Source organism: Hypanus sabinus, chromosome 4 (genome assembly GCF_030144855.1).
Source record: "Hypanus sabinus isolate sHypSab1 chromosome 4, sHypSab1.hap1, whole genome shotgun sequence".
Lineage (NCBI taxonomy): Eukaryota > Metazoa > Chordata > Chondrichthyes > Myliobatiformes > Dasyatidae > Hypanus > Hypanus sabinus.
The window spans coordinates 190,925,516-191,502,231 of NC_082709.1; the positions used below are offsets into that span (position 1 = coordinate 190,925,516).

The 576,716-nt window shown below is 44.2% G+C and overlaps 4 protein-coding genes across 13 annotated transcripts; 2 read left to right on the top strand and 2 right to left on the bottom strand.

Annotated features, from left to right (window-relative positions):
- Positions 1 to 17,284: 17,284 nt before the first annotated feature.
- Positions 17,285 to 81,865, bottom strand: wdr4 (WD repeat domain 4). Of its 3 annotated transcripts, none has more exons than XM_059969030.1 (11): positions 81,451 to 81,583; positions 81,316 to 81,351; positions 51,029 to 51,163; positions 50,785 to 50,941; positions 40,948 to 41,060; positions 39,522 to 39,582; positions 37,480 to 37,569; positions 37,296 to 37,363; positions 30,031 to 30,205; positions 21,196 to 21,265; positions 17,285 to 18,200 (listed from the first exon to the last, which is right to left on the bottom strand). In XM_059969030.1, the coding sequence occupies exons 1-11, from the start codon at positions 81,477 to 81,479 to the stop codon at positions 18,031 to 18,033; spliced, it is 1,104 nt and encodes a 367-aa protein (XP_059825013.1). In that variant the 5' UTR covers positions 81,480 to 81,583; the 3' UTR covers positions 17,285 to 18,030. The 3 variants fall into 3 exon arrangements, with proteins under 3 accessions (XP_059825013.1, XP_059825012.1, XP_059825014.1); XM_059969029.1 differs by lacking the exon at positions 81,451 to 81,583 and adding an exon at positions 81,714 to 81,863 and having other exon boundaries at positions 17,286 to 18,200; XM_059969031.1 differs by lacking the exons at positions 21,196 to 21,265; positions 81,451 to 81,583 and adding an exon at positions 81,714 to 81,865 and having other exon boundaries at positions 18,027 to 18,200.
- ndufv3 (NADH:ubiquinone oxidoreductase subunit V3) lies at positions 81,810 to 120,676 on the top strand. 3 transcript variants are annotated; one of them, XM_059969032.1, is made up of 5 exons: positions 81,810 to 81,962; positions 82,250 to 82,343; positions 99,017 to 99,718; positions 117,178 to 117,325; positions 120,443 to 120,676. In XM_059969032.1, exons 1-5 carry the CDS (start codon positions 81,918 to 81,920, stop codon positions 120,462 to 120,464), a joined length of 1,011 nt encoding a protein of 336 aa, XP_059825015.1. In that variant the 5' UTR covers positions 81,810 to 81,917; the 3' UTR covers positions 120,465 to 120,676. The 3 variants fall into 3 exon arrangements, with proteins under 3 accessions (XP_059825015.1, XP_059825016.1, XP_059825017.1); XM_059969034.1 differs by having other exon boundaries at positions 81,864 to 82,002; XM_059969033.1 differs by lacking the exon at positions 117,178 to 117,325.
- A 48,986-nt stretch (positions 120,677 to 169,662) lies between these two features.
- pknox1.1 (pbx/knotted 1 homeobox 1.1) lies at positions 169,663 to 442,841 on the top strand. Of its 4 annotated transcripts, none has more exons than XM_059969035.1 (12): positions 169,663 to 169,776; positions 216,104 to 216,208; positions 226,147 to 226,203; positions 251,682 to 251,815; positions 307,775 to 307,946; positions 338,500 to 338,670; positions 339,386 to 339,521; positions 349,835 to 349,926; positions 386,275 to 386,406; positions 410,834 to 410,910; positions 423,293 to 423,468; positions 441,165 to 442,841. In XM_059969035.1, exons 2-12 carry the CDS (start codon positions 216,158 to 216,160, stop codon positions 441,374 to 441,376), a joined length of 1,410 nt encoding a protein of 469 aa, XP_059825018.1. In that variant the 5' UTR covers positions 169,663 to 169,776; positions 216,104 to 216,157; the 3' UTR covers positions 441,377 to 442,841. The 4 variants fall into 4 exon arrangements, with proteins under 4 accessions (XP_059825018.1, XP_059825019.1, XP_059825020.1 ...); XM_059969036.1 differs by having other exon boundaries at positions 339,389 to 339,521; XM_059969037.1 differs by lacking the exon at positions 226,147 to 226,203.
- A 36,665-nt stretch (positions 442,842 to 479,506) lies between these two features.
- Positions 479,507 to 541,688, bottom strand: cbsa (cystathionine beta-synthase a). 3 transcript variants are annotated; one of them, XR_009511991.1, is made up of 16 exons: positions 541,555 to 541,688; positions 541,255 to 541,361; positions 520,309 to 520,443; positions 516,423 to 516,502; positions 510,635 to 510,769; positions 505,144 to 505,213; positions 503,794 to 503,885; positions 503,079 to 503,204; positions 499,652 to 499,736; positions 499,355 to 499,460; positions 499,197 to 499,274; positions 498,933 to 499,067; positions 498,085 to 498,193; positions 497,283 to 497,343; positions 481,887 to 481,965; positions 479,841 to 479,982 (listed from the first exon to the last, which is right to left on the bottom strand). XR_009511991.1 is itself a non-coding variant. In XM_059969039.1 (15 exons), exons 1-15 carry the CDS (start codon positions 541,668 to 541,670, stop codon positions 479,831 to 479,833), a joined length of 1,605 nt encoding a protein of 534 aa, XP_059825022.1. In that variant the 5' UTR covers positions 541,671 to 541,688; the 3' UTR covers positions 479,507 to 479,830. The 3 variants fall into 3 exon arrangements, 2 of the variants coding, with proteins under 2 accessions (XP_059825022.1, XP_059825023.1); XM_059969039.1 differs by lacking the exon at positions 497,283 to 497,343 and having other exon boundaries at positions 479,507 to 479,982; XM_059969040.1 differs by lacking the exons at positions 479,841 to 479,982; positions 481,887 to 481,965 and adding an exon at positions 482,459 to 489,417.
- Between the last annotated feature and the right edge of the window lie 35,028 nt (positions 541,689 to 576,716).

The following is a 576,716-nucleotide window of genomic DNA, read 5'->3' on the forward strand; positions in this document are numbered from 1 at the left end:
AATATTAACATCGGTTGATAAAATCAAAGCAATTGATAAGATTTATTCAGTGACACCCAGCAAAGAACTTTATAAAGAAAGAGTGGAACTTCAAATGGAGCATAGTTTGTTATTATCCTCTTCGATTGAAAATCAGTCAATCTAGAACCCAGTTTTATGTACATGGAGATAAGTCTGGCAAATTACTGGCTAATCAATTGAAAACTGCTTCGGTTAAACGACAGATTACTAGGATTCGTAAACAAGATGGCACTCTGATGATCGACCATAAAGAGATAAATAACGCCTTTCAAGATTTTTATAATTCTTTATATCAATCAGATTTTGTTGAGGATTCTTCTATAATAGATGAATTTTTAAGAAAATTGAATATCCCAAAATTAACAGTAGAGGATAGTGTATTCCTAGATACACCTATTACGGAAACTGAAATAAAAAAGGCTATTTTTTCAATGAATTCCGGTAAAGCTCCTGGTCCGGATGGTTATACTGTAGAATTTTTAAAATCCTTTTCCTCTATATCTTCTCCTTGGCTTTGTAAAATTTTTAAAGATGCGTTAATTATAGGTAAATTGCCATAATCTTTTTATGAAGCCTCTATTTCTTTAATTCTTAAAAAAGATAAAGACCCTACTGAATGTGCATCCTATCGGCCTATATCCTTGCTGAATACGGATTTTAAGATTTTTAGTAAAATTTTGGTCACTAGATTAGAAAATATATTACCTAGAATTATTTCTGAAGATCAGACTGGATTTATTAAAAGCCGTTACTCATCTTTTAACATTAGAAAATTAATTAATATTATTTATACTCTTTCACCCAAAATACCAGAATGTGTCATTTCCTTAGATGCTGAAAAAGCATTTGATAGAGTTGAATGGCCATATTTACTTAATATGTTGCAGCATTTTAATTTTAGCTCAAAATTGATATCATGGATTAAATTAATATATTATAAACCCTTGGCTTCAGTCTTTACCAATAATCAAAAGATCTCTTTTTTTTCAGTTATTCCGTGGTACAAGGCAAGGCTGTCCTTTAAGTCCCTTACTATTTGACATTGTTTTGGAACCTTTAGCTATAGCCATTCGTGAATCACCTAATATTTTGGGTATTACTCGTGGGGAAGGGACGTATAAGTTATCATTATATGCTGATTTGTTACTATACATATCTGATCCTGAGAGATCTGTTCCTGCTATTTCATCCTTGCTTGCTCAGTTTAGTAATTTTTCTGGTTATAAATTGAATTTTAATAAGAGCAAATTATTTCCATTAAATATGCAAGTTCCAATTTATAAACATTTACCCTTTAAAGTTGTCAAAGATTATTTTACTTATTTGGGTATTAAAATTACCAAAAAACATTAAGATTTATTTAAAGTTAATTTCTTACCTTTAATTGACCAAATTAAGCAACTTGTTACCAGGTGGTCTCCATTATCTTTGTCATTGGTTGGTCAAATTCATGCTATTAAGATGATGGTATTACCCAAATTCTTATATTTATTTCAAGCATTACCAATTTTTATTCCTAAATCTTTTTTTGATATTATTGACTCCAAAATATCTTCCTATCTGTGGCAGAATAAAAATCCTAGACTAGGCAAAAAATATTTACAGAAGCCTAAGAAGGAGGGCAGTTTGGCCTTGCCAAACTTGAGATTTTACTATTGGGCAGTTAATATACGATATTTAATATTTTGGACACAAGAGAATCGACTATAGCAGCTTGCCCACAATGGGTAAATTTGGAATGTAAATCTGTACAAGACTTTTCATTGTTTTCAATTTTAGGATTTTTCACTTCCTTTTTCTTTATCTAAATTGAATAAACAAATAACTAATCCTATAGTTAAACATACATTGCGAATTTGGTTTCAATTTCGTAAATATTTTGACTTGAATAAGTTCATCTATCAAGCCCTATAATATCTAGCTTTCTTTTTCGGCCCTCTTTTATGGATCAAGCCTTTGTTTTATGGAAAACAAAAGGTATAACATGTTTTCATGATCTATTTTTAGATGATAGCTTTATGTCCTTTGAACAGCTATCTAATAAATATAATTTACCTAAAACTCATTTTTTTAGATATTTGCAAGTTAGAAATTTTTTGAATAATGAGTTACAGTCTTTTCCGAAACTACGTCCATCGGACATTACGGAAAGAATTTTGGCTCTGAATCCTTGTCAGAAGGGTTTAGTAGCTGTCATTTATATGATCATGAGAATACAGCCAGAAGTATCAGAAAAAATTAAGAAGGAATGGGAAAAAGAACTTCATTGTCTTATACCCACTGAGCAATGGGAGAAAATTTTACAGTCAATTCTTCTTCTATTTGTGCTAAACATGCCCTAATACAATTTAAGGTTGTACATAGAGCTCATATGTCTAAAGATAAACTTGCTCGATTTTATTCTTATGTTAATCCAACCTGTGACAGATGTCATTCTGATGTTGCTTCATTGACCCATATGTTTTGGTCTTGCCCTTGTTTGCAAAATTACTGGAAAGATATTTTCAGTATTATTTCAACAGTTCTGAATATCAATCTCCAACCGCATCCTATTACTGCAATTTTCGGTTTACCAATGGCGGATAATAGTCGTTTATCCTCCTCATCTCGACAAATGATTGCATTTGTTACATTAATGGCTAGAAGATCTATTTTATTGAATTGGAAAGAAATTAATCCTCCAACTATATTTCAGTGGTTTTCTCAAACTATCTCTTGTTTGAGCTTAGAAGAAATTAGAAGTGTTGTCTTTGATCCTTCAGTTAAATTTGAAGAAACTTGAAGACCATTTATTCAACATTTTCATATGAGTTAAATTGTCTTTTCCTAAACCTCACTTTTATTATCCTTAATTATTTGGATGGAGGTTCGGAGTTATTGGCACTACTGTATATATTTGACATTATGCAATGGCCCATGTTGGTTAGTGTTTTTTTCCCTCTTTTTTTTGGGGGGGGGGGGTTTATTTCTTTTGTTCATAAATACTATGAGTTTGGGAGGTTATTATATATTGATTATCATATATTTGAATGTCTATTTAAACTATTAACTATGTACTCTCAAACTCTCTGTATTCATGTTTCATTTATGTTTGCTTAAAAATTAATAAAAAGATTTAAAAAGAAAAGAATAAAGTTCTGGTTTTGTTCCCCTTGACGACCAACCCCTCCAAGTGAAATTTCATGGACCCTACGAGGTAATTCAGAAGATTGACTCTCTGAACTATGTTATCAAAACTCCTGATAAGCAAAAGGCAACACAATTAGTGCACATAAATATGCTAAAACTGTATTATGACTCTGAGATAGTACTGTTACGTACCCAGTAACTGGGTTAACAGACCAGCAGAAATGGAATGATACGTTGGAGTCTGATGGTACTGCAACTAAAGGTGTTTATTAGTAAACAATACAGTATCAAAAATGCAAATATACATATAATATAAAAAGGGGATAGCAAAAGGGGAATATAAAAGGGGATAGCAAAAGCTTTTTTAGCTATGTGAAGAGAAAGAAGATAGTTAAGAACAATGTTGGCCCCTTGAAGAATGAATTGGGAGAAATTGTTATGGGAAACAGGGAAATGGCAACAGAATTTAATGCATACTTTAGATCTGTCTTCACCAGGGAGGACACAAGCAATCTCCCAGATGTATGGATGGGCCAGGGTCATAAGATATCAGAGGAATTGAGACAGATTGACATTGGGAAAGAAACTGTGATGAGTAGACTGGTAGGACTGAAGGCTAATAAATCCCCGGGTCCAGATGGTCTGCATCCGAGGGTTCTAAAAGAAGTGGCTCAGGAAATTGCGGATGCATTGGTAATCATTTTCCAATGTTCCTTAGATTCAGGATCAGTTCCTGAAGATTGGAGAGTGGCTAATGTTGTCCCACTTTTCAAGAAGGGAGGGAAGGAGAAAACGGAGAACTATTGCCCTGTTAGCCTAACGTCAGTCGTGGGGAAGATGCTTGAGTCCATTATTAAGGACGAAATAGTGGCACATCTAGATGGCAGAAATAGGATTAGGCCGAGCCAGCATGGATTTACCAAGGGCAAATCATGCTTGACTAATCTGTTGGAGTTTTTTGAGGGTGTAACAAGGATGTTAGACGAGGGTAAGCCAGTAGATATTGTGTACCTAGATTTTCAGAAGGCATTCGATAAGGTGCCACATAGGAGATTGGTGAGTAAAATCAGAGCTCATGGCATTGGGGGCAGGGTTTCAACATGGATAGAAAACTGGTTGGCAGATAGAAAGCAAAGGGTAGCAGTGAATGGGTGTTTCTCAGACTGGCTGGAGGTGACTAGTGGGGTACCACAGGGCTCTGTATTGGGACCACAGCTCTTTACGATTTATGTCAATGATTTAGATGAGGGCATTGAAAACTATATCAGCAAGTTTGCTGACAATACTAAACTGGGTGGCAGTGTGACATGTGAAGAGGACGTTAGGAGAATACAGGGAGACTTGGATAGGCTGAGTGAGTGGGCAGATACTTGGCAGATGTCATTCAATGTGAATAAATGTGAAGTTATCCACTTTGGAAGCAGGAACAAGAGGGCAGAGTATTGTCTGAACGGTGTCGAGTTAGGTAAGGGAGAAATGCAAAGAGACCTAGGAGTCCTAGTTCACCAGTCAATGAAGGTGAATGAGCAAGTGCAACAGGCAGTGAAGAGGGCAAATGGAATGTTGGCCTTTGTTACAAGGGGAATTGAATACAAGAGCAAGGATGTTCTTTTGCATTTGTACAGGGCCCTGGTGAGACCACACCTGGAATATTGTGTACAGTTTTGGTCTCCAGGTTTAAGGAAGGACATTCTGGCAATTGAGGAAGTGCAGCGTAGATTCACTAGGTTGATTCCTGGGATGGCAGGGCTGTCTTACGCAGAGAGATTGGAGAGATTGGGCTTGTACACACTGGAATTGAGGAGATTGAGAGGGGATCTGATTGAAACGTTTAAGATAATTAAAGGATTTGATAGGATTGAGGCAGGAAATATGTTCCAGATGTTGGGAGAGTCCAGTACCAGAGGGCATGGATTGAGAATAAGAGGTCAGTTATTTAAAACAGAGTTGAGGAAGAGCTTCTTCTCCCAGAGAGTTGTGGAGGTGTGGAATGCACTGCCTCGGAAGACGGTGGAGGCCAATTCTCTGGATGCTTTCAAGAAGGAGCTGGATAGATATCTGATGGATAGGGGAATCAAGGGATATGGGGACAAGGCAGGGACTGGGTATTGATAGTGAATGATCAGCCATGATCTCAGAATGGCGGTGCAGACTGGAGGGGCCGAATGGTCTACTTCTGCACCTATTGTCTAAAACAGGTTAGCAATGATAAATACAGAAGTGTAGGAGTAAGAATCAAAACCAAGCTCTATCAAAGTCTAGGGGTAAATGAATTGTCATAAGAGAATATAGAGTTCAGTTCAGTTCGTGCTGAGGTAGTGGTGTTGCTATGTTGGAGAGAGAGAGGGAGGGAGGGAGAGAGGGGGAGAGGGGGAGAGGGGGAGAGGGGGAGAGGGGGAGAGGGGGAGAGGGGGAGAGGGGGAGAGGGGGAGAGGGGGAGAGGGGGAGAGGGGGAGAGGGGGAGAGGGGGAGAGGGGGAGAGGGGGAGAGGGGGAGAGGGAGAGAGGGAGAGAGGGAGAGAGGGAGAGAGGGAGAGAGGGAGAGAGGGAGAGAGGGAGAGAGGGAGAGAGGGAGAGAGAGAGAGAGAGAGAGAGAGAGAGAGAGAGAGAGAGAGAGAGAGAGAGAGAGAGAGAGAGAGAGAGAGAGGAGCAGCTGCAGCAGGCAAACCTGTCATCTTCTTGTTCCATTGTACAGTTGGGGTCACCAATTATGACCCTTCCATTCCAGGCTAGACTGTTCTTCAGTGATGGACGCGTCACCCAGGCAAGGGTGGACACACACACACAAGTCCCCACCGGTCTGCCTTCATCCACTGTGCTCCAGACCAATCCTCCAGGCCCCCACCTTCCTGAGGGTGCACAACTCTTTCAGTGTCCACTGGTGTGTCTGTCTGCGTCTCCACAGACCCGTCTTTTATCCCCACTGACGGGGTATCAGCCATCCATCAACGCCACATGTTCATGTCCATCAAACTAGTCCACTCCCTGTTGTCTCAGCAAGAATGTTAACGAGCAAAGAAGTGTCCTTGCTGCAAAAGATTGTTTACCTTTCCATCAGTGAAGAAGCCATAATACATAAATCATTCATCTCTCTCTCTCTCTCTCTTATCTGTAGCAGATGCCTCTACCTCTGATCTTCATCTCTCTCTCATTAGCAGCATAGTTCCTGGGGTGGGGGGGGGGGGGTCAGCTCTGGACCCCATTTTCATCGGGTTTGTTCAGCACACATAACAGTACCAATCAGTACTGTCATGAAAACAAATGAGGTTGTGGAATCTGATAATGAGGGGCAAGAGCATTTTAATAAGTAATGTGTCAACCAAGCTGGAGAATTCCATTATTTTGACCAACTTTACTGAAAAAGTCTGTCACTTGGAGCCTGCACAGAGAACCCAATTGACAGAGTTAATTAACAGGCATAAGGATTTATTTCCAGATGTTCCAAGATGGTGCACAACTGCAGTGCATGATGTCATTGTAAATTCAGCCCAGCCCATTAAACAACATCCCTACTGAATGAGCTTAGAGAAAAGCAAGTTGGTGGAAAAAGAAATTGAATACATGCTAGCAGCCGGTATCATTAGGTGATCTAGCTCAGACTGGGCGGCACCTTGTGTTCTTGTTCCCAAACTGGACGGTAGCATGAGATTCTGTACCAACTATAGGAAAATAAATGCATTAACAGATGCTTATCCTATCTCAAGAGTAGTTGATTGTATTGATAAAGTGGGAAAGACTAAGTACCTCACAAAAATTGACTTGCTGAAAGAATACTGGTGTATTCCTTTGACGGAAAGGGCTAGAAAAATCACAGCATTTGTCACAACGTCAGGGCTGTATGAATATAATGTTTTACCTTTCAGAATGAAAAATGCTCCAGGGACATTTCAAAGAATGATCAATTCGGTGATTAGAGGGTTAGAAAACACAAGGGCTTACTTATATTGATGACTTAGTGGTCTGTAGTGACATGTGGGAAGAGCACATTGTGGCTGTGGAAAATTTGTTAGAATGGCTGTCTGAGGCCAATCTCACAGTGAACCTCGCTAAAATGAATTTGGCCACGCCACTGTCACGTATCTTGGGTATGTGGTAGGCCAGGGCCAACTGGCTCCTGTACAAGCCAAGGTCCAAGCTATTGCTGAGGTTCCCATTCTGATGGACAAGAAAGCTGTGAGGTTTTTAGGAATGGTGGGGTATTACTGAAAGTTTTGTAAAAATTTTGCGGATATCACTCTCCCCCTTACAAAACTCCTGGGGAAGAGTGAGAGATTTGTATGGACTGACCTTTGCCAGGAGGCATTTGAGAGACTGAAAACTATATTGTGTTATCATCCTGTGCTCAAAGCACCTGATTTTCCAAAACCCTTCTCTATAGATACAGACACTAGTGATGAGGGTGCCAGGGGAGTATTGCTACAAAAAGATGTGGATGACATTGAACACCACATGGTTATTATTCCAAGAAATTTAATGTACACCAGAAAAAATTTAAATAGCGAACAGAGGCTGAGTATGAGCTTCACTCCAGGTCAGGTAAGGCTGGGTAAGCTCCTTTAATTAATCTAATTAGCTTAGGAGTAGGTAATGGAGGCAGCAGGTAGGGCAGTTGAGAGCTCCGTTTGCAGTATGTGAGAAGTCAGGGCGAGCACTGTTGCCCCTGATGTCTACACCTGCAAAAGGTGTATCCAGCTGCAGCTCCTGACATGTTAGGGAACTGGAGCTGCAGCTGGAGGAACTTTGGATCATTCGGGAGGCAGAGGCAGAAATAGACAGGAATTTCAGGGAGATGGTCACCCCTAGGAGTCAAGAGACAGGTAGTTGGGTGACTGTCAGGAGAGGGAAGGGGAATAGACAGGAAGACCCATGTGGCCATTCCCATCAACAATAAGTATACCGTATTGGATACTGTTGGTGGGGACAACCTACCAGGGACAAGTTGCAGTGGTTGCGTCTCTGGCATCGAGACTGGACCCTCAGCTCAGAAGGGAAGGAGGAAAAAGAGGAGAGCAGCAGTGATAGGGGATTTGATAGTTAGGGGGACAGATAGGAGGCTCTGTGGAAGAGATCGAGAATCCCGGATGGTCTGTTGCCTCCCTGGTGCCAGGGTCCGCAATATCTCGGATCGAGTTCTCAGTATTCTCAACAGGGAGGGTGAGCAGCTGGACGTCGTGGTCCATGTAGGGACCAATGGCATGGGTAGGAAGAGTGAGGAGGTCCTGAAAGGTGAGTTTAGGGAGCTAGGTGCCAAGTTAAAGGACGGGACCTCCAGGATAGCAATCTCAGGATTGCTACCAGTGCCACGTGCAGGTGGGTTTATAAACAGTAAGATAGCGCACATCAACATGTGGCTGAATACATGGTGCAGGAGGGAGGGCTTCAGATTTATAGATAATTGGGCAATTTTCCAGGGAAGGTGGGACCTATTCCGGGAGCACGGTTTACATCTGAACTGGAGGTGGGTAAATATTCTTGCAGGTAGGTTTGCTAGAGAGGCTGCAGTGGATTTAAACGAGATACAAAGGGGGAAGGGAACCAGAGTGTAGGAACAGATGTATGGGAGAAGGAAGAAAAAGAAGACAGTAAAGTTCTTTGTACTGTTAGAGATAAACAGAGAGGAAGAGGTGGGGAATTTCTTAAATGCATTTATTTTACTGCAAGGATCATTGTAAGAAAGGTGGATGAGCTTAGAGCATGGACTGATACCTGGAAATATGATGTTGTAGCTATTAGTGAAACATGGTTGCAGGAAGAGTGCGATTGGCAACTAAATATTCCTGGATTTCGTTGCTTCAGGTGTGATAGAATCAGAGGGGGAGGGGTTGCATTGCTCGCCAGAGAAAATATTACAGCAGTGCTCTGGCAGGATAGATTAGAGGGGTTGTCTAGGGAGACGATTTGGGTGGAATTGAGGAATGGGAAAGGTGTAATAACACTTATAGGGGTGTATTATAGACCACCTAATGGGGAGCGAAAATTGGAGGAGCAAATTTGCAAGGAGATAGCAGATATTTGTAGGAAGCACAGGGTTGTGATTGTGGGAGATTTTAATTTTCCACACATAGACTGGGAAGCCCATACTGTAAAAGGGATGGATGGTTTGGAATTTGTAAAATGTGTAGCAATACATAGAGGTACCAACTAGAGAAGGGGCAGTGTTGAATCTTCTGTTAGGGAATGAAATAGGTCAGGTGACGGAGGTATGTGTTGGGGAGCACTTTGGGTCCAGTGATCATAATGCCATTAGTTTCAATATAATTATGGATAAGGATAGGACTGGACCCAGGGTTGAGAATTTTGATTGGAGAAAGGCTAACTTTAAGGAGATGTGAAAGGATTTAGAAGGAGTGGATTGGGACAATTTGTTTTATGGGATGGATGTAATAGAGAAATGGAGGTCATTTAAAGGTGAAATTTTGAGGGTACAGAATCTTTATGTTCCTGTTAGGTTGAAAGGAAAGGTTAAAAGTTTGAGAGAGCCATGGTTTCCAAGGGATATTGGAAACTTGGTTATGAAAAAGAGAGATATCTACAATAAATATAGGCAGCATGGAATAAATGAGGTGCTTGAGAAATATAAAGAATGTAAGAAAAATTCTAAGAAAGCAATTAGAAAAGCTAAAAGAAGATATGAGGTTGCTTTGGCAAGTAAGGTGAAAATAAATCCAAAGGGTTTCTAGTTATATTAATAGTAAAAGGATAGTGAGGGATAAAATTGGTCCCTTAGGGAATCAGAGTGGAGCTATGTGTGGAGCCAAAAGAGCTGAGGGAGATTTTCAACATTTTCTTTTCTTTGGTATTCACTAAGGAGAAGGATATTGAATTGTGTAAGGTAAGGGAAACAAGTAAGGAAGTTATGGAAATTATGACGATTAAAGAGGAGGAAGTACTGGTGCTTTTAAGGAATATAAAAGTGGATAAATCTCCTGGTCCTGACAGGATATTCCCTAGGACCTTGAGGGAGGTTAGTGTAGAAATAGCAGGGGCTCTGACAGAAATATTTCAAATGTCATTAGAAATTGGGATGGTGCCGGAGGATTGGCGTATTGCTCATGTGGTTCCATTGTTTAAAAAGGGTTCTAAGATTAAACCTAGCAATTACAGGCCTGTCAGTTTGACGTCATTGGTGGATAAATTAATGTAAAGTATTCTTAGAGATGGTATATATAATTATCTGGATAGACAGGGTCTGATTAGGAACAGTCAACATGGATTTGTGCGTGGAAGGTCATGTTTGACAAATCTTATTGAATTTTTTGAAAAGGTTATGAGGAAAGTTGACGAGGGTAAAGCAGTGGATGTTGTCTGTATGGACTTCAATAAGGCCTTTGACAAGGTTCCGCACGGAAGGTTAGTTAGGAAGGTTCAATTGTTAGGTATTAATATTGAAGTAGTAAAATGGATTCAACAGTGGCTGGATGGGAGATGCCAGAGAGTAATGGTGGATAACTGTTTGTCAAGTTGGAGGCCAGTGACTAGAGGTGTGCCTCAGGAATCTGTACTGGGTCCAATGTTGTTTGTCATATACATTAATGATCTGGATGATGAGGTGGTAAATTGGATTAGTAAGTATGCAGATGATACTAAGGTAGGTGGCGTTGTGGATAATGAAGTAGGTTTTCAAAGTTTGCAGAGATTTAGGCCAGTTAGAAGAGTGGGCTGAGCGATGGCAGATGGAGTTTAATGCTGATTAAGTGTGAGGTGCTACATTTTGGTAGGACTAATCCAAATAGGACATGCATGGTAAATGGTAGGGCATTGAAGAATGCAGAACAGAGTGATCTAGGAATAATGGTGCATTGTTCCCTGAAGATGGAATCTCATGTGGATAGGGTGATGAAGAAAGCTTTTGGTATGTTGGCTTTTATAAATCAGAGCATTGAGTATAGGAGTTGGGATGTAATGTTAAAATTGTCCAAAGCATTGGTAAGGTCGAATTTGGAGTATTGTGTACAGTTCTGGTCACTGAATTATAGGAAAGATGTCAACAAAATAGAGAGAGTACAGAGAAGATTTACTAGAATGTTACCTGGGTTTCAGCACCTAAGTTACAGGGAAAGGTTGAACAAGTTTAGTCTTTATTCTTTGGAGCGTGGAAGTTTGAGGGTGGACTTGATAGAGGTATTTAAAATTGAGAGGGATACTCAGAGTTGATGTGGATAGGCTATTTCCATTGAGAGTAGGGGAGATTCAAACAAGAGGACATGAGTTGAGACTTAGGGGGCAAAAGTTTAAGGGTAACATGAGGGGGAATTTCTTTACTCAGAGAGTGGTAGCTGTGTGGAATGAGCTTCCAGTAGAAGTGGTAGAGGCAAGTTTGGTATTGTCATTTAAAGAAAAATTGGATAAGTATATGGACAGGAAAGGAATGGAGGGTTATGGGCTAAGTGCGGGTCAGTGGAACTAGGTGAGAGTAAGCGTTCGGCATGGACTAGAAGGGCCAAGATGGCCTGTTTCCATGCTGTAATTGTTATGTGGTTATAAAAATTATTCCACTATGGAAAAGGAGTTACTATCACTTATTCTAGCTTTACAGCATTTCAAATTTGTATTTGTCCCGCCCAGAAGCCATTGGTAGTTTACACAGATCATAATCCACTGGTATTTGTGATTAATATGAAGTATAAGAACAGATGATTATGGATCTGGTGTCTGATATTGCAAGAATATGATCTAAAAATAAGACCTGTAAAAGGTACTGACATTATAGCTGATTGTTTATCTAGATGTTAAGTTCAAAACTGTACACGTTTTACTCTGTTATCCGATGATTACCTATGTGTTGTTTCAAACTCTGTAAAACACATTTAAACTAAAATTTTTCCTTCATAAAATTTTTCATAAAAGCGAGGGGGTGTCACAGATGACCCTAATTTGTGTTGGGGTCCAGAATTGACCCTATGAACTGTGCTGCTATTAAGAGAGGGAGGTGTCCAACACAATGAGAGAGACAGAAACTTCTCAAAAGATTGATGTTATGGTTTCTCTGCAGGTTGTTTACCTTTCCACAAGGACACTTGCCTGCTTGTAAAAGTTCCTGCAGAGAGAGTAGGGCAGAGCAGGTTGACGGTCAGCTGGTGTCCAATATGTGGAGATAAAAACCAGGTCCGCTGTTACACAGACACACAGTTTCAGACACTGGATGAGCTTTGTTGCACCCACGGGCAGGTGGGGCTTTTGGAGGATTGATTCGGGGAAATTGATCAGTGACTCTAGCAGTGTGAAAAGGTGCAACTGGTGGGGAATTATTTGTGTGTCCACCCTAGCCAGGGTGATAGTCCCACCACTGAAGAACAGTCGTATGTGTTATAGTCATAGTCGGTAACTACAACAGGATTTCGGAAGACAATGGGATGATCGACAGCATCAGCTCACCTCTCACCTTTCTCTCTCTCCAACGTTACTCAACTAACTACCTCGAACTGAACTGAACTCTCTTCATCATCGTAAGACTGTACTCATTTACCCCTGGGTTTGAAAGAGCCTAGTTTTGTTCCTATTTCCACACGTATGTGTGTGTGTATTGTAGTGATGTACTACATACAGAGCTAGAAACAACGACACGCAGTTGGTAAGTCGTTTTGCGACTAGTTTATTCAAACTTCTCGGCGCTGGTTTTTAATCCCTAGTTCCTGCCCTCTCTGGGCAGAAATGACATCAGAGGTGCATTACCAAAGTCTTTCCCTGCGCGCGGGCTATTTGTGAGCCGGTTCGCCTGCGCAGAAAGTGGGTCACCACATAACCCCCCCCCCCAGAACCCGCGAGACACTCCCCAATGTCCACAGTCTGGATCAGCCTCTGGGAGGTCTGCCTCTGCGTCACGGTGCCTGAACATCAACAAGCTGCGCCAAGTCCACGTGGGCTGGTTTGAGTCGGTCCACCGTGAAAACCTCCTCTTTCCCCCCAATGTCCAGAACATACGTGGACCCGTCGTTCCTGATCACCTTGAACGGCCCCTTGTACGGCCGCTGTAGCGGTGCCCAGTGTCCGCCCCTTCGTACAAACACAAACTTACAGTTCTACAGGTCTTTGGGTACGTAGGTCGGGTTTTGTCTGTGCTGTGAAGGCGGTACAGGGGCCAGGTTGCTGAGCCTTTTGCACAGTCTGTCCAGGACTGCTGCGGGTTCTTCCTCTTGCCCCCTCAGGGCTGGTATGAACTCTCCCGGGATGACCAGGAGTGTGCCATACACCAACTCGGCCGATGAGGCGTGCAGATCCTCTTTGGGCGCTGAGCGAAGTCCAAGCAGGACCCAGGGAAGCTTGTCCACCCAGTTAGGTCCTCTCAGGTGGGCCATGAGAGCCGACTTCAAGTGACGGTGGAAGCGATCCACTAGTCCGTTCGACTGTGGGTGGTAGGCAGTTGTGTGGTGTAGCTGCGTTCCCAACAAACTGGCCACAGCCAACCACAGGCTGGAGGTGAACTGGGCACCTCTGTCAGAGGTAATGTGGGCCAGTACCCCGAAGCGTGCTACCTAGGTTGCAATCAGCGCTCGGGTGCAGGAATCGGCAGATGTGTCGGTGAGAGGGACATGAATGTGGTCAAACCTCCGGCGGGTGGGTTCGAACTGCTGCGGCGGGGCTTTAGTGTGCTGCTGCACCTTGGCTGTTTGGCACTGCGAGCATGTCTGGCCCATTCGCTGACCTGTTTGCGACGTCCATGCCACGTGAACTTGCTGGAGACCAGCCGGACGGTTGTCCTGATAGATGGGTGTGCCAAACCGTGTATGGAGTTGAAAATTCGCCACCGCTGCCAGGCTGCCGGGGCAATGGGGTGAGGTTGGCCGGTAGCCACGTCGCACAGGAGGGTCCTCTCACCTGGGCCTACGAGGAAGTCTTGGAGCTGCAAACCCGAGACTGCGGTCCTGTAGCTGGGCATCTCGTCGTCTGCCTGCTGCACCTCCGCCAGTGCTGCATAGTCCACCCCCAGGGACAGGGCCTGGATAGCTGGTCTGGAGAGTGCATCAGCCACGAAGTTGTCCTTTCCCGAGACATGCTGGATTTCCGTTGTGTTCTCGGAGATGAAGGATAGATGTCGCTGCTGGTGAAGGGATCGGACACCTTTGTGAACGCGAAGGTCAACTGTTTGTGGTCTGTGAACGGCCTGCTTCTAAGAAGTACCTGAAATGCCGGATTGCCAGATACAGTGCCAACAGCTCCCAGTCGAAGGCACTGTACTTGAGTTCGGGTGGTCGTAGGTGCTTGCTGAAGAACGTCAGCGGTTGCCAGCGCCCCTCGATGAGTTGCTCCAGCACCCCACCGACTGCTGTATTGGATGCGTTCACTGGGAGGGTGGTCAGAACGTCCGTTCTGGGGTGCACCAGCATCGCAGCATCTGCCAAGGCTTCCTGGGCTTTAACAAAAGTGGCCGTGGCCTCTTCATCCCAAGTAATGTCCTCGCCTTTACCCAACATCAGGGTGTACAAAGGGCGCATGATACGGGCTGCTGAGGGGAGGAAATGGTGGTAGAAATTCACCATACCAATGAACTCCTGCAGGCCTTTGACTATGTTGGGTCGGGCAAAGTGGCAGATCACGTCTGCCTTGGCGGGTAGAAGTGTTGCCCTGTCTTTGGTAATTCTGTGGCCCAGGAAGTCGATGGTGTCAAGACCGAACTGGCATTTGGCTGGGTTGATCGTGAGGCTGAAATCACTCAGGCGGGAGTAGAGCTGGCAGAGGTGGGACAGATGCTCCTGACGACTACTGCTGGCTATGAGGATGTTGTCCAAATAGATGAACACAAAGTCCAGGTCGCGGCCCACCGCATCCATTAGCCGCTGGAACGTCTGTGCGGCATTCTTCAGGTCAAACAGCATTCAGAGGAATTCGAACAGGCCGAAAGTGGTGATGATTTAAGAGACTACTAGACAGGTATATGGAGGAATTTATGGTGGGGGGTTATAGGGGAGGCAGGGTTTGAGGGTTGGCACAACATTATGGGCCGAAGGGCCTGTAATGTGCTGAACTATTCTATGTTCTATGAGCGCTGTTTTGGGGATGTCTTCAGGCTACACCGGGATTTGATGGTATCCCCGGACAAGGTCTAATTTAGAAAAGATTCTTGCCCCATGCAGGTTTGCTGCAAAGTCCTGTATGTGCGGCATGGGGTAGCGGTCTGGAGTTGTAGCCTCATTCAGTAGTCGCAGAATGGTCTCCAGCCCCCAGTTGCTTTGGGCACCATGTGCAGGGGGGAGGCCCTTGGACTGTTGGACCTCCGTACGATCCCCAATTCCTCCATCCTCTTGAACTCCTCCTTCGCCAGGCGGAGCTTTTCCGGGGGGAGCCTTCTTGCGTGGGGTTGGAGGGGTGGTCCCTGGGTCAGGATGTGGTGCTGTACTCTGTATCTGGGCATGGCTGCCGTGAACAGTGATGCCAGAATTGATGGAAAGTCTGCCTGGGTTCTGGTGAATTCATTGTCCCACAGCGTGATGGAGTCCAGGTGTGGGGCCGGCAACTTGGCTTCACCCAGGGAGAATGTCTGGAAAGTCTTGGCATGTACCAGTCTTTTCCCTTGCAACTCGACCAGCAGGCTGTGAGCTCGCAAGAAGTCCGCCCCCAGGAGTGGTTGGGCCACGGTGGCCAGTGTGAAGTCCCACGTGAACCGGCTGGTGTCGAACTGCAGCTGCACTGTGTGGGTGCCGTAGGTCCGTATCGTGCTGCTGTTTGCGGCCCTCAGGTTGGGTCCTGGCTTCCTGTTGCGGGTGTCATACCCCGTCGGGGGTAAGATGCTGATATCCGCTCCGGTATCGACCAAGAAGCGGCGTTCCAACTGTTTGTCCCAGACGTACAAGAGGCTGTCCTGGTGGCCAGCCGCCATAGCCATTAGCGGCAACTGGCCCTGGCCCTTGAAGGGTGGGCGACAACGGCGGGCTTCTGTTCCTCACCGCTGGTGGTAAAAACACCACTGTTCACTGGCCTCCTCACTCTTGCCTCTGCGTTGTGTGCGCCCCCTTGCTGGGCCTGGTCTGGTCTGCTGTTGGGTGCATGGCTTGGTAATCTGACCGACACGCCACGCTCTCCCTCTTGGCTTTCCACAGCACGTCTGCCCGGGCCTCCACCTTCCGGGGGTTACTGAAATCTGCGTCGGCCAGCAGCAGATGTATGTTCTCAGGCAGTTGCTCCAGGAACGCTTGCTCAAACATGAGGCAGGGCTTGTGTCTGTCAGCCAGGGCCAGCATCTCATTCATTAATGTTGACGGCGGCCTGTCTCCCAAACCGTCCAGATGTAGCAGGCGGGTACCTCGCTCGCGCCGTGAGAGGCCAAAGGTCCCAATGAGCAGCGCTTTGAACACTTCATATTTGCCTTCTTCCGGGGGCAATTGTATGAAATCCGCAACCTGGGCGGCTGTCTCCTGGTCAAGGGAGCTCTCCACGTAATAGTAATGCGTGGAATCAGAAGAGATCTGCCGAATCTGGAACTGGGCTTCTGCTTGGCTAAACCACATGCGTGGTTGCAGCGTCCAGAAAGTCGGCAGTTTTAGCGAAACTGCGTGAACAGACGAAGAGTCGGTCATCTTTGGTCCAAATCCCGTTTGGACCATCGGGGTCACCAATGTAGCGATGTACTACATACAGAGCTAGAAACAACGACACGCAGTCGGTAAGTCATTTTGCGACTAGTTTATTCAAACTTTGCGGCGCTGGCTTTTAAATCCCTAGTTCCTGCCCTCTCCGGGTGGAAATGACATCAGAGGTACATTACCAAAGTCTCTCCCTGCACGCGGGCTATTTGTGAGCCAGTTCGCCTGCACAGAAGGTGGGTCACCACTATATATATAAGTGTTTTCCATTTCTGCTGGTTCTTTAACCCGTCACTGGGTACGTGACAGTATTGACAAGAAGAAGTACAATTTTTTGTGTTATTAGTTCAGGCAAATTGTGTTTGTCTATTATTGTGACTTAGGTGAAGATCATTTTATGAGGAATTAATGTAGAAAACCATGCAATTGCAAAAGATTCACAAACTTTTGCTTACAACTGTCCAGTTACCTCTGGCTTAATCAGTTCTGACTTTTGTTGTTAGTCCAGTAACAACTACAAAACATAAAGATGCTGGAATCTGAAGTAAACATGGAAAATGTCTCTTTTTTTTAAAAATCAGCCAAGGCAGACTTTAAGCTTTTTTGCTATTTATTTACATTTGAACTTCATCACTAAGCACCATTATGTTGTTCCTTTTTAGTTAATTGTTGCATATTCTTTATAGCGATTTACAGTGTTTTCTGAAATGAATCTGATGGGTTTTAATTAGACCACATTCACACCAGTACAGTTATAATCGCTGAATATCAACATAAATGGATATACTTGGAAGCTCAAGGATAAACATAACTTGGTGGACCCACCAAGCCTGGGCATTCAAACAACCCTTCCACCAGCAGGAACCTAACACACCACCACAACTTCAGCCTGACAACTGCCAACTTAATCATTCATTTAACACCCAAAGTCAATATATTGTGCCAGGAAAGTTTATTAAGGTACATGGGTAAAATATGACTAGATTAATATCACAGATCAATTTCAAACTCTTTGAATGATCAGGTCAGGCTTGAGGGCCAAAGAGAAATACAATTACCAGAAGTGGAGTAAAGCTGTCCATTAATACTGAGTGCAAAACACATATGAATGAACTCTACCAATAATTCAGAATGCTTTGTTCAGCCTTAACCTCTTCAAAAAAGCAGCTGAAGATGGTGCCAAGCTGCAAACTCTGTTAAGATCACTTTCACTGTATGTTTTGATGTACCTGTGACAATTTCTGTACCAGCCCCAGTTTATACCTGTATTGCCAGGGGACTGCAGCAGCCAGTTTTTATCCATTAATGAGCACTTCACCAGCAAACAGTGCAGACCATTTGCTCTATCCCCAAGACACGTGACATCATCCTTCACATCCTTTTGCTCTTTTGCTGTGTCCATCCATCTGTCCTATCTCCATTGTTCTTTTCTTCTGTCTCTGGTGAACTCGCAGTTTTTTCTTTGACTGATACTGGGCGATGTTATCCACAGTCACCTTGTACAAACTGCTGTAGCTGTTTGCAGTGGCCGAGCCTGTTAAGGAAGGGCAGGAGGTTGATATAGAATTGAGCAGGCCAATTAATGCCACCCCAATACCAGATCAAGTACAGCCTCTCCTCTTGTAGGCTTATCTACATATTTATTGTGTCAAGAAACCTTCCTGAACACACCTAATTCCACCCCATCTAAACCCCTTGCTCTAGGGAAATGCCAATATTCGGGAAATCAAAATCTCCCACCACAACAAATATTACACCTTCCCAGAATCTGTCTCCCTATCTGCTCCTCGATGTCCTTGTTCCTATTGGGTGATCTTTAAAAAAAAAACACCCAGTAGAGTTACTGACCCCTTCCTGTTCCTAACTTCCACCCACAGAGACTCTGTAGACAATCCCTCCAAGACTTCCTCTTTTTTTGCAGCCATGACACTATCTCTGATCAACTGCCACACCCCTACTTCTTTTGCCTCCCACCTGTCCTTTCTGAAATATCTAAAGCCTGGTACTTGAAATAACTATTCCTGCCCCTGAGCCATCGAAGTCTCTGTAAAGGCCACAACATCATATCTCCAAGTACTGATCCACGCTCTAAGCTCATCCATTTTGTTCACAACACTCCTTGCGTTAAAACAGACACATCCCAAACCTTCGGTCTGAGTGTGTCTCTTCTCTATCACCTGCCTATCCTCTCTCACACACTGTCTCCAAGCTTTCTCTATTTGTGAGACAACAGCCTCTTCCGCCGTCAATTCAGTTCAGTTCCCACCCCCCAGCAACTCTTGTTTAAACTCTCCCAGTAGCCTTAGCAAACCTCCCCACCATGATATTGGTCCCCCTCGGATTCAAGTGCAACCCATCCTTTTTGTACAGGTCACACCTGCCCCAAAAGAGGTCCCAATGATCCAGAAATCTGAATCTCTCCCCCCCGCTCCAATCCCTCAGCCACGCATTTATCCTCTACCTCACTCTATTCCTAATCTCACTGTCGCGTGGCACAGGCAGTAATCCCGTGATGACTACCTTTGAGGACCTGCTTCTCAACTTCCTTCCTAACTCCCTGTAGTCTGTTTTCAGGACCTCTTCCCTTTTCCTACCAATGTCATTGGTACCAATATGTACCATGACCTCTGGCTGTTCACCTTCCCACTTCAGGATACCGTGGACGCGATCAGATACATCCCAGACCCTGGCACCTGGGAGGCAAACCACCATCCGTATTTCTTTCCCGCGTCCACAGAATCTCCTGTCTGACCCCCTAACTATAGAGTCCCCTATTACTGCTGCCATCCTTTTCTTTTCCCTACCCTTCTGAGCCACTGGGCCAGTTCCCCACAACAGTAATCAAACAGGAGTATTTATTGTTAAGGGGGACAGGCACAGGGGTATTCCCTAGTATCTGCCTCTTGCCCTTCCCTCTCCTGATTGTTACCCACTTATCTGTCTCCCAAGGCCCTGGTGCAACTACCTGCCTACAGCTCCTCTCTATCACCTCCTCACTCTTCCTGACCAGACAAAGGTCATCAACAGAAGATCTTACAAACTTCTGTCACGTCTCCACTCAGCCTCTGCCACTCCACAGAAAACAACTCAAGTTTGCCTAACCTCTCCTTATAGCTCATGCCCTGTAATCCAGGCAGCATCCTGATAAACCTCGTCTACACCCTCTCCAAAGTCTCCAAATGCTATAAATAGGGCAACCAAAATGGAATGCAACTCTCCAAATGCAGCCTAACCAGTTGAAAAATTATTTCTGACTCAAACTCACTGCCTCAACAAATAAAGGCAAGCATGTCATACACCTTCTTTACTACCCTAACAACTTGTACAGCCACTTCAGCCACTTTCAGAAAACGACAGACTTGGACACCCCCCCACCAAAAGATCCAAGATCAAGGTAGTAAGACATGACATGTCTCACACAAAGACATGCTGACTATCCCTAATTAAACATTGGCTCTTCAAATATTCATAAATCTAATCCCCAAGAATCCTCTCCAATAGCTTCCCTACCACTGGTCTGCAGTTACCAGGATTATTTCCATGTCCCTTTTTAAACAATGGAACAAGGTCAGCTACTCACCAGTCCTCCAGGACAACACTTATGCTTACAGAGGACTCAACGATCTTGCTCAAAGTCCCAGCAATCTCATCTCTTGCATCTCTCTGCAACTCAGGGTATATTGTATCAGGCCCTGGGGACTTATCCACCTAATGTCCTCAGTTTTGTACAGTAATAAATTTCATCTACACCAGTAGTCCTATTCAGTTCAATCTTGTGAGCCAACCTCCTGCGAGGAATTTATTAAAAGCTTCCACAAAGCTTAACAGATACATCTCCTAGTACTCTTATCTATTGTAGTCCATACCAATAATTGCCTACTCATTCACACAAATCCTACATTAACCCCAAACAAGAGAAAATTTGCAGATGCTGGAAACCCAAGCAACACACACAAAATGCTGAAGGAATTCAGCAGGCCAGATAACAGCGTCGAGAGAGTAAACAGTCGACTCAGTCGTGATGAAGGGTCTCGGCCCGAAACGTTGACTGTTTACTCTTTCCCACAGATGCTGCTTGGCCTGCAGGTTTGCTCCAGCATTTTGTGTGTGTTCTTACATTAATCCCCCTTTTTTATTCTACCCCCATTCCGCCCTCCACATTCTCCTCAGCAATGCATATTTTCTGCCACTCAGCTGCACCACAGAGGCTAATTAATCTCCAGCCCACATCTTTGGCAATGTAGGAGGAAACTGGAGCACTTCAAGTCTATTTGCCCAGAGAATTAATTGGTTGAAGATTAAGGAAAAATGAGAAATGAGCCTTTGAAGAAGAGTGATAGAACAGAGCACATCTAAACACTTGCATGTGTATATGAGCCGTGACCATCTCAGCTACAGACAACGCAGGAAGGTAGGATTAGGCAGGCTGCTTTTGACATTGGCAAGGATCCAAAGGGGAGAATGGCCTCCTTTTGTCATAAATATTCTAAGTTTACGACCTCCCTGGGGAAGTCACAGGCTCTTCTTACCCTGTAATTCCTCCCAATTGGCATGGATTGCCTCTTCCATTTTCTGTTGGTCCGGGTGTTCTGGAATATGCTGTTAAAAAGAATTTTATGTTGGTATGTACAGTTGCTGTGCCATCAATTAAAATAAATTTTCAATAAGGAATCAGCTAAGCTCACTGCTTCACTCAGACATGAACTTGATCTCCACCCCCATTTGAATTAGGGGTCACCCCATCAGCTATTAGATTCATAGTTAAATAGCAAGGAACAGGATCTGCAGCCCATACTGATCAAGATGCCTAAGCAAGCTGGTCCTATGTACCTACTTTTGAACCATATGCTTCCCATCCATGGACTCTTGATTAATGGTAGTGGTCCATGGCAATAAAAAAGGTTGGGAATCCCTGCTCTAAACCACTCCTATACGTGCACGTGTCTGTCCTTTAAATATTGTAACTGTAGCCGCCTCTACCACTTCCTCTGGAAGCTCCCTCCACACATTCACCATTCCCAAGAGCAGGAGTTCCCAACCTTTTTGACGCTATGGACCAATACCACTAAGCAAGGGGTCCGAGGAACTCCTGCCCTAGAGAGATGGCAGTTCAATTTTTATTAATTGTGAGATGTCACATTTTGGCAAGACAAATGAGAATAGGATTTTGAGTGAATGATGGAGCCCTGCGGCATTTTACAGAAGAGAGGGATCTAGAAATTCAAACGCACAGTTGGTTAGCAGTGGCAGAACAGAGCAGTGAAGGAAGCTTTTGGCACACTGACATTCTCAGTTCAAGAGTTAAGTATAGAAAAAGGATCTTGTATTGCAGTTGGACAAAATGCTGGTGAGGCCACATTTCAAATACTCTTTTCAGTTTTAGTCACCCTGCTAGAGAAAAGATAGTGCAGAAGAGGTCATTGCCAAGACTTGAGGTACTGAGAGATTGGGCAGATCAGGATACCTTTTTTCATTGGTGTACAGGAGAATAAGGGGTGATCTTATAGGAGGCATATAAAATTATTAGGGTCAGAGATGGGCAAAGTAGAGTTGAAGTACGAAAGGGTGTTGCTTTAAGTTGAGTGGGGAGAGATTTAATAGGAACCCGAGGGCCAATCTTTTCACCCTGAGAATGGTCAGTGTATGGAATGAGCTTCCAGAGGAAGTGTTTGGAAAAGGTACATTAGCAACATTTAAAAGACCATAAGACCTTAAGATATAGGAGCAGAATAAGGCCATTCAGCCCATAGAGTCTGCTCCAACATTCATCATGACTGATCCTGGATACCATTCAACCCCATACACCTGCCCTCTCACCATATCTCTTGATGCCCTGACCAATACTGTATTTTTCCGCTTTTAATATACCCATGGAATTGGCCTCCACTGCAATCTGTGGCAGAGCATTCCACAAATTCACTACTCTTAGGCTAAAAATATACCTCTTTACTTCTGTTTAAAAAGTCACCCCTCAATTTTGACTCTGTGCCCTCTAGTTCTGGATACCCCCACCATAGGAAACTTCCGCTCCATACCCAACTTATAGTCCTTTCAACATTCGGTAGATTTCGTTGAGATCCCCACACATTCTTCTAAGTTCCAATGAATACAGGCCCAAAGCTGCCAGACGCTCCTCATACGTTAACCCCTTCATTCCTGGAATCATCCTCCTCTGGACTCTCTCCAATGACAATACATCCTTTCTGAGATAAGGGACACAAAACTGTTGACAATATTCCAAATGTGGCCTGACTAGTATCTTATAAAGCTTCAGTATTATCCCTTGAAATAAATGCTAACATTGCATTTGCCTTCTTTACCACAGATTCAACCTGTGAATTAACCTTCTGGAAGACTTGCACAAGGATTCCCAAGTCCCTCTGCACCTCTGATGTTTGAATTTTCTCTACATTTAGATAATAATCCTCAACTTCCTTTGTCAGCTACAGTTGAATATGCCTGCCATTTGAGAACTTCTTCCTCTTTGAGACATATCCATCTTGCGCCTTGTGAACTATTCCCAGAAACTTCAACTACCTCTGTTCTGCGGTCATCCCCGCCAATATCCCGCTCCAATCACCCTGAGAAGCTCCTCTCTCATGCCTCTGAAATACCCTTTATTCCCACTGCGATACTGATACATGTGACTTATGCTTCGCCCTCTCGAAGTTCAGTATGAATTCAATCATATTATGATTGCTGCCTCCTAAAGGTTCCTTCACATTAACCTAATAAAATCTGGGTTACTACACAACACCCAATCCAAGATAGCTTTTCCACTAGTAGGCTCGAGCACAAGCTGCTCTAAAAAGCCATTCAACAAAAATTCCCTCTCTTGCAATCAGACACCAACCTGATTTTCCCAATCCCCTTACATACTGAAGTCCCCATTACAATTCTGCCATTGCCCTTATTATATGCCCTTTCCAGCTCCCTTTGCAATCTCAACCCCATATCTTGGCTACTATTTAGAGGCCTGTATATGATTCCCATCATGGTATTTTTTCACACTTGTAGCTTTGGAACTCCAGCCACAAGGAGGTGACATTCTCTATGTTACCTAGAACCAGAGAACATTACAGCACAGAAACAGGCCTTTTGGCCATTCTTGGCTGTGCCGAACCATTTTTCTGCCTAGTCCCACTGACCTGCACCTGGGCCATATCCCTCCAAACCCCTCTCATCCATATACCTGTCCAAGTTTTTCTTAAATGTCAAAAGTGAGCCCACATTCACCACTTCATCTGGCAGCTTTCATCTGGCAAGTTTAAGAAAAACTTGGACAGGTGCATGGATGAGAGGGATTTGGAGGGATATGGCCCAAGTGCAGGTTAGTGGGACTAGGCAGAAAAATGGTTCGGCACAGCCAAGAAGGGCCAAAAGGCCTGTTTCTGTGCTGTAATGTTCTATGGTTCTAATAGAGCCACACCACCACCTATGCCTTCCTGCTTGTCCTTTCCATAAAGTATATCCTTTGATTTTAAGCTCCCAAATATGATCTTCTTTCAGCCACGACTCAGTAATGCCCACAACATCGTGCCTAATCTTTAATTGTGCCACAAGTTTGTCCACTTTATTTCGAATGCTACGCGCTTTTAAATCCAGCACCTTCAATCCTGTATTCTTCGTCCTTATGAATCTTACCTCTGTGGTGTAACTTCATTCTTTGCTCTGTCTACAGCTGTATCCAATCATTTGCTTCTCCTTGTTTACATTCATATTATATCATTACAGGCTCACCCTCAGCTTAATCATACTGGTCCCTATCCTCCTACCATATCAGTTTAAACTACTCCCAACAGCTCTAGCAAAAAGTAGTTGGACAGGTACACGGATAGGAAAGGCTTAGAGTGATATGGGTCAAACATGGGCAAATGGGACTAACTTGGATTTCAATCCTGGTAGGCAGAGAACAGCCAAAGGGCTTGTTTTTTAGCATTATAACTATGACATGCAATGTAGAAACAGTTGTACCTCAGGACCTTTATAAATTTCTCCCCTCTCACTTTAACATAGAAACACAGAAAACATACAGCACAATACAGGCCCTTCAGCCCACAAAGCTATACTGAACATGTCCCTACCTTAGAACTACCTAGGCTTTACCTATAGCCCTCTATTTTTCTAAGCTCCATGCAGCCATCCAGGAGTCTCTTAAAAGATCCTATTGTTTCTGCATCCACCACTGCCGCCGGCAGCCCATTCCACGCACTCACCACTCTCTGCGTAAAAAACTTACCCCTGACATCTCTGTACCTACTTCCAAGCACCTTAAAACTATGCTCTCTTGTGCTAGCCATTTCAGCCCTGGAGAAAAGCCTCTGACTATCCACATGATCAATGCCTCTCATCATCTTGTACCCCTCTATCATGTCACCTCTCATCCTCTGTCACTCCAAGGAGAAAAAGCCAAGTTCACTCAACCTATTCTCATAAGGCATCCTCCCTAATCCAGGCAACATCCTTGTAAATCTCCTCTGCACCCATTCTATGGTATCCACATCCTTCCTGTAGTAAGACTACCTCAACTGAGCACAGTACTCTTAAGTAGGGTTTGACCAGGGTTTTATATAGCTGCAACATTATCTCTCGGCTCTTAAAGTCAAGCCCATGATTGATGAAGACTCTTCTTAACCACAGAGTCAGCCTGCGTAGCCGCTTTGAGTGTCCTATGGACTTGGACCCCAAGATCCCTCTGATCCTCCACACTGCCAACAGTCTTAATATTAATACTATATTCTGTCATCATATTTGGCCCACCAAAATGAACCACTTCATATTTACCTGGGTAGAACTCCATCTGCCACTTCTCAGTCCAGTTTTGCATCCTATCAATGTCCCATTGTAACCTCTGACAGCCCTTCACACTATCCACAACACCCGCAACCTTTGTGTCATCAGCAAATTTACTAACCGATCCCTCCACTTCCTCATTCAGGTCAGTTATAAAAATCACAAAGAGTAGGGATCCCAGAACAGATCCTTGAGGCACACCACTGGTCACTGGCCTCCATGCAGAATATGACCTGCCCACAATCACTCTTTGCCTTCTGTGGGCAAGCCAGTTCTGGATCCACAAAACAATGCCCCCCTTGGATCCCATGCCTCCTTACTTTCTCAATAAGCCTTGCATGGGGTACTTTATCAAATGAGTTGCTGAAATCCATATACACTACATCCACTGCTCTACCTTCAAAATTACATCCTCAAAAAATTCAATCAGACTTGTAAGGCATGACCTGCCTTTGACAAAGCCATGCTGACTACTCCTATTCATATTACACCTCTCCAAATGTTCATAAATCCTTCCTCTCAGGATCTTCTCCATCAGCTTACCAGCCACTGAAGTAAAACTCAGTGGCCTATAATTTCCTGGGCTATCCCTACTCCCTTCCTTGAATAAGGGAACAACATCCGCAACCCTCCAATCCTCCAGAACCTTTCCCATCCTCATTGATGATGCAAAGATCATCGCCAGAGGCTCAGCAATCTCCTCCCTCGCTCCCCACAGTAGTCTGGGGTACATCCCATCCGGTCCCGGTGACTTATCCAACTTCATGCTTTCCAAAAGCTCCAGCACATCCTCTTCTTTAATATCAACATTCTCACGCTTTTCAGTTCATTGCAAGTTATCCCAACAATTGGCAGGATCCGTTTCCATCATGAATACTGAAGCAAAGTGTTCATTAAGTACCTCCGCTATTTCTTCCGGCTCCACATACACCTTTCCACTATCACACTTGATTGGTCCTATTCTCTCACGTCTTATCCTCTTGCTCTTCACATACTTGTAGAATGACTTGGGGTTTTCCTTAATCCTGTCTGCCAATGCCTTCTCATGGACCCTTCTGGCTCTCCTAATTTTATTCTTAAACTCCGTCCTGCTAGCCTGAAATCTTCTAGATTCCTATCGTTACCTAGTTTTTTGAACCTTTCATAAGCTTTTCCTTTCTTCTTGACTAGATTTACAACAGCCTTTGTACACCACGGTTCCTGTACTCTACCATCCTTTCCATGTCTCATGGGAATGTACCTACTCAGAACCCCACACAAATATCCCCTGAACTTTTGCCACATTTCTTCTGTATGTTTCCAAGAACATCTGTTTCCAATTTATGCTTTCAAGTTACTGCCTGCTAGCCTCATATTTCCCTTTACACCAAATAAATGTTTCCCTAACTTGTCTGTTTCCATCCCTCTCCAATGCTATTGTAAAGGAGATAGTATTGTGATCACTATCTCCAAAATGCTCTCCCACTGAGAGATCTGACACCTGACCAGGTTCATTTCCCAATACCAGATCAAGTACAGCCTCTCCTCTTGTAGACTTATCTACATATTTTGTCAAGAAACCTTCCTGAACAAACCTAACAAACTCTACCCCATCTGAACCCCTCACTCTAGGGAGATGCCAATCAATATTTGGGAATTTAAAATCTCCCACCACAACAACCTTGTTATTATTACTCCTTTCCAGAATCTGTCTCTCTATCTGCTCCTTGACATACCTGTTACTGTTAGGTGGTCTAGTTATTGACCGCTTCCTATTCCAAACTTCCACCCACAGAGACTCTGTAGACAACCCATCCATGACTTCCTCCTTTTCTGCAGCCATGACACTATCTCTGATCAACCATGCCACGTCCCCACTTCCTTTGCCTCCCTTCCTGCCTCCTAAAGCCTGGCATTTGAGGTAGCCATTCCTGCCCCTGAGCCATCCAAGTCTCCTTAATGGCCACAACATCATAGCTTGAAGTACTGATCCACGTTCTACTCATCTGCTTTATTCATGATACTCCTCACATTAAAATAGACACATCTCAAACTATCAGACAGAGCTTGTCCCTCCTCTATCACCTGCCTATCCTCCCTTTCACACTGTCTCCAAGCTTTCTCTACTTTTGAGCCAACCTCCTCTTCCCCAGTCTCTTCAGTTCGGTTCCCACCCCCCCAGCAATTCTAGTTTAAACTCTCCCCAATAGCTTTAGCAAACCTTCCCGTCAGGATATTGGTCCCCCTCAGATTCAAGTGCAACCCGTCCTTTTTGTATAGGTCATATCTGCCTCAGAAGAGGTCTCAATTATCCAGAAATTTGAATCCCTGCCCCCGCTCCAATCCCTCAGCCACACATTTATCCTCCACCTCATTCTAATCCTATACTCACTGTCAGGTGGCACAGGCAGTAATACTGTGATTGCTACTTTTGAGGTTCTGCCTCTCAACTTCTTTCCTAACGCCCTGTAGTTTGTTTTCAGAGCCTCCTCCCTTTTCCTACCTATGTCGTTGGTCCAATATTTTTGGATCATTAAATCTGTGCCCTCTGGTTTCAGACTCCAGTATCCTTGGAAATAGACTGTGACTGTTGCCATTCACCTTATCTTTGTCTCTCAATTCTATATCCCTCTATCATGCCACATCTCAGGATACTTTGCTCCAAGGAAAACAGCACATCAAGCTCTCCTAACTCAAACACACCAATGTAGGAAGCATCTGTGTGAATCTTTAGTGTACCCCCTCTAGCTTAATCATATCTCTTCTGCATCGAGAATACCAAAGCTCCACAAAATACTCCAACCGCAGCCTAAATAATTTGCTGTACAATGTAACACGAGATCTCAACTCCTGTACTCCATGCCATGGTCAATGAAGGCAAGAATGCCATCTAACTTCTTTACCAGTCTGTCTACCTGTGGAATCAGGTCTCACTGTTCAATCCCAAACCCCCTCCCCCCCACAGAGCCTTGTCATTTACTGTGTATACCCTGGCTCTGGTTTACCTTCCCAAATAGCACTTCCTTCCATTTACCCAAGATAAATTCCATCAGTCAGTTGATCAATGTCCTACTATAACCTGAGAATCTTTCGCACCATTAACTATACCAACAATTTTGGCATCTTCTGCAAACATCATGCCATCTACATTCTTATCCAAATCGTAGAACCTTACAGCACACCAGCAATCACATATGACGAATACCCTTCACTACCACGTTATATTTCCTTTCCAATTATCCAGCTTATCTTAAGACACCAGATTCCAGTCCATCCTACCATGTGGGACCTTGTCAAAGGCCTCGTACTCCACAAAGGTAAGGCAGCCACCTTGTCGACACCTGCACTCCATTCATCATGGCCATTCAGATGGTCTCTCTCGATCTGCCTATTATACACACACACACACATCCCATCATGTCCCTTATCCCTCCCCTTTCTGTTCTCAACAGCCTCCACCACCTTCCTTATTTAATTCCATACACTACTTTCCTCTCCCATCAGATTACATTATATACAGCCTTTGTTTCCTCCACTTATCACCCCTCCCCCTCTCTATTCCTACTGTTCCCTCCTCCAACTGCCTATCACCCCTACACCTGGATCCATCTACCACAACCCTCCCTAGCTGGTGGAATGCAGCAGGCCAGGCAGCATCTATAGGAAGAAGAACTGTCGACAGTGCTTCTTCCTATAGATGCTGCCTGGCCTGCTGCGTTCCACCAACATTTTGAGTGTGTGTTGCTTGAATTTCCAGCATCTGCAGATTTCCTCGTGTTTACCCTCCCTAGCTGTTGGCTTAAAGACACAGCATGAAACTGGCCTAATCATGGACAATTTACAATGAACAATGAACCTAACTGGTATGTCTCTGGATTGCAGGAGGAAACCAGAGCATGCGTGTCTTCACAGGGAAGAAATCCATGCATTCAAGGGGAAAACGTAAAACTTCTTACAGTTGGTGATGGAACTCCACTAAGTACTATGCTACTGTGGTGCCCACAGGATACTTACTAGCACCTTCCCCTCAACTCTTTATTCTGGCCACCTCCCCTCCATCTTTCTGTCCTAACGAAGGCTCTCAACCCAAAACATCAACTATCCATTGCTCAGCATTTGGATTTTGTAAATAAACGGCATTTACAGCGAGCACTCGTTAATCATCCTTGTCACCTCTAAAAACCCACTGAAATTCATGACAGCTCTATGGACAGATGTTTGAATTCTCATGCACTCCATAATCAGCAACTTCTAAATCATATATCTTCACCCACCGGCCCAACCTTCTCCTCACCTGCACCCCCCACCCATCACCGTAACTTGCACCCCCCACCTTTCCCTCACCTGCAAACCCATCTTCATGTTCCCCTCAGCTGAACCCTCACCCATCCCTCACCTTCCCCTCAGATGCACCAACACCCACTGCTCCCAGCTGTATCCTCACTGCACACAACTTCCCCTCACTTGCACCGCTACCCATTGCCCCACCTTCCCCTCACCAGCATCATCACCCAACACACTTCCCCTCACCACCACCCATTGCCCCCACCCTTCTCTCACCTGCACCCTCATCGCACACAACTACCTCTTACCTGCCAATGGCCATCCTGTGGTTGATACACAACCACCATTTCTCCATCCAGGATCCAGAGACCCGATATATCATCAAATGCTATATCCCAGGCTCGTTGTCTCACTGTGATTGTATGTAGATGATTCAGTTTCTGAGCTACAACATCCAACTTGAAGATGTGCACTGAGGAGAAGCTGACAAGTACAGAAAACATGGCAACACCAAACAGAGAGTAATTTCTCATGTACTGTCTCTTCAAACACTCAACAGATACAGGTAACGCTGCATTATAGAGTTTCAAGTATTCCACAGCACCTAAAGGGCAGGACCTCCAGGGTTGTGATCTCAAGACTGCAACAAATTCCACGTGCTAGTAAGGCCAGAAGTAGGAAGGTTATAGTTTAGCACGTGCTAAGGAGTTAGTGTAGGAGGAAGGCATAAGATTTTTGGATCTTTGGGCCCTCTTCCAGGGAAGGTGGGACCTCTAAAGAAGGGACAGTTCACACCTGAACTGAAGGGAGAACAATATCCTAGCAAGGTTTGTTAATGCTGCACGGTGGGATTTAAACGAGAATTGCAGTGGGATGGAATCAGAGTACCAGAACATTCAGTGGAGAGGTTGTGGAGATAAATGTTGGTGAGACCTCAGACAAAGTTAGGAACCAAAGATTGAGCCTGGTGCGACTAGCGTCCTAAGCAGCGTATATTTTGAGGCAAGAAGTATCGTAGGAAAGGCACATGTGCTCAGGGCAAGGATCAACCCCTGAAATTATGACATTGCAGCCATCAGTGGAACTTGGTTGTAAGAAGGGCAGGACTGGCAGCTCAACATTCCAGGGTTCTGTTTTAGACATGACAGTGTTACTAGTCAGGGTGTTGGCGCCTGGCCAAGTGGTTAAGGCATTCGTCTAATGATCTGAAGGTTGCCAGTTCGAGCCTTGGCTGAGGCGGCGTGTGTGTCCTTAAGCAAAGCACTTAACCAAAAACACGAGGAAATCTGCAGATGCTGGAAATTCAAGCAACACACACAAAATGCTGGTGGAACACAACAGGCCAGGCAGTATCTATAGGGAGAAGCGCTGTTGACGTTTCAGGCTGAGACCCTTCATCAGGGTAACTTTCAGTTAGTCCTGACGAAGGGTCTCGGCCCGAAACATCGACAGCGCTTCTCCCTATAGATGCTGCCTGGCCTGCTGCGTTCCACCAGCATTTTGTGTGTGTTGCACTTAACCACATATTGCTCTGCGATGACACTGGTACCAAGCTGTATGGATCCTAATGCCCTTCCCTTGGACAACATTGACAGCGTGGAGAGGGGAGACTTGCAGATTGGGCAACTGCCGGTCTTCCATAAAAAAAAACCTTGCCCAGGCTTGCACCCTGGAAACTTTCCAAGGTGCAACTCCATGGTCTATCGAGACTAGCGGCGGCCTACCTACCTAGCTACCTGCTAGTCAGGAAAAATGTCAAGGCAGTGCTCCGTCAGGATTGACTGGAGAACTCATCAAGTGAGGAACTATGGGTGGAACTGAGAAATAAGAAAGATATAACAAGTTAATGGGGCTATATTACAGACCACTCAACAGTCCTGCAGATCTAGTGGAACAAATTTGTAGCGTGATCGCAAGAAACATACGGTTATAAGAAAGGTGATTTTAAAATTCCACATATGGACTCTAATAAAAGGACTAAATGGGATAGTTTGTCAAATGTGTTCACAGAAGTTTTGTTAATCAGTACGTAGAAGTCCCAATGAGATTAGAGAATGAAACACTGTGTGTGCAGGGGAACACTGTGCATCTAGTAAACATAATGTCATTAGTTTCAAAGAAAATATGCAAAATGATAGATCTGGTCCGTGAGTTAAGATTCTAAATTGGGGAAAGACCAATTTTGATGGTATCAGAAATGATCTGGCAAGTGTGGATTGGGACAAGCTGTTTTCTGGCAAAGGTGTAAATGGGAGAGGACTTCAAAAATAAAATTTTGAGAGTTTGAGCATTGATGTGTTTGTCAGAATCAAAGGGAAAGTTAACAAGTGTAGGGAACCTTGGTTTTCAAGAGATATTGAGTCTCTGAGTAACAGAAAAAAAGGTGCATAGCAAGTAGGAACAAATGAGGTGCTTATGGAGTATAAGAAATGTAAGAGAACCCTTAAGAAAGAACTTGGAGTGCTAAAAGAAAGCATGAAGTTGCCCTAGCAAAGTAAAGGAGAATCCTAAGGGATTCTACAGGTATGTTAAAAGCAAAAAGATTGCAAGGGACAAAATTGGTCCTCTGGTCGATCAGAATGGTAATCTATGTCTGGAGCCAAAACAGATGAGCGAGATCATCCAAAACAGATGAGAGACAGGGTTTCATTCCGAAATGTTGACTGCTCATTTCCACGGATACTGCCCAACCTGCTGAGTTCCTCCAGAGTGTTGTGCGTGTTGCTTTGACCACAGCATCTGCAGTGTACTTTGTGTTTACAGACGGAGGTGTCTGCTGTCCTAAGGCAAATCAAGATGGATAAATCTGCAGGGCCTGACAAGGAGTTCACACAGACCCTACAGTGAAGACATTGCTGGGGCCCTAGCAAAGATATTTAAATCAGCTTTAGTGACCGGAAAGGTACCAGAGGATTGGAGGATAGCCAATGTTGTTCTGTTGTTGAAAAAAGGTTCTAAACAGAAACCAGGAAATTATAGGCAGGTGAGTCCAACATCAATTCGGGGAACGTTATTAGAATGTATTCTAAGGGACTGGATATATTAGTATTTGGATAGACATGGACTGATTAAGCATAATCAGCATGACTTTGTGCATGCTATGTCACATCTAACCAATCAGAGAGTTTTTTGAGGAAGTTACCAAGAAAGTTGATGAAGGCAAGGCAGTGGATGTTGTCTACACAGACTTTAGCAAGGCATTTGACAAGGTCCCACATAGGAGGTTGGTCAAGAAAGTTAAGTCTCTCAGCATACAAAATCAGGTAGCAAATTGGATCAGATATTGGCTTTTTCAGAGAAGCCAGAGTGGTAGTAGATGGCTGCCTCTCTGACCAGTAGCCCATGACTAGTGTGCTGCTGGGATCAGTGCTGGGTCCTTTGTTGTCTATAAAACATAGGAAGAGAATTAGGCCATCTGGCCCATCGAGTCTGCTCCACTATTCAATCATGGCTGATCGTTTTTTCTTTTCCTCCTCAACCCCAGTTCCCAGTTTTCTCCCCATATCCTTTCATACCATGTCCAATCAAGAACCTATCAATCTCTGGCTTAAATACACCCAACAACCTGGCCTCCACAGCTACAAGTGGCAACAAATTTCACAAATTCACTACCCTCTGGCTATAAAAACTTCTCTACATCTGTTTTGAAAGGGTGCTGCTCTATCCTGAGGCTATTCCCTCTTGTCTTAGACTTTCCCACCATGGGAAACATCCTTTCCGCATCTACTGTCTAGACCTTTCAACATTTGAAAGGTTTCAATGAGATTCCCCTCACCCTTCTAAATTCCAGCAAATACAGACCCAGAGCCATCAAACGCTCCTCGTATGATAACCCTTTCATTCCTGTGATCATCCTCGTGAACCTCCTCTGGACGTTCTCCAATGCCAGCACATCTTTTCTGAGATGAGGGGCCCAAAACTGTTCATGATACTCAAGGCGTGGCCTCACCAGTGCCTTATAAAGCCTCATTATCACATCCTTGCTCTTGTATTCTAGACCTCTTGAAATTAATGCCAACATGGTATTTGCCTTCCTCACCATTGACTCAACTTGCAACTTAACATTTAGGGTATTCTGCACAAGGAGTCTGAAGTCCTGATCTTGAGGATGTTCTACGAGGCTGTGGTGGCCAGTGCTATCATGTTTGCTGTTGTGTGCTGGGGCAGCAGGCTGAGGGTAGCAGACAGCAACAGAATCAACAAACTCAGTTGTAAGGTCAGTGATGTTGTGGGGGTGGAACTGGACTCTCTGACAGTGGTGTCTGAAAAGAGGATGCTGTCCAAGTTGCATGCCATCTTGGACAATGATTCCCATCCACTCCATAACGTACTGGTTAGGCACAGGAGTACATTCAGCCAGAGACTCATTCCATCGAGATGCAACACTGAGCATCAAAGAAAGTCATTCCTACCTGTGGCCATCAAACTTTACAACTCCTCCCTCTGACTGTCAGACACCCTGAGCCAATAGGCTGGACCTGGACTTGTTTCCACTTGGCATGATTAACTTATTATTATTTAATTATTTATGGTTTTATATTGCTATATTTCTTCACTATTCTTGGTTGGTGCAGCTGTAACGAAACCCAATTTCCCTCGGGATCAATAAAGTATTTCTGTCTGTCTTAGTAAAGATGAGTTGGCAACAAGGAGGGTCCAGAGGAAGTTCGCAAGGATGATTCCAGGAATGAAAAGGTTATCATATCAGGAACATTTGATGACCCTGGGTCTGTACTCACTGGAATTCAGAAGGATGAGGGAGGAGATTTCATTGAAAACTTTTGAATGTTGAAAGTCCGAGACAGAGTAGATGTGGAAAGGATGTTTCCCATAGTGGGAGAGTCTAGGACAAGAAGGCACAGGCTCAGTATAGAAGGGCACCCTTTCAAAACAGATAGAGATTTTTTTTAGCCAAAGAATGGTGAATTTGTGGAGGCTAGGTCATTGGGAGTATTAGGGTAGAGGTTGATAGGTTCTTGAATTGGACATGGCATCAAGGGTTATGGGGAGAAGGCCATGAACTGGGGTTGAGGAGGGGAAAATGGATCATCCATGATTAAATGGTGGAGCAGACTTGATGGGCCGAATGGCCATATCCTGCTCCTATGTCTTATGTTCTTATGATCTTATTTAACACAAGTAATTACAGGGCATTTGACAATTATATTAACATAAATTTCAAAATTATATTAGCATAATAATTCAGAAGATTTGTAGCTCAGGTGGTTGATGGCTGGGTTGAGTTATTCTCCAATCTTAGCAAATTGCTTGCAAATGTTTTGCATCTCAGATCTCTGGATTTTCTCCCCCGTTTAGAAAATAGTCTACACATTTATTTCTACTATCAAAGTGCATGACCATGCATTTTCCAACATTGTATTTCATTTGCCACTTTCTTGCCCATTATCCTAATCTGCCTTAAGTCCTTCTGCATCCTACCTGCTTCTTCAACACTATCTGCCGCTCCACCAATCTTCGTATCATCTGCAAACTTGGCAACAAAACCATCTATTCCATCATTTAAATCATTTATATACAGCATAAAAAGAAGTGACCCCAGCACCAAACACTGCAGAGCACCACTAGTCACTGGCAGCCAACCAGAAAAAGATCCTTTTATTCCCATGCACTGCCTCCTACCAATCAGTCAATGCTCTAACCATGCCAGTAACTTTCCTGTAATACCATGGGCTCATAACTTGATAAGCAGCCTCATGTGTGGCACGTTGTCAAAGGTCTTCTGAAAGTCCACATATACACCATCCACTGCATCCCTTTTATCTATCCTATGTGTAATCTCCTCAAAGAATTCTAACAATTTCGCCAGGCAGGATTTTCCCTGAAGGAAACAATGCTGACTTAGTACTATCTTGTGTCTTCTGTATCAAGGATCTAGATGATAATGTGGTTAACTGGATCAGCAAATTTGCAAATAATACCAGGATTGGGGGTGCAGTTGACAGCAAGGAAGGATATCGTGGCTTGCTGTGGGATCTGGTTCAGCTGGAAAAATGGCAGGTGAAATTTAATGCAGTCAAGTGCAAGGATTTGCACCAGTAGGACCAACTAGAGTAGATCTTACACAGGGATTACATCTCCATAATTCATTGAAAGTGGAGTCACAGATAGATAAAGTATTTGGCACATGGCAGAAGTCAATGTATTGAGTACAGGTGATGAGATGTCATGTTGAAGTTGTATAAGATGTTGGTGAGGCCTAATTGGAAATATTGTGTGCAGTTTTGGTCACCTACCTAGAGGAACAATATAAACAAGTTTGAAAGAATACAAAGAAAATTTACAAGAATGTTGCCGGGTCTAGAAGACCCAAGTTATAAAGAAAGATTGAATAGGTTACAACTGTATTACTTAGAACGTCGAAGATTGAAAGGAGATTCGATAGAGGGGTATAGATAGGGTAAACATAAGCAGACTATTTATACTGAGGTTGGGTGGGACTACAACCAGATGTCATGGGTTAAGGGTGAATGAAAGGTGAAAAGTTTAGGGGAACATGAGGGGAAATTTCTTCACTCACCAGAGAGTCATGAGAGTGTGGAATGAGCTGCCAGCACAAGTGGTGCATGAGGGCTCGATTTCAAAATTTAAGAGAAGTTTGGATAGGCACATGGATGGCTATGGTCCCAGTGCAAGTCGATGGGAGTAGCTTAGAAAAATAGAGGGCTATGTGCTAGGGAAACACTAGGAAGTTCCTAGAGTAGGTTAGAGAAGACTCAACGTTGTAGGCCGACGGGCCTGTAATGTGCTGTAGATTTCTATGTTCTACATTAGGAAGTTTCAGCCTAATCTAAGGCCGTCAAACTCAAGGAAAGCACAAGGCTTGTACGAGAGGAACAACAAATTTTGCCAGTTTCTATTTGGTTACTCAATACCATGCAACAATATTATTTTGTATGAATATGAAATCACTGCATCAAAGAGGTTGGCAGACATAGCCAAACTCCTGCTTTGACATATCCGCTCAGTGCGAGCACACAGGATTAGATGATTCAAGATCAAGTACTGCTGCATTCTTCATCTGACGTGGATTAGGAAGTGGGATACTGGGTAAGGGATAGGATTTGAAGTTCATGGGAGAAAGATGGTGTAGGAGGAGTCGGGAATAATGGATTAAAGCACAGTGACTTAGAAGAGGTGGAGTAAAGCTGATGGACTATTTTAAGGAACTGTTCATGGTTTCCCATAATGCAGTGCTTCAGATAAAATGCCTTACAGATGAAGAATGTGGCTGTGGTCTACATGTAGTTCAGTAAGGCCTTTAGAAGATAATGGGTGCTATGGAAACTTAGATCACATGGGATCCAGGTAAAGTTATTAATTGCATCCAGAAGGGGCTTTATGTTAAATAGCCGAGGGGGACAATAGAGGTTGTGTTCCAGGAGGAAGGAACAAGGCACTCAGTGATGTGTACATCGTACAGGAAAATGACACCAAGGAGGAAGACCAGCATCAAAAGGGCAAATGGTCTCTAAACCAATTGGAGAATAGCATCAAAAGGACTGATGGGCTACTATTGCTTCCATTCTTCCTGAATTATACAAGTTACACTTACTCATCACAAAGAACAGCGAAGTTATCTCCCTGTTTGCAATGGACGATCCGCACCACAGCACACCTGGCCTGCAATTCAAACACAGGTTAATGGCTATGACTCAGTGCAGTAATACTGCCAACACTTCTGCAGACCCCAATGAATGGCATGGACACTTTCCAGGACCACTCCAGAGACTACTCACCTTCTGGCATCCTGAAGCTTGAATTTCACTCATCTTAAAGCAATCTAGCTCCATCCCACTTTGGTATTCCCAGAGCCTGATTGTGCCATCCTAGAGATGGGAAAACAGGGCAATTAAAACCAACATTCCCAATGTACAATGCTCCACCTAACATTATTCCGATCAACAATTTTTCAGCCTATTGCTGCTGCACCTTGAAATCTGGAGCCATCCACATCACCTCCCATTCTTCACTACAATAGATGACTATCATTCATACTGGAGGCCTGTGGCTAGTGGTGTACCATAGGGAGCTGGGTCCATTACTGGTTGTTATCTATATCAATGATCTGGGTAATGTGGTTCACCAGGTCAGCAAATTTGCAAATGACACCAAGATTAGAGGTGTAGTAAGCAGCAAGGAAGACTATCAAAATTTACAGCTGGATCTGGACCAGCTGAAAAAATGGCAGATGGAATTTAATGCAGACAAGTGTGAGGTGTTGCACTTTGGAAGGACACACGAAGGTAGGTCTTACACAATAAACAGTAAGGTACTGAGTATGAAAGAACAGAGGGAACTGGGAATAAATTCCTAAAAAGCATTGTCCCAGTAAATGGTCATAAAGAGAACTTTTAGCACATTGGCTTTCATAAATCAGAGCAACGCATACAAAAGTTAGGATGTTATTTTGAAGCTATGAATTGGAGGTCATAGATTTAGGATGAAAGGTGAAATATTTAAGGGGAACACATACAAAATGCTGGAGGAACTCAGGTCATGAATAATGAATAAACAGTTGACATTTCGGGCCGAGCCCCTTCATCAGAACTGGGGAGGAACAGGAAGATGCCGGAATAAAAAGGTGGGGAGGGGGAAGGAGGACTAGCTAGAAGGTGCTAGCTGAAGCCAGGGGGCTGGAAAAAGAATCTTACATGGCAGAGAGCAGACTATGGGAGAAAGGGAAGAAGGAGCACCACCAAGGGGAAATGAAAGGCAGGTGAGAAGGGGCAAGAGATCAGAGTGGGGAATAGAAGAGGGAAGAGGGAAAGCTGAGGGGTAAAGAAAAAAAAAGTAAAATAAAACTGGAAGGAAAAAAAAAAAATCAGTATTCGTGTCACCAGGTTGGAGGGTGCCTAGATGGTTAATGAGGTCGCCTCATCATGGTAAAAGAGCAGCTAGGGATCAGTATGTCAGAATTGGAATGGGGATAGGAATTAAAATAGATGGCCACTAAGAAATTCCACTATTTAAGGGGTTAGGGTTATCCCACTCATGGGTTGTGTGGGATAGCTGCCAGCAGAAGTGGTTGATAATGGGTTTGATTGCAATTTTTAAGAGAAGTCTGGATGGGTATGTGGATGGGAGGGAGTTGAAGGGATATGGTCCAGGTGCAGTTAGATGGGATAGGCAGACGATGTCAGTATGGCCTAGATGGTTCCAAATGGCCTATTCCTGTGCTGTAGTTCCTGATTCAATAATCCATATGAAGTGCTTCCATTATCGTGCTTACCTCCCCTTCCTATCTCTGCTAGTCATGTTCATAATTCACTGATCATGGAGACTTGACACTTACTATTTATCACTTCACCTTTCAGCCCTTTCTTTCCCTGTTACTTTCCTCTGCTACTCAGGCTTCTTTCTCCACAACATTCAATCTATTCACAAGTCACTAATTAGTTTCCCTCCCCACCAGATGCCCCTTGACTCACTACTTACTTCCAACATTTTCTGATTTTTGTATCTGGTACTTAACATCTAGAGTAGGGGTCCCAACCTCATTTATGCCATGAGTCTCCACCATTAACGGGGGGGGGGGGGGTCCTGAGGTCCCAAGTCTACTGTATTTTACAGTCATTAGATTATGTTCAATTCCTGATCATTTGTCACAATGTAAAAGAGATAACATCCCTCTTTAATAGCATCCTTTCCATTCCGGAACAAATTTTTTTCCGCATAGCAACTTAGCATCTACTGTCTCCCAGTCAGGCAGTTCTGGATTCAGTACTGTACTATGAACATCACCACACCAAAAAAGACAACGTAAAGGGTATGTTCCTACCCCAGAGCCAGACAAGAGCAGCTGGGGGTGATTTGGTGGAATGCAGAGCTCACTGACAAACCTGTGGAAAGAGACAAGGTTGTTATATTAATACATAGTTTAAAAAAGCATCAGTCATTACCACTGACAACTCACTCCATAATAACTTGCCCTCTCTCACATTAAACTTGTACCCTCTAGTTTCAAACACCTCCTGCCCAAGGAAAAAGATACTAGACCTCTGTCCCACATAATCTTCTAAACTACAAGAATACACTCAACCTACCCAATCTCTCCTTTAGCTACAGCTCTCCATTTCAGACATGCCAGTACTCTTTTGTATACTCTCTATTGCTACCACATCCTTTCTTTATCTGAAGTCAAATCAAAGGTTTCCCCAGAGTCATCAGAGTCCTATCTTGGAGTGTTTGCAATTGAGGCTAATGTTCCATCAGTCTTCTTGATTATTTGCTGCATCGGTATATCTAGTTGAGTGTTTCAGATAACATCCCCAACATGTCAGCAACGTTCAAGTCAAGTCACTTTTTATTGTCATTTTGACCATAACTGGTGGTACAGTACACAGCAAAAATGAGACATTTTTCAGGACCATGGTGCTACATGAAACAGTACAGAAACTACACTGAACTACGTAAAAACAACACAGAAAAAACTACAATAGACTACAGACCTACCATGGGCTGCATAAGGTGCACAAAACAGTGCAGGCATTTACAATAAATAATAAGCAAGACAATAGGCACAGTAGAGAGCAGTAAATTGGTGTCAGTCCAGACTCTGGGTATTGAGGAGTCTGATGGCTCGGGGGAAGAAACTGTTACATAGTCTGGTCGTGAAAGCCCAAATGGTTCGGTGTCTTTTCCCAGATGGCAGAAGGGAGAAAAGTTTGTATGAGGAGTGCGTGGGGTCCTTCATAATGCTGTTTGCTTTGCGGATGCAGTGTGTAGTGTAAATGTCTCTAATGGCGGGAAAAGAGACAAGTTTTGGGTCCCATTCACATGAACACTTCAATGGCACAGATCGGAGGACAGATGATGTAACAAATGGAAACAGAGATGAATGGTCTTTTCCCATTCTTGTAGCCATAGAATTGCCATGGTCACCTCTAGGCTGGAAACTACAGAACTGGGCTTCTGGTGAAGAATTGGCAAGCAGAGGATTAATGGATGGCATTCAATCCAAACTGTGTATGGAAAACCAATATTCCTTGTGTTTCTGTTGGACTGCCCAGAGGTCAGCAACTTGAGATTTCTAGGTACTCTGCCAGGGGTCATCAATTAAAAATGAGGAGGGTTCACTGCAAACAGGCATTTTCATAGTTATCCCAGCAACGTTAGTGTGTGCCAAGAGACCCAAGCAAAGGCACTCCCAGAGCGTGCCGTGTGCTCCCAATCCATGCACAAGACAGTTACAACTGTGATCATACTCGTGGTGTCCCAAACAAAAGGCCTCAATGGTATATGGCTGCTCCAGTAAACTGACTCGAATCTTCTCATCACGGTCTGCTGTAATCACAAATCGATCCTCTGGACTAACCACCTGTTGGAAGAAGCGCTGTATTAGAAATCTTATGTTGGACGAATCACAGGTGACAGAGTCAGTTTACCAGAGGGAGAGAGATTACATAGAACATAGATCACAGAAATCAACAGCACATTACAGGCTCTACAGCCCACAATGTTGTGCCAACCTTGTAACCTACTCTAGAAACAGCCTAGAATTACCCTACTGCATAGACCTGTTTTTCTAGGCTCCACGTACCTATCCAGGAGTCTCTTAAAAGACCCTATTGTATCTGCCTATTGTACCACTGTCGCTGGCAAGGCATTCCACACACCCAACACCATGCGAAAATTTACCTCTGACATTCCTCCTGTACCTACTTCCAAACAATTTAAAACTATGCTCCCTTGTGTTAGCCATTTCAGTCCTGGGAAAAAGCCTCTGGCTATCCATATGATCAATGCCTCTCATCATTGTATACACCTCTATCAGGTCATCTCTCATCTTCCATCCTTTAACTCCAAAGAGAAAAGGCCAAGTTCACTCCATCTGTTCTCATAAGAAATGCTCTACAATCCAGAAAACATCCTTGTAAATCTCCTCTGCACTCTCTCTGGTTACCTGGTTGAATGGTGCTGCAATAACTTCTCACCCAACATCAGCATAACTAAAGACCTAGTTGTTGACTTTGGAAAAAGGAGGGCAGACAAGCAGCAGTTTGTGTTGGGGGAATCAGCAGTGGAGAATCAGTAGTGTTAAATTCATATCATGGAGCAAGTAACATCAGTCGTGCTGCTGGCTCTGTGGCTCAGAAGGGTAAGGAACTGAAGAGGATGGCAGCAGTTACAGGGGACTTCATAGTCGGGGGACAGATAGGTGATTCTGTGGATGCAAAAAGGAAAGAACAGATGGTAGTTTGCCTCCCAGGTACTAGGATCCAAGATGTTTCTGGATGTATCCACAATATTCTGAAAAGGCAGAATGAGCAGCCAGGCGTCGTGGTACATATTGGTACCAATGACATAGGAAGAAAAAGGGAGGAGATCCTGAAAGCAGTAAGCCGGGAAACAGGACCTCAAGGATAGTCAGCTCAGGATTGCTGCCTGTGCTACGTTGACAGTGAGGAGAGCAGATAGCAGATAAATGCATGACTGAAGAATTGGAGCAGGGATTCAGCATGCGGACAGACTTACTAGAGCTGTTGGGAGTGGTTTAAACAATTGTGGCGAGGGGTGGAAACCAGGATGATAGAGCTGAGGATGAGATAGCAGGTTTACAAGTAGTTGATGGGTGTAACATGAATGTAAGGAAGGACAAGCCAGTGATTGGGTACAAATGCAGACACAGCAAGAGTTAAATTGTACCACAGAAGCAATATTCAAAAGGGTGAAGAATGTAGGCCTGAAGGTGCTGTATTTAATTGTGCATAGCATTCGGAATAAGGTGGACGACTTGTGGTGCAATTAGACATTGGTCAGTATGATAGTTGGGCATCACTGAGTTGTGGTTGAAAGACCATAAGATATAGAAGTACGCCATTTGGCCCATTGAGCCTGCTCCACCATTCAATCATGGGCTGATCCAATTCTTCCAGTCAACCCCACTCCCTAGCCTTCTCCCCATACACTTTGATGCCCTGGCTAATCAAGAACGTATCTATCTCTGCCTTAAATGCACCCAATGACTTGGCCTCCATAGCTGCTCGTGACAACAAATTCCACAGGTATACCACCCTCTGACTAAAGTAATTTCTCTGCATCGCTGTTCCAAATGAACTCCTTCAATCCTGAAGCCATGCCCTCTTGTCCTAGACTCTCCTACCATGGGAAATAAATTTGCCTCATCTAATCTGTTCAGGCCTTTTTAACATTTGGTATGTTTCTATGAGATCTCCTGAACTCCAGGGAAAACAGCCCAAGAGCCTCAACATCACATCCCTACTCATATTCATTACCTTTAGAAATGAATGCCAACATTGCATTTGCCTTCTTCATCATCGACTCAACCTGGAGGTTAACCTTTAGGGTATCCTGCACAAGGACTGCCAAGTTCTTTTCCATCTCTGCATTTGAATTATCTCCCCATCTACAAAGGGCCATAGTTGATAGCTTAACATCAAAGGATATACTTTGTATCAAAAGGACAGGCAGGAAGGCATAGGTGAACGTGTGGCTCTGTTGGTAAGAGATAGAATTACATCTTTAGAAAGAGGTGACATAGGGTCAGAGAATGTCAAATCTTTGTGGGTGGAATTAAGAAACTGCAAGGGTAAAAAAAAAACATTTACGGGAATCATATACAGGCCTCCAAATAGTAGCCAAGATGTGGGGTTGAAATTGCAAAGCGAGCTGGAAAAGGCATGTAATAAGGATAATGGGGGACTAATGGGGGTAATAAGTTGTAATGGGGGACTTCAATATGCAAGAGAATTGGGAAAATCAGGTTGGTGTCGGATTGCAAGAGAGGGAATTTGTTGAATGCCTTTGAGATGGCTTTTAGGAGCAGCTTGTGATTGAGCCTACTCGGGGAAAGGCTATCTTAGATTGGATGTTGTGTAATAACCCAAATATTATCTGGAAGCTTAACGTAAAGCAACCCTGAGGAGGTAGTGATCATAATATGATTGAATTCATACTGCAGTTTGAGAGGGAGATGCATAAGTCACATGTCTCAGTATCACAATGGAATAAAGGGAATTACAGAGGCATGGGAGAGGAACTTGCTCAGGTGGATTGGAGGAGGATACTGGCAGGGATGAAGGCAGAGCAGAGATGGCTGAAGTTTCTGGGAATAGTTCATGAGGCGCAGGATAGATATGTCCCACAGAGGAAGAAGTTCTCAAATGGCAGAGGTAGGCAATCTTGGCTGACAAAAGAAGTAAAGGACTACATAAAAGCCAAGGACAATTGACAGTAGGTGCAGGAGTAGGCCATTTGGCCCTTCTAGCCAGCACCACCATTCACTGTGATCATGGCTGATCATACACCATCAGTACCCCGTTCCTGCCCTCTCCCCATATCCCTTGACCCCACTATCTATAAGAGCTCTATCTAACTCTCTCTTGAATGCACCCAGAGACTTGGCCTCCACTGCCTTCTGAGGCAGAGCATTCCACATATCCACCACTCTCTGGGTGAAAAAGTTTTTCCGCATCTCTGTTCTAAATGGCCTATCCCTTATTCTTAAATTGTGGCCTCTCGTTCTGGACTCACCCATCAGCAGGGACATGCTTCCTGCCTGCAGTGTGTCCAATTCCTTAATAATCTTATATGTTTCAATCAGATCCCCTCTCATCCTTCTAAATTCCAGTGTATACAAGCCCAGTCGCTCCAATCTTTCAACATATGACAGTCCCGCCATTCCAGGAATTAACCTTGTGAACCTACGTTGCACTCCCTCAATAGCAAGAATGTCTTTCCTCAAATTAGGAGACCAAAACTGCACACAATACTCCAGGTGGGGTCTCACCAGGGCCCTGTACAGCTGCAGAAGGACCTCTTTACTCCTATACTCAATTCCTCATGTTATAAAGGCCAGCATGCCATTATAGCTTTCTTCACTGCCTGCTGTACCTGCATGCTTGCTTTCATTGACTGATGTACAAGAACACCTAGATCTCATTGTACTTTCCCTTTTCCTAACTTGACTCATTTAGATAGTATTCTGCCTTCCTGTTCTTGCCACCAAAGTGGATAACCTCACATTTATCCACATTAAACTGCATCTGCCATACATTTGCCCACTCACCCAACCTGTCCAAGTCACCCTGCATTCTCACAACATCCTCCTGACATTTCACACTGCCACCCAGCTCTGTGTCATCAGCAAATTTGCTAATGTTACTTTTAATCCCTTCATCTAAATCATTATTGTATATTGTAAACAGCTGCGGTCCCAGCACCGAACCTTGCAGTATCCCACTGGTCACAGCCTGCCATTCTGAAAGGGACCCGTTAATCGCTACTCTTTGTTTCCTGTCAGCCAGCCAATTTTCAATCCATGTCAGTACTCTGCCCCCAATACCATGTGTACTAATTTTGCCCACTAACCTCCTATGTGGGACTTTATCAAAAGCTTTCTGGAAGTCCAGGTACACTACATCCACTGGCTCTCCCATGTCCATTTTCATAGTTACATCCTCAAAAAACTCCAGAAGATTAGTCAAGCATGATTTTCCCTTCATAAATCCATGCTGACTCGGACTGATCCTTCTACTGCTATCCAAATGTGTCGTAGTTTCCTCTTTTATAATTGACTCCAGCATCTTTCCCACCACTGACATCAGGCTAACTGGTCTATAATTCCCTGTTTTCTCTCTCCCTCCTTTCTTGAAAAGTGGGACAACATTAGCCACCCTCCGATCAGCAGGAATTGTTCCTGAATCTATAGAACATTGGAAAATGATTACCAATGCATCCGCGATTTCTAGAGCCACCTCTTTAAGTACCCTGGGATGCAGACCATCAGGTCCCAGGGACTTAACAGCCTTCAGACTCAACAGTCTATCCAACACCATTTCTTGTCCAATATAATTTTCCTTCAGTTCATCCTTTACCCTAGTTCCTTTGGCCACTATTACATCTGGGAGATTGTCTGTGTCTTCCCTAGTGAAGACAGATCCAGATCCAAAGTACCTGTTCAACTTGTCTGCCATTTCCTTGTTCCCCATAATAAATTCACCTGTTTCTGTCTTCAATGGCCCAATTTTGGTCTTAACTATTTTTTTGCTATTCACATACCTAAAGAAGCTTTTACTATCCTCCTTTATATTTTGGCTAGTTTACCTTCGTACCTCATTTTTTCTTGGCGTATTGCCTTTTTTGTTATCTTCTGTTGCTCTTTAAAAGCTTCCCAGTCCTCCAGTTTCCCGCTCATCTTTGCTATGTTATACTTCTTCTCTTTTATTTTTATACTGCCTTTTACTTCCCTCATCAGCCACGGCCATCCCTTACTCCCCTTAGGATCTTTCTTCCTCTTTGGAATGAACCGATCCTGCACCTTCTGCATTATTTCCAGAAATATCTGCCATTGTTGTTCCACTGTCTTCCCTGGTAGGGTATTGTTCCATTGAACTTTGGCCAGCTCCTCCCTCATAGCTCCATAGTTCCCTTTGTTCAACTGTAATACTGGCACATCCAATTTTCCCTTCTCCTTCTCAAATTGTAGGTTAAAACATATCATATTATGGTCACTACCTCCTAATGGTTCCTTTACCTCGAGGTCCCTGATCAAATCCGGTTCATTGCACAAAACTAAATCTAGAATTGCCTTCTCCCTGGTAGGCTCCAGTACAAGCTGTTCTGAGAACCCATCTCGGAGGCACTCCACAAACTCCCTTTCTTGGGGTCCAGTACCATTCTGATTCTACCAGTCTACCTGCATGTTGAAATCCCCCATGACAACTGTATCATTACCTTTGTGACATGCCAATTTTAACTCTTCATTCAACTTACACCCTACATCCAGACTGCAGTTTGGGGGCCTGTAGATAACTCCCATTAGGGTCTTTCTACCCTTAGAATTTCTCAGTTCTATCGATAATGACTCTACATCCCCTGATTGTATGTCCCCCCTCACAAGGGACTGAATATCATTCCTCACCAACAGAGCCACCCCACCCCCTCTGCCAGTCAGTCTGTCCTTTTGATAAGATGCATATCCTTGAATATTCATTTCCCAGGCCCTGTCCGCTTGAAGCCATGTCTCTGTTATTCCCACAACATCGTACTTGCCAATTTCCAACTGAGCCTCAAGCTCATCTACTTTATTTTAGAAAGGAAAGGGCTTATAAGTTGGCATAAGACAGTGGGAAGCTGGATGATTGGGAACCTTTAAAAATTCAACAAAAGACAACTAAAAAAGCTGTAAGAAAGGAAAAGATGAAATATGAGGACAGTCTAGCCAATAATATAAAGCAGGATACCAGAAGTTTTTTTCAGTCAGATGAAGAGTAAAAGGGAGAATACAGTTGATACTGGACCACTGGAAGATGACACTGGTGAAGTTGTAATGGAGGATAAAGAAATGGCAGATGAATTTAATGAGTACTTGCATCTGTCTTCTCTGTGGAAGATACCAGCAGCGTGCCAGGGGTCTGTGAGTGTCAGGGAGCAGAGGTGAGTGCCATTGCTGTTACAAAGGAAAAAGTGGTTGGCAAACTCAAGGGTCTTAAGGTGGATAAGTCACCTTTAGCCAGAGAAGTAAATCCGTGGAATGCTCGGCCACAGACTGCAGTGGAGGCCCAGTCCATGCATATACTTAAGGTGGAAGATGATCATTTACTGATCAGTCAGGGCTTCAAACGGATATGGCAAGAAGACGTGTATGGCATTGAGTGGTATCTGGGATCTGCCTTGATGGAATGGCAGAGAAGACTTGATGGGCTGAATGGCCTATCTCTGCTCCCACGTCTTATGGTCCTGAACCCAGCATATAGGTGCAATCATGAGGAAAGTACGACACCCTCTATTTCTTAAAAAGTTAAGGAAGCTTGGCTTGTGACTGAACACTAACAAAACTCTACAGCAGGGGTTCCCAACATTTTTTATGTCATGAACTGTTATCATACACTAAGGGGATTTACTCAACCCCAGGTTAGGAATCCCTGCTCTTCAGACATACTGTTGAAAGTACCCTGACTGGAGAATCATGACTGGTATGGTAATTCAAATGCACAGGAAAATAAAAAGCTGCAGAAAGCAGTGGACACTGCCCAGTACATCACAGGCACATCCCACCTCACCATCGGTAGTATCATCAGGAGGTACTGCCAGGTCCATGCCATCTTTTTGCAGCAATCATCAGGCAGGAGATACAAAAGCCTGATTTCCCACACCACCAACTTTAAAACCAGCTGCTACCCCTGAACCATTTGGGTCTTGAGACAACCAGCAAAACTCCAATCACTACCACACTACAACCACCTTAGATAAAATGGATTTTTTATCTAATTGTTTTCTCTTATAAACATCCTGTATAACGCATGGCTTTTTTGTGAAAGCTGCTTTTGATAATATAAAGCTGTGACACTCATTGTGCCAAGACTTTGATGCTGGTGGGTGGGGGGGGGGGGGGGGTCAGCTGTGGTATAGTTATTCATTGCACTAAGATTGGGGTTAGTGTGGAAGACTACCAAAGCTTGCAGCAGGATCTGGACCAGCTGGAAGAATGGGCTGAAGAATAATAGATGGAATTTAATGCAGACAAGTTTGAGGTGTTGCATCTTGAGAGGACAAACCATTGTCGGACTTGCACGGTAAATGGTAGGGCACTGAAAAGTGCAGTAGGACAGAGGGATCTGGGAGTAAAGATCCATATTTGCATCACAGATAAATAAAGTCGTTAAAACAACCTTTGGCCCATTCATCATCATCACAAGATATCAATAAATTAGAGAGAGTGCAGAGATGATTTACTAGGATGTTACCTGGGTTTCAGCACTTAACTTACAGAGAAAGGTTGAACAAGTTAGGTCTCTATTCATTGGAGCGTAGAAGGTTGAGGGGGGATTTGATCGAGGTATTTAAAATTTTGAGAGGGATAGATAGAGTTGACGTGAATAGGCTGTTTCCATTGAGAGTAGGGGAGATTCAAACGAGAGGACATGATTTGAGAGTTAGGGGGCAGAAGTTTAAGGGAAACACGAGGGGGTATTTCTTTACTCAAAGAGTGATAGCTGTGTGGAATGAGCTTCCTGTAGAAGTAGTAGAGGCCAGTTGTGTCATTTAAGGTAAAATTGGATAGGTATATGGACAGGAAAGGAGTGGAGGGTTATGGGCTGAGTGCGGGTAGGTGGGACTAGGTGAGATTAAGAGTTCGGCACGGACTAGGAGGGCCGAGATGGCCTGTTTCTGTGCTGTGATTGTTATATGGTTATATGTTATGTTGTATGACAGTGGGCGATTGTGGTCTTTGACAATGACGGTTCTTTGCAAATTTCTACAGAAGTGATTTGCCATTGCCTTCTTCTGGGCAGTGCCTTTACAAGGGCAACCCCACCATTATCAACACTCTACAGTGATTATCTGCCTGGGATCAGTGGTTGCATAACCAGGACTTGCGACGTGCACCAGATACTCATACGACCATCCACCACCTGCTCCCATGGCTTGACGTGACCCTGCTCAGGGGGAGGGGTCCCAAGGGCAATCTGCAGGCTAGCAGAGGGAAGAAGCAGCTTCACCTCCTTTGGTAGAGATGTATCCCCACCCTGCCACCCACATTTAGCACATTGGACTTCATAAATTAAAGCACCAGGTACAGGAGTTTGGATTTTATGTTGAAGTTGTACTAGACATTGGCGAGGTCAAATTTACATTATTGTGTGCAGTTCTGGTCACCTGTACCTAAAGGAAAGATATAAACAAACTTGAAAGAGTACAAAGCAAATATACACAGTTGTGGTCAGAACTTGAGGACCTGAGTAAACAGGAACAGGTTGAATATATTAGGCCTTCATTTCCTGAAGCACAGGAGAATGAAGGAAGACCTTATAGAGGTGCACAGATTTATGATGGTTATATATAGAGTGAACTTGTGCAAGCTTTCTCCACTGAGGTGGGGTGAGACTAGAACCAAACATCATATTTTTAGGGTGAAATGTGAAATTTTTTAAGGGGAATCTGAAGGGGAACCGTTTCATGCCTAAGTGTGGAACAAGCTGCCAGCAATAGTAGTGAACATAGATTCAATAATAACATTTTGTTATTATTGAACAATGTACAATGTACTGTGTATGTAATCAAAATGGCTTCTTTGGTTTGCTAGAGTAGGAATGCTTTTATGTCTAATAAGTGTTTTTTTCTTGCAGTTGTTTAGCTTTGGACTTGATGATATGGGGATTGTATTCATTTGTTGACCAATTGGGAATGTTATTTTGTCTTGTGGGGCTGGGAGCTTGGGGGTTTCACGGTCTTTTGAGAGGAGGCGAGAAGGAGACGCCAAGGAAGGTGGACATGCACTGCACTGCTCGGTCGACCACCGGGGTGGTCCCAGGTGCAAGGACGTGGCGGTCGGAGGCAAGCGATGAGGGGTCGAATGGTTCGATGGTTGAGCTCCAACGATGTGCACTAAACTGACTGAACTTTGATAAATTGGCACCTTTTGCTTTATTTTCTTTTCCTTCATATATACTGTATTGCATAGTACTCTTTTAGTTTTAGTAAAATCTGTAACGGTATCTGGTGTGAGTTTGATATTATGTGGTAAGCGCGGCATAAACTTGATTCTCACAGCACCTGCGTGTACGGGAGGTGGGGTTGGTGAGCGGCTGGATCTCCTTTTTCCCTAGACATATACCAGCCTGTTGGGTAAGTGTTACATAAGAAAAGCTTGGGTAGGTACATGGAAGAGAGGAATATGGAGGACTCGGTCTGGGTGCAATTTGACAGGACTAGGCAGAAAACAGGTCAGCACAGATTACATGGGCTGAAAGGCATATTTCTGTGCTGCAGTGCTATATGGCCTGTCCATACTTATGCATGTGACAATAAATTCAACTCTGCCTTTGAATCTTGAGAGGCATTTATTATCCCCAAGTGTCACCAGAGGGTGCAAGACCCTGACCCTCGGCCTTCAAATGCTCTAACTTGTCACTGAGCCAAGCATTTTTTACTCGTGTCAATACATGGTGCGCATACTGATGTAGGCACTGAGCCCATCTGTTTGACCCAATTTACATATTTATGCAGCACATCTGCCCAATATCCTTGGTGGACATTCCAGCAACTCCCCTCCACCCACCCCTAACCCATAAGCTCACCACTGCTAACAGCATGGAGAGGTGTCCAAGCTGCAGTTGCCCTGGTCTCTGTGGATCCTGGATGGAGAAGCTGTAAACATCCCCGGATTTGTCAGCGAGTAAGATCTGGTCCTCGCCTGCAGTAATTGCAAGGGAGGTGGATCGACGAACAGCATATCTATAGAATTAGAGAAGCAAGATGTACATGCTTGAGAGAGGAGCAGGAGCACAGATGCAAGGAAGGGCAGTTTTTAGCCAATCTTACCGCACACTAAGGCACTGCCACGGTCTTGTCCGAAACAGAATCAGCTGCTTGTTGTCTGCACTCACAGCAAGATAGGTTCCCGAGGGAGAAAAGGCAAAAGCCACAATCTCATCACTGTCTCCAGCATCAGCCTCCCTGAAAGGAACACCCATAAGTGGAGGTGAAGTAATATGAAGACACCTTAGGTTCAGAACAGCCAATAAAACCATTTCACATCATACGACAGTGATAATAAATCTGACTCCAATCTCACCCCAAGGCACATCTCTCTTCAAGCTACAACTATCATCCACCCCTCTACCTCTCGTTATCTCTGCTTGGTATGGGAAGTCACAAAGTGCTTCTGGCAACACACACAAAATGCTGGAGGAACTCAGCAAGTCAGACTGTGTGTGTTGCTCTGTATTTCCAGCATCTGCAAAATCGCTTGGGTTTATAAGCACTTCTAGCAATCAAATGAACACACTCCGGTCTCACCCCAACGGTCAGAATCTTTTTTGTGCTCACTAGAAGGTCTGGTGTACCATAGACAATAAAAAGCAAGGACTGTTCCCAACTTGCAACAAGTGTGAAGTGGTTCATTTTGGTAGGTCAAATATGATGGCAGAATATAGTATTAATGACCATAAGACAAAGGAGCAGAAGTCGGCCATTCGGTCCATCGAGTCTGCTCCGCCATTTTATCATGAGCTGATTCACTCTCCCATTTAGTCCCACTCCTCCGCCTTCTCACTATAAACTTTGATGCCCTGGCTACTCAGATACCTATCAATTTCTGCCTTAAATACACCCAATGACTTGGCCTCCACTGCCGCCCATGGCAACAAATTCCACAGCTTCACCACCCTCTGGCTAAAAAAAATTTCTTCGCATCTCTGTTCTGAATGGGCGCCCTTCAATCCTTAAGTCATGCCCTCTCGTACTAGACTCTCCCACCATGGGAAACACTCTGTCCATGCCTTTCGACATTCGAAATGTTTCTATGAGGTCCCCCCTCACTCTTCTAAACTACAAGGAGTACAGCCCAAGAGCAGTTAAACATTCCTCATATGTTAACCCTCTCATTCCCTGAATCATAGTGAATCTTCTCTGAACCCTCTCCAATGTCAGCACATCCTTTCTTAAATAAGGAGCCCAAGACTGCACACAGTACTCCAAGTGAAGTCTTACCAGTGCCTTATAGAGCCTCAACATCACATCCCTGTGCCTATACTCTATTCCTCTAGAAATGAATGCCAACATTGCATTCGCCTTCTTCACCACTGACTCAACCTGGAGGTTAACCTTAAGGGTATCCTGCACAAGGTCTCCCAAGTCCCATTGCATCTCAGAACTTTGAATTCTCTCCCCATTTAAGTAATAGTTTGCCCGTTTATTTCTTCTACCAAAGTGCATGACCATACACTCTCCAACATTGTATTTTATTTGCCACTTCTTTGCCCATTCTCCCAATCTATCCAAGTCTCTCTGCAGGCTCTCGGTTTCCTCAGCACTACCGGCCTCCTGAAAATCTAAATACACAACATCCACTGCATCTCCCTTGTCTAGCCTACTTGTAATTTCCTCAAAAAATTGCAATAGGTTTGTCAGGCAGGATTTTCCTTTAAGGAAACCATGCTGAGTTCTGCCTATCTTGTCATATGCCTCCAGGTACTCCGTAACCACATCCTTGACAATCAACTCCAACAACTTCCCAACCACCGAGGTCAAGCTAACAGGTCTATAATTTCCTTTTTGCTTTCTCGCCCCCTTCTTAAATAGTGGAGTGACATATGCAATCTTTCAGTCCTCCGTAACCATGCCAGAATCTATTGACTTTTGAAAGATCATTGCTAATGCCTCTGCAATCTCCACAGCTATTCCTTCAGAACACGAGGGTGCATTCCATCTGGTCTGGGAGATTTATCTACCCTTAGACTATCCAGCTTCCTGAGTACTTTCTCTGTTGTAATTGTGACAGCACGGATGTGACAGTGATTAACACATTTTGGGTGTGATGGTGGGAAGATTGTAAATATGGATTTGTTTGAATTGTCCTGAATTTTCTTTGTGCTTTAGCACATAAAATGTGTTTAGTGCTGGACAAAGGCAGACCTTTCGACTGAAAGTGTCTCCCTATAATGCCTGCTGTACCTTGTTTTATCAAATAAGGAAGCCGCTTCGTAGCTACCAGTACTTTTCTCCAGAGATTTCATTCACGCAACATTTGGTGTCAGGAGTGACATACCTTTGTGCAACCCATCATGTAGCCAGCAATCTTAGCAGTCTAAGTGGGTGAGTACTTTAAAATTAGACCATACAATATAGGAGCAGAATTAGGTCATTTGACCTATCGAGTCTTCTCTGCTATTTCATAATGGCTGATCCAATTTTCCTCTCAGCCCCAATCTCCTGGCTTCACTCCCCCAATATCACTTCATGCCCTGACCAATCAAGAATCTATCAACCTCAGCCTTAAAAATACATAAAGAGTTTGCCACCACAGCTGCCTATGGCAAAGAATTCCACAGAATCACCACTCTGGCTAAAGAAATTCTCTGTTCTAAAAGAACGCCCCTATATTCTGAGGCTGTGTCCTCTGGTCTTAAAAATCTCCTAGCATAAGAAACATCCTCTCCACATCCACTCTATCATGCTCTTTCACCATTCGATAGGTTTCAATGAGGTCACTCCTCATTCTGGTGAATACAGGCCCAGAACATCAAATGCTCTTCATATGACAAGCCATTCAATCCTGGAGTCATTTTCATGAACTTCCTTTGAACCCTCTCCAGTTTCAGCACATCCTTCCTAAGAAAAAGGGCCCAAACGTGCTCTCAAGGCCTCACAAGTACTTTATAAAGTCTCAATATTACATCCTTGTTTTTATATTCTAGTCCTCTTGAAATGAACGCTAACATCGCATTTGCCTCCCTCACCCCACTGACTCAACCTGCAAATTAACCTTTAGGGAATCCTGCACAAGGACTCCCAAATCCCTTTGCACCTCAGTGTTTTTGTATTTTCTCTCCATCTAGAAAATAGTCAACCCTTTTATATCTTCTACCAAAGTGCACGACCATACACTTTTGACACTGCATTCTATCTGCTATTTCTTTACCCATTCTCCTAATCTCTGTCCCTCTGTAGCCTCATTACTTCCTCAAAACTATCTGCCCTTCCACCTCATATTGTCTTCAAACTTTGCAACAAAGCCATCAATTCCATCATCCAAATCATTGACATAAAACGTAAAAAGAAATGGCCCCAACACAGAACTCTGTGGAACACCACTTGTCACCAGCAACCAGGCAAAAAAGGCTCCCTTTATTTCCACTCTGGCTCCTGTCAATCAGCCACTGCTTTATCCTTGCTGGAATCTTTCCTATAGTACCACGGGCTCACAGTTTGTTAAGCAGACTCGCGTATGGCACCTTATCAAAATCCTTCTGAAAATCTAAATGTACAACACCAACCGATTCTCCTTTGTCCATTCTGCTTGTTATTTCTTCAAAAAATTCCAATGGATTTGTCAGGCAACAATTTCCCTTACAGAAACCATGCAGACTTTGGCCTATTTTATCATGTGCCACCAAATACCGAGACCTCATCCTTAATAATTAACTAATGCCTCCAGAATATCTTCAGCCACCTCTTTCAGAACTCTGGGGCAAACATCATCTGGTCCAGGTGATCTATCCACCTTCAGACCTCACAGTTTCCCCAAGAACCTTCTCTCTAGTTATGGTAACCCCACACTTCATGCTCCCAACACCTGGAACTTCCACCATACTGTTAGTGTCTTCCACAGTGAAGACTGATGCAAAGTGATTATTCAGTTTGTCCACTACATCATTGACCCCATTACTACCTCTCCAGCATCATTTTCCAGTGGTCCGATATTCAGTCTCACCTCTCTTTTACATTTCATCTATCTGAAGAAACTTTTGATATCCTCTTTATTATTGGCTAGCTAACCTTTGTATTCCATCTTTACCTTCTTAATGACTTTTTTTTAGTTGCTTTCTGTTGACTTTTAAAAGCTTCCCAATCATCTAACTTCACTAATTTTTGCTCTATTGTATGCCCTTTCTTTGGTTTTTATATTGGCTTTGACCTCATTAGCCTGTGCCTTCCAAATTGCTTCCAGTAATTCCAGCCAATGCTGCTCTGCCGTCATCCCTGCCAGTGGTGTTTATCCCCCAAACAATTCTGGCCAATTTCTCTCTGATGCCTTTAATTCCCTTTACTCAAGCAGCACTCACACTTGGAACTATGTGTGCTGGTGGTACACAGGATCACGAGGTATCACAAACACGGACAGTTGAAAGTGTGTGTGCGCCTGCATGTGTGTTTATGTAAGAGCAAAACTGTCTATGTTAATTTACTGAGACAAAGCAACCAGGTGCGAAGGGTTGGGCTTGGGACGCCAATGGCGGTGGGGGGGAGTGGGGCAGGAGTGTACACTCGTTCCAGGGGCTGCATTTTAGCATACACATTTTTGCAAGTGTGTGAGCCTTGATGTAACAGTTAGATTCAGCAGGCATCATGAGTTCAGGCACACTGCAGATACATACTCAGCACAGACTTAAAACTGCAGTTTAACTGGTACCCGTCATTTATATTTTGCATAGTGTGAGAATTAGTTTTAGATATTTCAGGGAGAGGTTTTACCCAGATATACCTGTCAGGATGGCACCTATTTGAAGTCAGAAAATCTGCAGATGCTGCAAATCCAAGCAACATGTGTTGCAAGGTCAGACAACATCAGGTCAAGAACCCTGATGATCCGAGATAGCCCTTTACTCTGATTACAACCATTCATAAGCTCTTCAACCCTAGGGTGAAAAAGCATTTTGTCAGAGTTGCCCTCACTTAAATTCACATGTGGGCATTCTGAATTCTGCTGCAAGCTTGAGAAAAGTGTTGAAATTCATCAGATGCATCCTAAAGATATACACGAGTTGGTAAATGCGAAGTGCCTGAGGAATATGTGGGACAGTATGGCCCGGGGGTATGGGATGGTACCTGGGTAACTACCGGGAACACCAGCAATGAAGAAAGATATCGCTTTTTTTTAAAAAAGGGGAAGTGAGGCAGTGACTGGGAGAGGCGAGAGTAACTGGGGAACGATAATGACAGTGATTCAAAGAGCTGATGAGACGGCCATGGATGATGCAGAAGGTAAATATTGAGCATATGAGTATTCAGGGTTGGATAATCCAGGGATGACCCAGTCTTCTTGAAAATGAATGAAGGGCTAAGCTCAGCCCAACAGGAAGTTTTAAATTTAGGGATAGTGGAAGGGTCAACCTACCCTATGATAGTTTTGTAGACCAGCGAAATTAACCAAAAAAATTGCAAGAGAAATCAAAGTGCAGCTGCTGTGATATCCCAAAGGGTTTATTGTGTTTGCTGGTAGCCAGGGTATGAAGCAAGAACTGCTGGAATAGATGTGGGAGGGTAAAGGAGTTGATATGCCACAAATGTGGCCCATCGGGACAGGTTGCAGGTAGTGTCCAAAAAAAAGAGGGAAGAAAAACAGGTGAAAGTCACAGCAGGCATGCAATCTCTCACTCTAGCAGTGCCCAATCTGACTGCTGATTGGACCATAGAACTAATGAGATGGCTTCTAGGTCAGACGAAGTTGACCTATGGTATGGTGGCTGGCCCCACTGCCAGTGCTGATGAACCATGGATGTACACAACAGCAATGTTAAGGTGCCAGCAATGCAATGTTAGTTGACTCAGGGGCATCAGTATCAATAACCTTCGCCAACAACTGGACAGGCTATTTATATTATGGGTGCAGGAGGGAAAACACTGAAAGCAGAAAGAAACAAGTTGCAGGTACTCAAAATCAGCAGAATGCAGTTTCCAGTGTATTTCTAGGTCTGTCCAAATTATTAGGGTTCTATCCTTGGAATAGACATCCAAAGGGAAGCAGGAGCCGTTATAGACTCAGGAAAGGGAGAAGTAATATGGACAAGCCAGGGGCACCAACAGAGAACTCAACATAGCCAGTGTGGCTACACTGACAGCTGTTCAGGGTAAAGTGAAGGTATTAAAACACCAATGGTTACTCAGAGACTGTGGCAACTACCAACTCGCCTATATAGTTAGTAAAGAAGTCCGATGGATCATATCAGTTAACAATTGACTACAAGATCCTCAATACCACCTTGAGATTGCATCCTATTGTGGCAAGCCCTATGACAATCCAGAATGGCCTGCCTTCAGAACAAAGTTTTTTCAGTCCTGCATATCGCTAATGGATTTTGGCAACTTCCCTTCGCACCTGAGTCTCAAGACCAATTTTCCTTCACCTGGGTGGGCAGCAGCATACGTTCTCCAGACTTCAACAGATAATCCACAATAGCCCAACCATTTTTCGAAAGGTCAAGGTGCAGACTTTGGAAAAGCTCAATCTATCGCCCTACTGATCGACCAACTTACAATATGTAGATGATCTACTAATTCCTTCAGAAGATGAAGCAGGTCATTTAGGGGTGACAGCCAGCAATTTTGAGATATTGGAAGACAAGGGTTTTTAAATCAGTCCAATCAAGCTTCAGTTAGGAAAGCAAACCATACAGTACCCTAAAATACACCCCCAGGCATTTAGCAATCACTTCATGTACCCGCAGCAAAAGTGAGGGGAGTAAGGAAGGTAATGTGTCTGTCTGATTACTGCCGTATTTTCTTACAAGGGTTCCTATCATTACTGGCCCTGATACAGGCCTTGATTAATGGAGGGTATTACAATGCAGTAGTGATGCAGAGCCATGCGGACAAAACACAAGGTTGCCAGTGGCATTCAATCATAGAAAACCTACAGCACAATACAGGCTTTTCGGTCCACAAAGCTGTGCCTAACATGTACTTGCTTTAGAAATTACCAAGAGTTACCCATAGCCCTCTACTTTTCTAAGCTGAATGTACCTATCCAGGAGTCTCTAAAAAGACCCTATCGTATCCACCTCCACCACCATCGCCAGCAGTCCATTCCACACACTCACCACTCTCCGCGCAGAACACTTAGCCCTGACATCTCAGAAGAACAAAGAATACAGCACTGTACAGGCCATTTGGGCCACAGAGTTGTGCTGACCCTTAAACCCCCCCCCCCCCATATAACCCTCCATATACCTGTCTAGTCGTCTCTTAAAATTCACTAGTGTATCTGCCTCCAGCACTGACTCAGGCAATGCATTCCATGCAGCAACCACTCTCTGAGTAAAAAACCTTCCTCTAATATCCCCCTTGAACTTTCCTCCCCCTACCTTAAAGCCATGTCATCTTGTATTGAGCAGTGGTGCCCTGGGGAAGAGATGCTGGCCGTCCACTCTATCGATTCCTCTTAATATCTTGTATACCTCTATCATTTCTCATCTCATCCTCCTCCTCCTCTCCAAAGAGTAAAGCCCTAGCTCCCTTAATCTCTGGTCATAATGCATACACTAAAACAGGTAGCATCCTGGTAAATCTCCTCTCTACCCTTTCTGATGCTTCCACATCTTTCCTATAGTGAGGTGACCAGAACTGAACACAGAACTCCAAGTGTGGCCTAACCAGAGTTTTATAAAGTTTCATTACCCCACAACTCTTAAACTCTATCTCTCGACTTATGAAAGCTAACATCCCATAAGCTTTAACTACCCTATCTACCTGTGAGGCAACTTTCAGGGATCTGTGGACATGTACCCCCAGATCCTTCTGCTCCTTCACACTCCCAAGTATCCTGCTATTTACTTTGTACTCTGCTTTGGAGTTTACCCTTCCAAAGTGTACCACCTCACACTTCTCCGGGTTGAACTCCATCTGCAACTTCTCAGCCTACTTCTGCATCCTATCAATGTCTCTCTGCAATCTTCGACAATCCTCTACACTATCCACAACATCACCAAACTTTGTGTCATCTGCAAACTTGCCAACCCACCCTTCTACCCCATCATCCAGGTAGTTAATAAAAATCACGAGCAGTAGAGGTCTCAGAATCGACCTTTATGGGACACCACTCGTCACAGCCCTGCTATAGAAATGTACTCCCTCCACCACAACCTTCTGTTTTCTGCAGGTAAGCCAATTCTGAATCCAACTGGCTAAACTTCCCTGGATCCCATGCCTTCTGACTTTCTGAATAAGCCTACTGTGTGGTACCTTGTCAAATGCCTTATTAAAATCCACGTAGATCACATCCACTGCACTACCCTCATCTATATGCCTGGTAACCTCATCAAAGGACTCTATCAGGCTTGTTAGACACGATCTGCCCTTCACAAACCCATGCTGACTGTCCCTGATCAGACCATGATTCTCTAAATGCCCAGAGATTCTATCTCTAAGAATCTTTTCCAACAGCTCTACCAACACAGATGTAAGGCTCACTGGTCTATAATTACCCGAACTATCCCTATCACCTTTTTTGAACAAGGGGACAACATTCTCCTCCCTCCAATCCTCCGGTACCATTCTCATGGACAACGAGGACATAAAGATCCTAACCATAGGCTCAACAATCTCTTCCCTCGCCTCGTGGAGTAGCCTGGGGAATATTCCGTCAGGACCCGGGGACCTATCCGTTCTAATGTATTTTAACAACTCCAACACCTCATATAACAATTACAGCACGGAATCAGGCCATCTTGGCCCTTCTAGTCCATGCTGAACGCTTACCCTCACCTAGTCCCACTGACCCGCATTCAGCCCATAACCCTCCATTCCTTTCCTGTCCATATACCTATCCAATTTTACTTTAAATAACAATACCAAACCTGCCTCTACCACTTCTACTGGAAGCTCATTCTACACAGCTACCACTCTGAGTAAAGATATTCCTGCTCGTGTTACCGTTAAACTTTTGCCCCCTCTGAACTCATGACCTCTTGTTTGAATCTCCCCTACTCTCAATGGAAAAAGCCTATCCACATCAACTCTATCTATTCCCCTCATAATTTTAAATACCTCTATCAAGTCCCCACTCAACCTTCTACGCTCCAAAGAATAAAGACCTAACTTGTTCAACCTTTCCCTGTAACTTAGGTGCTTAAACCCAGCTAACATACTTCTCTGTACTCTCTCTAATTTGTTGACATGTTTCCTATAATTCGGTGACCAGGATTGTACACAATACTCCAAATTCGGACTTACCAATGCCTTGTACAATTTTAACATTACATCCCAACTCCTATACTCAATGCTCTGATTTATAAAGGCCAGCATACCAAAAGTTTTCTTCACCACCCTATCCACATGAAATTCCACCTTCAGGGAACTATGCACCATTATTCCTAGATCACTCTGTTCTACTGCATTCTTCAAAGCCCTACCATTTACCATGTATGTCCTATTTGGATTATTCCTACCAAAATGTAGCACCTCACACTTAATCAGCATTAAAAGCCATCTGCCATCGTTCAGCCCACTCTTCTAACTGGCCTAAATCTGTCTGCAAGCTTTGAAAACCTACTTCATTATCCACAACGCCACCTACCTTAGTATCATCTGCATACTTACTAATCCAATTTACCACCCCATCATCCAGATCATTAATGTATATGACAAACAACATTGGACCCAATACAGATCCCAGAGGCACACCACTAGTCACCGGCATCCAACCTGACAAACAGCTATCCACCGCTACTCTCTGGCATCTCCCATCCAGCCACTGTTGAATCCATTTTACTACTTCAATGTTAATACCTAACAATTGATGCTTCTTAACTAACCTTCCGTGCAGAACCTTGTCAAAGGTTTTACTGAGGTCCATATAGACAACATCCGCAGCGTTACCCTCGTCAACTTTCTTCGTAACCTCTTCAAAAAATTCAGTAAGATTTATCAAACATGATCTTCCATGCACAAATCCATGTTGACTGTTCCTAATCAGACCCTGTCTATCCAGATAATTATATATACCATCTCTCAGAATAATTTCCATTAATTTACCCACCACTGACATCAAACTGACAGGCCTATAATTGCTAAGTTTACTCTTAGAACCCTTTTTAAACAATGGAACCACATAAGCAATATGCCAATCCTCTGGCACCATCCCCGTTTCTAATGACATTTGAAATATTTCTGTCAGAGCCCCTGCTATTTCTGCTCTAACCTCCCTCAAGGTCCTAGGGAATATCCTGTCAGGATCCAGAGATTTATCCACTTTTATATTCCTTAAAAGTGCCAGTACTTCCTCTTCTTTAATCGTCATAGTTTCCATAACTTCCCTACTTGTTTCCCTTACCTTACACAATTCAATATCCTTCTCCTTAGTGAATACCGAAGAAAAGAAATTGTTCAAAATCTCCCCCATCTCTTTCGGCTCCACATATAGCTGTCCATTCTGATTCTCTAAGGGACCAATTTTATCCCTCACTATCCTTTTGCCATTAACATAACTGTAGAAACCCTTTGGATTTATTTTCACCTTACTTGCCAAAGCAACCTCATATCTTCTTTTAGCTTTTCTAATTTCTTTCTTAAGATTCTTCTTACATTCTTTATGTTTCTCGAGCACCTCAGTTACTCCATGCTGCCTATATTTATTGTAGATATCTCTCTTTTTCCTAACCAAGTTTCCAATATCCCTTGAAAACCATGGCTCTCTCAAACTTTTAACCTTTCCTTTCAACCTAACAGGAACAAAGATTCTGTACCCTCAAAATTTCACCTTTAAATGATCTCCATTTCTCTATTACATCCTTCCCATAAAACAAATTGTCCTAATCCACTCCTTCAAAATCCTTTTGCATCTCCTCAAAGTTAGCCTTTCTCCAATCAAAAATCTCAACCCCGAGTCCAGTCCTATCCTTCTCCATAATTATACTGAAACTAAATACATCTTCTCCCTTAATATCAACATGTTCCAGAACATTAACCTCACTCATATTGTCCTCACCGTCATCAAGTTCCCTCTCTTAGGTGAATACCGAAGAGAAGAATTCATTGAGGACCTTGCTCACTTCCACAGCCTCCAGGCACATCTTCCCACGCTCATCTCTAATTGGTCCTAACTTCACTCCTGTCAACCTCTTGTACTTCACATAATTGAAGAATGCCTTTGGGTTTTCCTTTACCCTACTTCCCAAGGCCTTCTCATGCCCCCTTCCTGCTCTCCTCAGCCTAAACCTTACGTATGCTGCCTTCTTCCAACTCACTAGATTCTCCACCTCACTTGTCATCCATGGTTCCCTCACCCTACCATTCGTTATCTTCCTCATCAAGACAAATTTATCCCTAACATCCTGCAAGAGATCCCTAAACATTGACCACATGTTCATAGTACATTTCCCAGCAAAAACATCACCCCAATTCACACCCACAAGTTCTACCCTCATAGCCTCATAATTTGCCCTTCCCCAATTAAAAATTTTCCTGTCACCTCTGATTCTATCCTTTTCCATAATAAAGTTAAAGGCCAGGTCACTGTCGCCCAGATGCTCACCCACTGAGAGATCTGTGACCTGATCTGGTTCATTACCTAATACTAGATCTAGTATGGTATTCCCCCAGTTGGCCTGTCAATATACTGTGGCAGGAATCCGTCCTGGACACACTTGACGAACTCTGCACAGTCTAAACCATTGGAACTAATCAGGTGCCATTCAATATGAGGGAAGTTAAAGCCACCCATGCTAACAACCCTGTTATTTTTGCACCGTTCCAAAATCTGCCTCCCAATCTGCTCCTCAGTATCCCTGCTGCTACCAGGGGGCCTATAGAATACTCCCAACAGAGTAACTGCTCCCTTCCTGTTCCTGACTTCCACCCATATTGACTCAAAAGAGGATCCTGCTACACTACCCACCCTTTCTGTAGCTGTAATAGTATCCCTCCCCTCCCCCTCCCCATCCCTTTTAAAGCACTGAAATCCAGGAATATTGAGAATCCATTCCTGCCCTGGTTCCAGCCAAGTCTCTGCAATGGCCACTACATCATAATTCCATGTATGTATCCAAGCTCTCAGTTCATCACCTTTGTTCCTGATGCTTCTTGCATTGAAGTATATGCATTTTAGCCCTTCTATCTTACTACCTTTACTCCCTTTATTCTGCTTCTCTTTCCTCAAAGCCTTTTTATATGTTAGATCTGGCTTTACTCCGTGCACTATTCTTGCATTACCTTTATCCTCCTCCACCTCACCATCTGCTCTAACACTCTGGTTCCCCTCCCCCTGCAAATCTAGTTTAACCCCCCCCCCCCACCCCGAGCAGCACTAGCAAACCTTCCTGCAAGGATGTTAGTCCCCCTCCAGTTCAGGTGTGGCACGTCCTGTCGGAACAGGTCCCACCTTCTCTGGAACAAGGCCCAATTGCCCAGATGCATGAAGCCCTCCCTCCTGCACCAACTCCTTAGCCATGTATTTAGCTGCATTATCTTCCTATTTCTGGCCTCACTGGCACGTGGCACGGGTAGCAATCCTGAGATTGCAACCCTGGAGGTCCTGTCCTTCAACTTTGCACCTATCTCCATGAATTCTCTTTGCAAGACCTCCTCCTTCCTATCCACGTCATTGGTCCCTACATGGACCATGACATCTGGCTGCTCACTCTCCCTCTTGAGAATACTGAGAACTCAATCCGAGATATCGTGGACCCTGGCACCAGGGAGGCAACAGACCATCTGGGATTCTCAATCTGTTCCACAGAACCTCCTATCTGTCCCTCTAACTATCGAATCCCCTATCATTACTGCTTTCCTCTTTTCCCTCCTTCCCTTCTGAGCTGAGGGTCCAGTCTTGGTGCCAGAGATGCAACCACTACAACTTGTCCCTGGTAGATCGACCCCACCAACAGTATCCAAAACGGTATACTTATTATTGATGAGAATGGCCACACGGGAGCTCTGTTCATTCTGTATATTCCCCTTCCCTCTTCGGACAGTCACCCAGTTACCTGTCTCCTGACTCTTAGGGGTGACTATCTCCCTGTAACTCCTGTTTATTTGGGCCTCTGCCTCACGAATGATCTGAAGTTCATCCAGTTTCAGTTCCCTAACTCGATTTGTCAGGAGCTGCAGCTGGATGCACCTTTTACAGGTGTAGTCATCAGGGACAATTGTGCTCACCCTGACTTCCCACATACTGCAAACGGAGCACTCGACTGCCCTGACTTCTGCCTCCATTACCTACTCCTAAGTTAATTAGAGTTATTTAGGAGCTTACTCGTCCTCAGCCTCTGCTCGCCGAAGCTCCTCGAGCCAAAGCCTTCCTACTCTGTCTCCCTCTACTCTGTCACCCGCTCCGTTAATCTGCTCGTTTTTTAAACTCTCCTGCTGATCTTGTGTGAAGGTCGACCTTCACACGCTTGCGCAGTCGCGCCCCGTTCAAACTGCCAAAGAAATGACCACCCCTTCTCATTTTGCTCGCTTTTTAAACTCTCCTGCTGATCTCAGAGGCCGACCTTCACGTGCTTCCGCAGTCGTGCCCCATTCAAACTGCCGAAGAAATCTCCTTTGTACCTACTTCAAAGCACCTCAAAATTGTGTCCTCTTGTGATAACTATTTCAGCTCTGGGAGAAAGCCTCTGACTATCCATATGATCAATGCCTCTCATCAACTTATCCATCTGTATCAGTTCACCTCTCATCCTCCGCCGCTCCAAGGAGAAAAGGCCAAGTTCACTCAACCTATTCTCATAAGGCATACTCCCCAATGCAGGAAACATCTTTGTAAATCTCCTCTGCACCCTTTCTATAGTTTCCACATCCTTTCTGCAGTGAGATAACCGGTTCATTTAAGAATGCACCGTATGCATTCTTAACCACAGAGTCAACCTGCACAGCAGCTATGAGTGTCCTATGGACTCGGACACCAAGATGCCTCTGATCCTCCACACTGCTAAGAGTTTTACCATTAATACTATATTCTGCCATCATATTTGACCTACCAAAATGAACCACTTCACTTATCTGGGTTGAACTCCATCTGCCACTTCTCAGCCACGTTTTGCATCCTATCAATGTCCCACTGTAACCTCTGACAGCCCTCCACACTATCCACAACACCCCAACCTTTGTGTCATCAGCAAATTTACTAACCCACCCCTCCACTTCCTCATCCAGGTCATTTATAAAAATCACGAAGAGAAGGGGTCCCAGAACAGATCCCTGAGGTACACCACAGGTCACCGACCTCTATGCAGAACAAGACCCATCCACAACCACTCTTTGCCTTCTGTGGGCAAGCCAGTTCTGGATCCACAAAGCAAGGTCTCCTTGGATCCCATGCCTCCTTACTTTCTCAATGAGCCTGGCAATGGGTACCTTATCAAATGCCTTCCTGAAATCTATATACACTACATCTACTGTTCTACCTTCATCAATGTGTGTAGTCACATCATGAAAAAACTTCAATCAGGCTCATAAGGCATAATCTGCATTTGACAAAACCATGCTGACTATTCCTAATCATATTGTGCCTCTCTAAATGTTCATAAATCCCGCCTCTCAGGATCTTCTCCATCAACTTACCAACCACTGAAGTAAGACTCACTGGTCTATAATTTCCTGGGCTATCTCTACTCCCTTTCTTGAATAACAGAACAACATCTGCAATCCTCCAGAACCTCCCCCATCCTCATTGATGATGCAAAGATCATTGCTAGGGGCTCAGCAATCGCCTTCCTCACCTCCCACAGTAGCGGTGACTTATCCAACTTGATGCTTTCCAAAAGCTCCATCACATGCTCTTTCTTAATGTGTATAAGCTCAAGCTTTTCAGTCCGCTATCATCCCTACAATCGCAAAGATCCTTTTCCGTAGTGAATACTGAAGCAAAGTTCTCAGCTCTCCCCTCCGGTTCCATACACACTTTTCCTCTATCACACTTGATTGGTTGTATTCTCTCATGTCTTTTCCTTTTGTTTTTCACATACTCGTAGAATCCCTTGGGGTTTTCCTTAATTCTGCTCATCAAGGCCTTTTCAAGGCTCCTTCTGCCTCTCCTAATTTCATTCTTAAGCTCCTTCCTGCTAGCCTTATAATCTTCTACAGCTCTATCATTACCTAGTTTTTTGAACCTTTCGTAAGTTTTTCTTTTCTTCTTGACGAGATTTTCAACAGCCTTTGTACACCACAGTTCCTGTACCCTACCAAGTCTGGTTGGAATGTACATGTGCAGAACACCATGCAAAAATCCCCTGAACATTTGCCCACATTTCTACTGTACTCAGCAAACAATCCCTCCATGACTTCCTCCTTTCCTGCAGCCATGACACTATATCTGTTCAGCAGTGCCACGCCCCCACCTCTTTTGCCTCCCTCCCTGTCCTTTCTGAAACATCTGAAGCCTGGCACTCTGAGTAACCATTCCTGCCTGAGCCATCCAAGACTCTGTAATGGCCACAATATCATAGATTCATTTATTACTCAATGAAACAGACACAATCGTTGCAGCAGGACTTCTCCGCTGCATAGCAGCTTTAGACCCCACAACAGGGCAGTGTGAGTAATGAACCAGCTGTAATGATGGGACCACTCATACTACACACACCCCTATACCATTGTAGAGCTGAATAAGGAAAGAGCAGTCACCAACAGCAAAAGGGTAGCTTGGGAGGCAGTTCTCATCCCCAGAGACAAGTCAGTAATAATAGTTAGGGACACTGGAATGAATCCCACAACACCATCCTTATTGGGGGGGGGGAGAAGAGAAGAACACTCAAGTGCCAAATGGAAATAGAGCAGAAAGAAGATATAAAGAAGATATTAGGTGAAGGACACACTTCTGTAAGGGGAAACAGAGGAAATTTTTATAGATGGGTTATGGAGGTACATAGATGGGAAGCCACAGACTGGGTGGGCCAGCTTCAGGAGCACTGCCAGGGGTTTGCTCAGCTCACGTGGTGGAATTGGTGTATCTGATAGAAGCACTGAGATACAGTAAAGGTAGATGGGTAAATATATACACCCTATCCTCGTTATATGTGTCTTCAGACTTTGCGGATTCACAGTTATGCAAGGAACCTATTTCTACCAATGTCTCCTTATGTGCATCCAAAACTCACAGTTATGCGAGGAGCACTGCTTTCCCGCCAATACAAGTCATGTGCGCGCGCCTCACAGTCTCACTCCCACCAGTCTCGCATTGGTTTTGGCAAGGTGTGGATTTGCAATCTTGCGCTCTTAAAACTTTTGTTAGTTTTACCTACGGTGCAGTGATTTTATGCTTGAGATATTTAACTATGCCTCCTAAGCGTCTGACATCATGTCCTGGGCCATCAGCCAAGCGGCAGAGAACTGCTTTAACACTTGAAAAAAAGTTGGAAATTATAAACAGCACGGCATCAGCTGAAGGTAACACAGCTCTGGAACGCTACTGTCAGGAACAGAATTTTGCCTTTAAAGTTCTTTTGTTGCTTGATAATGCGGCAGCCCATCCTAAAAATTTGAACAGCATTCCTCCTAACATAACAGTGCGTTTCCTGCTGCCTAACACAACATCGCTGATTCAACCACTCAACCAAGGTGTGATCCACATTCAAGGCGTATTTTTTTTTACGGTGAACTATCTCTCAGATGCTGCAAGCAACAGATGATTTTGAAAATCCCGGGAGGTTACCAACGGTGAGGGAATGGTCGAAGTTGGAACACGTGGCACAAATGGTGATGGACATGGACCCAAGTTTAGAATGGAGTCAGCATTTCAGTCGTTCTCTGCCGTCAACCCTTCTTCCTTACAAGCAAATTTATGTCGAAAAACAAAATGCTGCCAAGCAAACAACCCTCATCACTTTCTTCAAACCGGTGCCGGCAGTTCTAAGAGTTCTGGCACTCTTCCTTCACCCCTTGCTGTGATATGATTCTGACGACCACAATCATCCACGCACCTTATCCATGTAAAGCTAACCAACACAACAACAACCACTCATCTCCTGGAGCAAACACACCGGCCACTGTTGGTGAGTACTGTACACCATAGTATGTTAACTTTCTATGATTTATTACTTTGAATATTACCTTAAATTGATGAAATATAATACGAATGTGCCTTGTGGTACTGCTTTTGTGTTGAATTGGTATGAAAATGTGAATAAATTACAGATAAAACATATTTAGGAAGCCCTCTGGAATGCATCCCTATTTTCTCCATTTAAATAATTATGCACATTATGCGATTTCACATTATGCATCGACTGCGAGGAATGTATCCCCCGCATATAACGAGGATAGGGTGTATGCCCTTGGGGTGGTGCCTGATTATCTGATGGCATAGGCATGGCGAGATTTCTACCTTCAACAAGGGCAGGTATTCAGTGTGGGCACTTAATACAACTGTAATTACAGTAAAAGCTCGCCAGAAATGGGGGAGTAAGGAACAGAAAGGAACAAGTGGGCAGACATCAGTGCAAAGGCAGCAGAGGAACAAGAGGCAAATGAAGTTGCAAATGTGCAAGAAGAAACAATTCTGATTTAGTGAATAATACGGAAGAAACAGAAGATAAGGAGAAATAGAGAGCAAGACAGGAGCCAGATGGGAGCTGGACACACAGGGAGGAAGCAGTCATGGTGGCACCAAGAGCATTGCTTAAGTTATATCATGAGGTGATGCAGCAAAGAAGGCAGCACACGATCATGACCTTTCAACAGGACTGGTGGTGGCCAGGGATGGGTGGAGATATTGAGAACTTTTGCTGCCGTTTTATCATTTGTGCCCAGCATAACCTCGGTACGGGCATAAAGCACAGCCAAGGGGACCCTGGGAAAACATCCAGATGGACTTCATGAGGCCCTACTACTGTCAAGTAGTAATGGATCACTTCACCAGGTGGGTAGATGCTTCCCCAACAAGAGAATGCACCGCTGGCACTGCTGCAAGAATTCTAGCTCAGGAAATCTTTGCTAGGTAGGGAACCCCAGTTCAGATGGACTCAGAGCAGGGGGCACATTTCACAGGGAAAGTGATGGAGGAAATGTGCCGACTGTCAGGGATTCAACAACGGTTCCACATACTCTACCACCCTTAAAGTTCAGGAATGGTATAAAGAATGAACCAATCAGGAACACCTTAGCCAAAGCTAGAGTTGAGATGGGAAAGACATGGGTTGATGTATTACTAGGAATCCTGATGAGATTACAAGCAACCCCAAACCGCGCACTGGGTCTCAGCCCCTACGAATCATTGATGGGGTGAGTAATGTGACTCCCTTATGGGGTAGTTACAGGCTGTGGTGAGCCTGGGGCTTAACGGGATTGAATGACACAGTGTGTGAAAGACCTTTGTAACCAACTTAGTGTTGAAGGACCAAGCAAAACAACAGCAGCATATTGCTGATCAGAGACAAATGGAGGGAAAGGACATATTCCTCCCACAGCCAAGTGACGAAGTCATAGTGAGGGCAGTGTTTGCTCCCAGATGGATAGGACCATACACAGTACTTTTATTAAGTGACACTTGTGTCTGTGCGCAGACTCTGCAAGGCAGCCAGGGGAAACACTGGACTCAAGTAAACGCATATGACTCCCACAGATGAGTGGGTGGGAATCAAGTGTACCCAGCATCCTTGTAATTATAGAGAACAAGATTCAGAACAAGGCAGCGGGAGAGCACCTAAGGATTTCCAGCGGGAAGACATTTTGAGTTCTCAGGGGAAGAGAGAGGTCAGACTGCGTAGGCGCGTGACGTCAGCTAGTTGAGCGCGAACAGTTTAAAACGAAGGTAGCCATATCCAGCGGGCAGTGTTGGGAGCCGGCAGCAGAGTGAAAGGGCTTTGGCTCCACGGGGTTTGATGGTAATGGGACGAGGTGAGGCAGTTGTTGATTGCAAAAGGAGGTAGTATCCGTGTGAGGCCAGTTTTCTGTGGTCTGCATCAGATTTGGGAGATCCTGAAGTCTCCCTGCGTCCCGGATGGCCACATCTGCAGTCGGTGCATAAAGATGCAACTCCTAAGGGACCGTATTAGGAAAATGGAGATGCAGCTCGATGACCTTCGTCTGGTCAGGGAGAGTGAGGAGGTGATAGAGAGGAGTTACAGACAGGTGGTCACTCCAGGGCCACTGGGGGACAGAAAAATGGGTCACAGTCAGGAGAGGGAAGTGGAAGAGTCAGGTACTAGAGAGTACCCCTGTGGCTGTACCCCTTGACAATAAGTACTCCTGTTTGAGTACTGTTGGGGGGGACAGCATACCTGGAGGAAGTGACAGTGGCTGGGCCTCTGGCACAGGGTCTGGCCCTGTGGCTCAGAAGGGTAGGGAAAGGAAGCAGAAGGCAGTAGTGATAGGAGACTCTATAGTCAGGGGTTCAGACAGGTGATTCTGTGGACGCAGGAAAGAAACTCAGATGGTAGTTTGCCTCCCAGGTGCCATGGGGGATGTTTCTGATCGTGTCCAAGATATACAAGTTCAATATATAAGTTTGCTGATGACACCACAATTGTAGGCCGTATCTTGGGTAATAAAGAGTCTGAGTACAGAGAGGAAATTAAGAACCTGGTGGCATGGTGCGAAGACAATAACCTATCCCTCAATGTCAGCAAGACGAAGGAATTGGCTGTTGACTTCAGAAGGAGTAGTGGACCGCACAACCCCATCTACATCGGTGGTGCGCAGGTAGAACAGGTCAAAAGCTTTAAGTTCCTCGGGGTGAATATCACAAATGACCTGACTTGGTCTAACCAAGCAGAGTCCACTGCCAAGAAGACCCACCAGCACCTTTACTTCCTGAGAAAGCTGAAGAATTTTGGCCTGTCCCCTAAAACCCTCACTAATTTTTATAGGTGCACCGCAGAAAGCATTTTTCTAGGGTGCATCACAACCTGGTATGGAAGTTGGCCTGTCCAAGACCCGAAGAAGCTGCAGAAGATCGTGAACATAGCCCAGCACATCACACAAACCAATCTTCCATCCTTTACACTTTATACCACACGCTGTCAGAGCAGTGCTGCCAGGATAATCAAAGACAAGACCCACCCAGCCAACACACTTTTTGTCCCACTTCCCTCTGGGAGAAGGTTCAGGAGCATGAAGATTCGTACGGCCAAATTTGGGAACAGCTTCTTTCCAACTGTGATAAGACGCTGAAGGGATCCTGACCCGGATCTGAAACATACCTTCCAAATATCTGGACCTGACTTGCACTACCTTACTTACCCTTTTCTATTTTCTAATTATGATTTATAAATTAAATGTTTATTATATTTACTTCAATTTGTACTTCAGGGAGCGTGAAGCGCAAAAACAAATATCACTGTGATGATTGTACGCTCTAGTATCAATTGTTTGGTGACAATAAAGTGTAATGGTAATATCCTGCGGTGGGAGGGAGAACAGCCGGAGGTGGTGGTACATATTGGTACCAGTGACATAGGTAGGAAAAGGGGAGGAGTTCCTGAAATAAGACTACAGGGAGTTAGGAAGGAAGTTGAAAAGCAGGACACCAAAGGTAGTAATCTCTGGATTACTGCCTGTGCCATGCAACAGTGAGAATAGGAATAGAATGAGGTGGAGGATAAATCTGTGGCTGAGGGATTAGAGTAGGGAGCAGGGATTCAGATTTCTGGATCATTGGGACCTCTTTTGGGGTGGGTGTGACCTGTACAAAAAGGATGGGTTGCACTTGAATCCCAAGGGGACCAATATGCTGGCGGGCAGGTTCGACAGAGCTGTTGGGGAGGGTTTAAACTAACTTGGCAGGGGGGTGGGAATCAGAATCTGAGCGCAGGGATTAAAGTAGAAGGACAAGGGCATAATGCTAAGAGTTCTGAGTTGATGAGGAAGGACAGGCAGGAGATAGAACATAATTGTAACCAGTTAAAGGGGTTGAAATGTGTCTATTTCAATGCTAGGAGCATTAGGAACAAGGAGGATGAATTTAGAGCATGGATTAGTACGTGGAACTACGATGTTGTAGCCGTTACTGAAACTTGATTGATTGGAAGAAGGGCAGGATTGGATGATGCAGGTCCCAGGGTTCATGTGTTTTAAAAGGAATAGGATGGGAGGTAGAAAGGGGGGGGGGCGGGGAAGTGGCATTGCTGGTCAGGGATAGTATCATGGCTATAGAAAGCGAGGATGCTGCAGAAGGTGTGTCCACGGAGTCCGTCTGGGTGGAAGTCAGAAATAGGAAGGGATCAATCACTGTGCTGGGAGTAGTCTATAGGCCCTCAAATAGCCCTCGGGACACCGAGGAGCAGATAAGCAGGCAGATTTTAGAATGGTGCAGGAAATACAGGGTAGTAGTTATGGGTGACTTCAACTTCCCTCATATTGACTGGCACCGCCTGAGTGCAAGGGGGATAGATGGGGCTGAATTTGTCAAGAAGGACCCCTGACACAGCATGTGGACCGGCCGACGAAAGGAGAGGCTATACCGGATCTAGTTCTGGGTGATGAACCTAGTCAGGTGACAGATCTCTTGGTGGGGGGGCATTTTGGTGAGAGTGACCACAACTCCCTTAGCTTTGGCATAGCTATGGAAAGGGATAAAATCAAACGAAACGGTAAAGTGATTAACTGGGAAAGGGCTAACTTTGAAGGGATGAGGCAGGAACTAGCAAGAGATGTTCAAAGGGGAAAGCACAGAAGTAATGTGGGAGAAGTTTAGGGACCACTTGAGCTGGGTTCAGGATAGGTTTGTCCCACTGAGGCAAGGAAAAAATGGTAGGAAAAGGGAACCGTGGCTGACGAAACATGTGAGACAACTCATCAAGAGGAAAAAGGAAGCATATGTTAGATATAAGAAGCAGGAAGTAGGGTAGCCAGAAAGGAGCTAAAGGAGCTAAAGGACTTAGGCGAGCTCAAAGGGGGCATGAGAAAGCCTTGGCATGTAGGATTAAGGAGAACCCCAAGGTGTTCTATGCGTACGTGAAGAATAGGAGGATGACGAGAAGGAAGGTGGGACCACTAAAGGATAAAGAGGGCAACATGTGCCTGGAAGCGGAGGAGGTTGGGGAGGTCCTAAATTAATACTTTGCTTCAGTATTCACAAGTGAAAAGAGCCTTGATCAGGATGAGGTCGAAGTAGAGCGGGCCTGTGTGCTGGACAATGTGGAGATTAAGGAAGAAGTAGTGCTGGATCTTCTTAAAAACATTAAGATTGATAAATCCCTAGGGCCGGATATGACACACCCCAGGGTTGTTGTGGGAATTGACAGAAGAGATCGCAGGAGCATTAGCTATGATCTTTGAATCCTCATTGGCTGCAGGGTAAGTGCCGGAGGACTGGAGAATGGCAAATGTAGTTCCCTTGTTTAAAAAAGGTAATAGGGAGAAAGCTGGGAACTATAGACCAGTGAGTCTTACGTCGGTGGTCTGCAAACTACTGGAAAGGATTCTTAAGGATAGGATCTACGAGCATTTGGAGAAGTACAGTCTACTCATGGATAGTCAACATGGCTTTGTGAAGGGAGGATCGTGCCTCACTAACCTGATTGAGTTTTTTGAAGAGGTAACAAAAGAAATTGATGAGGGTAGGGCAGTGGATGTGGTCTACATGGACTTTAGCAAAGCATCTGACAAGGTCCCTCACGAGAGACTCATCTAGAAAGTCATGAGGCATGGGGTAAGTGGTACCTTGGCTGTTTGGATAAAAAAAATTGGCTTAAAGCAGAGGGTAGTTGTGGAAGGAAAGTATTCTGCCTGGAGGTCGGTGACTAGTGGAGTGCCGTAGGGATCTGTGTTGGGACCCCTGCTATTTGTGATTTTTATAAATGACCTGGATGTAGAGGCGGAAGGATGGGTGAGTAAGTTTGCAGATGACATGAAGATTGGAGGAGTTGTGGATGGAGCTGCAGGTTGTCGAAGGTTACAAGAGGATATAGACAGGCTGCAGAGTTGGGCAGAAAAATGGGAGTTGGAATTCAATCCAGGTAAGTGTGAGGTGATGCATTTTGGAAGGACAAACCAGAAGAGTGAGTACAGGATTAATGGTCAGTTACTTAAGAGTGTGGTTGAACAAAGGGACCTTGGGGTTCAAATCCATATATCCCTCAAGGTCACTGCACAGGTTGATAGGGTGGTTGATCAGGCCTATGGGATGCTAGGCTTCATTAATAGGGGGATTGAGTTCAAGAGTACAGAGGTAATGCTGCAACTCTACAAACCTCTGGTGAGACCGCACTTAGAGTATTGTGTTCAATTCTGGTCACCTCATTATAGGAAAGATGTGGAAGCTATGGAGAAGGTGCAGTGGAGATTTACCAGGATGCTGCCAGGTTTGGAGAACAAGTCATATGAAGCAAGGTTAGCAGAGCTGGGACTTTTCTCTTTGGAGTGTAGAAGAATGAGAGGGGACTTGATAGAGATCTACAAGATTATGAGAGGCATAGATAGGGTGGATAGTCAGTACCTGTTTCCCAGGGCACCAATAGCAAACACCAGAGGGCATATGTACAAAATTAAGGGAGGAAAGTTTAGGGGAGACATCAGGGGTGTTTTACACAGAGGGTTGTGAGTACCTGGAATGACTTGCCAGGGATGGTGTCGGAGGCTAAAACAGGGGTATTTAAGAGCCTCTTGGACAGGTACATGGATGAAAGAAAAATGGAGGGTTATGGGGTAGTGTGGGCTTAGTACTTCTTTTTAAGGATTATATGGGTCGGCACAACATGGAGGGCTGAAGGGCCTGTACTGTGCTGTAGTGTTCTATAGTTCTATAGAACCTAAGAGATGAACACCAGCTGGCCATATCAGACCTGACCACAACTGATGGAAAAACACACACAACAAATGCGAAGACAGATAATTAGTTGAATATCAAAAGATATTGGGGAATAGATAGGAAGAACAGAGCACCCCTGTGGCCGTTCCCATCAATAACAAGTATACCGTTTTGGATACTGTTGGTGGGAACGACCTACCAGGGACAAGTTGTAGTGGTCGCATCTCTGGCACCGAGATGGAACCCTCAGCTCAGAAAGGAAGGAGGGAAAAGAGGAGAGCAGTAGTGATAGGGGATTCAATAGTTATGGGGACAGATAAAAGGTTCTGCAGGAGAGATCGAGAATCCTGGATGGTCTGTTGCCTCACTGGTGCCAGGGTCTGCGATATCTCAGATAGAGTTCTAGGTATCATCAACAGGGAGGGTGAGCAGCCAGATGTGTAGTCCATGTAGGGACCAATGATGTGGATAGGAAAGAGGAGGAGGTCCTACAAAGACAGTTTAACAGAGTTAGGTGCAAAGTTGAAGGACAGGACCTCCAGGCCTGTGCCATGTGCTAGTGAGGCTAGAAATAGGAAGATAATAGCTAAATATGTGGCTAAGGAGATGGTTCAGGAGGGAGTGCTTCATGTTTCTGAACAATCAGGCTTTGTTCCAGGGAAGGTGGGAACTGTTCCGATGGGACAGTTTGCACTTGAACTGGAGGGGGACTAACATCCTTGCGGGTAGATTTGCTAGTGCTGCTCCGGGGTTGGGTGGGGGGGGATTTAAACTAGATTTGCAGGGGGAGGGATACCAGAGTGTTAGAGCAGATAGTGAGGTGCAGGAGGATAAAAGTTATGCGAAGACTGCATATATAGACAGAAATCAAAGGTTTGTACATGATAAAAATGTTCTCAGGTGCATATATTTCAATGCAAGGAGTATTGTAGGTAAGGCAGACGAATTTAGGGCATGGATTGGCATGCGGGGTTATGACATAATTGCGATTAGTGAGACTTGGTTGCAGGAGGGGCAGGACTGTCAGCTTAATGTTCTGGGGTTCCATTGTTTCAGATGTGATAGAAGGGAAGGGATGAAAGTGGGGAGTGGCATTACTAGTCAGGGAAAATATCACAGCTGTGTGTAGACAGGACAGCCCGGAGGGCTTGTCTACAGAGGCCATATCGGTGGAGTTGAGGAACGGGAAAGGTGTGACCACACTAATAGGGCTGTATTATAGACTGCCCAATAGTCAGAGAGAATTGGAGGAGCAAATCTGTAAAGAGATAGCAGACCGATGTAAGAAACTGAAATTTGTAATAGTAGGGGATTTTAACTTTCCACATATTGACTGCAACTCCCACAGGAACCTTGGTTTTCAAGGGATACTGGCGATCTGGTTAAGAAAAAGAAAGAGGTGTACAGCAGGTATAGGCAACAAGGAACAAATGAGGTACTTGAAGAGTATAGAAAATGTAAGAAAATATTAAAGAAGGAAATCAGGAAGGCAAAAAGACATGAGGTTGCTTTGGCAGATAATGTGAAGGTAAACCCAAAGGGTTTCTGCAAGTATATTAAAAGTAAAAAGATAGTGTGGGACAAAATTGGTCCTCTAGAAGATCAGAATGGTCATCTATGTGTGGAGCCTCACAAGATGGGGAAGATCTTAAACAGTTTTTTTGCATCAGTATTTACTCAGGAAACTGACATAGCATATATGGAAGGAGGGGAAACAAGCAGTAGTGTCATGGAATGTATAGAGATTAAAGAGGAGGAGCTGCTTGCTACCTTACAGCCAATAAAGGTAGATAAATCCCCCAAGCCTGACATGATATCTCCTTAGACCTTCAGAGAGACCAGTGTAGAAATTACAGGGGCCCTGGCAGAAATATTTCAAATGTCTTTAGCCACGGGTGCAGTGCCAGAGGATTGGAGAGTAGCTCATGTTGTTTCGTTGTTTAAAAAAGGCTCCAAAAGTAAACCAGGTAATTACAGGCTGGTGAGCCTGACATCAGTAGTAGATAAATTATTGGAAGGTGTTCTGAGAGATCGGATATACAAGTATTTGGACAGCCAAGGGCTGATTAAGGATAGTCAGCATGGCTTTGTGCATGGTAGATCATGTTTAACGAAACTTGTAGTTTTTCGAGGAGGTTACCAAGAAAGTAGATGAAGGAAAGGCTGTGGATGTTGTCTACATGGACTTTAGTAAGGCCTTTGACAAGGTCCCACATGGGAAGTTAGTTCAGAAGGTTCAGACACTAGGTATCCATGGAGAGGTTGTAAACTGAATTTGAAATTGGCTGTGGGGGTGAAGACAGTGATAGTAGATGATTGCTTCTCAGACTGGAGGCCTGTGACTAGTGGTGTGCCTCAGGGATCTGTGCTGGGACCATTGTTGTTTGTTGTCTATATCAATGATCTAAATGATAATGTGGTAAATTGCATCAGCAAGTTTGCTGATGGCACTAAGATTGGAGGTGTTGTGGACAGTGAGGGAAGGCTTTCAAAGCTTTCAAAGATCTGGACCAACTGGGAAAATGGGCCGGAAAATGGCAGATGGAAGTTAATGCAGACAAGTGTGAGGTGTTGCATTTTGGAAGGACAAATCAAAGTAAGACATACACAGTAAATGGTAGGGCACTGAGGAGTGTGGATGAATAAAGGGATCTGGGAATTCAGAAATATAATTCCCTGAAAGTGGCATTATAGGTAGACAGGGTTGTAAAGAAGGCTTTTGGCATCCTGGCATTCATGAATCAAAGTACTGAGTATAGGAGTTGGGTTGTTATGGTGAGGTTGTCTAAGACATTGGTGAGGTCAAATTTTGAGTATTGTGTACAGTTCTGCTCACCTAACTATAGGAAGGATTGAAAGAGTGCACAGAAGATTTTCTAGGATGTTGCCGGGTCTTCAGGAGTTGAGTTACAGGGAAAGATTGAACAGGTTAGGACTTTATTCCTTGGAGTGTAGAAGAATGAGGGGGGATTTGAAAGAGGTTTACAAAATTATGAGGGGTATAGACAGAGTAAATGCGAGTAGGCTCTTTTTACTTAGAATAGGAGAGATGAATGCAAGAGGACATGGCTATAGGGTGAAAGTAGAAAGGTTTAGGGGAAATGTTAGGAGGAACTTCTTCAGAGTGGTGTGAGTGTAGGATGAGCTGCCATCTGACGTGGTAAATGCGGGCTCACTCTTAAGTTTTAAGAATAAATTGGATAGATACATGGATGGGAGAGGTCTGGAGGGTTATGGACTGGGTGTAGGTCAATGGGACTAGCGGAATAAAGTTTCGGCAGACTAGAAAGGCCAAATGGCCTGTTTTCTGTGCTGTAGTGTTCTATGGTTCTATGAAATGGGAGGGATTTAAGTTAAAGCAAAGACAGCAGACTCCATAACTTCGATAGCAAGGCAGACTGAGATTGTACACAGCATCTGAAAGCAGTCACCCACAGCCTGAATGGGGAGTGAATACAAATGAGCTGGGCTAGTCAGTTTGGAACGGAGTGCTACCAGGCAGAGGACCACTCCAACCTCTCCAGCATATCAATGAGAGGGCCTGTGAACCCGATGCAATTATCTTACTGGTGCTCCTGGAAAGAGAGAGCTTTAGCTACCAGAGAACAGAGGGGTGAAAACAAGGAATGTGATTAAGCTGCAATCAGCCAACAGAGAAGGGCCAACAAGTATACGAATAAAAACACATTTTGAAAAATTTGTTCAAATCTCTGTAACAATCTCACTGCTTAGCATTTTGTAGTTAGCGATTAGGGATGATAGTGTAGATAAGACCATAAGACATAGGAGCAGAATTAGGCCATTTGGCCCATCAAGTCTGCTCCCCCATTCAATCATGGCTGATCCTTTTTTCCCTTCCTCAGCCCCACTCCCCAGCTTTCCCCCCGTAGCCTCTGATGCTGTGTTCAAGAACCTATCAAGCTCTGCCTTAAAATACACCCAATGACCTGGCCTCCACAACTGCCTGTGATAATAGATTCCACAAATTCACCACCATCTGGCTAAAGAAATTTCTCCACATCTGTTTTGAAAGGGTGCCCCTCTACCTGAGGCTGTGCCCTCTTGTACGAGACTCCCCCACCATGGGGAAACATCCTTTCCACATCTACTGTCTCTCCCTTTCAACACTGGAAAGGTTCCAATGAGATCCCCCTTCATTCCAGCAAGTACAGACACACAGCTATCAAATATTCTGTTTCATTCCCAGAATCATACTTGAGAACATCTTCTGAACCTTCTCCTATACCAGCATCTTTTATTAGATGAGGAGCCCAAAATTGTCCACAATACTCAAGATAAGGCATCACCAGTGCCTTATAAATTCTCAGCATCACATCACTGCTCTTTTAATCTAGACCCCTTGAAATGAATGCTAATGTTGCATTTACCTTCTTCACCAACTCTACCTGAAAGTTAACCATCAAGGTGTTCTGCACAAGGACTCACAAGTCCCTCTGCATCTCAGATCTTCGGAATTTTTCCCCATTTAGAAAATAGTCTGCACATTTATATCTACCACCAAAGTACACGATCATGCATTTGCCAACATTGTATTTCATTTGCCACTTTCTTGCTCGTTTTCCTAATCTGTCTAAATCCTTCTGCATCCTACTTGTTTCCTCAACACTACCTGCCCCTCCACCAATCTTCGTATCATCTGCAAACCTGGCAACGAAGCCATCTATTCCATCATCTAAATCATTGATATATAACATAGAAAGAAGTGGTCCCAACGCTGCACCCTGCGGAACACCACTAGTCGCTGGTAGCCAACCAGAAAATAATCTTTTTATTACCACTCACTACCTCCTACCAATCAGCCAATGCTTGAGCCATGCCAGTAACATTCCTGTAATGCCATGAGCTCTTATCTTAGTAAGCAGCCTCCTGAGTGGCACCTTGCCAAAGGACTTCTACAAGTCCAAATATACAACATCCACTGCACCCCCTTTTATCTCTTCTACCTATAATCTCCTCAAAGAATTCCAACATGTTTGTCAGGCAGGATTTTCCTTCAAGAGAACCATGCTGATTTGTCCTATCTTCTCCTATGTCACCAAGTACTCCATCACCTCACCTTTAACAATTGACTCCAACACCTTTCCAACCACTGAGGTCAGGCCAACTGGTCTATAATTTCCTTTCTGCTGCCTTCCTCCTTTTTTAAAGACTTTTTTTAATTAACAAAATATACTTTATTCAAAAATAAAATTATGTACAATGAACCATTCAATGACTCTCAATCCTTTACAGATGTTTCCAATATATTCTATACATTTCCACACTTTTTGCCACTCAAGTGGCACTCTGTTGTCTCATCTTTACACACCATTGTTGAGGGATATACTCCCCGCCACCCGACCCCTCCCACTCCCACAGGAGAAGAACCCTAAACTGTGGTCCTTCCCCACTGGGCTCTTGCAGTGGCTGCACCAAGTTTCAGTGCGTTGCTCAGCATACTCCTGCAGCTGAGAATGTGCCAGTAGGCAGTGTAGATGTACATTAAATAATGGGATGAGGGGTTTCAAGGCACGGCATTTCTGCTGCCCTATTTCAGTAGATCTTCTGTTAGGTAGTAATTTCCTGGTACAAATTCACTTTTGTCCAGGAGGGACTGTAGAGTGATTTTTGGGTTCAGTACATTTACATTTAGCAAATGACTCCAGCCACCAGTCTTCTGAATACGTATTGTTGATTTGATTTTAATGCAGCTCTGAACAATAGGTTCACGGACTGGGAAACAGGCACTACTTAACCAATTACCTACATATGCATGATTCCAATCCACATTCCATTGCATGGATGTGACACGGATTAACACTTGTTTTGGGTGTAATGGTGGGGGAAGATTGTAAATATGGATTTGACCATAAGACATAGGAGCAGAATTAGGCCTTTTGGCCCATGAAGTCTGCATTGCCATTCAATCATGGCTGATCCTTTTTTCCAACTCCTCAGCCCCATTTCTTGCCCTTCTCCCCATAACCTTTGATGCTATGTCCAATCAAAAACCTATCAAGCTCTGCCTCAAATAGACCCAACAAGCTGGCCTCCATAGCCACCTGTGGTAACGAATTCACCACCGTCTGGCTAAAGAAATTTCTCCGTGTCTCTGTCTAAAATGGACACCCCTCTATCCTAAGGCTGTGCCCTCTTGTCCTCGACTCACCCACCATGAGAATCATCCTTTCCACATTAACTTCCTCTAAGCCTTTCAATATTCTAAAGGTTTCAATGAGATCCCCTCCCTTCATCCTCTAAATTCCAGTGAGTACAGACCCAGAGCAATCAAATGTTCCTCATATGATAACCCTTGCATTTGTTTGAATTGTCCCAAATTTTCTTTGTCCTTTAGCACATAAAATATGAATAGTGCTGGACATAGACAGACCTTTCAACTGAAAGCATCTCCAGACGATGCCTGCTGTACCTTGTTTTGCTGAATAAAGAGGCTGCTTCATATCGACCAGTATTTTTTTTTTAGTGATTTCATTCACGCAAGAACACCCATTTGATTCACAGTATAAATATTTCAACAGGTCAAGAAAATGTAATGATAATGAAGGAGCTGGCGGAGATCACAAGGGGCTGCATCTACAAAGTACAAGGTCAACACTTAGTGCTCTGAGATTTCCATTGTTTCCAGCACAGCTACCCAGCTTCTCATAAGAGTTCAAAGTGAGTTTAGTGAATTATAAAGTAAACACACCTTGTTTCAGCTGTACAGTCATAAACAAAAGGTTCCCTGCAAAGAAATTGAAAAGCAATTAGTCAAAATTATTCCAAAGTGGAAAAAAAGAGGAAGAGGGCAGATGGAGAGAGGAGTAAAAGGATAGGAAGATACCTTAGAGTGCAGCAGTTATAAGAGCTCATCTCCTGACCCCGTGTCTCTCATTTCCCCAAGTTTCCCAGCCCCTTTCATCCACCCCGAGTTCTCCAGCCCACCTCACGCTCTCCTCCCCCGAGACAGCCTAGCCCCTCTAAACCTGTCCGCCGGACCCACCAACTTCCCACAGCCCGATTACCCTCTACTCTCTAACCCCACCCCACCCCCCCCCCGAGTTCCCCCGGCCCCTTTCACCCTCCATGTCTCTCAGCCCTTCTCACCCGCAATGCCCTAGACTTAGCCCCAGGACTCGGGCGCCACGACTGAAGAAAACAGTGGCACCACAACAACCGAACAACATGACCCCAACCCACGTTCCCCGAGCGCATGCGCCGTCGGCTTGACAGGCACCGCTGTGCACCACTCCTTTGCTTCCTCCGTCCTTCCTGCACCAAACCCAAGGCGTTTGGTTCCACTATCAGACAATGGCGACATCGTTTCTGAGGCTCGGCGTTTGCGAAACTCGACGGGTAGAGTGGGGTCGGTGTGAAAGAGTGGGAGGGGGCGACGGTAAGGAGTAAGGTTGGAGAGCAGGGATCCAAGGATGTGCTAGCTGTCAGTCCCAATTTACTGCCCGAGTCCTTGTTTCGTCCTCTGGAATCACGACTCTGATTCGCCTCCCCCACCCATTGTGGGAATCTGGAATTGTACCAATCTGGAATGAGATTGCGTCGTCCTTTCTAAATTATTCTAAATTGTGTTGTCCGTATTTTATGATTTTATAATAAAAGTAATATATTTTATATTGTATTTTCAGATGCTACTTCTCGAGAGATTGGGAACTTTGGAGAAATTGAGTTTGACAGCTTTCACCACCAAAGCACCCGGGCCACAGAAGAAGAAAATCAAGGGTAGGGGAAATAAATTTTGCTTCAATCTGGAGTGAGGTCTCTGCTTCACACACATTGGGGCAGGAATCAGCAAGGACCTTAGATTCATTGCAAGTGAAATGGTAGTAAACGCCAATTTCAAAAATGCAGACACCAAGGATTTAAAACGTGCCTTTTCAGGTTTCTAGTTACTAGGCAAAGAGGAGGTGCTCATCAGTACCCCCAAGGTCTCCAAGAACTGGACCAAGTTATTGGAATCAGTTACTGCTAGTATCAGAGTTTATCTATCATATCCTCCCAAATGAAAAGTATTTACTTAAACAAATATATACTGTGCTTTAAGGCCTGTAGGTAACGACTCTTTGAGAACCCATCCAAATATTGGTTTAATGTGACAGGGATTTTCATCTCTTTCTGCTTCCGAGTATTCTGACCCCATCACAGCATAGAAATTTATAGCATATTACCGGCTCTTCAGCCCACAATGTTGTGCTGGCCATGTAACCTACCTGGAAGGAAGGGAAACAAGCAGTAGTGTCGTGGAACATTTAGAGATTAAAGAGGAGGAGGTGCTTGCTGCTTTACAGTGAATAAAGGTAGATAAATTCGCGGCGGGCCTAACATGATATTTACTCAGACCTTGAGAGAGACTAGTGTAGAAATTGCAGGGGCCCTGCAGAAATATTTCAAATGTCTTTAGCCATGGGTGTGGTGCCGGAGGATTGGAGGGTAGCTCATGTTGTTTCGTTGTTTAAAAAGGTTCCAAAAGTAAACCAGGTAATTACAGGCCGGTGAGCCTGACATCAGTGGTAGGTAAATTATTGGAAGGCGTTCTGAGAGATCGGATGTACAAGTATTTGGACAACCAAGGGCTGGTTAAGGATAGTCAGCATGGCTTTGTGCGTGGTAGATTGTATTTAACGAATCTTGTAGAGTTTTTCGAGTTTTCGAGGAGGTGACCAAGAAAGTAGATGAAGGGAAGGCTGTGGATGTTGTCTACACGGACTTCAGTGAGGCATTTGACAAGGGAGATTAGCTCAGAAGGTTCAGACACTAGGCATCCATGGAGAGGTTGTAAACCTGTGTGGGAGAAGACAGAGTGGTAGTGGATGATTGTTTCTCAGACTGGAGGCCTGTGATTAGTGGTGTGCCTCAGGGATCTGTTCTGGGACCATTGTTGTTTGTTGTTTACATCAATGATCTCGATGATAATGTGGTAAATTGGATCAGCAAGTTTGCTGATGGCACTAAGATTGTAGGCATTGTGGACAGTGAGGAAGTTTTTCAAGGCTTGCAGAGGAATCTGGACCAACTGGAAAAATGGGCCAGAAAATGGCAGATGGAATTTAATGCAGACAAGTGTGAGGTGTTGCATTTTGGAAGGACAAATCAAGTTAGGACATACACAGTAAATGGTGGGGCAGTGAGGATTGCGGAGGAACAAAGGGTTCTGGGAGTTCAGATACTTAATTCCCTGAAAGTGGCGTCACAGGTAGACAGGGTTGTAAAGAAGGCTTTTTGCATCCTGGCAGGCATTCATAAATCGAAGTATTGAGTATAGGAGTTGGGATGTTATGGTGAGTTTGTATAAGACATTGGCAAGGCCGAATTTGGAGTTTTGTGTGCAGTTCTGGTCACCTAACTATAGGAAGGATATCAGTAAGATTGAAAGAGTGCAGAGGAGATTTGCTAGGATGTTGCCAGGTCTTCGGGAACTGAGTTACAGGGAAAGATTGAACAGGTTAGGACTTTATTCCTTGGAACGTAGAAGAATGAGGGGGGATTTGATAGAGATTTACAAAATTATGAGGGGTATGGACAGAGTAAATATGAGAGCACATGGCTTTAGGGTGAAAGGGAAAAGTTTTATGGGGAACTTCCTCACTCAGAGAGTGGTGTGAATGTGGAACAAGCTGCTATCTGAAGTGGTAAATGCGGGCTCACTCTTAAGTTTTAAGAATAAATTGGATAGATACATGGATGGAAGAGGTCTGGAGGGTTATGGACTGGGTGCAGGTCAATGGGACTAGTGGAATAAAGTTTTGACACAGACTAGAAGGGCTGAATGGTCTGTGCTGTAGTGTTCTATGGTTCTATTTTTCTAAGCTCCATGTACCTATCTAAGAGGCTCTTAAAAGACCCTATAATATCAGCTTACATCACTGCCGCTGGCAGTGCATTCTATGCACCAACCACTCTCTGCGTGAAAAACTTGACATTCCCTCAGTACCTATTTCCAAACACCTTAAAGCTATGCCCCCTTGTATTAACAATTTCAGCCCTGGCAAAAACCTCTGGCTATCCACAAAATCAATGTCTCTCATCATCTTATACACCTCTATCAGGTCACCTCTCAGTTCTGCATTTAACACAGTCATCCCCCATAAACTGGTCAACAAACTGAAAACTCTTGGCCTTGGTTCCTCCCTGTGCTCATGGGTCATGGACTTTCTCACAGACCGACCACAGCAAGTCGGAGTTGGTAAGCACACCTCCACCACTCTCATCTTAAAAATAGGCACCCCGCAGGGCTGTGTGCTGAGCCCTATGCTCAACACACTCTTCACACATGACTGCACCCCCATCTACACCTCCAACTCCATAATTAAATTTGCGGATGATACCACAGTGGTCAGCCTGATCTCGGACGAGGATGAAACAGCCTACAGGCTGGAGATGGATTATCTGATGGAGTAGTGTAAGGACAATGACCTGGTCCTTAACACTTCTAAAACAAAAGAGATGATCATTGACTTCAGGAGATCAAAGGATAGAGTACACACTCCCCTCCATATACATGGAGGGGTAATGGAAAGTGTGGAAAACCTGAAGTTCCTTGGAGTTCTGTTGTCAGAACAGCTGACGTGGACCACCAACTCCTCGCTGCTTGTAAAAAAGGCACAACAGACTCTTCTTCCTCAGAAAGCTGAAACAGGCCAAACTCCCACAAAAGCTGTTGCTTAACTTCTACAGAAGCACAATTGAAACCATCCTGACCAGTAGCGCCACAGTGTGGTATGCCAGCTGCACAGCCACTGAGCGACAAGACATGCATCATGTGGTGAAGGTGGCCCAGCGAATTGTCAGGATGGAGCTCCCAGGACTGGATACCATCTATTCCAGCAGATTCAGGAGGAAGGCAATCAGCATAACCAGAGACACCACACACCCCAGCCACTCCCCATTTGACCTGCTGCCGCCCAGCAAAAGGTTCAGGACACTAAAAGCCAGAACAAGTAGATTGAGGAGCATAACACCATCACACCTCCATCACACCACTAACATAGAACAATGACTGAAACTGTGAGCACACACAAGGACTCAAATACTTGCACTAACAGCACTTTGTGCATTACTGTGATATTCTGGTGCTGCTGCAACTTATTTTCTGCTACTTATCTATTTAATACTGTTTTTCTATTACTGTCTTGTTTTTATCTACTGCTTTGTTTGATTGCCTGAGAGGAAGCCAAACAGGGTTTCATTGTGTCTATGTATAATGACAAGAAAGATCATTCAATTCAATGCTCCATCGCTCAAGGAAAAAAGGCTGAGTTCACTCAACTTATTCTCATAAGGTATGCCCTCCAATTCAGGAAACATCGTTGTAAATCCCCTCTGCACTCTATCTATATTATCCACATTCTTCCTGTAGTGAGGTGACCAGAACTGAACACAAGTGGGGTCTGACCAAGGTCTTTCATGTACACTGATTAAACCTTCCATCAGCTCTGAACTCCCAACACCCTCATTAATTTCCTCTGCACCCTTCCCAATGCAATTCCATCTTTCTTACAATTTGACTAGAAACACACACAGTACTGAAGCAATGGTGCATGTTGTAAACAGTCCAATGAAACCTGTCTGCTCTGCGTTGACTTTCTATGCCTTGGTGATATCGAAATAGTCTAACCATGCATATCTGTCCTGTAGACAGTACAGCACAGCAATTTCCCTGAGAAATTTCATCTGTGGCTGTAGTGTGAGCTACACATTTAATAATCGCTAGTTGCTTTGGTAGTTGAATAGCTTCCAGCAAATTCAGCACCAGCTGAGAATGTTTGATGGATTTCCCTGCCACTGTCTGGTGTGGATCCACTATGGCATATCCAGCCAGGAGTAGATCATCTCTGGGCTTGTGTGAAGATCCATCAGTAAAAAGGGTCAGGTCCAGATTCAGCAAAGAGTCTGCTCGCAGATCCACTCTGGGGGAGGTAGAGCATTGTAGCACAGTAATGCAGTCATGTTCATTTTCCTCAGAAGGTTCCGGGACAAAAGTAGCAGGATTGACTGCCAGCAATTGTTGGTGGGTGTAATTGGGGTGTGATAGCAGAATTACTTCATATCCTGAATGTCTGGAGGCGGTGAAGTGTTGTGTTGCTGCTGAATTCAGAAGCAGCATAACAGTGTGCGGTACTTTTATCTCGCAAGGGTGATTGAAGACCAGTGGTAAGGACTTTTTGACCATTATTGCTGTAGCAGCCATGGCACGAAGACAGGCAGGCATTCCCAGGACCACAGCGGGTAAGGCTGTAGAATAGTAGGCTATTGGTCTCTTCCCGCCCCCATGATTCTGGGTAAGGACTCCAGTGGCGAACCTCCATTTCTCACAAACATTTAATTGAGAAGAGTGCACATAATAGGGAGTCTCAAAGCCAGGGCAGTGGTTACAGCTGCGTTCAAGGCTTGGAATGTGTTTTCTCTCTCAGGGGTCCATTCTACTGCATAGGCGCCTCTTTTGCAGTGGCAACACGAAGGATTGCATCATACAGGCGATATTCGTACGTCCATTGTCGACAATAGCCGACCATCCCCAGAAAGGAAAGGACCTCTTTCTTTGTTTTAGGTGGCAGTATCTGAAGGCTGGCTTGGATCTGGTCTGGTCCTATCTCTCGAGTTCCAGCCTTCAGGGTAAACCCAAGATACTGTACTTGGGGCTGACAAAATTGTAGCTTAGTTCTGGACACTCTGTGACCCCAGGTGGCTAAGAACTGAAGCAGAGCCAACGCGTCTTTTACACAGTCTGTCAGGGTAGATGATGCCACTAAAAAGTTCGTCGGTGTATTTTATCAATATAGAACTTCCCTACATGCGGCACTCATCCAAGTCATGTTTAATAGCAGCGGCGTACACAGCTGGACTTTCAGTATATCCCTGGGACAGCCAAATCCAGGAGTACTGCTGCCCCTTGTAAGTGAAGGCAAACAGATACTGGCTGTCTGGGTGGAGGGGAATAGAAAAGAAGGAGGAACACAAGTCAACAACAGTGTAGACAATAGCATCAGATGGAATAGATGAAAGAACCATGTTAACGTCAGGTACCAGCAGAGCTGTGGGAATTACAATATTGTTTACAGCTCGTAGATCTTGCACAAAGCGCCACTCATTAGGCCATCCAACCTTGGGTATAGGCTGAATTGCTATGTTACAGGGGCTGACAGTAGATCTGAGAACCCCTTGTTGTAGCAGAGAGTCTATGACGGGCTATACCTTCCGCCTTGGGGCATGTCTGACGCATGGTAATACAGCATTCTTTTTAGCTTGACACAATGGTCTTTTGCAGTGAGCACTTGGCCTATGTGTGTCTTGTGGAGGGCCCACAGGTCTGCATTTACTGTTTCCAATGCTAAAGGACCTGTAGAACCTGGCGTTTCAAGCGGTTGCTGTTGTTGGAACTCTGTTAAGGAGTCTTCCAGCTGATGGGAAATTCCCGGCAGATATACTCTTCCTTTTTCAGGCCCGTACCACTCGAAATTCCCAGTACAGTCGATAATGGGGGAAGATTGTAACCGCTTGATCATAGGGCCCATCTGTTTTGTCTGATTCGGTGGGGGGGGGGGGGGGGGGAGCATGGCAAGGGTCAAATGAGGTACTGAGTCAGGGCAGAACAGGAATTGTTGCTCTGCAGAGAGGTGTACCGGGATACCCAATCCTTCCTTCCCAAAGAAGAGATAAGGTTCTGGGTGTATTTTAGTTTCCTGCCCCACATGAGTGCGCGTCTTTTCCCGATATTCAGGGTTATCTTCCATTGTATACCATGCCACGCAGTCCAAGCGGGACTGATACTGTACCACTTGCAATAGGCCCCGCAAAGCTTCTGTGTGAGCCAATGGTGTCAGTTTGTCAAGTTGTTGCCTTAGGTGGCACATCTTAACTGTATAGGGGTTGCCCCTGAGCTGCCAGCAGGATAATATTGGCTCGGATTTGGCTTCTGAGGTAAGGAGCATGGAAGTTAACTGGTGTGTCCGGGGTGAGGGTGCGTCCATATACATGCCCTGAGGGGTGCAGTAAATAGTGGCTCCTAGTTTGCAAAGAGCCTGGCATGCCAACAGGAGCAATGGAGTAGTTTTGGATACTATCAGAGTTTCTTCTATTCGATTGTCTCCCAGAGACAAAGTGACCTTCTTTGATAGGGGTTCTGACAGGGGAATGACAGCTACTCCCACAGTTACTACCCTGTTTTGCCTTAGGGGTAGTCCCAGGGAGGGGGCTACAGAGGACAGGGTAGCACCAGTGTCTACCAAGGCTTGCAAATGAGTGTCTCCTATTCTAAGGGTTACCATGGGTTGCGTTTTGGAGTCTTGGGAAAGTGATATAACTGCTTCCTGCACCACCACCTCCCCTGCCCCCCCCCCCCCCCATTCTGACGGAAAAGGGTGATTATAAGTAAAGGAGGGACCTTCCCTTTCATTTGACTCGGCAGCTGCGTAGGTTCTCTATAAGGGATGCTTCAACACTCCCTAGCCCAATGCCCCTTCTTCGCACACTTACGACATATATCCCGGGACTTATCCCTTCTCTGTCTCCTTCTACTTTCTCTTCCGTTTCCTTCTCCCCAGTCCTGCCTACAGAACTGTGTTTTATGTGCCTTAGGGCCATCTCGTGGCCCAACAAAAAGTCCCTCCCTATCCATGTTTACCAGTGTGGTAACTATCTCAGGCCAGGACGTAGTCTGTCAGTTCAAATTTTGCATTTTAAAAGTCTGAGCCTGCTGTAGCAGCATGCAATTGAGGAGGGTCTGAATGGCCAGTGGTCCGTTTCCTTCCAATAGGACCCCGGCATAATCCTCCCAAGTATTCCTGAATCGGACTATAAAATCAGGGGCTCCCTCCTCCTTTCTCTGCAGACGTCTAGTAACTTCTCCTAGATCCCCGTGCCGCTGTGCTGCCCTCATAATGGTTGCTTTTCCTCTATGTTGTAACCAGTGTGCGAGAGATTCATTTCCCTCCTGATCATCATTAGGTCGCCAATCCCCATTTCCCCAAGTGGGACCTGCACTGTATCCTTCAATGCGGCCCAGGAACTACCATAGGCACACTTCAGGAGGGTTCGCAAATCACCCGGGAGAGGTTTATAAATCTCACACATTTGTTCCAGCCAATTAAGAAATGCAGTGGGTCTTTTTACTGGGTTAGGTGCCTCCGCTACCATGGCCCGTGCCTCTGCAGGGGTCCACGGCTTTAATATTGCTGTCTCCCCGATCATTATTTTAGGAGCTTGCTGAATTGGGTGAGAGGCCGAAACGGGAAGGGCAGGAGAGGGTGAGTGAAGTCGGGTTTGGCTTCTAGTTCGCATAGCAGTTCCTAATTGTTCTTCTGCCTGATCTCCCCCCACTGCCCCCTCTTGTGCTTCGGGAGGTTGTTGCTCTACCGAGGTGGGCAGCGTTGTTTGTCCTGGTGCATGATTATTCTGCTGATGCCAGGCAGTGACCATTTCTATTACCTCATCCATCATTCCATCCAGTTCTATATTGGGGCCATAATTCTTCCTGGCCTGGGACAACATTTGGGGTATCTGGGGATATCGCAGCACAGGAGTGGGCGTGGTGGGGTAGGATGGTGGAGCAGTAGGTGTCGTGGGGCCCTGATTTTTAGGAGAACCCCGTGTTTCGGGAGACTTTTTCCTTTTTTGTTTCGGAGGTTGGTGTCTTTTTGCTACCTCCATCCATTTTTCAAAGCGCCCCATCATTGTACTCAAAATCTCAATTTGGGTTTCCATTTCAGTTCGCCACCTTGTCCCACCAGGTTTGTGTTTATGGAATTTTAAAACTTTCCCTGTAAGGCCAGTCTCCCTTTGACCAGCTGTAGAGATCACTGCTAAAAGTTACTGCATATCGGTCGTCCCCGGCTTCCTGGATCACCATATCGGCAGGTGATCCCGGGGGCACCAGAAGGTCTCCTACCTTCTGTTGAGCCTTCTTCACAGTTCTCATTTGCTCCTTCGTTTTCTTACTTACTGTCAAGGCCCCTTTCGATTTTGCTCATCGGGACGGGGTTGCAGGAGCAGCAGAAGCAGCAGGAGCAGCAGAATTTCCCGTTGTCTGCAAAAGAGCACAGTTACACTGCGTGTTTTCTGGTAATTTATTTACAGCGCTCACCGGTGTTAGAGTTTCATCAGTGGTCCCTTCATTCCTTTATCTTCAGTTCAGTAGCTACCCTTTCTTACTTTTCAGTCCCCGTTTCAGCTAGGACCTCTACTATCCACCCCCCTTTCAGCTCGGGCATCAGAAAAATTACGGCTGTTCCCCCTTTCAGCTGGGATGCCGGTGTCTTTCCTAACTTGGAAAGTCCCCTCTTTCCGCTCAGGTTCTTTTTTTTTTGAATCCTGCTAAGTTGCTTGTTCCACTAATTTCCTTCTTACTTGAAGGGTGGTAGAGCACTGCAGATCCCATCCTCATCACCAGATTGTTGTGGAAAATACTACTCTGACTATAAGTGCTCCAATAGACAATAGGTGCAGGAGTAGGCCATTCGAGCCAGCACCGCCATTCAATATGATCATGGCTGATCATCCACAATCAGTACCCTGCTCCTGCCTTCTCCCCATATCCCTTGACTCCACTATCTTTAAGAGCTCTACCTAACTCTTTCTTGAAAGCATCCAGAGAATTGGCCTCCACTGCCTTCTGAGGCAGAGCATTCCACAGATCCACAACACTCTGGGTGAAAAAGTTTTTCCTGAACTCTGTTCTAACTGGCCTACCCCTTATTCTTAAGCTGTGGCCTCTGGTTCTGGACTCCCCCAACATCAGGAACATGTTTCCTACCTCTAGCGTGTCCAATCCCTTAATAATCTTAGATGTTTCAATCAGATCCCCTCTCATCCTTATAAATTCCAGTGTATACAAGCCCAGTCGCTCCAATCTTGCAACATATGACCGTCCCGCCATCCTGGGAATCAACCTCGTGAACCTACACTGCACTCCCTCAATAGCAGAATGTCCTTCCTCAAATTTGGAAACCAAAACTGAACACAATACTCCAGGTGTGGTCTCACCAGGGCCCTGTACAACTGCAGAAGGACCTCATTGCTCCTATACTCAACTCCCCTTGTTATGAAGGCCAACATGCCATTAGCTTTCTTCACTGCCTGCTGTACCTGCATGCTTACTTTCAGTAACTGATGAACAAGGACACCTAGATCTCGTTGTACTTCCCCTTTTCCTAACTTTTCTAACCTTGAGAGTCCAGAGGAGGTTCATGTGGATGATGGCAGGAGTGAAGGGATTAACATATGAAGAACATTTGGCAGCTTTGGGCCTGTACTCACTAGAATTTAGAAGCATGTGTTTTTTTTTCCCCTCTCCCTCTGCCCATCACTCTGCCTGTTCTCCATCTCCCTCTGGTGCTCCCCCCTCCCCCTTTCTTTCTCCCGAGGCCTCCCGTCCCATGATCCTATCCCTTCTCCAGCTCTGTAACACTTTTGCCAATCACCTTTCCAGCTCTTAGCTTCATCCCACCCCCTCCGGTCTTCTCCTATCATTTTGCATTTCCCCCTCCCCTCACTACTTTCAAATCTCTTCCTATCCCTCCTTTCAGTTAGTCCTGACGAAGGGTCTCGGCCCAAAACGTCGACAGTGCTTCTCCTTATAGATGTTGCCTGGCCTGCTGTGTTCCACCAGCATTTTGTGTGTGTGCCATGCACACGTGTCCACTATCACACTTGAATGGTCCTATTCTCACATGGTTCATCCTCTTGCTCCTCACTTACTTGTAGAATGCCTTGGGGTTTTCCTTCTCGCCAAGGCCTTCATCGCCCCTTCTGGCTCTCCTACCTTCATTCTTAGCCTCCTTCCTGGCAACCTTGTAATTTTCTGGATCTCTATCAGTAGCTTATTGAATGTTTCATAAGCTTTTCTTCTTAACTAGATTTTCTACATTCTGTGTACACCATGGTTCTTTTATGCTACCATTCTTTCCCTGCCTCAGTGGAACATACCTATACAGAACTCCATGCAAATGTTCCCTGAACATTTACCACATTTCTGCCATGCATTTCCCTGAGAACATCTGCTCCCAATTTATGCTCCCATTCCTACCTAATAGAACCATATTTCCCCCTACCTCAATTAAATGTTTTCCCACATTGTCTGTTCCTATCCCTCTCCAGTGCTATGGTAAAGGAGATAGAGTTGCGATCACTACCTCCAAAATGCTCTACCACTGAGAGAACTGACATCCCTGACCAGTTTCATTTCCCAATACCAGATCAAGAACAGCCTCTCCTCTTGTAGGCTTATCTACATATTGTGTCAAGAAACCTTACTGAACACACCTAACAAACTCCACGCCATCTAAGCCCATTGCTCTAAGGAGGTGCCAGTCAATATTAGGAAAGTTAAAACCTCCCATCACAACAACCCTATTATTATTGCACCATTCCAGAATCTGCCTCCCTATCTGCTCCTCTTTTGGGTGGTCTGTAAAAAAACACCCAATAGAGTTACCGCCTCCTCCCTATTTCTGACTTCCACCCACACTGACTCAGTAGATATTGTCTCCATGACTTCCTCCTTTTCTGCAGCTATGACACTATCCCTGATTAGCAATGCCACACCCCCACCTCTTTTGCCTTGCTCCCTGTCCTTTTTGAAACATCTAATGCCTGGCACACTCAGCAGCCATTCCTGCTCTGAGACATCCAAGTCTCTGTAATGGCTACAAACATTGCCTTATTCCTCACTTTTGGGCCCCAGCTCTGTCACCTCAATTTGGCCTTTTAGACCATAAGACATCAAAGGTTCAAAGGTCAACTTTAATGTCAGAGAAATGTATATAGCATACATCCTGAAATGCTTTTTCTTCGCAAAACATCCACAAAAACAGAGAAGTTCCCCAAAGAATGAACAACAGTTAAACGTAAGAACCCCGAAGTCCCCCTCAGCTCCCCCCTCCCGCGCGTAAGCGGCAGCGAGCAGGGATCCCCACTCCCCCCACCAGCAAAATTAAATGCGCATCAGTACAATCACTGAGCCCAAGCGTGTGCTAAGTGATAGCAAAGCCACAGACCTTGCAGTTACCCCAGATGTTTTGCATTTCATCCAAATTCAACAACCCACAGGTTCTCTCTCTCCTTGGCAGGGGAGAGGGAGGTGTCCCCCATGGGAGTAAAATTAGGCCAACTGACCCATTGAGTCTGCTCCGCCATTCAATCATGGCTGATCCTTTTTTTCCTGTTCTCCTCAACCTCAGTTCCCTGCCTTCTTCCCGTAACCTTTGATGCCATGTCCAATCAAAAACCTGGCTCTGTGATTAAATCAGCATCTTAAAGCAGATGTTGGACCTGAGTTACAGGGACAGGTTGAATAGATTAGGTCTTTATTCCCTGGAGTGCAGGAGAATGAAGGGAAATCTTATAAAGGTTTTCAAAATTACGAGGGGTATAGATAGGGTGAATACAAGCAGGCTTTTCCTCTGAGGTTAAGTGAGACTAGACCTAGAGGTCATAGGTTAAGGGTGAAAGGTGAAATATTAAAGAGAAACATAAGGGGGAACTTCTTTACTTAGAGGGTTGTGAGAGTGTGGGATGAGCTGCCAGCTGAAGCGATGGACGCGAGTTCAATTGCAGTATTTAACATAAATTTAGATAGGTACATGGGGTATTCTGGTCTGGGTGTAGGTTGATGGGACTAGATGGGCTGAAGGACCTCTTTCTGCTGCAGTGCTCTGTGACTCTATTCATCTCTGTCACCACCTCAGAAACTCAAATTGCAAGATGTGACATCCCCCACACAAAGCCACATTAACTATCCCTAATAAGTCCATGCTCCTCCAGATAGGAATTACTCTCTTTAAGAAACTTTTCCAAGTGTTTCCCTATGACCCAGCTACCTATAATTTCCTGGTTTCTACCTTTCACTCTTCTTAAACAAAAAAAAGTGTTGGCTAATTTTGGCTCCTTGCCTGTGGCCAAAGGGCAGACAGGGGTCTGTTCCGGTCTGATAACAGTGGGATAGAAGCTGTCCTTGAGCCTGGTGGTGCACGATCTTAAGCTTTTGTATCTTCTGCCCAATGGGAAGGGGGAGAAGAGAAAATAACTGGGTTAGGTGTGTCATTGATGATGAGGCTACTTTTCCAGGAAGTGTAAAGAGATTCAGATATATTTATCATGTGTACATCAAAACATACAGTGAAATGTGTCATTTGTGTCAACCAACACGCCCAAGGATGTGCTGAGGGCAGCCCACAAGTGTCACCAACCATTCCAGTGCTAACGTAGCAAAGCTCAGCAGAGGAACACAAAACACTGCAACAGAGAACACAACAAACAACAAAATAACAACAGCTCAACAAGTCCTTTTCCTCCCACCTACCCACACACATAGACAAGCATCCAAATCCAGGAAGTCTCCCGGCTTTGACTTCCGGACTTCCCATGGATCATTGGGCTTAGATCTTTGGTGCCAATCTCTGGACTAGCTGATGGCAGAACAGTATTTCAGGCTCAACTTCCTCAGCAACTGACCGGCCTTTGTGCCTCCTTGTGCCCCCTGCTCATCTGGACATCTGATTTGCAGGACCCACCCACCTGGGGCAGCGCAATATCCAAGGATGTCTTTCATCACTTATCCACATCACGGGACTTCAAGTGCAGAGCAGAGGCCTGACATCTACCTTCAACACATCCCTGTCCCTAAACTCTAATCTGGCCCTTAACTCCCCTAAGCCAAAACCATCTTTACGGACTTTAAAAACCAACTATCGGAATCAGGTTTAATATCACTGGCGTACTGTTTATTGTGAAATGTGTTGTTTTGCAGTAACGGTATAATGCAATACATAATAAGAATTGTTAATTATAATAAGTATATACTTAAGTAGCGAGAGGGAAAAATGAGTGAAGTAGTGTTCATGAGCCCATTGTCCATTCAGTAATCCGATTGTGGAGGGGAAGAAGCTGTTACTGAAATGTTGAGTGTGTATCTTCAGAGTCCTGGACCTCCTTGATGGCAGCAATGAGAAGAGGACATGTCTTGGGTGATGAGGGCCTTCAAGGAGGGATACTGCTTTTTTTAGGCTTTGCCTTTTGAAGGTTTTCTGGATGTTGGTGAAGCCCATGATGGAGCTGGCTGAGGTTACAACGTTCTACAGTTTTTACCGATCCCTTGCAGTGGCACCTTCATACCAAACGGTGATGCAGCCAATTAAAATGCTCTCTACAGTACACTGTACATCTGAGTGTCTTTGGTGACATACCAATTCTCCTCCAACTCCTAATGAAATCTGGCTGCTGACATGCCATCTTTGTAATTGCATCAATTTGTTGAAACCAGGAACTTGAAACTGCTCACCCTTTCCACTTCTGATCCCTTGATGAGGACTGCTGTGTGTTCCCTTGACTTCCCCTTCTTGAAGTCCACATTCAATCCCATGGTCTTACTGATGTTGAGTGCGAGATTGTTGCTGCACCACCACTCAACCAGCTGACCTAACTTGCTCCTGTATGCATCCTCATCACCATCTGAAATTCTGACAACAATAGTTGTGTCAAGCCTGAGCCATGATCTTGACAGAGATTACAGTTTGGCACCATCTTGAGGTTAAGGGAGGCTGGTTTGTGTGACAGACTAGGCTGTGACCAGAACTCTGTGGTTTCTTGCTGTTTGAACAGAGCAGTTGCCATACCAAATCATCCTCAGATAGGATGCGAGGTCAAAGTGGAAGGAGAAGATGTTAAGCCTCTTGAAGAGCATTAAAAATATAGAAACAGGGAAAACCTACAGCACTATACAGGCCCTTCAGCCCACAAAGCTGTGCCGAACATGTCCTTACTTTAGATATTATCTAGGGTTACCTAGTGTCCATGTTGAAGCTGGCCTAGTTCATAAAAGTTTAAAAAGACAAGGAATCTTCAACGGTTTTTGATTCGGACCAAGAAAGCTGCGAGTGAACGGCTGATTTCAGGAGCAAAGGCAGTTTTACTACTCAGGGTAAAAGAGAGGCAAGACTGTGCAGGTGTGTGACGTCAGCCAGAGGAGACAGACAAGTGGGTGACAGTCAGGAGGGGGAAGGTGAAGAGTCAGGTACTAGAGAGTACCCCTGTGGCTGTACCCCTTGACAATAAGTGCTCCTGTTTGAGTACTGTGGGGGGGGGGGGGGGGGACAGCCTACCTGGGGAAAGCAACAGTGGCCGTGCCTCTGGCAAAGAGTCTGGCCCTGTGGCACAGAAGGGTAGGGAAAGGAAGAGGAAAGCAGTAGTGATAGCGGACTCCTCAGTTAGGGGTTCAGACAGGCGATTCTGTGGACACAGGAAAGAAACTCGGATGTTAGTTTGCCTCCCAGGTGCCAGGGTCCAGGATGTTTTAGATCACTTCCAAGATATCCTGCAGTGGGAGGGAGAACAGTCAGAGGTCGTGGTACATATTGATACCAATGAAATAGGTAGGAAAAGGGAAGAGGGCCTGAAAAAAGACTACAGGGAGTTAAGAAGGAAGTTGAGAAGCAGGACCACAAAGGTAGTAATCTCAGGATTACTGTCTGTACCACGTGACAGTGAGAATAGGAATAGGATGAGGTGGAGGATAAATGCGTGGCTGAGGGATTGAAGCAGGGGACAAGAATTCAGATTTCTGGATCATTGGGACCTCTTTTGGGGCGGGTGTGACCTGTGCAAAAATGATGGGTTGGACTTGAATCCCAGGGGGACCAATATCCTGGCGGAGAGGTTTGCTAAGGCTACTGGGAAGAGTTTAAACTAGAATTGTTGGGGGGTGGGAACTGAACTGAAGAGACTGGGGAAGAGGAGGGTGGCTCAAAAATAGAGGAAGCTTGTAGACAGTGCGAGAAGGAGGATAGGCAGGTGATAGAGAAGGGACACACTCAGTGGTTGGTAAGCTGAGAGGCAGAATTTATGAACATTTGGAGAGGTATAATATGATTAGGAATAGTCAGCATGGCTTTGTCAAGGGCAGGTCGTGCCTTACGAGCCTGATTGAATTTTTTGAGGATGTGACTAAACACAGTGATGAAGGAAGAGCAGTAGATGTAGTGTATATGGATTTCAGCAAGGCACTTGATAAGGTACCCCATGCAAGGCTTATTGAGAAAGTAAGGAGGCATGGGATCCAAGGGGACAATGCTTTGTGGATCCAGAACTGGCTTGCCCATAGAAGGCAAAGTGTGGTTGTAGATCGGTCATATTCTGCATGGAGGTCAGTGACCAGTGGAATGCCTCAGGGATCTGTTCTGGGACACTTACTCTTTGTGATTTTTATAAATGACCTGGATGAGGAAGTGGAGGGATGGGTTAGTAAGTTTGCTGATGATGCCAAGGTTGGGGATGTTGTGGATAGTGTGGAGGGCTGTCAGAGGTTACAGTGGGACATTGATAGGATGCAAAACTGGGCTGAGAAGTGGCAGATGGAATTCAACTCAGATAAGTGTGAAGCGGTTCACTTTGGTAGGTCAAATATGATGGCAGAATATAATATTAAAGGTAAGCCTCTTGGCAGTGTGGACAATCCGAGTCTTTGTGTGTGTGTGACTCTCTCTCTCTTCCCCCCTCTCCCTCCCTCTCTCTCCCCCTCTCCCTCCTTCTCTCTCCCCCTCTCCCTCCTTCCCCATCTCCCTCTCCCTCTCTCCCTCCGCAACCCCCCTCGGCTACTCTCTCTCCCCCGTCTCTTCTCACTTTCTCTCCTCCTCTCTCCCTGCACTCCCATCTCTCCACCATCTTTCCCTCTTCTTTCTCCCCTTCTCTCTCCCCCTCCTCTCTCTCTCTGCTCTTGCTCCCCTCTCCCTCTCTTCTCCACTCTCCTCTCTCTCTCCCCCACCTCCATCCCCCTCTTTCACCTCTCCCTCTACCTCTCATGCCTCACTCCCCATTTCCTTCCTCTCACCCCTCTCTCCCCTATCCCTTCTCCCCTATCCCCTCTCCTCTCCCCTCCTCCCCTCTCCTCTCCCCTCATCCCCTCTCCCTACCCTCTTCCCTCTCCCCGCCCCTCTCTCTCCTCTCTCCCCTCTCCCTCCCCTCCCTCCTCTCTCTCCCCTCCCCCCTTTCTCCTCTACCCCCTCTCACTACCCCCCTTTTTTTCCCTCTCTCAACCCTCTTTCTCCCCCCTCTCCCCCATCTTTTTTCCCTCCCTCTCTCCCCTCTCTTTGTCCCCTCTCTCTCCCTATCGTTTCTGCGTGATTATTTGGTATGTACATTGAAGCCATCTTGCTCTGTCCCTGATGTGGTACAGACTGTGCTCTCACAATCTATGTATTTAGTTCGTGGTCAAACCCCTATTCCTTTAAAGAAATTCTTTCTAACTTGGTTGCCAGCTAACATTCTCGCTCCTTTTGCCGGCTCAAAGCTGTAACATCTAATCTTGGTGCTGTGAATGGCATTATTATTGCGCCAGTGAATGAAGATGGACTGCTTTGCAGTAAATGCCAATGTAGTGTCCTGACTCCTTCTCGTGCTCTGTTGCACAGGAGCCAGGCCCCAAGATGTTACCCATGGAGTTTCAGTTCAAGCCACAGAGATGACTACCAGAGAACGGGCAAACCTCCTTTCCAGGAAAACACTGCTGAATTTTCCCAGGAAAACTTCTGGCTTAAGACAGATGCCACTGAGCAAGAGCAGGCAGAAGGTGGTTTACTCTGATGCTCCTGAACACAATGAGCAGACCGTGGCAGCCTGGCAGTCTGCTGCTGCAGAGGTGCCAGTGGATGATAAAGCTGCAGCTAGTGAAGAATCTGACTCCAGCTCCGACTCTGATGAAGAAACTATGACTGGAGATGCCTTAAAAAGTCCAGTTAAGTTTCTGAGACATGATTCCCCAACCAGGAATACTGGGTGGATGAAAGAAATGAAAAAAGAGGAGCCAAGAGCCAGCAAGCCCCAGTCAGAGCCAGGAATTGGTGTCTCCAGCAGCTCTGTGAGAGAATTGCCCACTCAACTGAGCACTACGGTGGGAGGACAAGAAGCACAAGTTGCCCATCCCAAAGCAGGAGGCCAAAGGAGCCACACTGAGGCTGTAGCAACATCTCCAGATACCAAAATCGCCAACAAGGAAGGCAGCTTACAAAGGGCAGAGTTGCAGAGTGAAACATTGAGAGAGCACAAGGCAGAGCAGGAGGTGATAGAAGATTCCTGGGCCACATCTTCAGCCAATGCTACAGATACGTCAATGGGTACTCTCTGCTTTTATCAATGTCGTGAGCCAGGGCTGGCGTTCAGATTGTCACTCCCAGTATCGGGTGGAGTGGGGATAAACAAAACGCACTTGGCGTGAAAGGCCTTAGAGAGAACCTCAAACCGTTGACACCAAGCCCAGCTAGGCTAAGATTTAGAAGCCAAGTTAACAGAGAGAAGAAGGATGTAGTGAGGAAGGATGATATGTCCAAGTCCAGTGGGCTCATCCCCAAATGGATTATCTGACAGCGCTGAGATTTAGAGAAGGATCACAAAGCATTTAAAATGCAGAACGGTGATAATTTGGTTCATTATTGTCACATGTATCAAGGTACAGTGAAAAAAAAAGAGGAACCAAACCCCTGACAGAGCCGGAATCCTTGTCTCCAGTTTTCTGAAAAACTTTGTTTTGTATGACATCCATATAGATGATTATATACTGAATTAGAAATAAGCAGTAAGTCAAGTCAAGTCAAGTCACTTTTATTGTCATTTCAATCATAACTGCTGGTACAGTACATAGTAAAAATGAGACAGTGTTTTTCAGGACCATGGTGTTACATGACACAGTACAAAAACTAGACTGAACTACGTAAAAAACAACACAGAGGAATAAAAACACACACACAAAATGCTGGTAGAACACAGCAGGCCAGGCAGCATCTATAAGGAGAAGCACTGTCGACGTTTCGAGCCAAGACCCTTCATCGGGACACAACAACTACACTAGACCTCAGACCTACCCAGGACTGCAAAAAGTGCACAAAACAGTGCAGGCAATACAATAAATAATAAACAGGACAATAGGGCAAGCTGTCAGTCCAGGCTTTGGGTATTGAGGAGTCTGATAGTTTTGGGGAAGAAACTGTTACATAGCCTGGTCGTGAGAGCCCGAATGCTTCAGTGCCTTTTCCCAGACGGCAGGAGGGAGAAGAGGTTGTATGAGGGATGCGTGGGGTCCTTCATAAAGCTGTTTCCTTTGCAGATGCAGTGTGTAGTGTAAATGTCCGTAATGATGGGAAGAGAGACCCTGATGATCTTCTCAGCTGACCTCACTATCTGCTGCAGGGTCTTGCGATCCAAGATGGTGCAATTTCCGAACCAGGCAGTGATGCATCTGCTCAAGATGCTCTCGATACAACCCCTGTAGAATGTGATGAGGATGGGGGTGGGAGATGGACTTTCCTCAGCCTTTGCAGAAAGTAGAGATGCTGCTGGGCTTTCTTTGCTATGGAGTTGGTGTTGAGGGACCAGGTGAACACCAAGAAATTTAGTGCTCTTAACGATCTGTACTGAGGAGCTGTCGATGTTCAGCGGGGAGTGGTCGCTCCGTGCCCTCCTGAAGTCAACAACCACCTCTTTTGTTCACATTCTGAGACAGTTGGTGGCTCTGCACCTGTCTGTTAGCCGCTTAACCTCCTCTCTGCAAGCTGCGTCGTCGTTCTTGCTGATGAGACCCACCACGGTCGTGTCATCGGCGAACTTGATGATGTGATTCGAGCTGTGTGTTGCAGCGCAGTCGTGGGTCAGCAGAGTGAACAGTAGTGGACTGAGCACGCAACCGTCGGGAGCCCCCGTGCTCAGTGTGATGGTGTTGGCGATGCTGCTCCCGATCCGGACTGACTGAGGTCTCCCAGTCAGGAAGTCTAGGATCCAGTTGCAGAGTGAGGTGTTCAGGCCCAGTAGGCTCAGCTTTCCAATCAGTTTCTGATGGATGATTGTGTTGAATGCTGAAGTCTATGAACAGCATCCGAATGTTTGTGTCTTTTTTGTCCAAGTGTGTTAGGGTGGAGGGTGATGGCAATGGTGTCGTCTGTTGAGCGGTTGGGACGGTACGCAAACTGCAGGGAGTCCTGTGAGGGGGGCAGCAGGGTTTTGATGTGCCTCATGACAAGCCTTTCGAAACATTTCATGATGATGGATGTGAGTGCAATGGGACGGTAGTTGTTGAGACAGGACACTGAAGACTTCTTCGGCACGGGGATGATGGTGGCGGCCTTGAAGCACGTTGGAACGGTGGTGCTGCTCAGGGAGATGTTGAAGATGTCAGTGAGAACATCTGCTAGCTGGTCTGCAAGTCCTCTGAGCACTCTACCAGGAATGTTGTCTGGTCCAGCAGCCTTCCGTGGGTTGACCCTGCACAGGGTTCTTCTCACATTGGCCATGGTGAGACACAGCACCTGGTCATTTGTAGGAGGAGTGGACTTCCTCGCCGCCACGTCATTTTTCTCCTCAAAACCGGCGTAGAAGCTATTCAGCGCATCTGGGAGGGAGGCATCACCCGCACAGTCAGGTGATGTCCTGTAATTGGTGATGTCCTTGATGCCTTTCCACATGCGCCGCGTGTCACCACTGTCCTGGAAGTGGCTGTGGATTTGTTGGGCGTGTGCACGTTTTGCCCCTCTGATGGCCTGGGACAGTTTGGCCCTTGCTGTTGTTAGGGCTGCCTTGTCACCTGCGCTGAAGGTGGAGTCACAGGTCCTCAGCAGCGCACGCACCTCCGCGGTCACCCATGGCTTCTGGTTAGCGCGTATAGTGATAGTCTGGGACAGAATAACGTCATCAATGCATTTGCTGATGTAGCTGGTCACTGATGCTGCGTACTCCTCTAAGTTGGTAGAGTCGCCATCGGTTGCAGCCTCCCTGAACATATGCCAGTCAGTGTGCTCAAAGCAGTCTTGAAGAGCAGAGATGGCTCCTGCTGGCCAGGTTTTCATCTGCTTCGGAACTGGTCTGGAGCGCCTGACGAGCGGTCTGTATGCTGGGATTAGCATAACAGAGATGTGGTCTGAGTAAACAAGGTGGGGGCAGGGCTCTGCCCGGTACGTGTCAGGAATATTTGTGTAAACCAGGTCCAACATGTTCTCCCCCCTCGTTGCAAAGTCCACATACTGATGGAATTTAGGGAGCACTGACTTAAGGTTTGTGTGGTTAAAGTCACCGGCAACAATAAACAGTCCATCAGGGTGTGCGTTCTGAAGTTCGCTAATAGTCCCGTACAGTTCACAGAGCGCCTGCTTAGCATTAGCGCTGGGGTGAATGTACACACCGAATATAAGGACAGAGGTGAATTCCCGTGGCAAATAAAATGGTCTGCATCGAACAGCCACAAACTCCACTAGTGGTGAGCAGTATCTGGAAACCAACACAGAGTTCTTACACCATTCCGTGTTGATGTAAATATACACACCACCACCACAGGTCTTACCGGAGAGAGCTGCGTCCCTGTCTGCTCGAAACAAGACGAGCCCATCTAGCTGAATGGAGGCGTCCGAAATTCCATCAGTGAGCCCTGTCTCTGTAAAAACATATGCAGAGCAAACTCTGTACTCCCGCCAAGTATTTCGTTGGAGTCGGATGTAGTCCAATTTATTGTCCAGAGAGCAGACATTGGAGAGCAGAATGGACGAGAGAGCCGGCTGGCTAGGGTTCGCTTTTTGCCTGACATGGACCCCTGCCTGCTTGCCTTGCTTCTGCTTCCTCGCACATTGCTTACGACATCTCCATTTCCGGCCACCAGCATCAGGCGAGTCCAAGGAATGTAGGCCCGTTCCCCTCAGCAAGCCGAGGTCATGTAATTTGACCAGCAGATCTTCCTGAAGGTTCGTTTTTGGGCGAACTCTGTATTGTAGTAGTATCTTGCGATGGTAGATAGTTGCTCTGTTATCCATGCGCCCTAATCAAAAGTTGTGTATTCAAACTTAAATTGGAAAATTAAGGTAACACCAGGTCTGAAAGGCCGCTGCTGCTGTGCTGTGCCACCTCAAAGATATTGAGAAGAAATAGATATCGGAACGAGTTTTTTATCCGTTGAATTCAGTTTCAGTTTATTGTCATTTAGAAACTACAAATGCAATGCAGTTGAAAAAATGAGACAACGTTCCTCCAGAACGATATCACAAAAGCACATGACAAAACAGACTACACCAGAAAATCCACATAACGTTTGGCAATCCCCAATCCAAAGTCCGGAGAGGCTGCTGCGTATTAATATCACGCTACCATCTTAGCGCGTTCCCCGGAAAGGAGCTCCAAAGCCACCAGATAAAACAAGACTACCCAGACACACCAAGTTAGGAGACCAACTCTAGCACCCAACAAATCAAAAACTAAAGCTACAAAACCTGCACAAAACCACATAGTTACAACAGTGCAAACAATAGCATAATTGATTTAAAAAAACAGACCATGGGCACAGTAAAAATAGTTCAAAGATATTAAAAGACTGTAAGTTTGAAAGAAACCACCACACAGTTTCCACAAGTCCTTAGGGTCCTGATAGACTCGTCATTCCACGCAGGCGGCAGAAGGGAATACCCCTGCTATGGACTTACAGGGTGCCGCCGGACCCAGGCGCACAGACGCAGCACACAGTGAAAGCACCCCAACTGCAGCGGACTCCGAGTCCATCGAATCTCTGAGCCTCCGACCATCCCCTCCGGCACAGCTTCCCCGAGCACCATCCTCTGCGGAGTGCACTACGACGCCCCCGCCTCCGACCACCGGCAATGTGACCCCGAGGATCGGGGGCCTAGTCTCAGAAGAGACCTGGACTGCACAACAGCAGCAGCAATGAAGAAGGCCTTCCTGGAGATTTCCAGATGTTCCTCCGTGCTCCTATGTCCGATTTTCATCAGATTAGGATTGCGCACCGCACCCTGCTTAACAAATAACAGATATCAGCTCCGAAAGTGGCTGCTGTAAACTGCGTCATGCCGCCATCTTGGCAATTGTAGAGTGAAGAGCTTGTCTTGCCTACTGTTCATACAGATCAGATCATTACACAGTGCAGTGAGGTGGAACAGCACCACAGTAGGGTAGTGCAGCTTAGGGAATTCCAGAGTATGGAGGCCATTCTAGAAGGAGTCTCTGTACGCCCTCCCTGTGGAATGCGTGGGTTTTCTCCAGGTCCTTGGTTTCCTCGCACAATTTAAAGACATACTGGATAGGTTAATTGGTTATTGTAAATTGTTGCGTGATTGGGTTAAGGTTAAACAGGTTAGTCGTGGGTGACTGGGGTAGGCAGCGTGACTCAAAGGACCACAAGGGCCTACTCTGCACTGTATTACTAAATAAATAAGACCATAAGACATAGGAGCAGAATTGGGCCATTCAGCTTATCGAGTCTGCTCTGCCGTTCCATTATGGCTGATCCCAGATCCCACTGAACCCCTTACGCCTTCTTGCCATATCCTTAAATAAGATGAAATAATTACAGAATGTAGAATAAAGTCTAATAGATACAGAGAAAGTGCACTGCAGATAAACAGTGATGCAAGGCCAGAACAAAGTAGATTGTGAGGTCAAGTGTCCAGCTTATCATATTAGAGAACTATTCAATAGCCTTATAACAGAAGCTGTCCTTTAACCTGGTTATATCTGCTTTAAGACATTTGTATCATCTGCCTGTTTGGTGGTGAGAGAAGAGAGGAGAATGGGTAAAGAGGTGGCAGATGAAATACAGTGTCAGGAAGTGTATAGTCATGCACATTGGTAGAAGAAATAAAAGTGTACACTATTTTCTAAATGGACAGCGTAATTAAAAAATCCGAGGTGCAGAGAGTCCTTGTGCAGGATTCCCTAAAGGTTAATTTGTAGGTTGAGTTGGTGGTGAGGAAGGCAAATGCAATGTTAGTATTTTCTGGATGCTTTCAAGAAAGAGTTAGATAGAACTCTTAAAGATAGCAGAGTCAAGGGATATGGGGAGAAGGCAGGAACAGGGTTCTGATTGTGGATGATCAGCCATGATCACAGTGAATGATGGTGCTGGCTCAAAGGGCCGAATGGCCTACTCCTGCACCTATTCAAGTCAAGTCACTTTTATTGTCATTTTGACCATAACTGCTGGTACAATACATAGTAAAAATGAGACAGTGTTTTTCAGGACCATGATGCTACATGACACAGTACAAAAACTAGACTGAACTACGTTAAAAAAAACAACACAGAGAAAGCTACAGTAGACTACAGACCTACACAGGACTGCATAAAGTGCACAAAAACAGTGCAGGCATTACAATAAATAATAAACAGGACAATAGGGCAAGGTGTCAGTCCAGGCTTCGGGTATTGAGGAATCTGATAGCTTGGGGGAAGAAACTGTTATATAGTCTGGTTGGGTGAGAGTCGGAATGCTTCGGAGCCTTTTTCTAGACAGCAGGAAGGAGAAGAGATTGTATGAGGGGTGCATGGGGTCCTTCAATAATGCCGTTTCCTTTGCGGATGCAGCATGTAATGTAAATGTCCATGATGGCAGGAAGAGAGACCCTGATGATCTTCTCAGCTGACCTCACTATCTGCTGCAAGGACTTGCAATCCAAGATGGTGCAATTTCTGAACCAGGCAGTGATGCATCTGCTCAAGATGCTCTCAGTACAATCTCTGTAGAATGTGATGAGGATGGGAGGTGGGAGATGGACTTTCCTCAGCCTTCGCAGAAAGTAGAGATGCTGCTGGGCTTTCTTTGCTGTGGAGCTGGTGTTGAGGGACCAGGTGAGATTCTCCATCAGGTGAACACCAAGAAACTTGGTGCGCTTTACCATCTCTACCGAGGAGCCGTCGATGTTCAGCTGGGAGTGGTCGCTCCGTGCCCTCCTGAAGTCAACAACCATCTCTTTTGTTCACATTCACAGACAGGTTGTCAGCTCTGCACCAGTCCATTAGCCGCTGCACCTCCTCTCTGTAAGCTGACTTGTTGTTCTTGCTGATGAGACCCACCACGGTCATGTCATCGGCGAACTTGATGATATGGTTCGAGTTGTGTGTTGCAGTACAGTCGTGGGTCAGCAGAGTGAACAGCAGTGGACTGATCACGCAGCCCTGAGGAGCCCCCATGCTCAGTGTGATGATGTTGGAGATGCTGCTCCCGATCTGGACTGACTGAGGTCTCCCAGTAAGGAAGTCTAGGATCCAGTTGCCGAGGGAGGTGTTGTCTATTCATTTCAAGAGGACTAGAATATAAAAGCAAAGATGTAATGTTGAGGCATTATAAGGCACTGGTGAGGTCTCACATGGAGTGTTGTGAACACTTTTGAGCCCCTTATCTAAGAAAGGATGTGCTGACATCGGAGAGGGTTCAAAGGAGTTTCAGTGAATATGATTCCAGGATTGAAAGGCATATCATATGATGTACAAACAAGCTGGATGAACTCAGCAGGTCGGGCAGCATCCGTTGAAATGACAGGCAATGTTTCGGGCTGAGACCCTTCGTCAAACTAAAGAAGGAAGGGGCAGGGACCCCATAAAGAAGGTGGGGGGAGAGTGTGGAAAACCAATCAGAGGAAAGGTCAAGGGGTGGGGGAGAGGAAGCAGGGAGGGGATAGGCAGGAGAGGGGAAGAAGGAATCCAAGGGGAAAGCACTATGGGTAGTAGAAGATGGCAGAATCATGAGAGGAGTGGGTGGCAGACGGGAGATCTTGTCTGTTGTGGCGGATGGAGCGAAGGTGCTTGACAAAGCGGTCCCCCAATCTGCGTTGGGTCTCGCTGATGTAGAAGAGGCCGCACCAGGAGCACCGGATGCAATAGATTACCCCAACAGACTCACAAGTGAAGTGTTGCCTCACCTGGAAGGACTGTTTGGGGCCCTGAAAGGTGGTAAGAGGTGTAGGGACAGGTGTAGCACTTGCGCTTGCAGGGATAAGTACTAGGTGGGAGATCTGTGGGGTAAGACATGTGGACCAGGCAGTCGCGGAGGGAATGATCCCTGTGAAAAGCAGAGAGGGGTAGAGAGGGAAAGATGTCCTTAGTGGTGGGTTTCTGTTGAAGGTGGCAGAAGTTGCGGAGGATAATATGCTGGATCCAGAAGCTGGTGGGGTGGCAGGTGAGGACAAGGGGAACACGGTCCCTGCTGTGGTGGTGGAGGAGATGTGGGTAAGGGCATCGTTGATGACAGCAGAAGGGAAACCACGATTCTTAAAGAGGACATTTGGGATATCCTGGAACAGAAAGCCTCATCTTGGGAACAGATGCGGTGGATACGGAGGAACTGGGAATAGGGAATAGCATTTTTGCATTTGGCAGGGTGTGAAGAGGTATAATCAAGTTAGTTATGGGAGTCAGTGAGTCCGCTACTTTCTTGACAATAGACCTCACCAGTTTCCCGACACCACCACACTCCTCTGGTTGGCGAAACTGGTACTCACACTTAATAACTTCTCTTTTGGCTCTTCCCACTTTCTTCAGACTAAGTGGCAGAGTGTACCAGTGGCAGACTCTCAAAGCATTTGCTTATTATTGAGGTGAATGCGACAGGATGCCAGTCGTTCAGGCATGTTACTTTGGTCTTTTTTGGTACGGGGACAATGGTGGATAATTTTAAGCAGGAGGGCACACAACACTGGGAGAGGGAGAAATTAAAAATGTCAGTAAACACTCCTGCCAGTTATGCTGTGCACATCCTGAGTACTTGCCCAGGGATGCTGTCTGGTCCCACAACCTTGCGACTGACCACATGTTGGAAATAGCTGCGTTCCTCGGCTTCACAGATAACCAGGTTGCAGGTTGTAGTGGTGGCTTTCCTCAGAGGCTCAGGGTTAGCGACATCGAGCTGAGCGTAAAAACGATTGAGCTCATCTGGGAGAGACACCGCAATGTTGGCAGCACCACAACGTTTGGCTTTGAAGTCTGCGATTGTATGTAGCCCTTACCACAAGTCACGTGTGCTATTCGATGTGAATCTTGACTCAGTCTTGTCCCTGTATTGTTGTTTCGCAGCCTTGATAGCTTTGTGCAGATCGTAGCTGCTTTTTTTCTGCTCCTGATTGCCAGCAGCGAATGTCGCGTGGTAAATGCTGCTCACTCGGAACTACTGATCCAGGGTTTCTGGTTCGGGAAGATCCTGACTGACTTCTGGGGAACATCATCATCAATGCACTTCTGGATGAAGCATGTGATTCCATCCGTGAACTTGGAGACATCCTCATCATGGAAAACATTCCAGTCAATGTCATCGAAGCAGTCCTGCAGCATGGAGGTCGAATGGTCGGACCAACACTGGACGTTTTTAACTATGGCCACTTCTTGTTTCAGCTTCTGCCTGTACATTGGCAAAATCAGGATCGAAGTGTGGTCTGATTTTCTAAAAGCTGGGTGAAGAAGAGCTTTATAAGCTTTGCAGAAGGGAGTGTGACAGTGGTCAAGTGTCTTATCTCCACGAGTGCTCATTTGGAATTGCTGACAAAATTTCAGAGAGACTTTCATCAGTGATGCTTGATTAAAGTCACCAGCGATGATGAAGGCAGCCTTCGGGTGTGCAGTCTCCAGCTTGTTGATAATCTCGTACAGTTCCTTGAGGGCCAGGTCAGTATCAGCCTGCAGCGGAATGTACACTGCTGTGACGATGACAGCCGTGAACTCCCTAGGCAGCCAGTAGGGTCTGCACAGTAGCACCAGGTAATCCAGGTCTGGGGAACAAAAGGATTGTTGACCATGGAGCATACCCCACCCCCTTTACTCTTCCCAGAGAGGTTATTACAACTGTCTGCTCGGAACAGGGAGAACACAGAGAGTTCAATAGTGTGGTCTGGTGTCTCCTCAGTCAGCCAGGTCTCCACAAAGCACAAAATGTTACATTCCTTTGTTTCCTGCTGACAGGGGATTCTGGCTCTCAGTTCACAAAGCTTCTTATCCAGGGACTGAACATTAGTCAGGAGTATGCTAGGGAGAGTTGGCCCTTCTCCCTCGCCTCCAACGCTTCTTCTGAGGTAGTGGCAGTGCAAGGGGTAAGTCTCCCATGGATCGCGCAAGCAGGGGATCCCAGTGTAGGAAAGGTGGCACATAGTGGGTAAATGCCATCTTTCTGATGTTCAGAAGGGTCAGTCTATCATATCTGATGTGACTATTAGCTACTTGTACAGAAAAATGCTAAGATAATTGTAGAAATTAGTAGTGTACTATAGATTTGGTACTTCACACCATCTTAATCAACTTTTGTTGAGCCTCCTACAATTCTGATTGTTTTCTGTAATGAACCGGATTTGATTAGGTGAAGAAACCCTAAACATAATATGATAGAATTCAACCTGCAGTTTGAGAGGGAGAAGCTAAAATCAGGTTCATCAGTATTCGCTCACTTTAGTTCGCATCTGGAAATTCCAGCTGGTGGACGATTTCCCTCCATGTCGCTCTGACGTATTGGGAAATTGTACTCAGTAGGTTATAGCAGTGGTTTGCCTTTGCCTACTGCCGGGTGAATTTATAGAGATCACCACCTCTTGCAGTGGATGACCAGGATGTCTAAGTGCCTTGTCGTGCCCGTAGCGCTCCACCAGTGCCTGCTGCCCTGCCTTCTTGACCATTGGACCATTAATTGGTTTCCTCTGCTCCATCTGCCAGGGTCAGATAGGCAGATCCCCTACCTCACCAAGGGCCGAAGACCCGTCAGCTACCCTCACCTGGTTTAGCCCGTCTGCCGAGATGGTTTACAGGGTGTGGCCGCTGCATGTGCTACAGCTACTTGGAGCCACAGGTGAGAGCTGAGCACCAGGTGGGGACCAAAGGTGGATGAGCTGCCCTGAAAAAGGGCACGGCAGGTCCTCCCCCCACCAGAGGTGCTACCCCTCCCTAGACACCCCATACACCCCTTATCAGTATTACAGTAGAATAAAGGGAATTACAGAGGCAGGAGAGAGAAGCTGGCTAAATTTGATTGGAAGGAAACACTAGCAGGGATGATGGCAGAACACCAATGGCTGGAGTTTCTGGGGGCAAATCGGAAGGTGCAGGATGGATACATCCTAATGACGAAGAAGTATTCTAAAGGGAGAATAAGGCAACCATGGCTGAAAAGTGATGTCAAAGACAACATAGAAGCCAAAGAGTGGGCATATAATGTAGCAAAAATTAGTGGGAAGTTAGAGGATTGGGAAACTTTTAAAAAGTAACAGAATGCAACTCAAAAAACAATGAGAAAAAAGATGAAATATGAAGGTAGCAAGACAATAGTATAAAAGGGGATACCAAGATTTTTTCTGGTATATGAAGAGTAAAACATAGAATAATGGGTGCTGCCTTTCTGAGACACTGCTCCTTGAGGATGTCCTGGATACTTTGAAAGCTAGTACCATGATGAAGCTGACTAAATTTACCGCTTCTCTGCCACTTCTTTTGATCCTGTGCTGTAGTCCCCCCCATACCAGACAGTGAAGTAGCCTTTCAGAGTACTCTCCATGGTACATCTATAGAAGCTTTTGAGTGATTTGTTGACATACTGTACTATTCTATGTTCTATATCAAATCTCTTCAAACTCCTAATGAAGTATAGTCACTGTTTTGCCTTATTTATAGCCGCATTGATATGTTGTGACCAGGTTAGGTCCTCAGAGATCTTGACACCCAGGAACTTGGAACTACTCACTCTCTCCACTTCCTATCCCTCCATAAGGATTGGTATGTGTTCCTTCATCTTACCATTTCTGAAGTCCACAATCAGCTCTTCCGTGTTACTGATATTGAGTGTAAGGTTGTTGCTATGACACAACTCCACTACTTGGTATATCTCATTCCTATACATCCTTTACTTTTATTGTCACCAAACAATTGATACTAGTGTGTACAATCATCACAGCGATATTTGATTCTGCGCTTCGCTCACCCTGAAGTACAAATCGAAGTATATATAATAAAAATTTAAATTATAAATCATAATTAGAAAATAGAAAAGGGAAAGTAAGGTAGTGCAAATATTTGGAAGGTATGGCCCAGATCCGGGTCAGGATACGTTCAGCAGTCTTTTCACAGTTGGAAAGAAGCTGTTCTCAAATCTGGCCGTACCTCATCTCCATTTGAGATTCTATCAACAATGGTTGTGATATCAGCAAATTTATAGATGGTATTTGAGCTATGCCTTGCCACACAGTCATGGGTATAGAGAGAGTAGAGCAGTGGGCTAAGCACACCCCTGAGGTGCACCAGTGTTGATCGTCGGCGAGGAAGAGAAGTTATCACCAATCCGCACAGATCACGGTCTTCCAGTTAGGAAGTTGAGGATCCAATTATAGAGGGAGGTACAGAGGTCCAGGTTCTGTAACTTCTTAATCAGGATTGTGGGAATGATGATGTTAAATGCTGAGCTATAGTCGATGAACAGCATCTTGACATAGATGCTTATATTGTCCAGGTGGTGTAAAGCTGTGTGAAGAGCCATTGAGATTGCATCTGCTGTTGACCTATTGTAGCAATAGGCAAATTGCAATGGATCCAGGTCCTTGCTGAGGCAGGGGTTCAATCTAATCATGACCAACCTCTCAAAGCATTTCATCACTGTAGATGTGAGTGCTACTGAGCAAGTTATTAAGTCAGCTCACATTATTATTCTTAGGCGCTAGTATAATTGTTGTCTTTTTAAAGCAAGTGGGAACTTCTGCCTGTAGCAGTGAGAGGTTGAAAATGTCTTTGAATACTTCCACTAGTTGGTTGGCACAATTTTTCAGAGCCTTACCAGGTACTCCATCAGGGCCTTCCACTTTGCAAGGGTTCATCCTCTTTAAAGACAGCCTAACATCAGCCTCCAAGACAGAGATCACAGGGTCACCAGGTGCAATAGGTATCTTCACAGCTGCAGTTATATTCTCCCTTTCAAAGTGGGCATAGAATCCCTCCTATCTACACAATGTCCATATCCCTTCATCTTCCTCACATCCGTGTGCCCATTTAAATGTCTCATAAAAACCTCTAATGTCTTTGCCTCTACCACCATACCAGGCAGTGCATTACAGGTATCCACAACTCTGAGTTAAAAACTTACCCCTCAAATCCCTTTTGGACCTACCTCCCTCACCTTCAATACATGCCCTCTGGTATTAGACATTTCTATCCTGGAAAATAGATACTCCCTGTGTACACTATTTATGCCTCTCACAATCTTGTAAGCCTCCATCAGATCTCAACTCAGCCTCCATTGCTCCAGAGGAAACAACCCAAATTTATCCAGCCTCTCATGATAGTGCAGCCCTCTAAACCAAGCAACTTTCTGGTAAAACTCATCTGCATCCTCTTCAAAGCCTCAACATCCTTCCTATAGTGGGCCAAACTGTATGCGAAAATCCAGATGTGGCCCAACCACAGTTTTATAAAGTTGCAACGTAACCTCCTGACTTTGAACTCAATGCCTCGACTAGTAAAAACAAATATTCCATAAAGCTTCTTAACCACCTTATCAACCTGTGTATCCATTTTTATGCATCTATGAACTTGGACTCTAAAATCTCTCTGCTCAGCAACACTGTAAGGGTCCTGCCTGCCCATATCTGCAACTGATCTATATCAGGTTGTATTCTTTACCAGTCTTCTACACTATCCACAACTCCACTTATCTTGTTATCATCTGCAAACTTACCCACCCACCCATCAACATTTTCGTCACTTTTCCTTCACCCACTACACTCTTTCTTAAATGCGCAAGCCAGTTCTGAATCCAAACAGCCAATTCATTGTGGACTGCTTGCATCTTAATCAACTGGATTAGCCTCCCATGAGGAACTTTGTCAAATGCCTCACTAAAATCTATGTAGACAACATCCACTGCCCTACCCTCATCAATCTCTCAAAGAGAGGCATGAGTGGATATTGGAAAATGGCACTAGAGGATAATAATAGGGGACAAAGAAATGCCAGACGAACTTAATAACTAATTTGCATCATTCTTCACTGTGGAAGACACCAGCAGTATGCCAGAAATTGAACAGTGCCAGCAGGCAGAAATGAGTGCAGTGGCTATTACTAAGGAGAAGGTACTTGGGAAGCTGAAAAGTCTTAAGGTAGATAAATCGCCTGGATCAGATGGACACAGAGTGGTTTAAACTAATATGGCGGGGGAATGGGAACCAGTATGATAGAGCTGAGGATGAGCCAGCAGGTTTACAAGTAGATAATGGGTGTAACATGAATGTAAAGAACAACTAGCAATGACTGGTGTTACGTACCCCATAATGGGTTAAAAAGATCCAGCAGAAATGGACACACCTGGAGTCTGAGTCTTCCGTTATAAACTCTATTTTATTAGTAACTATGTGAATAAAGTAATACAAAACAAGATAAGGTAAACAGATTAGCAGAGTATATGCATATATAAGTGAGTAAATAAAGTTCCCAAGCTTCCCAGCTCAGGAGGTTAAGTGATACAGTCTTATGGTGGTAGTAAGTAGTCAGTTCAGTTCTGGAATTTGATTTGAGTAGAATTGGAGAGAGAGAGAGATTTGTTTTATCTTCCCAGTGCCGATGCCAATCCTCCATGTCGTCCTCCTGCTCCCAAAACTTACAGTCACTGACTTGTGACCACAAAAAGTGGAATGCCAGTTTTCCACAGTAAGCTATCAACCCAGGCAAGGGTGAAACATACCGATAGCTTCCCACCGGTCACTCCATTATCCACACTGTGAGCAACAACACCACCCTTGTCATGGGCACACAAAGCTCACCAGTGTCTTCCTTGCCTCTGGCGCCGTGTGTCTCTGGTGTGTTGTGTGTCTCTTGTGTGTCTGTTTAAAAAACCAACTGACCTTGTATATATCTCACAAGTGCTGAACACGAGCTGTCCATCATATAGCTCTGCCTTTCAGTTTCCAAGGCAACTCAGACTTTCTCTCTCTCTCTGTTGCTGTCTCTCCCTGCTGAAGTAGCACACAAGCTGCTCGCTCCCTTTCTCTCTGGTTAAAGGAACAGTCCACTTTAGAATAATCCTTCAGCTCTCGTCACACTGGGTACAAATGCAGACAGAGCAAAGAGTTAAATTGTACCACAGAGGCAAAATTCAAAAGGGCAAAGAATGCAGAACCGAAAGTGCTGCATTTAAATGCTCGTAGCATTCGGAATAAGGTTGACAAGCTCATGGCACTATTAGAGATCGGTTGGTATGACATTCTGGGCATCACTGAGGCGTAGCCGAAAGAAGGCCATAGTTGGGAGCTTAATATCAAAGGATATGCTTTGTATCAAAAGGACAGGCAGGAAGCCATAGGCGACGGGGTGGCTCTTTTGGTAAGAGATGGAATTACATCTTTGGAAAGAGGTGACGCAGGATCAGAGAATGTTGAATCTTTGTGGGTGGAGTTAAGAAACTGCAAAGGTAAAAAAACCATTATGGGAATCATATGTAGGCCTCCAAATAGTAGTCAAGATAAGGAGTTGAGGCTGCAAAGGGAGCTGGAAAAGGCGTGTAATAAGGGTAATGTCACAATTGTAATGGGGGCTTCAATATACAAGGGGATTGGGAAAATCAGATTGGTGTCAGATTGCAAGAGGAAATTGTTGAATGCCTATGAGATAGCATTTTAAAGCAGCTTGTGCTTGAGCCTACTTGGGAAAAGGCTATCTTACATTGAGTGTTGTGTAATAACCCAGATCTTATTAAGGAGCTTAACATAAAGGAACCCCTAGGAAGATGTGATCATAGTATGATTGAATTCATTCTGCAATTTGAGAGGGAGAAGCATAACTCATATGTATTGGTGTCAAAATGGAATAAAGGGAATTACAGAGGCACGAGAGAGGAGCTTGCTCATGTGGGAATGGAGGAGGTTACTGGCGGGGATAACAGCAGAGCAGAGATGGCTACAGTTTCTGAGAATAGTTCACAGGCGCAGGATAGGTATGTCCCACAGAGGAAGAAGTTCTCAAATGGCAGGAGTACCCAACCATGGCTGACAAGGGAAGTTGAGAACTGCATAAAAACCAAGAAAAGAGCATATAAGGTTACAAAAATGAGTGGAAAGTTGGCTGACCTTGAAGCTTTTAAAATCCAACCAAAGGCAACTAAAAAAGTTATAAGAAGAGAAAAGATGAAATATGAGGGCAAATTAGCCAATAATATAAAGCAGGATACCAAGTTTTTTTCAGTTATATAAAAAGTAAAAGGGAGGTGAGAGTTGATATTGTACCACTAGAAAATGATGCTGGTGAGGTAGTAATGGGGACAAAAAAAGATGAAGTTAATAGGTACTTTGCATCAGTCTTCTCTGTGGAAGACACTAGCAGTGTGCCAGATATCTGTGAGTGTCAGGCAGCTGGAGTGAGTGCCATTGCTATTACAAAGGAAAAAGTGCTAGACAAACTCAAAGTTCTTAAGGTCGATAACTCACTTGGACCAGATGCACTATATCCCAGAGTCCTGAAAGAAGTAGCTGAAGAGATAATGGATGCATTGGTCATGATCTTTCAAGAATCACTTGATTCTGGCATGGTCCCAGAGGTCTGGAAGATTGCAAATGTCACTCCACTCTTTAAAAAGGGAGGAAGGCAAAAGAAAGGAAATTATAGGCCAGGTTAGCCTAACCTCAGTGATTGGGAAAGTGTGGAGTCTCCTATGAGGTTTTGAGGTACTTTGAAACTAATAAAGTAAGTCAAAGACAGCATGGCTTTTATAGAGGGAAGTCCTGCCTGACAAATCTGTCAGAGTTCTTCGGGGAAGTAACATGAAAGGTGGACAAAGGAGAGGCAGTGGATGTCATTTATTTGGATTTTCAGAAGGCATTTGATAAGGTGCCACACATGAGGCTGCTTAACAAGATAAAATCTTGTGAAGTTACAGGAAAGATACTGGCATGGAAAGAGGAATGGCTAGCAAGCAGGAGACAGCGAGTGGGAATAATAGATGCCTTTTCTGGTTGGCTGCCAGTGACCAGTGGCGTTTCTCAGGGGTCAGTATTGCGACTGCTACTTCTCACATTGTCAATGATTTGGATAATGGAATTGATGGCTTTGTGGCAAAGTTTGTGGATGATACGAAAATAAGTGGAAGAGTAGGTAATGCTGAGGAAGCAATGTGATTGCAGCAGGACGTAGACAAATTGGAAGATTGGGCAAAAAAGTGGCAGATGGAATACAGTGTTGGGAAATATATGATAATGCATTTTTGTAAAAGGAACAATAGTGCGGACTATTATCTAAATGGGGAGAAGGTTCAAACATCAGAGGTGCAGAAGGACTTAGGAGTCCTTGTACAAGGCTCCCAGTAGGTTAATTCACTGGTTGAGTGTGTGGTAAAGAAGGCAAATGCAATGTTGGCATTTATTTCGAGGGGAATAGACTGTAAAAGCAAGGAAATAATGCTGAAGCTTTATAAGACAGTAGTCAGGCCACATTTAGAGTATTGCCAACAGTTTTGGGCCCCATAATCTTAGAAAGGATGTGTTGTCACTGGAGTTTCATGAGGATGAAATGGGCTGAAATGGTTGCCGCAAGTGGACACAGGTTTAAGGTGCTGGGTAGTAGGTGCAGGGGAGATGTCAGGGGTAAGGTTTTTACTCAGAGAGTGGTAAGTGCGTGGAATGGGCTGCCGGCAATGGTGGTGGAGGTGGATACGAAAGGGTCTTTTAAGAGGTTTTAAGATAGGTACATGGAGTTTAGTAAAATAGAGGGCTATAGGTAAGCCTAGTAATTTCTAAGGTGGGGACATGTTTGGCACAACTTTGTGGGCCAAAGGGCTGTATAGTGCTATAGGTTTTCTATGTTTCTATGATTTCAGGAATAAAGGGGTTAACGTATGGGGTACATCTGGCAACTTTGGGCCTGCGCTCATTGGAATTTCGAAGAATGCAGGGGTATCTCATGGAAATCTACCAAATGTTGAAAGAATTTGGTAGGGTGGATGTGGAAAAGATGTTTCCTGTGGGGTGAGTATCCAGAACTAGAGGGCACAGCCTCAAAATTGAGGGGCATCCTTTTAGAACAGAGATAAGGAATTTTTTTAGCCAAGGTTTAGTGAATCTGTGGAATGCTCTGCCACAGACTGCGGTGGAGGCCAAGTTTGTGGTTATATTTAAGGCGGAAGTTGATTGTTTCCTTATCAGCGAGGCATCAAAGGATATGGCGAGAAGTCAGGTGTATGGGGTTGAGTGGGATCCAAGATCAGCCCTGATTGAATGGTCAATGGGCTGAATGGCCTAATTCTACTCCTATGTCTTATGGTCTTGTGGACTACACCCCAGGATTCTGAAAGAATTAACTGAAGAGATTGTGGAGGCATTAGTAATGATCTTTCAAGAATCACTGGATTTTGGAATGGTTCCAAGGGCTGGAAACTTGCAAATGTCAATCCAATCCTCAAGAAGGGAGAGAGGCAGAAGAAAGGAAATTATAGCCCAGTTAGCCTGACTTCAGTGGTTTGTAAGATGTTGGATTACAAAGGATTAGATTTCAGGGTACTTGGAATCACATGATAAAACAGGCTAAAGTCAGCATGGTTTCCTTAATGGGAAATCTGGCATGACAAATCTGTTGAGATTCGTCGAAGAAATTGGCCTTTATAAATCAAAGTATTGAATATAAGAGTTGGAATGTTATGGTGAGGTTGTATAAGGCATTGGTGAGGCCGAATTTGGAGCATTGTGGGCAGTTTTGGTCACCAAGTTATAGGAAGGATATTAATAAGGTTGAAAGAGAAGGTTTACAAGGGTGTTGCTGGGACTTGAGAAACTGAGTTACAGAGAAAGGTTGAATAGGTTAGGACTTTATTCCCTGGAGCATAGAAGAATGAGGGGAGATTTGATAGAGGTTTATAAAATTATGATGGGTATAGATAGAGTGAATGCAAGCAGGCTTTTTCCACTGAGGCTAGGGGAGAAAAAAACCAGAGGACATGGGTTAAGGGTGAAACGAGAAAAGTTTAAAGGGAACACTGGGGGGTGCTTCTTCACACAGAGAGTGGTGGGAGTGTGGAATGAGCTGCCAGATGTAGTGGTAAATGCAGGCTCACTTTTAACATTTAAGAAAAACTTGGACAAGTATATGGATGAGAGGGGTATGGAGGGACATGGGCTAGGTGCAGGTCAGTGGGACTAGACAGAAAAATGATTCGGCACAGCCAAGAAGGGCCAAAAGGCCTGTTTATGTGCTGTAATGTTCTATGGTTCTAAATAACAGGCAGGATAAACGACCTTAGTCAATTGATGTTTACTTTGATTTTCAGAAGGCATTTGACAAGGTGCCATACATAAGACTGCTTAACACGATAAGATAGAGCATGGATAGAAGATTGGCTGACTGGCTGGAAGCAAAGAATGGGAATAAAAGGGACCATTTCTGTTTGGCTGCTGGTGACAAGTGGTGTTCCGCTGGGGGCGGTGTTGGGACAGATTCTTTTTACATTATTGTCAATGATTTGAATGACAGAATTGATGGCATTCTGGTCAAGTTTGCAGACAATATAAAGGTAAGTAGAGGGGCAGGTAGTTTTGAGGAAGCAGGGAATCTGCAGATGGACAGACAGATAAGGAGAATAGACAAAGAGGCAAATTGTGTCGGGAAGTATATAGTCATATTCTTTGGCAGAATGAATAAAGGCATAGACTGTTTTGTAGATGGGGGAAAATACAAAAATCAGAAGTGCAGAGGGACTTGCAAGGCCTCGTGCAGGATTTGCTAAAGGTTAACTTGCAGGTTGGGTCTGTGGTGAGTAAGACAAATGCAGTGTTAGCATTCATTTCAAGAAGACTAGAATGTAAAAGCAAGGATGTAATGTTGAGGCTTTTTAATGGATTGGTGAGGCCACAGTTGGAGTCTTGTGAGCAGTTTTGGGCCCCTTATCTAAGAAGTGATGTGCTGGCATTCAGTAGGGTTCAGAGGAAATTCATGAGAATGATTCCAGGAATGAAAGTGTTAACATAAGAGGAGCGTTTGCTCGCTCTGGGCCTGTACCTACTGGACTTTAGAAGAATGAGAGGGGATCTGTTAAAGCCTTTGATATAGTGAATGTTGTGAGGATGTTTCCTATAGTGTGGGACTCTAGGACCAGAGATCACAGCTTCATAATTGAGGAATATCCATTTAGTACAGAAATGAAGAAATATTTATTTAGCTAGAGGGTGGTGAATTTGTGGTTTTCTTTGCTGAGGTGACTGTGCAGACCAGGTCACTGGGTATAGTTAAGGTGGAGTTTGATAAGTTCTTGATTAATCTGGGCATTAAAGGTTACAAGGAGAAGACAAGATAAGGGGTTGAGAGGGACAATAAATCAGTTATGATGGAATAGTGGTGCAGACTTGATGGGCCAAATGGCCTATTTGTGCTCCTATGTTTTAAGGTGTGTACAAGCCCTTCAACCCAACCAGTGCCCAGCCAGCAGTTCCCAATTTCCTGTGTTTGGCCCAGATCTCTTTTAGTTCCACACCTCTATGTATATCTAGTTAGGCTCAGGCCAAAAATCAAATGGGTTCAAATTCAAAAACTTAAGAAAATGACATAAAATATTTATGTACCTGTGGTGCTGGTACATGCTTGTCATTGCACCTGTGCATCCATGTACTTGTTCATGTGATATTAAAATTTATTTTTGACTTTTCATGGGCACGCATACCCAGGGTATAAATTCTGTGAATATTAGCTTTTGCAGAGGTCACAGTATATTGCAAACATGACAAGGATAAATTACATCAACTTAAACTTAACATAAAATGCACAGAGAATAAAGAAAAATAAAGAGAATGATGTTAGTGCAGAAGGAGGGAACTAATTCAAGGTTTTTCGAGTAGGTTCAAGAACCTATTGGCAGTGTGAAGAAGTTATTGTTGAACTTTGAGGTGAGGGTTTTCAGGCCTCTGCACCTTCTGCTTGATCGCAGCAAGAGAAGAGGGCAGGACCCAGATTGTGAGGCTCTTAATGATGGACATCACTTCCTGAGGCATCATCCAGGAGACTAGGGGGTTTCACGGGCTGTTCTGCAGGTTGGAACATTTCAGGACTCTGGGTACTTGGTATAAATTATAATAATTAGTTAATTGTGTTTTGTGCAGAAGCAGTTGTGGAGCCCATTGAGGAAGTGTCGAATCCTTCTACTTACAAGAACACTCAGCACCACGATTATACCCCACTGACCTTTATAGACCTGGAAATGGAGATGGCGAAGTACAGGCTACCTCAGCCCTCCTCAGGAAGGTTGAGTCCTCTCCAGTGACTCGGCAAACTTACTACAGGCAGCAAGAATCAGCGGTATGAGCTAAGCTAAATAAAGCTGTTCATTTCACCAATCTGTGTTCTAACTCCTTGTAACAGAAGTATTTTATAATTCCATCTCTGGTCTGTCCTGATTCAGCTCAGGATATTTGTATGTGTATTTGCAAACAAAGGGAGGCACACACACATCTTAAACGACAGGAAATCGTGTTAATTGGTTATATAAAATAATCAATACAGAAATGAAAACAAATGGTTTATGAAGCAGTGGTACAGAGACAAACTTATACGCTGACTTATTATCAGCTAAATGAACTCATCTACAGAATGCCATAAAACTTTTCTGGTTTAAGATAGCAATGTTACAGCTCACTGGTAATTTGAAAGCAAAGGAATTCAAGTAAAACCATTATTAACAACACCTTTTTGAAGTAAATGATAGTAAACCATCAGCACAAGCAGCGAAGAAGCAAAGTGAGGCCAAAGCAAATATGCAGGATGTGCCCTACTGGTGCGCTGCAAAATCAGTGCACCTGGAGTTAGAGTCATGTTGGTTGGAGTGAACGATTTGGAGGGGAGAAGGAGGAACAGAGGAGTTTTGATGCCCAACCAACTTACCCGGGTACGAGGATGGATTGCTCTAAATGCTGAGCAGAATTAGAGAGGCTGAGAACAGATTCTTAGCAGCAAAATCCAGGTCCAATGGTGGTGTGTTCAAGGCCTGGATCCTATCCGCCTTGGACAATCTAAAGGCCGGCTCATACAGACTGGAAGGGCAGGGTGTCAAGAATTGGATGAGGTTCGATCGCACATTACAGGCACTTTGGTCCACAAACATCGTGCCGACCATGTAACACTCTCTAGAACCATAGAACATTACAGCACAGTTAAGGCCCGTTAGCCCTCCATGTTGTGCTGACCCATATAATCCTTAAAAAAAAAGTACTAACCCCACATTACCCCATAACCCTCCATTTTTCTTTCATCCATGTGCCTGTCCAAGAGGCTCTTAAATACCCCTGTTTTAGCCTCCGACACCATCCTTGGCAAGTCATTCCAGGCACTCACAACCCTCTGTGTAAAATACCCCTGATGTCTCCCCTAAACTTCCCTCCCTTAATTTTGTACATATGCTCTCTGGTGTTTGCTGTTGGTGCCCTGGGAAACAGGTACTGACTATCCACCCTATCTATGCTTCTCATAATCTTGTAGATCTCTATCTAAAGTCCCCTCTCATTCTTCTATGCTCCAAAGAGAAAAGTCCCAGCTCTGCTAACCTTGCTTCATATGACTTGTTCTCCAAACCTGGCAACATCCTGGTAAATCTTCTCTGCACCCTCTCCATAGCTTCCACATCCTTCCTATAATGAGGTGACCAGAATTGAACACAATACTCTTAAGTGCGGTCTCACCAGAGATTTGTAGAGTTGCAACATGACCTCTCTACTCTTGAACTCAATCCCCCTGTTAATGAAGCCTAGCATCCCATAGGCCTTCTTAACTACCCTATCAACCCGACCTTGAGGGATGTATGGATTTGAACCCCAAGGTCCCTTTGTTCATCCACACTTAAGTAACTGACCATTAATCCTGTACTCAGTCTTCTGGTTTGTCCTTCCAAAATGCATCACCTCACACTTACCCAGATTGAATTCCATCTCCCATTTTTCTGCCCAACTCTGCAGCCTGTCTATATCCTCTTGTAACCTTCGACAACCTGCAGCTCCATCCACAACTCCTCCAATCTTCATGTCATCTGCAAACTTACTCACCCATCCTTCCACCTCTACATCCAGGTCATTTATAAAAATCACAAATAGCAGGGGTCCCAGCACAGATCCCTGCGGCACTCCACTAGTCACCGACCTCCAGGCAGAATACTTTCCTTCCACAACTACCCTCTGCTTTCTTCCTTTAAGCCAATTTTTTATTCAAACAGCCAAGGTTTCACTTAACCCATGCCTCATGAGACTCTCGTGAGGGACCTGGTCACGCTTGCTTAAGTCCATGTAGACCACATCCACTGCCCAACCCTCATCAATTTCTTTATTACCTCTTCAAAAAACTCAATCAGGCTCGTGAAGCCATGTTGACTATCCATGAGTAGACTGTACCTCTCCAAATGCTCGTAGATCCTATCCTTAAGAGTCCTTTCCAGTAGTTTGCAGACCACCAACATAAGACTCACTGGTCTATAGTTCCCAGGTTTCTCCCTATTACCTTTTTTAAACAAGGGAACTACATTTGCCATTCTCCAGTCCTCCGGCACTTACCCTGCAGCCAAAGAGGATTCAAAGATCATGGCTAATGCTCCTGCGATCTCTTCTGTCAATTCCCACAACAATCTGGGGTGTATCATATCCGGCCCTGGGGATTTATCAATCTTAATGTTTTTAAGATCCAGCACTTCTTCTTCCTTAATCTCCACATTGTCCCGCACACAGGCCTGCTCAACTTCAACCTCATCCTGATCAAGATCCTTTTCACTTGTGAATACTGAATCAAAATATTCATTTAGGACCTCCCCAACCTCCTCCGCCTCCAGGCACATGTTGCCCTCTTTATCCTTTAGCGGTCCCACCTTCGCTCTCGTCATCCTCCTATTCTTCATATATGCATAGAACGCCTTGGGGGTTCTCCTTAATCCTACATGCCAAGGCCTTTTCATGCCCCCTTCGAACTCTCCTACGTTCTTTCTTTAGCTCCTTCCTGGCTACCCTATATTTCTCATAAGCCCCTCCTACTTCCTGCTTCTTATATCTAACATATGCTTCCTTTTTCCTCTTGATGAGTTGCCTCACATGTTTCGTCAGCCACGGCTCCCTTTTCCTACCATTTTTCCTTGCCTTAGTGGGACAAACCTATCCTGAACCCAGCTCAAGTGGTCCCTAAACTTCTCCCACATTACTTCTGTGCTTTCCCCTTTGAACATCTCTTGCTAGTTCCTGCCTCATCCCTTCAAAGTTAGCCCTTTCCCAGTTAATCACTTTACCGTTTCGTCTGATTTTATCCCTTTCCATAGCTATGCTGAAGCTAAGCTTTCCATAGCTATGTTGTGGTCACTCTCACCAAAATGCTCCCCCACCAAGAGATCTGTCACCTGACTAGGTTCATCACCCAGAACTAGATCCGGTATAGCCTCTCCTTTCATCGGCCAGTCCACATACTGTGTCAGGAGTCCTTCTTGAACACACCTGACAAATTCAGCCCCATCTATCCCCCTTGCACTCAGGCGGTGTCAGTCAATATGAGGGAAGTTGAAGTCACCCATAACTACTACCCTGTATTTCCTGCACCATTCTAAAATCTGCCTGCTTATCTGCTCCTCGGTGTCCCGAGGGCTATTTGAGGGCCTATAGACTACTCCCAGCACAGTGATTGATCCCTTCCTATTTCTGACTTCCACCCAGACGGACTCCGTGGACACACCTTCTGCAGCATCCTCGCTTTCTATAGCCATGATACTATCCCTGACCAGCAACGCCACTTCCCCGCCCCCCCCCCCCCCTTTCTACCTCCCATCCTATTCCTTTTAAAACACATGAACCCCGGGACCTGCATCATCCAATCCTGCTGGGCTATGTTCACGATCTTCTGCAGCTTCTTCGGGTCTTGGACAGGACAACTTCCATACCAGGTCGTGATGCACCCTAGAAAAATGCTTTCTACAGTGCACCTATAAAAATTAGTGAGGGTTTTAGGGGACAGGCCAAGTTTCTTCAGCTTTCTCAGGAAGTAAGGGTGCTGGTGGGTCTTCTTGGCAGTGGACTCTGCTTGGTTAGACCAAGTCAGGTCATTTGTGATATTCACCCCGAGGAACTTAAAGCTTTTGACCTGTCCCACCTGCGCACCACTGATGTAGATGGGGTTGTGCGGTCCACTACTCCTTCTGAAGTCAACAGCCAATTCCTTCGTCTTGCTGACATTGAGGGATAGGTTATTGTCTTCGCACCATGCCACCAGGTTCTTAATTTCCTCTCTGTACTCAGACTCATCATTACCCAAGATACGGCCTACAATTGTGGTGTCATCAGCAAACTTATATATTGAACTTATATATCTTGGACATGATCAGAAACATCCCAGACCATGGCACCTGGGAGGCAAACTACCATCTGAGTTTCTTTCCTGCGTCCACAGAATCACCTGTCTGAACCCCTGACTATAGAGTCTCCTATCACTACTGCCTTCTGCTTCCTTTCCCTACCCTTCTGAGCCACAGGGCCAGACTCTGTGCCAGAGGCACAGCCACTGTCAATTCCCCCAGGTATGCTGTCCCCCCCCCAACAGTACTCAAACAGGAGTACTTATTGTCAAGGGGTACAGTCACAGGGGTACTCTCTAGTACCTGACTCTTCCACTTCCCTCTCCTGACTGTGACCCATTTCTCTGTCCTCTGTGGCCCCGGAGTGACCACCTGTCTGTAACTCCTCTCCATCACCTCCTCACTCTCCCTAACCAGACGAAGGCCATCGAGCTGCATCTCCATTTCACTAACACAGTCCCTTAGGAGTTGCATCTCTATGCAGCAGCTGCAGATGTGGCTGTCTGGGATGCCGGGAGACTCCAGGATCTCCCACATCTGATGCAGACCACAGAAAACTGGCCTCACACGGATACTACCTCCTTTTGCAATCAACAACTGCCTCACCTCGTCCCATTACCATCAAACCCCGTGGAGCCAAAGCCCTTTCACTCTGCTGCCGGCTCCCAACACTGCCCGCTGGATATGGCTACCTTCGTTTTAAACTGTTCGCGCTCAACTAGCTGACGTCACGCGCCTACGCAGTCTGACCTCTCTCTTTCCCCGAGAACTCAAAATGTCTTCCGGCTGGAAATCCTTAGGTGGTCTCCCGCTGCCTTGTTCCGAATCTTGTTCTCTGTAATTACAAGGACGCTGGGTACACTTGATCCCCACCCACTCATCTGTGGGAATCATATGGTTTTACTTGAGCCCAGTGTTTCCCCTGTCTGCCTTGCAGAGTCTGCGCACAGACACAAGTGTCACTTAATAAAAATACTGTGTATGGTCCTATCCATCTGGCCTCACTATGACTTTGTCACTTGGCTGTGGGAGGAATATGTCCTTTCCCTCCAGTTGTCTCTGATCAGCAATATGCTGCTGTCATTCAACACTAAGTTGGTTACAAATGTCTTTCACACACTGTGTCATTCAATCCCGTTAAGCCCCAGGCTCACCACAGCCTGTAACTACCCCATAAGGGAGTCACATTACTCACCCCATCAATGATTCGTAGGGGCTGAGACCCAGTGCGTGGTTTGGGGTTGCTTGTAATCTCATCAGGATTCCTAGTAATACATCAACCCATGTCTTTCCCATCTCAACTCTAGCTTTGGCTAAGGTGTTCCTGATTGTTTGGTTCATTCTTTATACCATTCCTGAACTTTAAGGGTGGTAGAGTACGTGGTACCATTGTTGAATCCCCGACAGTCGGCACATTTCCTTCATCACTTTCCCTGTGAAATGTGCCCCCTGCTCTGAGTCCATCTGAACTGGGGTTCCCTACCTAGCAAAGATTTCCTGAGCTAGAATTTTTGCAGCAGTGCCAGCGGTGCATTCTCTTGTTGGGAAAGCATCTACCCACCTGGTGAAGTGATCCATAACTACTTGACAGTAGTAGGGCCTCATGAAGTCCATCTGGATGTTTTCCCAGGGTCCCCTTGGCTGTGCTTTATGCCCGTATCGAGGTTATGCTGGGCACAAAAGATAAAACGGCAGCAAAAGTTCTCAATATCCCCACCCATCCCTGGCCACCACCAGTCCTGCTGAAGGGTCATGATCATGTGCTGCCTTCTTTGCTGCATCACCTCATGATATAACTTAAGCAATGCTCTTGGTGCCACCATGACTGCTTCCTCCCCGTGTGTCCAGCTCCCATCTGGCTCCTGTCTTGCTCTCTATTTCTCTTTATCTTCTGTTTCCTCCGTATAATTTACTAAATCAGAGTTGTTTCTTCTTGCACATTTGCAACTTCAGTTGCCTCTTGTTCCTCTGCTGCCTTTGCACTGATGTCTGCCCACTTGTTCCTTTCTGTTCCTTACTCCCCCATTTCTGGCGAGCTTTTACTGTAATTACAGTTGTATTAAGTGCCCACACTGAATACCTGCCCTTGTGGAAGGTAGAAATCTCGCCATGCCCATGCCATCAGATAATCAGGCACCACCCCAAGGGCATACACTCTACCCTCGTATTATGCGGGGGATACATTCCTCGCAGTCGATGCATAATGTGTGAAATCGCATAATGTGAATAATTATTTAAATGGAGAAAATAGGGATGCGTTCCAGAGGGCTTCCTAAATATGTTTTATCTGTAATTTATTCACATTTTCATACCAATACGACACAAAAGCAGTACCACAAGGCACATTCGTATTATATTTAATCAATTTAAAGTAATATTCAATGTAATAAATCATAGAAAGTTAACATACTAGGGTGTACAGTACTCACCAACAGTGGCTGGTGTGTTCGCTCCAGGAGATGAGTGGTTGTTGTGGTGTTGGTTAGCTTTACATGGATAAAGTGCATGGATGATTGTGGTCGTCAGAATCATATCACAGCAAGGGGTGAAGGAAGACTGCCAGAACTCTTAGAACTGCCGGCACCGGTTTGAAGAAAGTGATGAGGGTTGTTTGCTTGGCAGCATTTTGTTTTTCAGCATAAATTTGCTTATAAGGAAGGAGGGTTGACGGCAGAGAACGACTGAAATGCTGACTCCATTCTAAACTTGGGTCCATGTCCATCGCCATTTGTGCCACGTGTTCCAACTTCCACCATTCCCTCACTGTTGGTAATCTCCTGGGATTTTCAAAATCATCTGTTGCTTGCAGCATCTGAGAGATAGTTCGCCGTAAAAATAAAAGCCTTGAATGTGGATCACACCTTGGTCGAGTGGTTGAATCAGCGATGTTCCTTAAGCACTCTGGGATGCAGACCATCTGACCCTGGGGATTTATCTGCCTTTAATCCCTTCAATTTACCTAACACCACTTCCCTACTAACATATATTTCCCTCAGTTCCTCCATCTCACTAGACCCTCGGTCCCCTACTATTTCTGGAAGATTATTTATGTCCTCCTTAGTGAAGACAGAATCAAAGTAGTTATTCAATTATACGTACACAACACTGGAGGAACTCAGCAGGTCAGGCAGCATCTGTGAGAAAAGAGTAGCCAACGTTTCGGGCCGAGACCCTTCATCAGGAATGCGGGGGAAGAGAGGGCTGAAGCCCAGTAATAGAGATGGGGAGGGGGAAGGGCTAGAGGCACCAGGTGGAGAACCAATCAGAGGAAGGATAAAGGGGAGGAGGGGATAAGCATGCAAGAACTGTAGAGGTAAAGGAGCAGAAAGTTGAAGGGGGAGAGAGGCAGAGAGGGAGCTAGGATAGGGGAAGGGGGAGGGGGAGGGAATTACCGGAAATTGGAGAATTCAATGTTCATACCACCTGGCTGGAGGCTATCCAGACGGTAGATGAGGTGTTGCTCCTCCAACCTATGTCCATACATGGCCTCCTCTACTGCCATGATGAGGCCAAACTCAGGTTGGAGGAGCAACACCTCATCTACCATCTGGGTAGCCTCCTGCCTGGTGGTATGAACATTGAATTCTCCAATTTCCGGTAATTCCCTCCTGATGCACCATCAATAACTCACTCTGAGACGTAAAGGTGAGATATCGGCTTTTATTGACTGGAAGAAGGAACAAGCAGTGAGTGACCACCATACTACATCCTGGAGACTGAGAGGCCGGGCTCAGGCCTTGATTGCCTTTATACAGGGGTCTGTGGGAGGAGCCACAGGAGCAGTCAGCAGGGGCGTGTCCAGACAGGTATATGTAGTTCACCACACCTCCCCCTCCCTCTTCCCCTATCCCAGGTCCCTCTCTGCCTCTCTCCCCCTTCAACTTTCTGCTCCTTTACCTCTACAGTTCTTTCATGCTTATCCCCTCCCCCCCCTTTATCCTTCCTCTGATTGGTTCTCCACCTGGCACCTCTAGCCCTTCCCCCTCCCCTATCTCTATTACTGGGCTTCGGCCCTCTCTTCCCCCCCATTCCTGATTAAGGGTATCGGCCTGAAACATTGGCTACTCTTTTCTCACGGATGCTGCCTGACCTGCTGAATTCTTCCAGCATCATGTACGTATTCTTTGATCCACAGCATCTGCTGTTGTATTTTTGTGTAGTTATTCAATTGGTCTGCCTTGTCCTTATTCCTCATGATCAATACACCTGTTTCTAACTGTAAGGGACCTACATTTGTTTTAACCAATCTTTTTCTTTTCACATATCTTGGTGAAAAGGTCCTGCTTTTCAACTTCCTTCCTAACTCCCTGTTGTCTTCTTTCAGGCCCTCTTCCTTTTTTCTACCAATGTCATTGGTACCAATATGTACCACGACCTCTGGCTGTTCTCCCTCCCACCGCAGGATATCTTGGACGCAATCAGAAACATCATGGACTCTGGCACCTGGGAGACAAACTACCATCCGAGTTTCTTTCCTGTGTCCACAGAATCGCCTGTCTGACCCCCTGACTATAGAGTCCCCTATCACTACTGCCTTCCTCTTCCTTTCCCTACCCTCCTGAGCCACAGGGCCAGACTCTGTGCCAGAGGCACGGCCACAGTCACTTCCTCCGAACAGTACTCAAACAGGAGTAATTGTCAAGGGGTATAGCAACAGGGGTACTCTCTAGTACCTGACTCTTCCCCTTCCCTCTCCTGACTGTGACCCATTTCTCTGTCCCCGTGGCCCCTGAGTGACCACCTGTCTGTAACTCCTGTCTATCACCTCCTCACTCTCCCTGACCAGATGAAGGTCATCAAGCTGCATTTCCAGTTCCCTAACATGGTCCCTTAGGAGTTGCATCGCGATTGACTGGGTGCAGATGTGGCCGTCGGGGATGCCGGGAGAGGGCCGAAGCCCAGTAATAGAGATGGGGAGGGGGAAGGGCTAGAGGCACCAGGTGGAGAACCAATCAGAGGAAGGATAAAGGGGAGGAGGGGATAAGCATGAAAGTACTGTAGAGGTAAAGGAGTAGAAAGTTGAAGGGGGAGAGAGGCAGAGAGGGACCTAGGATAGGGGAAGGGGGAGGGGGAGGGAATTACCGGAAATTGGAGAACTCAGTGTTCATACCACCAGGCAGGAGGCTACCCAGGTGGTAGATGAAGTGTTGCTTCTCCAACCTATGTCCATACATGGCCTCCTCTACTGCCATGATGAGGCCAAACTCATGGCCACTGTTGCTTCCCCCAGGTAGGCCACCCCCCCCCCAACAGTACTCAAACAGGAATACTTATTGTCAAGGAGTACAACCACTGGGGTACACTCTAGTACCTGACTCTTCCCCTTCCCTCTCCTAACCGTGACCCACCTGTCTGCCTTCCGTGGCCCTGGTGTGATCACCTGCCTGTAACTCCTCTCTATCAACTTCTCTCTATCCCTGATCAGACGAAGGTCATCAAGCTGCAGCTCCAGTTCCCTAACACGGTCCCTTAGGAGCTGCAGCTCAGCGTACCTGGCGCAGATATGGACATCTGGGAGGCTAGGAGACTCCAGGACCTCCCACATCTGACACCGAGAACAACAAGTTGTCCTCACACTCATAATTCCCCCTTTCCTCAAATAACAGGAAAAATTGAAAACTAAACCTACCTTGCCTTGCCCGTTTCCATCTAAGCCCGTTGAGCCAAAACCCTTAAGCCTTCACTCTGCTCCCGGCTCGCTCCGCTGCCCACTGTATAAGGCTGTGTTCCTTTTAAATCTCCCGCGCTTCACTGCCCAACGTCACACGCCTGCGCAGTCCCGCCTCTCTTAAACCCGATGAGAAGAAAAAATCAAAATGGCTCCCGCAGCACTCCCATTCTGATTCTCAGACTTCCTTCTCCAAATTAGTTCATCTACTTTATTCTCTGTATTGCATGTATTCAAATATAGCACCTTCAATCCTGTATTCACTTTTTTTGATTTTTTCTTCCTTTTACATGCAACTCATCTTGTTGGCTGCAATTTTGCCCTATCAACATCCTGTCCTCTCTACACATTGATTCTGTTTGTAAACCAACTACCTCATCTTCAGCACTATCATCTGCTTTTTCTATGATACTTCTTGCATTGAAATATATGCAGCTCAGGACTCTAGATGCACCATGCTCAGCCTTTTGATTCCTAACTTTGTCTGAGTTCTTACCTACATCTTGTCCCGATCCTCTCCTCTAACTGTTCTGGCACTCTGGTTCACATCCCCCTGCAACTCAAGTTTAAACCCAACCATAAAGCATTAACTAATTTGCCCACTACAATATTAATCCCCCTCCAGTTCAAGAGCAAACAGTCTGTTCTGTACAGATCCCATCATCCGTGAAAGGGGGCTCAATGATCCAAAAATCTTCTGCCCTCCTTCCTACACCAACTCCTTAGCACATGTTAAACTGTTTAACCTTCCTAGTTCTGGCTTCACTAGCATGTGGCATGGGTAGCAATCTTGAGATCACAACCCTGGAGATCCTGCCATTTAACTTAGCACCTAACTCCCTGAATTCCCTATGCAAATCCTTGTCAATCATCCAAACCATGTCATTGGTACCTGCATGGACCACAATTTCTGGTTGTTCACCTTCCCACTTAAGAATGCTAAGGATTCAATCTAACATATCCCAGACTCTGGCACCCGGAGGCAACATAGAACATCGAACAGTACAGCACATTACAGGCCCTTCGGCCCACAATGTTTTGCCGATCTTCAAACCCTGCCTCCCATATAACCCCCCACCTGAAATTCCACCATATACCTGTCTAGTAGTCTCTTAAACTTCACTAGTGTATCTGCCCCCTCCACTGACTCAGGCAGTGCATTCCACGCACCAACCACTCTCTGAGTGAAAATCCTTCCTCTAATACTCCCCTTGAATTTACCTCCCATTACCTTAAAGCCATGTCCTCTTGTACTGAACAGTGGTGCCCTGAGGAAGAGGCACTGGCTGTCCACTCTGTCTATTCCTCTTAATATCTTGTACACCTCTATTATGTCTCCTCTCATCCTCCTTCTCTCCAAAGAGTAAAGCCCTAGCTCCCTTAATCTCTGATCATAATCCATACTCTCTAGACCAGGCAGCATCCTGGTAAATCTCCTCTGTACCCTTTCCAATGCTTCCACATCCTTCCTATAGTGAGGTGACCAGAACTGGACACAGTACTCCAAGTGTGGCCTAACTAGAGTTTTATACAGCTGCATCATTACATCGCGACTCTTAAACTCTATCCCTTGACTTATGAAAGCTAACACCCCGTAACATACCATCTGGAAATTTCGTTCCCGCCCACAGAATCTTTTGTCTGTTCCCCTACCCAATTAATCCCATCACCGAAGTGTGCATCTTCGTCCCCCCCATTCCCTTCTGAGTCACAAAGGCAGGCTAAGTGCCAGTGACCCAACCACCATGACTTTCCTCTATTATGTCATTCCCCTCCCCCATCAGAATCCAAAGGACTATACTGTACCTATTGTTGAGGGGGGTGGCCACAGGGGTACTCTGCACTGGCACCTTAACCCCTTTCCCCTTCCTGATTGTCACTCAGTATCCTGTGTCCTGCACCTTGTGTGTAATTACCTCTTTATATGTCCTATCTATCATGGGTGATCTGGAGTTCATCCAGTTCCACCTTCAACTCTTTAAAGCAGATTGTTAGAAGCTGCAGCTTCTCACAGTTGTAGTCATCAGGGACACTGGAGGTTCTCTGACCTTCCCAGATGGGTGACTGTCAGGAAGGGGAAAGGGGTTAAGGAGCCTTCACTTTGAATACTGTCTGAGGGAGGGGTGTAGGAGGGATGACCTTACAGAGGAAAGTCATAGTGATCAGGTCTCTGGCATTGAGTCTCCCTCTGTGACTCAGGAGGAAAGGGGGAAGAAGCATGCTGTGGTGATAGGGGATTCATTCGTTAGGGGAACCGACAGGAGGTTCTGTGGGTGAGAACAAGATTCCTGAATGGTATGTTACCTACCGGGTGCCAGGTTCCCGGATATCTCGGATTGAATCCTATTCTTAAATGGGAGGGTGAACAGTGAGAAATTGTGATCCATACAGGTACCAATGACATGGGTACTTCAACTACAACACAGAGTCTTGCCATCTTCAGAAGTTTTATGAAGACTCTGCCATAGTTGGATGCATCAGCAGGGGAGATGAGGCTGAGTACAGGGCTACGGTGAGAAACTTTGTCACATGGTGCAAGCAGAATCATTTGCAGCTTAATGTGAAAAAGACCAAGGAGCTGGTGGTGGACCTGAGGAGGGCTAAGGCACCAGTGACCCCTGTTTCCATCCAAGGGGTCAGTGTGGACATGGTGGAGGATTACAAATACCTGGGGATATGAATGGACAATAAACTGGATTGGTCAAAGAACACTGAGGCTGTCTACAAGAAGGATCAGAGCCGTCTCTATTTTCTGAGGAGGCTGAGGTCCTTTAACATCTGCCGGACGATGCTGAGGATGTTCTACGAGGCTGTGGTGGCCAGTGCTATCATGTTTGCTGTTGTGTGCCGGGGCAGCAGGCTGAGGGTAGCAGACACCAACAGAATCAACAAACTCATTCGTAAGCCCAGTGATGTTGTGGGGGTGGAACTGGACTCTCTGATAGTGGTGTCTGAGAAGAGGATGCTGTCCAAGTTGCATGCCATCTTGGACAATGTCTCCCATCCACTCCATAATGTACTGGTTAGGCACAGGAGTACATTCAACCAGAGACTCATTCCACCGAGATGCAACACTGAACGTCAAAGGAAGTCATTCCTGCCTGTAGCCATCAAACTTTACAACTCCTCCCTCGGAGTGTCAGACACCCTGAGCCAATAGGCTAGTTCTGGACTTATTTCCACTTGGCATAATTTACCTTTTGTTATTTAATTATTTATGGTTTTATACTGCTATATTTCTACACTGTAACGAAACCCAATTTCCCTCAGGATCAATAAAGTATGTCTGTCTGTCTGGTAGGATGAGTGACAAGGTTCTGCATAGGGAGTTCAGGATGTTAAGAACTCAGTTAAAGGGCAGAACCTTCTGTCCTTCTGCAAATTCCATCTACTATTTTTCAGCTCATTTTTCAAGCAAGTCCATATCCCACTGCAAACCATGATAGACTTACTCGCTGTCCACTACAGCCCATTCTTGATATTATCCGCAAATTTGCTGATCCACTTAACTACATTATCATTCAGACTATTGATGTAAGGTTCAATCAACAACAATGGACCCAGCACCAGTCCATGTGGTACTGAGTAAATACAGATGCAAAAATCTCACCGTCTCTTTTGGGGCCGCAAATGGATTACCATTCTGATCTTTTCCTTACTTTTTCTCATTTTCCTTCAGTTTTTTCTTTTATATGTTTGGGAGGGGAGGTCTATTGAACACTCCCAATAGAATGATTGCTCCTTCCTGTTTCTGACTCCCACCCACACATCCTCAGTATGTGATCCCTCCATGATGTCCTCCCTTTCTGCAGCTGTGATACTATTCCTGACTAGCAATGCTACTCCCTCCCCATCCATAAGACATCAGAGCAGACTTAGGCTATTTGGCTCATCGAGTCTGCTCCACCATTCCATCATGACTGATTTCAGTTCTGGTCCCCTTACTTGATGAAGGATTTACCGACTTTGGGGGTTCACCAGCTTGATTGCAAAGGGGTTAGACTATGAGGAGAGACTGAGTCACCTGGGACTGTACTCCCTGGAATTCAGAAGAATGAGAGGAAATCTTATAGAAAATTATGAAAGGGATAGATAAGAATGAGGTAGGAGAGTTATTTCCACTGGCAGGTGAGACTAGAACTAGGGGACATAGCCTCAAGATTCAGGGGAATAGATTTAGGACAAAGATTAGGAGGAACTGTTTCTCCCAGAGGGTGTGAATCTGTGGAATTCTTTGCCCAATGAAGCAGTGGAGGCTACCTCAGTAAATATATTTAAGACAAGGTTGGATAGATTTTTGTATAGTAGGGGAATTAAGGGTCATGGGGAAAAGGGAGGTATGTGGAAATAAGTCCATAGCCAGATCAGCAATGATCTTATTGAATAGCGGAGTCGGCTTGACGGGCCAGATGGCCAACTCTTGCTCCTATTTCTTATGTTCTTATTTATTATCTATTTATTATTTATTGTCTCTCTTAACCCCATTCTCCTGCCTTCTTTCCAAAGCTGACACTCTGACAAATCAAGAACCTATCATTCTCTGCTTTAAATATAAGACCAAGAGACATAGGAGCAGAATTAGCCCATCTGGCCCATTGCGTCTGCTGATCCATTTTTTCAATCTCCTCCTCAACCCCAGTTCCAGGCCTTCTCCCTGTAACCTATGATACCATGTCCAATCAAGAACCTATCAATCTCTACCTTAAATACACCCAATGACCTGGCCTCCACAGCTGCATATGGCAACAAATTCCACAAATTCACCACCCTTTGTCACAGTCCTGATCACTAATTTCCCATTTTCTCTTAACTTCCTTTGATTGTGCCATGGTTCCGACCATTAATTTCCCATTCGCTCCCAATTCTGTTTGAGGTTGGCACACCTGGTTTCCATCAAGACCTGCAGCATAAGAACTCTGGCATTACATCCACTAGTTGCCAGATCGTTGGGTTTTCCTGTGTGGAATTAACGTTTCCCGGCCGCTTAGCACTGTGTGTTCTAAGTCTTGCTCCAGTACCAAGCATTACCTGTGAAACTCAGTCTCTTCATGTCAAGATCAGTTTTCTATTTCTATTCCAGTTCTGAGGTTTACCTGTGAAACCTAACCTCTCCGCATCAAGATAGCTTGTTCCCAGTTAGTCTTTACAATGCCTGCTGAGACGGTGATGTGCCTCTCCTGTGAGATGTGGCAGTCTTGGGGGAACTCCCCTCTCCCGCACATTCACATCTGCCTGAAGTGCTTGCGGCTGGGTGATCTGGAAGACTGTGTGAGGAATCTGGAGCAGCAGCTGGATGACCTTTGACTCATAAGGGAGAATGAGGCAGTCATAGATGAGAGCTACAGGGAGGTAGTCACACCTAGGCTGCAGGAAGCAGGTCGTTGAGTGACAGTCTGACGGGGGAAAGCAAAGGAGAGTAGACAGGTAGTGCAGAGCACCCCTGTAGCCATTCCCCTGAATAATAAGTTTACCATCCCGGATGCTGTTGGTGAGGATGACCAATCAGGTGTGAGCCATGGTGGCAGTGCCTCTGGCACTGAGTCCGACCCTGTGGTGCAGAAAGATGTGACGGAGAAGAGGAGAGCTGTCGTCATTGGAGACTCTGTAGTCAGGGGAGCAGACAGGAGATTTTGTGGACGTGAGAAGGACACCCGCATGGTTTGTTGCCTCCCGGGTGCCAGGGTCCGGGATGTCTCTGACCGGGTGCATGACATCCTGGTACGAGAGGGAAAGCAACCAGAAGTCGTGATACATGTTGGGACCAACAACATAGGTAGGAAGAGGGATGAGATCCTGAAGTGTGAGTTTCGGGAACTAGGCAGAAGGCTGAAGAACAGGACCTCAAGGGTGGCGTTCTCAGGATTGCTGCCAGTACTACGTGATAGTGACGGTAAGAATTGGAGAAGATGGCAGTTGAATGTGTGGCTGAGGAGTTGTCCTCGTTGTCCACAGGAATGGTACCGGAGGATTGGAGGGAGGCGAATGTTGTCCCCTTGTTCAAAAAAGATAGTAGGGATAGTCCACGTAATTATAGACCAGTGAGCCTAATGTCTGTGGTGGGAAAGCTGGTAGAAAAGATTCTTAGAGATAGGATCTATGGGCATTTAGAGAATCATGGTCCTATCAGGGACAGTCAGCATGGCTTTGTGAAGGGCAGATCGTGCCTAACAAGCCTGATAGAGTTCTTTGAGGAGGTGACCAGGCATATAGATAAGGGTAGTGCAGTGGATGTGATCTACATGGATTTTAGTAAGGCATTTGACAAGGTTCCACATGGTAGGCTCATTCAGAAAGTCAGAAGGCATGGGATCCAGGGAAGTTTGGCCAGGTGGATCCAGAATTGACTTGCCTGCAGAAGGCAGAGGGTCGTGGTGGAGGGAGTACATTCAGATTGTAGGGTTGTGTCTAGTGGTGTCCCACAAGGATCTGTTCTTGGACCTCTACTTTTTGTGATTTATATTAATGACCTGGATGTGGGGGGTAGAAGGGTGGGTTGGCAAGTTTGCAGATGACACAAAGGTTGGTGGTGTTGTAGATAGTGTAGTGGATTGTCGAAGATTGCAGAGAGACATTGATAGGATGCAGAAGTGGGCTGAGAAGTGGCAGATGGATTTCAACCCGGAGAAATGTGAGGTGGTACACTTTGGAAGGACAAACTCCAAGGCAGAGTACAAAGTGAATGGCAGGTTACCTGGTAGTGTGGAGGAGCAGAGGGGTCTGGGGGTACATGTCCATAGATCCCTGAAAGTTGCCTCACAGGTAGATAGGGTGGTTAAGAAAGCTAAGGGGGTGTTAGCTTTCTTAAGTCGAGGGATAGAGTTTAAGAGACGCGATGTAATGATGCAGCTGTATAAAACTCTAGTTAGGCCACACTTAGAGTACTGTGTCCAGTTCTGGTCACCTCACTATAGGAAGGATGTGGAAGCATTGGAAAGGGAACAGAGGAGATTTACCAGGATGCTGCCTGGTCTAGAGAGTATGGATTATGATCAGAGATTAAGGGAGCTAGGGCTTTACTCTTTGGACAGAAGGAGGATGAGAGGAGACATAATAGAGGTGTACAAGATATTAAGAGGAATAGACAGAGTGGACAGCCAGCGCCTCTTCCCCAGGGCACCACTGCTCAGTACAAGAGGACATGGCTTTAAGTTAAGGGGAGTGAAGTTCAAGGGTGATATTAGAGGAAGGTTTTTCACTCAGAGAGTGGTTGGTGCGTGGAATGCACTGCCTGAGACAGTGGTGGAGGCAGATACACTAGTGAAGTTTAAGAGACTACTAGACAGGTATATGGTGGAATTTCAGGTGGGGGGTTATATGGGAGGCAGGGTTTGAAGATCGGCAAAACATTGTGGGCCGAAGGGCCTGTAATGTGCTGTACTGTTCGATGTTCTAAGGTAAGTCTTCAAAAGTTTTACTTCATCACCGAGGTTTGCCGACGTAACTCCATCTCTTTGTGCTAAGAAGAGTTTTGTCTGCCCTTTCCCTTTCTACACTCCTTATCAGGATAAATTCTGCCTGTCTCCTTCCTTCCTGCTCTTCCTCCTGTTTGCTGTTCATATTTGCATTCTAACTAAATCTCTTTGCCTGTGTCCTGCACTTGGGTTCGCCTCATTCTCTCATTGTAACAGAACGATCTGGCCATTATGGACCCAACAGACACAAATACCCTTCAACAAGCCCTTGCCAGCCAGGGTTCCCTACTGGGTCTGCACAACCAACTTCTCCGGGAGGTCATGGAGAACCTCCGTTCCTTGTCTGCTGATGTAACAAAGATCGGTGACCAGGTAGACCATGTATCCACTCGCTTTACTCAAACCACTCCTGGAACTCTGTCTAACCAGCCCAGACAGCCTGTAGTGGCAACCCTCTATGTGTCAGCAACACCCCTGCCAAGAGAGCCACATGTACCTGAACCAGGGCACTACGCTGGAGATTTGGGGAAGTGCTAGGCCTTCCTTCTACAGTGCTCCTTGGTGTTCAAACAGCAGTCATCCATATGCTCCACGGATAAGTCAAAGATTGCTTATATCATAGGGTCATTGTGGGGAAGTGTCTTAGTGTGGCTACAGCTGTTTGGGATAATCAACTGGATATCTGCTCTTCTTTCACCACAGAAATGAGAAAGATCTTTGACCACCCCGTCTGTGGTAAAGATACCGCCAGGCATCTACTCACTCTCAGTCAGGGCTCATGCAGTGTTGCCGAATATTCCATGCAGTTCCGGACATTAGCGGCCGACTTGGGGTTGAATGATGAGGCACTTCAAGGGGTATTTCGGAATGGTCTCAGCGACATGGTAAAAGACTAGTTGGCAGTAAGAGATCACAAGATCACAAGACAAAGGAGCAGAAGTAGGCCATTCAGCCCATCGAGTCTGCTCTGCCAATCCACCATGAGCTAAACTATTCTCCCATCTAATTCCAATTTCCAGCTTTTTCCCCATATCCCTTGATACCCTGACTAATTAGATACCTATCAATCTTCTCCTTAAACACCCTCAATGATCGGGCCTCCACAGGTGTATGTGGCAACAAATTCCATAAATCCATGACCCTCTGGCTAAAAAAACTTCTCCTCATCTCTGTTTTAAATGGGTACCCTCTAACTCTAAGACTGTGGCCTCTTGTCCTGGACTCACCCACCAAGGGAAACAGCCCTTCCACATCTTCTCTGTCCAACCCTTTCAACATTTGAAATGTTTCTATGAGATCCCCTCTCATTCTTCTATACTCTAATAAATACAGTCCAAGAGCTGACAAATGCTCCTCATATGTTAGCCCCTGCATTCCAGGAATCATCCTCGTAAATCTTCTCTGAACTCTCTGCAACATAAGTACATCCCTTCTAAGATAGAGGGCCCAAAACTGCACACAGTATTCCAAATGAGGTCTCACCAGTGCTCCATAGAGCCTCATCCACACCTCCTTACTCTTATACACTTTTCCTCTTGAAATGAATGCCAATATAGCATTCGATTTCCTTACTGCTGATCCAGCCTGGTTGTTAACCTTTAGGGTATCCTGCACGAGGACCCCCAAGTCCCTTTGCACTTCCAATTTTTGAATTTTCTCCCATCTAAATAATAATCTGCCAGATTATTTCTTCTTCCAAAATATACAATGTACATTTCTCAACATTATATCTCATCTACCATTTCTTTACCCACTCTCCTAAACTGACCAAGTCTCTCTGCAACCTTTCCGTTTCTTCAACACTTCCTGCTCCTCCACGTATCTTGGTGTCATCCACAAACTTAGCCACAAAACCATTTAATCTATAATCTAAATCATTGATATACAGTGTAAAAAGAAGCGGCCCCAACACAGAACCCTGTGGAACACCACTAGTAACCGGCAACCAACCAGAATAGGATCCGTTTATTCCCACCCTTTGCTTTCTGCCTATCAGCCAATGCTCCACTCATTCTAATATATTTCCTGTAATTCCATGGGCTCTCATCTTATTAAGCAGCCTCTTATGTGGCACCTTATCGAAGGCCTTTTGAAAATCCAAATACTCAACATCCACAGCCTCTCTCTTGTCAATCTTATATGAGATTCCCTCAAAAAATTCCAGTAGGTTGGTGAGACAGAATCTTCCCTTCATAAAACCATGCTGGCTTGGGCCTATCTTGACATGCACCTCGAGGTATTTCATAACCTCGTCCTTGAGGATCGACTCCAATTACTAATGTCAGACTAATAGGTCTGTAATTTTCTTTTTGCTGCCTCCCTCCTTTCTTAAACAGTGGAACAACATTTGTGAAATTCCAGTCCTCCGGAACCATGCCAGAGTCTATTGATTCCTGGAGGATCATTTCCAATGCCTCAACAATCTCCAAAGCCACCTCCTTCAGAACCTGTGGGTGCACCTCATCCGGTCTGGGAGACTTATCTATCCTTAGTCCATTTTGCTTCCCAAGCACTTTCTCTCTAGTAATCTTGACTGTACCTAATTCTATTCCCTGAGACCTCTGGCTATCAGGTATGTTGCTAATGTCTTCCAATGTGATGACTGATGCAAAATACTCATTTAGTTCCTCTGCCATCTCTTTGTTACCCATTATAATTTCTTCAGCATAATTTTTAATCGGTTCTATATCTACCCATGTCATTCTTTTGCTCTTCATATATTTTTAAAAAACTCTTAGTATCCTTTTTTATGTCAATTGCCAACTTCCTTTAATAATTCACCTTTTCCTTCCTAATGACTTTCTTAGTTTCCTTCTGTAAGTTTTTAGAAGTCATCCAGTCCTCAGTTTTCCCACTAATTTTTGCTTCCTTGTATGCCGTCTCTTTTGCTTTTATTTTAGCCTTAACCTCTCTCATTAGCCACATTTGTGCCATTTTTCCATTCATGATTTTCTTTTATCTTGGAATATATTTTCCCTGCACTTTCCTAATTTCTTGTAGGAATTTCATCCAATTTTGCTCTACCGTCCCTCCATCCAGCTTACTTTTCCATCAAATTAGGCCAGTTCCTCTCTCATGCCACTTAATTTCCTTTGTTCCACTGAAATATCAATACACCTGATACCAGCTTCTCCTTTTCAAATTTGACACTGAACTCAGTCATATTATGATCACTACTTCCAAGGGGTTCCATTACCTCTAGCTCCCTAATCACCTCAGGTTCATTACACAGCACCCAATCCAAAACAGCCGATCTCCTGGTGGGCTTATGGACAAGCTGGTCCAAAAAGCCATCCAGTAGGCATTCTACAAGCTCCCTCTCCTGAGATCCAGTATCTTCCTGACTTTCCCAATCCACTTTCATATTAAAATCCCCCATAATTATCTTGACATATCCTTCTGACATGCTCTTTCTATTTCCAGCTGTAACTTGTAGTCCACATCCCAGCTGCTGTTTGGAGGCCTGTATATAACTGCTATTAGTGTCTTTTTACCCTTGCCATTTCTTAACTCCACCCATAAGGATTCTACCTCTTCTGATCCCATGTTCCTTCTTTCGAGTGATTTGATATCATTGCTTACCATCAGGGCCACGCCACCCCCTTTACCTACCTTCCTATCTTTCCTATATACTGTGTATCCTTGGACATTCAGCTCCCAACCACATCCATCATTTAGCCATGACTCGGTGATGGTCATTATGTCATATCTTTTAACTTGTAGCTGTACAACAAGGTCATCCACTTTATTTCTAATGCTGCGTGCATTTAAGTACAGTACATTTAGATCAGTATCTGTTACCAATTTTGCTATATTTCTATCACACAGCAAATTATCCTGTCTATTCACCTGCCTATTCTTCTTGCCATCTTTGCTGCACAGTATCTTTGACTTATTTCTATTTTTCTCTTCCTCGACCCTAACATCCTGGTTTCCTCCCCCCTGCCAACTTAGTTTAAACCTCCCCCTAACAGCAATATTAAACAATCCCACCAGGATATTAGTGCCCTTTGAGTTCAGGTGTAACCCATCATTTTTGTATAAGTCATACCTCCCCCAAAATAGATCCCAATGATTCAAGAATTTGAAGCCCTGCCCCCTGCACCAGTTACTTAGCCACACATTCATCTGCTTAATTCTGCGATTTTTACCTTCATTAGCGCGTGGTTCAGGCAGTAATCCTGAGATTACTCTGAAGGTCCGGCTTTACAATTTTTTTCCTAGCTTCCAGTAATCTTCCTTCAGGACCTCCTCTCTTTTTGTCAAACCCTTGGAGCCTCAGTAAGTCTGCCTTTTGGCTTCTATCTGCAGACTAATGGTCAAACAGAACGAGAAAACCAGGATTTGGAAGCAGCACTGCGCTGCATAACAGCCAATAACCCGTCATCCTGGAGCACCCATCTTACTTGGATAAAGTACGCCCACAGCTCCCTGGTCAGCACCACCACCGGAATGTTGCCCTTTGAACCAACCCCCGGTTACTAACTTCAGTTACCAACCCCCTCTGTTTCCTGCACATGAAGATAACATTGCTATGCCCTCAGTTCAGGCCCATCTCCGCCGGTGCCTCAAGATCTGGAAGAACGCACACGTGGCCCTGCTCCGCTCAGCTGACTGCAACCGGAGGATTGCCAATTGCCATCGAATCCCTGCACCCAAATATCAGCCTGGACAGAATGTTTGGCTCTCATCAAAAGAATGAACCCAAGAAACTCGCTCCTCACTATTTGGGACCATTTGAAATTGAGAGTACAATCAACCCCTCAGTGGTCAGACTCAAACTGCCCAGATCTATGCACATTCACCCCATGTTTCATGTCTCCCAATTGAAACCTGTGTCTATCAGCCCTTTGTGCCCTCCTGCCGAACCCCCTCTACTCACCCGGATCATTGACGACTACCCAGAGTACACCGTCCAGCAAATACTGGATGCGCGCCGCTGAGGCAGGGGTCTCCACTACTTGGTTGATTTGGAGGGGTACGGTCTGGAGGAACGCACCTGAATTCCCCGCTCCTTCTTCCTGGACCCTTCTCTCATCCATGATTTCCATCTAGACAATCCAGACAAGCCTGGTGGTTCATCTGGAGGCTCCGTTGAGGGTGTGCACTGTCACGGTCCTGATCGCTAATTCCCTATTTTCTCCTAATTTCCTTTGATTGTGTCATGGTTCTGGCCATTAATTTCCATAGAACTGTAGAACATTACAGCACAGAAACTGGCCTTTTGGCCCTTCTAGGCTGTGCCGAACCATTTTTCTGGCTAGTCCCACTGACCTGCACCTGGCCCATATCCCTCCATACACCTCTCATTCACGTACCTGTCCAAGTTTTTCTTAAATTTTAAGAAATGTTAGAAGTGAGCCCGCATTTACAACTTCATCTGGCAGATCATTCTAATTCTCTTTGAATTCTCGTTCCTAATTCTCTTTGAAGATGGCACACCTGGTTTCCATCAAGACCTGCAGCATAAGAACCCTGGCGTTACATCCACTAGTTGCCAGATCGTTGGGTTTGCCTGTGTGGAATTAACGTTTCCCGGCTGCTTAGCACTGTGTGTTCTAAGTCTTGCTCCAGTACCGAGCATTACCTGTGAAACTCGGTCTCTTCATGTCAAGATCAGTTTTCTATTTCTATTCCAGTTCTGAGGTTTACCTGTGAAACCTAACCTCTCCGCATCAAGGTAAGTCTTCGTAAGTTTTACTTCATACCAGGGCTTGCTGGTGTAACTCTGTCTGTCTGTGCTAAGAATAGTTTTGTCTGCCGTTTCCCTTTCTATGCTTCGTGCCAAGGTAAATTCTGCCTGTCTCCTTCCTTCCTGCTCTTCCTCCTTTTTGCCATTAACGTTTGCATCCTAACTAAATCTCCGTGCCTGTGTCCTGCACTTTGGTTCGCCTCATTTGCTCATTGTAACACCCTTTGGCTAAAGAAATTTCTCAGCATCTCTGTTTTGAAAGGGCACCCCTCTATCCTGAGGCTGTGCCCTCCTGTCCTAGACTCTCCCACCATGGGAAATATCCTTTCAACGTCAACTCTGTCTAGACCTTTTAACATTTGAAAGGTTTCAATGGGATCCCCCCTCATCTAAATTCCAGTGAGTACGACCCTGAGCCATCGAACACTCCTCATATGATAACCCTTTCATTCTTGCAATCATCCTTCTGAACCTCCTCTGGATCCTCTCCAATGCCAGCACATCTTTTCTAAAATGAGGGGCTCAAAACGGTTCACAGTACTCAAGGTGAGGCCTAACCAGTGACTTATAAAGCCTCAGCATTACATCCTTGCTCTTGTATTTTAGACCTCTTGAAATTAATGCTAACATGGCATTTGCCTTCCTCAGCACTGACTCAGCCTGCAAGTTAATATTCAGGGTGTTCTGCACAACAACTCCCAAGTTCCTCTGCATTTCAGATTCCTGGATTTTCTCCATTTAGAAAATAGTCTGCACATTTATTTCTACTACCTAAGTGCATGATCATGCATTTTCCAACATTTTATTTCATTTGTCACTTTCTTGCCCATTCTCCTAATCTAAGTCTTTCTGTATCCTACCTATTTCCTCAACACTACCTTGTCCCTCCACCAATCTTCATATCATCTGCAAACATGGCAATGAAGTCATCTATTCCATCATCTAATTAATTAATATACAGCATAAAAGAAGTGCTCCCAACACCAACCCCTGCAGAACACCACCAGTCACTGTCAGCCAACCAGTAAAGGATCCTTTTATACACACTCACTGCCTCCTACCAATCAGACAATGCTCTAACCAATGCTCTTTCCTGTAATATCATGGGCTCATAACATGGTAAGCAGCCTCATGTGTGGCACCTTGTCAAAGGCCTTCTGAAAGTCCAAATATACAACATCCACTGCATCCCCTTTATTTATCCTACTTGTAATCTCCTCAAAGAATTCCAACAGATTCATCAGGCAGGATTTTCCCTTAAGGAAACCATGCTGACTTTGTACTATCTTGTCTTGTGTCACCAAGTACTACATCACCTCATCCTTAACAATTGACTCCAACATTTTCCCAACCACTGAGGTCAGGCTAACTGGTCTACAATTTCCTTTCTGCTGCCTTCCTCCTTTCTTAAAGAGTGGAGTAACACTTGCAATTTTCCAGTCCGCTGGCACCGTGCCAGAGTCCAGTGATTTTTGAAAGATCCACCACAATCTCTACCACTACATCTTTCAGAACCCTAGGGTGCAGTTCCTCTGATCCGTGTAACTTATGTATCTTTAGGTCTTTCAGCCTTTTGAGCACTTTCTCTCTTGTAAAAGTAACTGCACCCACTTCTCTTCCTTCACATACTACAACATCAGGCATAGTGCTAGTGTTTTCCACTGTGAAGACTGATGCAAAATACCCATTTAGTTCATCAGCCATCTCCTTGTCCCCATTATTATTTCTCCTGCCTCATTTTCTAGCGGTCCGATATCCACTCTCATTTCTCTTTTATTTTTAACATACTTGAAAAAAAGTTTTGCTATCCACTTTCATATTCTTTGCTAGCTTGATTTCATATTTCATCTTTTCCCTTCCAATGATTTTTTTCAGTTGCTCTCTGTAGGTTTTTAAAAACTTCCCAATCCTCTATCTTCCCACTAATTTTTGTTTTGTTATATGCCCTTTCTTTTGGTTTTACAATGGCTTTGACTTAACTTGACAGCCATGGTTGTATTATTTTACCATTTTAGTTTTTTTTCACTTTTGGAATACACATGTCCTGCACCTTTCTCAGTTCTCCCAGAAATACACGCCATTGCTGCTCTGCTGTCATCCCTTCCTGCAGCTCCTTCCAATTTACTTTGGCCAACTCCTCTCTCATAGCTATGAAATTTGCCGTACTCCACTGAAATACTGCTCCATCAGACTTTACTTTCTCCTTATCAAATTTGACAGTGAACTCAATCATGGTGTGATCACTGGTTCCTAAGGGTTCTTTTACCTTAAGCTCCCTAATCACCTCTGGTTCATTACATAACACTCAATCTGGTATAGCTGATCCCCAGTAGGCTCAACGACAAACTGCTCTTAAAGATATTTCTTATGCATTCAACAAACAAACTCTCTTCAGATTCATTACCAACCTGATTTTCCCAATCGACCTGCATGTTAAAATCTCACATGACTACCATAACAATGCCCTTTTGACTCACCTTTTCTATTTCCTGTTGTAACCTGTGGTCCACCTACCAGCTACTGTTGGGAGGCCTGTGTATAACTGCCATCAGGGTCCTTTTACCCTTGCAGTTTCTTAACTCATCCCACAAGGATTTAACATCTTCTGATCCTATGCCACATCTTTCTACTGATTTGATGCCATTCTTTACCAGTAGATCCATACCACCCCCTTTGCCTACTTTCCTATCCCTCCAATATAATGTGTAATCTTGGACATTCAGCTCCCAACTACAACCATCCTTCAGCCATGATTCAGTGATGGCCACAACATCATACCTGGCAATCTGTAATATTGCAACAAGATCATCCACCTTGTTTCTTATACCATGTGCATTTGATGCAACACCTTGATTACTGCATTTGCTATCCTTTCTGATTCTGCATCCCTAATGATTTGATACTCAGCCTATTGGCTGCATCTAAGTCCTATCATCTGCCTGCCCTTCCTGACGCCATCTTTATCTTTTTTTACCAGCTGTCCTTCACTCCAGTTCCCACCCCCATGCCAAGTTAGTTTAAACCCTCTGCATCAGCTCTAACAAACCTGCCTGGGAGAATATTGGTCCCTCTGGGGTTCAGGTGCAACCCGTCACTTTTGAACAGGTCATACCTCCTCCAGAAGAGATCCCAATTATCCAAAAACCTGAAGCCCTGTCTCCTGCACCAGTTTCTCAGCCATGCATTTATCTGTCAAATCATCCTGTTTTTACCCTCACTGGCACGTGGCACAGACAGTAATCCAGAAATGACTACCCGGGAGTACCTACTACTCAGCTTTCTACCTAGCTCTCTAAATTCTCTTTTCAGGACATCAGTGCTTTCCCTTGCTATGTCATTGGTACCAATATGTACCAAGACATCTGATTGCTCCCCCTCCCTCTCCAAAATACTGTGGAGGTGATCTGAAACATCCCTGACCCTGGTACCTGGGAGACAACAGACCTTCCAGGTGTCCTGTTCACGTTCACAGAATCTCCTGCCTGTGCACCTCACTATCGAGCCCCCTATCACTACCGCTCTCTTCTTCTCCCTCTTTCCCTTTTGCACCACGGACCCATGCTCAGTGCCTGTAACCCAGACATCATGGCATTCTACCAGGAGATCATCCCCACAAAAATATCCAAAACGGTATACTAGTTTTTGAGGGGAATGGACACGGGGCTGCTCTGCTCTAACTGTCTGTTCACATTTCCATTTCTCCTGACAGTCACCCAGCTACTTGCCTCCTGCAACTTGGGGGTGACTACTTCCTTGTAACTTTGATTAATTATATCCTCACTCTCCCGTACATGCCGAAGGTTATGCAGTTGCTGCTCCAGATCCCTAATACGGTCTTCAAGGAGCTACAGCTGGAGGCACATCACGCAGATGTAGTTCCCTGGGGAAACTCTGGGTCTCCCAAGATGCCAACATCTGGCACAAAGAACACACCACAGCCATTTAAATGGTACAGTAAGAGAGGGGAAAAAACCCAAAAAGGAAACCTTAACAGACACTTTCCACAGAGATGACACCTCCTCCGAGCCGAAGCCTCCTTTGAGCCAAAGCCTGCCACTCCTCCTCTCGCCACTGGCCTACTGCCAACAATTGGCTGCTCCGCTTATCCCGTCTGTACTTTTATTTAGTTAATAGAGCTCTGTTGATGCTGCTGATAGGCCACATACAATGGACAAACGTCGAAGCTCCTTTTGTAACTAACCGCCACCAACCTGTGAGAAATACCTCTCAGTAGAGCTCTGTTGACACCATTGATAGGCCATGTACAATATGCAATGATTGGTCTCTACAACTGTCTGTAACAATGAATTCTACACTTTCACTACCCTAAGGATAAAGAAATTCCTCCTTATCCCTGCTCTAAATGGACATCCTTCTACTTAGGCTGTGCCCTCTGGTCCGAGACTTCCCCACTGTGGGAAACATCCTTTCCATATCCACACTGTCTAGGCCTTTCAATATCCCTTTTGAAACACGTAAATCCCAGAACATTCAGCAGCCATTGCTACTGTTGTGACAGCCACGATAAAGACTCACCTGCTGAATGATTTCCTTTGGGGTTGAGATTTGCTGTTCATAGCAATGGCCCACAAAGTCCTCAGTTGTAGCAAAATTGTGATGTTCGGAGAAGGAATTAAATTGAAAAAGTCTATCAATCAGGACAGCTCAGTCAGTGTCATCAACATGGACTTTAATTATGCCTTTGACAAAGTCCTGCATGGAAGGCTGGACACAGGAATCTGGACAAATTACCAAACTGGATCCATAATTGGCTTGGCAATAGGAGACCGGCCTCCAGTCTCCAAAACAACTCTCTAATGTCACCAACAGGGACTGGTGCTGGAACACATAATACATTAATGATCTGGATGTTGTCAGGGGTCACCCTAGTTTGAAAAGGGGTCCAGAATAGACCCTATGAACTGTGCTGCTATTAAGAGAGAGAGAAGGAGGCGTCCAGTGCAATGAAAGAGAGAGAGAGTGACAGAAACTGCTCGAAAGATTAATGTTATGATTTCTCTGAAAGTTGTTTACTTTTCCGCAAGGACACTTGCCTACTTGCTAAAGTTCCTGCAGAAAGCGGAGGGCAGAGCAGGTTGATGGACAGCTGGTGTCCAACATGTGGAAATAAAAAGCAGATCCGCTGGGACAGACAGACACACCACAAGAGACACACAGTTTCAGACACTGAGCGAGCCTTGTGCACCCACATGAAGGTGGGTTTTTGGAGGATTGATTCGGGGAAATCGATCAGTGGTTCACAGTGTGAAAAGGTGTGACCGGTGGGGAATTATTTGTGTGTCCATCCTTGCCTGGGTGATAATTCCACCACTGAAGAAAGGTTGTATGTGTCATGGTCATAGTTGATGACTACAATAGGATCTCGGAAGACAATGGGAAGATCGATGGCATCAGCTCACCTCTCTCCAACATTACTCAACTAAATACCACAAACTGAACTGAACTCTCTTCATCATTGTAAGACTGTACCCATTTACCCCTAGGTTTGAAAGAGTCTAGTTTGAAAGTTTTTACTTAAACACACACACACACACACACACACACACACACACACATCATTACTAATCTGTTCAATATATTTGCGTTTATATTACTGTATTGCTTAGTTACTAATAAACACTATTAGTTTATAGCAATACCAGACTCTAATGTGTTTCCATTTCTGCTGGTTCTTTAACCCGGTCAGGGGGTATGTGACAATTTGAATGTAGAAGGTGTGAATTAGTGAGTGGCAGGTGGCAAAAAAAAAAGCTAGCGGTGTTGTTGAAAGTGAAGAGGGATATTAATTAACAGAGCAATATTAATAAGTTGATAAAATGGCACTGTGGGCTTGAGGCCTATTTAGAGATCAGTGAGGCTACCATTCCCGAGGACAACGAGGACATAAAGATCCTAGCCAGAGGCTCAGTAATCTTTTCCCTCACCTCATGGAGCAACCTGGGGAATATTCCGTCAGGCCCCAGGAGAGTATTCATTGAGGACCTAGTAATCTCAGGATGACACATGACAGTGAGTATTGGAATAGAGTGAGGTGGAGGATAAATGCATGGTTGAGAGATTGGAGCAGGGGGCACAGATTCAGATTTCTGGATCATTGGGACCTCTTTTGGGGCAGGTCTGACCTGCAAAATAAGGACAGGTTGCACTTGATTCCGAAGGGGACCAATAACCTTGCAGGGAGATTTGCTAAGGCTACTGGGGAGAGTTTAAACTAGAATTGTTGGGGGTGGGGGTTTGGAACCAAACTGAAGAGATGGGGGAAGGAGTGGTTTGTTCACAAATAGAGAAAGCTTGGACACAGTGTGAGAGGGAGAATAGGCAGGTGATAGGGAAGGGATGTGCTCAGATCAATGGTTTGAGATGTGTCTATTTTAATGCAAAGCGGATGAGCTTATAGTGTGGATCAATACTTGGAGCTATTATGTTGTGGCCATTACAGAGACTTGGATGGCTCAGGGGCAGGAATGGTTACCGAGAGTGCTAGGCTTTAGGTATTTCAGAAAGGACAGGGAGGGGGGCAAAAAAGGTTGGAGGCATGGCACTGCTATTCAGAGTAAGTGTCACGGCTGCAGAAAAGGAGGAAGTCATGGAGGGGTTGTCTACGGAGTCTCTGTGGGTGGAAATTAGAAACAGGAAGAGGTCAATAACTCTACTGGGTGTTTTTTATAGACCACCCAATAGTAACAGGGACATCGAGGAGCAAATAGGGAAACAGATTCTGGAATGGTGCAATAATAAAAGGGTTATTGTGTTGGGAAACTTTAATTTCCCCAATATTGATTGGTATTTCCCTAGAGCAAGGGGTTTAGATGGGGTAGAGTTTGTTAGGTGTGTTCAGGAAGGTTTCCTGACAAAATATGTAGATAAGCCTACAAGAGTAGAGGCTGTATATGATATGATATTGGGAAATTAACCTGGTCAGGTGTCAGGTCTCTCAGTGGGAGAGCATTTTGGAGATAGTAATCACAATTCTATCTCCTTTACCATATCACTGGAGAGGGATAGGAACAGACAAGTTAGGGAAATGTTTAATTGGAGTAAGGGGAAATGTTGAGAGATCTGAAAAGATTAGATATGGCAAAGTTATTTCCCATCATAGGGATGTCTAGGATAAGAGGGCACAACTTCAGGATTGAAGGATGTCCATTTAGAACAGAGATGCAGAGAAATTACTTAAGTCAGAAAGTGGTAAATCTCTGGAAGTTGTTGCCACAAGCGGCTGTGGAGGTCAAGTCATTGGGTGCATTTAGGGCAGAGATAGAGAGGTTCTTGATTAGCCAGGACATCAAATTGTTTGGGGAGAAGGCAGGGGAGTGGGGTTGACTGGGAGAATTGGATCAGCCCATGACTGAATGATGGAACAGACTCAATGGGCTGAATGGCCTATTTCTGCTCCTATATCTTATGGTCTTATGGTCTTGATTATGAAGCTATCAGGCAGGAACTTGGAAGCATAAATTGGGAACAGATGTTCTCAGGGAAACGTATGGCAGGAATGTGACAAATGTTCAGGGGATATTTGTGCGGCATTCTGCATAGGTACATTCCCCTGAGAAAGGGAAAGGATGATAGGGTGCATGAACTGTGGTGTACAAAGGCTGTTGAAAGTCTAGTCAAGAAGAAAAGAAAAGCTTAGGAAAGGTTCACAAAATTTGGAAATGATAGAGATCTAGAAGATTATAAGGCTAGCAGGAAGGAGATTAAGAATGAAATTCGAACAAGAAGGGCCCATGAGAAATCTTGGCGAGAAGGATTAAGGAAAACCCCAAAGCATTCTACAAGTATGTGAAGAGCAAGAGGACAAGACGTGAGAGAATAGGACCAATCAGGTGTGACAGTGGAAAAGTTTGTATGGAACCAGAGGAGGTAGTAGAGGTACCTAATGAATACTTTGCTTCAGTATTCACTGAAGCGTCATTTTGTAGGCAGCGGAGTGAGCTGGGAACAGATTGAAGGATTAAGGTCTTTGGCTCAACAGGCTTAGGTGGAAACGGGCAAGGCAAGGTAGGTTTAGGTTTCAGTTTTCCCAGTTATTTGAGGAAAGGGGGAAGTATGAGTGTGAGGGCAGCTTGTTGTTCTTGGTGTCGGATGTGGGAGGTCCTGGAGTCTCCTAGCCTCCCGGATGTCCACATCTGTGCCAGGTGTGCCGAGCTGCAGTTCCTAAGGGACCGTGTTAGGGAACTGGAGCTGCAGCTCGATGATCTTCATCTGGTCAGGGAGAGTGAGGAGTTGATAGAGAGGAGTTACAGGCAGGTAGTCACACCGGGGCCACGGGAGGCAGACAGGTGGGTCACAGTCAGCTGGGGGAAGGGGAAGAGTCAGGTACTAGAGAGTACCCCAGTGGCTGTACCCCTTGACAATAAGTACTCCTGTTTGAGTACTGTTGGGGGGGCGGGGGACAGCCTATCTGGGGGAAGCAACAGTGGTAGTGCCTCCGGCACAGAGTCCAGCCCTGTAGCTCAGAAGGGTAGGGAAAGGAAGAGGAAGGCACTAATAACAGGGGACTCCATAGTTAGGGGGTCAGATAGGCGATTCTGTGGATGCAATCAGGAGACCCGGATGGTAGCTTACCTCCCTGGTGCCAGGGTACAGGATGTTTCTGATCACGTCCAAGATATCTTGAAGTGGGAGGGTGAGGAGCCAGAGGTCGTGATACATATAGGTACCAATGACATAGGTAGGAAAAGGGAAGAGGTCCTGAAAAAAGACTACAGGAAGTTGAGAAGAAGGACCACAAAGGTAGTAATCTCGGGATTACTGCCTGTGCCACACGACAGTGAGAGTAGGAATGGAATGAGGTGGAGGATAAATGCATGGCTGAGGGATTGGAGCAGGGGATTCAAGTTTCTGGATCATCAGGGCCTCTTTTGGAGCAGGTGTGACCTGTACAAAGAGGACAAGTTACACTTGCATCCCGGGGGACCAATATTCTGGCGGGGAGATTTGCTAAGGCTACTGGGGAGACTTTAAACTAGAATGGTTGGGGGTGGGAATCAATTTGAAGAGACTAGGGGAGAGGAGATTAGTTCACAAATAGAGAAAGCGAGTAGACAGTGTGTGAGGGAGGAAAGGCAGGTGATAGAGAAGGGCAGTGCTCAGACTGAAGATGTAGGGTAGAAGGAAGAAAAAGATAATAAAGTTGTTTGCACCGTTAGGGATAAACAGAGAGGAAGAGGTGGAGAATTTCTTAAATGCATCTATTTTAATGCTAGGAGCATTGTAAGAAAGGTGGATGAGCTTAGAGCATGGATTGATACCTGGAAATATAATGTTGTAGCTATTAGTGAAACATGGTTGCAGGAGAGGTGTGATTGGCAACTAAATATTCCTGGATTTCATTGCTTCAGGTGTGACAGAATCGGAGGGACAAGAGGGGGAGGTGTTGCATTGCTTGTCTGAGAAAATATTACACCAGTGCTTTGGCATAATAGATTAGAGGGCTCGTCCAGGGAGACTATTTGGGTGGAAATGAGGAATGGGAAAGGTGTAGTAACACTTATAGGGGTGTATTATAGACCACCTAAGGGAGCGAGAATTGAGGAGCAAATTTGTAAGGAGATAGCAGATATTTGTAGTAAGCACAGGGTTGTGATTGTGGGAGATTTTAATTTTCCACATATAGACTGGGAAGACCATTCTGTAAAAGGGCTGGATAGTTTGGAGTTTGTAAAATGTGTGCAGGATAGTTTTTTGCAGCAATACATAGAAGTACCAACTAGAGAAAGGGCAGTGTTGGATCTTCTGTCAGGGAATGAGATAGGTCAGATGACGGAGGTATGTGTTGGGGATCACTTCGGGTCCAGTGATCACAATATCATTAGTTTCGATATAATTATGGAGAAGGATAGGACTGGACACAGGGTTGAGATTTTTGATTGGAGAAAGGCTAACTTTGAGGAGATGCGAAAGGATTTGGAAGGAGTGGATTGGGACAATTTTTTTTATGGGAAGGATGTAATAGAGAAATGGAGGTCATTTAAAGGTGAAATTTTGAGGGTACAGAATCTTTATGTTCCTGTTAGGTTGAAAGGAAAGGATAAAAGTTTGAGAGAGCCATGGTTTTCAAGGGATATTGGAATCTTGGTTCGGGAAAAGAGAGATCTACAATAAATATACGCAGCATGGAGTAAATGAGGTGCTCGAGGAATATAAAGAATGTAAAACTTAAGAAAGAAATAAGAAAAGCTAAAAGAAGATATGAGGTTGCTTTGGCAAGTAATGTGAAAATAAATCCAAAGGGTTTCTACAGTTATATTAATAGCAAAAGGACAGTGAGGGATAAAATTGGTCCCTTAGAGAATCCGAGTGCATAGCTATGCGTGGGGCCAAAAGAGATGGGGGAGATTTTGAACAATTTCTTTTCTTCAGTATTCACTAAGGAGAAGGATATTGAATTGTGTAAGGTAAGGGAAACAAATAGGGTAGTTATGGAAACTATGACGATTAAAGAAGAGGAAGTACTGGCACTTTTAAGGAATATAAAAATGGATAAATCTCTGGATCCTGACAGGATATTCCCTAGGACCTTGAGGGAGGTTAGAGCAGAAATAGCAGGGGCTCTGACAGAAATATTTCAAATGTCATTAGAAACGGGGATGGTGCCGGAGGATTGGCGTATTGCTCACGTGGTTCCATTGTTTAAGAAGGGTTCTAAGAGTAAACCGAGCAATTGTCACCCCGTAAGTTTGACGTCAGTGATGGGTAAATTAATGGAAAGTATTCTTAGAGATGATATATATAATTATCTGGATATACAGGGTCTGATTAGGAGCAGGCAACATGGACTTGTGCGTGGAAGGTCATGTTTGACAAATTTTGTTGAATTTTGTGAAGAGGTTACTAGGAAAGTTGACAAGGGTAAAGCAGTGGATATTGTCTATATGGACTTCAGTAAGGCCTTTGACAAGGTTCCACACGGAAGGTTAGTTAGGAAGATTCAATCGTTAGGTATTAATATTGAAGCAGTAAAATGGATTCAACAGTGGCTGGATGGGAGATGCCAGAGAGTAGTGGTAGATAACTGTCAGGTTGGAGGCCGGTGACTAGTGGTGTGCCTCTGGGATCTGTACTGGGTCCAATGTTGTTTGTCATATACATTAATGATCTGGATGATGGGGTGGTAAATTGGATTAGTAAGTATGCAGATGATATTAAGATAGGAGGCGTTGTGGATAATGAAGTAGGTTTTCAAAGCTTGCAGAGAGATTTAGGCCAGTTAGAAGAATGGGCTGAAAGATGGCAGATGGAGTTTAATGCTGATGAATGAAGTGCTACATTTTGGTAGGAATAATCAAAATAGGACATACATGGTAAATGGTAGGGCATTGAGGAATGCAGTAAAACAGAGTGATCTAGGAATAATGGTGACTAGTTCCCTGAAGGTGGAATCTCATGTGGATAGGGTGGTGAAGAAAGTTTTTGGTATGTTGGTCTTTATAAATCAGACCATTGAGTATAGGAGTTGGGATGTAATGTTAAAATTGTACAAGGCATTGGTGAGGCCAAATTTGGAGTTTTGTGTACAGTTCTGGTCAACGACTTATAGGAAAGATGTCAACAAATTAGAGAGAGTACAGAGGAGATTTACTAGAATGTTACCTGGGTTTCAGCACCTAAGTTACAGACAAAGGTTGAACAAGGTCTTCATTCTTGGGGCATAGAAGGTTGAGGGGGGACGATAGAGGTATTTAAAATCATAAGGGGGATAGATAGAATTGACTTGGATAGGCTTTTTCAATTGAGAGTAGGAGAGATTCAAACAAAAGGACATGAGTTGAGAATTAAGGGGCAAAAGTTTAGGGGTAACACGAGGGGGAGCTTCTTTACTCAGAGAGTGGTAGCTGTGTGGACTGAGCTTCCTGTAGAAGTGGTAGAGGCAGGTTCGATTTTGTCATTTAAAAAAAAATTGGATAGCTATATGGACAGGAAAGGAATGGAGGATTATGTGCTGAGTGCAGGTTGGTGGGACTAGGTGAGAGTAAGTATTCGGCATGGACTAGAAGGGCTGAGATGGCCTGTTTCCATGCTGTAATTATTTTATGGTTATTTGGTTATAAAAGGATCTTGGTGATTGTAGGGATGACTTACAGCCAACTGAAAAGCTTGAGCATATAAACATTAAGAAAGAGGATGTGCTGGAGCTTTTGAAAAACATCAAGATGGATAAGTCACCAGGACCTGACGAGATATAACCAAGGCTACTGTGGGAGGTGAGGGAGGAAATTGCTGAGCCTCCATAAAATATCTTTGTATTTTCAATTTGGACGGGATAGGTTCCAGAGGATTGGAGGGTTGCGGATATTGTTCCTTTATTCAAGAAAGAGAGTAGTGTTATGATACAGCAACAATTAATATAGAATTGAGACAGGTTTTTTATAAAGAAATAAAACATTTATTAAACACTGCTCAATAAAGAAACCAAAAATAAACAAACGACTAACTTAACCAGAAGTTTATGGCTCTACGGCAACTCAAACAGTTCTTCAAGCAATAAATGCGAACCCAGTCCTTAAAGCGATAAATGCAAACCCAGTTCTTAAAGCGATAAATGCGAACACAGTTCTTAAAAGTGGTAAATGATTTACACAGTCAATTAGGAGAGACTTTCGTGAAGCAACAAATTCCTCGACGATGTGACGTTATTGCTGATCCCAGCCGAAATATGCCTTGCCCGAAGGATTTACGACAAAGGAAATAAAACTGCTTAAAGGCACTGACCTTTCCTTGGCGAATCGCTGCGTTCAGCCCTTCCTGCTCTTACATAAGGGACTATCTCGGATGAAGGTTACTACCTCCTTGAACGAGGATTCAATAAGGTCGCTCCTATAGTAAACCACCGACGACACCAACTTTACTTGATCCTTCGGGTTTTCTGTACTTCAGTAAATTGTTCACTCTCCGACTGGACTACAAAGGTAGGAATCAAAAGTGGCAATGGTTTTAAAAACTGCCGGCACAACTTACAATAGAAAGTAAAACTCCACTTTAAAAAAAACCTGCGTCATGAGACAAATACGCAGCATAACGGAGTAAGTGACGAATTAAACCACGAACTGACCTGCGTCTCAGCGAGGCTTTCCCCTTTTATACCTGCTGAAACAGGCCATCACATGACCTCTCACTGGCAGGAAAATTACATCACACCAACATCACAAGACCATTATATCATGCTCAGCAGAGATTCAATTACATCATGGTCATGTGACAGTCACAAGCTACCCACGGGGTATGTAACAGTAGAGATAGCCCAGGAAATTATAGACCGGTGAGTCTTATTTCAGTGGTTGGTTAGTTGATGGAGAAGATCCTGAGAGGCAGGATTTATGAAGGATGTTGCCTGGTTTGGGGAGCATGCCTTACGAGAATAGGATGAGTGAACCTTGAAAAATAGAGGGCTATGGGTAACCCCAGGTAATTTCTAAAGTAAATACAAGTTCGGAACAGCATTGTGCATTGAGGGGCCTGTATTGTGCTGTAGGTTTTCTATGTTTCTGTTTATGTTTCTAGCCCACCAGCCCATAATGCTGTGCCAACCATGTAACCCACTCTTAAACTGCCGAGAACTATCCTACTCCATAGCCCTCTATTTTTCTAAGTTCCATGTGCTTACCTAAGAGTCTCTTAAAAGTCTCTATTTTATCTGTCCCCACCACCATTGCTCGCAGTGCATTGCTCTGTGAAAGCACCACCACCATTCTCTGTGTGAAAGATTTATCACTGATATCCATTCTGTACCTACTTCCAAACATCTTAAAACGATGCCCCCTCATGTTAGCCATTTCAGCCCTGAGAAAAAAGCTCTGGCTATCCACATGGTCAATGCCTCTCATCGTTTTATACACCTCTATCAGTTCACCTCTCATCCTCCATTGCTCCAAGGAGAAAAGGCCAAGTTCACTCAACTAATTCTCATAAGGCACACTCTCCAACCCAGACAACATCCTTGTAAATCACCTCTGCACTCTTTCTAGAGGATTCACATCCTTCCTGTAGTGAGGTGACCAGAACTGTACACAGTACTCCAAGTGGGGTCTAACTAAGATCTTAAATAGCTTTAACATTACCTCACACCTCTTGATCTCAATCCCATGGCTGATGAATGCCAATGCACCATAGGCTTTCTTAACAATAATATCAACATGCACAGCAACTTTGAATGTCCTATAGACTTGGACCCCGAGATCCCTCTGATCCTGTTTGTTGCCAAGAGTCTTACCATTGATACTATATTCTGCCATCATATTTGACCTACCAAAGTGAACCACCTCACACTTATCTGGGTTGAACTCCATCTGCCACTTCTCAGCCCAGTTTTACAGCCTATCGATGTCTCACTGTAACCTCCGACAACCCTCCAGACTCTCCACAACACCCTCAAATTTTGTGTCATTAGCAAATTTACTAACCCACACTCCTACTTCTTCATCCAGGTCATTTATAAAAATCATGAAGAGTAGGGGTCCCAGAACAGTTCCCTGAGGCACTCCACTGGTCACCAACCTCCAAGCAGAATATGATCCGTCTACAACCACCCTTTGCCTTCTGTGGGCAAGCCAGTTCTGGACTCACAAAGCAAGGTCTCCTTGGATCTCATGCCTCCTTACTTTCTGAATGAGCCTTGTATGGGGAAATTTCTTAAATGCTTTACTAAAATCAATATACTCTAAATCCACTGCTCCACCTTCATCAAAGTGATTTGCTACATCCTCAAAGAATTCAATCAGGGTCATAAGGCAAGACATGCCCTTGACAAAGCATGCTGACTATCCCTAATTAGATTACGTACACAACGCTGGAAGAACTCAGTAGGTCAGGCAGCATCCGTGAGAAACGAGTAGCCAATGTTTCGGGCCGAGACCCTTCATCAGGAAGGGGGGGAAGAGAGGGCCGAAGCCCAGTAATAGAGATAGGGGAGGGGCTAGGGCCTAGAGGTGCCAGGTGGAAAACCAATCAGAGGAAAGATAAAGGGGGGAGCGGAAGGAGATAAGCATGAAAGAACTGTAGAGATAAAGAAGCAGAAAGTTGAAAGGGGAGAGAGGCAGAGAGGAACCTGGGATAGGGGAAAGGGGAGGGGCAGGGAATTACTGGAAGTTGGAGAATTCAATATTCATACCACCAGGCTGGAGGCTACCCAGACTGTAGATGAGGTGTTGCTCCTCCAACCTGAGTTTGGCCTCATCATGGCAGCAGAGGAGGCCATGTATGGACATATCTAGATGGGAATGAGAGGCAGAGTTGAAGTGGGTGGCAACCGGGAGGTCCTGTCTATTGTGACAGACTGAGCCTAGGTGCTCGACGAAGCGGTCCCCCAATCTGCATCCAGCCTGGTGGTACAAATATTGAATTCTCCAATTTCCAGTAATTCCCTCCCCCTCCCCCTTCTCCTATCCCAGGTCCCTCTCTGCCTCTCTCCCCTTTCAACTTTCTGCTTCTTTATCTCTACAGTTCTTTCATGCTTATCCCCTCCCCCTCCCCCCTTATCTTTCCTCTGATTGGTTTTCCACCTGGCGCCTCTAGGCCCTACCCCCTCCTTATCTCTATTACTGGGCTTTGGCCCTCTCTTCCCCCCCAATTCCTGATGAAGGGTCTCGGCCCGAAACGTTAGCTACTCTTTTCTCACGGATGCTGCCTGACCTGCTGAGTTCTTCCAGCGTTGTGTACATATTCTTAGATCCACAGCATCTGCAGTTGTATTTTTGTGTCCTAATCAGATTATGTGTCTCCAAATGCTCATAAACCCTGCCTCTCAGGGTCTTCTTCTACAACTTGCCCACCACTGAAGTAAGACTCGCTGGTCTATTATTTCTTGGGTTATCTCTACTTTCTATCTTGAACAAGAGAACATTTGCAATCTTCCGGTACTTCTCCCATCTATATTGATGATGCAAAGATCATTGCCAGAGGCTCAGCAATTTCTTTCCTTGCTTCCAACAGTATCCTGGGTATATCTCCCAGTGACTTACCTAACTTAATGCTTTTCAAAAGCTTCAGCACGTCCTCTTTCATAATATCTATATGCTCAAGCATTTCAGTCCACTGTAAGTCATCACCACAATTGCTAAGGTCCTTTTCCCTGGTGAATACTGAAGCAAAATATTCATTAAGTACCTCTGCTACCTCCTCCGACTCCATGCACGTTTCCACAATCTCACTTGATTGGTCCTATTCACACGGCTCATCCCCTTGCTCTTCACATACTTGTAGGATGCCTTGGGGTTTTCAATAATCCTGTTCACCAAGGCCTTGTCATGGCCCCTTCTCGTTCTCCTAATTTCAACCCTGTAATTTTCCAGAAGTCTACCGGTACTAGTTTCCTGAACCTTCCATAAGCTCTGCTTTTCGTACTATCTGGATTTTCCACACCCTTTGTACACCACGGTTCTTTTACCCTGCCATCCCTTGCCAGCCTCAATGGAACATACCTATGCAGAACGCTATGCAAATAGTCCTTGAACATAAGCTACATTTCTGCTGTGCATTTCCCTGAGAACATCTGCTCCAAGTTTACGCTCCCAAGTTTCTGCCTAATAGCACCATATTTCCACCTCCCCCAATTAAATCTTTTCCCAAATTGTCTGCTCCTATCCCTCACCAGTGCTATGGTAAAGGAGATTGAGTTGTGATCACTACCTCCAAAATGCTCTCCCACTGAGAGAGCATTTTCTCTCTCATTAATCTCCCACTATTAATTTCCCAATACCAGATCAAGTGCAGCCTGTCCTCTAGTTGGCTTATTTATATGTGGGTCAGGAAACCTTCCTGAACACAGCTAAAGAACTTTACCCCATCTAAACCCCTTGCTCTAAGGAGGTGACAGTTGATATTAGGGAAGTTAAAAGCTCCAATCACAACAACCCTACTATTATTACACCGTTCCAGAATCTGCCTCCCTATCTGCTCCTAAGTGTCCCTGTTACTACTGGGGGGGGGGGGGGAGAGAGCTATAAAAAAACACCCAGTAGAGTTATTGCACCTTTCCTCTTTGTGACTTCCACCCACACTGACTCACAAGGTAATCCCCCATGACTTCCTAGTTTTCTGTAGCCATGACACTAGCCCTGATTAGCAATTTCACACCCCCACCTCTTTTGCTTTCTTCCCTGTCCTTTTTGAAACATCTAAAACATGAGATGTACCCCATGCTACTGTGGGAGATGAGGGAAAAGATTGCTGAGCCTCTGGCAATGACCTTTGTATCATCAATGAGGACGGGAAAAGTTCCGGACGATTGGAGGGTTTTAGATGTTGTTCAAGAAACGGAGAATAGATAGCCCAGGAAATTATGGACCAGTGAGTGAGCTTTGCATCAGTGGTTGGTAAGTCGATGGAAAAGATCCTGCAAGGAAGGATTTATGAACAATAGAGGAGGAATAATATGAATAGGAATCGTCAACATGGCATTGTCAAAGGCAGGTCTTGTCTTACGAACCTGATTGAATTTTCTGAGGATGAGAATTTTTTGTGACTAAACATATTGATGAAGGTAGAGCTGTAGATGTAGTGTATATGGATTTCAGCAAGGCATTTGATAAGGTACCCCATGCAAGGCTTATTGAGAAAGTAAGGAGTCATGGGATCCAAGGGGACCTTGCTTTGTGGACCCAGAACTGGCTTGTTCACAGAAGATAAAGAGTGGTTGTAGACGGGTCATATTCTGCATGGAGGTTGGTCACCAGTGGTGTGCCTCAAGTATCTGTTCTGGGACCCCGTTCTCTTTGTGATTTTTATAAATGACCTTGATGAGGAAGTAAAGGGATGGGTTAGTAAATTTGTTGATGACACAAAGTTGGGGGAGTTGTGGATAGTGTGGAGGGCTGTCGGAGGTTACAGCGGGACATCGATAGGATGCAAAACTGAGCTGAGAAATGGCAGATGGAGTTCAACTCAGTTAACTGTTAGTTGCTTTAGTTTGGTAGGTCAAATATGATAGTAGGATATAGTATTAATGATAAAACTCTTGGCAGTGTGGAGGTTCAGAGGGATATTGGGGTCCGAGTCCATAGGACATTCAAAGCTGCTGTATAGTTTGACTCTGTGGTTAAGAAGATGTATGGTGCATTGGCCTTCACAACCATGGGATTGAGTTTAAGAGCCGAGAGGTATATAGAAACCTAGTCAGACTCCACTTGGAGTACTGTGCTCAGTTCTGGTCACCTCACTACAGGAAGGATGTGGAAACTATAGAAAGGGTGCAGAGGAGATTTACAAGGATGTTGCCTGGATTGGGGAGCATGCCTTATGAGAATAGTTAGAGTGAACTTGGCCTTCTTTCCTTGGAGCAGTGGAGAATGCGAGGACCTGATAGAGATGTATAAGGTGATGAGAGGCATTGATCGTGTGGATAGTCCGAGTCTTTTTCCTTGGGCTGAAATGGCTAACACAAGAGCGCACAGTTTTAAGGTGCTTGGAAGCAGGTACAGAGGAGATGTCAGGGGTAAGTTTATTTACGCAGAGAGTGGTGAGTGTGTGGAATGGGCTGCCGGCGGTGGTGGTGGAGGCAGACACAGTAGGGTCTTTTAAGAGAATCCTGGATAGGTACATGGAGCTTAGAAAAATAGAGGGCTATAGGTAACCCTAGGTAATTTCTAAAGTAACTACTTGTTCAGCGCAGCATTGTGGGCTGAAGGGCCTGTATTGTGCAGTAGGTTTTCTATGTTTCTATGTTTAAAGCCTGGCACACTCAGTGGCCATTCCTGCTCTTGAGACATCTAAGTCTTTGCAATGGCCACAACGTCATAGTTCCAGGTATTGATCCACACTCTAAGTTCTTCCACCTTGTTCATGATACTCCTTGCATTAAAATTGACACATCTCAAACCATCAGGCTGCATACATCTTTGCTCTATCATCTGCCTTTCCTTCCTTACAGACTCCCCACAAGCTTTCTCTACTTGTACACCAACCGTCCCTTTCTCTGTCTCTTCAGTTCAGTTTCCACCCCCCAGCAATTCTAGTTTAAACTCTCCCAGTAGCCTTCGCAAACCTCCCTGCTACGATATTGGTCCCCTCGGATTCAGGTGCAACCCATCCTTTTTGTACAGGTCATACCTGTCCCAGGAGAGGTCCCAATGATCCAAAAATCTGAATGCTTGCTCCAATCCTTCAGCCACAGATTTGTCCTCCACCTCATTCTATTCCTATACTCACTGTCGTGTGGCACAGGCTGCAATCCAGAGATTATTACTCTTGAGGTCCTGCTTCTCAGCTTCCTTCCTAACTCCCTGTATCTGCTTTCAGGACCTTCCTTTTTCTACCTCTGTCATTGGTACCAATATTCAGATTCAGATTCAGTTTATTGTCATTTAGAAACCACAAATGCAATGCAGTTAAAAAATGAGACAACGTTCCTCCAGGATGATATCACAAAAGCACATGACAAAACAGACTACACCAGAAAATCCACATAACGTTTGGCAATCCCCAATCCAGAGTCCGGAGAGGCTGCTGCATATTAATATCGCGCTACCATCTTAGCGCGTTCCCCGGAAAGGAGCTCCAAATCCAGCAGACAAAACGACCAAAAACTAAAGTTCCAAGACCTGCACAAAACCACATAGTCACAACATACAGTTACAACAGTGCAAACCATAGCATAATTGATAAAAAAAAAAGACCATGGGCACAGTAAAAAGTCCAAAGATGTTAAAAGACTATAAGTTCAAAAGAAACCACTACACAGTTTCCACAAGTCCCCAGGGTCCCGACAGACTCGCCATCCCACGCAGTCGGCAGAAGGGAATACCCCGCTATGGACTTCTGTGGCGCCGCCCGACTCAGCCTCGCAGATGCAGCACACAATGAAAGCTCCGTCATTGTACCATGACCTCTGGCTGCTTACTCTCCCATTTCAGGACGTGATCAGAAACATCACGGACCGTGGCACCTGGGAGGCAAACTGCCATCCGTGTTTCTTTATTGTGCCCTCAGAATCCGTGTTTCTTTATTGTGCTCTTTTCTGTCCCCCTAACTATAGAGTCCCCTATCACTGCTGTATTCCTCTTCTTTTCCCTACCCTACTGAAACATGGCCACTGTTGCTCCACCCCCCCGCCCCCAACAGTACTTAAAATGGAGTACTTATTGTTAAGGGGCTGCACAATAGTGCTCTCCACTACCTGACGCTCTCCCTTCCTTCTCCTGATGGTCACCCACTTATCTGTCTCCTGTGGGCTGGTGTGACCATCTGCTTGGAGCTCTTGTTGATCAGCTCCTCACTCTCTCTAACAAGCCGAAGGTCAATGAGCTGCAGCTCCAGTTCCCTAACATCGTCTCTAATGAGCTGCAGCTCGATGCACTTGGTGCAGAAGTGGCCATCAGGGAGGCTGGAAGTCTTCCAGGTATCCCACATCTGACAGCCAGAGCAGAAAACTGACCTTGCTGTCATACCCACTACACTTAAGTTAAAGGAGAAAAAGATACAAAATAAACTTACCTCCTTACCCCACCAAGGCTCATTCTCACCTAAGACCTACGACTGACTCACGCTACTCTGACGTCCACTCCACTAGGTAGTGTTCCCTTTTGTCGCAAAACCTTCTCAACGGCCTTGCACGATGATAAGCTACTGCGTCTGTGCATTTCTCGCAATCAAATTGAGAAGAATGAGGGGGTGACTTCATTGAAACCTATCAAATGGTGAAAGGCCTTGATAGATTGGATGAGGAGAGGATCTTTCCTGTGGTCAAAGAGCCTAAGAGAAGAGCCTCAGACTAGAGGGTCGTCCTTTTAAAACAGAGATGAGGAGGAATTTCCTTAGCCAGAGAGTGGTGAGTCTGTGGAATTCTTTGCAACAGGCAGCTGCGTAAGCCAAGTCTTTATGTATATTTAAGGCAGAGGTTGATAGATTCTTTATTGGTCAGGGCAATGATAATAATATAATTCAATTCATACTGTATTTTTAGAGGGAGAAGAATAACTCACATGTATCAGTATTGCAATGGAATAAAGGGAATTATAGAGGCATGCAAGAAGAGCTTGACATGTGGATTGGAGAACGATACAGGCAGGATGACGGCAGAGTAGAGATAGCTGAAGTTTCAGGGATTAGTTCATAAGGCGTAGGATAGATATGTCCCACAGAGGAAGATGTTCTCAAATAGCAGGGGTAGGCAACCATGGCTGACAAGGAAAGTCAAAGACTGCATAAAAGCCAAAAAAAGTTCTGGTCGCCTCACTATAGAAAGGATGTGAAAACTATAGAAAGGCTGCAGAGATTTACAAGGATATTGCCTGGATTGCGGACCATGCCCTATGAGAATAAGTTGAGTGAACTTGGGCTTTTCTCCTTGGAGCGACAGAGGATGAGAGGTGACCTGATAGAAGTCTGTAAGGTGATGAGAGGCATTGATCGTGTGGATAGTCAGAGGCATTTCCCCAGGGCTGAAATGGCTGGCATGAGAGGGCACAGTTTTAAGGTGCTTGGAAGAAGGTACAGTTGAGACTTCAGGGGTAAGTTTTTTTTACACAGAGTGGTGAGTGCTTGGAATGGGCTGCCGGCGATGGGGGTGGAGGTGGAAACGATAGGGTCTTTTAAGAGACTCCTGGGTAGGTACATGGAGATTAGAAAAATAGAGGGCTATGGGTAGGCCTAGTAATTTCTCAGGTAAGGACATGTTCAGCACAGCTTTGTGGGCCGAAGGGCCTGTATTGTGCGGTAGGTTTTCTATATTACTATGTTTCTAAAAGGGCATATAAGGTTGCAAAAGTGAGTGGGAAGTTGGATGATTGGGAAGCTTTTGAAATCCAACAAAAGGCAACTAAAAAGCTTTTGGAAGGGAAAAGATGAAATATGAGGGCAGATTAGCTAATAATATAAAGAAGAATACCAAAAGTCTTTTCAGTTATATAAAAAGGGAGGTGAGAGTTGATTTTGGACCACTGGAAAATAATGCTGGTGAGGTAGTAATGGGGGGGGGGCAGAGAAATGGCAGATATGCATCTGGCTTCACAGTGGAAAACAACAGCAGTGTGCCAGAGGTCCATGAATTTCAGGGAGCAGGAGCGAGTGCCGTTGGAGAAAGTGCTAGACAAACTCAAAGGTCTTAAGGTGGATAAGTCACCTGGGCCAGATGGACCACATCCCAGAATTTGAAAGGGATTGCTGAAGAGATATCAGATGCATTGGTCATGATCTTCCAAGAATCACTTGATTCTGGCATCGTCCCAGAGGTCTGGAAGATTGCAAATATCACTCCACTCTTTAGGAAGGGAGGAAGGCAAATGGTAGGAAATTATATACCATTTAGCCTAACCTCAGTGGTTCAGAAAGTGTTGGAGTCTATTGTTAAGGATGAGGTTTCAAGGTACTTCGAGAGTATTGGTAAAGTCAGCATGTTTCTATAAAGGCAAATCTTGCCTGACAATTCAGTTAAGGGTTCTTTAAGGAAGTAACAAGCAGGGTGGACAAAGGAGAGGCAGTGGATGTCATTTACTTGGATCTTCACAAAGAGTTTGATAAGGTGCCACACACGAGGCTACTTTACAAGATAAGATCCTATGGCGTTACAGGAAAGATACTGGCATGGTTAGAGGATTGGCTGGCAGGCAGGGGGCAGCGAGTGGGAATAAAAGGGGCCTTTTCTGGTTGGCCTCCGGTGACTAGTGGTATTTTTCAGGGGTCAGTATTGGTACTGCTGCTTTTCACAGTTTGTCAATGATTTAGGTAATGGAATTGATGATTTTGTGGCAAAGACTGTGGATAATACAAAGGTAGGTGTAGTGCTGAGGAAGCAATGTGATGACAGCAAGACTTATACAAACTGGGAGAATGGCCAAAAAATGGCAGATGGAATACAGCTTAGGGAAATGTGTAATAATGCATTGTGGTAAAAGGAACAATTATGCAGACTGTTGTCTAAACAGAGAGAAGGTTCAAACATCAGAGACGCAGAGGGAATTATGAATCCTCATGCAAGGCTCCCAGAAGGTTAATTTACAGGTTGAGTCTGTGATGAAGAAGGTAAATGCAATGTTGGCATTTATTTCAAGAGGAATAGAATATAAAAGCAAGGAGATAATGCTGATCCTTTATAAGACACTGGTCAGGCCGTACTGGAGTATTGTCAACAGTATTGGGCCCCATATCTCAGAAAGAATCTCATTTGAGAGTCCAGAGCAGGCTCACAAGGATGATTTTGGGGTTAACTTATGTAGCGCATTTGGCAGCTCTGGCCCTGAACTCACTGGAATTTTGAAGAATGCGTGGGGATCTCATTGAAACCTACCGAATGTTGAAAAGACTAGATAAGACCATAAGATAGAGGAGTGGAATTAGGCCATCTGGCCAATTGAGTTTGCTCCGCCAATCAATCATTGCTGATCCTTTTTTTCTATCTCGTCCTCAACTCCAGTTCCCAGCCTTCTCTCCGTAACCTTTGATGCCATGTCCAATCAAGTCTAACAATTGACTCTAACATCTTCCCAACTACTGAGGTCAGGCTAACTGGTGTATAAATTCCTTTCTGCTGCCTTTCTCCTTACTTAAAGAGTGGAGTAACATTTGTAATTTTCCAGTCCTCTGGCACCATGCCAGAGCCCAACGATTTTTGAAAGATCATTTCTAATGCCACAATCTCTAACGCTACTGCTTTCAGAACCCTCGGGTGCAGTTGCTCTGGTCCAGGTGACTTATGTACCTTTAGGTCTTCCAACTTTTTGAGCACCTTCTCTCTTGTAACGGTAACTGCACCCACTTCACTTCGTTCACACTCTACAATATCAGGCTGGTGTCTTCCAGAGAAAACTGATGCAAAATACCCATTTAGTTCATCAGCCATCTCATTGCCCCCCATTATTACTTCTCCTGCCTCAATTTCTAGCGGTCCTATATCCACTCTCATTTCTCTATTATTTTTAACATACTTGAAAAGTTTTGCTATCCACTTTCATATCATTTGCTAGCTTGCTTTCATATTTCATCTTTTCCCTTCTAATGTTTTTAGTTACTCTGTAGATTTTTAAAACCTTCCCAATCCTCTATCTTCCCACTGATTTTAGCTTTGTCGTATGCCCTTCCTTTTGCTTTTACAATAGCTATGAGTTCCCTTGTCAGTCATGGTTGTACTATTTTACCATTTGAGTATTTCTTCATTTTTGGAATACATGTCCTGCACATTCCTCATTTTACCCAGAAACACATGCCATTGCTGCTCTGCCAGCAGCTCCTTCCAATTTACTTTAGCCAACTCCTCTCTCATACTGCTGTCATATCCCTTACTCCACTGAAATACTGCAACATCAGACTTTACTTTCTCCCTATCAAATTTCAAGTTGACTCAATCATATTGTGATTACTGGTTCCTAAGGGCTCTTTTACCCTAAGCTCCCTAATTGTCTCTGGTTCATTACATAACACCGAATCCAGTATAGCTGATCCCCTAGTTGGCTCAACAACAAACTTCTAAAAAGCCATCTCTTATGCATTCAACAAATCACTTTCTTGGGATCCATTACCAACCTGATTTTCCCAATCGACCTGCATGTTAAAAGCTCCCATGACTAGCCTAACATTGTCCTTTTAACTCGCCTTTTCTATTTCCTGTTGTAACCTGTGGTCCACCTACCAGCCACTGTTGGAAGGCCTGTAACTGCCATCAGGGTCCTTTTACCCCTGCAGTTTAACTCAACCCACAAGGATTCAACATCTTCTGATCCTATGTCACATCTTTCTACTGATTTGATGCCTACCTTCCTATCCCTCCGATATAATGTGTAACCTTGGACATTCAGCTCCCAACTACAACCATCCTTCAGCCATGATTCAGTGATGGCCACAACATGATATCTGGCAATCTGTAATATTGCAACAAGATCATCCCCCTTATTTCTCTTACCACGCTCATTTAGATACAACACCTCGAGTACTGTATTTGCTATCCTTTCTGATTCTGCATCCCAGATACTCAGCCTGTTGGTTGCAACTAAGTCCCATCACCTGAAAGCTGAGAAGAAGGACCTTCCGGGTGGTAACTTCTGGATTGCTGCCTGTGTGCATAATTGGGGATCTTTTTCCCCAGAAGGTATCCCAATTATCCAAGAACCTGAAGCTCTGCCTCCTGCACAAGCTTCTCAGCTATGTATTTATCTGCCAAATCATCCTGTTTGTATCCTCACTGATATGTGGCACAGGCAGCAATCCAGAAATTACCGCCCTGGAGGTCCTTCTTCTCAGCTTTCTACTTAGCTCTCTAAATTCTCTTTTCAGGACTTCATTGCTTTTCCTTCCTATGACACTGGTACAAATATGTACCTAGACATCTGGCTGCTCTCCCTCCCTCTCCAAATTGTTGTGGATGCAATCTTACACATCCCTGACCCTGGTACCTGGGAGGCAACATACCATGTGTGTGTCTTGTGGATAGGGTGGATGTGGAGAATAAGTTTCCTGTGGTGGGATATTCAGAACTAGAGGGCACAGCCTCAAAACTCAGAGGCAGCCCTTTAATACAAAGGAGGATTTGTTTTAGTCAGATAGCAAATCTGTGGAATGCTCTGTCAGACTGCAGTGGACGTATATTTAAGGTGGACGTTGTTTGTTTCCTGATCGGTCATGGTATCAAAGGATATGGTGAGAAGGCACGTGTATGGGGTTGAGTGGGATCTAGGGTCAGTCACGATGGAGTGGCGGAGACTCGATGGGCCGAATGGCCTAATTCTGCTCCTATGACTTATCACGTCAATAAGCTGGACCTAAGCTGAGCAGCAGCACAGAAACTGCTGGAGGAACTTAGCAAGTCAGGCACCAGCTAGCGAGGGAAACAACCAGACAACACTGCATGGGGACCGGAAAAAACGGCAGGAGAAAGGTGGGGGGTGGTTCCTTAGATGCTGTTTGACCTGCTGAGTTCCTTAGTTACTCCTGATTTCCAGCATCTGCATGATATCTTGTGTCTGACATTGACCGGGGCCGCTCGGGACTTACAGCAGAAAGTCGGGTCAGGTCAGACCTGCTGCGTGGGGCTGCATTATTGAAGAGAGCGTGGCCGCTTCAGAAGCAAGAGAAAATCTGCAGATGCTGGAATCCAAGCCGCATAAACAAACTCTGTCGGCCAGGCAGCATCTGTGGAAAAGAGTACAGTCGCCGTTTCGGGCCGAGACCGGTGTCGAAGAGATGGCTTCCCCATCCGGACTTCCAACAGAGTGCCGGATGGACCAGCAGCGCGACGGGCAGGAGGGCGGAGAAGGAGGCGGTGACATGGTGACGTCATGGACATTGAGTACGAACCCCGCCGAGTGCGCTCCACGGTAAGTGCGCGGCGTGGCGTGTACGTGATGACGTCGGGCGCTGTGTGGGGCTGATTGCTGCAGTCGCTTGTCAGTCTGATGAAGATTGGCATTCAGGTAAGCTGTCAGTCAGCGCCCGCGGCCGGCCCCGCTCCCCGCCGTCCGGGCCCGGCGCCGGCCCCCGTCTCCAACACGCGCCCTCGAATGGTGCGGCGCAGTGCCGCGGCCGTCGCCACCTTACTCTTCGCTCCCGAAGTAGACGGCCGGGCCCGGTCTCTTTGTTCAGTCGCCTGCGATGGTGGCGAGGGGCGGGGTGCGCGCCATGGTGGACGCGCATGTCATGCGCGCCCACCCCGATAGTTTATTAAAAGGAGCGACGGGATCGCGCGCGGGGTTTGAAAAGTGGGGGGAGGGGCAGTCGAGTGTTGGTTGGCTGAAAAATGGCGCACTCCAACATAAAACGCGGGACGGCTGTCGACAGTGGGCCTACTTATGATTGACAATTTAACCCCGCCCCTCGTCTGACGGACGGATTGGCCACCCTCCCCCTTTAGCGGAGCCGGACTGACAAACGGTCCGGCCCCGCCCCGAGATTGTTGGTATGACCTGCCCCCTGCTTGATTGGCAGAAGAGTTGGATTGCAGCAGGCCCTTGGCATCAGTGAGAGCTAGAAGCTGCCCTCGCTGGAATTACTCAGTTCTGAAGGACAGAGTCAACTTTTATTTACCATAATGAGCCATGGAAACAGCCCCTTCATCGCACCATGACCATACCAACCATCACGTATATATACTTGTGTGTGTTGTGTGTACATATCCTAATTTCATTTTCCAGTCTGTCGCTTTACCTGTATCCATTATTTTGTATGTTAAAAATCCTCCCCACCTCCTCTTTATAAGCTCTGTTCCCAGCTCTAAACTAAGTTCTCTTGTTCTTGACACCTTAACTGTAACCCTGTCTTCTGTAGTCTCATTTGGCAGGGTGGTGGGAACTGGAGGAAAGGGACTCGGGATAGGACAGCTGGTAAAAAAGCAAAGCTAGCTAGCATGCAGTCAGACTGTCAGGAAGGGTAGACAGGTGATGTAACAGGCTAAGTATAAAACCATTAGGTATGCTGAAAGAAAGGATAGCAAATACAGTACTCAAGCTGTTGTATAAAAATGAGAGTAGTGTAAGAAATAAGGTGGATGATCGTTACAATATTATAGATTGCTGGGTATGATGTTGTGGCCACCTTGAATCGTGGCTGGAGAATGCTTGTAGTTGGGATCTGAATGTCCAAGCTTACTTGTTATATTGGAGGGATAGGAAGGTAGGCAGAGGAGGTAACATAGAAGCATAGAAAACCTACAGCACATACAGGCCCTACAGTCCACAAAACTCTGCTGAACATGTACTCACTTCAGAAATTACCTCGGGTTATCCATAGGCCTCTACTTTTCTAAACTCCATGTACCTATCCAGGAATTTCTTAAAAGACCTTATCATATCCGCCTCCACCGCCGTTACCAGTAGCCCATTCCACGCACTCACCACTGAGTAAAAAAACTTACCCCTTACATCTTCTCTGTACCTACTTCCAATCACCTTAAGACTGTGCCCTCTCATGATAGCCATTTCAGCTGTGGGAAAAAGCCTCTGACTATCCACATGATCAATGCCCCTCATCATCTTATACACCTGTATTAGGCCATCTCTCATCCTCCGCCACTCCAAGGAAAAAAAGGCGGAGTTCACGCAACCTATTATCAGAAGACATGCTCCCCAATCCGGGCAACATCCTTGTAAATCACCTCTTCACCCTTTCTATAGTTTCTACATCCTTCCTTTAGTGAGGTGACCAGAACTGAGCACAATACTCCAAGAGGAGTCTGACCAGGGTCCTATATAGCTGCAACATTAACTCTCGGCTCCTAAACTCAATCCCACGATTGATGAAGGCCAATGCACCGTAAGACTTCTTAACCACAGAGTCAATCTGCGTAGCATCTTTGAGTGTCCTGTGGACTTGGACTCCAAGATCCCTCTGATCCTCCACACTGCCAAGAGTCTTGCCATTAATATTATATTCTGCTGTCATATTTGACCTACCAAAATGAACCATAGAACATTACAGCACAGAAACAGGCCCTTCAGCCCTTCTTGGCTGTGCCAAACCATTTTTCTGCCTGGTTCCACTGATCTGCACCTTGACCTTATCCCTTCATACATCTGTCATCCATGTACCTGTCCAAGTTTTTCTTAAATGTTATAAGTGAGCCCACATTTACCACTTCATCTGGCAGCTCATTCTACACTCCCACCACTCTCTGTGTGAAGAACCTCCCCCCAATGTTCTCTTTAAACTTTTCCCCCTTCACCCTTAACCCATGTCCTCTGTTTTTTTTCTCCCCTAGCTTCAGTGGAAAAAGCCTGCTTGCATTCACTCGATCTATACCATCATAATTTTATATACCTCTATCAAATCTCCCTTCATTCTTCTACGCTCCAGGGAATAAAGTCCTAACCTATTCAACCTTTCTCTGTAATGCAGTTTCTCAAGTCCTGGCAACATCCCTGTAAACCTTCTCTTCAATCTTTCAACCTTATTAATATCCTTCCTGTAATTCGGTGACCAAAACTGCACACAGTACTCCAAATTCGGCCTCACCAATGTCTAATACAACCTCACCATAACATTCCAACTCTTATATTCAATACTTTGATTTATAAGTGCCAATGTACCAAAAGCTCTCTTTATGAATCTATCTACCTCTGATGCCACTTTTAGGGAATTATGTATCTGTATTCCCAGATCCGTCTGTTCTACTGCACTCCTCAGTGTCCTAACATTTACCGTGTATGTTCTACCTTGGTTTGTCCTTCCAAAGTGCAATACATCACATTTGTCGGCATTAAACTCCATCTGCCATTTGTCAGCCCATTTTTCCAGCTGGTCTAAATCTCTCTGCAAGCTTTGAAAACCTTCCTCACTGTCCACTACACCTCCAATCTTTGCATCATTAGCAAATTTGCTGATCCAATTTACCACATTATCATCCAGATCATTGATTTTAATGACAAATAACAATGGACCCAACACTGATCCCTGTGGCACACCACTAAGTCACAGGCCTCCACTCAGAGAAGCAATCCTCCACTACCACTCTCTGACTTCTCCCATTGAGCTAATGTCTAATCTAATTTACTACCTCACCATGTATACCTAGCGACTGAATCTTCCTAACTAACCTCCCATGCGGGACCTTGTCAAAGGCCTTACTGACGTCCATGTAGACAACATCCACTGCCTTCCCTTCATCCACTTTCCTGGTAACCTCCTCAAAAAACTGTAATAGATTTGTTAAACATGACCTATCACGCACAAAGCCATGTTGACTCTCCCTAATAAGTCCCTGTCTATTCAAATACTTGTAGATCCTATCTCTTAGTACTCCTTCCAATAATTTACCTACTACTGATGTCTAACTTACTGGCCTGTAATTTCCCAGATTACTTTTAGAGCCTTTTTTTAAACAACGGAACAACATGAGCTATCCTCCAGTCCTCCAGCACCTCACCCATAGATACTGACATTTTAAATATATCTGCCAAGGCCCTTGCAATTTCAACACTAGTCTACTTCAAGGTCTGAGGGAATGCCCTGTTGGTTCCTGTGGATTTATCTACTCTGATTTGCCTCAAGACAGCAAGCACCTCCTCCTCTTCAATCTGTTTGCCTTATTTCCATAGACTCCATGTCAGTTTCCTTAGTAAATACAGACACAAAAAAAAACAATTTTTAACCAATCATTCAAGATCTCCCCCATTTCTTTTGGTTTCATACATAGCCAACCACTGATCTTCAAGAGGACCAATTTTATCCCTTACTATCCTTTTGCTCTTAGGATTATCCTTCACCTTGACTGCCAAAGCAACCTCATGTCTTCTTTTAGCCCTCCTGATTTCTTTCTTAAGTATTTTATTGCACTTTTGATACTCATCAAGCTCCTTATTTGCTCCCTGTTGCCTATACATGATCTCTTTATCAGAGTTCCAATATCCCTCGAGAACTAAGTTTCCTTATCTTTATTCACTTTGCCTTTTATCATGATAGGAACATACAAACTCTGCACTCTCAAAATTTCTCCTTTGAAGTCCAACCACTTACCAATCATATCCTTGCTAGAGAACAACCTGTCCCAATCCATGCTTTTTAGATAGTTTCTAATTTCTTCAAATTTGGCCTTTTTCCAGTTTAGTACCTCAACCTGAGGACCAGATGTATCTCACACTTATCTGGATTGAACTCTATTTACCAATTATCAGCCCAATTTTGCATCCTATCGATGTCCCGCTGTAACCTCTGACAGCCCTCCACACTATCCACAACTCTCCCAAACTTTGCGTCATCAGCAAATTTACTAACCCATCCCTCCACTTCCTTATCCTGGTCATTTATAAAAATTACAAAGAGTAAGGGTCCCAGAACAGATCTCTGAGGCACACCACTGGTCACCGACCTCCATGCAGAATATGACCGGTCTACAACCACTCTTTCCCTTCTGTGGGCAAGCCAGTTCTGGATCCACAAAGCATTGTCCCCTTGGATCCCATGCCTCCTTACTTTCTCGATAAGCCTTGCATGGGGTACCTTATCAAATGCCTTGCTGAAATCCATATACACTACACCTACTGCTCGTCCTTCAATAATGTGTTTAGTCACATCCACACAACCAATGTAGGGTTCCTACAGACAGATCCATGAGGCACACCACTGTTCACAGGCCTCCATGCAGAATATGATCCTTTGCCTTCTGTGGGCAAGCCAGTTCTGGATCCACAAAGCAATGTCCCCTTACTTTCTCAAGTTGGTGAGGGAGGGAAGGAACAAGATTTTTGGATCACTGGGCTCTCTTCCAGGGAAAATGGGACGGTTTGCACCTGAACTAGAGGGAGACTAATATTGTTGTGGGCTGGTTTGTTGATGCTCCACAGACCTAACCAACTTGATGCTAAAGCTCCAGCACATACTCTTTCTTAATATCTACATGCTCAAGCTTTCAGTCCATTGTATGTCATCCCTACAATCAACAAGATCCTTATCTGTAGTGAATACTTAAGCAGAGTACGCATTAAGTACCTCTACTACCTCCTCTGGTTGCATACACACTTTTCCACTCTCATACTTGATTTGTCCTATTCTCTCATGTCTTATCCTCTTGCTCTTCAAATACCTGTAGAATGTCTTGAGATTTTCCTTAATCCTGTCTGGCAAGGCCTTCTCATGGCCCCTTCTGGCTCTCCTAATTTTCTTCTTATGCTCCTTCCTGCTAGCCTGATAATCTTTTAGATCTAGGGGTCGGTGTTGGGACTCCAACTCTTTACAATCTATATTAATGATTTGGAGAAAGGGATTAAGTGCAATGTATCGAAGATTGCTGATGACACAAAGATGGGAGGGAGTGTAATGAGTGCGGAGGACATTGAAACCCTGCAGGGGGACATAGATAGGCTGAGTGATTGGGCAGACATTTGGCAGATGAAATATAATACTGACAAGTGTGAGGTCTTGCACTTTGGCAGGAAAAATAATAGACCAAGTTATTATCTAAATGGAGAGAAACTGGAAAGTGCTTCTGTGCAAAGGGATCCGGGGGTCCTGGTGCAGGAAACACAAAAAGTTAGTATGCAAATGCAGCAGGTGGTCAAGAAGGCCAATGGAATGCTGGCTTTTATTGCTAGGGGGATGGAGTATAAGAACAGGGAGGTCTTACTGCAGTTGTATCGGGTATTGGTGAGACCACACCTGGAGTACTGCGTGCAGTTCTGGTGTCCATATTTAAGAAAGGACATACTGGCTCTTGAGGCAGTGCAGAGAAGGTTCACTAGGTTAATTCCGGGGATGGGTGGGTTGATGTATGATGAGAGGTTGAGTAGATTGGGACTCTACTCATTGGAGTTCCGAAGAATGAGAGGCGATCTTATTGAAACATATAAGATTGTGAAGGGGCTTGATCGGGTGGATGCGGGGAGAATGTTCCCAATGATGGGTGAAACTAGGACTGGGGGCATAATCTTAAAATAAGGGGATGCCGTTCCAGGACTGAAATGAGGAGAAATTTCTTCACTCAGAGGGTAGTGGGGCTGTGGAATTTACTGCCCCAGAGAGCTGTGGAAGCTACTACACTCAATAAATTCAAAATGGAGATAGACATTTTCCTGGATAAAAATGGCATTAGGGGATACGGTGAGCGAGCAGGTAAGTGGACATGAGGCTAGGTTTAGATCAGCCATGTGATCTCCTGGACCAGTTCTTGATAGCCTGGATGGGTCGGAGAGGAATTTTCCAGATTTTTTCTCCTCAATTGGCAAATCGTTTTTTTTTCCCTCGGGTGGTCACATGGGTTTGGGCGGGATGAATAATAAAATAAAATGGGCGGCATGGTGCCCTGTTGGTTGGCACTGTTGCCTTGTGGGATTCGGTGAAAACTAGAGTTAAGATTGGATCAGCCATGATCTTGTTGAATGGCAGAGCAGGCTTGAGGGGCCGATTGGCCTACTCCTGCTCCTATCTCTTATGTTCTTATGTTATCTCTATCATAACCTAGTTTTTTGAACCTTTCATAAGCTCTTCTTGACTAGATTTACAACAGCCATTGTACACCACGGTTCCTGTACCCTACTATCCTTTCCCTGTCTCATTGGAATGTACCTATGCAGAATAGCACGTAAATGTCCCCTGAAAATTTGTCACATTTCTGCCGTGCAGGTTCCCATTTCATGTTTCCAAGTTCCTGCCTGATAGTTTCATATTTCCTCTTACTCCAATTAAACATTTCCCTAACTTGTCTGTTCCTATCCCTCTCCAATGCTATGGTAAAGGAGATAGAATTGTGATCACTATCTCCAAAATACTCTCCCACTGAGAAATCTGACACCTGACCAGGTTCATTTTCAAATACCAGATCAAGTACAGCCTCTCCTCTTGTAGGCTTATCTACATATTATGCCAAGAATCCTTTCTCAACACACCTAAGGAACTCCACCCCATCTGAACCCCTTGATCTAGGGAGATGCCAGTCAATACTTGGGAATTTAAAATCTCCCACCATGACAACCCTGTTGTTATTACACCTTTCCAGAATCTGTCTCCCTATCTGCTCCCTGATGTCCCTGTTACTATTGGGTTGTGTATAAAAACACCCAGTAGAGTTATTGACCCCTTCCTGTTTCTAACTTCCACCCACAGAGATTCAGTAGACAATTCCTCCATGACCTCCCCCTTTTCTGCAGCCATGACACTATCTCTGATCAACAGTGCCACGCCCCCACCTCTTTTGCCTCCCTCCCTGTCCTTTCTGAAACATCTAAAGACTGGCACTCTTAAGTAACCATTCCTGCCTCTGAGTATCAGTAATCAGAATCAGGTTTATTATCACCGGCATGTGAAGTGAAATTTGTTAACTTAGCTGCAGCAGTTCAATGCAATACATAATCTAGCAGAGAGAAAAAAAAAGTAAATAAAATAAAAATAATAATAAACAAACAAGTAAGTCAATATGTATATTGAATATATTTTTAAAAAGCATGCAAAAACAGAAATACAGTTTATTTGAAAAAATTGAGGTTGTGTCCAAAGATTCAATGTCTATTTAGAAATTGGATGGCAGAGGGGAAGAAGCTGTTCCTGAATTGCTGAGTGTGTGCCTTCAGGCTTTTATACCTCCTACCCGATGGTAACAGTGAGAAAAGGGAATGCCCTGGGTGCTGGAGGTCGTTAATAATGGATACTGCCTTTCTGAGACATCGCTCCCTAAAGATGTGCTGGGTACTTTGTAGGCTGGTGCCCAAGATGGAGCTGACTAGATTTACAACCTTCTGCAGCTTGTTTCGGTCTTGTGCATTAGCCCCTCCGTACCAGACAGTGATGCAGCCTGTCAGAATGCTCTCCACGGTACAACTATAGAAGTTTTTGAGTGTATTTGTTGACATGCCAAATCTCTTCAAACTCCTAATAATGTATAGCCACTGTCTTGCCTTCTTTATGACTACATCAATATGTTGGGACCAGGTTAGATCCTCAGAGACCTTGACACCCAGGAACTTGAAGCTGCTCACTCTCTCTACTTCTGATCCCTCTATGAGGATTGGTATGTGTTCCTTCATCTTACCATTTCTGAAGTCCACAATCAGCTCTTTCATCTTACTGACGTTGAGTGCCAGGTTGTTGCTGTGGCACCATTCCACTAGTTGGCATATCTCATTCCTGTATGCCCTCTATTCACCACCTGAGATTCTACCAACAATGGTAGTATCGTCAGCAAATTTATAGATGGTGTTTGAGCTATGCCTAGCCACACTGTCATGAGTATATAGCGAGTAGATCAGTGGGCTAAGCACACACCCTTGAGGTGAGCCAGTGTTGAGATAGTCAGCGAAGAGGATACGTTATCACCAGTCCACACAGATTGTGGTCTTCCAGTTACGAAGTCGAGGATCTAATTGCGGAGATCCAGGTTCTGCAACTTCTCAATCAGATTGTGGGAATGATGGTATTAAATGCTGAGCTAAGGCTGATGAACAGCATCCTGCCATCGATGTTTGTGTTGTCCAGGTGGTCTAAAGCTGTGTGGAGATTGCGTCTGCCGTTGACCTATTATGGCAATAGGCAAATTGCAATGGGTCCAGGTCCTTTCTGAGGCAGGAGTTCAGTCTAGTCATGACCAACCTCTCAAAGCATTTTTCATCACTGTCGATATGAGTGCTACCGGGCGATAGTTATTAAGGCAGCCCACATATTCTTCTTAGGCACTGGTATAATTGTTGCCTTCTTGAAGCAAGTGGGAACTTCCGCCCATTGCAGTGAGAGGTTGAAAATGTCCTTGAAAATGTTCCGCTAGTTGGTTGGCACAGGTTTTCAGAGCCTTACTAGGTACTCCATCAGGACTTTCTGCCTTGTGAGGGTTCGCTCTCTTTAAAGACAGCCTCATATCAGCCTCTGAGACAGAGATACAGGGTCATCAGATGCAGCAGGGATCTTCACAGCTGTACTTGTGTTCTCCCTTTCAAAGCATGCATAGAAGGCGTTGAGTTCATCTGGTAGTGAAACGTCGCTGCCGTTCATGCTATTGGGTTTTGCTTTGTAGTAAGTAATGTTTGCAGACCCCGCCAGAGTTGCTGTGCATCTGATGTTGCCTCCAATCTCATTCAAAATTGTTCGAGATGGCCACAACGTCATAGCTCCAAGTACTGATCTTTGTTCTCAGCTCATCTGCTTTGTTCATGATGCTTCTTGCATTAAATAGACACATCTCAAACCATTGGTCTGAGCACATCCCTTCTCTATCACCTGCCTATCCTCCCTCTCCTCCCTCTCGCACTGTCTCCAAGCTTTCTCTATTTGTGAGCCAACAGCAGCTTCCTCAGTCTCTTCAGTTTGTGTGACTTTACTGGTAAAGAATAGCATCAAATTGGTAGAAAGATGTGACATCAGATCAGAAGATGTTGAAACTTGTGGATTGAGTTAAGAAACTGCAAGGGTAAATGGACGTTGATGGCAATTTATATACAGGCCTCCCAGCAGTGGCTGGGAGGTGGACCACTGGTTACAACAGTAAATAGAAAAGGTGAGTCAAAAAGGCAATGTTAAGATTTTAACATGCATGTGGATTGGGAAAGTCAGGTTGGTAATGGATCTCAAGAAAGTGAGTTTGTTGAACTAGAGGTGATTAGGGAGCTCAAGGTATAAGAACCCTTCAGAACCAGTGATTCAAATATTGAGTTCAGCTTGAAATTTGATAGGGAGAAAGTAAAGTCTGATGCAGCAGTATTTCAGTGGAGAATCTGAGGGAAGCCAATATTCTCCTGGGCAGGTTTGTTAGAGCTGATGCAGTGGGTGTAAACTAACTTGGCGGGAGGGTGGGAATCGGAATGAAAGACAGCTAGTAAAAAAAATAAAGATAGCGTCAGGAAGGGCAGGCAGGTGATAGGACTTAGTTGCGGCCAATAGGCTGAGTATCAAATCATTAGGGATGCGGAATCAGAAAGTATAGCAAATACAGTACTCAAGGTGTTGTATCAAATGCGCATGGTATAAGAAATAAAGTGGATGAGCTTGTTGCAATATTACAGATTGCCAGGTATGATGTTGTGGCCATCACTGAATCATGGCAGAAGGATGGTTGTAGTTGGGAGCTGAATGTCCAAGGTTACATGTTACATCAGAAGGATAGGAAGGGAGGCAGAGGTGATGGTGTGGATCTACTGGTAAAGAATGGCATCAAATCAGTAGAAAGATGTGACATAGGATCAGAAGATGTCGAATCCTTGTGGGTTGAGTTAAGGGTAAAAGGATGTTGACGGCAGTTATATACAGGCCTCCCAACAATGGCTGGGAGGTGGACCACAGGTTACAACAGGAAATAGAAAAGGCGAGTCAAAAGGGCAATGTTATGGTAGTCATGGGAGATTTTAACATGCAGGTCGATTGGGAAAGTCAGGTTGCTGATGGATCTCAAGAGAGTTTGTTTGTTGAATGCCTAAGCAATAGCTTTTAAGAACAGTTTGTCATTGAGCTTACTGTGGATCAGCTATACTGGATTGGGTGTTATGTAATGAACTGGAGGCGATTAGGGAGCTTAAAGTAAAAGAACCCTTAGGAACCAGTAATCACAATATGATTGAGTTCAACTTGAAATTTGAGATGGATAAAGTAAAGTCTGATGTAGCAATATTTCAGTGGAGTATGGCAAATTTCATTGGTATGAGAGAGGAGTTGCCCACAGTAAATTGGAAGGGGCTGCTGGTGGGATGTCAGCAGAAGAGCAATGGCGTGCATTTCTGGAAGAAATGAGGAAGGTACATGATGTGTACTCCAAAAATGAAGAAATACTCAAATGGTAAAATAGTAAAACCATGGCTGACAAGGGAAGTCAAAGCCATTGTAAAGGCAAAAGAAAGGGCATACAACGAAGCTAAAATTAGTGGGAAGATAGAGGATTGGGAAGTAGATAGCAAAACTTTTTTCAAGTATGTTAAAAATAAAAGAGAAATGAGAGTGGATATACGACCGCTAGGAAATGAGGCAGGAGAACTAATAATGGGGGGCAAGGAGATAGCTGATGAACTAAATGGATATATTGCATCAGTTTTCTCTGTGAAAGACACCAGCAGTATGCCTGATATTGTAGAGTGTGAATGAAGTGAAGTGAGTGCAGTTACTGTTACAAGGGAGAAGGTGCTCAAAAAGCTGAAAGACCTAAAGGTACATAAGTCACTTGGACCAGAGCAACTGCACCCTAGGGTTCTGAAAGAGGTAGCTTTAGAGATTGTGGTGGCATTAGAAATGATCTTTCAAAAATCATTGGATTCTGGCATTGTGCCAGGGAACTGGAAAATTGCAAATATCACTCCAGTCTTTAAGAAAAGAGGAAAGTAGCAGAAATTAATTTATAGACCAGTTAGCCTGACCTCAATGGTTTGGAAGATGTTAGTGTCAATAGTGAAGGATGAGGTGATGGAGTACTTGGTGACACAGGACAAAATAGTACAAAGTCAGCATGATTTCCTTCAGGGAAAATCCTGCCTGATAAACCTCTTGAAATTCTTTGAGGACATTACAAGTAGGATAGATAAAGGGGATGCAGTGGATGTTGTATATTTGGACTTTCAGAAGGCCCTTGACAAGGTGCTATACATGAGGCGCTTACCAAATTAAGAGCCCATGGTATTACAGGAAAGTTACTAACATGATTAGAGCAGTGGCTGATTGGTAGGAGGCAGTGATTAGGAACAAAAAAGTCCTTTTCTGGTTGGCTGCCAGTGACTAGTGGTGATCCACAGGGGTCAGTGTTGGGACAGCTTCTTTTTATGCTGTATATCAATTATTTGGATGATGGAATAGATGTTTTTATTGCCAAGTTTACATATGGTACAAAGATTGGTGGAGGGGCAAGTAGTGTTGAGTAAATAGGTAGGATGCAGAAGGATTTAGACAAAGTAGGAGAATGGGCAAGAAAGTGGCAAGTGAAATACGAAGTTGGAAAATGCATAGTCATAGAAATAAATGTGCGGTCTATTTTCTAAATGGTGAGAAAATACAGTAAACTGAGATGCAGAGGGAGTTGGGAATCCTTGTGCAGAACACCCTGAAAGTTAACTAGCAGGTTGAGTTGGTGGTGAATAGGGCAAATGCTATGTTAACAATAATTTCAAGAGGTCTCGAATACAAGAGCAAGGATGTGATGCTGAGGCTTTATAAGTCACTGGTGAGTCCTCACCTTGAGTATTGTGAACAGTTTTGGGCCCCTCATCTTAGAAAAGATGTGCTGGCATTGGAGAGGGTCCAAAGGAGGTTCACAAGGATGATTCCAAGAACGAGGGTGTCTTCATACAAGGAACGTTTGATGGCTCTAGATCTATACTCACTGGAATTCAGAAGGATGAAGGGGATCTCATTGAAACTTTTCGAATGCTGAAAGGCCTCGACACTGTAGATGTGGAAAGGAAGCTTCCCATCGTGGGAGAGTCTAGGACAAGAGGGCACTGCCTCGGTAGAGTGGCATCTTTTCAAAACAGAGATGTGGAGAAGTTTTTTTTTGCCAAAGGGTGGTGAAATTGTGGAACTTGTTGCCACATACAGTTATGCAGGCCAGATCATTGGGTGTATTTAAGGCAGAGATTGACAGGTTCTTGATTAGACATGGCATCAAAGGTTATGGCGAGGATGCTGGGAATTGGGGTTGAGGAGCCGAAAACAAAAAAGATCAGCCATGATTGAATGGCAGAGCAGACGATGGGCCTGATAGCCTAATTCTGCTCCTAATGCTTATGGGGTTATGGTCATTGTCTTGGTAATTTCTAATTCATTTATTATAATTCACAGATTATTTTGATTGAGTGAAGCTACTGGTAAGGGGATGACTAGCAAGTAGGAGTCTTTTAAAAATGTGGTATCGAGAGTCCAGGGACAGCATGTTCCTGAAGGATGAAAGGTAAGGCTGGCAAGTTTAGGAAACCTGATTGATGAGATATATTGAGGCTCTGTTCAGGAAAAAGGAGACATATATTAGACAATTGGGGATCAAGCAAACCCTTGATAACTAAGAGTTTAGGAGTACAATTAAAAAGGAAAATCAAGGGGGCAACAAGATGATTTGAGATGGATCTGGCAGGCAGGGTCAAGGAAAATTCCAAGCAGCTCAATTGCTATGTTATTACTGGAGAGCATGAAATATAATGAGAGATTGACTTGTTTGAAATCGTTTTCCCTCGAGCAAAGGAGGCAAAGAGGTGTCCTTACAGAGATTTATAAAATTCCACAGGGCAGAGGTAAGATCGATTGTCACAATGTTCAGGGTAGAGGAGTCTAAATCTAGAGGCCATAGGTTTAAGGTGAGAAGGGAAAGACTTAAAAAGATTCTGTTTTTCACGAAGAGGTAGGTGGGTATGCAACAAGCTGCCAGAGGATGCTGCGAAGGTGGGTACATTTACAACATTGAAGACCATAAGATATAGGAGTAGAATTAAGCTATTTGGCCCATTGAGTCTGCTCTGCCTTTTCATCATAGCTTATCCATTTCCCTCTTAGCCCCGATCTCCTGCCTTCTTCCCATATCCCTTCATGCCCTGACTAATCAAAAATTTATTAACCTCTGCCTTAAATATGCCAATGACTTGGCTCCACAGCTGCCTTTGACAATGAATTCCACAGATTCGCCACTCTAGATAAGGATATTCCTCCTCATCTCCATTCCAAGTGGACATCTTTCTATTCTGAGGTTATGTCCTCTGTTTATAGACTTCCCATCATTGGGAAAATCCTCTCTACATCCACTTTTTTGAGGCCATTCAATGATCGATAGTTTTCAGTGAGATTTCCCCCCCCCCCCCCCATTCTTGGGGATTCTCTTCTAAGATTTCCCAGGCTTAATGGGGTAATGGTGAGGAAGGCAAATACAATACTAGCATTCACTTCATGAGGACTAGGATGTAAACAAAAGGATGTAATGCTGAGGCTTTATAAAGTACTGCTGAAGCCTGACTTGGAATACTGTGTGCAGTTTTGGGCACCATATCTAAGAAAGGATGTGCTGACATTGGAGATGGTTCAAAGGAATTTCACAAAAATGATTCCAGGATTGAAAGGCTTATGATCTGAGGAGCATTTGAATGCTTTGGGCCAATACTCATGGAATTTAGAAGAATGTATGGTTTCTCATTGAAACCCCTCGACTATTGGAAGGCTGAGATAGAGTGAATGTGGAGAGGATGTTTCATATAGCGGGAGAGTCTAAAACCAGAGGATACAACCTCAGAACAGAGGTGCCCCCATTTAGAACGGAGATTAGGGGGAATTTCTTTAGCCAGATGGTGGTGAACCTGTGGAATTCGTTGCCACGGGTGGCTCTGGCAGCCAAGTCAATGAAACATAGAAACATAGAAAACCTACAGCACAATACAGGCCCTTCGGCTCACAAAGCTGTTCTGAACATGGCCCTACCTTAGAACTACCTAGGCTTTACCCATAGCCTTCTATTTTTCTAAGCTCCATGTAGCCATCCAGTAGTCTCTTAAAAGACCCTATAGTTTCTGCCTCCACCGCCACTGGCAGCCCATTCCATGCACTCAACACTCTCTGTGTAAAAAAACTTACCCCTGACATCTCCTTGTACCTACTTCCAAGCCCCTTAAAACTATGCTCTCTCATGCTAGCCATTTCAGCCCTGGGAAAAAACCTCTGACTATCCACATGACCAATGTAGGGTTCCTACAGACAGATCCATGATGCACACCTCTATTCACCGGCCTCCATGCAGAATATGATCCTTCTTTGCCTTCTGTGGGCAAGTCAGTTCTGGATCCACAAAGCAATGTCCCCTTGGATCCCATGCCTCTTTACTTTCTCAATAAGCCCGGCATGGGGAATGTTATCAAATGCCTTGCTGAAATCCATATACACTACATATACCGCTCTTCCTTCATCAATGTGTTTAGCCACATCCTCAAAAAATTCAATCAGACTTGTAAGGCACGAGCTGCCTTTCACAAAGCCATGCTGACTATTCCTAATAATATTATGCCTCTCCAAATGTTCATAAATCTTGCCTCTCAGGATCTTCTCCATCAGCTTACCAACCACTGCAGTAAGGCTCACTTGTCTATAATTTCCTGGTCTATCTCTACTCCCCTTCTTGAATAAAGGAACAACATTCACAACTCTCCAATCCTCTGGAACCACTCCCATCCCCACTGATGATGCAAAGATCATCGCCAGAGGCTCGGCAATCTCCTCCCTTGCCTCCCACAGTAGCCTGGGGTACATTTCATCCGGTCCTGTTGACTTATCCAACTTGATGCTTTCCAAAAGCTCCAGCACATACCCTTTCTTAATATCTACATGTTCAAGCTTTTCAGTACATTGTAAGTCATCCCTACAATCGCCAAGATCCTTATCTGTCGTGCATACTGAAGAGAAGTACTTATTAAGTACCTCTGCTGTCTCCACCTGTTCCATACACACTTTTTCACTGTCACATTTGATTGGTCCTATTCTCTCATGTCTTATCCTCTTACTCTTTACATACTTGTAGAATGCCTTGGGGTCTTCTTTAATCCTGTCTGCCAAGGTCTTCTCATGGCCCCTTCTGGCTCACCTAACTTCTTTCTTAAGCTTCTTCCTGCTAGCCTTATAATCTTCTACATCACTATTATTATCTAGTTTCTTGAACCTTTCATAAGCTGTTCTTTTCTTCCTGACTAGATTTACAGCAGCTTTTGTATACCACGGTTCTTGTATACCATCCTTTCCCTGTCTCATTGGAATGTACCTATGCAGAATTCCATGCAAATATCCCCTGAACATAGAAAATAGAAAACCTGCAGCACAATACAGGCTCTTCAGCCCACAGAGTTGTGCCAAACAGGTCCCTACCTCAGAAATTACCAGGCTTACCTATACCCCTCTATTTTATTAAGCTCCATGTATCTGTCTAAAAGCGTCTTAAAAAACCCTATTGTATCTGCATCCACCACCTTTGCCGGCAGCCCATTCCACGCACTCACCACTCTCTGAGTAAAAAGTTCAGACATCTTTGAGTAAAAAGCTCTGACATCTCCTCTGTACCTACTCCCCAGCACCTTAAACATGTGTCCTCTTGTGGCAACCATTTCAGCCCTGGGAAAAAGATGCTGACTATCCACATGATCAATGCCTCTCATCATCTTATACATCTCTACCAGGTCACCTCTCATCCTCCGTCAATTCAAGGAGAAAAGGCTGAGTTCACTCAACCTATTCTCATAAAACATGCTCCCCAATCCAGGCAATGTCCTTGTAAATCTCCTCTCACCCTTTCTATGGCTTCCACATCCTTCCTGTAGTGAGGCAACCAGAACTCAGCACAGTACTCCAAGTGGGGTCTGACCACGGTCCTATATAGCTGCAACATTACCTCTCGGCTCCTAAATTCAATTCCACGATTCATGAAGGCGAATACACCATACGCCTTCTTAACCATAGAGTCAACCTGCGCAGCTGCTCTGAGCGTCCTATGGACTTGGACCCTAAAATCCTTGAAACTGCCAACAGTCTTACCATTAATACTATATTCTGCCAACATATTTGACCTGCCAAAATGAACCACTTCAAATTTATATGGGTTGAACTCCATCTGCCACTTCTCAGTCCAGTTTGGCATCCTATCAATGTCCCGCTGTAACTTCTGACAGCCCTCCACACTACCCACAACACCTTTAACTTTTGTGTCATCAGCAAACCTACTAACCCATCCCTCCACTTCCTCATCGAGGTCATTTATAAAAATCATGAAGAGTAAGGGTCCCAGAACAGATCCCTGAGGTGACCGACCTCCATGCGGAATATGACGCGTCTACAACCAGTCTTTGCCTTCTGTGGGCAAGCCAGTTCTGGATCCACAAAGCAATCTCCCCTTGGATCCAGTGCCTCCTTACTTTCTCAATAAGCTTTGCATGGTGTACCTTATCAAATGCCTTGCTGAAATCCATATCTAGTATATCTACTGCTCTTCCTTCATCAATGTGTTTAGTCACATCCTCAAAAGATTCAATCAGGCTCGTAAGGCACAGCCTGCCCTTGACAAAGCCATGCTGACTAATCCTAATTCTAACCTCTCCAAATGTTCATAAATCCTGCGTCTCAGGATCTTCTCCATGAACTTACCAACTACTGAGGTAAGACTCACTGGTCTATAATTTCCTGGGCTATCTCTACTCCCTTTCTTGAATAAAGGAACAACATCCCCAACCCTCCAATCCTCAGGAACCTCTCCTGTCCCCATTGATGATGCAGAGATCATCGCCAGAGGCTCAGCAATCTCCTCCCTTGCCTCCCACAGTAGCCTGGGGTGTATCTCATCTGGTCCTGGCGACTTAGGATCTATGGGCATTTAGAGAATCATGGTCTGATCAGGGACAGTCAGCATGGCTTTGAGAACAGCAGATCGTGTCTAACAAGCCTATTAGATTTCTTTGAGGAGGTGACTAGGCATATAGATGAGGGTAGTGCAGTGGATGTGATCTACATGGATTTTAGTAAGGTGTTTGACAAGGTTCCACACAGTAAGCTTATTCAGAAAGTCAGAAGGCATGGGATACAGGGAAGTTTGGCCAGGTGGATTCAGAATTGGCTTGCCTGCAGAAAGCAGAGGGTCGTGGTGCAGAGAGTACATTCGGATTGGAGGGTTATGACTAGTAGTGCCCACAGGGATCGGTTCTGGGACCTCTACTCTTCATGATTTTTATTAACGATCTGGATGTGGGGGTAGAAGGGTTGGTTGGCAAATTTGCAGACGACACAAAGATTGGTGGTGTTGTGGATCGTGTTGAGGATTGTCGAAGATTGCAGAAAGACATTGATAGGATGCAGAAGTGGGTTGAGAAGTGGCAGATGGAGTTCAACCCGGAGAAGTGTGAGGCGGTACACTTTGAAAGGACAAACTCCAAGGCAGAGTACAAGGTAAATGGCAGGATACTTGGTAGTGTGGAGAAGCAGAGGGATCTGGGGGTGCATGTCCACAGATCCCTGAAAAATGTAGATAGGGTAGTTAAGAAAGCTTATGGGGTGTTAGCTTTCATAAGTCGAGGGACAGAGTTTAAGAGATGCGATGTAATGATGCAGCTCTATAAAGCTCTGGTTAGGCCACACTTGGAGTACTGTGTCCAGTTCTGGTTGCCTCACTGTAGGAAGGATGTGGAAGCATTGGAAAGGGTGCAGAGTAGATTTACCAGGATGCTAAACCAGGAGGTTTAGAGAGTATGCATTATCATCAGAGATTAAGGGAGCTAGGGCTTTACTCTTTGGAGAGAAGGAGGATGAGAGGAGACATGATAGAGGTATACAAGATATTATATCACAGATATCACAGTTGTCCCTGATGACCACACCTGCAAAAGGTGCGTCCAGCTGCAGCTCCTATCAGCCCAAGTTAGGGAGTTGGAGCGGGAGCTGGATGAACTACGGATCATTCGGGAGGCAGGGGCAGAGATAGATAGGAGTTATCAGGAGGTAGTCACACCAAAAATCCAAGAAGTAGACAGATGGGTGACGGTCCAGAGAGGCAGGGGGAACAGGCAGAGAGAGCAGAGCACCCCTGCGGCCATTCCCATTAACAATAAGTATACCGTACTGGATACTGTTGATGGGGATGACCTACCAGGAATGAGTTGTAGTGGTCCTGCCTCTGGCACAGAGGTTGAACCCTCAACTAGAAAGGGGAGGAGGGAAGAGAAGAGAGCGATAGTTTTAGGGGATTCTATAGTCAGAGGGGCAGATAGGAGATTCTGTGGGGCAGATCGGGAGTCTCGTATGGTATGTTGCCTCCCTGGTGCCAGGGTCTGGGACATCTCAGATCGGGTGCAGGCTATTCTTGAGAACGAGGGCATGAACCCAGATGTAGTGGTCCATGTAGGGACATCTCAGATCGGGTGTAGGTTATTCTTGAGAACGAGGGCATGAACCCAGATGTAGTGGTCCATGTAGGGACCAACGATGTAGTTAAGGTGAGTGAGGGGGTCCTGCTTAGAGAGTTCAGGGAGTTAGGAGGGAAGCTGAAAGGCAGGACCTCCAGGGTGACAATCTCGGGATTGCTACCTGTGCCACGTGCGAGTGAGGCGAAGAATAGGATGATTATGCACATTAATACGAGGCTGAGAGCATGGTGCAGGAAGGAAGGGATCAGGTTTTTGGATAATTGGTCTTTGTTCCAGGGACATTGGGATCTGTTTCGAAGGGACGGTCTACATCTGAACTGGAGGGGTACTAACATTCTTGCAGGAATGTTTGCCAGTGCTGCTCGGGGGGGTTTAAACTAGATGTGCAGGGGGCAGGGATCCAGATTACGAGAGAAGATGATATGATGAAGGATAAGGGACAGGTGGGGAATACACGTTTCCCAAATATTAATTGTGAAAAGGAGAAAGGTGAGACAGAACATGTGTTGGAAAAGTTACATGTACAGAGGGTTGGTCAGAAGGAGCATGAGGTTAAATGTGTAGAAGGTTTGGGTGATCTTGAGAAGGTCATCAAAATTCAAGGTGCAATTATCCCGATGGAAGTTCAAGGAGCTGGGTTAGGTACAATAGACAGTGTTTTAAGCAAAGAGAGGAGGAATGGGCTAAGAATTCTATACTTGAATGCGCGTAGTGTCAGAAATAAGACAGATGAGCTTGAAGCTCAGATGAAAATGGAGAACTACGATATTGTTGGGATAACGGAGGCATGGCTGCAAGGGGATCAGGCCTGGGAATTGAGTGAACCAGGGTATACGTGCTATCGTAGAGACAGAAATATGGGAAGAGGGGGTGGGGTGGCCCTGTTGGTGAGGAATGAGATTCAGTCCTTAGCAAGAGGTGACTTGGGAACAGGGGAAGTAGAGTCTGTGTGGATTGAGCTGAGGAACAGAAAGGGTAAAAAGACCCTAATGGGTGTTGTGTACAGGCCCCCAAACAGTAGCGTGGATATTGTGTACGAGTTGATTAGGGAGTTAACATTGGCATGTGCTAAAGGTAATGCAGTCGTTATGGGAGATTTCAACATGCAGGTGAACTGGGAGAATCAGGTAGGTGCTGGACCCCAGGATAGGGAGTTTGTGGAGTGTCTAAGGGATGTATTTTTGGAACAGCTTGTGCTTGAGCCAACCAGGAACGAGGCTATTTTGGACTTGGTGATGTGTAATGAACAGGAATTGATAAGTGATCTTGAAGTAAAGGAGCCATTAGGAAGTAGTGATCATAACATGATAAGTTTTTATCTACAATTTGAGATGGATAAGGGCAGATCAGAGGTGTCAGTGTTGCAATTAAATAAAGGAGACTACGGAGCCATGAGGGAAGAGCTGACCAAAGTTAAATGGGCGGATGCCCTGGCAGGAAAGACAGTGGATCAGCAGTGGCAGATATTCTTGGGGATAATACAAAAGATGCAAAAGCAGTTCATTCCAATGAGAAGGAAGGATTCAAAGAGGGGGAAGGGGCCACAGTGGTTGACAAAGGAAGTCAGAGATTGTATAGCATTAAAGAAAAAGAAGTATGACAGGGCTAAGATGAGTGGGAATACAGATGATTGGGAAAGTTTTAAGGAACAGCAGATCTTGACTAAAAAAGCAATACAGAGAGAAAAAAATCAGGTATGAGCTCAGTCTAGCCAGGAATATAAAAGGGGATAGCAAAAGCTTTTTTAGCTATGTGAAGAGAAAGAAGATAGTTAAGAACAATGTTGGCCCCTTGAAGAATGAATTGGGAGAAATTGTTATGGGAAACAGGGAAATGGCAACAGAATTTAATGCGTACTTTAGATCTGTCTTCACCAGGGAGGACACAAGCAATCTCCCAGATGTATGGTCCAGGTCCAGGGTCCAGGGTCATAAGATATCAGAGGAATTGAGACAGATTGACATTAGGAAAGAAACTGTGATGAGTAGACTGGTAGGACTGAAGGCTAATAAATCCCCAGGTCCAGATGGTCTGCATCCGAGGGTTCTAAAAGAGGTGGCTCAGGAAATTGCGGATGCATTGGTAATCATTTTCCAATGTTCCTTAGATCCAGGATCAGTTCTTGAGGATTGGAGAGTGGCTAATGTTATCCCACTTTTCAAGAAGGGTGGGAAGGAGAAAACAGAGAACTATCGCCCTGTTAGCCTAACATCAGTCATGGGGAAGATGCTTGAGTCCATTATTAAGGACGAAATAGTGGCACATCTTGATGGCAGAAATAGGATTAGGCCGAGCCAGCATGGATTTACCAAGGGCAAATCATGCTTGACTAATCTGTTGGAGTTTTTTGAGGGTGTAACAGGGATGTTAGACGAGGGTAAGCCAGTGGATGTTGTGTACCTAGATTTTCAGAAGGCATTCGATAAGGTGCCACATAGGAGATTGGTGAGTAAAATCAGAGCTCATGGCATTGGGGGCAGGGTTTCAACATGGATAGAAAACTGGTTGGCAGATAGAAAGCAAAGGGTAGCAGTGAATGGGTGTTTCTCAGACTGGCTGGAGGTGACTAGTGGGGTACCACAGGGCTCTGTATTGGGACCACAGCTCTTTACGATTTATGTCAACGATTTAGATGAGGGCATTGAAAACAAAATCAGCAAGTTTGCTGACGATACTAAACTGGGTGGCAGTGTGACATGCGAAGAGGACGTTAGGAGAATACAGGGAGTCTTGGATAGGCTGGGTGAGTGGGCAGCTACTTGGCAGATATCATTCAATGTGAATAAATGTGAAGTTATCCACTTTGGAAGCAGGAACAAGAGGGCAGAGTATTGTCTGAACGGTGTAGAGTTAGGTAAGGGAGAAATGCAAAGAGACCTAGGAGTCCTAGTTCATCAGTCAATGAAGGTGAATGAGCAAGTGCAACAGGCAGTGAAGAGGGCAAATGGAATGTTGGCCTTTATTACAAGGGGAATTGAGTACAAGAGCAAGGATGTCCTTTTGCATTTGTACAGGGCCCTGGTGAGACCACACCTGGAATATTGTGTACAGTTTTGGTCTCCAGGTTTAAGGAAGGACATTCTGGCAATTGAGGAAGTGCAGCATAGATTCACTAGGTTGATTCCTGGGATGGCAGGGCTGTCTTATGCAGAGAGATTGGAGAGATTGGGCATGTACACACTGGAATTGAGGAGATTGAGAGGGGATCTGATTGAAACGTTTAAGATAATTAAAGGATTTGATAGGATTGAGGCAGGAAATATGTTCCAGATGTTGGGAGAGTCCAGTACCAGAGGGCATGGATTGAGAATAAGAGGTCAGTTATTTAAAACAGAGTTGAGGAAGAACTTCTTCTCCCAGAGAGTTGTGGAGGTGTGGAATGCATTGCCTCGGAAGACGGTGGAGGCCAATTCTCTGGATGCTTTCAAGAAGGAGCTAGATAGATATCTGATGGATAGGGGAATCAAGGGATATGGGGACAAGGCAGGGACTGGGTATTGATAGTGAATGATCAGTCATGATCTCAGAATGGCGGTACAGACTCGAGGGGCCGAATGGTCTACTTCTGCACCTATTGTCTATTGTCTATTAAGAGGAATAGATAGAGTGGACAGCCAGCGCCTCTTCCCCAGGTCACCACTGCTCAATAAAAGAGGACATGGCTTTAAGATAAGGGGTGGGAAGTTCAAGGGGGATATTAGAGGAAGGTTTTTTACTCAGAGAGTGGTTGGTGCGTGGAATGCACTGCCTGATTCAGTGGTGGAGGCAGATACACTAGTGAAATTTAAGAGACTACTAGACAGGCATATGGAGGAATTTAAGGTGGGGGGTTATATGGGAGGGAGGGTTTAAGGGTTGGCACAATATTGTGGGCGGAAGGGCCTGTACTGTGCTGTACTATTCTACGTTCTATGTTGTATTATCCAACTTTATGCTTTCCAAAAGCTCCAGCACATCCTCTTTCTTAATATCTACATGCTCAAGCTTATAAATCTGCTGCAAGTCATCACTACAATCACAAAGATCCTTTTCCACAGTGAATACTGAAGTAAAGTAGTCTATTCTATATAGGTACTCTACTATTTTCTCCGGTTCCATACACACTTTCCCACTGTCACACTTGATAGGTCCTATTCTTTTACGTCTTATCCTCTTGCTCTTCACGTACCTGTAGAATGCTTTGGGGTCTTCCTTAATTCTACATACCAAGGCCTTCTCATGCCCCTTCTGGGTCTCCTAATTTCCTTCTTAAGCTTCTTCCTAGTAGCCTTATAATCTAGATCTCTAACATTACCTAGCTCTCTGAACCTTTTGTAAGCTTTTCTTTTCTTCTTGACTAGATTCCCGGTCTCATTGGAATGTACCTATACGGAACTCTATACAAATATCCCCTGAATATTTGCCTAATTTCTTTCATACTTTTCCCTGAAAACATCTGTTTCCAATTTAAGCCTCCAAGTTCCTGCCTGATAGCCTCATAATTCCCCTTACTCCAATTAAACGCTTTTCTAACTTGTCTATTCCTATCTCACTCCAATGCTGTTGTAAAGGAGACAGAATTATGATCACTATCTCCAAAATGCTCTGCCATTGAGAGATCTGACACCTGACCAGGTTCATTTCCCAATACCAAATCAAGGACAGCCTTTCCTCCTGTAGGCTTATCTACATGCTGTGTCAAGGATCCTTCCTGAAGATACCTAACAAATTTCACCTCATCTAAACCCTTGCTCTAGCAAGATGCCAATTGATATTTGGGAAATAAAAATCTCCCATCACGGCAACTCTATTATTATTACAGCTTTCCAGGATCTGTTTCTGTATCCGCTCCTTGATTGAATTGAACTGAATTGAATTTCAGTGTATTGTCATTTAGAAACCACAACTGCAATGCAGTTAAAAAATGAGACAATGTTCCTCCAGAATGATATCACAAAAGCACACGGCAAAACAGACTACACCAGAAAATCCACATAACGTTTAGCAATCCCCAATCCAGAGTCCGGAGAGGCTGCTGCGTATTAATATCACACTACCATCTTAGCGCGATCCCCAGAAAGGAGCACCTAATCCACCAGACAAAACAAGACTACCCAGACACAGCAAGTCAGGAGACCAACTCTACTACCCAACAAACCAAAAACTAAAGCTATAGGACCTACTCAAAACCACATAGTTACAACCTATATGTAACCCCCTGGGTCGCCTCAGGCTCGCTCAGCTCGTTCTTGTCTTGGGGGAGCAGCCTTCGGCCCCGCCAAACTGGGTAATCAGCTGGTGTGGATGCTGTGTGAGGTCCCCGCCTCACCCAAAAACAGACAGTACACCATATGCGATTAAATGAGTACAATTTATAAAGGTTACTATAACTAAGTGATTAATAACAATACAGTATATATGAAGAGAAAATTAAAGAAAAGGCGCCAAACTTATCAAAGTCCAAACCACTTCGTGCACAGCCGTTGGAGCTCAATTTCTGAAGTCTTCTGGCCACCATTCGCTCCCCTCCGAACTCCTCGACTCGCAGCTCAGGACCCTCCGAACTCCTCGGACTCTCCAAACAGCTCAGGTCCCTCCGAGTGGTCAACCAAGCACATCTAGCTTCATCCCCCCCTCTCCTCGGAGAATCTCCCGGCCTCGGACCCCCCCTTTGGGGTCCGATCCTCGCCCAGCTTAGAGCATTGCGTCCTCTCTCTCGACCCCCTCGCACCGATCTGCCCTAAAGCCCGTCAACAAAAGCTTACAGACTCAGAAGAAAGAACATTAATCCCCATTTGATTTACAAAGGAATACCATTCTCGTTATCAGTAAATTAGCATTCCTGCTAGTTAACAAAAAAAAGAAACCCTCTTTACACTCTCCCTCCACCAAATAAAAGTCATGTCCTCATGACTACTAAATAACTCGCCACTTTTCCTGCCAACATACCGTAACCCAAGCACAAACAGTGACATCTCCTCCCCACACAGTAACCCTCACGCCCTGTTTTTCAGGCGCTACTTAGGCCAACTATCTGGGAGTTCCCTAACCCTTCTGAGACCTCCGTACCCCCTCACCTAAACCCTTCAGGCTCGGACACAACTGGGGATACCTTGGGCCCACTACCAACTCCTCTCTCAACCTCTCACTCATGCCCACACTGCACACAGCTAACCCTCCCCGCTACACCTGACTCAATGGGAGAAGGGCCAAAGGTCTCTTCCTCAATCTAGGGAAAGTCAGCAAAAGGCAGCATGTACCACACATCCAGCACATCATCCATCGAATCTGTATTCTTCCTCATTCCTGTGATCGGTAGCTGCTGTTTGATCTTCTCCAAACGGAAACATGTGGCCTGCACTGCTCCCGCAGTCTCTTCAGCCTCCTGTTCAGTATTCACTGCACTTCTCTCCTGCTTTTTCTTCCTCATGACTTCTTCCAGATCAACTTTCAGGTTTCACACTTCATTTGAACTGTCGATGGTCATCTTCAGGTTCCCTTCAAGCTTCCGCTTCTCTCTTCTGAGATTCGTCTGTAATTTCTTCACCTCCGCAAACTCCCCTCTCCGGGTTCTCAGTTTGCTATTACCCTCAGTCAGACAACTTTCTTCATTCTCTCCAACTTGTAAGTCTTCCGAATGGTTCCAGATCACTTTCTCCAGTCTCTCCAACTTCATTTCAAACTTGATTCCGTAGAGACAGTCACTCACGAGCTGCGACCTTCGCCAGCCCTGGCACGTGTCCCGAAAACAGTTTAACTCGGTAGTTCTCAGCTGCTCCTGCAACGACCTCACTTCATATTCTCCTGAGGCAAATCCAAACACCAAGAGATCATCCACATACACCAAAACTCCAAACGCCTCCACATTCCCTATGGTCTTCCACCTGCCCAGCAGGAAGGTTGCAAGGGCTCCAGATATGCCCTGTGGCATCTTTTCAGACCCGAAGACTCCTAGGGAATTTATAACTGCCATCTTCTCCTTGTTGGCCCCACTCATCGGGATCTGGCAACATCCACTCCTCAGGTCCAGCACCTTAAACCACTTCACACCACTCAGACAGGCCATCGCCTCTCTGGCCCTCAGGGCCATATTCTGGTCACTGACAGTGCGCCTCTTCAACGCAATATAATCCATACACACGCTGCCTACATCTTCCACGGCTGTAGGGGCCAGTCGCCGCAACCTCTCTCTCTCCGAGGTGTCTTCAGCAGTCAACTCCCCTCCCTTGTGGTATTTCGCAGAGTCCACGAAGAGGGTCTCACCATCAGATACTTCCCCCAGGCCGTACCACCACTGGCTCTTGTTTGAATTCGTTATCAGCCCAATGCTGCTACACACGTCCGCACAAGCAGCTCGAAACCCTGGGTGCATCGACAATGCCTCCAAACAGCACTCACCCGCCTCCTCCGGGCAGGCTCCCAAGCGCACCAGCAGGATTTTGGTTCTCTCTAGAACAGAAACTCTGCCCGTCTCAACAGGGTCTGGACACATCAGCATTAACGATTCCTGAACCTCAGTCTCCTCCACATTTGCCTCCAAGAACTCCATTTTCACTGACCAACAACCGTTGTCTGGATAATCACTGACACTGGTACCCCGAATCTCCAGTGTCCTCAATGTCGTCAAGGGTAAATGCTTCCAATAACGGTTATGAAACAAACTGTACAGCAACTTCACCGGCGCCCCGGTGCCGAGGATGGCTTTAACTTGACTTCCATCCATCCGTAACAACACCTGTGCGCATGGCCCCTCTAAGCCTTCAGGAATAGGGTCTGCTCCTTTCGGGAGTTCCTTGGTACATTGCTGGGAACGTGTTCCCCCAGAGACCCCAAGCCGTTCCCCCACTGGGCCTCCTCTAAGTTTCCCGACACCTCTCGAATCAACGGAACAACTGATCCCCTTGACAGATCCCCTTGGCACCACAAGCAATTTATCTGCCCCCCTAGGCAAAAAGGGGTACCCTAAAAACTTTCCACCAATCTCCTGCCACGGATATGATAAGCCCCCCAACTGCGGCATTTGACTTCCAGTCGAACCACACGCATTTTCCCACACTTTCCCAGAACTGGCAGCGGTCACTTAGAGGTAATTGCGCCCGACAGTTCTAACAAAGTCACCAGCCCGTCCCTGTCGCTTTTCCTCAGCCAAGCACTGCCACTCACCCAACAACTGAGAGGTCCGCTCCACCCACGCTTCCGCCCCTTTAGGGCTGGACATTATTCCAATAACCGGGCAGAACTCACCACTGCTGAAACATCCCAACCTGTCACTCCTCACTCTCCAAACAGTACGGACAACCCATGGTCCCATCACCATTTCGTCAGCCAACAGCAACCACCCCACCCAACACACACACCGCGATAACCAGCAATCGCACACCCACAAAGGCACACCAGCTCTTCGCCGCAGACACAATTTAAAGAGGGTGATCACACAGCTTCCACAGAAATCAACCCCGGACGAGCACCCCACAATGTAACCCCCTGGGTCGCCTCAGGCTCGCTCAGCTCGTTCTTGTCTAGGGGGAGCAGCCTTCGGCCCCGCCAAACTGGGTAATCAGCTGGTGTGGATGCTGTGTGAGGTCCCCGCCTCACCCAAAAACAGACAGTACACCATATGCGATTAAATGAGTACAATTTATAAAGGTTACTATAACTAAGTGATTAATAACGATACAGTATATATGAAGAGAAAATTAAAGAAAAGGCGCCAAACTTATCAAAGTCCAAACCACTTCGTGCACAGCCGTTGGAGCTCAATTTCTGAAGTCTTCTGGCCACCATTCGCTCCCCTCCGAACTCCTCGACTCGCAGCTCAGGACCCTCCGAACTCCTCGGACTCTCCAAACAGCTCAGGTCCCTCCGAGTGGTCAACCAAGCACATCTAGCTTCATCCCCCCCTCTCCTCGGAGAATCTCCTGGCCTCGGACCCCCCTTTGGGGTCCGATCCTCGCCCAGCTTAGAGCATTGCGTCCTCTCTCTCGACCCCCTCGCGCCGGTCTGCCCAAAAGCCTGTCAACAAAAGCTTACAGACTCAGAAGAAAGAACATTAATCCCCATTTGATTTACAAAGGAATACCATTCTCGTTATCAGTAAATTAGCATTCCTGCTAGTTAACAAAAAGAAGAAACCTATACATATAGTTACAACATTGCTAACAATACCATAATTGATAAAAAAAAACAGATCATGGGCACAGTAAAAATAGTCCAAAGATGTTAAAAGACTATAAGTTCGAAAGAAACCACCACACAGTTTCCACAAGTCCTCAGGGTCCCGATAGACTCGTCATCCCACGCAGGTGGCAGAAGGGAATGCCCCCGCTATGGACTTCCACGGTGCCACCGTACCCAGCCTCGCAGACGCAGCATGCAGTGGAAGCGCCCCGACCGCAACTGACTCCGAGTCCGTTGAACCTCTGAGCTTCCAACTATCCCCTCTGGCACAGCCTCTCTGAGCACCATCCTCTGCTGAGTACACTACGACGCCCCTGACAACGCAACCTCGAGGACTGGGGGTCTGTTCTTCCCAGCAGAGACCCGGGCCTCAGAACCGCAGCAGCAACAAAGAAGGGCTTCCTGGAGATTTCTAGGTGTTCCTCTGCGCTCCCACGTCCATTTTTCATTAGATTAGAATTGTGCACGGCACCTCACTCGACAAATAACAGATATTAACTCCAGAGAGGCTGCTGCAAACCTCGTCGCACCGCCATCTTGAAGCCGGTTACTGTTACTGATATCCCTGTTACTGTTGGGCAGCCCATAAAAAACACCCAGTAAAGTTATTGACCCTTTCTTGTCCCTCACCTCCACCCACCAAGACTCCGAAAAATCAGCAGTTCATTCGCAGCCTTCTTGCTCCGAATATTTGCCACATTTGTGCCATGCATTTCCCTGAGAACATCTGCTCCCAATTTATACTTCCAAGTTCCCGCCTGATAGCCTGATATTTCCCTTTACTCCAATTAAACGCTTTCCTAACTTGTTTGTTCCTATCCCTCTCCAATGCTATCATAAAAGAGATAGAATTGTGATCAACTATCTCCAAAATGCTCTCCCACTGAGAGATCTGACACCCGACCAGGTTCAGTTTTAATTTTAGTGAGTGATTGGACCAGGTGGGTTTCTCCTCCTAGAACAGAAAAGGACAAGGAAATGAGAAAGGTGTCTAAACTCTCAGTGTTTTGATAAAATGAAAGAGAAGAAATTGTTTTGTTTAGTTTAGATACAGAACAGGCCTTCCGGCCCTTCATGCTGCACCACCCTCTAACCCCTAATTTAACCCTAGCCTAATAATGGGACAACTTGCAATAACCTACTAAGGGGTATCTCTTTGGACTGTGGGAGAATTCTGGAGCACCTAGCAATAAACCACGCATTCCACTTAAATGATATACAAATTCCTTACAGAGGATGTTGGAATTGTCTCTGACACCGCAAGATATAATAGCGCCACACTAACTGCTACACTGCTGTGGTGCTCATTTCCAGTTCCACTGATGAAAGAGTTGATTAGCATGGGGAGTAGCATGCACTTAAGGTAGAGAGGAGACAACAGAATGTGTTTGTTTGTGTAGTTATCATCTGGAATGTACTCCTAGGGGAGTTGTGACTATAAATCCAGCAATAACTTTTAAAAGGGAATAGAATAAATATGAGAGAGAAACATTTATATAGTTGTAGGGTAGAGCAGGGGAATTTGATTATTTGGGAAACTCTTGAACGACCATTGGTGCAAGATGATCTGAGTCATCTCTTTTTTTCCACAGTATTATTCTGTGATAAGGGTATATTCTTAAAGCATTGGTAATTTCTGCCAACTTATTAGGAATCTGTCCAGGACACAATCCAACAAGTTGCTGAAGGTCAGATCATTGATAATTTGAATATTCGTCATGTAAAGACTGCCAGTTGCAGCTGGAAAGATTCTCATGTATTCCTTATCTTCTCAGACAACATGACATATTCACAAGGTGACCTTTTCTAACAGCACTTTGAACTCAAGTTATTAATTGTAACTTTTTGCTAATTCTAAAAATCCATTGTGTCATCAGTATGGTTGAACTTTCCAGAATGTGAAGCTTTAACCATTAGGATTTTACCAATAGGTAGAGGCTACCTATTGGGCGCCCACGACCAACTACTAAAGGAAATCATGGAAAACCTTCGGACACTAACCACAAATGTGCAGGAGGTCAGTGAACGAGCGGACTGGGTCTCTGCTTCTGTTTCTCCATCCCCTCCGAGAACCCTGGCTACCCAAACTGCACTGCTTGGGATGGCTTCTCCCTCGGAATCAGCAACACCATCGCCTCAAGAGCCGTATGTACCTGAGCCTGAACCCTACACCAAGGACCTAGGTAGGTGCCGGGCCTTCCTGTCACAATGCTCCCTAGTCTTTGAGCTGCAGCCACGTACCTACTCCTCTGATAAATCAAAGATTGCATACATCATGGGGCTGCTATGAGGGGATGCCTTGGCCTGGGCAACCACGATATTGGAAAACCGACCAGAGGTTTGTTCCTCCTACTCCTCCTTTGTCGCTGAAATGAGGAAAGTATTTGAACAATCCATTCGCAGTAAGGACGCCGCGAAACGGTTGTTTACTCTTCATCAGGCTTCGCGAAGTGTGGCTAGGTATTCCATTGAGTTCTGGACCTTGGCCGCAGACTCTGGGTGGAATGACGAGGCCCTACGGGAGATGTTCCGACAGGGCCTCTCGGACCAGATAAAGGATGAATTGGCCGCGAGGGGTGACACGGACTGTCTGGACTCTCTGATCTCACTAGCCATTCGATTAGATTATCAACTTCGAGAACGTCTAAGAGAGAAGACCGGTTAACCCGTTCTTCGGGCCGTCCCATGGTCCACCTTACCTTCTCCAGCCAGCCCTAACCTCCCTCCCCCTTCCGTTCCTCGCAGAGCTCCCGCTCCTACTGTTCTGGTGGGTCTGACGACACTCCCTTCAGCCCCCCCAGACTCGGATGCGGATCCCAGCTACCATGAATTATCAACGACAATCTCTGTCTCTATCCGCTTTGGTGGATTCTGGTTCCGAGGGCAACCTGCTGGATGAGAACATGGCCTCCGAGGCTGGAATACCTCGCGAGCCGCTAACTACACCCTTGGAGGCCCGGGTCCTGGACAGTAATCTGCTGGCTCAGGTGACCCACTGTACGCCTCCCCTGACCTTGACCCTATCCGGCAACCATTGGGAGGAGGTATGATTCAGTGTCATTCATTCACCCCAAGCCCTGATAGTTCTAGGGTACCCATGGCTGACCCAACACAATCCCCATATCGACTGGTCTACTGGGAGGATAGCTGAACGGAGCCCATCTTGCCATGCCAATTGTCTGCAGTTGGCCCCATTTCCCAGAGAAGCTACTGCGACCCCACCTGTTTTGGAACCCCTTGACTTGTCCCGTGTCCCCAAAGAGTACCGTGACTTGGGACAGGTGTTCAGTAAACAGCGGGCCCTTTCCCTGCATCTGCACCGCCCATATGATTGTGCCATTGACCTTCTCCCCAGGGCCCCGCTACCCACTAGTCGCCTTTTTAACCTATCCCACTGGAGAGAGAGGCCATGGAAAAATACATTAGCGAGTCCCTCGTGGTGGGCATTATCGGGCCTTCATCTTCCCCGGTAGGCACCAGTTTCTTCTTTGTAGAAAAGAAGGACGGGATGCTTCGCCCTTGTACGAACTACCGAGGCCTAAATAATATAACAGTTAAGAACAAGTACCCACTACCCCTCATTAGTTAAGCATTTGAACCATTGTATGGAGCCACCATCTTCTCAAAGCTGGACCTTTGCAACGCCTACCATTTAGTCAGGATGAGGGAGGAGGACAAATGGAAGATGGCCTTCAATACACCTCTGGCCACTTTGAATATTTGGTCATGCCGTTTGGCTTCACCAATGCTCCTGCCATTTTCCAAACCCTGATCAATGACGTATTGAGGGACTTTATCAATCTATTCGTATTTGTTTACCTTGACGATATCCTGATATTTTCTCGCAGCCCCCAAGAACACGTACACAATGTCCGTCAAGTCCTCCAGCGACTGTGGGAAAACCAGTTATCTGCAAAGGTGGAAAAATGCAAGTTCCATGTCCGATTGGTCAGTTTCCTAGGCTATATCATTGAAAGTGGGCAGGTAAAAGCAGGCCCCAAGAGATCCGGGCAGTGGAGGAATGGCCTAGACCCATGGCACGCAAACAACTTCAACGATTCCTGGGGTTTGCAAACTTCTACCGCAGATTCATCAGGGACTGCAGTCGAGTGGCGGCCCCCCCTTACCCGGCTTACCTCGCCTACCACCCCATTTTGCTGGGACTCCGAAGTGGACTCAGCATTCACCGACAAGAGGCGTTTCACCACTGCTCCTGTCCTGGTCCATCTGGACCCATCCCGTCAATTCATCACTGAGGTGGACACCTTTGACTCCGGGATGGGAGCAGTCCTATCCCAATGGGCAAGTTTGGATGAAAAGCTTCACCCTTGCGCCTTCTACTCTCGCCGACTGTCCCCCGCCAAGTGGAATTACAACATGGGGAATCAGGAACTACTGACGGTCAAACTAGCACTGGAAGAATGGAGGCACTGGTTGGAGGGGGCAGAACACCCGTTTGTGGTATGGATGGATCATAAGAACCTGGGATATATCCAGACCGCCAAACGATTGAATTCCTGCCAGGCCTGTTGGGCATTGTTTTTTGGATGATTCCAGTTTACCCTGACGTACCGACCAGGATCCAAGAACGGGAAGCCGGACACGCTATCCCACCAGCATGACTCCAAGGGTGACACCTCCAGTCCTGAGATGATCCTCCCACCATCCTGCGTGGTGGCCACCCTCACTTGGGAGATCGAAGCTAAAGTAAAGGAAGCCCAGCAGGACGACCCCGACCCTGGAAATGGACCCGGCGGTCGCCTGTACGTGTCCGTCTCCGTCAGGTCTCAGGTTCTCCAATGGGGGCACACATCCCAGTTTGCTTGCCACCCCAGGAGTGATCAGACCCTGGTGGGGGAAACCCGCTCTTATGTTTTGGCTTGTTCCATCCGTGCCCGGGGAAAGGTCTCTCATCAACCACCTGTGGGTCTACTTCATCCTCTACCTGTCCCTGGTCACACATCGCCGTAGACTTCGTCACCGGTCTACCCCCCTCCAGCGGAAACACCACTGTCCTCACTGTGGTAGACCGATTCTCCAAGGCGGTGCACCTTGTGGTCCTCCCTAAACTCCCTTCCTCTCAAGAAACCACAGATCTTCTCATCTGCTACGTCTTCCACCTCCACAGAACCCCCTTGGACATCGTCTCCGATCGAGGTCCCCAGTTCATCTCACAGGTATGGAAGGCCTTCTGTCAAGCCTTAGGTGCAGTGGTCAGCCTGTCATCCGGCTTCCACCCCCAGACAAACAGGCAGACGGAACGGGTCAACCAAGACCTGGAAGCGATGTTATGCTGTGTAACGGCAAATAACCCGTTGACCTAGAGCGACCATCTCCCGTGGGTTGAGTACACCCACAACTCTCTGGTGAGCTCTGCCATTGGGAGGTCTCCGTTCGAGTGCTCCCTTGGGTACCAACCCCCGCTGTTCCCCGCTCAAGAAGAAGAGATTGCGGTACAGTCGGTTTGGGACCATATTGATCGGTGCCGTAAGGTTTGGGAGGAAACACGCATGGCCCTATTCAGATCAACAAATCCGAATAAGAAGACGGCCAACTGACACCGGACTCCGGCGCTGGAGTACCAACCGGGGCAGATGGTGTGGCTTTCCTCCAGGGACATCCCACTCAAAAACGAACAGGAAACTCGCCCCTTGCTTCCTGGGACCATTCAAGGTCGAAAGGGTTTTCAATCCCACAGTGGTCCGCTTAAAGCTGCTAAAAGTCCATGCACATTCACCCAACTTTTCATGTGTCTCAGTTAAAGCCAGTTTCCGTCAGCCTCTTGTGCCCCCCAGCTGAGACTCCCCCACCTGCCCGTCTCATTGACAACCATCCGGCATACACCGTCCGACGACTATTAGATATGCGCCATCAGGGTAGGGGTCGCCAATACCTGATGGATTGGGAAGGGTACGGTCCTGAAGAGCGTTCCTGAGTCCTTTGTTCCTTCATCCTAGACCCTTCCATCATCCAGGACTTTCATCGGGACCACCCAGACAAGCCTGGAGGATCGCCGGGAGGCTCCCTTTGAGGGTGGGGTACTGTCATGGTCCCTTCTGGCATCTGGCTATCTTCCTCAGGAATTGGGCCTTAACCACCTCATTTAGTTCCCAATCATTCCCCGGTTCCAATAACTACAAACACCTGCATTCCATCAACCAATGCAGTATAAGAATCCTGTGACCACAACTAGAAGTTTCAGTTTGTTTGTCGGCTTGTGTATGAATAACCTCATTCCATGGTTCTTAGGATTATCAGTTCTAAGTGTAACCTCGTTCCTGAGTTACCTACTAAAACAAAGACTCCCTTGGAACCCTTCCCACACTCACTATGACGGCAAAGCCTCCGGACTCGGCCTCTGCGCCCGTGTTCAGCACTTGGGTTCGTTCCACCGCTACGTTCGTGCAACACTTTGGTGACAAGAACAGGAAGGCAGATTACTATCTGAATGGTGTCAAGTTAGGAAAAGGGGAAGTACAACGAGATCTAGGGGTTCATCAGTCACTGAAAGTAAGCATGCAGGTACAGCAGATGGTGAAGAAAGCTAATGACATGTTGGCCTTCATAACAAGTGGAGTTGAGTATAGGAGCAAAGAGGTCCCTCTGCAGTTATACTTGGTGAGACCACACCTGGAGTATTGTGTGCAGTTTTGGTCTCCAAATTTGAGGAAGGACATTCTTGCTATTGAGGGAGTGCAGTGTAGGTTCAGGAGGTTAATTCCTGGGATGGTGGGACTGTCATATGTTGACTGGGCTTGTATACACTGGAATTTAGAAGGATGAGAGGGGATCTGATTGAAACAAATAAGATTATTAAGGGATTGTACATGCTAGAGGCAGGAAATATATTCCCGATGTTGGGGGAGTCCAGAACCAGAGGCCACAGTTTAAGAATAAGGGGTAGGCCATTTAGAATGGAGTTGAGGAAAAGCTTTTTCACCCAGAGAGTTGTGGATCTGTGGAATGCTCTGCCTCAGAAGGCAGTGGAGACCAATTCTCTGGATGCTTTCAAGAGAGAGTTAGATAGAGCTCTTAAAGATAGTGGAGTCAAGAGATATGGGGAGAAGGCAGGAACAGGGTACTGATTGTGGATGATCAGCCATGATCACAGTGAATGGTGGTGCTGGCTCAAAGGGCCAAATGGCCTACTCCTGCACCTATTGTCTGTTGTCTATAAAAACTGTTCACAATACTCTGTGAGGCCTCACCAAGTACTTTTTAAAGCCTCAACATTACATCCTTGCTTTTATGTTCTAGATCTCTAAAATGATTTCTAATATTGCAGCTGCCTTCCTCACCCACAGGCTCGACCTGCAAATGAACCTTAAGGGAATCCTGGACAAGGATTCTCAAGTCCCTTTGCAGCTTGGACTTTTGTATTTTCTCTCCAGTTAGAAAAATATCTATGATTTTACGTCATCTACCAAAGTACATGACCATATACTTCCTGACACTGTATTCCAGCTGCCACTTCTTTACCATTCCCCTCATCTGCCTAAGTCCTTCTGTAGCCTCTCTGCTTCCTCAAAGCTATGTGCACTCCACCTATCTTTGAATTCTGTCATCCATACGATCGACAGATAACGTAAAAAGAAGCGTTCCCAACATATACCCCTGTGTAACACCACCAGTCACCGGCAGTGATGTGAAGACAGCACGCCAGTGGCTCTACTTAGAAGTTTGCGAAGATTTGGCATGACATCTATAACTTTGACAAACTTCTATAGATGTGTGGTGGAGAGGACCTTGACTGGCTGTTACGATTTCTTCTCGCTACTACCATCAGGAAGGAGGTACAGGAGCCTCAGGACTCACACCACCAGGTTCAGGAACAGTTATTACCCAGTTATTACCCTTCAATCATCATGCTTGAAACTTCACTTGCCTCATCACAGAACTTCCCACGACCTATGAACTCACTTTCAAGGACTCCTCATCTTAGATTTTCCATTTTATTTCTCATTTATTATCATTATTTTTCTTTTTTTTGTATTTGTAGAATTTGTTGTCTTTTGCCTGGTTGTCCACCCTGTTGGTGTGCTCTTTCATTGATTCTACTATGGTTACTGTATTTATATACCCACAAGGAAATGGATCTCATGGTTGTATATGATGACATATATGTACTTTGATAATAAATTTAACCATATAACCATATAACAATCACAGCACGGAAACAGGCCACCTCAGCCCTCCTAGTCTGTGCCGAACTCTTAATCTCACCTAGTCCCACCTACCCGCACTCAGCCCATAACCCTCCACTCCTTTCCTGTCCATATACCTAACCAATTTTACCTTAAATGACACAACTGAACTGACCTCTACTACTTCTACAGGAAGCTCATTCCACACAGCTATCACTCTCTGAGTAAAGAAATACCCCCTCGTGTTTCCCTTAAACTTCTGCCCCCTAACTCTCAAATCATGTCCTCTCGTTTGAATCTCCCCTACTCTCAATGGAAACAGCCTATTCACGTCAACTCTATCTATCCCTCTCAAAATTTTAAATACCTCAATCAAATCCCCCCTCAACCTTCTACACTCCAATGAATAGAGACCTAACTTGTTCAACCTTTCTCTGTAACTTAAGTGCTGAAACCCAGGTAACATCCTAGTAAATCATCTCTGCACTCTCTCTAATTTATTGACATTTTTCCTATAATTCGGTGACCAGAACTGTACACAATATTCCAAATTTGGCCTTACCAATGCCTTGTACAATGTTAACATTACATCCCAACTTCTGTACTCAATGCTTTGATTTATAAAGGCCAGCATTCCAAAAGCCTTCTTTACCACCCTATCTACATGAGACTCCACCTTCAGGGAACTATGCACTGTTATTCCTAGATCTCTCTGTTCCATTGCATTCCTCAATGCCCTACCATTTATCCTGTATGTTCTATTTGGATTATTCCTGCCAAAATGTAGAACCTCACTCTTCTCAGCATTAAACTCCATCTGCCAACGTTCAGCCCATTCTTCTAACCAGCATAAATCTCTCTGCAAGCTTTGAAAACCCACCTCATTATCCACAACACCTCCTACCTTAGTATCATCGGCATACTTACTAATCCAATTTACCAGCCCATCATCCAGATCATTTATGTATATTACAAACAACATTGGGCCCAAAACAGATCCCTGAGGCACCCCGCTAGTCACCGGTCTCCATCCCGATAAACAATTATCTGCCACTACTCTCTGGCATCTCCCATCTAGCCACTGTTGAATCCATTTTATTACTCCAGCATTAATACCTAATGACTGAACCTTCTTAACTAACCTTCCATGTGGAACTTTGTCAAAGGCTTTGCTGAAGTCCATATAGACTACATCCACTGCCTTACCCTCGTCAACATTCCTCGTAACATCTTCAAAAAATTCAATAAGGTTTGTCAAACATGACCTTCCACGCACAAATCCATGCTGGCTACTCCTAATCAGATCCTGTCTATCCAGATAATTATTAATACTATCTCTAAGAATACTTTCCATTAATTTACCCACCACTGATGTCAAACTGACAGGTCTATAATTGCTAGGCTTACTTCTTGAACCCTTTTTAAACAATGGAACCACATGAGCAATACGCCAATCCTCCAGCACAATCCCCGTTTCTAATGACATCTTAAAGATCTCCGTCAGAGCTCCTGCTATTTCTACACAAACTTCCCTCAAGGTCCTGGGGAATATCCTGTCAGGACCCGGAGATTTATCCACTTTTAAATTTCTTAAAAGCGCCAGTACTTCCACCTCTTTAATTGTCATAGGTTCCATAACTTCCTTACTTGTTTCCCACACCTTACAAAATTCAATATCCTTCTCCTTAGTGAATACCGAAGAGAGGAGAAGAAATCGTTCAAATGATTACTTCGAACTATCCCCAATCTGGTCACTCCATTATAGGAAGGATACGAAGGCTGTGGAGCAGGTGCAAAAGAGGGTGCTGCCTGGATTAGAGGAGGGTGCTCCATGGAGATTCTGTACAGGCTGGGGTTGTTTTCTCTGCAGTGGGAAAGGCTGAGGGGAGACCTTTATAAGATTATGACAGGCATAGTAACATGCCTTTCCCAGGGTAGAAATTTAGATTCTGGTACAATAGGAAGATTCTTTGATAGTCACTTGGATGGATGAAAAATTGATTGTGGGCTGAAGGAGCAATACTGTGCCATAGTGTTCTATGTAAAACTAGAGGGTACTTTGTTCACAGTCGTGTCAGGCTTCTAGAGCAGGCAGACAGACATACTTTATTGATCCTGAGGGAAATTGGGTTTTGTTACAGTGTAGAAATATAGCAGTATAAAACCATAAATAATTAAATAACAATAGGTAAATTATGCCAAGTGGAAATAAGGCCAGGACCAGCCTACTGGCTCAGGGTGTCTGACACTCCGAGGGAGGAGTTGTAAAGTTTGATGGCCACAGACAGGAATGACTTCCTGTGACACTCAGTGTTGCATCTCGGTGGAATGAGTCTCTGGTTGAATGTACTCCTGTGCCTAACCAGTACATTATGGAGTGGATGGGAGACATTGTCCAAGATGGCATGCAACTTGGACAGCGTCCTCTTTTCAGACACCACCATCAGAAAGTCCAGTTCCACCCCCACAAAATCACTGGCCTTATGAATGAGTTTGTTGATTCTGTTGGTGTCTGCTACCCTCAGCCTGCTGTCCCAGCACACAACAGCAAACATGATAGCACTGGCCACCACAGCCTCATAGAGCATCCTCAGCATCGTCCGGCAGATGTTAAAGGACCTCAGTCTCCTCAGGAAGTAGAGACGGCTCTGATCCTTCTTGTAGACAGCCTCAGTGTTCTTTGACCAGTCCAGTTTATTGTCAGTTTGTATCCCCAGGTATTGTAATCCTCCACCATGTCCACACTGACCCCTTGAATGGAAACAGGGATCACTGGTGCCTTAGCCCTCCTCAGGTCCACCACCAGCTCCTTAGTCTTTTTCACATTAAGCTGCAGATGATTCTGCTCACACCATGTGACAAAGTTTCCCTCTGTAGCCCTGTACTCAGCCTCATCTCCCTTGCTGATGCATCCAACTATGGCAGAGTCATCAGAAAACTTCTGAAGATGGCAAGACTGTGCAGTAGTTGAAGTCCGAGGTGTAGATGGTGAAGAGAAAGGGAGACAGGACAGTCCCCTGTGGAGCCCCAGTGCTGCTGACCACTCTGTCTGACACACAGTGTTGCAAGCGCACATACTGTGGTCTGCCAGTCAGGTAATCAATAATCCATGACACCAGGGAAGCATCCACCTGCATCCCTGTCAGCTTCTCACCCAGCAGAGCAGGGCAGATGGTGTTGAATGCACTGGAGAAGTCAAAAAACATGACCCTCACAGTGCTCGCTGGCTTGTCCAGGTGGGCATAGACACGGTTCAGCAGATAGACAATGGCATCCTCAACTCCTAGTCGGAGCTGGTAGGCGAACTGGAGGGGGTCTAAGTGTGGCCTAACCATAGGCCGGATCTGCGCTAGAACAAGTCTTTCCAGGGTCTTCATGATGTGGGAGATCAATGCCACCGGTCTGTAGTCATTGGAGCCACTGGGGCTCAGCGTCTTCAGTACAGGGATGAGGCAGGACGTCTCCCACAGCACCAGAACCCTCTGGAGACTCAGGCTCAGGTTGAAGTACTCCTTGTAGCTGGGGGGCACAGGCTTTGAGCACCCTGGGCTGACACCATCCAGGCCTGCAGCCTTGCTTGGGTGGAGACATTTCAGCTGTCTTCTCACCTGTTCAGCTGTGAAGCCTACTGCAGAACTTTCCCACTGCAAAATTGCTGGGGTTGCTCTCATCAAGTCAGGAATATTGGATTAAATAGCTGACTTGTGCCTGTAGATAATGGAAAGGCTGTGGAGGAGTTGCTCATTGCTGAATACTTATGAGGGGTGACTGATAGGTTCATGGCCTAAGGTAGAAGGAGTCAATTTTAGAAAACCTAGCACCTTTATTTTTCAACATAGTCCCCTCCTACATTTACACAGTCCAGCGGTTGTGGAGCATATAGATCTTGGACCTCTAGAAAATGTCCATAGCGGGGGGGGGGGGGGGTGGTGATTGATAAGTTTGTGGCCTAAGGTAGAAGGAGATGAGTTGTACAGCTCTAGTTACATGCACATGCAGTTCAACTCTTTGAGTGGTTATGCGGAAAGTTTGTTAATAGCTCATCAGGGTGATTGATAATTTGTGGCCTAAGCTAGAAGGAGATGAGTTATTAACTTCAAACTTTCTGCATAATCACTCAGAGTTGACCTGCATGTGCATGTAACAAGAGCTATATAACTCATCTTCTACTTTAGGTGTTATGAAATCCCGTAACTGGATCACTTACCAGCAAAGATAGAGAGGTCTGTTGAAGTCTGATGGTACTATTTTTAAAAGTATTTATTGATAAAGGGCACAAAGATAAGATTAATGCAAACATACAGTTAAGATACTTGGTCAATACCAAATCTAAAGCGCGGGTATAATAATAACCAATAAGAAATAGCTCTATCGTTGTCTAGGGGATAATGTATTGTCCGATGGAAAGATAACAGTCACTGCTAGTTCGTTCAAGCTGCAGCATTTTGGGGTTTAAGAGCGAGGCGGTTTAAACTTGCCCAGGTCTTTTATGATGCCAATCTGTTGAGTCAGGGGAGTGGATTTCCCGTTGTTAGCTAAAAGCCGTTTTCCGTGGTTCCAGCCACCAATTCCAACAACGGAACTGAATGCACGTGGCCTCCTTCAGATGACTTCCTGCTGTTACATGGTCGCTTAAAGTTTCTTCTGGTGCGTCTGAGGGACTGTTCCTACAGACCCTCTTTCATCCTGACTCGCAGGATCGTAGATGTCAATCAGGATGGGGGTGTGTACTCTCTCCCTCCACCAGCCCACTTTGCCTGAGGGTGTTCACGTAGCATAGTATCTCAATCCACAAATTGGTCTCCAAGAGACAATGGCCATGTCCCGTAGCTTTACATCACCGGGGAAACGTCTCTTCTCCCATTTCCTGGGCCCCTTGACCCAACCCAACAGTGATCTTGCGATTCTCACAAAGGAGGGGGCTACGGATGTAACATAGGCCACAAACCTATCAATCACCCATCTATGGACACTTTCTGGAGGTCCAAGATCTGTATGCTCCACGACCGTTGGACTAAGTGTGTAAATGTAGGAGGGAAATAAAAACACAAAATGCTGGCAGAACTTAGCAGGCCAGACAGCATCTATGGGAGGAGGTAGTGACGATGTTTTGGGCCGAAACCCTTCATCAGGAGTGAAGTAACATGGGATGGTCGAGGGGGGATAAGAAGTGGGGGGAGGGATGAAGTAGAGAGCGGGAAGTGATAGGCTGGAGGGAAATGGGCTGGGGGAAGGTGGAGAATTATGGGCAATAAAAGAGAAAGAAAGGTAGGGCTGGGGGGAGATTATAGTGAGGGGGGAAAAGAGAGAGAAAGAGAACCAGACTAAAGTTATAGATAGGGATGGGTAAGGGGGGGGGGGCAGGGGTATCAACGGCGGTCTGTGAGTTGACATGTTGAAAAATAAATGTGCTAGGTTTTCTAAAGTTGACTCCTTCTACCTTAGGCAACGAACATATCAATCACCCCTCGTATTTCTGTAGCCACAGTATTCATAAGTCTGCTCCAGTTGAGTTTCAGCTCACTAATGATCTCTTCCTGGAGATGGTCATCGGCTGACATATTTGTAGTGTGAATATTACTTGCCTGAGCTTGGTTTGAGTCTTGCTTTCTGCAGGCATGAAATCCTTTATTTGCTAAGGAGTCAAATATGGGATTAAATGTTGTACTGTAGCGGTGTGCTACACGCAGCGCTAAAATTACGACACGGAGTCGGTAACTGCAGTCGAAGGAAAAAACTTTATTCGAAAACTTCAGCCTCACTTTTAAGCCTCCCTCAACCGGCCCCCCATGGCGCAGAGGCTCCAAAGCTCTGTGCTCGCAAACCCCCGTAGGCTATCTAATTGTGAGTCGGTTCGGATGCGCCAGGAAATGGGTCGCCACATAACCCCCCCCCCCAGAACCGGCGATACACCCCCCAATGTCCACAGTCTGGGCCAGAACCTGCTTGGGAGGTCGGCCTCTGCGCCGAGGCGCCGGAAACTCAGCCGGTTGCGCCAGGTCCACATGGGCCGGTTTGAGGCGGTCCACCGTGAAAACCTCCTCTTTCCCCCCAACGTCCAGCACGAACGTGGACCCGTTGTTCCGGAGCACCATAAACGGCCCCTCGTATGGCCGCTGCAGCGGCGGCCGATGCCCGCCCCTTCGTACAAACACAAACTTACAGTTCTGTAGGTCTTTGGGTACGCAGGTCGGGTGCCGCCCGTGCTGTGAAGTGGGTATGGGGGCCAGGTTACCGAGCTTCTCGCGTAGTCTGCCCAGGACTGCTGCGGGTTCTTCCTCTTGCCCCCTTGGGGCTGGTAGGAACTCCCCGGGGACGACCAGGGGCGCGCCGTATACCAACTCGGCCGACGAGGCGTGCAGGTCGTCCTTGGGCGCTGTGCGGATGCCGAGTAGGACCTAGGGAAGCTCGTCCGCCCAGTTGGCTCCTCGCAGGCGGGCCATGAGGGCCGACTTCAGGTGACGGTGGAAACGCTCCACTAGCCCGTTCGACTGTGGGTGGTAGGCAGTTGTGTGGTGCAGCTGAGTCCCCAAAAGGCTGGCCATAGCTGACCACAGGCTGGAGGTGAACTGGGCGCCTCTGTCGGAGGTAATGTGGGCTGGTACACCAAAGCGAGATATCCAGGTGGCGAGCAGGGCTCGGGCGCAAGATTCGGAGGTGGTGTCGGTGAAAGAGGCGGACCGCATCTACCTTAGCGGGCAGAGGGGTTGCCCCGTCTTTAGTAATCCTGTGGCCCAGGAAGTCAATGGTATCGAGTCCAAACTGGCATTTGGCGGGGTTGATTGTAAGACCGTACTCACTCAGTCGGGCGCAGAGTTGACGGAGGTGGGACAGATGCTCCTGACGACTGCCGCTGGCTATGAGGATGTCATCCAAATAGATGAACGCGAAGTCCAGGTCCCGTCCCACCGCGTCCATTAACCGCTGGAACGTCTGTGCGGCATTCTTCAGGCCGAACGGCATGCGGAGGAACTCGAAAAGGCCGAAAGGGGTGATGAGAGCCGTTTTGGGGACGTCGTCAGGATGCATCGGGATTTGATGGTACCCTCGGACGAGGTCTACCTTGGACAAGATCCGTGCGCCGTGCAGGTTTGCTGCAAAGTCCTGAATGTGCGGCACAGGGTAGCGGTCCGGTGTGGTAGCCTCGTTCAGCCTGCGGTAGTCGCCGCACGGTCTCCAGCCCCCCGTCGCTTTGGGCACCATGTGCAGGGGGGAGGCCCATGGGCTGTCAGACCGCCAGATGATCCCCAATTCCTCCATCCTCTGGAACTCCTCCTTCGCCAGTCGGAGCTTGTCCGGGGGAAGCCGCCGAGCGCGGGCGTGGACGGGTGGTCCCTGGGTCGGGATGTGGTGCTGTACGCCGTGCCTGGGCATGGCCGCTATGAACTGCGGTGCCAGAGCCGATGGGAACTCCGCCAGGACCCTGGTGAAGTCGTTGTCGGACAGCGTGATGGAGCCGAGGTGAGGGGCTGGCAACTGGGCTGCACCCAGGGAGAATGTCTGAAAGGTCTCGGCGTGTACCAGTCTCTTCCTAGGCAGGTCGACCAGTAGGCTGTGAGCCCGCAAAAAATCCGCACCCAGAAGCGGTTGGGCTACGGCGGCCAGTGTGAAGTCCCACGTGAACTGGCTGGAGCCGAACTGTAGCTGCACCTGACGGGTGCCATAGGTCCTTACTGTGCTGCCATTCACGGCCCTCAGGGGGGGACCCGGTGCCCTGCTGCGGGTGTCGTAACTCGTCGGAGGTAAAACGCTGATCTCAGCCCCAGTATCGACCAAAAACCGGCGTCCCGACCTTCTATCCCACACATACAGGAGGCTATCCCGATGGCCAGCCGCCGTAGCCATCAGCGGCGGCTGGCCCTGGCGTTTCCCGGGAACTTGCAGGGCGGGCGACAACGGCGGGCTTCTGTGCCCCACCGCTGGTGGTAGGAGCACCAGTGTTCATTGGGCCGGGGGTTGGCGGGCTCTGCGGCCGGGCCTGGACTGGTTTGCTGCCGGGAGCGTGGCTGGGAGATCTGTGCGATGGACGCCCCGCTCACCTTTTTGGCGTTCCACAGCAAGTCTGCCCGGTCTGCCACCTTCCGGGGGTCACTGAAATCCGCACCGGATAGCAGCAGGCGTATGTCCTCGGGCAGCTGCTCCAGGAATGCCTGCTCAAACATGAGGCATGTGTGTCCGTCGGCCAGAGACAACATCTCATTCATTAAAGCCGATGGAGGTCTGTCGCCCAAGCCATCCAGGTGCAGTAAACAGGCAGCCCGCTCGCGCCGTGAGAGTCCGAAAGTCCTTATGAGCAGGGCTTTGAATTCCGTGTACTTGCCGTCTGCCGGGGGCGACTGTACGAACTCCGCGACCTGGGCCGCTGTGTCCTGGTCGAGGGAGCTCACCACGTAGTAGTAGCGGGTGTCTTCTGAGGTGATCTGGCGAACGTGGAATTGGGCTTCGGCTTGCTGGAACCATAGGTCCGGGCGCTGTGTCCAGAAACCCGGCAGTTTCAACGAAACCGCATGAACAGAGGCGGCGTCGGTCATTTCTGGTCCAAAAATCGTTTGGACCGTCGGGTTCACCAATTGTAGTGGTGTGCTACACGCAGCGCTAAAATTACGACACGGAGTCAGTAACTGCAGTCGAAGGAAAAAACTTTATTCGAAAACTTCAGCCTCATTTTTAAGCCTCCCTCAACCGGCCCCCCATGGCTCAGAGGCTCCAAAGCTCTGTGCTCGCAAACCCCCGTAGGCTATCTAATTGTGAGTCGGTTCGGATGCGCCAGGAAATGGGTCGCCACAGTACAATCATTGGTGAATATCCCCACTTCTGACCTCATGGTAGAAGGAAGGTCATTCACAAAGTAACTGATGATAGATAAAAGATGTTCAGACCAGGAGCTGCAATAAATGACCCCCAACAACAGAATCATTTCCTTTTCTGTGAAGTATTACTCTAAGATGTGGAGTATTTTCTCAGTGATTTGTGATGGTTTATTATTGGCACATGTACCAAGATATGGTGAAAACCTTGTCTTGCATCCTGTATACAGATTAAATCAGTTCATGGTTCATTGAACTGGAATAAGGTAAAACAATAACAATGCCGGATAAAGTGTAAAAGCCACTGAAGAAGTGCAGTGCTGATAGATGATAAAAAGCAGGACAATATTGAGATAGATTGGGTGGCCAAGAGTCCACTTTGTTGTACAAGAGGTCCATTTAATAGTCTGATAACAGTGAGACAGAAGCTGTTGTTAAGCCTGGTACTACGTGCTTTCAGGCTTTTGTTTCTTCTGCCCAGTGGAAGATGGGAGAAGAAAGAACATCCAGGGGTTCTGGCTATTTTAATGAGGCAGTGAGAAGTATAGACAGATAACCAATAATTTTGTCGTTCTAAGGCAGCTTGATGCCAAACTGTCAAACGTTGCCTTGGAGTTACCTCCTCAAAAAACTCAGCCAGGCTTATGAGGCATTACTGCTCCTCACAAAGATCTTGGTCAAGGGAACAGCAATCTCATCTCTTGCCTCTCTGAATAACCTGGGTTACATCCTATCAGGCCCTCAGGACTTATTAATCTTAATATTCTTCAAGGTCCCAACTCTTTAACTCAAAGTATCTTTGTGTATTAGCATGTTCCACATCGTTCTTGCTACCCTGCATGTCCTTCGTAAATATTGACACTAAGTACTGATTTAAGCACTTGTCCATATCCTCTGCTTCCAAGCATATGTTTTTTTCCTTTTCCCTTTAGTCCTATCCACTTGCTCTTAATGTATGGAGTACCTTGGGATTCTCTTTAATTCTACTTGCCACAGAGTTTATATGACCCCTCTTGGCTCTCCTAATTCCATTCTTGAGTTCTTTTCTACCTTCTTTACAATGTCAAGGGCTCTTTTTGATTTTTGCTTCCTAACCATACCTTTGCTTAATTTTCCTTAACTAAATTCACCAACTCTTGTAATTCAAGGTTCCCTTACCTTGCCATCTTTCTCTTTCCTTTCTACTCATACCTATCTTGTATTCTGTTCAGGAATGCATTCCTGAACATATCTTTTTCCTGTATGTGTGAACTATCTTGAACTTCCCACATAAAGGATGTCCTTTCAATGAATATTCATCATTATTTCTGGTCAATTGGACTAAGAACATAATATTAATTGTCTCAAAAGTGTCCATCCTTAATTGTTTATATGCTCATGTTTTAGGGTCACTGACTTCCTCTTCATGATGCAAATGTGGAAACAGCTTTTCTTGAAACCATGATGGCAACACAGCCGATCCCTCTTGATTCCTATCAGGACGAACAGTCGGTAAGATTGTTTTGCAATTATTATTGAGCTCATGAGACAATATTAACTGACTGCACACAGGAGTAATTTGGAAAGGCATCATAGAAATTGACCACACAGCAGGTGGTCTTTCATCCCATTGAGTTTCTGACAGCCAAAAGTGGAGCTCTGTATGCCACATACAGTGGTGCTAGTAAGTTTGTGAACACTGTAGAGTTTTCTCTATTTCTGCATAAATATGACCTAAAATGTGATCAGATCTTCACATAAGTCCTAAAACTAAAGAGAAACAAGTTAAATAAATAACATAAAAAGCATTATACATTAATTTATTGAGAGAAATGATCCATTATTACACGTTTTTGTTGGAAAAAGTATGTGAACCTCTAGGGTAATGCCTTCTACAAAAACTATTTGGAGTCAGGTGTTCCACTCAATGAGATGTGATTGGAGGTGTGGGTTGTCGAGGAATCTGCCCTATAAAAAAGGCAAAGTCAGGTTTCTGACAGAGCCTGCTTTTCTCAAGAAAAATCTGTTTATGTGCACCATGCCTCGATCAAAACAACTTTCAGAGGACCTTAGAAGAAGAATTGTAGACATGCACAAAGCTGGAAAAGGCTACAAAAGCTTTTCTAAAGATCTGAGTGTTAATCAGCCCACGGTAAGAGAAATTGTTTACAACTGGAGGAAACTCAGTACTCTCCCTGAGAGTGGGCATCGTCCATAGATCATAACATGAAATGCTGAAGGAGATGAAAAAGATTGCAAGGGTATCAGCAAAAGACTTGCAGAAATCTTTAGAACTTGCTAAAGTCTCTGTTTACATGTCCACTATAAGGAAAACACTGAACAAGCACCACAGAGGAAACTACTGCTCACTAAAAAAAAAACATTGCTGCACATCTCAAGTTTGCAAAAGACCATCTGGGTGTGCTGCGATGCTTTGGGACAGTGTTATGTGGATAGATGATACAAAATTTGAACTTTTTGGCAGGTATGCACATTGCTCTGCTTGGTGAAAAAAGGGCAATACACACCAACAACAAAACCTCATCCCAACAGTGAAGCATAGTGGAAGGAGTATCATGGTTTGGGGCTGCTTTTCTGCCTCAGGGCCTGGACAGCTTGCAATTGCTGAGGGAACAATGAATTCAAAATTGTATCAAGACATTTTACTGGAGAATGTCAGGATAGCAGTCCCTCACCTGAAGGTTAATAGAAGTTGGATATTGCAATAAGACAATGATCTGAAAGACAAAAGTAAATAATATTGGTACCAATCACATAGGTAGGAAAAGAGAGAAGGTCCTGAAACAGACTACAGAGAGTTAGGAAAGAAACTGAGAAGCAGGACCACAAGCATAGTAATCTCAGGATTACTGCCTGTGTCACGTGACAGTGAGTATAGGAATAGAGTGAGGTGAGGGATAAATGCATGGCTGAGGGATTGGGGCATGGGGCAGGGATTCAGATTTCTGGATTATCGGGACCTTTTCTGGGGCAGGTGTGACCCGTACAATAAGGATGGGTTGCACTTGATTCCGAGGGGGACCAATGTCCTGGTAGGGAGGTTTGCTAAGGCTATTGTGAGAGTTTAAACTAGAGTTGCTGGGGGGTGGGACCCAAACTGAAGAGTTGGAGGAAGGGGTGGATGGCTCACAAATAGAGACAGCTTATAGGCAATGTGAGAGGGATGATTGGCAGGGGATGGAGAAAGGATGCACTCAGTGATAGTTTGAGATGTGTCTATTTTAATGCAAGGAGTATCATGAACAAGGCAGATGAGCTTAGAGCGTGGATTGGTGCTTGGAGCTATGATGTTGTGGCCATTACAGAGACTTGAATGGCTCAAAGGCAGAAATGGCTAATTAGAGTGCCAGGCTTTAGATGTTTCAGAAAGGACAGAGAGGGAGGGAGGCAAAAGAGGTGGGGGCGTGGCACTGCTGATCAAAGATAGTGACACGTCTGCAGGAAAGGAGGAAGTCATGGAGGGATTGTCTACTGAGTCTGTCGGTTGAAGCTAGAAACAGAAAGGGGTCAACAACTCTAATGGGTATTTTTTTTATAGACCACCCAATCGTAACAGGGTGCAATAATAACTGGGTTGTCATGATGGGAGATTTTAATTTCCCCAAAATTCATTGGCATCTCCCTAGAGCAAGGGGTTTAGATGGGATGGAATTTGTTAGGTGTGTTCAGGGAGGTTTCCTGACAGAATATGTAGATAAGCCTACAAGAGGAGAGGCTGTACTTGATCTGGTATTGGGAAGTGAACCTGGTCAGGTGTCAGGTCTCTCAGTGGGAGAACATTTTGGTGATAGTGATCACAATTCTATCTCCTTTACCCTTGGCAAATGTTCAGGGGATATTTGTGTGGCGTTCTGCATAGGTACATTCCAATGAAAGAGGGAAAGGATGGTAGGGTACAGGAACCATGGTGTAAAAAGGCTGTTGAATATCTAGTCAAGAAGAAAAGAAGAGCTTACAAAAGGTTCAAAAAACTAGGTAATGATAGAGATCTAGAAGATTATAAGGCTAGCAGGAAGGAGCTTAAGAATGAAATTTGGAGAGCCAGAAAGGGCCATGAGAAGTCCTTGATGAGCAGGATTAAGGGAAACCCCAAGGTGTTCTGCAAGGATGTGAAGAGCAAGAGGATAAGACGTGAGAGAATAGGACCAATCAAGTGTGACAGTGGAAAAGTGTGTGTGGAACTGGAGGAGGTAGTGGAGGTACATAATGAATACTTTTCTTCAGTATTCACTACGGGAATGGGCCTTGGCAATTGTAGGGAATGCTTTTAGCAGACTGAAAAGCTTGAGCATACAGTCAACCCTTCTTATCCGCGAATTCAACCAACCGTGAGTCGCAAAAACCCGGAAGTGCTCTTCCAGCACTTGTTCGAGCATGTACAGACTTTTATTTTCGTCATTATTCCCTAAACAATGCAGTATAACAACTATTTTACATAGTATTTACATTGTATTAGGTATTATAAATAATCTAGAGATGATTTAAAGTATACGGGAGGATGTGCGTGTGTTATCGTGGATCAGGATCGAAAAAAATCGGAAGTTCTCTTACTAAGTAAGTCAGAACAGATACATCCGGTTTTACTTAGCGTCAGTTAGTCAAACGTTTGTCTTAGTATATAGTATACATTTTACCTTTCTATGCATATAAAACACTTAAGAACGTATGTTTCAGCACCAGACTCAGGAACGGAAGTTCCCAAGTTCAATCTACTGACAGATCGCTCCCGAGTGCGCTCTCCACCGTGCCTGGTTGATGTGGAGGATCAAAAACCCAAAACCCAATAATTAAACCACTGCGTTGCTTAGTAATAATTGTAGCTTTCATCTGGGCAGAGCCTTTCTCACTTTATCCTTTAAAATTGTTCCAATCATTGACCGACATAGCCTAATGCTTTTCCAATGACCGATGGCATTTCACCTCTTTCCAATCGCTTTATTATTTCCACTTTATTTTCAATCGCGATTATGATTATTTTCGTGAACAAAAACACTGCGGATTTAGATCTTTGCTGCCTGGTCCTAATGTCCACTGCACTGAGATAGGTTAAATAAGGTCTGGGGTTCCACTGGGTCCTAAGGTCCACCGCATTGAGACAGGTTGAATAAGGGACTTGAGCATCTGTGAATTTTGGTATCCCCGAGGGTTCCTGGAACCAATCTCTCGCGGATAAGGAGGGCCGACTGTATAGACATTATGAAAGAGGATGTGCTGGTGCTTTTGGAAAGCATCAAGTTGGGCAAGTCACCAAGACTGGACGAGACATACCCCAGGCTACTGTGGGAGGCGAGGAAAGAGATTGCTGAGCATCTGCCAAAGATCTTTGCATCATCAATGGGGATGGGAGAGGTTCCGGTGGATTGGATCGTTGTAGATGTTGTTCCCTTAGTCAAGAAAGGGAGTAGAGATACTCTAGGAAATTACAGACCAGTGAGTCTTACTTCAGTGCTTGGTGAGTTGATGTAGAAGATCCTGAAAGGCAGGATTTATTAACATTTGGAGAGGCATAATATGATTAGGAATAGTCAGCATGGCTTTGTCAAGGGCAGGTCATGCCTTACAAGCCTGATTGAATTTTTTGAGGATGTGACTAAACTCATTGATGAAGGAAGAGCAGTAGATGTAGTATATATGGATTTCAGCAAGGCATTTGATAAGGTACCCTATGCAAGGATTATTGAGAAAGTAAGGAGGTATGGGATCCAAGAGGACATTGCTTTGTGTATCCAGAACGGGCTTGCCCACAGAAGGGAAAGAGTGGCTGTAGACGGGTCATATTCTGCATGGACGTCAGTCACCAGTGGTGTTCCTCAGGGATCTGGTCTGGGACTCTTACTCTTCATGATTTTTATAAATGACCTAGAGAGGTTGTGGAGGGATGGGTTAGTAAGTTTGGAGTTACAAAGGTTGGAGGTGTTGTGGATAGTGTGGAGGGCTGTCAGAGGTTACAGCAGGACATTGATAGGATGCAAAACTGGGCTAAGAAGTGGTAGATGGAGTTCAATCCAGATAAGTGCGAAGTGGTTCATTTTTGTAGGTCAAATATGATGGCAGAATATAGTATTAATGGTAAGACTCTTGGCAGTGTGGAGGATCAGAGGGATCTTGGGGTGCGAGTCCATAGGACGCTCAGAGCTGCTGCATAGGTTGACTCTGTGGTTAAGAAGGCATATGGTGTATTGGCCCTCTTCAACCGTGGGATTGAGTTGAAGAGCCAAGAGGTAATGTTACAGCAATATTGGACCCTGGTAAGACCCCACTTGGAGTGCTCTGCTCAGTTCTGGTCACCTTACTATGGGATGTGGAAACTATAGAAAGGGTGCAGAGGAAATTTACAAAGATGTTGTCTGGATTGGGGAGCATGCCTTATGAAAATAGGTTGAGTGAACTTGGCCTTTTCTCATTGGAGTGATGGAGGATAAGAGGTGACCTGATAGAGGTGTATAAGATGATGAGGGGCATTGATTGTGTGGATAGTCAGAGGCTTTTTCCCAGGGCCGAAATGGCTAATACGAAAGGACATATTTTTAAGGTGCTTGGAAGTGGGTACAAAGGAGATGTCAGGGGTAAGTTTTTTTACGCAGAGAGTGGTGATTGCATGGAATGGGCTGGCAGTGACAGTGGTGGAAGCGGATACAAGAAGGGCCTTTTAAGAGACTCCTGGACAGGTATACGAGGGGAGATTGATAAGTTCGTGGTTTAAGGTAGAAGGAGTCAATTTTAGAAAACCTAGCACATTTATTTTTCAACATAGTCCCCTCCTGCATTTGCACACTTAGTCCAGCAGTCGTGGAGCATGGTCAAAGCAAATGTTGACTAGCCCTAGTCAAACTAATTTTGTAGAGGATGGGAACTGGAGTGATAGTTCTCATGATGAGGTAGTTGGTTTACAGACAAAGACAGTATGTAGTGAGACTTCTACAAGGAGATGCTGATGACAGGGCAAAAATGGAGTTGCAATGTAAAGAAGGACAAAATTGAAAAGGATGAATACAAGACTGAAGGTGTTCCATTTGAATGCACGCATTATATAGAATAAGATTGATGAACTTGTAGCACCGTTAGAAATTGGCATGTTTGATGTGGGCATCATTGACTCCTGGCTGAAAGAAGATTGTAGCTGGGAGCTTAATGTTGAAGGATACACATTGTATCGAAAGGGCAGGCAGGGAGGCAGAGGGGCTGGTGTTGCACTGTTGGTAAAAAATGAAACCGTCATTAGAAAGAGGTAACATAGGGTCAGAAGGTGGTGAATCAATTGGGTAGAACTAAGGAATTGCAAAGATAAAAAGAACCTGATGGAAGTTATATACAGATTCCCGAGCAGAGGTAAGGATGTAGTCTACAAGTTACAGCGGAAGAAATAAAATGCATGCCAGATCAGCACTGTTACAATAGCCATGGGGTATTTTAATATGCAAATAAATTGGGAAAATCAGGTTGTTGCTTGATTCCATGAGAGCGAATTTCTAGGATGCCTACGAGACGGCTTTTTAGAGCAGCTTGTGGTTGAGCCACTAGGGGACCAGCTATTCCAGACTGGGTGTTATGTGATGACCCAGATTTGATACAGAGCTTAAAGTAAAAGAATCCTTGGGGAAGTGGTCATAACATGCTCAAATTCATCCTGAAATTTGAGAAGGAGAAGCTAAGGTCAGATGTATCAGTATTACAGTGGAGTAAAAGGAATTACAGAAGCATGAGAGAGGAGTTGGCCAAAATTGATTAGAAAACAACACTGGCAGGAATGACGGCAGAGCAGCAATGGCTGAAATTTCTGGAAGCAATTCGGAGAGCACAGGATATATACATCCCAAAGAGGAAGACCATAAGATACAGGAGCAGAATTAGGGCATTTGGCCCATCGAGTCTGCTCCACTATGCAATCATGGCTGCTCCTTTTCTCCTCTCCTTAGTCTCACTCCCCAGCATTCTCCCCGTAATCTTTAATGCCATGTCCAATCAAGAACCTTTCAAGCTCTGCCTTAAATATATACCCAAAGACCTGGCCTTCACAGCTGCCTGTGGTAATAAATTCCACAAATTCACCACCCTCTGGCTAAGGAAATATCTCAACATCTCTGTTTTAAATGGATGCCCCTCTGTCCTGAGGCTGTGCCCTTTTGTCCAAGTCCCCCACCATTGGAAATATCCTTTCCACATCTACTCAGTCTAAGTCTTTCAACATTCAAAAGGTTTCAGTGAGATCCCCCCTCATCCTAAACTCCAGCAGATACAGACCCAAAACCATCAAATGTTCATCATATGGTAACTTTTTCATTCTCCTCTGAACTTTCTCCAATGCCAGCACATATTTTCTTAAATGACTGTTCACAATACTCAAGGTAAAGCCTCACCAATGCCTTATAAAGCCTCAGCATTACATCCCTTCTCTTGAAATGAATGCTAACATTGCATTTGCTTCTTCACCACTGACTACCTGCAAGTTCTGTACAAGGACTCCCAAGTGCCTTTGCATCTCAGATTTTTGGATTTTCTCCCCATTTAGAAAATAGTCTGCACATTTATTTCTACTACCAAAGTACATGACCATGCATTTTCCAACATTGTATTTCATTTGCCACTCTCTTGTCCATTTTCTGAATCTGTCTAAGTCTTTCTGCAGCGTAACTGTTTCCTCAACACTACCTTACCCTCCACCAATCTTGTACTACCTGTGAACTTGGCAACAAGGCTATCTATTCCATCATCTAAATCATGGATACACAGCATAAAAAGCAGCAGTCCCAACACCAACTCCTGCAGAACACCACTAGTCACTGGCAGCCAACCAGAAAAGGATCTTTTTACTCCCACTTGTTGTCTCCTACCAATCAGCCAATGCTTTAACCGTGCCAGTAACTTCTTTGTAATACCATGGGCTCTTAACTTAGTAAGCAGCTTTATGTGTGGCACCCTGTCAATAACCTTCTAAAAGTCCAAATATACAACATCCACTGCATCCCCTTTATCTATCCTACTTGTAATCTCCTCAAAGAATTTCAACAGGTTCATTTGTCAGGCAGGATTTTCCATGAAGGAAGCTATGCTGACTTTGTCCTGTCTTGTCCTGAGTCACCAAGTACTCCATCACCTCATCCTTAAGTATTGACTCTAATATCTCCCCAGCCACTAAGGTCAGGCTAACTGGTCTGTAATTTCCTTTCTGCTCCCTTACTCTTTTCTTAAAGAGTGGAGTGACATTTGAAATTTTCTAGTCTTCTGGCACTATTCCAGACTCCAATGTTTTTTGATAGATCATTACTAATGCCTCCACAATCTCTACCACTACCTTCTTCAGAACCCTTGGGTGTAGTTCATCTGAGCTGGGTGACTTATGTACCCTTAGGTCTTTCAGCTTTTGGAGCATCTTCTCTCTTGTAATAGAAACTGCACTCACTTCTCTTCCCTCACACCCTTCAGCATCTGGCACACTGCTAGTGTCTTCTGCAGTGAAGACTGATGCAAAATACACATTTAGTTCATCTGCCATTTCCTTGTCTGCCGTTATTATTTTTCTGGCCTAATTTTCAAGTGGTCCTATATCTACTGTTATCTCTCTTTTATTTTTTTACATACTTGAAAAAGTTCTTATTATCTAATTTGATATTGTTTGCTAGCTTGCTTTCATATTTCATCTTTTCCCTCCTAATGATTCTTTTAGTTGATCCCTGTAGGTTTTTAAATCTTCCTAATCCTAAATCACCCACTCATTTTTGCTTTGTTGTACGCCCTCTCTTTTGTTTTTACATTAACTTTGACTTCCCTAGACAGCCACGGTTGTACTATTTTGCCATTTGAATATTTGGATGTGTGCTTAGCCTACTGCTCTATTCTCTCTATACTCATGATTGTGTGGCTAGGCATAGCTCAATTATCATCCACAAATTTGCTGATGATACAACCATTGTTCAGAATGAGATGAGAGGCCGTATAGGAGCGAGATATGCCAACTAGTGTAATGGTGTTGTAGCAACAATCTTCCACACAATGTCAGTAAGATGAAAGAACTGATTGTGAACTTCAGGAAGGGTAAGACAAAGAAACATATACCAACTCTCATAGAAGGATGAGAAGTGGAGAGAGTGAGCAGTTTCAAGTTCCTGGGTGTCAAGATCTCTGAGGAACTAACCTGGTCCCAACATATTGATGCAATTATAAAGAAGGCAAGACAGCAACTACATTAGGATTTTGAAGAGATTTGGTATGTCAACAAATACACTGAAAAACATCAAAAACTTCTATAGATGTACCCTGGAGAGCATTATGACAGGCTGCATCACTGTCTGGTTTGGGGGGGGGGGGGGGGGGTTGTGGCTACTGCACAGGACTAAAAGTAGCTGCTAAATTTACTCTGCTCCATCTTGGGTACGAGCCTACAAAGTACTCAAGACATCTTCAAGGAGCAGTGTCTCAGAAAGGCAGAGTCCATTATTAAGGGCCTCCAACACCCAGGGCATGCCATTTTCTCACTGTTACCATCAGGTAGGAGGTACAGAAGCCTGAAGGCACACGCTCAGTGATTCAGGAACAGCTTCTTCCCCTCTGCCATCCGATTCCTAAATGGACGTTGAACCTGTGAATACTACCTCACTTTTTTAATGTATATTATTTCTGTTTTTTGCACCATTTTTAATCTATTTAATATACATATACTATAATTGATTTACTTATTAATTTATTATTTCTCCCCTTCTATATTATGTATTGCATTGAACTGCTGTCTCACATGCCGGTGATAATAAACCTGATTCTGATTCTTTGTTTTTGGAATACATCTATCCTGCACCTTCCTTATTTTTGTCAGAAGCTCACGCCATTGCTGCTCTGCTGACATCCCTGACAGCATCTCTTTCCAATTTACTTTGGCCAATTCCTCTCTCATACCACTGTAATTTCCCTTACTCCACTGAAATTCTGCTACATCAGACTTTACTTTCTCCCTCTCAGATTTCAAGTTGAATTCCGTCATATTGTGATCACTGCCACCAAAGTGTTCTTTTACCTTTAGCTCCCTAATGACATTGCATAACACCCAGTGCAATATAGCTGATCCCCTAGTAGACTCAATGGCAAACTGCTCTAAAAAGCCATCTCTTAGGCATTCAACAAACTCACTCTCTTGAGATCCATTTCCAACCTGATTTTCCCAATCAACCTGTAAGTCGAAATCTTCCATGACTCATAACTTGCCTCTTTGAAATGCCTTTCCTATTTCCTGTTGTAATCTGTGGTCTACATCCCAGTTACTGTTGGGAGGCCTGTACAGTGGCATGCAAAAGTTCGGGCACCCCTAGTCAAAATTTCTGTTACTGGAAATAGATAAGTGGGTAAATAATGCCCTGATTTCCTAAAGGCATAGAGTTAAAGATGACACATTTCTTTAATATTTTAAGCAAGATTACTTTTTTTATTTCCATCTTTTACAGTTTCAAAATAGCAAAAAAGGAAAAGGGCCCGAAGCAAAAGTTTGGGCACCATGCATGGTCAGTACTTAGTAGCAACCTCTTTGGCAAGTATTACAGCTTGTAAATGCTTTCTGTAGCCAGCTAAGAGTCTTTCAATTCTTGTTAGGGGGATTTTCGCCAATTCTTCCTTGCAAAAGGCTTCTAGTTCTGTTAAACTCTTGGGCTGTCTTGCATGCACTGGCCTTTTGAGGTCTATCCACAGATTTTGGATGATGTTTAGGTTGGAGGACTGTGAGGGCCATAGCAAAACCTTCAGCTGTCAGGGTTAAAGGCAAAATGAATAAGAATAAGGAACCTTGGTTCTCGAGGGATGTTGGAACTCTGATAAGAAGAGAGAGATGTATAACATGTATAGGCAACAGGGAGGAAATAAGATAACTTGAGGAGTACAAAAAGAGTAAGAAAATACTTAGGAAAGAAATCAGGAGGGCTAAAAAACGATATGAGGTTGCTTTGGCAGTCAGGGTGAAGGATAATCTTAAGAGCTTCTACAGGTATGTTAAGAGCAAAAGGATAGTAAGGGATAAAATTTGTCCTCTTGAAGATCAGAGTGGTCGGCTATGTATGGAACCAAAGGAAATGGGAGAGATATTAAATGGGTTTTTTGCATCTGTATTTACTAAGGAAACTGGAATGGAGTTTATGGAAACAAGGCAAACAAATAGGGAGGTCATGGAACTTATACAGATTAAAGAGGAGGAGGGACTTTCTGTCTTGAGGCAAATCAGAGTAGATAAATCCCCAGGACCTGACAGGGTATTCCCTCGGACCTTGAGGGAGACTAGTGTTGAAATTGCAGGGGCCCTGGCAGAAATATTTAAAATAGTGATATCCACGGGTCAGGTGCCAGAGGATTGGAGGATAGCTCATGTAGTTCCGTTGTTTAAAAAAGGCTCAAAAAGTAAGCTGGGAAATTATAGGCCGGTAAGTTTGACATTGGTAGTAGGTAAATTATTGGAAGGAATACTAACAGATAGGATCTATAAGTATTTGGATAGACAGGGACCTATTAGAAACAGTCAGCATGGCTTTGTGCGAGGTAGGTCATGTTTAACCAATCTATTAGAGTTTTTCGAGGAAGTTATCAGGAAAGTGCTTGAAGGGAAGGCAGTTGATGTTGTATACATGGACGTCAGTAAGGCCTTTGACAAGGTCCCACATGGGAGGTTAGTTAGGAAGATTCAGTCGCTAGGTATACATGGAGAGGTAGTAAGTTGGATTAGACATTGGCTCAATGGAAGAAGCCAGAGAGTGGTAGTGGAGGATTGGTACTCTGAGTGGAGGCCTGTGACTAGTTGTGTGCCACAGGGATCAGTGCTGGGTCCATTGTTATTTGTCATCTATATCAATGATCTGGATGATAATGTGGCAAATTGGATCAGCAAATTTGCTGATGATACAAAGATTGGAGGTGTAGTGGACAGTGAGGAAGGTTTTCAAAGTTTGCAGAGGGATTTGGATCAGTTGGAGGAATGGGCAGAAAAATTGCAGATGGAATTTAATGCAGACAAGTGTGAGGTATTGCACTTTGGATGCACAAACCAAGGTAGAACGTACAAGGTAAATGGTAGGACACTGAGGAGTGCAGTAGAACAGACAGATCTGGAACACAGATACATAATTCCCTAAAAATGGCATCACAGGTATATAGGGTAGTAAAGAGAGCTTTTGGTGCATTGGCCTTTATGTCAAAGTATTGAGTATAAGAGTTGGAAGGTTCTTATGGTGAGGTTCTATAAGGCATTGGTGAGGCCAAATTTGATTCAAGATTCAAAAACTTTATTGTCATTCCAACCATACATCAGCTCTGCAGGACAGAATGAAACAGCGTTCCCCAGGGGCAAGTGCAATCATAACATAACAAATGCAACAAATAGTAAACACAATAATAAATAGTAAAACACAACAGCCACATGTCGGTTAAAATCAAGTTAAAAGTGTCCAGTGCAAGTTAAAAGTGTCCAAAGCAGAGTCAGGTAGAGCAGTTATTTAGCAGTCTGACTGCCTGTGGGAGGAAGCTGTTTAGTAGCCTTGTGGTTTTTGTTTTGATGCTCCTGTAACGTTTGCCTGATGGCAGAAGAACAAACAATTTATGGAGAAGGTGTGAGGGGTCTTTAATGATGTACCGTGTCTTCTGGAGGCATCGACTCTGAAAGAGGTCTTGGACAGAAGGTAGGGAGACCCCAATAACCTTCTCTGCTCCCCTAACCACCCTCTATAAGGCTTTTTTGTCGGCAGCACTTGGAGTATTGTTTAAGTTATGGTCATCGAATTACAGGAAGGATTTTAATAAGGTTGAAAGAGTGCAGACAGAGAAGGTTTACAAGGATGTTGCCAGGACTTGAGAAACTGAGTTACAGAGAAAGGTTGATTAGGTTAGGACTTTATTCACTGGAGCGTAGAAGAATGAGGGCTTGATAGAGGTATATAAAATTATGATGGGTATAGATAGAGTGAATGCAAACAGGCTTTTTCCACGAAGGCTAGGGGAGAAAAAAGCCAGAGGACATAGGTTAAGGGTGAAAGGGGAAAAGCTTAAAGGGAACATGGGGGGCTTCTTCACACAGAGAGTGGTGGGAGTGTGGAATGAGCTGCCAGATGAAGTTGTAAATGTATAACCATATAACAATTACAGCACGGAAACAGGCCATCTCAGCCCTCCTAGTCCGTGCCAAACACTTACTCTCACCTAGTCCCACCTACCTGCACTCAGCCCATAATCCTCCAGTCCTTTCTTGACCATATACTTATCCAATTTTACTTTAAATGACAATATCGAACCTGCCTGTACCACTTCTACTAGAAGCTCGTTCCACACAGCTACCATTCTCTGAGTAAAGAAATTCCCCCTCGTTTTACCCCTAAACTTTTGTCCCGTAACTGGCAACTCATGTCCTCTTGTTTGAATTTCCCCTACTCTCAATGGAAAAAGCCTATCCATGTCAACTCTATCTATCCCCCTCATAATTTTAAATACTTCTATCAAGTCCCCCCTCAACCTTCTATGCCCCAAGAATGAAGACCTTGTTCAACCTTTGTCTGTAACTTAGGTGATGAAACCCAGGTAACATTCTAGTAAATCTCCTCTGTACGCTCTCTCTATTTTGTTGACATCTTTCCTATAATTCGGTGACCAGAACTGTACACAATGCTCTAATTGGCCAGCATACCAAAAGCTTTCTTCACCACCCTATCCACATGAGATTCCACCTTCAGGGAACTATGCACCATTATTCCAAGATCACTCTGTTCTACTGCATTCTTCAATGCCCTACCATTTACCATGTATGTCCTATTTTGATTATTTCTACCAAAATGTAGCACCTCACACTTATCAGCATTAAACTCCATCTGCGATCTTTCAGCCCACTCTTCTAACTGGGCTCAATCTCTCTGCAAGCTTTGAAAACCTACTTCATTATCCACAATGCCACCTATCTTAGTATCATCTGCATACTTACTAATCCAATTTACCACCCCATCATCCAGATCATTAATGTATATGACAAACAACATTGGACCCAGTACAGATCCCTGAGGCACACCACTAGTCACCAGCTTCCAACCTGACAAACAGTTATCCACCACGACTCTCTGGCATCTCCCATCCAGCCACTGTTGAATCCATTTTATTACTTCAATATTAACACCTAAAGATTGAACCTTCCTAACTAACCTTCCATGCAGAACCTTGTCAAAGGCCTTACTGAAGTCCATATAGACAACATCCACTGCTTTACCCTCGTCAGTTTTCCTAGTAATCTCTTCAAAAAATTCAATAAGATTTGTCAAACATGACCTTCCACACACAAATCCAGGTTGGCTGTTCCTAATTAGACCCTGTCCATCCAGATAATTATATATACCATCTCTAAGAATACTTTCTACTAATTTACCCACCACTGACGTCAAACTGACAGGCCTATAATTGCTAGGTTTCCTTTTAGAACCCTTTTTTAAACAATGGGAACCACATAGGCAATACGCCATTCCTCCGGCACCATCCCCGTTTGTAATAACATTTGAAACATTTCTGTAAGAGCCCCTGCTATTTCTAAGCTAACTTCCTATGTTCCTTAAAAGTGCCAGCACTTCCTCCTCCTTAATTGTCATAGTTTCCATAACTTCCCTACTTGATTCTGTACCCTCAAAATTTCACCTTTAAATGACCTCTATTTCTCCATTACATCCTTCCCATAAAACAAGTTGTCTCAATCCACTCCTTCTAAATCCTTCTGCATCTCCTCAAAGTTAGCCTTTCTCCAATCAAAAAGCTCAACCCTGTGTCCAGTCCTATCCTTCTCCATAATTATATTGAAACTAATGGCATTGTGATCACTGGACCCGAAGTGCTCCCCAACACATACCTCCGTCACCTGACTTATCTCATTCCCTAACAGGAGATCCAACACTGCCGCTTCTCTAGTTGGTACCTCTGTGTATTGCTGCAAAAAACTTTCCTGCACACATTTTACAAACTCCAAACTATCTAGCCCTTTTACAGTATTTGCTTCCCAGTCTATGTGTGGAAAATTAAAATCTCCCACAATCACAACCCTGTGCTTTCTACAAATATCTGCTATCTCCTTACAAATTTGCTCCTCCAATTCTTGCTCCCCATTAGGTGGTCTATAATACACCCCTATAAGTGTTACTATACCTTTCCCATTCCTTAATTCCACCTAAATAGTCTCCCTAGACGATCCTGCCAGAACACCGCTGTAATATTTTCTCTTGACAAGCAATGCAACACCACCTCCTCTTGCCCCTCCGATTCTATCACACCTGAAGCAACGAAATCCAGGAATATTTAGTTGCCAATCACACCCCTCCTGCAACCATGTTTCACTAATGTGGGCTCACTTTTAACATTTAAGAATAACTTGGACAGCTACATAGATGAGAGGTGTATGGAGGGATATGATCCAGGTGCAGGTCAGTGGCACTAGGCAGAAAAATGGTTCGGCACAGCCAAGAAGGGCCAAAAGGCCTGTTTCTGTGCTGTAATGTTCTATGGTTCTAATCATTAGATTCTGGAATTGTTCCAGAAGACTGCAACATTGCAAATGTTACTCCAAAGGTTCATTTATTATGAAACTATACAAATCTAATATTCTTCTTCTCTGGGTAACCATGAAACCTTGAAAGAAAAGAAAGGCAACATGACCATCAACCTCCAAGTCCCCCTTCCCTGCACAAAGAAAACAGAAAAACAGAACAGACACATCAACTCCCCAAATCCCTTCTCCTGGACATAAAATAAATGAAAACGGAAACAGTCACATTGAAGTCAGCAGGAGACGCTCATGGAGTGACTACTGTTTTAGATTCGCTCCATAACCTTTACTTTTTTTTAACCTTTGATCACCCTTATTCAACTTATTTTTACCTACACCAAAAGATTCTTGCTATTTTCTTGGACTTATCATTAAGAGTTTATTGTGAACTTTTGAAGATATGTACTCAGAAGTGGCTCTTAGATCGAAAGGACGAGAACCTGGGCGGAACCCGAACGGTAATGGAAAGAAGCAAGTTCATCCGCAATACACTGAATTAACTTATGAATTGTTATTGGAGGTTTTAGATCAAAAATTTGAAGAACAACGACAAATTTTTAAACAAGATATAAAGGCTTTTCAAGATTATATGGATAAGACGGATTCAGTAATTAACCAGCAGCAAGTTCTTATCGCATCTCTGCAAGAAGACGCTCGGAAACGAGATTTGATAATTGAAAAGTTGCAACAGGACTTACTTTCGACCATTAAACAGGTGGAAACACTTAAAGCCAAGAGTGTCGACTTTGAGAATCAGTCCAGAAGACAGAACTTACGTATACTTGGTCTTCCGGAAGGTATTGAACAAGGCGACCCCATGAAGTTCTTTGCTCAACTTTTGAAGGATGCGTTCCCGTCTGTATTTCCAGATAGTCCTCCGTTACTTGATCGCGCTCATAGAATTATGCGTCGATCACCGAGTGCTTCAGCTAAACCCTCGGTTGTAATTGTCCGATTTCATTACGTACATGTTAAAGAGCAACTTATTTGTGTGGCTCGGCGTGTAGGAATGGTCAAATTTCAGGATTACAATTTTCGTTTAGTAGAAGATTTTAGTCCTGAAGTAATGAAGGCAAGGCTTCTTTTTAAACCGCTGATGTCTGAATGTTATGAGAAAAATCTAAAACCTCCGCTCTTATACCCTGCGAAGCTTAGAATCTCGCCGCCGAATGTTCCACGACGGGTTTTCACTTCTACTTCCGATGCGAGAAGCTTTCTGAAGGAGAACTTCCCTATTGCTACGGACACTCATGTCTAATAAATGAGTGATTTTGATCGTATAAGATGGTTTTTGATTCCCAAAACCAGATTTTGTTTCTGGCTATTGGTGTAGGTTTACTCTATACTTTATACTCTAGTTAAAGTTTTCTTTCGACATATCAATCTTTTTGTTTTACTTACTTTAACCATTATACTATATCGCTGGCTATTATTATCATTCCTTCGAAGGTGTATTTTTAACCCTTCGAAGGTGAATTTTTTTTAACTAAGATGGCGGTTTTTTAAAAACATTTTTGCTGTTTTTTTTAAGATGGCTTTTTTTCTTTAGTCTTCTTCCTATAATGCATCGCTTATCACAGTTTAAATATTTTTTGGTTTATTTGGGTTTTAACCCGATTTATAAGTTTCTAGTGATTATGTTTGCTTTGTTTTTTTTACTACCAATTATATTAAGAAGTTTGGCTTTAGTATAGTGATTATAATTGTTTTAGAGTTTGGGTGGATTTTTTTTATATATCCTTTATATACGGAGTGGTCTTCTGCTGATATGGGGGTAGAGTTAGTTTCATCTTTCCCTTTTCCCAGCCTATTTTTGGCTGTGGTTTTTTTTCTCTCTCCTCTTGGGTGGGAGGTGGGTGGTCTTTTTTCTAATTCTGTTTCTTTTACCAGTTTTTTTTTAGTTTTTTCATTTGGGCTGATTTTGAACTACAAATATGTCCGCGATGTCGTCACTTCTGGGTCCGCTTTTTATTTTTGTTCCTCTTCCGGGTGCTTGAGTTTATAATTTGGTTAACCCTTTTTATACCAAAGGGTTGATTTTAGAAATATGGCTCAGACCATTAATTTTGTTTCTTGGAATACTAATGGGTTAAACCATCCGATTAAATGAAAGAAGATTTTCAAAGTATTCCAAAGACTTAATGCTCATATTATTTTTTTACAAGAAACTCATGTGAGGAAGGAGGACAATTATAGCTTTTTTAGGTTTTGAAGGGGTCAACAGTACCATTCGAATTCGAATGCTAAAGTAAAGGGAGTTTCAATTTTTATTGACTCCTCTATTGCATTTGTTCAACATGATATCTTTTCAGATCTGAATGATAGAGTTTTGTTAATTATGGTCTTACTTTTTAATAAAAAGGTTGCTATGGTTAATGTTTATGCTCCAAATGTGGATTGTCCTGATTTTTTTAAGTCCTTATTTACTTCTCTACCTAATCTGAATGAATATGTTAATAATGGGTGGTGATTTTAATTGTTGTTTAAATCCCCTGATGGACAAATCTATATCTACTCAGACTTTACCCAATAAGTCAGCCACTTGTATTAACTCTTTCCTGACAGATAATGGAGTTTTTGATATTTGGAGATTTCGGCATCCTAAGGACAAAGAGTTTTCTTTTTTTTTCACATGTTTATCATTCTTATTCGAGAATTGATTTTTTTTTTATTGACTCTTGTTTGATTCCTTCAGTAAATGGTTGTTATTATGATATTATAGCTATTTCTGACCATGCTCCATTAAAACTTTCTGTTAAATTTACGGATACAGTTCCTAATGCTAGACAATGGCGATTTGATTCTACCTTATTGCAAGATCCGGACTTTATTAAATTTATGAATGAACAGATCGATTTCTTCTTTTCAACCAATTCCATGGAAGATATTTCTTACGGAACACTTTGGGATACTTTTAAAGCATATATACATGGACAGATTATCTCTTACTCTGTTGGTCTGAGAAAACGCATAAAGAAGGAAACTCTTTATTGGTTGATAAAATTAAAGAGATTGACAAGAAATATTTGATTACTCCTAGTAAGGAGCTTTACAAGCAAAGGGTTGAACTTCAAACAGAACATAGTTTATTACTTACATCTTGGATTGAAAATCAACTAATGAAATCCAGATCTCATTTTTATATACGTAGTGATAAATTGGGTAAACTGCTAGCTAGTCAATTGAAGAATGCTTTGGTTAAACGTCAAATTACTAAGATCCATCAGCAAAATGGAGATCTGACAGTTAACCATGATGAGATAAATAAATCATTTCAAGATTTTTATACCTCCCTGTATCATTCTGAATTTCCTCAGGATTGTGGCACCATATGTGATTTTCTTGGGAAATTGAATTTCCCAAAATTATCACCAGATGATCTTTCAATATTGGAAACTCCTATGACAGATGCAGAAATCAAAGGGGTTATTTCCTCCATGAATTCTGGGAAAGCACCTGGTCCGGTTGGGTATACAGCAGAATTTTTCAAATGTTTTTCTGCTACTCTTTCTCCTTGGTTATATAGGGTTTTTGAAGAAGCAATTAGATTGGGCAATTTGCCACAATCTTTTTATAGAGCTTCCATTTCTTTAATATTGAAGAAAGATAAAGACCCTACTGACTGTGCATCCTATCGACCAATATCCTTATCGAATGTAGATTCCAAGATTTTTTCCAAGTTACTTGCATCCAGGTTGGAGAAGGTATTACCCCAAATTATTTCGGAAGATCAAACCAGTTTTATTAAAAATTGCTATTCTTTTTTCAATGTCAGGAGGTTATTGAATATTGTGTATACTAACATTTAATGAAATATAACATTTCAGAATGTGTTATTTCATTAGATGCGGAGAAAGCATTTGACAGAGTTGAATGGACACACTTATTTAATGTGTTGGAGAAGTTTAATTTTAGTCCGACATTCATTTCCTAGATTAAACTGATATATCATACCCCAGTAGCCTCGGTGTTTACTAACAATCAAAGATCTCCCTATTTTCGTTTATTTCAGGGCAGTAGACAAGGTTGTCCTCTTAGTCCACTATTATTTGATATTGCTTTAGAACCGTTGGCAATTGCTATCAGAGAATCACAGGATATTCTTGGTATTAATCGTGGGACAGATACTCATAAGTTATCTTTGTATGCAGATGATTTATTATTATTTATTTCTAATCCTGAGAAATCCATTCCTGTAGTTTTATCATTGTTGGCTCAATTTAGTGATTTTTCTGGGTATAAATTAAATCTTAATAAGAGTGAATTGTTTCCTTTAAATAGACAGGTCCCAATTTATGGAAACTTACCTTTTAAATTAGTTAATGGCTCTTTTATTTACTTAGGGATTAAAATCACAAAAAACTATAAAGACTTATTTAGGGTTAATTTTGTACCCTTAATTGATCAGATTAAATGCTTGTTTACTAAGTGGTCTCCATTATCTTTATCTCTGATAGGTCGGATTAACACTATTAAGATGGTTATTTTACCCAAGTTTTTATATATTTTTCAAGCGGTACCAATTTTTATTCCGAAATCTTTTTTTACTAATGTTGATTCAAAAATTTCCTCATATATATGGCAGAATAAAAATCCCAGGTTAGGTAAAATATACTTACAGAAGGCAAAGAAGGAAGGTGGATTAGCATTGCCTAATTTTAGATTTTATTATTGGGCAGTTAATATCAGATATTTGATATGTTGGTTGAAAGATTGGGATGGATCTTTTAGCCCTCATTGGGTGAACCTGGAAATTAAATCGGTACCAGGATTTGCCTGGGTTCTATTTTAGGGACTTCTCTTCCTTTTGCTCTTTCTAAATCGCCAAAACGAATTGACAACACGATAGTTAAACATACTTTACGTATATGGTTTCAATTTCGGAAATTTTTTGGGTTGACTCAGTTTGTTTTAAATATTCCTATTGTATCCAATTGTTTTTTCCACCCTTCAATTATAGACCAAGCTTATTCGGCTTGGGAGACTAAAGGATTACAACGATTTTCTGATTTATTTTTGGATAATTGTTTTATGTCTTTTGAGCAATTATCTAATAAATATAATTTGCCTAGATTTCATTTTTTTTTAGATATTTACAGATTAGGAATTTTTAAAATACTGTACTTCCTACTTTTCCAAATTTTGTGTCTTCAGGCATTTTGGAGAATTTGTTTGAACTAAACCCTTTTCAGAAAGGGCTTATATCAAAACTTTATAATATAATTATGAAGATACGTTCAGAGCCCCTTTATAAGACAAAAAATGATTGGGAAAGAGAGCTTAACCTTATTATTCCTATTGAGAATTGGGATAAAATTCTTCAATTAGTTAATACATCATCTATATGTGCCAAACATTCATTAATACAGTTTAAGGTTGTGCACAGGGCACATATGTCCAAGGATAAATTGGCTCATTTTTATTCCTATATAAATCCTATTTGTGATAGATGTCAATCGGAAATAGCATCTTTAACTCATGTGTTCTGGTCGTGTCCGCTTTTGAAAAAATATTGGAAAGATATTTTTGATATTATCTCTGTGGTATTGAACATTGATTTACAACCCTATCCTATTACTATAATTTTTGGTTTACCAATGATGGACTCATTTCATTTATCTCCTTCCGCTTGTCGAATGTTTGCATTTCTTACACTAATGGCTAGAAGATCTATTTTGTTGAATTGGAAGGAAATTAATCCTCCTACTGTATTTCATTGGTTTTCTCAAACTATGTTATGTTAGAATTTAGAAAAAATTAGAAGTGGTGTATTTGACACTTCTACTAAATTTGAAAAGATATGGAGACCATTTATTCAATATTTTCATATGATGTAATATGACCCTGTTCCAAGTGTATTTGATTTTCCAGTTTTGATTTCATGTATGTCAAGAGGATCGGAGTTGACGACACTGATGATTTTGTATTTTTGTGAGATATTATAAACAGCCCTTTTTTCCCTCTTTTTTCTTTTTTCTTTTTTTTCTTTTTTTTGTTTTTTCCCTGTATTAGTTATTAGATTTTAGATTAGTTTTTTTTGCATAATTTTTTTCCTTTTTCTTTTTTCTTTTTTTTATTCTATGTTATGATACACCTAGGTTTGTCTTGTTTATTTGTATATTGTATCATTTATGATGTGGGAATACTCATTTGTACTGTAATCATTGTTTTTGTGTTCTTTTATAGTTAGTTGAAATATGTACATTTGTAATCCCATTATCTATGTACCAATTTTATTTTGTTGTTATTAATAATGATAATAAAAAGATGGAAAAAGAAAAGAAACAGTCACATTGATCCTCAAATCATCCTCCCAGTGCAAAAAAACAAGAAAGATTGGGCAAAAAAATACAAAGAATATAAAAAACTGTCAGGCACCATCTTGGTTGACAGTCTGTTGGAATTCTTTGAAGAAATATCAAGCAGGATAGACAAATAAGAATCAGTTGATGTGTACTTAGATTTTCAGAAGGCCTTTGACAAAATGCCACACTTGAGGCTTCTTAACCAGCTACGAGCCCATGATATTAGAGGAAAGATTCCAGTATATAAATCAGTGTCTGAATGGCAGGAGGCAAAGAGTGGGAATAAAGGGAGCCTTTTCTGATTGGCTGCGGTGACTACTGGTGTTCTGCAGGGTCTGTGTTGGGACCGCTTCTTTTTATGTTAAATGTCAATGACTTGGATGATGGAATTGATGGCTTTGTTACAAAGTTTGCAGATGTTATGAAGATAGATGGAGGGGGAGGTAATTTTGAAGCAGTAAAGAGGCTACAGAAAGACTTAAACAGATAAGGATAATGGACAAAGAAGTGGCAGATGGTATATAGTTTGCATTTCTGTAGAGAAAAGAAAAAAGGTAGACTATTTTCTAAATGGAGAGAAAATTCAAAAATCCGAGGCGAAAGTGACTTGGGAGTGCTTGTGCTGGATTCCCTAAAAGTTAATTTGCAGTTTGAGTGAGTGGCGATAAAGGCAAATGCAATGTTAGCATTCATTTCAAGAGGACTAGTACGAGGATGTAATGTTTAGGCTTTATAAAGCGCTGTTGTATTGTGAGCAGTTTTGGGCTCCTTATCTAAGAAAGGTTTTTCTGATACTGGAGAGGGTTCAGAATCAGAATCAGGTTTATTATCACCAGCATGTGATGTGAAATTTGTTAACTTAGCAGCAGCAGTTCAGTGCAATACATAATTTAGCAGAGAGAGAGAAAAAATAATAACGAATAAAATAAAACATATTAATAAATAAACAAGTAAATCAATTACGTGTATTGAATAGATGATTAAAAGATGTGCAAAAACAGAAATACTGTATATTAAAAAAAGTGAGGTAGTATCCAAAGTCCATTTAGGAATCTGATGGCAGAGGGGCAGAAACTTTACCTGAATCACTGAGTGTGTGCCTTCAGGCTTCTGTATCTCCTACCTGATGGTAACAATGAGAAAAGGGCATGCCTTTCTGAGACACCGCTCCCTAAAGAGGTCCTGGGTACTTTGTAGGCTAGTGCCCAAGATGGAGCTGACTAGACTTAGAATCTTCTGCAGCTTCTTTCAGTCCTGTGCAGTAGGTTCTCCATACCAGACAGCGATGCAGCCTGTCAGAATGCTTTCCACATTATAACTATAGAAGTTTTGAGTGTATTTGTTGACATGCCAAATTGCTTCAAACTCTTAATAAAGTATAGCCACTGTATTGCCTTCTGTATGACTACATCAATATGTTGAAACAAGTTTAGATCCTCAGATCTTGACACCCAGGAACTTGAAGCTGCTTGTTCTCTCCACTTCTGATCCCTCTATAAAGATTGGTATGTGTTCCTTCGTCTTACCCTTCCTGAAGTTCAGAATCATCTCTTTCGTCTTATTGACATTGAGTGCCAGGTTGTCGCTGAGGCACCATTCCACTAGTTGGCATATCTCACTCCTGTACGCCCTCTTGTCACCACCTGAGATTCTGTCAACAATGGTAGTATCGTCAGCAAATTTGTAGATGGCACTTGAGATATGCCTAGCCACACAGTCATGTGTATAGAGAGAGTAGAGCAGTGGGCTAAGCTCACACCCCTGAGGTGCGCCAGTGTTGATCGTCAGTGAAGAGGATGTTATCACCAATCTGCACAGACTGTGGTCTTCCAGTTAGGAAGTCAAGGATCCAATTGCAGAGAGAGGTACAGAAGCCCAGGTTCTGCAACTTCTCAATCAGGATTGTGGGAATAATGGTATTAAATGCTGAGATATAGTTGATGAACAGCATCCTAACATAGGAGATTCGCAAAATGATTATGGGGTTGAAAGTCTTGTAGTATGAAGAACGTTTGGTGGCTCTGGGTCTGTATTCACTGGAATTCAGAAGAATGAGGAGTTATCTAATTGAAACCTAAGGAATGTTAAAATGTCTCAGTTGAGTGGATGCGAAGATGATGTTTTCTATGAGTCTAGGACCAGAGGATACAACCTCAGAATAGAGGGGTGATCTTTTAGAACAGATATGAGAAAGAATTTCTTTACCCAGAGGTGGTGAATCTGTGGATTTCTTTGCCACGGGTATCTGTGGAGGCCAACTCTTTATGTATATTTAAGGCAGAGATGAATAAATTCTTGATTGTTCAGGGCTTGGAGGGATATAGGGAGAAGGCAGAAAATGGGTTGAGAGGGAAAATTGATCAGCAATGATGAAATGGTGGAGCAGACTTGATGGGCCAAATGGCATACATCTGCTCTTATATTTTATGGTCCTGCAACCAACCCCTGTCTGTCTAAATACTTGTATATCCAGTCCCTTAGAAAACCTTTGAATAACCTGACCACTATTGATGTCATGCTCACTGGCCAAAACTTCCTGGTTTATCTTTAGAGCCTTTCTTAAATAGCCAACAACATTAGCTACCCTCCAATCCTCCAGCTCCTCACCTGTGGGTAAGGATATTTTAAATATCTTTGCTTGGGCCCCTGCAATTTCTGCACAAGCTTCCCCTAATTTGTCAGGCCCTGAGGATTTATCCACCCTAATTTCACTCTAGATAGCAAACACCTCCTCCTCTGTAATCTGTATAGGGTCCATAATCTTGCTGCTGCATTGGCTCACATCTATAGTCTTTGTGCTTATTTCCTGAGTAAATACTGATGCAAAAAATACACTTAAGTTCTCCCCCATCTCCTTTGGCTCTATGCTTAGATGACCCCTCTGATCTCAGTCCCAAGATCTCTCTGCTCAGCAACACTGTTAAGAATCTTGTCCTTAGTAGTGCAGTTTCCTTTCCTTTGCCCTACTGAGGTGCAATATCTCACATTTATCTGGGTTAAATTCCATCTTCCGTTTCTCTGTCCATATCTGCAACTGATCTATATCGTGCTGTATTCTTTGCCAGTATTCTACACTATCCAGAACTCCACCAATCTGTAAATTTACTAACCCACACGAGTGAATCTGCAGATGCTGGAAATAAATAAAAACACAAAATGCTGGCAGAACTCAGCAGGCCAGACAGCATCTATGGGAGGAGGTAGTGATGACGTTTCGGGCCGAAACCCTGCATAAGGAGTGAAGTAACATGGGATGGTGGGGGGAGGGATGAAGTAGAGAGCTGGGAAGTGATAGGCTGGAGGGAAATGGGCTAGGGGGAAGGTGGCGAATTATGGGAAATAAAAGAGAAAGAAAGGTAGGGCTGGGGGGAGATTATAGTGAGGGGGGAAAAAGAGAGAGAAAGAGAACCAGACTAAAATAATAGATAGGGATGGGGGTAAGAGGGGGCAGGGGTATCAACGGAGGTCTGTGAGTTGGATGTTCATGCCGGCAGGTAGGAGGCTACCTAGGCGGGAAATAAGGTATTGCTCCATCGACCTGCATGTGGCCTCATCTTGACGGTAGAGGAGGCCATGGACAGACATGTTGGAGTGGGAGTGGTCTGTGGAATTGAAGTGTGTGGCCACAGGGAGATCCTGCCACTGCTGGAGGACTGAGTGCCGGTGTTCGGCACTAATTTACTAACCCACCCGTCTACATTTTCATCCAGGTTATTTATATACATCACAAACAACAGAGATCTCTGCGAAACTCCACTAATTACAGACCTCTAGCTCGAATAAGACCTTTCAACTGCTACCCTTTGTCTTCTGTGCACAAGGCAGTTCTGAATCCAAACAGGCAACTTGCTGTGGACCCCATGTATCCTAATCATCTTGGAATAGCCTCCCATAAGGAACTTCGTCAAACACCCACTGTCCTACCCTCATCAGCCTCATCACCTTGTCGGAAAAATTAGTCAATTTGATAAAGCACAACCTGCCACTCACAAAGCCATGCTGACTTTCCCTGATTAGGCCATGGGTTTCCAAATGCTCATAGATCCTATCCCTAAAAGTGTCTCCAGCAATATCCCTACAACTGATGTGAGACTCACCAGTCTGTAGTTCCCAGGATTTTCTCTTGTTCCCTTCTTAAATAAAGCAATAACATTAACCACTGGGATCTCATCTGTGGCTAGAGAGGACACGAAGATGCTGTTCAAATTTTGAGTCCTTCAATAACCTGGGGTAAATCACCTCGGACCTCTTAAATGCCCTAATGTAATTATACACTCAGCAGTATCTGCTGGTCCTCCATATCCTTTTCCTTGGTAAATACTGAAGCAAAGTATTCATTAAGTACCTCATTCACATTCTCTGTATCCAAGAAAATGCTCCCCTCTTTATCCTTGAGTGGTCCCACCCTCCCTAGTTAACCTCTTGCTCTTGATGTATGTATATAACACCTTAAGATTCACCTTAATCAGAATCAGAGTCAGGTTTATTATCGCCAGCATGTGTTGTGAAATTTGTTAACTTAATAGCAGTAGTTCAATGCAATATATAATATAGAAAGAAGAAAAATAAATAAGTAGATCAGTTACAGTATATGAATATTGAATAGCTTAAAAATCATGGAAAAACAAATAATATATATTAAAAAATTGAGGTAGTGTTCAGGGTTCAACGTCCATTTGGAATTGGATGGCAGAGGGGAATCGCTGAGTGTGTGCCTTCAGACTTCTGTACCTCCTAGCTGATGGTAACAGTGAGAAAAGGGCATGCCCAGGGTCCTTAATAATGGACGCTGCCTTCCTGAGACACTGCTCCTTGAAGGTGTCCTAGGTACTTTGTAGGTTAGTACTCAAGATGGAGCAGACTAAATTTATGATCCTCTGCAGCTTCTTTTGGTCCTGTGCAGTAGGCCTTGATATCAGACTGTGATGTAGCCTGTCAGATGGTATAGATGGTATTTGAGCTATGCCTAGCCACACTGCTTGTCAACTACTTTTCATGGACTCTCCTAGCTTCTCTAATTCATTTAGTTCTTTTCTGGCCTCTTTATACTCTGCATGTTCTCTGTTGGATCCTAACTTCAGAAGCTTTACATACTTTTCCTATTTCTTCTCGACTAAATTCATCATCTCTCTGGACATCCACAGTTCTGTTATCTTTCCACCTCCATCCTTCCTTCTAACAGGAACATATCTTTCCTGTACTCTATGCGATTCATCCTTAAACATCCTCCACTTGGCTGATGTGGAAAAGGTATTCCCAATTAGCGCTTTTTAGTTCCTGCCTAATGCCCTCATAATTTGCCCTACTCCAATTTAAAACTCTCCCACAAGGACTATACCTATTCTTATCTATAGCTATCCTGGAAGTTAAGGAGTTGTGGTCATTATTCCCTAACTGTTCACCCACTGAAACGTCAGTCACCTGGCCAGGCTCATTACTCAACACCATGTCTAGTATGGCTCCTCCTTTTGTTGGACTGACCACAAATTGATTTCAGAAACCTTCCTGGATGCACTTATCAGATTCTGCCCCATCTAAACTCCCTTCCATCAAGAAGGTTGCAGTTTATGTTAGGGAAGTTGAAATCCCCAAAGACAATAAACCTTTGTGTTTATGCATTTCCTTAAGCTGATTACATATCTGTTCCTCAATGTCCCAGTGGCTATTAGGGGTCTGAAGTACAATCCCCTCAGTGTGATTGCATCCTTCCTGTTCCTGAGTTCTACCCAAATGGACTCAGTGTCTGACCCATTCATTTTGCCTCCTCTGATTACAGCTGTGTGACTGTCCCTGATTATTAGTGCAACTCCCCTAATCCCCTGTTTAACATAGAACACAGAATAGTACAGCACATTACAGGCCCTTTGGCCCACAATGTTGTGCTGACCCTCAAACCCTGCCTCACATAACCCCCCACCTTAAATTCCTCCATATACCTGTCTAGTAGTCTCTTAAACTTCACTAGTCTATCATGTCTCCTCTCATCCTCCTTCTCTCCAAAGAGTAAAGCCCAAGCCCTTGGTTTACCTCCACTATCTTTTCTAAATCTTCAAAAACCTGATACATTAATCACTCAGTAATACCTGAAGAAGCTCTTGGGATTCTCCTTCCCCTTGTCTGCTGGAGCAACCTTATATCTTCTTTTAGCCCTCCTGGTTTCAGTCTCTATGACTTCATAACATAATCAATGAATCGCAACAAGTTATTAAGAAGGCAAACGGAATGTTGGCCTTCATTGCTAGAGGGATTGAATTCAAGAGCAGGGAGGTCATGCTGCAACTATACAGGGTACTGGTGAGGCCGCACCTCGAGTACTGTGTGCATTTCTGGTCTCCATACTGGCTTTGAAGGCGGTGCAGAGGAGGTTCACCAGGTTGATTCCAGGGATGAAGGGGTTAACCTATGAGGAGAAATTGAGGTGCCTGGGACTATACTCTCTGGAGTTCAGAAGAATGAGAGGGGATCTTATAGAAACAATCAACATTTTGGAAGGGATCGATAAGATAGAAGTAGGAAAGTTGTTTCCATTGGTAGATGAGACTAGAACGAGGGGATATTGCCTCAAGATTCAGGGGAGAGGATTTAGGACAGAGGTGAGGAGAAACTGTTTTCCCCAGAGAGTGGTGAATCTGTGGAATTCTCTTCCCAGGGAAGCAGTTGAGGCTTCTTCGTTTAATATATTTAAGAAACAGTTAGATAGGTTTTTACATAGTAAGGAAATTAAGGGTTATAGAGAAAAGGCAGGTGGATGGAGCTGAGTTTACAGACAGATCAGTCATGATCTTATTGAATGGCAGGGCAGGCTTGATGGTCCAGATGGCCTATTCCTGCTCCTATTTCTTATGTTCTTAACCCACTGACCCCTGACATTCTCTCTTCCCTCCCTTCCCATTGGGCAAAAGATACAAAACCTAAAAACTTGTAACACCAGGCTCAAGGACGGCTTCTATTCTGCTGTTGTAAGACCACATAATTATCTGATAACATGGACCCTGGACCTCACAATCTACCTCGTTATGGCCTTGCACCTTATTGTCTGCTTGTGCTGCAATTTTCTGTAATTGTAACCCATTCTTCATTTGTATTATTCTTTTACTTTGTACTGCCTTGATATACATATTTTTAAATGATCTGTATGGATGGCATGCAAAATAAAGTTTTTCACTATACATCATTTCTTTCCATTGGTGGTGCCTGACTTGCTAAGTTCCTCCAGCATTTGGTGTATCCTTCTCCATAACTATTTTAAAACTAATAGAATTATGGTCACTTGTCAGAGTGCTTGCTGACAGATACTTCTGCCACTTGCCCTCCCTCATTACTCAGGAGATCCGGTGTTCCATCCCCTCTAGTAGGTATCTCTTTCTACTGATAAAGGAAGTTTTCTATGACACATTTCACAAATTCTGCTCTATCCAAGCCTTTAACACTGTGATTGTCCTGGTCAATATTAGAGACAGTAAAATCTCCCACTAATTTTACTCCATTACAGTTGGAGGGATATGTACATTGCGTAAGCAGAAAGGATTAGTTTAGTTAGGTATTTAACTACTAGTTTAATGAGTTCTGCCCAACATCATGGACCAAAAGCCCTGTTTCCTGTGCTGCATTGTTTTGTATTCTATGTTGTTACAATTTTCTCCCCATTTAGAAAATAGTTTATATCTTTACTTCTGCCAAAGTGCATGATCATGCACTTCATGGCACAGTATACCATCTGAAAATTCTTGCCTGTTATCACAATCTGTCTAAGTCCTTTTGCAGACACCCTGTTTCCTCAGCACTATCTGCCCCTCCACCTACTGTATCTTCGTATCATTAATTCCATCATCAAAATCATTAATATATAATGTGAAAAGAAGTGGTCCTTGGTTAATTACTAAGAGATTGGGAGGTTAGACTCCATTTGTTACTTGGAATATGTGTTTCTACATGTTAACCGTTATTAATGTACTCCCGATCTCTATGTATTAGTATTAATGTTGTTGGAAACTTAATAAAAAGATTGAAAAAGAAAGAAAGAAGTGGTCCCAGCACTAACCCCTGTGGAACACCACTAGTCACTGGCAGCCAACCAGAAATGGCCCCCTTTATTACCACACTTTGCCTCCTGCAAGTCAGCCAATCTTCTATCCATGCCACACTCACACACACAGAGGACAGGCATATCTATGGAAATGAATAAACTGTTGGCATTTCGGGCTGAGACTCTTCTTCAGAACTGAAAATGAAGTAAGAAGATGCCAGAATAAAAAGGTGGGGGTGGGAAAAGAGGACTAGCTACAAGATAGGTGAAGCCAGATGGGTAGGAAATGTAAAGGGCTGCTACTTTGCCACAATGAGACTACTGTCAGGGTGAAGGAGCAAAACCCCATATTCCGTCTAGGTAGCTTCCAACAGTGGCATGAACAATAAATTCTCCTTCAGGTATTTTTTTTCTCCTCCCCCGTCCCTCTTCTTCTATTCCCCACTTTGGCTTCTAACCTCTTCTCCTCACCTGCCTAACACTACTCCCGGTGGCCCATCTTCATTTTCGTCCATGGTCCACTCTCCTCTCCTATAAGATTCTTTCTTCTCCAGCACTTTACCTTTGCCACCCATGTGGCGTCACCTATCACCTTCTAGCCAGCTTCCTTCCTCTCCCCCCACCTTTTTATTCTGGCAGTTTCCCCCTTCCTTTCCAGTCTGAAGAGTCTCAGCCCAAAACATCGACTGTTAATTAATTTCCATAGATGTAGGCTTCCATTAGTCTCGTGAGACCATGGATTTGCGCCCTGGAAAATTTCCAGGGTGCAAGCCTGGGCAAGGTTGTATGCAAGTCTCCCCTCTCCAGGCCACCAATGTTGTCCAAGGGAAGGGCATTAGGACCCATATAGCTTGGCACCAGTGTCGTCGCAAAGCAATGTGTGGTTAAGGACACACATACAGCCTCAGCCAAGGCTTGAACTAGCGACCTTCAGATCACTAGAAGAACGCTTTAACCACTTGACCATGCGCCAACACTACATTTCCATAGATACTGCCTGACCTGCTGAGTTCCTCCAGGTTAGCATGACATTTTGTGTGTGATGCAGAATCCCTTATGTTCCATACATGTTACTGTTTTTCATGAAATACCATAGGCTGTAATCTTGTTAAGTAGTCTCATGTGTGGCACCTCATCAAAGGCCTTCTGAAAATCCACAATATCCACCAAGGTTACTTTGTTTACCCTGTTTGTTATTTCTTCAAAGAAACCTAACAGATTTGTCATGCAAGATTTTTCTTTAAGGAAACCATGCTGACTTTGGCCTATTTTATCATGTGCCCCCAAGTACCCCCAAATCTCATCCTTAATAATGAGCTCCAACATCCTCCCAACCACTGAGGTCAGAATAACTGGCCTATAATTTCTTATCTTTTGCCTCCCTCCTTTCTTAAAGAATGGAGTGACATTTGCAATTTTTCATTCCTCTGAAGCCATTCAAGAGTCCAGTGACTCTTGTAAGATCATTACTAATGCCTCCACTATCTCTTCAGCTATCTCCTTCAGAACTTTGGGCTGTAATCCATCTGGTCTGGGGGTCTTATCAACCTTCGGACCTTTCAGCTTCCCAAGCACCTACTCCTTAGTAATAGCAATGACACTCTCTTCTGCCCCCAATACTCTCAAATTTCTGACATACTGCTGGTGTCTTCCACAGTGAACACAAACACAAAAAACTTATGAAGTTCATTCACTATTTTTCTCCAATTACTACCTCTCCAGTATCATTTTCCAACAATCCAATATCCACCCTTGCTTCTTTATATGTCTGAAAATATTTTTGATATCTTCTCTTATATTATTGGCTAGCTTACCTTCATACTTTGTCTTTTCTCTCTCTATTTAATTTTTTGTTACTTTTTTTTTATTTTGAAAGCTTCCCAATCCTCTATCTCCGGTAGCATAGCACGACACTATTATAGCTCGGAGCTCAATTCCAACGTTATCTGAAGAAAGTCAGTATCTCTTCTACAAGTATGTGAAGAGCAAGAAGATAAGACGAGAAAGAATAGGACCAATCAAGTGTGACAGTGGAAAAGTGTGTATGCAACCGGAGGAGATAGCAGAGGTTCTTTGTGAGTACTTTGCTTCAGTATTCACTACGGAACAGGATCTTGGTGATTGTAGGGATGACTTACAGCAGACTGAAAAGCTTGGGCATATAGATATTAAGAAAGATGATGTACTGGAGCTTTTGGAAAGCATCAAGTTGGATAAGTCACTGGGACCGGACAAGATATACCACATCTACTGTGGGAGGCGAGGGAGGAAATTGCTGAGTCTGTGGCGATGATCTTTGCATCATCAATGGGGACAGGAGAGGTTCCGGAGGATTGGAGGTTTGCGAATGTTGTTCCCTTATTCAAGAAAGGGAGTAGAGATAGCCTGGGAAATTATAGACCAGTGAGTCTTACTTCAGAGGTTGATAAGTTGATGGAAAAGATCCTGAGAGGCAGGATTTATGAAAATTTGGGGAGGCATAATATGATTAGGAATAGTCAGCATGGCTTTGTGAAAAGCAGGTCATGCCTTACGAGCCAGATTGAATTTTTTGAGGATGTGACTAAACACATTGATGGAGGTAGCACAGTAAATGTAATGTATATGGATTTCAGCAAGGCATTTGATAAGGTACCCATGCAAGGCTTATTGAGAAAATAAGGAGGCATGGGATCCAAGGGGTCATTGCTTTGTGTTGCTTTGTGGATCCGGAACTGACTTGCCCACAGAAGGCAAAGAGTGGTTGTAAACGGGTCATATTCTGCATGGAGGTCGGTCACTAGTGGTGTGCCTCAGAAATCTGTACAGGGACCTCTACTCTTTGTGATTTTTTATAAATGACCTAGATGAAGAAATGGAGGGATAGGTTAATAAATTTGCTGATGACGCAAAGGTTGGGGGTGTTGTGGATAGTGTGGAAGGCTGTCAGCGGGACATTGATAGGATGCAAAACTGGTCTGAGAAGTGGCAGATGGAGTTCAACCCAGATAAGCATGAGGTGATTCATTTTGGTAGATCAAATATGGTAGAATATATAGTATTAATGGTAAGACTCTCAGCAGTGTGGAGGATCAAAGGGATCTTGGGGTCAGAGTCCATAGGACACACAAAGCTGCTGTGTAGGTTGACTCTGTGGTTAAGAAGGCATACAGTGCATTGGCCTTCATCAATCGTGGGATTAAGTTTAGGAGCCGAGAGGTAATGTTGCAGCTATACAGGGCCCTGGTCAGATCTCACTTGGAGAACGGTGCTCAGTTCTGGTCACCTCACTACAGGAAGAATGTGGAAACTGTAGAAAGGGTACAGAGGAGATTTACAAGGATGTTGCCTGGATTGGGGACATGCCTTATCGAGTCGAGTCACTTTTATTGTCATTTCAACCATAACTGGTGGTACAGTACACAGTAAAATCGAACCATTGTTCCTCCAGGACCATGCTGCTACATGAAACAACACAAAACTACACTAGATTACGTGAAACAACACAAAACTACATTAGACTTCAGACCTACACGGGACTACATAAACTGCACAAAACAGTATAAGACAGTACAATAATTAATAAACATGGCAATAGGCACAGTAAAGGGCAAATTACAATATAATAATAAATTATGTAAATGTAAACAGTGTTTTAGCAGAAATTGAGAAAGAAATGAGCAAAAATTGCAAAGGGAGTGGAGTGCTGTTTGTGTGTGTGTGTGTGTGTGTGAGACTAGACTCTGGGAATTGAGTCTAATGGCTTGGGGGAAGAAACTGTTACACAGTGTGGTCATGAGAGCCCAAATGCTTCAGTACCTTTTGCCAGATGGCAGGAGGGAGAAGAGTTTGTATGAGGGGTGCGTGGGGTCTTTCATAATGCTGTTAGCTTTGCGGATGCAACGTGTGGTGTAACTGAGAATAGGTTGAATGAACTCGGCTGTTTCTCCTTGGAGTGATGGAGAATGAGAGGTGACCTGATAGAGGTGTATAAGATGATGAGAGGCATTGATTGTGTGGATAGTCAGAGACTTTTTCCCAGGGCTGAAATGGCTAGCAGGAGAGGGCACAGTTTAGAGGGCTATGGGTAACACAATAAACAATAGGTGCAGAAGTAGACTATTCGGTCCTTCGAGCCTGCACCACCACTTTGAGATCATGGCTGATCATCTACTATCTGTACCCGGTTCCTGCCTTGTCCCCATATCCCTTGATTCCCCTATCCATAAGATACCTATCTCGCTCCTTCTTGAAAGCATCCAGAGAATTGGCCTCCACTGCCTTCCGAGGCAGTGCATTCCAGACCCCCACAACTCTCTGGGAGAAGAAGTTTTTCCTTAACTCTGTCCTAAATGACCTACTACTTTTTCTCAAACCATGCCCTCTGGTACTGGACTCTCCCAGCATCTGGAACATATTTCCTGCCTCTATCTTGTCCATTCCCTTAATAATCTTATATGTTGCGATCAGATCCCCTCTCAATCTCCTTAATTCCAGCGTGTTCAAGCCCAGTCTCTCTAACCTCTCTGCGTAAGACAGTCCTGACATCCCAGGAATTAACCTTGTGAATCTACGCTGCACTTCCTCTACAGCCAGGATGTCCTTCCTTAACCCTGGAGACCAAAACTGTACACAATACTCCAGGTGTGGTCTCACCAGGATTTCCTTGCTCTTGTACTCAATTCCCTTTGTAATAAAGGCCAACATTCCATTAGCCTTCTTCACAGCCTGCTGCACTTGCTCATTCACCTTCAGTGACTGATGTACAAGGACTCCTAGATCTCTTTGTATTTCTCCCTTACCTAACTTTACACTGTTCAGATAATAATCTGCCTTCCTGTTCTTACTCCCAAAGTGGATAACCTCACAATTATTCACATTAAACACCTTCTGCCAAGTATCTGCCCACTCACCCAGCCTATCCAAGTCACCCTGAATTCTCCTAACATCCTCATCACATATAACACTGCCACCTAGCTTAGTATCATCAGCAAACTTGCTGATGTTATTCTCAATGCCTTCATCTAAATCGTTGACGTAAATCGTAAACAGCTGTGGTCCCAATACCCAGCCCTGTGGCACCCCACTAGTCACCACCTGCCATTCCGAGAAACACCCATTCACTGCTACCCTTTGCTTTCTATCTGCCAACCAGTTTTCTATCCATGTCAATGTCTTCCCTCCAATGCCATGAGCTTTGATTTTACCCACCAATCTCCTATGTGGGACCTTATCAAATGCCTTCTGAAAATCGAGGTACACTACCTCCACTGGATCTCCCTTGTCTAACTTACACTAAGTAATTTCTAAGGTAAAGACATGTTCGGCACAGTCTTGTGGGCTGAAGAATCTGTATTGTGACGAAGGGTCTCGGCCCAAAACATCGACAGTGCTTCTCCCTATAGATGCTGCCTGGCCTGCTGTGTTCCACCAGCATTTTGTGTGTGTTGTCTGTATTGTGCTGTAGGTTTTCTATGTTTCTTTATCATCCCTGCGGAATGTGTGGGTTTTGTTCAGCTACTTTGATTTTCTCCCTCAGTCCAAAGATGTATGGTAGGTTAACTGGTTATGGTAAATTCCTTCGTGATTAGGCTGGGGTTAAATCGGTGTTTCTGGGTGGCTCGGCTCAAAGGGCAAATGGACCTATTCCATGTTGTATCTCAATAAATAAATAACTTTTGCTCTATTACATGCCCTCTTTTTCGCTTTTATGCTGTCTTTGACTTCCCTTATCAGCCACAGTTGCCTCATCTTCCCTTTAGAATATCTCTTCTTTGAGATTAATCTGTCCTGCATGTCCTGAGTTGCTCTCAGAAATTGCAGCCATTGCTGTTCTGCTGTTATTCCTAATACAGCCGCTTGACATCCCTGCTACTGTCCCTTTACATTTGATCTCCCAAAGTGCAACCCCTCAAATTTGGTTGAAATATGCTCCCATCACTAAGTATCCAGCACTAGGATGCCATCATATCTCTAGACCAGCAGTTCTGCTGGTGTGATCAACTAATGTGATGGGTGTCAGCAGTAGTTGTTAATAATTTGTATGAGATAGTCACTTGCTTAAGTTTGCCATTCAGTGTGATAGGTTTGGAAAAGTCCTGAGCTGCTGCATTTGATTTTTGTTTCCAGATGCCAGTTGTACCACAGATGACCAGCAACACTGAGCCAGGGTCCAGCTGCACCAAATCAGATCCTGATGCATCAAGTCCTGTACCTGCAGAGTCACAGACATCTATGGATGCTGATAAAGGAGCCATTTACAGGTAAACAATTGTAAATGCCAAAAACTCACTTAATCTTGGGGAAATAAAAATATAGACAATAGGTGCAGGAGTAGGCCATTCGGCCCTTTGAGCCAGCACAGCCATTCAATGTGATCATGGCTGATAATCCACAATCAGTACCCCGTTCCTGCCTTCTCCCCATATCCCTTGAATCCACTATCTTTAAGAGTTCTATCTAACTCTTTCTTGAAAGCATCCAGAGAATTGGCCTGCACTGCCAATATAGACTGAGATGGCAATCGAATTTTTATCAGATAAGGGAATTGCCACTGTTATGTTCTATGGAAAAGCTCTACCATTGGGCCATTTTTTTCTGTGAATGTTATACATTACCAGTATTTTATGTTATTTTAATAGACTATCTCTCAAGATTTGCTGGTAAGTCAGATTTCTGGATCAGTTCATCATATGTGGAGAAGCACAACTCACATATATTAGTATCACAATGGAATAAAGGGTATTACATAGACGTGAGAAGGAGCTTGCACAGGTAGATTGGAGGAGGATGGAGTCAGGGATGACAACAGAGAAGAGATGGCTGAAATTTTGGGGAATAGTTCACAAGGCGCAGGATGGATATGTCCCACAGAGGAAGATGTTCTCAAATGGCAAGGGTGGGCCACTGTGGCTGACAATGGAAGTTAAGGACTGTATAAAATCCAAAGAAAAGGCATATAAGGTAGGAAAAGAAATTAAGAAGTTGGATGATTGGGAAGCTTTTAAAGTCCAACATAAAGCAACTAAAAAAGCTATAAGAAGAAATATGAGGTTAGACTGGCCAATAATATACCAAAAGTGTTTTTCAGTTATATAAAGAGTAAAAGGGAGGTCAGAGTTGATATTGGACCACGGGTAAATGATGCTGGTGAGGTAGTAACGAGGGACAAAGAAATGGCAGATGAACTTAATGGGTACTTTGCATCTGTCTTCACTGTGTAAGACACTAGCAGTGTGCCAGAGATCCATGAGTGTTGTGGAGCAGGAGTGAGCACCGTTGCTATTACAAAAGAAAAAATGCGAGGCAAACTCAAAAGTCCTAAGGTGGATAATTCACCTGGACCAGATGGACTATATCCCGGAGTCCTGAGAGATATAGCTGACAATATAGTGGATGCAATGTTCATGAACTTTCAAGAAACACTTGATTCTGGCATTGTCCTGGAGGACTGGAAGATTTCAAATGTCAGTCCACTCTTTAAGAAGGGAGGAAGACAAAAGAAAGGAAACTATAGGCCAGTTAGCCTAATCTTATTGGTTGGGAAAGTGTTGGAGTCATTTTGGAAAGCATTTTAAGGATGAGGTTTTGAGGAATGTAGAGACTAATGATAAAATAAGTCAAAGTAAGCATCGTTTCTGGAAAGGGAAATTTTGCCTGACAAATCTGTTCGAGTTCTTCGAGGAAGAAACAAGCGGGGTGGATAAAGGGGAGGCAGTGGATGTCATTAACTTGTATTTTCAGAAGGTATTTGATAAGGTCCACACGTGAGGCTGCTTAATAAGATAAAATACTGTGGCGTTACAGGAAAGATACTGGCATGGATAGCCAAATGGCTGACAGGCAGGAGGCAGCGAGTAGGAATAAAAGGGGCCTTTGCTGGTTGGCTGCCAGTGACTGGTGGTGTTCCTCAGGGGTCGGTATTAGGACCGCTTATTTGCACATTGGTTGTCAGTGATGTAGATAATGGATGGCTTTGTGGCAAAGTTTGTGGATGATATGAAGATAGGTGGGGGGGGGGGATACGTAGTGCTGAGGAAGCAATGTGATTGCAGCAGGACAGACAAATTGGAAGAATGGGCATAAAAGTGGCAGATGGAAGAGAGTTTTAGGGAAATGTATGATAATGCATTTTGGTAAAGGAGCAACACTACAGACTAATATCTAAATGGGGAGAAGGCTCAAACATCAGAGATGCAGAGGGACTTAGTAGTCCTCATGCAAGACTCCCAGAAGGTTAATTTACAGGTTGAGTCTATGGCAAAGAAGGCAAATGCAATGTTGATATTTATTTCAAGGGGAATAGAATAAAAAAAACGGAGATAATGCTGAGCCTTTATAAGACACTAGTCAGGCCACTCATGGAGTATCATCAACTGTTTGGGGCCCATATCTCAGAAAGGATGTGTTGTTATTGGGAAGAGTCCCGAGGATGATTGCGGGAATGAAGGGGTTAACATATGAGGAACTTTTGGCAGCTTTGGGCCTGTTATCACTGGAATTTAGAAGAATGCGGGGGGATCTCATTGAAACCTACTGAATGTTGAAAGAACTAGATAGGGTGGATGTGGAAAGGATGTTCCCTGTGGCAGGCTATCTCAAACTAGAGGTCACAGCCTCAAAATTGAGGGGCGGCTCTTTAGAACAGAAGTGAGGGGGTATTTTTGTTTAGCCAGAGAGTAGTAAATCTGTGGAATGCTCTGCCATAGACTATGGGGGAGGCCAAGCTCGTGCGTATACTAAGGCGGAAGTTGTTCATTTCCTGTTCAGTCAGGGCATCAAAGAATGTGACAAGAAGGCAGGTGTATGGAGTTGAGTGGGATCTGGGATCAGGAATGGCAGTGCAGACGATGAACAGAATGGCCTAATTCTGCTTTTATGTCTTATGTGCCTCACTTTGGACATTGAGTTGATGCACATGACCGCTATGATATAAGTCACATTATGAGTTTCACTGTGAAGACCCATAGTAGTAGGCAATTGAATAGGTTAATTTTTTGGGTTGTACATAACAGAAAAATTAAATTTTGTTAATTGTGCAAGTTTTAAAAACAAGTGTTTTATTCACATTGTAAGAGAATAATAGAATAATAATGTGTACTGTAAAATGATCACATATCCATTGGAGTTGATAGATTGCAAGGTGATTAGTCATACAGACATAGAGACATCTAAATGAAAACAATCCCTTCAGCCCAACTTGTCCATGTGACCAAGGTGTCCATCTGAGCTATTCCCATTTGCTCATATTTGCTTATATCTTAGCCTTTCCTATCCATGTACTTGTCCAAATGTCTTTTTAAATGTTGTTCTTGATCCAACCTCAACTTCTTCCTCTGGCAGCTCGTTCCATACATGCATCACTACAATGTTTACGTGAAGCAGTTGCCCATCAGATTCCCACCGTAAACTCATGTGCTCTAGTTTTTGATTGCTTATCCCTTGGAAAGGGCCATAGAACATAGAATAGTACAGCACATTACAGGCCCTTCAGCCCACAGTGTTGTGCCAACCCTCAAACCCTGCCACCCATATAACCCCCCACCTTAAATTCCTCCATATACCTGTCTAGCAGTCTCTTAAATTTCACTAGTGTATCTGCCTCCACCACTGACTCAGGCAGTGCATTCCACGCACCAACCACTCTCTGAGTGAAAAACCTTCCTCTAATATCCCCCTTGAACTTCCCTCCCCTTACCTTAAAGTCATGTCCTCTTGTACTGAGCAGTGGTGCCCTGGGGAAGAGGCGCTGGCTGTCTACTCTGTCTATTTCTCCTAATATCTTGTACACTTCTATCATGTCTCCTCTCATCCTCCTTCTCTCCAAAGAGTAAAGCCCTAGCTCCCTTAATCTCTGATCATAATCCATACTCTCAAAACCGGGCAGCATCATGGTAAATCTCCTCTGTACCCTTTCCAATGCTTCCACATCCTTCCTATAGTGAGGTGACCAGAACTGGACACAGTACTCCAAGTGTGGCCTAACTAGAGTTTTATGCAGCTGCATCGTTACATCGCGTCTCTTAAACTCTATCCCTCGACTTGTGAAAGCTAACACCCCGTAAGCTTTCTTAACTACCCTATCTACCTGTGAGGCAACTTTCAGGGATCTGTGGACATGTACCCCCAGATCTCTCTGCGCCTCCACACGACCAAGTATCCTGCCATTTACTTAGTACTCTGCCTTGGAGTTTGTCCTTCCAAAGTGTACCACCTCACACTTCGGGTTGAACTCCATCTGCCACTTCTCAGCCCACTTCTGCATCCGATCAATGTCTCTCTGCAATCTTCGACAATCCTCTACACTATCTACAACACCACCAACCTTTGCATCATCTGCAAACTTGCCAACCCACCCTTCTACCCCCACATCCAGGTCGTTAATAAAAATCACAAAAAGCAGAGGTCCCAGAACAGATCCTTGATGGACACCACTAGTCACAACCCTCCAATCTGAATGTACTCCCTCCACCATGACCCTTTCTGCAGGCAAGCCAATTCTGAATCCACCTGGCCAAACTTCCCTGGATCCCATGCCTTCTGACTTTCTGAATAAGCCTACCATGTGGAACCCTCATGGACCCCTCATGATTTTGTATTCATCTAAGGTCATCCCTCAAGGTCCTACATTACCAGTCCTAGCTTAACCAAGCTTTTCCTATAATTCAAGCCAAATCCTGGCAACATACTCATAAATCTTCATTGCACTATTTGCACACCTATGATGGTTTTTTCTTTAATGCGGTAGCCAAAACTAGAAACAATATTCCTGATGTGACCTCACTAATGTCTCACTTACGTTACAATTGCAACATAATATCCCAACTCAGTGCCCCAACTGATGAAGACAAGAATGCCAAAGCCTTTTTCACCACCGTCTCCCTGTGACACCACTTTCAGGGATCTATGACCTTATGATCCAAGATACTCACATTCAATTATAACTCAGATCTTCTAGTGTAAATTTTCTCTGTACTCTTTCAACCTTATTTATATTCTTCATTTTAGGTAGGTGACCAAAACTGGCCCACAGTACTCCAAATTAGGCCTTACCAACGTCTTATACAACTTCAACATAACATCCATCTCCTGTACCCAGTACTTTGATTTATGCAGGCCAAAATGTCAAAAACTTTCTTTATAACCCTATCTATCTATGACGCCATTTTCAATGAATTATGGACCTGTATTCCCAAATCCGTTTGTCCTGCAGCACTCCTCAGTGCCCTACCGTTCACTAAGTAAGACCTACTGTGGTTGGTCTTACTGAAGTACAACACCTCACACTTGTCTGCATTAAATTCCATCTGTCATCTTTTAGCCCATTAATCCAGCTGATCCAGATCCCACTACAAGCCATGATGGCCTTCCCCATTACCCACAACACTCCCAATCTTGGTGTCATCCATAAGTTTGCTGATCCAGTTAACCACATTATCATCCAGATCATTAATATAGATAACAAACAACAATGGTGTCCCTGTGGCACACCACTAGTCACAGGCCTCCAGTGAGAGAGGCAATCATCTACTATATTTCTCTCTTCTCCAATAAACCTAATGTTTAATCTAATTTACTACTTCATGTTAAATGCCTTAAAAGCAACTGAACCTTTTTGACCAACTTTCCTTGTGGGACCTTGTAAAATGCCTTGCTAAAGTTCATGTAGACAACATCACAGCATTGCCTTCATCAACATTACTAGTAGTTTCCTCAAAAAAAGATCTATAAGATTTGTTAGACACAAAGCCATGCTGACTATCCTTCATCAGGTCATGTCTATCCAAATACTCATATATCTAGTCCCTTAGAATACCTCCAATAACGAATAAACTCTTATTAGGTTTCCAGCCAGGTACAGGTATTGATTAAAGTTGACATTTTGATGACAAGCTTTGGCACCTTCATCAGGGATGATGCCTGGGCATGTCTAGTCCGGCGGTAGTTATACCCCCCCCCCCCCCCCCGCACCCTGTAGTCTGTACCTCTGATTGGTTAGTCCTCATCCAATCAAGTTTCCACTGTCCCACCTTGTTTACAGTTGAATTCCAGTTCTTACTTAGAGTGAGACCTTCGTCTTTGAAAAGAATTTTAACAAAGAAGAAAGTCTCACTCTAAGTAAGAACTGGAATTAATGTGGTCATACCTTTTTTTTATTCCTCAGTTCCACCCATAAAGCCTCACTAGATGTGTTCTCCAGGCTGTCCTGATTGAGCAGTGCCATTGCTTTTGCCCCTGACCAGTAATGCCACCCCTCCTTTTAATTCCTCCCACTCTGTTGTGTCTAAAACAACAGAACCCCAGAATACTGAGTTGACAATTCTGCCTGTTCTGCAACTAAGTCTCATTAATGGCTAAATGGCTACAATATCATAATTCCATGAGCTCCTTTCTCTTTCCTGCAATACTTTTTGCATTGAAATATACGCAGCTCAGAACATTAGTCACTCCATGCTGAACCTTTTGATTCCTGACTTTGTTTGAGGTCTTAACAACATCTGTCTCCACTACCTGTTCTGGCACTCTGGTTCCCACCCCCTACAATTTTAGTTTCACCCCCATCTCGGCTGCAGCTGGGAGTTCCCAGAGTTCTCATATCTCATGCAAAGAACACAACACAGCGCTGGAGTCATTCAGAAAAAGCCAAAAGCACGCAAATCTTCCTTTTTAAATCTCTCGCCCTGACCTGTGTTGACCCTCCTCTTTCAAGTCGATTGGAACACCAGAAAAATACAAAAGCACCAAACTTTTTAAATCTCCCTTTTCCACCTGAATAGAACCTTCTCCCTCGATTTGATTGGGCCGCCGGAAGTAAAACAGTAAGAATATGGAAGAAAGTGTAAGCTGAGTAGTGCAGATAAATGAGGAAATGCAAGATCATAATGAGGTAGATAGGTAGAAGACAGAATTTAAAGTTTGTTACATTTGATTGGTCATAATTATATTGAATGATTTAAAGGGTCGTACCCTATTCCTACTCCCAATCTGCATAATTATGAATGTACTGTATTGACGGAACTACTGCAAGAAGTGGGAAATGAGTTATAGGGAGGAGCAATGAGGGGCAAAGGTGCATTGGCTGATTCTGGTCACACCTCATTCTCTATCTTCTCCTGGTATTGGTAGGTGAGATTGATGACATTCAGCTAGGGAAGAGAGTACATTGTCAAGAAGATTAAAAAGTGTTTGGGCAGTTCTACAAAATTTACTAAATACTCTTTGGAGATACCAGGCTGGGTGCTTGTGTACATGTAATAAAGAGTTAGCATGCAGGCACAGTGTTTAGAATGAGATCAGTCATCAGTAGCTAGAGTCCATCGGGTACTATAATACCACAAATAAAGCCCTAAGCCTTCGATGTCAATAGCCACCAATCCTTATCCATTATACTTGTTCCATTTACCAGCACTTGGTGCATAGCTTTCTATGCCTTTGCGATTTAAGTGAATTAGTCATGATGGTGTTCAGACACCAAATTGAAGCAGTCCAGTACTTGTTCCTCTGTCCTAGTCCCATTTTGTTCTCCCAATCTATATTGTCTGGCAATTTAATACTGATCATTCTACCTACCATGTAGTTCTCCACCATCATTCTAATTGCAATCTACATCCTAGCTTAGGCAGGTATCAAGCCAAAATTTGGGGAATTGGGTGCCATGACCAACAAGTATAAAAGTATACCATGACCATGATCCTGGAGGGGAAGGGATGAAGTAAAGAGCTGGGAAATTGATTGGTGAAAGAGGCAGAAGGCCATGGAAGGAAGAAAAGGGAGGGGGAGTGCCAGAGGGAGGCGATGGGCGGGCAAGAAGATAAGGTGAGAGATGGAAAATGGTGAAAGGGGGAAGGGGGGGCATTACCCAAAGTTTGAGAAAGTGATGTTTATGCCATCAGGTTGCAGGCTACTCAAACAGAATATAAGGTGTTAAGGAAGCCATGGATGAACATATCAGAGTGGGAATGGGAAGTGGAATTAAAATAGGTGGCCACTGGGAGATCCTGCTTTTTCTGGTAGGTGCTCAGCGAAGCTGTCTCCCGTCCTAAGTTGGGTCTCCCCGATATACAGGAGGCCACTCTGGGGCACAGTAAATGACCCCAACAGACTCACAGGTGAAGTGTCGCCTCACCTGGAAGGACTGTTTAGGTCCCTGAATGGTAGTGTGGTCGGAGGTGTAGGGGCAGGTGTAGCACTTGTTCTGCTTGCAAGGATAAATGCCAGGAGGGAGATCGGTGGGGAGGGGCAAATGGACAAGGGAGCAATCCCTGTAGAATGCAGAAAGTGGGGTGGAAGAAGGAAAGATGTGCTTGGTGGTGAGATCCCACTGGAGGTGACAGAAGTTTCATTAGGATGATATTCCTATCATCCTACCAGTGATAGGATTTTGAATGTTACGATGAGCTGATTTCTTATGCTTCTAAATGTGAGTAAGAGTGGTGTGTGGCCAAGTGGTTAAGGCGTTGGATTAGCGATCTGAAGGTTGTGAGTTCGAGCCCTAGCCGAGGTAGCATGTTGTGTCCTTGAGCAAGGCACTTAACCACACAACCACACATTGCTCCAGCTGAAAATGGGTACTGGCAAACTGCTGGGGGTTAACCTCGCGATAGACTGGCGTCCTATCGGGGGGTGGGGTGGGGGCAGTCTTGTACTCTCAGTTGCTTCATGCCACGGAAACTGGCATAAGCACCAGCCTAATGAGCTTATAAGGCTCAGGACAGACTTTAACTTTTAACTAAATAAGAGGAAGTAATGGCACAAACTGCATAATTTAACTTAGAGTAGTGTACGTACCCCGTAACTGGGTGTCTTACCAGCAAAAATAGAAATATCCGTTGGAGTCTGGTACTATTTTCCAAACAGTGTTTATTAGTAAAATATACAAATCAATATCAACAGTGCAAATATACAGAGAATACATGTTAGCAATACTAAACCTAAAAGTGTGGGTATAATAATAATCAATAATAAACAAGCTCTATCGATGTCTAGGGGATAATGAATTGTCATGTGAATATAAAGTTCAGTTCAGTTCATGTAGGCTGAGGTAGTTGTTGATTCTTTTGTTGTAACCGTTGGAGGGAGAGAGAGAGAGAGAGAGAGAGAGAGAGAGAGAGAGAGCGAGCGAGCACACAGTAACAGCTATTGTCTTGCAAACCTTCCTTTACGATCTTGATCCGTCAATGTTTTGTTGTGGCCATTCAGGTATGACCCCTCTGTCCTTTAGCTAGACTGTTCTTCTATGGTGCACTCGTCACCCAGGCAAGGATGGACACACACACAAGCCCCCACCGGCCTCACTATAAACACTGTGAGTTCAAATTGACCGATCCTTCGTTCGGTCTCCAATGCCCCACACTTTTCTCGGGGGTTCCAATCCTTAAACAGTGCTCACCAGTGTGTCTCTTGGTGTGTCTGAGGGGTGTCTCCCCAGACCTCACTTTTATCCCTTCTCACGGGGTCTGTGGTGTCAATCAGTTTTGAATGGCTTAGCCCATCAAACCAGCCCACTCCGGCTGTCCACTGAGGAATTTTAATGAACAGAATAGTACCAAGTAAACAGCCCTCTCCGGAGCCGTGAGTCTTACAGGAGTCATAATATGGTCTCTCTCCCCCGGTGTTATCTCGCCCTTATCTGAAGCAAATGTTCCAGTCCCAGTATGTTTTGTTCCATCTCTTTCTCTCTCATTAACAGCCTGGCAACAGTAACGGTTTGTAATTCTCCCAGGGGAGAGGGACATGGGCAACCTTGCACCCTTCTGCCCATCAGAGCTGTTCATCCTTCGTAACAGTAGAAACTTGTTGTCCCAGGACTTGATGAGACGGAACTGGGGCAGGAAGTATTAACAACACAACCTGCATCTTCTGAGAGGAAGATATCCTTCAAGGCAGACTTATGGAGGCATGCCCTCGGGAACCCAAGAGGGGGGATGAATGAGCACCCTGTCAGAATGGACCAAAGAATGTCAAACTTTGTAAACAGACCATTGATTATGAGTGAGAGGTGCATTTCCTGCAAGATCCACAAGAACATGCATGGCCTATGGGCACATCAGGCCAAGATGAAATGCGCAGGAGAGAGCAGTGCAGCACAGTGCTCAGGATTTACGCCTGGTGTGATGCAGGAGAAGTCTGGCCTTGAGTCAGCCCACGGTGCTCACAACCTTCCAACACCAGAAACTCCCACACCAGGAGAGTAGCAGATCACCAGTGGGTTAAGTGGTCTACAGCAAGCCATTGATGGGAGTGGCTGTTGTTCGAGGGATGCAGTCCATATCATTGAGGCAATAGCCAAAGGAGATTTTGATAGACGATTCCAGAACATGTGAACTATCGGTGACAGGTGCAGAGGTTTTGCTGGCTGCTTGCTCTCCTTGGCATTACAGGGGCTACAAAGAAAAGAACCATCAGGACCGTCACAGAGGCTGCTGAGCAAGCCCCCAGATAGCTGTGGATCAATTGGCATGACCCATGGTCCAATGCTGTTGGGACGTAGGGAAGGAAAAGCAAAGATGTCCTGAAAAGAGATTTTAGAGAGCTAGGTAGAAAGCTGAGAAGCAGGACCTCCAGGTAGTAATTTCTGGATTGTTGCCTGTGCCATGTGTCAGTGAGGGGAAAAACAGGATGACTTGGCAAATAAATGCGTGGCTGAGAAGCTGGTGCAAGAGACCAGGCTTCAGGTTATTGGATAATTGGGATCTCTCTGGGGGAGGTATGACCTGTTTAAAAGTGACGGGTTGCACCTGAACCCGAGGAGGACCAATATTCTCGTGGGCAGGTTTGTTAGAGCTGTTGGGAAAGGTAAAAACTAATCTGCCTTGGGGAGTGGGAACCGGAGTGATGGGACTTAGGATAGGATGGATGGTAAAAAAGTAAAGATAGTGTGCAGTCAGACTGTCAGGAAGGGCAGGCAGGTGATGGGACATAGTCGCAGCCAACAGGGTGAGTATCAGTACATTAGAGATGCACAATCAAAAAGGGTAGTAAATACGGTACTCAAAGTGTTGTTTCTTAATGCGAGGATTATAAGATATAAGGTGGATGATCTTATTGCACTATTACAGTTTGCCAGGTATGATGTTATGGCCATCACTGAATCATGGCTGAAGGATGGTTGTAGTGGGAGCTGAATGTCCAAGGTTACACATTAAATCAAAGGGATGGGAAGGTAGGCAGAGGGGGTAGCATGGCTCTACTGGTCAAGAATAGCATCAAATTAGTAGAAAGATGTGACATAGGATCGGCAGATATTGAATCCTTGTGGGTTGAGTAAAGAAACTGCAAGGGTAAAAGGACCCTGATGGCAGTCACATGCAGGCCTCCCAACAGTGGCTGGGAGGTGGATCGCAGGTTACAGCAGGAAATAGAAAAGGTAAGTCAAAAGAGCAATGTTATAATAATCATGGGAGATTTTAACATGCAGGTTGATTGGGAAAATCAGGTTGTTAATGGAGCTCAAGAGAGTGAGTTTGTTGAATGCTTAAGAAATGGCTTTCTAGAGCAGTTTGTCATTCAGCCTACTGGGGATCAGCTATATTGGATTGGGTGTTATGTAATGAATCTGAGGCGATTAGGGAGCTTAATGTAAAAGTACCCTTAGAAAACAGTGATCACAATATGATTGTGTTTAGCTTGAAATTTGATAGGGAGAAAGTGAAGTCTGATGTGGCAGTACTTCAGTGGAGTAAGAGAAATTATAGTGGTGTAGCGGTGTGCTACACACAGCACCGGAATAACAACACACAGGCGGTGAGTTGCAGTTGCGTTAAAGATTTATTCAAACTTCGCGGCCTTGCTTTTAAGCCTTCCCGTTTCCGCCCTCCCCGGGCAGGAATACTGTAGGGGGCGCATACTCACAGTCCCTTCCCATCCCATGTGCGGGTGTTTCCCCTTGCTGGTGAAGAAGGCCTGGCGCCCTTTTTGGGGCAGGCCTCCCTGCCGGTGTGCACCGTTTTGTGAGCTGGTTCGAGTGCACTGGAAAGTGGGTCACCACATAACCCCCCCCCCCCCCCCCCAGAACCAGCGATACACCCCCCATTTGTCCACAGTCTGAGTTGGTCTCTGTTTGGGAGGTCTGCCTCTGCACTACAGTGCCTGAGCCCCGACCGGCTGCGCCAAGTCCACATGGGCCGGTTTGAGTCGGTCCACTGTGAAAACCTCCTCTTTCCCCCCAATGTCCAGTACGAAAGTGGACCCGTTGTTCCTGATCACCTTAAACAGCACCTCTTAGGGCCACTGTAGCGGTGCCCAATATCCGCCCAGGCGTACAAACACAAACTTACAGTTCTGCAGGTCTTTTGGTATGCAGATCGGGCTCTTCCTATGCTGTGAAGTGGGTTTGGGGGCCAGGTTACCGAGCCTCTCACGTAGTCTGTCCAGGACTGCTGCGGGTTTTTCCTCTTGCCCCCTTGGGGCCAGTATGAACTCTTCTGGGACGACCAGGGGTGCGCCGTACACCAACTCGGCCAACGAGGTGTGCAGATCCTCTTTGGGCACTGTACGGATTCTGAGCAGGACCCAGGGAAGTTCGTCCGCCCAATTAGGCCCTTTCAGGTGGGCCATGAGAGCCGACTTCAGGTGACGGTGGAAATGCTCCACTAGCCCGTTCGATTGTGGGTGGTAGACAGTTGTGTGGTGCAGCTGTGTTCCCAGAAGGCTGGCTATAGCTGACCACAGGCTGGAGGTGAACTGGGCACCTGCGTCGGAGGTAATATGGGCTGGTACACCAAAGCGAGATACCCAGGTTGCAATCAGTGCTCGGGTGCGGGATTCGGAAGTGGTGTCGGTGAGCGGGACTGCCTCTGGCCATCTTGTGAACCGGTCTATGATAGTTAGGAGGTGCCGCGCTCCTCGCAACATGGGCAGGGGCCCCACGATATCCACATGAATGTGGTCGAAACGCTGGCGGGTGGGGTGGAACTGCTGCGGCAGGGGTTTGGGGTGCCGCTGCACCTTGGCTGTTTGGCACTGCATGCACGTTTTGGCCCATTCTCTGACCTGTTTGTGCAGTCCGTGCCAAACGAACCTGTTGGAGACCATCCGGATGGTTGTCCTGATGGAGGGGTGCGCTAAATTGTGAATGGAGTTGAAAACTTGCCGCCGCCAGGCTGCCGGGACGATGGGGCGAGGTTGGCCGGTAGCTATGTCACACAGTAGGGTCCTCTCACCTGGGCCTACGGGGAAGTCTTGGAGCTGCAAACCGGAGACTGCAGTTCTGTAACTAGGGATCTCATCGTCTGCCTGCTGCGCCTCCCCCAGCGCTGCATTGTCCACCCCCTGAGACAGGGCCTAGATGGTAGGTCTGGATAGTGCGTCCGCCACGATATTGTCCTTTCCCGAGGCATGCTGGATGTCTGTCGTGTATTTGGAGATGTAGGACAGATGTCGCTGCTGGCGGGATGACGAGGGATCGGATGCCTTCGTGAACGCAAAGGTGAGCGGTTTGTGGTGCATGAACGCGGTGAATGGCCTACCTTCTAAGAAGTACCAGAAATGCCGGATTGCCAGGTATAGTGCCAACAGCTCCCGGTCGAAAGCACTGTATTTGAGATAGGGTGGTCGTAAGTGTTTGCTGAAGAACGCCAGGGGTTGCCAGTAACCCTTGATGAGTTGTTCCAGCACTCTACCGACTGCTATGTTGGATGCCCAGACGTCCGGTCTGGGCTGCACTAGCATCACGGAGTTTGCCAGGGCTTCTTTGATTTTAATGAAAGCGGCTGCGGCCCTTACCCGATATCAGGGTGAACTTTTCCGAGGTGAATGATTCAGGCTGCTGAGGGGAGGAAGCAGTGGTAGAAATTCACCATACCCATGAATTCCTGCAGGCCTTTGAGTGTGTTGGGTTGGGGGAAGTGGTGGACCGCGTCTACCTTGGCGGGCAGAGGGGTTGCCCTGTCTTTAGTAATCCTGTGGCCCAGGAAGTTGATGGTGTCGAGTCCGAACTGGCATTTGGCTGGGTTGATTGTTAGGCCGTATTCACTCAGTTGGGTGTAGAGTTGACAGAGGCGGGACAGATGCTTCTGACGACTACTGCTGGCTATGAGGATGTCGTCCAAATAGATGAATGCTAAGTCAAGGTCGCATCCCACCGCGTCCATGAGCCGCTGGAACGTCTGTGCGGCATTCTTTAGGCCAAATGGCATTCGGAGGAATTCGAAAAGGCCGAACAGAGTGATGAGTGCTGTTTTGGGGATGTCGTCCAAATGCATCGGGACTTGCTGGTATCCCCAGGCGAGGTCTACCTCGGAAAAGATCTTTGCGCTGTGCAGGTTTGCTGCAAAGTCCTGAATGTGCGGCACAGGGTAGTGGTCCGGTGTTATAGCCTCGTTCAGTCTGCGGTAGTCGCCACATGGTCGCCAGCCCCCTGTTGCTTTGGGCGCCATGTGCAGGAGGAAGGCCCATGGGCTGTCAGACTGCCATATGATCCCCAATTCCTCCATCCTCTTGAACTCCTCCTTCGCCAGTCAGAGCTTGTCTGGGGGAAGCCTTCGAGCACGGGTGTGGAGGGGTGGTTCCTGGGTCGGGATGTAGTGCTGTACTCCGTGTCTGGGCATAGCTGCCGTGAACTGTGGTGCCAGAACTGATGGAAAGTCCACCAGGACTCTGGTGAATTCGTTATTGGCCAGCGTGATGGAGTCCAGGTGTGAGGCTGGCAACTTAGCTTCACCCAGGAAGAACGTTTGAAAAGTCTTGGTATGGAGTCGTCTCTTCCCTTGCGGGTCGACCAGCAGGCTGTGAGCTTGCAAAAAATCCACCCCCATGGCCAGTGTGAAGTCCCACATGAACCGGCTGGAGCCGAACTGTAGCCGCACCGTACGGGTGCCGTAGGTTCGTATTATGCTGCCATTTGCGGCCCTCAGGGTGGGTACCGGTTCTCTGTTGCGGGTCTCGTAACTTGTTGGAGGTAAGGTGCTGATCTCGGCCCTGGTGTCCACCAAAAAGTGGTGTCCTGACTGTTTGTCCCAGACATGCAGGAGGCTATCCTGATGGCCAGCCGCCACAGCCATCAGCGGCGACTGGCCCTGGCATTTCCCGGGAAGTTGCAGGGCGGGCTACAGCGGTGGGCTTCTGTGCCCCACCACTGGTGGTAGAAGCGCCGTTGTTCGTTGGCCTCTGCACTCCTGCCTCTGGGTTTTGTGGGCTCTGCTGCTGGGCCTGGTCTGGTCTGCTGTTGGGTGCGTGGCTTGGTGATCTGCGCGACGGATGCCCCATCTCCTTCTTGGACAGCACATCTGCCCAGGCCGCCACCTTCCAGGGGTCACTGAAATCTGCGTCAGACAGCAGCAGGCGTATGCCCTCAGGCAGCTGCTCTAGGAACGCCTGCTCAAACATGAGGCAGGGCTTGTGTCCTTTAGCCAGGGCCAGCATCTTGTTCATTAACGCTGACAGCGGCCTGTCTTCCCAAACCATCCAGGTGGAGTAAGTGGGCAGCTCGCTCACCCCGTGAGAGTCCAGAAGTCCTTATGAGCAGGGCTTTGAATGCTGCGTATTTGCCGTCCTCCGGGGGCGACTGTATGAACTCCTCAACCTGGGCGGCCGTCTCCTGGTCGAGGGAGCTCACCATGTAATAGTAATGTGTGCAATCCGAGTTATCTGCTGAATGTGGTATTGGGCTTCTGCTTGATGGAACCATAGGTGAGGTCGCAGTGTCCAGAAGCTTGGCAGTTTTAACGAAACTGCATGAACAGATGCAGCATCATTCATCTTTGGTCCAAATATTGTTGGGCTGTTGGATCACTAATTGTAGCAGTGTGCTACACACAGCGCTGGAATAACGACACGCAAGACGGTGAGTTGCAGTTGCGTTAAAGATTTATTCAAACTTCGCGGCCTCGCTTTTAAGCCTTCCCATTTCCGCCCTCCCTGGGTGGGAATACTGTAGGGCGCATATTCACAGTCCCTTCCCGCGCTCGGGCTTTTCCCCTTGCTGGTGAAGAAGGCCTGGCGACCTTTTTGGGGCCGGCCTCCCTACCGGCGCGCACCGTTTTGTGAGCCGGTTCGAGTGTGCTGGAAAGTGGATCACCACAGTGATATGAGAGAGGAGTTGGCCAAAGTAAATTGGAAGGAGCTGCTGGCAGGGATGTCAGCAGAACAGCCATGGTGTGTGTTTCTGGAAAAAAAATTGGGAAGGTGCAGGAAATGTGTATTTAAAAAATGAAGAAATACTCAAATAGTAAAATAATACAACCATGGCTGACAAAGGAAGTCAAAGCTAATGTAAAAACAAAAGAGAGGGCATACAACAAAGCAAAAACTAGTGGGAAGATAGAGGATTGGGAAGTTTTTAGAAACCCACAGTGAGCAACTACAAGAATCATTAGTGGGGAAAACATGAAATATGAAAGCAAGCTAGCAAATAATATCAAAGTGGATAGTAAAAGCTTTTTCAAGTATGTAAAAAATAAAAGAGAGATGAGTATGGATATAGAACTGCTAAAAATGAGGCAGGAGGTATAATAACGGGACAAGGAAATGGCAGATGAACTCAATGAGTATTTTACATCAGTCTTCACTGTGGAAGACACTAGCAATATGCCTGATGTTGTAGTGTGTGAAGGAAGAGAAGTGAGTGCAGTTGCTGTTACAAGAGAGAAGGTGCTCAAAAAGCTGAAAGACCTAAAGGTACATAAGTCACCCAGACAGATGAACTGCACCCTAGGGTTCTGAAAGCAGTAGCGGTAGAGATTGTGATAGCATTAGTAATGATCTTTCAAAAATCATTGGACTCCGGCATGGTGCCAAAGGGCTGGAAAATTGCAAATGTCACTCCACTCTTTAAGAAAGGAGGAAGGAATATAGAGACCAGTTAGCCTGACCTCAGTGGTTCAGAAGATGTTGGAATCAATTGTTAAGGAGAACTTGGTGACACAGGACAAATAGGACAAGTCAGCATGCGTTCCTTCAGGGAAAATCCTGTCTGACAAATCTGTTGGAATTCTTTGAGGAGATTACAAGTCGGATAGAAAAAGGGGATGCAGTGGATGTTGTATATTTGGACTTCTAGAAGGTTTGTGACAGGGTGCCACACATGAGGCTGCTTACCAAGTTAGGAGCCTGTGATATTACAGGAAAGTGACGAACATGGTTAGAGCGTTGGCTGATTGGTAGGTGGCAGCGAGTGGGAGTAAAAGGATCCTTGTCTGGTTGGCTGCCAGTGACTAGTGGTGTTCCGCAGTCTATTATTAAGTATGAGGTTTTTGAGGTACTTGAAGATTAATGATAAAATAAGTCAAAGTCAGTATGGTTTCTGTAGAGGGAAGACCTGCCTGACAAATTTATTAGAATTCTTTGAGGAAGTAACAAGTAGGGTGGACAAAGGAGTGGCAGTAAATGTCATTTACAATAGACAATAGACAATAGGTGCAGAAGTAGACCATTCGGCCCCTCGAGTCTGCACCGCCATTCTGAGATCATGGCTGATCATTCACTATCAATACCCAGTCCCTGCCTTGTCCCCATATCCCTTGATTCCCCTATCCATCAGATATCTATCTAGCTCCTTCTTGAAAGCATCCAGAGAATTGGCCTCCACCGTCTTCTGAGGCAGTGCATTCCACACCTCCACAACTCTCTGGGAGAAGAAGCTCTTCCTCAACTCTGTTTTAAATAACTGACCTCTTATTCTCAATCCATGCCCTCTGGTACTGGACTCTTCCAACATCTGGAACATATTTCCTGCCTCAATCCTATCAAATCCTTTAATTATCTTAAACGTTTCAATCAGATCCCCTCTCAATCTCCTCAATTCTAGCGTGTACAAGCCCAATCTCTCCAATCTCTCTAATCTCTCTGCGTAAGACAGCCCTACCATCCCAGGAATCAACCTAGTGAATCTACGCTGCGCTTCCTCAATTGCCAGAATGTCCTTCCTTAAACCTGGAGACCAAAACTGTACACAATATTCCAGGTGTGGTCTCACCAGGGCCCTGTACAAATGCAATAGGACATCCTTGCTCTTGTACTCAATTCCCCTTGTAACAAAGGCCAACATTCCATTTGCCCTCTTCACTGCCTGTTGCACTTGCTCATTCACCTTCATTGACTGATGAACTAGGACTCCTAGGTCTCTTTGCATTTCTCCCTTACCTAACTCTACACTGTTCAGACAATACTCTGCCCTCTTGTTCCTGCTTCCAAAGTGGATAACTTCACATTTATTCACATTGAATGACATCTGCCAAGTATCTGCCCACTCACCCAGCCTATCCAAGTCTCCCTGTATTCTCCTAACGTCCTCTTCGCATGTCACACTGCCACCCAGTTTAGTATCGTCAGCAAACTTGCTGATTTTGTTTTCAATGCCCTCATCTAAATCGTTGACATAAATCGTAAAGAGCTGTGGTCCCAATACAGAGCCCTGTGGTACCCCACTAGTCACCTCCAGCCAGTCCGAGAAACACCCATTCACTGCTACCCTTTGCTTTCTATCTGCCAACCAGTTTTCTATCCATGTTGAAACCCTGCCCCCAATGCCATGAGCTCTGATTTTATTCACCAATCTCCTATGTGGCACCTTATCGAATGCCTTCTGAAAATCTAGGTACACAACATCCACTGGCTTACCCTCGTCTAACATCCCTGTTACACCCTCAAAAAACTCCAACAGATTAGTCAAGCATGATTTGCCCTTGGTAAATCCATGCTGGCTCGGCCTAATCCCATTACTGCCATCAAGATGTGCCACTATTTCATCCTTAATAATGGACTCAAGCATCTTCCCCACGACTGACATTAGGCTAACAGGGCAATAGTTCTCCGTTTTCTCCTTCCCTCCCTTCTTGAAAAGTGGGATAGCATTAACCACTCTCCAACCTTCAGGAACTGATCCTGAATCTAAGGAACATTGGAAAATGATTACCAATGCATCCGCAATTTCCTGAGCCACCTCTTTTAGAACCCTCGGATGCAGACCATCTGGACCCGGGGATTTATTAGCCTTCAGTCCTACCAGTCTACTCATCACAGTTTCTTTCCTAATGTCAATCTGTCTCAATTCCTCTGATATCTTATGACCCTGGCCCATCCATACATCTGGGAGATTGCTTGTGTCCTCCCTGGTGAAGACAGATCTAAAGTACGCATTAAATTCTGTTGCCATTTCCCTGTTTCCCATAACAATTTCTCCCAATTCATTCTTCAAGGGGCCAACATTGTTCTTAACTATCTTCTTTCTCTTCACATAGCTAAAAAAGCTTTTGCTATCCCCTTTTATATTCCTGGCTAGACTGAGCTCATACCTGATTTTTTCTCTCCATATTGCTTTTTTAGTTAAGATCTGCTGTTCCTTAAAACTTTCCCAATCATCTGTATTCCCACTCATCTTAGCCCTGTCATACTTCTTTTTCCTTAATGCTATACAATCTCTGACTTCCTTTGTCAACCACTGTGGCCCCTTCCCACTCTTTGAATCCTTCCTTCTCGTTGGAATGAACTAAGTTTACCTGGAGTTTCAGAAGGCATTTGATAATATGCCACACATGAGGCTGATTAACAAGGTGAAGTCCTATGCTGTTACAGGAAAGATACTGGCATGGGTAGCGGAATGGCTGATAGACTGAGTGGGAATAAAAAGGACCTTTTCTGGTTGGCTGCAGTGACTAGTGGTGTTCCTCAGGGGTCAGTATTAGGACCACTGCTTTTCAGATTGTCAGTGATTTAGAAAATGGAATTGATGGCTTTGTGGCAAAGTTTGCGGATGATATGAAGATAGGTGGAGGGGTAGGTAGTGCTGAGAAAGCAATGCAATTGTAGCAGGACTTAGACAATTGGAAGAATAGGCAAAATAGTGGCAGATGGAATACAGTGTTGGGAAATGTATGATAATGCATTTTGGTAAAATGAACAATAGTGCTGACTATTAACAATGCAGAGAAGGTTCAAACATCAGAGGTGCAAAGGGACTTAGAAGTCCTTGTGCAAGACACCCAGATGGTTAATTTACAGATTGAATCTGTGGTAAAGAAGGTACATGCAACATTGGCATTTATTTCAAGGGGAATGGAACATAAAAGCAAGGAGATAATACTGAGCCTTTATAAGACACCAGTCAGGCCTCAGCTGGAGTATTGTTAAAAGTTTTAGGCCCCATATCTCAGAAAGGATGCGTTATCATTGGAGAGAGACATGAGGTTCACGAGGATGATTCCGGGAATGAAGGGGTTAACTTGTGAGGCGTGTTTAGCAGCTTTGGAGCTGTACTCACTGGAATTTAGAAGAATCTGGGAGGGTGGGGAGGAGATCTCATTGAAACCTACTGAATGTTGAAAGAACTAGGTAGGGTGGGTGTAGACAGAATGTTTCCTATAGCAGGAGCATCCCAAATTAGAGGGTGCTGCCTCACAATTGAGGGGTGACTGCTTAGAACAGAAGTAAGGAGGTACTTTCTTAGCTAGAAAGTAGTTCATCTGTGGAATGCTCTGACATAGACTGCAGTGCAAGCCAAGCCCGTGCATATATTTATGGTGACAGTTGATCATTTCCTGATCAGCCAGGGCATCAAAGGATGTGGCAAGAAGGCAGGGGTATGGAGTTGAGTGGAATCTGGGATCAGGAATGGCAGAGCAGACTCAATGGGCTGTATGGCCTAATTCTGCTCCTCTGACTTATGGTCTTAATGTCTGTCAGCGTCTGATGGACAAAACGAAATTTCTGGAGGATCTGAGCAGGTCAACACCATCTGTGGGCAAAAGGAATTGTGTACATTTTGGGTCAAGATCTTGCATCAGGACAAGAGTGAGAGGGAAGATAGCTATCAAAAAGAAGGGACAGAGGCCAGTGAAGTCATGGAGCCCTTTGATCCAGCTGGTGTATGCTGACCAAGATGCTCCATCTCAGATAGTCCTATTTGGCACCATAACCACTTAAACCTTTCTGATCACATACTTGTCCAAGTGATCAAGTCAAGTCACCTTTCTTGTCATTTTGACCATAACTGTTGGTTACAGTACATAGTAAAAATGAGACAACGTTTTTTCAGGACCATGGTGTTACATGACACAGTACAAAAACTAGACTGAACTACGTAAAAAACTACACTAGACTACAGACGTACCCAGGACTGCATAAAGTACACAAAACAGTGCAGGCATTACAATGAATAATAAACAGGACAATAGGACAGTAAGATGTCAGTCCAGTCTTTGGGTATTGAGGAGTCTGATAGCTTGGGGGAAGAAACTGTTACATAGTCTGGTCGTGAGAACCCGAATGCTTCGGTGCCTTTTCCCAGGAGGGATTGTACAAGGGGTGCGTGGGGTCTTTCATAATGCTGTTTGCTTTGCAGCTGCAGCGTTCAGTGTAAATGTCCGTAATGGCGGGAAGAGAGACCCCGATGACCTTCTTAGCTGACCTCACTATCCACTACAGGGTCTCGTGATCTGAGATGGTGCAATTTCCGAACCAGGCAGTGATGCAGCTGCTCAGGATACTCTCAATACAACCCCTGTAGAATGTGATGAGGATGGAGGGTGGGAGATGGACTTTCCTCAGCCTTCGCAGAAAGTAGAGATGCTGCTGGGCTTTCTGTGCTAAGGAGCTGGTGTTGAGGGACCAGGTGAGATTCTCTGCTAGGTGAACACCAAGAAATTTGGTGCTCTTAACAATCTCTACCAAGGAACTGTCGATACTGTCATTTAAAAAAAAATTTGGATAGGTATATGGACAGGAAAGGAATGGAGGGTTATGGGCTGAGTGCAGGTCAGTGGGACTAGGTGAGAGTAAGCGTTCGGCACGCACTAGAAGGGCCCAGATGGCCTGTTTCCGTGCTGTAATTGTTATATGGTTATATGATGTTCAGCGGGGAGTGGTCGCTCGGTGCCCTCCTGAAGTCAACAACCATCTCTTTTGTTTTGTTCACATTCACAGACAAGTTGTTGGCTCTGCACCAGTCCGTTAGCCGCTGCACCTCCTCTCTGTAAGCTGACTCATCGTTCTTGCTGTTGAGACCCACCACAGTTGTGTCATCGGTGAACTTGATGATGTGGTTCGAGCTGTGTGTTGCAGCACAGTCGTGGGTCAGCAGAGTGAACAGCAGTGGACTGAGCACACAGCTCAGGGGGGCCCCGTGCTCAGTGTGATGGTGTTGGAGATGCTGCTCCCAATCCAGACTGACTGAGGTCTCCCAGTCAGGAAGTCTAGGATCCAGTTGCAGAGTGAGGTGTTCAGGCCCAGTAGGCTCAGCTTTCCAATCAGTTTCTGGGGGATGATTGTGTTGAATGCTAAACTGAAGTCTATGAACAGCATTCGAATGTATGTGTCTTTTTTTGTCCAGGTGGGTTAGGGCCAGGTGGAGGGTGATGGCAATGGTGTCATTTGTTGAGAGGTTGAGACAGTACGCAAACTGCAGGGGGTCCAGTGAGGGGGGCAGCAGGGTCTTGATATGCCTCATGATGAGCCACTCGAAACACTTCATGATGATGGATGTGAATGCAACGGAATGATAGTCATTTAGGCAGGACACTGAAGAGTTCTTTGGCACGGGGACAATGGTGACGGCCTTGAAGCACGTTGGAACTATGGCGCTGCTCAGGGAGACATTGACGATGTCAGTGAGAACATCTGCTAGCTGGTCTGCACATCCTCTGAGCACTCTACCAGGAATGTTGTCTGCTCCAGCAGCCTCCCATGGGTTGACTCTGCACAGGGTTCTTCTCACATCGGCCACGGTGAGACACAGCACCTGATCATTTGTAGGAGGAGTGGACTTCCTCACTGCCACGTTATTTTCCACCTCAAATTGGGCGTAGAAGTTATTCAGCACATCTGGGAGGGAGGCATCACCCACACAGTCAGGTGATGTCCTGTAATTTGTGAAGTGCTGGATACCCTTCCACATGCACCACGTGTCGCTGCTTCCTGGAAGTGGCTGGATTCGCTGGACATGTACACGCTTTGCCCCTCTGATAGCCCAGGACAGCTAGGGCTGCCTTGTCACCTGCTCTGAAGGTGGAGTCCTCAGCAGCGCACGCACCTCCGCGGTCATCCATGGCTTCTGGTTAGCGCGTATAGTGATGGTCTTGGACAGAGTAACATCATCAATGCACTTGCTGATGTAGCTGATCACTGATGCTGCGTACTCCTCTAAGTTGGTAGAGTCGCCATCGGTTGCAGTCTCCCTGAACATGTGCCAGTCAGTGTGCTCAAAGCAGTCTTAAAGAGCAGAGATGGCTCCACTGGCCAGGTTTTCACCTGCTTCTGAACTGGTCTGGAGCACCTGACGAGTGGTCTGTGTGCTGGGATAACAGAGAAGTGGTCTGAGTAACCGAGGTGGGGGGGGCGGGGATGTTTGTGTAAACCAGGTCCAACGTGTTCTTCCCCCCCTTGTTGCAAAGTCACATACTGATGGAATTTGGGGAGCACTAACTTAAGGTCCGTGTGGTTAAAATCACCGTCAACAATAAACAGTCCATCAGGGTGTGCGTTCTGAAGTTCGCTAATAGCCCTGTGCAGTTCACAGAGCGCCTCCTTAGCAATAGTGCTGGGGTGAACGTACACACCGAATATAAGGACAGAGGTGAATTCCCGTGGCAAATGAAATGGTCTGCATCTAACACCCACAAACTCCACTAGCGATGAGCAGTGTCTGGAAATCAGCACAGAGTTCTTACACCATTCCATATTGATGTAAACACACAAGCCACCACCGCGAGTCTCACCGGAGAGAGCTGCATCCCTGTCTGCTCGAAACAAGGCAAGCCCATCCAGCTGAACAACGATGTCCAAAATTCCATTAGTGAGCCATGTTTCTATTAAAAACATACGCACAGCAAACTCCGTACTCCCGCCGAGTATTTCGTTGGAGTCGGATGTAGTCCAATTTATTGTCCAGGGAGTGGACATTGTAGGGCAGAATGGATGGGAGAGCTGGCTGGCTAGGGTTTGCTTTTTGTCTGGCACGGACCCCTGCCCGTTTGCCTCGCTTCCACTTCCTCGTACATCACTTACGACGTCTCCATTTCTGGCTACCAGCATCAGGCGAGTCTGAGGATTGTAGGCCCATTCCCCTCAGCAAGCCAAGGTCACGTAATTTGACTAGTAGATCTTCGTGAAGGTTTGTTTTTGGGAGATCTCTGTATTGTAGTAGTATCTGGCGATGGTAGATCGTCGCTTTGTGTATTCAAACTTAAATTAGAAAATTAAATTAAAGTAACACCAGGTCTGAAAGTCCGCTGCTGATCTTACTTTATCTGCCTCAACTGTTTGTCTGGCAGCACATTCCACATACATATACCATTCTTTGTGTAAAAAAGTGTTTTCTCAAGTTCCTATTGAAATTTTTCCCTCTCACCTTAAAGCTATGCCCTCTAAGTTCTTGATTCCCTAATCCTGGAGAAAAGACTGTGCATATTTACTCTTTTCTTTCCCCTCTTGAATTTATACTCCTCCATGCCAAGAAATAAAGTCTTAGCTTGTTAACCTCTCCATATAACTTAGTCCCCAAAATCCTGGCAACATCCTTGTAAATATTTCAGAAACATAGAAAACCTACAGCACAATACAGGCCCTTCGGCCCACAAAATTGTGCTGAACATGTCCCAACCTTAGAAATTACTAGGCTTAACCCACACCCATACCCACCCATAACCCTCTTATTTTTCTAAGCTCCATGTACCTATCCAAAAGTTTCTTAATAGACCCTATCGTATCTGCCTCCACCACCGTTGCCGGCAGCCCATTCCACATACTCACCCTCTCTGAGTAAAAAGTTACCCCTGACATCTCCTCTGTACCTACTCCCCAAGCACCTTAAACCTGTGTCCTCTTGTGGCAACCATTTCAGCCCTGGGAAAAAGCCTCTGACTATCCACATGATCAATGCCTCTCATCACCTTATACACCTCTATCAGGTCACCCCTCATCCTCCGTCGTTCCAAGGAGAAAAGGCCTATTTTTATAAGGCATGCTCCCCAATCCAGGCAACGTCCTTGTAAATCTCCTTTGCACCCTTTCTATGGTTTCCACATCCTTCCTGTAGTGAGACGACCAGAACTGAGCACAGTACTCCCAAGTGGGGTCTGACCAGGGTCCTATATAGCTGCAACATTACCTCTCGGCTCCTAAATACAATCCCACTATTGATGAAGGGCAATGCCCCATACGCCTTCTTAACCACAGAGTCAACCTGCGCAGCTGCTTTGAGCGTCCTGTGGACTCGGATCCCATTAATGCTATATTCTGCCATCATATTTGACCTACCAAAATGAACCACTTTGCACTTATCTGGGTTGAACCCAATCTGCCACTTCTCAGCCCAGTTTTGCATCCTATCAATGTCCCGCTGTAACCTTTGACAGCTCTCACACTATCCACAACACCTCCAACCTTTGTGTCATCAGCAAACTTGCAAACCCATCCCTCCACTTCCTCATTCAGTTCATTTGTAAAAATCACGAAGAGTAAGGGTCCAGGACAGATCACTGAGGCATACCACTGGTCACCGACCTTCATGCAGAATATGACCCGTCTACAACCATTCTTTGCCTTCTGTAGGTAAGGCAGTTCTGGATCCACAAAGCAATGTCCCTTTAGATCATATGCCTCCTTACTTTCTCAATAAGCCTTGCATAGGGTACCTTATCAAACGCCTTGCTAAAATCCATATACACTACATCGGTGGCTCCATCTTCATCAATGTGTTTCGTCACATCCTCAAAAAATTCAGTCTGGCTCATAAGGCATGACCTGGTTTTCACGAAGCCATGCTGACTATTCCTAATCTTATAATGCTTCTCCAAATGTTCATAACTCCTGCCTCTCAGGATCTTCCCCATCAACTTACCAACCACTGAGGTAAGACTCACTGGGCTATCTCGACTCCCTTTCTTGAATAAAGGAACAACATCCGCAACCCTCCAATCTTCCCAAACCTCTCCATTGATGATGCAAAGATCATTTCCAGAGTCTCAGCAATCTCCTGCCTCGCCTCCCACAGCAGCCTGGGTTACATCTCATCCGGTTCTGGTGACTTATCCAACTTGATGCTTTCCAAAAGCTCCAGCACATCCTGTTTCTTAATATCTACATGCTCAAGCTTTTCAGTCTGCTGCAAGTCATCGCTACAATCACCAAGATCCTTTTTCATAGTGAATACTGAAGTATAGTACTCATTACAACACACCCAAAATGCTGGTGGAACGCAGCAGGCCAGGCAACATCTATAGGAAGAAGCACTGTCGACGTTTTGGGCCGAGACCCTTCATCAGGACTAACTGAAAGGAAAGATAGTAAGAGATTTGAAAGTAGGAGGGGGAGCGGTGAAGCTAAGAGCTGGAAAGGTGATTGGCAAAAGGGATACAGAGCTGGAGAAAGGAAAGGATGGTGGGACGGGAGGCCGAGGGGGAAAGAAAGGGGAGGGGAGCACCAGAAGGAGATGGAGATCAGGCAGAATGATGGGCAGAGAGAGGAAAAAAAAGATAGGGAAAGTAAATATGTCAGGGATGGGGTAAGAAGGGGAGGAGGGGCATTAACGGAAGTTAGAGAAGTCAACGTTCATGCCATCAGGTTGGAGGCTACGCTCTGTCCACCAGAGAAAGCCGGATCTCCCAGTGGCCGCCCATTTTAATTCCACGTCCCATTCCCATTCTGATATGTCTATCCATGGCCTCCTCTACAGTCAAGATGAAGCCACACTCAGGATGGAGGAACAACACCTTATATTCCATCTGGGTAGCCTCCTATCATGACATTCCTTCTTAAGCTTCTTCCTAGTAGCCTTATAATCTTCTTGATCTCTAACATTACCTAGCTCTCTGAACCTTTAGTAAGCTTTTCTTTTCTTCCTGACTAGATTTATTACGGCCTTTGTACACCACGGTTCCTGTACCCTACCATAACTTCCCCGTCTCATTGGAACATACCTATGCAGAATTCCACACAAATATCCACTGAACATGTGCCACACTTCTTCTGTACTTTTCCCTGAGAACATCTGTTTCCAATTTAAGCTTCCAATTTCCTGCCTGATAGCCTCATAATTCCCCTTACTCCAATTAAACGCTTTTCTAACTTGTCTGTTCCTATCTCTCTCCAATGCTATTGTAAAGGAGATAGAATAATGATCACAATCTCCAAAATGCTCTCCCACTGAGAGATCTGACACCTATTTCTAATTTAATAACATCTTTCCTATAGTAGAGCAACCAAAACTGAACATGGTACTCTCCAAGTGAGTACAAAAGAGAGGTGGGGGACGATGAGCAATAGGAGCTAGGTGGAAAGAGGAAGACAGCAGGTTGGAGGGAGGGGAGCTTGAAAGCAGAGACAGAGACAGGTGAACACGAGGAAATCTGCAGATGCTGGAAATTCAAGCAACATACACAAGATGCTGGTGGGATGCAGCAGGCCAGGCAGCATCTATAGGGAAAAGCGCTATCGACGTTTTGGGGCTGACAAAAGGTCTCGGCCCGAAACGTCGACAGCGCTTCTCCCTATAGATGCTGCCTGGCCTGCTGTGTTCCACCAGCATTTTGTGTGTGTTACAGTGACAAGTTGTTGATTAGTGGGGATACAAAGACCACAAGTGGTGGAACCTGATCCGGAAGTTGTCCTCCAAACCACACACCATGAAAAATATCACTGTACTGTCACCATCACTGGGTCAAATTCCCTCCTTCATTACATTGTGGGATAACCATACCTCTGGACTTCAGCAGTTCAAGAAGGCAGGTCACCACCGCCTTCAAAGAACAAATAGGGATGGTGGTTGAATGTTGATTCTATACGCAACTCCCACATTCCTTGAATGAATAAGAAAAAAATAACAAAGATGATTGTGGGAGCTATGTTCGGAGAGGTGAAGGCAGATGGAACTAGATGGAGTTGGGCTGCATATTGGTATTAGTATTAGTTTATTATTATCAAGATGACCAAGATTAAGTGAAAAGTTTGTCTTGTATACTGTTTATATAGATCAAGTCATTGCCCAATACATTAAGCAAAAATAAGGGTAAAACAATAAGAACGCAGAATAGCGTGTAACAGCTACAGGGAAAGTGTAATAACAAAAAACAAGATTATAATGAGGTAGATTGTAAGGCCAAGAATCCACCTTATCGCACAGGAGGTCTGTTCAAGAGTCTGATAACACTGGAATAGAAGCTGTCCTTAAACCTGATGGTATGTGCTTTGCTGGATGAAGTGTGGGTAGTTGGTGGGTGCAACTAGATGAAGGAGGGGGATGAAATGTCTGATGGGGACTGGAAAAGGAGCAAAAACTGAGAGAACCAGAGGTCAATTGGGAGGAGAGAGAGAGGAATTTAAAACAAACACATCAAAACATGAATCCATTGTGCATCTGTCATTTCAAAGATTTCAAAGATACATTTAATGTCAGAGAAATGTATACAAAATACATCCTGAAATGCTTTTTCTTTATAAACATCCACAAAAACAGAGGAGTGCCCCAAAGAATGAATGATAGTTAGATGTTAGAACTCCAACTTCCCCCACCCACGTATAAGCAGCAGCAAAGTGATGATCCCTTCCCCCACCAGCAAAAAGCATTGGCGCCCCCTACCGAGCACTTAAGCGTGCAACAAAGCATCCATAGACTTGCAGTACCCCAAAGACTACTCATTTACCTGGTAATTCGGCATACCACAGGCTCTCTCTCTCTTCCTAATAAAGGAAAAGAACTGTCCCCAGTTCACAACAAGAGGGAAGACATAACAAACAAATCGCTGATTTATGATGTTTAAAGTCGGTTATGTCGCTTTGTCCAAGCTCTGTGCCCGAAGAACTCAGCATCTCTGGGCACACAGTCAGCAGCCAGCTTGCTGCTTTCGATCTTCTATCTTCCATGACACAGCAGTTTCCTGCGGTGGCACTGACCTCGAGTCCGCCCGCCTCCAGAGCCACAAAATCCTGGAACTCTGAAGGCGTGCTAGTCTTCTAGGCCATGTCCTTGACATATTGAATAGTGGCCGGTCATGAGACCCCGAAAGCAGGTCCCATTCCTGTAAAGAACCAACGTCAACATGTAACTCCAGGTCAGGGTCTTGAAAAGAACCCTGTAAGGGAAAAATAGAAATATTAAAGATAGAAATAGAGCTGTTTCCAAAGATGCAAGCAAAGGAGTTGTCATTAGGTGCCATCGTTCTGCTAAGCTCCTCTGTCCTTCAATCCCTTATTTAACAGATCCAGGAAATGAGCGCATTCGGATGGGTATAGATTTGGGGATTGTCCCACATTTTGTTGCCCTTTTCAGCCAGCAGGAGGTCAAAGTCCAGTTTAGTGAGCTGTGAGCTGTATTGTAACTACTACTGATGAGCAGACACAAGTAGTTCTTAGCTGCAAAGCTCCTTCTCATTTCCTAGAATTGCTGACGCACTGTAAAGAAAAACAGTCAATAAGGAGACAGTCAGTGATGGACATGAATACTGTATATTCATTACTGTTACTGTATATATTTCTTGGATAAAGGTGACTTTGTTATTCAGAAAGAAACTGCTGGGGCATATACATGAAGACTAAAAAGATGACTAGAGTGAGATCCCAAGATCTCTCTGTTCATCTACAAAGCTAGCAATATTGCTATTAACCCTATACTGTGCTTTCCAGTTCGACCTTCTTAAGTTTATCAATTCACACCTTTCTGAATTGAACTCCGTCTGCCTCTTCTCAGCCCAGCTCTGCATCCAGCCAATGTCTCGCTGTAACCTATGACAGCCTTCTACACTATCCACAACACCACCAATCTTTGTGTCATCTGCTAATTTATGAACCCACTCTTCTACTTCCTCATGCTCCAGTTATAAAATTCACAAAGACCAGGGATCCCAGAACACAAATCCCTATGGAACACTGCTATTATCCTCCAGGCAGAATACTATCCATCTGCTACCGCCCTCTGCCTTCTGTGGCAAGCCATTCTGAACCCATGCAGCAAGGTTTTCGTGGATCCTGTGCTTGGTGACTTTCTGAATAAGTCTACAATGGGATTCTTGTCAAGTTCAATCCAGAAAAGCATGAAATGATATACTCTGGAAGATCAAACATGAAGGCAGAGAATAAGATTAGTTGCCGGATTCTTAATAGTGTGGAGAACCAGAGGGGTCTTGGGAGGCCACATCTATGGACTCCTCAAAGTTTCCATGCAAGTTGATAGGGTGTTTAAGGTGGCATATAGTGTGTTGGCCTTCATTAGTTGGGGGAGAGGTATTCAAAAGCTCTATGAAACTTGTTAGAGTGGATTAGAAAAGTATATTTAGAGGTTTTGTAAGCTGCCTGCAAAACATCTCTGTGCCATCTTGGAGATTTCATACTTCATGTCACTTTACCTTTATAGCTGTGTGGCTAAGCACAGCTCCAACCACATATTTAAGTTTACTGACAACACCACTGTTTTAGGCCAAATCAATGGTAGTAACAAATCATCATATATAAGGGAGATTGAAAATCTGGCTGCATGTTGCCACAACAACAACCTCTTATTCAATATCATCAAGACCATGGAGCTGATAATTGACCTTAGGAGGAAGAAATCAGAGGTCCAGGAGCCAGTCCTCATTGGAGGATCAGAGGTGGAGAAGGTCAGCAACTTTAAATTCCTCAGTGTTATAATTTCAGAGGATCTGTCCTGGGTTCAGCAATTACGAAGAAAGCACAGCAGCACCTCTACATTCTTTGCAGTTTGCATAGATTTGGCATGTCATCTAAGAGGTGTATAAGTTTATGAGAGACTTGGATGGAGTGGACAACCAGTATTTTTTATGGCCATTATGAAAAAACATACTTTTAAAGGGAGTAGAGGAAGGTTTAGGAGGGATGTTAGAGGTATGCCTTCTACACAGAGTGGTGGGTGCCAGGGTTGGTAGTAGAAGCTGATACAATAGGGACATGTAAGCAACTCAGATATTCATATGCATGAAGGGAAAAATGGGTTGAAGACTGTGTAGGAGAGAAGGATTAGATTGATTGTGGAGTTGTTTTAAATATCATGTGCTGAAGTTCCCATACTGTGCTGTATTGTTCTATGTTCTATAAATAACTTAAGTATACGTGGCAGGAAAGAACTGTTTGCATACCTGAACCAACAAAAAGTAGTCTGTTCATTCTGTGAATGTTTGATGTCAAGTGCATCCTGTTTTTGGTACATGTTATTCCAGATGTAGTCTGATTATGACCCTAATTAATTCTAGTTAAGAAATATTTACTATTGTAGTCAAATTATTTTGTTTTAAAAGCTCAAGATATTGATTGCCTCTCTTAATGATCAGTGCATGGCGGATTTTTGAGCTCAGCTATATTTACCTGCTTTATTCCCATGTCCCTCAAAGAGTCATAGAACACTAAAGCTTTCCAGCCCATCAGGTCCGAGTCAAACTATGAATCTGCATAGTCTTGTTGACCTGCATCTGGACCATAGCCCTCCATACCACTCTCATCCATGTACCTATTCAAATTTCTCTTAAATACTGAAACCAAAGCCACATCCACCAATTGTGCTGACAGCTTGTGCCACACTCACACCACCCTCTGAGTGACAAAGTTTCCCCTCACGTTCCCCTTAACTTTTCACCTTTCACTCTTAACCCATGACTTCTAGTTCTAGTCTCACTCATCCCCAGGGGAAAAAGCTTGCTTGCATTTACCCCATCCGTCCACCTCATAATTTTGTATTCCTCTACAAAATCTCCCCTCAATCTTCTACGTTCTAGGGAATAAAGTTATAAGCTATTTAACCTTTCCTTATAACTCAGGTTCTCCAGTCCCACTAAACCAATATCTAATCTATTTGATAGAGATACACAAAATTATGGGGGGGTACATAAATAAGAGAAAATCGGCAGATGCTGGAAATCCGAGCAATACACACAAAATGCTGGAGGAACTCAGCAGGCCAGGCAGCATCTATGGTAAGAATTACAGTCGATGTTTCTGGCCCAAACCCTTCAGCAGGACTGGAGAGGAAAAAAAAACACTGTGGAGTAGATTTAAAAAGTGAGGGGAGGGGAGAGAGAAACACAAGGTGATAGGTGAAACCTGAAGGGTGAGGAATGAAGTAAAGAGCTGGGAAGTTGATTGGTGAAAGAGACAGAAGGCCATGGGTGGAGGAGCACCAAAGGGAGGTGATGGGTGGGCAAGGAGATGAAGTGAAAGTGGGTAAAGGTGATGGGAAATTGTGAAGGAGGGGTGTGGGGGGTATTACCGGAAGTCTGAGAAGTCAATGTTCATGCCAGCAGGAATAAGGTGTTGTTCCTCCAACTTAAGTATGGCCTCATCACAACAGTGGAGGACATGGATGGACATTTCAGACTGGGAATGGGAAGTGGAATTAAAATAGATGACCACTGGGAGATCCCGTTTATTCTGGCAGATGGAGCATAGGTGTTCGGCAAAGCAGTCTCTCAATCTAAGTTAGGTCACACTTATATACAAGAGGCCACACTGGGAGCACGAACAGACTCACGGGTGAAGTGTCTGTTTAGGACCCTGAATGGTAGTGAGGGAGGAGGTGTAGGGGCAGGTGTAGCTCTATAGCAAAGAAAGCCCAGCAGCGTCTCTACTTTCTGCAAAGGCTGAGGAAAGTCCATCTCCCACCCTCCATTCTCTTCACGTTCTACAGGGGTTGTATTGAGAGCATCCTGAGCAGCTGCATCACTGCCTGTTTCGGAAATTGCACCATCTTGCATCGGAAAACCCTGCAGCAGATAGTGAGGTCAGCTGAGAAGATTGTTGGGGTCTCTTTTCCTGCCGTTACGGACATTTACACCGCACGCTGCATCCGCAAAGCAAACAGCATTATGAAGGACACCACGCACCCCTCATACAAACTCTTCTCCCTCCTGCCATCTGGGAAAAGGCAGCAAAGCATTCGGGCTCTCACAACCAGACTAGGTAACAGCTTCTTCCCCCAAGCTATCAGACTCCTCAATATCCAGAGGCTAGACTGACACTGTACTTTCTTATTGTCCTGTTTATAATTTATTGTAATGCCTGCACTGTTTTGTGCACTTATGCAGTCCTGGGTAGGTCTGTAGTCTAGTGTAGTTTTTTTTTTCTGTGTTGTTTTTTTACGTAGTTCAGTCTAATTTTTGTACTGTGTCATGTAACACCATGGTCCTGAGAAAACATTGTCTCATTTTTACTATGTACTGTACCAGCAGTTATGGTCAAAATGACAAGAAAAGTGATTTGACTTGACTTGACCTGACTTGTTCCGCTTGCAAGGATAAGTGCCAGGAGGCGGATCAGTTGGGAGGGACGAATGGACAAGGGAGTTGTGCGGTGAGCGATCCCTGTGAAATGCAGAAAGTTGGGTGGAGGGAAAGATGTACTTGGTGGAGCGATCCTGTTGGAGGTGGTGCAAGTTTCAGAGAGTTATATGCTGGGCACGGAGGTTGGTGGGAGTGGTAGGTGAAGACAAGAGGAACCCTATCCCTAGTGGGGATGTGGCAAGAGCAGAAGTGCGCGAAATGGAGCAGTTGCAGTTGAGGCCAGCATTGATGGTGGAGGAAGGGAAGCCTCTTTCTTTGAAGAAGGAGGCTATCTCCTTTGTTCTAGTTGAAAAGCCTCATCCTGAGAGCAGATGTGGTGGAGACAGAAGCAGATGTGGTGAGAGAAGGGTATGGTGTTTTTACGGGTAACAGGGTGGGATGAGGTTTAATCCAGGGGGCTGTGATCCATGGGTATAATAGACATCAGTGAATAAGCTGTCTCCGGAGATAGAGATAGTGAGATCAAGAAAAGGGAGAGAGGTGTCGGAAATGGACCAGGTAAATTTGAGGGCAGGGTGGAACATAAAAACTTAAGAAATAGGAGCAAGAGCAGGCCATCTGGCCAGTCAAGCCTGCTCCACCATTCAATAAGATCATAGCTGATCTGACTTATCTCCACCTACCTGCCTTTTCCCTATAACCCTTAATTCCCCTACTATGCAAAAATCTGTCCAACATTGTCTTAAATATATTTACTGAGGTGGCCTCCACTGCTTCACTGGGCAGAGAATTCCACTGATTTGCCATTCTTTGGGAAAAACAGTTCTTCATCTCCATCATAAATCTATTCCCCTGAATCTTGAGGCTGTCCTCGGTTCTCGTCTTACCTACCAGTGGAAACAAGTTTCCTGCCTCTATCTTATCTGTCCCTTTCATAATTTTATATGCTTCTATAAGATATCCTCTCATTCCTCTGAATTCCAGTGAGTACGGTCCCAGGCAACTCAATCTCTGCTCATAGTCTAACCCCCTCATCTCTGGAATCAACCTGGGGTACCTCCTCTGCACCGCCTCCAAAGCCAGTATATCTTTCCTCAAGACCAGACCTGCACGCAGAACTCCAGGTGTGGCCTCACCAGTACCCTGTACAGTTGCAGCATAACCTCCCTGCTCTTAAATTCAATTCCTCTATCAATGAAGGCCAACATTCCATTTGTCTTACATAGAAACATAGAAACAAAGAAAACCTACAGCACAATACAGGCTCTTCAGCCCACAACACTGTGCTGAACATGTAATTACTTTAGAAATTACCTTGGGTTACCCATAGCCCTCTATTTATTGAATCCCTCTATTTTTCTTCTTGATAGCCTGCTGCACCTGCAAAGCAACCTTTTGTGATTCATGCACAAGCACACCCAAGTCCCTCTGCACAGAATCATGCTGCAATTTTTTTACCATTTAAATAATAATCTGCTTTTCCATTTTTCCTTCCAAAGTGGATGACCTTGGATTTACCAAAATTGTACTCCATCTGCCAGACCCTTGCCCACTCTTTTAACCTATCTATATCTGTCTGCAGACTCTCTGTATTTTCTGCACAATTTATTTTTCCATTCAATTTAGTATCATCAGCAAACTGAGATACACTACACTCGGTCCCTTCTTTCAGATTATTAATGTATATCGTGAACAGTTGTGGGCCCAGCACTGACCCCTGTGGCACACTGCTCACCACTGATTGCCAACCAGAATAACACCCATGTATCCCAACTCTCTGCTTTCTATTAGTTAATCAATCCTCTATCCATGCTGATACATTACCCCCAACTCTATGCATCCTTATCTTATGGATAAATATTATGCAACATCTTATTGAAGAACTTCTGGAAATCCAAGTAAATTCCCCTCTATCTACTGTACTTGTTATATCATCCAAAGAATTCCAGTAAGTTTGTCAAACAGATTCAGATTCATTTATTGTCATTTATAAACCACAAATACAATACGGTTAAAAAATGAGACAACGAAAATGATATCACGAAAAAGCACAAAACAGACCACACAAGAAAAACCACATAACGTTTGGCAATTCCCAGTCCAGAGTCCGGAGAGCCTACTGTGTATTGATATTGCGCTACCGTCTTAGCACGTTCCGCGGAAAGGAACTACAAACCCATCAGACAAAACTAAAGTTACAAGACCTACACAAAACCATATAGTTATAGTTAACATATAGTTTCAACAGTGCAGACAATACCATAATTGATAAAAGACTAACTGACAAAGACCACATAATTATAATACATAGTTTCAACAGTGCAAAGCAATGCCGTGATCTGATAAAGAGCAGTCCATGGCACAGTTCAAGAGAAAGTCTCAAAGTCCCGACAGCCCATCATCTCACGCAGATGGTAGAAGGAAGAAAAACTCTTCCTGCCATGAACCTCTAGCACCGCAGCTTGCCGATACAGCACTCTGGGAGCCCCGACCACAGCCAACACCGAGTCCATCCGGAAACTTTGAGCCTCCGACCATCCCTCCAACACCGAGCACCATATCTGCCGAGCGCTTTGACCCCAGCACCGGCCGCCAAGCAAAAGGCAAAGCCGAGGATTCGGGGCCTTCCTCCCAGAGATTTTTCTGATTGCACAGTAGCAGCGGTAGCGAAACAGGCATTTCAAAAGTTTCACCAGATGTTCCTCCGTGCTTTACACGTCCAGCTCCACCAAATCAGGTTTGTACACAGCATCCTATATGACAGATTACAGATATTCATTCCAAAGTGGCCGCTGCGTCGCACTGCCATCCTGCAGACATCTTGCAAACAGGACCTACCTTTGTTGAATCCATGGTGCGTCTGCCTGATGGATCCATTTCTTTCCAGATACCTCACTATTTCTTCTTTAATGATAGCTTCAAACATTTTCCCAACTACAGATGTTTAACTGGCCAATAGTTATCTGCCTTTTACCTACATCCTTTTTTGAACAGTGGTGTGACATTCACAGTCGTCCAATCCACTGGGACCTGTCTAGAGTCCATAGGATTTTGGTAAATTATCACCAAAGCTTCCACTATAACTTACGCCAATTCTTTCAGTACCCTGGGATGCATTCCATCAGGACCAGGGGACTTGTCTATTTTCAGACCCACAGGAGACAAGGGCCCCTCCTGTCTTCTCCCATCATTTTGGATCTTCCCCCTCCCCCTCCCCCTCCCACTTTCAAATCACTTACTATCAGTTAGTCCTGACGAATGGTCTCGGCCCGAAATGTCAACTGTACTTCTTTCTATAGATGCTGCCTGGCCTGCTGCATTCCACCAGCATTTTGTGTGTGTTTCATAAAATTACTATTCTGATCTTCCAGAGAACCAGTTTTGTCCCTTGCTATGCTTTCACTCTTATTATATCTGTAGAATCCCTTAGGATTCTCCTTCATTTCATCTGCTAGAGCAATCTCATGTCTTCTTTTAGCCCTCCCAATTTTCTGTTATCTTGCCTTTTATTCTGACAGGAGTTTATAAATTTATACTTTCAAAATCTCACTTTTGAAGGCTTCCCATGTACCAAGTACACCTTTGCCAGAAAACAACGTCCCAATCCATACTTAGCAGGTTCTTTCTGAGACCATCAAAATTGGCCTTTCTCCAATTCAGAATCTCAGCCCGAGGACCAGACCTGCCCTTTTCTGTAATTACCTTGAAGTTAATGGCATTATGATCACTAGATTCAAAGTGTTTCCCTACACAAGCTTATGTCACCAGCCCTGTCTCATTCCCTAGTTGGAGACCTGGTATTGCATTCACCCTTTTTGGGACCTCTATGTTCTGATAATGGAAGCTTTCCTGAACACATTTGACAAATTCTTTCCCATCCAGCTCTTTAACTGTATGGGAGTCCCAGTCAATATGTGAATAATTATAATCACCTCCCACCACAACCTTATGTTTCTCACAACAGTTTGTGATCTCTCTACAGATATGCTCCTTTAAATCCTGTGGATTATTTGGTGGTCTATGATATAATCACTATAACATGGTCATACATTTCTTGTTCCTCATTTCTACCCATAAAGCCTCACTAGACAAGCTCTCCAGTCTGTATTGATTGAGCACTAGCATGACATTTTCCCTGACTAGTAATACCACCCCTCACCCTTAAATTCCTCCCACTCTATCATGTAGAAAACAACTGAACCTGGGAACAACTGAGCTGCCAGACCATGATTACCTACACATCATACGTTATGGCACATAGTGATGACGATGATTAGAGGTTCAGGGGTAATCCTGATTTTAGTTTATAGAATTATAAATGGCATACATAGTCTTTTTCCCATGGTGAAAATGTCAAGTTTAAGGTGAAAGTGGGAGTATTTAAAAGGAATTGCAGAGCAAGTTTTTTTACACAGTTAGGTGCCTGAAACAGGCTAAGCTTGTAAATTTTATCAATACCTCTAACTTCCACCCAGCCCTTAAATTAATTTGATCCATCTCTGACACCTTCCCTCTGATTTCTCTGTCTCCATCTCTGGAAACAAATGTCAACCAACATCTTTGATCAAGGAATGACTGCGCAGGCACATGAACGTCAACGAGTTAGACCGGAGGGAAGACAACTTTATAGAGTAGAGGTAGACAGAGCAGGAGGGCTTTGGCTCAATGGGGCTTCGACGATAACGGGTCGAGGCGAGGTACATTACTTGTATAGAATAGAATCAGGAAGTACGTCTGTGAGGTGGGTGTTCTGTGCTCGGTGTCAGATATGGGAAGTCCGGGAGACTCCCAGCCTCCTGAAAGGCCACATCTGTGCCAGTTGTGTCAAGCTGCAGCTCCTTAGGGACCGCGTTAGGGAACCGGAGATGCAGCTTGATGACCTTCATCTGGTCAGGGAAAGTAAGGACGTGATAGAGAGGAGCTATAGGCAACAAGTCACACTAGAGCCTCGGGAGACAGATAAGTGAGTAACAGTCAGGAGAGGGAGGGGCAAGGGTCAGATACTAGAGAGTACCCCTGTGGCTGTCCCCCTTAACGATAAGTACTGCTGTTTGAGTACTTGTAAGTGGTACGGCCTACCTGGGGGAAGCGACAGTGGCTGCTCCTCCAGCACAGAGTCTGGCCTTGTGTCTCAGAAAGGAAGAAGGAAGAAGGCAGCAGTAATGGGGACACCATAGTTAGCAGGTCAGACAGGTGATTCTGTGGATGCAGGAAAGAAACATGGATGTTAGTTTGCCTCCCAAGTGCTAGGGTCTGAGATGTTTTTGATCACGTCCATGATATCCTGAAGTAGGAAGATGAATAGCCAGAGGTTGTGGTACATATTGGTACCAACGACATAGGTAGGAAAAGGGAGGAGGTCCTGAAAACAGACTACAGGAAGGAAGTTGAGGAACAGGACCTCAAAGGTAGTAATCTTGGGATTACTGATTGTGCCACCCAACAGTGAGAATTGGAATAGAACGAGGTGGAGGATAAATGTGTGGCTGAGGGATTGGAGCAGGGGACAGGGATTCAGATTTCTGGATCATTGGGACCTCTTTGGGGCAGGCGTGACCTGTACGAAAAGAACGGGTTGCACTTGAATCCCAAGGGGACCAATATCCTGGCAGGGAGGTTTGCTATGGCTGTTGGGAAGAGTTTAAACAAGAATTGCTGGGAGGTGGGAACTGAACTGAAGAGACGAGGAAGGGGCTGTTGGCTCACCTCTGGTTAGGGTGACTTACGTATCTTTAGGTCTTCCAGCTTTTTGAGCACCTTCTCTCTTGTAACAGTAACTGCACTCACTCCTCTTTGTTCACACACTACAACATCAGACATACTGCTAGTGTCTTCCACAGTGAAGACTGAGGCAAAATACTCAATTAGTTCATCAGCCATCCCCTTGTCCCCCAGTTTTATTTCTCCTGCCTCATTTTCTTGGGGTCCTATATACATTCTTATTTCTCTTTTATTTTTAACATAATTGAAAAAACTTTTACTATCCACTTTGATATTATTTGCTATAGTTCATCTTTTCCTTTCTAATGATTTTTTTCAGTTGCTCTCTGTAGGTTTTTAAAAACTTCCCAATCCTCTATCTTCCCATTAATTTTTGCTTTGTTGTATGCCCTTTCTTTTGCTTATTCAATGGTTTTGACTACCTTTGTCAGCCATGGTTGTACTATTTTACCATTTGAGTATTTCTTCAATTTTGGAATACGTGTATCCTGCACCTTCCTCATTTTTCCCAGAAATGCACACCATTGCTGCTCTGCTGACATCCCTGCCAGCAGCTCCTTCCAATTTACTTTGGCCCAAGTCCTCTCTCATACCACTGTAATTTCCCTTACCCCACTGAAATACTGTTACATCAGACTTTAATTTCTCCCTATCAGATTTCAAGTTGAATGTAATCATATTGTGATTCGTATACCTTAAGCTCCCTAATAAACTCTAGTTCATTACATAAGACCCAATCCAGTATAGCTGATCCCCAGGTAGGCTCAACAACAAACTGCTCCAAAAAGTTATCTCTTAGGCATTCAACAAACTCACTCACTTGAGATCCATTATCAACCTGATTTTCCCAATCGGCCTGCATGTTAAAAACTCTCATGATGACCATAACATTGCCCTTTTGACTCACCTTTTCTATTTCCTGTTGTAACCTGTTGTCCACCACCCAGCCACTGCTGGGAGGCCTGTATATAAATGCCATCAACGTCCATTTACCCTTGCAGTTTCATAACCTAACCTACAAGGATTCAACATCTTCTGATCCTATGTCACATCTTTCTACTGATTAGATGCCATTCTTTACCAGTAGAGCCACATGAACTTAAGAGACGGAGAAAGGTGCTGTTGGTTCACAAATAGAAACATAGAAAATAGGTGCAGGAGTAGGCCATTCGGCCCTTCAAGCCTGCACCACCATTCAGTATGATCATGGCTGATCATCCAACTCAGAACCCTGTACCTGCTTTCTCTCCATACTCCCTGATCCCTTTAGCCACAAGGACCATATCTAACTTCCTCTTAAATATAGAATATGAACCGGCCTCAACTGTTTCCTGTGGCAGAGAATTCCACAGATTCACCACTCTCTGTGTGAAGTTTTCCCTCATCTCGGTCCTAAAAGGCTTCCCCTTTATCCTTAAACTGTGACCCCTCGTTCTGGACTTCCCCAACATCGGAAACAATCTTCCTGCATCTAGCCTGTCCAATCTCTTCAGAATTTTATACGTTTCAATAAGATCCCCCCTCAATCTTCTAAATTCCAGTGAATATAAGCCTAGTTGATCCAGTCTTTCTTCATATGAAAGTCCTGCCATCCCAGGAATCAATCTGATGAATCTTCTCTGTACTCCCTCTATGGCAAGAATGTCTTTCCTCAGATTAGGGGACCAAAACTGCACACAATATTCTAGGTGCGGTCTCACCAAGGCCTTGTACAACTGCATTAGAACCTCCCTGTTCCTGTACTCAAATCCTTTTGCTATGAATGCCAACATACCATTTGCCTTTTTCACCGTGGTACCTGCATGCCCACCTTTAATGACTGGTATATAATGACACCCAGGTCTCGTTGCATCTCCCCTTTTCCTAATCGGCCACTGTTCAGATAATAATCTGTTTTCCTGTTCTTGCAACCAAAGTGGATAACCTCACATTTATCCACATTAAGTTGCATCTGCCATGAATTTGCCCACTCACCTAACCTATCCAAGTCACCCTGCATCCTCTTAGCATCCTCCTCAAAGCTAACACCGCCGCCCAGCTTCGTGTCATCCGCAAACTTGGAGATGCTGCATTTAATTCCCTCGTCTAAATCATTAATATATATTGTAAACAACTGGGGTCCCAGCATTGAGCCTTGCGGTACCCCACTAGTCACTGCCTGCCATTCTGAAAAGGTCCCATTTACTCCCACTCTTTGCTTCCTGTCTGCCAACCAATTCTCTATCCACATCAATATCATACCCCCAATACCGTGTGCTTTAAGTTTGCACACTAATCTCCCGTGTGGGACCTTGTCAAAAGCCTTTTGAAAATCTAAAAATACCACATCCACTGGCGCTCCCCTATCTACTCTACTAGTTACATCTTCAAAAAATTCTATCAGATTCGTCAGACATGATTTTCCTTTCACAAATCCATGCTGACTTTGTCCGATGATTTCACCTCTTTCCAAATGTGCTGTTATCACATCTTTGATAACCGACTCTAGCATTTTCCCCACCACCAATGTCAGACTAACCAGTCTATAATTCCCCGGTTTTTCTCTCCCTCCTTTTTTAAAAAGTAGGGTTACATTAGCCACCCTCCAATCCTCAGGAACTAATCCAGAATCTAAGGAATTTTGAAAAATTATCACTAATGCATCCACTATTTCTTGGGCTACTTCCTTAAGCACTCTGAGATGCAGACCATCTGGCCCTGGGGATTTATCTGCCTTTAATCCCTTCAATTTACCTAACACCACTTCCCTACTAACATGTATTTCCCTCAGTTCCTCCATCTCACTGGACCCTCGGTCCCTTACTATTTCCCGAAGATTATTTATGTCCTCCTTAGTGAAGACAGAACCAAAGTAGTTATTCAATTGGTCTGCCATGTCTTTGTTCCCTATGATCAATTTGCCTGTTTCTGACTGTAAAGGACCTACATTTGTCTTGACCAATCTTTTTCTTTTCACGTATCTATAAAAGCTTTTACAGTCAGTTTTTATGAAAGCCTGCCAGCTTTCTCTCATAATCTTTTTTCCCTTTCCTAATTAAGCCTTTTGTCCTCCTCTGCTGGTCTCTGAATTTCTTCCAGTCCTCAGGAGTGCCGCTTTTTCTGGCTAATTTATATGTTTCTTCTTTGGACTTGATACTATCCCTAATTTCCCTTGTCAGCCACGGGTGCACTACCTTCCCTGGTTTATTCTTTTGCCAAACTGGGATGAACAATTGTTGTAGTTCATCCATGCGATCTTTAAATGCTTGCCATTGCATATCCACCGTCAACCCTTTAAGTATCATTTGCCAGTCTATCTTTGCTAATTCACGTCTCATACCTTAAAAGTTACCCTTCTTTAAGGTCAGAATCTTTGTTTCTGAATTAACTATGTCACTCTCCATCTTAATGAAGAATTCCACCATATTATGGTCACTCTTACCCAAGGGGCCTCGCACGACAAGATTGCTAACTAACCCTTCCTCATTGCTCAATACCCAGTCTAGAATGGCCTGCTCTCTAGTTGGTTCCTCGACATGTTGGTTCAGAAAACCATCCCGCATACATTCCAAGAAATCCTCTTCCTCAGCACCCTTACCAATTTGGTTCACCCAATCTATATGTAGATTGAAGTCACCCATTATAACTACTGTTCCTTTATTGCACGCTTTTCTAATTTCCTGTTTAATGCCATCCCCAACCTCACTACTACTGTTAGGTGGCCTGTACACAACACTCACCGGTGTTTTCTGCCCCTTACTGTTATGCAGCTCTACCCATATCGATTCCACATCCTCCAAGCTAATGTCCTTCCTTGCTATTGCGTTAATCTCCTCTGTAACCAGCAATGCTACCCCACCTCCTTTTCTTTCCTGTCTATCCCTCCTGAATATTGAATATCCCTGGATGTTGAGCTCCCATCCTTGGTCATCCTGGAGCCATGTCTCTGTGATCCCAACTATATCATATTCATTAATAACTATCTGCACATTCAATTTATCCACCTTGTTACGAATGCTCCTTGCATTGACACACAAAGCCTTCAGGCTTGTTTTTACAACACTCTTAGCCCTTATACAATTTCCATGAAAAGTGGCTCTTTTTGCTTTTTGCCCTGGATTTGCTTGCCACTTTTACTTTTCACCTTACTTTTTGCTTCTACCCTTATTTTACACCCCTCTGTCTCTCTGCACTTGTTCCCATCCCCCTGCCACATTAGTTTAAAGCCTCCTGAACAGCAGTAGCAAACGCTCCCCTGAGGACATTGGTTCCAGTCCAGCCCAGGTGCAGACCGTCCTGTTTATACCAGTCCCACCTCCCCCAGTACTGGTTCCAATGCCCCAAAAATTGCACCATTTTTCAAGCCACGTATTCATCCGAAATACCCTCCTATTTCTACTCTAGCACGTGGCTCTGGTAGTAATCCAGAGATTATTACCTTTGTGGTCCTACTTTTTAGTTTATCTCCTAACTCCTTAAATTCACCTTGTAGGACCTCATCCTGTTTTTTACCTATATCGTTGGTACCTATGTGCACCACGACCACTGGCTGTTCACCCTCCCATTCCAGAATGTCCTGCAGCCGCTCAGAGACATCCTTGACCCTTGCACCAGGGAGGCAACTTGCCATCCTGGAGTCTCATTTGTGGCCGCAGAAACGCCTATCTATTCCCCTTACAATCGAATCCCCTATCACTATAGCTCTCCCACTCCTTTTCTTTCCCTCCTGTGCCGCAGAGCCACCCATGGTGCAATGAACTCGGCTGCTGTTGCCTTCCCCTGATGAGACATCTCCCCCAACAGTATCCAAAACAATATATCTGTTTAGGAGGGAGATGACCCCAGGGGACTCCTGCACTACCTGCCTACTGCTACGCTGTCTAAGTGGCCACCCCTTCCCTTTCTGCCTGTGTAGCCTTTACCTGCAGTGTGGCCAACTCACTGAACGTGCTATTCACAACTTTCTCAGCATGGCGGATGCTCCAGTATGAATCCAATCGCAGCTCCAGACGCTCAGTACGGTCTGCCAGAAGCTGCAGTTGGACACACTTCCTGCTCACATGGTTGTCAGGGACACTGGAAGTATCCCTGATTTCCCACATGCTGCAGGATGAATAAACCACGGGGCCAATCTCAGCTGCTATGACGTACCCAATACTTGCCTCAACTTTTGAAACTTTCTCCTTTGAAAGGAACTTACCCAGCCTTACCTCACTTGGAGTGAAGCTTGTCCTCCGCCTCTTCTTGTCAAAGCCTCAAATCTCCACTCCTTCACTGGCCCACTCACTCACTGGCCACCTTAGAGAAAGGTTGGAGACAGTGCGAGTGGGACGATAGGCAGATGATAGAGAAGGGATGCACACAGACCAATGGTTTGAGATGTGTCTATTTTGATGCAAGAAGCATCATGAAGAAAGCAGATGAGCTTAGATTGGGGATCAGTACTTGGAGCTATGATGTTGTGGCCATTACTGAAGCTTGACTGGCTTAGGGGCAGGAGTGGTTACTTAGAATGCCAGGCTTTAGGTGTTTCAGAAAGGATAGGGAGGGAGGCAAAAGAGGTGGGGGTGTGACACTGCTGATCAGAGATGGTCTCATAGCTGCAGAAAAGGGGGAAATCATGGAGGGATTGTCTACGGAGTCTCTGTGGTTGCAAGTTAGAAACAGGAAGGAGTCAATAATTCTACTGCTGATTCTTATAGACCACCCAATAGTAACAGGGACATCGAGGAGCAGATAGGGAGACAGATTCTGGAGAGAGGCTGAGGAGAGCAAGAAGGCGGCATGAGAAGGCCTTGGGAAGTAGAGTAAAGGAAAACCCCAAGGCATTCTTCAATTATGTGAAGAACAAAAGGTAGGACCGATTAGAGATAAAGGTGGGAAGATGTGCCTGGAGGCTGTGGAAGTGAGCGAGGTCCTCAATGAATACTTCTCTTCGGTATTCACCAATGAGAGGGAACTTGATGATGGTGAGGATAATATGAGTTAGGCTGATGTTCTAGAGCATGTTGATATTAAGGGAGAGGAGGTGTTGGAGTTGTTAAAATACATTAGGACAGGTAAGTCCCCGGGGCCAGACGGAATATTCCCCAGGCTGCTCCACGAGGCAAGGGAAGAGATTGCTGAGCCTCTGTCTAGGATCTTTATGTCTACGTTGCCCACGGGAATGGTACTGGAGGACTGGAGAGAGGCGAATGGTGTCCCCTTGGTCAAAAAAGGTAGTAGGGATAGTCTGGGTAATTATAGACCAGTGAGCCTTATATTTGTGGTGGGAAAGCTGTTGGAAAAGATTCTTAGAGATAGGATCTATGGGCATATAGGGAATCATGGTCTGATCAGGGACAGTCAGTATGGCTTTGTGAAGGGCAGATCGTGTCTAACAAGCCTGTTAGATTTCTTTGAGGAGGTGACCAGGCATATAGATGAGGGTAGTACAGTGGATGTGATCTACATGGATTTTAGTAAGTAGGCTTATTCAGAAAGTCAGAAGGCATGGGATCCAGGGAAGTTTGGCCAGGTGGATTCAGAATTGGCTTGCCTGCAGAAAGGGTCATGGTGGAGGGAGTACATTCAGATTGGAGGGTTGTGACTAGTGGTGTCCCACAAGGATCTGTTCTGGGACCCTTCCCTTTAGTGATTTTTATTAACGAGCTGGATGTGGGGGTAGAAGGGTAGGTTGGCAAGTTTGTAGATGACACAAAGGTTGGTGGTGTTGTGGATAGTGTAGACGATTGTCGAAGATTGCAGAGAGACATTGATAGGATGCAGAAGTGGGCTGAGAAGTGGCAGATGGAGTTCAACCTGGAGAAGTGTGAGGTGGTACACTTTGGAAGGACAAACTCCAAGGCAAGAGTCCAAAGTAATTGGCAGGATACTTGGGAGTGTGGAGGAGCAGAAGGATCTGGGGGTACATGTCCACAGATCCCTGAAAGTTGACTCACAGGTAGATAAGGTAGTTAAGAAAGCTTAAGGGGTGTTAGCTTTCATAAGTCGAGGGATAGAGTTTAAGAGTCGCGATGTAATGATGCAGCTCTATAAAACTCTATTTAGGCCACACTTGGAGTACTGTGTCCAGTTCTGGTCGCCTCACTATAGGAAGGATGTGGAAGCATTGGAAAGGGTACAGAGGAGATTTACCAGGATGCTGCCTGGTTTAGAGAGTACGGATTATGATCAGAGATTAAGGGAGCTAGGGCTTTACTCTTTGGAGAGAAGGAGGAAGAGAGGAGACATTATAGAGGTATACAGGATATTAAGAGGAATAGATAGAGTGGACAGCCAGTGCCTCTTCCCCAGGGCACCACTGTTCAATACCAAGAGGACATGGCTTTAAGGTAAGGGATGGGAAGTTCATGGGGGATATTAGAAGAAGGTTTTTTACTCAGAGTGGTTGGTGCCTGAGTCAGTGGTGGATGCAGATATACTAGAGAAATTTAAGAGACTACTTTACAGGTGTGTGGACGAATTTAAGGTGGGGGTTTATAGGGGAGTCAGGGTTTAAGGGTCTGTACAACATTATGGGCCGAAGGTCCTATACTGCGCTGTACTATTTTACGTTCTATGATCTAAAGGTGTAATATTAACAGGGTTGTCGTGGTGGGAGATTTTAACTTCTCAAATATTGATTGGCATCTCCCCAGAGCGAGGGCTTTAGATGGGGTGGAGATTGTTAGGTGTTTCCTGACTCAATATGTAGATAAGCCTACAAGAGGACAGGCTGTACTTGATCTGTTATTGGGAAATAAACCAAGTCAGGTGTCAGTGGGAGAGCATTTTGGAGATAGTGATCACAATTCTATGTCCCTTACTGTAGCCTTGGAGAGGGATAGGAACAGATAAATTAGGAAAACATTTAATTGGAGTAAGGGGAAATCTCCGAGGGGAAGGCCCCAAATCCTGGCTTTGCTTGTTGCTTGGCGGCCGGTGCCGGGGTCGAAGTGCTCGGCAGAGTGGTGCTCGGTGTCGGGGGGCTGGTCGGAGGCTCGAAGATTTCGGACGGACTCGGAGTTGGCTGTGGTCAGAGCTCCCAAAGTGTTGTATCAGCGAGCTGCGGCGCTAGAGGTTCATGGCAGGAAGAATTTTTCTTCCTTCTACCGTCTGCATGGGATGATGGGCTGTCGAGACTTTGAGACTATCTTTTAAAACTGTGCCATGGACTGCTCTTTATCAGATTATGGTATTGCTTTGCACTGTTGAAACTATGTGTTATAATTATGTGGTCTTTGTCAATTAGTGTTTTATCAATTATGGTTTTGTCTGCACTGTTGAAACTGTATGTTAACTATAACTATATGTAACTATGTGGTTTTGTGTAGGTCTTGTAGCTTTAGGTTTGTCTGATGGGTTTGTAGTTCCTTTCTGGAGAATGTGCTAAGACGGTAGCGCGATATTGATACGCAGCAGCCTCTCCAGACTCTGGATTGTGGATTACCAAATGTTATGTGGTTTTTCTTGTGTGGTTTGTCTTGTGCTTTTTTCTCGTGATATAATTCTGGAGAACGTTGTCTCGTTTTTTAACTGCATTGTATTTGTGGTTATAAATGACAATAAACAATCTGAATCTGATATGCAACTATCAGGCAGGAACACGGAAGCATAAAGTGGGAACAGATGTTCTCAGGGAAATGTACGGCAGAAATGCGGTAAATGTTGAGTGGATGTTCGTGTGGTGTTCTGCAGAGGTACATTCCAATGAGATGGAAAGGATGGTAGGGTACAAGAACCATGGTGTACAAAGGCTGTTGAAAACCTAGTCAAGAAGAAAAGAAAAGCTTATGAAAGGTTCAAAAAACTAGGTGATGATACAGATCCAGAAGATTATAAGGCTAACAGGAAGGAGCTTAAGAGTGAAATTAGGAGAGCCAGAAGGGGCCATGAGAAGGCCTGGGCAGGCAGAATTAAGAAAAACCCCAAGACATTCTACAAGTATGTGAAGAGCAACAGGATAAGATGGGAGAGAATAGGACCAATCAAGTGTGACAGTGGAAAGGTGTGTATGGAAACAGAGTAGATAGCAGGAGTACTTAATGAATACTTTGCTTCAGTATTCACTATGGAAAAGGATCTTGGCGATTGTAGGGATGACTTGCAGCGGATTAAAAAGCTTGAGCATCTAGATGTTAAGGAAGAGGATGTGCTGGAGCTTTTGGAAAGCATCAAGTTGGATAAGCATTGGGCACCGGATGAGATGTACCCCAGGCTTCTGTGGGAGGCGAGGGAGGAGATTGCTGAGCCTCTGGCGATGACGTTTGCATAATCAATGGGGACAGGAGAGGGTCTGGAGGATTGGAGGGTTGCAGATGTTGTTTTCTTATTCAAGAAAGGGAGTAGAGATATCCCAGAAAACTATAGACCAGTGAGTCTTTCTTCAGTGGTTGGTAAGTTGATGGAGAAGATCCTGAGAGGCAGGATTTATGAACATTTGGAGAAGCATAATATGATTAGGAATAGTCAGCATGGCTTTGTGAAAGGCAGGTCATGCCTTACGAGCCTGATTGAATTTTTCGAGGATGTGACTAAACATTTATGGAGGTAGCACAGTAAATGTAATGTATATGGATTTCAGCAAGGCATTTGATAAGGTACCCATGCAAGGCTTATTAAGAAAATAAGGAGGCATGGGATCCAAGGGGACATTGCTTTGTAGGTCCAGAATTGGCTTGCCTACAGAAGGCAAAGAGTGGTTGTAGACAGGTCAAAGTCTGCATGGAGGTCGGTCATCAGTGGTGTGCCTCATGATCTGTTCTGGGACCCCTTCTCTTTGTGATTTTTATAAATGGATGAGGAAGTAGAAGGATGGGTTAGTAACTTTGCTGATGACTCTAAGGTTGGAGGTGTTGTAGATAGTGTGGAGGGCTGTCAGAGGTTACAGCGAGTCATCGATAGGATGAAAAACTGGGCTGAGAAGTGGCAGATGGAGTTCAACCCAGATAAATGTGAGGTGATTCATTTTGGTAGGTCAAATATAATGGCAGAATATAGTATTAATCGTAAGACTCTTGGCAGTATGGATGATCAGAAGAATGTTGGGGTCCGAGTTCATAGGACACTCATAACTGCTGCACAGGTTGACTCTGTGATTAAGAAAGCATACTGTGTATTGGCCTTCATCAACTGTAGGTTTGAGTTTAAGAGCCGTGAAGTAATGTTACAGCTATATAGGACCCTGGTCAGACTCCACTTGAAGTACTGTGCTCAGTTATGGTCACCTCACTACAGGAAGGCTGTAGAATCTGTAGAAAGAATGCAGAGGAGATTTACAAGAATGTTCCCTGGATTGGGGATAGCATGCCTTATGAGAATATGTTGAGTGTACTTGGCCTTTTCTCCTTGAAGTGATAGAGAATAAGAGGTGACCTGATAGAGGTGTATAAGATGATGAGAGGCATTGATCATGTAGGTAGCAGAGGGCTTTTCCCTGGGCTGAAATGGCTAACAAGATAGGGCACAGTTTTAATGTGCTTAGAAGTAGGTACAGAGGAGATGTCAGGGGTAAGTTTTTTACGCAGAGAGTCGTGAGTGTGTGGTATGGGCTGCTGGCAATGGTGATGGAGGCAGAGTCCTTTAAGAGACTCCTAGATAGGTATGTGGAGCTTTGAAATATAGAGGGTTCTGGGTACCCCTCGGTAATTTCTAAAGTAAGTACATGTTTGGCGCAGCATTGTGGGCCGAAGGGCCTGTATTGTGCTGTAGGTTTTCTATGTTTCTAAAAACCTACGGATCCCACGGTTATTTTGACCATACCTCCTACCCAGTCTCCTGTAAAAATGCTATTCCTTTTTCTCAGTGTCTTTGCATCTGCCCAGTCTGTTTCCATTTCATGAGATCAGAAATTTCCTCCTTCTTTCAAGAACAAGGTTTCCCTCCCTCCACTATTGATGCTGCCCGCATCCGCATGTTCCCCATTTCCTGGAAAGGTGTAATAATAATGGAGTTGGTGTGATGGGAGATTTTAATTTCCCAAATATAGATTGGCATCTCCCTAGAGCAAGGGGTTTAGTTGGGGTGGAGTTTGTTAGGTGTGTTCAGGAAGGTTTCTTGACACAATATGTAGATAAGCCTACAAGAGGAGAGGCTGTACTTGATTTGGTACTGGGAAATGAACCTGGTCAGGTGTCAGATCTCTCAGTGGGAGAGCATTTTGGAGATAGTGATCATAATTCTACTCCTTTACCATAGCATTGGAGAGAGATAGGAACAGACAAGTTAGGAAAGGAATTGGAATAAAGGGAATTATGAGGCTATCAGGCAGGAAATTGGAAGCATAAATTGGAAACAGATGTTCTCAAGGAAAAGTATAGAAGAAATGTGGCAAATGTTCAGGGAATATTTGTGTGAAGTTCTGCATAGGTAAGTTCCAATTAAAATGGGAAGTTATAGTAGGGTACAGGAACCGTGGTGTACTAAGGCTGTAATAAATCTGGCCAAGAAGAAAAGAAAAGCTTACTAAAGCTTCAGAGAGCTAGGTAATGTTAGATATCTAGTGGATTATAAGGCTAACAGGAAGGAGCTTAAGAAGGAAATTAGGAGAGCCAGAAGGGGCCATGAGCAGGCCTTCATGGGAAGGATTAAGGAAAACCCCTAGGCATTCTACAAGTTTGTGAAGAGCAGGAGGATAAGACATGAAAGAATAGGACCTATCAAGTGCGACAATAGGAAAGTGTGTATGGAACTGGAGGAAATAGCAGAGGTACTTAATTAATACTTTACCAGTATTCAGTATGGAAAAGGCTCTTGGTAATAATAGTGACGACTTGGAGCGGATTGAAAAGCTTGAGCATGTAGATATTAAGAAAGAGGATGTGCTGGAGACTTTGGAAAGTGTCAAACTGGATAAGTCGCTGGGCCTGGTTGAGATGTAACCCAGGCTACTGTGGGAGGCGAGGGAGGAGATTGCTGAGCCTCTGGCAATGATCTTTGCATCATCAATGGCGACGGGAGAGGTTCCGGAGGATTGGAGGGTTGTGAATGTTGTTCCTTTATCAAGAAGGGGAATAGAGATAGGCCAGGAAATTATAGACCAGTGAGTCTTACCTCAATGGTATGTTGATGGAGAAGATCCTGAGAGGCAGGATTTATGAACAGAGGTATAATATGATAAGTAGTAGTCAGCATGGCTTTGTCAAGGGCAGGTCAGGCCTTACGAGCCTGATTAAATTTGTTGAGGATGTGATAAATAATTTGATGAAGGAAGAGCAGTAGATATAGTGTTTATGGATTTCAGCAAGGCATTTGATAAGGTACCCCATGCAAGGCTTATTGAGAAAGTAAGGAGGCATGGGATCCAAATGGACATTGCTTTGTGTATCCAGAAATGGCTTACAAACAGAAGGCAAAGAGTGGTTGTAGACGGGTCATATTCTGCTTGGAGGTTGGTCACCAGTGGAGTGCCTCAGGGATCTGTTCTGGGACCCTTACTCTTCATGATTTTCATAAATGACCTAGATGAGGAAGTGCAAGGATGTGTTAGTAAGTTTGCTGATGACACTAAGGTTGGAGGTGTTGTGGATAGTGTGGAGGGCTGTCAGAGGTTACAGCAGGACATTGATAGGATGCAAAACTGGACTGAGAGTGGCAGATGGAGTTCAACCCAGATAAGTGTGAGGTGGTTCATTTTGGTAGGTCAAATATGATGGCAGAATATAATATTAATGGTAAGACACTTGGCAGTGTGGAGGATCAGAGGGATCTTGGGGTTCGAGTCCATGGGACACTCAAAGCAGTTGCGCAGGCTGACTCTGTGGTTAAGAAGGCATACGGTGTATTGGCCTTCATCAATTGTGGAATTAAATTTAGGAACTGAGAGATAATGTTGCAGCTATTTAGGACCCTGGTCAGATCCCACTTGGAGTACTGTGCTCAGTTCTGATCTCCTCACTACAGGAAGGATGTGGAAGCCATAGATAGGGTGCAAAGGAGATTTACAAGGATGTTGCTTGAATTGGGGAGCATGCCTTATGAGTCTTGTGGTTGGATGAAACTAAGGTGGAACTTTTTAGCCTCAAACTAAGTGGTACATGTATTATAAATGTAATACTGCACATCAGCCAGGTAACACCATCCTGACTGTAAATTATGGTGGAGATAGCATCATGCTATGGGGATGCTTTTCAGGAGCAAGACTAGATATCTGGTCAGGTTTGATAGGAAGGTGAATTCTGCTAAATACAGAGAGATCCTGAATAAAAACCTTGTAGCCTCTCTGAGAAAGCTTAAACTGGTGAGAAAGTTTCTACAGGGGCACAACTGAGAGCATCCTGACTGGCTGCTTCACTGCCTGGTATGAGAACTGTATTTCCCGCAATCACAGGACTCTGCAGAGAGTGGTGTAGACAACCGAGTGCATCTGTAGATGTGAACTTCCCACTATTCGGGACATTTTCAGAGACGGGTGTGTAAAAAGAGCCCAAAGTATCATTGTGAACTCAAGTCACCCCAACCACAAGCTGTTCCAGCTGCTACCATCCGGGAAACAGTATGGCAGCATAAAAGCCAGGACTAACAGTCTCCGGGACAGCTTCTTCCACCAGGCCGTCTGAGTGATTAATTCAAGCTGATACAATTGTATTTCTATGCTTTATTGACTGTCCTGTTGTACATACTATTTATTACAAATTACTGTAAAATGCGCATTGTACATTTTGACGGAGACATTACATGAAGTATGTGAAGGATCTAAGAAATAAAGTCAATTAAATTCATTTCAAGTTCGTCTTTCAGTTGGAGAACAACCCAAAGCACACTGCTAGAGCAACTATGGAGTGACTTCAAATGAAAAAAATTGATGTCTTTGAGTAGCCCATTCAGAGTCCTGATCTTAACCCAATCAAGCACCTCTGGCAAGACCTCATGAATGCTGTCTACTGCCACTCCCCAACTAACCTGGCACAGCTTGAGCAATTTTACAAGGAAGAATGGGCAAATCTTGCTCCATCACTCTGTGTAAAGCTAATAGAGACTTATACAAAAAGACTGCTTGCTGTAGTAGCTGCAGGAGGTGGTTCAATTAAGCATTGAGCAAAGAGGGATGAGTAATTTTGAACTGCTGACTTTTCAGTTTTTGGATTCTTAGTTTTTCATGCTTTTCAATTTTCCCTGTTTTTTGGGCTCCACTATGAAAAAGCATGTGATTCACAAAAAAAAATTCTCAGTTAAATTGATCAAAATTCCTGGATGTACTATTCTTTTACGTGAATGCTTTTACAAAGCACTATAGATGTGATAGTAGCAGTTAAAAAGACACATAAACAAGAAGGTAATCCAGGGATAAAGACTATGTGCATAAAGATACAATTAGTTTATATTCACATCATGGTCAGTGCAAATGTGATGAGCTCTAGGACCCAATCCTCTGCTGCACTATCTTATGTTCTGCCTTGCGTATTTAGGTGGATGATTTTGCATTCTCCCATAGCTGCCATGTTTTGCCTTCTCAATTGGTTTGTCTATATACATTTGAACCCTCTTCACATCCTCTTCCTAGCTGACAGTTCCTCTAAGTTTGTATCAACAGCACACTTGGAACTATCACAGTTCATCCATTTAGCTTAATCATAAATTGTGAAAATGCCTGGGACCCTGTGGTAACTTGCCAACAAGCTTTGACCTGTTTATTCCCACTCTTGAATCCCCGTCACACAATTAGTTCTGATGTTATATCTGGATATTACCCTTGTACCCTGTACACCAAGTTACTGTGAGGCATCCATATATATAATTATAACCATATAACAATTACAGCATGGAAACAGGCCATCTCAGCCCTTTTAGTCCATGCAGAATGCTTACTCTCACCTAGTCCCACTGACCCGCACTCAGCCCATAACCCTCCATTCCTTCCTGTCCATATACCTATCCAATTTTACTTTAAATGTCATTATCGAACCTGCCTCTACCACTTCTACTGGAAGCTCATTCCACACAGCTACCACTCTCTGAGTAAAAAAAATCCCCCTCGTGTTACCCTTAAACTTTTGCCCCCTAACTCTCAACTCATGTCCTCTTGTTTGAATCTCCCCTACGTTCAATGGAAAAAGCCTATCCATGTCAACTCTGTCTATCCCCCTCATAATTTTAAATACCTCTATCAAGTCACCCCTCAACCTTCTACGCTCCAAAGAATAAAGACCTAACTTGTTCAACCTTTCCCTGTAACTTAGATGCTGAAACCCAGGTAACATTCTAGTAAATCTTCTCTGTACTCTCTCTATTTTGTTGACATCTTTCCTATAATTCGGTGACTGGAACTGTATACAATACTCCAAATTCAGCCTTACCAATGCCTTGTACAATTTTAACATTTCATCCCAACACCTATACTCAATGCTCTGATTTATAATGGCCAGCATACCAAAAGCTTTCTTCACCACCCTATCCACATGAGATTCCACCTTCAGGGAACTATGCACCATTATTCCTAGATCACTCTGTTCTGCATTCTTCAATGCACTACCATTTACCATGTATGTCCTATTTGGATTATTCCTACCAAAATGTAGCACCTCACACTTATCAGCATTAAACTCTATCTGCCATCTTTCAGCCCACTCTTCTAACTGGCCTAAATCTCTCTGCAAGCTTTGAAACCCTACTTCATTATCCACAATGCCACCTACCTTAGTATCATCGGCATACTTACTAATCCAATTTACCACCCCATCATCCAGATCATTAATATATATGACAGACAACATTGGACCCAGTACAGATCCCAGAGGCACACCACTAGTCACCGACTTCCAACCTGACAAACAGTTATCCACCACTACTCTCTGGCATCTCCCATCCAGCCACTGTTGAATCCATTTTACTACTTCAACATTAATACCTAACGATTGAACCTTCCTATCTAACCTTCGGTGCAGAACCTTGTCAAAGGCCTTACTGAAGTCCGTATAGACAACATCCACTGCTTTAACCTCATCAACTTTCCTCATAACCCCTTCAAAAAATTCAATAAGATTTGTCAAACATGACCTTCCACACACAAATTCATGTTGGCTGTTCCTAATCAGACCCTGTCTATCCAGATAATTATATATACTGTCTCTAAGAATACTTTCCATTAATTTACCCACCACTGACGTCAAACAGACAGGCCTATAATTGCTAGGTTTACTCTTAGAACCCTTTTTAAACAATGGAACCACATGAACAATACGCCAATCCTCTGGCACCATTCCCATTTCTAATGACATTTAAAGTATTTCTGTCAGAACCCCTGCTATTTCCACACTAACTCCCCTCAAGGTCCTAGGGAACATCCTGTCAGGACCAGGAGATTTATCCACTTTTATATTCCTTAAAAGCGCCAGTACTTCCTCCTCTTTAATCGTCATAGTTTCCATAACTTCCCTACTTGTTTCCCTTACCTTACACAATTCAATATCCTTCTCCTTAGTGAATACCGAAGAAAAGAAATTGTTCAAAATCTCCCCCGTCTCCTTTGGCTCTACACATAGCTGTCCACTCTGATCCTCTAAGGGACCAATTTTATCCCTCACTATCCTTTTGCTATTAATATAACTGTGGGAACCTTTTGGATTTATTTTCACCTTACTTGCCAAAGCAACCTCGTATCTTATTTTATCTTTCCTAATTTTTTTCTTAAGATTCTTCTTACATTCTTTATATTTCTCGAGCACCTCATTTACTCCATGCTGCCTGTATTTATTGTAGATATCTCTCTTTTTCCTAACCAAGTTTTCAATATCCCTTGAAAACCATGGCTCTCTCAAACTTTTAACCTTTCTTTTCAACCTAATAGGAACATAAAGATTCTGTACCCTCAAAATTTCACCTTTAAATGACCTTCATTTCTCTATTACATCCTTCCCATAAAACAAATTGTCCCAATCCACTGCTTCTAAATCCTTTTGCATCTCCTCAAAGTTAGCCTTTCTCCAATCAAAAATATCAATCCTGGGTGCAGTCCTATCCTTCTCCATAATCCAGTTAAAAGCCTTATGAAAATCCAAGTGCACCATATCTCTGGTTTTCCACTGCTATTCTACATCCCCAACAGATTACTTTAATATACTCCAGCACATCAGTCAAACATTCTGTTTGTGCTATTGGAATGTGTTTGAACTAATTTGGCAGGGAAATAGAAACTGAGTAGGTGATCTAAGGACTTGTATATCAAGGTCCCTCAATACTCCTTAGGACCGTACCAGTCATGGTGCATATCCTTGCCTTGTAAATTCTCCTAAACTGCATTACCTCACATTTGCCTGTATTAAATTCCATCTACAAAATGGTGGAGGAACTCAGCAGGTCAGGAAGCATGTATGGAAAGGGATAAACAGCTGATGTTTTGGGCTGAGACCCTTCATCAGGTTAGCTGTTACAGTTGATGTTTATTCTATTTCTTTGCAGACATCCTCTGTTCCCACTCTTGGCTCTTCTTTTTGAAAAATGTGAGCAGTCGACCCAAGGCTCTGAATGTATCACTTCGGCAAGCTTTGATGTGGACATTGAAAACTTTGTTCGCAAACAGGAAAAGGAAGGGAAGCCATTTTTCAGTGAAGACCCAGAGATTGATAATCTGGTGAGATGTGGTGCAATAGCATCTGCTTATAATTAATTTCTGTCATTACCTTTACTGTACTTTGCAGAAAGTCTTCCAACATATTGACTTGTAAAGAACTGGGTGGTGCTGTGCCTGGAAGAAGAGGCTAACTGGTGTTGGTTGTGTTAGGTTTCTGCTAGTTATTAAGGTACTTCATCTACAAACATTGATTGGGGATCTCCGTAAATATAGATCAGAACCATCAGACTGCAGAAATCTGAGTTCTGACTAAAGATCTAAGGTGCAGCAATATGGGTCCAAGTTACACCTGTATTTTTGTGAGATATGTGCAACAGACTTTGTTTCATGCTATCACTCATGCCTGTTCCTGTAAAGTTGGTGGTAGGACCCATAACAGTGCTGATATACAGAGGGATCTTGGCTTCCAAGTTCATACCTCACTGAAAATGGCTGTACAGTTTGATAGGATGGTAACAGAGGTGTATCCCTGGCGGTACATGGATATATTTAAAATGGAGGTTGATTGGTTCTTGATTATTAAGGGCATCAAAGATTACAGGGAGAAGGCAGAAGAAAAGGGTTGAGAGCGATAATAAATATGCCATGATGGAATGCCGGAACAGACTCAATAGACTGAATGGCTTAATTCTGCTCCTATGTCTCATGGTCTTATAGTACATTCCAGTCAACCAACACTCTCTGTGTAAAAACAAAACTTGTCCTGCAATACTCCTGTGAACCTATCCTCTTCTCACCTTAATGGACATTTCATCCATAGGAAAAAGATACCAGCTGTCTATCTGTACCTTCATTACCTTAGAACCTTCAATTAGGTCTTCTCTCAACCTCTACAGCTCCAATGAAAACACCCAAATTTATCCAACCTCTCCACTTACCACATGGCCTCTAATCCAGGCAGCATCTTTTAAACCTCTTAAACCTCTTTAAGAGGGACAAGGTTCAGGGTCCCTCTGTCCCTCTTCAAAGCCTGAATATCCTTTGTATCATGGAGCAACCAGAATTGAGTGCAGTACTCCAAACGCAACCTAACCAGAGTTTTATGAACCTGCTTCATAACTTCCTGACGCTTAAACTCAATGCCTCAACTAATGAAGCAAGCATGATATATGTCTTCTTTACTCCATCAACCTGTAGAGCCACTTTCAGAGTGTTATGGACTTAGAGCCCAAGATCCCTCCGTACATCAATACTGATAAAGATGTTGCCTTTACATTTGACCTCCCAAAATGCAACAACTCGTATTTGTTTGGATTAAATTCCAGCTGCAATTTCCCTATTCCTATCTGCAACTAACCATATAACCATATAACAATCACAGCACAGAAACAGGCCATCTCGGCCCTCCTAGTCCATGCCGAACTCTTAATCTCACCTAGTCCCACCTACCCGCACACAGCCCATAACCCTCCACTCCTTTCCTGTCCATATACCTATCCAATTTTACCTTAAATGACACAACTGAACTGGCCTCTACTACTTCTACAGGAAGCTCATTCCACACAGCTATCACTCTCTGAGTAAAGAAATACCCCCTCGTGTTTCCCTTAAACTTCTGCCCCCTAACTCTCAAATCATGTCCTCTCGTTTGAATCTCCCCTACTCTCAGTGGAAACAGCCTATTCACGTCAACTCTATATATCCCTCTCAAAATTTTAAATACCTCAATCAAATACCCCCTCAGCCTTCTACGCTCCAATGAATAGAGACCTAACTTGTTCAACCTTTCTCTGTAACTTAAGTGCTGAAACCCAGGTAAAATCCTAGTAAATCGTCTCTGCACTCTCTCTAATTTATTAATATCTTTCCTATAATTCAGTGACCAGAACTGCACACAATATTCCAAATTTGGCCTTACCAATGCCTTGTACAATTTTAACATTACATCCCAACTTCTGTACTCAATGCTTTGATTTATAAAGGCCAGCGTTCCAAAAGCCTTCACCACCCTATCTAAATGAGACTCCACCTTCAGGGAACTATGCACTGTTATTCCTAGATCTCTCTGTTCCTCTGCATTCCTCAATGCCCTACCATTTACCCTGTATGTCTTATTTGGATTATTCCCGCCAAAATGTAGAACCTCTCACTTCTGGCATCTCCCATCTAGCCACTGTTGAATCCACCTACTGTAATTGAACCTTCACCCTACTGTATCTTTTGCCAAACTTCCACACCATTCTCTGTATCATCCGCAAATTTGCTAATCCACCCATCCGCATATTCATGCAAGTCATTTATATGCACTCAGTGGTCACTTTATTAGGTATACCTAGACACGTGCTCATTAATGCACATATCTAATCAGCCAATCATGGCAGTAGCTCAGTGCATAAAACCATGCAGACATGGTCAAGAAATTCAGTTGTTGTTCAGACCAAGTATCAGAATGGGGCAAGAAATGTGATCTAAGTGACTTTGACCATGGAATGATTGTTTCAGTCAGATGGGGTGATTTGAGTATCTCAGAAACTGCTGATCTACTGGGATTTCCATGCACATCAGTCTCTAGAGTTTACAGAAAATGGTGCAAAAAACAAAAAACAGTTCAAAGGAAAACTGGTACAAATTCCTGCAGTCCTCAAGGGAGTTGCTGATGTACACCAGCACCATCCAGTGAGCAGAAGTTCTGAGCAAAAATGCCTTGTTGATGAGAGAGGTCAGGGGAGAATGGCCAGACTGGTTCAAGGTGACAGTAGCTCATACAGTATAATCACATGTTAGAACAGTGGTGTGCAGGAGAACATCTGAATGCACAATACGTTGAACCTTGAAGTGGATTGCATATTTGAGGTAAATTGAAGTGTATTTCTTATTACACATTTAGTACAGTGGGGATTCCAGACATGATGCTGGACTGCTCCTCTTGTGGGATGTGGGAAGGCAGGGAGACCTCCAGTCTCCCTGATGAATACACCTACAACAAATATATCCAGCTGCAGCTTCTCACAGACCATGTTAAGGAGTTGGAGCTGGAACTAGATGAACTCTGGGATCATTTGGGAGACTGAGGGGCTGATAGACAAGACATATACAGTGGCATGCAAAGGTTTGGGCACCCCGGTCAAAATTTCTGTAACTGTGAATAGTTAAGTGAGTAGAAGATAAACTGATCTCCAAAAGTTCTTTTCAACATTTTAAGCAAGATTAGTGTATTATTTTTGTTTGTACGATCTTAGAGTGAATAAAAGGAAAGGAGCACCATGCAAAAGTTTGGGCACCTCAAGAGATTTGAGCTCTCAGATAACTTTTACCAAGGTCTCAGACCTTAATTAGCTTGTTAGAGCTATGGCTTGTTCACAGTCATCATTAGGAAAGGTCAGGTGATGCAAATTTCAAAGCTTTATAAATACCCTGACTCCTCAAACCTTGTCCCAACAATCAGCAGTCATGGGCTCCTCTAAGCAGCTGCCTAGCACTCTAAAAATTAAAATAAATTATGCCCATAAAGCAGGAGAAGGCTATAAGAAGACAGCAAAATGTTTTCAGGTAGCCGTTTCCTCAGTTTGTAATGTAATTAAGAAATGGCAGTTAACAGGAACGGTGAAGGTCAAGTTGAGGTCTGGAAGACCAAGAAAACTTTCTGAGAGAACTGCTCGTAGGATTTCCAGAAAGTCAAATCAAAACCCCTGTTGGACTGCAGAAGACCTTCAGGATGATTTGGCAGACTCTGGAGTGGTGGCGCACTGTTCTACTGTGCAGCAACACCTGCACAAGTATGACCTTCATGGAAGAGTCATCAGAAGAAAATCTTTCCTGTGTCCTCACCACAAAATTCTGCATTAGTAGTTTGCAAAGGAACATCTAAACAAGCCTGATGCATATTGGAAACAAGTCCTTTGGACTGATGAAGTTAAAATAGAACTTTTTGGCCGCAATGAGCAAAGGTATGTTTGGAGAAAAAAAGGTGCAGAATTTCATGAAAAGAACACCTCTCCAACTGTTAAGCATGGGGGTGGATCAATCATGCTTTGGGCTTGTGTTGCAGCCAGTGGCATGGAGAACATTTCACTGGTAGAGGGAAGAATGAATTCAACTAAATACCAGCAAATTCTGGAACCGCCTGTAAAAAAGCTGAAGGTGAAAAGAGGATGGCGTCTACAACAGGATAATGATCCTAAACACATCTCAAAATCTACATTGCACTAACTTAAGAGGTGCAAGCTGAAGGTTTTGCCATGGCTCTCACAGTCCCCTGACCTAAAACTGTTGGGGGATGGGAAGCGAACTGAAGACTCTGGGGAAGAGGAGGTTGGCTCACAAATAGAGAAAGCTTGTAGTGTTGCACGGAGCGACTGAGCAGAACCCGAGTGCAGGACACAGGCACGGAGATTGAGTTGGGAATGCTGGCGTAGACATGAACGTTGAACAGCAAACAGGAGGAATCTTGACATGGAGCTCTGATATGGAGTCTTGACACGGAGACAGGGTTTTCATGGAATATCTTGAAACTGGAGCTGAACTTAGAACAAACGGTTCTAAGCAGTCGAGAAATGAAGTTATTACATGGGAATAGACCAACAAACTGGCAACCTCTTATAGTGATCCCATCGGACTTATTTCACAGTCTTTGATGAAAACCAGGTATACTGTAATTGAGCAAACTAGCAGCAATTGGAGATCTAATTACTGAAATTAGGGCATAATCAGGGAGAAAGCGTTAAAGTGGAATAGCCAACCAGAACCATGACAGTTCTCCTCCCTCAACGGGAGCCTCCAGGCGACCCCCCCCCCCCCGCCCCCCAGGCTTATCTGGATGGTCCGGATGGAAATCCTGGATGAAAGAAGGGTCCTGGATGAAGGAGCGAGGAATCCAAGAACATTCTTCCGGGCCGTATCCCTCCCAGTTGACCAGGTACTAGAGAGCCCTGCCCCGATGGCAGGCATCCAATAACTGCCGGACGGTGTACGCTGGATGGTTGTCGATGATCCGGTGGGGTTGAGGGGATTTAGTCAGAGGGCACAAGAGGCTGACAGAAACCGGTTTTAACTGGGAGACGTGAAACATAGGATGGATCTTCAAAGAGTAGGTAGTTTGAGCCGGATTGCAGTGGGATTGATAATGCTTTCAATCTCGAAGGGTGCCAGGAAGCGGGGGGTGGGGGGGGTGGTGAGCTTCTTGGGCTCGCTCTTGAGAGGAATACTTCTAGATGAGAGCCACACCATCTGCCCAGGTCGATACTCAGGAGCAGGGGTACGATGGCAGTCAGCAATTTTTCGGTTATGGTTGGCTGAGCAAAGCAGGGCTGTGCATGTGTCTTCCCAGATTTTTTGGCACCTGTGTATATGGGCCTGGACTGATGGTACCGCAATCTCCTCTTCCTCGGCAGGAAACAGCGGGGGTTGATACCCAAGAGAGCATTCAAAAGGAGATTTTCTGGTAGCAGTGCTGATAAGAGAGCTGTGGGCGTAATCTATCCATGTGAGATGGTTGCTTCAGGTAGACGGGCTGTTGGCTGTTATACAATGCCTCTAACTCCTGGATAACCCTCTCCGTTTGCCCGTTCATCTGTGGGTGAAACACAGATGACAGGCTAAATGAGGCACCTAGGGCTCGACAAAAAGATCTCCAAACTTTTGAAATGAATTGAGGTCCCCCATCGGAAACAATATCCGAAGGGATTCCATGAAGTCGGAAAACGTGGGTGATGAGAAGGTCTCCGGTCTCCTGCGCGGAAGGTAGTTTAGAGAGGGCTACAAAATGCACCGACTTGGAGAAGCTGTCCATCACAGTGAGTACGGCAGTGTTTCCATGTGAAGGGGGTAGACCAGTGATGAAATCTAGAGTGAAGTGGAACCAGGGACAGGTAGGGGACGAAGTAATCCCGCAGGTGGCCGATGGGAGGCTTTGCCACAGGCGCAGACAGAGCATGCAGAGACATAGGAACGGGTGTCAACGTCCATGGAGGGCCACAACAAATGTTTCTTTAGGAGGGTCAGGGTCCGATCGATTCAGGATGGCAGGCAAAACAAGAAGTGTTCCCCCACTGGAGAACCTGCGATCGAACAGAATCGAGTACAAAGAGGCGATTGGGAGGTCCGATGCCTGGGTCAGGTTGAGTCTGTTGGGACTCTTTGACTCTGGACTCAATCTCCCAGGTGAGGACAGCCACTACACAGGATGGTGGAAGGATGGTCTCGAGGTTGGGAAGGTCCTCCTCGGAAATGTATTAATGGGAGAGAGCATCGGGCTTCCCGTTCTTGGACCCCAGACGATAGGTGAGGGTACATCTGAACCGGCCAAAAAATAATGCCCAACAGGCCTGGCAGGAATTCAGGAGTTTGGCAGTCTGGATATATTCAAGGTTCTTATGGTCTGTCCAGACGATGAACGTGTGTTCCGCCCCTTCCAACCAGTGCCTCCATTCTTCCAAAGCCAGTTTGACTGCCAGTAGCTCCTGGTTCCCCACGTTGTAATTTCGTTCAATGGGAGACAGTTGGCGAGAGAAGAAGGCACAGGGATGTAGTTTCAGATCCAAGCCCGAACGTTGGGACGGTACTGCTCCCACCCTGGAGTCGGAGGCGTCAACCTCCACAATGAACTGACAAGAGGGGTCCAGTTGAATCAGACCAGGAGCAGACGTGAAACGCCTCTTTTGTTCCGCGAATGCTGAGTCTGCCTCGGAGTACCAAAGGAAAGGTGTAGCAGGTGAGGTAAGTCTGGTAAGGGGAGCTGCCACCTGACTGTAGTTTCTGATGAACCGGTGATGGAAGTTCACAAACCCCTGGAACCGTTGGAGTTGCTTGTGGTCCATGGGTTTGGGCCACTCTGCCACAGCCTGGATCTACTTGGGATCAGCTCTCACCTGTCCGCTCTCGATGATATAATCTAGAAAGCTGACCGTGTGGACGTGGAATTCGCATTTCTCTGCCTTTACAAGTAATTTATTCTCCCCCAGCTTCTGCAGGACTTAATGGAAATGATGCATGTGTTGCTGGGGACTGCTAGAAAAGAATAGGATGTCATCCAGGTAGACAAACACAAAGTGGTTAATAAAGTCCCTTAGTACATCGTTAATCAAGGCTTGAAAAACTGCAGGCGCATTGGTGAGGCCAAAAGCCATGACCAAGTACTCGAAGTGACCTACAGGGGTATTGAATGCCATCTTCCACTTGTCCCCCTCCCTTATTCGGACCAAATGGTAGGCACTTCGTAGGTCCAAGTTTGAGAAGTTGGTGGCTCCGTGAAGCTGTTCAAACACAGAACTTATAAGAGGCAGTGTGTACTTGTTCTTTATGGTTATATGATTTAGGCCTCGGTAGTCGATGCAGGGATGGAGAGAACCCTCCTTCTTCCCTACAAAGAACCCTGCGCCCACCAGGGAGGATGAGGGTCGGATAATGCCCACCGCGAGAGATTCACTGATGTAACCCTCCATTGCTTCCCTCTCTCGCCGGGACAAGTTATACAGCCGACTGGTGGGTAGAGGAGCTCCGGGGAGAAGGTCAATAGCACAATCATATGGTTGGTGTGGAGGCATGAAAAGGGCCAGTTGTTTACTATACACTTGTCCCAGGTCGTGGAACTCCGCTGGAACCCTGGACAAGTCAGGGAGTTCAACGGCAGATCAGATCATGGTGGTTCTTACAGGGGAAAGGGCCGACTGTCGATAAGTGGAGTGACAAAATGGACTCCAGCTGGCTATCTTCCCAGTGGACCAATCAATGTAAGGATTATGGTGGCTTAACCAGGGGTACCCAAGAACTATAGGAGCTTGAGGAGAGGAAATTATGTTAAATTGCAGCTGCTCCCGATGTTTCCCAGAGAGGATCAAAGACAGTGGTGGCGTACGGTGAGTGACTCGGGCCGAAGGTCTTCTGTCCAGTGCCTGGGCTTCCAGAGGAGTACTCAACGGCTCCCAAGGAATTCCAGTCTGGGAAACTATGTTTTCATCCAACAGATTCCCCTCAGCACCGGAGTCTATCAAGGCAGACAAAGACAGGGACTGTTGGTTGTAGCTTACTGTAGCTTGGATCTGCCTCCGGGGTTGTGGGACAGAAGGGAATGTTGTCTGACTCACCCTTTCTACTGGTGAGCCCTCCCCTTTTGGCCAAAGGAAACAGGTGGCACGAAAATGGCCAGACTGACTGCAATAGAAACAATCCCCTGCTCTGAATCCCCGGAGTCGCTTTGTGGGAGCAAGATGGCTCTGTCCCAGCTGCATTGGTTCCTGTCCTGGGGTGATGGAAACGGTCAGGCCAGGTGCTATTCTAGGAATGGGAGGAGGAGAGAGGTTAGGGCTGGGAGTAGATGGTAAAGCATGCCTTGGGGTGGCCAAAGGAGTAGGACGACTGGTTCTCTGTCTCTGACGTTCTCAGAGTCAGTTGTCCAGCCTGGTAGCTAGGGAGATCACGGCATCCAGGCTGTTAGTGTCATTCCTAGCCGCCAACTCGTCCTTTACCTTGTCACAGAGGCCTTGCCCTCCTGGAGTGCCTCATCATTCCTGCCCGAGTCGGCCACTAGCGTCCAGAACTCCATGGAGTATTCCACAACACTGTGTGAACCTTGACAGAGGGTAAGTAGACACAGCGGCATCTTTACCACAGACAGAATGGGTCCTTATTTCTGAGATGAAGGTGGGGAAGGAAGAGCAGGCCTCTGGCTGATTATCCCAAATCGTGGTGGCCCATGCTAAGGCATTTCCTCGCAACAACCCCATAATGTAAGCTATTTTCGATCTGTCCGTGGCATACGTGAATGGCTGCTGCTCGAACACCAAGGAGCATTGCAGTAGAAAAGCCTGGCACCTCCCCAGATCTCTGGTGTAGGGTTCTGGTTCAGGTACGTGCGGCTCTCTTAACGGATGTGTTGTTGACGCATCGGGCATGGCCACTACAGGCTGTCTGGGCTGGTCAGACAGAGTTCCTGGAGTCGACGGGGTAAGATGGGAAGATACTTGGTCAACCCATTCACTGACCTTTCTTACGTTCACTGACAGGGAATAGAGGTTCTCCATGACCTCCCGGAGCAGCTGATCGTGCAAGCCCAGTAGGGAGCCCTAGCTGGCGAGGGCTTGTTGCAGGGGATTCATGTCCGCTGGGTTCATTATGGCCAGTTCTGTTGCAAGGAGTGACTGAGCAGAACCCAAGTGCAGGACACATACAGGCACGGAGTTTGAGTTGGGGATGCTGGCGTAGACATGAACGTTGAACAGCAAACAGGAGGAATCTTGACATGGAGCTCTGATATGGAGTCTTGACATGAAGACAGGGTTTTCATGGAATATCTTGAAAATGGAGTTGAACTTAGAACAAACAGTTCTAAGCAGTTGTGAAACCAAGTTATTACATGGGAATAGACCAACAAACTGGCAATCTGTGATAGTGATGCCATCGGACTTACTTCACAGTCTTTGATGAAAACCAGGTGTACTGTAATTGAGTAAACTAGCAGCAACTGGAGATCTAATGACTGAAATTAGGGCATAATCAGGGAGAAAGGAGCGTCAAAGAGGACAGCAGCCGGAACCATGACGTAGGCAGTGCGAGAGGGAGGATAGGCAGGTGATAGACCAATGATGCACTTTTAACGCAAGGAGTGTTGTGAGCAAAGCGTATGAGCTTAGAGCATGGATCAGTACTTGCAGATATGATGTGGTGGCCATTACAGAGACATGGATGGCTCAGGGACAGGATTGGCTACTTCAGGTCATGTTAACTGGGTGTTAGAGGTTTCGGAAAGGACAGGGAGGGAGGCAAATGAGGTGGGGGCGTTGCACTGTTGATCAGAGATAGTGTCATGGCTGCAAAAAAGGTGGACGCCATGGAGGGATCATTGGAGAGACTCTATGGGTGGAGGTTAGAAACAGGAAGGGGTCAATAACTTTACTGGGTGTTTTTTATAGGCCGCCTAATAGTAACAGAGATATCAAGGAGCAGATGGGGAAACAGATCCTGGAAAGGTGTAATAATAATAGAGTTGTCGTGGTGGGAGATATTAATTTCCCAAATATAGATTGGCGTCTCCCTAGAGCAGGGGTCGGCAACCTTTACCACTGAAAGAGCCATTTGGACCCGTTTCCCACAGAAAAGAAAACACTGGGAGTCACAAAACCCATTTGACATTTAAAATGAAATAACATTGCATACAACGTTTTTTTTGCCTTTATGCTATGTATAAACAAACAATAATGTGTTGCATTTATGAAATCGATTAACTCCTGCAGAGAAAATGAAATTACATTTCTGCATGCAACAAAAACATTTTGAACTCCGAAAAAAAGACGTTGGGTTGAAGGTTACTTTTAAGTAAAATACTCAATGTCTATTTGAGGCCTTCTTGTATTTATGAAAAACGCCGAACTTCAATTGTCCGCCAGCAGCAAACCAAAAATAACGTCAGCCAGATGTCAACCTGAAAAATAAAAGGACTATTTCACTGAACAATGAAAAAATATGAATATACGTAAAATAATAGGCAATTAAAATATTTATCATACTTGGTTAATGGGATTTCTGCTCCTGGACCGCAGCGCACAGCGTCTGCACATCAGGGCTGTATGACGTCACCTTCATCTTTACACAGGATCACAAGCTGTCATCTTCGAGGCGTGCGCGATGTTTGTTTTTAATAAAGTTCATGTTGGAGAACACCTGCTCACATACCTATGTGGATCCAAAGATCGACAGGACTCCAAGCGCATACTTTTTAATGTTTACATAAATGTCGGGGATAGCATTCCATGTTTCAAACACAAGTTTGTCTGGTTTGAGGAGGTTTTCAATATCACTCCATTTGTGATTCTGAGCAAGAACGGCCTTCTGACGGGCAACATCTTCAAGGTCTGCTGTCAAGCGTCTAAACTTGGACACCCATATGTCTTTGTCGGCTATGTCGGCCAGTTCCATCTCAAGATCAGGTTGACTCACACCTGCCAATGCAGTCATATTCAGTAGGGATGGATCGATGCTTAGGGGAGTGACCGGGAAGGATAATGTGATTTTTTCCTCTCTGAACTCACAGAAGCGTTTCCCAAACGATGTTTGCATTGCGATGATTACAGAATGTAAATACTCCGAATTTATCATGTCATGAGCTTGTTTGAACTCTCTCAAATTGGGGAAGTGAGACAATGTGCCTTTCTGTAAATCTCTGGCAAGCACTGTCAACTTGCGCTCGAATGCCAAAACATCCTCCAACATGTGCAGGGCTGTGCGTCCTTTCCCCTGAAGAGCTGTGTTCAGCGTGTTCAGGTGCGCTGTCATGTCTACCATGAAGTGTAGCTTTTCCAGCCACTCTGGCTGTTCCAGCTCAGGAAAGGTGAGCCCTTTGCTGCCCAGGAAAGTTTTCACTTCTTCCAGACACGCAACAAAGCGTTTCAGCACCACCCCTCTGGACAGCCACTGGACTTTGTTGTCCAGCAGGAGATCAGAATATGCGCTTTCCAGCTCGTCCAGTAACAAACGGAATTGACGGTGATTTAAAATTTTTGCCATTATTTTATAGACAATCTGAATGACAACATCCATTACTTCTGTGCGTTCCGGAGGAAATGTTTGAGCGCACAGTGCCTCTTGGTGCAAGATGCAGTGAAAAGTCAGCAGCTTTCTGTCCAGCGACTTCTGCAGTAAAGCCACAAATCCCTTGTGCGCTCCTGTCATACTTGGTGCCCCATCAGTAGCTACTGACACCAGGTGGGTGGTCTTTATTCCTTTGGCTCTTAAACAATTCAAGAGAGCCTCACAGATGTCCTCCCCCCGTGTTTGGCCTTTTAGAGGTATCAACTCAATCATTTCTTCCTGTGGACCGGCAGAGTTTACATACTGGAAGAACAGCGCTATTTGTTCAATATCACCTTTGTCTTTAGACTCGTCACAGGCAATCGAGTAGGCCACAGCTGAATTGATGTCTTTAATTTGCTGTCTTGTGATGTCTTCTGCCATTTTTATGGTTCTGTCTTTGACAGTCTTTGCCGAGAGGGGCATATCCCTGATTTTCTGCACAATTTCACTCTTGTTTTTAAAGTCCGTGAATAAATGTTCTGAAATCTTAATGAAAGATTCTTTTATATATTCACCATCTGTAAACTGCTTCCCGTGCCTGACTATTTCCTGAGCGGCAACAAAACTAGCATATGTAGTTGATTTTCCAGACTTCATCCACTTCTTGAAATGATTTTTGCTCAGATCGGTTCCAAAACGGCTTTTTTTCTCTCATCTCCATCTGGACACTTTGGAGCAAAGGCTGCGTGTTTATTCTGGAAATGTCTTGCGACATTTGACTTTTTGGTGTTTGCTAGTTTCTCATTGCATATTAAGCATACCGGTAAACCAGTCTCGTCAGCAGTGAAAGTAAATGAATCTGCCCACATATCATTAAACGTTCTGTTTTCTTCAGTCACTTTTTTTAGAATTCTCCATAGTTAGCCTACCTTGGATCGAAAAATTAAAGAAATCACGCACTGGCGGGTAACAGGCATTGGCTGTGGTGACGTATATTAATAGCGACAAAACACGTTTTATTTAGATTGTACAAGATCACCATAATCTTCAAATTTAGAATTACATTTCAAAAAGTAACAAACTAACATAAAATACATTTTAATTAAATACTCATCATTTATTTTCCAAAGCCACAGGGAGCCGCAGCACAGAGATGAAAGAGGCGCATGTGGCTCCGGAGCCGCTGGTTGCCGACCCCTGCCCTAGAGCAAGGGGTTTAGATGGGGTGGAGTTTGTTAGGTGTTTTCAGAGAGGTTTCCTGCCACAATATGTAGATAAGCCTACAAGGGGGCAGGTTGTACTTGATTTGGTATTGGGAAATGAACCTGGTCAGGTGTCAGATCTCTCAGTGGCAGAGCATTTTGGAGATAGTGATCATAATTCTGTCTCCTTTACAATAGCATTGGAGAGAGATGTGAACAGGCAAGTTAGAAAAGTGTTTAATTGGAGTAAGGGGAATTATGAGGCTATCAGGCAGGAAATTGGAGGCTTAAACTGGAAACAGATGTTCTCAGGGAAAAGTACGACAGAAATGTGGCAAATATTCAGGGGATATTTGTGTGGAGTTCTATATAGGTATGTTCCAATGAGACAGGGAAGTTATGGTAGGGTACAGGAACCGTGTACAAAGTCTGTAATAAATCTAGTCGAAAAGAAAAGCTTACAAAAAATTCAGAGAGCTAAGTAATGTTAGAGATCTTCAAGGCTAATAGGAAGGTGCTTAAGAAGGAAATTAGGAGAGCCAAAAGGGGCCATGAGAAGGCCTTGACGGGCAGTATTAAGGAAAACCCCAAGGCATTCTACAAGTATATGAAGAACAAAAGGATAAGAATGTGAAAGAATAGGATCTATCAAGTGTGACAGTGGGAAAGTGTGTATGGAACCGGAGGAAATAGCAAAGGTACTTAATGAATACTTAAGTATTCACTATGGAAAAGGATCTTGGTGATTGTAGTGATGACTTACAGCAGATTGAAAAGCTTCAGCATGTAGATATTAAGAAAGAGGATGTGGTGGAGCTTTTGGAAAGCATCAAGTTGGATAAGTCGCCAGGACCGGATGAGATGTACCCCAGGCTACTGTGAGAGGTGAGGGAGGAGATTGCTGAGCCTCTGGCAATGATCTTTGCATCATCAATGGGGACGGGAGAGGTTCCGGAGGATTGGTGGGTTGTGAATGTTGTTCCTTTGTTCAAGAAAGGGAGCCGAGATATCCCAGGAAATTATAGACCAGTGAGTCTTACTTCAGTGGTTGGTAAGTCGATGGACAAGATCCTGAGAGGCAGGTTTCATGAACATTTGGAGAGGCATAATATGATTAGGAATAGTCAGCATGACTTTGTCAAGGGCAGGTCATGCCTTACGAGCCTGAATTGAATTGAATTTTTTGAGGATGTGACTAAACTCATAGATGAAGGAAGAGCAGTAGATGTAGTGTATATGGATTTCAGCAAGGCATTTGATAAGGTACCCTATGCAAGGATTATTGAGAAAGTAAAGAGGCATGGAATCCAAGGGGACATTGCTTTGTGGATCCAGAACTGGCTTGCCCACAGAAGGGAAAGAGTGGCTGTACATGGGTCATATTCTGCATGGAGGTCGGTCACCAGTGGTGTGCCTCAGGGATCTGTTCTGGGACCCTTACTCTTCATGATTTTTATAAATGTCCTAGATGAGGATGTGGAGGGATGGGTTAGTAAGTTTGCTGATGACACAAAGGTTGGAGGTGTTGTGGATAGTGTGGAGGGCTGTCAGAGGTTACAGTGGGACATTGATAGGATGCAAAACTGGGCTGAGAAGTGGCAGATGGAGTTCAACCCAGATAAGTGTGAAATGGTTCATTTTTGTAGGTCAAATATGATGGCAGAATATGGTATTAATGGTAAGACTCTTGGAATGTGGAGGATCAGAGGGATCTTCGGGTCCAAGTCAATAGGATGATCAAAGCAGCTGCGTAGGTTGACTCTGTGGTGTATTGGCCTTCATCAATCGTGGAATTGAATTTAGGAGCTGAGAGGTAATGTTGCAGCTATATAGGACCCTGGTCTGATCCCACTTGGAGTACTGTGCTCAGTTCTGGTTGCCTTACTACAGGAAGGATGTGGAAGCCATAGATAGGGTTCTGAGGATATTGACAAGGATGTTGCCTGGATTGGGGAGCATGCTTTATGAGAATAGGTTGAGTGAACCTTGAATTGATGGAGGATGAGAGGTGACCTGATAGAGGTGTATAAGATGATGAGAGGCATTGATCATGTGGATAGTCAGAGTCTTTTTCCCAGGGCTGAAATGGTTACCACAAGAGGACACAGGTTTAAGGTGCTGGGGAGTAGGTACAGAGAAGATATCAGGGGTAAGTTTCAGAGAGTGGTGAATGCGTGGAATGGGCTGCCGGCAATGGTGGTGGAAGCAAACATGAAAGGGTCTTTTAAGAGACTTTTGGAAAGGTACATGGAGCTTAGTAAAATAGAGGGCTATGGGTAAGCCTAGTAATTTCTAAGGTAGGGACATGTTCGACAGAGTTTTGTGGGCCGAAGGGCCTGTATTGTGCTGTAATTTTTCTATGTTTCTATGTAAACATCATCAAAAATCTGTGGATAGACCTCAAAAGAGCAGCATATGCAAGACAACCCAAAAATCTCACAGAAGTAGAAGCCTTTTGCAAGGAAGAATGGGCGAAAATCCCCCAAACAAGAATTGAAAGACTCTTAGCTGGCTACAGAAAGCGTTTACAAGCTGTGATACTTGCCAAAGGGGAGTTACTAAATACTGACCATGCAGGGTGCCCAGATTTTTGCTTCGGGCCCTTTTCCTTTTTTGTTATTTTGAAACTGTAAAAGATAGAAATAAAAAAGTAATCTTGCTTAAGATATTAAAGAAATGTATCTTTTTAACTTTATGCCTTTTGGAAATCAGGTCATCTTTTACTCGCTTAGCTATTCACGGTGAAAGAAATTTTGACCAGGGGTGCCCAAACTTCTGCATGCCAGTGTAGTTACACCGAAGTTGCGGGACATAGGTAATTGGGAAATCATCAGGAGGGGGAATGGGCTTAGGCAGCCAGTGCGGAGTACTCCTGTGGCTGATCCCCTCAAAACATGTATACCATTTTGGGTACTGTTGGGGAACAATGACCAAGCAGAGGAAAGTCACAGTTGTCAGGTGTCTGAGAAAGGAAGTGGGTAGAAGAGTCGAGCTGTAGTGTTAGGGGAACAGAAAGAACGTTCTGCAGACAAGAACAAGGTAACTGAATGGTTTATTGTCAGCCAAGATCAGACACATCTCAGATAGAGTCCACAACATTCTTAAGTGAGAGGGTAAGCAGTCAGAGGTCCAATGACATAAGGAGGAGAAGTGATGAGATCCTGCAGTCTGAGTTCAGGGAGTTAGGTGCTAAGTTAGGCACAGAACCTCTAGGGTTGTGATTTCAGGATTGCTACCATGCCAGGTGCAAGTGTGTGCAGAAATAGGAATATCATACAGCTTAACACTTGGCTAAATGGTTGGTGCCCGAGGGTGGGCTTCAGATTTTTAGATCATTGGGTTCTCTTCCAGCATATGTGTGATCTGTATAGCAAAATTCATAAGGGCAAAGATTGCAGGACTGAAGCAGCTATATTTAAATGTGCATAGCATTTGGAATAAGGTGGACGAACTCGTGGTGTAATCACAGATTGGTATGACGTGGGCATCACTGAGTCATAACTGAAATAAGGTCTTGGTTGGGAGTTTTACAACAAAGGGTATACTTTGTATGAAAGTTGATTGGAGTACTGCACAGACGCAAGAGGAGCATTCCCACGCAGGTCCGACAAAAAGCTTTACAAAACCCAGTCTCTATAAAAGAGAGATACCGCCTAGCGGAGTGGTCATCGTGGGAGCAGTTATAGTCAGAGTAGTAAGGCTTTAATAACAGGCGAAGGCTAGGTAAATAAAAACACAAAATGCAGGCAGAACTCAGCAGGCCAGGCAGCATCTATGGGAGGAGGTAGTGACGATGTTTCAGGCCGAAACGCTTCATCAGGAGGGAGGTACCAGAGGATTGGAGGATAGCTACTGTTGTTTAGTTGTTTAAGAAAGACTCTAAAAATAGACCAGGAAATGATAGACCTGTCAACCTGACATCAGTGGTGGGAAAGTTTTTGGAAGGTATTCTAAGGATCTGGATATATAAGTATAATGACCATAAAACATAGGAGCAGAATTAGGCTATTTGGCCCATCGAGTTTGCCCTGTCATTCAATCATGGCTGATCCTTTTTCCCCTCCTCAACCTCCATTCCCCGGTCTCCTGTAACCTTTAATGCCACGTCCAATCAGGAATCTATCAATCTCTGTCTTAAATACACTCACTACCTAGCCTCCACAGTTGCCTGTGGAAATAAATTCCACTAATTCACCACCATTTGGATAGACAGGGACTGATTAGGGATAGTCAACATGGCATTGTGCGTAGTAGGTTGTGTTTAACCAATCTATAAGCTTTTCAAGGAAGTTACCAGGAAAGTTATAGTGGATGTTATCTACATGGACTTTAGCAAGGCATTTGACAAGGTTCCTCATAGGAGGTTGCTCAAGAAGGTTTAGTTGCTTGGCTTTCAAGATGAAGTAGTAAATTGGATTAAACATTAGGCATTAGCTTTGTGGAAGAAGCTAGAGAGTGGTTGTAGATGATTGCCTCTCTGACTGCAGACCTGTGACTGCTGGAATGCCACAGGGACCATCGCTAGGTCCATTGTCGTTTCTCATTTTTTATCAACAATCTGTTATAATGTGGTAAACTGGATCAGCAAATTTGCGGATGACATCAAGATTGGGAGTATAGTTGATAGTGAGGAAGACAATCAGAGCATGCAGTAGGATCTGGACAAGCTGGAAAAATGGCAGATGGAATTTAATACAGACAAGTGCAAGGTGTTGCACTTCGGTAGGACCAAACAGAGCAGGTCTTACGCCGTGAATGATAGGGCACTGAGGAGTGCTGCAGAAAAAAGAGATTTTGGAATACAGGTCCATAATTCATTGAAAGTGGTGTCACAGATAGATAGGGTTATAATGAAAGCTTTTGGTACATTTGCCCTCATAAAGTATTGAATACAGGTAATGGGATGTTATCTTGAGGTTGTGTAAGACACTGGTGAGGCTGAATTTTGTCACTTATCTACAGGAAAAATGTAAACAAGGTTGAAAGACTACAGCGAAAATTTAAAAGGATGTTGCTGGGACTAGAGACTTGAGTTAGAAGGAAAGATTGAATAGGTTAGGACTTTATTCCTTGGAACATAGAAGATTGAGGGGAGATTTGATAGAGGTATACAAAATTATGAGTGGTATAACTATGATAAATGCAGGAAGGTTTTCCCACTGAGGTTGAGTGGGACTATAACTAGAAATCATGGGTTAAGGGTGAAGGGTGAAAGATTTAAGGGGAACATGAAGGGAAACTTCTTCACTCAGGGTCATAAGTGTGTGGAATAAATTGTCAGCACAAGTGCATGCAAGTTTGGTTTCAATGTTTAAGAGAAGTTTGAACATAAGAAGATAAGAAATAGGAGCAGGCGTAGACCATCTGGCCCATCGAGTCTGCTCCTCCGTTCAATAAAGTCATGGCTGATCTGGCCATGGACTCATCTCCACCTACCTTTCTTTACCCTATAACCTTTAATTCCCATACTATGCAAATATCTATCCAATCTATTCTTACATATACTTACCAAGGTAGCCTCCACTGCTTCATTGGGCAGAGAATTCCACAGATTCACCACCCTCTGGGAAAAGCAGTTCTCCCTCTTCTCTGTCCTAAATCTATTTCCCCAAATCTTGAGGATATGTCCCCTAGTTCTGGTCTCACCTACAAGTGGGAACAACTTTCCTGCCTCTATCTTATCTACCACTTTCATAATTTTATGTTTCTATAAGATCTCCTCTCATTCTTCTGAATTCTAGCAAGTATAGGCCCAGCGTCTCTCCTCATAGTCTAAGCCTCTTATCTATGGAATCAACCTGGTGAACCTCCTCTGCACACCTCCAAAGCCAGTATATCTTTCCTCAAGTAAGGAAACCAGAACCCAGGATGCAGTACTCCTGGCGCGGCCTCACCAGTACCCTGTACAGTTGCAGCATAACCTCCTTGCTGTTAAGTTCAATCCCTCTAGCAATGAAGGCCAGCATTCCATTTGCCTTCTTAATAGCCTTCTTGTGATTCATGCACAAGCACTCCCAAGTCCCATGCTGCAATTTTTTTACCATGTAAATAATAATCTGCTCTTTCATTTTTCCTTCCAAAGTGGATGACCTCCCATTTACCAACATTGTACTCCACCTGCCAGACCCTTGCCCACTCACTTAACCTAGCTATATCTCTCTGCAGACTCTCTGTATTTTCTGCGCAATTTACTTTTCTACTCAATTTAGTATCATCAGCAAACTTAGATACACTACACTCGGTCCCCTCTTCTAGACTGTTAACGTATATTGTGAACAATTGTGGGCCCAGCACCGACCCCTGCAGCACACCGCTCACCACTGTTTGTCAACCAGAGCAACACCCATGTATTTTCAACTCTCTGCTTTCTATTAGTTAACCAATCCTCTACCCGTGCTAATACATCACCCCCAACTCTCTACATCCTTATGGATGTGTTTTATGCAGCATAGATGGGGGTACATGGATGGTAGAGTATGGAGGACAATGGCCCCAGTGCAGGTTGATGAGAGTAGACAGGTTAAATGGTTTGGCACAGACCAGATGGGCTGAAGGGGTAGTTTCTCTGCTGTACTTTTCTATGACCGTAACATTGGTCCTCTTGAAGATCAACATGGTCACCTATGCATGGAGCAGAAGTAAATGACGGAGATCTTAAATGGCTTTTTTATATCTGTATTTACTCAGGAAATGGACACGGAGTCTAGAACGGGAGCAAACTGGATACATATATGGAATACGTAGGAGTTGGTGCTTGCTGTCTTGAGGAAAATTAGGGTTTATAAATCCTTAGGACTGATAAGCCTCCCCTTAGACTTTGTGGGAAGCAAGTACAGAAATTGCAGAGGCCCTTACAGAGATACTTAAACCATCCTTAGCCACAGGTTGTGCCAGAGATTTGGAGGATGGCTAATGTTGTTCCATTTTATAAGGTAGACTCTAAGAAAATGCAGGAAATTTATAGGCCAGTGAACCTAACGTCAGTAATGGATAAATTATTGGAAGATATTTTAAGGATTCATAACGATTTGGATAGACAAGGCATATTAGGGATAGTCAACATGGCTTTATGTATGGTGGGTCATGTCTAACCAAGATATTACCAGGAAAGTTGATGAAGGAAAGGCAGCGAATGTTGTCTGTATGGATTTTAGCAAGGTTCATACAAGATCCTGCATGGGTGACTGGTCAGGAAGGTTCATTTGCTTGGCATTCAGGATGAGGGAAAAAATTTCGATTCAATATTAACTGCATGAGAGAAGCCAAAGAGTGGTATTAGATGATTGTCTCACTGACTGCAATGATGTGACCTGGTGGTGTGATGCAAGGATCAGTGCTGAATCCATGGTTGCTTGTCATCTATATAAACGATAATGTGGTTAACTGGATCTGCAAATTTGTAGATGACACCAAGATTGAGGCGTAGTGGACAGCAAGTAAGGCTATTAAAGCTTGTAACAGGATCTGGACCAGCAGGAAAAATGAGCTGAAAGTGGCAAATGAAATTTAGAACATAGAACATAGAAATCGACAGCACATTACAGACCCTTCGGCCCACAATATTGTACCGACCGAGTAACCCAATCTAGAAATTTCCCAGAATTTCCCTTGCACATAGCCTTCTATTTTTCTATGCTCCGTGTACCCATCTATGAGGCTCTTAAAAGACCTTATTGTATCCGCTTCCACCATCACCACCGACAGTGCATTCCACACACCCACCACTCTCTGTGTGAAAAACTTACTCCTGACATCCCCTTGGTACCTATTTCCAAGCCACTTAAAACTATGCCCCCTCATGTTAGCCATTTCAGCTCTGGAAAAAAGCCTCTGCCTATCCAAACAGTTAATGCCCCTTGTCATCTTATACATCTCTATCAGGTTGCCTCTCATCCTCCATCACACCAAGGAGAAAAGGCCAAGTTCACTCAACCTATTCTCATAAGGTACGCCCTCCATTCCAGGCAACATCCTTGTAAATCTCCTCTGCATTCTATATCTATAGTATCCACATCCTTCCTGTAGTGAAGTAACCAGAACCAAACACGGTACTCCAAGTGGGGTCTGACCAAGGTCTTATATAGCTATAACATTACCTCACAGCTCTTAAACTCAAAGGTTTCAAAGGTACATTTAGTGTCAGAGAAATATAAACAATATACATCCTGAAATGCTTTTTCTTTGCAACAATCCATGAAAACAGAGGAATGCCCCAAAGAATGAATGACAGTTAAATGTTAGAACCCCAAAGTCCCCCCAGCTCCCCCCCGCGCACAAAAGGCAGCAAGCAACAATTCCCCCTTCTTCTACTGGCAAAAAAAAGCATTGACACCTGCCACTGAACACTCAAGTGTGAGCAAAGCAATGATAAAGACACAGACTTGCAGTACTCCAAAGACTACATCGTTCACCCGACTTTCAAGATACCACAGGCTCTCTCTCTCTCTCTCTCCCTAATAAGGGAGAAAGAGTTATCTCCAGTTCACAGTGAGAGGGGAGACATAACAAACAACTTGCTGGTTTACGAAGTTAAAAGTCCGTTGCATTGCTTTTTTCAAGTTCTGTGCCCTAAGATCTCGGGTCTCTGGGCACATAGCAGTAGATCTTATGACTCCCCCGAAGACGCACAGATCACCTGCCGTGACACCGACCTCAATCCCACAGTTGATGAATGCCAACACACCATACACCTCCTTAACAACACTGTCAAGCTGTGTAGCAGCTTTAATGTCCTCTGGGCACAGACCCAAGATCTCACAGATCCTCCACACTGCCAAGAGTCTTACCATTAATATTATACTTACCAAAATGTACCACTTTATAGTTAACCAGGTTGAACTCCAACTGCCATTTTTCAGCCTAATTCTGCATCCTATCAAAGTCCCACTGTAACCTCTGACAACGCTCTACACTATCCACAACACCCCAACCTTTGTGTCATCAGCAAACTTACTAACCATCTACAACCACCCTTTGCCTCTCTGGGCAAGTCAATTCTGCATCCACAAAGCAAGATCTCCTTGGAACCCATGCCTTCTTACTTTCTGAAGGAGCCTTGGATGGGGAACCTTATCAAATGCCTTACTGAAATCCATATACAATACATCCACTGCTTTACCTTCATCAATGTGTTTTGTTACATCTTCAAAGAATTCAATCAGGCTCGAAAATTATGACCTGCCCTTGACAAAGCCATGCTGACTATCCCTAATCAGATTATGTCTTTCCAAATACTCTTAAATTCTGCCTCTCAGGATCTTCTCCAACAACTTGCCCACCATTGAAGTCAGACTCACTGCTCTACAATTTCCTGGGTTATCTCTACTCCCTTTCGTGAACAAGCGAACAATATTTGCAACCCTCCAATCCTCTGGTACTTCTTTTATCCCTATTGATGACGCAAAGATCATCGCAAAAGGCTCAGCAATCTCCTCCCTTGCTTCCCACAATAGCCTGGGGTATACCTCATCTGGACCCGGTGACTTAACTTACTTAATGCTTTCCAAAAGCTCCAACACATCCTCTTTCTTAATGTCTGCATGCTCAAGCGTTTCTGTCTACTACTTAATGTAAGACAAGTGTGAGGTTTTGCACTTTAGGAGAACAAAACATGATAGGAATTACACAGTGAACGTAGGGCACTGAGGAGTGTGGTAGAACAGAGGAATCTTGGAAAACAGACCCATAACTCCTTGAAAGGGGCAACACAAGTAGATAGGTGTGTTCGTAAAGAGAAATTTTAGTATATTGACCTTCAGAAATCCCTAAGACCACATGACCATAAGACATTGGAACCAAATTGGGCCATTCAGCCCACTGAGTCTGCTCTGCCATTCCATCGTGACTGATCCCAGATCCCACTCAACCCCATACACCTGTCTTCTTGCCATAACCTTTGATTCCCCGATAGGACAGGAAATGATCAACTTCTGACTTAAATATACCCGTGGACTTGGCTTCCACTGCAGTCTGTGGCAGAGCATTCCACAGATTCACTACTCTGGCCAAAAAAAATTCCTCCTTACCTCTGTTCTAAAAGGTCATCCCTCAATTTTGAGGGTGTGCCCTCTAGTTCTGGATATCCCCACCATACGAAACATCCTCTCCACATTCACCATATCAAATCCTTTCAAGATTCGGTAGGTTTCAATGAGATCTTCCCCCATTCCTCTAAATTCCAATTTGAATACATGCCCAAAGCTGCAAAATGCTGCTCACATATTAATCCCTTCATTCCTTGAATCATCCTCATGAACCTCCTCTGGGTGTTGTCTCTCCAATGACAACACATCCTTTCTGAGATGTGGGGACCAAAAGTAATTTGGGAGGGGGATGGGAACCAGAGTGATAGTGCTGAGGATGAGGTAGTTGGTTTACAAACAGAGCCAATGTGTAGTGAGACTCCTAGCAAGGAGAGGCTGATTTAGGGCAAAATTGTAGTCAACAGGATAAGTTGCAGTGTAAAAGGTGGACAAATTTGAAAATAGTGAATACATGGCTGAAGGTATTACATTTTAATGCAAACAGTATAGAGAGTAAGGTCGTTGAACTTATAGCACAGTTACAGTTTGGCATGTATGATGTTGTGAGCATCACTGAATCATGGCTGAATGAAGATTATAGCTGGCAGGGTAATGTCCAAGGATACATATTGTATCGAAAAGACAGGCAAGAAGGCAGGGAGGGTCGTTTGCTCTGTTGGTAAAAAATGAAATCAAATCTTTAGAAAGTGGTGACTGACAAAGGGTCGGAAGGTGTTGAATCATTGTGGATGGAGCTAAGGAACTACAAGAGTAAAAAGACTCTGATGAGTATTGTATACAGTCCCTAAACAGTAGTAAATATGTGGTCTGCAAATTGCAACAGGAAATAGTAAGTGTATGCCAAAAGGGCAATGTTACAGTAGTCATGGGGTATTCTCTCCAAAGAGTAGTCATGGAGTATTTCAATATGCAGTTAGATTGGGAAAATTAGGTGGGTGCTGGATCTCAAGAAGGAGAAGCTCAAAAATGCCTAGAAGATGGATTTTTAGAGCAGCTTGTAGTTGAGCCCACTAAGGGATCAGCTATTCTGGATTGGGTGCTGTGTAATGAACTGGAATTGTTTAAAGAGTTTAAGTTAAAAGAACACCCATGGACAAGTGATCATAATTTGATCGAATTCACCCTGAAATTTGAGAAGGATAAGGTAAAGTCAGATGTATCAGTATTACAGTGAATACAAAGGAATTACAGAGCATGAGAGAGGAGAGTTGGCCAGAATTAATTGGCAAAGAACACTGGCAGGGATGACAGCAGAGCAGCAATGTCTGTAATTTTTGAAAGTAGTTTTAAAGGCCAGGATATATACATTACAAAGAAAAGAAGTATTCTAAAGAAAAAATGACAAAACTACCTTGGTTGGTCAAATTTCAAGACAGAATATAGTGTTAATGGTAAGATTCTTGGCAACGTGGAGGATCAGAGAGATCTTGGAGTCCATGTCCATAGGATATTCAAACTGCTGCATGAGTTAACAGTGTTGTTAAGAAGGCATATGGTGTGCTGGCATTCACCGACCGTGGGATTGAGTTCAAGAGCCAAGAGGTAATGTTACACCTATATAAGACCTTGATCAGATCCTACTTGGAGTACTATGTTCAGTTCTGGTCACCTCACTACAGAAAGAATGTGGATACTATAGAGAGAGTGCAGAGGAGATTTACAAGGATTTTATCTGGATTGGCGCGGATGCCTTATGAGAATAGGTTGAGTGAACTTGGCCTTTTCTCCTTGGAGCGAGGTGACCTGATAGAGGTGTATAAGATGATGAGAGGCATTGTTTATATGGATAGCCAAGGGCATTTCCCCAGGGCTGAAATGGCTAACATGAGGGAGCATAGTTTTAAGGTGCTTGGAAGTAGGTACAGAGGGGTACATTTTTCACACAGAGAGTTGTGGGTGCATGGAATGCCCTCCAGGAACAGTGGTGGAGGTGGGTACAATTGGTTATTTTAGAGACTCTTAGATAGGTACATGGGGCTTAGTAAAATACAGTAGGATAATTCTAGACAGTTTCTAGAGTAGGTTACATGGTTGGCACAGCTTTGTGGGCTGAAAGGTCATAATGTACAGTAGATTTCTATGTTTGTGGCTAACAAGAGAAGTCAAAGCCAACATAAAAGTCAAAGAGAGTGCAATGAAATGGCAGATGGAATACAGTCGGGAAATGTATGGTTATGCACTTCGGTAGAAAAAATGAAAGGGCTGACTATTTTCTAAATTGAGTGAAAATACAAAAAGTTGCAAAGGGACTTGGGAATCCTTGTGCAGGATTCCCAAAAGGTTAATTTACAGGTTGGGTCTGTGGTGAGGAAGGCAAATACAATGTGAGCATTCATTTCAAGAGGACTAGAATATAAAAGCAGGGATGTATTGTTATAACTTTATAAAACACTGGTGAGGCCTCACTTGCAGTATTATGAGCAGATATTGTTCCCCTTACTGTATCTCAGTAAGGATGTGCAGAAACTGGAGAGGGTTCAAGGGAAGTTCACAAAAATGATTCCAGGGCTGAATGGCGTCATATGAAGAGTGTCTGATGGCACTGGGTCTGTATTCACTAGAAATCAGAAGAATGAGGGGTGACCTCATTGAAACCTATCGAATGGTGGAAGTGGATGTAGAGAGAATGTTTCCTATGGTAGGAGAGTCTAAGACCAGAGGACACAGCCTCAGAATAGAGGGATGTCCTTTTAGAACAAAATGAGTAGGAATTTCTTCAGCCAGAAAGTAGTGAATGTGTGGATTTTTTTGTAGATGTGGGAAGAAGCCAGAACTGAATACATTACTCCAAGTGGGATCTACCTAAGGTCTTACATAGCTCTAACATTACTTCACAGCTCTTGAACTCAATCCCATGGTATAACCAAAGTTGTATAACAACCTGATATGGACACAAGAGGCTACAGGGCATTGCTCAACCAAGTTCACGGACATAGTCCTCTTCACCATTGAAAGCATGTTCAAAAGGCAGTTTCTCAAGAAAACTGAGTTAATCATTAATGACATACACCATCTGGGATTTGCCCCCTTTACATTACTACCATCAGAATGGAGGTACGGGAGCCTGAAGACACACTCTCAATGTTTTTAAGACCAGTTTCTTCCCCTCTATCAGATTCTTTAACAGCCCATGAGCTCATCTACATACCTCATTATTCACCTTTTGCACTGTACTGCTGCCGCAAAACAACAATTGTCACAAGATATGTCAGTGATAATAAACCAGAATCTAATTCTTATTCTGATTCTGTATGTTTAAAAAGATTAATTTTGTTATCTTGATTTATTAGCTTTATTATGTATATTGAAATATTAGAACATACATTGTTTTGCATCAATGACCAATGCAGATAGAGGATGTGCTGGGGGCATTCCACAACTGTTGCACGCCCACAACTTTTTAATCCTAATTCATACATTTTTGGAATGTGGGAGGAAACTGGAGCACTTGGAGTAAAGGGAGAAACATGCAAACTCCTTACAGACAGTGACGATCTTGCAGCTGCCACTGTAAAGCATTACCCTAGCTGTAGAGCTACCATGCCAAACTGTTAGACCTACTTGACCTAATCTCAATCTTCTAAATAGCCCTCCTGCTCTGGTACCCAGCCCACTGCTACGTTATATCTAACACCAATCCCTGCAGTTCTAAATGGGTTACAGATTTCTTGTCAGGAATGCATGTCTCTCTGCATGTTCCTTCTGGCTGCTTTCACCAAGCCAATTTTGAGTCTTGTTTGCCAAAACACCTTGTATTCTTTCAGCCATAACCCTCTGAACCATCCTACAAGGCACAGCTTCATGATTTTATATTAATTCTTGTGAATCAACTTTGTATCTTACCCCTTGAGAAATTTTAAAAAGCAAAAAGAAAGGAAAAGATGAAATCTGAGGGCAAACTAGCCAATAATATAAAGACAAATACCAAAAGTTTTTTCAGTTATATAAGGCGTAAAAGGGAAGTGAGAGTTGATATTGGACCACTGGAAAATGATGCTGGTGAGGTAGTAATGGGACACAAAGAAATGGCAGCTGAACTTTGCATCTTTCAATCTGTCTTCACTGTGGAAGACACTAGCAGTGTGCCAGAGGTCCGTGGGCATTAGGGAATAGGAATGAGTGCCATTGCTATTACAAAAGAAAAAGTGCAAGGCAACTTCAAAGGTCCAAAGATGGATAAAACACCTGGATCAGATGGACTGCATCCCAGAGTCCTTAGAGGGAGGTTGCTGAAGAGGTAACAGATGCATTGGTCATGATCTTCCAAGAATCACTTGATTCTGGCATGGTCCTGGAGGACTGGAAGATTGCAAATGTCACTTCACTCTTTAAGAAGGGAGGAAGGCAAAAGAAAGGAAATTATAAGCCTGTTAGCATAACCTCAGTGGTTGGGAAAGTGTTGGAGATTTTTTTTTTATTAAGGATCAGGTTTCGAGGTACTTGGGGACCAATGATAAAATAAGTCAAAGTCAGCATGGTTTCTGTCAAAGGAAACCTTGCCTGACAAATCTGTTAGAGTTCTTCAGGGATGTAACAAGCAGGGTGGACAAAGGAGAGGCAGTAGATGTCATTTACTTGCATTTTCAGAAGGCATTTGATAAGGTGCCACACATGAGGCTCACTAACAAGATAAAATCCTATGAGATTACAGGAACAATACCGGCATGGATAGAGGAATGGCTGACAGGCAGAAGGCAATGAGTGAGAATAAAAGGGGCCTTTTCTGGTTGGCTGCCAGTGAATAGTGGTGTTCCTCAGGGGTCAGTATTGAGACCACTACTCTTCACATTGTTTGTAACTGATTTGAATAATGGAGTTGACGGTGTTGTAGCAAAGTTTTTGCAGATGATATGAAGATAGGTGGATGTGTAGGTAGTGCTAAGGAAGCAATGCAATTGCAGCAGGACTTAAGACAAATTGGAAAAATGGCAGCAATGTGGCAGATGCAATACTGTGTTGGGAAATATATGCTAATACATTTTGGTAAAAGGAACAATAGTGCAGACTGTTATCTAAATAGGGAGAAGGATCAAATATCAGAGGTGCAGGTTCCTCATGCAAGACTCCCAGAAGATTAATTTACAGGTTGAGTCTGTGATAAAGAAGGCAACTGCAATGTTGGTATTTATTTCAAGGGGAATAGAATATAAAAGCAAGGAGATATAGTAATACTGAGCCTTTATAAGACACTAGTCAGGCTGCACATGGAGTATTGTCAACAGTTTTAGGCCCCATATCTCAGAAAGGTTGTGTTGTCATTGGAGAGAGTCCGGAGCAGGTTCATGAGGATGATTCTCGGACTGGAGACGTTACCATATGGGGAACATTTGGCAGCTTTGGGCCTGTACTCACTGGAATTTTGAAGAATGCAGGAGTATCTCTTTGAAACCTACCGAACGTTGAAAGGACTAGATAGGATGGATGTGGAGAAGATGTTTCTTATGGTGAGGGTATCCAGAACGAGAGTGCACAACCTCAAAACTGAGGGGCAACCTTTTAGAACAGACGTAAGGAGGATTTTTTTTTAGGCAGAGAGTAGTGAATCTGTAGAATGCTCTTCCACAAACTGTGATGGAGGCCAAGTCGGGGGGTATATTTAAGGCAGAAGTTGATAGTTTACTGATCGGTCTGGGTATCAAAGGATATGACAAGAGGGCAGGTGTATGGGGTTGAGTGGGATCTGGGATCAGTCATGATAGAATGACAGAGCAGACTTGATGGGCTAAATGGTCTAATTCTGCTCCTATGTCTTATGGTCTTATTGTTTAAATTAATTAGTGCAGAAGCATATTCTGTAAATCTATGCAATTATAAAGTATTGGTATTGGTTTATTATTGTCACAAGTACCAAGGTACCAAAGTACAGTAAAAAGCTTCTCTTCACCCTGATCAGGTATTCGAGGTAGAACAAAGTAAAATAATAGCAATGTAAAATAAAGTGTAATGGCTACAGAGAACGTGCAGATAAACAATAAGGTGCAAGATCATAACAAGGTAGATTGTGAGGTCAAAAGTCTATAGTCTAGTCAAACTAGAGTTTCTAGAAAGTATTGGGACCTAGAGGCAAAAGAAAATAAAAATTTATAAGTAATAGCAAGAATCCACTGTTAGACCAGATGGAACCTACTGCCTGAGTGCTGCTTCTGTCCAGAACATTGGAGGGACCCTGCAGCATCACAGCAGCAGTCCGGGAGCAGTGTTGGAATCTGTGGTAAGATGCTGAACTTTAAATAACTTGAGAGACTGTTTCATGGAAAAGAGCACTGCTGTCACTGTGTTTGGATTAGTGCTAGCTTTGTCACGGGGATCGTCGCTTCTGGGAAATGGCGCAAGGTTTAAGAAGAGCTCTGGAACCTTCGTGAGGGTTCGCCCGGTTTGAAAACATAATGGTCTATTAGGGAGCGGAGACTGTGCAGGTCAGAGAATCCGTCTACAAAGTCCGGAGAGACAGCCAGTTTTTTCACCTAATGACTAATTACTGATGACTGATGGAACTAATGGAACTATCAAACTGCCGCACTTGCAAAAAATAGGAGTAAAAGGAAAAGTTGTTTGGTCATTGAATGGAATCCAGTTAAAAAACCTCAGGGTAGACACATTCAATCTCTTTCAAGTGGGGAAGCTGCACATATTCAAAGAAGAAAAAGAAATCCAACTTGACATCTATCTTATACAAGAGGTCCATTCAAGAGTCTGATAACTGTGATAGAAGTTGTCTTTGAGCCCGGTGATATGTGGCTTTTGTATCTTCTGTCCAAGGGGAGAAGAGAGAATGCCTGGGATGGGTGGGGAGTCTGATTATGCTGACCGCTTTACTGAGCCAGCGAGAAATATAGACAGAGTCCATAGAGAGGAGGCTGGTTTCTGTGATGTGCTGAGCTGTATTGACAACTACAGTTTCTTGCAGTCACATACTGAGCAGTTGCCACACCAAGTCATTTTGCATCCAGATAAAATGCTTTCTATGGTGGTTCAGTAAAAATTGATAAAATTCAAGGTGCTCAAGCTGCATTTCTTTAGCCTCCTGAGAAAGCCAAAGAAAATTTATTATGGAATTGTGTATATATCATCATATACTACCTTAGGATTCATTTTCTTGCAGGCATTTGCAAGAAAATAAAGTACAATAGAATTTATGAAAAAAACTATAGAAGTACAGATTGACAAACAGCCAATATGCAAAAGAAAACAAATTGTGCAAATAAAAATATTGAAACCATGAATTTTAGAATCCTTGAGAGTGATGCTGAAGGTTGTAGAATCAGTTCAGAGTTGAGGTGAGTTATCTAGCCAGTTCAGGAGCCTGATGGTTGTAGAGTAGTAACTGTTCCTGAACCTGGTGATGTGGTACCTCCTTCCCGATGGCAGCAGTGAAAAGAGAGCATGGTTTTGATGGCAGGTCGTTGATAATGGGAGCTACTTTCTTGTGGCAGTGCTCCCTGTATACGTGGTCTATGGTGGGGAGGTGCTGCTGAGCTTTCTTGGCTGTGACGTCAACATGGTTGGACCAGGATAGGATATTGGTGGTGTGCACAGCTAGGAACATGAAGCTGTCAGCCCTCTCAACTTCAATACCTTTGATGTAGACAAAACATTTGCACCAACCAATAGGATACTGATTGTGGATGATCAGCTATGATCACAGTGAATGGCAGTGCTGGCTCAAAGGGCCAAAGGGCCTACTCCTGCACCTATTGTCTATAACCCCCTTCCTGAAGTCCTTGACCAGCTTTTTCGTGGACATTGAGGGTGTTGTCATCTAGTAAGCTTTCCGAAATTACTGCAATTGTTGTTAATTAACTTCATAGTCAAATCAAGTAGCTTAGTCTCTTTGTTAATTTTATCTTACTTTTCCATGCTTTGAAGATGGTGAAAGCAATCCAAGTGCTGCGTATTCATCTGTTGGAGCTAGAGAAGGTTAATGACTTGTGCAAAGATTTCTGTAACCGTTACATTGCATGTTTGAAGACAAAAATGAACAGTGAAAACCTGCTGAGTTCTGATCCTGGTGGACCTTATGCTTCTGTTCAAACTCAGGTAAGAAGTAATATCCCTGCTATTATACCTTAAGCTTCTTCCTGACTACCTTGTAACTCTCATGTCTGATTTTGCTTCATATACCTTAAGTATGCTTCCTTCTTCCTCTTGACTGAATGGTCAATCTTTACCCTACCATTCTTCCCCAGTTTCAATGGGACAAACCTATCCAGAACCCCGAAACAGCCTCCACATTTCTGTTGTTTATTTTCCAAGTTCCTGCCATCCTTAATTTGCCCTAATCCAAGTAAAAACTTGCACATACCATCTGCTTCTATCCCTATCAAAGGCTATGGTAAAGATCAGGGAGTTGTGGTCACTTTCTCCGAAATGCTCACCCACTTGACCAGTTTCTTTACCTAGTACAGACACAGTGTGGCCTCCCCTTTAGTTTGCCCCAACATTACTTTGCACTAAAAGCATCTTGAATGGCAAAGCATCTCACTGTTTTAGTGTAGAACCTATAATTTTATTTTATCTTTATGCTTTTCCATAACTGTGTTAAATTCAAATAAATAATGGTCAAAATTGAATGCTCAGTAACTTCAGTATTACAGTGATATTCATAAATGGCAAAGTTAGAAAGGGACAGAGTTCTGAAATGAATAAGCATGATGAATGTAATAAAATGACATTCTGTTGTTTATCAACATAATTAAAAAACTGTATGATTAATCTTTTTATGCATCTTTTATAAAAAAAATATTCTGCCCAGCAGCTTCCTGTTCAGAATACAACTATCAGCACTCTACCTGGCACAATCAGTCCCCAGGGAATTGTGGTTCCAGCTACAGCACTCCAACAGGGAAATGTCACAGTGACTACTGTCAACCCCACACAAGTTGTATCAGGTATGTGGTTGTTAAAAGTAGATGGGTAAACAGCAGGCAGAATCACACAATCTACCTATCTGACATTTGAATTAGCCAAATTTCTTCAAGGAAAGGGAAGACCAAACCCTTGTTTATAATCTGACCTTGAGGGTTATGAAGTAATCATGGTAACTCAGCAGAATCTGATGAAAAGGTTATTCATTCTCATCTGGATTTGAAAGGTTATTGATTGAGATAGAGGAAGAGAGAGACACATGGCACCAAGCTGCAGGCAAAGAGTGGAAAGGCGAAAAAGAGGTTACAGTACTAGAGGCAAACTCTTTTGTATCTGATCTCCTGCCCTGTTGAAGCCACTTTCCAGCTTTGTAGTGGTTCTTCCATTGTTTTTGTGAACTTCGGGACTGTGGTATTGGTTGTTTGAGAGGAACCTAAGAAAGTAGGAGCAGGAATAGGTCACCATTCAGTATGACCAATACTGTTTTCCTTGCATTTGCTTCAGCTTTTCACAGATACCCCTCCCTCCTACACTATACTTTTGAATAACTTTTATTTTATTTGTTTGTTTATTTATTTATTCATTGAGATACAGTGTGGAACAGGCATTTCCGGCTAATAAGCCGCACTGCCCTGCAACTCACTGATTTATCCCTAATCATGGGACAATTACAATGACCAAATAACTGACTAAATGGTATGTCTTTAGATTGTGAGAGGAAACCCACACGATCATAGGAAGAACTCCTTACAGGCAGCGGCAGGAATTGCCTGGGTCACTGATGCTGTTAAGCTTTGTGCTAACTACAGTGCTACTGCGCTGCCCCTGACTTTATTGTACTTTTCATCCTTTGCACTACCAACTGCAGCTTCATTTTATCTACATTATAAACATTCCACAGAATTAACCAATCTAGATGAAGGGTTTCAGCCCAAAGTTTCGGCTATCTATTTTCCTCCACAAATTATGCCTAACTCACTGAGTTCCTCTAGGATCTAGATTCTAGTATTGAGTGATAAAGAAGTACATCACAAAAGCATGCCCTTCAGCCCATCTAGTTCATACAGAAAACAACGTAAACTGCCTATTTTCAAAGACCTACACCAGGACCATAGCCCTTCATATCCCTACGAAGAACATATGAAATTACAGCAGGAGTAGGCCATCTGGCCCAGTGAACCTGCTCCACCATTCAATAAGATCATGACTGATCTGGCCATGGACTCATCTCCACCTACTTTCCTTTTCCCCATAACCTTTAATTGCCCTTCTATGCCAAAATCTATCCAACCTTGTCTTTAAATACATTTACTGAGGTAGCCTCCACTGCTTCCCTCTAACTATCCCTGCAACCATCCAAACTTCTTTTAAACTTCACTTTTAAAAAAATTATGGGAATCATATATAGGCCACAAAATATTAGCCAAGGTGGGAGGTTGAGATTGCAAAGGGGGCTGGAAAAGACATGTAATAAGGGTAATGACACAATTGCAATGGGGGACTTCAATAAGCAAGCGGATTGGGAAAATCAGGTTGGCGTCAGATTGCAAGAGAGGTAATTTGTTGAATGCCTTCGAGAAGGTTTTTAGAGCAGCTTCTGTTTGAGCCTACTCAGGGAAAGGCTATCTTAGATTGGGTGTTGTGCAATACCCAGATCTTATTAGGGAGCTTAATGTAAAGGAGCCCTTTGGAGGCAATGACTGTAATATGATTTAATGCATACTGCAATTTGAGAGGGAGAAGCATGACTCACATGTATTAGAATTGCAATGGAATAAAGGGAATTACAGAGGCATGAGAGAGGAGCTTGCCCAGGTGGATTGGAGGAGGATATTGGCAGGGATGATGGCAGAGCAGAAATGGCTGAAGTTGCCGGGAAGGTGCAGGATAGATATGTCCTACAGAGGAAGAAGTTCTCAATTGGCAGGGGTAGACAACTGTGGTTGACAAAGGAAATTAAGGACTGCATAAAAGCAAGGAAAGAGCATATAAGGGAACAAAAGTGAGTGTGAAGTTGGATGATTGGGAAGCTTTTAAAATCCAACAAAAGGCAACCAAAAAGATGAAGTACGAGGACGAACTAGCCAATAATATAAAGAAGTATACCAAAAGTTTTCTCAGTTATATAAAGAGTAAAAGGGAAGTGAGAGTTGATATTGGACTACTGCAAAATGATGCTGGTGATGTAGTAATGGGGGGCAGAGAAATGGCAGATGAACCTAATGGGTACTATGCATCCGTCTTCACTGTGGAAGACACCAACAGTGTGGCAGAGGTCCGTGAGTTTCAGGGTGCAGGAGTTAGTGCCATTGTTATTACAAAGGAAAAAGTGCTAGGCAAACTCAAAAGGTCTTAAGATGGATAAGTCACCTGGACCAGATAGACTACATCCCAAAGTCCTAAGAGAGGTTGCTGAAGAGATAATGGATAATGGTCATGATCTTTCAAGAATCACTTGATTCTGGCATGGTCCTGGAGGACAGGAAGATTGCAAATGTCACTCCATTCTTTTAGAAGGGAGGAAGGCTAAAGAAAGGAAATAATAAGCCGGTTAGCCTAACCTCAATGATTAGGAAAGTGTTGGAATCTATGTTTTAAGGATGAGGTTTCAGGGTGCTAATGATAAATTAAGTCAAAGTCGTCATGGGTTATGTAAAGGGCAGAAATCATGCAGGGAGATGAGAACTGAATTGAAGAGGCAGAGGATGGAGTGTTTGGCACACCAGTAGTCACAATTTGCAGGGAGTTTGTGAGGAAGGATAAGCAGATGATAGAGCAAAGATGCACCCAGCCAGATGGTTTGATATATGTCTATTTTAATGCAACAACTGTCAGAAGGAAGGTGAATGAATTTAGAGTGTGGATCAATACGATGTTGTGGAATTATGATGTTGTGGCCATTACAAAGACTTAAATGTCTCAGGGGCAGGAATGGCTGCTGAGTGTGCCAGGCTTTAGATATTTCAAAAAGGACAGGGAGCGAGGCAAAAGAGGTGGAGAGTGGCATTGCTAATCAGGGATAGTGTCATAGCTGCAGAAAAGAAAGAAGTCATGGACAGATTGTCTACTGAGTCATTGTGGATGGAAGTCAGAAATCGGAAGGGGGCAATAACTCTATTGGTTTTTTTTTTACAGACCCTCCAATAGTAACAGAGACATTGAGGGGCAGATAGGGAGGCAGATTCTGGAACAGTGCAATTATAGTAGGGTTGTAGTAATGAGTGATTTTAACTTCCCTAATATTGACTGACATCTCCTTAGAGCAAGGGGTTTAAACGGTGTGGAGTTTGCTAGCTGTGTTAAAGAAAGATTCCTGATGCAATATGTAGATAAGCCAACCAGAGGAGAGGCTGTACTTGATCTGGTATTGGGAAATGAACCTGGTCAGGTGACAGATCTCCCAGGGGGAGAGCATTTAGGAGGTAGTGATCACAACTCTATCTCCTTTACCATAGCACTGGAGAAGGATAAGAGCAGACAATTTGGGAAAGAATTTAATTGGGGTGGGGGAAATATAATGCTATCAGGCAGGAACTTGGCAGAAATGCAGCAAATGTTCATGGAGCATTTGCATGGCATTCTGCATAGGTATGTTCCATTGAGGCAGTGAAAGGGTGGTAGGGTAAAAGAACCATGGTGTGCAAAAGATGTAGAATATTTAGTTAAGAAGAAAGAAAAGCTTACAAAAAGTTTAAGAAACTAGGTACCGTTAGAGCTCTAAAAAATTACAAGCGTGCCAGGAAGGAGCTGAAGAATGAAATTAGTAGAGCTACATAGGGCCATGAGAAGGCCTTGGTGAGCAGAATTAAAGAAAATCCAAAGGCATTCTGCAAGTTAGGGGTCAGCGAGAGGTCTTGGTACATATTGGTACCAATGGCATTGGTAGGAAAAGGGGAGGAGTTCCTGAAAACAGACTACAAGGAGTTAGGAAGGAAGTTGAGAAGCAGGATCTCAAAGGTAGTAATCTCGGGATTACTGCTTGTGTCACATGACAGTGAGTATAGGAATAGAATGAGGTGCAGGATAAATGCATGGCTGAGGAATTGGAGCAGAGGCAGGGATTCAGATTTCTAGATCATTGAGACCTCTTCTGGGGCAGGTGTTACCTGTACAAAAAGGATGGGTTGCGCTTGAATCTGAGGGGGACCAGTATCCTGGCAGGGAGGTTTGCAAAGGCTATTGGGTAGAGTTTAAACTAGAATTGCTGGGGAACCAAACAGAAGTGATGGAGGAAAGGGAGGTTGGCTCAAAAATAGACAAAGCTTGGAGACCGTGCAAAAGGGAGGATAGGCAGGTGATAGAGAAGGGACGCACTTAGACCAATGGTTTGAGATGTGTCTATTTTATTGCGAGGAGTATTATGAATAAAGTGGATGAGCTTAGAGTGTGGATCAGCACTTGGAGCTATGATGTTGTGACCATTACAGGGACTTGAATGAATGGTGCTGGGGCAGGAATGGCTACTTCAAGTGCCAGGCTTTAGATGCTTCAGAAAAGACAAGAAGGGAGGCAAAAGAGGTGGAGGCATGGCACTGTTGATCAGAGATAGCGTCATGGCTGCAGTAAAGGAGGAAGTCATGGAGGGGTTGTCTATGGAGTGGAGTCTCTGTGGGTGGAAGTTAGGAATAGGAAGGGTCAATAACTCCATTGGGTGTTTTTTATAGACCACCCAATAGTAACAGTGACATCGAGGAGCAGATAGGGAGACAGATTCTGGAAAGGAGCAATGATAATAGGGTTGTTGTGGGAGATTTGAATTTCCCAAATATTGATTGGCATCCCCTTAGAGAGAGGGGTTTAGATGGAGTGGATTGTGTTAGGTGTGTTCAGGAAGGTTTCTTGACACAATATATAGATAAGCATACAAGAGGAGAAGCTGTACTTGATCTGGTATTGGGGAAATGAACCTGGTCAGGTGTCAGGTCTCTCAGTGGGAGTGCATTTTGGAGATAGTGATCACAATTCTATGTCCTTTACCATAGAATTGGAGAGGGATAAAAATAGACAAATTAGAGAAATGTTTAATTGGAGTAAGGGGGAATATGAAGCTATCAGGCAGGAACATGGAAGCAAAAATTGGAAACGGATGTTCTCAGGAAATTGTACAGAAGAAATGTGGCAAATGTTCAGGGGATGAATGCGTGGGGTTCTGCATAGGTACATTCCAATGAGACAGGGAAAGAATGGTAGGGTACAGGAACCATGGTGTACAAAGGCTGTTGTAAATCCAGTCAAGAAGAAAAGAAGAGCTTACAAAAGGTTCAAAAAACTAGATAATGATAGAGATCAGAATCAGAATCGCTGAGTGTGTGCCTTCAGGCTTCTGTGTATCCTACCTGATGGTAACAGTGAGAAAAGAAGGTTATAAGGCTAGTAGGAAGGAGCTTAAGAATGAAATTAGGAGAGCCAGAAGGGGCCATGAGAAGGCCTTAGTGGACAGGATTAAGGAAAACCCGAAGGCATTCTAAAGTATGTGAAGAGCAACAGGATGAGATATGAGAGAATGGGACCAATCAAGTGGGAAAGTGTATATGGAACAGGAGGAGATAGCAGAGGTACTTAATGAATACTTTGTTTCAGTATTCACTACGGAAAAGGATCTTGGTGATTATAGGGATGATTTGCAGCAGACAGAAAAGCTTGAGCATGTAGATATTAAGGAAGAGGATGTACTGGAGCTTTTGGAAAGCATGAAGTTGGATAAGTCACCAGAACCAGATGGGATGTACCCCAGGCTACGGTGGGAAGTGAGAGAGGAGATTGCTGAGCCTCTGGCGATGATCTTTGGATCATCAATGAGAACGGGAGAGGTTACGAGGGTTGTGGATTTTGTTCCTTTATTCAAGAAAAGAAGTAGAGATACCCCAGGAAATTATAGGCCAGTGAGTTTTACGTCAGTGGTTGGTAAGTTGATGGAGAAGATCCTGAGAAGCAGGATTTATGAACATTTGGAGAGGCATAATATGATTAGGAATAGTCAGAATGACTTTGTGAAAGGCAGGTCATACTTTATGAGCCAGATTGAATTTTTTGAGGATGTGACTAAACACATTGATGAAGGTGGAGCCATAGATGTAGCGTATATGGATTTCAGCAAGGCATTTGTTAAGGTTCCCCCATGCAAGGCTTATTCAGAAAATAAGGAGGCATGTGATCCAAGGGGACATTGCTTTGTGGATCCAGAACTGGCTTGCACACAGAAGGCAAAGAGTGGTTGTAGATGGGTCATATTCTGCATGGAGGTCGGTGACCAGTGGTGTACCTCAGGGATCTGTTCTGGGACCCCTACTCTTCGTGATTTTTATAAATGACCTGGATGAGGAAGTGGAGGGATGGGTTAATAAATTTACTGATGACACAAAGGCTGGAGGTGTTGTGGATACCGTGGACGGCTGTCAGAGGTTACAGTGGGACATTGATAGGATGCAAAACTGGACTGAGAAGTGGCAGATGGAGTTCAATCCAGATAAGTGTGAGGTTGTTCATTTTGGAAGTTCAAATGGCAGTCTGGAGGATTGGCGGGATCTTGAGGTCAGAGTCCATAGGACACTCAAAGCTTCTACACGGGTTGACTCTGTGGTTAAGAAAGCATACGGTGCATTGGCCTTCATCAACTGTGGGATTCAGTTTAAGAGCGGAGAGGTAATGTTGCAGTTATATAGGATCCTGGTCAGACCCCACTTGGAGTACTGTGCTCAGTTCTGGTCGCCTCACTACAGGAAGGATGTGGAAACCATAGGAAGAGTGCAGAGGAGGATGTTGCCTGGATTGGGGAGCAGTCTTTTGAGAATAGGTTGCGTGAACTCGGCCTTTTCTCTTTGGAGTGACGGAGGATGAGAGTTGACCTGATAGAGGTGTACAGTACAAGATAATGAGAAGCAATGATTGTGTGGATAATCAGAGGTTTTTACCTGATAGAGGTGTATAAGGTGATGAAAGGCATTGATCATATGGATAGCCAAGGGCATTTCCCCAGGACTGAAATGGCTAACATGAGGGGGCATGGTTTTAAGGTGCTGGGCAGTAGATACAAGGAGGATGTCAGAGGAAAGTTTTTCACACAGAGAGTGGTGAGTGCATGGAATGCACTGCCAGTGGCATTGGTAGAGGCAGATACAATAAGGTCTTTTAAGATAGATAGGTACCTGGAGCTTAGAAGAATAGAGGACTATGTGGTATGGAAATTCTAAGCAGCCTCTAGAATAGGTTACATGGTTGGTCCAACATTGTGGGCCAAATGGCCCGTAATGTGCTGTTGATTTCTTTGTTTCCATGTTTCTATAAATCTATTAGAATTCTTCAAGGAAATAACAAGCAGAGTGGACAAAGGAGAGGCAGATGTCATTTATTAGGATTTGATGAGGTGGCACGCATGAGGTTGCTTCAGAAGACAAAATCCTCTGGCCTTACAGGAGAGAAACTGGCAAGGATAGAGGAATGGCTGACAGGCAGGAGACAGCGAATGGGAATAAAAGGGGCCTTTTCTGTTTGGCTGCCAGCAACTAGTGGTGTTCCTCAGGTGTCAGTATTGGGATGGCTACTTTTCACATTGTTTGTCAATGATTTGGAAATGGAATTGATGGTTTATGGATGATATGGTGGAGGGGTATGTAATGCTGAGTAAACAATGCAATTGGAACAGGACAGACAAATTGGAAACAACAACACACACAAAATGCTGGTGGAACACAGCAGGCCAGGCAGCATCTATAGGGAGAAGCACTGTCGACATTTCGGGCCGAGACCCTTCGTCAGACAAATTGGAGGAATGGGCAAAAAAACTTGGCAGATGGAATAGTGTTGGGAACTATATGATAATGCATTTTGGTAAGTAACAGTAGTGCAGACTATTATATAAATGGAGAGAAGATTCAAATATCAGTGGTGCAGAGGGACTTAGGAGTCCTCGTGCAAGATTCAACATTTTCTGACCCTATGTCACCTCTTTCTAAACATGTAATTCCATCCCTTACCAACAGAGCCACACCACCACCTATGCATGTCTACCTGTCCTTTCAATGTTAGTATAACCCCCTGGGCCACCTCAGGCTCGCTCAGCTCGTTCTCGTCTGGGGGAGTAGCCTTCGGCCCCGCCAAACTGGGTAATCAGCTGGTGTGGATGCTGTGTGATGTCCCCGCCTCGCCCAAAAACAGACAGTACACCATATGCAATTAAACGAGTACAATTTATAAAGGTTACTATAACTAAGTGATTAATAATGATACAGTGTATATGAAGGAAAAAAAATAAAGAAAAGGCGCCAAACTTATCAAAGTCCAAACCACTTCATGCACAACCGTTGGAGCTCAATTACTGAAGTCTTCTGGCCACCATTCGATCCCCTCAGAACTCCTCGACCCACCGCCTGGGACCAACCACGGTGGTCGACCAGACGCTCCACACGAATCTGTCTTCGTCTCCTCTCCTCACTGAAACCCTTGGGCCTCGGACCCCTGCTCGGGGTCCGTTCTGTCGCCCAGCTTCCAGCATCACTTCCTCTCTCTCTCACCCCCTCGCGCCGACTCCCCAAAATGCCCGCCGACAATCAGTTTACAGACCCACAAGAAAGAATAACATTAATCCCAATTGGTTAACAAACAAATACAATTCACGATATCAGTAATTTTAACCCAAACAAACTTCCAGCACTTATCATAACAAAGAAGCATTCCTACTTTTAACAAAACAAAGAAGCCATTTTGTTTACATACACAGTAAGAAAGAAAAAGAAGAAACCCCCTTTACATTAGGAACATGTATATCCTCTGATGTTAAGCTCCCAACTATGGCCTTCTTTCAGCAACAACTCAGTGATTCAGTGAACAACTCAGCTTCTTCCCCTCTGCCATCCGATTCCTAAATGGACATTGAAGCTTTGGACACTACCTCACTTTTTTAATATAGTATTTCTGTTTTTGCACATTTTAAAAAATCTATTCAATATATGTAATTGATTTACTTGTTTATTTATTATTATGTTTTATTTAATTTTTTTCTCTCTCTGCTAGATTATGTATTGTATTGAACTGCTGCTGCTGTTAAAAAATTTCATGTCAAATGGCGTTGATAATTGATCTGATTCTGATTCTGAGGCCAACAACACCATACTGACCAGTCTTTAATTACGTCACGGGTTTATCCACCTTATTCCAAATGCTACGCGCATTTAACTACAACACCTTCAATCCTGCATTCTTTGCCCGTTTGAATTTTGCCTCCGTGGTGCAATTTGACTCTTTCCTCTTTCTGCATTTATACCCAATCATTAGCCTGTCCTTCCTTACATTCATGTTACATTCATCATCTACTTGTAAAGCTGCTGGCTCAAGCTTAGATCTGTCGTGCTGGTTCGCATCCCCCTCCCAAATTAGTTTAAACCACTCCCAATGGCTCTAATAAACCTGCCCATAAGAATATGGGAGGGGGATGTGAACCAGCACGACAGATCTGATCATGAGTCCCTTGGATTCAAGTGCAACCCATCCCTTTTGTACAGTTCCCACATACCCCAGAAGAGGTCCCAATTATCCAAAAAACTGAATTCCTGCCCACTGTTTCAATTTCTCAACCACGCATTTATCTGCCACCTCATTCTATTCCTATACTCACTGTCATGTCACACAGACAACGATCTTGAGATTACTAACTTTGAGGACCTGCCTGTCAGCTCCCTTCCTAACTCCCTATATTCTTTTTTCAGGATCTCCTCCCTTTTTTGTCATTGGTACCAATATGTAGTATACAACTTCAGCATAACATCCCATCTTCTGAACCCAATAAACACACACAAAATGCTGGAGGAACTCAGCAGGCCAGGCAGCATCTATGGAAAAGGGTACAGTCAACATTTCAGGCCGAAACCCTTCAGCAGGATTGGAGATAAAAAGCTGAAGAGTAGATTTAAAAGGTGGAAGGAGGGGAGAGAGAAACACAAGGTGAGGGGTGAAACCTGAAGGGGAAGGAATGAAGTAAAGAGCTGGGAAGTTGATTGGTGAAAGAGATAGAAGGGAGGAGCACCAGAGGAAGGTGATGGGCAGGCAAGCAGATAAAGTGAGAGAGGGAGTAGATGGGAAATGGTGAAGGATAGTGGGTGTGGGAGGCATTGCTGGAAGTTTGAGAAACTGTTTCGCTAAGCATCTACATTCTGTCTGCCAAAGAAAGCAGAATCTCCCAGTGGCCATCCATTCTAATTCCACTTCCCATTCCCATTCCGATATGACCTCTGCCACTGAGGTTGGAGCAATAACACCTTATATTCTGTTGTATAGCTTTCTACGTGATGGCATGAATATATCAGGTACTTTGACTTACTAATTTTCTTTCTTTATTTAATAGGTGGGGCAGTTTATCAGCCTGTTACCGTGGTTACTCCTCAAGGTCAGGTAGTGACACAAACACATGGAACAATCCGAATCCAGAATGCACAGGTGTGTTATATTTTCATCTGCTTTGTGGGTTCTCAGAGAGAATGGGTTATGGGTCACTGAGGAAATTGTGGAGTCTGGGCAATGATCGTTCATAAACTGTGTAACTACCTGCTTGTAAAATTATTAATTCCATGGAACACTGGTTCAGAAACCTGATCTTGAATACTTTTGCTGCGTCCGCTGTGACAGCCAGGATCTCCCAGCGACCAACCATTATAACTCCACTTCCTATTCCCACACTGACACAGCCTGCTGAGCTACCAGGTTGCGGCTATACACAGATTACAGGAACATATTTTCTTTTCATCTCCAATTTGATGGCATCAACATCAATTTCCCTTACTTCTGGGAACCATTCCCCTCTATTTCCACCCTCCCATTCTTTTGTTTGCCATTATCTTCATGGCCCCTTCAACCCTCCCCCACTTTCATGACTTGCTCATTACACATATCTGCCTTGCTCTTGATCCCCCACCTCCTTCCCTTTTATTCCATCGTCCACTGTCCTCTCTCATCAGATTCCAGCCCTTTGCCTTTGCTGCCAATCATCTCCCAGCTTCTCAAATCATTCCCACTTCTCCATCTCTTCCACCCAACTATCTTTCCCCTCTCACGGCCAACAAATGCTCCTCCCCCTCCCTGAATCCATTTCTTCAGATTTCTGCCCTTTTTTTCCAGTCCTGATGGTCTTGGCCCCAAATATTGACTATTCATTTCCCTCTCTAGATGCAGCCTAACATGCTGAGTTCCTCCAGCATTGTGTGTGAGTTGGCAAGGTTAATCTCCAATTGTATCTTAGAAATATAGAAAGCCTGCAGCACAATACAGGCCCTTTGGACCACCATGCTGTGCCGAGCATGTACTTAATTCAGAAATTACCTAGGGTTACCCATAGCCCTCTATTTTTCTAAGCTCCGTGTACCTATCCAGAAGTCTTTTAAAAGATCCTGTCGTATATGCCTCCACCAATGTTGCCAGCAGCCCATTCCGTGCACTCACCACTCTCTGCGTAAATAAACTTACCCCTGACATCTCCTCTGTACCTGCTTCCAAGCACCTTAAAACTGTGCTCTCTCGTATTAGCCATTTCAGCACTGGGAAAAAGCCTCTGACTATCCACACAATCAATGCCTCTCATTAGCTTATATACCTCTATCAGGTCGCCTCTCATCCTCTGTCACTCCAAGGAGAAAAGGCCAAGGTCACTCAACCTATTCTCATAAGGCATTCTCCCCAATCCAGGCAACAACCTTGTAAATCTTCTCTGCATCCTTTCTATAGTTTCTACATCCTTCCTGTAGAAAGGTGACCAGAACCGAGCATAGTACTCCAAATGGGATCTGACCAGGGTTCTGTAGAGCTGTAACATTACCTCTTGGCTTTTAAGCTCAATCCCATGGTTGATGAAGGCCAATGCACCATATGCTTTCTTAACCACAGAGTCAACCTGCTCAGCAGCTTTGAGTGTCCAATGGACCCTGACTCCAAGATCCCTCTGATCCTCTACACTACCCTTACTATTCTGCCATCATATTTGACCTACCAAAATGAACCACCTCACACTTATCTCGGTTTAACTCCATCTGCCACTTCTCAGCCCACTTTTGCATCCTACCAATGTCCCGCTGTAACCTCTGACAGCCCTCCACACTGTCCACAACACCCCCAACCTTTGTGTCATCAGCAAATTTACTAACACATCCCTCCACTTCCTCATCCAGGTCATTTATAAAAATCACAAAGAGTAAGGGTCCCAGAACAGATCCCTGAGGCACACCACTGGTCACCGGCCTCCATGCAGAATATGACCCGTCTACAACTACTCTTTCTCTTCTGTGGGCAAGCCAGTTCCAGATCCACAAAGCAAGGTCCCCTTGGATCCCATGCCTCCTTAATTTCTCAATAAGCCTTGCATGGGGTACCTTATCAAATGCCTTGCTGAAATTGATATACACTACATCTACGGCTCTACCTTCATCAATGTGTTTAATCACATTCAAAAATTCAATCAGGCTCGTAAGGCACAACCTGCCCTTGATAAATCCATGCTGACTATTCCTAATCATATTATACCTCTCCAAATGTTCATAGATCTTGCCTCTCAGGGTCTTTTCCATCAACTTACCAATCACTGAAGTAAGACTTACTGGTCTATAATTTCCTAGGCAATCTCTACTCCCTTTCTTGAATAAGCGAACAACATCTGCAACCCTCCAGTCCTCCAGAACCTCTCCTGTCCCTATTGATGATGCCAAGATCATTGCCAGAGGCTCAGCAACCTCCTCCCTCACCTTCCACAGTAGCCTGGGTAGATCCTGTCCAGTCCTGGTGACTTATCCAACTTGATGTTTCCAAAAACTCCAGCACATACCCTTCCTTCATATCTGCATGCTCAAGCTTTTCAATCTGCTGTAAGTCATCCCTACAATCACCAAGATCCTTTTCCGTAATGAATACTGAAGCAAAGTGTTGGTTTAGTATCTTTGCTATCTCCTCCAGTTCCATACACACTTTTCCACTATCACACTTGATTGGTCCTATTCTCTCATGTCTTATCCTGTTGCTCTTCATGTACTTGTAGAATGCCTTGGGGTTTTCCTTAATCCTGTCCGCCAAGACCTTCTTATGGCCCCTTCTGGCTCTTCTAATTTCATTCTTAAGCTCTTTTCTGCTCGCCTGATAATCTTCTGGATCTCTATCATTACCTAGTTTTTTGAATCTTTCGTAAGCTTTTCTGTTCTTCTTGACTAGATTTTCAACAGCCTTTGTACACCACCATTCCTGTACCCTACCATCCTTTCCCTCTCTCATTGGAACATACCTATGCAGAATGCTACGCAAATATCTGCTGAACATTTGCCATATTGCCAGGTATATGGAGGAATTTAAGGTGGGGGGTTATATGAGAGGCAGGGTTTAAGTGTTGGTACAACGTTGTGGGCCATAGGGCCTGTACTGTGCTGTACTATTCTATGCTCTATATTCTAAGTTTCTGTCATACATTTCCCCAAGAACATCTGTTCCCAATTTTTGCTTCCAAGTTCCTGACTGATAGCTTCATATTTCCCCTTACTCCAATTGAACGCTTTCCTAACTTATCTGTTCCTATCCCTCTCCAATACTATGGTAAAGGAAATAGAATTGTGATCGCTATCTCCAAAATGCTCTCCCACTGAGAGACCTGACAACTGACCAGGTCCATTGCCCAATACCAGATCAAATACAGCCTCTCCTCTTGTAGGGTTATGTGACCCTCAGGCTTGGCCAGTACGTGTTTGTCGAGGGGAAGACAACTTCTGGCCCCGCCAAACTGAGAAATCTCGTTTGTGTGGATGCTGCGTGATGTGTTGCCCTGTTACAAATCCACACTGAAAAATATCAGACAGTACACCATATACAATGAACTGATTGAACTTCATATATCTTAATCTGAATATAGGGTTAGTAAAGAAAATATAAAGAAAAAGGGCCCATTTTAAGAGTTGTCAAAAGTGCAAGTTGGAGCTCACAAATACGTCCATTCATCAACCATTGACCTCCTCCGAGTGTCGCCAACCTTCAGACCCTTGCTCCTGGTCAACTCCATCCAGTGGTCTTCCAGCTCTCTCCACATGCATGTTCCTTCTCTTGCTGACCAAAGACTGCAAAAATCTGTCTTCCAGACTCACAAGAAAGAACAACAGCACTCCAAACCCCGTTATCTTGAGTCATAACCCAAACATTGCTGCTACAGAGAAACCATTACATTATCAGTGAAACCTTACAGCATGCTACAGTCTCCCCCCACCAAATTTATTCATGTCCTCATGACATTGAGATAATTCGCCAACCCTTCCTGCAAAACACAAAGCCCAATCCAGGTGTAAAAGGCAGTGACATAGCTCTCCAACACAGTAGGGTCACAGTCTGTTCCCCTGGTAGGCCAACCTATCCGGTGGTCTCCTAATTCTTTGAGACCTGTGCACCCATCCGGTTCCGACACTACTGGGGATACTTCTGGTCCACCTGCCGAGACCTCCCCCAATCTGTCACTCGTGCTCACCTGCAACTCGGAGCCCTCTGTCCCATGATCAAACTCCTCTTCCTCCCCTACAGAGTCCCACTGCAACCTAATCTGCCCACAGATAGCCCCCCCCCCCCATTTCACCTGACTCAATTGGAGAAGGGCCAGGAGTCTCTTCCTCAATCAATGGGGAGTTAGCGAAATGCAGCATATACCACACATCCAGGTCTTCATCCTCCAAATGAGTATCCCTCTCAGGGGTGGGGACCGGCCTAACCTCACCCGTTGGGAGCTCAGTAGACACCCCGCGTTTCCGAAGAGTCATCTTACTAGGTGTGGGCTCCAAGTCAGGCTCTGGGTCTACCAGTACTTCTTGACCCAGGGGCAACAGATGGTTCCGATTGAGAATCTTGACAGGCCCAATTCCATCCTCTGGTTTCACCCAGAAAACTGGTAGGTTTGGCATCTGACTCTCCACCACATAGGGTGCAGCCTCCCAGCGGTCAGCCAACATATGCTTTCCAGGTAGCCCAAAATTCCATATGAGGACTCTGTCTCCTGGCTGGAGTTGGGAGAACCTCACCTTTTGATCGTACCTCATCTTATTCCCTCGATTCTGCTTGGCAGCCACCACCCCAACTAATTCATAAGCCCTTTTCAGCTCTCTTCTCATGTCAGACACATACTTCAGATAAATCTTCGGTGGCAAGTCACCCTTGTCAATCCCGAAGCAAAGGTCAATGGGCAACCTCGCCTCGCACCCAAACATCAGATAATATGGCGAGTACCCGTAGCTTCATTTCGTGTACAGTTGTAACTGAACCAGATACCCAAATTTGACTCCACTTGCTCTTCTTGCTGATCTCCAGGGTCCCAAGCATGTCTAGCAAGGTCCGATTAAACCTCTCTGGCTGGGGATCACCCTGTGGGTTATTGGGCGTGGTCCTCAACTTCTCAACTCCAAGCATGCCCAGTAACTCATGGATGATTCTGCTCTCGAAAACCTGTCCCTGATCGCTGTAGTCACATTCATGCAACCCTGTAAAAGTATCAGCAGCAATAGAACACACCTGGAGTCTGGTTTTGCTGTTAACAAAACACTATTTTATTAGTAACTACATAATAGAGTAATTTAAACCAGGCAAATCAAAAATTAATGGTGTTATGCATATATAGGTGTAAATAAAGTTCCCAAACCTATTCAAGCTCAGGTGGTAAGAGTTAGTCTTACGATGGTATGTAAGAAAAGTTCAGATCAGATGCATGGGACTGAAGTGAGATGTTTGTAATCCAAGAGCGAATGTTGTGAGAAGGTAATTACGTTGCTATTCCACAGGTTCCACGACAGCAATACAAAATAACATTAGCAGTAGGTTTTATCTCTGAAGTTGTTCCACTCCACACACGAAGTATCACCGACAGTGATCTTCAACGAATATCCTTTCAACACAAGTGGAACCACACCCGAATTCAGCTACAGGACAGCTCAAAGTGGTGGCCACAGGATACTCAAACAAAATCCACGTATGGATTATCACCAACAGTAGCTTATCACAAAGGGGATCATCTTCAAGGGAACCACCACCCAGGCAACGGTCAACACAAGTAGATTCCACAAGGTTACCCCTATCACATACAACATGATATCCACTTATCCAGTTCCACAACATACAAAATAACTCCCAACAGTGATTTGCCACAGGGGTGCCTTTCTTCAGTGAACTACCACACCCAGACAAAGGGTAAACACACACGTGGTAATTACCTCACCTGGTATTCACGTGGTATTTCTCCTCATCAGAGAACTGTGGACAATCACACTTTTGTAGTCAAATGGAAACAAACTCACCCTCATGGGCTACTTAGTGACAGAGTCCAAACAGTGATCTCTGTGTCACTAGGTTTCTTCTGTTTCAAACCTTCCGCTCCTCTCTGCAAACTTCTTCTAGTAGCAGCAAACTTGTGAGAGTCATTTATCAATACTCTGGATCGATCTCAACTCACCCCTTTTGGGCTACTGAAAGTTTAAACCAGCGACCAACTCACTGGTGTTTTCCATTGACCAAATCCATCTTTACTCTGAGCTGTGTGTCTGTGACTGTCCTTGTATATTCAAAGCAAGCCGCAGAAAAAATGTAAACATTCATTGTCCATCAAATAACTCTCTCTCTCTCTCTCTCTCGCTCGCTCTCTTTCTCTCTCCCTCTCTCCCTCTCTCCCTCTCTCCCTCTCTCCCTCTCTCCCTCTCTCTCTCTCTCTCTCTCTCTCTCCCCCTCCCTCTCTCCCTCCCTCCCTCCCTCCCTTCAAACAGTGCCCAAAAGTCAGTCTCATTCTCCCAGCGCTTTGAAATGACAGTCCACACAAAAAATGAACCCCAGGGGTACATAACACTATGTATTCGCCAGGGGGAGGCCATAATAAATCAAATACTTCTCCCATAACACTTTTGCTACCGTAGATGCCCTCTGGTCCTTGGTAGAAAAAGCCTATCTGGTGTAGTGCTCCGTGATGGCCAGGAAATCCATACACACCAGGTCCAAAGGCCCTGCACTCTGTAGGTAGGACAAGAGAGCTGCCTGCATAGGCAGTCTTCTGCTGTATGCATTAAATGCACGACTTGCAGTATTCTTCGATCTCCAACTTCATTTGGAGTCAGTAGAACCGGTCTCTGAGCAATCCATAAGTCTTTTCCACCCCCAAATGTCCAGAATCATCGTGAGGTAACTTCAACGCAATCCTCAAATACGTCTTGGGCAGAACCAGCTTCACCCCCAGGGCAGGAATGCTCTCCCACTCCTCGTCCCTGACCAGTCCCTCAAACATCCGTCGGGACAAAGCATCCACATCAATGTTCCGACTCCCCAGCCAGTACTTAAGGTCGAAATCATAGGCAGACGATGCTGCCAACCACCAATGGCCTATTGCATCCAGTTTCGCCGAGGTCAGTATATAAGTTAGGGGGTTGTTGTCTATCCTCACCTCAAACTTGGCCCCATAGAGGTAGTCACTCAGCTTATCCACCACAGCCCATTTCAACACCAGAAATTCCAACTTGTGCATGGGATAATTTTTCTCGGAGGGTGACAGACTCTGGCTGACAAATGCAGTGGGTCTCAACCTGGTGCCCTGATCCTGATACAGGACACTCCCCCAAAGCCCTCCCGACTGGCATCCATGTGCAGCACATACAGCAGTCGGGTCTGCAAGAGCCAGCACTGGCGCTTGGGTCAGCAGCTCCTTCATCGACTGAAAGGCCTCTTCACAGTTTGCATCCCACCTCTGTCCAAAGGGCTCCTATGGGCTAAAATACTCTTCACCCTCCTGTCCTTTTGTCCTCCTTGCTTTCTTCCCCAAGGGAGGGTAACCGCACAGAGGCTGATTCAACGGGTGACTCACTTTCGCGTAGTCTTTCACAAACCTCCAATAGTAGCTACAGAACCCGAGGAACGAGCACAGAGCGCTCACAGTCTGGGGTCTTAGCCAAGTGGAAACCATCTCGATCTTAGCTGGATCTGTAGCTACTCCCATTGTGAGACTATGTGCCCAACATAGCTAACAGATGTTTGGCAGAACTGGCACTTGTCCAGAGAAAGTTTTAACCCTTCAGCTTTCAGGCAGCCCGGCACCTTCAGCTGCCTCGCTCCATGTTGTTCCAAGGTGGATCCAAATACTATGAAGTCATCCCGATACTCCAATACCTGAAGCAAGTTCATATCCCCCACTGTCCTCTCCATGACTCGCTGGAAAGTTGTAGGAGTCTGCGATATGCCCTGGGGCATCCTTTCAAACTGGAAGAATCCCAGGGGACGTATAAATGCCGTGTTCTCTTTGTCGGCTTCATTCATGAGGACCTGGTAATATCCACTCCTCAAATCCAAAGCACTGAACAACTTCGCACCCCTCAGACAGGCCAGCGCGTCTTCAACCCTCGAGACCGTATACTTGTCAGGGATGGTGCGCCTGTTCAGAGTCCTACAGTCCACACACATCTGTACCTTCCCATTCTTCTTCTGTGCTGCTGCTATTGGGGATGCATAGGGACTTCGGGACTTGGTGATGATCCCAGCTTCCTTCAACTTACACAAATGCTGCCGCACATCTTCCACCTCTGCAGGGGCCTATCGCCGTGACCTCTCTCTAAACGAGGTGTCCTCGGTCACACGGATAGTGTGGCAAGTGCTCCTGGAACAACCCACATCAAACTTGTCAGTGGAAAAGACACGTTCCAGCTTCAACATCTTCTCTATCAACCTTCTCTTCCACACTGCAGGCACCAGGGAGTCCCCGAAGTTGAATGACTCTGCTGTCAACTTACCCCCCTTTTCCAATAGTTTCTCCCCAGTGTGTCTCACAGGGACTCTGGACATTACCGTCACTGGGAACAGTTGCACCAGGGGCATCCCACGCTTGAAGGTAACCTCCCTCTTCGTTGTGTTCCTGACAATCACTGCCATCCTGCTTGCCGGTACAACCGAGGGCTTCTGCAGGTTGGGCCTCACCAGTACCCCAGCAGGAAATCCCGACTCCCTCTCGAGGTCTTCTGGAGCGTTCACTAAAAGGGCCTTCCCTCAGGCACTCGGTGAAATTTGGGGGTCCCCATCACTCTTGCTGCTTCCCCGGGCCGTACCACCATTGGCTTCGACTGGGTGAACCACACAGTCCCTCGTTTAAATTTGGTATCCAGCCTAATGTGACCACACACTTCCTCAAAAGCAGCCTGGAACACCGGGTGCACTGCCAGTGTCCCCAGAAAGCTCTTGCCTGCCTTCTCCTTGCAGGCCTCCATGACCCTCCTCACAAGAGGGCTGTTGGTTCCCACCAGAATTGAAATGCCACCCTTCTCGACTGGGTCCAGACAAACCAAGAACAGACAAACCAGACAAAGGCAACAAGAACCTCAGGCACTCCCACATTCGGCCTCCAAGAACTCCAGCTTCACTGACAAATGACCGTCGCATGGATAATCACCAGCATTGCTACCCCAAGTCTCCAGTGCTCTGAATGCTGTCACTGTTAGATGCTTCAGGTACCAGTTGTAAAACGAACAGTACAACAATGTGACCTGTGACCCGGTGTCGATTATGGTTTTGGAATAAATACCCTCTATTTGTAGTGACAAACTGCAGCATGGTCCCACTAAGCCTTCAGGAATAGGGTTTTTCACTTTCCAGGTTCCATGGTACATTGCTGGGAACATGTTGCCCCCAGAGACACCAGGCCGTTCCCTCACTGGGTCTCCTCTAATTTTCCCGACACCTCTCCCTGCTTAGGCACCCAGGGGCTCACTCTCCAAGGGGCTTCCCGCTGCTCACATTCCTGCCTGAAGTAGCCCTCTTCGCCACAGTTATAGCAGACAATACCAGCCGCCCCCCTTCTCGCAGAACCCCGGTCACCCACAGCCCTCTGCGTAGTCCGTCCCCTTGGGGTGGCCCTCTCTACTAGTCCTATCATACGGAGGGTCCACACCCGCTGTTAACTCCTGGGACATCTCAATTCTCAGCTCTACCACAATCTCCTTTGCCATTCCCCGGGTTGGGCTGGCTGCGGTCACTTCAGCACAAGGGGCTACTACCGAGGACTGTACCCTGCTGACAGAGCCCTCCGATGTCTCCAAAGCGTTCTCCTCCTCCCGCACCTCTCTAATCAGCTGAACAAATGAGGGAGAGGGAGGCGTCTTATGGGACTGTGGGACACCCCAAGCAATCATGTCCTGTGACTGGGCGCCCTTGGCTATCTGGTCCATCCTTAACTTATCCACCTCAGCCACCTGAATGACCGCCCTGCGCCGCAAACGATTTAGCTTTCTCTCTAGCCAAAAAGTGGAAGCAGAAAGCTTATATGTACAGAGGCTAATCACTCTGTGGGAGGGCAGTGTAACTGCCCTGTAGGTGAGCAGGTTAATTGTATTGTAGATGAACACAGTGCAGTGGCATGCAGAAGTTTGGGCACCCCTGGTCAAAATTTCTGTTCTTGTGAATAGAAGATGAACTGATCTTCAAAAGTCATAAAGTTAAAGATGAAACATTCTTTTCAACCTTTTAAGCAAGATTAGTGTATTATTTTTGTTTTGTACAATCTTAGAGTGAAAAAAGGGAAAGGAGCGCAATGTAAAAGTTTGGGCACCCCAAGAGATTTAAGGCAAACAAGTAGTGAAGTCATGGAACCTATACAAATTAAAAAGGAGGAGACGTTTGCTGTCTTGAGGCAAATCAGAGTAGATAAATCCCCAGGACCTGACAGAGTATTCCCTTGGACCTTGAAGGAGACTAGTGTTAAAACTGCAGGGGCCTTGGCCGATATATTTAAAATGTTGGTATCCACGGGTGAGGTGCCGGAGGACTGGAGGATAGCTCATGTTGTTCCGTTGTTTAAAAAAGGCTCTAAAAGTAATCCGGGAAATTATAGGCCGTATAACCATATAACAATTACAGCACGGAAACAGGCCATCTCGGCCCTTCTAGTCCGTGCTGAACGCTTACTCTCACCTAGTCCCACTTATCTGCACTCAGCCTATAACCCTCCATTCCTTTCCTGTCCATATATCTATCCAATTTTTTTTAAATGACAATATCGAACCTGCCTCTACCACTTCTACTGGAAGCTCGTTCCACACAGCTACCACTCTCCGAGTAAAGAAGTTCCCCCTCGTGTTATCCCTAAACTTTTGCCCCCTAACTCTCAACTCATGTCCTCTTGTTTGAATCTCCCCTACTCTCAATGGAAAAAGCCTATCCATCTCAACTCTATCTATCCCCCTCATAATTTTAAATACCTCTATAAAGTCCCCCCTCAACCTTCTACGCTCCAAAGAATAAAGACCTAACTTGTTCAACCTTTCTCTGTAACTTAGGTACTGAAACCCAGGCAACATTCTAATAAATCTCCTCTGTACTCTCTCTGTTTTGTTGACATCTTTCCTATAATTCAGTGACCAGAACTGTACTGGCCAAATTTGACCTCACCAATGCCTTGTACAATTTTAACATTACATCCCAACTCCTGTACTCAATGCTCTGTTTTATAAAGACCAGAATATCAAAAGCTTTCTTCACCACCCTATCCACATGAGATTCCACCTTCAGGGAACTGTGCACCATTATTCCTAGATCTCTCTGTTCTACTGCATTCCTCAATGCCTTACCATTTACCATGTATGTCCTGTTTCGATTAGTCCCACCAAAATGTAGCACCTCACACTTATCAGCATTAAACTCCATCTGCCATCTTTCAGCCCACTGTTCTAACTGGTCTAGATCTCTCTGCAAGCTTTGTAAACCTACTTCATTTTCCACAACGCCACCTACCTTAGTATCATCTGCGTACTTACTAATCCAATTTACCACCCCATCATCCAGATCATTAATGTATATGACAAACAACATTGGACCCAATACAGATCCCTGAGGCACACCACTAGTCACCAGCATCCAACCTGACAAACAGTTATCCACCACTACTCTCTGGCATCTCCCATCCAGCCACTGTTGAATCCATTTTACTACTTCAATGCTAATACCTAACAAATGAACCTTCCTAACTAACCTTCCATGTGGAACCTTGTCAAAGGCCTTACTGAAGTCCATATAGACAACATCCACTGTTTTACCCTCGTCAGTTTTCCTAGTAATCTCTTCAAAAAATTCAATAAGATTTGTCAAACATGACCTTCCACACACAAATCCACGTTGGCTGTTCCTAATTAGACCCTGTCTATCCAAATAATTATATATACCATCTCTAAGAATACTTTCCATTAATTTACCCACCACTGACATCAAACTTACAGGCCAATAATTGGTAGGTTTACTCTTAGAACCCTTTTTAAACAATGGAAGCACATGAGCAATATGCCAATCCTCCGGCACCATCCCTGTTTCAAATGACATTTGAAATATTTCTGTTAGAGCCCCTGCTATTTCTACACTGACTTCCCTCGAGGTCCTAGGGAATATCCTGTCAGGACCCAGAGACTTTAAGGTGGGGAATATGGGAAGCAGGGTTTGTGGGCTGAAGGGCCTGTAATGTGCTGTACTATTCTATGTACTATGAAAGACTTATCCTCTTTTATATTCCTTAAAATTGCCAGTACTTCCTCTTCTTTAATCATCATAGTTTCCAAAACTACCCTACTTGTTTCCCTTACCTTACACAATTCAATATCCTTCTCCTTAGTGAATACCGAAGAAAAGAAATTGTTCAAAATGTCCCCCATCTCTTTTGGCTCCACACATAGCTGTCCACTCTGATTGTCTAAGGGACCAATTTTATCCCTCACTATCCTTTTGCTATTAATATAACTGTAGAATCCCTTTGGATTTATTTTCACCTTACTTGCCAAAGCAACCTCATATCTTTTAGCTTTTCTAATTTCTTTCTTAAGATTCTTCTTACATTCTTTATATTCCTCGAGCAGCTCATTTATTCCATGCTGCCTATATTTATTGTAGATCTCTCTCTTTTTCCGAACCAAGTTTCCAATATCCCTTGAAAACTATGGCCCTCTCAAGCTTTTAACCTTTCCTTTCAACCTAACAGGAACATACAGATTCTGTACCCTCAAAATTTCACCTTTAAATGACTTCCATTTCTCTATTATATTCTTCCCATAAAACAAATTGTCCCAATCCACTCCTTCTAAATCCTTTCGCATCTCCTTAAAGTTAGCCTTTCTCCAATCAAAAATCTCAATCCTGGGTCCAGTCCTATCCTTCTCCATAATTATTTTGAAACTAATGGCATTGTGATCTCTGGACCTGAATTGTTCCCCAACATATACCTCCGTCACCTGACCTATCTCATTCCCTAACAGGAGATCCAACACTGCCCCTTCTCTAGTTGGTACCTTTATGTATTGCTGCAAAAAACTATTCTGCACACATTTTACAAACTCCAAAACCATCCAGCCCTTTTACAGAATGGTCTTCCCAGTCTATGTGTGGTAAATTAAAATCTCCCACGATCACAACCTTGTGCTTACTATGAATATCTGCTATCTCCTTACAAATTTGCTGCTCCAATTTTCGCTCCCCATTAGGTGGTCTATAATACACCCCTCTAAGTGTTACTACACCTTTCCCATTCCTCAATTCCACCCAAATAGTCTCCCTAGATGAGCCCTCTAATCTATCCTGCCAGAACAATGCTGTAATATTTTCTCTGACAAGCAATGCAACACCTCCCCCTCTTGCCCTTCCAATTCTATCACACCTGAAGCAACGAAATCCAAGAATATTTAGTTGTCAATCACACCCCGCTTGCAACCATGTTTCACTAATAGATACAACATCATATTTCCAGGTATCAATCCATGCTCTAAGCTCATCCACCTTTCTTACAATGCTCCTAGCATTAAAATAAATGCATTTAAGAAATTCTCCACCTCTTACTCTCTGTTTATCCCTAACGGTGCAAACATCTTTACTATCTTCTTTTTCTTCCTTCTCCCCTACATCTTCGGTCTGAGCGCTCCCCTTCTCTATCACCTACCTATCCTCTCTCACACACTCTACAAGCTTTCTCTATTTGTGAACTAACCTCCTCTCTCCTAGTCTCTTCAATTTGATTCCCACCCCCCCAACCATTCTAGTTTAAAGTCTCCCCAGTAGCCTTAGCATATCTCCCCGCCAGGATATTGGTCCTCCTAGGATTCAAGTGCAAGTCGTCCTTTTTGTACAGGTCACACCTGCCCCAAAAGAGGTCCCAATGATCCAGAAACTTGAATCCCTGCCCCTTGCTCCAATCCCTCAGCCATGCATTAATCCTTCACCTCATTCCATTCCTACTCTCACTGTCGTGTGGCACAGATAGTAATCCTGAGATTACTACCTTTGCGGTCCTTCTTCTCAACTCCCTTCCTAACTCCTTACATTCTCCTTTCAGGACCTCTTCCCTTTTCCTACCTATGTCATTGGTACCTAAATGTACCATGACCTCTGGCTCCTCACCCTACCACTTCAGGGTATCTTGGATGCGATCAGAAACATCCTGGACCCTGGCACCAGGGAGGCAAACTACCATCCGGGTCTCCTGACTGCGTCCACAGAATCACCTATCTGACCCCCTAACTATCGAGTCCCCTATCACTACTGCCTTCCTCTTCCTTTCCCTACCCTTCTGAGCTGCAGGGCCTGACTCTGTGCTGGGGGCACAGCCACTGTTGCTTCCCCCAGGTAGACTGTTCCCTCCCCAACAGTACTCAAATAGGAGTACTTATTGTCAAGGGGTACAGCCACTGGGGTACTCTCTAATACCTTACTCTTCCCCTTCTCCCTCCTAACCGTGACCCACCTGTCTGCCTCCCTTGACCCTGGTGTGACCACCTACCTGTAACTCCTCTCTATCAACTCTTCACTCTCCCTAACCAGCCGAAGGTCATCAAGCTGTAGCTCCAGTTCCCTAACACGGTCCCTTGGGAGCTCTAGCTCGGCACACCTGGTGCAGATATGGACGTCTGGGAGGCTAGGAGACTCCAGGACCTCCCACATCTGACACCGAGAATAGCAAGCTGCCCACATAATCATAATTCCCCCTTTTCTCAAATAATAGGAAAAATTGAAAACTAAACCTACCTTGCCTTGCCTGTTTCTGCCTAAGCCCATTGAGCCAAAGCCTTAAGCCTTCACTCTGCTCCCGGCTCACTCCGCTTCCCGCAAACGACGCTGCCCGCTGTATAAGGCTGTGTTTCTTTTAAATCTTCCGCGCTTCACTGCCCGATCGCCTGCGCAGTGCCGCCTCTCTTAACCTCGATGAGAAGAAAAAATCAAAATGGCTCCCAAAGCACTCCTGTTCTGATTCTCAGACTTCATTCTCCAAATTAAACCAGAATCAGGATTTCTGTCCTTTTAAATTTTCCATGCTTCACTGCCCAGCATCACTCGCCTGCACAGTCCCACCTCTCTTAACCCCAATGAGAAGAAAAAATCAAAATGGCTCCACAGCACTCCCGTTCTGATACGCATACCCTTTGATGCCTGGCTAATCAAGAATTTATCTATCTCTGCCTTAAATACACCCAATGACTTGGTCTCCACAACAACTCGTGGCAACAAATTCCACAGATTTACCACCCTTGACTAAAGTAGTTTCTCCTGTTACGAACCCCGTAACTGGGTCACTTACCAGCAAAGATAGAGAGGTCTATTGAAGTCTGATGGTACTATTTTAACAGTATTTATTGATAAAAATACACAAAATAATATCAATGCAAACATACAGATAATATACATCGTCAATACTAAATCTAAAAGCGCAGGTATAATAATAATCAATAAGAAATAGCTCTATCGTTGTCTAGGGGATAATGTATTGTCCAATGGAAATATAAAAGTCACTGTTAGTTCGTTCAAGCTGCAGCGTTTTGGTTTGAGAGAAAGACGGGTTAAAACTTGCCCAGTCCTTTAATGATGTCAATCCTTTGAGAGTCGTTGGGAGTTGGTTTTCCCGTTGTTAGCTAAAAGCCATTCTCCCGTGGTAAAAGCCACCGGTTCCAGGGCAAATGGAACCGAACACACGTGGCCTCCTCCCACCGGCTTCCGCTATTACGGGATCGCTAGCGTTTCTTCTGGTGCGTCTGAGAGGCTGTTCCCACAGATCCTCTTTTATCCTGACTCACAGGGTCTCAGATGTCAATCAGGTTGGGGTGATGCAATCCCTCCCTCAACCAGCCCACTTTGCCCGAGGGCTGCCACGTAGCACAGTATTGTAATACACAAATCCGTCTCCAAGAGACAATGGCCGTTTCCCATAGCTTTTATATCGCCGGGGGGGGTCAAGACATTCCGCACGTCTCTCTCTCATTTCCTGGGTCTCCTGACCCAAATCAATAGCGATCCTGCGATTCTGAAAAAGGAGGGGGCTACCCCACACCCTTCGGCCCCTCAGAGCTGTGGTACATTCATAACACTCCGCTTTCAATTCTAAATTGATAAAGTCCCTCTTGTCCTAGAATCCTCTACCATGGGAAATAACTTTGCCATATCTAACTTGTTCAGGTCTTTTAACATTTGGAATGTTTCTATGCGATCCCCCTTTGTTCTCCTGAACTCCAGGGAATACAGCCCAAGAGCTGCCAGACGTTCCTCATACAGTAACCCTTTCATTCCTGGAATCATTTGCATGAATCTTCTGTGAACACTTTCCAATGTCAGTACAGGTATCCCCCGCTCTACAAATGTTCAGTTTACGTCGCTTAGCTTTTACAAAAGACCTACGTTGGTAACCTGTTTTCACATTACAAAGAGGGTTTTTGCTTTTACGAAAATTTTTCCCATATAAATTAATGGTTCTTCGCTTTACACCATGGAGCCTTTGTAAAGGGGGGGAGGGACACCTGGATATCTGTTCTAAAATAAGGAGCCCAAAATTGCACACAATACTCCAAGTGTGGTCTCACGAGTGCCTTATAGAGCCTCAACATCACTTCCAGGCTTTTATATTCTTTACCTCTAGAAATGAACGCCAACATTGCATTCGCCTTCTTCACAACCGACTCAATCTGCAAGTTAACCTTCAGGGTATCTTGCACGAGGACTCCCAAGGCTCTTTGCATCTCTGCATTTTGAATTCCCTCCCCATCTAAATAATAGTCGGCCCATTTATTTCTTCCACCATACACTTTCCAACATTGTATTTCATTTGCCACTTCTTTGCCCATTCCCCTAAACTATCTAAGTCTCTTCGCAGGCTCACTGTTTCCTCAACACTACCCATTCCTCCACCTATCTTTGTATCATCAGCAAATTTAGCTACAAATCCATTAATACCATAGTCCAAGTTTTTTAAAAGTTTTCTGTAAGACCATTAGATTTAGGAGCAGAAGTAGGCCATTCGCCCCATCGAGTCTGCTCCACCATTCAATCATGGGCTGATCCACTTCATCCAGTCATACCTACTCCCCTGCTTTCACACCATACCCTTTGATGTCTTGGCTAATCAAGAACCTATCTACCTCTGCCTTAAATACACCCACTGACTTGGCCTCCACAGCTACTCATGGCAACAAATTCCACAGATTTACCACCCTCTGACTAAAGTAATTTTGCTGCATCTCAGTTCTAAAAGGACATCCTTCAATCCTGAAGTCGTGCCCTCTTGTCCTAGACTCCCCTACCATGAGAAATAACTTTGCCATATCTAATCTCTTCAGGCCTTTTAACATTTGGAATGTTTCTATGAGATCCCCCCTCATTCTCCTGAACTCCAGGAAATACAGCCCTTCTTATTTGGAATATATCTGTCTTGCACTTCCCTCATTTTTCACAGAAACTCCAGCCATTGCTGCTCTGCTGTCTTTTCTGAAATTGTCCCTTTCCAGTCAACTTCGGCCAGTTCCCCTCTCATGCCATTGTAATTTCCTTTATTCCACTGACATACTGACACATTGGATTTTATTTTTTCCCTCTCAAATTTCAATGTGAACTCCATCATATTGCTATCACTGTTCCCTAAGGGTTCCTTAACCGTAAACTCTCTTTTCACCTCTGGATCATTGCACAACATCCAATCCAGCACAGCTGATCCCCTAGTGAAATCACAACAAGCTGTTCTACAAAGACATCCTTTAGACATTCTACAAATTCTCTCTCTTGAGGTCCGGTACTGACCTGGTTTTCCCAATCCACTTTCATGCTAAAGTCCCTAATGATTATCATGACATTGACTTTCTGACATGCCTTTTCTATCTCCTACTGTGATTTATAATCCACATCCCGGCTGCTGTTTAGAGGCCTGTGTACAACTGCCATTTGGGTCCTTTTACCCTTGCCATTTCTTAACTCAACCCATAGAGACTCTACACCTTCCAATCTTATGTCAACTCTTTCTAATGATTTAATATTATTTCTTTTACACAGAGCCACAGCATCCCCTCTGCCTATTAATCTATCTTTCCGATACACCATATGTCCTTTGACTTTCAGCTCCCAATGGCAGCCATCCTTTAGCCAAGTTTCAGAGATGGCCACACTATCATATTTGCTGATCTGTAACTGAATTTCAAGATAGTCCATTTTATTTCTTATGCTGCGTCCATTCAAATATAACACTTTCAGTCCAGTATTTGTTGGTTTCTGTCTTAATTGCACTATGCCTCTATTGTGATGTAACTCATCCCACTGGCTGTGATTAAGCCTCATCTCCTGCCTGTTCTTTCTATCATCTCTGTTGCACGCAATCTTTGGTATATTTCTATTTTCCCCTTCCTCAACCCTATCACTCCGGTTCCCATCCCTCTGCCAAATTAGTTTAAACCCTCCCCAACAGCTCTATTAAATGTGTCCCACTAGGATATTAGACCCCTTTGGGTTTAAGTGTAACCTGTCCTTTTTGTACAGGTCATACCTTCCCCAGAAGAGTCCCCATTGATCCAGGAATCTGAAGCCCTGCCCCCTACACCAGTCTCTCAGCCACACATTAATATGCCTGATCATGCTATTCTTGCACTCGCTAGCATGTAGTACAGGCAGCAAACCTGAGATTACTACCCTAGAGGTCCTGCTTTTCAGCTTCCTACCTAATTCCCTGAATTCTCTCTTCAGGACCTCCTCCCTTTTTTGACCTATGTCATTGGTACCAACGTGTACCAAAACTACTGGCTGTTCACCCTCTCCCTTCAGAATACTCTGCACCCGATCAGTGACATCCCATACCCTGGCACCTGCAGGCAATACACCATGCAGGTATCTCTATCAGGCTGACAGAACCTCCTGTCTGTTCCCCTCACTATGGAATCCTCTATGACTACTGCATTCCTCATCTTCTTCTTTTCCTTCTGCACCATGGAACCAGGCTCAGTGCCAGAGACCCGATCACCGTGGTCGTCCTCTATCAGGTCATCCCCTCAACCACATCCAAAACGATATGACGATTACTGGGGGTGATGGCCACAGGGATGCTCTCTATTATCTGAGCTCTTCCCATCCCTTCCCTGACAGTCACCCACTTATCTAACTCCTGCAGCCTCAGGATGACTGACTCCCTGTAGCTCCTCTCTATCTCCTGTTCACTCTCCCTAATAAGCTGTAGGTCATCGAGCCGCAGCTCCAGATCCCTAACACGGTCTCTCAGGAGCTGCATCTCGGTGCATCTGGAATTACAGAGGCATGAGAGAGGAGCTTCCCAGGTGGATTGGAGGAGGATGCTGGTGGGGATGGTGGCAAGGCAGAGATGGCTGAAATTTCTAGGAATAGTTCACAAGGCGCAGGATAGATCTGTCCCACGGAGGAAGAAGTTCTCAAATGGCAGGGGTCAGCAACCGTGGCTGAAAAATAAGTTAAGTACTGCATAAAAGCCAAGGAAAAGGCATATAAAATAGCAAAAGTGAGTGGGAAGTTGGATGATTGGGAAGCTTTTAAAATCCAACAAAAGGCAACTAAAAAAGGGAAAAGATGACATATGAGGGCAGACTAGCCAATGATATAAAGCAGGAAAAGGGAGGTGAGATTTGATATTGGACTATTGGAAAATGATGCTGGTTAACTTCATTTGAACTTAATGAATACTTTGCATCTCTCTTCACTGTGGAAGACACTAGCAGTGTGCCAGAGGTCTGTGAGTGCCATTGCTATTACAAAGGAAAAAGTGCCAGGCAAACCCAAAGGTCTTAAGGTGGATAAGTCACCTGGGCCAGCTGGACTACATCCCAGACTCCTGAGAAAGGTTGCTGAAGAGATAATGGATGCATTGGTCATGACCTTTCAAAAATCACTTGATTCTGGCATGGTCCCAGAGGATTGGAAGATTGCAAATGTCACTCCACACTTTAAAAAGGGAGGAAGACAAAGAAAAGAAACAGATACAGAAAGGGGGCAATAACTCTACTGGGTATTTTTGTAGACTCCCCAATATTAACAGGGACATAGAGGAGCAGATAGGGAGGCAGATTCTGAAACGTTGTAATAATGATAGGGTTGTTGTGATGGGAAATTTTAACTTTACTAATATTGACTGGTATCTCCTTAGAGCAAGGGGTTTAGATATGGTGGAGTTTGCTGGGTGTGTTCATGAAGGTTTCCTGACGCAATATGTAGATAAACCAACCAGGGAGAGGCTGTACTTATCCGGTAAAGAAGGCAAATGTAATGTTGGCACTTATTTCAGGGGGAATAGAATATAAAAGCAAGGAAATAATCCTGAGCCTTAATAAGACACTAATCAGCCTGCACTTGAAGTATTGTCAACAGTTTTGGGCTCTATATCTCAGAAAGGGTGTGTTGTCATTGGAGAGACAATGGGATAGATCTACATCATGGGGTAGATGTAGAAAGGAATTTTCCCATGGTGGGAGATTCTCAGATATTTAAACAAGGCATAGGCTCAGGATAGAGGGGCGTACATTCAACATAGAGATGCAGAGAAATTTCTTTAACCATAGAGTAGTGAATTTGTGGAACTTGTTGCCATAATCAGCTGTGGAGGCCAGGCCGTTGGGTGTATGTTAGGCAGAGCTTGATAGGTTCTTGATTAGTCATGGCATCAAAGATTACGGGGAGAAGGCCAGGAAATGGGGTTGAGGAGGGAAAAAGAGAATCAGCCATGATTGAATGGCAGAGCAAACTTGGTGGTCCTAATGCTGATCCTAAGTCTTATGGTCTTATGATTCCAGGAATGAAGGAGTTAACATGTGAGGAGCACTTGACAGCTTTGGGTCTGTTCTCACTGGAATTTAGAAGAAGGTGGGGGGGGTTGTCATTGAAACCTACCGAATGTCAAAAGGACTAGATTAGGTTGATGTGAAGAGGATGTTTCCTATGGTGTGGGTATTAAGAACTAGAGGGCACAGCCTGAAAATTGAAGGTGGACCTTTTAGAATAACAGAGCTAAGGGGAATTTCTTTCTAGCCAGAGAGTAGTGAATCTGGAATGCTTTGCCACAGACTACGGTGGAGGCCAGATCTATGCATTTATTTGTGGAAGTTGATTGTTTTCTGATCAGTCAGGGCATCAAAGGATGTGGCGGAAAGGCAGGTGTATGGGATTGAGGCATGATGGATTGGCAGAGCAGACACGATAGGCCAAATGGTATAATTCTGCTTCTATCTCTTATGTTCTTCTTGTCTGAGATTTGTCTACAGCTGGATTGTTTCAAGTATGTGCTTAAATGTCTGGTTACTTATCCATGTTCAAATGCCCTGGATAGTTTACTTTGCTCACCCTAGAATCTCCTGGATAATGGTCTCCTGTTGAAATGCCCTATATAGTATCTCCTGTTTAAATGCCCTGGCTTGTTATCTGCTGTTCAAATGTCCCCAGGTAGGTATCTGATGTTTAAATGTCCTGGATAGTTATCTCCTTTTTAAATGTCCTGGATGGTATACTGTGCTCCTGTTTAAACGCCCGGATAGATATCTCCTGTTTAAATGCCTCGGATAGTTACCTCCTGTACAAATGCACTGGATTGTTAGCTCATGTTTAAATATCCCAGATAGTTTTCTCCTGTGTAAATGCCCCAGACAGTTATATCCTGTTTAAATGTCCCCAGATAGCTATCCCCTGTTTAAATACCTCAGATAGTTATCTCTTGTTTAACTGTCCCTAGATTGTTATCTCCTGTTTAAATGCCTTGGATAGTTACCTCCTGTATAAATGCACTGGATTGTTAGCTCATGTTTAAATATGCCAGATAGTTTTCTCCTGATTAAATGCACCAGATTGTTATCGCCTGTGTAAATACCCTGGATAGTTATCTTCTGTTTAAATGTCCCAGGTAGTTATCTCCTGTTTAAAAATGCCCAGATAGTTATCTCATGTTTAAATGTCCCAGGTAGTTATCTCGTGTTTAAATGACCAGGATTGTTATCTAATGTTTAAATGCCCTGGATATTTATCTCCTATTTAAATGTCCCTAGATAGTTATCTGCTAACTAAATGTCCCTGGATAGTTATCTCTTGTTTAAGTGTCCCCAGATTGTTATCTTCTGTTTGACTGCCATGGATAGTTATCTTCAGTTAAATGTCCTAGGTAGTTTAAATGTCTTAGCTGGTTATCTCCTGTTTAAATGTACCAGGTAATTACCTCATGTTTAAGTGTCCCAAGATTGTTATCTCCTATTTAAATGCCTGGGATTGTTATCTCCTGTCTAAATGTCCCAAACATTTATCTGCTTTTTAATTGCACTGATTTGTTATCTCCTGTTTAAGTGTCCCCAGATAGTTACCTCCTGCTTAAATGTCCCGGACAGTTATCTCCTGTTTAAATGCACTGGTTTGATATCTCCTGGTTAAATGTCTCCAGATAGTTATCTCCTGTTTAAATGTCCCCGGATATTTAACTCCTGTTTAAATGTCTCCAGATAGTTATCTCCTGTTTGAATGTCCAGGATTGTTATCTCCTGTTTAAGTGTCCCTGGATATTTATTTCCTGTTCAAGTGTCCGGGATAGTTATCTCCTGTTTAAATTTTACCTGATTGTTATCTCCTGTTTAACTGTCCACAATAGTTATCTCCTGTTCAAATGTCCCAGATAGTTATCTCCTGTTTAAATGTCCCTGGATATTTAACTCCTGTTTAAATGTCCCGGATTATCATCTCCTGTTTAAATGTCTCCAGATAGTTATCTCCGAGTAGTTTTCTCCTATTTAAGTATCCTATTTAAGTATCCCAGATAGTTATCTCCTGTTTAAATGTCCAGGATTGTTATCTCCTGTTTAAATGTCTGGGATTCTTATCTCATGTTTTAATGTCCCTGGATTGTTACCTCTTGTTTAAATGTCTCTAGATAGTTATCTCCTGTTTAAGTGCCCCTGATAGTTATCTCCTGTTTAAATGTCCCCAGATAATCGCTTGTTTAAATGTCCTGGATTGTTATCTCATGTTTTCCTTCTTTATCAATCATTTCATTAATTTAAAAAAGAGTATATATATAAACAAGACAAGAATTATCTCAAATATCTATATTGATAACAATTGATATAAAAGGTAAAATAAACATTATCAAGATCATACATAGTATTAATCTAATAGTATGTAATAGTATCTAATAGTAAGATAATCGATTCTCCTCTTATTTCATGAAAAGAAGAAAAAAAGATAAAGAAACTTTTATAATTTTTATATTAAAAAAAACCACTAGACAAAAAAAGTGAGATAAAATAAGGAAAAGGAAACTGGGCAGTTCATACTGAGAGTGAAAGCAAGAAATAAGAAAAACTTTCTGATCAAATCCAACATTTCGAGGAGGAAATCGTAAGAGCCATAAATCAAACCATATGAAAATATTGATTAAACAGTTGCCACATTTCCTCAAATTTAAAGGATGTATCAAATGTCTGACTTCTTATTTTCTCTAAACTTAAACAGGACATAATGGAAGTAAGCCAATATAGAGCAGTAGGTGGATTAGAGTCTTCCCATATAAGCAAAATGGCTCTCCTAGCCAATAAAGTTGTAAAGGCTATCATCTGTTGAGCGGAACAGGAATATATCCTGCTTCCGATGGAATGATCCCAAAAATTGCTGTAAGTAAATTCGGTTGTAAATCCAAATTCAAGAGTTTTGATAAAGTTTTAAAGACTTCTTTCCAAAAATTATGTATCTTGATGCAAGACCAAAACATAAGTGTTAAAGTAGCCACCTCAATATTACATCTGTCACAAATAGGATTCATTTTGGAAAAGATACGGGCTAATTTATCCTTTGACATATGCGCTCAATGCGCTACCTTGAACTGTATCAAGAAATGACAGGCACAAATAGATGAAGTATTTACCAAATGAAAAATGTTATCCCATTGATTATCTGAGAGTGACTCTCGAAATTCCAATTCCCATGCAGCTTTAATTTTATCGTTAGATAACATACGCAAATTCAATAACCATTTATAAATTATAACTATCAGTTCTTTTTGAAATGGTTTAACCTGAAAAAGAGTATCTATTATATTGGGTGAATAAGCAGAGGGACAATTTGGAAGTAAACTATGTAAAAAATTCCTAATTTGTAAATATCTAAAAAAAAGTGTGCATTAGATAGGTCATATTTGTCCACTAACTGAGTAAAAGACATTAAACAATCCCCCATAAATAAGTCTAAAGAAGTTACTATTCCTTTGGTTTTCCAAATTAAAAAGGTCTGTTCGGAAATTGATGGTTTAAAAAAAATTGATGGATTTTACTAGAAAGAACAAAATTATTAAACTCAGAAGAATCTACGAAACTGAAACCAAATTCTTAACGTATGTTTACTCATGGGATTAAGGTCTCGACTACCAATCTTAGAAAGCAAAAAAGAAAGAGGAGCTCCCAGTAAAGAGGCCAAAGAATACCCCTTCACCGTTTTTCTCCAAATCCACCCATAAAAGGACAGACCTGTATGTCTGAGAAATGAATCCAAAAAGAAATATATCAAATATTAATCGCCCAGTAATACATTCTAAGGTTTGACAAAGCCATACCACCATACTTTTTTAAATTTCTGCAATAAAGGTTTACTCAATCTAGGATTTTTATTATTCCAAATGTAAGATAGAATTTTAGAGTCTATTCTATGAAAAAAACAGTCTAGGAATGAAAAAAGGGATTGCTTGGAATAAATACAGAAACTTCGGTAACACTATCATTTTAATAACATTAATTCGACCAATTAATGATAATGTCATAGGAGACCATTTAGAAAGTACTTGTTGTGTGTATTCAATTAATAGAAGAAAGTTATATTTATACAGGTCCTTAAAATTTTTGGTAATTTTAATACCAAGATAAGTGAAGTTATTTTTAGCAATGCTAAAAGGAATTAGATCATATTGATCCAAGTAGTTATTAATAGGAAATAACTCACTTTTGTGCAAATTTAATTTATATCCAGAAAAACCACTAAATTAAGTATAGATAACATAGCAGGAATAGATTTCTTAGGATCTGAAATATAAACTAACAAGTCATCTGCATACAACAAAACCTTATGCACTTTATCTCCTCTCTTAATACCTTGAACCTTATTGGAGTCCTGAAGAGCAATAGCAAGAGGTTCTAGAGCCAGGTTGAATAACAGCGGACTAAGAGGACAACCCTGCCGGGTAGCTCTGTATAACCTAAAGCCTAAATAACCTATAACCTAAATAAGGATATTTTTGATTGTTAGTTATAACCGCCGCCATAGGAGCTTGATAGATCAACTTAATCCAGGAAATAAAACCTGGACAAAAATTAAATCTTTCTAAAACCTTGAATAAATAGGGCCATTCTACCCTATTAAAGGCTTTCTCTGCATCAAGGGAAACAACACATTCAGATTTTTCAGATGGAGAGGAACGAATAATGTTCAATAATCTCCAAATATTAAAATATGAGTATCTATTCTTAAGAAATCCAGTTTGATCGTTAGAAATAACCTTAGGTAAAATATTCTCAAGCCTTTTAGCCAAAATCTTAGAAAGAATTTTATAATACACATTTAATAAGGAAATTGGTCTGTAAGAGGCAGATTCAGATAAGTCTTTTTCTTTTTTGGAAATTGATGCCTCATAGAAAGTGTTTGGGAGGGTCCCAGAAGATATAGAATCAGTGAAAATTTGGCATAAATGAGGTTTAAGTATTTCAGTAAACATCTTAAAAAATTCTACCTTAAATCCATCCGGTCCTGGAGCTTTACCTGATTGAAAAGAGGATATAGCCCTTGCTATTTCCTCTTGATTAATAAGTGCATCTAATGTATTCATATTTTGAATAGAAATTGTGGGTATATTCAATCTTCGCAGAAATTTATTCATAAAAGTAGTGTTGTCTGGAAAATCTGATTTATAAAGGTTAGAGTAGAAATCCAAAAATACCTTATTAATTTCCTGACAATCTGATTTTTCAGTTCTATCAGTTCTTCCTATTTTCAAAATCTACCTTCCAGCCATAGTTGCTTTAAGTTGAGCAGCCAACTATTTACCTGACGTATCTCCATGTATTTTAAATTGACTTTTAGATTTCAAAAGTCGCTACTCAATGGGATAAGTCAAAAGCAGATCATGCTGTGTTTGAAGTTTCATCCTTTCCTTATATAAATCTTCAGTAGGTGATACTGAATAAACTTTATGTATTTCTTTAATCCTGTTAGTAATCACTAAAAGCTCCGCTTCAGTTTTCCTTCTTAAAGCTGCTGAATATGAAATTATCTGTCCCCTAAGAAGAGCTTTCATCACATCCCAAATAACCAAATTTGTCATTCCCTCAGTTGTATTTAATTCAAAAATTAAAGAGATTTGCTCTTTAATAAAACTTACAAATGCTGAATCATGGAGCAGTGTAGCATTAAATCTCCACTGAGATGCATTCTGTATATTATCAGGGAACTTCAGTATTAGTTTTGTGGGCGCATGATCCAACAACGCATTAGCGTCATACACACAATCAGCAACAGAAGACACCAATCGCATATCCATCAGAAAATAATCAATTCTTGAATATTTATGATGTACATGTAAAAAAAAGAAAACTCCTTATCTTTAGGATGGAGAAATCTCCAAATATCAACCAAACCATATTCTAGTTAAAAAGGAATTAATACAGGATGCATCCTTATTAGGAAGCCATGGATTGGTTGATGACCTGTCAATCAAAGGATTAGGACAATAGTTAAAGTCACCGCCCATAATCAACTTATATTAATTTAAATTCGGCAGTGCAGAAAATAACCTCTTAAAAAATTCAGGGCTATCTACGTTAGGTACACACACACACACACACACACACACACACACACACACACACACACACACACACACACACACACACACACACACACACACACACACACACACACACACACACACACACACACACACACACACACACACCAAAGCCACCTTTTGACCACATAACAAGCCAGTAACAATTACCGTAGATTCCGGACTGCAGAGCGCACCTGATTAAAAGCTGCACGCTCTAATTTTAGAAAGAAAATCAATTTTGTACTTGTACAAGCCGCACCGGATTTTAAGCTGCAGGTGTCCCACGTTGTAATATGACATATTTACACAGAAAGATATTACACGTGAGGATTTTTTAACTTTTAATTAAATCCGTATGGTAACATAAACAAATATATATTGCAAATGCTTTTTTTCGAACAGTGCCTGTAACACAGCTACTTTTAAATATACATACGTATCAGTAACACACAAATTACGTTGCGTATACTTTTTTACTGAACAGTGCACGAACAACATTCCAATATCTCCTAACGACTGGTAAAAAAAATATATATACTGCAGCCTACCAGGAAAAGTTATTGATCGCCTTCTTCATCTTCCTCCTGCGCACTAAAACCATCAAAGTCCTTCAGTGTCCGAATTGAATAAAACCTAAGGATCTCGTCACTCACTTCAGTCTCTTCGTTGTCGCTCTCACTTGAGCGCACGCGGTCCTCTTCATCATGCAGCAGTCCAGCCTTTCGAAACCCGGTGGTGATGGTGGAAATTGTGACACCGCTCCACGCATTTAGGATCCACTGGCAGACTTGAGTTAAAGATGCTCTTCGCATGCGTCCTGTTTTGGTAAAGGATTTCTCACCGCTCGTCATCCAAGCCTCCCACTCAACGCGCAGTGCCACTTTAAATGCCCGGTTCACGCTGATGTCCAGTGGCTGCAAATACTTCGTGGTGCCCCCAGGAATCACAGCTGGAATTGAGTTTGTACTCTTGATGGCAGCTTTCACTGAACTTTCATTGTCAGCCGCTTAAAAAATCACCATCAGTGGAAGCTTTAGTCTGGATGCTGTGCAGCTCAGAACACAAGTAAAATGCATTCTCTCATGGCCACTTGTTTTCAGTGTGATGGACGAGTCACCTTTTTTATTAACAGTCCGAGTGAGAGGCAGGTCAAACGTCAAAGGTACTTCATCCATATTTATGATATCATCTGGCCCAAAGGAATTCTCCGCTATCTTTGTTTGAGTGAATGTGCGGAAGTTAGCAAATTTTTCCTCGTGGTCGGGAGGGAGCTGCTGACACAGAGTCGTGCGTACCCTGACGGACAGGCCTTTTCATCTCATAAATCTAAAACACCACGATGGCCCACCTCTAAAATCTTCGATTTTCATTTTGGTGGTGATTGCTTTAGCCTTCAGTCTGATCTGCACGGTGGAAACACCGCGGCTGCCTGCTCCCTGTGTGGTAACCCAGTCTTCAAGAAAGTTTTCAAGTTCGGGCCATCTGCTATGATTACCTCTGAAAGCTTTTGTCGTCTTTTTGCATCGACTCAGTTCTTCACGCTGGCGTCTCCACCGTCTCAACATCGATTTATTTATGCCAAGATTATGTGCAGCAGCTCAATTTCCTTCTTCAACCGCCAGATTGATCGTCTTTAACTTAAAAGCTGCATCATATGCTTTTCTTCGAGTGTTTTCCATGTTGATGAGGGTGAGTACAAATGACTGATTTACAATAATTTAATTGTGAAAGTGCGCTTGATTTATCATACAATTTCGTTGGACCTCTGTGAACTACTCATCAATTTTATTGGGCTACTGTTACGAGCCAAAATGTTTTTGGCGGCATGAAAAAAAAAACATGCATTAGCCGCACCGTAGTATAGGCCGCAGTGTTGCCGCACTGTTCAAAGTGTGGGAAAAAAGTAGCGGCTTATAGTCTGGAATTTACGGTAAGTATCCTACAATTGAATCAGTGACAGCATTAAAATGTACAAAAGAGATTTTTAAATTAATAATGAATAGATACCCCTCTAATTTTAGTTGCTATTGAACAGTGAAACTGAAAGCCCCTCCAAGATTTAAAAAAATGTTTTCATCCTCCCTATGGATATGGGTCTCTTGCGCAAAAGTAGTATCATCTTGAAGTGTTTTAAATTTCTTAAAGATCTTCTTACGCTTAATAGGTTGGTTCAAGCCATTCAGGTTCCAAGAAATTATATTAATTTTATTAACATCCATAATAATGCTTTAATTTAAGGTTTTAAAAAATAAATTAATGTGCCAACACAAACCAAACCTAAGGGAAGAACAAATTATGGATTCAACCAGAGAGAAAAAAATGCAACATGATTGACAGGAAAACCTCTCAGGACTACCCAGTCGAAAAAGCATAAACTAATAACCCCAAAGCCCAAAAATAAAACATCCAATAGGCAGACAGCATACTAAACTAAACACCCTAAACCCTTTGTCTAATAGGCAGACTCTTTTTTTTTTAAGAAGTTATATACTGACACCACTGACGAAAGACACAACATCAGATACGTGAAAAAAAGAGAAATTCCAAGCATTTTGATACTTTGTCTAACAGAGGTTAGAACGTAGTTAATAGTGGCCGTCTTAAATTCATTTAATAAAAATTGAGCATATATTCAAAAAAGATAGATCCAGCCAAATAATATGTTACGACTGGTGTTAAATTCTTACAAATCCTAAAGAAAAAAATAAAACAGTCAAAACAATGTCTGGGCCGACATAGAACATAGATGAACTTTAAACGATTCAGCTACAAACAACTTTCAGCTAAGGATTAAGTGTTGGAGTTGCTTGCATGACAGTCTTAAGCTCCTTCATAAATTTCCAAGCCTCCTCTGGGGAGTCAAGCCATTTTGGACGAGCATTAGGTGGAAAAATGATCAAATGATCAAATGAGCTGGATCATACAAAGAGGGACGACAGTTCTTATAAAGTTCAGCCATCACTTCCTGATATTTAATTCTTTCTGCATAAACCTCAGGAGCAAAATCTTCAACTATATGAAACTCTACTCCATTATAAATTAGCTTCCCCTGCTTCCTAGCATCTCGAAAAATTGCTTCTTTAGTAGCAAAGTAATGCAGACATAAAATCACCGGGCACAGCTTCATCTTAACCAAAGGCTTTGGGCAGGGGATTCAGTGAGTTCTATCTATTAGCGGAGAAGTTTTGAGTATCTCAATAAAAAGTGAGAATAGCATATTAGTAAAAAACTTTAATGACTCACTGGTTTCCATGTTTTCAGGCAAACCCAGTATGCGTAAATACATTCTGTGACTTCTGCTTTCCAGATCAATCGTTTTCTTCTTAATTCTCGATCATTCTGAAGAAACCTGAACAATTTTCTTTTCCATTGTAGAAATTTTTAATTCTTCTTCTTTAATCACTTGATGCATTGTCTCCTGTTGTCTTCCGATTCTGTTAGTGCCCTTTTTAAGCGTTTGATATTAAGATTCCAGATTCCTCAAAGATTCCTGGACAGTTTAGATGGTTTTTTCAAGCTTTTCATTAGCATTCGTCAGTTTATCAATTTCAGAGTCCATCTTTCCTGTCTTGGTCTGAATATCTTACATCAAAGAAAACATTCTTACGCATGTAGAGACTTCCTCTGCCTCCTTTGTTTGTTCAGTTTCAGAAAGAATTTTGCGATCTCTTAATTCGAATCCAGTTTGGGTTCCAGCCATCGTAATTAAATCGTAAGTCCTTCATTAAAAGTAACAAATCTTCAAAGTTTAAACAAAAGTAGCAGTGGAAGGTAGGTTGTAAAAGAGAGGAGTAACGCCAACACACATCTTACTCTATGAGCTGCCCAGAAGAGACTCTCTGTTATCTCATGTTTTAATGTCCCCGGATTGTTATCTCCTGTTTAAATGCCCCATATAGTTATCTACTGTTTAAATGCCCCAGATTGTTATGTACAGTTTGAGAGGGAGAAAGGAAAATCAGAAATGTCAGTATTACAGTTGAACAAAGGGGATTATGGTGCCATGAGGGAGGAACTAGCCAAAGTTGACTGGAAGGATATCCTAGCAGGGGTGACAGTGGAACAACAATGGCAGGTATTTCTGGGAATAATACAGAAAATTCAGGATCAGTTCATTCCAAAGAGGAAGAAAGATTCCAAGAGGAGTAGGGGGCGACCGTGGCTGACAAAGGAAGTCAAGGACAGTATAAAAATAAAAGAGAAAAAATATAACATAGCAAATATGAGTGGGAAGGCAGAGGATTGGGAAACTTTTAAAGAGCAATAGAAGATAACTATTTGTAATTGTTATATTGTTAAAAAGGAAATATGGGGAGAAAAGATGAGGTACGAAGGTAAGCTAACCAAGGATATAAAGGAGGATAGTAAAAGCTTCTTTAGGTATGTGAAGAGGAAAAAATTAGTTAAGACCAAAGTTGGGCCCTTGAAAGCAGAAACGGGTGAATTTATTATGGGGAACAAGGAAATGGCAGACGAGTTGAACAGGTACTTTGGATCTGTCTTCACTAGGAAAGACACAGACAATCTCCCTGATATAATAGTGGCCAGAGGACCAAGGGTAACAGGGGAACTGAATTAAATTCACATTAGGCAGAAAATGGTGTTGGGTAGACTGATAGGACTGAAGGCTGATAAATCCCCAGGGCCTGACGGTCTGCATCCCAGGGAACTTAAGGAGGTGGCCCTAGAAATCGTGGACACATTGGTAATCATTTTCCAGTGTTCTATAGATTCAGGATCAGTTCCTGAGGATTGGAGGGTAGCTAATGTTATCCCACTTTTTAAGAAAGGAGGGAGAAAACAGGGAATTATAGACCAGTTAGCCTGACATCAGGGAAGATGCTGGAATAAATTATAAAGTTGAAATAGTGGCACATTTGGATAGCAGTAACAGGATCGGTCCGAGTCAGCATGGATTTACAAAGGGAAAATCGTGCTTGACTAATCTTCTGGAATTTTTTGAGGATGTAACTATGAAAATGGACAAGAGAGAGCCAGTGGATGTAGTGTGCCTGGACTTTAAGAAAACCTTTGATAAGATCCCACATAGGAGATCAGTGGGCAAAGTTAGAGCATATGGTATTGGTGTCATAAGGGGACATGAGACAGGACCCAAATGAAGGATGCAGGCACTGAAGTACTAGGGGCAGGACGGGAACAGCTAAACGATAGAACAAGATGTGGAGACCATGGCGTGCGTGAAGGATGTGGCGTTCAAGGTGATCCTGAGGTTCAGAGAGGATCCTGGAGTTCAGAGGAGGATCCTGGAATTCAAAGATGGTCTTGAAGCTCAGAGATGGTCTTGGAGCTAGACTTGAGGCTGGGGTCTCGAGGTTGGGTTCCTGGAACTAGGAATGCTGGGAGGATAGCCCCTGGGTGGGCCACAGAACTCCTGGGCAGGGCCCGGACCTCCCAAGCAGGACACAGGGGCCTGGGCAGGTTGTGGGGCACAACCCGTAGGAGGCGAGGGATCAAAAGGGGCAGAGCCCTCCGCCGGGCAATAGCAATCTGGCCTGGCTTACCTGATGGAGGTAAGGGATAAGAAGGGTCAGAGCCCTCCGCTGGGCAACGGCAGTCCGGCCTGGCTTACCCAATGGAGGCAAGGGATAGGAAGGGGCAGAGTCCCCCGCCGGGCAACGGGAGCCCAGCCTGGCTTACCTGACGGAGGTAAGGGATAGGAAGGGAGCTTGGTCCAGGGTGACTTCCAGACTCACTCGTAGAACTTGTCTATAACAGTGGGTACTCCAAGTCAGGATGAACAGGATAACCCCCAACTATTCTCAGTCCCAGAGTCCCTTATATACACCACCAACCGATAGGCATCAGGTGTACCTCCTTGAGCCCAAACAAGCCAAGATGATCCTCAGGTGTGACTATTTGAGCTCAAGGCGAACTGAGGGACGGTCAAAAGAGTCTGGAGTCCGTGGACCGGATCAAGAACCAGAATGCGGGCTCCGGACTGGACCATAACAATTGGGGGTAGGGTATTGACATGCATAGAAAATTGGTTGGCAGACAGGAAACAAAGAGTAGGAATTAGCGGGTCCTTTTCAGAATGGCAGGCAGTGACTAGTGCAAGGCTCGGTGCTGGGACCGCAGCTATTTACAATATACATTAATGATTTAGATGAAGGGATTAAAAGTAACATTAGCAAATTTGCAGATGACACAAAGCTGGGTGGCAGTGTGAAATATGAGGAGGATGTTAGGAGAATGCAGGGTGACTTGGACAGGTTGGGTGAGTGGGCAAATGTATGGCAGATGCAGTTTAATGTGGATAAATGTGAGGTTATCCACTTTGGTGGAAAGAACAGGAAGGCAGATTACTATCTAAATGGAGTCAAGTTAGGAAAAGGGGAAGTACAACAAGATCTAGGTGTCCTTGTTCATCAGTCACTGAAAGTAAGCATGCAGGTACACCAGGCGGTGAAGAAAGATAATGGCATGCTGGCCTTCATAACAAGGGGAGTTGAGTATTGGAGCAAAGAGGTCCTTCTGCAGTTGTACATGACCCTGATGAGATGACACCCGGAGTATTGTGTTCAGATTTGGTCTCCAAGTCTGAGGAAGGACATTCTTGCTATTGAGGGAGTGCAGCATAGGTTCACAAGGTTGTTTCCCGGGATGGTGGGACTGTCATATGTTGAAAGATTGGAGTGACTGGGCTTGTATACAGTGGAATTTAGAAGGATCAGAGGGGATCTGATTGAAACATATAAGATTATTAAGGGATTGGACATGCTAGAGGCAGGAAACATGTTCCCAATGTTGGAGGAGTCCAGAACCAGCGGTCACAGTTTAAGAATAAGGGGTAGGCCATTTAGAACGGAGTTCAAGAAAAACCTTTTCACCCAGAGTGTTGTGGATCTATGGAATTCTCTGCCTCAGAAGGCAGTGGAGGCCAATTCTCTGGATGCTTTCAAGAAAGGGTTAAATAGAGCTCTTAAAGATGGCAGAGTCGAGGGATATGGGGAGAAGGCAGGAACAGGGTACATTGTGGATTATCAGCCATGATCACATTGAATGGCTGTGCTGGCTCAAAGGGTCGAATGGCCTACTCCTGCACCTATTGTCTATTGCCTGTTTAAATGCCCAGGATCTTTATCACCTGTTTAAATGTCCCCAGGTAATTATCTCCTGTTTAAATGCCCCCAGTAGTTATCTCCCGTTCAAATGTCCCTGGATCTTTATCTCCTGTCTAAGGCTACATCCACACTACGCCGGATAAATCCATAACCAAAGTTTTTTCTCTTTGTTTTTACCCTCCATTCACACTAAAACAGTGTTTTCTTCTCCTGAAACCGGAGCTTTTCAAAAACACTTTACAAGGTGGATATTTTTGAAAATGCTATCAGATGGCAGCACGCTATTTCATTGTTTTCTTGAACACAACCTAACAATTTCAGAACAGACGGCAACGAGACAGCCAGCAGAGTTAGAAATGTACTCACCCAAATACTTTGACCCATAACTCACTGAATAAGTAAGTATACTGTACTCAGTTTGCCCTGTTTTCTGTCCTTGCTCATATGAAGGTGGTTTACCTATTTATGCAAGTACTTCTCAGACAATAGATGTGTTACAGCCTAATGTAACATTGTATGGAAATACAAGGTAACACTGATGCAGACATATTTTATACATTTAACAAGGTGCTTTATTAATGCGACAGTTAGTCAGTTTTTCAATGTTCGTCGTCAGCCGGATCAATCTGTCCGTGAACTCCCTGTCGGTTGCTGCTGTACGCTCCAGTATTGTTTTTTTTAGTTTTAAGTTCTTCTGCACGAGAGCCAACAGCTGTCCGTCGTTTTAAGTTTTTCTAGTCCGTATCTACACCAGCTCGCACTTTCACAGCGAAATTCGACACCAAACATGTCGCTTGTTTTCAGTAGATGTATCCTGTGCATGCACAGCAGCAGGAGATTCGCCGGTATCTCCATTTCAATGTGGACAGAGGCATTTTCAAAATTATCCAGTCTAGTGTGGATGTAGCTTAAATGTCCCAGATTTTTATCTCCTGTTTAAATGCCCTGGATAGTTATCTCCTGTTTAAATGCCCCAGAGAGCTATCTACTGTTTAAATGACCCCTGGTAGTTATCTCCTGTTTAAATGCCTTGGATTGTATACTCCTAAATGCCCCGAATAGTTACAAGAGTGATGGAGTATTGAGGAAACAGGTAGGATACAGAAGGACTTAGGCTGATGAGGAAAATAGTCAAGAAAGTGGCAAATGAAATACAATGTTGGAAAATGCATGGTCATGCACTTTGGTAGTAGAAATAAATGTGCGGATTATTTTCTAAATGGGGAGAAAATCCAGGAATCTGAGATGCAGAGGGACTTGGGAGTCCTTGTGCAGAACACCCTGAAGGTTAACTTGCAGGTTGAGTCAGTGGTGACAAAGGCAAATGCAATATTAACATTCATTTCAAGAGGTCAATAATACAAGAGCAAGGATGTAATGCTGAGGCTTTATAAGGCACTGCTGAGGCCTCACTTTGAGTATTGTGAAGAGTTTTGGGCCCCTCATCTTAGAAGAGATGTGCTGGCATTGGAGAGGGTCCAGAGGAGGTTCACAAGGATGATTCCAGGAATGAAAGGGTTCCAGGAATGAAAATGTTCCAGGAACATTTGATGGCTCTGGGTCTGTACTTGCTGGAATTCAGAAGCATGAGGGAGGATCGCATTGAAACCTTTCGAATGTGGAAAGGCCTAGACAGAGTAGATGTGGAAAAGATGTCTCCCATGGTGGGAGCGTCTAGCACAAGAGGGCACAGCCACATCTTGTGTGTCACCCTTTCAAAACAGAGATGCGGAGAAATTTCTTTAGCCAGACTTGGGGGAATTTGTTGCCACGTGCAGCTGCAGAGACTAGGTCGTTGGATGTATTTAAGGAAGAGATTGATAGGTTCTTGATTGGACATGGCATCAAAGGTTAAGGGGAGAAGGCCAGGTACTGGGGTTGAGGAGGAGATTTTAAAAAAAGGATCAGCCATGATTGGACGGCGGAGCAGACTCGATGGGCCAGATGTCCTAATTCTGTCCCTATGTCATATGGTCTTATTTCCTATTTAAATGTCCCGAATAGTTATCTCATGTTTAAATGCCCATGGATTGTTATCTGCTGTTCATCCTTGCAGTTGGTTAAGCAAGAACCCCTTCAGAACTGGTCTTTAATATACATTGAACACACCAAAATGCTGGAGGAACTCAGCAGGCCAGGCAGCATCTATGGAGAAGAGTACAGATGATGTTTCGAGCTGAAACCCTTCAGCAGGACGGGAGAAAAAAAGCTGAGGAGAAGATTTGAAAGATGGAGCAGGGCAGAGAGAAACGCCAGGCAATAGGTGAAACTTGGAAGGAGAGGGATGAAGCAAAGAGCCAGGAAGTTTATTGGTGAAAGACACAGAGGCCATGGAAGAAAGAAAATAAGGCAGGTGGGAGCACCAGAAGGAGGCAATGGGTGGGCAAGGAGATAACATGAGAGAGGAACAAGGGGATGAGAAATGGTGAAGGAGGAGCATTACTAGAAGTTTGTATCTGTTGCTCTGATTTCCAGCATCTGCAGATTTTCTCTTGTTTTTAATATACGTGTATTTGTTTAAATATGTGGGTCTGTTTAAATGCACAGGTTTGTGCAGATTTCATTATAAATTGAAGGTTCCTTGGCGAACAATGCATTTTTTTTTTCCCACAGCTTCAACTGCAACTAAATCAAGATGTGAATGTCTTGCATCAAGACAGTGAGAATTCTCCAAAAAGTAAACGTGGAGTGTTGCCAAAGCAAGCTACAAATATAATGAGGTCCTGGTTGTTCCAGCACATTGCGGTGAGTATTACATGGTGTGTGCTTGGTGACAGCTGAATCAGATGGCTGTTTCCAATTTGTTACACTCATTTAGACAGAATTGCCTTTTTATTTTTTGTGTTGAATTGATTACATTGCCAATTCTAGGCACATCTGATATCAGGGAGCTGCTCATATGCTAAATGTTTTCAACTGCATATCCAATCCTCGTTAGCATCACCTTTCGCTGCTGTACCAGGAATTTGCATTGAATCTGACATTTGACAAGTGGAGTGTTTCGTCTTTCACAGAGTATTGACCTATTTAGCACAAAGAAATTCCTGAATTTTACATTATGGAGTTCTTTTCATAACCATATTATTGACAAAATCTGTAGGAAACATTTACCCAGATAAGCAAAGTTACATTTATCCAAATTGTGAATATAATGTGAAACACCATAGAAGATAGAACAGTACAGCACAGTACTTGTCCTTCTGCCCATGATGTTTATTCTGACTCTTCCCTCTTACGAAACCCATAACCCTCCATTTTTCTTTCATCTATGTGTCTATCGAAGCATTTCTTAAATGTCTCTAATATATTTACTTCTACCACTACTCCTGGCAGTGCATTCTGCATACTCACACTATTTTCTGTGTAAGGAATGTAGCTCTGACATTACCCCGCCAAAACCTTTGTACAATTATGCCCCCTGTATAAGCTATTACTGCCACAGGAAAAAGGCGCTGGCTGTACACTCAATCTATACCCCTCATCATCTTGAACACCTCTATTAAATCACCTATCATTCTCTTTGCACTAAAGAGTAAAGACCTAGCATGCTCAACCTTTCCTCAGGAGACATGCTGTCTAATTCAGGCAGTGTCCTGGTAAATCTCATCTGCACCCTCTATATCACCTCTCAGCCTCCAACACCTCGTGGGAAACAGGTCCAGTCTATCTGATCTTTCACTATAATTCAGTCCCTCCAGTGCAGGCACCATGTTTTTTGCAGCTTCTCTAGCTTAATCACATCCTTCCTGTAGTGTGGTGAACAATTCTGCACACAAACAACATCAGTAAGAGTAGGATGCTCTGGAGGATGAACACGTGGCTGAGGAACTGGTGTAGGCGGCAGGGTTTCAGATTTCAGGATCATTGGGACCTCTTCTGGGGTAGGTGGGACCTGTACAAAAGAGGTGGGTTACACCTGAACTACAGGGGGACCAATATCCTTGCAGGGAGGTTTGTTAGTGCTATTGGGGAGGGTTTAAACTAGATTTGCAGGGGGGATGGGAACCAGAGTGACAGAGCAGATAGTGGAACGGGGTAAAAATAAATGTTAAAAGTTCATGCAAAGTCACAAATAGAAGGTTTGTGTGTGGTAGTAATAATCTTCTGAGGTGTGTCTATTTCAATGCGAGGGGTATTGTAGGGAAGGCAGATGAGCTGAGAGCGTGGATTGACAAGTGGAATTATGACATTATAGCTATTAGTGAAACGGCTACAGGAGGGGCAGGACTGGCAGCTTAATGTTCCAGGGTTCAGATGTTTCAGACGCAATAGAGGCAGAGGGATGAAAGGTGGGGCGTGGCTTTGCTAGTCAGGGAAAATATTACAGCAGTGCTTCGGCGGGACAGATTAGAGGGCTTGTCTACCGATGCCATATGGGTGGTGCTGAGAAACAGGAAAGGTATGAACACATTAATGGGGTTGTATTATAGACCACCCAATAGTCAGCGAGAATTGGAGGAGCAAACCTGCAGAGAGATAGCAGACAACTGCAGGAAACATAAAGTTGTGATAGTAGGGGATTTTAATTTTCCACATATTGATTGGAATTCCCATACTGTTAAGGGTCTAGACGGGTTAGAGTTTGTAAAATGTGTCCAGGAAAGTTTTCTAAATCAATATATAGAGGTACCGATTAGAGAGGATGCAATATTAGATCTCCTATTAGGAAACGAGTTAGGACAGATGACGGAAGTGTGTGTAGGGGAACACTTTGGTCCCAGTGATCATAACACCATTAGTTTCAACTTGATCATGGATGAAGATAGATCTGCTCCTTGGGTTGAGGTTCTAAACTGGAAAAAGGCCAAATTTGAAGAAATGAGAAAGGATCTAAAAAGCGTGGATTGGGACAGGTTGTTCACTGGCAAGGGTGTAATTGGTAAGTGGGAGGCCTTCAAAGGAGAAATTTTGAGAGTGCAGAGTTTGTATGTTCCTGTCAGGATTGAAGGCAAAGAATAAGGACTAATAAGAATAAGGAACCTTGGTTCTCGAGGGATATTGGAACTTTGATAAAGAATAAGAGAGAGATGTATAACATGTATAGGCAACAGGAAGCAAATAAGATGCTTGAGGAGTATAAAAAGTGCAAAACAATACCTAAGAAAGAAATCAGGGGGGCTAAAAGCAGACATGAGGTTGCTTTGGCAGTCAAGATGAAGGTTAATCCAAAGAGCTTCTACAGGTATATTAAGAGCAAAAGGATAGTAAGGGATAAAATTGGTCCTCTTGAAGATCAGAGTGGTCGGTTGTGTATGGAACCAAAAGAAATGTTTTTTTTTTGCGTCTGTATTTACCAAGGAAACAGGAAAGGAGTCTATGGAAATAAGACAAACAAAAAGTGAGGTCATGGAACCTATACAGATTGAAGAGGAGGAGGTGCTTGCTGTCTTGAGGCAAATCAGAGTAGATAAATCCACAGGACCTGACAGGGTATTCCCTCGGACCTTGAAGGAGACTAGTGTTGAAATTGCAGGGGCCCTGGCAGATATATTTAAAATGTTGGTATCTACAGGTGAGGTGCCAGAGGATAGCTCATGTAGTTCCGTTGTTTAAAAAAGGTTCTAAAAGTAATCCGGGAAATTATAGGCCGGTAAATTTGACGTCAGTAGTAGGCAAGTTATTGGAAGGAGTACTAAGAGGTAGGATCTACAAGTATTTGGATAGACGGGGACTTATTAGGAGGAGTCAACATGGCTTTGTGCATGGTAGGTCATGTTTAACCAATCTGTTGGAGTTTTTCGAGGAGGTTACCAGGAAAGTGGATGAAGGGAAGGCAGTGGATGTTGTCTACATGGACTTCAGTAAGGCCTTTGACAAGGTCCCGCACAGGACGTTAGGAAGATTCAGTCGCTAGGTATACATGGAGAGGTAGTAAATTGGATTAGACATTGGCTCAATGTGAGAAGCCAGAATGTGGTAGTGGAGGATTGCTACTCTGAGTGGAGGCCTGTGACTAGTGGTGTGCCACAGGGATCAGTGCTGGGTCCATTGTTATTTGTCATCTATATCAACGAACTGGATGATAATGTGGTAAATTGGAGCAGCAAATTTGCTGATGATACAAAGATTGGAGGTGTAGTGGACATTGAGGAAGGATTTCAAAGCTTGCAGAGGAATTTGGACCAGCTGGAAAAATGGGCTGATAAATGGCAAATGGAGTTTAATGCAGACGAGTGTGAGGTATTGCACTTTGGAAGGACAAACCAAGGTAGAACATACAAGGTAAATGGTAGGACACTGAGGGGTGCAGTAGAACAGAGGGATCTGGGAGTACAGATACATAACTCCCTAAAAGTGGCATCACAAGTAGATAGGGTCGTAGAGGGAGCTTTTGGTACATTGGCCTTTATAAATCAAAATATTGAGTATAAGAGTTGGAATGTAATGGTGAGGTTGTATAAGACATTGGTGAGACTGAATTTGGAGTATTGTATGCAGTTTTGGTCACCTAATTACAGAATTACACCTAATTAATAAGGTTGAAAGAGTGCAGAGAAGGTTTACAAGGATGTTGCCGGGACTTGAGAAACTGAGTTACAGAGAAAGGTTGAATAGGCTAGGACTTTATTCACTGGAGCGTAGGAGAATGAGAGGAGATTTGATAGAGGTACATAAAATTATGACAGGTATAAATAGAGTGAATGCAAACAGGCTTTTTCCACTGAGCCTAGGGAAAAAAAAACCAGAAGACATGGGCTAAGGGTGAAGGGGGAAAAGTTTAAAGGGAACATTAGGGGGTGCTTCTTCACACAGAGAGTGGTGAGAGTGTGGAATGAGCTGCCAGATGAACTGGTAAATGCAGGCTTACTTTTAACATTTAAGATAAATTTGGACAGGTACATGGATGGGAGGGGTATGGAGGGATATGGTCCAGGTGCAGGTCAGTGGGACTAGGCAGGAAAATGGTTCGGCACAGTCAAGAAGGGCCAAAGGGCCTGTTTCTGTGCTGTAGTGTTTTATATTCCTATGGATGTTGTTTACTTGCATTTTAAAAAGGCCTTTTACAAGGTGCCACACATGAGTCTGCTTAACAAGATAAAAGCCCCATGGTATTACAAGAAAGATACTAGCATGGATAGAAGATTGGCTGACTTGCAGGAGGCAAGGAATGGGAATAAAGATTAGCTTTTTTGGTTGGCTGACGGAATTGATGGTTTTGTGACCAAGTTTGCGGAAGATACGAAGATAGATGGAGGGGCAGGTAGTGTTGTGGAAGCAGGGAGTCTTAGGACAAATTAGGAGAATGGGCAAAAAAGTGGCAGATGAAATATAGTGCAGGAAAGTGTATGGTCATGTACTTTGGTAGAAGGAAGAAAGGCGTAGACTACTGTAATGCCCTCATTCATATTTTTAATAATTATGCTGTATGATTTCATTTTGGCAGTTCTGTGCAAGCTGCTTGTTTGTCAGCTTACGTTTGGGTTACTGTTGAAGATAAGAGTTGAGGAGAAATGTGTGCCATCCAGTTAGGATGGTCTGATTAAGGGAAGTTTCTCTGGTGAGGGACACTAAGGTTGGTCTTGAGGCTTTTGTCGAGAGAAGACACTGGGGAGAACCAGTAGCAACATACAATCCAGTGGGAGACCCATTTGTTCATGATGGATTGAGAGCAACATTCAGAAGGTAGTGTGTATTTTTATGTTGACCAAGGGCCCACGTGTGAGTAATAGAAAAGTTCAACATGAGCTCCAACTTGTGAACATTTGACTGTTTAGTTAGAATGGGCCCTTTTCTTTTTGTTATTCTTTACTAACCCTTTAGTTAAGATTCATAAATACAATTCCTTTAATCATATGCAGTGTACTGTTATTTTGTGGCATTAATTTGTAACAGGGTAGCAAATGACACAGCATCCACACAAACCAGGGATTGGTGTGGGATCAAGCACGCCTCAATCTCACGAGTTTGGCGGGGCCAGAAGGTTGTCTTCCCTAGACTGATGCAGCCAACGAAACCGGGTGGTTTCACTACTTTCTAAACAAAGAAAAAATTCAAAATCAAAGGTACAAAGAAATTAAGGAACCTTTGTATAGGATTCCCTAAAGATCAATTTTCAGTTTGATTCAGTGGCAAATGCAATGTTAGCATTCATTTTGAGAGTATGAAAATATAAGAGCAAGGATGTGATACTGAGGCTTTATAAGGCATTGGTCAGTCCACACAGAGTATCCTGAGCAGTTTTGGGAGCCTTATCTAAGAAATGCTAAGCCGGCATTGCAGAAGGTCCAGAGGTTCTGAGAATGAAAGTGTTAATGTACGAGTAGCATTTGGTGGCTAATGAAGAGGGATCTTATTGAATCCTGTTGAATATTAAAGGCCTAGATAATGTGGATGTGGTGATGATTTTTCCTGTAATGGGTGAATTTAGGAACAAAGAGCACAGCTTCAGAATAGAGGGATATCCATTTAGAACAGAAATGAGAGGAATTTCTTTAGCAAAGGAGAGTGAATGTGTAGAATTCATTGTCACAGACAGCTGTGGAAGTCAAGTAATTGGGTATATTAAAGATGGAGGTTAATAGACAATAGACAGGAGGAGCAGGAGTAGGCCATTCGGCCCTTCTAGCCAGCACCGCCATTCACTGTGATCATGGCTGATCATACACCATCAGTACCCCGTTCCTGCCCTCCCCCCATATCCCTTGACCGCTATCTTTAAGAGCTCTATCTAACTCTCTTGAAAGCATCCAGAGACTTGGCCTCCACTGCCTTCTGGGGCAGAGCATTCCACATATCCACCACTCTCTGGGTGAAAATTGTTTTTCCGCATCTCTGTTCTAAATGGCCTACCCCTTATTCTTAAACTATGGCCTCTAGTTCTGGACCCACCCATCAGCAGAAACATGCTTCCTGCCTCCAGTGTATCCAATCCCTTGATAATCTTACCTGTTTCAATCAGATCCCCTCTCATCCTTCTAAATTCCAGTGTATACAAGCCCAGTCGCTCCAATATTTCAACATATGACAGTCCCGCCATTCCTGGAAACAACCTTGTGAACCTACGCTGCACTCCCTCAGTAGCGAGAATGTCCTTCCTCAAATTTGGAGACCAAAACTGCACACAGTACTCCAGGTGGGGCCTCACCCGGGCCCTGTACAGCTGCAGAAGGACCTCTTTACTCCTATACTCAATTCCTCTTGTTATAAAGGCCAGCTTTCTTCACTGCCTGCTGTACCTGCATGCTTGTGTACAATGTCCTGGGTATGTTACTCAAAATGGCCTCTTTGGTTTGTTACAAGTAGGAATGTTTCTTTGTCGGATAAGTGTTTCTCTAGCCGTTGTTTCACTTTAGAATGGCTGATATGGTAATTGTATTCATTTGTTAATCAATGGGGAATGTCATTGTGTCTTGTGATGCTGGGAACTTGGGGGAGGGGTTTTCGCGGGTTTTTTGGGAGAGGCCGAGGAAGACGCTGAGGAAGGTGGACATGTGCTGGACTGCTCGTAAGACCACCGGGGTGGTCCCAGGTGCGATGGTCGTATGGGTCGATTGGTTCGTTGATTGAGCTCCAACGAGTGCACTAAACAGACTGAACTTTGATAAGTTGGCGCCTTTTGTTTTTTTCCTTGTATATATATATATAGTATTGCCTACTATTTTTTAATTTTAGTAAACTCTTTAAAGTGCATTTCATAACAGTATTTGTTGTGGGTTTGATACTGTTGGCGGGCGCGAGGCATTAACTCGATTCTCACAGCATCTGTGTGTACGGGAGGTGGGTTGGAGAGTGGCTGGATCTCCTTTTTTCCCCTAGACATATACCAGCCTGTGGGTAAGGGTTACATTTGCTTTCATTGACTGATGTACAAGAACACCTAGATCTCGTTGTACTTCCCCTTTTCCTAACTTGACTCTTAGATAGTAATCTGCCTTCTTGTTCTTTCCACCAAAATGGATAACGTCACACTTATCCACATTAAACTGCATCTGCCATACATTTGCCCACTCACCCAACCTGTCCAAGTCACCCTGCATTCTCATAACATCCTCCTGACATTTCACACTGCTACCCAGCTTTGTGTCATCGGCAAATTTGCTAATGTTACTTTTAATCCCTTCATCTAAATCATTAATGTATATTGTAAACAGCTGCAGTCCCAGCACTGAACCTTGTGGTACCCCACTGGTCACAGCCTGCCATTCTGAAAGGGACCTGTTAATCCCTACTGTTTCCTGCCAGCCAGCCAATTTTCAGTCCATGTCAGTACTCTGCCCCCAATACCATGTGCCCTAATTTTGCCCACTAATCTCCTATGTGGGACTTTATCAAAGGCTTTCTAAAAGTCCAGGTACACTACATCCACTGGCTCTCCCTTGTCCATTTTCATAGTTACATGCTCAAAAAACTCCAGAAGCTTAGTCAAGCATGATTTCCCCTTCATAAATTCATGCTGACTCAGTCTGATCCTTCTACTGCTATCCAAATGTGTCATAATTTCATCTTTTATAAGTGACTCCAGCATCTTTCCCACCGCTGACATCAGGCTAACTGGTCTACAATTCCCTGTTTTCTCTCTCCCTCCTTTCTTGAAAAGTGGGACAACATTAGCCACCCTCTAATCAGCAGGAACTGTTCCTGAATCTATAGAACATTGGAAAATGATTACCAATGCATCCACGATTTCTAGAGCCACCTCTTTAAGTACCCTGGAATGCAGACCATCAGGTCCCAGGGACTTAACAGCCTTCAGACTCAGTCTATCCAACACTGTTTCTTGCCTAATATAAATTTCCTTCAGTTCAGCCTTTACCCTAGTTCCTTTGGCCACTATTACATCTGGGAGATTGTTTGTGTCTTCCCCAGTGAAGACAGATCCAAAGTACCTGTTCAACTCTTCTGCCATTTCCTTGTTCCCCATAATAAATTCACCCATTTGCCTTCAATGGCTCAATTTTGGTCTTAACTAATTTTTTGCTATTCACATACCTAAAGAAGCTTTTACTATCCTCCTTTATATTCTTGGCTAGTTTACCTTCGTACCTCATTTTTTCTTAGCGTATTGCCTTTTGTTATCTTCTGTTGCTCTTTAAAAGCTTCCCAGTCCTCCGGTTTCCCGCTCATCTTTGCTATGTTATACTTATCTTTTATTTTTATACTGTCCTTTACTTCCTTCGTCAGCCATGGCCGCTCCTTACTCCCCTTAGGATCTTGGTTCCTCTGGAATGAACCGATCCTGCACCTTCTGTATTATTCCCAGAAATACCTGCCATTGTTGTTCCACTGTCTTCCCTGGTAGGGTATTGTTCCATTGAACTTTGGCCAGCTCCTCCCTCATTGCTCCAAAGTTCCCTTTGTTCAACTGTAATACTGACGCTGTGGCGACCCACTTTCTGCACAGGTGATCCGGCTCACAAATAGCCAGCGCGCGGGGGGAGACTTTAGTAACGTACCTCCAACGTCATTTCCGCCCGGAGAGGGTGGGTGCTAGGGATTTAAATGCCAGCACCGTGAAGTTTGAATAAACTAGTCTCGAAATGACTTACTGACTGCGTGTCATTATTTCAGCGCTGTGTGTAGCACATCGCTACATTGCTGACCCCGACGGTCCAAACAGGATTTGGACCAAAGATGACCAACTCTTCATCTGTTCATGCAGTTTTGCTAAAACTGCCGACTTTCTGGACACTGCGACCACGCGTGTGGTTTAGGCAAGCAGAAGCCCAGTTCCAGATTTGGCAGAAAGCCTCTGATTCCACGCGTTACTACCACATGGTGAGCACCCTTGACCAGCAGACGGCTGCCCAGGTTGCAGATTTCATACATTCGCCCCCAGAAGAAGGCAAATATGAAGCATTCAAAGCGCTGCTCATTGGGACCTTTGGCCTCTCACGGCGTGAGTGGGGTGCCCGCCTGCTTCACCTGGACGGTTTGGGAGACAGACTGCCGTCAGCATTGATGAACAAGATCCTGTCCCTGGCTGACGGACACAAGCCCTGCCTCATGTTCGAGCAAGCGTTCCTGGAGCAACTGCCCGAAGACATACATCTGCTGCTGGCCGATGCAGATTTCAGCAACCCCCAGAAGGTGGCAGCCCGGGCAGACGTGCTGTGGAAAGCCAAGAGGGAGAGCGTGGCGTCCGTCGGTCGGAATACCAGACCAGGCCCGGCAGGGGGGCGCACACGCACAGGCAGGAGTGAGGAGGCCAGTGTACAGTGGTGTTTCTACCACCAGCGGTGGGGCACAAAAGCCTGACCTGCAAGGGTCAGGGCCAGCTGACGCTAATGACTATAGTGGCTGGCCACCAGGACAGCCTCTTGTAAGTCTGGGACAAACGGTCAGAACGCCGTTTCTCAGTCGACACCGGAGCGGAGATCAGTGTCTTGCCCCCGACGGGGTACGACACCCGCAACAGGAAGCCAGGATCCAACCTGAGGGCCGCAAACGGCAGCACGATAGGGACCTACGGCACCCACACAGTGCAGCTGCAGTTCGGCGCTAGCTGGTTCACGTGGGACTTCACACTGGCCACCGTGGCCCAACCACTCCTGGGGTGGACTTCTTGCGAGCTCACAGCCTGCTGGTCGACTTGCAAGGGAAAAGACTGGTACATGCCGAGACTTTCCAAACGTTCTCCCTGGGTGAAGCCAAGTTGCTGACCCCACACTTGGACTCCATCACGCTGTCGGACAACAAATTCACCAGAATCCTGGCGGACTGCCCATTGATTCTGGCACCGCAGTTCACGGCAGCTATGCCCAGGCACGGGGTATAGCACCACATTCTGACCCAGGGACCACCCCTCCATGCCTGCGCACGAAGGCTTCCCCCAGAAAAGCTCCGCCTGGCAGAGGAGTTCAAGAGGATGGAGGAATTGGGGATCTGACAGCCCATGGGCCTCCCCCCTGCACATGGTGCCCAAAGCTACAGGGGGCTGGAGACCATGCGGCGACTACCACAGGCTGAACGAGGCTACAACACCAGACTGCTACCCTGTGCCGCACATTCAGGACTGCAGCAAACCTGCACGGCACACGGATCTTCTCCAAGGTAGACCTCATCCAGGGATACCATCAAATCCCGATGCCTCTGGACGACGTCCCTAAAACGGCACTCATCACCCCTTTCAGCCTTTTCAAGTTCCTCCGCATACCGTTCGGCCTAAAGAATGCCGCATAGACGTTCCAGCGGTTAATGAACATGGTGGGACGCGACCTGGACTTCGCTTTCATCTATTTGGACGACATCCTCATAGCCAGCAGTAGTCGCCAGGAGCATCTGTCCCACCTCCGTCAACTCTACGCCGGACTGAGTGAATACGGCCTCACGATCAACCCGGCCAAGTGCCAGTTCAGTCTCGATACCATCGACTTCTTGGGGCACAGGATTACCAAAGACGGGGCAACACCTCTGCCCGCCAAGGTAGACGCGATCCGCCACTTTGCCCGGCCCAACATGGTCAAAGGCCTGCAGTTGTTCGTTGGTATGGTGAACTTCTACCACCGTTTCCTCCCCTCAGCAGCCCGTATCATGCACCTTTTGTACACCCTGATGTCGGGTAAAGGCAAGGACATTACTTGGGACGAGGAGGCCGGGGCCGCTTTTGTTAAAGCCAAGGAAGCCTTGGCAGATGCTGCAATGCTGGTGCACCCCAGAACGGACGTTCCGACCGCCCTCACGGTGGACCCATCCAACACAGCAGTCGGTGGGGTGCTGGAGCAGCTCATCAAAGGGTGCTGGCAACCCCTGGCGTTCTTCAGCAAGCACCTATGACCACCCGAACTCAAGTACAGCGCTTTCGACTGGGAGCTGTTGGTGCTATACCTGGTGATCTGGCATTTCAGGTACTTCTTAGAAGGCAGGCTGTTCGCCGCGTTCACGGACCACAAACCGTTGACCTTCACGTTCACGAAGGTGTCCGATCCCTGGTCGACTCGCCAGCAGCGACATCTGTCCCACATCTCGGAGTACACGACGGACATCCAGCATGTCTCGGGAAAGGACAACGTCGTGGCAGACACACTCTCCAGACCAGCTGTCCAGGCCGTGGCCCTGGGGGTGGACTATGCAGCACTGGCGGAGGCGCAGCAGGCAGACAACGAGATGCCCAGCTACGGGACCGCAGTCTTGGGTTTGCAGCTGCATGACTTTTGCATAGGCCCAGGTGATAGGACCTTCCTGTGCAACGTGGCTACCGGCCAACCTTGCCCCATTGTCCCGGCAGCCTGGAGGCGGCGGGTTTTCGACTCCATACACGGTTTGGCACACCCATCTATCAGGACAACCATCCGGCTAGTCTCCAGCAAGTTCGAGTGGCACGGACTTCACAAGCAGGTCAGTGAATGGGCCAGAACGTGCGCACAATGCCAAACAGCCAAGGTGCAGCAGCACACTAAAGCCCCGCCGCAGCAGTTTGAACCCGCCCACCGGAGGTTCGATCACATTCATGTGGATGTTGTGGGCCCCCTACTAGTGTCCCGAGGAGCGCGGTACCTCCTAACGATGGTAGACCAGTTCACGAGGTGGCCAGAGGCAGTCCCGCTCACCGACACATCTGCCGATTCCTGAGCCCGAGCACTGATCGCAACCTGGGTAGCACACTTCGGGGTACCGGCCCACATTACCTCCTACAGAGGCGCCCAGTTCACCTCCAGCCTGTGGTCGGCTGTGGCCAGCCTGTTGGGAATGCAGCTGCACCACAGAACTGCCTACCACCCACAGTTGAACGGACTGGTGGAATGCTTCTACCGTCACTTGAAGTCGGCTCTCATGGCCCGCCTGAGAGGACCTAACTGGGTGGACAAGCTTCCCTGGGTCCTGCTTGGAATTCGTACAGTGCCCAAAGAGGATCTGCACGCCTCGTCGGCCGAGTTGGTGTATAGTGCACCCCTGGCCGTACCGGGAGAGTTCATACCAACCCCAAGGGGGCAAGAGGAAGAACCCGCAGCAGTCCTAGACAGGCTACGCGAAAGGCTCGACAATCTGGCCCCCGTACCAACTTCACAGCACAGACGGACCCCGACCCATGTACCCAAAGACCTGTAAAACTGCAAGTTTGTGTTTGTACGAAGGGGCGGACACCAGGCGCCACTACAGCAGCCATACGAAGGGCCGTTCAAGGTGATCAACAACAGGTCCACATACGTTCTAAAAGTTGGTGGGAAAGAGGTGGTTTTCACAGTGGACTGACTCAAACCAGCCCATGTGGACATGACGCAGCTGGTCGAGGTTCAGGCACCGCGGCGCAGAGGCAGACCTCCCAAACAGAGGCTGATCCAGACTGTGGACATTGGGGGGGTGTATCGCCGGTTCTGGGGGGGGGTTATGTGGCGATCCACTTTCTGCACAGGCGAACCGGCTCACAAATAGCCAGTGCGCGGGGGGAGACTTTAGTAATGTACCTCTGACATCATTTCCGCCCGGAGAGGGCGGGCACTAGGGATTTAAATGCCAGCACCGCGAAGTTTGAATAAACTAGTCTTGAAACGACTTACTGACTGTGTGTCATTATTTCAGCACTGTGTGTAGCACATTGCTACAACACATCCAATTTTCCCTTCTCTTTCTCAAATTGTAGGTTAAAACATATCATATTATGGTCACTACCTCCTAATGGCTCCTTTACCTCGAGGTCCCTGATCAAATCCAGTTCATTGCACAACACTAAATCTAGAATTGCCTTCTCCTTGGTAGGCTCCAGTACAAGCTGTTCTAAGAATCCATCTCGGAGGCACTCCACAAACTCCCTTTCTTGGGGTCCAGTACCATTCTGATTCTCCCAGTCTACCTGCATGTTGAAATCCCCCATGACAACTGTATCATTACCTTTGTGACGTGCCAATTTTAACTCTTCATTCAACTTGCATCCTACATCCAGACTGCTGTTTGGGGCCTGTAGATAACTCCCATTGGGGAGTTTCTACCCTTAATTTCTCAGTTCTATCCATACTGACTCTACATCCCCTGATTCTATGTCTCCCCTCGCAAGGGACTGAATACCATTCCTCACCAACAGAGCCACCCCACCCCCTCTGCCAGTCAGTCTGTCCTTTCGATAAGATGCATACCCTTGAATATTCATTTCCTAGGCCCTGTTCGCTTGAAGCCATGTCTGTTATCCCCACAACATCGTACTTGCTCATTTCCAACTGATCCTCAAGCTCATCTACTTATACTTTCCTTATACTTCATGCATTCATATATACTTTTAATTTGTTACTGCCCTCACCTTTCATATCACTTCCTATTTCACTTTGCCATTCTATATGATCTCTTCTTAAGCTTTCTGCTCCATTGATTCTGTTGTGCTTTTTAACTTCTCCTATTTTCACTTTCCCTTTGACTCCATCTTTATATTTCCAGTTAATCCCCTTCCCCCCACTACTTAGTTTAAACACATCCATGTTGCAGTAGCAAACCTGCCTGTCAGAATGCTGGTCCCCCGTCTGTTAAGGTACAACCTGTCCCTTTTGTACAATTCATCCCTACCCCAAAACAAACCCCAGTGATCCAAGAATGTATATCCTTGCTTCCTGCACCAGTTCCTCAGCCACACATTCAAATCCATTATCTCCCTGTTCCTGCCCTCTCCAGCACGAGGAACTGGAAGCAAACCAGAGGTAACCACCCTGGAAGTCCTGCTTTTCAGCCTTCTTCTGAGTTCTCTGAAGTCCCGCTGCAGAATGTCCTTCCTCTTATTACCAACATCATTTGTGCTGACATGCACTACCACTTCCGGCTGTTCACCTTCACCCTTGAGGATTCCCTGCAATCGGTCCGTGATGTCCTGGATCCTAGCACCAGGGAGGCAACACATCTTCCTTAAATCTCGCCTGTTGCTGCAAAAATCCCTTTCCATACCTCTTACTATGGCGAGTCCCCTACTGCCACAGCTCTTGCTGACAACTGACTCCTTGGCTCTGCTTCTACACCAGTTTTCAACTCTCAGACCTGTCCACCTCTCAAACTGGTAGTGTCTTCTGTCCTGACAGCTTCCAAGAGGGTGAACCTGTTTACAAGTACATCCCCCAGTACATCCCCCAGGGTCTCCTGTACTTCAAGCATCCTTTCTTTCCTCATCATCACCCCCCTTCTCTCTTCGAGTATCCTCAGTGTAACAACCTCACTGTAGGTCCTGTCCAGAAAACTCCCATTTTCACAGATGAACCTGAGGTCATCTAGTTCTTTCTTCAGTGTTGTAACATGCTCCTTCAGAAGCTGAATCTGGACACACTTCCCACAGCTGCAGCAGCCAGTGGCACCATCAGTGTCCCTGACCTCCCACATCATGCACAAAGCACGTCTTCACCCTCCGGAATTGTGGCATAGTCTCCTCTCTCAGCCTCCTCACCAAAGACTCTCAAGCCAAACACCAGCACTTTTCACAACAGGCCACTCTGCTAGAGCTCTCCCTCTTTTTATTTGCTTGAGCTTTGTAAGCTGCTTGGTCACCTGACCTCGATTGCCCAATCAGCTGTTTTCTGCTGAGTCTGAGCTATTCAATTCTTGATTGCACAAACCAACTGCCAAAACTGCCAGAATCTCTCGAGCCAAAGACTAGCACTTTTCACACCAGGCACTTCCCTTGACTAGGCCGCTTCCCGACAGGCCTTGATTAGGTTCTTGTTTAGTAAGAGTGTCAAAGGTTATGGGAGAAGGAAAGAGAATGGGGTTGAAAGGGATAATAAATCAGCCATGATGGAATGGCAGAGCAGACTTGATGGGCTGAATGGCCTAATTCTGCTCCTAGATCTTATAATATATAATATTATAATATAATACTCCGAGTGTGACCTCAACCACATTTTGTACAACTGTAACATGATGTTCTATCTCTTATATTCAAAGCCAGAGAAGGCAACTATGTCTTATACCATCCTTACTACCCTATCTACCTGTGTTGCTACCTTCAGGGAATTTGGTACTTGTACCGCAAGGTTACCATTACTGGAGAGAAGGTTCTTGGTAAAATGAAAGGTCTAAAGATAAGTAAGTCACCTAGACCAAATGGTGTGCACCCAGGGTTCTCAAAGAGGTGGCCGAAGAGATTGTGGAGGTATTAGTAATGATCTTTCAAGAATCACTAGATTCTGGAATGGTTCCGGAAGGCTGGAAAATTGCAAATGTCACTCCTCACTTAAAGAAGGGAGAGAGGCAGAAGAAAGGAAATTAATAGGCCAGTTAGTCTGACCTCAGTGGTTGGGAAGATATTGCATCAATTGTTAATGATGTGGTTTTGGAATACTTGGAGGCTCATGATAAAATAGGCCGTAGTCAGTTTGAATTCCTCAAGAGAAAATCTTGGCTGACAAATCTGTTAGAATTCTTTGAAGAAATAGAAGGCCTTTGACAAGTTGTCACCCATGAAGCTGGTTAACAAGCTGTGAGCTCATGGTATTAGAGAAAAGGTTCTAGCATGGATATAGCAGTGACTGATTGGCAGGAGGCAAAGAGTGGGAATAAAGAGAGCCTTTTCTGGTTGGCTGCTGGTGACTAGTGATGTTCACAGAGGTCTATGTTGAGACCTTTTACATTTACATTATATGTCAATGATTTGGATGATGGAATTGAGGGCTTTATTGCAAAGTTTGCAGATGATATGAAGATAGGTGAAGGGGCAGGTAACTTTGAGGAAGCAGAGAGGCTACAGAAGGACTTAGATAGATTAGGATAATTGGCAAAGAAGTGGCAGATGGAACACAGTGTCGGTAAGTGTTCTATATTGTCATCACTTTGGTAGAAGAAATGAAAAGGTTGACTACTTTCTAAATGGAGAGGAAGTACAAAAATACCAAAGTGCAAAGTGATCTGGAGCCCTTGTGCTGGATTCCTTAAAGGTTAATTAGCAGGTTGAATCTGTGGTGAGAAAGGCAAATGCAATGTTAGCATTCAGTTCAAGAGGACTAGAATATAAAAGCTTGGATGTAATGTTGAGAGTTTATAAAGCACTGGTAAGGCCTCACTTGGAGTATTATGAGCGGTTTTGGGCTCCTTATCTTAGGAAGGATGTACTGAAACTGGAGAGGGTTCAAAGGAGATTTACAAAAATGATTCCAGGATTAAACGGCTTGTCATCTGAAGAGCATTGGGTGGCTCTGGACCTGTATTCACTGGAATCCAGAAGAATGATGGGTGACCTCATTGAGACCTATTAAATGGAGAAAGGCCTTGATAGAGTGGATGTGGAGATGATGTTTCCTATGGGGGAAGAGTTTATCACAGCCTCAGAATAGAGGGACATCCTTTTTTTTATAATTTATTTTTTAATTGAAGTTCATCAAACAAACATTTCCATAAGATGTATTTCAGACATTGTACATTATATATCTTATAATCATATATATCACAAAATCTCCACAAAGTATTTATCTGGGGTACACACTTATAGAAAAGAGTGGAAAGCAAAAACAAGCAAAATGAAAGAACTATGTACAAATAGGGAGTGATCTTTTTTTTTAACAACGAACAGATTCATTGATTTGTGAGAATAAAATCAGGCCTATGAGTCAATATGTAGTTAAACCATTTTTCCCAGTATGAATCAAATTGTTTCAGCTTATGATTAACAGATGCTGTTATCTTCTCCATTTTGTAAATGTCCATTGTAATTTCCATCCATATATTTAAAGTTGGGCTCTCCTGTGATAACCATTTCCTAGTAAAAGTCTTTTTACCAGCCACCAACAGTTATTCATTAAATATTTATCTCTTTTCAACCATTCTTGAGGTATATATCCAAAATATATGGTCTTACTCTCCAAGGGTATTTCACATTTAAAGATATCTTGTAGGGCATTGTGTATCCCCCTCCAATACTTTTTGATAACAGGGCAGTGCCAAAAAATATGATAATGATTTGCATTTTGATTTCCACAATTTCTCCAGCAAACAGGGAGGTTATTATCATAATGGGATTTCTGAGAGGATGTAATAAAATATCTTATCAAATTTTTGCATCCAAACTCAATCCATTTCTGTGAACTGGTACACTTCCATTGATACCTCCATATTATTGTCCATTCTTCCTCAGATATAAATATCCCTCCGACCTTCTCCCATTTTGTTTTAATGTATGAAGTCAAATGTGTTTTAAGATTTGACAACCTCTTATACATGTTTGAAATGATTCTACTACCATTATCTGAATTATATGCTTTTCTAAAGAGTTCTATCAAGCACGTACTTGCCTTGGTTACATTTTTAAGCGTCTTAACATATTGTCGCATCTGTAAATATCGATAGAAATCTTGTTTTTCTAATAAGTGTTTCTCTTTAAGCTTTTCAAAACTGAACAGTGTTCCTTCTTTTATGATGTTGCAAGAACTGTTATTCCTTTAGCTGTCCAGTCCTTAAATCTAGCATCCAATTTATTTGGTGTAAAATCCTAGTCATATGCACACCATTTAAGAATTGTAATATCTCCCTCTAGATTATATTCTTTTATAGTAGTTTTCCATATTTTAAGAGTCAATTTCACCCATGGGGTATCAATAGTATTTATATACCTTTGCAGGTTGTTATCAGCCAGAATTACTTGTATGGGGATGGGAAGTACCCGCTCCTCAGTGTTTTTCCATTTTGAGCGTCATATGATGGGTTGCACCAACATATCACAGCTCTCAATTGTGCTGCAAAATAATAATCTCGAAGAAAAGGTAGGCCCCATCCCTCCTTTTCCTTTGCTAATTGCAAAGTTTTGAGATGAACTCTAGGCCTTTTACCCTGCCAAATATACCTTGATAACGTCTTGTTCCATTCATTGAATTGATTTTGATTAATCTCTATTGGTAGGGTCTGAAAGAGATATAACAGTCTGGGCAGTATATTCATTTTAATAGACTCAATCTTTGAACTGAGACTGAAAAAAGGAATCAGGCTCCATCTTGCCACATCTTCCTTAATTTTTTTATATAAAGGCTGATAATTGCATTCTGATAATTTTGCCAAATCTTTTGGCATAATGATGCCCAAATATCTGAAAGACTGTGTGCCATGCCCAGGGGTGTCGACTTTCAATTTCTCTTGGTGGGCTATAGTAATATGAAAGTAATTGGGTTTTATCTATGTTGATCTTGTATCCTGATAATTGACCATATTGTTCAAAGGATTGCATCAATTTAACTAAGGAGTATGTTGGTTGCCCTAAATAGATCCAGATGTCATCCGCATTACAAGCCAATTTATGCTCTGTCCCTTTAATAGTAATTCCCCTGATATCTTTATTTTGTCTGATGTATTGAGCTAATGGTTCCAGATATAACGCTAAGAGTAGTGGTGACCATGCACAACCCTGTCTCGTGTCCCTTTCTAGGGTGACTATCTGATAAATATCCATTGATTTTAATCCTAGCAGTAGGATTGTCATATAGTGTCTGTATAGTTTTAATAATTGAGTCTTGGAAACCAAATCTATGTAAAACTCTGTAAAGAAAATTCCAATTAACCGAATCAAATACCTTTTCAGCATCCACGCTTATTACTATTGCTTCGTTTATTTTTTTGTATATGATCCATAATGTGAAGTGTCCTTCATTTATTGATTTATTGTCTTATGTCGGGCGTTGTCGTATAAAACCTGTCTGATCATTACGTATCAGTATGGGTAGAAACTCCTCTAATTGTTTGGCCATGATGGAGGTAAATAACCTATAATCTACATTAAGAATGGATATTGGTCTAAATGACCCGCATTCCATTTTATCCTTGTCTTCTTTCGGTATAGCTGAGATTATCGCTTCCTTCCAACTGGGTGGCATTTGTGCCTTTTTTAGAGCCCAGTTCAGTGTGGGGAGTAAGACAGGAATTAACTCATTTTTAAATTCTTTGTACCACTCTGCCATATACCCATCTGATCCTGGTGACTTGCTTAATTTAAGCCTACTAATTGCAGCTTTTGATTCAACTTCAGTTATGTCAGTAGTCATCCTATTTTGTTCTTTGCTTAAAGTAGGTAACTCTAGAGAATTCAAGAAGGAGTCAATTTGGGTTATGCTTCCCCCCTGGAACTTTGGAATATAGCGTTTTGTAAAACACTTCAAAAGCTTCTTGAATTTCACTTAGCTTATTTTTTATCATTTTCGTTCTTGCATCCCTAATTCTATGAATTGTATTTTCTGCTATCTTTTTTTTCAGTTTTCACGCCAGTATTTTCATAGGTTTCGATCCACTTTCATGATGTCTCTGTTTCAGAAACATTAAGTTTTTCCTGGCTTCTTGCGTAGCCAAATTATTTATTTCATTCCTAATTCTTTTAATTTCTCCTAATGTATCCCATGCCAATTTCAGTTTGTGTTTTTTCTCTAGTTCCTTCAGCCTATTTTGTAATTCCTCTAATGTTTTATTCCTTATTTTTTTCTTATACGAAGATATCGCTATAATTTTCCCTCTTAAGACAGCCTTCAGAGTATCCCATAAAATGGGAAGTAAAACCTCTCCATTATCATTAAATTCTAAGTAGAGACCAATTTCTTTTTTAATTTGTTCCTTAAAGTACAGATCATTGAGTAGACTTGAATTTAGTTTCCAAATAGTATTCTTTGGTTGTAGGTCAAAATCAGCAGATAAATATGTAGGTTCATGGTCACTTACATCTATTGTCCCAATTCCACAGGTGTTTATTTTGTCTTTGTCTTTTCCAAATGTTATGAAATAAGCTATTCTTGTATATGCAGAATGTGGAGCAGAATGATGAGTGTAATCCCTTCTGTCAGGGAAAAGGTCCCTTCATGTATCAATTAAACCAACATCCTCTAAAAGTGTATTAACTTTCTTATGTAAAGATTTTGTTTCATAGGTTTTTCTATTGGAAGAATCTAAGTTTGGTTGTAATTGTAAATTTAAATCACCCCCACATATCAGGAGACCTTCTGTTTCCGTTACCATAATATCAGTAATTTCAATATCACTTCCCGGGGGTGCGTATATATTCAATAAACTGAATTGCCGTCTGTATTCCCCCTTACCAGAATATATCTCCCATTTCAAATTTTTTTTCAAAATTTAGCTTACTTGAGATAAGAATAGCAACTCCTCTCCTATGTCCTGATTTATATGAGGAGAAAAACAGATTAGTGAAGCCCATGCTTTTTAGTTTTTTATGCTCATTATCACTTAAATGAGTTTCCTATAAATATACTACATGGGCTTGTTCTTTTTTCATTTTGGATGAAATTCTCTTACGTTTGATTGGATTTAATAGCCATTTACATTAAAAGAAATGAATTTTACCTTGTCCTTAGCCATCTGTATTTATCTGTCAATCTCAGATTCAGATTCAGATTCAGTTTATTGTCATTTAGAAACCACAAATGCAATGCAGTTAAAAAATGAGACAACGTTCCCCCAGAATGATATCACAAAAGCATATGACAAAACAGACTACACCAGAAAATCCATGTAACGTTTGGCAATCCCCAGTCCAGAGTCCGGAGAGGCTGCTGTGTATTAATATTGTGCTACCGTCTAGTGCGTTTCCCGGAAAGGAGCTCCAAATCCACCAGACAAAAACAAGACCAAAAACAAAAGCTTCAAGACCTGCACAAAACTACATAATTACAACATATAGTTACAACAATGCAAACCATAGCATTATTGATAAAAAAAAACAGACTATGGACACAGTAAAAATAGTCCAAGATGTTAAAGGACTGTAAGTTCAAAAGAAATCTCCACAGTTTCCACAAGTCCCCAAGGTCCCGACAGACTCGCCATCCCACGCCGGCGGCAGAAGAGAGTACCCCAACTATGGACTTCCAAGGCGCCGCCCGACTCAGCCTCGCAGATGCAGCACACAATGAAAGCTCCATCGAAACCAGCCTCGCAGACGCAGCACACTCCGAAAGCAACCCGAGTCCGTCGAACCTCCAAGCCGACGACCATCCCCTCCGGCACAGCTTCTCCGAGCACCATCTTCTGCCGAGCGTATTAAGACGGCCCTGCCAACGGCCATCTGCAACGCGACCCCAAGGACTGGGGGCCCGTTCTTCCCAGCAGAGTCCCGGACCTCACAGCAGCAGCAGCAACAAAGAAGGTCTTCCTGGAATTTCCCGATGTTTCTTCATGTTTCCATGTCCGTTTTCAATCGATTATGATTGCGCACAGCACCCCACTTCACAAATAACAGATAATCAGTTCCGGAGTGGCTGCTGCAAGCTGCGTCGTGCCGCCATCTTTTCAATGTATCATTGAAATTAGAATAAAACTTAATCGATTTACTCCCTGAACAAATAAGAACCAAGAAACTCAAATAATAACGAAAATGGCAACGAACGTGTGATTCCAAGGCTGAGGTCTCTAGTAAATAACCCCTCCTACTTGTGAGTTGAGGACCCCCTTGAAGTATTCATAAAAATCAGTGAACAAATCCATTGCACAGAAAAGATTTCTCTGTGTACTCCTACATATATATATATATATATATATATATATATATATATATATATATATACACACACACATACATGCATACACACACACACACACACACACACACACACACACACATATATGTATATATATATATAAATATACATACATACACACGTTACACACATACACATATATGCACACATATATACATATTCTCATTTTGGTGGGGAAAAGGAGTAAGTGAGCGAATAAAGAATAACAACTAAGTAATATAAAATCCACATTATAATAAGTATTTCTCGAGATAGGTATATCACCGTGTACTTTTGCTTCTGTTTAGCTTCTCAACATTTTTAAAGTTAGCCAACCTTATGGCCCTTCTGAAAGGGGTGAGGACTGTCTTTGGGAAACTCACGGTCTCTTCCTGATATGTGTCTCTAGGCCTCCTCCCGTCTCCTGCCTTCTCGTTTCTCGCACTATTTCCCAAGCCAAGCGGGACAATTCCTCAGCCAGGCTTTCTTTCGTTTTTGTCATGCTGACAGGCAACCCTCTGGCCTTCATGTCTGTAGTTGCCTCTTCCACTGTCTGGTACAACTGCGTCCTGTTGTCATAAAACACTCGAAGTTTAGCAGGGTACGGAGTTTGAAATCTAATCTAATTTTGCTTTAATACTCACTTTACTTAGGAGTGTTCTTTGCGTTTCTGGAGGACCGCAGGAGGGTAATCTTGGTCGAAATATATTAATTTATACTCTAAAAACACCCTCTTCTTACCCCAGGCCTTTCGTAGAATCTCCGCCTTGGTGCTGTACCGAAGGAATTTTATTATAATTGAGCGTGGCTTTCTATCCTGGGCAGGTTTTGGGACAAACGTGTGGTGCGCTCTTTCGACTTCCAGCTTCATAGCCAGGGGAAGAACCAGCGCGTCCCCACAGTAACTTTCTGACAAACTCTGTCATAGACGGGCCCTCCGCTCCTTCAGGAACTTTGTAGATTCTGTATTTTTCCGCCGTGATCTTCCCTCCAGGTCAAGCAGTTTACCTTCTTGGTGATGTATTATTTTTATTGTCTTGCTCAGTATTTGTTCCATGTTTTGAACGCGATCTTCCACCTTCTCCATGTGAGTCTCTGCCACCGCTATTTTTTGATTAACGCTGGCGAACTCTGCCTTAATATCACGGAGCTGCTGCTTTATATCTTTCTGGACCTCCATTATTTCTTTCAGGATTTCGAAGACATTCACCGCTTCGTCTGAACGAGGCCCAGCAACCGCCTCGCTAGCACGCGGTCGGGCCGGAGAGCCGCTTGCTGCAGTCCTCTGGGACGCAGGCTCCGCAGTGTCGCTTTTTTTATTTCCATTTCTTCTCCCCATTCTTGCCCCTCTTTTCAGCTCAAATACTTTTTGAAAAATATTATATTTGACGGGTCAATGGGTCTTAATACGCGTTTTTCCAGAGGAGCTAGTGACTTAAGCTGCCATTCTTGACGATGACGTCGCCGGAAACCGGGACATCCTTTTAGAATGGAGATGAGGAGGAATTTCTTTAACCACAGAGTGGTGAATCTGTGAAATTTGTTACCACAGGCAGCTGTGGAGGCAAAATGCTTATGTATATGTAACCTCAGGTTTGGCCGGCGGTTTTAATCTAGGGGAAGACTGTCTTTGACCCTGCCAAACTTGTGAAATCTCGTTTGTGAGGATGCTGCGTGATGTGTTACCCTGTTACAAATCATTACCATGAAATATCAGACAGTACACCATATGCAATTAAGCGATTCTTTATATTTCTTAATTTGACTCTAGGGTTCGTAAAGGAAACAAAAAGAAAATGGGCCCATTTCAATGAAACAGTTTAATGTGCAAGTTGGAGTTCATGGTTTTCCCGTCCGTTAGTTCTCCATCAATTTCCCCTGGGCATCGTTGACTCTTGGCCCCATTCCAAGTCCACTCCATCTTGCAGTCTATGACCTCTCTGTTCTGGCATCTTTTGTTTCCATCTTCTGCCGAACAAAAGACCTCAAACAACTTGTTCTCAGGCATACAACAAGAAAAAAACACTCTTTTCACTGGACAGCAGAACATTCCAAAGCCCCCCATTATCTCTAGTCATGACCCAAACACTGCTGCTACAGAACAACCATTAAATTAGCAGTGAAACCTTTCTCAGGGTATTACATATATTTAAGGCAGAGGTTGATAGATTCTTGTTTGGTCAGAGCATGAAGGACTACAAGGGGTGGAGGCAGAAGGCAGGAGATTGGGGCTGAGAGGAAAAATGGATCAGCCATGATGAAATGACAGAGCAGACTCAATGAGCCAAATGACCTAATTCTGCTCCTATATCTTACAGTCTCTCCCTAGGGGGCCTGCTATTCGCTGTGCATGTACTGCCCTGATTTAACTTAAATGCAGCACTTTTGAGTCTTAGACAGTCTTCTTCACTGTCCACTATCCTACCACTAGTTGTGGTGTCATCTGTGGAGAATAATTTTAAAATAAGGATAAGGAGAATAATGGTGCATGGCAGAGAAATATCTGCATTTTCAGCAAACATAATGGTTTCCTTCTGAAGGTAATACTTGCACAATTATCCCAGAAAGTCCATTTCATTTTGCAGATGTTCCCTTTCTCACTGGAGTGTTGTGTTGGTGGGTAGAATGATTTCTTCATTAAGCATCCTCCAAAGTGCAGGTAATGTGCTTATTTCCTAGTGAGGAGTTAATTTAAGCAAAAAAATAAAAACAGTTTTATTGAAACTTTCAAGTCCAAACTGAACTTCATCCACTGATGTACAAATCTTCAGATTTTGCTAAAAGCCACCTGCAATTTAACTGCCAGTAGCTCAACACTTTTTCCCGTTATCCAGCATCCTTACCCTACAGAAGATGAGAAGAGGCAAATCGCAAGCCAGACTAACCTCACACTACTCCAGGTCAACAATTGGTAAGTGAATTGCTTCAGCTTTAGAGTTAATCGAATGGAGTGCTAGGTGTTTTATAAAACACTGTTCTTTTCTTAAAGCTATTGCACTCAATAATTAATCAACTCATGTACTTCCTGGGCCATGGGAGTAATGCTAGGAAAGAGAAGTTTTACCAGATACCAGGAGCCAAAGAGTGGCAGTCTGGAAGTAGAGATCCATTCAAGAGCCAACTTTAGTGGATGGCGAGAGCATGGAGCTGCATAGTCAGTGTAGGGGTATGGGCTAGTGTCAGAGAAAGTGGTTCAAGGAGCCGATGTGCTGCTGTTTGACATTAGGGCTGAAGTGTAGGTATGGTAAAGAACAGAGGCTCATCACAAAGTAACAGTAACCATATAACAATCACAGCACGGAAACAGGCCATCTCGGCCCTCCTAGTCCATGCCGAACTCTTTATCTCACCTAGTCCCACCTACCCTCACTCAGCCCATAACCCTCCACTCCTTTCCTGTCCATATACCTATCCAATTTTACCTTAAATGACACAACTGAACTGGCCTCTACTACTTCTACAGGAAGCTCATTCCACACAGCTATCACTCTCTGAGTAAAGAAATACCCCCTCGTGTTTCCCTTAAACTTATGCCCCCTAACTCTCAAATCATGTCCTCTTGTTTGAATAAAGAATAAGTATGAAGAAAGAAAAATGAAAATGGAATTGAAATATTGATACTTTCTAATGGTTTTCTAAAAGTGATTTGTGGATGTGGAATTGCTACCGGGAAAGTCTCATTTTGATTCCTATCACAAAACCTACCTGCAATATCCTTGCAGGTAGGTTTGCTAGCATGGTTCAGGAGGGTTCAATCTAATTTGCAAGGGGGAGGGGACCCAGAGCGATAGAGCTGTGAAAGAAGTGCATGGAGTAAAGCCAGATGTAACATATAGAGAGGCTTTAATGAAAAAGAAGCAGAATAAAGGGTGTAAAGGTAGTAAGGTAGAAGGGCTAAAGTGTGTGTACTTCAATGCAAGAAGCATCAGGAACAAAGGTGATGAACTGAGAGCTTGGATACATACATAGAATTATGATGTAGTGGCCATTATGGAGACTTGGCTGGCACCAGGGCAGGAATGGATTCTCAATATTCCTGGATTTCAGTGCTTTAAAAGGGGAGGAGGGGTGGCATTACTAGTCAGGGATACTATTACAGCTGCAGAAAGGGTGGATAATGTAGCAAGATCCTCTTTTGAGTCAGTATGGGTTGAAGTCAGAAACAGGAAGGGAGCAGTTACTCTACTGGGGGTATCCTATAGGCCCCCTGGTAGCAGCAGAGATACCAAGGAGCAGATTGGGATGCAGATTTTGGAAAGCTGCAAAAGTAACAGGGTTGTTAGCATGGGTGACTTTAACTTCCCTAATATTGATTGGCACTTGTTTAGTTCCAAGGGTTTAGATGGGGCAGAGTTTGTTAAGTGTGTCCAGGATGGATTCCTGTCACAGTATGTTGACAGGCTGACTGGGGGAATGCCATACTAGATCTAGTATTAGATAACAAACCGGGTCAGGTCACAGATCTGTCAGTGGGTGAGCATCCGGGGGACAGTGATCACCACTCCCTGACCTTTAGCTTTATCATGGAAAAGGATAGGATCAGAGAGGACAGGAAAATTTTTAACTGGGGAAGGGCAAATTATGAGGCTATAAGGCTAGAACTTGCGGTTGTGAATTGGGATGATGTTTTTGGAGGGAAATGTACTATGGACATGTGGTCGATGTTTAAGGATCTTTTGCAGGATGTTAGGGATAAGTTTGTCCCTGTGAAGAAGATAAAGAATGGTAAGGTGAAGGAACCATGGGTTACAAGTGAGGTGGAAAATCTAGTCAGGTGGAAGAAGGCAGCATACATGAGGTTTAGGAAGCAAGGATCAGATGGGTCTATTGAGGGATATATGGTAGCAAGAAAGGAGCTTATGAAGGGGCTGAGGAGAGCAAGAAGGGGGCATGAGAAGCCCTTGGCAAGTAGGGTAAAGGAAAACCCCAAGGCATTCTTCAATTATGTGAAGAACAAAAAGATGACAGTAGTGAAGGTAGGACCGATTAGAGATAAAAGTGGGAAGACATGCCTGGAGGCTGTGGAAGTAATCGAGGTCCTCAATGAATATATCTCTTCGGTATTCACCAATGAGAGGAAACTTGATGACAGTGAGGACAATATGAGTGAGGTTGATGTTCTGGAGCATGTTGATATTAAGGGAGAGGAGGTGTTGGAGTTGTTAAAATACATTAGGACGGATAAGTCCCCAGGGCCTGACGGAATATTCCCCAGGCTGCTCCACGAGGCGAGGGAAAAGATTGCTGGGCCTCTGGCTAGGATCTTTATGTCCTCGTTGTCCACAGGAATGGTACCGGAGGATTGGAGGGAGGCAAATGTTGTCCCCTTGTTCAAAAAAGGTAGTAGGGATAGTCCGGGTAATTATAGACCAGTCAGCCTTACGTCTGTGGTGGGAAAGCTGTTGGAAAAGATTCTTAGAGATAGGATCTGTGGGCATTTAGAGAATCATGGTCTGATCAGGGACAGTCAGCATGGCTTTGTGAAGGGCAGATCGTGCCTAACAAGCCTGATAGAGTTCTTTGAGGAGGTGACCAGGCATGTAGATGAGGGTAGTGTAGTGGATGTGATCTACATGGATTTTAGTAAGGCATTTGACAAGGTTCCACATGGTAGGCTTATTCAGAAAGTCAGAAGGCATGTGATCCAGGGAAGTTTGGCCAGGTGGATTCAGAATTGACTTGTCTGCAGAAGACAGAGGGTCATGATGGAGGGAGTACATTCAGATTGGAGGGTTGTGACTAGTGGTGTCCCACAAGGATCTGTTCTGGGACCTCTACTTTTCGTGATTCTTATTAACGACCTGGATGTGGGGATAGAAGGGTGGGTTGACAAGTTTGCAGACGACACAAAGGTTGGTGGTGCTGCCGATAGTGTAGAGGATTGTCGAAGATTGCAGAGAGACATTGATAGGATGCAGAAGTAGGCTGAGAAGTGGCAGATGGAGTTCAACCCAGAGAAGTGTGAGGTGGTACACTTTGGAAGGACAAACTCCAAGGCAAGAGTACAAAGTAAATGGCAGGATACTTGGTAGTGTGGAGGAGCAGGGGGATCTGGGGGTACATGTCCACAGATCCCTGAAAGTTGCCTCACAGGTAGATAGGGTAGTTAGGAAAGCGTATGGGGTGTTAGCTTTCATAAGTCGAGGGATAGAGTTTAAGAGACGCGATATAATGATGCAGCTCTATAAAACTCTGGTTAAGCCACACTTGGAGTACTGTGTCCAGTTCTGGTTACCTCACTATAGGAAGGATGTGGAAGCATTGGAAAGGGTACAGAGGAGATTTACCAGGATGCTGCCTGGTTCAGAGAGTATGGATTATGATCAGAGATTAAGGGAGCTAGGGCTTCACTCTTTGGAGAGAAGGAGGATGAAAGGAGACATGATAGAGATGTACAAGATATTAAGAGGAATAGACAGAGTGGACAGCCAGCGCCTCTTCCCCAGGGTGCCACTGCTCAGTACAAGAGGACAGTGGCTTTAAGATAAGGGGAGGGAAGTTCAAGGGGGATATTAGAGGAAGGTTTTTCACTCAAAGAGTGGTTGGTGCATGGAATGCACTGCCTGAGTCAGTGGTGGAGGCAGGCACACTAGTGAAGTTTTAAGAATCTACTAGACATGTATATGGAGGAATTTAAGGTGGGTGGTTATATGTGAGGCAGGGTTTGAGGGTCAGAACAACATTGTGGGCCGATGGGCCTGTAATGTGCTGTACTATTCTATGTTCTATATAAATGGAGAACAGCTGTTGAAATATAGAAAATATTAGATTTTATCAAGTTATACAGCAGGGAAGCAGGCCATTTGGTCCACAACATCAGTGCTGACCACCCTTATTAACTCAACACTCAGCCATACCTTTCTTTGCCAAAACAATAAATCCTCTGTAAGTATCTTACACCTTACCCTAAATCTGCTGCATATTCTCTGGTTTAATTCACCTCTGATTAGCGAAAAAGGTTTCCTGCAATCTACTCTGTCTAAATCTTTTGTAATTTAATCTATTTTACCCATGTCACCTCTTAATTTCCTTAGCTCCAGGTAAAACAGACCTAGCTTCTCTGTCTCGTTTCATTTTATGAGGAGAGTCTAGAGATAGAATGGCCAATCAGTACCTTTCTCCTGGACAGAAAAGGGACATATTTTTAAAGTGATTGAAGAAAGTGAAGTGGCAGATGTCTGAGGTAGATTTTTTACAAAAAGAGTGGTAAATTTGTGGAATGCACTGCCAGTGGTGGTGATAGAGAAGGATGCATTAGGAGGATCTTAGAGACTCTTTTAGACATATGGATGAAATAAAAATGGAGGGCTATGTTGGAGCGAAGCATTAGATTGATCTTGAAGTAGGTTGAAAAGTTGAAACAACATAGTGGGCTGAAAAGCATGTTCTGTGCCATACTGTTCTATGTTCTAATCGAAACGCTATCGTACGCAACATCCCAATTAACCTGAAGCAACTCATTAAATCAGGCAGAATCAGTGTGGAGAAATGAACAGTCAATGTTTCAGGATTTAAGAGCAGAATGAGGCCCTTCAGCCCTTCGAGTCTGCTCCGCCAGTTCATCATGGCTGACCTTGGATCCCATTCAACTCCATTCCACCTGCCTTCTTACCATATTCCTTGATGCCCCAACCAATCAGGAATCTATCAACTTCACTTTGAATATACCCACAGATGGCCTCCACAGTAGTCTGAGGCAGAGCATTCCACAGATTCACTACTCTGGCTAAAGAAGTCCCCCTTACTTCGGTTCTAAAAGGTCGTTCTTCAGTTTTGAAGCTGTGCCCTCTAGCTCTGAATACCCCTACCAGAGGAAACATCTGCTCCACATCCATCTTATCTAGTTTGTTCAACATTCAGAAGGTTTCAATGGGATCCCCATGCATTCTTCTAACTTCCAATGAGTACAGGCTCAAAGTTGCCAAACACTCATCATATGTTAACCCCCTTCATTATGGTGAACTTCCTCTGGACTCTCTCCAATGACAATACCTCCTATCTGAGATAAGGAGGCTAAAATATAGTACTCAAGGAGTTATATCTCAGTGTATGGAACGTAAGAAATAAGGTCAGCAGGTCGGGCAGCATTTGTTGAAAGGAGCAGTCAATGTTTCGGGTCAAGACCCTTCATCAGGACTAAAGGAGGGGACAGGGGCCCTGTAAAGAAGGTGGGGGGAGGGTGGAAAACCAATCAGAGGAAAGATCAAGGTGTGGGGGAGGGGAAGCAGGGAGGGGATAGGCAGGAGAGGTGAAGAAGGAATCTAAGGAGAAAGCATTATGGGTAGTAGAAGAAGGCAGAGTCATGAGGTGATAGGCAGCTAGAAGAGGAGACAGAGTGAAGGTGGGATGGGGGGAAGGGAGAGGGAGGGAATTACCGGAAGTTGGAGAATTCGATGTTCATACCAAGGGGCTGGAGACTACCCAGAAGGTAGATGAGATGTTGTTCCTCCAACCGAAGTTTGGCCTCATCATGGCAGTAGAGGAGGCCATGTATGGACATATCTGAATGGGAATGTGAAGGAGAGTTGAAGTGAGTGGCAACTGGGAGCTCCGTCTGCCACAACAGACAGGATCTCCCGGTTGCCACTCACTTCAACTCTCCTTCACATTCCCATTTGGATATGGCCATACATGGCCTCCTCTACTGCCATGATGAGGCCAAACTTCGGTTGGAGGAACAACATCTCATCTATCGTCTGGGTAGTCTCCAGCCCCTTGGTATGAACATCGAATTCTCCAACTTCCAGTAATACCCTCCCTCTCCCTTCCCCCATCCACTGCCTATCACCTCTCATGACTCTGCCTTCTTCTACTACCCATATGTGGCGACCCACTTTCTGCGCAGGCGAACTGGCTCACAAATACTTTGTGTACTAAGAAATAAGGTGGATGATCTTATTGCTGTATTACAGATTGTCAGGTATGATGTTGTGGCTATCATTGAATCGTGGCTGAAGGATGGTTGTAGTTGGGAATTAAATGTCTAAGTTTACACAGTATATTGGAGGGATAGGAAAGTAGGCAGAGGGGGTGGCATGGCTCTGCTGGTAAAGAATGGCATCAAATCTTTAGAAAGATGTGACACAGGTTTGGAAGATGTTGAATCCTTGTGAGTCGACTTAAGAAACTGCAATGGTATAAGGACCCTAATGGCAATTATATAAAGGCTCCCAACAGCAGCTGGGATGTGGACAACAAGTTACAACAGGAAATAGAAAAGGCGAGTCAAAGGGGCAATGTTATGATAGTCGTTAGAGATTTCAACATGCAAGTCGAGTGGGAAAATCAGGTTGATAATGGATCTCAAGAGAATGAGTTTGTTAAATGCCTATGACATGGCTTTTTAGAGCAAGTTGTCATGGAGCCTACTAGCGGATCAGCTATACTGGATTTGGGTGTCATGTAACGAATCGGAGGTGATTAGGAAGCTTAAGGCAAAAGAACCGTAGGAACCAGTGATCACAATATGATTTGAGTTCAGCTTGAAATTTGATAGAGAGAAAGTAAAGTCTGATGTAGCAGTATTTCAGTGGAGTAAGGGAAAATTACAGTGGTATGAGAGAGGAGTTGGCCAAAGTAAATTGGAAGGAGCTGCTGGCAGGGTTGTCAGCAGAACAGCAATGGCGTGAGTTTCTGGGTAAAATGAGGAAGATTGCAGGATAGATGTATTCCAAAAACAAAGAAATACTCAAATGTCAAAATAGTACAACCATGGCTGACAAGGAAATTAAAGCTAATGTAAAAGCAAAAGAGAGGGCATACAACAAAGCAAGAATTAATGAGAATTTAGAGGTTTGGGAAGCTTTTAAAAACCTACATAGAGCAACTAAAAGAATCATTAGGAGAGAAAAGATGAAGTATGAAAGCAAGCTAGCAAACAATATCGAAGTAGATAGTAAAAACTTTTTCAAGTATGTAAAAAAAGAGAGATGAGAGTAGATATAAGACTGCTAGAAAATGATACTGGAGAACTAAATAATGGACCCCAAGGAGATGGCAGATGAACTAAATGAGTATTTTACATCAGTCTTCACTGTGGAAGACAGTAGCATAGTGTGCCAAATGTTGAAGTGTGTGAGAGAAGAGTAGTGAGCGCAGTTCCTATTATAAGGGAGAAGATGCTCAAAAAGCTGAGAGACCTAAGGGTACATAAGACCAGATGAACTGCACCTTAAGGCTCTGAAAGAGATAGCAGTTGAGATTGTGGAGGCATTAGTAATGATCTTTCAAAAATCATTGGACTCTGTCATGGTGCCAGAGTACTGGAAATTTACAAATGTCACTCCACTCTGTAAGGAAGGAGGAAGGCAGCAGAAAGGAAATGATAAACCAGTTAGCCTGACCTCAGTGGTTGGGAAGATGTTGGAGTCAATTGTTAAGGATGAGGTGATGGAGTACTTGGTGACATAGGACAAGATAGGACAAAGTCAGCATGGTTTCCTTCAGGGAAAACCTTGCCTGACGAACCTGTTGGAATGCTTTGAGGAGATTACAAGTAGGATAGATAAAGGGGATGCAGAGGATGTTGTATATTTGGATTTCTAGAAGGCCTATGACAAGGTGCCACACATGAGGCTGCTTACCAAGTTAAGAGCCCATGGTATTACAGGGAAGTTACTAACATGGTTAAAGCATTGGCTGATTGGTAGGAGGCAGTAAAGGAATAAAAGGATCCTTGTCTGGTTGGCTGCCAGTGACTAGTGGTGTTCCACAGGGGTTGGTATTGGGACTGTTCCTTTTTATGCTGAATAATCAATGATTCAGATGATGGCTTGGTTGCTAGGTTTGTAGATGCTACGAAGATCGGTTGAGAGGCAGGTAGTGTTGAAGAAATAGTTAGGCTACAGAAGAATGGGCAATAAAGTGGCAAATGAAATATAATGTTGGAAAGTGCATGGTCATTCACTTTGGTAGTAAATGTGCAGAAAACCCAAAAATTAAAGGTTGACTTGGACTTAGAGTTAGTGGTGAGGAAGGCAAATGCAATGATAGCATTCATTTCAAGAGGTCTGGAATACAAAAGCAGGGATGTAATGTTGAGACTTTATAAGGCACTAGTGAGGCCTTACCTTAAGTATTGTGAACATTTCTGGGCACCTCATCAAAGAAAGGATGTGCTTACGTTGCAGAGGATTCAGAGGAGGTTCACGAGGATAATTCTGGGAGTGAAAGGGTTATCTTGCGAGGAATGTTTGATAGCTCTGCATCTGTACTCATTGGAATTTTGAAAGAGGGGATATCTCATTAAACCTTTGGAATTTTGAAAGGCCAAGATAGAGTAGATGGGGAAAGGATGTTTTCTATGGTGGGGGAGTCCAGGTTAAGAGGACTGAGCCTGAGGATAGAGGGGTGAACATTTAAGACAGAGATATGGAGAAATTTCTTTAGCCAGAGGGTGGTGAACTTGTGGAATGCTCTGCCACAGGCCAATTCTTTGGGTATATTCAAAGCAGAAGTTGATAGATTCCTGATTCAAAGGATATGATGAGAGGACAGGTATCATGCACCATGCCATATTGACTATCCCTGATCAGTCCTTGTCTATCCAAATGGTGGTGAATTTGTGGAATTTGGTACCACAGGCAGCTGTGAAGGCCAGGTCGTTGGGTGTATTTAAGGCAGAGCTTGATAGATTCTTGATTTGACACAGCATCAAAGATTATGGGGAGAAGGCTGAGGAGGAGAGAAAAGGATAAGCCATGATTAAATGGTGGAGCAAACTTGTTGGGCCAAATGGCCTAATTCTCCTCCAATATCTTATTGGCTTATGGTCAAAACTGTTGACAATACTCCAAGTGTGGCCTGACTAATGTCTTATAAAGCTTCAGCATTAACTCCTTGTTTATATTCAATTCACCTTGAAATGAATGACAGAAATGCATTTGCCTTCTTTATCACAGACTCAACCTATGAATAAAGAGGCTTTGAAGAAAGAGAAGCAGAATAAAGGGTGTAAAGGTAGTAAGGTAGAAGGGCTAAAGTGTGTGTACTTCAATGCAAGAAGCATCAGGGACAAAGGTGATGAACTGAGAGCTTGGATACATACATAGAATTATGAAGTAGTGGCCATTACAGAGACTTGGCTGACACCAGGGCAGGAATGGATTCTCAATATTCCTGGATTTCAGTGCTTTAAAAGGGGATAGGGGGAAGGGGACGAGGGGTGGCATTACTGGTCAGGGATACTATTAGAGCTAAAGAAACGGTGGGTAATGTAGCAGGATCCTCTTTTAAGTCAGTATGGGTGGAAGTCAGGAACAGAAAGGGAGCAGTTACTCTATTGAGAGTATTCTATAGGCCCCCTGGTAGCAGCAGAGATACCAAGGAGCAGATTGGGAGGCAGATTTTGGAAAGGTGCAAAAATAACAGGGTTGTTATCATGGGTGACTTCAACTTCCCTAATATTGATTGGCATCTGATTAATTCCAATGGTTTGGATGGGGCAGAGTTTGTCAAGTGTGTCCAGACGGATTCCTATCAGGGTATGTTGACAGGCCAACTGGGGGAATGCCAAAATAGATCTAGTATTAGGTAACAAACCGGGTCAGGTCACAGATCTGTCAGTGGGTGAGCATCTGGGGGACAGTGACCACCGCTCCCTGGCCTTTAGCATTATCATGGAAAAGGATAGGATCAGAGAGGACAGGAAAATTTTTAATTGGGAAAGGGGCAAACTATGAGGCTATAAGGCTAGAACTTGCAGGTGTGAATTGGGATGATGTTTTTGCAGAAAAATGTACTATGTGGTCGATGTTTAGGGATCTCTTGCAGGATGTTAGGGATAAATTTGTCCTGGTGAGGAAGATAAAGAATGGTAGGGTGAAGGAACCATGGGTTACAAGTGAGGTGGAAAATCTAGTCAGGTGGAAGAAGGCAGCATACAGGATGTTTAGGAAGCAAAGATCAGATGGGGCTATTGAGGAGTATAGAGTAGCAAGAAAGGAGCTTAAGAAGAGGCTGAGGAGAGCAAGAAGGGGGCATGAGAAGGCCTTGGCGAGTAGGGTAAAGGAAAACCCCAAGGCATTCTTAAATTATGTGAAGAACAAAAGGATGACAGGAGTGAAGGTAGGACCGATTAGAGATAAAAGTGGGAAGGTGTGCCTAGAGGCTGTGGAAGTGAGCAAGGTCCTCAACGAATGCTTCTCTTTGGTATTCACCAAAGAGAGGGAACTTGAAAACGGTGAGGAAAATATAAGTGAGGTTGAAGTTCTAGAGCATGTTGATATTAAGGGAGAGGAGGTGCTGGAGTTGTTAAGATAAATTAGGACGGATAAGTTCCCCGGGCCTGACAGAATATTCCCCAGGCTGCTCCACGAGGCGAAGGAAGAGATTGCTGAGCCTCTAGCTAGGATCTTTATGTCCTCGTTGTCCACAGGAATGGTACCGGAGGATTGGAGGGAGGCGGATGTTGTCCCCTTGTTCAAAAAAGGAAGTAGGGATAGTCCGGGTAATTAAAAATCAATGAGCCTTACGTCTGTGGTGGGAAAGTTGTTGGAAAAGATTCTTAGAGATGGGATCTATGGACATTTAGAGAATCATGGTCTGATCAGGGACAGTCAGCATGGCTTTGTGAAGGGCAGATCATGTCTAACAAGCCTGTTAGAGTTCGTTATGGAGGTGGCCAGGCATATAGATGAGGGTAGTGTAGTGGATGTGATCTACATGGATTTTAGTAATGCATTTGATAAGGTTCCACACGGTAGGCTTATTCAGAAAGTCAGAAGGCATGGGATCCAGGGAAGTTTAGCCAGGTGGATTCAGAATTGGCTTGCCTGCAGAAAGCAGAGAGTTGTGGTGGAGGGAGTACATTCAGATTGGAGGGTTGTGACTAGTGGTGTCCCACAAGGATCAGTTTTGGGACTCCTACTTTTTGTGATTTTTATTAACGACCTGGATGTGGGGGTACAGACAACACAAAGGTTGATGGTGTTGTGGATAGTGTAGAGGATTGTTGAAGATTGCAGAGAGACATTGATAGGATGCAGAAGTGGGCTAAGAAGTAGCAGATGGAGTTAACCCGGAGAGGTGTGAGTTGGTACACTTTGGAAGGACAAACTCCAAGGCAGACTACAAAGTAAATGGCAGGATACTTGGTAGTGTGGAGGAGAAGAGGGATCTGGGGGTACATGTTCACAGATCCCTGAAAGTTGCCTCACAGGTAGATAGGGTAGTTAAGAAAGCTTATGGGGTGTTAGCTTTCATAAGTCGAGGGACAGAGTTTAAGAGTTGCAAGGTAATGATGCAGCTCTATAAAACTCAGTTTAGGCCACACTTGGAGTATTGTCAATAGTTTTGTGTCCCATATCTCAGTTATGATGTGTTGTCATTGGAGGGAGTCCAGAGGATGTTCATGAGGATGATTCTGGGAATGAAGGGGTTAACGAGCATTTAGCAGCTTTGGGCCTGTATTGACTGGAATTTAGAAGAATGCAGGGGATCTTATTAAAACCTACCGATTGTTGAAAGGACTGGATAGGGTGGATGTGGAGAGGATGTTTCTTATGGTGGCCGTATCCAGAACTAGAGGGCACAGCCTCAAAATTGACAGGTAACCTTTTAGAACAGAGGTAAGTAGGATTTTTTTAGCTGAAGAGTAGTGAATCTATGAAATGCTCTGCCACAGACTGCAGTGGAGGGCAAGTCCATGGGTATATTTAAGGTGGAAATTGATAGTTTCCTGATCAGTCAGGGCATGATAGAATATGCTGAGAAGGCGGGTGTATGGGGTTGAGTGGCTTCCAGGTTTAGCCATGATGACATGGTGGAGCAGATTCTGTGAGCTGAATGGCATAACTCTCTTCCTGTGTCTTATAGCCTTTTGGTTAGGGGAGAAGACAAGAGAATGGATTGGGAGGTATAAAAATCAGCCCTAATGAAATGGGAGAGCACACTTGATAAATAGAATGACCTAACTCTGCTCCTTTGTCTTATAGTTTTATGGTCATTTGCTTATCCTTCCAGTGAATGTGGAACATTTTACAGTGAAGGCATTGATATAGAGAAGGCCTTGAGGCTGTACTTGGTGATTCAGTCTCTGAAACATTTACGAGGCAAAGATAGAAGGATGATGGCATTGAAGGGTTCTGATGACTTTGAGGCTGCTGTTTGTTGTCCAGTCCAAGGATTGAGGGAAATCATTGATGGGTTCTGATAGCCTTGAGGCTTTCTTGATAGTCTAGTATCAGAAATACATAGGAGTCAAGGATCACTGGTACCAATAAGGAATGAGTTTTGCGTGAGACCTTCAGCTTCAAGCACCCATTCCTTGCTGAACTCCCTGTGTTTGGCCACAGGTTCATCAATGCTCGAAGGCGGATATTACAACCTATGCTTGATGCCAGTAATCCTGACACTCCACCGAAGGCTAAGAAGATCAAGACACAGAGTCGGCCAGTGCAGCGGTTCTGGCCAGATTCCATTGCATCGGGAGCGGCTCAGCAGCATGTAGCGAGTATTACCGTATCAGACAGTAAGTCAATGACATCCCAGATCAATGATGAGATGCATTCAGTATTACCATATCAGACAATATTAGTGTCAGACAGCAAGTTAGTGACATCCAAGATCAATGTCAATGCAGGCAGTATTACAGTGTCAGACAGTAAGTCAGTGACATCCCAGATCAGTATTGAGATGTAGGCAGTATTTGAGTGTCAGACAGTAAGTTGGTGACATCTCAGATCAATATCGAGATATAGCCATTGTTAGTGTCAGACAGTAAGTCAGAAGTTAGTGACATCTGAGATCATTGTCGACACAAAGCCAGTATTACAATGTCATAGAGTAATTCAGTGAGATCCCAGATTAATGTCGAGATGTGTCCAGTATTAGTGTCAGGCATACTCAGTGACATCCCAGATCAATGTCAATATTTAATCAGCATTACAGTGTCAGACAGTGGGTCAGTGACGTCCCAGATTAATGTTGAAATGAAGGCAGTGTTACAGTGACAGACATAGTTGGTTCCATGCTAGATCAATGTCGAGATGTAACCAGTATTACAGAGTCAGACGTAGTCAGTGGTAACCAAGATCAATATTGTGATGTAGCCAGTATTACTATCAGACATAGTTAGTGACGACCCAGATGACTGTCAAGATGTAGTCAGTATTACAGTGTCAGACAGCGATTTGGTGACATCCCAGATCAATATCGAGATGTAGCCAGTGTTACAGTTTCGGACATAGTCAGTGATATCCGGATCAATGTCAAGATTTAGTCAGTTTTAGTGTCAGACAGTAAGTCAGTGACATCTTAGATGAATGAGGAGATGTTACCAGTATTACAGTGTCAGATATGGTCAGTGACATCCCAGCACAATATAGAGATGTAGCCAGTGTTAGAACATAGAAATCTACAGCACATTACAGGCCCTTCACCCACGATGTCGTGCCAACCATGTAACCTAATGTAGAAGCTGCGTAGAGTTACCCTACTATATAAACCTCTATTTTTCCATGTATTTATAAGAGTCTCTTAAAAGACTCTATTGTATCCACCTCCACCACCATCACTGGCAATGCATTCCACACACCCAGCATTCTCTGTGTGAAAAACTTATTTCTGACATCCCCTTTGTACCAACTCCTAAGCACCTTAAAACTATGCCCCCTTGGGTTAGCTATTTCAGCCCTGGGAAAAAGTCTTTGGCAATCCACATGATCAATACCTCTCATCTTCCGTCACTCCACAGAGAAAAGACCAAGTTCACTCAACCTATTTTCATAAGGCATGCTTAACAACATTGTCAACCTGCACAGCAGTTTTGAGTATCCTTATGAACGCGTACCATGAGATCTCCCTGATCCTCCACATTCCCAAGAGTCTTACCATTAATATTATATTCTGCCATCATATTTGACCTACCAAAATGAACCACTTCACGCTTATCTAGGTTGAAGTCCATCTGCCACTTCTCAGTCCAGTTCTGCATCCTATTGATGGCCCGCTATAACCTTTGACAACTTTCCAGACTATCTGCAACACACCCCACTTTTACAAACATAGAAAACCTACAGCACAATACAGGCTCTTCAGCCCACAAAGGTGTGCCGAACATGTCCTTGCTTAGAACTACCTAGACTTACCCACAGCCCTCTATTTTTCTAAGTTCCATGTATCCATCCCAGAGTCTCTTAAAAGACCCTATCATATTCACCTCCACCATCGCCGCCAGCAGCCCATTCCACGCACTCACCACTCTCTGCATAAAAAAACTTATCCCTATCAACTCCTCTGTACCTACTTCCAAGCACCTTAAAACTATGCCCTCTCGTGCCAGACATTTCAAACCAAGGAAAAACCTCTGACTATCCACATGATCAATGCCTCTCATTATCTTGTACACCTCTATCAGGTCACCTCTCATCCTCCATCGCTCCAAGGAGAAAAAGCCACTTCTCAACCCAGTTTTACATCCTATTGATGTCTGGCTGTAACCTCTGACAGCCCTCCACACTATCCACCACACCCCCAAACTTTGTGTCATCAGCAAGTTTGCAAACCCATCCCTCCACTTCCTCATCCAGGTCATTTATAAAAACCATGTAGAGTCGAGGTCCCAGAACAGATCCCTGAGGCACACCACTGGTCACCGGCCTCCATGCAGAATATGACCCATCTACAACAACTCTTTGCCTTCTGTGTGCAAGCCAGTTCTGGATCCACAAAGCAATGTCCCCTTACTTTCTCAATAAGCCTTGCATGGGGTACCTTATCAAATCCCTTGCTAAAATCCGTATACACTACGTCTATGACTCGACCTTCATCAATGTGTTTAGTCACATCCTCAAAAAATTCAATAAGGCTCGTAAGGCATGACCTACCCTTTACAAAGCCATGCTGACTATTCCTAATCATATTATGCTTCTCCAAATGTTCATAAATCCTGCTTTCAGGTTCTTCTCCATCAACTTACCAACCACTGAAGTAAGACTCACTGATCTATAATTTCCTGGGCTATCCCTACACCCTTTCTTGAGTAAGGAAACAACATCCGCAACCCTCCAATCCTCCGGAATCTCTCTCCTGTTCTCATTGATGATGCAAAGGTCATTGCCAGAGGCTTAGCAATCTCCTTCCTCACTTTCCACAGTACCCTGGGGTACATCCCATCCGGTCCTGGTGACTTATCAAACGATGCTTTCCAAAAGCTCCAGCACATCCTCTTCCTTAATATCTACATGCTCAAGCTTTTCAGTCTGCTGCAAATCATGCCTACAATCACCAAGATCCTTTTCCGTACTGAATACTGAATCAAAGTATTCATGAAGTACCCCTGCCATCTCCTCCAGTTCCATACACACATTTCCACTGTCACATCTTATCCTCTTGCTCTTCACATACTTATAGAATGCCTTGGGGTTTTCCTTGACCTTGTCGCCCAAGGCCGTCTCATGGACCCTTCTGGCTCTCCTAATTTCATTCTTAAGCTCCTTCCTGCTAGCCTTATAATCTTCTAGACCTCTATCATTACCTAGTTTTTTAAACCTTTCGTAAGCTCTTCTTCTTGACTCGATTTACAACAGCCTTTGTACACCACGGTTCCTGTACTCTACTATCCTTCCCTGTCTCATTGAAGCGTATCTACGCAGAACCCCATGCAAATATTCCCTGAACATTTGCCACATTTCTGTCATATATTTCCCTGAGACCATCTGTTTCCACTTTATTCTTCCAAGTTCCTACCTGATAGCCTCATATTTTCCCTTACTCCAATTTCCCTAACCTATCTGCTCCTGTCCCTCTCCGGTGCTATGGTAAAGGAGATAGAATTGTGATCACTATCTGCAAAATGCTCTTCCACTGAGAGACCTGACACCTGGGTTCATTTCCCAATAGCAAATCAAGTACAGCCTCTCCTCTTGTAGGCTTATCTACATATTGTGTCAAGAAACCTTCCTGAACACACCTAACACCCTCCAGCCCATCTAAACCCCTCACTCTAAGGAGATGTCAATCAATATTTGGGATATTAAAATCTCCCACCACAACAACAAGGATGTTGCCTGGATTGGGGAGCATGCCTCATGAGAATAGGTTGAGTGAACTCAGCCTTTTCTGCTTAGAGTGATAGAGGATGAGAGGTGACATGATAGAGGTGTACAAGATAATGAGAGGCATTGATCGTGTGGATAGTCAGAGACTTTTCCCCGGGCCTGAAATGGCTAGCATGAGAGGGCATAGTTTTAAGGTGCTTGCAAGTAGGTACAGAGGAGATGTTAGGAGTAAGTTTTTTACTCAGAGAGTGGCGAGTGTCTGGACTAGGCTGCTGACGGCGTTGGTACAGTCAGATACAATAGGGTCTGTTAAGAGACTCCTGGATGACTATGTGGAGCTTAGAAAAATAGAGGGCTATGGATAAAGTCTAGATAGGGACATGTTCGGCACAGCATTGTGAGCCGAAGGGCCTGTATTGTGCTGTATGACTTCAATGTTTCTAACCCTGTTATTATTACTCCTTTCCAAAATCTGTCTCCCTATCTGCTCCTTGATGTCCCTGTTACTATTGGGTGGTCTATAAATAACACTCAGTAGAGTTATTGACCCATTACTGTTTCTAACTTCCACCCACAGAGACTCCGTAGACAACCCCTTCATGACTTCCTGCTTTTCTGCAGCCGTGAGACTATCTCTGATCAACAGTGCCATGCCCCCAATTCTTTTGCCTCCCACCTGTCCTTTCTGAACCATCTAAAGCCTGGCACTTGAAGTAGCCATTCCTGCCCTTGCACCATACGTTCAAGTGTCTGTATGGTAACAACGTTATAGCTCCAAGTGCTGATCTACGCTCTAAGCTCATCCACTTTATTCATAATACTCCTTGCATTAAAATAGACACATCTTTGCATCATCAATGGGGACAGGAGAGGTTTCCAAGGATTGGAAGGTTGCGATGGTGTTCCTTTATTCAAGAAAGGGAGTTAGAGATATCCCAAGAAATTATAGACCAGTGAGTCTTATCTCAGTGGTTGATAAGTTGATGGAGAAGATCCCAAGAGGCAGGATCTGTGAACATTTGGAGAGGTATAATGTGATTAGGAGTAGTCAGCATGGCTTTGTAAAGGGCAGATCGTGCCTTACAAGCCTGATTGTATTTTTTTGAAGATGTGACTAAACACATTGATAAAGGAAGAACAGTAGATGTAGTGAATATGGATTACAGCAAGGCATTTGATAAGGTACCGCATGCAAGGCTTATTGAGAAAGTAAGGAGGCATGGGATTCAAGGGGGCATTGCTCTGTGGATCCCACAGAAGGCAAAGAGTGGTGTAGACAGGTCATATTCTACATGGAGGCCGGTCACCAATGGAGTGCTTTGGGAATCTGTTCTGGGACCTTTACTCTTTGTGATTTTTATAAATGACCTGGATGGGGAAGTGGAGGGATGGGTTAGTAAATTTGCTGATGACACTAAGGTTGGAGGTGTTGTGGATAGTGTGGAGGGCTGTCAGAGGTTACAGCGGGACATTGATAAGATGCAAAACTGGGCTGATAAGTGACAGATCTGAGTTCAACCCAGATAAATGTGAAGTGGTTCATTTTGACAGGTCAAATATGATGGCAGAATATATTATTAATGGTAAAACTCTTGGCAGTGTGGAGGATCAGAGGGATCTTGGGGTCCAAGTCCATAGGACTCTCAAAGCAGCTGCACAGGTTGACTCTATGGTTAAGAAGGCATATGGTGTATTGGTCTTCATCAATCGTGGAAATTAATTTAGGAGCCGAGAGCAATATAGCAATGTTGCAATATAGCAATGTTGCAGCAATATAGGACCCTAGTCAGACCCCACTCAGAGTACTGTGCTCAGTTCTGGTCGCCTCACTACAGGAAGGATGTGGAAGCCATAGAAAGGGTGCAGAGGAGATTTACAAGCATGTTGCCTGGATTGGGGAGCATGCCTTATGAGAATAGGTTGAGTGAACTTAGCCTTTTCTGCTTGGTGCGAAGGGGGATGAGAGATGACCTGATAGAGGTGTACAAGGTGATGAGAGGCATTGATCATGTGGATAGTCAGAGGTTTTCTCCCAGGGCTGAAATGGTTACCACAAGAGGTTTAAGGTGCTTGGGGAGTAGGTACAGAGGAGATGTCAGGGGTAAGTTTTTTTACTCAGAGAGTGGTGAATGCATGGAATGGGCTGCCGGCAACAGTGGATACAATAGGGTCTTTTAGGAGGCTTTCAGATAGGTACATGGAGCTTAGTAAAATAAAGGGCTATAGGTAAGCCTAGTAGTTTCTAAGGTAGGGACATGTTTGGCACAACTTTGTGAGCTGAAGGGCCTGTACTGTGCTGTAGGTTTTCTATGTTCTATGCTTCTATGTTTCTATCTCAAACTATTGGACTGAGTGCGTACCTTCTCTATCACCTGCCTATCCTCCCTTTCGCACTGTCTCCAAGCTTTGTCTATTTTTGAGCCAACCTCCCTTTCCTCTGTCACTTCAGTTTGGTTCCCACCCCACAGCAATTCTAGTTTAAACTCTCCCCAATAGCCTTTGCAAACCTTCCTGCCAGGATATTGGTCCCCCTGAGATTCAAGTGCAACTTGTCCTTTTTGTACAGGTCACTCCTGCCCCAGAAGAGGTCCCAATGATCCTGAAATCTGAATCCCTGCCTCCTGCTCCTATTCTTCAGCCACACATTTATCATCCACCTCATTCTATTCCTATACTCACTGTCATGTAGCACAGGCAGTAATCTCGAGACATAGGACCTATAGTGGTTGCCTCACTATAGGAAGGACAATAGAAAGGGTGCAGAGGAGATTTACAAGGATGTTGCCTGGATTGGGGAGCATGCCTTATGAGAATAGGTTGAGTGACCTTGGCCTTTTCTCCTTGGAGCAATGAAGGATGAGAGGTGACCTGATAGAGGTGTCCAAGATAATGAGAGGCATTTATTCCCCAGGGCTGAAATGGCTAACATGAGAGGGCATAGTTTTAAAGTGCTTGGAGGTAGGTACAGAGGAGATGTCAGGGGTAAGATTTTTATGCAGAGAGTGGTGAATGCGTGGAATGGGCTGCTGGTGGCAGTGGTGGAGGCGGAAACAATAGGGTCTTTTAAGAGACTCCTGGATGGCTACATTGAGCTTCAAAAAATAGAGGGTTGTAGGTAAAGCCTAGGTAGTTCTAAGGTAGGAACATGTTTGGCACAGCATTGTGGGCCAAAGGGCCTATATTGTGCTGTATGTTTCCTATTACTATCTTTGAGGTCCTGCTTCTCAACTTCCTTCCTAACTCCCTGTAGTCTGTTTTCAGGACCTCCTTCCTTTTCCTTCCTATGTCATTGGTACCAATATGTACCACGACCTCTGGCTGTTCTGCTTCCCACTTCAAGTTATCATGGACACAATCAGAAACATCCCAGACCCTGGCACCCGGGAAGCAAACTACCATTTGTGTCATTAGTATACTTACTAACCCACCCTTCTACTTCCCGAATGAGGTCATTTATAAAAATCACAAAAATGAAGGGTCCCAGAACAGATCCATGTGGAATACCACTGGTCACCAAACTCCATGCAGAATGCGAGCCATCTACAACCACACTTTGCCTTCTCTGGGCAAGCTAATTGTGGATCCACAAAACAAGGTCTCCTTGGATCCCATGTCTCCTTACTTCCAGAATGAGTCTTGCATGGGGAATCTTGTCAAATACTTTATTGAAAACACCACATCCACAGCTCTAGCTATTTGTTTGTGTCAGACAGAACCAGTTACACCCAGATCAATGTCAAGATGTTGCCAGTATTACAGTGTCAGATATAGTTAGTGACAGCCCACGTCAGTGTTGAGATGTAATCAGTATTACAGTAATGGATCATAAGTCATTGATATCTGAGATCAGTGTCAATATTCAGTCGGGGTAACAGTGTCAGATAGTAATTGACATGTCAGATCACTGTCAGGACGTAGCCACTATTACAGTGTCAGACTTAGTGCTATCCCAGATCACTGCCAAGAGGTAGCCAGTACTACAGTATCAGGCAGTAAGTCAGTGACATCCCAGATCAATATCGAGATGTAGCCAGTAGTTCAGTATTCAATAGTAAGTCAGTGGCATCAAAGATCACTGTCAAAATGTAGCTTTTGTTACAGTATTGGGCGGTTAGTCATTGATATCAATGTCGAGATGTAGCCAGTATTGCAGAGTCAGTGACATCCCAGATCAGTGTTGAGATGAAGCCAGTATTACAATGTCAGACAGTGAGTCAGTGACATCCCAGATGAATATCGAGATGTAGCCAGTATTACAGCATCAGACAGTAAGTCATGGCATCCTAGAGCAATGAAGAGATGCAGCCAGTATTTCAGTGAAGACATTACACCATCCCAGATCAATGTCGAGGTGTATCTAGTATTACACTATCTGACAGTAAGTCAGTGACATCCCAATGTGGAGATGTAGTCAGTATTATGGTATCAGGGAGTAAGTCCATGACATCTGAGATCAATGTCGTAACGTAGCCAGTATTACGAAGTCGGACAGTGAGTTTGTGTTATCCCAGATCAGGATAGGTATGTCCCATGAAGGAAGAAGTTCTCAAATGGCAAGAGTAGGCAATCATGGTTGACAAAGGAAGTTAAGGACTGCATAAAAGCCAAGGGAAGGGCATATAAGGTAGCAAAAGTGAGTGGGAAGTTGGATGATTGGGAAACTTTTAAAATCCAACAAAAGGCAACTAAAAGATGAAATATGAGGGCAGACTAGCCAATGATATAAAGCAGGATACCAAAAAAATTTTTCAGTTATATAAAGAGTAAAAGGGAGGTGAGAGTTGATGTTGGACCACTGGAAGGTGATGCTGATGAGGTAGTAATGGGGGACAAAGAAATGGCAGATGAACTTAATGGGTACTTCCCTGTGGAAGACACTAGCAGTTTGCCAGATGTCTGTGAGTGTCAGGGAACAGGAGTGAATGCCATTGCTATTACAAAGGAAAAAGTGCTGGGCAAACTCAAAGCTCTTAATGTGGATAAGTCACCTGGGCCAGGTGGATTACATCCCAAAGTCCTGAGAGAGGTTGCTGAAGAGATAACGGATGCATTGGTATGATCTTTTAAGAATCACTTGATTCTGGCATGTTTCTGGAAGATTGCAAGTGTCACTCCACTTTTTAAGAAGCGAGGAAGGCAAAGGAAAGGAAATTATAGGCCAGTTGGCTTAATTTCAGTGATTGGGAATGTGTGAAGTCTGTTATTAAGGATGAGGTTTCAAGGTACTTGGAGACTAATGACAAAATAAATCAAAGTCAGCATGGTTTCTGTAAAGGGAAATCTTGCCTGACAAATATGTTAGAATTCTTCGAGGAAGTAACAAGCAAGGTGGATGGGGAGAGGCAGTGGATGTCATTTATTTAGATCTTCAGAAGGCAAATGATATCGTGTCACACATGAGGCTGCTTAGCAAGCTAAAATCCTGTGATGTTACAGGAAAGGTACTGGCATGGATCGTGGAATGGCTGACAAGCAGGAGGCAGCAAGTGGGAATAAAAGGGGACTTTTCTGGTTGGCTGCCAGTGACTAGTTGTGTTCCTTAGGGATCAGTATTGGGACTGCTGCTTTTCACAGTGTCTTTCAGTGATTTAGATAATGCAATTGATGACTTAATGGCAAAGGTTGCTGATGATATGAAGATCGGTGGAGGGGCAGGTCGTGCTAAGGAAGAAATGCAATTGGAGCAGGACTTGGAGAAATTGTAAAATGGGCAAAAAAAGTGGCAGATGGACTACAGTGTTGGGAAATGTATGATAATGCCTTTTGGTAAAAGGAACTATAGTGCGGACTATTACCTAAATGGGAAGAAGGTTGAAACATCAGAGGAACAGCAGGACTTAGGAGTCCTCATGCAAATCTCCCAGAAGGTTAATTTACAGGTTGAGTCTGTGGTAAAGAAGACAAATGCAATGTTGGCATTTACTTCAAGGGGAATAGAATATAAAAGCAAGGAGATAATGCTGAGCCTTTATAAGACACTAGTCAGGCTGCATTTGGGGTATTGTCAACAGATTTGTGCCCCATATATCAGAAGGGATGTGTTATCATTGGAGACAGTCTAGAAAAGGTTCACAGGGATGATTCTGGGAATGAAGGGGTTAACATATGATGAGTGTTCGGCAGCTTTGGGCCTGTACTCACTGGAATTTAGAAGATTGCATGGGATCTCATTAAAACCTACAGAATGTTTAAAGGACCAGTTAGGGTGAATGTGAAGAAGTTGTTTCTTATGGCGGGGATATCCAGAACTAGAGGGTACAGCCTCAAAAATGAGAGGCGACCTTTTTTTAACAGCGGTAATAAGGAATCTTTTTAGCCAGAGAGTGGTAAATCTGTGGAATGCTCTACCACAAACTGCGCGATGGAGGCCAAGTCCATGAATATATTTAAGGAGGAAGTTAATCGTTTCCTGATCACTCTAGGGCATCTCAGGATATGGTGAGAAGATAGTTATATGGATTTGAGTAGGATCTTGGATCAGCCATGATGGAATGACGGAGCACACTCAATGGGCTGAATGGCCTAATTCTGCTCCAATGTCTTATGGTCTTATGATCAATGTTGAGATGTAGCCAGTATTACAGTATCAGACAGTAAGTCATTGACCTCCCAGATCAGCATCCAGATTTAGCCAGAATGAGTGTCAGACATAGTCAATGATATCACAGATCAGTGTCAAGATGGAGCCAGTATTACAGTGTGACACAGTTATTTAATTATTTATGGTTTTATATTGCTTTATTTCTACACTATTTTTGGTTGGCACGGCTGTAACAAAACCCAATTTCCCTTGGGATCAATGAAGTATGTCTGTCTGTCTGGAAGTCAGTGACATCCCAGATCAATACTGAGATGGAGCCAGTTTTACAGCATCAGACACTATGTCATTGGCACCCTAGATCTATGTCGAGATATATCCAGTATTACGTTGTCACACAGTAGGTGGGTGACATCGCAGACCAGTGTTGAGATGTCACCGGTATTAGTGTCAGACAGTACGTCCATGACATCCCAGATCAACATCAAGGTGGAGCCAGTGTTAGTGTCATGCAGTAAGTCAGAAGTCAGTGACATGCAAGTTCAATGTCAAGATGCCGTGATACATATTGGTACCAAAGACATGGGTAGAAAAAGGGTGGAGGTCCTAAAAGCAGAATACAGGGAGTTGAGAAGCAGGACCTCAAAGGTAGTAACCTCGGGATTTCTGCCTGTGCCATGCGATAGTGAGTATAGGAATAGAGTAAGGTGGAGGATAAATGTGTGGCTGAGGGATTGGAGAAGGGGGCAGGGATTCAGATTTTTGGATCATTGGGACCTCTTCTGGGGCAGGTGTGATCTGTAAAAAAGGATGGGTTGCACTTGAATCCAAGAGAGACCAAAATCCTGGTGGGGAGGTTTGCTAATACTATTGGAGAGGGTTTAAACTAGATTTGCAGGGGAGTGGGAACCGAAGTGAAAAGGCAGAGGATGGGCAGGTTGGAGCACAAGTAAAGACAGCTTATAGGGAAGCATAGGCAGATGCTAGAGCAAAGATGCACTCAGCCTGACGATTTGAAATGTGTCTATTTTAATGCAAGGACTACCATAAACAAGGGGGATGAACTTAGAGCATGGATCAATACATGGAACTATGACGTTGTGGCCATTACAGAGACTTGGATGTCTCAGGAGCAGGAATGGCCGCTGAGTGTGCCAGGCTTCAGGTGTTTCAAAAAGGACAGGGAGGGAGGCAAAATAGGTGGGGGTGTGGCTCTGCTAATCAGAGATAGTGTCACGGCTGCAGCAAAGGTGGAAGTCATGGAGGGATTGTCTGCTGAGTCAGTGTGGGTCAGGAAAGGGGCAATAACTACTGGGTGTTTTTTTATTGACCCCCCCTCCCCTAATAGTAACAGGGATATCGAGAAGCAGATAGGGAGGCAGATTCTGGAATGGTGCAAAAATGATAGGGTTGTTGATATGGGAGATTTTAACTTTCCTAATATTGATTGGCATCTCCTTAGAGCAACGGGCTTAGATGGGCTGGAGTTTGTTAGATGAGTTCAGGAAGGTGTCCTGACACAATATGTAGATAAGCCAACTAGGGGAGAGGCTGTACTTGATCTGGTATTGGGAAATGAACCTGGTCAGGTGTCAGATCTCTCAAAGGGAGAGCATTTTGGAGGTAGTGACCACAGTCTATCTCCTTCCCCATAGCACTGGAGAGGAAGAGGAGCAGACAATATGGGAAAACATTTAATTGGGGTAGGGGGAACTATGATGCTATTAGGCAGGAACTTGGAAGCAGATGTTCTCAGGGAAATGCAGTGTAGAAATATGGCAAATATTCAGGGAATATTTGCATGGAGTTCTGCACAGGTATCTTCCATTTAGACAGGAAAAGGATGGTACAGTTAAGGAACCATGGTGTTCAAAGGATGTAGAAGATCTTAGTTAAGAAGAAAAGAAAAGCTTGTGTAAGGTTCAAAAAGCTGGGTACAGTTAGAGCTCTAGAAGATTACAAGATTGCTAGGAAGGAGCTTAATGCTTTTGCTTTAAGTTAGATAAGTCACCAGGACCAGATGAGATATACCCCCAGGCTACTGTGGGAAGTAAGGGAGGAGATTGCTGAGCTTCTGGTGATGATCTTCGCATCATCAATAGGGATGGGAGAAGTACCAGAGGATTGGAAGGTTGCAAAAATTGTTGCCTTGTTCAAGAAAGGGAGTAGAGATGACCCAGGAAATTATAGACCAGTGAATCTGACTTCAGTGGTGAGCAAGTTGTTGGAGAAGATTAGTGATATCTTGATCAATGTGAAGATGTAGCCACCATTTGAGTGTCAGACAGTGAGTCAGTAGCATCCCAGAGCAAGACGTAGACTGTATTACAGATTAAGACAGTAAGTCAGTGACAAACTTGATGAATATCAAGATATAGCCAGTATTACACTGTCAGATAGTAAGTCAGAGACATCTCAGATCAATGTCGACATCATGAGACATTGGAGCAGAATTAAGCCATTTAGCCCATCAAGTCCACTCAACCAATTCATCATGGCTAACTTTGGATCCCATTCAGTCCCATACACTTGCACTCTCACTGCAGTCTGTGGTAGAGTTTTCCACAGATTCACCAGTCTGCTAAAAAAAAACTCCTCTGTACTTCTGTTCTAAAAGGCAGTACTCAATTTTGAGGCTATGCGCTCTGGTTTGGGATGCTCCCACTAGAGTAAGCTTCCTCTCCACATCCACATTATCTATTCCTTTCAACATTTGGTAGGTTTCAATGAGATCCAGCACATTCATCTAAATTCTATTGAGTATAGGCCCAAAGCTGCCAAATGCTTATATATTAACCCCTTCATTCCCGGAATCATCCTTGTGAACCTCCTCTGGACTCTCCAATCACAAAACATCCTTTCTGAAATAAGGGGCCCAAAATTATTGACAATATTCCCAGTATGGTCTGACTTTTGCCTTGCAAAGCTTCAACATTATCTCCTTGTTTTTACATTCCATTCCACCAAATACAATGCCAATATTGTATTTGCCTTGTTTATCACAGACTCAACCTATGAATAAAACTTCTGGGTGTCTTACACAAGGACTTCTAAGTCCCTTTGCATCTCTGATTTTTGAACCTTCTCACCATTTAGATAATAGTCTGCACTATTCTTCCTTTTACCAAAATGCATTATCATACATTTCCTAACACTGCATTCCATCGGCCACTTTTTTTGCCCATTCTTCCAATTTGTCTAAGTCCTGCTGTGACCACATTGCTTCCTCAGCACTACCTACCCTTCCACCTATCTTCGTATCATCTGCAAACTTTGCCACAAAGCCATCAATTCCATTATCCGAATCACTAATAAACAATATGAAAAGTAGCAGTCTCAATATTGATCCCTGAGGAACACCACTGGTCAGTGGCAGCCAGCCAGAAAAGGTCCCTTTTATTCCCACTCACTGCCTTCTGCCTGTCAGCCATTCCTCCAACTATGGCAGTATCTTTCCTGTAACACCATAGGATTTTATCCTATTAAGCAGCCTCATGTGCGGCATCTTATCAAACGCCTTCTGAAAATCCAAGTAAATGAAATCCACTACCTCACCTTTGTTCTCTCTGTATATTAATTCCTTGAAGAACTCTAACAGATTTGTCAGGCAAGATTTCCCTTTACAGATGCTGACTTTCACTTATTTAATCATTAGTCTCCAAGTTCCTCAAAAACACATCGTTAATAATGGAGTCCAACACTTTCCCAATCACTGAGGTAGAAAACATAGAAAAACCTACAGAACAATACATGCCTTTAGCCCACAAAGCTGTGCTGAACATGTCCTTACCTTAGAACTACCTAGCTTACCTGTAGCCCTCAATTTTTCTAAGCTTCATGTATCTATCCAGGAGTCTCTTGAAAGACCCTATCATTTCCACATCTATTGCCACCACCAGCAGCCCTCTCCACACATTCATCATTCTCTGCGTAAAAAAACATCCCTGACATCTCCTCTGTACCTACTTCCAAGCACCTTAAAACTGTGCCCTCTCATGCTAGCCATTTCAGTCCTGAGAAAAAGCCTCCGACTATTCACATGATCAATCCCTCTCATTATCTTGCACACTTCTATCAGGTCACCTCTCATCCTTGGTCGCTCCAAGGAGAAAAGGCCGAATTCACTCAACCTATTCTCATAGGGCATGCTCGCCAATCCAGGCAACATGCTTGTAAATCACCTCTGCACCTTTTCAATGGTTTCTACGTCCTTCCTGTAGTGAGGTGACCAGAATTGAGCACAGTAATTCAAGTGGGGTCTGACCAGGGTCCTATATAACTGCATCATTACCTTTCGATAATAAACTCAATCCCACAATTGATGAAGGCCAATGCGCCGTATGCCTTGACCACAGAGTCAACCTGCATAGCAGCTTTGAGTGTCTTTTGGACTTAGACCCCAAGATCCCTCTGATCCTCCACACTGCCAAGAGTCTTGCCATTAATGCTATATTCTGCCATCATATTTGACCTACCAAAATGAACCATCTCACACTTAACCGGGTTGAACTCCATCTGCCACTTCTCAGCCAGTTTTGCATCCTATCAATGTCCTCTGACAGCCCTCCACACAATCCACAACACCCCCAACCTTTGTGTCATCAGAAAATTTACTAACCCATCCCTCCACTTCCTCATCCAGGTCATTTATAAGAAGGGTCCCAGAACAGATCCCTGAGGCACACTACTGGTCACCAGCCTTCATGCAGAATATGACCAATGTACAAACACACTGCCTTCTGTGGGCAAGCCAGTTCTGGATCCACAAAGCAATATCCCCTTAGATCCCATGCCTCCTTACTTTCTCAATAAGCCTTGCATAGAGTACCTTATCAAATGCCTTGCTAAAATCCATATACACTACATCTATGACTCGACCTTCATCAATGTGTTTAGTCACATCCTCAAAAAATTCAGTCAGGCTAGTAAGGCACGACCTGCCTTTCACAAAGCCATGCTGACTATTCCTAATCAAATTATGCCTCTCCAAATGTTCGTAAATTCTGCCTCTCAGGATTTTCTCCATCAACTTACCAACCACTGAAATTATAGACTCACTGGTCTATAATCTCCTGGGCTATCTCTACTCCCTTTCTTGAATAAGGGAACAACATCCGCAACCCTCCAATCCTCCTGAACCTCTCCAGTCCTCATTGATGATGCAAAGATTATTGCTGGAGGCTCAGCCATCTCCTGTCTCGCTTCCCATAGTACCCTGAGGTACATCCCATCCAGTCCCGGTGACTTATCCAACTTGATGCTTTCCAAAAGCTCCAGCATATCCTCTTCCTTACATCTTCTTCCTTTATACATGCTGAAGCTTTTCAGTCCGCTGTAAGTCATCCCTACAATCACTAACATCCTTTTTCTTAGTGAATACTGAAGCTAAGTATTCATAAAGTACCTTTTCCATCTCCTCCAGTTTGATATACACTTTTCCACTGTCACACTTGATTGGTCCTATTCTCTCACGTCTTATCCTTGTGAGGTGAGGCTAACTGGCCTGTAATTTCCTTCCTTTTTTTTTTGCCTTCCTCCCTTCTTAAAGAGTGGAGTGACATTTGCAATCTTCGAGTCTTCTGGGATCATGCCAGAATCAAGCGATTCTTGAAAGATCATGACCAATATATCCATTATCTCTTCTGCAACCTCATTCAGGACTGTGAGATGCAGTCCATCTGATCCAGGTGACTTATCCATCCTAAGACCTTTGAGTTTGCCTAGCACTTTATCCTTTACAATGACAATAGCACTCATTACTGCTCCTTGACACTCACGGACCTCTGGCACACTGCTAGTGCCCTCTACAGTGAAGGGAAATGCAAAGTACCCATTAAGCTCATTTGCCATTTCTTTGTTCTCCATTACTGCCTCACCAGCATCATTTTCCAGTGGTCCAATGTCAATTCTCACCTCGCTTTTACTCTTAATATAACTGAAAAATACTTTTGTATCTTGCTTTATATTATTGGTTAATTTATCCTCATATTTCATCTTTTCCCTTATAGAGTTTTTAGTTGTTTTTTGTTGGATTTTAAAAGCTCCACAACCATCCAACTTACCTTGTCAGCTGCAGTTGCCTACCCCAGCTATTTGTGAACTTCTTCCTCTATGGGACATATCTATGCTTGTTCTGTGAACTATTCCCAGAAACTTCAGCTATCTCTGCTCTGCCGTCACCCCTGCCAGTATCCTCCAATCCACCTGGGCAAGCTTCTCTCTCATGCCTCTGAATTTCCCCTTATTCTATTGTGATATTGATACATATGAGTTTTGCTGCTCCCTCTCAAATTGAAGTATAAATTCAGTCATATTATGATCATTGTGTCCTAAGGGTTCGTTTATATCAAGATCCCTAATAAGATCTGGGTTATTACACAACACCCAATCTAAGATGGCCTTTCCCTGAGTAGTATCTCACAAGCTGCATCCAACAAATTCCCTCTCTTGTGATATGACACCAACCTGATTTTTCCAATCCCCTTGCATATTGAAGTCCTCCATTACAATTGAGTCATTACCCTTATTACATGCCTTTTCCAGCTCCCTTTGTAATCTCAACCCCACATGTTGGCTACTATTTGGAGGCCTAGATATGATTTTCATAATTTTTTTTCTACCCTTGCAGTTTCGTAACTCAAGCCACAAAGATTCAAAATTTTCTGACCCTACATCACCTCTTTGTAAAAATGTAATTCCATCTCTTACTAACAGAGCCACACTACCGCCTATGCCCTCCTGCCTGTCCTTTCGATACAAGGTATATCCTCGAATATATTAATAACATTAACCCCCAACTATGGCTTTCTTTCAGCGACTTCAGTGATACCCACAATGTCATACCATTCAATCTCTAATTGTGCCATCATGAGTTCATGCACTTTATTCCAAATTTCACGCACATTTAAATACAGCACCTTCAGGTCTTGCATTCTTTGCCTTTTTGAATGTTGACACTGTGGTACAGTTTAATTCTTTGCTCTGTCTGCATTTGTACCCAATCATTAGCTTGTCCTTCCTTACATTCTTATTACATCCATCATCTTCTTGTAAACCTGCTGGCTCATCCTTGGCTTTATCATACCCGTTCCCATCCCCCTGCCATATTAGTTTAAACCACTCCCAACAGCTCTAGTAACCTATCCCCAAGAATGTTGGTCTCCCTCAGATTCAAGTGCAACCCAGGAGAAGGGACTGTCCTCCATTGGATGCATGTGGACACAGTTCAGGGGAAGGAAATGAACTTGAGTACTGTTGAGGAATGGGATATGGCTCAGTGAGAGGAGCAGGACCCCAGTTCGTTGGGGAAACTGGACTCTTGATTCAGTAGGACAGGCAAGAAAGATCAAAAAGGGAATGCTACACTTCGAGTAGGGGTGGGGATTCTGGACTGCTTTTCTTTCCATCTTGAAGATCAGAGGGAACCGAAACCAAATGTGTGCCCTAACTAAACTAGTCCAACTGTTGAACAGGGTCAGGCCTAGGATCTTTGCTCTTCATGGCCCAGTGTGGTATTTTTAACCTTAGAGATTATTGGAGTTTCTTCCTGATAAACCCCACAATTCCCACTCAAAACCAATACTTTCTCTTCTTCACTGAGGAACTGAGTGTTCCTTTATCCTCCTGCAGGTGCAATGGTCTCAATATCAAGTCCAGTGAACGTGAATGTGGACAGTCTGCAGTCTTTATCTTCTGATGGAGCAACTCTGGCTGTACAGCAGGTGATGATGGCTGGACAGAGCGGCGAGGATTCTGGTAACAGTGTTGAAGAGGATGACAGTGATCTCTCTACAACAAACATAACTGTCCTGGCCTTAGAAAACAGTGACTCACTGCAATAAGCACAAGTTGGAAACAACGTGAAAGACATGGGAAGCACTCTGACCAGACATTTATATTCTTTGCACTCACAGTGCATTTTATTTCTGATCTATTTTATACATTGGTAGGAGAGCACACTTTTCTATCTCACCTTGTATTGAATGAATGAGGCTTGATTATTCTCACATTGAACTAACTGCTTTAATTTGAGAAGATGGGAACATTTATCGATTGACGTTCAGATTCAGGCTGAAGGTTACAACTTTGCCTTCGTTCATTCATTCAGAAATAACTGGCTGTAATTGATAGGTGATTTGCAGAAATTCAGCATAACTGCTCAACAAACAAGAAGAAATTATTGGATCAAATCCTGCTTTGGTTTATAGTTAATGAATTTTATTGTAAAAAAAAAACATTTTGTAGACAGTGCCCCATGTACTTTGTACTAACTTTGGAGGGCATGGGTCTCTGAACAGAATGGAGCCCTATTTGAGGTGAGCACCAGACACAGGAAGGTAGTATTTGAAGATAGTGGTGAGCACGGAGTCAGGGAGGTGTATCACTGGCCAGAAGCTGGTGCTGAGTAGTATGCCCACATTACATAATCATCATGGGCAATTTCTTCCTGTATCCTTGCACCAGAGTTAGGGTTAGAGTACAGGACTGGATTGAACAGTCACTCGATTTCAGTCTGTTTCTTTACTCGTGCAACTCTCACTGAAGTGAAAACCCATAACTACATGTCATTTCCCCCTTTTATGTTTATTACTGGAGCATCTTTCATCCCGACAGCTAGTTAGTGAAGGGGAAAGAAGAGCAGGCTCTGTGCTGATGATGGAACAATGATATCATACTGTGGCACCACCATGGGAACAGTGTCCTAGGTGCCAGAACCAGTCCTTTGTGCAGGAAGATTACAAACAAGTGTATTGCCTGTTGGATATATGCTGTGCATCATCACCAGCAGAACCAGTGTGAGAGATCAGCCTCTCAGCTATGGTCTGTTCACTCTTTTCTGCTCACTTCATTTTCAGTTCTTTATTTGACCAACTTTGTTGAGATTCTTTGTGCCATTAATACAAATAACATAAGCTTTATATATTTTAAGTATTTTAAGAATAAGTGCCGTAGCTCTGCAGTGAATATGGGTGCTAATCAGTTCCTTGCTCCTTAGGGAATTATTCATACACTCCTTCCCATCCCTCCTCAGTCTGCAATTTCCTGGCATTGGCTGTTCTTCCTATGAGCCAAGACAGATGAAGCTGTGAAGCAGCTTGTTTCCTCAGAACTGGGTTGAGCTCAGGATCAGGAACTCTCACTGCAACCCCATGAGAGTCAGCTAGAGATAGAGAGTGAGTATTTCATATCACCACACTCACCCACTGAGTTAGGAGGAGCGTTGTTTACTTCATTATTATTTGTCTCATTTATAAACTGAAGAGAAGCATCATACTAGATTTAAATTATATTCTTGTTACAATGCTATCAGTGGTCTACTGTGTTCATTGATCAATAATGGCTAAATGTGTGTGTTCACTGCTTCCCTGGACCAGGTGTGCTTCATAATTCATTCATTCAAAAGATAGTCTTGATCAGCATCCACGGTAACCCCACAGAGTAAGTGATTGCAAAGCCTTTCTCAGAGAGACCTTCACATTGTGGGTGTGCATATATGTGCATTCACAGTTCTAACAAGTGTGTGTTCATTGTAAGCATCTCTGAATTGGTTGCTCCATTATTCATCGAGGTAAAAGCAGCAGTTACAAAAGAACCTAGAAGCAGAATTCCAGCAAAAAAAACTGTGACCTAAAGAAGAGCTAGTTGATGGAGAGAGTACAGGAGGGTCACCTGTAACAGATGAACTACACCTCAGGGTTCTAAAGAAGTGGCTGAAGAGATTGTGGAGGCATTAATAATGATGTTTAATAATGAGGAATGGGAAATTGTAAGTGTCACTCCACTCTTCAAAAAGGGAAGAAGGCTGAAGAATGGAAATTATAGGCCAGTTAGTCTGACCTCAGTGGTTGGGAAGACATTGGAATCAGTTGTTAAGGATGAGGTCTCAGGGTACTTGGAGGCACACGATAAAATAAGCCAAAGTCAACATAGTTTCATTAAGGGAAAATCTTGCCTGACAAATCTGTTGGAAGTCTTTGAGAAAATAACAGGCAGGATAGACAAAGAAGAATCAGTTGGATTTTCATAAGGCCACACATGAGTCTGCTTAGCAAGATAAGAGCCCATGGTGTTACAGGAAAGATATGAGCATTGGCTGATTGGCAGGAGGCAAACAGTGGGAATAAAGGGAGCCTTTTCTGATTGGCTGCTGGTGACTAGTGCTGTTTCGCAGGGTTCCGTATTGGGGCTGCTTCTTTTTATATTATATATCAATGACTTGGATGATGGAATTGATGGCTTTGTGGCCACGTTTGCAGATAATATGAAGATCGGTGGAGGGTCAGGTCATTTTGAGGAAGCAGGGAGGCTGCAGAGGGACTCAGACAGATTAGGAGAATGGGCAACCCCGTGAGAGTAAGCTAAATTCATAGATTGAGATAGAGAGTGAGTATTTCATATCATCACACTCACCCACTGAGTTAGGAGTAGACTGTTTTTTAAATGTAGAAAAAAGTTCAAAACTCTGAGGTGCAAAGAGACGTGGGAGTCCTCATGCAGGATTCCCTAAATGTTAACTTACAGGTTGAGTCGATGATTAGGAAGGCAAATGCAGGAGGGTCACACTGCAAATCCTCAGTGACCGTGATATCAAGTCAAGTCACTTTTATTGTCATTTCGACTGTAACTGCTGGTACAGTACATAGTAAAAATGAGACAACGTTTTTCAGGACCATGGTGTTACATGACACAGTACAAAAACTAGACTGAACTATGTTAAAAAAAACACAGAGAAAGTTACACTAGACTACAGACACAGGACTGCATAAAGTGCACAAAAACAGTGCAGGCATTACAATAAATAATAAACAGGACAGTAGGGCAAAGCATCAGTCCAGGCTTCGGTATTGAGGAGTCTGATAGCTTGGGGAAAGAAACTGTTACATAGTCTGTTCGTGAGAGCCCGAATGCTTCGGAGTGTTTTCCCAGATGGCAGGAGGGAGAAGAGAATGTATGAGAGGTGCATGGGGTCCTTCATAATGCTGTTTCCTTTGCGGATGTAGCATGTAGTGTAAATGTCCGTGATGGTGGGAAGAGAGACCCCGATGATCTTCTCAGCTGACTTCACTATCCGCTGCAGGGACTTGCGATCCGAAATGGTGCAATTTGCGAACCAGGCAGTAATGCAGCTGCTCAGGATGCTCTCAGTACAATCTCTGTAGAATGTGATGAGGATGGGAGGTGGGAGATGGACTTTCCTCAGCCTTCGCAGAAAGTAGAGATGCTGCTGGGCTTTCTTTGCTATGGAGCTGGTGTTGAGGGACCAGGTGAGATTCTCCGTCAGGTGAACACCAAGAAACTTGGTGCTCTTTACCATCTCTACCGAGGAGTCATCGATGTTCAGCGGGGAGTGGTCACTCCATGCCCTCCTGAAGTCAACAACCATCTCTTTTGTTTTGTTCACATTAAGAGACAGATTGTTGGCTCTGTACCAGTCCGTTAGCTGCTGCACCTCCTCACTGTAAGCTGACTCATCGTTCTTGCTGATGAGACCCAACACGTTCGTGTCATCAGTGAACGATGATTATGGTTCGAGCTGTGTGTTGCAATACAGTCGTGGGTCAGCAGAGTGAACAGCAGTGGACTGAGCACGCAGCCCTGGGGAACCCCCATGCTCAGTGTGATGGTGTTGGAGATGCTGTTCCCGATCCGGACTGACTGAGGTCTCCCAGTCAATAAGTCTAGGATCTATTTGCAGAGGGAAGTGCTCAGTCCCAGGAGGCTGAGCTTTCCAATCAGTTTCTGAGGGATGATTGTATTGAATGCTGAATTGAAGTCTATGAACAGCATCCGAACATATGTGTCTTTTTTGTCCAGGTGGGTTAGGGTTATGCACAGGTCTTCAGAAGCACAAAAAGCAGCAGGGAGGACTGGTCAGAGGTTTCACAGGTAATGGAGTGAAACAGGAGCTTGGATCAGCATAGAGAGTTATGTCATTACTACAGTCACAAAAATGTGGTTGGAGAAGAATAGAATTGACAGCTCAATATTTCAGGCCTGACAGAAAGGAGAAGAGTTGTATTAATTAGGGAGAACACGGCTGTACTCAGGTAGAACATCTTGGAGGATCATCTAAAGAGGGTGTAAAGCTAGCACTTAGAAATGAGAGCAAGGCAATAACTCTGCAGCAATTATACCATAGACCTTCCAAATATCAGCAGGAGATGGAGGAGAAGATATGTGGGCAAATCACCAAGGGGTATAACAGTAATAGTTTTATGGTTTTGGGAGATTTTAGTTTTTCCCAATGTGAAAGGAAAGCCTTCCGACAAGGGGCTTAGATGAGCAGAATTTGTCAAGTAAATCCAAGTGATGTTGGCAGGGGGGTGGGAACCAGAGTGATAGTGCTGAGGATGGGGTAGTTGGTTTGCAAACAAAGACAATGTGTAGTGAGACTGCTAGCAGGGTGATACTGATGGTAGGGCAAAATTTCCATCAATGGGATGAGTTGCAATAGGTGGATATAATCGAAAAGAATGATGAATACGGGACGAAAGGTTTTGTATTTGAATACACACAGTATACTGAATAAGGTAGATGAACTTGTAGCACAGTTTCCGATTGGCATGTATGATGGCGGGCAACACTGAATCATGTGTTACGTACCCCATAACTGAGTGTCTTACCAGCAAAAATAGAAGTGTTCGTTGGAGTCTGGTACTATTTTCCAAACAGTGTTTATTAGTAAAGTATACAAATCAATATCAACAATGCAAATATACAGATAATACACTTTAGCAATACTAAACCTAAAAGTGTGGGTATAATAATAATTAATAATAAACAAGCTCTATCGTTGTATAGGGGATAATGAATTGTCATATGTGAGTATAATGTTCAGTTCAGTTCATGTAGGCTGAGGTAGTTGTTGGTTCTTTTGTTGTAACTTGGGGAGAGAGAGAGAGAGAGAGAGGGCGAGCAAACAGTGACAGCTACAGTCATTCAAACCTTCCTTTACTTTCTTGATCTGTCGATGTGCTGTTGTGGCCATTCAGGTATGACCCCTCTGTCCTTTAGCTAGACCGTTCTTCCATGGTGGACTCGTCACCCAGGCAAGGGTGGACACACACACAAGCCCCCACCGGCCTTGCTATAAACACTGAGTTAAAATTGACCAATCCTTCATTCGGTCTCTGATGCCCCACACTTTTCTCGTGGGTTCCAAAACTTAAACAGCGCTCACTAGTGTGTGTCTCCCCAGACCTCACTTTTATCCCTACTCACGGGGTCTCAGGTGTCAATCAGTTTTGAATGGCTTAGTCCATCAAACCAGCCCACTCCGGCTGTCCACTGAGGAATTTTAATGAACAGAATAGTACCAAGTAAACAGCCCTCTCTGGAGCCGTGAGTCTTACAGGAGTCATAATATGGTCTCTCTCCCCCAGTGTTATCTCTCCCTTGTCTGAAGCAAATGTTCCAGTCCCAGTATGTTTTTGTTCCATCTCTTTCTCTCTCTTTAGCAGCCTGGCAACAGTAACGGTTTGTATTTCTCCCAGGGCAGGGGGCCATGGGCAACTCTGTACCTGTCTGCCCATCAGAGTCGTTCATCCTTCGTAACACCCCCATCCTTCTAGGAATTTTCACCAAAGGGAAAAATTAACTAGTACAGCGTTTTACAGGATTACAGAGTTTAGCAAAAATACAGAAGTGTTTTTAACTACAAAGCAATACAGGTATACCTTCATTTAGCATCTAGATAAACAGTCAGCGATTACATTGTCACTTCCTTTAATATGTTGTATCTGAATATCAAACACTTGTAGCATCAGACTCCAATTTAGTAATCTCCTGTTTTTATTTTTCCCTTTTTGTCAGCAAAAAAAACTAAAGGATTGTGATCTTAGCTTAAATGTGTATTACAAAATGCGAACTAATACAGGTGTGATTATACTGTAGTACATTACAGAAATTTGTGCAAATACTAATCTCTATTTTACTTTTAAACTTAACAGTCAATCTTCCATGGTGTTGTCTTTATTATTCACATGCTTTGTCTAATTCCCTCAAAACCAGATCTTGTTATTCAGAGTGGCATTTTTTTAACCTTTGCCCCTTTTCCATTTAACTCTCATGTGGTTAGCTTGCTCACCAGAGTGGAATAGGCTTTCACATACTCCTTTCATAGGAGTTACCTTATCACCAATGTTTTCCAAACTTAACCCATTTTCTGAACTTCCACACAATTCTTTATTTTTGAGCAAGTCATTAATTTTATCTTCCGGACCCTTCATTCTATTAGTTTTCAGTTTAACATCTGCAAGTTGTTTACCTTGAAATTCCAAAACAAACTGTAATTGATTCACAGGCACCTTGTTAACAAGCCATTGTTCCTTCAGCCTGGTTACAGCTTCTAAAACCAATTCAGACTTTAAATTTTCTTTATTCAATTTAGGAACAACACCTTTCCCTTCTCCTTCAATAATATTCACATCACCAGCTTTCATCTCCTCACTGGCTTTTAACACACCTTCTAACACAAACAACTGAGAACTCTCACTTTCCACTGATACCAAGGTTAACCCTTTCTTCACTGAACCAAGTCCAACTGACCCAAAAGAACTGCATTCCTTTTCAACTAAATCAGATACCTGAGACTTTTCCTGAGTTTCATTACTAGGTTCAGTACCATGCGCATCCACATCTTGAACACACTCAAACGGGACATTTACCTCTTCCAGGCTTTCCATACCAGTCTCTTTTTCAACTTCTAAGTTCCCCTGATCCTCCCAGTTACTCTCTGGGCAACTCCCATCCGGAGTAAACTCAACCCTGCGGGTTAAAACAACTTCATCTGCTAACCCAGCAGACTCCTTCAAGGTAGCGGCATCCTTTTCATCTAGGACTGCCCTTATATCATTATCGGGAACACATTTAAAATTTTCAACTTCAAACTGCTCTGTCAAGCCAGACAGATCATCTGTGTCCAACCCTGGACCTTCTAATTAGCTTATCTGTTTCTCATCTTTACTCTGTGCCTCTATAAATTCCTTCCTGACTAATGGTAGGTCTACCTCCTCTCCTTTATTCTCTTTCACCTCCCTATTCTCTGCTTTACCATCCCCTAACCCCTCTTGGTACAGGGTCAGTAAAAAAAGTCTCAGCCAAATCAAAACTGGACTCATTTAAACTGTCCTCTTTCTCAGCCACCTTTGTCGACATGCTGTGAGTGATTGCGCATGCGGGATAGATCTTAGAATCCAGGGGCATGTCCTCAGCCCTCACCGGCTTGCTCTTTAATTTCACTGCTGAACACACGTCACCACCTGCTAAATCATTACCAAGAAGGACGTCCACGCCGTCTCTCGGTAATTCTGACTGCACCCCTACTTCGACTGGTCCAGATACCAGGTCACAGTTTAAAATGATCCCATGCAAAGGCACAGCTTCTGTCCCTTTTCCTATACCTCTTAAAACTACCTCTCCAGTCCAGCACCTTACTTAGGATCAATGACTGATCAGCCCCAGTATCTCTCCAGATTCTCACTGAAACTGGGGTCTCTGCTTCTTTCACAGACACCGTCCCTTCTGAAATAAATTTCTCACGCCCCTCTTGTACTCTATCTACCTTTGCCTTCCTCGTCGATTTACTGATCGACTTAATACACCCTGCAGGGACTGCCGTTTTCCCTTTCCCTGTGTCCTTCTTCAGAGCAAAGCACTTAGATGCAATATGACCAACCTTTCCACAATTATAACAGGTCAAGCCAGGAACCTTCCTGCCAGCCTGTTTTTCCTCCTCCTCACCTTTTCCACTAACTCCCGGCTTATTTTCTACCTTAGCCAGTGGACTTTCTCTACCATCCCTACTGCCTTTCTGATAACTCTTATTCGAGGAAAACCTTGACTTGTGGGTTAGGGCATATTCATATGCGAACCTGGCAAATTCCGATATAGACTTATTTGGCTTCTCATTCAGATACATCCTGATATTATCCGAAACACAACCTTTAAATTCCTCAATCAGAATTAACTCTCTGAAACGATGGAAATCCTCCTCCACCTTTTCTGCAGCACACCAACGATCCAAAGCACACCCTTTTCATAGGCGAACTCTGCATACGTCTGATTCCACAGTTTCTTTAAATCTCTGAACTTTTGTCTATATGCCTCAGGTACCAACTCATAGGCCCGCAGGATAGCCTCTTTTACTCCCTCATAATCCGCAGACTCGTCCATGGACAATGCCGCATATGCCCGTTGAGCCTTACTTTTTAATGCACTTTGTAACAACGCCACCCACTGATCTCTGGGCCACTTCTGATTCACTGCCACCTTTTCAAAATGCAAGAAGTAACTATCAACATCAGTCTCCTCGAACGGAGGTACTAACCTAAACTCCCTACTAACATTAAACTTCTCCTCTCGGTCTGCCCCTCTACCCACATGTTGCCATGTCTCCCTCTCGAACTGCCTTTGTTTTTCAGCTTCCTCCATCCTCCTTTCAGCTTCCAGCTGTTTTAACCTAAGTTCATGCTCCCTCTGCTTCTCCTTCTCAACCAACTCAGCTCTTTCTTTCTCCCTTTTTGCCTCCAACTCCTTTAGCAGGATCTCATACTCCCTTTTCTTCTGTTCCGCGTCCAAACTTAATTTTTCCAACTCTAACAGAACCACCCCAATAACTGGTTTCTTTCAGGGATAAGTTCCAATACCCCCAGCGTGAACACATCCTCGGATATATAATACTGGGCTATGGCCCTCTGTATCTCCCACTTTTTCATTGACGACTTCACCTCTGTGAGATTTAAACCTTTCGCAATATTCACCAAGTCCGTCTTTTTGGCACTCTCTAGCGCCTTCAAAGTCGGGTTTTCTATAAATTTATCTACATCCATCTTTGCTGGTTTCCCGTCTGGTTACCCACGCAACCAGAACAAATAATGGACTTATAGCCCGATTCACTGGCCCCCCCCCCCATTTGGTATCAAATCTCGAGACGAGGCCTCAATTTGTTACATACCCCGTAACTGGGTGTCTTACCAGCAAAAATAGAAGTGTACATTGGAGTCTGGTACTATTTTCCAAACAGTGTTTATTAGTAAAATATACAAATCAGTATCAACAATGCAAATATACAGATAATACACTTTAGCAATACTAAACCTAAAAGTGTGGGTATAATAATAATCAATAACAAACAAGCTCTATCGTTGTCTAGGGGATAATGAATTGTCATATGTGAGTATAATGTTCAGTTCAGTTCATGTAGGCTGAGGTAGTTGTTGGTTCTTTTGTTGTAACTGTTGGAGAGAGAGAGAGGGCGAGCAAACAGTGACAGCTACAGTCATTCAAACCTTCCTTTACTTTCTTGATCCATCGATGTGTTGTTGTGGCCATTCAGGTATGACCCCTCTGTCCTTTAGCTAGACCGTTCTTCTATGGTGCACTCGTCACCCAGGCAAGGGTGGACACACACACAAGCCCCCACCGGCCTCGCTATAAACACTGAGTTAAAATTGACCGATCCTTCATTTGGTCTCTGATGCCCCACACTTTTATCATGGGTTCCAACACTTAAACAGCGCTCACTAGTGTGTCTCTTGGTGCATCTCCCCAGACCTCACTTTTATCCTTACTCACGGAGTCTCAGGTGTCAATCAGTTTTAAATGGCTTAGTCCATCAAACCAGCCCACTCCGGCTGTCCACTGAGGAATTTTAATGAACAGAATAGTACCAAGTAAACAGCCCTCTCTGGAGCCGTGAGTCTTACAGGAGTCATAGTATGGTCTCTCTCCCCCGGTGTTATCTCTCCCTTGTCTGAAGCAAATGTTCCAGTCCCAGTATGTTTTTGTTCCATCTCTTTCTCTCTCATTAGCAGCCTGGCAACAGTAATGGTTTGTAATTCTCCCAGGGGAGGGGGACATGGGCAACTCTGTACCCTTCTGCCCATCAGAGTTGTTCATCCTTCGTAACACATGGCTGAAAGAAGATTATAGCTGGGAGCTTTATGTCAAAGGATACAAGAACCAAAGAGAGTGCATATAATACAGCAGAAGTTAGTGGATTGGGAAGCTTTTTAAAACCAGCATAAGGCAACTAAAAAGGCATAAAGAAAGAAAAGATGAAATATGAAGTTAAGCTAGCCAATAATATTAAAGAGAATACCAAAAGTTTCTTCAGATATATAAAGTGTAAAATGAGTATAGATATCAGACTGATGGAAAATTATGCTGGAGAGGTAGTAATGTGGGACAAAGAAATGGTGGACAAGCTGAATAAGTATTTTGCATCAGTCTTCACTGTGAAGACACTAGCAGTATGGTGGAAGTTTAAGAGTGTCAGGGTGCAGAAGTGTGTGAAATTGCCATTACTAGGGAGAAGGTTCTTGGGAAGCTGAAAGGTCTGAAGGAAGATAAGCACCTAAACCAGATCGTATACAACACAGGGTTCTGAAAGAGGTGGCTGAAGAGATTGTGGAGGTATTAGTAATGATCTTTAAGGAATCAATTGATTCTGGAATGGTTCTGGAGGACTGGAAATTTTCAAATGTCATTCCACTGTTCAAGAAGGGAGAGAGGCAGAAGAAAGGAAATTAAGAGTCAGTTAGTCTGACCTCAGTGGTTGGGAAAATGTTGGGAGTTGATTGTTAAGGATGTGGTTCAGTATTCCTGCAGACAGATGACAAAATAGGCCAAAGTCAGCATGCGACGCATGAAAAATGCTGGAGGAACTTAGCAGGCCAGGCAACATCTATGGGAAACAGTACAGTTGATGGTTTGAGCTGAGACCAAATCAGCATGGTTTTCCTAAGGAAAAATCTTGCCTGACAATCTCTTGAGATTCTTTGAAGAAATAACAAGCAAGATAGACAAACGAGAATCAGTTGATGTTGTGTACTTGGATTTTCAGAAGGCCTTTAACAAGGTGCCGCATGGGGCTGCTTAACAAACTACAAGCCCATGGTATTACAAGAAAGATTCTAGCATGGATAAAACAGTGGCTGATTGGCCGAAGGCAAAGAGTGGAAATAAAGGGTGCCTTTTCTGGTTGGCTGCCGGTGACTAGTGGCATTCCATAGGGGTCTGTGTTGGGATTGCTTCTTTTTATGTTATATGTCAATGACTTGGATGACAGAATTGATAGCTTTGTTGCAAAGCTTGTGGACAAGCTGAAGATAGGTGAATGAGCAGGGAGTTTTGAGAAAACATAGAGGCTACAGAAGGAGTAAGATGGAGTCAGAAAATGCAGAGAATGGGCAAAGAAGTGGCAGGTGGAATACAGTGTCAATAAGTGTATGGTCATGCACTTTAGAAACATAGAAAACCTACAGCACAATACACGCCCTTCAGCCCACAAAGCTCTGCCGAACATGTCTTACCTTAGAAATTACCTAGGGTTACCCAAAATACTCTGCAGATGCTGGGGTCAAAACAACACACACAACACGCTGGAGAAACTCAGCAGGTTGGGCAGCATCCGTGGAAACGAACAGTCAATGTTTCAGGCTGAGACCCTTTGTCAGGACTCACGTTTTGGGCCAAAATATTGACTGTTTGTTTCCACGGATGCTGCCCGACCTGCTGAGTTCCTCCGGAGTATTGTGCGTGTTACTTAGGATTACCCATAGCGCTCTATTTTTCTAAGCTCCAAGTACCTATCCAGGAGTCTCTCAAAAGACCCTATCATATTCACTTTGGTAGGAGAAATAAAATGAGAGGAATAAAAAGAGAAAATTCAAAAATGTGAGGTGCAAAGGGACTTGGGAATCCTCATGCAGGATTCCCTAAAGGTTAATTTGCAGATTAAGTCAGTGGTGAGGGAGGCAAATGCAATGCTAGTATTTATTTCAAGAAGACAAGAATATAAAAGCAAGGATGTAATGTTGAGGTTTCATAAAGCCCTGATGAGGCCTCACTAGGACTATTGTGTGTAGTTTTTGCGCCCCTTACTTAGGAAAGGATGTCCTGACATTGGAGAGGGTTCAAAGGAGATTCACGAAAATGGTTCTGTGATTGAAAGGCTTGTCATATGAGAATTGTTTGATCGCCATAGGCCTCTGCTCACTGAAATTAAGGGGGACCTTATTGAAAACTACCGAATGTTGGAAGGCTTTGATAAAGTGGATGTGGAGAGGATGCTTCCTATGGTGGGGGAGTCAAAGAACAGAGGACACAGCCTCAAAATGTGAAGGGCCTCTATTGAAAAGGTTACAAAGGTTACACTTGTGTTGATTTGTAAGTAGTATCAGAGAACACTGCAGCACAGAAGCTGACCCTTTGGCCCATTTAGTCGGCATTAGCTGCAGACCAGTCAATTTGCAGAGAAAGCGAGCTTCGCATAGGTTGCGGAGAAGAATTTTAAAAAGGAGCATTTTGTGGGGCTTGCAGCATTTAGCAGTGGACCAATCGATTCACAGTTCATTAGCAAGAGAAAATAAAAGTAAAGCAGGGTCAAAGCAGAGCAGCCGTTGTGTGAGTGAACCAGTGTAGAAGTGGAAACGAGGCTTTGGCAAGGAGGCACAGGTAAGTACCAGGTAAGGTTTATGTAGTGGTTGAATAAAAAGTCAGTAAATTACAGCTAATTCAATAAAGTAGGGATGGTGCAGGATCATGTGATGTGATGTGGGAGCTGGTGGACCCTATTGTGGTTCTTGGTGACCACATCTGCAGCAAGTGTTGGCTGCTCGAGGATGCTTTGGCAGGCTTGAAGTTGATGATCTGGAATCGGAGCTTCTAACACTGCAGCACATCAGGGAGGGGGAGAGTTACCTTGATTCTCTGTTTCAGAAGGTCGCCACACCATTTAGATTAACTGCCTCAAATTCGGTCTGTGGTCAGGAACAAGAGGGTGTGACTGCGAGTGAGGCAGGTAGTGGATCCAAGAGACAGTGCTGGAGGAGCCTCATTCCTTGAGCTTGTCCAACGGGTCTGAGATTCTTGCTCCATGTGTGGATGAGAGTGGGGGTTGTAGGAAGGATGAGCAATTAACTGTGGCACCATAGTTCAGGGAGCCATTCAAGAGAGGGGAGAGAAGAGAAATGCAGTGTTTCTTTTCCTTTGCATTTTTTTTGAGAAATAGAGAGCATGCTTGCTCTGTGTGTCGGATGTGGGAGTCCTGGGAATCTACCAGTCTCCCAGATGGCCACATCTGCACCAGGTGCACTGAGATGCAGCCCCTGACCCACCCTGATCAGACGTATTAATGTGTGGCTGAGGGACTGGTGTAGGGGACAGGGCTTCAGATTCCTGGATCACTGGGGCCTCTTCCAGAGGAGGTACGACCTATACAAAAAGGACAGGTTACACCTGAACCCAAAGGGGTCTAGTATCCTAGCAGGCACATTTAATAAAGCTGGTAGGGAGGGTTTAAACTTAATTGGCAGGGAGATGGGAACCAGGGTGAAAGGCTTGAGGAACGGAAAACAGAAATAAATCAAAGATAGCTTGCAACAGAGATTATAGAAAGAACAGGCAGGAAATGAGGCTTAATCACAGCCAGTGGGATGAGTACAGGGCAATAGAGACATGGTGCAGTTAAAATAGAAAGCAACAAATACTGGACTGAAAGTGTTATATTTAAATGCACGTAGCTTAAGAAATAAAATGGGCAGTGTTGAAATTCAGCTACAGATTAGCAAGTATGACACTGTGGCCATCTCTGAAACTTGGCTAAAGGATGGCTGCCATTGGAAGCTGAACGTCCAAGGATATATGGTGTATCGGAAAGATAGGTTGGTTAGCAGAGGGAGTGGTGTGGCTCTGTGTATAAGAAATAATATTAAATCATTGGAAAGAGATGATATAGAATTAGAAGGTGTAGAGTCTCTATGGGTTGAGTTAAGAAATGACAAGGGTAAAAAGACCCTAATGGCAGTTGTATACAGGCTCCAAACAGCAGCCAGGATGTGGATTACAAACTACAGCAGGAGATAGAAAAGGCGTGTCAGAAGGGCAATGTCATGATAATCGTTGGGGATTTTAACATGAAAGTGGATTGGGAAAACCAGGTTAGTACTGGGCCTCGAGAATGTCTAAGGGATGGCTTTTGGGATTGGCTGTGCTGGATTGGGTGTTGTGCAATGATCCGGAGGTGATGAAATAGCTTAAGGTTAAGGAATCCTTAGGGAACCGTGATCACAATATGATCGAGTTCACTTTGAAATTTGAGAGGGAAAAAATCAAAACTAACGTGTCAGTATTTCAGTGGAATAAAGGAAATTACAATGGCATGAAAGGGGAACTGGCCGAAGTTGACTGGAAAGGGACATTCAAGTCAAGTCAAGTTTATCGTCATTTCAACCATAGACTGCTGGTACAGTACACAGTAAAAACAAAACAATGTTCCTCCAGGACCCTGGTGCTACATGAAACAACACAAAACTACACTAGACTATGTGAGACAGCATAAGGCTACACTAGACTATGTAAAACAACATAAAAACTGCACTAGACTACTGACCTTCACAGGACTACATAAAGTGCACAAAACAGTGTAGGGCAGTACAATCATTAATAAACAAGACAATAGGCACATAAATGATGTAAACGTCAGTCTAGACTGAGCATTGAGGAGTCTGGTCGTGAGATCCTGAATGCTTCGGTACGTTTTGTCAAATGGCAGGAGAAAGAAGAGTTTGTGTGAGGGGTGCGTGGGGTACTTCACAATGCTCTTAGCTTTGCAGGTGCAGCATGTGGTGTAAATGTCTGTAAAAGCGGGAAGAGAGACCCAGATGATCTTCTCAGCTGACCTCACTATCCGCTACAGGGTCTTACAATTGGAGACGGTGCAATTCCCGAACCAGGCAGTGATGCAGCTGCTCAGGATGCTCTTGATACATCCTCTGTAGAATGTGGTGAGGATGAGGGGTGGGAGATGGACTTATCTCAGCCTTTGGAGAAAGTAGAGACACTGCTGGGCTTTCTTGGCAATAGAGCTGGTGTTGAGGGACCAGGTGAGATTCTCCCCCAGGTGAAGACCAAGAAATTTGGTGTTCTTAACGATCTCAACGGAGGAGCTGTCAATGTTCAGCGGAGGGTGGTTGCTCCGTGCTCTCCTGAAGTCAACAACCATCTCTTTTGTTCACATTCAGAGACAGATTGTTGCCTCTGCACCAGTTTGTTAGCTGCTGCACCTCCTCTCTGTAAGCTGACCTGTCATTCTTGCTGAGGGGACCCACCATGGTTGTGTTATTGGCGAACTTGATGGTGTGATTCAAACTGTCTATTGCTGCACAGTCATGGGTCAGCAGAGTGAACAGCAGTGGATTGAGCACACAGCCCTGGGGGCACCCGTGCTAAGTGTGATGGTGTTGGTGATGCTCCTCCAGAACCCGACTGACTGAGGTCTCCCAGTCAGGAAGTCTAGGATTCAGATGCAGAGGAAGGTGTTCAGGCCCAGCAGTTTCAGCTTTCCAATCAGGTGCTGAGGAATGATTGTGTGAATGCTGAACTGAAGTCTAGGAACAGTATTCGAACGTATGTGTCTTCTTTGTCCAGGTGGGTGAGGGCCTGGGGTGGTGATGGCGTCATCTGTTGAGCGGTTGGACACGAACTGCAGGGGGTCCAGTGAGGGGGGCAGCAAGGTCTTGATGTGCCTCATGACGAGCCACTCGAAACATTTCACGATGATGGATGTAAGTGCAACGGGACGGTAGTCATTGAGGTAGGACACTGAAGACTTTTTTGGCATGGGGACAATGGTGGCAGCTTTGAAGCATGTTGGAACGATGGCGCTGCTCAGGGAGATGTTGAAGATGTCTGTGAGAACATCAGCCAACTGGTCTGCACATTCTCTGAGCACTCTGCCAGGAATATTGTCTGGTCCAGCAGCCTTCAGTGGGTTAACCCTGCATAGATTTTTCCTCCTCACATTGGCCAGGATAAGACACGGCAGCTGGTCATTGGGAGGAGGGTTGGTCTTCCTTGCCACCACGTCATTTTCCATCTCGAAACAAGCTTAGAAGTTGTTCAACACATCTGGGGGGGAGGTGGTGTTGCCTTGTAATTGGTGATGTCCTGAATTCCCTTCCACATGCAAGTCCTGGAAGTGGCTGTGGATTCGCTGGGCATGTGCACGCTTTGCCTCCCTGATGGCCCGGAACAGTTTGGCCCTCACTGTTGTTAGGGCTGCTTTGTTGCCTGCTCTGAAGGCGGAGTCACGGGTCCTCAGTAGTGCACGCACCTCCACGGTCATCCATGGCTTCTGGTTGGAGCATGTAGTGATGGTCTTGGACACAGTAACGTCATCAGTGCACTTTCTGATGTAGCTAGTCATTGATGCCGTGTACTCTAAGTTGGTAGGGTCACCATTGGTTGCAGCCACCCTGAACTTGTGCCAGTTAGTGTACTCAAGGCAGTCTTGAAGAGCAGAGATGGCTCCTGCTGGCCAAGTTTTCACCTGCTTCAGAACTGCTCTGGAGCGTCTGCAGGAAGGACAGCAGAGCAGCAAAGACTGCAGTTTCTGCAAAAAAATGATGGATGTGCAAGACTGTTATATTCCAAATAAGAAGAAATTTTCAAAGGGAAGAAGGACACTACCGTGACTGACAAGTGAAATCAGAACCAAAGTAAAAGCAAAAGAGAGGGCATACAAGGAAGCCAGAGTTAGCAGGAAGATGGAGGATTGGGAAGCAATCCCAGTCAGGAAGTCTAGGATCCAGTTGGAGAGGGAGGTATTCAAGCCCAATAGGCTCAACTTCCCAATCAGTTTCTGAGGGATGATTGTGTTGAATGCTGAACTAAAGTCCACGAACAGCATCCAAACATATGTGTCTTTTTTGTCCAGGTGGGTTATGGCCAGGTGGAGGGTGGTGGCAATGGCGTCATTTGTTGAACGGTTGGGACGGTACACAAACTGCAGGGGGTCCAGTGAGAGGGGCAGCAGGGTCTTGATATGCCTCATGAGGAGCCTCTCGAAACACTTCATGATGATGGATATAAGTGCAACGGGACGATAGTCATTTAGGCAGGACACTGAAGACTTCCGTCAGGTCCTGGGGACTTATCCATCCTAATGTATTTTAACAACTCCAACACCTCCTCTCCCTTAATATCAACATGCTCCAGAACATCAACCTCACTCATATTGTCCTCACCGTCATCAAGTTCCCTCTCAGTGGTGAATACCGAAGAGAAGTACTCATTGAGGATCTTGCTCACTTCCACAGCCTCCAGGCATATCTTTCCACTTTTATCTCTAATCGGTCCTATCTTCACTCCTGTCATCCTTTTGTTCTTCACATAATTGAAGAATGCCTTGGGGTTTTCCTTTATCCTACTTGCCAAGGCCTTCTCATGCCCCCTTCTTGCTCTTCCCAGCCCCTTCTTAAGCTCCTTTCTTGCTACCCTATATTCCTCAATAGACCCATCTGATCCTTGCTTCCTAAACCTCATGTATACTGCCTTCTTCCACCTGACTAGATTTCCCACTTCACTTGTCACCCATGGTTTCTTCACCCTACCATTCTTTATCTTCCTCACAGGCACAAATTTATCCCTGACATCCTGCAAGAGATCCTTAAACGTCGACCACATGTCCATACTACATTTCCCTGCAAAAACATCATCCCAATTCACACCCGCAAGTTCTAACCTTATAGCTTCATAATTTGCCCTTCCCCAATTAAAAATTTTCCTGTCCTCTCTGATTCTATCCTTTTCCATGATAATGCTGAAGGTCAGGGAGCGGTGATCACTGACCCCCAGATGCTCACCCACTGACAGATCTGTGACCTGACCGGGTTCGTTACCTAATACTAGATCTAGTATGGCATTCCTCCTAGTCGGCCTGTCAACAGACTGTGACAGGAATCCACCTTGGACACACTTAACAAACTCTGCCCCATCTAAACCCTTGGAACTAATCAAGTCCCACTCAATATTAGGGAAGTTAAAGTCACCCATGATAACAACCCTGTTATTGTTGCACCTTTCCAAAATCTGCCTCCCAATCTGCTCCTCGGTATCTCTACTGCTACCAAGGGGCCTATAGAATAGCCCCAGTAGAGTAACTGCTCCCTTCCTGTTCCTGACTTCTACCCATACTGATTCAAAAGAGGATCCTGCTACATTACCCACCTTTTCTGCAGCTGTAATAGTATCCCTGACCAGTAATGCCACCCCTCCTCCCCTTCTTCCCCCCTCTCTATCCCTTTTAAAGCACTGAAATCCAGGAATATTGAGAATCTATTCCTGCCCTGGTGCCAGCCAAGTCTCCGTAATGGCCACTACATCATAATTCCATGTATGTATCCAAGCTCTCAGTTCATCACCTTTGTCCCTGATGCTTCTTGCATTGAAGTATATGCACTTTAGCCCTTCTACCTTACCACCTTTACACCCTTTATTCTTCTGCTCTTTCCTCAAAGCCTCTCTATATGTTAGATCTGACTTTACTCCATGCAATTCTTTCACTGCTGTATCGCTCCGGGTCCCATCCCCCTTGCAAATTAGTTTAAACCCTCCCGAACCATGCTAGCAAACCTACCAGCAAGGATATTGCTCCCCCTCAAGTTCAGGTGCATAAGACAGGAGACAATTAGGCCATCTAGCCCATCAAGTCTGCTCCGCCATTCAATCATGGCTGATCCCTTTTTTTCCCTCCTCCGCAACCTTATTTCCTGGCCTTCTCCCTGAAACCTTTGATGCCGTGTCCAATCCAGAACCTATCAATCTCTGCCTTAAATACACCCAACGACTTGATCTCTACAGCTGCCTGTGGCAACAAATTCCACAAATACACCACCCTTTGGCTAATTTCGATGCATCTGTTTTGAAAGGGCGCCCTTCTATCCTGAGGCTGTGCCCTTTTGTCCTAGACTCTCCCACCATGGGAAACATCCTTTCCATATCAACTCTATCTAGGCCTTTCAACGTTCGAAAGGTTTCAATGAGATCCCTCGTAATTCCTTCTGAATTGCAGCAAGTACACACCCAGGGCCATCAAACATTCCTCGAATGATAACCATTTCATTCCTGTAATCATTCTTGCGAACCTCCTTTGGACCCTCTCCAATGCCAGCACATCTTTTCTAAGATAAGGAACCCAAAAATGTACACAATACTCAAAGTGAGGGCTCACCAGTGCCTTATAAAGCCTCAGCATCACATCCTTGCTCTTGTATTCTAGACCTCTTGAAATGAATGTTAATATTGCATTTGCCTTTGTCACCACTGACTCAACCTGCAAATTAGCCTTCAGGGTGTTCTGCACAAGGCCTCCCAAGTCCCTCTGCATCTCAGATTCCTGGATTTTCTCCCCATTTAGAAAATAATCCGCACATTTATTTCTACTACCAAAGTGCATGACCGTGCATTTTCCAACATTGTATCTCATTTGTCACCTTCTTGCCCATTCTCATAATCTGTCTAAATCCCGCATCCTACTTGTTTCCTCAAAACTACCTGCCCCTCCACCAACCTTCATATCATCTTCAAACTTGGCAACAAAGCCATCTATTCCATCATCTAAATCGTTTATATACAGCATAAAAAGAAGCGGTCCTAACACCTACCGGTGCGGAACACTACTAGTCATTGTCAGCCAACCAGAAAAGGATCCTGTTATTCCCACTCACTGTCTTCTTCCAATCAGCCAATGCTCTAAGTAACTTTCCGGTAATACCATAGGCTCTTGACTTGGCAAGCAGCCTCAAATGTAGCACCTTGTCAAAGGCCTTCTAAATGTCCAAATATACAACATCCACTGCGTCCCCTTTATCTATCCTACTTGTAATCTCCTCAAAGAATTTCAACAGGTTCGTTTGTCAGGCAGGATTTTCCATGAAGGAACCCATGCTGACTTTGTCCTATCATGTCCTGTGTCACCAAGTACTCCATCACCTCATCCTCAACAATCTTCCCAACCACTGAGGTCAGGCTACTGGTCTATAAATTCCTTTCAGCTGCCTTCCTCCTTTCTTGAAGAGTGGAGTGACATTTGCAATTTTCCATTTCTCTAGCACCATGCTAGAGTTCAGTGATTTTTGAAAGATCATTACTAATGCCACCACAAACTCTAATGCTACCTCTTTCAGAACCCTTGGGTGCAGTTCATCTGGTCAGGGTGACTTATGTACCTTTAAGACTTTCAGTTTTTTGAACACCTCCTCTTTTGTAATAGTAAGTGCACCCATTTCTCTTCCTTCACACACTACCACATCAGGCATACTGATAGTGTCTTCCACAGTGAAGTCTGATGCAAAATACTCATTTAGTTTATCAGCCATCCCCTTGTCCCCCGTTATTATTGCTCCTCCCTCATTTTCTAGCAGTCCTTTGTCCACTTTCATTTCTCTCATTTTTAACATACTTGAAAAAACTTTTACTATCCACTTTGATATTTGCTAGGTTGCTTTCATATTTCATCTTTTCCCTACTAATGATTCTTTTAGTTGCTCTCTGTAGGTTTTTAAAAACCTTCCAATCCTCTATCTTCTCACCTTCATTTTTCCCAGAAATGCATGCCATTGTTGCTCTGCTTGACATCCCTGCCAGCAGTTCCTTCCAACTTACTTTGGTCAACTCTTCTTTCATACCACTGTAATTTCCCTTACTCCACTGAAATACTGCTACATCAGACTTTACTTTCTCCCTCTCAAATTTCAAGTTGAACGTGGTGGAAAGGATGTTTTTCATAGTAGGAGGGTCTAGGGAAAGAGGGCACAGCTTCAGGATAGAGAGGCGACCTTTCAAAACAGAGATGCGGAGAAATTCCTTTAGCCAAAGGGTGGTGAATTTGTGGAACTTGTTGCAGCTGTGGTTATGGGGAGAAAGCCAGGAATTGGGGTTGAGGAGGAGACAGAAAAAAAGGATCAGCCATCACTGAATGGCAGAGCAGACTCGATGGGCCTTATGGCCTAATTCTGCTCCTATGCTTATGGTCTTATGAATTCAATCATATTGCAATCACTGGTTCCTAAGGGTTCATTTACTTTAAGCTGCCTAATCGTCTCCAGTTCATTACATAACTGCCAATCCAGTATAGCGCATCACCCAGCAGGCTCAATGACAAACTACAAAGCTATCTCTTAGGCATTCAACAAACTCTCTCTTGAGATCTATTACCAACATGATCTTCCCAATCAACCTGTATGTTAAAATCTCCCATAACTACCATAACATTGCCCTTTTGACTCGCATTTTCTATTTCCTGTTGTAACCTGTGGTCCACCTCCCAGCCACTGTTGGGAGGCCTGTATATAAATGCCATTAGGGTCCTTTTACCCTTGCCATTTCTTAACTCAACTCATTTCTTAATTCAACATCTTCTGATCCTGTCACATTTCTCTATTGATTTGATGCCATTCTTTACCAGTAGAGCCATACCACCCCCACCACCACCTTCCTACCACTCTAATATAATGTGTAACCTTGTACATTCAGCTCCAGACTACAACCATCCTTCAGCCACAACAGTGCTGGCCACAACATTAAACCTGGCAATCTGTAATATTGCAACAACCTAATTTCTTTTCGAGGGGTGATTGATAAGTTCGTGGCCTAGGGTAGAAGGAGTCAATTTTAGAAAACCTAGCACATTTATTTTTCAACATAGTCCCCTCCTGCATTTACACACTTAGTCCAGCGGTCATAGAGCATGCGGATCTTGGACCTCCAGGAAGTGTCCACAGCAGGGGTGATTGATAAGTTTGTGGCCTATGGTAGAAGGAGATGAGTTATACAACTCTCATTATATGCACATGCAGTTCAACTCTGAGTGATTATGCAGAAAGTTTTAAGTTAATAACTCAGCTCTTTCTACCTTAGGCCACAAACTTCTCAATCACCCCTGCTGTGGACCACTTCTTGAGGTCCAAGACACTGACTTCTACAAAGAAAGATCCATATGCTGCACTACTGCTGGACTAAGTGTGTAAATGTAGGAGGGTACTATGTTGAAAAATAAATGTGCTAGGTTTTCTAAAATTGACTCCTTCTACCTTAGGCCACAAACTTATCAATCAGCCCTCATACTATTCATATTTAGATACAACACCTTGAGTACTGTATTTGCTGTTGTTTCTGATTTTGCATCCCTAATGATATGACACTCAGCCTGTTGGCTGTAACTAAGTCCTATCACCTGCCTATCCTTCCCTACCATCTGTCATATCATGAGTCCCTTCACTCCAGTTCCGATCCCCCTGCCAAACTAGTTTAAACCCACCCCAACAGCCCTAACAAACCTGCCTGCAAGAATATTGGTCCCCTTGGGTTCAAGTGCAACCTGTCACTTTTGAACAGGCCATACCTCCCCCAGAAGAGAACCTGAAGCCCTGCCCCTGACACCAGCTTCTCAGCCACGCATTTATCTGCCAAATCATCCTGTTTCTACCCTCACTGGTGTGTGGCACAGGCAGCAATCCAGAAATTACTACCCAGGTGGTCCTGCTTCTCAACTTTCTACCTAGCTCTCTAAATTCTCTTTTCAGGACCTCATTGCTTTTCCTTCTTATGTCATTGGTACCAAAATATACCAAGACAACTGGCGGCTCCCTCTCCCTCTCCAAGATGTTGAGGATGCGATCTGAGACATCCCTCACCCTGGCACCTGGGAGGCAACATACCATCAAGGTGTCTCATTCACGTCCACAGAATCTCCTGTCTGTTCCCCAATATCAGGTTAATTCTGATTCCAGTTTGATAGCTGACCTTAGCAAAGCCCTTATGAAAACCCAGAGATTATCGTCCACCAACTTCTGCTTAACATCCTGCCTTATTAATTCATCAAAAGTTCATGCAAGTTCAAAAGCATAAAACCATGCTGGCTTATCAACCCTTAACATAAGAACATAAGAAATAGGAGTGGGAGTAGGCCATCTGGCCCTTTGAGCTTTCTCTGCCATTCAATAAGTTCCTGGCTGATCTGACTATGGAATCATCCCCACCTACCTGCCTTTTCCCCATAACCCTTAATTCCCCTACTATCAAAAACCTATCCAATCTTGACTTAAATATATTTTTCTGAGGTAACTTCCACTGTTTCATTAGGCAGAAAATTCCACAGAATCATGACTCTTTGGGAAAAGTGATTCCTCCTCATCTCTGTCCTAAATTTACTCCCCCAAATCTTGAGTTGTTGTCTCACCTGCCAGTGGAAACAACTTTCCTGTCTCAATTTTATCTATCCCTTTCATAATTTTATGTTTCTACGAGATCTCCTCTCATCCTTCTGAATTCCAGCAAGAATCCTAGGTGATTCAATCTCTTCATAGTCTAACCCCCTCATCTCTGGAATCAACCTGGTGACCCTTCTCTCCACCACCTCCAAAGCCAGTATATCCTCCCTCAAGTAAAGACCAGAACAGCACACAGTACTCCAGATGCGGCCTCACCAGTACCTTGTACAGTTGCAGCATAACCTCCCTGACTTAAATTCAATCCCTCCAGCAATGAAGGCCAACATCCCATTTGCCTTCTTGATAGCCTAATGCAGCTGAAAAACAACCTTCTGTGATTCATTCACAAGCACACCCGAGTCCTTCTGCACAGCAGAAGGCTGCAATTTTTTACCACTTAAATAATAATCTGCTCTTCAATTTTTCCTTCCAAAGTGGATGACCTCCCATTTACCAACATTGTACTCCACCTGCCAGACACTTGCCCACTCTATATCTCTTTGCAGACTCTCCATATCATATATAACCATATAACAATTACAGCATGGAAACAGGCCATCTCGGCCCTTCTAGTCCGGGCTGAATGCTTACTCTCACCTAGTCCCACCTAGCTGCACTCAGCCCATAACCCTCCATTCCTTTCCTGTCCATATGCCTATCCATTTTTTTTATTGACAAAATCAAACCCGCCTCTACCACTTCTACTGGAAGCTCGTTCTACACAGCTACCACTCTCTAAGTAAAGAAGTTCCCCCTCGTGTTACCCCTAAACTTTTGCCCTCTAACTCTCAACTCATGTCCTCTTGTTTGAATCTCCCCTACTCTCAATGGAAAAAGCCTATCCACGTCAACTCTATCTATCCCCTCATAATTTTAAATACCTCTATCAAGTCCCCCCTCAACCTTCTATGCTCCAAAGAATAAAGACCTAACTTGTTCAACGTTTCTCTGTAACTTAGGTGCTGAAACCCAGGTAACATTCTAGGAAATCTCCTCTGTACTCTATTTTGTTGACATCTTTCCTATAATTCAGTGACCAGAACTGTACACAATATCCTCTGCACAATTTTCTTTTCCACTTAATTTAGTGTAATCAGCAAACTTAGATACAAACACACTTGGTCCCCTCTTCCATCGTTAATGTATATCGTGAACAGTTGTGGGCCCAGCACCGACCCCTGTAGCACACCGCCAACCAGAGTAACAACCATGTATCACAACTCTCTGCTTCCTATTATCACATCTGTTCACAATCATAAAGTGTGTAAAAATAACCTGTAAGCCTTTAGTTAGTTATTTATTGTTTGCTTGGAGTTTAAAATGGACCTAAACACAAAGTGTGGACAAAAGAGAAATAGATTCTCCAAATCTACTGCGTTGAATAAAGACCTTTGATACCTCTCAGGTGCAGAATCTATCTATCACAACCAAACTGTTTGTGTACAATTCATATTCTTTGAAAAATGTATCTGTTCCCTTTCTCTGTAATACCTGACGTGTTTTACCTGGAATCTGTGAAGTGAGATTGTTGATAACAGTGGAATGCACTTACAAAACCTGCTGGCTTAGTGATGGTTTTGGTGCAGATTTTAATCTATCACTGAGATGTTTGGTAATCCTCTGATGGCACATACTGTAATAGAAAGGGGGCACTTTGATGAGGGCAGGTGTCACATAGAGAATAGGGTGGTGATAACCATCAAGACCCTATTCTAAGGGGTTTGAATGAAGAGTTAGGCTTATACTACAGACTGGCTGCACCGTTTACTGAAATGCCTTTGCAGAATAATATTGACAATCTGTTCATTCTGTGGGACTACAGGCCTCCAATGAAAAACATTCAAAAGAATACCAACTCTCTCCACAAGGATGTTGGCATCTTAGAATGTTGAAAACACCCTAGAACTAGAATGAGGAAACAGACTCTCATTATGCCCCCACAGTTCCTCTCAAAGTCCTGGAACACTCAATCAGATCACTGGCATTTTTTATCCTAATGAGTTTTGACCAATTCTGATTAATCTGTCTTCAGTGGACATTTCCCTCACTCTAAATATTCATTTGATAATCAATGTTGCACTTATTCCAGGCAAATGTTTCCTGTCGTAAGTACGCATACGAAATCAACACGTAATTTCCAAATCATGCTTCACAGTCACACTGCAGATTATCAGTGACACTTCCTTGAGCAGCACGGACAAAATACTGGAGAGACTCAGCAAGTCAGGCAGCATCTATGGAAGGGAATAAACAGTTGATTTTTGAGTAGAGACTCTTCATCAGGACTGGATAGGAAGGGGGCAGTAGCCAGATTGAGAAGGTAGGATAAGGGGAAAGTGTACAAGTTGGCACGTGATAGATGACCATGTAAGGGGAAGCTCGTTAGGTGGTGAAAGGATGATGGGAATTAAGAAGCTGGGAGATGTTGGGTGCGTGAGGTAAAGGGCTGAAGAAGAAGGAATCTAATAGGAGAGAATAGTGGAACATGGAAGAAAGGGAAGAAGAAAAAGAGTCACAAAGAGGTGATAGGAAGGTGAGGAGTAAAGAATGGATGAGAGGGTAAGCAGAATGAGGAATGGAAAAAAAGAAAGAAAGGGGGAGGGGAAGAAATTACCAGAAAGTAGAGAAATTGATGCTCATGCTCTCCATTGGAGGCTACCCAAATGGATTATGAGGTATTGCTCCTCCAATCCAAGTTTGGACTTGCTTTTGTTCTCCAAAGCTCTTACAGTATCAGACAACATCTACCTACAGATTAATTTTCTGCATTTGGAGAACCGGCACATCAGGACCTCTCCACACACCAACAGTTACAGGTCCTTCACCATGTAAAACATTCTATTTTGCTATTTCACCCATCAAAACGTACAACATTCCACTTTCCCACAGAACTCAAGTGTAGCTTTTGCAGACTGCATTCATTGTTACTGTGTGTAGAAACTACCTGATTTTGGTGTTCGAAGTAACATTGTGCACAGCACAAGACCTGTCCAAGCTGATCTACCAGAGCTGGTGGTGGACCTGAGGAGGGCTAAGGCAAGGGGTCAGTGTGGACATGTTGGAGGATTACAAATACCTGAGGATACGAATTGACAATAAACTGGACTGGTCAAAGAACACTGAGGCTGTCTACAAGAAGGGTCAGAGTCGTCTCTACTTCCTGAGGAGACTGAGGTCCTTTAACATCTGCCAGATGATGCTGAGGATTTTCTACGAGTCTGTGGTGGCCAGTGCTATCATGCTTGCTGTTGTGTGCTGGGGCAGCAGGCTGAGGGTAGCAGACACCAACAGAATTAACAAACTCATTCGTAAGGCCAGTGATGTTGTGGGGGTGGAACTGGACTCTCTGACGGTGGTGTCTGAAAAGAGGATGCTGTCCAAGTTGCATGCCATCTTGGACAATGTCTCCCATCCACTCCATAATGTACTGGTTAGGCACAGGAGTACATTCAGCCAGAGACTCATTCCACCGAGATGCAACACTGACCATCATAGCAAGTCATTCCTACCTGTGGCTATGGATAAGTCTTTTATAGAAACATAGAAAACCTATAGCACAATACAGGCCCTTCAACCCACGATGCCATGCCAAATATGTTCTTAATTGAGAAATTATCTAGGGTTACCCAAAGCTCTCTATTTTTCTAAGCTGAATGTACCTGTTCAGGAGTCTCTTAGAAGACCCTATCATACCCACCTCCACCACCGTTGCCAGCAGCCCATTCCACACACTCACCACTCTCTGTAAAATGTTGCCCCTGACATCTCCTCTGTACCTACTTCCAAGCACCTTGAAACTGTGTCCTCTTGTGCTAGCCATTTCAGCCCTGGGGAAAAACCTCTATCCACACAATCAATGCCTCTCATCATCTTATACACCTCTATCAGGTCACCTCTCATCCTCTGTCGCTCCAAGGAGAAAAGGCAGAGTTCACTCAACTTATTCTCATAGGGCATGCTCCCCAATCCAGGCAACATCCTTGTAAGTCTCTTCCACACCCTTTCTATAGTTTCCTCTCCTCTATCCACTGTGCTTGTTATATCCTCAAAGAACTCTAGTAAGTTTGTCAAATCCATGCTGCATCTGCCTGATGGATCCATTTCTTTCCAGATGCCTCACTATTTTTTCTTTAATGATACTGTAGTTAGTTTAACTACAGATGTTAAACTAACTGGAATATAGCTACCTGCCTTTTGCTTACATCCATTTTTTGAGCAGTGGCGTGATATTCACCTTCTTTCAATCTGCCAGGACTTGTCCAGAGTTCAGAGAATTTTGCTAAGTCATGACCAAAGCCTCAACTATAACCTCTGCCATTTCTTTCAGTACCCTGGGATACATTCCATCAGGAGCAGGGGACTTACCTATCTTTAGGTCCACAAGCACTACCTCTTTAGTGATACAATTGTATCACAGTTCTCGTCCATTCCCAGTTGACTCTCCCAAGTTCCTGCTTACTAATTATAATAAATAATTAAATAATAATTAATAATCCATTATAATTCCCCCTCTTCCAAGTAAATTCTTTCGCATGCATTCTGCTCCTATCCCTTTATGGTAAAGGTCAGGGAGTTAAGGTCATTCTCCAAAATACTCAGCCACTGAGAGATCTATTATCTGTTCAGATTCATTGCCTAGCATCAGATCCAGTATGGCCTCTCCACAAGTTGGTTTTTCTACTTACTGTGTCAGGAATCCTCACTGGACACACCAAATTCTGCTCCATCTAAAACTTTTGCACTAAGGTGCCAATAAATATTAGGGAAATTGAAGTCCTCTATGACAACAACCCTGTTATTTTTGCACTATTCCAAAATCTACCTGCCAATCTTTGAAAGTCATAGAAAAATACATCACAGGAACAGGCCCTTCTGCCCATTTAGTCCATGTTGAGCATATTAAACCGCCTAACTATCGACCATAGCTCCATACCTCTACATCTATGAACAGATCCAACTTCTCTTGTGTTGAAATAGAGCTCGCATGCACCACTTGCATTAGCAGCTCATTCCAAATTCTCACAATCCTGAGTGAAGTTGCTCCTCATGTTCCCCTTAAACTTTCCACCTTTCACCTTTAACCCATGACCTCTAGTTGTAGTTCCACCCAACCTCAGTGGGAAAAGCCCGCTTGCATTTACCCCATCTATACCCTCATAATTTTATATACCTCTATCAAATCTCCTCTTCTATGTTCCAAGGAATAAACTCCTAATCTATTCAATCTTCTCTTATAACTTAGATCCTCCAGACCCAGCAACATTTCAAATTTTCTCTACTCTTTACATCTTTACACCTTATTTACATCTTCCCTGTAAGTATGTCACCAAACCTGCACAGAATTAGGCCTCACCGATGTCTTATAAACCTTCCACATAACATCCCATCTCCTGTACTCAATACTTAAATTTATCAAGGCCAATGTGCTAAACACTTTCTTTATGACTCTATCAATCTGTGATGCCACTTTCAACAAATTATGGATCTGTGTTCCCTGATCTCTTTGTTCTACTGCACTCCTCAGTGCCCTACCATTCACTGTGTAAGACCTATCCTGTTTCATCCTACCGAAGTGCAACACCTCACACTTGTCTGCATTAAATTCCAACTGCCACTTTTCAGCCCAATCTTCCACATCCCGCTGCAAGCTGTGATAGTCTGACAAGCTATCCACTACACCCCCAATCTTGATATCACCTACAAATTTGCTGGGGTATATCTCATCCAGTCCCGGTGACTTATCTAACTTAATGTTTTTCAAACTCCAGCACATCCTCTTTCTTAATGTCTATATGGTCAAGCTTTTCAGTCTGCTGTAAGTCATCCCCACAATTGCCAAGATCTTTTTCCTTGGTGAATACTGAAGCAAAGTATTCATTAAGTATCTCCGCTACCTCCTCTGACTCCATGCACACATTTCTATTGCACTTGATTGGTCATATTCTCACATGGGTCATCCTCTTGCTCTTTCACATACTTGTAGAACTCCTTTGGGTTCTCTTTAATCATGCTCACCAAGGCCTTCTCATGGCCCCTTCTTGCTCCCCTAATTCCATTCTTAAGCTCCTTCCTAGCAGCCTTGTAAATTTCTAGAGCTCTACCAGTACCTAGTTTCTTGAACCATTTGTAAACTTTTTTCTTATCTAGATTTTCTACATACTTTGTACACCATGGTTCTTTAACTCTACCATCCTTTCCCTGCCTCAATGGAACATGCCTATGCAGAACTCCATGCAAATGTTTCCTGAATGTTTGCCACATTCCTGCTGTACATTTCCCTGAGAACATCTGCTCCCAAGTACCTGCCCAATTGCATCAAATTTCCCCCTTACCCAATTAAATGTTTTTTTCTAAATTGTCTGTTCCTATCCCTCTCCAGTACTGTGGTAAAGGAGATAGAGTTGTGATCACTGTCTCCAAAATGCTCTCCCACTGAGAGATCTGACACTTGCCCAGGTTCATTTCCCAATACCAGATCATGTACAACCTCTCCTCTAGTTGGAACACTCCGAATAGAATGATTGATCCTTCCTGTTTCTAACTCCCACCCACTTATCCTCAGTAGGTGATCCCTCCATTATGTCCTCCCTTTCTGCAGCTGTGATACTATTCCTGATTAGCAATGCCACTCCCTCCCCATCCATAAGACATCGTGGCAGAATTAGGCTATTTGGCTCATTGGGTCTGACTCACCATTCTATCATGGTTGATTTATTATCTCTCCCAACCCCATTCTCCTGCCTTCTCCCCCTAAACTTTGACGCTGTGACTAATCAAGAACCTATCATTCTCTGCTTTAAATACATGCAATGACTTGACCTCTACAACTGTCTGTGCCAATGAATTCCACACACTTTCACTACTCTAAGGATAAAGAAATTCCTCCTTATCCCTGCTCTAAGTGGACATCCTTCTACTTAAGCTGTGCCCTCTGGTCTGAGATTTCCCCACTATGAGAAACATCCTTTCCATATCCACACTGTCTAGGCCTTTCAATATCCCTTTTGAAACATGTAAATCCCAGAACATTCAGCAGCCATTGCTACTGTTGTGACAGCCACGATAAAGACTCACCTGCTGACTGATTTCCTTTGAGGGTGAGATCTGCTGTTCATACCAGTGGCCCACAAAGTCCTCAGTTGTAGCAACATTGTGATGTTCGGAGAAGGAATTAAATTGAAAAAGTCTATCAATGAGGACAGCTCAGTCAGTGTCAACATGGACTTTAATTATGCCTTTGGCATGGTCCTGCATGGAAGGCTGGACACAGGAACCTGGACAAATTCCCAAACTGGATCCATAATTGGCTTGGCAATAGGAGACTGGCCTCCAGTCTCCAAAACAACTCTCTAATGTCACCACAGGGATTGGTGTGGGAACACATAATACATTAATCATCTGGATGTGATCAATATATGGCAAATATGATGTGGTCATCTCTGAAACTTGGCTAAAGGATGGCTGCCATTGGGAGCTGAACGTCCAAGGATATACAGTTTATCAGAAAGATAGGTTGGTTAGCAGAGGGGATGGTGTGGCTCTGAGTATAAGAAATAATATTAAATCATTGGAAAGAGATGACATAGGATTGGAAGGTGTGGAGTCTCTATAGGTTGAGTTAAGAAATGGCAAGGGTAAAAGGACCCAAATGGCAGTTGTATACGGGCCTCCAAACAGCAGCCAGAATGTGGATTACAAATTACAGTGGCAGATAGAAAAGGCGTGTCAGAAAGGCAATGTCATGATAATCATTGGGGGTTTTAACATAAAAGTGGATTGGGAAAACCAGGTCAGTACTGGACCTCAAGAGAGAGAATTTGTAGAATGTCTTAAGGGATGGCCTTTTAGAACTTATTGTTGTTGACCCACTAGGACTAGGGGATCAACTGTGCTGGATTGGGTGTTGTGCAATGATCCGGAGTTGATAAGAGAGCTTAAGGTTAAGGAACCCTTAGGGAACAGTGATCACAATATGATCGAGCTCACATTGAAATTTGTGAGGGAAAAATAAAATCTAATATGTTGGTATTTCAGTGGAATAAAGAAAATTACAATGGCATGAGAAGGGAACTGGCTGAAATTGACTGGAAAGGGACATTTGCAGGAAGGACAGCAAAACAGCAATGGATGGAGTTTCTACAAAACTGAGGGAAGATATATTCTAAATAAGAAGAAATTTTCAAAGGGAAGAAGGACACTACCGTGGCTGACAAGTAAAGCAAAAGAGAGGGCATACAAGGAAGCCAGTGCTAGTGGGAAGATAGAGGATTGGAGGCTTTTAAAAACTTGCAGAAGGAAACTAAGAAGGTCATTCTGAAGGAAAAGATGAATTATGAGAGGAAGCTGGCGACTAATATCAAAGAAGATACTAAAAGATTTTTTGAGTATATGAAGGGTAAAAGAGAGTTGAGCGTACTTATAGGACCAATAGAAAATGATGCTGGTCATATTGTAATAAAAACATAGAAAACCTGCAGCACAATACAGGCCCTTTGGCCCACAAAGTTGTGCCGAACATGTCCCTACCTTAGAAATTACTAGGGAGTTACGGTGATGAAGAGAGAGATTGTGATAGATGGCCGATGGAGAGAGTGATGGTGCAGATGTGATGCTGACAGTGATTCGGGGTGGATCATTGATTGATAGAGTGAGTGGTGATACAGACTGTGACTAGTGAAGGATGGGTAGTTAACTGCAGAGTGGTGGGTGGCTTGTGGCAGTGGAGGCAGATACAATCGGCAGAGAAGTCTATGTGCATTGAGTAGGCTTACTTAGAACCTGAATTATTTCAGCACAACATTGCGGGTTGAGGGGCTGGTGCTGAACTTCCTGTGGCATTGATTTTACTTGTCACCTCCAAGCCCAGGTCTGGACATTGTCCAGGTTTCACACAATTCCTATTGACTCCAGTTTTGACAGAACTCCTTGATGCCATGCTCTGTCAAACACTGCCCTGAAGACAAGGATAGTTACACTCACTGCACCTCTGGAGTTCAGTTCTTTAGTCCAAGGAGGTACTAAGGTTAGGAACTGAGCCACTTTGGCAGAGCCCAACCTTGGCTCTCATGAGCAGGCCGATGCTAAGGAGGTGAGAAGCATTGACTACCACTACCATCACATCACTAATGAGTATGGTGGAACATCCAGGTGTCAAGGGGGTCATGAAACGTATGAAGTTGACATCATTAGGTAGAAGGTTCTTGTGAAACTAAAAGGTTTGGAGATAGATAAGTCACCTGGACCAGATGGTGCATACCCAGGGTTCTGAACAAGGTACCTGAAGAGATTGTGGAGACATTAGCAATGATCTTTCAATCATCACTATTCTGGTTTGGTTCTGGAAGACTGGAAAATTGCAAATGTCACTCCACTCTTCATAAGGGGATAGAGGCAGAAGAATGGAAACTACAGGCCAATCACAAACAATAGAAAATCTGCAGATGCTGGAAATCCAAGTGATTTACACAAGGTGCTGGAGCATCTTTGGAACGGAGTACAATCAATGCTTCAGGCTGAGACCTTTCATCAGGATTCAGTTAATCTAACCTCTGTGGTTGGGAAGATGTTGGATTTGATTGTTAAGGACGAGGTCTCAGGGTACTTGAAGCCATATTATAAAATAGGCCATAGTCAGCGTGGTTTTCTCAAGGCAAAATCTTGCTTGACAAATCTTTTCAAATTCTTTGAAGAAATAACAAGCAGGATAGACAGGAGAACCGGTTGATGTTGTATACTTGGATTTTCAAAAAGTCTTTGACAAGGTGCCACATGTGTGGCTGCTTAACAAGCTACAAGCCCATGGTATTACAGGAAAGATTCTAACATGGATAAAGCAGTGAGTGAGTGGCAGGAAGTAAAGAGTGGGAATAAAGGGAGCCTCTTCTGACTGGCTGCTAGTAAGTATTGTTCACAGGGGTCTGAATTGGGACTGATTCCTTTTACATTGTATGTCAATGATTTGGATGATGGAATTGATGCTGTGTTGCAAAATTTGCAGACAATACAAAGAGAGGTGGAGGGTGTGATTGGGTTGACTATTTTCAAAATGGAGATAAAATACAGAAATCTGAGGTGCAAAGGGACTTGGATACTTTAGGTTAATTTGCAGGTTGAGTCTGTGGTGAGGATGGCAAATACGATGTTAACATTCATTTCAAGAGGACTAGAATATAAAAGCAAATGTTGAGACTTTATAAAACACTGGTGAGGCCTCACAAAGTATTGTGAGCAGGTTAGGGACCCTTATCTTAGAAAGGATGTGTTGAAACTGGGGAGGGTTCAAAGGAGGTTCACAAAAATTATTCTAGGATTGAATGACTTGTCATACAAAGAACGTTTGATGGCTCCAGGACTGTATTCACTGGAATTCAGAAGAATGAGGGATGACCTCATTGAAACCTGTCGAATGGTGAAAGGTCTTAATTGGCTTTCTGGTGCCTACATAAAGCACTCCTTCAATCGACATCTTCTGGATAGACCATGAACCCATATATTTCACATCTTTTATGTCTTCTACATTTGCTTTTCATCTTGAATGTGATTCTGGAATTGTTGGAGCCTGTGATTTGCAGTTTGGAGGTCACTTGTGTGTTTCAATGCTCTGGTGTCTGAGAGTGTTCCCAGAGGCAGAAGTAGCATGCAAGAAGGCTGTGGGATGGGGCATGAGCTGATATTCGACCTCATTTCACCAATTATAGTTGCTATTGTTTGCCGATTAAAGTGATGAGGGAGATTGAAACATCCAAGCGAATGCAGGTGAGTGGCAGCTGCCTGCATTTTCATCACTGGGGAATTACTCTGCTTTCGGAGAGGGAAGACTGCCTTTTGATTGTTGGGGGACTGCTCTGCTATCTGAGAGGGAGACTGCCTTTCGATCACTGGTTATGGTTAGATAAAACCATAAGATGTAAGAGCAGAATTAGGCCATTCAGCCCATTGAGTCTGTTCTGCCATTCAATCATGGCTGATCCCAGATCCCACAACCCCCGTTCACCTGCCTTCTCGCCACATCCTTTTCATACCCTGACCTATCAGGAAATAATCAACTTCTGCTTAAAATATACCTACAAAATTGGCCTCCACCGCAGTCTGTGGCAGAGCATTCCACAGATTCACAATATCTGGCTAAAAAAAAAATCCTCCTTACTTCTGTTCTAAAGGGTCACCCCTCAATTTAGAGGCTGTGCCCTCTAGTTCTGGAAAACCCCACCAGAAGAAACATTCTCTCCACATCCACCCTACATAGTCCTTTCAACATTCACTAAGTTTCAATGAGATCCCCCCGCATTCTTCTAAATTCCAGTGAGTACAGGCCCAAAGCTGCCAAACACTCCTCAAATGTTCATTCCCAGAATTATCTTCCTGAACCTCCTCTGGACTCTGTCCAATGACAACACATCCTTTCTGAGATATGGGGCACAAAACTGTTGACAAGACTCCAAGTACAAATTGACTAGTGTCTTATAAAATCTTGGCATTATCTCCTTGCTTTTATATTCTATTTCCTTTGAAATAAATGCCAACATTGCATTTACCTTCTATACCACAGTCAACCTGTAAATTAACCTTCTGGGAGTCTTGCATGAGGACTCCAAAGACCCTCTGCACCTCTGATGTTTGAACCTTCTCCTCATTTAGATAATAGTCCGCACTATAGTTCCTTTTACCAAAATGCATTATCATACATTTCCCAATACTCTATTCCATCTGCCACTTTTTTGCCCATTCTTCAAATGAATTGTTCTGCTATCAGAAAGGGGAGACTGCCTTTCGATTGCTGGGGGATTGCACTATTATCAGAGAGGTGATAGGTTGAGAATATCACAGAGGTTTTCAGTGTTTTGGACATGGACCTTTCCCAGTCTTATACCTTTTTTTGTATTCTGTGTTTTTGCCCAATCTTTCTCATGTTTTGTGTATGGGGAAAGGGGATTGGGGGGGATGATGATCGTGCTGCAGTTCTTTTCTTTCTTGGCTTTGTGGCTATCTGGAGAAAAAGAATTTCAGAGTTGTATACTTTGATAATAAATGAATGTTTGACTGGACGTGGAGAGGATGATTCCGGTAATGGGGTGGGACTAGACGACAGCCTCAGAATAGAGTACTTTTAGAATGGTGATGAGGAGCAAATTCTTTGCCAGAGAATGGCGAGTCTGTGGAATTTGTTACCACAGGCAGCTGTGGAGGCCATGGCCTTATGTATACTTAAAGCAGAGGTTGAAAGATTCTTATTGGTCAGGGCATGAAGGGATAGTGGGGGAAGGCAGGAGATTGGACAGAGAGGGAAAATGGATCAGCTACGATGAATTGGCAGAGCAGACTCGATAGGCCAATTCTGCTCCATTAACTTACTGTCTTACTGATCGGATGGGCTGGAGTACTTCTGGTGCACAATATAGCCTTCACACTGTCAGTAGATGCCAGTGTTGTAGCTGCATTGGAACAGCTTAGCTGAGAGCTCATTCCTGGAGGTCAATGCTCCAGCACCATTGCCAGAATGATGTTAGTGCCAGAACCTTCCTGATGCTTTTTGTTGTTGCTCGAGAAATGAACTGATGTGGTTGAAGACTATATTTATCACAATGGGGATCACAGGAGGCCGCCAAGTTAGATTATCTTGTTTTTCCTCTTGCCTAGTTCTAGGTTTTTAACCTGGAAGGAAAATTAACTGTCTGGATATGCTAATGAGGGCCTCATCTCAAGACATCGACTACTCACTTCCTTCATGGATGCTGGTTGACCCTCTGAGTTTCTCCAGAATTTTGTGTGTGTTGTTCTGGATTTACAGCATCTACAGAATCTTCCCTCTCAACTGTCTCTTTCCCTGCAGCAGCACAATCTGAAGGGCTTCTGTTTGTATTAGAGGTGAGAGATCTTATAGACAATAGACAATAGGTGCAGAAGTAGACCATTCGGCCCCTCGAGTCTGCACCGCCATTCTGAGATCATGGCTGATCATTCACTATCAATACCCAGTCCCTGCCTTGTCCCCATATCCCTTGATTCCCCTATCCATCAGATATCTATCCAGCTCCTTCTTGAAAGCATCCAGAGAATTGGCCTCCATCGTCTTCCGAGGCAGTGCATTCCACACCTCCACAACTCTCTGGGAGAAGAAGCTCTTCCTCAACTCTGTTTTAAATAACTGACCTCTTATTCTCAATCCATGCCCTCTGGTACTGGACTCTCCCAACATCTGGAACATATTTCCTGCCTCAATCCTATCAAATCCTTTAATTATCTTAAACGTTTCAATCAGATCCCCTCTCAATCTCCTCAATTCCAGCGTGTACAAGCCCAATCTCTCCAATCTCTCTGCGTAAGACAGCCCTGCCATCCCAGGAATCAACCCAGTGAATCTACGCTGCACTTCCTCGATTGCCAGAATGTCCTTCCTTAAACCTGGAGACCAAAACTGTACACAATATTCCAGGTGTGGTCTCATCAGGGCCCTGTACAAATGCAAAAGAACATCCTTGCTCTTGTATTCAATTCCCCTTGTAACAAAGGCCAAAATTCCATTTGCCCTCTTCACTGCCTGTTGCACTTGCTCATTCTTGAAGGCAGAGGAGATGGAAACTGTTCCCTTAGACAAAATAGGGAACCAAGTGTTCCCTGCTCTCTGACTGAGGTGGGCAAGAAATCAAAGAACTTGTGAAACTGAGATAAGAACATCAGACCATAAGACATAGGAGCAGAATTAGGCCTTTATTCCCCCTCCTCAACCCCATACCCTGGCCTTCTCCCCAAAGTCTTTGATGCTGTGTCCAAACCTATCAAGCTCTGCCTTAAATACTCCCAATGACCCGGCTGCCACAGCTGTTGGTGGTAATAAATTCCACAAATTCACCATCCTCTGGCTTAAGAAATTTCTCCGTATGTTTTAAATGGGCACCCCTTTATCCTGAGGCTGTGCCCTTTTGTCCTAGACTCTCCCACCATGGGAAACATCCTTTCCACATCTGTCTAGTCCTTTCAACATTGGAAAAGTTTCAATGAGATCCCTAAATTCCAGTGAGTACAGACCCAGAGCCATCAATCATTCCTCGTATGATAACCCTTTCATTCCCGAAATCATCCGTCTGAGCTGCCTCTGGAACCTTTCCAATGCCAGCAGCACATCTTTCTTAAAACTGTTCACAAAACTCAAGGTGAGGCCTCACCAGTGCCTTATAAAACCTCAGCATCATATCGCTGCTCTTCTATCCTTGACCTCTTGAAATCAATGCTAATATTGCATTTGCCTTCGTCACCACTGACTCAACCTGCAAGTTAACCTTCAGGGTGTTCTGCACAAGGACTCCTAAGTCCCTCTGCATCTCAGATTCCTGGATTTTCTCCCCATTTAGAAAATAGTCTGTACATTTATTCCTATTACCAAAGTGCAGGGCCATGCATTTTCCAACATTGTATTTCATTTGCCACTTCCTTGCCCATTCTCCTAATCCAAGTCCTTCTGCAGCTTCCGTTTCCTCAACACTACCTGCCGCTTCACCAATCTTCATATCATCTGCAAACTTCGCAACAAAGCCATCTATTCCATCATCTAATTCATTGATACAGCATAAAAAGCAGTCCCAACATCGACCCCTGTGGAACACCACTAGTCACTGGCAGCCAACTAGAAAAGGATCCTTTTATTCCCACTCACTGCCTCCTACCCATCAGCATATGCTCTAACCATGTTAAAGATGCAGAACAGCAGGTGTGGAAATGAAGGGGAGAAGGCAGTTAGGATGAAGGTGGATCATCTTAGGGAAGCAGCTGCCTGTGACACAGGAAAGGGTGGTTGTGAATATGTATCCAAGTGCTGACTGCAGAGTGGCCACAGACTGACTGGCTGAAATCATGACTCAGCACTGCCTCAGTCATTCCACCTGCAGGAGAGAGAGAAAACACAATCGTATGTGACTACAGCTCTGGTTAGGAATCAGATTGAGAAACAGGGCAACTTTATTAAAGCCCTTTGCATTACATCAGAGATTAGACTTACAGAAATCATCATTAATTAACGTTTCATTATTGTTGTTGAATACTAGCACTGGCTAGAGAATTGAGAGGCTACATCAGAGCCCCACAGACAACAGAGTGGATAAAGCCCATGGACAGTGAGAGGAGGAAGCACTGATCACATCTGAGTCCAGGTTCACACGATGGAACTCCAGCATAAAAAAAACGAGCCTTGCACCTTATTCCAGAGTTCCACCAAGAGGCAGCACTGAGTGACAGCAGTGGGACAGCACCTCAGTGGAGAATGGATAACCTGTGCATGGTGGGGTGCAGAGATCCCAGAATCTCACTGTTAACTCCCTCTCGCATGATGAAGTCCAGCAGGTCCACAGCAGTTATCACACCAGTGACCATAGACTGGGCTGGGCATCTGCCACCCACCGCAGCTGGAAGCAGAGCAGAGTCAAGGGTCAGAAGGCACAGACGCAGTGGGAAGGGGATGAATGTAACGGGCGCTGTGGTTGGTGTGTAAACACAGAATAGTATAGCATAGGAACAGGCCCTTTGGCCCACAATGACATGCCAAACTAAGCTAATCAGACTAACCTCTTCTGTCTGCAAATGGTTCAAATCCCTTCATTCTCTGCACATTCACATGCCTAAGACCCTATTAAACTCCTCAGTAGTATTCACTTTCATCACAAACCACATGTCACAATCCAGGGCCCCACCATTCAGTCAGAAAACTTGCCCTGCACAACTTGTTTGAACTTGCCCATTGCACCTTCATTGCATGCCCTCTGGTATTAGATATTTCAACCCTGGGAACAGCTGCTACCCATAATTTCATAAACGTAAATCAGATCTCCTCTCTGCCTTCATTCATCAGAGAGAACAACCCAAGTGTGTCCAGCCTCTCATTATAGCACATGCCCTCTGAACCAGGCCGCATCCTAGTAAACCTCTTCTGCACCCTCAACATCCTTCCTATAATGGAACAACCAGAGTTAAAGGCAATACTCCAGATGCAGACCAGTTTTATAAATCTGCAACAGAACTTCCTAAGTCAAACTCAAAGCCTCAACTAATACAGGCAAGCAGGCATATACCTTCCTTACCACTACCTACCTGTGTAGGGAGCTATGGACTTGGAGCCTAAGAAACCCCCTCCCCCCAAACCCCCTTCAGAGTTTTGCCATTAGTTGTGTATTTTCCCTTTACATCTGATCTCTCAAAGAACAATACCTCACACTTGGCTGGATAAATGGTCATTTACTCCCCCCACAACTCTGTTGTGTTGATCTACTGTATACCTTGCCCTGTGTCCTTCAGCACCATCCCATCTACAACACTACCAACTCCTCTATCACCTTTATCTTAGTAACCCATCCACTTTTATTTCCAGCAGATCCCAGAGGAACACCACTAATCCAGTCAGAGTCAGCCCTTTCACCACTATCCTGGTTTCTATGGACAAGGCAATTCTGAATCCAAATAGCCAACAGATCTTCGACCCCATGTAGCTAAATCTCCTGGAGAAGCCTCATATGAGGAACCTTGTCAAAAGTCTTATTAAAATCCATGTGGACAAGATGCACAGCTCTACCTTCATCAACTCCTCGATAAACTCAATTAAAACAATAACACGACCTGTCACACAGAAAACAACACTGAAAATCCCCAGTAAGGCCATACTTTAAAAAATGCTCAATAATTATCTCCAATAGTTTCCTTACCACTGACATGAGTGTCCAATCTGTTTCAGAGTCTGTGGAACTGGGTGGAAGGGGTGTGAAGAGTGGGACGAGTCATTGAGGGAGTGACAAGGGTTATGAATTGTCAGGGGAAGGGACAAAGGGCACGAGTAGTCGGGGATGGGGCGAGGGGTACCAGTGATTGGAGAAGGGACAAGGGGCACGAGTAGTCAGGGGATGGGGCGAGGGGTACCAGTGATTGGAGAAGGGACAAGGGGCACAAGTAGTCAGGGGATGGGGCAAGGGGTACGATTCATCAAGGTGAACGGATGATGGTATGTGTCAATGGCGGAGAGATGAGATGTTTGAGAATCTGTGGAAGAAGGATGACAGGTGTGAGAGACTGAGGAAGGAATGAGGGGTGTGAGAGGAATCAGTGGGGGAGGGACAGGGATGTGAGGATCAGTGGGCAATGGATGAGGGGTGTCAGTCAGGGATAGAGGGATGAGGAGTGTGAGTCAGTGGGGGAGGGATGAGGCGTGCAAGTCAGTGGGGGAGGGATGAAGTGTCTGTGTCTATGGGGGAGGTGGGTGTTGTACTGGGGTTTGTTGTGTTATTGGGAGGGATTATGGACATCAGCGATGGGTAACACTCACCCTTATGATCCATGACCAGGACGAAGGAGTTACTGTCGAGTTTTACGGACAGCTCTCCCAGCTCATCTGTCCCCACAACCTAAACACAAAATGACAGGTATTGCAGTGAGGATCACTCTGTGAGAAAGATAAACCATCGATCCCAGGAGGACAAGGAGGGAAGTTGTTTAACTTGTCCTTGCTGTAGGAACCATCAGAGCAGCCTAGGAATGTCTGTGACGTCGCCCATCCCCGGGTTCTGGAGAGTGCTATCACCCAACCCCAGGACCAGACCCTACCTAATCCATGCTGTCTGTCCCAGAAGAGGTTGTTCAGGGTGCTTTACACCTTAAACCTCCTAACCCATTTCTTCTGACCAAATGACCGGATTTTAATCCCTAGTGCACTGCGGCGTCACAGTTACTGTGTTCATTCAACAGGTATAGGAATCAGGGATCAGGGTAAAGGCCAACCATGATCTAATGAATGGTAGAGCATATCTGAAGAGGAGTTCCTACATCTACCTCTGTTCCTCATCAATCACCCCACAAGATCGCAGAACTTGGGCTCCACTCCAGTCCTGTACAGTAGGCTGTGAGATAGCTAATGTGCTCAATGTGGTAAGCAGTTTGGGCCATAGCGAGGGCAGAGAAGGCTGACAGGATGGGGCCAGTGGTGAGAGACTGTACTATACCCCACATTACACTGGGCTGTTTTCCTACAGCTATTTAGTGCATTCCTTCTACACTGTCAGGAGTCTTATGGTATGTTGCATTTCTTCAGGAAAACACACTCGAATCTTCACTGTTCCCTTTGTAATCCATTTCCATATCAGAACTCAGAGAGTGTCTATCTTAGGAGACTGGGATAAATCAGCTTGTGATAAATAAAAGTCCTCATCTGTTGTCATTTCTGGTTTGCTGTTCCACCGCAGAACTAGACAACCAGCAGGAACATTATTCTCATTCCTCAGAGAAGGAGCAGGAATTGCGTTTGATGAGGTGCCACGCATGAGGCTGCTTGACAAGATAAAATCCTCTGGTGTTTCAGGAAAGATACTGACATGGATAGAGGAATGGCTGACAGGCAGGAGGCAACAAGTGGGAAATAAAAGGGACGTTTTCTGGTTGGCTGCAGTGACAAGTGGAGTTCCTCAGGGGTCAGTATTGGAACCACTACTTTTCACATTGTTTGTCAGTGATTTAGATAATGGAATTGATGGCTTTGTGGCAAAGTTTGTGAGTGATATGAAGATAGGTGGAGGGTAGGTAGTGCTAAGGAAGCAATGCGATTGTAGCAGGACTTTGACAAATTCGAAGAATGGGCAAATAAGTGCCAGATGAAATAATGTTGGGAAATGTATGATAATGTATTTTGGTAAAAGGAACAATAGTTAAACCTATTATCTAATGGGGAGAAGGTTCAAACATCAGAGGTGCAGAGTCCATGTGCACAACTCCCAGGAAGTTCACTTACAGGTCGAGTCTGTGGTAAAGGCAAATGCAAACACAATGTTGGCATTCATTTCAAGGGCAATTGAATATAAAGTCCTGTATTCCCTGGAATTTAGAAGAACGCGGTGGGGGAGGGGGGGGGGGGTTGGGGGTGGATCTCACTGAAACTTACCGAATGTGGAAAGGACTAAATAACGTAGATATGGAAGGATGTTTCCTTTGGTGGGAGTATCCAGAACTAGAGGGCATAGCCACAAAATAGAAGGGTAATTCTTTAGAACAGAATTAAGGAGAATTTTTTTTTTTAGCCAGAGAATAGTAAAACTGAAATGTTCTGCCACAGACTGCAGTGGAAGCCAAGTCCATGTGTATATTTAAGGCAGAAGGTGATTGGTCAGGGCATCAAAGGATTTGGCAAGAAGGCAGGTGTATGGGGTTGAGTGGATCTGGGATTAGCCATGATGGAACGGCGGAACAGACTCAATGGGCTGAATGGCCTAATTCTGCTCCTACGTCTTATGAAATAAGAAGAATCAATCCTTCAACAGTCTGAGAAATTGTGGGGGTGGGGACAATGCCCAGCCCTTAAGAACTATTTTCATCTAGGCAGCTCTGGAGCAGACTGGGGTGTGGATGGAGTTTGAATTGGAATGCAGCATGTGGTCTGTTGGAACTCATGATCTCACCTGAGGAACTGCAGCCTCTCCTAGTCTTCCCCTGCACTCAGCAATCCTACACCATTTACAACAATGCTCTCAGAAGATACGTATCTTATGGCAGCATCCTGGTAAATCTCTTCTGCACCCTCTCTAAAGCTCCCCCATATTTCTAAAATAACATACACTATTGTGCACCTAACCAGAATTTTATACACCTCTTCAACTCAATCCTCTGACTAATGAAGGCCAACACATCATACGTCTTCAAAACTACTCTATCAACTTATGTAGCAACTTTGAGGGATCTAAGGACATGGACCCCAATATCCCCCTGTACCTCCACAGTGCTAACAATTCTGCCAGTAATCCTGTACTCAAGTTTGATCTTCCAAAGTGTATCGTGTTATACTTTTCTGGATGTTCCGGTATATCAGCCTGCTCTATGCTGTCCTCACATTCTTCAGGGTACCTGTCATTGTTGAAGACTGAAGCAAGTTGTTCATTAAGGACCTTCCCTACCTCCTCTAACACCTGTTTCCTCTACTATCCCTGATTGGTCTTACACTCAATCTAGTCATTATCCTGTTCCTCACATATGTATAGAACACCTTGGGGTTTTATTTCATTCTACTCACCAAGGTCTTCTCATGTCTCCTTCTAGCTCTCTGTGGACTGAAATCAACGTAGGGCCAATAAAAGGAAAGGAGGTATAAGTGGAGCTGCCATTGTTAAGGAGTGGTCCAGCTTTGGCTCAACTGGCTTGGGCAAACACAGGGGAGGGTCTAAGTATGTAAAAATGTTTCTAGTAGTACATAGCGAGTGCACTGAGAATGGGTTCAGAATTAGTGGTATATTCCTTGTGTGCAATGTAGGAGCTCTCGAAGACCTCCATCTGCACCAAGTTGCACCTCCTGAGATCTTGTTAAGGAGCTGGAACTGCAGCTGGATGGCCTTCAACTCATACGGGAAATCTAGAAGCTAATAGCTAGGAGCAACAAGAAAGTTCACCTCCAAGTTGCAAGATGCAGGTGCCTGTATCCAAAGCGGTCTACTTATTATTGTGGGGTAAGTCATGGGGGTACTCTGCATTGGCTGCCTATTCCCTAACCAGAATTTTATACACCTCTTCAACTCAATCCTCTGACTAATGAAGGCCAACACATCATACGTCTTCAAAACTACTCTATCAATTTATGCTGCAACTTTGAGGGATCTAAGAAAGGGAATAGGCAGCCAATGCAGAGTACCCCCATGACTTTCCCCTCAATAATAAGTAGACCGCTTTGGATACTGTTGTTGGTGGGGGAGTGGGAGGCCTACCAGAGAAAAACACAGCAACAACCAGGTCTCTGGCACTGTGGCTCAGAAAGGAAAGGGGATAACAGAGGTAATGATAGGGATTTCCATAATTAGAGGAACAGGAAGCAGATTCTGTGGACATGAAAGAGACATCTGGATGGTATGTTTTCCCCCAAGTGATAGGGTCAGGAATGTCTCACATTAGGTCAATAGCTTTCTAAATGGGGAGGGTGAACAGCCAGAAGTCGTGGTACATATTGGTACCAACGATGTAGGTTATGAAAACGGAGCTGGGGGGGCGGTTCCTGAAGAGAGATTTTAGGGAAGGGCAGGGGTTCAGATTTCTGAATGATTGGGATCTCTTCTGGGGAAGGTATGACCTAGCAAAGAAGACGGGTTACTCCTGAACCCGATGGGGGACCCAATATTCTTGTGGGCAGGTCTGCTAGAGCTCCTACGGAGGGTTTCTAATTTGGCAGGGGGATTGGGCTGGAGTAATAGGACTGTGGATAGGGTAGTTGGTATTCAAGTAGATGCAATGTGTAGTGAGACTGCGAGGAAGACAGAAATCAGGGCAAAATTGTAGTCAATGGGATGAGATGAAGAGCAATGGGGCCAGAATGACAAAAACAAATACAGGAGTGAAGATGTTATATTTGAACACAGTATACAGAACAAGGTAGATGATATTGTTGCACAGTTAAGACATTGGCAGGTATGGCATTGTGGGCATCACTGAATCGTGGCTTGTGGGGATCATAGCTGGAAGGTTAACATCCAAGTGTACAATGTCCTGTGTATGTTACTCAAAATGGCCTCTTTAGTTTGTTTCAAGTAGGAATGCTTCTTTGTCGGATAAGTGTTTCTCTCGCCGTTGTTTCGCTTTAAAATGGCTGATATGGTAATTGTATTCATTTGTTAATCAATGGGGAATGTTATTGTGTCTTGTGATGCTGGGAACTTGGGGGAGGGGTTTTCGCAGGTTTTTGGGTCTGAGGAGAGGCCGAGGAAGACGCTGAGGAAGGTGGACGTGTGCTGGACTGCTCGTAAGACCACCGGGGTGGTCCCAGGTGCGACGGCCGGATGGGTCAATTGGTTCGTTGATTGAGCTCCAACGAGTGCACTAAACAGACTGAACTTTGATAAGTTGGCTGGCACCTTTTGTTTTTTTCCTTGTATATATATATATTGTATTGCCTACTACTCTTTTAATTTTAGTAAATTCTTTAAAGTGTATTTCATAACGGTATTTGTTGTGGGTTTGATACTGTTGGTGGGCGCGAGGCATAAACTCGATTCTCACAGCACCTGCGTGTACGGAAGGTGGGTTGGTGAGTGGCTGGATCTCCTTTTCCCCTAGACATATACCAGCCTGTTGGGTAAGTGTTACATTTGTGGGGTGCTCGTCCCGGATTGGATTGTCAGGGGCTCTGGAATCGCGCAGGCAGCAGAGCAGAGATGGACAGAGATAAGATTTTTTGTTGGTGCCAGTTTGAAGATGTACCAGTACAGTACGCATGCGTAGTGAGCGGAGTGGATGTTCGAGTTTCGGGAGACGCGATAGTGCGGGGTTTAAGTTCGGTGAAGGGTATTGGGCAGGTAGAATTGGTAGCTAGACGGTGTGGTAAAGAGGTAGAGTCTAGCTGGGTGTTGGTTCGTACGAGTGCTGAAGTCAGGACGGTGGAACTGCCGGCGACGGTCAGTGTACCGGGGGAGGAGGGGCCGTGGGGGCTCCACTCCTACAAGGATGAGGAGACATCGGAGGAGGAGTTAGAGCTAGAGGTGGACCCCAGAGAGGTGCCCGGCACTAGTAAAGTGAGGTGGGAGGAGGGAGTCGGGACTAAGCCCCGCTCCCCAGGTAGGGTGGAAGCCTCGGAGCTGGCAGCCGCACTTAATTCCCTGGTGGGGGTGGCCGAGAGGCCACGGCTGAAGCTGGGGGTGTTCTCCGGAGCTAAGCCTACTCCGGTCGGGGAGGTGGACTATGAGACCTGGATCGAGCATACGTCCTTGATGTTAGAGGTGTGGCCAGGCTCGGAGGAGGAGAAGAGGCAGCGATTGGTGGGAAGTTTGAGGGGTTTAGCAGCCAAAACCGTCCAGGAGTTGAAAGCTGAGAAGCCTGGGGCCTCAGTGGAGGAATGTATAGAAGTTTTGGAGGGAGCGTTTGGGTTGTCAGGGGAACCCTGGCTGCTTTTAGCAGAGTTCCAACACCTTGAACAATGGAGAGGGGAAAAGCTCTCCGAGTACATATTTAGGATGGAGGGGATGCTCTCGGGGCTGCGGCGCCGGGGGGTAGTAAAGGTGACTGATGTGGCTAGCGTGAGGATGAGTCAGATATTCAGTGGCTCTCTGGAGGAGGACAAGGTGGCGTGGACTATCCGGCAGGCTTATAGGAAAGGTCCCCCTCCATCCTTCGGGCAACTGATTAGAAAGGTGCGAGAGGAAGAGAGAGCGTTGGGGCGGAAAAGGGGCGCGGGCCTACGGGAGTGATCCTCAGTGATACAAGTGGTGGAGTGGGTGAATTACCCGGGAAGTCCCATCTAAAGTACATGTCCAACATGAAGAGGGAGTTACAGCGGGCGTACGAGTTGGCCGAGGCGGCGGCTACCAAACAAAATCAGAGGAATAAGATGCGGTATGATCAAAAGGTGAAGTTTGTACAATTATTACCGGGCGACCGGGTCCTTTTACGGAATTTGGGACTCCCTGGTAAGCACAAGTTGGCAGATCGATGGGCAGCCAGCCCCTATGTAATAGAGAGCCAGATGCCGAACCTGCCAGTTTACCGGGTGAAACCTGAGGATGGGAAAGGGCCTATCAAGGTACTCCATAGGAATCACCTGCTGCCACTGGGTCAAGCGGTGCAGGTGGATAAGGAGCCCGAGTGGGAGGTTACGCCTAGTACAAGGACTCTGCGAGGGCGCGGAGAATGGGAAGAGCCCGCTGCTGAAGAGCGGGGACGGATCCCTCACCCGGGAATGGCTACCGATTCAGAAGAGGACGACTCAGATGAGTGGGCCTTGTTCCCATTCGCTGGTGCTCCAGTACCAGGAGAGGAGGCTCCTGGCCCTTCCCATACTGAATTGGGTGAGAGGAGGGAAGGTCTTGAGGGTCAGATGGAGAGGCAGCCAACATTGGTGGGAGAGAGGGTGGAACTCGAGCGTGAGCCGGAAAGATCTCAGGTGAGGGAGAACCCCTGTGAGGAAGGGGGTGCGGGTCTGTCAGATAGACCTGGGGTGTCCGAGACAGTGGGTTCGCAGGTGACGAGGGAGCCCAGTGGGGCAGAAGGGGTATGGAGATCTCAGAGGATTAGGCGCCCCCCCCGGAGCGGTTGACATATGTGGTACCAGGAGAACCGAGTGTGATTTCTGCTGCTCTGGGTAGTTATGTCGCTGCTTTCTGCACCTGGGTTGGGTTTTGTGTGTTGCAAGAAGCTTTGGGGAACTCTAGTAATGCCATGAGGGCATGACATTTGCTGGTGGGGAGAGAATGTACAATGTCCTGTGTATGTTACTCAAAATGGCCTCTTTGGTTTGTTACAAGTAGGAATGCTTCTTTGTCAGATAAGTGTTTCTCTTGCCGTTGTTTCGCTTTAAAATGGCTGATATGGTAATTGTATTCATTTGTTAATCAATGGGGAATGTTATTGTGTCTTGTGATGCTGGGAACTTGGGGGAGGGGTTTTCGCAGGTTTTTGGGTGTGAGGAGAGGCCGAGGAAGACGCCGAGGAAGGTGGACGTGTGCTGGACTGCTCGTAAGACCACCGGGGTGGTCCCAGGTGCGATGGTTGTATGGGTCGATTGGTCCGTTGATTGAGCTCCAACCAGTGCACTAAACAGACTTAACTTTGATAAGTTGGCGCCTTTTGTTTTTTTCCTTGTGTGTGTATATATATATATATTGTATTGCCTACTACTCTTAATTTTAGTAAACTCTTTAAAGTGTATCTCATAACGGTATTTGTTGTGGGTTTGATACTGTTGGCGGGCGCGAGGCATAAACTCGATTCTCACAGCACCTGCGTGTACGGGAGGTGGGGTTGGTGAGTGGCTGGATCTCCTTTTCCCCTAGACCGGGGGTCGGCAACCTGCGGCTCCCGAGCCATTTGTGGCTCTTTCACCTCTGTGCTGCGGCTCCCTGTGGCTTTGGGAAATAATTGGTCAGTAATTAATTAAAATGTATTTTATGTTAGTTTGTTAGCTTTTGAAATGTAATTCTAAATTTGAAGATTATGGTGATCTTGTACAATTTAAGTGTGGCGACACATTTCCTCACAATTAGCCAGCATTCCGGCTAAGGGAGATAGCCTACGGGGGTTTGTGAGTACGCGTCTTTTGCAGCATCTGCGTCCATGGGGGCTGGGTTGAGGGAGGCTTAAAAGCAAGGCTGTTTAGTTCGAATAAAGTTACCTTTGACTGCAGTCTTTATTTTAGCGCTGCGTGTAGCGCTACACCGCTACAACGTGTTTTTTATCGCTATTAATATACATCACCACTGCCAATGCCTGACACCCACCAGTGCGCGCTTTCTTTTAATTCTTCGATCCAAGGTAGGCTACCTATGTAGTAACCTTCAACCCAACGTCTTTTTTTCGGAGTTCAAAATGTTTTTGTTGCATGCAGAAATGTAATTTCGTTTTCTCTGCAGGAGTTCATCAATTTCAAAAATGCAACACATTATAGTTTGTTTATACATAGCATAAAGGCAAAAAAACCCCGTTGTATGCAGTGTTATTTCATTTTGTGGCTCCCAGTGTTTTCTTTTCTGTGGGAAATGGGTCCATATTGGCTCTTTTAGTGGTAAACGTTGCCGACCCCTGCCCTAGACATATACCAGCCTTTTGGGTAAGTGTTACACAAGGATAAACTTTGTATCTAAAGGACAAGCAAGTAAGCAGATGGGATGGGGTCACTCCACTCTAAGAAGGGAGGGAGGCAGAAGCAAGGAAATTAAATGCTACTTAGCTTGACTTCTGTGGTTGAAAAGATTTGAGTCTATTATTAAGGTTGAGATTTTGGAGTACTTAAGAGAAATAAAGGCATGGACTATTTTCTAATTGGGGAGAAAATTCAAAAATCAGAAGTGCAAAGGGACTTGAGAGTCCTTGTGCAGAATTCCCTAAAGGTTAAGTTGTAGGTTGAATACGTGGTTAGGAAGGCTAACGGAATTCTGAGAGGACTAGAATACAAAAGCAAGGATGTAATGCTGAAGCATTATGAGGCATTGGTCAGAATTCACTTGTAATATTGTGAGCAGTTTTGGGCCTCGTATCAAAGAATTAGACATTAAAGTGGGTCAGAGTAGACTCACAAGAATGATCCCAGGAATGAAAGTGTTAACCTGTGAGGAACATTTGGTGGCTCTGGGTCTGTACTCGCTGGAGTTTAGAAGAACGGGTGGAGGAGGGGAATCTTATTGAATATTGAAAACTCTCACAGGTCAGTGACATTGGATTAAAAGAGTTCTGTGGCCATTCAGGCTCATTCCGACGGGCCGTTCAATGGCAGAAGCAGGCCACAGCGATGAGGTTTCTTACAGGTCAGTGAAGCACAGAAGGGACAAGCAGGGCAGCCATTGTTGGGATTAAGCCAATGGTGAGAGCAGCATGTCAGGCTTCAGCTCAAAGGAGGCACTGGCTCTGGGTAAGCTTCTTTTAAGGTTCCCCTTTTTTTCGCATACTGCATCTAATGTAGTAAAGGGCTGTTGGGTGTTCTTCATGCCAGATGTTGGGAGTCCTGGGAGCCCCAGAGTGTCCCAAGGAACTACATCTGCATGAAGTGCATCCAGCTGCAGCTCCTTGAAGACTGTGTTAGGCAAAAGATTTATTCAATCTGAAGAGAAACCAGAGTGAACTGTGTTAGGGATCTGGAGCAGCAGCTGGATGACCTCTGGCTTGTACGGGAGAGTGAGGAGATCATCGATCAGACTTACAAGGGAGTAGTCCCCCTGAAGTTGCAGGAGGTGAGTAGCTGGGTGACCGTCAGGAGAAACGGAAATGTGAACAGACAGTTAGAGCAGAGCAGCCCAGTGGCCATTCCCCTCAATAATAAGTATACTGCTTTGGATACTGTTGTGGGTGATGACCTCCCGGTAGAATGCCATGATAACCAGGTTACAGGCACTAAGCATGGGTCTGTGGTGCAGAGGGGAAAGAGAGAGAAGAAGGGAGTGGTAGTGATAGGGAGCTCAATAGTGAGGGGAACAGATAGGAGATTCTGTGGACATGACGTGACACCCGGATGGTATGTTGACTCCCAGGTGAAAGGGTCAGGGATGATTTGGCAAATTAATGCATGGCTGAGAAACTGGTGCAGGGGGCATTGCTTCAGGTTCTTGGATCATTGAGAATGCCCTATTCAAAAGTGACAGTTTGCACCTGAACCCGAGGGGGATCAATATTCTCCTGGGAAATTTTGTTAAGAGCTTTTTGGGCAAATTAAACTAATTTGCCAGGGGGGTGGGAACCGGAGTGATGGGACTCAGATTAGGACGGATGGTAAAAAAGTAAAGATAGCATGCAGTCAGACAGATAGTAGGCAGGCAGGTGATGGGACATAATTGCAGCCAGCAGGGTGAGTATATTAGGGATGCAAAATCATAAAAGGGTTACAAATAGAGTATTCAAAGTGTTATATCTCAATGAACGGAGTATAAGAAACAAGGTGGATGATCTTGTTGCAATATTACAGATTGTCAAGTATGATGTTGTGGCCATCAATGAATCGTAGCTGAAGGATGGTTGTAGTTGGGAGATGAATGTCCGAGGTTAAATGTATCAGAGGGATAGGAAGGTAGGCAGAGGGGATGGCAAGACTCTACTGGTAGAGAATGCCATCAAATTAGTAGAAAGATGTGACATAGGATCCAAATAGTAGCTGGAACGTGGACCACAGATTGCAACAGGAAATAGAAAAGACGTGTCAAAAGGGCAATGTTATGATAGTCATGGGAGATTTCAACATGCAGGTTGATTGGGAAAATCAGGTTGGAAATGAATCCCAAGAGAGTGATTCTGTTGAATGCCTACGAGATGGCTTTCCAGAGGAGTCTGTTGTTGAGTCTACCTGGGGATTGCTTATACTGTTGGATGTTATGTAATGAACCAGATGCTATCAGGGAGCTTAAGGTAAAATAACCTTTAGGAGGCAGTGATCACAATGATTTGAGTTCAATCTTAAATTAGATTAGACAGGGTGAAAGTAAAGACTGACATAGCAGTATTTCAGTGGAGTAAAGGAAATTACAGTGGTATGAGAGAAGAGTTGGCCAAAATAAATTGGAAGGAGATGTTGACAGGGATGACAGCAGAGCATGAGTTTCTGGGGAAAAATGAGGAAGGTATGGGACAAATATATTTGAAAAACAAAGAAATACTCAAAGAGTGAAATGGTACAACTGTGGCTGACAAGGGAAGTCAAAGCTAATGTAAAAGCAAAAGAGGGGCCATAGAACAAAACAAAATTACTGGGAAGACAGAGGATTGGCAAGCTTTTAAAAACCTACTGACAGCAAGTTAGAAAAGTGTTTAATTGGAGTACGGGGAATTATAAGGCTGCCAGGCAGGAAACTGGAAGCTTAAACTGGGAACAGATGCTTTCAGGGAAAGGTAAGGAAGAAATATGGCAAATGTTCAGGGGATATTTGTGTGGAGTTCAGCATAGGTACCTTCCAATGAGACAGGGAAGTTCTGGTAGGGTACAGGAACCATGGTGTACAAAGCCTGTAGTAAATCTAGTCAAGAAAAGAAAAGCTTACAAAAGGTTCAGAGAGCTAGGTAATGTTAGAGATCTAGAAGATTATAAGGCTAACAGGAAGGAGCTTAAGGAGAAAGTTAGGAGAGCCAGAAGGGGCCATGAGAAGACCTTGGTGGGCAGGATTAAGGAAAACCTCAAGGCATTCTACAAGTATGTGAAGAACAAAAGGATAAGACGTGAAAGAATAGGACCTATCAAGTGGGATAGTGGGAAAGTGCGTATGGAACTGCAGGGAATAGCAGAGGTACTCAATGAATATTTTACTTCAGCATTCACTATGGAAAAGGATCCTGGTGATTGTACTGACGACTTGCAGCAGACTGAAAAGCTTGAGCATGTAGATATTAAGGAAGAGGATCTGCTGGAGCTTTTGGAAAGCATCAAGTTGGTTAAGTCACCAGGACTGGATGCTCCAGGCTACTGTGGGAGGCGAGAGAGGAGATTGCTGAGCCTCTGGCAATGATCTCTGCATCATCAACGGGGATGGGAGAGGTTTCGGGGAATTGGAGAGTTGCAGTTGTTTTTCCTTTATTCAAGAAAAGGAGTTGAGATAGCCCAGAAAATTATAGACCAGTGAGTCTTACTTCAATGGTTGGTACTGTTGATGGAGAAGATCCTGAGAGGCAAGATTTATGTACATTTGGAGAGGTATAATATGATTAGGAATAGTCAGCGTGGCTTTGTCAACAACAGGTTGTGCCTTACGAGCCTGATTGAATTTTTTGAAGATGTGACTAAATACGTTGATGAAGGAAGAGCAGTATATGTAGTGTGAATGGATTTTAGCAATGCATTTGATAATGTACCCCATGCAAGGCTTATTGAGAAAGTAAGGAGGCGTGGGATCCAAGGGCACATTGCTTTGTGAATCCAGAACTGGCTTGCCCACAGACTGCAAAGAGTGGTTGTAGACGGATCATATGCTACATGGAGGTCAGTGACCAGTTGTGTACTTCAGGGACCCTTACTCTTAGTGATTTTTATAAATGACCTGGATGAGGAAGTGGAGGGATGGGTTAGTAAATTTGCAGGTGACACAAAGGTTGGGGGTGTTGTGGATAGTCTGGAGGGTTGTCAGAGGTTACAGCGGGACATTGATAGGATGCAAAACTGGGCTGAGAAGTGGTAGACGGAGTTCAACCCAGGTAAGTGTGAAGTGGTTCATTTTAGGTGGTCAAATATGATGGCAGAATATAGTATTAATGGTATGACTTTTGGCAATGTGGAGGATCAGAGGGATTTTGGGGTCCAAGTCTATAGGACACTCAAAGCTACTACGCAGGTTGACTCTGTGGTTAAGAAGACATACAGTGTATTGGCCTTCATCAATAACGGAACTGAATTCAGGAGCTGAGAGGTAATGTTGCAGCTATATAGGACCCTGGTCAGATTCCACTTGGAGTACTGTGCTCAGTTCTGGTCGCCTCGCTACAGGAAGGATGTGGAAACCATAGAAGGGGTGCAGAGGAGATTTACAAGAACGTTGCCTTATGAGAATAGGTTGAGTAAACTCGGACTTTTCTCCTTGGAGTGACGGAGAATGAGAGGTGACCTGATAGAGGTCTATAAGATGAAGAGAGGTATTGATTGTGTGGATAGTCAGAGACTTCTTCCCAGGGCTGAAATGGCTGCCACAAGAGGGAACAGGTTTAAGGTGCTTGGGAGTAGGTACAGAGATGTCATGGGTAAACCTTTTTCTCCCCCACAGAGAGTGGTGAGTGCATGGAATAGGCTGCCGGCAATGGTGGTGATGGCGGATACAATAGGGTCTTTTACGAGACTTTTGGAAAGATACATGGAGCTTCGAAAAATACAGGGCTATGAGTAACCCTAGTCATTTCTAAGGTAGGGACATGTTCAGCACAACTTTGTGGGCTGAAGGGCCTGTATTGTGCTGTAGGTTTTCTATGTTTCTAGCAACTAAAAGAATCATTAGGAGGGAAAAGATTAAGTATGAAAGCAAACTAGCAAACAGTATCAAAGTTAGATAGTAAAAGCTTTTTCAAATTTGTAAAAAATAAAAGAGAGTTGAGAGTGGATAAAAATTTTAGGACTTCTAGAAACTGAGACCAGAAAAATAATAATGGGGAACAAGGACATGGCAGTTGAACTAAACGAGAATTTTGCATCAGTCTTCACTGTGCAAGACACTAGCACTTTGCCAGAAATTGATGGCTATGAGGGAAGAGAAGTGAGTTCAGTTACTAATACAAGAGAGAGTGTGCTCAAAAAGCTGAAAGACCTAAAGGTACATAAGTCACCCGGGCCAGATGAACAGCACCCGAGGGTTCTGAAAGAGGTAGTGATAGAGATTGTGGAGACATTACTAATGATCTTTCAAAAATCATTGAACTCTAGCATGGTGCCAAGGGACTGGAAAATTGCAAATGTTGCTCCACTCTTTGAAAAAGGAGGAAGGCACCAAAAAGGAAATTATAGATCAGTTAGCCTGACCTCAGTGGTTGGGAAGACGTTAGTCAATTGTTAACAGTTTTGGGCTCCTCATTTAAGAAAAGATGTGCTGGCATTGGAGAAGATTCAAAGGAGGTTCACAAGGATGAATCTGGGAATGAAAGGGTTATCATATGAGGAATGTTTAATGGCTCTAGGTCTGTACTTGCTGAAATTTAGAAGTATTTTGAATGTTGAAAGGCCTTGGCAGAGCAGATGTGGAAAGGATGTTTCCCACGGTGGGAAAGTCTAGGACAAAAGGGCATAGCCTCAGGATAGAGGGACGCCCTTTCAAAACAGAGATGCATAGAAATTCCTTTTGCCAGAGGTTGGTGAATTTGTGGAACTTATTACCACAGGCAACTGCAGAGGCCAGGTCGTTGGGTGTATTTAAGGCAGAGATTGATAGATTCCTGATTGGACATGGTATCAAAGGTTATGGGGAGAAGGCCGGGGAGTGGGGCTGAGGAGAGGAGAAGAGGATCACCCATGATTGAATGCTGGAGCAGGCTTGATGGGCCAAATGGCCTAATTCTGCTGCGATGTCTTATGATCTTTCGGTCTTAAGTCTAGAGTGGATGTGGAAAGGACATTTCCTATACAGGTGAGTCTAACAACAGATGGCACAGCCTCAGAACTGAAGGATGTCCCTTGTGAATAGAAATGGGGGAAAATTTATTTAGCCAAGGGATGGTTCCATATAAAATAATGAAAGACAGATTCAGTTTTGGTCACCTCATCCTTGGAATGTTCACAATGTGCCAGATGATTGCCTGTTTAACTCCTCACCACTAATCTAATTTTCAAAGGTGCGTTTACCTGGATCTCCCTTTCTGTAATGAAAGCTTCTATTCCTCACCATTTACATTTGCTCATGTTTCCCTACTTTGATGCAACAACAATCTGTCTACTGCTAGACTTTGCCCTTGCTTTCTCTTTCACCGTCTGCTGAACACTTGTGGTAGATTGACCAGTCCACGTCTCCCTCCCCGTTGTCGGGCTCACATCTCCTTTCCTGCCGCCGGGCCCACATCTCCCTTCCCCATATTTGAGAGTTGGCTGCTGCCTGCCAACTGCCTTTACACTTGTTTTTTCTCTCACCAGTGGTTTCTGAAATTCTCTCCAACTCCAGTTTGTAGCACACTTCCCTGGAGCAGCCAGAGCACTGATCAGACACAGGCAGTGTTGTGTCTGCCCTGTGAGTGAACAATGTCATTGTGTAGGAAAAGGTTCATTCTGCTGCACTGACCCAACCTCTGCTTTCCTGTTATGCCTGTCAATGAGAAACAGCACTCTTTCACTTTCCCTCATCTCACTCAGCCCAGTGACATTAATGCAAGCACTCCAGTGCAGTGCTAGAAGTCTATACTGAGAGCTGCATCTCTTAGCAACACACATAAAATGCCGGAGGAACTCAGTGTGTCAGGCAGCAAACATGGAGAGGAATAAACAGTCGACATGTCAGGCTGAGACCCTTCCCCAGGACTGCATCTCTTAGAGCAGACATCGACAGAGTCTGATGTCTCAAGTGAACACACAGGATCCTGATGTGAATAGGTGCAAGGGCTCAAGCCAGAGCACTGGCTTCGACCTGCCTTTGCCAAACAAGTTTTCTAGTGATCACCACATTGCTTTTGTGGGATCTTCTCTGCGAATTGGAGAGTGCATGACCTGCATTTGTACAGTAACCACAGTTCTAAGATCTCAGAATGCTCTGGGTCATCCCAATTGTGTGATATAGAGATGGAAATCTTTCACTATTTGCAATAAACAATGCCCATCCCCACTCTGTATCATTCCTACCGATGGGAAGAGCTGTCTGACTGTTCAGCATGTCCAGCACCAGATCTCGCAAGGTTGACACCTAATAACAAAGAACCACCCATAATGATGACACGAAACTTGGAAAAAAAGTAAATTGTGAGGAACTTAGAAAGGTGTCAGAGCCAGAGTACAGAAACAACAGGCACTGAAAGCCAAATTAACAGAAATTACTCCATACAGCAGAGCAGGTATTACAATGATTGTGATTGAACAAGCATGGAACCGTCCCACAAGGGGCAAGGCAAGCCGAGAGGTTACTAATGTAATCCTCAGCTTTAACTTGGACTGAATGAAAACCAAGGAGTCTTTGAAATGAGATTACTGCATCCAACACCAAGCAGGGTAGGAAGGCATCACAATAGTTCCAAGCATGAGGTATCAGCACACACACACACCAAATGCCAAAGGAACTCAGTGGACCAGGCAGCATCTATGGAGGGGAATAAATTGACATTTCAGGTTGAGATCCTTCATCAGGATTGGTAAGGAAGGGGGCAGAAGGTGGAAGGGGACTCCACCTGAGATTCTTACCGAGGTGATTAGGAAAGAGGCACTAATAATCCTGAAGAATTTTAATAAAAGGAGGAGAATTAGTGAGCAGAGAGAACAAGGAACAATCCATACACTGCCAAGGGCTTTGCAAAGACAGCAGGGATATGGGACTTTTTGGAGTGCTCTTTGAAAGAGTCTCTGCAAGCAAGATGAGCCAAATGGGCCACTGCACAGTTTCCCACTTCAACTTCAAATACTTGAGCCCTACAAAGCAAGTGAGGATCAGTACCTGTGGAAAGTGCTTGATAAGAACTTGAATGACTGGATCATTACGTTGGACTTTCGCGGTCAAGATGGAGCTGAGCATGTGACTGAGAGTCACCACTCCCAGAACCTGCCTGAAAACAGAAACGTACAAGATTCACAAAGCAGACAGCACCTGCTAGAAAACTCCTGAGAGGAAACATTATCACCACAGCCCAATGAACGGGGAGAAGAATACAGGACGATGGAGTGAAAACCGCACACGCCCCCACCTTTCACCAAAGCCAGCATATTTGATTTGATAAGACTTTCCACATGTCTCTTCCGTCTCCCTGAACCATGGTTTCCCCTCTACCATTGCAGACCTCTTCTCATCCTGCACTTCTGCTCCCACCACTCCACTTCACCTGCTAGGCAAAATATAGATATAGCCCCTATATCATATCAACAGCAGTATCCCCATTCATAGTTTCTATGAGATCCCACCACCACGTCTTCCCCTCCCCCTTTCAGCTCCTCACAGGGATTGTTCCTCATTTCTCCATATACCATCAAGCATGTCCCTTCTGGGGGATCTACCATCTGCTCTGTAACCTCTTCCCTTCCCACCACACAGACACACAGTCTTTCCTGGTGATTCCTATCTAGTGACCAGCATTCCGTGTTCACAGCATGCTCTCTGCATTACCAAAACTGAACTCAGATGAAAATCTGGATTTGAGAAGGACCCCAAGACACCAAACAGCTGCCTCATGAATCCCCCGTCCTACTCCCTCTGACCAAACCCTCTTACACTGCCAGCCTAAGGGACACCACCTTATCGTCTATCTGGGCAGGGTGCAGTCTCCTGCAGCAGAGAATGGCTTCACTCACCCTGCCTCAGTGACCACAGGAGCCTGGTCATATCCTTTCTCATGTAGAATCTCCATGGCTTCTCGACAGGACATAGATGGTGGCACAGTCAGAGGCGCTAAAATTTTCAGCTGTTCAACACGAACTTTCCACCACCTGAAAAAGTACAGAACCACTATAAGCATCCTCAGATGTCTCTGAATGAAGACCTGTCCTTCTACAGCCTTCATCCAAGGGCATCTACTCCCAAGGCATTACCTCCCAATACAGAGTCAAATTACTTACCAGGGCTTCTGGCCAGGTTCTGCAAGTTTCTGTTGGAATCCCTTTTGTACCATCCATTTATCACTGAGGAACTTGGACCTGCAGGAACAGAAATGGTCAGTGCAAAGCTCCACCTTTTCTCAGCCTGTCACTGCCAGTGCCCAGGCCCAAGGGCTTACATGTAGTTGCGGATGGAGTCTGGGAGGATAACCACACATCGCTGTCCTTTCTTCAGGCTTCGGGCTGCCTGGACAGCAATAGAAACAGCACTCCCCGAACTTCCACCTGAAAGAACAGCCAAACGTTAGTGACGGTGAAGTGCAGACCAGTCAAAGGACATTCCCCAACAGACTGTATACAGAGTAAACCCCCAGCTCCCCACACACACACCCACCCACCCCCCTTTAAATCAAGGGCTGGTCCAAGGACCTCACCATCCCTTCCTATCCACAACCACACTATCACCGGTTTCTCACCACATAGTAGTCCCTCTTCTCTGATCAGCTGGCGGGCCATTTGAAATGAACTTTCGTCATTGCTCTTGTACCACTTGTCCACAACCTGCAGAGACACACACTGGTTAGACACCCTAACTCACATATCAAACGCCCAAAACACAGGGGCCACAAACCTAACTGTGTGAGGTGGAACCCATCTGAATCTCCATCCTTCCAACCCAGAGCTCCCAGGCCAGAAAGCCCAAACTACACAAAGTGATGTCTGGAAATGGCAGAGGAGAGCAGTCATTCAGGCTTCAGCACAGTAAATGATTAACAGCTGAACACAAAAGCACACGATGCGGGAGCAGAATTAGGCCATTTGGCCCATCGAGTCTGCTCTACCATTTCATCACTGCTGATACAATTTCACTCTCAGTCCCAATCTCCTGCCCTCTCCCTTCGTGCCCTCATCAATCAAGAATCTATCAACCTCTGCCTTAAATATACATAAAAACTTGGCCTCCTCAGCTGCCTGTGGCAAAGAATTCCACAGATTCACTACTCTCTGGCTAAAGAAATTCGTCCTCATCTCCATTCTAAAAGGTCACCCCTCTATGGTTAGGCTGTATTCTCTACCCATCCACTCTATCAAGACCTTTCACCATTAGATGTTTCAATGAGGTCACCCCTCATTCTTCAGAATTCTAGTGAGTCCAGGCCCAGAACCATCAAACACTCTTCATATGATAAGTCATTCAATCCTGGAATCATTTTTGTGAATCTCCTTTGAACCCTCCCCAGTTTCAGCACATCCTTTCAAAGATAAGGGGTCCAAAACTGCTCACAATACTTGAAGTGAGGCCTCACCAGTGTTTGATCTAGTCTCAACATTACATCCTTGATTTTATATTCTAGTCCTCTTGAAATAAATGCTAACATTGCACAAGGACTCCCAAATCCCTTTAACCTTATTTAACCATGCAACAATTACAGCACAGAAACAGGCCAGCTCCGCCCTTCTAGTCCGTGCCGAACACTTCCTCTCACCTAATCCCACCTACCCGCACTCAGCCCATAACCCTCCATTCCTTTCCTGTCCATATACCTACCCAATTTTGCCTTAAATGACAATACCGAACCTGCCTCTACCACTTCTACTGGAAGCTCATTCCACACAGCTACCTCTCTGAGTAAAGAAGTTCCCCCTTGTGTTACCCCTAAACTTTTGCCCCTTAACTCTCAACTCATGTCCTCTTGTTTGAGTCTCCCCTACTCTCAATGGAAAAAGCCTATCCACGTCAACTCTATCAATCCCCCTCATAATTTTAAAGACCTCTATCAAGTCCCCCCTCAACCTTCTATGCTCCAAAGAATAAAGACCTAAATTGTTCAACCTTTCTCTGTAACTTAGGTGCTGAAACCAAGACAACATTCTAGTAAATCTCCTCTGTACTCTCTCTATTTTGTTGACATTTTTCCTATAATTTGGTGACCAGAACTGTACACAATACTCCAAATTTGGCCTCACCAATGCCTTGTACAATTTTAACATTACATCCTAACTCCTATACTCAATGCTCTGATTTATAAAGGCCAGCATACCAAAAGCTTTCTTCACCACCCTATCCACATGAGATTCCACCTGCAGGGAACTATGCACCATTATTCCTAGATCACTCTGTTCTACTGTATTCTTCAATGTCCTACCATTTACCATGTATGTCCTATTTTGATTATTCCTACCAAAATGTAGCACCTCACACTTATCAGCATTAAACTCCATCTGCCATCGTTCAGCTCACTCTTCTAACTGGCCTAAATCTCTCTGCAAGCTTTGAAAATCTACTTCATTATCCACAACGTCACCTATCTTAGTATCATCGGCATACTTACTAATCCACTTTACCACCCCATCATCCAGATCATTTATGTACATGACAGTATATTTGCCTGCCTTTTACATTGCCACTCATCCTGTTGACTGCAATTTTTCCCTATCAACAGCCTTTCTTCTTCTTGTTTTATGGCAGTTGGTACCCAGCTTAATGGTGCATTACCACCACCTTCTGCTCCGGAGTGTGGATCAGATGATAGACTTATGTAAGGGGTTTCTTCTTTATGTTACTGCTTATGTTAATCAAAATGGCTTCTTTGTTATGTTAAAAGTAAGAATGCTTCTTTGTTATGGTAATTGGTGAGAGAGCTTTCTCTCGAAGCTTGTTTGGGTTATAATTACTGATAATGAGGATTGTATTCATTTGTTAACCAATTGGGATAGATGTTATTCTTTCTTGTGGGTCCGTAAGCTAGTGTTGCTCGGACTTTTGGGGAGTTGGAGTGGAGATCGCGAGGAAAGAGGACGTGCTGGATGCGCTCTGGTCGACCACCGTGGTTGGTCCCAGGCGGCGGGTCAAGGTCAGAGAAGATTGAATAATGGACCGAAGACTTCGACAGTTGAGTTCTAACAGGTGTGCACGAATTGACTGAAAACTCTGATAAGTTTTGGTGCCTTTTCTTTCTTTTCTTTTATATATATTGTATCACTATTAATTACCTAGTTCTAGTAAGATTTATAAAGTGTAATTTGTAAAATGTACATTGTGTGCTGGCTGATGATTGATGTTTGAGGCCGTATCAGGGGGCATTGCACAGCAACCGATGCAACCATGAGACAAGGTTGGGTGGGGACGGGGTCTCCCCTAGATGCGTACAAGCCGATATAGCTGAGCATTACACTTACATTCTAAATCCCTTCACACATTCACACACACACCCACCCACACTAATCTACACTTTATCCTTCCTTCTTTGGCCATCCTAGTACCCTGTTCCTGCTTATTAATCATATCCTATTAAAAAAACCCTGTATCCCTTCAGAAAGCTAAAAGTACCCTGATCTGTGCCCTCTCACCCATGCCCAGTAACCCTTTCAATGTGAATTCCTGCATCCCCAATTCCCTTAGATTAATTCTCATCATCTCTCTCTGTATCCCATACTTCCTGCACCTCAGGAACAGCCTTTCCTGACTACACATTGCCTGTTTGTAAAAAAAAAAGGGTACCTCATCTTCAGCACTATTATCCACCTTTCCTATGCTACTTCTCGCATTGAAATATATTAGTCGCAACATGCTCAACTTTATGACTCCTGACTTTGTCTGAGGTCTTTCCAACATCTGCCTCCCCAACCTCCCTACTAATTGTTCTGACACTCTGGTTCCCATTGCCCTGCAACTTTAGATAAACTCCATAGTGCAGCATTAACAAACCCTCTCTGCTAGAATATCAGTCCTGCTCCAGATCAGATGCAAACCACCTTCCCTGCAAGAGAGCCCAATTATCCAAAAATCTTATGCCCTCCCTCCTACCACTGATGTGACTTGCACAATGAAACAAAGTGCAACCATTGTTCCTGCTCAGAGCCATGTCTGGAGAACCTGCCCCTCCCCGGAGAGAGACTCACCGATCGGTCAAGAACCGTAGGGATAAAATCGTAGCCTATTCCTTCCACTTCATATGTGCTGATATCTGTTTGGTTCAGATGCTGAGGTTCTGCTAGGATGGAACCTTCTGGATCCACTCCAATAATCTGAAGAGAAACGTCACTGTGAGACACCCAGCAAAAGCAAAGCAAGAACTACTCCCTATTGGCACAATGTCTCAGTAAGTGAAACAGCTCACAGTTGGGCTAAGCAACACTGCGCAGACATGCCAGCCAGTCATTGACAGGATCTACTCACATCTGACAAAGGACAAGTAGTGAGGGACAGTCAACATGGCTTTGTTCTGGCAAACTTCATTTCTTACAAAACTGAACAAGTTACTTTGAGGACATAACAACTTAAGAAATAGGAGCAGGAGTAGGCCATCTGGTCCATCGAGCCTGCTCCGCCATTCAACGAGATCATGGCTGATCTAACCACCAATGGTTGATGAGGGTAGGGGAAAACAAGGGGAAATAGTCCCTCATCTTATGACTCTCCACAGCCATTCCATTTCATTCCTTCATTAAACCGGGCTCTCCCTCTTCCAGCACACACGTGGAGCCTCAAACACCTTCCCAAACGCACTTGCAGATTGGCAATAAGAGCTGGTCTCACTGTCCACAGATAGATCCCACATACCACTGCTCCCCAGTCCTGTGGACCCACAGATGACTCCATCACCCCCCTCACTACCTGACAATTTGGACATCTCTCCTTCAGCTTTCGAGCAATCCCAGTGATGGTTCCTCCAGTTCCTGCTCCAGCAACAAGCATGTCCACCTTCCCTGTCAAAAGGAGCACATGGGAATGATTTAGACAATAGACAATAGGTGCAGAAGTAGACCATTCGGCCCCTCGAGTCTGCACCGCCATTCTGAGAGCATGGCTGATCATTCACTATCAATACCCAGTCCCTGCCTTGTCCCCATATTCCTTGATTCCCCTATCCATCAGATATCTATCTAGTTCCTTCTTGAAAGCATCCAGAGAATTGGCCTCCACCGTCTTCCGAGGCAGTGCATTCCACACCTCCACAACTCTCTGGGAGAAGAAGCTCTTCCTCAACTCTGTTTTAAATAACTGACCTCTTATTCTCAATCCATGCCCTCTGGTACTGGACTCTCCCAACATCTGGAACATATTTCCTGCCTCAATCCTATCAAATCCTTTAATTATCTTAAATGTTTCAATCAGATCCCCTCTCAATCCCCTCAATTTCAGCGTGTACAAGCCCAATCTCTCCAATCTCTCTGCGTAAGACAGCCCTGCCATCCCAGGAATCAACCTAGTGAATCTACGCTGCACTTCCTCAATTGCCAGAATGTCCTTCCTTAAACCTGGAGACCAAAACTGTACACAATATTCCAGGTGTGGTCTCACCAGGGCCCTGTACAAATGCAAAAGAACATCCTTGCTCTTGTACTCAATTCCCCTTGTAATAAAGGCCGACATTCCATTTGCCCTCTTCACTGCCTGTTGCACTTGCTCATTCACCTTCATTGACTGGTGAACTAGGACTCCTAGGTCTCTTTGCATTTCTCCCTTACCTAACTCTACACCGTTCAGACAATACTCTGCCCTCTTGTTCCTGCTTCCAAAGTGGATAACTTCACATTTATTCACATTGAATGACATCTGCCAAGACATTTGTTGGTAGTCTCCACCTCACGTTCTTCCCAAGAGTTGGATCACTCTATTTGAACTGCTGGATGCAAGTTTCATTCTGCTCCTCATCTCTGCCCAACCTCTATCAGGACCAAGATTTTCACATCATTTGTTTCTTCACTGGTTCTACACCTCCCACCATTCAATGTCACATTCCTCGGCCCAAACCGTACTTACACCCTGACGGCCAAGAGTCAGAACCCTGCTGACCTGACCCACAGCTCAGCCTACTCTTATAGACCTCCCCCACAGTCCAATCTACACCCCCCCCCCCTCAGCACAACCAATTCCGCAGTCTCCCATGGTCCAACCCTCCCCCCTCCCGAGGGTGGTCCTGGGCAACCCAGCATAGACCAGAGCAAGGGGTATGTTTCTTACCATCACACTGCCAAAGGATCTCCTCCGCAGTTTCATCATAATGGACCAAAGGGTTAGCGGCATTCCGATACTGCAAGAGAGGAAACAGCTGATTAAGGAGCTGATACTCATCGACTACGTGCAAGCTAATGGCAGCTGGACACTGCGTCTGCCCAGTGCAACCAGACTGTGAGAGTGTGGGAGGGCACCCTACCTCAAAATAGCATAGACCACACCAGGACACAAAGCCAGTTTCAGTAAGATCACAGTGTTGCACAGCACTGAAACAACATATCCCTGCTAAAGAGATCCCAATGATCCATAAATCTGAAACCCTCTCCCTTGCACCAATTTTCAGTTATGCATTCACCTACTAAATCACCCTATCCTTACCCTCACTGGCACATGGCACAGTTAGTAATCCAGAGATTGCTACCCTAGAGGTCCCGTTTCTCAACTTTCTACCTCGCTCCCCAAAATCTCTCTTCAGGACCTCTTCACATTGTCTACCTATGCTACTGGTGCCAAATGCACTTAGACTTCAGGCTGCTCACTCTCCCACTTTAGAATTCCATGAACCTGATCCGAGACATCCCTGACCCTGGAACCTGGGAGGCCACATACATCCAAATGTCTCTATCGTGCCCACAGCACCTCGTCTCTGTTCCTCTGACTACTGAATCTCCTATCAACAGTCCTCTTCACCTCTCTGCTCTTCTGAGCCACAGCAACAGACTCAGTGCCAGAGAGCTGGTCACTGAGGCTCCCCCTGGTAGGTTGTCCCCGTTAACAGTATCCAAAGTTGTATAATTATTATTGAAGGGAACGGCCACAGGTGTACTCTGCATTGGCGGTGCATTTCCCTTCCTTCTCCTGACAGTCACTCAGTTACATGTCTTCTGCAAGCTAGGGATGAATACCTCCCTGTAGCTCCTATCATCTCCTCATTCTCCCCTATGAGTTGAAGGTCATCAAGCTGCAGCTTCAGTTCATTAACATGTTCTCTCAGGCACTGCAGTTCGATGCAGCTGTTTATATCCAGGGGAATGGAGGTGTCCCAGACTTACAAATCTCACGCACAGTATAAAATATTGGCTCTAGAGCCGTTCTCACTACACTCCTATGCCCTAACAGACAATGAATGAACAAATAAGAACAAAAAGAGAGAAACTTACCTCACCAAAGCCTGATGAGCCAAAACTACTCTGAACACAGACATACTCAAAAGAATGGTCGCTTCGCTTGTACTTGCGTTATTTTTAATCGCCCTTACTAATGAATTCCTCTCCTTGATTGGTCATAGCCCAACTCAGAGAAACTGTCGTGAAGCTCTGCATTTTTAAATCTTGATTGCAGACCTGATTGAAAGGTACCTCTGCTTCCACACTCACTCACATTGACTGTTCAGCCCAATACATGCCCGCTGACCAAGTTGTCTCCTGTGTTAGCAGAACCTCATGGTATAGATGCACCTCATTCCTGCTGACCAAGTTGTTTACCTGTGCTTGGCCCATTTCTTTCTAAACATTACCTTTCTACATACCTGTTAAGATGATTTTAATTATACCAGCCTTTACAGCTTTCTGGCAGCTTAGATACAAACCAAAAAATTAGTTCTCTAAATCCCCCTTAAACATTCTGCCCCCAGCTTAAACCCAAACTCCTTGGATCCTCATAAACACCCTACCCCTTACCTTCAATCTCTCTCTCACCGGCTTTAGGCTTCATGGTTATGGGGAAGTGGCTCTTATTGGCCCACAATTTGGCTCCTCTCCCCACCGTGGCCTCCCCTGCTCCAGAGAAAACAAACACAGCCTATCTGGTCACTGACACTGTATCCTAAGTAAAATCTTGATGAACCTCTCCATTCTCCCTCCAGTGTAGCCATCACAGTATTCCAGTTGTGGCCTAGCCAGTGTTTCATAAGGCTGTACTACACTCCCTGCTCTTTTATTCAGTACCTTTGCTGATCAAAACAACATCTTGTATGGCCTCTCTCCCACCTTATGTACCCATGCTTTATCCACAGGAATCCTTAGGCATTGCACAATAGTCCTTCTGTTCCACCACACTCCCTACAGCCCTGCTATTCACTGGGTATGCCCTACCTAATATGACCTCCCAAACTAGAAAACTTTCACGCATTTGGAATAAATCCCAGTTACCAATGGCCTGCCTAATTAACTGCCTGATGGAATATGTTCCTGTAACCAATCAGCCTATAGGAGGGAGAAATCTGGTTGAGTGGTGCCACAACAACCTCTTACTCAATGTCAACAAGAACAAGGAGCCGATTATGAACCAAGCAGAGGAAACCAGAGCTCCATGAGCCGGTCCTCAATGGAGAATCAGAGGTGGAGAGGGTCAACTACATTATCATATCAGAGGACCTATTCTGGGCCAGTACTTAAGTGCAATTACAGAGAAAGCATGACAGCACCTCTACTTCCTTAGGCATTTTCGAAGAGTTCAGCAAAGTAATGGAAGGGGTCATCAACAGAGCTATCATGCAGCACCTACTTGGCAATAACCTGCTTACAGATACCCAGTTTGGACTACGTCAAAGCCACTCAGCTCCTCACCTCGACACCTCCTTGGTCCAAACATAGACCAAAGAGCTAAATACCAGAGGTAAGCTGAGAGTGATAGCCCTCGACATCAAGGCAGCATTTGACAGAGTATGTCATGAAGCTGCCCTAGCTAAAATGGAGTCAATGGGAATTAGGGGAAAAATCCTCTGCTGGTTGGAATCATACCTGACACAAGGAAGATGGTTATAGACAATAGACAATAGGTGCAGAAGTAAACCATTCGGCCCCTCGAGTCTGCACCGCCATTCTGAGATCATGGCTGATCATTCACTATCAATACCCAGTCCCTGCCTTGTCCCCATATCCCTTGATTCCCCTATCCATCAGATATCTATCTAGCTCCTTCTTGAAAGCATCCAGAGAATTGGCCTCCACCGTCTTCTGAGGCAGTGCATTCCACACCTCCACAACTTTCTGGGAGAAGAAGCTCTTCCTCAACTCTGTTTTAAATAACTGACCTCTTATTCTCAATCCATGCCCTCTAGTATTGGAGGTTGTGGTGGTTGGAGGTCAATCATCTCATCCTGAGTTCCTCAAGGGAGTGTCCTAGGATCAACCGTCTTCAGTCACTTCATCAATGACCTTCCTTCCATTATAAGGTCAGAAGTGGGGATGTTCGCAGATGACTGCACAAAGTTCTGCACCATTCAGGTCAGGAGTGTAATGGAATACTTGCCACTCGCCTGGATGAGTGCAGCTCCACCAACACTCAAAAAGCTTGACACCATTCAGTACAAAGCAGCCCACTTGATTGATACCCCTTCCACAAACATCCAATTTCTCCGCCATCAACAAATAGTTGTTTACAAGATGCACTGCAACAACACACCAAAGTTCCTAAGGCAACACCTTCCAGATCCACGACCACTACCATGGCAGACACCTGGGAACACCATCACTTGGAAATTCAACCCCCCCCCCACCAAGTCACTCACCATCCTGACTTGGAAACATTATCGCCGTTCCTTCATTGTCACTGGGTCAAAATCATGGAATTCCCTCCCTAACAGCACTGTGGGTGTACCAACACCTCAGGGACTGCAGTGGTCAAGAAGGCAGCTCATCACCACCTTCTCCAAGGGCAACTAGGGATGGGCAATAATTGTTGGCTTAGCTGGCAACACCCACATTCCGTAAATGAATACGGTAATATAAAAAGATTCAACATGACTGGCTGCATCACAGCCTAGCATGGAAACACCAATGCCCTTGAACGGAAAATCCTTCACAGAGTACTAGATATGGCCCGGTCCACCACAGGTAAAGCACCCCTAACACTGAGCATATCAATACAAAGCACTGTCGCAGAAAAGCAACATCCATCATTAAGGACCGCCACTACCCAGGACATGTTCTCTTCTTGCTGCTGCCATCAGGAAGGTGGTAGAGAAGCCTGAGGATCCATCCCACCACGTTCAGGTACAGTTATTACTCCTCAACAATCAGGCTCTTGAACCAAAGGGGATAACTTCACTCAACATCACTCAGTCCAACTGTTTCCACAACCTAAGGAATCCCTTTCAAGGACTGTTCATCTCATGTTCTTGATTTTTATTACCTAATTATTTATTATTTCTTCTGCTTTCTTTTTGTATTTGCCTAGTTTATTACCTTTTGCACACTGACTGTATGCCCAATCAGTCTTTCTTTGATTCTAGTTTGGTTATTGGATTTACTGTGAATGGGCATAAGAAAATGAATCTTGGGGTTGTATATGGAGACTTTGGTAATAAACTTAATTTGAACTTTGAAGTAATGTTGAGACTATAACCATAGACGTCCTGCTCTGTCATCTGGAACCAGGCTCACTGAACTCATGCTGCAGGTGCTCATCCCTCCTCATAATCAAGACCTTTATTGAGGCCTCAGCCTGCAACCCTGAGCCTCTCTTACCAAGCCAAAAACAGAATCAATTAATTTCTCATTTCCATCAGTAATCCCCTTCACTTAGCTTCGACATCTGTCCCCTACCACTCCCTGGGCTACATCTCCCATCCCCACTCTATCTGCTTCTACCTGTTGCCACCAGCCCTGGTCTCTCCCTTACTTACACATTCTGGTTTCCCCGCACAGGCCTGATGCATGGGTTTGAGCTGAAACTTTGACTGATGCACCTCAACCCAGTGACTTCCCCAGCAGTCTACTTTTGGTCCTGGATCCAAGATTGTTTTCATTATATTTTTTGTGACTGTATTTTATTTTCTAATGTGCAGTCTTATTTTCTACATCCACCCTTATGTTATTACGTGTTTTCTGTGCTGTGGCTACAGTGTACAACATTCCTGGGGGGCACCTTGGCCCCACAGGAACACTGCTGAAGTGATGTGTATGGTTGAATAATTAAACTTGAACTTGAAGTTGTCTTGGGCCCCGTGATTTCTAACCTATAGCCAGAATTGTTATTACACCTTTACATTCCTGTTGCTCTAAACTTACTGACTATTGTGGGTCCCTTTTTATTTGAAATCCAACCCATTAGGTCTGATTTGAGGAATTTCCTAAGATATCACCCCCAATTACTGCCATTCTGAAGATTGTTATCGCAGTCAGTTTGAACAAGCTGGTCCAGGACCCATTCATTGCAACACGTACAAAAGCTGAATGAACTCAGCAGGTCAGGCAGCATCTGTCAAAATGAGCAGTCAACGCTTCGGGCCAAGACCAGTCCTGACGAAGGGTCTCGGCCCAAAACGTTGACTGCTCTTCAAAAGATGCTGCCCAACCTGCTGAGTTCATCCAGCTTTTGTACGTGTTGATTTGACCACAGCATCTGCTGTGTACTTTGGGTTTCCCATTCATTGCTGATGTTTCTGTGAGTCTTTGATTCACCACCTCACATCATGTCTCACTAATTCAGTTCAATTATTCAGAGTCAACCTTGGGCCAGTGGAACCAGGGCCAGGTGTTAGCTCAATACCCACCTGGTCCAGGATACATGAGTTGGGAATTTCATTCTTCAACCTCCAAGCAACACCAACGTGTGATTCTGGTGAATCGAAACTCGCTTGGGTGGGTGTTCGAACAATCTCGGCACCAAGTGCTCGCAGTACATCCACCTGCAGAGGAGGAATGTGCATCATTGATTCCAACAGAGAGATGAAAGGCAAGCTGACTGAACGCACATCAGAGGGTGAGAAATGGTCTGGACTCTAACCCCATTCACACCAGGACAACCCCGACCTCCAATCACACACAACACCTCAATTCCTACTGAACCAAATAGAGTCATAGAAAACTACAGCACAGAAACATGGCCTTTGGCCCATTTAGTACATGTCAAACCATTTAAATTGCCTAGTCCCATCGACCTGCACCTTAGCCTCCATACCCTGCCCATTCATGTTCCAATACAAACTTCTCTTAAATGTTGAAATCAAAATTAAATCCACCACTTACACTGGTAGCTCGTTCCACACTCTGTCAACCCACTGAGTGAAGAAGGTTCCCCTCACGGTCCACTTAAACTTTTCACCTTTCACCCTTAAACCATTGAGGTTGGGTTGTTGTCCCACCCAACCCCAGTGGAAGAAGCCTGCTTGCATTGACCATATCTATACCGCTCATCATTTTGTATCAAGTCTCCTCTCAATCTTCTACATTCTAGGGAAAAAAAGTTCTAACCTATTCAACCTTTCCTTAGAACCCAGACCTGGCAACATTTGTAAATTTTGTCTGTATTCTTTCAATCTTATTTACATCTTTCCCATAGGTAGGTGATCTAAAGTGCACAGAATACTCCAAATTAGGCCTCACCAATGTTTTATACAATTTAAACATATCATCCTAACTCCTGTACTCAGTACCTTGATCTATGAAGGCAAACATGCCAGAAGTTTTCTTACAACCATATCTATCTTCCACACCACTTTCTATTTATTATGGACCTCTATTCCCAGATCCCTCTGTCCTACCGCACACCACAGTGCCCTACTGTTCACTGTGTAAGGCCCTCTTTGGTTGGTGCTCCTAAAGTGCAACACCTCCCAGCTGTCTGCATTAAATTCCATCTGTCATTCTCAGCCCATTTTTTCCAGCTGGTCCAAATACTACTGCAAGCTCCAATACTTTTTCTCGCTGTCCACACCTCCAGTCTTGGTGTCATCTGGAAATTTGCTGATCCGGTTAATCAATACATTATCTTCCAGATTGTTGAAATAGATGACAAACAACAACAGACCCAGCAATGATCCTTGTGGCACACCACTAACACAGGCCAGAGAGGCAGCGAGCTAATACTGCTCTCTGGCTTCTCCCACAAAGCCAATGTCTAATCCAATTTACTACCTCATCTTGAATGCCAAACGACAGAACCTTCTTGACCAATCTCCCATGCAGGAATTTGTCAAACGACTTGCTGAAATTCATGTACACAACATCCACTGCTTTGCCTTCATCAAATTTCCTGGTAACGTCCTTGAAGAATTCTAGAAGATTGGTTAGACACAACCTACCACACACAAACCATGCTGAAATATCCTTAATCATTCCATCTACCCAAATAGCTATACATCCAGTCTCTTAAAATACCTTCCAGCAACTTTCCCACAATTGATAGCAGATTCACTGGCATATAATTTCCTGGTTTATTTTCCTGGTCAACGACTTGGATGAAGGCATAAAAAATAACATCAGCAAATTTGCTGATGATACTAAGCTGGGTGGCAGTGTGACGTGATGAGGATGTTAGGAGAATTCAGGGTGACTTGGATAGGCTGGGTGAGTGGGCAGATACTTGACAGATGACGTTTAATGTGAGTAAGTGTGAGGTTATCCACTTTGGGAGTAAGAACAGGAAGGCAGATTATTATCTGAACGGTGTAGAGTTGGGTAAGGGAGAAATACAAAGAGATCTCGGAGACCTTGTTCATCAGTCACTGAAGGTGAATGAGCAAGTGCAGCAGGCAGTGAAGAAGGCTAATGGAATATTGGCCTTTATTACAAAGGGAATTGAGTACAAGAGCAAGGAAATCCTCTTGCATTTGTACAGAGCCCTGGTGAGACCACACCTGGAGTATTGTGTACAGTTTTGGTCTCCAGGGTTAAGGAAGGACATCCTGGCTGTAGAGGAAGTGCAGCGTAGATTCACGAGGTTAATTCCTGGGATGTCTGGACTGTCTTACGCAGAGAGGTTAGAGAGACTGGGCTTGTACACACTTGAATTAAGGAGATTGAGAGGGGATCTGATTGAAACATATAAGATTATTAAGGGATTGGACAAGATAGAGGCAGGAAATATGTTCCAGATGCTGGGAGAGTCCAGTACCAGAGGGCATGGTTTGAGAATAAGGGGTAGGTCATTTAGGACAGAGTTAAGGAAAAACTTCTTCTCCCAGAGAGTTGTGGGGGTCTGGAATGCACTGCCTCAGAAGGTAGTGGAGGCCAATACTCTGGATGCTTTCAAGAAGGAGCTAGATAGGTATCTTATGGATAGGGAAATCAAGGGATATGGGGACAAGGCAGGAACCGGGTATTGATAGTATTTGATCAGCCATGATCTCAAAATGGCAGTGCAGGCTCAAGGGGCCGAATGATCTACTTCTGCACCTATTGTCTATTTTTACAACCTTTCTTAAAGTGTGGAACAACACTAGCTATCCTCCAATCCTCTGGCACATTGCCTTTCAATAAGGATAATTGAAATATCTATGCTGGAGCCCCTGCAATTTTTGCACTTGCCTCCCATGGGGTCTCAGAGAACACCTTGTCAGTCCCTGGGGATTTATCCACCCTAATTTGCTTAGAATAGCAAACAGCTCCTCCTCTGTAATCTGTACAGGGTCCAAAACTGCTGCCTTGCCTCACTTCTGTGTCCGTCTCCAGAACAAACACGTGCAAAAAATCCATTGAAAATCTCCCCATCTCTTTTGGCTCCATAAAGAGGTAGTGCTAAGCAAACTTGTGGCCGAAAGATAGACAAGTCTCCTGCTCCTGATGGAATGCATCCCACGGTACTGAAAGAAACGGCAGAAATCATAGTTGAAGCTTTGGGTATAATTTACCAAAATTCTCTGGATCCTGGGCCGGTCCCGGTGGATTGGAAGACAGTGAATGCCACGCACTGCCAAAAATGGATGTTGACAAAAGGCAGAAAACTGTAAATTAACATCTGTAGTTGGGAAAATGCTTGAAGCTATCATTAAAGAAGAAATAGTGAGGCATCTGGACACTCAAAGCTACTACATAGGTTGATTGTGTGGTTAAGAAGGCATACGGTGCATTGGCCTTCATCAACCGTGGATTGAGTTTAAGAGCCAAGAGGTAATGTTGCAGCTATATAGGACCCTGGTCAGACCCCACTTGGAGTACTGTGCTCAGTTCTGGTCATCTTACTACAGGAAGGATGTGGAAACTATAGAAAGGGTGCAGAGGAGATTCACAAGGATGTTGCCTGGATTGGGGAGCACGCCTTATGAGAATAGGTTGAGTGAACTCGGCTTTTTCTCCTTGAAGCAACGGAGGATGAGAAGTGACCTGATAGAGGTGTACAAGATAATGACGGGCATTGATTGTGTGGATGGTCAGAGGCTTTTTCCCAGGGCTGAAATGGCTAGTACAAGAGGGCATGGTTTTAAGGTGCTTGGAAGTAGGTACAGAGGAGATGTCAGGGGCAAGTTTTTTTATGTAGAGAGTAGTGGGTGCATGCAATGGGCTGCCGGCGGCAGTGGTGGAGACGGATACAATAGGGTCTTTTAAGAAACTCCTGGATAAGTACATGGAGCTTAGAAAAATAGAGGGCTATGGGTAAGTCTAGGTAATTCCAGGATAAGGATATGTTTGGCACAGCTTTGTGGACCGAAAGGCCTGTATTGTGCTGTAGATTTTCTGTTTCTATACTTCTAAATGGATCCATCAGGCAGACACAGCATGGATTCAGCAAAGGCAGGTCCTGTTTGACAAACTTACCAGAGTTCTTTGAGGATATAATGAGTGCAGTGGATAGAGGGGAACAAATGGACGTTATTTACTTGGATTTCCAGAAGGCGCTTGATAAGGTGACACACAGAAAACTTATCCGTAAGATAAGGATGCATAGAGTTGGGGGTGATGTATTAGCATGGATAGAGAATTGGTTAATAGAAAGCAGAGAGTTGGGATACATGGGTGTTGCTCTGGTTGGCAATCAGCAGTGAGTGGTGTGCCACAGGGGTCGGTGCTGGGCCTGTAACTGTTCACAATATACATTAACAATCTGAAAGAGGGGACTGAATGTCGTGATCTACACTAATTTGAGTGGAAAAGCAAATTGGAATGTTGGCCTTCATTGCTAGAGGAATTGAATTTAAGAGCAGGGAGGTTATGCTGCAACTGTATAGGGTACTGATGAGGCCCCACCAGGAGTACTGTGTGCAGTTCTGGTCTCCTTAATTGAGGAAGGGTATACTGGCTTTGGAGGTGGTGCAGAGGAGGTTCACCAAGTTGATTTCAGAGGTGAGGGGGTTAGAATATGAAGAGAGATTGAATCGCCTAAAACTGTACGCACTGGAATTCAGAAGGATCCTGACCAATCAAGAATTTATCAACTTCTGCTTTAAAAAGATATATAGATAGATTTGGCCTCCACAGTTACCTGTGGCAAAGAATTCCACATATTCAGCACCCCCTGGCTAAAGGAATTCCTCCTCATCTCCATTCTAAAATGTAGCCCTCTATTCTGAGGCTGTGTCCTCTGGTCTTAAGACTCTCTGTAGGAAACATCCTCTCCACATCCCCTCTATCAAGGCCTTTCACCATTCAACAGGTTTCAATGAGGTCACCCCTGATTCTTCTGAATTCTTGTGAATACAGACACGCACAGAGCAATCAAACATTCTTCACACGGCATTTCATTTAACCTCCTTTAGACCCTTTCCAGATTCAGCACATCTTTTCTAAGGAGCCCAAAACTACTCACAATACTCCAAGTGAGGCCTCACCAGTGCTTTATAAAGCTTTTACATTACATTTTTGCTTTTATGTTCTAGTACTTTTCAAATGAATGCTAACATTGCACTTGCCTTCCTCACCAGAGTCAGAAACATAGAAATCTACAGCATGTTACAGGCCCTTCGGCCCACAGATGTGAGTCTGTCTGTTCGGGAGCTGGAGTTGGATCAGTCTTCATCTGGCATCTCACCCACAGCTGTTCCAAATCGGTGGCCCTGAAGTGGCATCGCCTGATGGAGTCCTTGAAGCACACAAGCCTCCACAAGACATGTTGATCCAGGTCGTGAAGGAATAAGAACCTTATGTTTCTTGCAACAGTCTGCAATCTCTCTGCAAACTAAATCATGCAGACCATTGGGTGGTTTGCAATATATCTTCATTAATGTGGTCATACCTTCCTTATTACTCAGTTCCACCCTTAAGGCCTCACTGGACAAGTTTTCCAGTCTGTCCTGGCTGAACATTGCCGACATTTTCCCTGATGCACTCCTCCTCCTTTAACCCCTCCATTTCTGTCACATTCAAAACAGCAGAACCCCAGAATGTTGAGCTGCAATTCCCACTCAAATGTCACCCTCCCTTTCCTGACTCTTTCACGTCTTCCTTCTGACCTCCACCCACACACACACCCCGCCCCCGGGAGCAAATTTCCGGGAGCACACGTACATGCACATACATGTACAAACATACAATCACTCAACCAGGGAGCAACATACATACATAAACACGCACACACGTGGGAGTTGCCTACACTTTAGCAGTCAGTGAAATGCACTTGGGTTTTACCTTCTCTGAGCTCATCTTCTCCGGCAGCACGATGATACAGCGATAGCCTTTCACTGCTGCTGCCAGAGCCAGACCGATTCCTGAAAACAACATAGAGACTAAGTCAAAGTTCACAAAGATGGAACCGTGTACACCGGCCGTGTTGTGAGCTCCATTCCAAATCTACCATATACTACAAATTTCTACGATTTTCTTAGCATTTTTCTGTTCAAGTAGCTAATAGTCACATCAGATATGATAGACTGACCCTTCTGAACATCAGAAGGATGGAATTTACCCGCTATGTATCGCCTTTCCTACACTGGGAACTCCTGCCTGCGCGATGCATGGGGAACTCATCTCTTACACCAGCACTACCTCAGAAGAAGCACTGGAGGCAAGGGAGAAGGGCCAATGTGCTGGTGAGGATAAGGCCGCTCCCTAATGTACTCTTGGCTACCGTTCAAGCCAGAATCTCCTATCAGTAGGAAACAAAGGAATGCGATGTTTTGTGCTTCGTGGAGACCTGGCTGGAGCAGGTACTGGATCATGCCATCGAGCTTTCTGGATTCTCCCTGTTCTGGGTGGAAAGGTTGAAAAACCTCACTGGGAAGAGAGGAGGGGTGTGCTTCATGGTCAATAATGCTTGGTGCGACCCCCAGAATGTGCATGCACTCAAATCCTTTTGTACCCCAGACCTGGATTACCTGGTGCTGCTGTGCAGACCCTACTGGCTGCCGAGGGAGTTCACAGCTGTCATCGTCACAGCAGTGTACATTCCACTGCAGGCTGATACTGACCTGGCTCTCAAGGAACTGTACGAGACAATCAACACGTTAGAGACTGCACACGGGCTGCCTTCATCGCTGCCGGTGACTTAAATCTAACATCACTGACGAAGGTCTCTCAAGTTTTGTCAGCACATCCAGGTGAGCACTCGTGGAGATAAGACACTTGACCACTGTCTTCTACAACGTTTATAAAGCTCTCCTTCGCTGAGCATTTGAAAAATCACACCATTCTTTGATCCTGATTTTGCCAACGTACAGGCAGAAGCTGAAACAAGAGGCGGCCATAGTTAAAAACCATCCAGTGTTGGTCCGACCAATTGTCCTCCATGCTGCAGGACTGCTTCGATGACATTGACTGGAATGTCTTCCATGATGAGGATGTCTCCAAGTTCACGGATGGAGTCACGTGCTTCATCCAGAAGTGCATTGACAATGATGTCCCCCAGAAGTCGGTCAGGGTCTCCCCAAACCAGAAACCCTGGATCAATAGTTCCGAGCGAGCAGCATTTACCACGCGACATTCGCTGCCGGCAATCAACAGGAGCAGAAAAAAAGCAGCTACGATCTGCACAAAGCTATCAAGGCTGCGAAACAACAATACAGGGACAAGACTGAGTCAAGATTCACAACGAATAGCACACAACTTGTGGTGAGGGTTGCATACCATCACAGACTTCAAAGCCAAACGTTGTGGTGCCGCCAACATCACGGCCTCTCTCCCAGAGGAGCTCAATCACTTTTACATCCAGTTTGATGTCACTAACTCTGAACCTCCAAGGAAAGCCACCACTACAACCTGAAACCTGGTTATCCGTGAGGCCGAGGTACACAGGTGTTTCCAACGAGTGGAAAGTCGCAAGGCTGCGGGACCAGACGGCATCCCAGGGCGAGTACTCAGGATGTGCACAGCATAACTGGCAGGAGTGTTGACTGACATTTTTAATTTCTCCCTCTCCTGCTCCAAAACATCCACCATTGTCCTTGTACCAAAAAAGACCAAGGTAATATGCCTGAACAACTGGCATCCTATCGCACTCACCTCAATAATAAGCAAATGCTTTAAGAAGTTGCTCAAGGACTACATCTGCAGCTTGCAAGCTAGATCCCCTACAATTCACCCACCGACCCAACCGATCAACAGACGACGCAATAGCCACTGCTCTACACACTGTCCTTACACATCTGGAGAAGAAGGATGCTTATGTGAGAATGCTGTTATTGCACTACAGTTCAGCATTCAACACCATAAGTCCATCCAGGCTTGACAAGAAGCTCAGACATCGGCCTTGACCCTGTCTTGTGCAGCTGCATCCTGGACTTTCAGTCAGATCAACACAGGTGCCCCTCAGAGCTATGTCCTAAGTCCCCTCCCAGTATACCCATGATGGTGTTGCCATCCACAGCTCTGATCTACTAATTAAATCTGCCGACGACAGTACATTGATTGGTCTAATCTCAAACAATGACGAGTTGGCCTACAGGGAAGAAGTCAGCTCTCTGACAAGAAAACTGCCTCTCCCTCAATGTCGCAAAAAAAAAACAAAGGAGCTGGTTGTGGATTACAGGAGGAATGGAGAAGGGCTAACACCATTGACATCAATGGATCTGGGGTTGAGAGGGTAAACAGCTTTAAGCCCCTCTGCATCCGCATCACTGAGGACCTCATGTGGTCTGTACACACCAGCTGTGTGGTGAAAAAAGCACAACAGCACCTTTTTCACCTCAGATAGTTGAGAAAATTTGCTATTAGCCCCCAAATCCTAAGAACTTTCTAAAGTGCACTATTGACAGCATCCTGACTGGCCGCATCGCTGCCTGGTATGGGAACTGTACCTCCCTTAACTGCAGGACTCTGCAGAGGGTGGTGTGGACAGCCCAACACATCTAGAAACATAGAACATAGAAAACCTACAGCACAATACAGGCCCTTCGGCCCACAACGCTGTGCCGAACATATACTTACTTTAGAAATTACCTCGGGTTACCCATCGCCCTCTATCTTCCTAAGTTCCATGTACCTATCCAGGAGTCTCTTAAAAAACCCTATCGTATCCACCTCCACCACCGCTGCTGGCAGACCATTCCACACACTCACCACTCTCTGCGTAAAAAACCTACCCCTGACATCTCCTCTGTACCTACTTCCAAGCACCTTAAAACAGTGCCCTCTCATATCAGCCATTTCTGCCCTGGGAAAAAGCCTCTGACCATCCACATGCCTCGTAGTTCTGAACTTCCCATGATTCAGGACATTTGTAAAGACAGGTGTGAGAAAAGGGCCCAAAGGATCATTGGGGATCAAGCCACCCCAACCACAATCTATTCCAGCTGCTATCATCCAGGAAACAGTATGTCAGCATAAAAGCCAGGACCGACAAGCTCTGGGACAGCTTCTTCCACCGGGCCATCAGACTGATTAACTCACATTGATTTGAATGTATTTCTATGTTACACTAACGGTTCTATTGATTGTAAATTACCATGATTGCACATTTAGATGGAGACGTAACGTAAAGATTTTAACTCATGTATGTGAAGAATGTAAGAAATAAAGTCAATTCAATTCAAAGCCTGACACTTCCTGCTCCCCTCAGACAGCTGATTGTGATCACCACCAGTTACTCTACCTAGGTGATACTACACAGAAAAAAGCAACTTGGCCCATCCAGCCTATGTTGGGATTTATGCTGTACTCAAACATCATCTGAATTCATCTGTGCAACCCCCGTTCCTCCCCCTCCCATGCTGGTCCATGCTCCTCACCAACTTCCTCATTCTCACCTCCCTTGAGATAATTAACGCTGCTCCAAGCTCCCTTTTGTATTCTGGGTGATGATCTGAAATTGACAGCTTCTGGTTATTCTCGACCGCACATTGGAAACATTCTCTCCACTCCACTATTAAACCTTGGTACCCCCTCAACAGGTCACTCGTCAGACACCTCAAAAAACCCAAGACGTGGTCAGTTCTTCCTTTCTCAACGTGTATACAGTTTCATCATGGTAAGTCATTTTCACACCAACTCCAGTACTCTCTCCCTCTGTAGCATACTTCCAGAACTCAGTCCCATGAAGATTCAGAGGGTGAGCATACAGACCTACCACATTCCCTTTTACCTGTATTTCCTGAGGTGGGTTCGATGATGGTGGCGCCGGGTTTGAGAATCCCCAAACTCTCTGCATCTTCCACCATTCGCATGGCAATTCGGTCCTTCACACTGCCACCCGCATTAAAGAATTCGCACTTGACCACTGACAAAAAAAAAGCAAGCAGCCATTCAGGGCAGTGTGGGATAGACAGACCTGCAGTCAACCCCACCCCTCCCACTGTCAGCTTGTTTTCTGACGGTCCAGATCACCACAGTGGGGAGTCACCAATCATATGTTGCCAGCTCCCCACTGCCTTGAACTCCGCAGAATCACATATTAACTACAGACTTCCAGATAAGTTTAACTCACTGTAATTTGCATACAAGTCTATGGCAGATGGCATCCCTCTGACCCTACACTCATCTCAGGAGCATCAGGACAGTAAAGGCACCCGGTCATATTATTCTTTATTGACTTCACATTCACCTTCAATACTACAATTCCAAGCAAACTCATCACCAAACACCAGACCCTGGGAATCAATGCCTCCCTCTGCAACTAGATCCCTGACTTTCTGACCAGCATACCTCAATCAGTCAGGACAGACAGAAACACCTCCACCAGAATTATTCTAAACAATGGGGCTCGAGAAGGTTACATCCCCAGACCCCTACCCCACTCCTGTACATTCATGCCTACACGGCCAGATTCTGCTCTAACTGCATCTACATGCTTACAGATGACACCACCAAATTGGACTGTATCACATATAATGATGAGTTGGAATATAGGAAGGAGATAGAGCTTAGTGACATAGTGCAATGACAACAGCTTTTCCCACAATGTCAGCAAAACAAAAGAGCTGGCCATTGAATTAGAAAGGCAGACAGTACATGTCTTAGTCTACATCAGTGGCATTGAGATTGAGAGTTTCAGGTTATGAAGACTCAACATCACCAATAAACTATCCTGGACCAAACCCATTGACGCCACGTTCAAGAGCTCACAAATGCCGCGACTTCCCCAGGAGGCAAAAGAAATTTAGCATGACCCTGTGGACCAATACCATAGAAATCATCCTATTGGGATGCATAACAGCTTGGTATGGTAACTACAAGAAACTGCAGAGGCTTGGAGACACAGCTCAGCACATCATGGAATCCAGCCTGGATTCTGTCTCACTTCTCACTGCCTCAGGAAGGCAGCCAGCCAATTCAAAGGCCCCACCCACCCCAGACACATACTCTTCCATTGGCAGAAAATACAAAAGCCTGAAAACACTTCTAACAGGCTGAAGAACAGCTTCTAACCTGCTTCTATGAAGGTCATAGAACTTCAGTCAGCCCTTCAGCCCATCTAGTCCATGCTAAATTATTACTCTGCTGCGTCCCATCGACCTACACCTGGATCATAGTGCCTCCCATCCATGTACCTATCCAGATTTCTCCTAAATGTTGAAACCGAACCTGCATTCACTACTTTACTGACAACTCATTCCACAATCTCACCACCCTCTGAGTGAAGCTCCCTCTCATGTTTCCCTTAAACATTTCACCTTTTACCCTTAACAGAAAGCACTACTGTGCAGGTCCAGCAAAGAACTTTAAAAAGCAGGAAGCTTTTGGACTTTTTTTTGGTGATTGGAGTACTACGCAGACACAACAGAAGTGGTCCTCCACAGGTCTGGTGAAGAGCATTAAAAAAGAGTCTTCATTAAAGAGAGATACTGCCTAGCAGAGCGGTCGTATTTGGAGTAGTCTGAGGCAGAATTGTAAGGCTTTGGCTCAACAATGCTTCAGCGAGTTCAGACGGAGGCAAGGTAAGTTTATTTCTTATATGAATCTTGAGAGAATCAGGGACATATCTACAGAGCCAGTGTTCTGTTCTGGGTGCAGGATGTGAGATTCCCAGGAGACTTCCAGCCTACCCAATGGCCACATCTGCACCAGGTGTATCGAGATGCAGCTTCTCAGAGACCGGGTTAGGGAACTGGAGCTGCAGCTCAATGACCTTCAGGTTGTTAGAGAAAGTGAAGCAGTGATAGACAGGAGCTACAGGGAGGTAGTCACCCCAAGACTACAGGAGACTGATAAAAGGGTGACTGAGGAGAGGGAAGGGGATATGTCAGATAGTGGAGAGCTACTCCTGTGACTGCCCACCTCGACAATAAGTACTTCATTTTGAAAACTGTTGGAGGAGGGGGAATGATCTACTTGGGGGAAGCAACAGTGGCCGTGCCTCTGGCACTGAGTCTGGCCTGAGGCTCAGAAGGGTGGGGAAATGAAAAATAAGGCAGCAGTAATACAGAATTCTATCATCAGGGGGACAAACAAGCAATTCTGTGGATGTGAAAAGAAAACATGGATGGTAGTTTGGCTCCCAGGTGGCAGGGTCCGTGATGTTTCTGAATGTGTCCGCAGTATCCTGAAGAGGGAGGGTGAGCAGCCAGAGATTGTGGTACACATTGATACCAATGACATACATAGAAAAAGGAAGGAGGTCCTGAAAAAAGGGAGTTCAGAAGGAAGCTGAGAAGGAGGACTTCGAGGGTAGTAATCTCAGGATTACTGCCTGAACCACACAAAAGTGAGGATAGGAATAGAATGAGGTGGCAGATAAATGTGTGGCTGAAGGATTAAAGCAGGGGGCAGGGCTTCAGATTTAGAAACATAGAAGCAATCTACAATGTATTACAGATCGTTTGGCCCACAATGTTGTACCGATCATGTACCTTACTGTAGAAACTGCCTACAATTTCCCTAGCACATAGTCCTCTATTTTTCTAAGCTCCCAGTATCTATCTAAGATTCTCTTAAAAGACCCTATTGTATCCGCCTCTACAACCTTCATTGGCAGCGCATTCCACGCACTCACCACTCTCTATGTGAAAAACTTATCCCTGACATCCCCTCAGTACCTATTCTCAAGCACCTGAAAACTATGCCCCCTCGTGTTAGCCATTTCAGCCCTGGGATAAAGCCTCCAGCTTATCCACACAATCAATGCCTCTCATCATCTTATACACCTCCAACAAGTCACCTTTCAACCCCCATCACTCCAAGGAGAAAAGGCCAAGTTCACTCAATCTATTCTCATAAGGCATGCTCTCTAATCCAGGCAACATCCTTGTAAACCTCCTCTGCACCCTTTCTATGGTTTCCACATCCTTCCTGTAGTGAGGTGAACAGAGCTGAACTCAGTACTCCAAGTGAGGTCTGACTAAGTTCCTATATAGTTGTAACATTACCTCACAGCTCTTGAACTCAACCTATTGGAGTATAAAGTTGCATTGTTTGCTGTGTAACCAAAACTATGCAGTCAGCTTTGTGTTTGCTATTTGCTATGTATGTATCCAATTTAGTAGAATGAAATCTCTGTATTGTCTCTGTACTATTGAACACATCAGTAACTTAAGAATGTAGACAAATAAGAAGATAATGGTGTGTTAATGAGAGGCTAGCTAAGAGATAACTGGCCAGGGACGAGGTAACATGTGGCCCAAAAAGTAGATTAGAACATGATTAAGTTAATGGGTAGAAACAACAGTGGGAGGTCGGGAGCTGATGTACTGGTGATACGCAACTGTAGGCCGATTGGATATGCTAATGCAACTAAACCAGGAGATTGCTATAAAAAATGCTATGCACAAGGATCGGTGGGCAATCAGTGACTAGCTCACTGACTGTCTCAGCTTTGATTTGCAAATTAAAGTTTAACACTTCTTGAAGAATCTTCTGCATCTCCTGGTTGTTTGTGGGGCACAAGAAACCACAACAAAAATTGGTGTAATCGGCAGGATCGGAAAGAGACCCGCAGAAAGGAAATTGCAGTTTGGGGACGCTTCCCAGTCCTTTAGGGAACCCCACAGGGCTAACAGAATTAAGGGTGCACTTTAAGGTAAGCGCTTTTTGCGACAATTCGGACTAAGAATTCTGTTGGTTTTGGGGAGGTCTTGGACTCTCAAAAGTGTGGAACCACTGCCGAAGGGTCTCTCTGGTCCAAAGAATCTAGCAAAATTGGGGGTTAACAGGAGGCTCAGAGGATTGATCAAGAACGCTGCAGTGAGGGTAAGTACAAATAAGCTAATAAGAAGTTAAGTGAAGAAAAATTTCACATGGTGTTGGTAAGTCCCTGTGGATACCGCTTCGTATGAAACGAAGGTCTGAACAGGCAGGGAAAGGAAAAATAGAGAAAATCCTCGTGGATACCGCCTTAAGAGATAAGGGTCTGAATAGACGAGGTGCAAAGAGAAAGTTCTGTGGATACCGCTCTAAGTAGAGAATAGGAAACAAGGACAGTCCAATATATATGTTAAAGTGCTGGTAGATAGACGATAGACTCGGCATAGAATTAGAGTAAATAATATTATCCAGTAAACGAACTGTGAATCTCTGAAATACCTTAAAAAGAGAGAACAACATGACGGGTAAAGGAATGGCAGTAGATTCTGAGCAAAAAAATCCCGGTAAATAAATATGAGATCACAAAAACTTCAGAAAAATGGGAAAAAAGAACCAAAAACCAAAATGGCCAAAATGGTCACAAAATGGCCAAGAGAAGGAACGTTTGATGTAAGCTTGTGCGAAAGCAAAAGATAAATCTAAGAAGAGGGCAAAAAAGAGAACGAGAAATGGAAGTGCTAAAACTCTTCAGAATGGAGGGAGAAAGGCTGAGGAGGACAGGTAGAATATTGATTACAAGCGAGGAAGACACTAAGGTGCTGGAGAAACAGCCTGTTAGCGGGAGGTACAGTGAGAAGCTGAAGGCAGAAACAGAAAGGCCTCTTCCCTATAATGAGGAAGGAACCCCTAAGCAGTGCCCCCTGCTGACAGGAACAGTAAACATGCAGGGAGAAGTACAAGTTTGGGATAATGAGGAGGAAAAAAGACAATACGAGAAGGAAAAAGCGGCGATATGGAAGGAGAGACAGGCAGAAAGGATAAAGGTGGAACAGGCAAAGAGAGAAATGAAAGAAGAGACTGAACGGATGAAATACTTGAGAGAGGAAAAGGAGTATGAGGAGTATTGGTTATACTGTGGCGACCCATTTCCTGGCGCATCCGAACCGACTCACAATTAGATAGCCTACGGGGGTTTGCGAGCACAGAGCTTTGGAGCCTCTGCGCCATGGGGGGCCGGTTGAGGGAGGCTTAAAAGTGAGGCTGAAGTTTTCGAATAAAGCTTTTTCCTTCGACTGCAGTTACCGACTCCGTGTCGTAATTTTAGCACTGCGTGTAGCACACCGCTACAATACCATAGAAATCAACAGACTAGAAAGTGGCTCATCAGGGCAGGAAGAGCTGAGGCATCCAAGAGGAAGTGGAAAAAAGATAGGAGACGAGAGTCTTGGAGAAACACAAGAGAGAAGGGAATCAAGCACGAGTAAGGATCATGAGAAGTCCCTGCTACAGGTGTACAGACAGGGACAGGAAGAAAGAGAAGGTGACTCATTGGAGGAGCAAGAGTTAAGTGGAGAGAGAGAGGATGCGAGAATTTGTGGGGAAGAGGTAGGAGGCAGAAGCCTAGAAGAGCAGAAGGGGGCGGTAGGGAAGCAACTTGCGGAAGTAGAGGGAGAGCTAGATAAGTTACTGAGAGGGGATTGCCAGAGGAGATGTGAAAAATACTCCAAGGCCAACCAAGTATTGAATCAGGACAGAAAGGAAGGACGCCACAGGGAGACCGAGGGAAGAAAAGGACCCCGGAGAAATTTGTGTGGGAGGCAGTAAAGACATACCCTGAGACAGATGGGGAGTCAGGCGAGGAAGAGAGCCAGGGCAGGTGGGAAGAAGGAGGAAGAATGATGCCGTTGTTAGTTAAAAGATCAGTGCAGTGTATCCCTTTGGGATCCCAGGACTTAGAAGGGCTGAAAAACACTCTGCCCAATCTACATGAAGGAGCAGGGAAATGGATTAGAGCCTTTGAAGAAGAAACGGCGGGACGATTATTGGCTATGGGAGATTTGAAGGCACTATTGATAAGGTTGATGGGAACCTCCAAATTTAACGAACTAATGGAAATGGCTGGCATAGTAAACTCGAACGACCCAAGAACTGATGGAGACGGGTTTGACAGAGTGAGGCAGAGGGTCTGGCAGGCCCTCAGGAAGCTTTATCCACCCAAAGTGGACCCCAAAGCCTTAAAGGGGGATCCACTGGGAGACACTGAAAACCTAGCAGCCTACGTAGAAAACCAGTTGAAAAGGTGGAGACTGGAGACTGAGCAAGAGGTGGAAAATAGCTTACTTATCACCTCACTATTCCGACATAGCATTTTGGATGCAATGCCTCCGTGAGTAAAATCCAAACTGGAGGAAGTGGTTGGGCTGATGTCAATGACCCCACAAGAATTTAGAGACCACGCAGTCCATGCAGTTGAGAAATACCAGAAAGACAAATGAAGGTTGGCTAAGCAGCAGGAAGAGCTGCAAAGAAAGTTAATACAAATGCAGCTCAAAGAACTCAAAAAGGAAAAAGAGAAAAGCAAAAAGATGCTGCAGCAACCACCGGTCCGAGTACAGCCATCGAACGGGATGAAGCACCGCTATATGGAGGAACCGATCATACTGTAAGACAAGGGCCAGAAAACCCCATGCCAATAATCAACATCTTTGGAGGAGCATTCCCACAAATGCCCTATCAGGAACAGACTAAATTCAAACAGCCCAGACAGGACTGGAAGTCCCAAGGAGAGGGACAGAGGAGCTATGGGCTGAGGGGACCAGTGAGGAAACAGGGGGAAAGAGAGGTAGAGAGATTGTGCTGGGGATGTAATCAGCCAGGTCACATGAAAAGAGATTGTCCATTTATACCATGGCCTGTCACACACCAGCAGAAACCGATAAGAAGGGAACTAAAGTTTAGCCAAGGACCAGCCCCCACAGGCCCAAGCAGACCTGTGAACCCCTATTAGGGGTGCCCCGAGAACTTGAGTGGGAAGGGACATTACCCAATGATAACAAGGGAGGCAGACGAGGAACCCATTGTTCAGGTTATGTTAGAAGGGCAACTGACACCAATGATGATAGATACTGAAGTCACGTACACTTATGTACAGCCACAGTATGCCCTTCACCTTCCCATGTCAGGAAAGTTTAAGATAGTAGGGTTCTTGGGGAAAACACAGTTGACACAGTGCACGGCTCCAGTGCGGTTGAGAATGGGAAATAAAGGAATTGTTTTGCCGGTGCTAGTATCTAAAGGAACTCCAATTAATTTGTTAGGCAGAGATGCCTTATTGAAACTGGAATTAAAATTAGAATGTACCAGAAATGGGCTGAGTGTGGAAAAGAGCAGGGGCTCAATTGATAGTGCGAGAAGACAAGGCTAATGTCTTTTGGATAGGAGACATCGCAGATCAGATTCAGGGAACCTGGGAAAAATGGAAAAAGGGCGTGCAGACTATATTACCCAGGGCTGTAATGCCCAAATCTGAGCTACACTGTACAGTGATTTTTGACGAGACTCAGAACAGGGAGTTAGAGAGATGGCACCTGGAGGCATGTACCCAACAGCACCTGGAAGGGGAGGCTGTGATAATTGGAAAGCAAGGGGCAGCTTTACAAGTGGAACACCTTTTTAGAAAAATGGTACAGGATACCGGAGGCTGCGCCCCACGTAACGTTGTTGGTAAACAAGGGATATCAGTCTAAAGACTTAGGACCCTTAGTTAAGAGTGCTGAAACCATAAGTGTGGAGGAAATTCACGCCAGAGGTGTGGATATCAGAAGATAACAATTGCATTAAAATAATGGTAAGTGTAGATATGGTAGGGACAGTGAAAGAGGTTGAAATAACTCCCCAACCACACCTGCCCTTGCTGGGAAAGGAAAGAGGCCAGCAGAAAGATAGGTTAGATGAGTTGCCGTCTATTCTGTGGTCGCAGCATGACACAGACATAGGGAAAATAAAAACAGCTAGTCCAGTGGAAATAAGGCTAAAAAGGGGAGCAATTCCACCCAGGAGACCACAATACCCTCTAAGACCAGAAGCAGAAGAGGGAATAGCATAGACAGTGCAGGGGTTCCTTGAAGGAGGAGTGCTTAAAAGAACAAACAGTCCATGCAATACCCCATTGCTGCCGGTCTAAAAGCAGATAAATCTAAGTGGAGATTGGTGCATGATTTGCGAGCGGTAAATGATGTGGTAGAGGACTGGCCAGCGGTAGTCCCCAACCCACACATGCTTTTGACTAATGTTCCACCAGAAGCAAGTTACTTTTCAGTGATTGATTTGTGTTCGGCTTTCTTCAGCACTCCTCTAGTCTCGCCGACCAGTGTCAGTATCTGTTTGCATTTACTTACAGAGGTGCTCAGTATACCTATACCAGAATGCTGCAAGGATTTAAACATTCACCACACGTTTTTAATCAGGTGTTGAAGGCAGACCTAGAGGGCATACCATTGGAAAGTACATTGTTACAGTATGTGGATGACCTGTTGATTTGCTCCCACAGTAAGGAACAGTGTGAGCAGGACACTATAACTCTGTTAGAGAAGCTGGCGCACGGAGGACATAAAGTATCCAAAAAGAAACTGCAATTTTGCATGCAGCAAGTGGAATACTTAGGCAGGGTAATATCCAAGGGAGTGAAGGCGATAGCACCAGATCAGATTGAGGCAATAACTAAGGCCCCAAAACCCCAGACAGTAGGGCAGATGACGACGTTTTTGGGAATGGCAGGGTACAGCTCAGATTGGATAGGGGAATATGCTGAGATTGTGGCACCTTTGAGAAAGATAATGAAAGAAGCAGGACATACAAATTTGAAGAACGGCTTACAGTGGAATGAAGAGGCAGAGATAGCTTTCAATACTATTAAGCAGGAATTGCAGTCAGCACCAGCATTAGCTTTGCCTGACTACGAGAAGGTTTTTCATTTGTATGTATCTCACCGACAGGAGGGTTATGTCACAGCAGTTCTAACGCAAGAGACAGGCACAGGAAAAGCAAAGCAGCCGATAGCATACTACAGTACGAGACTAGATGAGGTGGCTCAGGGGTATCCACCCTGTTATCAGGGATTGGCGGCGCTGTACTATGCATATGAAAAGGCATCATCTGTAACCCTGGGCTATCTTGTGACTCTGTACACAAACCACAAAGTAGCAGAATTGCTGGAAAGAGGGAAATTTGTGCTGACACCAGCCAGGATAGCCGCGTATCAGATGCTATTGACATTTCCAGACATAACTATAGAGATGCACTACCAGTAATATAGCTGATTTTGTCCCTTTTGGCTATGAAGGAGAACCCTATGATTGTGTAGGGAAGACGATGGCATTTGCCAAATTGAGAGCAGATTTACGGTCAGAACCACTAGAGGTTGCAGATAAAAAGGTTCTGTTCGTAGATGGCTCTTGTTATAGGGACTATGATGGAAATCATGCAGGGTTCTCAGTAGTGCAGCAGGATCAGTCCAGCTATAAGATTATTAAAATGGAGTCTTGTCCCCAACCGTATTCCGCCCAACTAGCGGAAATCAAAGCCCTGACAGCTGCGTGTGAAATGATGGAAGGTGAGAAAGTAGACATCTATACTGATTCAGCATATGCTCATGGAGTATGCCATTTGTTCAGGGCAGTGTGGAAACAGAGGTTTTAAAAAAGCAGTGGAGATCCCATACAACATTGTCAGCAAATTCTAGACTTAATAAAAGCCATAATGAAACCTAAAGCATTGGCAATAGTAAAATGCCAGGCACATAAAAAGGGAAATGATGTAATAACAAAGGGAAATCAAGTTGCGGACGAGGCAGCCAGAAAGGCGTCTGGATGTACATCAGCTGTCATTGCCCCCCAGGTAAGCCTAGCTCCAGAACCTGTGGTAAAGGACCAAACTGAAATACAAGGTAAGGCAGCTTTGGCAGAACAGACAATGTGGAGATGAAGGGGGGCCAAGCAGAACCCAGAAGGCTTGTGGAGCATGGAAAACGGTCTGTTGGTAGCGCCCACCCCTCTACTGACGATTCTGATTTCAGAAGCGCATGGGATTGACCATTGTGCAAGGGGGGGAAGTGATAAAAAAAAATAAAGGATGGTTTTTGGTCACCTTATTTACAGGCTTCAGTGGACTTTGTCTTGTCACTGTGCGAGGTATGCGCACAGAATAATGTTCGGAAGGGAATTACAACCCCAATAGGTCACATTCCTGTACCTGAAGGACCACTTAAACACCTAGTGATCGATTATGTAGACATGATAAAGACAGTGAGAGGGAAAAGATACATGCTGGTAGTAATTGATCGATTTAGCAGATGGGTGGAAGCGGTACCTTCAAGAGATCAAGGGGCAAAGACAGTGGTAAAATTTTTGACAAATGAAGTGATCCCAAGGTTTGGAATACCTACAGAAGTTAGCTCAGAACATGGTTCAGCTTTTATCCAGAAAGTGGTCAAATTGGTACTACAAGCGCTGAGGATAAAGCAAAGATTTGGGTGTGCATACCACCCTCAGTCGCAGGGCATGGTAGAGAGAATTAATGGAACTCTGAAAGCCAAACTGAACAAAATCTGTGCAGACACTAAACTTAATGGGGTCGATGCTTTACCGTTAGCATTGATGAGTTACCGCATGCAAACTAATCGAATGACATGGCTGACACCGCATGAGATGCTGCCCCAGCGAAGAGGGCCGTATAAGGGACCTAGTTTGGAACAATTGGAAATACAATTGAAACAATACAAGCAGCAGCTAACTATGATACATAGGTCTATTTATGCCCAGGAAAGACAGAAAGAGCCGGAAACTGTACAAGGGAAAGGACCGATCAAACCAGGAGACCAGGTTTACGTGCGAGTTTTTCAGAGAAAGTGGAACGAGCCGAGAAGGGAAGGACCCTTTACGGTGACCAAGGAATCACCCACCGCAGTTCAGGTAGAAGGACGCTCCACCTGGTACCATCTGAACCACTGCACGAGGGCAGTCCCGCAAGGACAATCAGGTGAGGTGTCTGAGGTAAGTGATGCAGAAGAGCAGTTAGCAGGAGACAGACAGGGGGAACAAAAAGCTGACACTGCACCTCAGGAGTTTGATCAATTAGTAAGGGAAATTTTTGATCCCAAGGACGGGCCTGAAGACCCTCAGGATGTGGTGGTGGATAGTAGAGCTTCTTCAGATAATGGGGATGAGCTGGGAACGACCAGTCGTGCCCCTGGGGACAAAGCACCCACATACTCCAGTGCAGACTTGGAAACCATTAGTGTGGCAGATATGGAATGGGACTGGTAAGTCCCCACAGAACCTACAGAAAAGAAGTAAGAGGAGCACAACACTTACCTCCTCGCCATGGTTACAGACACGGACTAGTCAGTGGTATCAATGGGCAACTTACATGGCAGGAATGATGAAGAGACAGAATTGTTACCTGTGCTCAAGGGAAGGCCCCACTCAGCATGTAGTTCCCATGTCTTATAACTCCTCCACTTGCATGCGATGGTGAAGATTGTATAGGGAGCGATGTGAACTACAGTGTCCAGGTCCGATTAAGGCTTGCTTTCTGAAGCTTTGTGTTAAAACAGATTCCTGCTATCAAAGCAGTATGAGAAACGCACCAATGTGCCCATATTGGTGTATGTTGTATCAGGCTTCCTCGCAGTTTGATCAACGCAAGCTTGCCTCTGACTGCAACTACAGCAGACCAAGGGCCGTAAACAAAAGAAGCAAGACACCTACACTGGAACAGCTTATAATGCAGTATAAGTTGAGCTATGAATGATTTACGAGGAAAGGTGCTCATCCAGTGGGTCATTTCAGAGGTAGCTGCACTCAGATGTGGGATGTAACCCCAGGCGAAAGACACATAGTAGGTTCCCCTCCACCTGAAGGTGCATTGGACGCACAGACCATCCCCTTAGTGGACACCTGGTGGCTGTGTGGTGAGGCGAAAGACACATAGTAGGTTCCCCTCCACCTGAAGGTGCATTGGACGCACAGACCATCCTTTTAGCGGACGCCTGGTGGCTGTGTGGTGAGGAAGGAGGTCTAAGATCCACACTTCCCCTCAATTGGGCAGGTACGTGTACACGTGTTATGCTACTTCAAGAAGTTATAGTATCCCCTGAAGTACACTCCAACACTGATATCTCTGAACAGCAGACACTATTGCGGAAAAGGAGAAAATATGAACCCGACTCGACGATCTGGATAGATAGTATAGGACAGCCGAGAGGTATACCTAACGAATTTAAGACGAGAAATGAGATTGCTGCAGGCTTCGAAACATTTCTACCCTTGATAGGAACTATTAAGAATGTTGAATGGATAAATTATATATATACAATCAGCAAAGATTCATCAATTACACCAATGATGCACTGGAGGCCTTGGGAGAACAGTTAGATGCAACTAGCAAAATGGCGTGGCAGGATAGACAAGCATTGGACTGGCTGTTGGCAGAAAAAGGAGGAGCTTGTGTGATGTTTGGAGAGAAGTGCTGTACTTTTATACCAAATAACACTAGTCCAGAAGGATCGTTTACTAAGGCAATGTATAAGTTGAAAAGTCTAAGAAAGGAAGTTAAAACAGAATGCAGGGTTCGGACATCAGTTATTTGACTGGTTAGAAAGTAGACTCGGAGGATGGGGAGCATGGCTGACTAAAAAGGCAGTAACTGTCAGTATTGTATTGTTGAGCTGTGCGCTTGTGCTGTGCTGTTTTCTTCCTTGTCTCAAATCTCTTGTAGTGCGTGCTGCAACCAAACAATTTCCAATGCTCGTGGCAATTACTGAAGCAAGCTTAGTGGAGAAAGAAGCACCGAAAATGTATCGTTACAGCCTACAACACCTGCAGGATGAACAAGAGCAAAACGACAGTGTGGGAGTAGATTGTAAGGGCTTCTGAGGTTTTTTTCCCCTGTCTCAGGTACAAAGGGACAGGTTTTTGGCTCAGCGGCCCAGGGTAACAGGGAGAGAATACTTTGAGGTCTTGGCACAGAAAATTATAGTTTAATCCGAGATTTGGGAATAAGTGCTCGAGTTTATTGGGGCTTTTGTGCGCGGACTCTTAGTCTTCTTTCTCTGTGTAAGATCCTATGGGTCTCAAAGGGGGGATATATTGGAGTATAAAAGTTGCATTGTTTGCTGTGTAACCAAAACTATGTAGTCAGCTTTGTATTTGCTATTTGCTATGTATGTATCCAATTTAGTAGGAGAATGAAATCTCTGTATTGTCTCTGTACTATTGAACACATCAATGCCTTGAGAATGTAGCTAACTTATACTTACTATGTATCCAACTTATCAGCCAGAATGAAATCTCTGTATTGTCTCTGTACTATTGAACACATCAATGCCTTGAGAATGTAGCTAACTTATACTTACTATGTATCCAACTTATCAGCCAGAATGAAATCTCTGTATTGTCTCTGTACTATTGAACACATCAATGCCTTGAGAATGTAACTAACTTATACTTACTATGTATCCAATTTATCAGCCAGAACGAAATCTCTGTATTGTCTCTGTACTATTGAACACATCAGTAACTTAAGAATGTAGACAAATAAGAAGATAATGGTGTGTTAATGAGAGGCTAGCTAAGAGATAACTGGCCAGGGACGAGGTAACACGTGGCCCAAAAAGTAGATTAGAACATGATTAAGTTAATGGGTAGAAACAACAGTGGGAAGTCAGGAGCTGATGTGCTGGTGATACGCAACTGTAGGCCGATTGGATATGCTAATACAACTAAACCAGGAGATTGCTATAAAAAATGCTATGCACAAGGATCGGTGGGCAATCAGTGACTAGCTCACTGACTGTCTCAGCTTTGATTTGCAAATTAAAGTTTAACACTTCTTGAAGAATCTTCTGCGTCTCCTGGTCATTTGTGGGGCACAAGAAACCACGACAAACCCCACGGCTGATGAAGGCCAACAAACCATACACCTTCTTATTAACACTGCCAACTTGTGCAATAGCTTTGAGTGTCCTATGGACATGGACCCTAAGATCTAATTGATCCACCACACTGCCAAGAGTCTTACCATTAATATTATATTGTCTCAAAATTTGACCTACCAAAATGAACCTCCACACTTACCTGGGTTGAACACCATCTGCCACTTCTCAGCCTAGTTCTGCATCCTACCGATCCTGTCTCCTTGGATCCCATGCCTCCTTAATTTCTGAATGAGCCTTGCATGGGGAACCTTATAATAGGCGTTACTGAAATTCATTAACACTATGTCCACTGCTCTACCTTCATCAATGTGTTTTGCTACATCCTCAAAGAATTCAATCATGTTCGTAAGGCATGATGTGCCCTTGAGCAAGTATCACAGCTTTCTGTAGCCAGCTAAGAATCTTTCAATTCTTGTTTGGGGGATTGTCACCCATTCTTCCTTGCAAAAGGCTTCTACTTCTGTGAGATTCTTAGCCCGTCTTGCATGCACTGCTCTTTTGAGGTCTATCTAAAGATTTTCGATGATGTTTAGGTTGGGGGACTGTGAGGGGGCAATGGAAAAACCTTCAGCTTGCACCTCTTGAGGTAGTCCATTGTGGATTTTAAGTTGTGTTTAGGATCATTATCCTGTTGTAGAAGCCATCCTCTTTTCACCTTCAGCTTTTTTTTTACAGATTGTGCGATGTTTGCTTCCAGAATTTTCTGGTATTTAATTGGAATTCATTCTTCACTCTACCAGTGAAATGTTCCCCGTGCCACTGGCTGCGACACAAACCAAAAGCATGATCGATCCACCCCACGCTTAACAGTTCGAGAGGTGTTCTTTTCATGAAATGCTGCACCCCTTTTTCTCCAAACATACCTTTGCTCATTGTGACCAAAAAGTTCTATTTTAACTTCATCAGTCCAAAGGACTTGTTTCCAAAATACATCAGACTTGTTTAGAATATCTAAACAAACTTTGCAAACTTCTGACACTGAATTTTGTGGTGAGGACACAGGGAAGATTTTCTTCTGATGACTCTTCCATGAAGGTCATATTTGTGCAGGTGTCGCTGCACAGTAGAACAGTGCGCCAACACTCCAGAGTCTGCTAAATCTTCATGAAGGTCTTTTGCTGTCAAGCACAGGTTTTGATTTGCCTTTCTAGCAATCCTACGAGCAGTTCTCTAGGAAAGTTTTCTTGGTCTCCACTGTTCCTGTTAACTGCCATTTCTTAATTACATTATGAACTGAGGAAACGGCTACCTGAAAACACTTTGCTATCTTTTTATAGCCTTCTGCTTTGTGGGCATCATTTATTTTAATTTTCAGAGTGTTAGGCAGCTGCTTAGAGGAGCCCAAGGCTGCTGATTGTTGGGACAAGGTTTGAGGAGTCAGGGTATTTATAAAGCTTTGAAATTTGCATCACCTGGCCTTTCCAACGATGACTGTGAACAAGCCATATCCATACCAAGCTAATTATGGTCTGAGACCTTGGTAAAAGTTATCTGAGAGCTCAAATCTCTTGGGGTGCCCAAACTTTTGCATGGTGCTCCTTTCCTTTTTTTCACTTTAAAATTGTACAAAACAAAAATACACTAATCTTGCTTAAAATGTTGGAAAGAATGTCTCATCTTTAACTTCATGACTTCTGGAGATCAGTTCATCTTCTACTCACTTAACTATTCACAGTAACAGAAATTTTGACTGGGGCGCCCAAACTTTTACATGCCACCGTATATAATTGCTTTAATAACTCTGTTATGTTGTGGCACTACTGGTAATAGTAGCAAATTACACAGCAACTACACAAACCCGGATTTGAGGCAGGAGAGCTGTCTCAATCTCAAGAGTTCGGCAGGACAGAAGAGTGTTTTCCCTAGACTTACACAGCCAAGGAAACTACAGGGGGTTTCAGTAGCAAAAGTATGTGGGAAGTTGGTTGATTGGGAAGCTTTTAAAATCCAACAAAACAGAACTAAAAAAGCTGTAAGAGAAAAAAGAAATAAGAGGGCAGATTAGCCAATAATATAAAACAGGATATCAAAAGTTTTTTTTCAGTTATATAAAGAATAAAAGGGAGTTGAGAGTTAATATTGGAAAATGATGCTTGTGAGGTTGTAATAGGAGACAAAGAAATAGCACATGAACTTAATGGGTATTTTGCATCTGTCTTCGCTAGTATGCCAGAGGTCCATGAGTGTCAGGGAGTAAGAGTGAGTGCCAATGCTATTACAAAGGGAAAAGTGTTAGGTAAACTCAAAGGTCTGCAGGTGTGACCAGTGTTCTAAAAGATTCTGGAGGTCTGTGGCTATTGGTGTTCTGGTGATCAATGGCTTTCTGCAGATCTGTGACAACTGGTGTTCTGGAGGTCTGTGACCAGGTGTAGTGTTGGGTTCTGGAGGTCTCTGACCAGTGGTATGTGATAGCTTTCTGCAGATCTGTGACAAATGTTGTTCTGTGGGGTTCTGGAAATCTGTCACTAGTGATGTTCTTTAGGTTGCTGAAGGTCTGTGAATAGTGGTGCTCTAGGGGTCTGCGACAAGTGTAGATCTGTCACTAGTTGTGTTCCAACAAGCTACTGGAGGATTGTGATTTGTGGTATCTTATAGGGTTCTGGAGGTCTGTGAGTAGTGGTATTCCGAAGGTTTATGATGAGTGCCGTTCTGTAAGGTCCTGGAATTCTATTATCTACTGGTGTTCTGTAGGATTTTGACAGTGACTAGTGACATTCTTTAGGGTTCTGGAGGTCTGTGACTAACGATGTGTTCTGGAGCTCTGAAACTAGTGGTGTTCTGAAGGGTCCTGTACGTCTGTCACTTGCGGTGTTCTGTACAGTTCTGGAGGTCTGTGATGAGTGCTGTTTTGTAAGGTCCTGGAGGCCTATAACTAGTGATAATCTGCATGTCTATGACTAATAGTGCTTTGTTGGGTTCTGCAGGTCTGTCACTAGCATTGTTCATTTAAGGTTCTAGAGATCTCTGATCAGTGGTGTACTATAGCTTTCTGCAGATCTGTGACTAGTACTGCTCTGTCGAACTGTGGAGGTCTGTGACAATTGGTGTTCTGAGGTACCTAACTAGTATTGTTCTGGATGGTTCTACAGGTCTGTGACAAGTATTGCTCTGTGGGGGTTCTGGAAATCTTTTACTAGTGTTCTGCAGGGTCTGGAAGTCTGTCACTATTGCTGCTCTTTAGGGTTCTGAAGGTCTCTAACCAGTGGTGATCAATGGCTTTCTGCAGATCTGTGACAAGTGTTATTCTGTGGGGTTCTGGAAATCTGTCACAAGTGGTGTTCTTTAGGTTGCTGGAGGTCCATCAATAGTGGTGTTCTTGGGGTCTCTGATAAGTGGTGCTCTGTAGGTCTTTCACTATTGTTCTGTAAAGTTTTCAAGGTCTGTCACTAGTTGTGTTCGACTGACTTCTGGAGGTCTGTGATTTGTGCCGTTCTATGGGGTTCTGGAGGACTGTGACTAGAGGTGTTCAGTAGGGTTCTGGAGGTCTATGACTAGTGATGTGTGGAGGGGTAGGTAGAGCTGAGGAAGCAATGCGATTGCAAGACTTAAGACAAATTGGAAGAATGGGCTAAAAAGTGTCCAATGGAATACAATGTTGGGAAATGTAAGATAATGCATTTTGGTAAAAGGAACAGTAATATGGACTATAGTCGGCCCTCCTTATCCGCAGGGGATTGGTTCCAGGACACCCCGTGGATACCAGAAAACGCGGATGCTGAAGTCCTTTACTTAACCTGCCTCAGTGCGATGGATTTTTCCCACAGTGTTTCGTTGACGGAAAAAGATCACGATTGAAAATAAAATGGAAATAATAAAGTGATCGGAAAGAGGTGAAATGCCATAGGTCATTGGAAAAGCGTTAGGCTACAATCGGTCAACAATTGGAACAATTTTAAAGGATAAATTGAGAATAATGGAACATGTGAAGGCCCTGCCCCAACGAAAGCTACAATTATTACTAAGCAATGCAGTGGTTTAATTATTGAAATACATACGTTTCTTAAGCGTTTTATATCCATAGAAAGGTAAAATACATACTATATACTGAGACAAACGTTTGACTAACTGACACTAAATAATACCGGATATACCTGTTCTGACTTAGTGCAGTTTTTTTTCGATTCCTGATCCGTAGTAACCTATGCACATCCTCCCGTATATTTTAAATCATCTCTAGATTACTTATAATACCTAATGCAATGTAAATGGTTGTTATACTGCACTGTTTAGGGAATAATGACAAGGAAAAAGTCTGTACATGCTCAAACAACAAGTTCTGGAGAGAGAACTTCTGGGTTTTCCTGATCTGCAATTGGTTGAATCCGTGCATGCAGACCAGCAGATAAGGAGGGCTGACTGTATTATCTAAATGGGTAGAAGATTTTCAAACTTCAGAAGTGCAGAGGGACTTAGGAACTTGTGCAAGACTCACAGAAGTTTAATTTATAGGTTAAGTCTGTAGTGAAGACAGCAAATGAAATGTTGCATATATTTCAAGAGGAATAGAATATAGAAGCAAGGAGATAATGCTGAGCCTTTATAAGACACTAGTCAGGCCTCACTTGGAGTATTGCCAACAGTTTTAGACCCCATATCTCAGAAAGGATGTGTTGTCATTAGAGTTCAGAGGAGGTTCATGAGGATGATACAAGGAATGAAAGGATTAACAATATGAGGATAGTTTGGCAACTTTGGGCCTCTATCAGTGGAATTTAGAAGAATATGGTGGGGGGGGGTGGAATCTCATTGAAACCTACTGAATATTGAAAGGACAAGATAGGGTAGATGTGGAGAGGATGTTTCTTGTGGTGGGGTATCCAGAACTAGAGGGCACAGCCCCAAAATTGAGAGGTTACCCTTTGGAACAGAGATAAGGAAGAATTTTTTAGCCAGAGAGCAGTGAATCTGTGGAATGCTCTGCCACTGACTGCAGTGAAAGCCAAATCCATAGGAATATAGTACATAAGGCAGAATTTGATCATTACCTTCATCGCTCAAGACATCAAAGTTTATGGTGAGAAGGCAGGTGTATGGGGTTAAATGGGATCCGGGATCAGCCATGATGGAATGGCAGAGTAGACTTGATGGGCAAAATGGCCAATTACTGCTCCAATGTCTAATGGTTCAATTCTGGTAGTCTGACTAATGGTGTTCTGTAGGGCTCTGGTAGTCTGACCAGTGGTGTTCTGTAGGGCTCTGGTAGTCTGACCAGTGGTGTTCTGTAGGGCTCTGGTAGTCTGACTAATGGTGTTCTGTAGGGCTCTGGTAGTCTGACCAGTGGTGTTCTGTAGGGCTCTGGTAGTCTGACTAATGGTGTTCTGTAGGGCTCTGGTAGTCTGACTAATGGTGTTCTGTAGGGCTCTGGTAGTCTGACCAGTGGTGTTCTGTAGGGCTCTGGTAGTCTGACTAATGGTGTTCTGTAGGGCTCTGGTAGTCTGACCAGTGGTGTTCTGTAGGGCTCTGGTAGTCAGACCAGTGGTGTTCTGTAGGGCTCTGGTAGTCTGACTAATGGTGTTCTGTAGGGCTCTGGTAGTCTGACCAGTGGTGTTCTGTAGGGCTCTGGTAGTCAGACCAGTGGTGTTCTGTAGGGCTCTGGTAGTCTGTCCAGTGGTGTTCTGTTGTGTTCTAGAGATTCGTGACTAGTGAAGTTCTATACTGGCACCTCTATTGCTTGTGACTTATACCAATGAATTATATTAAAATATAGACAGACATTGCAGTGACATCATTGCTGGTGTTGTGGATGGTGTAGAAGGTTGCCAAAGGATACAACGGGATCGAGATCTGGTGCCGATACAGTATGGTCAGAGAAAGCATGACACCGCCTCTGCCTCCTTACAAGTTTCTAAAGATTCAGCATGCCATCAAAAAATTTGATAAAAGTGCTTTTGATTTGTAGTGGAGAGTATTTTGACTGGCTACATCATAGCCTGTGTGGAAATACCAATACACTTGAATAGAAAATCCTGCAAAACGTAGTGGATACTGCTGTCCTGCATAAAACCCTCCCAACCATCACACACATCTTCAGTGTGTTGTTGCAGGAAAGAAGCATCTACCATCAGTATCCCCCACCACCCAGGATACACTCTCTTCTCACTGCTGCCATCAGGAAGAAGGTACAAGAGCCCTAAGACTCACACCACCAGGTTCAGGAACATTTATTACTCCTCATCCATCAGGCTTTTGAACCAGAGGAGATAATTTCACTTCCCCTATCATAGAATTTGTTTTTCTTCTCGTCTTTTGCACTTTGGATGTTTGTCCATCTTGTGTTCAGTTTTTTATTGATTGTATTGTGTTTATTTGTTTCTACTGTGAATGCTTGCAAGAAAATGAATCTCAGGATTGTATATGACTATATACAGAGACTCTCCGGACTTTGGATTGGGGATTGCCAAACGTTATGTGGATTTCCTGGTGTAGTCTGTTTTGTCATATACTTTTGTGATATCATTCTGGAGGAACATTGTCTCATTTTTTAAACAGCATTGCATTTGTGGTTTCTAAATGACAATAAACTGAATCTGATATGACAATAGACAATAGGTGCAGAAGTAGACCATTCGGCCCTTCGAGCCTGCACCACCATTCTGAGATCATCTATCATCAATACCCAGTTCCTGCCTTGTCCCCATATCTCTTGATTTCCCTATCCATAAGATACCTATCTCGCTCCTTCTTGAAAGCATCCAGAGAATTGGCCTCCACTACCTTCCGAGGCAGTGCATTCCAGACCCCCACAACTCTCTGGGAGAAGAAGTTTTTCCTTAACTCCATCCTAAATGACCTACCCCTTATTCTCAAACCATGCCCTCTGGTACTGGACTCTCCCAGCATCTGGAACATATTTCCTGCCTCTATCTTGTCCAATCCCTTAATAATCTTATATGTTGCAATCACATCCCCTCTCGATCTCCTTAATTCCAGTGTATGCACTTTGATAATTATCTTGCTTTGAACTTTGATGAAATTTAATAAGGACAAACAATTGCCTTAGATACACAGAGGGAGGAGTTGGGATTGTGCCAAGGAGGGGTGCAGGAGGCGAAAGGCAAACTCCCACTGGCTACTCACACAGCTCACACTGTAGTTCATGTGCTTGGGGGATCTTGTTCAGACGCACCATCGGAGTGTTGCCCACTTTACCCAGGATATTGGGCAGGATGTTCGGGAGCGCAGACCTGTGAAAGCGAGAGACCACTCAAATTAGCTCACCGAACTGCCAGGTCAGCAATCTGAGTGGACGGGACAGATGCCCCAACGTGGACCAATCAGAGAGAGGGCGGAGGACCCACACGAACCAATTACTGTGAGGGGCGGCACAGCTTACGACCATCGCGCGCGCGCGCACGCACGCCCCCGGCAAACACTTACGCGCTCCGGTGCAGGTGGGGGCTCTGCTTCGGGGGCGTCCCCAGGCTCCAGGTGCAGCGGCTCGGCAGGTCGGGCCGGATCCAGTGGCGCTCCGCCCCGTTCACCTCCGGCTCCATGCCTGCGGGCAGACAAGCAGTAAGACGGCGCCATTCACCCCCCCCCCCCACAGCCCCTGTAACCCTTCACCCGATAACCCCATCCCGGTGAAGCACGTCACCACCCGATAACCCCATCCCGGTGAAGCACGTCACCACCCGATAACCCCATCCCGGTGAAGCACGTCACCACCCGATAACCCCATCCCGGTGAAGCACGTCACCACCCGATAACCCTATCCCGCTGAAGCACGTCACCACCCGATAACCCCATCCCGGTGAAGCACGTCACCACCCGATAACCCCATCCCGGTGAAGCACGTCACCACCCGATAACCCCATCCCGGTGAAGCACGTCACCACCCGATAACCCCATCCCGGTGAAGCACGTCACCACCCGATAACCCCACCAAGACGCCTCTCTCCCTACCGGTGCCCGTTGTTCTCTCCGCGCTCTCTGGTCCCGACCCCCTTCATCTGTGGTTCCCCGGGCCCCTTTCTCTTCCAGCGAAACCCGTGCACCGCCTCCTGCGCACTCTTCCTCCCGGAAACCCCAAACTCTTAATCCTCCCTTACCCCCTCCACCCCAGCCTCTGAGCACATTCGCATTTGCCCTTCCCCATCCTCCATCACCCCCACAACCTCCCAGTCTCTTCATCACCTGCTCCGATCCTGTTCTGATACTACTTCCGGTTTGCCCGTCTCTTGAGGGAAAGTATACGCTCCGCCTCCCACTGACAGTTTCTTTACTGATTGGTAAATTCCGTTCACTGTTCTCCAATCACCGACGGTGAGCGGCAGCGTCTGGTTATGTATAGGTGCGGACCACGTGAGAGTGAGGAAGCGAGTCCCGACCGTGGGGGGGGGGGGGGGGAGAAGAGAGAGGGTGGTAGGCAGAAAGGTGAGGGACGGGGGAAAAGGGGGGGAGAAGAGAGAGGGTGGTAGGCAGAAAGGTGAGGGACGGGGGAAAAGGGGGGGAGAAGAGAGAGGGTGGTAGGCAGAAAGGTGAGGGACGGGGGAAAAGGGGGGGAGAAGAGAGAGGGTGGTAGGCAGAAAGGTGAGGGACGGGGGAAAAGGGGGGGAGAAGAGAGAGGGTGGTAGGCAGAAAGGTGAGGGACGGGGGAAAAGGGGGGGGAGAAGAGAGAGGGTGGTAGGCAGAAAGGTGAGGGATGGGGGAAAGGGGGAGAGAAGAGAGAGGGTGGTAGGCAGAAAGGTGTGGGACGGGGAAAAGGGGGGGGAGAAGAGAGAGGGTGGTAGGCAGAAAGGTGAGGGACGGGGGAAAAGGGGGGAGAAGAGAGAGGGTGGTAGGCAGAAAGGTGAGGGACGGGGGAAAAGGGGGGGAGAAGAGAGAGGGTGGTAGGCAGAAAGGTGAGGGACGGGGGAAAAGGGGGGGAGAAGAGAGGGTGGTAGGCAGAAAGGTGCGTGGCGGGGGAAAAGGGGGAGGGTGGGGGAGAAAGGTGCGGGGAGGAGAGGATTGCAGGGAGATGGTGGGGGTAGGAGTGTGGGGGAGGTGTTCACAAATCCTGCCTCTTGGGATCTTCTGGTCTATAATTTCCTGGGCTATCTGTACTCCCTTTCTTGAATAAGATTACAACATCCACGGTTCCTGTACCCTAGCATCCTTTCCCTGTCTCATTGGAACGTACCTATATAGAACTCCACGCAAATATCTCCTGAACATTTCCCACATTTCTGCCATACATTTCTTTTAAAAACATCTGTTCCCAATTTATGCTTCCAAATTCCTCCCTGATAGCTTCATATTTCCCCTTACTCCCATTAAACACTTTCCTAACTTGCTTGTTCCTAAACCTCTCCAATGCTGTGGTAAAGGAGACAGAATTAGGATCACTACATCCAAAATGCTCTCCCACTAAGAGACCTGACACATGACCATTAATTTCCCAGTACCAAATCAAGTACAGCCTCTCCTCTTGCAGGCTTATCTTCATACTGTGTCAAGACACCTTCCTGAACACACCTAACAAACTCCACCCCATCTAAACCCCTCCCACCATGACGAACCTGTTATTATTACACCTTTCCAGAATCTGTCTCCCTATCTGCTCCTCTTGATTCGAAGCAAGAAGGCTGCAAGTGAACGGCTAAGAATTTCCAGAGTAAAAGTAGTTTTACTACTCGCGGTAAAAGAGAGGAAACTGGAAGCTTAAACTGGAAAGAGATGTTTTCAGGGAATGTACAGAAGAAATCTGGCAAATGTTCAGGATTTGTGTGGAGTTCTGTATAGGCACATTTCAATGAGACAGTGATGTTCTGGTAGGGTACAGGAACTGTGGTGTACAAAGGCTGTAATAAATCTAGTCAAGAAGAAAAGTAAAGCTTACAAAAGATTCAGAGAGCTAGGTAATGTTAGAGATCTAGAAGATTATAAGGCTAATAGGAAGGAGCTTAAGAAGGAAATCAGGAGAGCCAGAAGGGGCCATGAGAAGGCCTCAGCAGGCAGCATTAAGGAAAACCCCAAGGCATTCTACAAATATAGAACCATAGAAATTACAGCACAGAAACAGGCCTAATCCCACTGACCTGCACCTGGGCCATATCCCTCCAAAACTCCCTTTTTCTTAAATATCAAAAGTGAGCCTACATTCATCACTTCATCTGGCAGCTCATTCCACACTCCAACCACTCTCTGCGTGAGGAAGTCCCCCCGCCAATGTTCCCTTTTAAACTTTTCCCCCTTCACCTTTAACCCATGACCTTTTTTTTCTCCCCTGGCCTCAGTGGAAAAAGCCTGCTTGCATTCACTCTATCTATACCCATCATAATTTTATACGCCTCTATCAAATCACCCCTCATTCTCCTACGCTCCAGGGAATAAAGTCCTAACCTATTCAACCTTTCTCTGTAACTCAGTTTCTCAAGTCCTGGCAACATCCTTGTAAACCTTCTCTGCATTCTTTCAACCTTATTAATTAGGTGTAATTCTGTAATTAGGTGGCCAAAGCTGCACACAATACTCCAAATTCAGCCTCACCAATACTTTGATTTATAAAGGCCAATGTACCAAAAGTTCTCTTTACAACCCTATCTACTTGTGACACCACTTTTAGGGAATTATGTATCTGTACTCCCAGATCCCTCTGTTCTACTGCACTCCTCAGTGTCCTACCATTTACCTTGTATGTTCTACCTTGGTTTGACCTTCCGAAGTGCAATACCTCTCACTTGTCAGCATTAAACTCCATCTGCCATTTTTCTGCCCATTCCTCCAACTGGCCCAAATCCCTCTGCAAGCTTTGAAAACCTTCTCACTGTCCACTACACCTCCAATCTTTGTATCATCAGCAAATTTGCTGATCCAACTTGCCACATTATCATCCAGATCATTGATATAGATGACAAATAACAATGGGCCCAGCACTGATCCCTGTGGCACACCACTAGTCACAGGCCTCAACTCAGAGTAGCAATCCTCCACTACCACTCTCTGACTTCTCCCACTGAGCCAATGTCTAATCCAATTTACTACCTCTCCATGTATAACTAGCGACTGAATCTTCCTAACTAACCTCCCATGTGGGACCTTGTCAAAGGCCTTACTGAAGTCCATGTAGACAACATCCACTGCCTTCCCTTCATCCACTTTCCTAGTAACTTCCTCGAAAAACTCTAATAGATTGGTTAAACATGACCTACCACGCACAAAGCCATGCTGACTTTTTCTTATAAATCCCTGTCTATCCAAATACTTGTAGATCCTATCTCTTAGTATTCCTTCCAATAATTTACCTACTACCGATGTCAAACTTACCGGCCTATAATTTCCCGGCTTAGTTTTCGAGCCTTTTTTAAACAACGGAACTACATGATCTATCCTCCAATCCTCCGGCACCTGACCCGTGGATATCGACATTTTAAAGAGTTCTGCCAGGGCCCCTGCAAGTTTAACACTAGTCTCCCTCAAGGTCTGAGGGAATACCCTGTCAGGTCCTGGGGATTTATCTACTCTGATTTGCCTCAAGACAGCAAGCACCTCCTCCTCTTTAATCTGTATAAGTTCCATGACCTCCCTGCTTGTTTGCCTTGTTTCCATAAACTCCATTCCAGTTTCCTTAATAAATACAGATGCAAAAAACCCATTTAATATCTCTCCCATTTCTTTTGGTTCCGTACATAGCTGACCACTCTGATCTTCAAGAGGACAAATTTTATCCCTTACTATCCTTTTGTTCTTAATATACCTGTAGAAGCCCTTAGCATTATCCTTCACTCTGACTGCCAAAGCAACCTCATGGCTTCTTTCAGCCCTCCTGATTTCTTTCTTAAGTATTTTCTTACTCTTTTTCTACTCCTCAAGCATTTTATTTCCTCCCTGTTGCCTATACATGTTATACATCTCTCTCTTCTTTATCAGAGTTCCAATATCCCTTGAGAACCAAGGTTCCTTATTCTTATTCACTTTGCCTTTAACCCTGACAGGAACATACAAACTCTGCACTCTCAAAATCTCTCCCCTTTGAAGGCCTCCCACTTACCAATCACATCCTTGCCAGAGAACAACCTGTCCCAATCCACGCTTTTTAGATCCTTTCTCATTTCTTCAAATTTGGCCTTTTTCCAGTTTAGAACTTCAACCCGAGGACCAGATCTATCTTCATCCATGATCAAGTTGAAACTAATAGCGTTATGATCACTGGAACCAAAGTGTTCCCCTACACACACTTCCATCACCGGCCCTAACTCATTTCCTAATAGGAGATCTAATATTGCATCCTCCCTAGCTGGTACGTCTATATGTTGATTTAGAAAACTTTCCTGAACATATTTTATAAACTCTAGCCTATCTAGACCTTTAACAGTATGGGAGTCCCAATCAATGTGTAGAAAGTTAAAATCCCCTACAGTCACAACTTTCTGTCTCCTGCAGTTGTCTGTTATCTCTCTGCAGATTTGCTCCTCCAATTCTTGCTGACTATTGGGTGGTCTATAATACAACCCTATTAATGTGGTCATACCTTTCCTGTTTCTCAATTCCACCCATATGGCCTCAGTAGACAAGCCCTCTAATCTGTCCTGCTGAAGCACTGCTGTAATATTTTCTGACTAGCAAAGCCACCCTTCATCCCTCTGCCTCTATCACGTCTGAAACATCAGAACCCTGGAACATTGAACTGCCAGTCCTGCCCCTCCTGTAGCCAAGTTTCAGAAATGGCTATGATGTCATAATTCCATGTGTCAATCCAGGCCCTCAGCTCTTCTGCCTTTCCCACAATACTCCTCGCATTGAAATATACGCCCCTCAGAAGATTATTACCACCACCCACAACCCTTCTATTTGTCACTTTGCATGAACTATTTATGTCATTTATTTTTACCCCCGTTCCACTAGCTACTCTGGCACTCTGGTTCCCTTCCCCCTGCAAATATAGTTTAAACTCTCCCCAATAACACTAGCAAACCTCCCTGCAAGGATATTGGTCCCCTTGTAGTTCAGGTGTAATCTGTCTCTCTTATACAGGTCCCACCTGCCCCAGAAGAGGTCCCAATGATCTAGAAATCTGAAACCCTGCCCCCTACACCAGTTTCTCAGCCACATGTTCATCTGCCAGAGCATCACACTCTTACCCTCACTGGCACGTGGCACAGGCAGCAATCCGGAGATTACTACCCTTGAGATCCTGTTTTTCAACTTCCTACCAAGCTCTCTGTACTCACTCTTCAGGACCTCCTCTCTTTCTACCTATGTCATTGGTACCGATGTGTACCACGACATCTGGCTGATCACCCTCCCACTTCAGAATGCTGTGCACGTGATCAGGGACATCCCTGACCCTGGCACCTGGGAGGCAACAAACCATCTGGGAGTCTCTGTCACGACCACAGAATCTCCTGTCTGTACCCCTGACTATGGAGTCCCCTATCACTACCACTGTCCTCATCTTTCTCCCTCCCTTTTGCACTGCAGAACCAGACTCAGTGCCAGAGATCCGGTTGCCACAGTTTGTCCCAGATAAGCCATTCCCCCCCCCAACAGTATCCAAATCGGTATACCTGTTTTGGAGGGGAATGGCCACAGGGGAACCTTGCACAACTGCCCTTTCCCCTTCCCTCGCCTGACGGTAACCCAATTACCTGTGCCCTGTTCCTTAGGTGTAACTACCTCCTGGAAGCTACTATCTATAAACTGCTCAGTCTCCTGAATGATCCGGAGGTCACCCAGCTCCTGCTCCAGTTCCCTAACACGGTCTGTTAGGAGCTGGATGCACTGCTTGTAGGTATCGTTGTCAGGGAGACTGTAGGTCTCCCTGACTTCCAACATCCCGCAAGAGGAGCATTCCAACATCCTGCCTGGCATATTCTCTAGTCTGAACAAAAAAAAAGAAGAAAAACAGAAACTTACTAGAACCTACCCTCACCTCTGCCTGTTTCTCGCCAAAGCTGTCCCACTCCAACGATGGCCACTGTATATGGCAGGCTTTCTTTTAAACCTTGGCGCGCTACATCAAGCAACTGCACAGTCTAGCCTCTTTCCCCGATCAGTTAAAAGAAAAACGATCTTCTCTCCGCGATGCTTCAGTTTTCCGCTCTCAGCCTCTTGCTTCAATTGAAAAGACTGTTGAAAGTTTTTCTCTCTTTTTAAACCTTGGTGCGCTATGTCACACGCCTGCGCAGTCTAGCCTCTTTCCCCTGATCAGTTAAAGAAAAGAAAAACGATCTTCCCTCCACGATGCTTCAGTCTTCCACTCTCAGCCTCTTGCTTCGATTGAAAAGCTTGTGAAGAGCAAGAGGATAAGATGTGAAAGAATGGGACCTATTAAGTGTGACAGTGGGAAACTGTGTATGGAACCAGAGGAAATAGCAGAGGTACTTCAATATTCACTATGGAAAAGGATCTTAGTGATTGTACTGATGACTTGCAGCAGACTGAAAAGCTTGAGTATGTAGATATTCAGAAAGAGGATGCGTTGGAGCTTTTGGAAAGCATCAAATTGGATATGTTGCCGGGACCAGCTGAGATGTACCACAGGCTACTGTGGCAGGGGAAGAAGGAGATTGCTGAGCCTCTGTCGGTGATCTTTGCATCATCAATGGGGATGAGAGAGGTTCCGGAGGATTGGAGGGTTGTGGATGTTGTTCCTTTATTCAAGAAAGGGAGTAGAGATAGCCTGGGAAACTATAGATCAGTGAGTCTTACCTCAGTGATTGGTAAGTTGATGGAGAAGATCCTGAGAGGCAGGATTTATGAACATTTGGAGAGGTATAATATGATCAGGAATAGTCACCATGGTTTTGTCAAGGACAGGCTGTGCCTTTTGAGCCTGATTGAATCTTTTGAGGATGTGACTAAACACATTGATGAAGCAAGAACAGTAGATGTAGTGAATATGGATTTCAGCAATGCATTTGATAAGGTACCCGATGCAAGGCTTATTGAGAAAGTAAGGAGGCATGGGATCCAAGGGGACATTGCTTTGTGGATCCAGAACTGGCTTGCCCACACAAGGCAAAGTGTGGTTGTAGATGGGTCATATTCTGCATGGAGGCCGGTCACCAGTGGTGTGCCTCAGTGATCTGTCCTGGGACCGTTACTCTTCATGACTTTTATAAATGACCTGGATGAAGAAGTGGAGGGATGGGTTAGTAAGTTTGCTGAAGACACAAAGGTTGGAGGTGTTGTGGATAGTGTGGAGGACTGTCAGAGGTTACAGTGAGACATTGATAGGATGCAAAACTGGGCTGAGAAGTGACAGATAGAGTTCAACCCAGATAAGTGTAAAGTGGTTCATTTTGGTAGGTCCAATATGATGGCAGAATATAGTATTACCTGTAATGGTAAGACTCTTGGCAGTGTGGAGGATCAGAGGGATCTTGGGGTCCGAGTCCATAGGACGCTCAGAGCAGCTGCGCAGGTTGACTCTGAGGTTAAGAAGGCATATGGTGTATTGGCCTTCATCAATCGTGGAATTAAATTTAGGAGTTGAGAGGTAATGTTGCAGCTATATAGGACCCTGGCCAGACCCCACTTGGAGTACTGTGTTCAGTTCTGGTCGCCTCACTACAGGAAGGATGTGGAAGCCATAGAAAGGATGCAGAGGAGATTTGCAAGGATTTTGCCTGGATTGGGGGGGCATGCCTTATGAGAATATGTTGAGTGAACTTAGCCTTTTCTCCTTGGAGCGAAGGAAGATGAGAGGTGACCTGATAGAGGTGTACAAGATGATGAGAGGCATTGATCATTTGGATAGTTAGAGGCTTTTTCCCAGGGCTGAGATGGATTCCATAAGAGGACACAGGTTTAAGGTGCTGGGGAGTAGGTACAGAGGAGATGACGGGTAAGTTTTTTACTCAGAGTGGTGAGTGCATGGAATGGGCTGCCGGAAATGGTGGTGGAGGCTATAGGTACATGGAGCTTAGTAAAATAGAGGGCTATAGGTAAGCCTAGTAATTTCTAAGGTAGGGATGTGTTCGGCACAACTTTGTAGGCCGAAGGGCCTGTATTGTGCTGTAGATTTCTACGTTTATCCTGTTCTTGTGTATCGATCTGTTTTACACTGTCCTCAGAATCGTCAAGGCCCCTCACAGTGGGGGGTGCTTAAGCAAAGTATTCATTACATATCTCGCCTTCACCCTCCAACTCCAGGCACATTTCCACTTTTATCCCTGACCGGTCCTACCCTCAGTCTAGACACCCTGTTCTTCGCCCTAGGGATTTCCGTAATCCTATTTACCAAGGTCTTCTTTTGCTCCTTCCACAGTCCATTCTTCAGCCTCTTCCTTGCTACCTTGTTACTCTCTTGCTACAATAGAGGAGGCGTGCACAGGTGCAGGAGTGAAGTTTAAAAGGGAGAGCAGCACGGGAACTCGGCTATAATCTGCGCACCAATTGTGAGTTGGAGAGCAGGGAAGGTTCTGGCTTCCAACTACCTGGCAGAGCAGTCATCATCCGAGTGGTGGGGCTTCGGTGGGGTAAGTGGGCAAGTGCTCTTCATTTTTCCTTGCATTTTTTGAGATAACGGTGCACCAATCGTGAGTTGGAAAGCTATGAGAGAGGAGGTGGCACGCAAGTCTGAGAGCGAAATATAAGAGAGGAAAGCTCCATGGGAACTTGGCTATAACCAACACACCAATCGTGAGTTGGAGAGATCTGGAGCTGTATGATCTGGATCGATGACCTACAGCTTATTAGGGAGAGTGAACAGGAGATAGAGAGGAGCTACAGGGAGTCAGTCATCCTGAGGCTGCAGGAGTTAGATAAATGGGTGACTGTCAGGGAAGGGATGGGAAGAGCTCAGATAGTAGAGAGCACCCCTGTGGCCATCACCCCTCAGTAATCGTCATCTCTTTTTGGATGCTGTTGAGAGGAGTGACCTGACAGAGGACAACCACAATGATTGGGTGTCTGGCACTAAGCCTAGTTCCATGGTTGTTACGAACCCGTAACTGGTGTCTGTGAGGCGGGGCTATGACATCACTGTTGGGTATAGTTGATACTGTTGGATGTGGATATTTAAAACACTGAGAGAGAGAGACTGGAAAAGCCAGTAGCTTCAGCTTGTTGCAGTTGGGAGCTGGAACTCTTCTATGCCCACAAGGGTGGGTTGATCATTGGCACACGGTGCACAACGAATGTGTGATGGTCACCTCGTAAAATCCATAGGGGTGGATTTTGTTTGGGATATCCTGTGGAGACCATTATGTGTTAACATAAAATACTCTGCAGATGCTGGGGTCAAAGCAACACGTACAACACGCTGGAGGGCAGCATCTGTGGAAATGAGCAGTCAATGTTTCAGGCTGAGACCCTTTGTCAGGTCTGAAGAGGGAGGGGGCAGGAGCCCTATAAAGAACGTGGGGGAAGGATGGGAAGAAGGCTGGTAGGTGCCAGGTGAAGAACCAATCAGCGGAAAGAACAAGGGGTGAGGGAGGGGAAGCAAGGAGGGGATAGGCAGGAAAGGTGAAGAAGGAATGTAAGGGGGAAGCACTATGGGTAGTAGAAGAAGGCAGAATCATGAGAGAGGTGATAGGCAGCTGGAGGAGGAGGCAGAAGGAAACTGGCATGGGAGAAGGGAGGGGGAAGGAATTACCGGAAGTTGGAGAGAGCTGCCATTTGGCAGATGGACCTCTACCTCACTGAGGCCACCTCCTCTTACTTACCCCTGGAACAGGACCCCACCAAAAAAACATCAAATCATTGTCTCCCGTACCATCACTGCCATTATCAACTCCGGAGACCTTCCATCCTCAGCCAAAAAACTCATAATTCCCACACCCTGTACTGCTCGGTTTTACCTCCTCCCCAAGATCCACAAACTTAACTATCCCGGTAGACCCATACTTTAGGCCTGCTCCTGCCCTACCAAACTCATATCTGACTACCTGGACTCCATTTTGTCATCCATAGTTCAGTCCCGACCGAATTTTCACCATGGATGCCCAATCCTTATACACTTCCATTCCCCATCAAGAAGGCCTCAAAGCCCTCCGCTACTTTCTTGACAATAACCTCAGCAGTTCCCCTCCATCATCACACTCCTCTGATTGGTGGAACTGGTACTCACACTTAATAACTTCTCTTCTGGCTCTTCCCACTTTCTTCAGACCAAGGGTCTAGCTATGAACACTCACATGGGCCCCAGCTATGCCTGCCTCTTCGTGGGTTATGTGGAACAGTCTATGCTCCAAACCTATACTGGTACTGCTCCCCAACTTTTCCTTCGCTACATTGACGACTACATTGGTGCTGCTTCCTGCACCCATACTGAGGTTGTCAATTTCATTGACTTTGGCTCTAACTTCCACCCAGCCCTCAAATTCATTTTGTCCATCTTGGACACTTCTCTCCCCTTTCTTGATCTCTCAGTCTCCTTCTCTGGAGACAGAATGTCCAATGTCATCTTCTACAAACCCACCAACTCTCATAACTACCTTAACTATAACTCTTCCCACCCTGCCAAATGCAAAAATGCTTTTCCCTATTCCCATTTCCTCCATCTCCGCCGTATCTGATCCCAGGATGAGGCTTTCTGTTCCAGGACATCTCAAATGTCCTCTTTCTTTAAGGATCATGGTTTCCCTTCTGTCATCATCAATAATGCCCTCACCCAGATCTCCTCCATTTTCCACACTTTGGCCACCCCATCCTCCTGTCACCACAACAGAGACCGAGTTCCCTATGTCTTCACCTACTACCCCACCAGCCTCCGGATCCAGCACGTTATCCGCAACTTCCGCCACCTTCGACAGGACCCCACCACTAAGCACATCATTCCCTCCCTACCCCTCTCTGCTTTCTGCAGGGATGGTTCCCTCTGTGACTCCCTGGTCCACATGTCCCTCACCACGAATCTCCCACCTGGCACTTAAGCGTAAGTGTGACACCTGTCCCTACACTTCCTCTCTTACCACCATTCAGGGCCCCAAACAGTCCTTCCAGGTGAGGCAACACTTCACTTGTGAGTCTGTTGGGGTCATCTATTACATCCGGTGCTCCCGGTGCAGCCTCCTCTACATCAGTGAGACCAGACACAGATTGGGGGACCACTTCGTCAAGCACCCACACCCCGTCTGCCACAACAGACAAGATCTCCCAGTTGCTACCCACTTAAACTCTGCTTCACATTCCCATTCGGATATGTCCATACATGGCCTCCTCTACTGCCATGATGAGGCCAAACTCAGGTTGGAGGAGCAACACCTCATATACCATCTGGGTAGTCTCTAGCCCCTTGACATGAACATGGAATTCTCCAACTTACGGTAATTCCCTCCCCCTCCCTTACCCCATTCCAGTTTCACTCTGCTTCCTCCAGCTGCCTATCACATCCCTCATGGTTTCACCTCCTTCTACTACCCATAGTGCTGTCCCCTTACATTACTTCTTCACCTTTCCTACCTATCCCCTTCCCCACCCCTTGATCTTTCCCCTTACTGGTTCCCCTTACTTCTCCATCCACCCTCTCCCTACCTTCTTTATAGGGCCCCTGCCCCTCCCTCTTCAGTCCTGATGAAGGGTCTCGGCCCGAAACGTTGACTGCTCATTTCCACAGATGCTGCCTGAGCTGCTAAGTTTCTCCAGCGTGTTGTGCGTGTCACTTATGTGCTAACCCTTGCCTCAGTATGTGGAGTGGTAATCCCTGGGAGACGGTATCCCAGTGACAAGTCACTTTTGGTGATAATTTATATGTGGATTTGGAATGATACAACGGATAAAATCTACGGCGACTGCTATCTCATTTTACCATCGTGGAACCTGTGGAATTTGGTGTAATTGCCTTCTCTCTACATTTACCCTGGATTACAGATATCTTTCTCCTATCATTTATTCCGTGGATGAACTGAACTTTCCCTACTTAACCGTCTCAAGATTCTAAGCCTTGTTTCCCCTCTAATATAATTATAATTAATATAATTTATAATCAATATAATTTAGGAGTAATATTTACACACATATGTACATATAACACTGTTAACTTTTGTTTATCTTGGTTTAAGTTACTATATTAAGTAGTTACTAATAAAGATAGTGGTTTTTAGCATCAAAACCAGACTCCAGGTGTAGTCTATTGCTGCTGGTTCGTTTCTACAATGTTATAGTTCGTAACAGAATTAGGGGCTTGGTCAGGATATGAACAAAAATTGGAGCTTATTGATTGATTGATTGATTGATTATCAATCTCATTGGCCACTCTTTTGATTTATTTGTGTGTGGAAATCAGCAGCAATGGATATTAGTGTTGAGTCATTTCTGGAAGAGCCAACCCTGAGGCATTAGGAAAAGCAAAAAAGGGGTCTCTCAAGATGGCACTCGTGGTGTGAAGCTGAATTAGGCTTTGCTCCAATCCTTTTACTTCTCTTACCTGTAATCACCCCCTAACTGACCTACTTATACCTACACTAAAGGGACTGATATTTAAGATATACTTTCTGACTTATTGAGTTTTACTTTCAATTTGTTAAAATGGCTGGGAGAGCACAAGAAACTAAAGAAACAAAAGCAACTAAAGAACCATTAACTCTGGATGCAATCGGGAAACTTCTGGATGAGGGACTGGAGGAAAAACTTAACCCAGAACTTTCCCTGCTTGACGAAACTTTAAAGACGGTCGCCGTAAGTCTCTAATCGCTTAAATTGGAAATACAACAAAAAGAAACGAGAATTTCAGATCTCGATGAAGCCACTCGTCAGAGGGATCGTAGAATTGAAACTTTGGAACAAAAACTTGTAGTGTTAGAACGCTACAAATCCAAAACTATTGATCTTGAAGACAGAACCTGCGGATAATCGGGCTCCCAGAAGACGTTGATAAGGGCGATCCTGTTGAATTTTTCTCTAAATTTTTAATGGAGGTGTTTGGCTCAAAGGTTCTGGATACCCCTCCAGTGATCGACTGCGCATATCGCATTTCTCACTTGAAACCAGCTCCAGGCGAAAGACCAAGACCAAATATCCTCCACCTTCACTATGCTCATATTAAAGATTGTCTGATTCAAGTTGCCCGACAGAAGGGCATGATCAACTTTCAAGAATTCAAATTTCATATCGTGGAAGATTTTGGTCTTGAAGTTTTGAGGGAAAGAATGGCTTTTAAATCGGTGATGTCAGAATTCTTTCGGAAAGGCTTCAAACAAGTGCTGTTATTCCCAGCACATCTGAGAGTCATTTTTCTCAATAATTCTTGCCGGCTGTTTAAACTTCCAGCTGATGCCCAAAGGTTTCTCGAGAAACATCATCCTTCTGCTGCGAGCTGATTAACATATTGTAGTTTTACTATCTGTTTTTAACAGTTTTCTTTTTTTTAAGCTAACAATCAGCTTATAGACTCGGACCTTTCATAATTTGAAGATCTGTATGTGTTGATTGATAGTGCAACTACTTTTTATATGTCCAATTAACCTTCATTTTCGGTTTCTTTTTGAGACTTTTTTTAATTACTAATCTTTTGATTTTGAAAGTTACTAATTAAATGTTTTAAGTTTGAATTTATTTTTGTTTTATATCTTTTATGCTAGAGTATTCAGTTTTTTAAAAACTTTTTTTCAAGATGTAACTCCCTGGGTCGCCTCAGGCTCGCTCAGCTCGTTCTTGTCTTGGGGGAGCAGCCTTCGGCCCCGCCAAACTGGGTAATCAGCTGGTGTGGATGCTGTGTGATGTCCCCGCCTCGCCCAAAAACAGACAGTACACCATATGCGATTAAATGAGTACAATTTATAAAGGTTACTATAACTAAGTGATTAATAACGATAGAGTATATATGAAGAGAAAATTAAAGAAAAGGCGCCAAACTTATCAAAGTCCAAACCACTTCGTGCACAGCCGTTGGAGCTCAATTACTGAAGTCTTCTGGCCACCATTCGCTCCCCTCCAAACTCCTCGACTCGCAGCTCAGGACCCTCCGAACTCCTCGACTCTCCAAACAGCTCAGGACCCTCCGAGTGGTCAACCAAGCACATCTAGCTTCATCCCCCCCCCCTCCTCGGAGAATCTCCCAGCTTCGGACCCCCCTTTGGGTCCGATCCTTGCCCAGCTTAGAGCATTGCGTCCTCTCTCTCGACCCCCTCGCGCCGATCTGCCCAAAAGCCCGTCAACAAAAGCTTACAGACTCAGAAGAAAGAACATTAATCCCCATTTGGTTTACAAAGGAATACCATTCTTGTTATCAGTAAATTAGCATTCCTGCTAGTTAACAAAAAGAAGAAACCCTCTTTACACTGATGTCATTTCTTTTTCCCATAAGACCTTAATTTCGTGGACATGTCACATTCGTTTGGGTGTGTCTGTACAAGAGCACTGTTGTTTTATCGAAATGTTAATATAATGCTACCCTGTTTCATGCTCTAACAGTCAAGTGTTTTTTTTCTCTTTTCTAATATTTGCCCTCTTTTTATATTAATCACTACAGTCTTCTCGTTACGGTAACCCTTTGTTTTTGAATATGGGTGGTTTGTGTCTTTTTTTGGGTTTTTTTGAGCTGCCTTCTTGAGAGATGGGTGTAAATTTAGTATTAGTCCACTTGCTGGCCCTTCTCTGGCTTTTTCTTGGGTTTTCGCAGGTGGGGAAGGGGGTTTCTCTTTTTCTTTTTCTTTTGCTTTTTGCTTAGTTTTTCCTTCATGGGCTGACTTGAAACTACCAAAATGTCCGAAGTGTCGTAACTTTTGGTTCCTCTTTGAACCCGCTCTCCTCTTCCAGATTTATGAGTTTACTTTCTGTTTAGCCTTGTGTGTTTATTATGATAAAACATTAGCAATATGGATAAGACTATTAACTTGGTCTCTTGGAATACAAATGGTCTAAACCATCCGATTAAATGGAAAAAATATTTAAAGTATTCCATAGAATGAATGCTAATATTATTTTTGCACAAGAGACTCATGTGAGGAAAGAGGATAGTCAATATTTTTTTAGGTTTTGTAGGGACCAGCAGTACCATTTGAATTCCCAAGCTAAAGTGATAGGTGTTTCTATTTTTATAGACTCCAACCTCCTTCATTCATTATGCAACAATTTCAGACCCACAAGGTAGATTTTTGCTCCTTACTGGCTTACTTTTTAACCAAAAGGTTGTTTAGGTTAATGTTTATGCCCCGAATATTGATTGTCCCGAATTCTTTAAGTGTTTATTCACATCCCTTCCTAATTTAAATGAGTATATGCTGATATTGGGTGGGGATTTTAATTGTTGTTTAAATCCCTCGATGGATAGATCTAAGTCTAACCGGGTACTTCCAAATAAATCGACCTCTCTCATTAACTCCTTTATGGTTAATTCTGGAATTTCTGAAATTTGGTGATTTTTACATCCTAAGGATAAAGAATTTTCATATTTCTCTCTTGTTTATCATAATTACTCAAGAATTGACTATTTCTTTATTGATTATCGTTTACTTACAGCCGTTATTGACTGTAACTATGATTCTGTTACTATCTCTGACCATGCACCTTTGAAATTATCTATTAAGACAACAGATTCATCCTCAAGTGTTAAATCATGGCAGTTCAACTCTACTTAAGGATTCAGACTTTCTCAACTTTATTAGACAACAAATTGATTTGTTCTTTTCAACAGACTCTACAGAAGAGATTTCTAGTGGAATATTATGTGACACCTTTAAAGCATTTATCTGTGGACAAATTATTTCATACACTACTGGAGTCAGAAAATGAATTAACACTGAAATACTTATGTTGGTTGATAAGATTAAAGAAATTGATAAGACATACTCTGTGACTCCTAGTAAAGAGTTTTATAAAAAGAGAGTTGAACTTCAAATGGAGCACAGTTTGCTATTATCCTCTTCGATTGAAAATCAATTAATTAAAACTAGGACTCAGTTTTATATATACGGGGATAAATATGGTAAATTATTGGCTAATCAATTGAAAACTGCTTTGGTTAAACATCAGATCATCAAGATCCGTAAATGAGATGGTACTCTGATGGTTGATCATAAAGAGATAAACAAAATCTTTGAAGAATTTTGTAACTCTTTATATCAATCAGAATTTTCTGACGATTCTTCCATAATGAATTAATTTTTAAGGAAACTGAATATTCCAAAGTTATCAGCTGAGGATTGTGTATCATTAGATGCACCCATTATGGAAGCTGAAATAAAAGAGGCTATTTTTTCAATGAATTCAGGTAAAGCCCTTTGTCTGGATGGTTACACTGTGGAATTTTTAAAATCTTTTTCTTCTAGCTTTCTCCTTGGTTATGTAAAATTTTTAAGGATGCATTAACTGTAGGTAAATTACCATAATCTTTTTATGACGCTTCTATTTCTCTAATTCTTAAAAAAGATAAAGACCCTATTGAATGTGCATCGTATCAGCCTATATCTTTGCTGAATGTGGATTCCAAGATTTTCACCAAAATTTTGGCCACCAGATTGGAAAATATTCTATCTCAAATCATTTCTGAGGATCAGAATGGATTTATTAAAAATTGTTATTCATCTTTTAACATTAGAAAATTAATTAATATAGCTTATACTTCTTCATCTAGAATCCCAGAATGTGTTATTTCCTTGGATGCTGAGAAAGTGTTTGACAGAGTTGAATGGCCATATTTATTTAATACACTTCAGAATTTTAATTTTAGTTCAACATTCATATCCTGGAATGAATTAATATATTATATGCCTTTGGCTTCGGTTCTTACCAATAATCAAAAATCTCCCTTTTTTCAGTTGTTTCGTGGCACGAGGCAAGGCTGTCCTCTAAGTCCTTTACTATTTGACATTGCTTTGGAATCCTTAGCCATTGCTATTCGTGATTCAACTAACATTTTTGGTATTACCCATAGGGAAGGGACATATAAGCTATCATTATATGCAGATGATTTGTTACTATATATCTCTGACCCTGAGAGATCTATTCTTGCTGGTTTATATCTGCTTGCTCAGTTTAGTAGCTTTTCTGGCTATAAATTGAATCTTAATAAGAGTGAATTATTCCCATTAAATACACAAGTTTCAATTTATAAACATCTACCATTTAATGTAGTTACAGATAACTTTACTTATTTGGGTATTAAAATTATCAAGAAACATAAGGATTTATTTAAAGTTAATTTTTTTTACCTTTAATTGACCAGATTAAACAACTTATTACTATATGGTCCCCATTGTCTTTGTCATTGGTCGGTCAAATCAATGCTATTAAGATGATAGTTCTATCTAATTTTTTATGCTTATTTCAAGCATTACCAATTTTTATTTCTAAATCCTTCTTTAACATTATTGACTCTAAAATATCTTCGTATGTACGGCAGAATAAAAATCCTAGATTAAGTAAAAAATATTTACAGAAGTCTAAGAAGGAAGGTGGTTTGGCTTTGCCAAACCTAAGACTTTATTGTTGGGCAGTTAATATCCGATATTTAATATTTTGGACACAGGACTCAGTGGCAATACAAAGTCCACAATGGGTAAATCTGGAGTGTAAATCTGTACAAGGTTTTTCATTGGTTTCTACCTTAGGGTCTTCACTCCCCTTTGTTCTCTCTAAACTGAATAAACTGACTAACCCTATATTTAAGTATACATTATGAATATGGTTTCAATTCTGTAAATTTTTTGGTTTGAATAAGTTCATTTTATCAAGCCCTATTATATCTAACTTTCTTTTTCAGCCCTCTGTTATGGACCAAGACTTTGTGTTATGGAAAACGAAGGGTGTAACATGTTTCCATGACTTATTTTTAGATAATTGTTTCATGTCCTTTGAACAGCTGTCTAATAAATATAATTTGCCTAGAGCCCATTATTTTAGATATTTACAAATTAGAAATTTTTTGAGTAATATGTTACAGTCCTTTCTGAATTCATGCCCAATTGATATTACGGAAAAAAATTAGGTTTAAATCCCTATCAGAAGGGTTTAATAGCCGTCATTTATAATATGATCATGAAAATACAGCCAGGGATATCAGATAAAATTAAGAATGAATGGAAAAAGAACTTCAATTTCTCTTACCTACAGAGCAATGGAACAAATTTTACAGTTAGTTAACTCCTCTTCTATTTGTGCCAAACACGCTCTAATATAATTTAAGGTGGTTCATAGGGCCCATATGTCTTAGGACGAACTTGCTCGATTTTATTCCCATGTTAATCCAATTGATAGATTGTGGCGGCTCATTTCCTAGCGTATGCGAACCGACTCACAATTAGATAGCCTACGGGGGTTTGCGAGCACAGAGCTTTGGAGCCTCTTCGCCATGGGGGGCCGGTTGACAGAGGCTTAAAAGTGAGGCTGAAGTTTTCGAATAAAGTTTTTCCTTCGACTGCAGTTACCGACTCCGTGTCGTAATTTTAGCGCTGTTTGTAGCACACCGCTACAATTGGTGACCCCGACGGTCCAAACGATTTTTGGACCAGAAATGACCGACGCCGCCTCTGTTCATGCGGTTTCGTTGACACTGCCGGGTTTCTGGACACAGCGCCCGGACCTATGGTTCCAGCAAGCCGAAGCCCAATTCCACGTTCGCCGGATCACCTCAGAAGACACCCGCTACTACTACGTGGTGGGCTCCCTCGACCAGGACACAGCTGCCCAGGTCGCGGAGTTCGTACAGTCGCCCCCGGCAGACGGCAAGTACACGGAATTCAAAGCCCTGCTCCTCAGGATTTTCGGACTCTCACGGCGCGAGCGGGCTGCCCGTTTACTGCACCTGGATGGCTTGGGAGACAGACCTCCATCGGCTTTAATGAACGAGATGTTGTCTCTGGCCGAGGGACACACAGGCCTCATGTTTGAGCAGGCATTCCTGGAGCAGCTGCCCGAGGACATACGCCTGCTGCTGTCCGACGCGGATTTCAGTGACCCCCGGAAGGTGGCAGCCCGGGCGGACTTGCTGTGGAACGCCAAAAAGGTGAGCGGGGCGTCCATCGCACAGATCTCCCAGCCACGGTCCCAGCAGCAAACCAGTCCAGGCCCGGCCGCAGAGCCCGCCAACCCCCGGCCCAATGACCACTGGTGCTTCTACCACCAGCGGTGGGGCGCAGAAGCCCGCCGTTGCCGCCCGCCCTGCAAGTTCCCGGGAAACGCCAGGGCCAGCCGCCGCTGATGGCTACGGCAGCTGGCCATCGGGATAGCCTCCTGTATGTGTGGGATAGAAGGTCGGGACGCCGGTTTTTGGTCGATACTGGGGCTGAGATCAGCGTTTTACCTCCGACGAGTTACGACACCCGCAGCAGGGCACCGGGTCCCCCCCTGAGGGCCGCGAATGGCAGCACAGTAAGGACCTATGGCACCCGTCAGGTGCAGCTACAGTTCGGCCCCAGCCAGTTCACGTGGGACTTCACACTGGCCGCCGTAGCCCAACCGCTTCTGGGTGCGGATTTTTTGCGAGCTCACAGCCTGCTGGTTGACCTGCCCAGGAAGAGACTGGTACACGCCGAGACCTTTCAGACGTTCTCCCTGGGCGCGGCCCAGTTGCCAGCCCCTCACCTCGGCTCCATCATGCTGTCCGACAACGACTTCACCAGGGTCCTGGCGGAGTTCCCATCGGTTCTGGCACCGCAGTTCACAGCAGCCATGCCCAGGCACGGCGTACAGCACCACATCCCGACACAGGGACCACCCCTCCATGCCCGTGCTCGGCGGCTTCCCCCGGACAAGCTCCGACTGGCGAAGGAGGAGTTCCAGAGAATGGAGGAATTGGGGATCATCCGGCGGTCCGACAGCCCCTGGGCTTCCCCCCTGCACATGGTGCCCAAAGCGACGGGGGGCTGGAGACCGTGCGGCGACTACCGCAGGCTGAACGAGGCTACCACACCGGACCGCTACCCTGTGCCGCACATTCAGGACTTTGCGGCAAACCTGCACGGCGCCCGGATCTTCTCCAAGGTCGACCTTGTCCGAGGGTACCATCAAATCCCGATGCATCCTGACGACGTCCCCAAGACGGCTCTCATCACCCCGTTTGGCCTCTTCGAGTTCCTCCGCATGCCGTTCGGCCTGAAGAATGCCGCACAGACGTTCCAGCGGTTAATGGACGCGGTGGGACGGGACCTGGACTTCGCGTTCATCTATTTGGATGACATCCTCATAGCCAGCGGCAGTCGTCAGGAGCATCTGTCCCACCTCCGTCAACTCTGCGCCCGACTGAGTGAGTACGGTCTTACAATCAACCCTGCCAAATGCCAGTTCGGACTTGATACCATTGACTTCCTGGGCCACAGGATTACTAAAGACGGGGCAACCCCTCTGCCCGCTAAGGTAGATGCGGTCCGCCACTTCCCCCGACCCACCACGGTCAAAGGCCTTCAGGAATTCGTAGGTATGGTCAATTTCTACCGCCGCTTCCTCCCTTCAGCTGCCCGGATCATGCGCCCCCTGTTCGCCCTGATGTCGGGTCCGAGCAAGGACATTACCTGGGACGAGGAGTCCGCCGCCGCTTTCGTTCAAACGAAGGAAGCTTTGGCTGACGCCGCAATGCTAGTACATCCCAGAATGGACACCCCTACCGCCCTCACAGTGGACGCATCAAACACGGCAGTCGGTGGGGTGCTGGAGCAGCTCATCGCAGGTCGCTGGCAACCCCTGGCGTTTTTCAGCAAACACCTGCGGCCACCCGAGCTCAAGTACAGTGCTTTTGACCGGGAACTGTTGGCGCTCTACCTGGCAATCCGGCATTTCAGGTACTTCCTAGAAGGCCGGCCCTTCACCGCGTTCACGGACCACAAACCGCTTACCTTTGCGTTTACGAAAGCATCCGACCCCTGGTCATCCCGCCAGCAACGCCACCTGTCCTACATCTCTGAATACACAACGGATGTCCGGCACGTCTCGGGTAAGGACAATGTCGTGGCGGATGCGCTCTCTCGCCCTACCGTTCATGCCCTTTCCCAAGGGGTTGACTTTGAGGCACTGGCAGAGGCACAGCAGGTAGATGAGGAGATTCCGAGTTACAGGACTGCAGTCTCTGGTTTGCAGCTCCAGGACCTCCCCGTGGGCCCAGGTGAGAGGACCCTACTCTGTGACGTCGCCACCAACCAGCCCCGTCCGGTCGTCCCCGCAGCCTGGCGGCGACGTGTTTTCGACTCCATTCATAACTTGGCGCATCCCTCCATCCGGACAACTGTCCGGATGGTTTCCAGCAGGTTCGTTTGGCACGGACTCCGCAAACAGGTCAGTGAATGGGCCAGGACGTGCATGCACTGCCAGACGGCCAAGGTTCAGCGGCACACCAAAGCCCCACCGCAGCAGTTCCATCCCACCCACCGGCGTTTCGACCACATTCATGTGGATATCGTGGGCCCCCTGCCAGTGTCGCGCGGAGCGCGTTACCTCCTGACTATCGTGGACCGGTTCACAAGATGGCCAGAGGCGGTCCCGCTCACCGACACCACCTCCGAATCTTGCGCCCGAGCCCTGATCGCCACCTGGATATCCCGCTTTGGTGTACCAGCCCACATTACCTCCGACAGAGGCGCCCAGTTCACCTCCAGCCTGTGGTCAGCTATGGCCAGCCTTTTGGGGACTCAGCTGCACCACACCACTGCCTACCACCCACAGTCGAACGGGCTAGTGGAGCGTTTCCACCGTCACCTGAAGTCGGCCCTCATGGCCCGCCTGCGAGGAGCCAACTGGGCGGACGAGCTTCCCTGGGTCCTTCTCGGCATCCGCACAGCGCCCAAGGACGACCTGCACGCCTCGTCGGCCGAGTTGGTATACGGCGCGCCCCTGGCCGTCCCCGGGGAGTTCCTACCAGCCCCGAGGGGGCAAGAGGAAGAACCCGCTGCAGTCCTGGGCAGACTTCGCGAGAAGCTCGGTAACCTGGCCCCCATACCCACTTCACAGCATGGGCGGCACCCGACCTGCGTACCCAAAGACCTACGGAACTGTAAGTTTGTGTTTGTACGAAGGGGCGGGCATCGGCCACCGCTGCAGCGGCCATACGAGGGGCCGTTTACGGTGCTCCGGAACAACGGGTCCACGTTCGTGCTGGACGTTGGGGGGAAGGAGGAGGTTTTCACGGTGGACCGCCTCAAGCCGGCCCATGTGGACCTGGCGCAACCGGCCGAGTTTCCGGCGCCTCGGCGCAGAGGCCGACCTCCCAAGCAGGTTCTGGCCCAGGCTGTGGACATTGGGGGGTGTATCGCCGGTTCTGGGGGGGGGGGGTTATGTGGCGGCTCATTTCCTAGCGTATGCGAACCGACTCACAATTAGATAGCCTACGGGGGTTTGCGAGCACAGAGCTTTGGAGCCTCTTCGCCATGGGGGGCCGGTTGACAGAGGCTTAAAAGTGAGGCTGAAGTTTTCGAATAAAGTTTTTCCTTCGACTGCAGTTACCGACTCCGTGTCGTAATTTTAGCGCTGTTTGTAGCACACCGCTACAAGATGCCATTCTGAAGTAGCCTCTTTGACCCACATGTTTTGGTCTTTCCCTTGCTTGCAGAAATACTGGAAAGATATTTTTGGTATCATTTCAACAGTTTTGAGTATTAATTTGCAACCTCATCCTATTACTGCAATTTTTGGCTTACCAGTGGTGGATAACAGTTATTTATCCCCCTCATCTCGGCAGATGATTGCATTTATCACACTAATGGCTAGAAGATCTATTCTACTGAACTGGAAAGAAATTAACCCCCCAACTACATTTCAATGGTTTTCCCAAACTATATCTTGTCTGAGATTAGAAAAAATCAGAAGTATCATTTTTGACCCTTCAGTCAAATTTGAAGAAACCTGGAGACGATTTATTCAACATTTTCATATGAGTTAAACTGATCTTTCCTGAACCTTTTTCTTATCACCTTTAGTTATTTGGATGGAGGTGTGGAGTTATTGACACTACTGTATATACCTGATATGATACAATAGCCCATGTTGGTTAGGTTAGTTAGTTTTTTTGTTTTTTTTTGTTTTTGTAAATACGGTATGAGTTTGCGAGGTTATTATATCCATGTTATCAACCGTTTGAGTTTGTATTCCAGCCTTATTAATTATGTACTCTCAAACTCTCTGTATTTGTTGTTTTTTCCTTTCGTTCTGTTTGAAAATTAATAAAAAGATTTTTTTAAAGTGCAAAAAAGGATGAAGTGTTGACTATTGCTAATGCGTTGAACCTTACTGGGATAAAGCGGGCTATGAGAAAGCCAGGGATTCAGAGGAAAATAGTTGATTGATTACTATATATCTTCACAGTGTTGCGTACCAGTGGGTATCTCATACCTGTCACGTGGCCATGATTTAATTGAAGTTATGCTGGACATGAGGTAATGGTTTGTGATGGTGGAGTGAAGTCATTTTCCCACCAGTGAGAGGTCATGTGATAGTTTTTTTCAACCGGGTATAAAAGGAGAACCTCTCCCTGTGAGGTGGGGCAGTTCGTGGCTGAATTCGCCATTGACTCCATGTTGCTTTGTATTCCGATGTTATGATGAAGTTTCATTTAAAAGTGGAGTTTTACTTTCTGTTTTAAGTCTCAACGGTTATTGCTGGTAGTTTTGCTACAATACTGTCAGTTAAAGTAGTCAGAGAATGAAGATTGGTTGAAGTTCGGGAAGCTGAAAGATAGAAGAAAGTTGATTTTGGCTGTGAAGCAGGTTCAACCTTTATTTAATCTTCACACAAGGAATTAGTAACCTGTGTCCGTGTTAACTCCTGCTTTGCCAAAAAAGAGCAGAAAGAGTTGGATGCAGTTTCGCCAAGGAAAGGTCAGTGCCTTTAAGCCGTTTTATTTCCTTCAATCGTAAATCCCTCGGCAAAGCATGCTATGGCTGGGATCAGCAGTAACGTCGTGAAAGAGGATTTAATTCAAGGAAAGTCTCTCCTTTAACCGACTGTAAATCATTTTGGACTCTTTGCAATACTATTTTAAAGAACTGAGTTCGCATTTCTCAGTTTAAGGACTGTTCAAGCTGCCATATCACAGCTGACTTCCAGTTAAGTTAGTTGTTTGTTTACTTGTGGGGTTTTTTTTTAGCTGTGTTTAATAAATATTTTATTTGTTATAAAAAAAACCTGTCTCAATCATATATTCATCGTTGCTGGACCATAATATTTGGGGGCTCATCCGGGATTTGAATCCACTTTTGAGTTTAAACGCTTGTTTAATTTTTGATCGGTGTTTTGGAAAAGGGGAATACTCGATTCTTTTGTTTGATTGGTTTGTGAGTGGTATTTAGTAACAATGAATATTGATGACTTCCTGGCTTTGCCAGATGTGGAGTTATTAGCGAAGGCAAAAAAAAAAGATGTATTGGAGATTGCCGGCAGGTTGGAACTTAAAGGTATTTTGAAAGATACAACAAAGCCTGTAGTTCAGAGGAAAATCGTGGAACATTATATAGATTCGGGTGTGTTTGATGTATCGGTTTTAGATCGGTTTCCTGTGAGTAAAGAAACGATTCAGTTACATTTGGAACAGGTAGCCTTAGAAAAGTTAAAAATAGAAGCTGAATTAAAACAGAAGTAATTATAAGCTAACTTGGAACTAAGTCGATCAGAAGCTGAAAATAAAAAGAAACAGTTGGAAGCTAACTTGGAATTACGTAAGTTAGAAGTTGAGGATAAACAGAGGGAATTTAAACTTAAGATAGCAGAATTAAAGTCTGAGAATCAGTCTCCTGGTTCTAGAAAAACATTTGTTGTTAGTCAGGAAATTAAATTGGTCCCTCCATCTAGTGAAACAGAAGTAGAGAAATATTTCCAACATTTTGAAACGATTGCTCTGATTTCAGAGTGGCCAAAAGAGAAATGGTCAGTGTTGTTACAGAGTGTAATTAAAGGCAAAGCACAACAGGTTTATACAGCTTTAACTGCTGAGCATGCACTCAATTATGATATTGTGAAAATGCACATATTGAAGGCATATGAGTTTGTCCCAGAAGCTTATAGAGCAAGATTAAGAAATTTGAAGAAATCTGTGGACAAAACTTACGTTGAATTTGCCTATGATAAAGCTGTGTGTTTTGAGAGATGGGTTTCCTCTAAAAGTGTAAATGGGCACTATAATAAATTGAAAGAGCTGATTTTAATGGAGGAATTTAAAAGGAACATCCCTGTTGAAGTAAGGACATACTTAAATGAGAGAGACATTGCAACATTGGACTCTGCTAAATTAGCTGATGAGTATGCTTTAATCCATAAGAATAAATTTCTTCGGGCAGAACTTTTAAAAGGAAAAATAACACAGTGAATGAAGGTAAACCAGAGATTAAATTAGAAGTTAGTGAGAAAGGAAAGGAGGAAGGAAAACCTGTGAAGGAAAGACAATTTGGTCCAATTTGTAATTATTGTAAGAAACCTGGTCACGTAATAGCTAACTGTTTATGATTGAAAAAGAAGGAAAAGGAAGCAGTCCCAGATGCTTGTGTGCAGCATACTGAAACACCTGTAAATCCACAGGGTTTGATAAACACAAATGGAGTTTTGTTAGAGTCTGATCAAGTTAGGAAGGGATATGATCAATTTATAACTGAAGGGTTTGTATCCTTGAAAGAAGGATCTACTCCAGTGCCAATAAAAATCCTTAGGGGTACTGGAGCTTCTGAATCACTGATGTTAGACAGTGTGTTAAAGTTTAATGAAGAGTGTGACACTGGTTAGGTAAATTATATACAAGGTGTTGGGAGTGCCCTTATGCCTGTACATTTGCGTAAAGTGAATTTAAAATCAGGGTTAGTTACAGGATTTGTTAAAGTAGAACTACAGCCTAGCTTATCTGTGAAGGATATTTCTTTATTGTTAGGTAATGAGTTGGCAGGTGGGCAAGTTTTCCCTGAAGTGCATTTGACAGTAGAGTCAGAGGAACAGTGGATGGATTCTAACACAGATTCTTCCTGTGTTGTAACTCAAGCTATGGCTAAAAAGATTGATGTGCAGAATGAGGTTGTTACCCATGACTGTTCGACTCAGGATTCAAGTTTTGAGGATGTGTCAGAAACTTTCTTACCTTCATTGTTTGTACAAGATTCTTGGAGTAAGTCTGACTATGAAGATTTGTCTCTGTCCAGGAAAGAGATGATAGCAGAGCAGAGTAGAGATTATCAAATTAAAAGAACAAGCTCTTCCAGATAGTGAAATTGATAAGGTGCCAGTAGGATATTATTTTGAGAAGGGTGTATTGATGAGGAAGTGGAGACCAACTACAGTTCCTGCAAGTGATGAATGGAATGTTGTTTACCAGGTAGTTGGTCCTAAAGTTTATCAAAATGAGATTTTAACTTTAGCTCATAGTGTGCCCTTGGGTGGACATCAAAGGGTAAGGAAAACTGTGGACAAGATTTTAAAACATTTTTACTGGCCTGGTTTAAGAAAAGATGTGGCGATGTTTTGCAGAATGTGCCATACTTGTCAAATTGTGGGTAAACCAAATCAAGTTACACCAGTGGCTCCATTGCAACCTATTCCAGCATTTGGTGAATGATTTTCTAAAATTATTAGAGATTGTGTAGGTCCATTACCAAAAACAAAAACTGGTTATCAGTACTTGTTGACTATCATGTGCACTGCATCTAGGTTTCCAGAGGCAGTATCGCTTAGGAATATAACAGCTAAAACTGTAACAAAGCTTCTTATAAAATTTTTCACTTATTTTGGGTTGCCTAAGGAAATACAATCTGATCAAGGCAGTAATTTTATGTCTGGATTGTTTCAACAGATAGTTTATAAATTGGGAGCTAAGCAAATCACTTTGTCTGCATACCTCCAGAATCGCAAGGTGCCTTGGAGAGGTTTCATTCTACCCTCAAGACTATGATTAGGACGTATTGTGTGGAAAATGAAAGTGATTGGGATGAGGGTATACACTTATATTTGCAGTAAAGGACTCGGGACAAGAATCATTAGGTTTCAGTCCATTTGAACTTGTATTTGGGCATAGAGTTAGAGGACCTTTAGCCTTATTAAAAGAACAATGGATTAATAAAGAGGTACACACTAATTTGTTGGACTATGTTTTAAAATTTAAGGACAGGTTACATAAAACTTGTAGCTTAGCCAAGGAAAATTTAAAACTGGCTCAGGAGAAAATGAAAACCTCATACGATAAAGAAGCTAGGATGAGGTAAGCCTGGAGATAAGGTACTGGTTCTTTTACCAGTGCAAACGAATCCTCTACAAGCTAAATTTCATGGTCCTTATGATATTGTGTCTAAAATCAATTATGTGGATTGCGTGATAAAAACTCCAGATCGTAGAAGGCCAACTCAACTTTGCCATATAAATATGATAAAACTATATTATGAGAAACAGTCTGCTACTATGACTGTTGTGGTTAATGATAATGAGTCTGATCTCACTAGGAGCATAATAGATGATTCATCTGAAACTCATTCTAAACCCAATATTGTTTCTGCCAGATTACCAAACTCAACCATTCTGGAAAATATTGATGAGTAATTAGCACATTTACAGCTAGAACAGAAGCAACAGATGAAGCAATTAATTTTTAAATATAAGGATTTGTTTCCAGATGTTCCTGGAGAACCACTGTAGCTTCACATGATGTAGATGTTGGAGATGCCAAACCCATTAAACAACATCCATATAGGATGCACATGGTAAAATGCGAACTTGCTGAGAAAGAAATGAAATATATGTTAGAGAATAATATTATTCGACCTTCTAACTCAAATTGGAGTTCACCTTGTGGTATGGTGCCAAAATCAGATGATAGTATTAGGTTTTGTACAGATTATGGGAAGGTGAATGCTGTGTCGAAAACAGATGCATATCCAATTCCTAGAGTAGATGATTGTGTAGATAAAGTAGGAAAAGCAAAATTCCTTACAAAGATTGATTTATTGAAAGGGTATTGGAGTGTTCCATTAACGGATAGAGGTAGAGAGATTTCTGCATTTGTAACTCCATCTGGGTTATATGAATATAATGTTCTTCCATTTGGGATGAAGAATGCCCCAGGTGCTTTCCAGTGGATGATTAACTCTGTGATTCAAGGATTGAAAGATACAGATGCTTATATTGACTATTTAGTGACAGGAAATGATACTTGGGAAACACACATTACTGCAGTGGAGAAATTATTTGAAAGGCTTTCAAAAGCTAACTTAACTATTAACTTGGCTAAAAATGAATTTGGATATGCCACTGTAACTTACCTTGGTTATGTTGTGGGTCAAGGTAAAGTAGCTCCTGTTCAGGCAAAAGTTCAGGTAATTTTAGAGATTCCCACCACAACTGGGAAAAAACTCTCAGAAGATTCCTGAGAATGGTAGGATACTACCAAAAATGTTGTAAGAATTTTGCTCATATTGGCTTTCCATTAACTAACCTTTTGAAGAAAAATGAAAAGTTTGTGTGGACAGTGCCTTGTCAAAAAGCATTTGAGAAATTGAAAACTATGCTATGTCAACAACCTGTACTCAAGGTACCTGACTTTGAAAAACCTTTTTCATTAGCTGTAAATGCTAGCAATGAGGCTGCAGGAGCAGTATTAATGCAAAGGAATGAGGGTGATGAGGTTGATTATCCAGTCCTGATGAAGGGTCTCAGCCCAAATTGTCGACAGTTCTTCTCCTTATAGATGCTGCCTGGCCTGCTGTGTTCTACCAGCATTTTGTGTGTGTTGTTTGATTAAACAGTAGCTTACTTTTCTAAGAAATTTAATGAGCATCAAGGAAACTATTTGACAATAGAAAAGGAATTGTTATCTCTTGTTTTAGCCTTAGAACATTTTGACGTGTATGTTAGTACAACTCAAAAACCATTTATAGTCTACACCGACCATAATCCGTTAGTGTTTCTGAGTAAGATGAAAAACAAAAATAGAAGGTTATTAAATTGGAATTTAATGTTACAAGAGTACAATATTTTAACAACTCATATTAAAGGTGAAGATAATGTGATTGCTGATTGTCTATCTTGATGTTAAATGTACAATGTAATTTTTATGGAGTGATATTTTTTAACATTTGTAACACTCCTACTTTTTAGTAAGTTATAAGATGCTATATGACAATACTATGTATACTGTGTACATTGTAAATTTTATGCATTTGTATTTATTCTCTTGTAAATAGTTAATTGTTAAAATTTTGTTCTTGAAGACCAAAAATTTTTTTTTTGGAGGGAGGTGTTACGTACCCATGGGTATCTCGTACCTGTCCAATGACCATGATGTAATTGAAGTTATGCTGGACATGAGGTAATGGTCTTGTGATGGTGGAGTGAAGTCATTTTCCCACCAGTGAGAGGTCATCTGATAGTTTTTTTCAACCGGGTATAAAAGGAGAACCTCTCCCTGTGAGGTGGGGCAGTTCGTGGCTGAATTCGCCATTGACTCCATGTTGCTGCGTAATGTTATGACATAGTTTCATTTAAAAGTGGAGTTTTACTTTCTGTTTTAAGTCTCAAAGGTTATTGCTGGCAGTTTTGCTACAATACTGTCAGTTAAAGTAGTCAGAGAGTGAAGATTCATCGAAGTTCGGAAAGCTGAAAGATTGAAGAAAGTTGATTTTGGCTGTGAAGCAGGTTCAACCTTTATTTAATCTTCACACAAGGAATTAGTAACCTGTGTCCGTGTTAACTCCTGCTTTGCCAAAAAAGAGCAGAAAGAGTTGGATGCAGAGTTTCGCCAAGGAAAGGTCAGTGCCTTTAAGCCGTTTTATTTCCTTCAATCGTAAATCCCTCAGCAAAGCATACTTTGGCTGGGATCAGCAGTAACATCGTGAAAGAGGATTTAATTCAAGGAAAGTCTCTCCTTTAACAGATTGTAAATCATTTTGGACTCTTTGTAATACTATCTTAAAAAACTGAGTTCACATTTCTCACTTTAAGGACTCTTCGAGTTGCTGTATCGCAGCTGACTTCCAGTTAAGTTAGTCGTTTGTTTACTTTTGGGGTTTTTTTTTTTTAGCTGTGTTTAATAAATGTTTTATTTGTTATAAAAAAAACCTGTCTTAATTATATATTCATCGTTGCTGGACCATAACAGCAGGTGTTAGATATCAAAAGAGGAAACAGGAGATCCAATTATGACTGGAACAATTGAAGTTTGATATGTTTAAAGCAGAGGCTGAGGAAAAAGAAAGACAGAGGCAGTTTGATGCCAGAGAGGCAGACAAACAGAGGGGAGAAGCAGAAAGACAGTGGTGATTTGAATTGGATATGTTAAGGCTCAAGAAAGAAGTTGATGGCTCTAAGGAACTGGTTGTACTGTTTATTGCCAGCCAGAAAGTTAAACTAGTCCCTCCATTTGATGAGGCTGAGGATGATAAATACTTTCAGCATTTTGAGAAAGTGGCTCAGAGTCAAAAGTGGCTGAAAGAAAGCTGGTCTCTCTTGCTACAGAGTGTTATTAAGGGTAAGGTTCAACCAGCTTACTCTGCCTTATCAAATGGAGAGTCAGTTGATTATGAGATAGTGAAACAGACTTTACTTAAAGCTTATGAATTGGTTCCAGAAGCCTATAAACAAATCTGTGAACCAGACTTATGTGGAATTTGCTGATGAGAAGTTATGTGTTTTGACTGTTGGTGCACATCTAAAAATATGAATGATGATTTTAACTGCTTGAAAGAGTTGGTTTTAACTGAAGAATTTAAGAGGTGTGTCCCTAATGACATAAAGGCATATTTAGATGAAAAGGATGCTGCCACTTTGCAGGAGTCTGCTAAATTAGCAGATGAGTTTGCTTTAACCCACAAAGTTAAGTTTACCCGGAGTAAAAGTTTCCAAAAGAGTAGCATGAATAGTCAGAGTAAACCAGAAACTTAATCTGGGATTAGTGATAAAAGTAAGGATGAAGGGAAGCAAGTAAAGGAGAACTATTCTGGTCTTACTTGTTACTATTCTTTCTTTTCAAATCTTTTTATTATATTATTAAAAAAATATCACAAGTACATCAAAGTAACAACACTTACAAAGCCTCAAGGAAAAAAATTATCTTAAAGCTTGAAAATTTTGTGAATAAAAAAACCCTACTAATAAAAAAAAATGGGGGGAAACCATTAGGGGTACAACCCTGGAGCCATGCGTCATACAAAAAGCTTCTAAAAATAAACATCAAACCACCAGCAAGAAAGAAAAATATATCAAAAAAATTTACAATTAGATCGTGAAGAAGATCCATCAATTAGCTCAAATGATAATAGCGAGCAAATGAGCCCCATCTTTTCTCAAAATCAAATAAAAGTTCAAAGGTTCGACTTCTAATTTTCTCCAAACTAAGACATATCATCACTTGAGAGAACCATTGTGACAAAGTAGGAGCTGATATATCCTTCCACTTCAACAAAATGGCCCTCCTAACTATCAATGTAACAAATGCAATAACATGTTGGTCAGTCACAGAAATACCATGGATATTTTGAGGAATTATTCCAAAAAGTGCAGTCAATTTATTAGGTTGTAGGTTAATTCTGAGTGCTTTAGAAATTGTCGATAAGACTGACTTTCAGAACTGTTCCAGTATAGAACATGACCAGAACATATGTGCTAATGTCGCTATCTCAGTTTTACATCTATCACAATAACTATCAACATTGGGAAATATTTTGGAGAGCTTCTCCTTCATCAAATGGTAATGATGTACAATTTTAAATTGAATCAGTGAATGACTAGCACAGATTGAAGAAGAGTTGGTTCAGAATCCGTGCCCAATCCTCCCATATAAAAGTCAAATTGAGTTCCTTTTCCCAATCCTGTTTAATCTTAAATAAAGGATGCTTATCCCATTGTAATAATAAATTGTAAATTCTTCCAATAGAACCCTTCATCGAAGGGTTCATACTCATAATAGTATCTAACAGGTCAGCCTCCCATATGTAAGGAAAATTACTTAAATATTTTTGTAAAAAATGTCTAACTTGAAGGTATTGTAAAAAGTGTGAATATGAGAGAGAATATTTATCAACTAATTGTTCAAAAGACATCAATCTGCCTTCTTTAAATAAATCCAAAATAGAATTAATACCTTTATTTTTCCAAAGTAAAAAAATTGGATCACTCAAAGATTTAAAAAAGTAATTATGATAAATTAAACTACAAAGTTTAAATTTTTTAAGATTAAAAAAATTGTGGAACTGGAGCCAAATAGGTTTAAATTAGCAACTTTAGCTAATGGTATATATAAAACTGTTTCACAGCTCTCAGTTCCAGGTCTACTCAAACTGGCCGATCATTCCTATCAACCCAATATAACCAAAATGACATGTATTGCAAATTAAAAGTCCAGTAATACATTCTTAGATTAGGCAAAGCAAGACCTCCATCTTTTTCAACTTTTGTAAATGACATTTACTAATTCTTGGACTTTTATTATTCCAAATAAAAGATAGAATAATAGAATCAATCCGATCAAAAAACCTACTTAGTAAAAAAAAACAGGAATATTCTGAAATAAATATAAAAAATTTGGTAAAATCATCATTTTAACTATATGAATACAACCAACAAGTAAAAATGTAAGAGGACTCCATCTACTAAATAAATACTTCATAAAGCCCACTAAGGGAACAAAATTGGTTTTATAAAGATCCTTATATTTTTTAGTAATTATAACACCTAAGTATCTAAAAGAATGCATAACTTTAAAGGGAATGTTATCATATATAGAGAGACAGATTCATTTAAAGGAAGCAATTCACTTTTACTAAAAAAAATTTTTATATCCTGAAAAATCTCCAAATTTGTTAAATAATTTTAGCAAAGCAGGAATAGATTTGTCAGGCTTAGATATATAAACCAACAAATCATCAGCGTAAAGAGAGATCTTGTGCATGGTCTCATTTCCAAAAATCCCATGAATATTTTTGGGTTCACGAAGAGTAATAGCAAGAGGTTCTAATATTAAATGAAATAACAAAGGACTTAATGGACAATCTTGCCTGTGATAGCTGAAAAAAGGAGACCTACAGTTGTTGGTGACAACAATAGCAATAGCAGCTTTATATATAATTTTAATCCAATTATTAAAATTAGCACCAAAACCAAATTTTTCTAAAACATTAAATAAATATTTCCATTCAACTCCATCCAAAGATCCAAAGATACAACGCATTGTGGAGTTTTCGAAGAGGGCGAATATATAATGTTAAATAATCTCCGAACATTTGAAAAAGAATAACGACCCTTTATAAAGCCTGTTTGATCTTTAAAAATAATTTTACCGAATAGATGGAAGTCTTTGTGCAAACACCTCCGCATCTTGATAGTCAGAAAAAAATCTTTTTCCTTCCTCCAAAAAAATTATCAGTGTTGCTGGGTGACGCATTGAAAACTTATAACCTTTTTCCCACAAAACCTTTTTAGCTGGGTTAAATTCTTTCTTTCTCTTCAAAAGGTTATAACTTATATCAGGATAAAAAAAAACTGGTTTCTCAGCTATCATCAACGGACCTTTTCTTCTTTTAGCACCCTGGGCAGCCGCCCTCAAAATCTTTTCTTTATCCTGGTATCTTAAACATCTTATCAAAATTGATCGCGGATTTTGATCATCTTGAGATCTTGGTCTTAAAGCTCTGTGCACCCTTTCAATCTCAATTAAAGGTTCTTCTCCCATTTCCAATTTTTCAGGAATCCATTTTTGAAAAAAATTTATTGGGTCTTCTCCTTCGGTACCTTCTTTAAGTCCAACAATTTTAATATTGTTGCGTCTACTAAAATTTTCAAGTTTATCAATTTTTCCCACGAGTTGTTTTCTTTCTGATGTCCAGGCGTCATTATCATCTTCCATCTATTCGTTGATTAAAAGCGGAGATTTCTAAATGTAATGGTTAAAGACGAAGACAGAGAAAGTAAATGGAACTGATGGACATTTAAGGACGATATAAGGGAGAAAAGTAATATTTTAGAAATATTAATTGAGAATGGTATGTTTTTTTTTTATATATATATATCTTTCATGTTGCGGGGGGGCTGGGGAGCTTTGAATCGGTTACTACGGGATTCACGTGTGTAATCATGGCGATTGCCATGACCCGTACAATAGAGGGGGGTAATGTTGTGTTTCTTTTTTTTCACAACATTAGTAGGGGGGTATTTTGTTTTTTTCTTTATTTTCTATTTTTCTTTTATTCTTTTGCCTGGATGATTGGTGGGGACACATATAGCAACATGGAGACTTCTAAAAAGATTTCCCAGGATATAATGAGAGTTGAAAGATTAGGTATTATTATAGATTGGAGTAACATAAATAAAAATAATGACTAATTTATTGAATTTTTTAAGTTTTAATGTTAATGGGCTTAATGGACCAATAAAAAGAAAAAGAATTTTAACATACATTAAAAAAATGAAAATAGATATAGCTTTCTTACAAGAAACTCATTTAACGGATATAGAACATCAGAAATTAAAAAGAGACTGGGTTGGAAATGTTATTGCAGCTTCATTTAACTCAAAGGCAAGAGGAGTTGCAATTTTGGTTAATAAAAATTTACCAATTAAAATACAAAATGTATTAATTGATTCGGCAGGAAGATATTTAATTATACATTGTCAAATTTTTTCAGAACTATGGACTCTTATGAATATTTATGCACCAAATGAAAATGATGTAAAATTTATACAGGAGGTTTTTTTGAATTTGGCTAATGCACATGATAAAATATTAATAGGTGGAGATTTTAATTTTTGTTTAGATCCAGTTTTAGATAGATCAACAAAGGCTATTACAAAATCAAAAGTAG

What these genes read in the sequence shown, in the direction of transcription:
- cbsa (XM_059969039.1), bottom strand. Translation starts at nt 541,670, where the DNA reads ATGGAGCCGGAGGTGAACGGGGCGGAGCGCCACTGGATCCGGCCCGAC. An exon ending in CCCCACCTGCACCGGAGCGC is followed by an intron (nt 541,362 to 541,554) that starts GTAAGTGTTTGC and finishes TCGCTTTCACAG; the next exon opens with GTCTGCGCTCCCGAACATCC. An exon ending in TTATCAAGCACTTTCCACAG is followed by an intron (nt 481,966 to 498,084) that starts GTACTGATCCTC and finishes TTTTGTGTTTAG; the next exon opens with GTTGTGGGGACAGATGAGCT.
- pknox1.1 (XM_059969035.1), top strand. Translation starts at nt 216,158, where the DNA reads ATGATGGCAACACAGCCGATCCCTCTTGATTCCTATCAGGACGAACAG. An exon ending in ACCCAGAGATTGATAATCTG is followed by an intron (nt 307,947 to 338,499) that starts GTGAGATGTGGT and finishes CATGCTTTGAAG; the next exon opens with ATGGTGAAAGCAATCCAAGT. An exon ending in TCCGAATCCAGAATGCACAG is followed by an intron (nt 349,927 to 386,274) that starts GTGTGTTATATT and finishes TTTTTCCCACAG; the next exon opens with CTTCAACTGCAACTAAATCA.
- wdr4 (XM_059969029.1), bottom strand. Translation starts at nt 81,793, where the DNA reads ATGTTGTTCGGTTGTTGTGGTGCCACTGTTTTCTTCAGTCGTGGCGCC. An exon ending in TCTCCATGCTGTTAGCAGTG is followed by an intron (nt 41,061 to 50,784) that starts GTGAGCTTATGG and finishes TTCTTCCAACAG; the next exon opens with GTGGTTAGTCCAGAGGATCG. An exon ending in AAGCTTCAGGATGCCAGAAG is followed by an intron (nt 37,364 to 37,479) that starts GTGAGTAGTCTC and finishes TTTGAATTGCAG; the next exon opens with GCCAGGTGTGCTGTGGTGCG.
- ndufv3 (XM_059969032.1), top strand. Translation starts at nt 81,918, where the DNA reads ATGGCGACATCGTTTCTGAGGCTCGGCGTTTGCGAAACTCGACGG. An exon ending in TGCTACAGATACGTCAATGG is followed by an intron (nt 99,719 to 117,177) that starts GTACTCTCTGCT and finishes CTATGATTTCAG; the next exon opens with GAATAAAGGGGTTAACGTAT. An exon ending in GAAAAGATGTTTCCTGTGGG is followed by an intron (nt 117,326 to 120,442) that starts GTGAGTATCCAG and finishes TGTTTTGTGCAG; the next exon opens with AAGCAGTTGTGGAGCCCATT.